Source organism: Podarcis erhardii, assembly GCF_964252035.2.
Source record: "Podarcis erhardii genome assembly, chromosome: 6".
Taxonomy (NCBI): Eukaryota; Metazoa; Chordata; class Lepidosauria; order Squamata; family Lacertidae; genus Podarcis; species Podarcis erhardii.
This window is the reverse complement of record NC_138510.1, coordinates 81,198,420-81,723,737: the sequence shown is the minus strand read 5'-3', so window position 1 is coordinate 81,723,737 and position 525,318 is coordinate 81,198,420. Positions and strand designations below refer to the sequence as shown.

The window sequence follows — 525,318 nt, the reverse complement described above, 5'->3', positions numbered from 1 at the left end:
AGCAAGCTGGCAGGGGAAGCAGTCAAACTTTTCCAGGTGTTAGAGATGTGGTAAAAGCTTAATTTGTGTGCTTCAGGCCTGAGATCAGGGCAAGTAAAAAGGAGCAACACTATTTATAAAAGTTGTAACTATTGCAAAAGGGAATTTTTCTTCTTCTCTGGACTATTTTAAAATGTACAATGTTTATTAACCATTCCCAGCTGCCACTCTCATTTATGATGCTGCTGAAGTAATGCAGTTGTCATACCCTGTTATTTCCACCTTCTGTAGGTTGACAGTGTGGCAAATTAACATAGCAATTGCCTGGAAAAACAAACTATAGTGTTACTATAGATCTAATGATTAGGTTAGCCAGTCAACTGACATTGTGTCATCACCTTTATGATAGAATTCACTAAAGCAATCAGCAGATAAAAAAAAAAACACACCAGAATTCCTGAGCAGATAAATCACTATGATAACATAAGAATGGCTGCAGCTATAAAATGGAGGAAAGCGATCATAATTGAAAAACAAACCCAAGAGGTGGCAATTGCACAAGTTCAGCCACAGAGATTTCCAGGAATCATGCATGAATCAGGAATACTTAATCAGAGTTGAAAACCTACCTCATAACTTTAAACAAAAAAAAGTAAAAAATTAATTGAAAACTATTTTATGATGCTAATAATATGTAGATGTCACAGACTGGATGTCTTTGCACAAGATTCTTAATTATCTTCATGAAAAGGTTGGGATCTAGATGAGAAGTGACAAGCCAGATAAAAAATAATAATTCAAGTTTCATGTAACTAATAACATTATTATATGTACTGTGAAGCAGAAAAGAAAATAGTCACAACAAATGCCCTTTTAAAATACCCTATATTTTATTTATTTGCAATATAAACTTGAATATAATTCAAGAGAGGGCCTTTGGGATTTGCTGAATCTTTCTACTACGTGGAAAATCTCTCTGCCCATCTGATTTTACGTGGAAAATCTCTCTGCCCATCTGAAATCTGAAATGTTAGAAAGTGCATTTTCCTCTCAAATACTTCTGGGTGCTAGAGTTTACTCCTCACAGAGTTACAATTCCAGCAACCCTTCACAAACCACAGTGCCCAGAATTCTTTGAGGGAAAGAATGGGCTTTGAATGTGGGAAGTGGAAATTAGCATTGAAACTAGTGGCTCCCAAACTTCCTCCCCAGCCCCCAAAAATGGCTGAGAGTCTTAGAAGACGGTTTAATGTCCCCACCCTGCCTACTGTTGAGCAACTGTAATGCATTGTTCTTTTTAAAAAATGCAATTCAAAATGTCAATACAATAAGAAATAAAAGAAACTACACCACATTGCAGTACCACAGAAGCCCATGGACCACTGGTGGTCTGAAGACTACACTAAGGGGATTTAAATCGCATTAGGAGCAAATGTAAGTTGGATAGCTACTACAGAGATGTTCATAGCTGATCTAGGTCAGAAAAGGGAAGGGAAAGGATAAAAAGTAGGACCATATATGCTTACTGGAGGGGGAATTCTAAGGGAAGAGGGAAGTACTTTTATGGTTTTGTACATGGATACCCGAGGGCTTGTCAGCAACAACATGTGCCTGCCTATGTCCTCAGGTAATTGGAGGTCCTCCTCTAGGTGTCTTATTGTCTGAAGTGATGATGGCAGATAACACTTGGAGACAGGGCCTTCTTGGTTGTAGCACCCCATTTATGAAATGGTTTCCCCATGAAGGTCTGCCTGTGTGGCCTACATTGATGGCCTTTCAGCATCAGGCTGCCATTTTGATCCCAATGATGTTGCGTAGACATTGTGAAGAACGAACATATATGAGGTGTCCCAATCCCACAATAAGAATACTAGAAAGGAAGGGACAGACATCTCATGCTCACAACTGCTTCTGAATAGTTTAACGGCCCGGTGCTTTCAACAGTCCTGGAAGGCAAACCAAAAGTATGGTACAGAATGGGCTGAAGTGGAAAGAATGAGGCTTACCTAAGGTCATTCATTTATTTTGGGATGTGATCTGAACTAGGCCTTTCCCAACACACTCTCTTAGCCTGAATTGTAGCCTGACGTGCCTAGGAATAGGTCTCATTGACCTCAATGCGTCTTTCTTTCCAGCAGACATATATAGATTTGCACAGTTAGTAACTGTATTATACCAGTCACAAGCATCATTTAGAGAGGCCAGGGAAGAATTATGCCATTCTCCATATGGCACATCTAATTTTTTTTCTTAAGATGATTTACATTTTTGGCTAAAATACACTAAACGGTAATAATAATAATAATAATAATAATAATAATAATAATAATAATTTATTTGTACCCCGCCCATCTGGCTGGGTTTCCCCAGCCACTCTGGGCGGCTTCCATAAAAACCAGAAATACATTAAAATATCACAGATTAAAAACTTCCCTGAACAGGGCTGCCTTAAGATGTCTTCTGAATGTCAGGTAGTTATTTATCGCTTTGACATCTGATGGGAGGGCGTTCCACAAGGCGAGTGCCACTACCGAGAAGGCCCTCTGCCTGGTTCCCTGTAGCTTTGCTTCTCGTAATGAGGGAACCGCCAGAAGGCCCTCGGCGCTGGACCTCAGCGTCCGGGCAGAACGATGGGGGTGGAGACGCTCCTTCAGGTATACTGGGCCGAGGCCGTTTAGGGCTTTAAAGGTCAACACCAGCACTTTGAATTGTGCTCGGAAACGTACTGGGAGCCAATGTAGGTCTTTCAAGACCGGTAGTTGTTAGAAACCATTATTTAGATGTATGAAGGAAGAATACATGCCAGAGACTTTAGTCCCTTTTCTGAGCTGGGCGGAGGAGTGGGAGTGGGGGAATTGAATGATCTGTGCTGCTAGCATTGCTATATCCTTCTTTTGGAGGCTTGAGTCCTAAAAATGGAAAAGAAACCAGAAGCATTTCTATTGGGAATGGTGGGAAGTGATATAAATAGAAAAGAATGTAAACTTTTTTTGTATGCAGTAACAGCAGCTAGAATACTATTGGCCCAAAAATGGAACCAAGAAGAATTGCCAACGATTGAAGAATGGAGGATGAAGTTGATGGACTATGCAGAATCAGACAAATTAACAGGAAGGATTCGAAACCGGCGGGACCAGAAATTTACCGAAGACTGGAGTAAATTTACAAACTATATGAAAAGTATTTGTGATGATCGGACGACGTTTGTAGGTTTGCAAGAAGTTCTGTGAGGAGTATTGTTGGAAATATTGTAAAGATGGAGAAGGGGAGATGATGTGTTAAGAGAGGTAAAGACAATATAAAATTAAGTAATGCATAAAAAGTGGTTGAAACGGAAGATCAACAGAGGTGCTGATGGAGGTCCAATAAGATTGTATTTGTAATAATTTGTGTGGTACTGTTTATAATTTATATGTTAAAATTAATAAAAATGTATTTTTTAAAAAAGAGTCCTAAAAATGGGACCTCAACAAATGCTCTCAAAACACACTGTTGTATTTTTTTTTCGTTTCACTATTTAATCTCATTATTTATCCAAGTACAAGCCAGTCCCTTTCTGAGAATCTTATCCTGATTGAGATCTCTGCACCCTATCTGATATGCCACACCTGACAATGGCTCTCAATTCAATAACAAATACAAAACAAAAAACAAAACCTAAGCTGATGCATTAAGAGGAGGGGAGGTCAAGGTAAACCTCTTCTCCTTGAACACACACAAGTGCACAGGGACACACATGTACCTCTCTTTTTGAGAATCACAAATTTAGGAAACTCACAAATATGAGCGAAGTTAAATTTCTTGTTCCGAAGTGGGGAGAATGTTGTTCGCAATCTGATGAGTGCATGCACACATACCACTTCTGTTCTAGAATGAGAGACGTTTTTCCATGTATCACAGAAAGCTGTCAGGCCACTGGTCCGTCCAGCTCAATATAGTCTACACAGGCTGGCAGCATCTCTGACCTGGAGATGCTGGAAATTTGATTTCTGCATGTAACAAGGTTGCTGTACCATTGAGCTATAGCCCTTTCCCATGGATACTCAACTCTGAGTAAAACTATTCGTTTTGCATAACTTCCAATTCCCAGATAGTTAACATATAAATGTAATTATAACATCTGCGCAAAAGTGAAAGACTGGGATTCACTTTAGTCGTTTTGTTCTTAATTTGAAAGTACACATAATCCCACAGCAATGCAGATGATGCAACGCCTAGCAGTGACCTCAAGGCACAGGGCTGCAGCAAGCCTCTTTTGGTGTTTTTGTTTTTCTGCTTTGTTAATCCGCAAGAGCTTGGTCACTGCAAAATTATGTCTGAGTCATCAGAGATACCGTAATTTGTGCAGCCCAATCCCATTAATCTTTACTAAGGAGAGAAAGGTCTTCCCGTGCTTGTTGCTGCTGGGTAGGTGTGCAAAAGAATGTAGTCTTAATCTCCATGGCACACCATCAAAGTTACGCAGCCGAACGTGCAGATAACCAATCTATGGTTGACATCTTTCCGCAGGGCCTGCAAGACAGAGCTGTTCCACCAGGCCTTTGGCCAGGGCACAGCCTGACTCCCTCCTTTGGCAATCTTCACAGAACTCTAGCCCAATGGTTGCCATCAATTTGATTTGAATTAATTTTATAATGAAATGATTTTAGAATGTTGTATTATTTTATTGTTGTTAGCTGCCCTGAGCCCGGCTTCGGCTGGGGAGGGCGGGATATAAATAAAAAATTATTATTATTATTATTATTATTATTATTATTATTATTATTATAGCTTTTGCATTTCAAAACTTGCAATGAAAAAGCCAAAAGTCAATGACAGAGGTTGCAGATCTAATGCAAGCGCACAGTACTTCCCTGGGCAACACACACCAAATAAAATATGGTGCCCAATATAAATTTAGGAAGCTGACATATTGAGACATACAATTGGTCGGTCTAGCTCAGAATTGTCTACAATAACTGGCTCGTAGGTGCTTTTTCCAGCCTTACCTAGACAGAAGAGATTGAACCAGGGTTTTTTTCCAGCATACAAAGCATTCTTTAAAAGCTGGTTGAATGTGAGAGCTGGCAGAGACCAAAGGAGCTGCATTCAGTGATATTGTTGTACTGTGAACAGCAGACCGGAGATGAAATCGAAATCTTCCTCTCTTGGGCCACTATAGCTCACATTTACTGATTATGAATGTCATAGCAGAGGCGTAGTGAAATTAAAGCTGCAATCCTATACACATTTAATTGGAAATAAGTACCACCAAACTCAAGTGTAAACATGCATAGGATCAGAAAGTAATTTCATAATTTTTTCTTTCTCTTGAAAGAAAAACAAAATATATGTCTTCCTAATTTCTTCCAGCTGTGGTTCTAAAGTGGAACAAAACTATTTAAGATCTAGCAAAGCCACATAATTTATTTCACTAAGCTCATGAAATTTAAAACATAATTATAAAATCACAGCAATGCATTGTTCTTCATCAGAAAAAACCTGGCGAAAAAAATGCATCTTTAAACATACATTCTTGCTCCGTATTGTCTAGCCCTCACAAAAACCACTTTTGTGATTTGAGAGGTAGGTAGCACTAAACAATATTGTATCTTTATTTGTTGATAAACCGGCAGACTTACAATCTACTTGGCTAGGGTGGTGTGGGGGACTTACACTGACATATTTTTAAACCATTTTCCGCTGATGCATCCATCCTCATGTATCTCTGTGCTCTTCAAGGCCAAGGCATTTTGAAAGTTTTACATTTAGCCTGAATAGGGTGCCTTGAAAAGATTCCCCCTTGAATGAGAACAAAAGAAAGCACAGAAATGTTAATCAATTCTAAGTGTAACTAAGCATTTTCCAAGAAATAATTTATGTGGTATTTCTTCTCACAATCAGCACAGTTTTGATAGTTTCCCCCCTCAGTTCCCCAAACAAAAGGAATTTTCATGGGTGCTGCCTTTCACAGGGCAAACTTCCTCGTGAGGTGAAAGAACAGGAGACTTGTGCCTTTTACAAATACGTGAGTTACTTGGGGAAGCAGGCAAACCAACAGACATATAGTTAGTATTTTTAAAAGCACCAGTCCCCCCTCCAAAAAAAAAAAGGCAAGGCAACATCAAGGCAACCACAAAACCTAAAACTTCCTTTCCCTTTGTTAGCTACCTACCTACGCTGATTTTTCTCTCTAGTCACCCACACTTACATATAGACAAAACACTCAACCTCTGTGTTCAGTACATGTGGCCAGCAACCAGGAGCCATCAAAAGTCATTGAAGCATCTTCCAGAATAGATTACCTGTTGGCATCAGCCGAGGGAGCATCTGTAGGTATTAACTTAATAAAAGACTGCTGAAAAGATAATCAGCTTGTCTGACAGCCATTACAAGGGTTTTAGTGATTTGATCTATTTATTTATTTATTTATTTTAAGCTGTTTGGAAAGCAAGCAAATTGCTTATGTTTGTTGTTAGGGTGGAATCACTTCGACCACTTCCAACTCCTTCCATCTAACAAAGTCAAGTGGCTGCAAAAATGCTGCCCCAGTTATATAGATCTCATCAAATAACTTGTTCCCGCCCCCCCCCCCGCTCCCCACTTCTTAGTACAGAGTTACTTGACATCAAGATACTGAACTTGACTTACTTCGGCACCAGTGTCCTCCTTTTAAGATTAATCCACATGCAATAAATAGCAGACTCTCACACTGTTCTCTTCCACATTCAAATTTCATCCATATAGGACTCTGTATCACTTGTTACCTCATCATGCAATTCACCACCAAAGTGTTACTGTTGAAAGGTTTTCGGCTTGGGGTTGGATGGATCCCAAAAGACCTGTGTGCAGAATTCCACTTTATATCAATTGCTCAGAGTCCACAAGTGTGGAAAGAGCTTCTGCTTTCAGGTGCTGCTTGTGGGTTTCCCATAGGCATCTAGCTGTGAGAACAGGGTGCAGGACTAGATACAGCGGTACCTCAGGTTAAGTACTTAATTTGTTCCGGAGGTCCGTTCTTAACCTGAAACTGTTCTTAACCTGAAACACCACTTTAGCTAATGGGGCCTCCTGCTGCTGCTGTGCCGCTGGAGCACTATTTCTGTTCTCATCCTGAAGCAAAGTTCTTAACCTGAAGCACTATTTCTGGATTAGCGGAGTCTGTAGCCTCAAGTGTATGTAACCCGAGGTACCACTGTAATCCAGCAGGTCTATTATGTTCAAAAGCAGTTAAAACAGTAAACACAGAGTAAAACAGTAAAAACAGAGTCACCATTTAATGCTAGAGTATTCTGAAATTTGATTAGTTAATGGCTAGCCCCACACCATCCCCTTACGGACATGAACAGTTGCAAAATAATGATTTCTCCCTTTCTTCCTTCACACGCAATTCTGGTTGCAAAACGTAGTAAGTGTGAAAGGGCAATGTGCTCATTTCCATACAGTGGGGGACATGTGATAGACATGTGCCCGGGATTTGTGGTTCAATTGCAATTGCCCAGAATTGTTGGCATCCACCTGTCCTTTGAGTGTTTGGGAATAGCTATCTTCTTTTCCCATTTTATGCGCTCCATACAGGAAAAGTCTGCAGGGTATAAGCACAGCAACCATGGTACTATCTAGTCTAGCATTTTGTTCCCACAGTGGCTAACCAGATGCCTATGGGAAACCCACCAGCAAGACATTACTGTCAGCTGGTCATGTGTAGCTGCAACTATGCAATGGATTATGATTTTGGCAAATACTATAATAGAATATTCCCACAGTGGCTAACCAGATGCCTATGGGAAACCCACCAGCAAGACATTACTGTCAGCTGGTCATGTGTAGCTGCAACTATGCAATGGATTATGATTTTGGCAAATACTATAATAGAATATGGACGTGGGTGGCGCTGTTCTGGTTTGTCAGAAGCGGCTTAGTCATGCTGGCCACATGACCCGGAAGCTGTACACCGGCTCCCTCAGCCAATAAAGCGAAATGAGCGCTGCAACCCCAGAGTCAGTCACAACTGGACCTAATTGTCAGGGGTCCCTTTACCTTTACAACCAATAGTGACTCTATTTTCCCCCACAATGAAAAATATGCTTCTTCACGTGTTATACAGAGGGGAGGAAACAGGTTATTGTGGCAATTAGCCATGACAGTGAAATGGAACTTCCATGTTCAGAGGCAATGTGCCCCTGATGCTGTAACAGAAAGTGGTAATCAACACTGAAGACCCACTGAAGTTATTGGACATGACTAACTTAGGCTCATTAATTCCAGTCGGTATACTCTGAGTAGGACTTTACTGAATACAATCAAAACAAATAAAAAGCATATTGCCTTCATGCTATGATGAGTGTGCTCCTTAGAGCTCATTGGCTGGACACTGTTGAATCATAATTCAGGAATCGAAGACTGGACTAAGATGCTTTTAAATATGCTAAGTAAACAGCTGTAGTGAATCGCTGTTCCCTGATAACAATAGGTGTACATCTAATATGTAAGTGGCCCTTAGACTCATACTGTATTGCTCCTAGTTTTCAAAAAGTTATGTGTGGAACTTCCCATCTGTCAAACTAATTTTTAAAAGATGATTAATTCATTTGGTTTTAGTTCTACAGATTTTGGTACTTTTATTTACCTTTTTTTTTTTTTTTTTTTGCTTCTTTCATTTATATATATATTTCTTTTTTGTTGTTAAACTACTAAACCTACATTACTCAAAAATTGTTCAGACCTTAGGTCAAGGAAATTGCAGCATTACATCCCAATAGAAAATGTGTTTCCCTACTCTAAAATAGCCACTTAAGCAAGAATGTGGAAATGATTTATTTGAAGCTAAATCTTCACCTCAGCTGTGGCATGACTGCACAATCATTCATAGAAAGACCGTTACACTTTAGATTCAAAGAAAAGAATACTAATGACCAAAACAGTTGTGAGTATAAAATTTTAAATTACATTCAGGGGAGACGAAATTAAAATTACAAAAATCACATGAAACTGTTCCTGTCATCTATATGATTAGAGTAAGGGGAGGGTTTTTACATTCTCCAAACTCTCTCACACACACCATTCTCCATAGGTTTTACTTTTATAGAGAAGTATCAAGTATACAATATACAAAATCAGTCTGAGAACAGGGAAATTTTTATTTCACTGTTAACAGCAGCCATGGTTCAGCTTTAGAAGTAAGCGACTAATCTCTCTTCGCTTGCAAATATGGAAACACATTCCAGTCTAGTTCAGTGTTGTGAAAATAAGGTTTAACTAGCTGAACGTGCAAACCACTCTTGCAAAGTGTGCCTGAACCCTTATATCCCAGTTTGATCATTGAGATCATCTGCGGGAGCCTCTGTCCCAGAGTTGGTGAGGCTCATTTTACAAGAGAAACTAAGCCGGTCCTATGGGACACCCTGCCAGGAGAGATTCAGTAGGCACCTTCCATGCCAACATTTCAACGCCTGCTGAAAACTTTTCTATTCCGCCAAGCCTGTGCAAGCAATTAAGAGTACATCGCCCACAACAGTCTACTGTTGCTTGTTTTTAATTCTTTTGCAAGTTTTTCTGTATGGTTTTACTACATATTGCAGTAAACCGATTTGATATATTTCTATGCTAGAGTGGTACATAAATATTTTTTTTATAAATAAATAACTACCAGCAGACTTTTGAAATAGGGCTGACATCAGCATTTAGCATCATTGGGCTGGAGTCGACCACTGATGCCTACCCTGGGTCCCTCTTTATGGAAACAACCTCATATGCAGATGACACAACCTTAATGGCAGAAAGTGAGGAGGAATTAAAGAACCTTTTAAAGAGGGTGAAAGAGGAGAGCGCAAAATATGGTCTGAAGCTCAACATCAAAAAAACGAAGATCATGGCCACTGGGCCCATCACCTCCTGGCAAATAGAAGGGGAAGAAATGGAGGCAGTGAGAAATTTTACTTTCTTGGGCTCCATGATCATTGCAGATGGTGACAGCAGTCACTAAATTAAAAGACGCCTGCTTCTTGGGAGAAAAGCAATGACAAACCTAGACAACATCTTAAAAAGCAGACACATCACCTTGCCAACAAAGGTACGTATAGTTAAAGCCATGGTTTTCCCAGTAGTGATGTATGGAAGTGAGAGGTGGACCATAAAGAAGGCTGATCGCCGAAGAATTGATGAATTATGGTGCTGGAGGAGACTCTTGAGAGTCCCATGGACTGCAAGAAGATCAAACCTATCCATTCTTAAGGAAATCAGCCCTGAGTGCTCACTGGAAGGACAGATCCTGAAGCTGAGGCTCCAAAACTTTGGCCACCTCATGAGAAGAAAAGACTCCCTGGAAAAGACCCTGATGTTGGGAAAGATGGAGGGCACAAGGAGAAGGGGACAACAGAGGACGAGATGGTTGGACAGTGTTCTCGAAGATACAAACATGCGTTTGACCAAACTGCGGGAGGCAGTGAAAGAGAGGAGGGCCTGGCGTGCTCTGTTCCATGGGGTCACAAAGAGTGGGACACGACTAAACAACTAAACAACAACAACATCTAGACCTGCTCTCTGTGCAGTGCTAGGCAGCTAGGTGCAGCCACCATTTTAATCTCCAACACTGCTCCTGATGCAACTCCGAGAACACTGCTGCTGCCCACTGGGATCCACTGATGAAGTGGCTCTCCAGGAAGCACTTTGCCCAAGGGCTCCCTGTATTGAAGGAAACGAAACTCAAAACATTACCTAATCTAGCCAATGATACTGATCATTGAATCAATCGCTGAATTGTAGAGTTGGAAGGGGCCCTGAGGATCATCTAGTCCTGCGATTCTCGACCCAGATGTTGTTGGACTACAACTCCCATCATCCCTGAGCTCTGGCCTTGCTAGCTAGGGTGATGGGAGTAGTAGTTCAACAACATCTGGGGACCCACAGGTTGAGAAAGGCTGATCTAGTCCAACCCCTCTGCAATGCAGGAATCTCAACCAAAACGTCCATGACAGATGGCCATCCAACCTCTGTTTTAAAATGTCCAGTGCAGGAATATGCAACTGTCTGATATGGGGATCAAACCTGTGACCTTGACACCATGCTCTAATCAACTGAGCTATCCAGTGCCTAGGGAAAATTTTGCATGCAGATTAACCCTGCTAGGATCGTAAAAGTTTACTTTATTGAGGAACAATCACAACAGAGGAACCAGGCAGAGGGCCTTCTCGGTAGTGGCACCCGCCCTGTGCAACGCCCTCCCACCAGATGTCAAAGAGAAAAATGACTACCAAACTTTTAGAAGACATCTAAAGGCAGCCCTGTTTAGGGAAGCTTTTAATGTTTAATAGCTTATTGTATTTTAGTGTTTTGTTGGAAGCCGCCCAGAGTGGCTGGGGAAACCCAGCCAGATGGGTGGGGTATAAATTATTATTATTATTATTATTATTATTATTATTATTATTATTATTATTATATCACCCAGCAGATCTACACTTTTAGTGTGTCTAAGCAAGAAGTCCAGCCAGCTCCACACATACATATCTGCATGTGCCTCCCCATCTCTCCCTACAGCTGCATCGGTCGCTTTCTCTCATTTACAAGTGTAACGTAAAAGAGGCGGCCTTCTACATCAGGCCAAAAAGCGCTCTGTTCTCGCAGTAGTCATGGGATGCCTGCAAGCAGAACCTGAGCAGAATAGTACCCTCACCTGCAATTTCCAGCAACTGGAATGGAGATGCATCCTGGCTCTCCCCCTTAAGAGTCTCAGTCGTTCAAAGGCCATCCCTTGCTTGGATCTCACAGCAAATGATTCACTCACTGCCAAGACCACCTTCGTTGGTCAGCCTGGGAAGAAAATGGTTAACTTTTGCCTCTCTCTGGTCTCCAAAGGGAGTGAGCCAGTAGGTTAAAAATTAGTTGCCAACCAAGACCTTAGAGACAATCTTGTTCAACACGCTTCCACTGGAGATTTTCTTACACTATAATGAGAAGAAACTCAGGCTTTCAGCTCACCACATAAAGCTTTAGCTGCACCTGCATAATAGTGCAAAAATATGTGGCCTTTTAACATTCTTATTGAGCTTACCATGTACCACTAAAAATAAATTGATTTGAATAGTAATGAAGATGGAAATAAAAATACATTCTCCAGTGCACAAATGTATCCCGAGTCTCTGCAAAAGTCAGATTTGAACTCATCTGCTCAGAAATTGATTGCAATCTCATAAAAACGAGAGGTTCTAACCTTTCAGGGGATGAGTAACGGAGCTAAAATCCCCCTAGGCTAATATCACGCGGAATTGATATTAAATCCAAATTTTTAATTAAGAATACTCAGGTGAAGCATTTTTATGCTGCAATATATAGAAGGGGAGTTAGAGAAGGAAGACCAAGAAGATGGAAAAGAAGTCAGAAAAGAAACTATCATTCACTTTGAACAACAGCACGGACTGCTTGGTTTTAAAAGTTAAAGTTACAACTATTTTGGTAAACTGCTTAGAGATTTTAGTTACAATTAAGTGGCATACAAGCTCTCTTAAATAATATTAAAACAAAACATAAACCTTTAAAAACATTTACACAAAGTTTTGGTCCATTTCCAACTTACCCTGTATCATTTTCAGCATTCTGCCTTGATTAGAACAAGTAAATAAATTGATGAAACAAACTGTATAACACTACAAGGGATGATTATTAGGTCTTTGTGCGCCTGCATTAAGAATATTGCACAGTGAAGCTGGAGCAACTAAAATTAATCTGGTGACTGGATATATGCCTTGTGAACCCGCACAGTGAATAGGGGAACAATTATTCAGACTCTCAAAATATAAAAAGCCAGAGTCGTTGGCTGAAGGTGATTAATCATACCAAGGAACTCACTGCCACTAGATGTTGCAATGTCATCTAACACAGAGAGCTTTTAAAGGGGAACGGATGGATACATGGAAGATCCTAATTGGCACAGCCAGAGATGCAATCCAGTTTTCAGGCACTGAATACTTTGGAATCCCAGATAGATATTGTCACCATGGTCTACCTGTGAAGCTCACAAAGAAATCTGTTTTTCCACTGGCAGACACTGCTTCATTAGAATAGCCATGGGTCAGTCAACTTTTTCAGCAGGGGGCTGGTCCACTGTTTCTCAGACCTTGTTCGGGGGCCGGACTATATTGGGGGGGGGGGGTGAACGAATTCCTATGCCCCACAAATAACCCAGAGATGCATTTTAAATAAACACGCATATTCTACTCATGTAAAAACATGCCGATTCCCGGACTGTCTGCGGACTGGATTGAGAAGGCAATTGGGCCGGATCCGGCCCCCGGGCCTTAGTTTGCCTACCCATGGAATAGACCACTGGTTGGGCCAGTCATAGCCTTCTTATAAGCTGCTTTCTTAGCATTCAAGGGCGAAAATGCTAACAACCATTTTAGTTTAGGCCAGCTTCTCTGATGGCCCTAGGAGGTCATTTCCAATTTGGGTTGCTTACAGACTGCCCTTTTTTAAACCAACCAGGTTGCTGATGCTAAAATCCAGTAAAACAATGAATGTTAAACCTCACTCAGGGCAGAACACACTAGATTACTTTCCAGCCTATTCTAATTTATATACTCTTCAGGTAGCGTCCAAATATTTAAAGCAATTCTGCCCTTGATTCTGGTACTTTTTGAGCAAAGCACAAAGCAGTGCAGTGAAGTTATTAGACTGTGGAGTTATTAGTTCCACCTATAGCTGGAAAGTTAGGCTGCAGCTAGTCTATCTTCTAAATGGGACAGAATGGGAAAGAAGAGAAATAACTATTGAAAAGGTCTTCTTCAAAAGCTCAGATAAACTTGTTTTCGCTCCTTACAAAAGCCTTGTGAATCTTCTTCTTCTAAAACTTTGTTTTTGTTCTCTGCTCAGCTCTTCATCCTGAAATACAACTGAACAGCTGGGAAGTAGTCATTTATATGAATTTGGAGGATACACTGATTGTGATAATGCAATCATTTGCCATTTTTGCAACCAGACTTACAATCTTTACTTCAAACACACTGAAGAAAAAATACTTTAAGCCACTCTAGCTTCTGGAAGTAAGTCTTTTCAGAAAACATTTCACTCTGATGTAATTTTAGTGACCAAGATCGAGCATGGAATCCCCAGTTCAAATCTTACTTCTGTATGTCACATGATACAAAAGTAAGTTTCTTTTGTTGTTTTATCGCTTTAATATTTTATAGGAACCACCTTGAGCGTTTTTAATGGAAAGGTGGGATATATTTTTGAATAAAAATATAACGCTGACCTAACCTTGAGGGTTGTTTTTAGAGAGTACAAGATACTATATGTGAAGCACTTTAAAAGCATTATTATTATTATTATTATTATTATTATTATTATTATTATTATTATTTACAGACTAAAGCAAACTGGGTGGGATAGTAAGTACTACTTTAGGCATACCAAAAAAGGCTTGGAATAACTTTTTGCAGTAGACCCCCTTCCCATATCATGGATCACAAACAACTTTTAAAAAAAATCCCCAGTGTATTTGAGAAACAGAAGTCCAATATCTCTTGAGCATATATAACCAGTTGCATCATTCTTGATTTGGGCATTAAACCTGTGCACACCAATCCAATGGAAGCATGCACCAAACAGTTGAAGCTGCAGACATGGAATCTCTTTTTAAGAACTAAGAGCTTTATGGTGGGTCTGGGGAAGCAAGTGGAACTGAATCTAGCTCTTCACTTCCCTGCCTATTTCTGGGATTTTACATTTTAAAAGTAGATTCTGTGTTGCTGGATCTGAGAAAGGTTGTACGTCCACTTCACCTAGTTGCACATGCTTAAAGATCCAACTTAAGATTCAAATGAAGAACCCCACAATTTAGACCCCAACTTTCAACAGGTTCCCATGGAGCCAGAACTGATCTAGGTTTCTTCCCAACTAAGTCACTGTGTGAGCAGAATAGCTTTTGCTCACACAACAGAATTTCCCCTCCCTCTCCTGCCCCTATACCAAATCTGCTCTGGGGTGCCCCCAAACCTCCAGAGCAGATTTGGGGTCGGTACAGGGAGTAGAAAAGGAAGTTTTGTTGTGTGGACAGAAGTTGGATTTAACCTGTCATTAATTCAAAATAACATCATCAAATAGAAAATTTCCAACCCAGACATCACAGAATACCAAAAAAAATTTAAATCTCAAAGTAACGAAAAGAGTGTTTTTATTGTTCACCTAAAGAAGTTTTACAATAAAAATACCTTTAAAAGCAAGCAAGTTATCCTTCTATTGTTCCAGCAATTTAGTTTAAAAACATTTTACGGAATTTTCTTAACAAAGCCAGAGGTGTAACTGGATAGATAATACAACATCTTCTTTCCTTAGATTTTTGTGAATAGCATTTTTAATTGGTCACAGTCTAAAGCAAACAATCCCAGAACATACACACTATCCAGTATACACAATATAAAAGAAAATAAAACCATAACCGCTGTGGAACAAAATACTTAAAAACCAAATTAAAAAACCCATAGTAGAACAACACAGTGGTTAAAGTACACTCCATCCCTTGATAAGTTGTGCTCTATGCCTAGATGGCAGGGAAAATTAACAGCACTATTTTGAAGAATGGAAAATACATAATCAAGTACATATCAAGTTTTAATAAGTGGGATTTAATTAATTATGCATTAGTAATAAATGTGGTGGTTCATTTGGTGAAATAGTGTTCAGGTTGATTTGGTGGGTAGGGGGAAGAGAGAACTGGTATGTTTTAACATTTTGTAACAATTTAAGAATTCATAGTTCTTTTAACACCATCTTCGTAACAGAAGTGTTTTACACTTGTACAATGTTAATTACTTTATTATACATGGAAGCCTGCAAAAGGCCAATTACACAATAAGACTGCAAACAACCACTGGTACTTTTCTGCCTTCAGAAAGTACGCAAGACAGAAACATCACCAAAAGTACATTTTTAAAAATCTGTGGAAACATCACCAAAATTACATTAAAAAAACTAATTAGGAAAAAAAATACATCTGCAAAAAAAAAAGTGGTTCTGGGCAGTGCAACTGCTTTTTAGCAGTTTTTAAAATAGCCACAAAGTTCTCTATAGGTTTCCGTGGCTCCACAGGCTCTAATCAAGATTCACATATCATAAATAATGTACCACAAAATATACATGAATTTGAGCAACAATTCCTTTGAGATTCTGGTTACAATAAACCACGTACATATTGGTCACATGGTTCATACATTTAGGCCAACCTCATTGTCCTTCTACACATCATTTAGCCACATGTAATCTTAACCCCACCCCCACCCCCCAAAATACTCAAGACTGCATGTGGGCATGGTTGACTAAGCTAGTAGATCCCAATGCACTTTGGAGGACCTCTTTATGTACAACTGAGTTTTTTTTTTCTTATCGTATCTTCTAAGGAAACCTTTATGGCCTTCTAAAATAGGAGCATTCGCCTTTTAAAAATTGTTCAACTTTTGATGCCACAAGACATCGGAAAACACATAATAAGTTATGCAATCTTCTGGAATGTAAATCTTCTAAAATTCCAGCTGTTGAGCTAAAAGGAACTTGGAAAGGATCACAAACCATGGAGGGTGAGCTTGGCATTGAAAATGGATGAAAAAGGAAAAAGACCCAAGACACTAAACAGGAATATTTAAGTAGGGGGAAGAGAGGGATTGGTAGCCAATTGGGGACATTTTTTTTATTAAAAAACCCCCGTATTTAATAAATAATGCATTCCCAAAAAGTATATAAATTAAGACTGCAATTTCAAATTGGGGTTCCAATGACATCAAAATGGCACTTTAAAACTCTTCTTGAGGATTATGCCGCTAAAATCTCTTTATAAAATCACAGCCTTCAGGGGAAAATGGGGTGGACATTATTGTTATTATTAAAGCTATCATTCCAGGCTTATACCAAGGATCTGAGACTATCCCACCAGTCTGGAATGAGTATCATCATCTAGAAGAAGAAATAAAGAAGTATGTTAACAACTATAACAAGCTGTAGGTAGCTAAGTTCTCAGAATTTTTGTATCACCCAGATATGAGACAGCAATTTCTGATGTCTTAAAATCCCTTTGTTAAATGGTGAAGTAGATTTGCCACTTATTTGTAAATTGGAAACTCCAATACACCAACAGTGCACAGAATCCCCTTGCTTCATTACATTTTCCTGAGAGTAAAGCAATTAAAATAAACCTTAATCCTAGGAACAAAGGTTTTTTGTGTGTTTTTTTCTTTCGTTTTTTCCCTTTTTTGCATTTTCAACTTTTTGGGCTATTCCCTGACAATCTAAATAGGTAAGTTTGATTGCTAAACACTGTCACATGAACAACAACAAAAAAGTGAAGTATCAAGTCTATTAATCTGATTTAAAAACCATAATACAAACTGATCTAAAATTACTTTAACAAAAACTAAATATGAAAAGTTGCATTGAAAGGGCGTGTTACATTATTTGTATTAGGATCGTGTAGAAACATTCCAATGGCAGTGTTATCAAAATAAAACTAATACATTAAGACCACCCCCAAGCCTAGTCATACTTGGAACTTTACCTATAACTTTGGCTAGTTGGGGTCTTTACTCTTGTACTACATGGCTCACTTACATCAGACATTATATTTGTATACCCTGAGAAATCTGACACTGAAGTCCTTACTCTATGGTCCACTTCCCCATTAGAGTTAGCAATGAAAGTCATTGGCACCCTGCTGCCCGTCTTAAACTGAGAACCAAATGCTTGTGCAAAGGTCTCTATCTGGTATGTTGCTCGATGCTCTAGGTCCTTCTGGGGATCTATCTGGTTAGCTAGTTCCTGAGAAGGAAGTGGAAAGCTTGGTGAAGATTCTAGATTTTTTTGTTCCTTCTGGCTATTCAATTTTTGAGGTGTGGACTGATAGCCTGATGAAGTGTCTATGTTCTTCTGGGAGTCTATCAGATCATCTAGTTCTTGTGAAGGAGTCAACTGTTGATGTGTTGCTTCCAAAGCAGATAAATAAAAACCTGGCTGAGATCCAAGCAACATCCCAAAAGGAGGCTTTGACAATGCAGATGGCAACACTGAGGTAACAGATTGGCTGAAACCACACTCAAGTGGAGATGTAGTGTATATTTGTTTGTCTTGAAACAAAGTATGGTTATGAAGGCTTGAAGACAAACTTACAAATTGGAAACTGGGTCCAAAAGCAAAACCAGTGCTATTAGTTGTTCTTTCAAAAGCATGCTGGAGGTATTTTGAGTATTCTTGCAACATGTTTGCTTTGTCATTTGAAGCTGTTTGGGAGCTGGGGCTCAAGTTCTCCTCTTGAACCATCTCTGTATGTTCTCCTGAGGCATGTAAGTCCACACGCTGTTCAGTAATGCTGAAGGGATCTTCCTTCTGGCCTTCTGATTTGTGAGAGTACTGCTCTAAAAGACTTTGCAAGACTTCATCAGGAATGCCAGACTTATCGTGGCAAGATTTGATGTCAGCATTTAGAGATGATGAATCAATAAGAGATAACGGGGTTTCACTGTCCATAACACTCACACCTGCAGACTGTATTACAGACGGTTGGGAGGCCATATGCCCAACATTTATAGAAAAGGCACTGTTACTGCTGGCAGTTTGCAAGTATCTTCTTTTCTTTGAAAATTGCATGGCATCGTCATAATTGCTACTTATTTGACCTGGTTTACTATTTGCAGCTTGAAGGAGGCCAATAGCATCCACACTGGTATTTGCGACTATGCCAAGAGAGCCACTTGGTTTTCCAGACAACTGTTTTTGACCAAGAAGGTCTGGTAATGGTGACACAAAGTTAAGAAAACTCTTGTCTGTACCTTTCCTGTTTCCTTTTTTAAAGACTAATTTTGGCACCTTTTTCTGCAGTTCTTCTATCCCAGTGCCAATTAAGCCACCACTGGAAGACACTATAGGAATCTCCACCGCATAATTCTGCAAGGTCATATTAGATGCAATCTGAGAGTCAGATACTTTATGAGTAGGCTTATGCTCTTTGTTTTCAGTGGATACACATTTTGCTTTGCTTTTTCTCCTTGACGAACCTGTATTTCCCTGAGACAACATAGACAAGTTGCCCATGCTATGGTTTGATGGCCCAGGATCCATTCCAGCACCTGCTTTCCCTATGGCTTCTCCACATGTACGTCTGTGCTTCAACAGTCTATCAGTCCTTGAAAAATACTGCTGGCAGGTTTCACATTTGTATGGCTTTTCTCCGCTGTGCGTCCTCTTGTGCCTCTCCATGTGATACTTCTGGATGAACTTCATACTGCACTGGTCGCACCCAAACGGCTTCTCCCTGCTGTGGATCTTTTCGTGCCTCTGCAGCAAATACTTCTGAATGAAACCCATGTTGCACTGGCTACACTGGAAAGGCCTCTCGCCGGTATGGATAAGCACATGCCTGCGCAGGTGGTAGGAGCTCCTGAAAGCAGCGCTGCAGTGCTCACAGACATGAGGTTTCTGGCTAGGGGACAGCATGGCAGCTTCTCCATCTCCCGCCGCAAGGGGCTTGGACGAAACGCTCGGCTTCCTCTTGGCTTTGATTCCCTGAGATTCCGACTTTGGCCTCTTCATCTTCCTGGCCTGGGCGTCAAGCTTGGGCTCGTCCGAGCCACCAACACCCACCTCGCCGCCTCCACCTCGGATGCCCAGCAGCAAGTCTCCTCTGTGGGGGTGATGGTGCAGGTGGTGGAAGAGGCTGAGGTCTTGGATCACGCTCTGGCTGGCCCCTTCCACTCCGCTTCCGCCGCCTACAAGGTTGGGGTGCCTCTCTTCCCCGGCTATCCCAAAGAGGCCCCCATAGTGGTGGTGGTGGTGATGGTGGTGGTGTTGTTGTTGCTGCTGCTGCTGCTGCTCCTCTTCCTCCTGGTCGCTGGGCTTCTCCTGCTTGATATTCATGAGCGAGTGGAAGAAGCCCCAGGAGCCCCGCTGGGACGACGACGAGGAGGCCGTGAGAGGGAAGCCCCCCGCCGGCTCTTTCTTGAAAGTCATGCCCTGAGGGTGAGGAGGGGGAGGAGGCGGCGGCGGGGGGGCGGGGGGCTCGGCGGCAGTTACGGTGGTCGCGGTGGAAGAGGAGGAGGAGGAAGAAGACGACGACGACGACGAGGCGGCGGCGGACGAGGACGATGAGTTGGCGGACGAGGCGGAGGCCAAAGCCAGCCCGCAATGCTGCGGGGGCGCGGCTGGCCGGGTGAAGCTGGTGACGGGCGGCAGGCGGTGGTTGAACATGACCATGCTGGGGGGGAAGGTGGGCTCCATCGCCGCCCTCTTGGAGGAGGAGGAGGAGGAGGAGGAGGAGGAAGAAGAGCCGCCGCCGCCGCCGCCTCCCAGGAAGCCGCTGCCGAGCTTCATGTCCCCCTCGGGGCCGGGAAAAAGGAGCAGCGGAGGAGGAAAAGAGGGCGAAGGCGACGAAGGGGAGGCGCGGCCCTCGGGGGCGGCTCTTGCCGCAAGACCCCGCTCGCTTTGCAGTCACTCACCCGGCTGCCCGGCTGGCCGGCCCGGCCCTCTCTCTCCCTCGCCGCCGCTCCTCAGCGCCCGCTCGCCGCCCGGAGCATCCTTCTTCTTCGTCTTCCTTCGCGTCCGCCGCTCGGCCCCACCCGGCCCAGCCTCGCCGCCTCCGCTTTCTCCGCCGCCTCCAGTTAAAAATATCGCCGTCTCCGCTCCACAATGGAATTAGCAGAGCCGCCCCCCCCCTCGCTGGAAAGGCCCCGCACTGCCCATGCGCCACGCGGGGCATGCCGGGAAAGATTGCCCAGTCAGGGTAGCAGCCGCGGCGGCGCCGGCGGTGGGGAAGGCGGGAAGGGCGCAGGCGCGAGTGGGACCCCCTTGCGCGTCTCTCTTCCTTGCGCTCCTTTCCCGCCCCCCCCTCCTCCCTCGCGCGCATTACCTCACGGTCGGGCCGCGTTTCCCGCCGGGCACCTACTCAGAAGAGGCACGGGGACCAGCCAGTGCCCCCCTCAGCCCCCCACCAGAATAAATAACAGTTGTTTCTCTGTGGGTCGCAGTGGGAGTGTCAATGGGCACGGGGCTGCGTAGGTCACATAAGCACAGTTTCAGTATCGTGTGTACGCGCGCACACGCGAGTTGACGCGTCTAGATAATACTGTACAGATTGGGGCAATGGGTCCACATTCGGGGGTGGGGACCTATTGGGTTCTGATCCCTGCCATGGTAAAAGTTAAGCCCCGCTGGTTTCAGTGGGACCTACGTACACCCCACCCCCCAATAAAAGTGTGCGCCTGGTGCGATTTCAGCTCTGGATTTCAGCTATAAAGAATGAATGGCGGGGCGGGCGAACCAAATGGAGAAGGCGAACCTTTCGTCGCTCGCGGCTGTTTAGTAAGCCAGATATCGGCTTGAATGTTGAAAAGGCTGCCCGCGGGTTCAAAGGGATACCGGGAAATGCTTCCTGCCCGCAAGGCCAGAATGGAGCAATAGATCAGATAGCCAGTGGAAGTTGTGAAATCTCCCGCGTTCCGCTGCACCTGGTGGAAACCAAGGCGTTCCCTTAGTTCCCTGCCACTTAGGTTCTCCAAATCAAGTCTGCAAACACGCTTCTTTAAATAAAATATATGAGATGTGAAAATCCATAGTCAACAGATGAATTGCATCCATCTTTTTCTTTGGAGACAACTGCATATAGCATAGCATGCCGTGTCCATTTTGAAAATTAAAACCCTTTAGCAAGATATGCCAGGTTCCCCCACCCCCAGTGCATATGGCACAGTTGCATAGATAATGAAAATAGGGTTTAAAAGGGGGGGGAATCTATAGGCTCCATTTCCAGCTGTTCTGCAGTTTTAAAACAGCAAGGCTGAAATCCTATGCTCACTGGCTTCTGAGTTGTCATGCATAGGGTTGCAATGTAAATTATTCTGGCTCAATCCTCAAATAGGGTTCACTGTTAATACAGTTTCACGGTGCCATTTCTTCCTTTACAATAGATGGGAGTGGAGGCAAGTTGTGCAAATAATATGCTTATCCTTCTTCACTTTCAAATTAAACATCTGTAAAATTAGGGGAAATGGCAACAAAGTGACAACACAGATCTGAGGTAGGTATCAACAATCTTTACTAAAGGATACCAACTCCCAATGTTTCACGCTTGAACATGTCACCAGGAAATCGTTAAAAACAATTTTAACACAATTATTTGATAGACCGAGAAGTATCTGTCTTCATAATTATGAAAGTGCTTGAATTCTAAAGTGTTAAACACTCATCATACCACCAAATAGCTGTGTCAAAATTATTCCCAATTCATTTATGGGAGGGAGTACTTTTCATTATGAATTTTTAATACTCAGTCTTTGTTGTTACTCTTATAGATGATACAGTAGATAGATAGATAGATAGATAGATAGATAGATAGATAGATGATAGATGATAGATAGATAGATAGATAGATAGATAGATAGATAGATGTTCTAATCATCTGCACAGCCAAGCAAAACTCACGTGATTGCATTTTTCAGATCTTGAAATTTTATAGACAAAAGCGTATGAAAGAATGTGGGGCATATGAAAGACTGTGTCAGATCTGATATTCAAAAAATTTGGATGTATATTCATGCTCAGATCACATATAAATATTTATATTACTCTTTCTGCACCATAGCCACAGGGTCAACATTTTCTGGTGTGATGCTCTGTATTTGTGGTCATTTTAATAAGTTTCTAGCCCTTATGGAGATATGGGATGGGGAGACATGGACACAGAATCCTGCCTTTCGGTATTCTGGCAGCTGAGTACAAAGCACGGGCATTACTCAAGCAATGAGACTTACGCTTCCTCTCTCTGTGAGACCCCAATATCTGCTCCAGAGGGACAGTCATCTGAAGCAGATTTTTAGGGTGCACATGAGGCTGCAGAAGAGAGGAGGGGAGGGAAAAGTTCTGTTGCACAAGCAGTCTACTTCAGTAGCAGAACAGCAGTGATGAAGTTTTTGATGTTATAAAACTGAATATAGTGTTATTAAATAGCCTGTAATCTATTAGGCTACTGGCTACCTGTATTTAGATTCTGGATATTTTGTATTCAGATTCTGCATGTTCTGCACACCATCCCATGGAACCTTAGTCCCCCTCATAACATTTCTGACTATGGTTCAGGCACAGATATCTATATTTAATCACATTACTTATAAACAGGAAGGCTTGCCCCAAGGGAAGGAGCGAAGAAATAGAAACAGTTTGGTGAGATGATGACACCATCTAGCAAATAGTGGTCCCCACCTCCCAAACTTCTGCAGAACCATTTTGCCCTTAACACAGGGTAGAAGCAGCAGAAACACAAAAATGTTTCTTTTCCCCATGTGTATTTTTTATTGCATAACTGTTATTGATACTTATCGTTCTTATAATTTAATGTAAGCCACTTTTGTGAGGTCTGCCTGGAACATAGTATATAAATACCTTCAATAAATAAAACTCTTCTGCACTGGCTTCTGTCATTAACCAGCAATGATATCAAAATCTAATCCAGAGATTCTAGTTCAAGTTGATAACACTGCTGGCTGCTAAATATGGTACATATAATAAACTTTTTGCACTTAAGTGTAATGGAATGTTCCCCTGTGCCTTGAAGGAGTTGGTGTGGCCACTCCTGAAAAAAAGAATCTAGGTTGCTGGAGGTTCAGCGGCATAAGCTCTTGAAACTTATTATCTCGACCCATTTCAGTCTGGGTTCCACCCATTTTAGGACCTAATCAGCTCTGGCCACCCTGATAGATTTTCTTCAGATGGATGGGGGAACGCAACCCTACTGATTCTCCTATTGAATGTCCTCCTGACTGCCTCTGAGTTGGTGATTAGGGGTAGTGGTTTCGCTCCTACTCCTGGCATCAGTTCATGAGAGTACTATTGAAAGACTGTGCCTCCTGACAATTTAACTACAGGGCACCAGAGCATGATTTTATTCCAAATGCTACTTAATAACTATATGAAGCTGCCAGGGTGGCACCAGAATGCTGATGATACCCAGCTCTGTTTCTCTGTATTGCTGTATCCAGATTAGGAGAGCTTTTGCATGCCTGGACATAGCCATGGGCTGGATGGTAGCTAATACATTGCTACTGAGTCCTGACAAGACCTTATGGATGGGTGGATCCCAGGTGTGGAACTGGGTTGTGAAAAGATGCACTCTCTCTGAAGGAGGAGGTGTGTAGTTTGGCAGATGCTTCTAGATCCACTGCTGCCACTACACGTCCAGGTGAATTTTACCAACTTTGGTTGGTGTGTTGTCAACTGTTCCAGTTCCTGAACAGAGATATTCTTGCTGTGATTGTCCATACTATTGATAATCTCTCAATTAGACTACCATAATGTGCAGTTTGTGGGGTGTTCTCGTGCCCAGTTCAAAAGCTGTGCAAAGTCCAGCTGCTGTTATAGTTAGCAGGACACCCAGATTGACACATATTATACTGATGTTGAAAGATCTGCACTGGCAGCCCAGTGCAAGGTTTTGTGATTGACATTTAAAGCCCTAAACAGCTTGGGACCAAGATCCTCTGGTACAGACCAAGACAATCTTTGAGATCATCCAAGAAGACTATGCTGGTTGTTCCATGAAAACACAGATGCAGGCCTTCTCAGTAATAGTATCCACCTTCTGCAGTGCCCCCCTTCATGAAATTCATAAGAATACACTAATGACCTTTAAAAACCTCTTAAGTACATATTAATTTACCCAAACTTTCCTGGTCTCCAACTCTTTAGTTCTGGGTTATTTTTATTTTTATATACTGGTTAGTTTTATTTGTGGTATTATACGGTTGCATTTTGTTTCTATCTCCTATTTAGGAAATTTTATTGAATGTTACATTTTTACTGTTTTAACGTAAACAGCTTACAGATTTTTGTTACGCTGAGCAATGGTTGCAATTAAGCTTCTATGCATATATTAGTTGGGAGTAAGTCCTGTTGAATTCAGTGGGACTTACATTTGGCTGAAAGTTATTCTCCCCCCCCCCCCAAAAAAAAAAAAATCTACCAGCTTTAGTTAAATAACATTAGAAATAATTTAAATTTTTGATCCTAAAGATATCTAGGAGCTGAAAATGTGCAATCTTGAATCTATGCAATCTCTTATGCATTTCAAAAGTAACTTCTCCGGCTGATTAGCAATGAAAGGTTTAACTCTGCTCTTTTATCTGCAAACAGAGATGATCAAATCAACTTGCAGAAGGCTGTCTGCCATTCTCACAAAACAATGAAGGAGTAACGAAAAAAATCCCCAAGTCGATAGTAAAAAGCTACAAGTAATGTATCCTGCTGGATTTGCATGCTGATCAATGCTATTACTTTAGACTTTATGAAAATATAAATGACACCCCCACCCCCTTTTAAACAATATGAGAAACTCCATCTTTTACTGCATATAAACTGCAACCTGATTTGGGGAAGTTTTAACACTGTCGAGTGTAGCCAAGTGTTAAAGAGAGAGACTAGGAATTCAAAAACTTAAAAGCAGCAGTAAAATATTAGTCAATGTCTGTGAGAAATGAGTCTGTCCCTTTATTCAGGGTGTATGTGTTTAATGGTAAGCTGGGATGCATATAAGCTACTCCAAGCATGAAGGGCAGTAGGACACTCATATGGAAAGCCAACTTTGTCCCTCAGTTATCAAGATAAGAAACCTGTCATTTCTCTCATTCACTCTGTCAGCCTTGAGATACTCTAAGCAGACTTACCTCTGTGTTGTACACCCCATATATCAGGAAGATGAAGAGACCCTGTAAAATAAAATGGAGGGAAAAAGCTGTTAACTCTAATCATTTCAGCAGTAGAAATACCTGAAATAAACTTTCCTGGGAACAGACAAAAGAAGACACACTTCATCAAGGTCAATTTATTTTTCTATTTTTCAACATTATAAGCTGTACCTTGAGCATTTATTTGATAACGTGGGAGTGCATTGCCTACAATACCTGTACTGCTAAACTATTTGGCATAAATGGCATCCAAGACCTAGAATGTCAATTAGAATACTACATGTGATATCAAATTCAAATTATTAGTGCATACATTATAAAATATCAGACATGCTGGACTGGGGTTGTTTTAAAAACAACAATATACCTTTCGATTTTTAAATAGTTAGCAAATACATCATTGTAGCACTTCATTGCTGCATTTCAAAATAGATATAGGATATATATATATATATATATATATATATATATATATATATATATTCAAACTGTTCTTGACATTTTTGGTGATGCATATTTCAGATATTCTAAAGCCAAAACTAGGATCCGATTTAGCCAGTTTTTCTATACAGTACAGGAATTCTCCCTGATCACACATTAAAGGCTTAACAGATTTTCTGGATTGACACATTTCACAGATGCAAAATATTTTACAAAATGGTTGACTTCCCATCAAGAAAAACTAGCATTTCCTAGAATAAACAGATAACAGGGCATTTCAAAATAAAAAGGAACATTATTGAATTTATTTTGAGTCTTTGCCTAATAACTGCCCAATGCTCTTTCAGAATAAAGTCTTCAAGAAGTGTGAAACAGTGCTAAATTTAGCTAACCATAGGCATAGCATAATAATAGTTCTTAAAAATACTCAATCAGGTTATTCATCATTTCTCTTTAGGAATAATTTATGTATTTCAACCATGTGTCTTGGCAATTATTTTAACATTACTGGTTTTCATATACAGACTCTGAAATAAATACGTACATGAAAAGATACTTGTTACAGATTAAGCAGCTCTCTTCCATTATATGACACTTTTATTTTCTTTGGTACGTATATCTGTGCCATCTGTAACACAACACTGCACACATTTTCTTTTCCTAAATATAAAAAAGAGACAGCCAGTAAAACACATTAAAAATCTCCATGAAGCAATTTCAAATTATTGCACTTTTTTCTTTTTTGCAGTTGTCAGAATTTTGCAGTTACTTCAAAATCAAGAGGAAATAATCCAAAGAATATTCTAGAAAAGTGCATCTACTCTCAGGAAACACTGCAAAAGTTTAGACATTTGCAGAAAAGTGTACCTATTCAAATATAACACTGTTATTTTGCACCTGCAGGCATAATTATAGCTGCATATTTAGCAAAAGCATATTCTGACAAAAGAACACAATGGTTATTTCTCATATACATTGTATTGTCACATCATCCATTTGTTCTTGTTGCCTCCTTCGGGCTCTGATTCTGCAAAAGCCAGCAAATTACACAAAAGATAATATAAATAATGCTGTGCATTGATTTCATGGATCTCAATGTGTTTAGCATCAAGGTGTTGAAAGGCTTACAGTGCAGTCCTTTACATGTTTACTAAGTTCCACTTAATTCACTGGGGCTTCCTCCCAAGTAAAGCTGTGTAAAATTGCAACATTAAGCATCACTGCTGAATTAGTCTGTACTTTCCATTCATTTCAGAGTATGTTCCTTGTAGAAGGGAAATTTCCCGTGAATTGTGTTGTCAGTGACAAAATTGCTTTTGCTTAGACGGCACTCCTAAACACATTTTCTAGGCAGTAAGCCTTGCCTTATGGAAACAGTGTGATGTATGTATCAACATATATAGGACTAAACTCTTCAGCACTGAAGTTATAGCTAATTAAACACACACACACACACACACACACACACACACACACACACACTATAAACTTCATTCAGCCTTATGACTTTGAGCTTTTAATAGAAAAAATTACTCTATATTGAAGTTTTGCTTTAAGCATAGTTTGTATATTTCTGGATAGACAGTAAGTCCGCAATATTTTAGATATTGAATAGATCATTTGCTGTGGCTTAATAAGGCTGTGTAGGCTTAATTCTGCTGCAACCAATGCAGGAGGAGGGGTGCAGTCATGGTATGATTGTGTTCAATGAAAGTGATAATTCAGGCTGCAATCCTATGCATATTTAGGACTGGATATAAGTTCGATTGAACATAATGGGTCTAGCTTTCACGTAAACATGAACTGAATTAAACCGTTAATTTCATAAAAGTATATCAAAGCTAGTTTAAGGGCAAGACATACTGGCTACTTCAGATGCTGTATTAGAGACTCCTGTTCCTTTCAAAACTGCCCAGAAGGACAAATGCTATCAAATGCAATTTCTCACAGTAATGCAGCCATTCAAAAAACTGTGAGCTATAGGCATATAGGAAGTTGCCATATATTGAGCCACACCACTAGCTTATTGAGTTGACTGTTTACTTTACAGGGTTCCAGAGAGGCCTTTCTCAGCTCTGCTGAGAGATAGCAGGATTTATACTTGGGGTGTTTCCCAGCTGAAGCATCTGAATTGAGCCCTTCATTTGGGAATTTGCTTTTTAAAACCTGGAGATCCCATAATACAGGAACAAGGAACCTGTCGACCTCCAGATGATGCTGGACTACAACTCCCATAATCTCTGACCACTGACTATGCTTGCTGGACTTGGAGTCCAGCATTCAGAGGATCACAAATTCCCTGGCTTTGCTGTAGATTAGAAGCTGGTAGATACTGAGCTGTATTGATAGGGCAACTGGGTACCTACAGGATCATAGCCCTCCAATGATCAGTTTCATTGATCCAATGGGTATTTCCACACAAGGCGCACCTTGTGCATTAGCTCAGACTTTCAACTAACTGGAGTCATTCCTGATTAGACAGAACATAACAATAGCTCTTAAAATGAGTTTATCTTCACTAAAGTAACATTACAAATTCTGCAGTAGTTTGTAAGCTGCAGTTGTCAACTCTGTAAAATAGCTCAAACTATGTCAATATCTACGTTCAGCAGGAACTTTTAGGGAAAGTAATTACACTTAAACCCCCTATATTTTGCAGCAACATCAAACCAGTTTCTTTGTTTGCAAGTGAAAGGAAAAATCACTTCAATACTATGTCACCTTGTAGGTTTACATAATGTTATACAGACACTTCATCCTTGATTATTTCTGCTCAAGCCTCTGCTTACACATCCTTAGATTTCTGGCAAAGCAATAGCTTTATAACCAGCTAGTTTATTTTATGCAGAAGATTTTAAAAACCTACTTGGGGAAAAAAACATAGTGGTCAGTTCAGTGAGTTATTAATTCTTTGTGTTATGTGCCTCTTGCAAACCAATCCTTTGTGCATTTAGTTGAAAGTGCTGAGTTTAATAGGAATTACCATAATCCTGTGTGTGCACAGGACAGAAGGAACTACATAATATTTTGGCAAATGTAGGTTTCCAAAGCTGTGATAGCCAAGATAACATAAGTAAAGACTCCAGTAGGGAGAGAACTGGTGCATTTTACTTTATTTAGAATATTTGTATAGCACTCTTTTTGCTATATATCCCAGGGTGGCAAACACTAGCAAATGTTGGGACACCCTCCCAAGATAAATCCTTAATTTCAACTCTCAGTGGCAAATTCCCCCTCCTAACAGATCCAGCAGCTAGAGCTAAATTAACTTTCAGTTTTGGAGTCCAAAAATCACGGAAGCAATTACAGTGGTACCTTGGTTTGCATAAGTTTTGGATTACAAACACGTCAAACCCAGAAGTGCGTGTCCCGGTTTGCAACCTTTTTTTGGATTAGAACCCATTTTTTTTTTATTACAAACAATTTTGGGGGGGGGGGAGGCCCCATTGGTGAAAGCGTGCCTTGGGTTACCACCTGTTTTGGTTTATAAACAGACCTCCGGAACAGATTATGGTTGTAAACCAAGGTACCACTGTAATTAAAAATGGTCTCGAGGGCACTTGCGGGCAGTAGCAGATTTCATGAGGCAGGGGGTACCTAACTTCCTGACCTCCCAATAGCTGAGTTTCTACTGCTTACCAGGGAAAGATTGTTGAACTACAATGTCATTGGCAGGAGCATAAGATTGCACCACTACAGAAAATGTCCTGAATGTCATATTTATATACCAAATATTCAAAGGTGGCACCCAGGGAAAGGCCTCTTGAAGTGAACTTGATTCCTGACCTACCTGGGACGAAGCAGTCTCTAAGGTAACTTAGTCCTCAATCTTGTAGCTTAGTCTTTTCCAGGGAGTAAGCCCCAATGAACCCAATGGGATTTACTTCTGAGTATTGCAGCCTAATTATACAATATTTGCACAGTAAATGCTATTGAATTCAGTGGGACTTACATTTGAGTAAACCTGAACAGGACTGCACCTGAACTCAAAAGCAAATAGAAAACCAATGGAGCTGACATACAATTGGAGTTACATGTTCAGATCTTCAAGCATCAAACAAAATCTAGACTACCACATGTAGCCTAAATACATTTATGTATTTGGTTTTATTTAGTACTAATAGATTTCGAAAACACCTTTCAGAACGCTGCTGCCATCACAAGGCAGTGTACAAAATTCCTGAATAAATATACAAATAAATATATATTTAAAACTATATAAAATAATAAAATTAAAACCACATTTTACCAATTAAAAATGAACAGTTCCACTTAATCCAGAGCACATCAATTAATGAATTGGCATGTTACACCAACTGCACCTTCCAGACTCTGTTCAAAGGCATTCAGTTGTTACAATAATCCAGTCTGGATGTAGCTGATGCATGGATGACTGAAGACAAGTCCACCCTCTGCAGGAAAGCCTAGAGGTAGTTTATCAGCCAAAACTGCAGACTGGTAACATTTCAGTGCAGCCCTCCAGATAACCTAACCTAACAGTTCCATATCTAAAAAGCACATTGCACAAGACAGAACCATGTCCGGTCCCAAAAGCCATGAGATAGAGCATCAGTCTCCAAGCACCACCTTCTAAGTTTAGTCTTGAAATAGGAACTGAACCACAGATCAGTGGAACCATGTGTACCAATCCTAATGAGATTGTCAATACTCTGATGGTCTCAGTTGGCTCCGATGGTTGATACTAAAAAACCTCTGAAGACAAAGTGGAAGTACTGAGAACCTTGGGAGGAAGTGATCGTGTCCTCTTGGGTTTCATGATATAGAGGCAAGGGAAAGCTGAATTCCCAGTCAGCACACTGGGCTCCATTGAAAACGGCTTCTCCAATGCGAACCAGGAAATGACCTTTCCAGACTATGGAATGACTCTTTCCCCCCTATATCTTCACTTGTGATCTCCTTGGTGACACGGATGCCATTAAGGCAGTTGAATGCACATGCATACTCTGCCTCCCTCCCTTCCACACCCTCCTCATGGCCCCGGGCTCTGGCAACCTATGCTATGCCACTGGTTAGCTGACAACAACAGTATATTCATTGTAGATTTAAAAGGCATTTTTAATCAGAACTATCCTTTGCCAAGGTTTTCAGTGGCTGGGATATAAAAGAGCCCCTTGCACACAGTCAACATCTTCCAGCCCCCTATGGATTTCTGAATGCTGTCCCTGATGTTGTATCAGAAGCTGCTTTGGAGGATTCTCATGACTTTCTGGTGGAGCAGCTCTTGGTCACAGTGAGTAACCTCCACTGTCAAAGATAGTATACTTCTGAATATCAATTGCTAGGAATCACAAGTGCGGCAGCTAGACTGATGACTGGGAGTGGCCGCCGGGACCACATAACACCGGTCCTGAGAGGAGATCTGCATTGGCTCCCAGTACGTTTCCGAGCACAATTCAAAATGTTGGTGCTGACTTTTAAAGCCCTAAACGACCTCAGTCCTGTATACCTGAAGGAGCGTCTCCACCCCCATCGTTCAGCCCGGACACTGAGATCCAGCGCCGAGGGCCTTTTGGTGGTTCCCTCATTGCGAGAAGTGAGGTTACAGGGAACCAGACAGAGGACCTTCTCGGTAGTGGCGCCCGTTCCTTCTGATGTGAAGGAAATAAGCAGCTATCTTATCTTTAAAAGACATCTGAAGGCAGCCCTGTTTAGGGAAATTTTTAATATTTAATGCTCTATTGTTTTTAACACTCGATTGGAAGCTGCCCAGAGTAGCTGTGGAATAATAAAATTATTATTATTATTATTATTATTATTATTATTATTATTATTATTATATTTGGGTCCTGCTTGTGGGTTTCCTATAGGTATCTAGTTGAATACAGTGAGAACAGGATACTGAACTAGATGGGCCTTTGGTCTGTTCTACTGAGGTGTTCTTATGTTCTTAAGGAAGGTATAATGTGGGCAGTACTGGACACAACCCAACAGAAGCCAAGGCTATGTAGACACCCTTGAACTGAAGTCATTACATAGAAACTCTTATTCACATCAAGGAAATATGCTCCTAAGAAATGACTAGTGAATTGTGCTGTTGGTTCTAAACTATTTCCATGCTTCTGTCCTTTGAAATATCTTTTAAAATGTCATCTCAAAGGAGGAATTATTTTCTTGTCTAAAGTTTATTAGATATCCTCAAGAAGTTCACTTGAGCTGAGAAGCTGCAACAATATTTATTCTAATTGGTGCATTAATTGGCCAATCAGTTAAAAACGAGGCAGTTTAAGAGACTTGAAAGCCTCTTAGCTGTTGACAGCTATAACGTTAATGCTTACATTTTTCAATTACTAAAAATAAAACAGGAAGGAAACATACAAAATCAAGATTTCACCCTTAGCAAATAAACTATTGATATGAACAAATAAATACCACTTTAACATATGCATCCAATATTAACAACCCTAATAAAACTGTTTATTAGAGGAATAATTTCCTACACTGAAAGATACTTACAGTTATATACATATAGCATGGGGAGATAGACAAAGAAAGAGATTACTTCATACGAATGCACATTGAATTAATTGTGCTCATTTATTCCATAACAAGTGTATGGGCATGCTTTGCCTTAACATTTGTCAAATGGAATATTTTATTTTATTTTATTTAAATCCCTGCTTAGATTAGGAAAATACTTGTCACATTATTTACACAAATAATACAACTGAGATCATGGGGAATTATATCAAATGTTGTTTTTGATGAAGATATAAAACATTTTATCATTTCCGGACCAGGCACCGCACTCCAAGGTATATCTATCTATGGTGCAGTGGTAACAGGACTTCTAATACAGAGGCTCAACATAAATATTTATTCATTAAAAAATATATCTTCTACATTAAAAGTTTTCCATGTTAGATATTAATTTTGCTCCTCAAAGATGTTACTGAAAACCATAGTATATTGTGTTGAATTATAGCCAATGTCCACAGGCATTGTTCCCTTAGACCCAAAACCCCAAACTTCACGGTACAGCAGCCCTAATAGTACTGTGCATGGCGACCTTCACATTCACTCACAGGGTGCATGGTATAGATACTGGACCCAGAGGCAGGTGCCATGACACAGACATGGAAATCCCACCCCTAACACATCCATTTACTACAGTCACTTTCCAGGTACAGATGCTGGCCTGATCTCACCCCTTGCTGTTTTAGATGGTCTTATCATCTTCCTGATTTTGGTAATTATTACATGTTGGCTTATATTGCACAGTACTTTGGGCATTGTATTGAAAAGCAAGATTAGAAAGCTCAATATAAGCAAACAACAAGTACCTTAGTGAGTAAAGGGATAAGGAGAAGATGGAGACATCTTTAATTCCTCCCCTATCTCCCCGTCTATTATTCCTGCCATTTTGTCGGGGGCAGAGCAAAGTCAAGAGAGCTTTCCAGAAGGGTGGAACCCCTTTTTATATAAAGATTAATGTTTTCTTTTACTTTGCGATAAAAACCACATTTTTAACATAAATACTAGTGTTTTGTTTTTTTAAAAAAAGTAAACTAGTGCTTGATTATTATTTTTTAAGAGTGCAAAGGTGTTGTCAGGAGATTGGCATGGGTGATTTCACTTTTACAAGAACTGCAAATAATAACATCTTATCATCTCCCCCGCCCCACTCAATTCTTCTTCCCCAGCAGGCATATCTGCTTAACTGAAAAACAGAGAAGTCCAGGATTCCCCATTACAGCTCCTTTTGATGGGCATTTAATATATTGCCTTTACTTAAAAGAGCTGAACTGCTCCTTCAAAATATTTAGACTAACCTTCTTTCTGGGTCTCACCTCTCAACTCAGAAGTAAATACAAGTATGCCCTGTATATAAAGAAGTGAAGTGCTAGAGCCTAGAGATGTGAAAAGCCCAGAAAAAAAAATGAATTTATTTGCAGTAAACACATAGGCTTGTAGCCAATGCTAGTCCTTAGGTCGATTGGTTTCAATGAGTCTACTCTGAGTAGAACTTGGCTGGGATCCGTGTTAAATGGTTTGGAGATGTCCACCTTCCCTTCACACTTTGTGTCTTTACCACAGCAAACACAGTATGTACAAATAATACCACATGAAGTGTAAAAGTAGCTGCTATTCTTTGTTTCAGAGCCTTATTAGCACCCCTGCTCATACCCTACCATCTCCACTCCCTATTCCATTATTAAATATTCGAATTACCACAATAATTTAAATATAACTCACCAAGCAACTTATGGTAACAAAGCAAAATGGACAGCATCCAAGGTGTTCTGCAATTAAAAATTGAAACATCTGTCATGAATGCTCTCCCAATTTTTTTCCGTGTGAAGACTCAACCACCTATCGGAACCAAAATGTGTAACTGGACCACTTTAATTACATTTGCAAATATGCATAATTTATTAATTGGAATGTTTTCCCACTCTATGCTGTAGGCTCCTTTGAGGTACAAATGACAACTTTAGGAGGGTAATTTAGCTTAGGGAAATTGTGTAGAGGGAAAGGGTTGAACAGTCCCTTACAAGCATCGCTAGACCTATCAAGACCGCCAGGATGTGTCTGTTTTAAAATGAAATAACCCCATATCACATGTGACTTTATTGCTAGGTTACATCCACACCATACATTTAAAGCACTATTATACTACTTTCACCTCCTGACAACCTAGCAGTTCGAAAGCACGTCAAAGTGCAAGTAGATAAATAGGTACCACTCCGGCGGGAAGGTAAACAGCGTTTCCATGCACTGCTCTGGTTCGCCAGAAGCGGCTTAGTCATGCTGGCCACATGACCCGGAAGCTGTACGCCGGCTCCCTCGGCCAAGAAAGCGAGATGAGCGCCGCAACCCCAGAGCCGTCCACGACTGGACCTAACGGTCAGGGGTCCCTTTACCTTTATACCACTTTCACAGTCATGACTTTCCCCAACAACCCATGGGAACTGTAGTTTGTTAAGGGTGTTGATGATTGTTAGGAGACTCCTCACAGTTCGATCTTATTTCTTTCCCTTCACCACTGATCATTCCTCCAAACTGGCAATTGCATTCTCCCTTGGCTAAGCCTACAGTACCCACATGCTAGCGGTGGCTGGGGCCAAAAGTGGGGTGCAGCCAACCCACATTCTCATGTGCACAGTCTCATCCATGCACACACACAGGACACAGAGCCCCCTCCACATCTTATCCATGCAGATTATCCAAAGGGGGATTATCACCCCCACCAACTCATCAAATTATCAATCTGATGATTGCCAAGGGATGATTTGCATACCCACCATGTGTCTATTACTGACAAATGGGGGGGGGGCAGAAAAAAAATTGGATGGTGAAGGCTGTTCAGACCCCACAACTGGGGCTGACACTCCTGCCCTAAACCATGTCCATGGCAAAGGTACATTTTTAAAAAAGTGATATTCCACAATGGATCTGGGTCCATATTTCAATAGGTACCAGTTTATATTATCAGATGCATGGTCCCTATGTTGGATATGTCAATGACAGTATTAGGGGCATCATAAGACACCCTAATAGAGAATGCAGTGCCCATGACATTTCAAGTACATTTTCTACTCCTTGCTTTAAAAAAAGAGTATCAGCTAGCACCGAGGCAGCATATTGGCTGTGTTGACAAAACACATCAAAATGCTAAAAGAAAGGGATCTACGAAGTCCTCTTTACCAGAGCATGCTTAATATTCTTGAGATGGCACCTCTCCACATTACTGATAATGGATGGACAACATGTTTTGGTATGTTCGTACCACACAGAGCACTAATTGTATTCATGGAGTAAAACACGCATCAGGGTTTTCTTTGGCCAATGGACTGAGAACAAGAACCCTTACTTACATGGTTACTCAGTTAAATAATAATTTGATGGTTAACTCATTATGGAACGGCTTCTATAAAAATGCTACAGTACATCTATTCTGGGATTGTAGGGTTCCGGCAGAATTCTCTGTGATTTGTTTATGATGTAGTGATGATTGACTCTGTCACTTACTAATAAATGGTAAATAAAAAAAAGTAACCTATGATATTAAAGTACTACATTAGCTACATCGCGATTAAATTACAGTAACATCACCAGCTATAAACCTTTATAGAATCTTCTCAACCGTGCAGTAATTCTCCTAACTATACGATTATGTAGAGCACAAATATTTCTTTGTAAGTCCGAAGCAATACATCAGGGGAGCATTTACTGCTAAAGCTAGATTGAGAGTAAATGCATCTTGGGTTGCTATGAATAAAAGCTCTAGCTTCTCATTACTTTATGACAAGACACAGAAATTCACTTTACTTTTCATTTAAGCTTTTCTGCTCCAGTTTATAGATGTATGCCTTCACGCTTTTATTCCCTTCTCGCTTCAGCCGTACGTAATAAATGATTATAAATTTTCACATTTGACCACCTCTCTGCTAGTCTCATGCTTAATGCACAAAGTTAGGAAGCTGCAGGTAAAAATTTCACAAACACTTTTATTTATGATGTTGTCCTTGGTAACGGAAATTTCAATGTACTGAAATGAAAAGTATGATTAAAAGGATACGACGACCTGACAAGGATAGTAGAGGGCAGCCTTCTATTTCCCACAGAAAATATATAATACTTTTTTGACATCAATTTCATAGAGAATAGACATGGGCTATTCATGAAAAAAAAAAAGACACAAACATGTTTCTGACTTCGGCGCTCTTGTCCTTTAAATGAAACTTCTGCCAAAGTGCATCAAGACTGAATTATTGTCCTTTAGATGTGGAAATTATTCAGTTGGAATCATAACTAATTTTCAATAAGCATAACTGGCAAAACAATATAAGATAAATAGTGAAAAGCTACTCAGGCCTTAAAAATCAATTTATTTAAATTCAAAATAATTCAAGTCTTTTTTACACCGCCCACTTGGTTTTAGGTGCTTAATAGATTTAATTCTTTATTGTTGCTGTTATAAAAAATAAGAAATAACTGCTACTAGATTATATCTATTTTATTTTTTATTTACTATTTACAGAAATATCTGCTGAAATTAAAACAAACCTGCTTCTCTCTATATATGTATTATTATAATTTTATTCATAGGTTTTACGATTATTCATTATTTCTTTCTGACCACAACAGGTTCAAGGCAGCTCACAATAAACTCCATATAAGGAAAAATAATTGTTTTTATAAAAAGACAGTTTTTAAGTAAAATGAACAGAAAAAACAATATGTACAATCAGCCTTCCTGAGGGTTCTTTAATCATTTATGCAATGTTTGTGCAATATCATTGTCAAAATTTCACATTTCTAGTCTAGTGTTTCTTGTTGTCCATCATCCCTTTGTGGATGTGGTGTTAGGTCGGATTTGAAGATATCTTTACCATGCCAAACTTTGTGCATGGTTCCTTCTCATGCCTACAGATGCATAAACAAAGGGGTCACCTTTAGTCATTTCCTTCCAGTAAGAGAGAGATAAACATCACTGCTGCTGCACAGCAGCCACCACTTTTGGTATCTATATTGTATTGTTCTCCTACAGGCTCAGACTCTGATTAGCTGAGCTGATTCAATCGACTTGCTCCAAGACCTTTAAGAGTTTGCACTTCGGTTTTTGTGAGAGAAAAGAATGTTGTCAGTTTGGGTGGGATCAAAACTTCATGCAGAGGCAGTCTGGGAAAATGGGAAAAACGGGGGGCAAAATGTCCTGAAAGCGGGCAGAGACACTGAGGCTGAAGGAAATAAATATGCTGAGAACAGAACTGACTGTGAAAGAGGAACATTTAAGGTGGGTGGCTGGAGAATAAGTGGCAGAAAAGACAGGGAAGTGAAGTAAGGAGCGTCGGTGAGGGAAGTCGGCAAGGGAAGCTGGTAGACCTGGCCCTACTATTAGGTAGAGTCAGGCCTCAAGAAGCAGCACTAAAGTGTTGAGAGAACAGAGTCGTGTCTTGAATCCCCAGCTAACCTTTTGCCTTCAAATATGATTGAACAGTGTTCTGTTGCTAGTGCTGAAATCAGATTTAACTTCTGGTCCAGTCCGCTTCTGTAGGTGGAAGTAGGGTGAGAGGCACCATCTTGTCCTTTGCCTCAGGCGGCAGAATATATTGGCCCGACCCTGCAGGCTGGTCAGGAGGCATAAACCCTATACAGTGGTACCTCGGGTTGCATACGCTTCAGGTTACACCTTCCGCTAACTCAGAAATAGTGCTTCAGGTTAAGAACTTCACTTCAGGATAAGAACAGAAATTGGGCTCCAGCGGTGCGGCAGCAGCAGGAGGCCCCATTAGCTAAAGTGGTGCTTCAGGTTAAGAACAGTTTCAGGTTAAGAACGGACCTCTGGAACGAATTAAGTACTTAACCCAAGGTACCACTGTACTCAAAACGAGCAGCTAATATCCAACTCTGGGCCCATCTGCGCTATTCATTTAAAGCAGTGTCCCAACACTTTAAACCAGTCATTGCTTCAGTCAAAAGAATCCTGGGAATTGTAGTTTGTAAAGGGTAGTAAGAGAGTTGTTAGAAGACCCCCTATTCCCCTCATGAAGCTTTAATTCTCAGAGTGGTTTAACAGCCTCTTTCTTCAGGAAAACTCTGGTAATCGTCGCTCTGTGAGGGGAATAGGGGTCTTTTGGTAATTCTCAGCACACTTAACAAACTACAGTTCCCAGAAATGACAGTTCACAGTGATATGATGCTGCTTTCAGTGTGTAGTGCAGATGGGGCCTCAGTCATTTAGAAGACCCAATGCTAGTAATGATCACTAACTTAAATCCATAAATTTCAATGGGTTTACTCTATAACTTAAGTCAGATACCACCCTATGTTTAGTGAGGGTGGAGCTTGTAGCCAGAAATTTTGTTGTGAGGCGGTTAATTGGGGCAGTGGATTGCTGAATAATTTCACCATCAAAATCTTGTCATTACCCATTTATTGGTATCCCACTTTTCCACAAGATGGTGTCCCAAAGGCAGCTCACAATGTATAAAATGAACAGCAACAAATATAAGAAAAATAGGACCAATTTCTATTTTTCTTATATTTGTTGCTGTTCATTTTATACATTTTATACATATATACTCATTTCACACGCTAGCAAGGTTCTGCTTAAAATTCTACATGGAAGGCTCAAGCAGTATGTGGACCGAGAACTCCCAGAAGTGCAAGCTGGATTTAGAAGAGGCAGAGGAACCAGAGACCAAATTGCAAACATGCGCTGGATTATGGAGAAAGCTAGAGAGTTCCAGAAAGACATCTACTTCTGCTTCATTGACTATGCAAAAGCCTTTGACTGTGTCGACCACGGCAAACTATGGCAAGTTCTTAAAGAAATGGGAGTGCCAGATCACCTCATCTGTCTCCTGAGAAATCTCTATGTGGGACAAGAAGCTACAGTTAGAACTGGATATGGAACAACTGATTGGTTCAAAATTGGGAAAGGAGTACGACAAGGCTGTATTTTGTCTCCCTGCTTATTTAACTTATATGCAGAATTCATCATGCGAAAGGCTGGGCTGGATGAATCCCTAGCCGGAATTAAGATTGCTGGAAGAAATATCAACAACCTCAGATATGCAGATGACACAACCTTGATGGCAGAAAGTGAGGAGGAATTAAAGAACCTTTTAATGAGGGTGAAAGAGGAGAGCGCAAAATATGGTCTGAAGCTCAACATCAAAAAAACGAAGATCATGGCCACCGGTCCCATCACCTCCTGGCAAATAGAAGGGGAAGAAATGGAGGTAGTGAGAGATTTTACTTTCTTGGGCTCAATGATCACTGCAGATGGTGACAGCAGTCACGAAATTAAGAGACGCCTGCTCCTTGGGAGAAAGGCGATGACAGGCCTAGACAGCATCTTGAGAAGTAGAGACATCACCTTGCCAACAAAGGTTCGTATAGTTAAAGCTATGGTTTTCCCAGTAGTGATGTATGGAAGTGAGAGCTGGACCATAAAGAAGGCTGATCGCCGAAGAATTGATGCTTTTGAATTATGGTGCTGGAGGAGACTCTTGAGAGTCCCATGGACTGCAAGAAGATCAAACCTCTCCATACTGAAGGAAATCAGCCCTGAGTGCTCACTGGAAGGACAGATTGTGAAGCTGAGGCTCCAGTACTTTGGCCACCTCATGAGAAGAGAAGACTCCCTGGAGAAGACCCTGATGTTGGGAAAGATGGAGGGCACAAGGAGAAGGAGACGGCAGAGGACGAGATGGTTGGATAGTGTTTTCGAGGTTACCAGCATGAGTTTGACCAAACTGCGGGAGGCAGTGGAGGACAGAGGTGCCTGGCGTTCTCTGGTCCATGGGATCACGAAGAGTCGGACACGACTAAACGACTAAACAACAACAACAACAAAGGACCAATTTCACTTAAGTAAATGTATAATAAAGAAAATCAGCTCTGAATAAAACAATACAAATAAATTGACCCAAGAAATAAATTGACTTAACCCAACAGCTGAAAAGTGTCAGGAGCCTGAAGTCTAAGATAGAAATAAAAAATATTTATTTTATGCTCTCTATAGAAATATATGAGGCCAAACAGATCTCCATTCTACAAAGGCAACGTGGGATTCTCCACAGTTAACTTACATACATGGCCTGGCAATCACACCTCTCAATTTGAGGCATCCTTCCTCCCAGTTTTCACCTTGATCTCTTCTCTTACTCCCTTCCATATCTTTCACTTGGGAAGGTAAAGATTTCCACTCCTTTAATCCCCACAGATGCTCACGTATTTTTATCAACCAGAACATAAAGTGAATCTCTCTCTCTTTTCTTGCTGTCTCATAAACGTAGATAGGCCAATATGTTTAAAATGATTAAATTGTATTAGTTCTTGGCAAACAATTAGGCTGAATGCGAGTCAGGCCATATCCCTGATATAGGCCCATTGTTAAATACTTCTGCACAGAGGCCTACACACACTGGGATGCACACAAAATACAGACTGCTGTTTGGCAAAAAAAGGGCACAATCCTGATCTCCCCTCTATTCTACCTCACTTGTCCCCAGTTTGACAAACGGTAGGATAGCTAAAGGAAGCAGTTTCTACATTTAGTAACAGTGAATCTTGCTAGTTGCAGTTTTTCCTCTCACTGCAGCAGACCCAGCTCCCTACCCTCCAACATTTCTCTGATGAAAATAGGGATGCCCCAGTCCATAATGATAATTTTACTATTTATACCACACACACCTTACTGGGTTGCCCTAGGCACTCTGGGCAGCTTCTAACATATATAAAAAATATAATTAAACATTAAACTTTTTTTAAAAAAAAACCTTCCCTATACAGTACAGAATTGCCTTCAGGCGGCTCAGGGGTCGGATAACTCCATACCCTCCAACATTTCTCCAATGAAAATAGAGACATCCTAAGGAAAGGTGGGACATTCCACACAGAATAAGAAACTGGGACAGCTTCTCTAAATCAGTGATGTCCTTGGAAAATAGGGACACTTGAAGGGTCTGCAACTCTCAGTTTGTTGTAGAGGGCTTTGCTGTACCCTGGCATGCTCCCAGAAGGCTTACCTGATGCCAACTCCAGCAGTGTCCCAGACAACTGAGACTTGTTGCCATTTTAATTTCTCACAGTGCCCATGATATAGCCTTGCTTGGGGCATTGTGGGAAATTTAAAAAGCAGCTATACTGGCAAACTGACTTGGTAAACCAATTAACAATTATTGTAGTGTGATTATAAAACAATCCAAGGTGTCAATTCGATCCACAGATGATTGCCCTGAACCACCTGATCTTTGTAATTGAGCTGTTTTGTATTGCATTTTCCCTCTGCAGTTCTTCTCTTCCAGCATGGCCACCTTAAGGTCTGAGTGGCTGATGTGTTCTTCCATTGTCTTTTTCAATTTTCTCTTTTTTTGATGTCTTTTTATTATTTTGTGCAGAGATTGGCCTGTTTGTCATATGTAGAATGCAGAAAGGCATCGCTGGCAGATGATGGCATATATCACGTTAGAAGATGAACAAAAGGTAAGCGAGCCTCTGATGTTGTGGATGACAGTATCCTTCTGAGAATATGCAGAGCACTCACCCAGTATTTGTGGGCTGGGTTTTCTTCTCAAGAGGTATGAGCCCCAGCACCTCTTAATCACTTCAGGCAATCTCTATCTCACTGATGCCAGTGTCAAAATATTAATTCTGGATTATTCCCAAGGATTACATCAGTTCCAGCACATCTCAGCAATGCTTATGTCATAGCTGTCAACTTACAGATTTGAAAATAAGGGACCAGCAGCCTTGAAAATAAGGGACCAGCAGCCAAAATAAGGGACCTGCAGCCAAAATAAGGGACCTGCAGCCTCACCTGTTCCAGGCACTCCAGTCTTCCTGTCCTCCTGCAGTCTGGTCAAACTCATGCTGGTATCTTAAAGAACACTGTCCAACCATCTCGTCCTCTGTCGTCCCCTTCTCCTTGTGCCCTCCATCTTTCCCAACATCAGGGTCTGAATAGAATCTGCATCACATGCACCACAAGGCCTATGCAGCCTCAACTTAAGATGGCTCCCCGGGCTGGCTTTGCATTGCAAAGTTTACAGCAGCACGTGCAACAAAATGGCGTCCAGCATTCAAAACCCTCCTCAGCTTGCATTAACTAGCCACACACAAGGCATGCAAGCTCCACCCCCCAGTCGTTCTTAGACTTCTTATTGGGTGAGCAACACAGCCAAGCAACACAGTTGGAGCCTCCCTCCTCCCTGGCCGGCAGGGAGGGAGGGAGAGGAGCTGCTTCCTTTGAAATTTAAGGGACATCATTTAAGGGACATTTAAGGGACACCCATCAATAAGGGACAGCAGCGGGACATGGCGCTGGAATAAGGGACTGTCCCTTCAAAAAAGGGACACTTGACAGCTATGTTATGTTGCAGAATACAAGAGGTACAAGTAAGAAATATTGTGGAATGTATCTGCTGCTGTCGGATAATGACAATAAGCATGAACGGGGCTTATTATACTATGTATGACCCTAGTTATTATTACCTTGTTAGGGAAATATTTCATGGATCTCTACACTAAATAATTTGCAGTATGCACTTGTGCTTCACGAGCATTATAACCTTCACAAGGGGGAAGCTGCAAATACTTTGTGACAGATTCCATTTGTCGGCTGGCAATTGCAAAACCCTGAAAACATATTATGTCTCATGTCAGCCATAAAAATAACACCACAAATTACAACCTAAACAAAATTATGTAGCAATTATCATTTGGGGGTCCATTCTAATCCATTTCAGATTTACTGTTAACCTGGGTGTTTTTTTCCTTCCCCTCCACCTTTTTTTCTTTTTACACCTAAAGATCTGATATCGGGTCAGGCAATTATAAGCTACTGTGGCCCTTTAAATTGCAACTCTTCGCAATCATTGCTATTATAATACCAGCAATCTGCATTGCTGGGCATTCTGTCTAGTGTCCCAGCCTAAAAGTGTGCTCCTTTCTAAATAAATTTGATTTTTGCAGTTTGAAATTTGACAAGAAATGCTTAAAAAGCCAGCATGTGGGATCAATTATGGAAATTCAGCAAAGCACACAGGTTAAAAGTGCAACACCAGAGCTCACACTCTCTTTTAACTTCCTAATGTCTCTGACCCCTTTGTACAAAAGTACTTTAATCAACATTATATATATTATATTTTAGTCTCACCATTTAGCAGGCTGTAAAAAATGTTTGCTGGTCAATTATAGACATCAAGTTGATATGCTGCAGGACTGTGGGCCGTTTTAAGTTTGCAATTATAGCTGAGAGGGCTTTGGGGAAACCCAGAGAGGGTAAAAACTGATTCCCCCCCTCCCCTCTTTAAAATGTTTTAAAGTTTGCAAGCAAAAACGATGAATATTAATTAAATAAAAATGAACAGAGACAATTATTGGACCGTAATGAAAGGTGGATTTGAATTTAATGCACATGGCATTCCGTCCCAATATTTTAATCCCCTGCCACAGTGTATGCCACTACAACAGCCAATAACGACAAGATTGTCCAAATAATGTAATTGCATTAGATAAATTTGAGACCAGATTTCATTTTAAGGCCCTAATACACTGTTGGAACCATGACCTGAATCTGGCTACCGATAACTGGTATGAGACATGGGTCAATGCACATAAGTGCTCTATTTGTAACCATAAAAGCAAGATAATGTATAGGATGCTAAACCACTGCTTTACATTCCCTTCACCCTCTGAGGAAATTGATGGTCCATGTTCATTCAAGGAGGATGAGAAGAGAGTGGTCATTTAGAAACTTGATGCTTGGTCTGGCAACAGGCACTTTTAAAGCTCCCTTTATTTCATGTTCTTTTGAAACTGTGGCTAGAAGTTAGCCGCCACCACTCTCTTGGTGGCAGGAGATTACAGGAAGTAAATTCTTCAGCATCAAAATGTGCCTTAGGAAACCTCTCGCTTTCCTCTGTACATATGTAAAGTATGAACACCCTCTGTATGTTGTAAAGTGGTGACTGCTCTATAGTGCTATTAGCCACCATACACGTTTCTTGAATATGTAAAGTTTATTCTTTTATTATTTTATATTTGAGTGCCTAGTTGGCTGGTAGGTTTGTGAAACCATATTGTCCTAACTCTTGAATAATAAGCAGTTAATGCCTAAATATCCCGTCTTGGAAAATGTCTTGATGTATGAGTCAAACTATGACATGGTACTGTGAACTACCAGTCCTAAAACCCTTAGTTGCCCTGTGTGGTGTGAGCCACCAGGGCTGTAGTTTTCAACATCTACCTGGGCAGTGGATCTGTTTCCAGCCAGCCAGCTTGTCCACTGCTTTTCTTTAACAGGAAGAGCTATAAAGCGCTTTTGTTCAGGATGAACTTCACTTGGGCAACAATTGCCTTCTGTGCTGTACTCTGTTCTAACTCCGGGGCTTATTTCTTTTGGACGAAATCACAGTGTTATGTACAGTTGTGAAGCAGCTGTGCCTCCATAACAGCCAATCTGGCTGAAAACTGGAGAAGATAGACACAAAGCATTTCCATACTTACATTCAGCCTCAGTGATGGATTTATACAGATAGTTATGTACAGATTTAGGGCTCCCCTGTTCTTGAGGGCCCCCTGTGTTATTAGTATACTTTGTTAACTGAAAGGATACTTTTGAAACATGACTACAAACAACGAATTGCCATTGTTGAAGTCTAGCATTTTAGTTTTTTGCATGGTTTCCACTCTTTGTTTATCCTACTCATCAATTAAAGTTGGTGGAGGCTGGTCCGTTTAGGGCATGGGAGCCATGAAAAGCTTCATTGGCATGCCAGAACAGGGGTGCCAGACTCTGGACTTCCTGTTCTTTACTTAACTTTTTAAACTAGGTCTCTAGCCCTTCTAGAAAGAAAGTTATAAAGCAGAATGTGCAGACCACCTTCTAAGCTGCAGGAGTTCCTGACCAACACAAGCTGAGTGACAGGTATAACACTTATTCTGACTTTAAAGTGCAGAACTCCTGTTGGAAACGGAAAGGCCCATCCACTTCCAAATCCAGTTGCCAATGATGTGAACTCCTCCTCTCCTTATGGAAGGAAGGATTTGCCTGGGAAATGGTTATTGAACACAGATAAGAGTGGAGAGGAGAGGCAGGATTCTTGCCTCTCCTTTGGGTTTTGGGAGGATGTTGTGGGTGAGGGAAATGCCAAGGATATTTCACCTGCTCTGCTCTGGCTGCCCATGGAAGAACTTTTTGAAAGGTTGGGGAGAGCCAAGAAGTGTTGTGCCGGTTTGCCTTCTCTGCTCTGCTGCCCATGGAAGGGCTTATCGAAAAGGGAAGGGAACAAGAAGTACAAGGGCTTGTTTGCCTCCTCTTTGCTTTGCTTCCTGCGGGCCTTGTGTGTGTGGAGTACTGGAGGAAAATCTGCTGCTGTCTGCTGCTCTGTTAAGTATGTTTTTATATTTAAAAAAAGATGTGTGTTGGGGTATTAGGAAAAGAACAGGAATTCCCTGTCACTTGTTTTGCTGTATATGGCAGGCAGCTGCTTTAGAACCCTGTGAGCTTTAGAACCCTGATCTTCTGGTGTTCCAAATCAGAATCATTCCTGCTTCGGAGGTTCAGCTCCTAACGTGTGGGGGGGATGTGACAGCATCAATGGTGATGCCAGGAATAGGGTGCCACCAGGAAGTGCACCATGCAATGGTAACTGTGCAAGGTTTGTGGGAAGCAAACACATGCATAGAGTTATTGTGTAAATTAGACTTTGGCACAGCCACTCTGGAACAGGGCAGATCATTTGCCTGCGTAAGGTCCATAAAAATCTGAAACCAATTCTGGTTTCCTAATACAACAGTCTGAAAATTCCATATTCAGTTGCATTTTGGTTCGATATAGCAACAATAACCCTTAATTCTTCTAACTGGGGTAAGTATTTATCATAGTTTGCTCAGGTTTCTAGCCCCTAAGTGTGTGGTATATAGGGTTTGTGAGAGCACCCATTAATCTTCCGTCATGGGAAGGCTCTTCAACATTGTGATTTTGAAGTCGTATATTTTGAAGCTGAAGTTTGTTTAATTTGCTGATTGATTTTTGGTATTTTATTGTACTGTACCGTGCTTTTTGATTAAATATTCTTTTTACTGCTTTGGGAACATTTGAGACAAAAAAAAAAACACTATATAAATTATCAAAAGTAGCAATTGTTACAATAATTGTAATGCCAACCTAGGAAGTTGTCTCATACTGAATCAGCCCATTGGTCTATGTAGCTAAGTATTGTCTACAATGACTGGCAGAAGCTCTCTATGGTTTCAGACTAGGGATTCTCCAAGCCCTACTATATATTGAACCTGGGATCTACATGAAAAGGGGATGCTCTGCAGCTTTTCCCCACTTGTGAAGATGTTCTCATTCCTTTTTGGAGAGTCTCATAACTAGGATTACATAAATTTCTAATTTATTTCCTATGTACACACGTGACTTCTGCCCAAAAGTTGCCAGGGTTTTATAAGACAGCAATAAAGCTTTCTTGGCATTAAGTAGCCAAGCACATAAACATTTTAATGAACTGTTTTTACACGGTTCATTGGAAAGCTCCCGGTCTCCTAGAATACAAATCACTCCTCTGTCACATTCAGTCCTCTCATATGGTGCTTACATTTCAGTTTACAAAATGGCTAATTAAAGTATAGCACAAGTGGAAGTTCAGCAAATACCAAAGTTAGGGAGGAGGGCAAGCAAAACCCTCCTTAACTGCAGATCTCAAATAGTTTTAGGCAGGCATGGTCAACCCACAAACTGCAACCAACTCTTCTGATTTGTCACAATCCACCCTTTATTGTTTCCCCCCTTGGCAGTGCCCAGTTAGAAGCTGCTGGCCTGGCCAGTGCCAATCCTTAAGTAACTTCACTCAGAAATGACACCAGCCAGAACAGAGTTTGGGCCTGGCTGGCATTTTATGTTATCACAGTGGCCTCTGGAGGAGTTTGATTCTCAAGTAGCTAAGCTTGGAGGAAGCTGGCCCCGCAGCTGGCTAAAAAAAAATGACCATCGCTGGTTTAAGGGACTGCATACTGAGGATGTTCTCATTACTGCCTTGGAGCACAGTGAAGTTGTGTGTGTGTTTTTGGTGCATTTCATGTGTGTGTTTATTAGTTTTCTACATGAAATTTAACATTATTCAATTTATTTTAAATATTACAGTTTCTTACATATTGACTTCCCATCCTTCTATGATGTTCCTGTTGTATTCCTTTATCCTCTGCCATAACTGCCATATATTTTCTATTGTGTTACAACTTATATTACAATCATTTATTTATTCTCCTTCCCTTGCCTATTATTCAAATCCTGCTCGCAATTTCATCTGACTAATTTTTTCCTTAAATAGTCCAAAAAGAACCTTCACTCTTCGACAAAGTTCTCATTTCTTTTTCTGCTGTCAACTTTACCATCTCTGCATAGTCCATTTACTTTAAAATCCAATCTTCTTTCATTGGGACTTCTTTTCACTCTGCACAGACAGGATTGCAGTTGCAGTAGTAGCATACACAAACAAATTAACCATCTCTTTTGGAACCTCTGCCCCTATAATCCCCGGAAGAAATGCTTCAGGCCTCTTGGGAATGGCTATTTTACACATATTTTTTAATTCATTATGTATCATTTCCCAGAAGCCTGACACCTTTCTACAAGTCCATCTCATATGAAAAAGGACCCTTCTGTCTGTTTACATTTCCAACATTTGTTTGACACTGTTTTATACATTTTGGCTAATTTATTTGGTGTGAAATACCATCTATGTACCATTTTCATATAATTTTTCTTCATTGCATAAAGGTAAAGGGACCCCTGACCATTAGGTCCAGTTGTGGCCGACTCTGGGGTTGCGGCGCTCATCTCGCTTTATTGGCTGAGGGAGCTGGTGTACAGCTTCCGGGTCATGTGGCCAGCATGACTTGTTACAATATGAGATCATCGCAGCTGCAGACAGCCAGCTTGTTTACATCACATGATGGGGCTGACTGTGGGAAACAATGTTACAGTCAATTCACAGGGCAGTTCACCGGAATTTGCTCAGTGTGTAATATGAGACCTTCCTCTTGCGTATGTACAGGAAGTCTTTCTTACTTGCTTGCTGAAGTTTGAAGTGATCGGACATGTTTTCTGTAGTGCTGCAAAGTCAGAAATAAAAGGATGTAAATAGACATTTCTGGCTATCTCCTTTCCCTGCTAGGGAAGCAGGAGGGAGTGGGTGTGCACTTCCTACGCTGGGAAGTGTCGCCTATCGAGACCTAGCCTGGAGCCTGTGGGGATTGCAGCCAGGGAGGTTGCCAGAGACCAAGCCGGGAGCCTGGGAGAGTTGCCAGCTTCTCCCGAAAAAGGCTTGTTTTCCAACATGACTAAGCTGCTTCTGGCAAACCAGAGCAGCGCACGGAAATGCTGTTTACCTTTCCACCGGAGCGGTATCTACTTGCACTTTGACATGCTTTCGAACTGCTAGGTTGCCAAGAGCAGGGACCGAGCAACGGGAGCTCACCCCGTCCCAGGGATTCAAACCACCGACCTTCTCATCAGCAAGTCTTAGGCTCTGTGGTTTAACCGACAGCGCCAAGCAGTAAATTTCATATCTATTTTCCACAACTTTTCCCATGCTGCCATCTCAATATTGTGCCTCACATCTTTTGCCCGTTGTATCATTGCTGATTTGACCAATTCATCTTTTGTCTTCCATTCTTACAGCATACTACACATTTTTGAATTTTTGGTGTTTCTCAGCTCTTTCTCCCCAGCTGTTCACGTCGGCATGGTTTCAATTCTCTTCTGTTTGTGCATACAGCAGGGGATTGATGGGGTGGGAGTGTCTTTATCTTATGCAAAAGCTTAAGAACTACAATCACACACCAGACAGTTGTATCTTATAACAAAAAACATATGCATTTGGGACAATAACATGTGAACATGGATTAAATACCCAGCACTGGAAATGCATAAAATGGGTGTGTGAACACAGCCTGAAACAAAGTTCCAGTAGCACCAACTCCTGCAACAACAGGTTTCAAAGGGTTTATTGTTGTTTGCCAGTGCAGTCTTGCTGTTGCCACGCTACACAGATGAGGAAAGCAGTAAGTGACAGTATTCTCATACCATGTTGGGAAGCTAAGTTCTCATTAATCATCTTTGAAAAGGCTATCTCCCCAGGCAGGTATTTATTTTATAATGACCCGCAGGCAGAAATGAATTATTGAAATCAACATCAATGTGAAACTCTTTAGAATAATTAAAGCACGTTAACAGCAAACATTTTGGCACATTCTACTTAACCTTCCAAAGCTACATATCAAATGTTTATTGTCATCGTGTGTGTGTGTGTGTGTGTGTGTGTGTGTGTGTGTGTGTTTATATGTATATTTCAAATGAGGTATGTACTCATTAGGCTTTCCAATATGGAACCAGAATCTTAGTGCTGCAATCATTAAATGTTGGGCTGTCAAAGCCATTAAATTTCAGAATGCGCTGGTCTTTCCTCTGTAGTGTTCTTGGTCCATGTCTGATTGCACCAGGTTCCGCCTTTACTTTCCAGATTCCTTCAGCCTCCACTCCTGACCTTGCAGGTGTGCAGTTGCTGGACAGATGACCCTCAGGGTCTGCTTTGGTCCTTCATTTCCTGAGCAGAATTTTTAAACCAAAAGTTGCAATCCTTTTATGCATTTAGCATGAATTTTAATCGACAAACACAGGATTAAGTAATTATGAATACACATTATAACTGAATATTTAACAAACCATGCCACATTTTTATGTCTTCACATATCTCTCTCATTAATAGGGACTGAGTGAGAAATGGCTTTCATGATGGATCATCCAGCTGCCTGAGGTTCTAGCTTTTTTCACCTTGAAATGGCCTTTAAAAATATTAATGAATTTATTATCATTGAAGAAGTCATGTGCTAACAGAACCATGCAAAACAAATAGAAGACTGTTTATGTCCAATCGGCCATGCAATAGTAGGGAATATTTATTTTGTTAACGAATATATTTGGCCATTTAATTCTGGGGAGGAGATATAGACTGTTTATTTCTAAGATGAGCCCAGGATTAAGTGGTACTAATGGTACTATAAAGTTGTTATATGGTATTAATATAACCTGAGTATTAAAAACATAATGGATTCACTATTTCTGAACCATTAAGTTTTAACTTCACTCCTCAAATAAACTTCATATCATTATTGGGCTATTAATACCTTTTCCTTTCTGTCTTCTTATTCAATCCATTGTTTCTTTTCTCTCTCCCACCCTCCCTCTCTCTCTCTCTCTCTCTCTCTCATCATATATAGCTGGCATAACTGAATACAGCAGGATGTGGCATATAAAATGATGTGATGAGTTGCTATCTGGACATGTGTTAGAGCATTCATAAGATCCAAAATTCATATTCAACATATACAAGCTAGTAATATAGATGAGCCCTTAGATAATGAAACTGAGGCACCAGGAGGTTGAGGTTCTGGAGCTCACATCAAAATACATGTCTTGGTCACCAAGAGGAAATTATTGTGACTGGACTCCCAATAGAAAATCACATCTGTATCCCAGGCATCTGGTAGAATTCATAAATTTCTGTGTTTGGCTTCATGCCATACTCTCCCCTGTGGCTGATGGGAACATGGGATGAGCATGTAGAAATGCATCCCATAATAGCGCCAGTTCACACGGCAAGCACTTTTAGTTATTACAGCTAGGATGGGAACGTTATTTCTGACAGTAGCCCCTTGGCAACTATATTGTATGTCCTACTCTCTTCACAATTTCTGGAGAAAACATTATTGAAATGCCCAAATATATTTCATTACTATGGAATATCACACGGACTGGTTCCATTATTTTAAAAAAACCTCCTATTCACTTCATTCCCAGGTAGGGATGAAGAATGTGACACAAATGCACTACATTCTAAAAGCTGTTCAAGCATCTTTTGGATTCCAAGCCTATTGGCAAGGCCTGTCTTTCACAATGTATGCATGGGGCAGCATTAAAAAATGGCATATGCACACAGCCCAGAGTGTTACGGTCTCCTCTACCACCATATACTACTGCATGTAGTAGAGCAGACCTCAAAGAGACTAGTGACCAAAATGTGAGAAGACTGTCCTGAGGAAGTATCCATTTTAACTGTATAAAAGGTAAAGGGACCCCTGACCATTAGGTCCAGCAGTGGCCGACTCTGGGGTTGCGGCGCTCATCTCGCTTTATTGGCCGAGGGAGCCGGCATACAGCTTCCAGGTCATGTGGCCAGCATGACTAAGCCACTTCTGGCTAACCAGAGCAGCGCATGGAAACGCCGCTTACCTTCCCACCGGAGCGGTACCTATTTATCTACTTGCACTTTGACATGCTTTCAAACTGCTAGGTTGGCAGAAGCAGGGACCAAACAATGGGAGCTCACCCCGTTGCAGGGATTTGAACCGCCGACCTTCTGATCGGCAAGTCCTAGGCTCTGTGGTTTAACCCAAAGTGCCACCATTTTTTAATTTTTATATTTTAAGTGTATAGGTAAATGTAAATGTAGGTGAATGTCGCTGAATGAAAGGAATTAGGGGGTTTAAGGTGAGGAAAGGGGATATGTGTTGCTCTGAAGAAAGTGAAAATCTGCTTGGGATAATGGAAACCTGCTTTCCATTGCAGAAAGCCATGCATGCAGCATGCTAGAACTTGAGGTCCGGATTCATTTCCACAAATGTCAGCAGTTGAGACTTCACATGATGAGCTGCACTTGTCTCCTCTCCAACTGTTAAACATGGAGCAGCCCTGTCCTCCTTTGCTTCTGCTACCCTAAATGCCAGACTCTGACCTGATGTTAGCGCCTGTGTCTTTAACACTGGTACTAGCAGTTAAACATTTGGTATAGGACCAGTCAAAGACATTTCTGTCCAGAATTTCCCAGACATTCCCAGCAAAAGAAGCTGGGATTTCAAAAAATTGGCAAAATGATGTTGATTTTCTCAACAAAAAAAGCTCAACAACTTTTTTTTTTACAGATTTTTAGTTCTTGAAATATGGCAACCCTAAACAACAACCACCTCACTACCTGAAGGGACAGGGATTTTGGTGAGATTCAAATGATGCAGTGGAAATATCAGTGTTATAAACATTTCAGAGTTGCATTTGCGCGATATCCATACCTCTGTTTTAAAGTTATGGAAGGGAAGCAAGAAAACAATGCAAGAAATAAAAGAAAAGGAGGGGGGATGCAATCCCTTCCAAAATAAACTGTTCAGTAAAACAGAAGCCTATGTAAGGTACAGCCAGCATTATACCACTTCATTTTCTTTGGATATATTCTGTCCTCAGGAAATAAGCAGCTATTGGGGGGAAAGTGGGGGAGGAAACAGGTACATGAGCAATTTAGATGTAAAAGGTAGCACTATTTGGACTCGAGTGGCACGCAAACAGCAGACAAGGATCCGACAGTGGCTTCATACGAGCAGCAATGCTTTCAATATTTCTATATGCAGCCTTAGGAATGATGGAGGGAGGCAAGGGGGGGGAGGACAATTTCTACCCTGAGGTATAGACAAAGAAGATAACCTCCCTGAGGAGCCTAGCATGATAAGTAGCCACAGCGAGAAATGCTGTGATCAGTCAGAAAGGCAGAAGAGTTATTAGCTTAGCCCTGAACCTCCTACTTAATGTAGGACCAGTGGTGATAGCTAACAGACCCTGGCTAAGGTGACAAGCTTTGGACCTGCTCGAGGAAATCCAATTGAAAAGCAGCCAAGAGGAACAACGAGTTAGAAACAGATGTTCCAGCCAGGAGGAGGTGCACACATTTAAACAGTACACGTTAAAAATATATGTTTTCTAAATATAGGATTTCATCTCTTCCTGTGGCCCTGTTATTGTCAAGTACAGTACTGTTATTCTTTGAGCGGGGAGGGGAGTTAGGTAAGGGGAGCAGGCAGACAGAAGCATCCTTCTAATTGTGGAAAGCATCTTAAAACTATCTAGCTGCCTAAGTGACCATCTTCCCTAAACTAAAATTTAAAAACAGTAGCCAGGTTCTTGATTGATCCTTAGAGATAATTACAGTGTGTTGCACATAAGCAAACACAGACACACAAAACATGGTTATGTTCTATTTTATGAGGAAAGAAAAAATTGATTTCCAGTACAGGCAAAATGCTTGTTAAGACTTGTGCTTAACATACAAGGGACAAAAATAGTACCTTATTTTCCTTTGGCTCCCTGGTTATTAGTATAATTTGGGGGGGGGGATTGTTTTGATTGTGTGCTGATACGCATCAAAATGCTGCCAAAACCCCCCGCAAAACAAAACAAACGATTTCCAGAAAGAACTAATTATACTCCAAGGAGAATCATATCAGAGACACAACAAAAGAAATGTCATTGCCCAGGGTAAGTCCTTTGTGCATCTTTATATTCTATACCATGTCCAAGAGCACATATACGTCTGGCAAAGATGTTAATATCCAGTACATAAAACATATATTGGGCTATATTCTCCTTTGGCTGTATTTCCATAATTCTCATTAACATTAATGGGAATTATATATGTACCCCAGGAGGGGACAGTGGTCCCACTGTGTTGATTTTTACAACATATTTGCAATTCTCAACACAATATATCCGGTACATATTTCGAGCTGTTTCTATCTGAGTAAGTGCAACATTCCAAATGAATTTATCTGCAGCTCTGCACTGGAGAAACAGAATAAGAAGAAAGAGGTTCAGGAAAGAATAGATGCTAATAGCTATGGGTATTAAACTTAATTAAGATAGGAGCTATTATTGTGGAAGGGCCCAGATGTATTCGCATATATGTTTGCTGCATCTCAATTTGGCACACGATTTGTGAGGGCGAAGAAATTAATATTTTCCTTCTTTAATTCTTCCATCTATCTTTTATTTTTAAAGTTTATCGGAACATTCACAATATAGGCAATCTAAGGAACAAAATCAAAGACTGAGAACACAAAGACTGCAACTGCGGTAATGTTTGTGAAGCGCACTGGGCGCTTGAAATTTGAAATATAAATCCAAATTATTGTTTTTAGAGAGCCAGTGTACTGTAGCAGACAGAGTTTTGGACTTGGTGTGGAGGAACCCAGATTCGGATTCCTGCTCAGCAATGGGGGGAAGAACTATAAGGGGCTAATAGCAATGTTGTTTTAGTACTGCTAAGTAATTCCCAGTATGTGTTTCAGTGTTGTCTTCATTAGGAAAAATCTGTTTGCTCAGACACATGAATGCCACTTTATACCCATCATTTGGCAAGAAGTGTTTTGAACTTGGTGACACAAGCTTCTCTTGTCAAATACTGGGTAGAAGGTAGTATTTGTGTGTCTTGGATTCATAGTTCATGGGAGATTTCCCCTAATACTGAAATACTAGCTATGCTACAATATTGGGAATTGCTTGACAATGTTGTAAACAATTTTTGTGGACCCATTGGCTTGGCTTTTCGGTTCATCCATTTGGTTCATCTTCTTTTCTGCACTTACAATTATTTTCCCACGGAATATGCACCGATATACATCATTTTTGTATTATTATGTGTAATATTATGTGTAATTTGTGTAGCATCTTCAAGCCTGAAACCTTTTCGTTTTACCCTTTACTTTATAAAACATAACATGACTTGAGATACACTCAAGTTTATTTAAAAACAAGCTGTGCTATGGCCACAAAATTAAGAGTGCCTGTCCAATGGGAAAATACGGAATAAAACAGACATAGCACAGCCCAAATTTTTTTTTTAATACTTTAAAAAATAACCTTACAGAATGGAGGGAAGTTACTGCTATGCCAGTTTCTGAAACTAAATGTTTTCCCCAAGGTGCAGAGGTATGGGACAAAACAACCACAATACAAATTTGGGGTGGAATCCAAAGTTACACTAGCAGACTTCCACTCAAGCAACAGAGCTCTCTAGTCTGTCCTGCAGTGCCCCAATCCCATCCCCATACATGTTCTAGGGTAGAGTTTACATGTTGGTGACAAAATTTCAGGCACGCATCATTTCATGACACAGTAATTCAGTTTTATTAGCAAACCAGAGGCTAAACTAACTCCTTTCCAGCTCCAAGAAGAGCACAGTTGAGTGTTCATGAGACACACCTACACACTGCAGCCAACACACGTGTCACGACACACAGTTTGGAAAGCTCTGTTCTAGGGTGTTACTCAGCCCTGTAGAACAAATTTTGGGAGCACCTGGTGAGCTGCAGGAAGGAAGAGGGAGAGGAAGGGAAGATCCCATTCCACTCATGGAAGTCTGTTCCACTTACACATAGTCACCACTGGACACAACCCTCTGTGGACCTTATCGGCTTCAGAAACAATTTAGATTTGAAAAATAGAGGGGAATTTAAATACTCTTCCTCAGTGCCAACTGTTTTGACCAAACTCAGAGTCCCCATATCATGTTTGGTTTTGACCCTGAATTGGCCTTTTTTGAAATTGAATGTATTTAAATTTTATAAATACATTCTGCTTTATCTTAGGAGCCATCCTAGTTTTAGTATTACATGAACTTCATAGATAAACCTAATTCTAATATATTGAATACTACCTCCAATTATTTGTCTCTCTCTCTCTCTTATTTGAACTCCACAGATTATTTTTGGTGGGGAAGGAGGGCAACTGGGAGCAGAGCTCAGGGAAAGGGTTAATCATGCTGTATTTCTTTCCTTTTTTACAAAATGGTGTCAGAGATCCACAACATATATTTGTGCATAACATATTTATTCCCAATGCCAGACATAATTAAAGTGACAGTGCAAAACCATTTAAAAGAGGTTTATGTTTAAGAGAAACCTTTGCAATGTGTTGCTTCACTGAAAAATCTAAACATATGTGACATTGAAGATCCGTGATCTTAAAAAGATTAAAAAGCCTTTAAATCACTGCAGGAGGCTCCAATTTTGATCTGAGCAGCAGCACTGGGGCACAGAATGCTTAATGGTTAACCCTTTGCCTCCTCAATCTTTTCCTTACCAATGAGCTGTTACAAGTCCCACAAGGGGAATAAAATAAAGGGCCAATACAAGTACTTGTATTTTTTTATTCACTACCTAGCTAATATCAGTTTTGGGGAGCAATTTAGATCAGGAAAATGTGCTTCGAGGAGGATTAAACCTTCCTCCACCACTATTGTTCTGATCAAAATCAGGGCTGGTAGGAGCTGCTTAGAAGTTTAAAGGGTTATATCATGAATCTGTTGCATCATGGCTGCTTCAGCCTTGAGCGTATACTCTGAGCTTTATTTAAGGTTCAAATGCACTCACATTTGGTGTGTTTAACCCACTCGATCTGCACCATACATTGAGATGAGCTGCAAAGGTGAATAGACACCTGCCTTTAGTGCATCATCTACCTTTATGTTCACTATCCATATTCAGATGAGTAACCTGAAGTCCAGTTTGTGTGTATTTTAGGGTGATTGTAACTAATGCTGACCCAAAACATCCCTCACTAGTGGTGGAGTGACAGATTTTGAAGTGTGGGAACTGTCATGATGAGCCATGCCCCCAAGTAGAGTGCAAAAATGCAGGCAGCTTTTATTGTCCACCCACATACACACACATCCCAGTGGTACATGTTAAGTTTGACATGGTTACAATCCTCTGCATAATTTACTCGGGGCTTTCTTCTGACTATGTAGGTTCAACTTGTAAAATTCACTGAGCCTTAATAAAAGAGCTTAGCCAGCTAAAATGTGACCTTTAGCTTTTAATTAGAAATGCAAACCATACAGTAAATAAATTTTACTATTGAAACTGCGAGTGTGAAGCAGGGACCCCAACAAAGGAAAGGAAAGACATACCTAGCCTCTGCTTATTTTCCTTGTTCTCTGACGACTTCTGTCTATGCCTTTTTTTCACAAACGTGAAGCCTCATTATCACCTCATTCACTTGCCAGAGCACACAGCTCAGGCAGATGATGTCATCATCCCTACCTTGAAAAAATGTCCTGCAGCTGCGCTCGCTGTGGTTTCCCTCCAATACACCACTGCCCCTCACATTCATTATGAAGCTGCATATTGTTGCTATGTTCTTAACTGTATACCTCATGCCAGAGAGTACCTATAATTCAGCCACTGCACTATCTGGCTTAGAAAGAGATAGCATATGTGTGTATGTTGTATGGTTTTATAGGGATATTCTGGGTGTTGCTGCAGTGCAGAACCCATGTACATTTTCCCTATTCAGCAGTGGTGTGTTCTAGGCGGCATACACACCATAAGAAGAATTCAGTGTAGTGCTTTGGCAACCATTCCTTCAGCAAAAGCTTTTCAGCTTGCCAGATGGAATGCCGTTCCCTCTCCTGGCCCCCCAGAGCCACTTTTAAGTGGGGGCTGGGGGCATGCAGGGAGAGGAGATCTGTTGCACTGGTGGGACTTGTTAGTTGAATCCTGCCCTATATTTTCCTTCAAAGAATTCAGGGCACTGTAGTTTGCCCTTTACAGAGTTACAATTCCCAGCAACTCTTAGCAAACCAGAGGAGTCACTCCACACACTTTGTACTTGCAGGCAAAAATTTGCAACCCATATTAAAAGAAAATGCCTCTCTGAATTACTTTAATCCGATCACAAGAGACTATCATTGTTTGCCAGTATTTGTAGATGCTTGCCAAATTATTAAATTTAATAAAATACTTCAACTCTTTGGATATGCTTCACATATTATGCGTAGATGAAAATGAAAATGTAAATCTCTTGCAAGTGATTGGTGTGTATAAAGTATAAAGTTGATTGACACACGCTTTCACTTAATGAGGGTAATTACAAAGAACAACAATTCCAAAACACATCTGTTCAATGTAACCGTCTTGTAGAACCATGCAGAATACATTGAGAGCTATCAGAAATGCCAGTTTTGCCACAAATCATGCACAAGCACACTTGTAAGACAAGAAACAGATTAATAAGCATCAACACTTTCCTATAAACACTTGTTGAAGAGAATAAAAGCTGTTCGCACTGAAGGAAATTATTCCAAAGTGGACGCTTTCTCTTGGGGCAGTAACAGCGGGTGTGGTGGGGGGTGGAACAGTGGAAGAAGTACAAATCTCCATGAGTGAGAACTTATAAAATAATAGTTTTCCTAGCGAAGGACCTAAATACTGGAATTGCAACATCTATTATTCACTTGAACAAACATAATATTTGCTGTGGTAGCTTGTGGTACTCTGAACAAAAATATTACTTTAGCTAACCTGGACACGGGCATTATTATGTTCTCCTCAAATAGGCCATGTCTTTAAGTTGATATATATGTAGTTTTGCGAGGGACTGAGAAAGCTTGCTAGGGGAAAAAAACAGTTGTTGAATGTCTTAGGATTGAACTACACATTACACTGAATTCCAAGCAATTTTCTCCCAACCCCCACTTCCTCCCTAATAGGAAGCAGCCATTGGAGACTGGAGACACTATAGTGTAGAGCAGGCATTCCCAGCCTGCAGCCCTCCAGACGTTTTGGCTTACAACTCCCATGATCCCTAGCTAACAGGACCAGTGGTCAGGGATGATGGGAATTGTAGTCCAAAACATCTGGAGGGCTGAAGGTTGGGGATGCCTGGTGTAGAGGAAGGGTGGTGTTTTAACTGACCCATACTTGCTATAATCCCTCTCAAAATCATCTCTACTCTATCCCACCCCCTTGCAATGCCGACCCTCCAAGTGTCCCTATTTTTTAGAGACGTCCCTGATTTATAAAAGCCGTCCCAGTTTCTGATTTGATCCTGGAATGTCCCTCTTTTCCTTAGGATGTCCCTATTTTTACTGGAGAAATGTTGGAGGGTATGGAATTATCCAGTCCTTGAACCATCTGAAGGCAATCCTGTATAGGGAAATTTTTAATGTTTAATGTTTTGTTATGTTTTTATATATGTTGGAAGCTGCCCAGGGTGGCTGGGGCAACCCAGTAAGATGTGTGGGGTATAAATAGTAAAATTATCATAGTGGAATGGGAGATCCCTATTTTCATCAGATAAATGTTGGAGGGTGTGGCAATGTTGCTTTTCTCACCGCAGAAGAAAGTGACACAGGAGTCTGTGCAGTTTGGCCCCAAGAACCAGAGAGAGGCAATTTTTCTTTTCGGAACATTGAAGGCTATTTGGAAGAGGAACCACTGTTCATAGGGTGTGTACATTCATAGTACTTTTGAATCTAGTAAAAAGGAGTTTGCTGGATTTTGTGTTGTTTTAAAAACCCACAGACCCTAAGGTTGCACTCCTAGGCACAGTTACTTGGAAGTAAGGCATACTAAATTCAAGCATAAACATGTGTACCATTGTGCTGCACATCAACAACATTCATAGGAAGCATGAGATAATTTTCCAATACACACACACACACACACACACACACACACAAAACAACAAAATCGTAAATAATTTCATGAACTTTCTTAACCATGTCGAAAGTGTAGGTGTTTTTATTCAAATGCTGTTTAAGATTCAGGGTCATGTTTATAATAGCAAAGGGGCATGGAATTATAGCCAGTCAGTCATATGATCTCAGACAAGTCATTAATGTAATATGACTTTGTTTGCTTTTATATGACAGAAGACATTACAAGACATGGCTGACACATGGTAGTATCGTTGAATAAATAAATAGCTTGATTTTGAAATACAAAGGTTCTTAGATATGTTTTGTAGAGCAATGTTCTTTTTTATATTTCTTTAAAGCCAAAGATTTATTCGCTTGTTTGATGCAGAAATAGTTTTCCATCAAATGTGTCGTGCTGAGCTACAAATAACCAAAGTAGGGTTTGTCATATATAAGTGTTAGCATACGCTACGGAAAAGCCAACAAGCAATCTTCCTTGAAATATATACATACACAGAGAGACACTTACACACTCACTTATATTTTCTGACACTGCCCCTTATACAGCAGCAAAAATATGTGGTGAACAACTGGGCATCAGGTTGTACGCAATCTGAATTAGGTTGAGTGTGAGGGAGATGTTTGTGTCATTTGATTAAAATCTTAAGGTGCGAGGTGGACAAAATGAAGCTCTAGAAATCAAGTTTCATTAATTTAGAAGGAACAAATGTAGGGATATGCCTAGCTTTCCCACTGATATCAATGGAACATCAAAGGGGTTAACTATGGATGGATCATGTCCTCAACTTTGAATAACTCATGGGCAGGAATCTAAAGAGCAATTTATTGTGCCCAGAAGCTTGGCCTTTGAATAAATCATCACCCGCTCCATCTCCCACCATGCAATAGAACAGTCTGCTTTTGAAAGACCCCAGTCCCATCAGTTTTAAAAGCAGTTTGTTATGTATTTTTGGGAGAGGGGCACTTTTTGACAAAGATAACTTTACTAGTTGCATGCTCTTTGGATTCCAACCTGACTTTTTAAAGAAGCACCCATTAAGAAAAATGCTGATAGTGATGAAGATTCATGCTTACTTTAAATCGTTTAAAAATAAATAAAAACTAATGCAGTATAATTATACAAATTCACCATAATTTGCATTGTACAAGCTCTTTGCTATTTACCATAATATTGAACTGTGATACATCATATGCTCACATATGACTGAGTTTCAGAGCAAATGACTCTGAAAATTAGGTGGTTCATTACTCATGCTTATACTGCAGAGTTATAATTTCCACCAAGCTTTCCAAATCCCTCACAAGCTCACAACTCACCTGTTCCTTGAAGAGATTTGGCATTAGGGTAGGAAAGGCAGGTCCGAGATTGCAAAATAAAAAGTAATCGTAAACATTCTGTTGTACAGTATAAGCCTAAGCAGTTCTTTGGATTGCCTTATTTCATCTATATAGGGCCACTTACAGATGGGTTCAAGAGATTCATCTATACCAGGTCTCTAGCACATATAGAACAAAAATTATGAGGCCAAATGCACAGGTGCTGTTCAAATTTCTTTGCAAGCATGATCTCCCAGAGTTTTAGTCAATGGCTGAAGTTAGAGCTGTGATTGGAGAGTCATATAAGCCCAAGGGAAGACCTAAAAACAGCTTCAAAATGATCCAAGAAGTCTTGGGTCTTCCATGGTGTGTGTATCATCTTAATTTTTCCTCTCTAGATTAAGACAATGGAGAAGGACTTCCTGGCTCATTTTGAAGTTGTTGGTTTGGTTTGGTTTGGTTTGGCTGTCTTCTCTGGTAAAAAAGTGATTGTTGCTAAATGAAAGTAATTAAGAAATCCACGCATTGTGTCCAACTAAGCCCTACCAGCCCCCATGGAAATCAATGAGCACAACTAATTTAAACCTATCAATTTCATTGGGTCTGGTCTGAATAGTTGGATACAGCGTAGTCATGATTGGACAGTAGTATGTCCACCCAAAATCAAAAGGTAGTAGGAAATGCAGGAATTTGTGTTCTTTCCAACTCAACATAATGGGTACTTAGTGAGTAGAAACGTAAGAGTGCTGTGTTCTTACAAGTGGCTCTACTGACATCAGTAGGACAGTTATAAACAAAATTAAGCATCATGCTGAATTGAGCCATTCTCCCTTTGCACCATAACCTTTGCTATTGTCCTTTGACACTCACCTTATGACGCTGCCTCACAGAATGAACACCACTTACTTTCACATTACATCTAGCTACATTTAAAATCATTATATTTTATATTCCCAACATTTCTCCCCATTTTTTCAGTGTAGGCAGTTCACATGTTCAGCTGCAAGTCACTTAAGCATTTTTTTTCAGTGATATGCATATATTATACTATATATCGGATCCAATAGAGATGATCAACACCTGTCTTCTGGACCTCTGCCTTTCACGAAACCACTCCAATAGAACTTAATCCTCTGGGTCCTATCACCCTCTGTTCACTCTGTTTCCGCAGGGAGGAATTGCCACTAGCAATATTCTAACCCATACCAAATATGTAAGCCTGCAGCAAATTTCCAAAGAACCAGCTGTTTCTGGGGTATCTTGGCATCTGATTAAATGATTTGAGGGGGTGGGGGGAATCCAGAGGGGAAGAGGTACTTTAAAGGCTGCCGGAGAGCATGATAGGGTTAGAAGAAGAGTGAAGAGGCACAGCTGTGACAGCTGAAAGCAGGATAAGCCGCCACTGATCTGTTTCCCTGCTTATCACAACACCCATTAATCAATTCCAATCTCAGCAGGCCCACCAAGTCAACCACCCTCCAACTCTCAAAAAACTGACTGCTCAGCCTTGTAATCCACTTGAAAAACTGTTCATCTGAGGAAATGGCAGAGGAACTGTTGCCCACTAGCAGTAGAAGTAGCAATGTGATACTTAGGTTTTTGTTTTGTTTTGTTTTGTTTTGTTTTGTTTTGTTTTGTTTTGTTTATAAAACACATTCACAAGTTTCTACCTTGCAGGACCCTTTTGTCCCTCTTTGCAAAAGATCTTGTTTGATTTTCACACAAGTGGCGCTTGTCTAACTTTCTTGTACGTGTTCCTACAGACTTTTCATTGTAGGCAGCCCAAATCCCATCTGTTTACTGTGACTAAATTACAAGCTAACCTTTACCCTAGCCAGAATGAAGAGAGTCATTAAAAATATATCCTAGGGGTATGTAAGGAAATTAATTAAGACTCTGGGATCAAGCTATGAAAATAATATCACAAAAATATGCCGGCGATTACACACGGAGCAATGTCAGCCCAGCTGAAATTGAATATACTGAATAATGGACTGCAGACAATAGCTTTTTTCAGATGTGTTCAAGGTGGTATGTCAGAGGTACTGCTGCTTGCAATGCAGGAGTGATGAACTAATGGCCCGTGGACTGGAACCAACCCACAAGACCTTCCAGAGTTTTCCATCAGCCTTATCACAGGTTGTTGTTGTTTTATGAGATCAGCAGCAACATTACAAGTAAAAAGATTCCAGCTGGGGTGGGTATCATTGCCTGGCACTAGTTGTAACATCTGCAGCGCAGCAGCAGTGCTGGGCAGCTCAGAGTGTAGCTCAAACAGTATCAGCACAAGCACTCATTGACTTCCATCCTTCTTGGCAGTGTTTCTCAGGACACTTCCAGAAAGCTTAGAGAACAGCAGAGGTGCATCACCCACTTTTAGACATGATTAGAAGCTGTGTTCCTACATCTCCCCTTTTGCAGTTCAGGGTTAACGGGTTTGAGCCCGAGAACCTGATTTCTCTATTAGATGTTCTCTGTTAGAACTTTGAGTAGAGGAGGTATAATTTGCACTGGTGATCTCCTGCCCTCCTCTGCTGCCAAACTGATCCGGTGTACGCCTTGTGTTTGTGTGTGTGTGTGTGTGTGTGTGTGTGAGAGAGAGAGAGAGAGAGAGAGAGAGAGAGAAAATATCTGTGTTCATACATATGCATTTATGTATGTACCCCCATGTCTAGTGTGTTTTGTATATGTCAATGTGCATGTGATGTCCCCTTGCCTCCTACATGGTTTGTGGTCCACGTGAGAGTACTTGGGGTGTATTTGCATGATCAGGACTTGCTGATCAGAAGGTCGGCGGTTCGAATCCCTGTGACGGGGTGAGCTCCCGTTGCTCGGTACCTGCTCCAGCCAACCTAGCAATTCAAAAGCACGAAGTGCAAGTAGATAAATAGGTACCACTCCGGCGGGAAGGTAAACGGCGTTTCCGTGAGCTGCTCTGGTTCGCCAGAAGCGGCTTAGTCATGCTGGCCACATGACCCGGAAACTGTAAGCCGGCTCCCTCTGCCAATAAAGCGAGATGAGCGCCGCAACCCCAGATTCGGTCACGACTGGACCTAATGGTCAGGGGTCCCTTTTTACCTTACAGTACACTACATACTTAACAAGCAGCCAAAAATAATATTTGCAAGTGAACGGTAAGTTACAAGAACAGAGGTCCCATAACTTTTAAATATATAGTCTTTCTTCCGAATGCTATTCAGTGTTGTTGTTTTTAATTACATAATTAAATATCTAGCCTAAAACATAATTTCAGAATAATTATCCACTTATCTGCCTGTTTATTAGCCCAGTCGTCATTCCTTACTTGCACATTTATATTTGTAGCTTTTGTTTAGGTAAATGGCTGGGGAAGAACAAACGCATTTGGACAGCATTATCCTTTCTCAAGAGTTGGATTCATGTAGTAACAATTATGGGACATTACTCATTCCTCAGAATTGTTCTTCAAGCACTTTGTATAGATAGTATTGCAAATTCATGCTGCTTTTAGTGCTTTGTAACATGCTTTATTAGGTAATTTATGCACTAGATTCTTGCTTCCATGCCACCAACTCAGCTGACATTTAGAAGAATGAATAAGGATTCCAACACACTGCTCAGTCATAGGTCAGTCACATTTGTATCACTTACACTGGTATTACATTCCACATAAAATCCATAGATGACCCACCTGTGTCTTGGTGAATTTTAGGACTGCTAGCGTGTGCAAAGTTCATATCTAGACCACAAGCTCTGTGGGGCAAAAGCCTCTATTTTTGGCTTTTTCACTTACATCAGTCTGGCACTGTGGTTGGTGTTGTGTATTGAGTCAAAGGATTGTATATCTGTATTATTATTGTCTGTAATTGAATTAGGGTAAAGTAACTGCCTTTTGGTTCCAGAGGGTACAGCTACTATTGGTTCATTTAAGCTGCTGTATTTGGATCCGCTGTCTTATTGGTTGCCTCCAAAAGGCAGGACTGTGATTGCCTGATATTGTTCCCTCCAAAATGTATCCCTTCTAGCTAGTTCCCTGTCCCTATAAATGTAGCTCTCCCCTCCTCAGGTTTTAGTCTTGTTGCTTTTAATAAAGAAGTGTTACTAGAGAACTGTCTCCAGCATATTATGTCAAGAGAGCTGAAATCACAAACCCCACGTCACAACAACTGGCGACGAAGGTGGGATCCGGAATGCTGAGGAGCGGTTAAACGCAGCCCTGCCTCAGAGTCCGGATTGTAGCTAAGAACAAGACTCACTGGCCGGCTGAGAAGACGACCCTGCCCACAGGACAATGGAGAGTCCAAGGGTATTGGAGCCCTTCCAGCCATCAGAGCCCCACACGTGGGAAGACTACGTCGAACGCTTCGAGTTCTTCGCAGTGGCTCAAGGGATCACCGATGCCAGCAAAAGAAGGGCCACATTCCTGAGCTACTGTGGGCCTGAGACCTTCAAGCTGGCCAAGGCATTGCTTGCCCCAGCGAAGCTAAGTGAGACATCTCTCAAAGATATTCTTGCCTGCCTAACAAGCCATTTAGCGCCTACTGAGACCAAGATGGCCCGGCGGATGGAGTTTCATAAGAGGCAGCAGCGTGCTGGGGAGTCTGTATCTGCATTTCTAGCTGAACTGCGGAAGCTCGCTCAGCACTGCGACTTCCAAGATCTGGAAGAGACTCTCCTGGATCGGTTTGTCAGTGGTCTGAGCAGCAAGAAAGCCAGAAGACGCATCGTGGCTAAATAAGAGGTTACCCTTGCTTCAGCCTTGAAGGAGGCCACTGCCACGGAGAATTATGAAAGAGAGGAGCTTGATGCCAGTCGCAGGGCCCCTAAGCCACAGATTGAAGTTGCGCATGCCATGGACGAGCTGGAGGCTACTCCAAGCCAGAGCCCAGTCCATGGGGTCGAGTCAGTGCGTCAGGCCTGCACAGTGCACAAAGATCACCGAGGCAGGTGCCCTGGTTGTGGCGGAAACCATGAGCGGAAGAGTTGTCGTTTCCGGGATGCTATGTGCCGGACGTGCGGAAAGACAGGTCACATCGCCAGGGTCTGTAGATCGGCGGCATTGGGAGCGACAGGAGCACCTAGACTGGAGCATCGCAGATCGCCCACAGCAAACCATGTTCTAAAGGACTGCCACTACGTAACGGAGATCAACGGGAGGGTCGTGCAGTTTCCAGCGCAAGGCAAGGCACACGTCAAGGTGAAGATTGAGGGTCAGCTGTGCGACATGGAGGTGGACTCCGGATCTGGATTCACTATCGTGTCGGACCAGACCGCGAGGACATTCTTCCCCAGGGGTAAGTTGCCCCCTCTGGAGCCCTTCCCGGCAACTTTGCAGTCATACTCAGCGGGCCGCATCCATGTCATGGGAATGTGTGTGAGTACAGTTCCGGGACAAACAGGCGGTACTCAAACTGGTGATTGCGAAGGGCAGTCGCCCCAGTCTCCTGGGCACTGACTGGTTCCCCGCCCTGGGACTGAGTATATCAGGGCTTAAATCAATCCAAACCTGCCCTGAGATGAGCGAGGCATTATGCAAAGAATTTGCTGGTCTCTTTAATGGAAAACTGGGTTGTTATAAAGGGCCCCCAGTTGACTTCGAATTGGACCTTGGGGTGGCCCCAATCCGACTCAAACCAAGGCGAGTGCCATTTGCACTGCAACCCAAGATTGAAGCAGAGCTGGATAAATTGGTCAAGCAGGGAGTTATCTCACCCGTGGACTCCGCTAAGTGGGAGACTCCAATCGTCACGCCCCTTAAAGCAAATGGGGAAGTCAGGATCTGTGCTGATTACAAATGTACTATCAATAAGGCACTCAGGGGAAACTCATACTCCATTCCAGTCGTATCACATCTGTTGGCTAAACTGGCTGGGGGCAAGGTGTTCGCCAAACTTGACCTGGCACAAGCTTACCAACAGCTGCCAGTAACCCCACAATCAGCGGAAGCACAGACTATTGTCACACATAAAGGGGCGTTCAGAGTTAACAGATTACAATTTGGAGTTTGTGTGGCCCCAGGGATTTTTCAAGGGCTCATGGAACGCCTGTTAAGAGGTCTGCCGGGGGTCTTGCCATTTTTTGATGACGTTTTGATTGCTGGAAAAGACCCACAGGAACTGGTTGCGCGTGTCCGTGCAGTGTTGCTCAAGTTCAAGGAGGCGGGGTTGCAACTAAAAAAGGAAAAATGCAGTTTTGGGGTGCCAACTGTGGAATTCTTGGGGTTTAAAATTGATGCATCAGGCATCCACCCCACAGATGCTAAGGTGAAGGCCATCATCGAGGCACCATGACCACAGAACAAGACGGAGTTGCAGTCATTCCTGGGACTTATTAACTTTTATCATTTGTTCTTACCCCAGAAAGCTTCGGTAGCTGAACCATTACATAGACTGTTGCACAAAAAGAATGTGTGGCGATGGGGGCAGGAGCAGCAGAAGGCTTTTGACTCCTTGCGAGGAATGCTGAGTAGCAAGAGCGTCCTTGCTCATTATGATGAATCGAAGCCGCTGGTCCTGGCATGTGATGCCTCTCAATACGGCCTGGGGGCAGTGCTGAGTCATAGGGAACCGGATGGGTCGGAAAAGCCCATCTCTTTCTATTCCCGTACGTTGTCGCCCACGGAGCACAACTATGCTCAAATTGACAAAGAGGCGCTTGCAATTGTGGCAGGAATCAAAAAGTTCCATGATTATGTGTACGGTCGCCATTTCTCCATTGAAACGGACCACAAACCACTGTTGGGGTTGTTCAACCCGAACAAACAAACGCCACAAATTCTCTCCCCCAGAATGTTGCATTGGTCTATATTCCTGAACGGGTTCCAGTACACCTTGACCCATGTGCCGGGAAAACGGTTGTGCCACGCTGATGCGCTGAGTCGATTGCCCCTTCCTGGCGGGAGCAATGAGGATCCTGCTCCAGTGGAGCACATAATGATGCTGGAAACACTTCCGGGGGCTCCTGTAACGGCTACTGATATTGCTGAGAAAACGAGGAAAGATGCTGTTCTCTCCCGTGTGCTCACTTGGGTGGGGAGGGGGTGGCCAGGTGGTCCGCATGAAGACAAATTCAGGCCTTATGCAACAAGGCAGCACGAGTTAGCCATGCATAAGTGTTGTCTCCTGTGGGGAGATAGGGTGATCATCCCAGCACCACTGAGAAACAGGGTTCTTGAGACGCTTCACATGGGACACCCGGGAATGGTCAGGATGAAGTCGCTAGCCCGATGTTATGTGTGGTGGCCTGGAATGGACCAGAACATAGAACAATGGGTATGAACATGCAAGGCATGCCAAGAGGTGCGACCAGAAGTGGCCAGAGCACCAGTTCACTGGTGGGAGCAGTCCAGATCTCCCTGGAGCCGGCTGCACTTAGATTTTGCTGGGCCATTCCAGGGGAAGGTCTTTTTGGTTATCGTCGATGCATATTCCAAATGGTTAGAAGTGGCGATGGTCCCTAGCATGGCATCAGCTGCCGTAAGCAAGGTGTTGAGGCAGCTGTTTGCAACCCACGGGTTACCTGAGACCATTGTATCAGATAATGGGGCAGCTTTTGTATCCCAAGAATTCAGGGCATTCTTGGCTGATAACTTCATAAGGGGGGTCACATCCGCGCCCTTTCACCCATCCTCCAATGGGCAGGCGGAGCGCATGGTAAGAACAGCCAAAGAATCCATTGCGCGCTTAATGGAGGGTAACTGGTCAGCTCGCATCGCGCAAATGTTATTTTTGCAGCATGCGACGCCGTGTACTACGACGGGCAAGTCGCCAGCTGAGCTGCTCTTGGGTAGAAGATTGGTAACGGTGTTGGATTATGTCCACCCGGATAAAATGCCAAACCATAATTCAAGAGCGAACCCCCAGGCTGAGACTGATACAACAAGGTATTTCGCCCCTGAAGATCTGGTCTGGGTGAGGAACTATTCACGAGGTTCGCGGTGGGTGGCTGGTGTGGTCACCCGGGCTAGTGGACCTGTGTCCTATTATGTGACCTTGGAAAATGGGCAAGTTTGGAAGAGACATATAGATCAGCTGAGGCGCCGGGCGCTCAGCAGGGAGGAGTCTGATAATTCATCCCTGGCTAACGATGCAGAGCTGCAAGACCAGAGTGAAAATGGCCCAGAGGTGCAATCACCAGAGGCTTCAGCAAATGAACCAGGGTCTGCTAGTCCTCAGGATGACGAGGTACAGGTAGGGGACCCTGAGATGTCTGGGACTCCATCTGTTCCTGACGAAACCCCTATAGCAACCCCCCTACCACAGGTGACACCCAATCCAGAACCGGCAACACCTGTTGTCAGGAGATCAAGTAGAAGTTGTAGAACCCCACAGTACCTGAGAGATTACGTCTGCTGTGCTCATTAGGGGGGGAGGGGTGTTGTGTATTGAGTCAAAGGATTGTATATCTGTATTATTATTGTCTGTAATTGAATTAGGGTAAAGTAACTGCCTTTTGGTTCCAGAGGGTACAGCTACTATTGGTTCATTTAAGCTGCTGTATTTGGATCCGCTGTCTTATTGGTTGCCTCCAAAAGGCAGGACTGTGATTGCCTGATATTGTTCCCTCCAAAATGTATCCCTTCTAGCTAGTTCCCTGTCCCTATAAATGTAGCTCTCCCCTCCTCAGGTTTTAGTCTTGTTGCTTTTAATAAAGAAGTGTTACTAGAAAACTGTCTCCAGCATATTATGTCAAGAGAGCTGAAATCACAAACCCCACGTCACAACAGTTGGGATCCCAAGTACAACTATTTCCATCTTCCCAAAGCAGCTTTTGTTTTCGATTTTCTAAACAGCAGCTCTCCTCTTGCTTCTATCAATTGGCAAACATCTTTTGAAACCGAGGGAGCGTCTCAAGCAGATTACATGGCATGGCACAATCTGTTGTTCCAAGAAGAAGTAAAAACCCACTGGGCATCATCACCATCTCTTTCCTATCAACTTTCAATATTTTGGAGATGGGTGGGGGTTGGGAGAATAATTTTTGGTTAAGAACATCCTCATTTGCTTGATACTCACTGTGTCCATATTGAAATGGACTGATGCATACTTCAGTGCAAATTGTGGTGTGCATCACTTCTAAAGCAGGCAGTTTTTGCACATTACTAGTTGTTCGCAAGTACAGTTGGATCAGGGGGCCGTGGAATTCAATGCTAGTAGTGGTCACTTGAAGATCTTTATGTGACCTTTTTTGCACTGGCAATTTTCCAACCCACCTCCTTCAACTTTATCAGGCTGTGTGTGCACATGTATATCCTTCCACTTTTTCACCAGGGATCCCTCCCAACTTTATCTGGATTTAGCTATTCATCTTATACTTTAGTGCTGTATCAGAAAAGGTATTATAAAAGACTATTGCCCCTCTGAGCTTTCTATATTGCTATAAGGGTGAGTGGAAAAGGAAACCAAAAGGGGACTGATCGGTGGGGGTGCTACGTTTTCAGTTAAAAGACTTGAAAGAACAGAAATGGTAACAGATTTTAATTATTTACTTATAAACAATTGTTACTGTCAAACATAGACTTATCCTGATTCTTATTAAAAATTGCTTTCTACCTGTTGTAGAGTAGGTGCATCACCCATATGGAAATACCTAAGAGTTACATTGAAACTTGAATAAATTACCCACAGACTTATTACTTATCTTATTACTAACTTTAGTTTACCCCCACATTAAATTGCAAATGCCCAACCTCTCTTCAAAGTCCATCAAGAGGTCAAGATCCTCTCCCCTTTTTAGAGATTATGTGAAATCCACCCAAATTTCAACATCTTTTTAAATATGCTTTTTATTAGTTTTCTTACTTAACAAACACACACAAGAAATTAACAAAAATTATAAATAACAAAAAACAAAAAAAAATCCACCCATCCATAAATCCATACGTTCTTGCAAAAGAACTTATGCCACCATATTTTTAATTCCCAATCCTTATCTTCCCAATAGACTTCCGTCTTCCTCAAAGTGGGTCTGTCCTATCTGTTTAATAAACTGCTTCTTTAATCATTTTGCCATTTCTTCTGTTATCTGAATATTATACTTATAATCCATATTGTGGTTTGCAAAAATTAATCAAAGCATGTCCAGGTTTTAATTTGAGGGCACTGTTTTTTTAAATAGTCTTTATAAAATTCCAACTCCTTTTTGAACTTTTGGTTTGGCTGTCTCCTAATTGTCTCTGTCATTTTTGCCAGTTTGAGATATTCAAATAATTTTTCCTGCTATTCCTCTTTTGTTGGTACTAATTCTCCTTTCCAATTTCTGGCAATTAATATTCTTGTTGTTGTTGTAGCATATAAGAATGTTCTCTTTTTTCCATTTGAAATATCTGAATCTAAAATACCTAAGAGGAAGGCTTCTGGCTTCTTTATGAAAGTTTGCTTAAACGTTTTTTCAATTCCTCATATATAATATCCCAAATATTCTTAATTTTTTTGCAACCCCACCACATACGAAAGTGTCCCTTCTGCCTGTTTACACCTCCAGCACATATTAGATCTCATTTTATACATTTTGGATAGTTTGCTGGGAGTTATATACCACCTGTAAAACAGCTTCAAAAGATTTTCCTTTAGTGTATAACAGGCCATAAATTTCCATTCTTTATTCCAGAATCTTTCCCATGCTGATAGTTGGATATTTTTACCAAAATCTTTACCAAATTTCAACATCTTACAGCTCCTTACACACAAAATAGCCACATCTCTCCTATACTAAAGAGGCTCCTCATGAAGCCGGAGGAACATTGCCCAGCTACTGTATTATTGATTTAATGCTGTACACCGCTTTGAGGTTTTTATTAAAAATATTAAGCGGTATAGAAATTAAAAATAAATAAATAAATATGCCTGTAGAGTGTATTGCCATTGCAGGAGCGAAGACAAATATGTAGGTCTTTCCCACCTCATTGATAATTCTTAGGGGAAAGATGAAGTTCCATGGCTAAGCAATTACACTGACTGTGCCACTGCCTAAGCAAAATGTTAGTGGAATGTGGCATTTGGCATCGAACTATCTTTATTTCCCCAAACAATATAAAGCATGGATAGGATAAGAGGAAAGTAAGGGCAGACTGAGGAGATATGATTGCTATCTTCAGATATCTAGGGTTGTCACATGGAAGATGGAGCAAGCTTTTTTTCTACTGCTCTGGAGGCTAGGACCTGAACCCATGGATTCAATTCACAAGAGAAGAGATTCCGACTAAACATCAGGAAGAACTTTCTGATGGCAAGAGCTATGGAACAGATTCCCTCGGAAGGCAGTGGACTGTCTTTTCTTGGAGTTTTTTAAGAAGAGGTTGGACAACCATCTGTTATGGATGCTTTAGTTGAGATTCCTGCAGTGCAGGGTGTTGGACTAGATGGCCTTTAGGGTCCCTTCCAACTCTACAATTCTTTGATTTTATAGGGAACCTATCACCCTCCAGATGTTGACTACAGCTTCCATCAACTCTTGACTGCTGGCCATGCTTCTGACACACTACAGCTATCTACTATTGCTGCTCTGCATGTATCATATCCCTCTGCATGAAGTTTCATCCTTGCTGGCCCATTGCTATAAGCATTAAATAAAAGCCTAGTATTTCATATAATTGGGACACGGGTGGCGCTGTGGGTTAAACCACAGAGCCTAGGGCTTGCTGATCGGAAGGTTGGTGGTTCGAATCCCCATGACGGGGTGAGCTCCCATTGTTCGGTCCCTGCTCCTGCCAACCTAGCAGTTCAAAAGCACAAGTATATAAATAGGTACAAGTATATAAATATACAAGTATACAAATAGGTATACAAGTATATAAATAGGTACTGCTCCGGCGGGAAGGTAAATGGTGTTTCCGTGCACTGCTCTGGTTCGCCAGAAGTGGCTTAGTCATGCTGGCCACATGACCCGGAAGCTGTACGCTGGCTCCCTCGGCCAGTAAAGCGAGATGAGCGCCACAACCCCAGAGTCATCCATGACTGGACCTAACGGTCAGGGGTCCCTTTACCCTTTACTTCACATAATAATGAAGTGGGTTGGCTGTCTTAAAGGGAAACCCAACCAGCAGAACCAAGGGAAAGAAACAGTGCTCTTCCTACATCTGTCAGTAGTTTTATGGGGATTTTAGCCAACCCAAAGTCAGAACAAACCATGTGCCTGTTGCCAGATTCCTGCAATCAGCACATTATATTACGACCTTATGGGAAAGTCATGCTCATATTGTTTGAGAGCAAGTATTCCAAGACAAAGAAACTGCATGTGTGGTTAGGGCTGCTTGAAAGAATGAACACACACTACAATGGTGTGTGTGTGTGTGTGTGTGTGTGTGTGTAGGTAGGTAGGTAGGTAGGTAGCCAGGCATTTAGAGATACAGTCATTAGACCATTTTGTTAACATAAAAGCAGGTCCTCAAACCAGTTTTTGCCCTATCTCCACAAGTGCTAATGGGCCATGATACCACTCGCTAGCTCCAAGACAGCTACAGTTGTATAAACCACATGCTCACACCCTATTATAATGCTCGGGGACACACATTAGCATTTGCATTGCAACGAGATATGAACTTCACCCCCATCCACACCTGACAACTGCGCAAATTGCCTTATTGTGAGCGAGAGTGCTTCCCTAGCTGTACACTTTAGGCTTATGTCTCCCCAGACCATTGGCGGACATATTGGTTCTTACGATACTCCCAACTGGACAAGTATGCTTACAGTTGCATCAGTATTAAACTTCAGGGAACATTTTGTCATGAGACTTGTCAGCCAAAATTGTGGCTCACCTACAAAAAAGGACATGCTGTCTTCAGCTATTTTGGCATGGAAAATTAGTGCTCAGAAGGACGTTCTCTAGGACACAAGTCAGTTTGCAATTTGGAAAGATTAATCAAAATGGGGAGAAACATCCTCCGCACTCCAGTAATAAATTCTGTACAAATCATTGACCTGTTATAACCAAAACTTTTGTGAGCAGTAGAGTTATCAACACAGTACACCACGATGAAAGAAGTATCAATAGGGTGGCCTTTGATGAAGGCAGCTCCAGATGCTGCCAACAGTTGCCCCACTTCTGGAGTTGCTCCTCCGTAGAAACATCTGCATCTTTTAGATTTTTCTTATACACATTAACGGGTGGTAACAGGTAATTTGGCCCTTCGATAGATGGTCCTATGTAGTTTGATTTTCTGAAGTTAACAGGCTGGATGGCATCTTTGATGTAGGGTGTGACATATCCTTATTTGTGGATTAATGCAAGTTGCTCACTCACTAAGACCAGAAATGTATTTTGCTTTCAGAGCTAGTCCACGTTAAGAGAATGTAGATGTATTTGTGTTGAGACATTTGGAAACACCAAGATTAATAACACAATTACGATGTAAATTTCATTGGTCAGATGGTTATGGGGTTGAATACTGCTTTAATTAAACAGATGAAGTATTAGGTGCAAATGCTCCATTTCCTTGCTGTTTTTCTAATTCTCAACAAATATGATCATGAATAACCCACACATTTAGCGTGATCTCCCAAATAGGCAAAAAATCACAGGTAGTGCTTATTCTCCATTGGGAAGAAAGCTACATTGAGGCAATACTTTTCTTCGGACTAAGCAAAGTGTTGTAAAGCCATGGTAAGAAAAACTAAGAGAGAGAGAGAGAGAGAGAGAGAGAGAGAGAGAGAGAGAGAGAGAGTGTGTAGAGCCTTGTGCTTTACTTAGTGTTGGAGATGGATCTAAGTAACTCCTAACTTCGGTGGCTCAGGAACTGCAGGGCTTTGGTTTTAAATGACGATCCTATTTAAAACAGCTCTATCGGACTGTAGTTTTGAAACAACTCATTTTTCTTTACTACAGGTTAGAGGTGGTAAAACCTAAGTAGGCCTAAAGAGGTTACCACTGGAATGAGGACATCGGTCCTATATATTAAAGCATTTCCATACAAATTAAAAAGAGCACCATCCACTGAGAGAAACGTTCTTGTGTGCAAAGCCTATCAAAAAGTATGGGAACTCTGCAAGAGCACCATAGTTATTTTGCACAACTGCCACTTATTTCAGTGGAGATAGCACCCTAAAAAGGAGAAATACGAACATTTTCTCATCTGTATATGTCTACATCAGAGTAGATGATTCTGGGACATATGGGAAAATAGCATTACCTAGTATAATGTGCATCCATGTAATGATCTATATCTCAGGAAAGGGCTATTTCTGCTGAATATGTAATTTGGGGGGGGTTATATTTGGGATTTAATTTTTATTCAGAAACTCCTCTGGAATATGTTGGGGAAAAGGATGAGAACTAGTAATTTTCACACCTTGGATGGTATTCAACAGTCCTTATAAGTCCTACAGATTGTAATACCATTGTGAAACACTTCCATCTAGTGGAAGATAAGGAAACTGCATGCTGCTGAAATAAGGCAGAATACTAAAAATTGTACTTGCATTTCCACCCCCACCCCACCCACCAAAAAAACCCAACTTACTTTATAAACACACATCATCATGTTGGACTGCTCTCCACTCCCCCCCCCAAGATGTTTTTGTGTGCTCCATGAAATCCAATTAGATTTTTTTTGTGCTTGTTGAACCCATCTCTAAATTATTGAAAGCAAAGTGACATTCTAAGATAAGCAAATTACTTATTCATTGTCTTCAGTATACAAATTCAAATTGACTATGTATATTTTTACGCCAATCTATTTTTATTTAATATTTGGGCCCCATTTCTGGCTCCTGCAATCTTGATACTGTACAGCTGATTTTGATAAATATTGTACAGATACCGCAAGCAGTTTGCAGATCTGCAGCTGAGCTGTTTTATCAACCATTGGGAGAAAGAAGTAATGGACAATGTTTGGCCTTCTACCACAATGCACAAGCCATGCTCAGAAGCCCAATTTAAGAGCAGAGAGGCTCAAGTGCTAGGCAATTAAAATACCTATGTCCTGTAAAACCCATAAAATTGTCCATCATTGCTGGATTTGGGACCCTTTTTGGCTTATGCAGAAGATACTCTTGTTGGTGGATGAAGCTGTAAGCTATAGTCAATACCGTGCAATTATTGTTAAAGAAACATAACCATCAAGTGGTTCTACATTAATTACAAGTACCAGTTTTAAAATTTAAAAATGCTCGTGCTAGGCTTGCCAAAAAGGAAATGGATTTTACTTCAAAATGACTTGAAATAAAAGCAGATGAATGCTTTCCCCTTGAATGTATAAGCATTAAAACAAATACATGACATCACTATCCTTGCATTTCCCAGTAATTTTTTCCAGGATTGAACTTTTGTGGCTGCAAAGTTAATTTTTTAAGGAATACCAGCTGCACTTCAGCATTTTTAAAAAGAAACATAACCAACTAGCCACCCTCAGGCTTGTAAGCACTGAGTAATAATATTACTGTAAAAAGAAGGGTTGCTTTTGCTAATTTTCTGTCATGACTGTTTTAAGGCTTTGCTATATTTCCTGCAGCTGAAAAAAATGCTTCTTTTCTTTTATGATCCACGAATAAAAGTGAATGTTAACAAAGTGGGCCTACTGAATCTGAAGCAAAATCAGACCCAAGGTTTAAGGTTTTTAAAGCAAATCAAAATTCAACCCAAACCTCCATTATAACAAATCTGAGCAAGTTCCCAAATAGTTGGTTCATCAGGTGCTCAGATTTTTGGGGAGGCAGCAAAAAAGGGCCCCCAGCTGTTCACGCTGTAGAGAATCAAGCAAAATATACTGCTATCCAAGAAGTCGCCCAAGAAGAGAGCAGAGTTGGAAACAGAAGAATTACTATTGCTCCCAACATTTATATTGGGCTCTGTTACAAAACTTTTTCTCTTAGAGAAAGACAGAGAACTAAACGCACAGAAATTTGTGCCAATTTGGAATTCTCAGAGCCTTATATTTTAATGAATAAACTGAGCATGACTGATTTTTTTCAGTCAGAAAGGTCTGGGTGGTTAAGACCTTGGGTCAATTCACACAATCATTAGCTACAAATCGCATGCACAACAGATGGTGAGGGGCCCATAAGCACAATGTGTGCACAACAGCCTGTCTTTGTGAGCAAGAAAGCCTTTGACAGAACCAAATGTAGTTCAGCAACTCTGGCAGCATGTTTGTGTGACATATTTGCATACATATCACAGGCATTCACATGCACTGTGCAAAACCTGGACAGAGATACGCAGTTAAAATTCGGCTCTTAGCGTTCCAATTACTGTACTATTGTGCAGAAGTTGAAAAGCCTGTATTTTGAATGATTATTTACAATGTAAATGTCTGCAAGGTTTCCTTTCTTTTTGTAGGGACTTTAAACACTAAAATATAAATAGCCAACTTAACAGAAATATTTGCTTCTGCCCAGAAAAATATCTGAACATTGTATTCATAAGTAGATTAGAAAGTGAATAGTACAGTATATAGCCATGTGCTTGTGGCACAACTGTTTTAAGGAGAGTGAAATAACTGTGATTCTCTCTCTAACCTGCGGGTGCCATTATTGAACCAAGTGAAGACGGAAGCTGTACATCAGCTATGCATATTGTATTTAGCGTTCTTTGGAGAAAGCAAGAATATGTTCTCACTCTTAATGCTTTTTTTTAAAAGAAACCTATATGCAAAGTATGAGTTATAGAGCAATATAGTTTCCAGAGGACTCCTAATACGATATTCTTAACAATGCTATAGAATGAGGTGATTCAAAATAGTGGAAATGGAAGAAAATTATTCAAGACACTTACTGACGCATTTTAAATTGCTGGGTTATGAGGCACTAACTAACCACACAGAACATAAGTATCTGGAATCCATTTCTTCTCTTAAAAAATGTTTTAGAATCAAGAGTAAAGATCAGGTACAAAGTTCAAAACAGACTCAGTGGTACACTCTTAAGCCAGTATTTCCCGAACCGGGGTCTCCAGCTGCTTTTGGACTACAATTCCCTCATCCCTGACCTCTGTTTCTGCTAGCTAGGCATGATGGGAGTTGTAGTCCAACAACAGCTGGAGACCCAAGTTTGGGAAACACTGCTCTAAGCCAGATATCCAGAGAGTCACATTTGAGTAGTCACCTGACAGGTTCCAGGGTGTAGGAGAATTGGCATGAGAAGCAAAATACAACTTTTTTTTGGTGGGGTGTAATTTTGAGAGAGCCAAATCTAATTGTGTCTCAGCTGGCAGAAATACTCTGTTAAGAGCCTAACAGGATGTGTCTGTGAAAACTGGCCCATCAAGATACAACACAGATCTGAGGATAAGAACTCTTCTTTGCATCCTCCTAACCTATTATGGAGCAACTATTTCCATAATCCTTTCAAGTTTGAGTGTAACAATGAACATAGCTTGCTTACTCACCGAGGGAAAAGGAACAAGAGTGATAGATTGGGAATGTTTTCAGCAAATTAGCCGGTGTCGGCATGGAAATTGACTCAGATACATTGACAGGAAAGGTCAGTGTTAGTTCAAGAGGAAAGAAGAGAAAAGGCAAGGCCTATGTCATATATGTAGGAAGAATAAACGAACAGGAGAGTCTGCAAAGCACCATGTTTGGCACTGATGTTAAAAACGGCTATACTATCAGACAAATTCATATTAAAGGGAAGGAGTTACAGCTCAGGCATCAATTTCACACATAGCAGAAGTAAGAAGGGCCTTTGTTTACAAGGCTAGACAAAAGCTGCTAGATGGCAGCAGGCAGAAAGAACCAATCATTTGACTTTGTGTAATGTGGCTTTTTGTATTTCATGTTTCTTTTACAAGCCATCTGCATTAAGAGTTTTGCTTGTCTTCTGCCAATGCAATGTTAAGTGCTGAATGTTCAAGAAAGCAGGGTACAAATCTTCTGAAACCTAAAACGTAGCAATTTAATTAACTCTGCTTGGCGTGCGAGTACATGCAAAAACACTATATTATAAATAGTTAGTGGCTGGATTCCAAAGAACTATATGTAGTGTACTTCCCAAGGGCTTTTTAGCTTCTCTATTCTGAGGGGGGTAGGAAGAGTCCTGCCCTGTGGCACCTTGAAAAGCAACCCTATGAGGCATGAGGAGCAGGACACAGGAAGCAGGGAATTGTCAACCTGTTACCCTCCACACACACAGAGAGCAGGTGAGCTCCAATATATGAATATATAGGTTTTTTAAAATACTCTAAAAACATATACACTTGAATAGAATAGTTTAATATCACATTTGTACAGCATTTAAAACTCCATATATATGGCTCAAGGCAGATACTTGTTTTTAAAAAAGAACCAATAATGTTTATATGTACATTATGCTCTATTTGCAAATCTTTACAGTTCAATTCTGATCTTTGTAAGCACCTTATATACAAATTTGAGTATGTAAATAGATGTGTATAGACAATACATGATTAGGAGGAGTTACATTCACAAGCATCAATCAAAACAGGTACTATAAAAATGTGAAAGCCAGCACTGTGTTTTTGTTTTAAGGGATTTTTAAAATTCTCAACAACTCAAATAGTTTGTATCTGGTCAACGATCATTTTAAAGCCTTTTAACGAATGATGAACGAGTTCTGTTGTACTGTGTGGTGCACCATTAAAAGTAAAGTTGACATTCAGGTGTCCAAACAACTCTGTTGGCAAACCATAATTATACTGGAAAAGTTCTGCTAAAAAGAATTAAATATGTTATTCTTAAAAAAAAACACCAAAACAAGTACTGCATATAAATTACAAAATAATGAAAAGCTTGTTCTTTAAAATTAAGGCTGAGGGAACTTACCATACTCAGAAGCTACATCCCTTTCACTTGTTTGTTTTAAAAATCATTGTCACCAAACTGAGAAGAAGCTGTTACTTTTTAAATCACTTTACCTCATACCCTGTTATTCCATGTAATCAGTTACTGCTGAAAGGGAAATTGGCTCACATGTTTAGACACCCTTGTGGTACACACAAGCCATTTGCATAAGTGCAGACATGAGTCTCTTTGGAGATTAACCATCCTACGGATTCAGTGGCAGCAAGAGACCTCTTCTAAGCCTCTTATTCTACAAGTTGAACTGTGCCCAAAGAATGGCTGCAAAACAGGGTTTTAAAAATTATTCGTATAAAATGACACATCACTACCCAAGTAACTATGTCCCCATTTTGCAAGAATTTCACTTTAAATATATTTGGCCTAGGTACTGCAACTGCCTACTAAACATTAAACATTTATAGACCCCAAGAGCTAAGAAATATGACCAGCAAGGTTAATGCAACTCCTTCGATGTTGGAGCATGGTTTTAAAATGAAGCTATTACATGCACGCAGAATGAATTAAATTTTAACGACTGAATTTTCCGACTTGCCCCACAGCTTAAAATATGCATCTTGGACTGGACTTCCTTTTGGTGTGAATTTGCAGCTTCTTTAGGGACCAGTGACTACATCACCCAGCCAAGAACTGTTGTTCCATGATAGAGGGAGCAGGCAAGACCACTCCTCTGAACAGTACATATAAGATATTTTGGGATCCAGGCACCCTTCTCATGGGATGATTTGCAAACTTTTACTTGCACCCTAAGAGATAAAAATTTAGTGAACTGAGACTTCATGAATGGCTTCACACAATGCCTTAAATATGCAAGTAAAAGAGGAAGACCTGCACTTATTCCATTCACCACAGAAGGGCAATCTTGGCTGGGTGAGCATGTGAACTAGCCCAAAGACTTTTTGTTCCAAGGCTCCATTTTTTTCCAGATGCCAACAGAATAGCGAACATAACCGTTACAGTGTTTATTTCCTGCATTCCATAAGTTAAGCAATAATTTATACCCAATGGATTCCACTAGGTGAAGCTTCCCCTAAGCTTTTAGGTAGAGACCAAAGTAGATGTTCCCATTTTGGAGCTTCTTTCTGCTCCCAGATGTTTAGAACTTCATCCTCTTCAAGTTGTTTTCCTTCAGAACAAGAATTTTGCATACAAGTGTCCTGAACATTTGATGAATTCTGTCCCTGTTCAAGTTCAAAACTTATAATGAGTGACTTTGCTACGGAGTCCAATTCTCTATGGTTCACAGAAGGCTCTGGGACTGTACAAACAGGATTGTCTGCTGTATCAGTGGATAATACAGATGGGTTGCAGAGAGTGTTAAAATTCCCAGTTAAGATGCAAATCTTTTCTATGAAATACCTAAGTGGACTTCTGTTTCTATATGAGCCTGTGAAAAACAAAGGTAAAAAAGCCAGTAAGTTAAAAATAATTAGGAAGAAATTTGAATAATCTGCACATCATTTGAAGAGACTCAAAAAGGAATAATAGATTTATACACATAGCTTATTTTTGTTTTTCTTTAAAAAAATATTCAGGAGGCTTTGAGAATGATTGCAGAAATATGATTGTTTACCTTACTATAATTTGTTCCACAAGGTGGGGATATGTTCATGGCTTCCACTGGCAGAATCAACCATTGACATAACATAAAGTGCTGCATTTGAGGCACCCAGAAAATAATACTGCATGCAAGCTTTGTCCAAGTATTAGGTATCCTACTACATGTTTTTTAAACTTTATATGTTAAGAAGGGAGAAGGGCTGCCATTCACTGTAGAAAAGGATTGAATGGGGAACCTTTTTTCAATCTGATGGTTGCATTCCCTAATAAGCAATCTTATCTTGTAGACAAAGTGATCAAGAACAAAGACAGTAGCCAAACATAGCTGACCTTAATAAAAACAAGTGCAGGTTACTTATCATAGATGCAGTGAGAGAAACTGCAGGGATCTAAATTTTAAATACACTGCATACAGAAGAAACAATGATGTTTCTGGTCTGAACACCATGAGATCCCCACAAAATTCTCTCTTCACTCACTTTGCTACCCTCTGGTGAAGCTCTAGGAGCAAAACTGCTTTCTCGTTGTTGGCTTCTGCTTTCAGTCAGTAATATGAAGTTTGTATACTCCATGCCAGGCCTATATCTCCATCACAGTCACTGACTTTATAGCATGAGAAGGACCACATGATCTAAGCAACTTTTACAAGTTACCAATGAAATGTGGGAATGCTTGCAGAAAAGCAGTTCTGCAACAGCAAGACTAAAGAGCTAATGTGAATTTGGCCTTGATCAAGGAGGCAATAAGTACTCAGAAAGAAAAAAAGATCACAATGACCATTTTCCATCGTAGACATTGTAAAGCAAATGGAGGACTCTGGCACCAACTGATGTATCTCTTTAAGCATACTCTTAAAGTGGTTTTAAAAATCCAGTCATTTATCACAGTACCTTATAACAAAAATTAGCATACCTTGTAATGAAGAAGTAACCATCCGACAGACTTGATCTAGGCAATGGTGTAATTCCAAGAATGCAATAGCTTTGCTAGTTGCTTTCTTTAACTCCTGATCGACACTTTCTTCAGTCCCTGATATATTTGCTGCTACTTTCTGTGTCAATTAATATATTGGTTTTCAGAAAATGACAGACAATACAAACAATTTTATCCCTGAGAATACTGTCCCTTAGGGTTGCCTATCATACTGATTTTGAAAAACAAGCAGCCTTGGTTTTTCAGGAACTATGTAGGTCTTTTAAAGATCTGTGAAGATGCAACCTGTGTACAATAAGGCCCTCTTCACATATTACATTGTTATAGGTAAAAAAAGGACCCCCTGAAAGTTAAGTCTAGTCGCGAACAACTCTGGGGTTGCGGCGCTCATCTCGCCAATGTTTGTCCGCAGACAGTTTTTCCAGTTCATGTGGCCAGCATGAGTAATCCGCTTCTGGCGAAACCAGAGCAGTGCACAGAAATGCTGTTTACCTTCCCACTGGAGCGGTACCTATTTGTCTACTTGCACTTTTTTGGTGTGCTTTCAAACTGCTAGGTTGGCAGGAGCTGGGAGCTCACCCCGTCGTCGCAGGTATTCAAACCGCCAACCTTCCGATCGGCAAGCCAAGGCTCAGTGGTTTATACCACAACGCCACCCACGTCCCTACATTGTTAGGGGTGTGTGTGTGTGTGTGGTAGCATCCAGTTGTGTCCTTCCACTGACATGGGCCTCTTAGAAAATTTTGCTAAAGTGGAACAGGGAGGGAGGCATTTTTGTTTAATCATTATTGTTTTGCAGTTCCCCCTTCCCTATATGGCCCCTCACACTACCTCCCACACTGTTCCAATGAGATTTGAGATAGAGTGTGCATTTGGGGCTGTGGATAAGGCGGGGCGGGGGGATTGGCAAGAAGCACCAGCCTCTCTGTTCCACTGAGGGAAGCCTCAAAGTGTCTTCCATCCGCAAAGTGAGACAGTTGGATACAACCCATAACGTGTAAATGGAGGAAGGAGAACTTCTGGCCTTCCATATATTGTTGGGCTACAGTTCCCACCATCCCTGACCATTGGTGATGCTGGTTGGGGCTGATGGAAGTTGGAATGCAGCAACATCTAGAGGCCCACAGGGTTTCCCATCCTTGATGTAAGCAAATCCTGGAAAACCCATTTATTGTTGTCTACATATTGGCATTGATTGACTAAATATCTCTTCCGAGTGCCCAAACTTCAAGAATAACAGGAAACTGTTTAATTTCATTTGAATTTCACTGTAATATGTAAGCAACGTTATACTACTCTGGTAAGTCGAAAGTGAAAATTGTAACTAAGCAAGAGCTCCGTTTACCTTTTTACAACCAGCTATTATATTTTCAAGGATTTTAGCCAAATCCATAGCTTTAGTCTTTATTTGATTCTGAACCTGCAAAGAAAAGCGTTAAGGTGTTTTAAATTATATTCTAACTTAAATTTAAACCATAAACATAAAACAGTTTCTAACACAAGCTGAGATATGCAGAAACTTTGGCCTGGTTCATGAATCACAGCCTGTACAATGTTTGGGATGTAGCATAGTGGCTGGAGCCCATCCGCCTTTGTCACCCAACAAATGTAACATTCTAATATCAACAGGGAAAGGGGAGAGAAGTATATATTGGGGCATTGCACATGTGGATAGCCACAAAGAACACCCTTTTCAGACATTACAAAATTTGTGTAATGCAAGTGAAAATATAAAAGGTTGCCGCGACTACTGTATGAAGAGGATCACAGCAGTCAGTGACCTCATTTGAAAATGCAATGCCATGGCAAACCATGGTTGTGCTAATGAGTAGGCTCTCAGATATGAGTCTGTGGCTGCTTTGTTCCTACTCCAGTTGTTCTGCTGCTGTGCTGCACTGTGCCTTGTGCACCATTTTAACCTGGGCTCTTGTGTTTCTCCTGTGGTTTACAATTTGTGAATTGTATGGGAAAGGAAAACAATGAACCTGGGGTCAAACAACGTGCTTGGCTAAACCCATGGCTTAGCACAGGGCAGGAAACAAACAACCAAAGGAGGAGCAAAACGGAAGCCTGCATGATTGCTTGCTCACACTAAGCATTGGTTTGGCTTAGTGGGTTTTTTGTGTGTGAAATGGACACTTATGTATGAACAGACCATTGGTTTAGATGGCAAGCTAACCGAGAACGGTTAGTTCCCGGAACGGATTAAGTTTGAGAACCAAGGTACCACTGTAGTAGCATTTTGCATCTTGGACAATATATTTTGGAATATCAGCTGTAATAAGAAAAATGCTTCCCATTTTGCCACTTATGATTCCTTGTTAATTTTACAGCATAATTAAACAGAGTTTCCATGCATTTAAGATTAACACTTTAGTTATCCCCCCCCCATGCTACAGTCTGTCTGCCAAGGCAGCAAAGACCAATACAAAAAAAATGAAATACTGTTCACTACAGACAGCATTCTGGTTTTGGTTTTGGTTTAATCTACTGCCCTTGTAGCAGACACACTGGTATAAAGAAGCCAATAATTTAACCTTTAAGCAGTCAACAGTTTCATTATGCCATGTGTGGTATGTGTAGCTGTGAGAAAAAGTGTAGTGCAAATGCTGATTATATATACACAAGTCTATAATGAAAATCACCAGTTGCAAATATAAACAGTGTGAAGCTTAAAACTGCACTATTAAATTTGTGACATAGTACAAAATATGCTTCCCTCCTCATGCATAAAGGATAGTTTATAATTATCCCTACATCACCTCATTTTGTGGATACCATTTTAAGAGTTCATTCCACATTGCCCTAGATTTTTTCTGTATGCAGTTTAAAAGGTGTTCCAGTCCAGAGACCATTCCATCACAGATGTCTGGTATAAACTGCTTCTGAAAACAAGAAGAGATTTAAAAAAAAAATTAAGCCAGTTACAGTTTTTAGAAGTCTCATCATCTGAAAGGGCCACAGATTCCCCATCCCTACAGTGGTCTGTTGGTACTTTCTTTATCCATTGTGTTACGCCCACCCTACCAGGTCTTTTTATCCACAAATCTGCAAAACCATGGTTTGGCTTACTGGGACATGTGAACCAGACACCTCTGTCTCTGTCTCTCTTACCTGTGGGTTGCTTGCATCACTTTTATTTTCTGCAGAAAGATGTAGGTCTGAGCCAGTAAGTACCACCAAGTGTCCTGTGTATTTTGCCATTTGTTTCAACATCTGCATTATTTTCTTTTGTGCTTCTACTACTACTGAAGACAAATCTGAGCAACCACCCTGAGAAAACAAAAATACAGTTGTTGCATGCATCTTTATGATTCATTCCTATTCATATTGTGACAACAGTACAGTCATACCTCATGTTGCAAACGCTGCAGGTTACGTCTTTTCAGGTTGCGTTTCTGAACATTTAGGAAGTTGAACGGACTTCCAAAATGGATTCCGTTCAACTTCCAAGGTACGACTGTACTTCCAGTTGTTCTCTTTCATTCCTAAAGGATGGCCATAACAAGAAAACTTACCCGCAAGAGCAATTGCAGATATGCTCCCAGGTGTTTTACACTCTCCCTTAGTTCAGCATGAATCATTACAAATTCTTCATTTTTTCGAAAACTGTTCAGCCAGTGCTTGGTTAGAACAACAAGCTGTTCGAAAGCTGAACTAATCTTGATGCTGCAGGACTGAGCAGTATAGTTAACAGTGAAAACTGAAAAGATAGAAAGAAGGCAAATTATTATGGACTGAAGGAAATGTGCATTTGTAAATAAATTATATGAGGTTCAAAGCTAGAACTCAAAAAGGGGCTACTAACTCAGCAATAGAACTTACAGTTCTCTTGACTTTGTTCAGCTTGCTCATAAGCCTTTATCAAAGCAGAGACTCCAGCGTAAACATTAAACAATGTCACTAAAAGGCTTTGTGCTATGCTCTCTTCCTCTTCTGTAGTCTGTCCCAAGACATCCAAAGCTGAATCTATCAGTTCCTTACATATGCCAGGTAGAGATGATTCAGGTAGGTCTGAGCCCAGGCTGCCCAATTTATTTGCTGAGTCTGTGATGACAGAACAGTGTGATGAAGGCATACATATAGTTAGACAAAATGGAAAACTGGACTTAATTGTGAAGTGCTCTTCTAGTTAGCTGAGAGTGAAGCATACAGGAAAGGGTTAACTTCCCTTACAGTAGTCAGGGGGTCTAGTCTAGAAATCAGTCTAGTTTTGACTGTACCTTCTAGAAGAGATTAACCCTTTCCTGTATGCTCCACTCCTCCATTGAGTGAGAATGAATAAGTTAGTATTCTGATGGATCTCTTACCCTACTTTTTAAAATACAGAGTGGAACTATGACTGAGAAATAGAGCCCTTTTGAAAAAGCAGGTTTGCTGTTTGTAAATAATGATGATGATGATGATATTATAATAATAATAAATAATATAAAACTAAATATGACTTGAAAGAGAGCAAGATATATTTCTTTAATGAAGTGATTTATATATCGCTCTTCATTAAAATTGATCCCAAAACAAGTTACAATATAAAAAGTAAGGACATATTTCAAGTAAAACCAGCTGTATAAAACTAACAAACGTAAGATCATCATTGCATACAGTAAACTGACAAATCAGCAAGGGCAGTTTGCCTACTCCACATCTGGTTTGACCAGAAGTGTAGGTAAATAAGTGTGCTTTCAAATGGCACCAAAAACTCACCAGTCAAATTTGTGAAGGGGGGGCATTCTGCAACCAGGGTGCCAATATTGAGAATGCCCTCTCACGTGTTGCTGCACACCTGGCAAAAATATATAAAAGAACACTATTCCCTATAAATATAGGAATGGTTTAAAAAACAACTAGTTTCTTAAGAAAAATCGCAAACCACTAAAATGAACGCAACATTAAATATAGCTTTTGAAGGTGACATGATTATAAGTGCGTACACACCTGATAGGTATGAATTGTGCAGTCTCATCTTTACCTCAGACAAACATCCAGAAATTCTTTTGCTCCTCCTCAAACTTCTATTGAAATTGACCAACAATGGAAGGGGAGAAAACAAAGCAGGACAGGTGTTTTTAAACTTTTGTGGCTTCCACTAATTTTCTGAAACTCATGCATACATTTATTTACATCTGGTTTCTAGTGAGAAACACTGTTCATTTATCTTGCCCCTGCAGGATGAACACAGCAACAGTTCAAAGGAAGCTGGAAACCATCCCTTTCTAAATATATTAATCTGGGCTTGTATTGGCTCCCCCAGCAGAAACCTTGGCTGCCCCAGTGAAGGGGGTGGGGAAAGATCAGTCTTGGTGGGAGATTCTTCACAGGCATTTCTTGCTTTGTCCTGTTTTGCAGAGGAGGCTAAGAAGTTAAGCTTCCCATCATTACTACATTTCCAAAACATTAATTTTTTTGCAGGTGTAGATATTGAACTACCTATAAGCATCCCTAACGGGTCATAATTCCTTTCCACTCACTATTTATATATACTTCTCTCTATATATTTTTTGTAAAGAGGCAGAATCTAACATTAAATTCAAGCTAGAAATTATTTACCTCCTTGAAGAAATAGAAGAGATGGATGCATTTGAAAAATCAGGTTCCCATTCATCAGTGGGATCATAAAAAATCTCATCAGCTTTGTTAGTATTGTTCATCTGGAAAGGAAAGAAACCCGTTTCATTAAAGGTGTTGGACAAGGGAAGGCCTAAAACCTTCATCAATCTGGAAAAAAGCTGCTAGCTCCAAAACAAAGTCTGTTATGTGGGCAGCACAAGAAGAAAAAGATATTACCATCCCTTAACATCAGGATAGGGACTGAAGTTTGGACCAGAAGGGGGAAGTTCTCCAATCTTCTCTCTCTCTCTCTCTCTCTCTCTCTCTCTCTCTCTCTCTCTCCACTACACCCCTGATCCTTTGGCTAAATCCTCATCAGCTAGGCTTTCCTGCAAACACTTTCTTTCTCCATGCTTCACTGCACTACCCTTTCCAAACATTTTCCCTCCAGATCTCTTTCTCTGTTTGCTCCTCCAGCATCTCCTCCCTTGCCTCTGTCACTCTCCAAATCCCCAGCTTGAGGTCACTGACTTCTGCCCTCCCCTACAGCCATAGGCTGTTCTGTGAAGTGTCAAAACCAAACCCTTCACCGGGTTCCAGGGACACTGACACCAATTCTGAGTCAGCAGCCTTTGGCAACATGGACAAGTATTTATATTGAATGTGGTGTCTTTTAAATCAGATTTACTCGGGCAAATTTTAAAACTGCCTCTTTCTCATAAAAGCAATATTTTAGGAAGCAAATAATGTTTTATTCCCAAACAAACCTCATAGACTTCTTTCATTGCAGCCAATTTATCTTCAAATTTTTCCAAACTCCAGAATGTTGCAACACCAAGCCTGATGTTACGGACTTGAACTTGAAGGGAATGACCAGGACCATTTTTATTATCCATTGCATCATGCCTGGTGGAATAAAAAATCAATTTACTCCCAGAACACGAAGTATCTGTAATTACTGGATGTGTCCCTTGATTACCATTATCTTTCTGTGGTGTTGGGGTATTTTACACACAGATTACAAGACAAAACAAATAGGTGCTTGATTTTGGAATGAAAAAGTCTGCAACTAGCCAGGAACATTATGTTAGCCTTTTCAGAAAAAAACACGAGTACAGGAAATCTTACTGAATTTTCACTAAACCCTTGTCCTTCCAGAATCACATTTCCCCCTCTTTTTTCCTTTTCTTTTTTAAGAACTATACGTTCTTATCAGAAATGCTATACTTGATTATTCAAAGGAAGTCATCAAATCACAGAACATAAAAAGCATATGCAGCACCACTTCTAATATTTTAGTTAAAATACTTACCTACAAAAAACTGTATGTTTCTCCAATTTACTGCTAATAGTGTTGGCCTCCTTGATCATCATGGACAGCTTCAAAGAATTCCAGTTTGGCTCTGCTAAATATATATTTTTCAAAGAAAAAGATAATGGACTTTTTCTGTAATTACTAGTTAATAATTATGTAATGTCATTGAACTGGTAATCCCTGAATTTTTTTTTAAATTCCATACAGGACAGGACAGGACAGGACAGGACAGGATGACTTTTGTATCTATGAGGAATGCACAAAAACGTTTAGGCTATTGTCCACCCGTACTGTATAATTTCATACTGCTCCCTCCCAAGTCTGCTCTCATAACAGGTTTGGAAAGAAACTGAAAAGCAGTATATTCCAAAGCTCCCAAGTGAATGGATAAGAAATGTGGTGGGCGTTTTTTGTGTGTTTTTTAAAAAGGGCAGCTCTCCAAGCTGAGATATGAAAACTAGGAGCCAAATGGTACCTTAAACCTAGTTTATGGGCGCAACAAGGGAATGTCTAGGTGTACATTTCTATAACAAGAATACAAAGCTGAAAATGAATGAACTGCAGCTAAAATATTTCGTTCATTTTTCACATGGTCTAGTCCTTCCCCTGCTCACCCCCCTAATATTCTTAAGATGGTTTCTTCCCCAGTCTTCAGAGAGTAGCTGGAAGTGGGGAGGCACTCTGCAGTTTTACTCTGAAATCTTAGGCACTGTACTGCGCCCAGAGCTCAGAAATTGCTAGCGCTAATGAAATTCCCTGTCACAAAATGCACCTAGAACACTGGGAGTTTCGAACACTGCAAGCAAATATATAAACCCTTAAAAAACCAGTATGCCCTCTCTCCCTAGTTGCAAGGAGAAGATATATTTTCAGCACAGAGATGAAGAGGGCCTTCCTGGATTCCTATTGAAAGAAAAGTCTTTATATAGACACTCTTACGTTAGTTTGTGGTTAACCACCATACAGGTAGCTGTATATAATAATGTAACCATACTTTTATTTCTGTTTCCATGAGTCTGCTGAAGCACTGCCACTTCCTGAGCAATTTTCTGCTTCTCAGCTTCTAGAGCTTCTAGAATCTTGGCACGACGAATAACATGATCTTCTAAAACCTACCACAAAGCAAGGGATTATGAGATTTTTCAGCAAAAGCTGCACAGCTTCTGAGACGGAAGGGGTGTTATTTAATACCATACACATAATATTCTGTTCAGGCTACTGATCCTAAATGAAATAAATTCTATTAGTTACCTTGCCTTATCCATTACCCTCAAAACATATACAGTACACAAAGATAGTTGTGAAACAATGCTCCTTCCATTTAGGCTTGAGGGGAAAGCACAAACTTATAAAACTGATTTTAGAAAACAACTAATTAAAACTAGGATGATTTTTATCTAAGGCACAGAACCTCTAAGTACCAGCTGCTGGGGGCAAAATGACAATTACAAGGGATGGCCATCACTTTTATGCCATGCTTACAACTTTCCAGAGGTATAGCCAACTATGATCTGATTCAGCAAAGCAGATCTTATTTTTTTTTATAAAAAAAAAGTTATGTAAAAGTGATTCAGACCAAACTTGTAACTATTAATCCTCAGCTGTTAATATTCCATTCACAGGGACAGATATGTCATTTTCTTTAATCTTCACATTTGCCAAACACAATTTTAAAAAGAGGTCTTCGTTTCCTTCCAATATGATTGCAAATATTTTACATTGCAAAGAGTGATTACACAACACAGCTTCGAGGGATGCCTTCCATTGCTGTTACAGGCACATCAGCAGAGCACCCAAAGTTATATAAACTATCATTTCCCAAATATCAGTCGATCTCATGAAAGTGTAGAGCTAGAGGGCGTCTGTGACATAGTTTCTTGGAGTTATGCTGCATAGAATGTATAGATTCAGAGAAGCGATACTAGATCACGGTACACTGTCCAATTGATAAGACAAGATGCTAGGTTTTATGTTTCGTTTTTAAAATTTACCTCCCTGGCAGCCAATGTCTCCATTTCCAAACGTTTCTTGTTTACGTGTACCTCTAGCTCAAGGCCCCGTTTTGCTTGCTCCAGCTCTTGAATTTTGTTTACAGCTATTTTATTATTCATTTCCTGCAGTTGTTTCCTCCGGGATTCTTCTTCCTAAGAAAACAAAAGAATTAATAATATGTGCCAATAACAAAAAATATGCTTGACCCAAGCAAAACCATTGCCCCAGAATAAGCAATATTCTTTACTTGCGCGCTCTCTCTCTCTCTCTCTCTCTCTCTCTCTCACACACACACACACACACACACACATTTCACAAAAATCTTGGAGGTAAGCTCTTTCATTTTTTCTTTCACTCTATTTTCTTCAGCTTTCCATACATTCCTGGACCACCTCCAGACAAGGTTGTGACAGTGCTTTGGGTATACTCAGAGACAATTCAAACGCGCAGAAATAATTTGTAAATTAAAAAGAAAAAAGTTCTAAAGATGAGCTGAAACTGAGCACTGAGTATGCTCATCCTTTTTCAGAAGCCAGCACCTAATCTGAACACTCTGATGCTATATATTACAGTGGGGGAGATGTTTAGAAAGATGAGGAAGAAATATATCTTTTTCCTTCCTGAAGATACTATATTTGTGGGTTTTATATGTTGGAAGCCACCTTGGGAGAGCTTGGCCCTAAAAGATGACCTAAAAATAAGCCAAATGCATACATGCATACATACATACATACATACATACATACATATATGTAGTATAGGATAGTGTTGGGAACCAAGATCCCAGAATATTCACAGTTGAGCTGCTGTCATTAGGAAATGAAATTAGCTGGTAGGAAGACATAACAGCCGGATTGTGTCAATTGTTTCAGTTAGAGCCAGTGTGGTGTAGTGGTTAAGAGTGGTGGACTCGTAATCTGGTGAACTGGGTTCGATTCCCCGCTCCTCCACATGCAGCTGCTGGGTGACCTTGGGCTAATCACAGTTCTCTGAAGTCTCTCAGGCCCACTCACCTCACAGAGTGTTTGTTGGTGGGGGAGAAATGGAAAGGAGATTGTTAGCCGCTTTGAGACTCCTTAGGGTAGTGATAAGGTGGGATATCAAATCCAAACTCCTCTTCTTTTTCTTAGGGGCAGCTCAGTTTGAGGAGCATGAGACTCTTAATCTTCCAACTCTACAATTCTATGATTCTAAAAGGGTTTTAATAAAAAAACCTAGGTGCCATTCTCAAACAGCCCAATTCACAACCAGTTATAGTAAACTACTAGAATGTAAGTGGATTTCACTCCATTAGCCTCCAGCTTCAGGACAGAGAGGTGATGTACCATGAAAAGCTGTCCTGTGCATATTTATTTATTCCTTCCCATCCTCAAGGAAGTCTCTAATGCAGACTGTCTGTGTAAGCAGGGATACACATTTGAATGTATATCCTCATCCAGACAGCAGTGTACATGCAGGCCTCTTGAACGGAGCGGTTACATCTTTTGATGCAGATAGCAATGTAACCCTATCCTCCCCATTCAGTGTCACTTTCTATGGGATCAAGTGTATTTACAATACTTATTAATGACTCACCAGCTGTGCTTCTAATGATTTTATCTGGCTCTCATAAATTTTCTGCTGAGAACTAAGTTCCTCTTGGGCCATTTCTTTAGCGATTTGGATACTTTGCATCATTTCTTCCTTGGCTTTCAGACGTGCTTCTTCTATTTCTGATTCAAGTCTACAGGGTGTTTTAAAAACCAAGTTAACTTATATATATCCAACTAGCTATGGCTGTTGTATAGCATTTTTTTAACACAAAAGAAAAGTAGTACAGAAACACACTAGTTATCCCAAATCATTAATACCACTATCCTTTATATCTCTACCCAGAAGTAAGACCCAGTGAGTTCAATGGGCTTATTCTGAGGTAAGAGGGTGAAGGATTGCAGTTTAGATACTCTTTCCAAACCCCAAACATATGCACACCAAAAAGTAGGAGCTTCAATCATCTTAATATGCTGTGCAGGACCTTTAAACAATCCTTTCACCTACATTACAGTATAAATGCAAGTCTGAAACTTACTACTTTTCCAAAAGTGAAGAGATTAGTTTTTCAAATTTCAAAGTATTTTTTTTCTGCTATTAGGAGACCCATTTGTTCCAAAGATAACATGACGGAAGGCAATATGGTAATGTACGTAACTCGTCTTGCCACTCATCGCTTTGCTATATTCCTGTTAGCACCATAACAAAATTTAATGCTAATTTTTGCTTGAACACCAATGAAACTTACCATATCAGCTCTAAGAGTGGGCTCTAAGTTGTCTAAACTTAAGCTTTTAGTGGCAACAGGATTTCTAGATGTTGATGGGAATTCCGCAAGACACCTTTCTTACATAGAAAGTAAATGTTTGTTCATTTTAGTATCTCCAACCTATACAAAAATCAAAGTTCTAAAAACTAGGGTGCAACATTCATGTCACACACAAGAAGGAATACACATTTACCATTTAAGTCAGAATTTCTACTAGTACTCACTGAGCCCTTTGTGAAGCCAGCAATTCATTCTTCGCAAATTCAAAGCCACTTGGACCGTCCTCAGGAGGGGAAGTGCCACAAGAAAGACTTTTGACTTTCTGAACTTCTACTGGATGATTAAACCGAAAATAGTGGTCTCCTCCAAGAATGACACGGTCACCCTAAAAAACCCAAGATATATGTTTGATGCATGTAAAAAATGAATTTTGTGTGTGTGCTTGTATGCAAGCACTTCTGCATATGAGTGACATCTAATAATATCATGCTTTGTCATTCAAAATCTACACTAAACCAGCATATGACACATGAATTTAAACTTCTGTCCCAATTTGACATGCAAATAAATCTGTTCCAACCAACTCACGTGATGGAGAAATGTAGGGCTTGAAATGCATTTTCCATTAACGTATGTATTCGCTCCTCCTAGTGGAATAATACTTACAACACCATCCATGTTTTTGATAATACTACAAATAAGAAATATGTTATTATCAGTAAAGCTTCAAGCAAAGAAAAGTGTGACAAATCACTTTGGGATACACACGTATACCAGGAATCAAACAGTTGATTCCTACCCCAATTGAATTTTTGATCCCTTTGCCGCATCTTATCCTACTTTGGAAACAAGCTTGTGTTTCAAAGGCATTCCACATGAGAAACTGCTGCCAAGGGTGGGGGAGAGGAGGGAGGAAGAAGAAGTTTTAACTTCTTTGCATTCACGTAACTAGTTTCTTTGGATCATAGCTTCATTCATGCTTCAGCACAGTAGCCAATATGTTTGAAAACAAATAGGATTTTAAAAAATGATTATGCTGCATTACAAATATAACATGAGAGCACAAGAGAAATTATGCTGCATCAGACTTATATGAGTAGGGATGGGAAGGAGGTGTTTTTCACCTCCATCTAGTGCAGCATCCCGTTTCCTACAGCTGGCAACTAAATGCTTGTGAAAAATCCGTAAGCCCTCGTCCGTTGTTGCTCGCCAGCAATTGGTATTGAAGAGCACACTGCCTCTTAATATGGAAGTTTCCTATAGCCTTGACTAGTAGCAATTGATAAACTTATCCCTCCATGAACCTGTCTAATCACCATCCTTATCTGTCAACCTAAACACATAATGTCTGCCCCATTTACTTTCAGCTAAATTTGTTTTAGCCTGGATTATAAATCTACACAAGCTAATGCACCTATTTATTTTAGTGGAGCTGCATATTAACCAGAGGAATCGCGCAGAGCAAAAGACCCATTTATCATTATTTGTTAATTTAGAGAAACACCTACCAATGGTCGTCGGCAATCAAGACACCAGACAGCTGAATATCATGATGTGAATTTGGCCTGCATTTCCCAACTGTTGTTTGTCCTTCCTTGATCATGTATAGCAACATCTCAGAGAGCTGGGGATCTTCATTGAGATTGACTAAATTAGGCAAACTATTGTCAACCTTGAATGTAATGCCAGCTTTCTAAAATAAAAGATTCAGAACATTACATATTGCATGCAAATGAAAGCAACTTTTTGTTTATTTGCTGTTGTAGGAATATGATGCAGGTAAGGAAGAAGAATGACACTTGGGAAAACTATTATTTTGCATCCACAACTGAATTTACTTGAAAAATGGTACCTGTAACTCCATTGTTTCCTCAAATTTCTTTTTTTCTGCTTGTTCAAGTTTTTCTTTCCAGGCCCTTTATTTATCAGAGGAAATAAAATGGTGGTTCAGCTTATTATCATTTCGCCAATGTAATTATAAGGCTAACAAAAGGGATACATAATCTAGAGAAGAATTGAGTTATCACTGAATAATATTTATATCCTTACATACTATTGGAAACAAAGTTTAAGCAATTAAAATAACCATCATTATATTTGCATAACAGGAAATTTACTAAGATCACTGGAAATACATAAGAGGAGTCTTAAATCAATAATTGCTTAGGTGAATGTTAAAACTATCAATTTGAGTTAAACAGTCTGGCCCCAACATTATTATTATTTATTTAATTAGTTATTATTTATGTGCGATCTTTATGCAATAATGCACAATTAACTGTATAGATTATATTTCAATAGTCAAAAAAATAGAGGGGAACCTTCCTTTAGCAGTCTGTATTTTTGAGAAGACATCAAGTACTAGTACCTTTGCATCTCTGCCATCTCCCTCTCTTGCTGGTATAGCTTCACTCTTAAAGATGTTATTTCTTGCATATAAAGCTTTTGTTTTTCAGGGTCAACATTCTGAGCATTTTTCTGAGCCAATTTCAGTTTCTCAATTTCAGCTTTCAATTCTACATTTAACAAGAGAGCAGCAGCTAGTCAAAATGGCATCTCTTATATTGGCAAATATTCTGGATTGGCATCTATAAGTGGAATTCAACGTCTCACAGTGACAAATGTTATATGTGCACAAGCATTTCAGCTTCCCAGATGGAATGGATCTACTCTCCTCCCCCTCTGTGCTGTTCTGGGAGTTCTTCTGCCCTCCCCAGCCAATTTGGTGGAAGACAGGGGGAAGACCCATTTTGCAAGTGGAAGTCCTTTCGGAAGGCTTCTGCTGACATGGTTTGTTAGATGAATCCTACCCACAATGTTTGCAATTTAAGTTACCTGCATATTGAGTAAATTCAAGTATTATTTTTTTAAAAAAATGAGTATATCAACTATACACCTAAAAATGTACAGTATGAATGTAAAAAAACATATTTGCAAACTTGTAACATACAGACACACTTGTCAGGGAGCTGTGATCACCTCTGAGCTGTTTGAAAGTATTTTGCACTCCTGGCTACCAATAAGCACATTAGGTTCCTCCCTTTGATAGAAAGCCTATGGAGCAATGCACTGAGGCAATTTCATCACATTATCATTAAAATAATGATTCTTGCCATTTTTGTGGGTTTCAATTGCAAGCATTTGTCCATAAATTGATGCAGCTTTCTTTTGAATTACTTCCTCTTAGTAAGTGTATACTTAGTAAGAAATCTAGCAACAACTTGGCATAGGGCTATTTCAGCAAGAAGCAAAATAGTTCTCAGGCTTACCTCGGATTAGTTTTGCATTTATGTCTTCGTTGACTTTGGCAATGTTGATTATGAAACAAGCTTGTTTAGCATATCGAAGGGTACTCAGTGTTTCTTCTATATTGCTTGCGGCAGGGCTAATTGTGGCGATCATAGCAGTTTTTGAGTTTCCACCAAGGCTTTCCTTTAACAGCCTACATTTGAAAGAAAATAGATGATTTTGAGCATTTTGCAGGATCCAATTCTTTATGTAGATTAGAATAAGGATGCCTAAGTTTTTCACCTGTGGAATCAGATCCAGGTCATTCACCTCTCTACCCAATTGGTTCCCTTCCTCCAAACAACATGTCACCATTCACCTTCCACTTCCCCTTGGACTCCTGCTAGCATTAGCGGAAAGGATGGACCAAAGGACTCTGGGACAAAACCAATGGTTTTTTGCGGGGGGGGGGTCTTCTCATCAGAACATAGTTGGAAAGCATAACTCATAAACGTACCATCCCTCCCAGTACTGGAACAGGCAGATACCCAGAGGTGTGTGCACCATTACAGAGGCCTCTTGACTAACTTTCCCCAAAGTGCTGAGAAAACTGTGTGGGGACTGCAGCAAAAGTCAAAAGTGGTGCACAACTGTTAGGTGTACTTCATTCAGTTTGGCCTGGGCTGTTTCCCAAAGACTTGTTCAGGAAACAGTGCAGCCCAGGCCAAAGAATGCATGCCTTACCCCACCACCCCTAGTGCTGAAGAAAGGAATGTTTTGGGGGGCCTTCAGAACTCAGAAGTCTAAGCACTAGCTGGCTTAAAAGCAGTGCCTTTCCCACAGATATTAGCCGAAGGTGCTAGTGGAAATAGGCCGCCAATATTAAGGCATTATCCATTTTTTTCTTATAAGCAAGAATAACCAGTTGAGAATAAAGTAAATGTACTCTACCAGCTGTAGTTTTATGCCCTCCAGGATCAATCAAAATCACTTTGAAAATTAGCTCAGTTCCATTGTCAGGAAATAGAAAAGCAGGGGACCAAAATGAATGGGTGGAGAGGGGGAAGAGTGGTTTGATTAATGTGGGACATAACCGGATCTAATTCCATTTTTTACCATTAAAGGCTGTGTTTCTATGAAGATCTGTTTACTTTGATAATAATTCAGTGCTGCCAAGAAAGAAAGGATGACTACAAAAAATGAAGCTTTTTTAAAAAAAAATCTGTTATGGCACACAAAATATGTACATACCATGTAAGAACAGATTCACGGTATGGAATGAACACCTTCCTCCTGCTCTGATTTTGCTCAGACAGTGCAGAAATAACTTTCCCCAGAGTTAACAGGGATTTATTTATACTCACACCTTCCTATATTGAGAAGGAGAGAAACAGTCAATAGCAACAACATATTATCTCCTAGTTTTTCCTACAGGCGCCACAATATAGGTGCCTAAACCCAGTTACAGTATTGCACAAGGCAGAGGAATATCCACTTCTATTTGCCGTTCATTTCAGAGGCGTGGGACATCCCCATCATTTATATTCAATTCTGGACCACTTTTACAATTAATTATTTTGATACCTGAGTGTATAGGGTGGTATACAAATTTAATAAATGATAAATTAATAAATAATTTTCCTAAATATAACTAAGGCATTCTACTAGTCACCTCACCATCTATATATTCCAGTACCCAAATCACTACCTGTATCTAACAATACTAATATTCCATGTCTTAAAGTGTGCACAGGCGGAAGATGCTTAATCAATCTAGTTCACACATTTGTTACAGGAAGAATAGTATTTTACAATCGGCTATATAGATGCACATAAACAGGGGGCATATATACTGAAGTTGCAATCTGGCACATCTCTTGTTACAGCTTCCTGATACCAGTTCACGGTGTCACCTTTCCCAGCCACTGTATTCTCAGGAGCACCTACTGAAGAACCATAAACATAACTGGGGTCAGAACCCATGGCTCGTTGTCCTAGGAATATGGGCCCCAGGATGGCTGAACTGGCTCATAGTTGTTGTTTTTCTTGAATCTAATCTAGAAATGGGATAAAGTGGCAAGAAGCTGTGGGTATAGAAAGGACTAGTAATGAGCTCGGGAGACCAGTAATCTGACACTGTATGAAACAACTTGTTAAGTACTTCTTCTTTGGGTTTCAAGTTCAGTGCCATAATATTGCATGTTGTGTCGCAGTACGATGTGCTTGGTGTGGGGATTAACAAGGTGGCTCCACTGGACAGTTGCCCAGTTTCTGAGAATATCAGGCCTGGCAGAGTACCTTATATACATTTTACCTTCAATCTTTCTCCACTGGTTTGAGCTGTAGAACAGCGCTCACTGCCTGCAAGGTCTACCAGGTTCACACGACTGATAATTCTATGTTCGCGTTCCTCCTTTTCCACAATATCCGTCTAAAATAAAGAAATGACTACAATTGGACATGTTGGGAAGGGATGCAGCTTGGGAGGAAGGGATGTAGGTAAGTGGTAGGGTGTCTGCCTTACATGCAGAAGGTCTCAGGTTCAGTCGCCGGCATCTCCAGATAGGGCTGGGAGAGAGTCCTGCCTAAAATTCAGGAGCTTCTGCCAGTCAGTGTATACACCACTACTCTAGATGGACCAATGGTCAGTCACAGTATAAGGGATTTTCCTATGCTCCTGTGCTATACCTGACTTGCAGCCTATGAGCAGTTTCAAAACAAAGCCAGAGATTATCATGAATATTTGTATCACCTAAAAAAAGAAACCTAGACAATCTCCTTCTTAACCTGCTCTAGTTCTCTAACATTTAAAACTTCATAAAACAAGTAGCAACCACATTGATAGGAAGCTAATGCTTTCATTATGTTTACAGTAGAAAACAAAAGTATAAAGAAAAACGGGGAGCATAATGTGCAGCCACTCTGCCCATACAAAATATTACTTTATGTAATATTAATCAACTTTTGTTGATGCTTGAATTAAGTCTCTCCACTTGTGTCAGGCGCCTTGAGATCCAAACCATTATTTCCCAGGTTTTATATCAGTAAGTGAATTTTCTACTCAATGTCTGCTGCATTATTGAACATTTTTTTTAAAAAATAAAAAAGTTCCCCTTTATGCAAAAGGGAAGAGAGGGGGGTGAATAATTTTGTTGAATTTTTGACCTGCATTACAAAATGTTATAAAAAAGTAAGTTTAAAAGCAAACCGAAATGCCCAGTACCTTTGTTTGTGTCATCACCAGGGTGAAAACAGAATGAGATCGAGAACTTTTGTCATTCATTCCTGTGGCAGCAGTAGCTCTGTGTTTATTTCCTAACTGCAGCCAATTCTGATAGAAAGAGAGGATGTGAAATTTTTGAGAAAACAGTTGTGAGCACCATGAGGGTTTCTTAAAATAAAATGAAATGAAATAAAATAAAATAAAATAAAATAAAATAAATGCTTCTGGAACAACTTGTGCTAACATACACAAAAGGCACTTATAGAATCATAGAACTGTGCACTTAGAAGGGACCTTGAGGATCATCTAGTCCAACCCCCTACAATGCAGGAGTCTCAACCAAAGCATCCAACCTCTGCTTAAAAATGTCCAGTGAAAGAGACTCCACACGATTTATCTAGATTTTCAAGCTGTCAATAAGTTAAAAAGCCAAAATGAAGTAGGGCATTGAAATATTAAAAATATACACATCATTTGAAATCCATCACTCATCTGCTGCTGCTGCTAGTAGTAGTAGTAGGGTCTTGCTATAAATAAAGCAAGTGGCTCCACCTCACAGCATAGCTCTTTCCTCCCCTACTGGGTTGCAGCTGTGCTCTGCTAGTCATGTATTTGGACTGTACACTCCAAGGTGGGGCATTCTACACACATCTCACGCCAACTCATCCTGTGCAAAAATAAGGAACCCGCTGTGTAAAAACATACACAAATAGAAAAAAGGGTTCTTTTTCTTTTTAAAAAATAATTTTTAAATTATTTTTCACAATTAAACATTATCTTCACATACCATAATAAACAGATGCAATAAAAGTAAAAATAAATAAATAAAAAGAAAACATTTTCATACGATATTAAATCCATATTTTGGGATTCCTCAGATCCCTTGACTTCCCTCCATTCCCTCCCCCGGTTCTTTTATAATTTCTTATATAGTACATTTCTATAATTTTCTTATCCTTAAATATTTCCAATTTTAAACATTGTCCTTAAGATTACAAGTGTTTTTTCAAAAAAGGAAAAACAGGGGTTCAAGCTAGTATACAAAGACACAATATATGGCAAGCAAAGTACAAAGCAGCTGTAGCAAACATGACTGGAGCCCAGTGATCCCAGTTTCAAAGAGACAGCTAGCAGCTGCCCCAACTTGCACCCGATGTGGGACCTTGTTAACTTCACAGGCTGAAGAAGGAGTTTCTCTTTGAAACTGGGATCACCAGGCTCTAGTCCTGTTTGCTAGAGCAGCTCTGCCGCTTCCAAGAATTTCCTTGTGCTGGAGATAATGAAAATATATCATTAATTGTACTTATTTTGATGATTCTGAAGTACCGCTTGTACATACCACATGTCTTGTAATAGCGGGTACATTGTGACGAACACATTCATTGTACTTTGCTTGCCATATATTGTGTCTTTGTATGCAGGTACCTGCATGTGGCTGTACTCCTGTTTTTTTCCAGCAGTATCTTGCATGTCAGGATCCTGGGAGATGGGCAAGAAGCTAGATGCTTCCAGCACAGGTGTGGAAGGTCTTGCCTTGGAATACTTAAGATTTTCTGTAACACTACACACCTGACAGGAAGTCAGTGGGGAAGCAAGGGGCTATACTGTCCTTTATGGCACAACTCTGCATACTGCACTAAGTGTGAAGAAATGGCCAAATCACTACCCAAAAGCTTACCCAAGTCCTCATTATTTTGGAGTAGACATTTTTATCTGAGCTGCAACAGTTACCAACTATATTGGTAACATTGATTTTATGGCAGAACTGGTTGGTGGCTTTTCATTTTGTTTATATTTAAATGATACTTCTCTCATTAAGAGATATACATCAGACAATTAAACATACTATAAATTAAAACAAAAGTTTTTACAATTTCTCACAGGAACTCTGGAGAAATGGGTAAAAGGAGAAATTTTGATCCTGCAAGTAATTTTCTATCAGTAAAAGGATCTACCACAAAGATTGCCAGTTCAACTATTTCAATACTTATTTGTGTGGAAGAATTCAATTACTGTATAATCTCTTATTTGCCATCACTGAAAACTAGAAATCAGTTTTTACATGTGACTTTTTAAGTCTCGTGCTTTGATACATACAGCAACAACCTTACCTGAATATCCAAGTAAGAGCTAACAACATTCCTAGAAGAAAAATAATAATTTTTATCTCTTGTGAAGGGGAAAAAGCCAAGTTCTACACATATAAACACAGATCCAGTCCTATAAACCATTCAGCTTAGAATTATTCATCAAGAGGCCTCAATGAAGCCTACAGATACCTCAGAAATTATGGATTTACCATACAATTCTAGCAGTATTATGGTCCAAATATGTACACCTGAAGGAATAAAAACCCACACTTTATTATAGGCTCAACAGAGTTTACAAGAGAATCAGTGTTATATTTTGCTTGTGGTGGCGACACCTCCAGTACAATTGAGGTGGTGGTACAGAATGTGAGAATGGTTAGCATCAGAACATTTGTAGTTACCCATCTGAAAGAAAAGGGCAAACTATATCTTTGAGATTAATACAAGACAGAAGTGGAGAATTGTTTGCATGGGGCAGATTAAGGACCCAAAAACTGAGTAAGAAAATGAAGGGGAAGGGGGGCTGAAGGAAGGCTGGAGGACAGGCAATGGAACAGAAACGAGTCTGAGAGGACAGTAGGTGGAGGAAACTGCATTTTGGGGGAAAGCAGAGAGCTGAGGGACAGGGAATTAATGAGAAATGATACTGTGAAAAAGTAGAGTCAATAGCCAGTTTGGTTGGGGCTTAATGTCACAATTTGTTTCAAAAACCCAACAATTTCCTTGACTGCAGGCTTCTTGTTATGTGAATAACTAATAGGTCCATTTTAAGTCAGCAAACAGACATTTGTAGAAAAAATCATAAAGTGAAATCTTACACAGTCAGGTCTTCCACATAGGGTCCAAAGATAGGATGTTCTCTCACACGAAGCTGTTAATCAGAAAAATCAGTGTTGGTCAGCTTTAAAAGCTTCAAAGATTTAGAGCACATTTATGGAACTATCGAACAAGTTTTTATCCATAAGTAGAAGGACTGAAACTTCTCCAACTCAGTGTTTGCTAATCTGGGACCCCAGTACAGCAGTGACATTGGCATCCTAATCCATATTTGCACATGTGAACCTGAGTGCTGAATAATATGCCAAACAACTGGACATCACAAATGAAAAAACTAAAAAGGGCATGGGGACAGAGGGGAAATAAGAGAAATAAGAGACTGAAGCGTTTTATTATAACAATGTGAAAACCCTAGTAAACCACAGATAACAAAACAAATGGTTTTTGTTTTATTTGGCCACAAAATAACTTTTGAAAACCCTGAAAACAACAGAATGCATCTTTATAATACATTTTATTTTAAAAAAAACATGAAGAGCAATAAAAACTTTTCACTGCAAGCATCACACCGTGCAAAATAGTATGCAAGCACAGCTTAAGAAGCAAAACCTACAAAAACAGGGAATCAAAACAAAAGAGGTGAGTAAAACTAAAAGTCTGCAAGTCAAAGTAGAAGCTCTTTAAATGGCCAGCTGGAAGTCCCATTCGGGGCTGAGAGTGCCGGGCTGCAGAAATGCTGCCGGGATCGAAAGCGGCTATATACACCCCTATATAGCCTCACTGAGGCTCATACATTAGCCTTTGAACAGATGCCCATCTTTTTCTATGCTTGTAAGAGCCAAGAACAGAAAGGATCTAATTCCTTATGGCTATGAGGCTAGCCCACATCCAGAGAGTTACTGTTTTATACACTGACAATACATCAATGTGCAGAACGTAATTAGTTACTTACAGGCTGTTTCTTCTGTCCATTTTCAGCTTTGTAGACTAGCAAGTCATGAATTTTTTCATTGTAGACTTCAAAATAGCTCATCTCAAGATGAAAATCAGTCTAATTAAAAAAAAAAAGCTTTATTGCTGCCTGTACACCCAAGAAACACAGTATAGCAATAGAATATATCAACAGTTATTAAGGTGTAAGATCAGCCTTGCTAGCCAACAGAGGAGCATATTGATTTTTGGTTTTATGTTATGGTTAAAAAAAAAAAAAACAACCACCCCCAAACCACAGAAATATCAAGTACTTTAGAAATATGTTGCTCTGGCAATTTGCTTCCTACACACAGCCACGTGGAAGCTGTGATGAAATCCCCCCCTGCTGGTGAATATGGGTTGAATGAAGAAGCCACAAGGATGGGGCAAATTTCAGGGTCGGCTTTTACTCAGTACAATCACTCCTGAGGGAATACCGATATTATAATACACGTGTGTGTGTTTGTGTGTGTGTGTGTGTGTGTGTATTACTATTCTGTACCCCTCCACATGCCTGCCCTCAGTAAAAGCATTGAGCCAATCAGCCCAACAGCATTTATCACCCAGTTCACAAAACCCCCATGCAATTGTTGCAGGATACTTCCGAAAAAGCACTGCTGCCACTGTGGAAATCATTGCAATCACATGTAGTGCATCTATGTGGAAGTGTTGATTCACATTAACAGTGCCTCCACAACAGTGATGGCCAAAAGTGAACCCAAAGGTGGTTCCACGTACTTCCAAAGAAAGTGGAGCAGCCTCAATAAGTTCAGAAAGAAAAGTCATGCTGCAGCAATACCTGTTGTGTTTTTTTTCCTGCTATTTGAGTAAAGAGATCTTCGCAGAATCTTGGTATTATTCCTCTTTCGTCATCATCAAATCCCATCATACTGTAATGACAAATATTGCAATTATAGGCTCAGGTTATAACTCTGCAGAATATGACGTTCACACTCCCTAACAAGGCATTAATACAGAGGGGGTACCAGTTTTAAAAGACAACTAGAAGAAAATTTCTGCATAATATTGTAAAATCTAATAAGATTGTTAAAACGGATTAGCTAGGAAAGGGGACAGGTGACTATGGTGTTCTTAACTGCATGGTTTGAAGTTAAGACAATCCACACACCATATGGCAAGCTTTGGCTATTGTGTGGCTTCTGGTCACCTAACCATATTAATTGTTTTATTTATCACATTTTTATACCACCTCATCTGCAAATCTCAGGGCAGTTCACAACATAGAGTTGCTAGGAGAAGATATTAGATCCATATTATTTATAATAATACCTCACGTTTATCTTGAACTTTCTACATACTTCACAAGTGTCATCTCAGCCATTATTCCAACAACCCTGCCAGGTAGGCCAACATTACTGTCACCGTTTTACTGAAGGTAAAATGAAGTTCGGTAGAGCCACTGCCTTGCATGCAAAAGATCCCAGCTTGGGTCTCCAGCTGTTTTTGGACTACAACTCCCATCATGCCTAGCTAGTAGGACCAGTGGTCATGGATAATGGGAACTGTAGTCCAAAAACAGCTAGACTAGTTTTCCAGCTAGTTTGGGAAACACCGGAATGGTCTGTCTTGGTAAAAGAGAGCTTCCTATGAGCCTAACAGCATACGTGAGATCTGAACAAGGAAATTCCTGCTTCTATTAGTTACTGTTACCCTAAAGCACTAGATAATCACAGTGCAGTTTTTCTGTTTAAAACAAAACATAACATAATTTTCTTCAGAGAGATTTAAATAAAATGTTCTCTGTACTGTTAGTTTGGCTTCATTCAAGTCAGTCTTCCGTTTCAATAATAATCTCATTCACTTAAGAAACAAACATACAACAAAAAAGCATCTGGATACAACATGTGTTGGGTGTCAACAACAGCAACAGAAATGGAACACTTCCAATCCAACTTACGTGTATGACTTTCCAGAACCAGTCTGTCCATATGCAAAAAGGCAGGTGTTGTATCCTTCAAAGGCTCTTTCTAGGAGAGGTACTGCCAGAGACTGATACACCATCTCTTGGCTTGCAAAATTATGACATTTATCAAAAGACCAGAATGAGAAGTCAAAAGTGAAACTGTAGATTTGTTTTGTATTTGGATGGTGCACAACAGTCTCTTGCCCTGTCATGGAAACCACTTGTAATGTTTCTTCATTCTTATCTCTGAATAAAGACACAAAATAAATGTTAGTTATAGGGGGTGAGTGACGAAAAAACACTGACCACATTCAGCTTTGTAACTGATCTTATAAACCAAATTTAATCTAAATTGTCTAATTGATGTTGTAACTAAATCATTATAATATGTGACAGTCTTCAGGTTAATTGTGCATCAGCCATATGAATTTTCTATATGAATCTTCTTAAAAGTTTTTAAAATTTCATTATATGTAAAATGTCAGCATAGAGATAGACTGTATTGAAGTTCAGTGTACTACATCAGCCAGTCATAGAACTAATGTACAAAATACACCTAGATCAAAATAATTCATAAATATACTGTTTAGGATCCAATGCTAACATGTGTAACAAACACCAAAATCCATAGGACTTGTTGAAATCCAGGATTACAGTAAAACAGCCAAAGAAAATTATTTATATTTTTATAAAACATATAGTTCCAAGATCAAAGACTAAATTAACTACTAATATAAACTCCATTGCAAGTGCCCAGTTTCTAAAATGCAAAGCTAGCATCTGCAGATCCGTTGCCTAAAAATCAGAAGACTGATAAAAAAATTCAAAAGCCACTGTGCTGCATAGCATTCAAAAAAAAATTATACAGGGGGACAAAAAGCTGGACATTACTGTGCATGCAGAGTTCCACTTTTGCAACAGGACTTCCCCTTCCTGTCCTCTTGAGTGAGCCCTCAAATTGTGCTCTAGTCTAGAGGATCCTTCAACCCCCTGGAGCAGATTTTGTGAATGCATGGTGGGCTGCAGGGAAGAGGAATGACAAGTTCTGTTGCGCAACTAGAAGTCTGCTGCACAAGGGAACAACAGTGCTGGATATGACTATACTCTTGCCCCCAAAATCTGAGGTTTATTAAAATGGAGTCCAGGAGGAATTTTGCAAAGGGAATTGGATTAGCTTCCCTTGCAAGGTGGGCTACTGAGCTAACGAAGTATCAACTGTCATCCCATTTTATTTATTTCATATAGTTGTTAAATTGTCTCAGCCCTAGTTAGAACACACAGATCCCTTATAAAGTGGAAAATGGAAGTAAAGAGAAGTGCACCTGTTTGTATAAAGACACAACATTAATTAAACTGGGTAATATATCTAAGTGGTTGGAGAGCATGTTATGCTACTCAATATCATGGTAACAACTTGTACAATTTCATATATTAGTCCCCCCAAAAATGGTTATATACCTGACACTAAAGGGTCGTATTCTCACAGCTACAGTCACTTTGCTGTTTTCTATTTTGAAAGGGTCTTCTTTACCACATATATTCTGCATTAGAGTATCTTCTTTCTGCGAAGCAGTTTGTTGAGTATATGTGGTATTTTCTTGCAACCTTCTGTTTAGAGTAAATTCATTAGTACCAGATTTCTTGGCTGATATTGTTTGAGGACACAGAATCTTATTCTTTATGCTTGGGACAGCAGGAGTCTTGGCATGCTGAACAGCTCCACATCTGGGGGTGAATTTCATTCCTTCTGTCGAACCTTTCCTTGGTGTCTTCTGCTTTTCCAGATTTTCATTCTTAACAAATCTATTTTGCAGACTTTCAGTTCCATTTTCCTTACTGGAATTACTCTTTTCAGCTAGTTTTAACATAGACGTCCTTTCATCAAGTTTTCCTACTGTTAAGAGTGATGGTCTAGGAACTTTGTTTTTACTCTGAGAATCACCAACAACTGTCTTGTATCTTAAAGGTGTGTAGCTACCAGTAGCATTTGAACCATTATGATTAAAAGATACATCACTTTTCATATCAGGATTTCTCTTTCCGTCTGTGAGGCCTTGAAGTGACAAAAGGCCAGTCTTAACAAACGGAGGGTCTCTGCTGCTAATTTTTGGTGGAAACAATGTTTTGTCACTCTTCTGGGGAAGAGGGTCTCCTTTTTCTGGTCTGGCTTCGGGAATATTTGTTTTGTGCTTCTCAGTTGACGCAGTCCTTGTTCGGCGCTGCAGCGTCAGTCTTTTTTCCACTCGTGTATTTTCACTGTCATGTGTTGTATTTGTATCAGATTGTTCTTTGCTCGTCACAGTTCTTCGTTGGAGTGTCAGCTTGCCTTCAGTCGTGGAAGCAGCTGAAGTGTCAGCCAGTTTGTTACAGGCTGAAAGCACATAGGTTGTATTTATTTCTTTGGTCTTACTCAGGGACTGGGACTGAGGATTGCTTCCCTCATTCTCCAGTGTGTGGGAGGTAAATGTCTGTGCAAACCTGTTTCTAGGAATGACATTTTCTGGAGGATGCTTTTCTGAAGAACCACCAGGTGCACTAATATGGCTTTTCTTAGGAACAATATAAATAGGCATTGAGACCTAAAGCAAGCTGCAAGTGCAGGACTGAAACGATATATCATACAAGCTCTTCCTGAAGAGTATACTTGACTTGTAATCTTATTTTCTCTTCAGCACAGAATGTATCAGTATGGGATCTGTTCAAAAAAATAGAAGCCATTATTATTTTCTATTTTACTCAACTATTGTCATGTGGGTAATATACTAGACCCTATTTCCGTACCTATGCTGAAGGTAAAGTCTTCCTTATAGGATGGATAAATCAACATTTAAAATAATTACTTTAAATAGATTTTTAAATGATATTTTAGCATCAAATTCATTTTGTTTAAACTTCAATTTACACAAAATGCCACATTTAAAAAATAACTTAAGTGATTAATTTTATACTTCTCTTAAAACTCAGTTAATTATCACTCTGTCAAAGACAACTGAATTTATCCCTGCCTTTCTATGGTAAAGGTGGATAAATGGAAACAAAATAGTTTACTTACTTTCATATATTACATGTATTGCAGCAAATTATGAATATTTAGAATTAAAAACATAACAGCATCTTTCCATCTCATGGATAATTGTTTTGCTCAGTCATTACATAACTTGTTCAAGAGAGTTCAGAGTACTTGGCTTACAATGCAGAACATAGGAATCTTTGACATCTTATCTTGCCTGGTTTCCTTGAATGCATACAGAAAGCCATTGTTACATTGCCCCTTACTTCTAAGTATATATAATACAGTGCAAAAAAGGCACATGAACTACATCACTCAACATTTTAAGATAATGGTCTGATTTAAAGCCATTATTTACATAGGTCTTTTTCATAACTTTAAATCAGTGTTTGACAGTTGGTGCTGGAGGGGAGGAAATTCCCAGGGTCTGTGCCTGAAGCAGAAGTCCATAGACAGCATTACTAAAATATCTGTCACTGATCTCTAACCCCACCCAGCCTTTGCCATTACTTGACAATATTGGTGCCAAAGGGAAATAACATTTTCCTGCCCATCTCATGTAAATCCTCTACCCAGAGAATACGGGTGTCAAGCTGCCAAGAGGAACTCATTTTCTTCCTGCCCACATCCAGCCAAGCCATCAGTCCAATCCAGGTTCTCCACCTCAAAACTTATACAAATCCTGTTCATATTCAGCCTCAGCTGCTGGGGGGGGGCGGGGGGGGCGGTAGTGCAAAGTGGAATAAATACTGGCCAAATGAAGTGGTGGAAGATATTTCAGCTTAGTTACTGACACTTGATTTGCAGGTGAGAGGTGGGAAGCTAGCAAATTCCATCAGGCAACTTCTTTCTGGTGATACTAATACTTGCTGCAGGTATCAAGAGGCAGGGAGATGAAACAGCAATATACAATTTGTGTGTGTGTGTGTTTTGTTTGTTACTGTTGCTTTAAACCTATAAAGCCACCTTAAATAAGCATTGGGAAAGAAAAGCAGCGCATGTAGAGAGAATGACTGTACTTTCCACCTGGTAGAGAAGTTTATAGTCTGTGTATAGAGTGAATATTTCTTCCATTTCAGGGTGAGGTGGGAATTTTATAATCGGTTAGTGAATGCGACCAGGAAATATCTGGCTTGGAGTGTAAGAGAAGGATTGAAAGCAAGCCTTTGGGGCTGCTCAGGGTTTGTGCCTTCGGGCGGGGCGGAAGAGCACCTATTAAGAATATCCACTCAAGTAAACGATGCTTAGCTTTTAGTCCCTGCAAGACTAGCGTCCTCCCTCCGCATCAAATAGGAGCCCCTTCCTTAAACAGGGGCGAGACTGCAGGAAGCAGAAGACCAACCCTCTCCACTGCCAAAAAAAGCCACACGTCCCGCATTTTTAAAGCAGGAAGCCCAGGGGGAAAGGGACGGCCTGACCTCTCGGAGAGAGCTGATACCTGTCCAGGAAGGATACCTGTCCAGGGACTCACCTGTCCTCAGGAGATCGACCAACAGCCCGTCCTCCTGCGGCGCCTCCTAAACTCTCCATTCGAATACGGCGGCGGCGCCTGCTATTGGTTGAGACGGACGGTGAGGTCACACGCAGTCCCGAGAGGGAAGCCGGGAGCAAGCGAGGCTGCTCGCGACATCTCCGGTTCTCAACGGAGCTGCGGCCATGTGCGGGGTGACGGATGCGCGGGAGAAGTCGGCTTTTGCAGAGCGTGTGGGTGGCGTTTAAATGGAGACTCCGCTCCTTTCTTAGTGGGAAGAGCATTAAACGGAGGGCCGCCGCCACACTAATAGACCGAGAGGAGCAAGGGGGGGGGGAGCAGTACCGTTCGTGCTTGCAAATCTAACCACTCTTAAATTATAGAATTGCAGAGTTGGAAAAGATCCCAAGGGTCATCTAGTCCAACCCCCTGAAATGCAATCTCAACTAAATGATACTAGATGCGGGTGCTGTTTGTGTCTCCATTACAGAAAGTCTTCTTGTTTTCAGTTCAGTTTTTCCTGCTGAGATTATTATTAAATTTTATTTATTAAATTTGTCGGCCACTTGCCCAGGGCAGCCCAAAGCGGCACGCACATGCCAAACCTTTCAGCCACAGCACGTACAGCTATTCAGTCGGGTTTTCCCACCATTTTCTGGTACCTCCTGGTACTCCTCAAAATCCTGTCGTGACTCTTTTGAAAAAATAATAATTCAAAATTAAAACAAAATATATTATCCAAAAACAGATCATCCTTATTCTTTTCCCCCATTTTCCTCCACCCTCCCACACAAAACCCACCCACCCCCACCCCCACCCCCGGCTTCCCTCAGTTCCAGTCTTTGGTTTCTCTGAGAATGCTGTTTTCTGCATGTGACAAAGTTGCATAGATCCTCAAACTATTTAGCTGATTATTATCAATAAAAAGTTTGTGGATGTTTATTCAAAACCTGCCAAGGAGTCCAGTTCGCTTTGTTGCGTCTACAAATACTTCGTAAAGGGTTCCCATTCATCTTTAAAGTCACAGTTATCCTTGTCCCATAGCTTATATGTCAGCTTTGGCAGTTCTGCATAGTCCGTCAGTTTTTCTTGCCGACAGTGCCCTGTGACTCTTAATATGAGAAGACAGAAAGTTGGTTGAGGTAGCAGCTTGCCTGCATCAGCACTCCCAGCAAGTGATGTTGGAATGCCCAAATGTGGGAACTTTTCCTTTTGGGCAGAGATCATGTCTTGCAAAGCTCACCAATGAGCTACAACTTAGCAGTGTGGAACTTCTTATCCACTTCCAGAGGGAAGTGACTACTACTCAGTGTCAAGCTAGTTAGCTCATGTGTTCTCGGTATGTATTTGTATGTTGTGAACCGCTGTGTGATATTGGGATGAAGCAAGGTATACAAATTTTTATAAATAATTATAATGGTAACTCCTGACCTCACAGCAGGGTCGAGTAACCTTGGTCTCAAGATACAATACATACATCTTTATTGCCATTGTCCCATACAGAACAATGAAATTGAAAAAAATCTACATCAGACATTCAAAACCAACAAGCCTGCTATCCCAGCCTGGTTAACCCCCTAAAAACTCTGGTACCCCATAATTAAATACAATATACTCCCAGAGACTACCTTAAAGGTAAAGGGACCCCTGACCGTGACCAACTCTGGGGTTGCGGCGCTCATCTCACTCTATAGGCCAAGGGAGCCAGCGTACAACATCCGGGTCATGTGGCCAGCATGACTAAAAACTGTTTCTCAGGCCTAGTCTTTATAACCCTGTACCTTCTTCCAGAAGGCTGAATGTGACCCTGAGGCACACACCCCCAGGCCACACCCATTGTGCAGCCCTGCTCCCCACCCTTCTCAAGTGTTCTGGCCTGGCTGGAATGTGACCTTGAATTGTGATGGCACCTCTTGCTCGCCTGAATGGAAAGGTCTGTAGAAACCTGAACTTTTGCAGAGCTGAACATAGCCTACTATACAAAAGTAAAAGTCACACCTGCTGCGCTGCTCACTTTTCTTGAAATTGCTACGTACTGTTGACAGCATCTACCCAATTTGCCATTTAGACTAGTTCTCACCTAGGGTTAATGTCTGGCTATACCAAAAGCAGTTTTAGGTATGCTTTCAGATGTTCAAGGTTTTATTTTTAATTGCATGGTTTCAGTAAAAATGTGTTTGCCACCCTGGGTTCCTTTTGGGAAGAATATAAATTCAAAAAATAAAGTCTAAACCATAGGAGCAAACTTCTAGGAACTGAGATCCCTTTGCCCCCCCTCCCAATAAAACATTTGAGGGGACTGGGCCCCTAAAGTTGATGGGCATTGCCATTCAAATGGTGTCCATGCACCACGTCATGTCATTATGCGGGATAGGACTTCCTTGCGCCCCCCCCCCTTCTAATATTTTATTCAAGTTGGCACCTCTAGTCTAAACCTACAGAAGAGCTCTTGGAATATGATCGTCTCCTTTCTGCTACAGGCCTAGGTCTACTACCATTTTGGTTCCTCCTATGTTTCATTACTCTTGTTGTCTTTACTTTGTATTATGTTCTACATATAAAACACAAAAGGTGAACATATGATCAAGAACAAGATAACCAAATTAGCCTGGATACCAATTTCATATGCATTATTAAAGTCCCTACTAGAGTATGCTGTACCAAATATATACCGTGTGTGTGTGTGTGTGTGTGTGTGTGTGTGTGTATATATATATATATATCACTATTGTCATTCAACAATATTGTCTGCATTTATCTGATTTACAGATTAAATCTGACTGAAACTGAAAGAAGTTACATATGAATGAAGCAAGCCATGTTTCATCTTGGTTAATAAATGCATTTTCATTTTCATTTTCAAGCTGCCATTTGTTCCAAACCTCTTCAGCTTTGCCCTGCCATTTTTAAAAATAGAACAATGGACATTTTCTTCCAAAAAAAAAAGACCCCCAAAATGTAGGGAAAGCATTTATTTAAACCAATTAAGTGTCCAAATTTAATTTATTTGAAGGAAAATTATATGAAATTGATTCATAGATGGTATTTAACATTGAGCCGATTAGCTAAGATGTACAAATCGGAATCTGATTTGTGCTGGAAACCCCCAAGGCATTCCTGTTAGGAATGGTTCAGAAGGAGGTACCCAGGTGTCAGAAAAACCTATTTATGTATGTGACAACAGTGGCCCAGATTTTGTTAGCCCCAAAATGGAGGGCGAGTGGCAATTTAAGGTGAAAGAATATGCAGAGTTAGCAGGTCTAAGTACAATAAGAGAGCAAGAAGAACAGGTATTTAAAGAGGAGTGGAACTTTTTTGCTGAGTATGTGGAAAATAATTGTACACAGTTGAAAACCCTGGTAGTATCAAGGTAAATTCAACAGGGTGAATTTGGGGAAGGGTGTAAAAGGGGAAAAACTGATTTAGATAGATATACAAGAATATGCAAGAATTATGGATAAATAAATTAAAAAACTTGGAAGAGGAAGGAGGGAAGTCATTGGATGTATGGGTATAATGAAGGATGCTAATGTAGAAATGTAAAACCTGAAAACTTTAATTAAAAATATTTTATTAAAAAAATATTAATTTCTCATCTGAAAAAATGTATCACAAAAGAGAAGAATTAGAGTATTTTGGGATGAGGTTTCATAGATGAGAGTTTATGTCATTTGACCAGTTGAATTAGGACTTCCATGTGACCAACATTTTTTTATTTAAAAAAGTTAAAGTGATTTGTATTTGAAACAGGGGCAGGGAAATAAGGAACACTTTATGTGAAATTGCTTTATAGCAGCTCAGACCATCTAAGACAGTATTATAAATTCTGCATGGCCTTGTATTTTTTTTTTTTTAATGATTATTGGCCCTATTTTTACCATGGGTAGTACTGGGCTGACTGGAAACTGATCTTCAAGTATCCAGCTATACTTCAATTTCCCCAAAAAGCCTCTGGGCTACAAAGGGGGATATTTTAGCTGATCTTCCTAACAGTTAGACTTTAATAATAATAATAATAATAATAATAATAATAATAATAATAAATTTATTTGCCGCCCATCTGACTGGGCTCCCCCAGCCACTCTTGGCTGCTTCCAACTTATTAAAACACAACACAACATCAAAAATTAAAAACTTCCCTAAACATGGCTGCCTTCAAATGTCTTCTAAAAGTCAAATAGTTGTTTATTTCCTTGACATCTGATGGGAGGGCGTTCCACAAGGTGGGTGTGACTACCAAGGCAGATTACTTGAGTCTCCTCTTTCTTATTCTTTCCTTGGTCCTCCTTTTGGTCATTCCTCAATGCCTCCAATACTCTCTTGCCAACCATCACAGCAAACAAACTCAGAAGAGACTGGAATCTCACATACCCACAGCACCTCTGCTTGTCAGGCACATGGCTAACCTCCCTTAGTTGGACAAGGTCTAAATTTAAAGAGGTGCAGAGCATCCGGAATCAACTCTTTCACCCTTGCTGTGCTCAGTACTGGTCATTCTGGTTGCCTGAACTAAAAGGGTCTGAGTGCCCAGTAACCATCTTTATGGAACGCTATAACCAACTCAGGTTGCTCTGGTCTCATCATCATACTTGTCCTCTACAACGACATGAGACCACAACCTTTTGGGTTACTGGATGGTAACTGGATGGGAGGCTAACCAGTTGCCACATGTATGCTGCTTAGGGTCCCATAGCAAGGGCCTGTAAGACAGAGTTGTTCCGCCTGGCCTTTGGCTTGGAGCCAATTTGATTCCCTCCCTCCCTTTCTTTCTTTTTCCTTTCCTTCTCCTCCTGCGATGAGGCTACATTTTAATATTTTAATGTTTCCATATTTTAATGTTGTATTTTAATTTTGTTTTTAAGTTGTAATCATTCAATTTGTTTTTATTATTGCTTGTAAACCGCTCTGAGCCTGGCCTTGGCTGGGGAGGGCGGGGTATAAATAATTATTATTATTATTATTATTATTATTATTATTATTATTATTAAACAGTAAATTACATGTTACATTTCTTGCAAGGGAAACCCAGATCTTTAAGATGTGCATATTCCGTTTAAAGTTCATGATGCTACGTATTTTACTACTTAATACTGAGTACAAAATATGAAGTATAAAAGCATTCTCATAACAAAGCTTGCTGGACGACTTAAGTCACTCTTTCAGTCTAATAACCTTGCAGAAGGCCCATTAAATTTCAAGGAAAAATATTAAGCTTTTGCTTTAACTCTATGAACAAAATCAGTAAGGCTTCAAACTGCTAAAATTTGGTTAGATTATGCCCCCAAAGTTAAAAATTCATCACTTAGTCATACAAGTTGTACAAAACAGTTGTATTTAGAAGGACAGTATCACTTGTTACTTCTGAGAAGAGCTTTTGCTGTGTTTTCTAATAACGTCCATAAGATTGTCACTCGTTACAAGGCCATTCTGAGATTGTTTACTTCGCTGCTGTTCTTTCCTCTTCTGGTCATGTAGATATGGAGAATTTAATAACTGGGGTGGGAGAATAGTGCCAGTTGGTTTAACACGCTTCACAACATCCCAGAAAAGTTTCTTGCTGCTGTTATTCACAAAGGTGATTGCAGTTCCACTGTGACCCAGCCGACCTGCTCTTCCAACCTAAAAATAAACAATTGTATTTAAATTTGGCCCAATTATCTGTCTCATGAAACCAAAAGAATCCCTCAGGTAGCTGTAATCCTCATATTATCAAAGTTTACAATCAAAGTTTAGTTTCTGTACAGTAAGAAAACCTCCCTCTCTTATCTCAAGTAGCAGATTCTGCTACTTTCCAGAAGGGCCAGAAACTCTGATGAGCAACTAGTCATTCCACCTGAGGCTGCTGAAGAGTAGCAGTGTTAACCATTTATAATAAAATATTTTTCCATTATTTTGTATGCTTCTCACAGAGCTTATAGAGCTAAAATGCAACCAATAACTATTAAATTAAATAGTACAGCAGAAAAGTATATTTACCTGGTGTACGTATTCATCCATACTTGATGGCATGTCAAAATTCACGACCAGCTTAACGTTGACAAGGTCAAGTCCACGTCCCAGGACTCCAGTGCTTACTACAACTTCATACTTGCCTTGAAATAATCCCTAATGCAAAGCATATAGAAACATTATTTCAGCTTCCTTAAAATTGTCTTGTTGTTAAGGTGCAGGATGTAACTAGAAATAAATATTAAACATTAAGAATTCTGCTGCTTGTCTTGTAATCAAAAGTTACAAGACAAGATTTCCAACAAAGGAAATTAAGCTGCAGAATTCACAGTGAAGCCAAATTCTGAAAATATTTCAAAAGGAAACAAAAAAGAGCAACAGGGCAACAAGCAAAAAAATAAAAAGGAAGAAGAATAACTTAAAAGTATTTAAATAGAACTAAAAGCTAGCTCCTCTCAGATATATACTCTGAACTTGAACTCACAGTCAGTCTAGCTGCTGCTCTGAATGTTCAAGTATGTTTAAAAACATTAATGATAAACTGCATCTAAAACTAGGTGGGTAAGCTGTGGCTCTTCAAATGTGGTTGGACTCCCATCAGTCACAGCCTCCATGGTTAATGGAAATGTAGCCAAACATTGTCTGGTTGGCTGCAGGACCCCCACCCCTGATCTAAAGCCAGCCTTACTAATAAATATTACTGCACACTAAAAGCCCCAGGCACCCTGTTCCCCCTGCTGGCCACTATTTTCAATATACCCTCATGGAACATGGTTGTTGCCCTAAAATTTGTACGTGGATCAGATCAAGTAATTTTCCCAGGCCACTGATGAATTCCCAGAATGAGCATGGCAACAAATTATTATTATTATTATTATTATTATTATTATTATTATTTCTTCTGTGGAAAGCTCAGTCCGTAGAGCATGAGACTCTTAATCTCAGGACTGTGGATTCAAGCCCCATGTTGGACAAAAAGATTCCTGCATTGCAGGGGGTTGGACTAGATGACCCTCATGGTCCCTTCCAACTCTACAATTCTATGATTCTATTTATTAAAATCTGTAGATCTCAGAGCGGTTCATAACATAGAAATACAAGATAAAAAACACAAAATACATAATAAAAACAAAAAACAAACCAATAAGCCCCCCACCCTCTCCCACAGCCACATTTAAAAGGGTATCGGATGTTAATTAGCCAAAGGCCTAGTCAAAAAGGAACATTTTAACCTGGCACCTAAAGGTGTACAATGAAGGCGCCAGCCAAACCTCCCTAGGGAGAACATTCCACTGCAGAAAAGGCCCATTCTTAGGTTGCCACCCTCCGGACCTCTCATACAGGAGGAATACAAAGAAGGATCTCAGATGATGATCTCAGGGTCTGGGTAGGTTCACATGGAGAGAGGCATTGCTGCTTACAAAGTACAGCTTAATTTGGTTGGAGAGCAGCATCTGTGCAGCAATCCAGAATGCTGCGTAGAACAGAATTGTGATGGATTGAACCTATACAAAGCATTCATGAAATTCACAGAAAATTGCAACCTGTTTCAAAAATGTGGCAAGAAAGCACAAATAATTCAGCAGTAAAAGCCTATGCACATCTACTCAGAAGTAAATTCAGCAGAGTTCAATGGGACTTACTCCCAAGTAAATGTGTACAGGACTACGGCCTTAAGAATAGGAATCTTTTAGAAAATGGGCATCAGAGATATCTACAAACCTGTAATATGGCAGTTCTTTCTATCTGTGATTTATCAGCATGCATAGAAATTGTTTGCAAGCCTGTAATTTTATGTACAGCATCGCTCAGGAGATCTGCACCCAGTTTGCATTCTACAAATACCAGCACAGGAGGTTTGAACAGTTTCTTATCCTAAAACAAAGCAAAGTCTCATTTAAAGTCTTGCATGATCAACACTTACAACTCTTTCTCTTAATTAGTGTGTATACATTCTACTGAAACAATGTCAATTTAAAAAATGTTACACGTGTCCCAATTTCACATTTTAGATATATATCCTTTATTATCAAACTAAGGGATGGTTTCGAGTGCAAATATAGATTTTTTTTTTACTTAAATTATAATATTCATTGACTCAGCCATGGAAGCTTTTAAAAATCATCAGTAAGAATTGGAGGCAGAGTAATATTAGATTGTCCTATTTTTTTTTTACTTAAATTATAATATTCATTGACTCAGCCATGGAAGCTTTTAAAAATCATCAGTAAGAATTGGAGGCAGAGTAATATTAGATTGTCCTTAGACCCAGAAACATAAGAAGTCTGCCTGCTCAGGCCAATGGCCCATCTCGTCCAATATCCTGTTCTTACAGCAGTCAGTCAGATGCCCGTGGGAAGCTGTAAGCAGGACCTGAGCACAGGAGGTCCTGCAGTTTCCAGAAACTGGTATTCAGAAGCATACAGCCTTCAGCCACAGATGCAAAACATAGCCACTGTGACTAGTAGCCACTGAGAGCCTTCACCTCTTCGAATTTGTCTAATCCTCTTTTAAAGCCATCCAAGTTGGTGGCTAGCACTGTCTGCTGTGGGAACGAATTCCAGAGTTTAACTATGAGCCGTATAAATAAGTACTTGTTTTGCCTGTCCTGAATCTTTCAACAATAATGAGAGGGAGAAAAGCATTTCTCCAACCACTTTATTCACGCCATGCATAATCTTACACAATTCTATCATGCCACCTCTTACTTGGTTTTTCTCTAAAGCCCAGAATACTGCAAAGTGAGTTGCTCCACTCACTTGATCATTTTGGTTACCCTTTTTTGAACATTCCTGTTGACCTTTATAAAACAAAAATTCTAATGAGAAGGAAGCTTTGCTGTCTCACATGACTACAGCTAGAATTCTGTATGGTACGTACTGGAATGTTAAGCATATTGCTAAACTGAGGGAGCTGTGGGAGGTGGCAGAGCTGAACAGAGTAACGTGGCCCTTCCAAGTCTGCCAAGCTTATGTAATATTAACAAGTTTAAAGTACATTGTGCAGGTATCTTTGAAATGCTGTTAAAAATGGAATCTCGTCAGTGATATTAGCATTACTGCAGCTTTTGCACGATTATTTCTATGTGGCTTGCACAATGTATTTACCAAAATAAAATATCCTATTTCTGGCAAGAGGATGAGAGTATAAACAATATACTTGCACTAGGATAATAGAACTGGATGCTTTTTCTTTTTCACTATTCCGTACCACAAACTGCTTTTAACCCTCAGTTTAAAAAGCAGTTTGCCATATAACATGCTAGGGCTGCTGTTTGGAGAAAAAACATAGGTAAGGGTTGCTACCGCAACCTCCTTTACCTGGAGTAAGGTCCACTGAATTCAATAGACCTTAATTCTGAGTATAGATGGTTAGAATTGCAAAGGAACTTTCCATTGGATCCCAGCCATGATGCTTTGGATCCTGCCTATTTCTAAACACGTCAACACTGGGCTACTTAAATGCCTCTCAGAATCACAGATTATAAAGTACTGAAAATGCAATAATAAGCTAATGAATATCACCAACAATATTGAAACAATAAACATTTTGTTTCTTCTTCCACAAGTTTCAACAAAAGCATTGGCTAAACTGAATTGCAGGGACATGTTTATGCCTCTCTGCTGGGGAGCTCTCAAGAACAAAGCTGAATCAGTTAAACAGCCATTTTCCAGTTTCTCTCCTCCAAATCTGCAAAGAATCACAATTTGTGGAAGAAAAACAACAGGTTCTCCCTTCCAAGGATACTAACATTTAATATTTCAAAAAGCTTTTTCTTTTTGGACGGTTCTTCTACCCACAAGATAATCTGGCGAACGTTGGAACATGGCTGGTTCTTTTCTCCGATGGTTATTTTCACTGGATTTTGCAGAAGTTGATTGGCCAGCTGTTCAGTGCCAAAAGGCATTGTGGCAGACACCAGAATAGTCTGACGGTCTGTGGGGATATTTTCCAAAATGTCTAAAACCTGCTGCTGGAAACCCATCTTTAACATGGTATCAGCCTATGTTAGAGAGAGAGAGAGAGAGAGAGAGAGAGAGAGAGAGAGAGAAACAGACCAGTAAACATTAACATTCCACTGTAGGAGCAGAGGTGAGGAAATAAAAGATTAATTCACTTTCATTGCCAGCATAGTCAGAAGAACAGCCTTGCTGGATCATTTGGTGCAGCATCCCATTTCCTACAGTGGCCAGCCTCTAGGGAGCCTACAAGCAGGAAATGATAGCAATAGCCCACTCTGGCTGTCGTCCCCCAGTGACTGGTATGCAGCCTCTGACCCTGGAGACAAATTATATTCCCACCATGACTAGTAGCCTTTGATAGCCTTATCCTCCATGAGTTTGTCTAGCCCACCACATGCAGCCCTTGGAAGGATGTTCAAAAGGATATGCAGCCCTGAAAAAAGGTTCCCCAACCCTGCACTGTGCCTATTTGCAGCACCTTCCAGTTCTACTTTATGCTTCTCTTTCCTGCCAGCAACTCACTACTGTCCAAAATGCACACTAGTGTCTGCAGCGGCTGCTCCCACTTTGCAAAAAAAGTGACCTAGATGCTTAATCCTCAGGTGTGCTCTCATCTCTTCCTTCCTGACACATAAATGGGTCAATACACCATCTGAACTGCATTCCAAGCATACCATGCACTAGCCAAAGTACACACGCATTGCATGTGCTTGAAATCTACTAGTGGTCACCAGACAGAAATCAAGCCATTTCAGCCATTGTTATTTCATATTTAAGTAATACCTGCATGCACACTCACACATATATTTTGTGTTTTGTCCCACCATGTATACTTACTTCATCCACTACAACAATTTTGATATTATGGACTTGAACGGAGCTTTGCTTTAGAATTTCTAGCAACCTTCCTGGTGTAGCTATGATAACCTAACAGAAAGAGAGTGGAGGCAAAAACATCAACATTAGAAATAAAATCAATGATCAGTGCTTCATCATTATTATTTGTCGTTTTTTATCCTTCCATTCCTCCCAAAAGAATTCAGTGTGGAAAACAACAAAACGTCCAAAAGAATACTCCCCCCCCCCCCGTAATAATAAAATAAAATATCCTCTCTGCTAAATACTTTCAAGGCTGCAAGAACCGGTATCTTCCAGTCATCAAATACAGTGGTGCCTCGCAAGACGAAAAGAATCCGTTCCACGAGTCTCTTCGTCTAGCGGTTTTTTCGTCTTGCGAAGCAAGCCCATTGACGGCTTAGCGCTATTAGCGGCTTATCGGCTTAGCGGCTTAGAAAAAGGGGGGGGAACCCGCAGGAACTCACAAGACATTTTCATCTTGCGAAGCAAGCCCATAGGAAATTCGTTTTGCGAAGCACCTCCAAAACGGAAAACTCTTTCGTCTAGCGAGTTTTCCGTCTTGCGAGGCATTCGTCTTGCGGGGCACCACTGTACTTGGGTAAAGAGGAATGTTTTTGAATTCTACCTAAAGGTTAATGAGGGTGACAGGTGTACCTCACCAAGGAGGGCATCCCATAAGCAGGGAACTATTACTGGCAAGGCACTATAAAGGAGTCAGCATTCAACAGCAAATAAGGCCTCCCTTGCCAATTGTAAAGCCCAATATGGTTGATACTGGAGCAAGCAATTTTTTAAGGACTTGAGACCAAATCTCTTCAACAAGAGCTGAAGTTCTGGAAGCCTTAAACAAAGAAATCAGTATCACCTCTAGTTCTTTGCCATATATTTTTTAAAAAACCCAAAAATCACAGCAGCAGGTTTTACCTTAACATTTTGTTTCAGGCGATGAAGCTGCGGTGGTAATGGCAATCCTCCAACCAGAAGAACAGTTCTCATGTTGGGCAGTCCAATCATGAGCTCTTTAGCTTGTTTCTCTATCTGTATAGCTAACTCCCTCGTTGGCGTCAGAATAAGAGCAGATGGGGTTTCTGCCTGAAGCAGAAAGTGGAAAAAAGTTGTGAGTTGCCAATCTGCATTCTCAATTAAAAGTATCAGATTAGGGGAAAATAAGAGAACAGTTACTGTAATTCATATTAGATCAGCTCAACAACATCCTTTTCATTCAGATGTCAATGGAGACGACAGCAAATAGTCACAATGTAACATTAGAAACTGTGGAAATCTACTCCCACCCTACTAAGACTGTTAAGTACAGAAATAAGAGTAAGTGGACAAACTGTTACAGAGTATTTCTGAATACTGGAGCACTCTTCAGTGATTATCCGTATGAACAGGTAAAGCAAATGAAAAAGGGGCTGTGGGACAGGGCTTTTAGGTCACTGCCCCCTGCTTGTGCCAGTTGCTCAAGAGATCAGCTGTAATTTCTGCAGCAGAAAACCTTTTCTACTTGTGGCTGCTGCCTGTGTATTTAGAAGCCTGAAAGGGTTTGAAGTCACATGGGGAGCCTCAATGTGTATAAAAAGATCCCCACTGCAGAATTGCAGCTGAACTCTTGAGCAACAGGTGTAAGCAGGGACACTGAGGACCTGCTTTTAGGACAATTGACAGATTCAGTAATCGTATCGTTTATCCAGTCAACTGACAGATATAAAGCTGAAAGAATATATTAGATATTCTGTACTGTTTTCCAAACATTCACTTTTTTCAAGTCAACTGACATAAGTTCAAAGAAGAAACAAACAGCTAAAAATAATTTCTCTAGAATTCTCAGTGTAACTAAGGTTGAAATTCAATGCAGAGTTTCCCAAAGAGAAATCCCCTTGAATGCACTGGGATTTACTTCTAAGTAAACATGTACAGGAGCGTGCTGCACAATTCCCACAGCTTTTTGAAAATGCAGGTTTAAACTTTACCTCTCCCAATGCTTTAATTACAACAGGAAGCAGGAAAGCAGCAGTTTTTCCTGAGCCAGTGTCAGCCGTGGCCATGATATCCCTGCCCAGTAATCCAACTGGGATCATCTGCATTTGGACAGGAGTTGGGACTTCATAGCCTGATTTCTTCAAATTGGTGTTTAAAATTTCAGGGAAGCCACAGTGTTCAAATTCTACAATAGGTCTTGCAACTTCTTGACCTTGAACAGCAATGCCTAGTTGCTGCTTTAAGTTTTCAATCTGCTCCACTTGAAGGCTTAGCACAAATGGATTCTCTTCATAGACATAAGTACCATCAAGTAACGTGGACCGAGTCTCTGCTTTTTCACAACTGCTAGCAGATTTTGAGTTTTCCTTTTCCTCTTTGATATGTAAAAGGTGTTTGGCTTTGCACTCCAAGCTACAAACATCTTCGTCAGTCTTGTCACAGATGTATTCCCCATAACGACCACAAACCACACAGACAGGTTCCCCAGGCTGTGGCCAACGCTGCATTTTGCTGAAAGATTTTATGGGATCCTCAGCAAGAGAAGAGTCCTCATTGTTTGCATTTTCCAATGTTGCTTCAGTAAGAGCTACAGCTGAATCCAGAGAGATGTGCACCTCAGTGTCTCTTTCCATTGGTTCAAACAAGTCACTCTCTGAGCTTGGCATGTCTTTTGTATCTGACTTAGCATCTTGGAAGTCTGTGACGTTTTCAAGTGAGGATTCACTTGGAGACGGCTTATTTTTCTTAGTTACACAAGTCCCCTCATCACCAGCATTCCTCTTGACTTTAATAGACCTTGGAACAAACATTCTTCAACAGCCTGTAATGAAAGCATAGAATATGTATTACTGTTCACATCTGATAAAGTAGGATTTCAGAATAATTCAGGGACTGCTAAAATGCACTCCAATAGTCCAAATCTTAATTATGAAGCACAACAAAATATATTAATGCCATCCAAATGGGAGTTACTGCAACGGCTATCTGAAAGCTTCAAGTAGTACAGGCTGTAATTTTCCATTTCCTGACAGAGAATGTTCTCTTGCAGCAGGTCGCGATGAAGCTGCAGTCATCTGCACAGTGCCCCTATTCACTTATGTAGTCATAATTTGGGTTTTTAATTCTTAAAACAATTTACCCAAACAATAGCTCCCGAGGGAGCTATTCACTGCACAAGGCTGACAAGTTGTTCCCTGCCGAAATCCCCATAGCAGCCTCAAACCCAGGCAACATACTGCTTCTTAGAAAGGCTTAGGCTGTGTGAGGCACCTTTAAATCACTCACCCACACAAGAATCCTGGAAACTATACTTGACACATTGACAAACTACGGTTTTCAGGGCATGAGATTTAAACATGCTTCGAATGCATGGCGTGTATATGCAGCCTTGCCTTACTTCTGAACAGACGAGCGCAGGGCTTGTGCTGTTAGCAGCAAAGAACGACACAGCCCCGAAGAGCTGGGTGTTTGTTAGTTTTTGTGGCACAAGCTTTTCCGAACTACTAGAACCGGTTCACCCAAAAGCACGTATTATCTACAGGCTAGACAAGCTCGCATAGAAGTCTAGGGGGAGGGGGGAAATGAGGACAAACAACCACAGCACCCCAAAAGTGCAGTTTGGGACGATTCTGTTCAAAGCTAAGAGCGAGCAAAGCGACTGTTCCCGATGCAACACAATCACCTACGTGGTCGTGGTGGAGAAGCAAAAGCCTCCGGGCTGTAGTCCGACAGGCCCCGCACCTCCCTTGACCCTGACGCCTCCGGATACCGTCGCTTGATGGTCTCCCGCCGCAGCAGATGGTCCACCGTGGGTTTTGCAATGCTTGTGGCCGCTCTAGGCACTCAGCACCGGGGCGGAAGAGACGTACAATAAGCGCCGTACTTCCGGTTCCTGTTTGAATGTGCATGGCAGGAGCTGCGGGGCGGTGGAAACCGAAGCAGATGGATAAGGTTCCTTTGTAGTGGTTTCGGGATGGTCATGCCCATTCCTCCCGCACCCTCCCCCCCCCCCAAGTGATTTGGGTGATTGGCTTTTGGAAGAGAGAGGGGGCTGGAGTTGGGGTTTTTAAAAGGAAAGTAGCTGGGTATGGAAGCAAAAAAATAAAGAAGGAACTGGGTATGAGGAAGGTAAAGAGCCTTCAGCTTACAGAACTGATTTTTTTTCTTTTTTTAATTTTTGAAAAGTTTTTATTATTGAAATAATTCAGCATTAATGCACACATATTGCTAATATACAAGCATACAAACATACATTTCATACAATCCTTAAAAATGTTCAAACATACCTACACTCAGTCCCACAGATAATTCCTTTTCCCATCACCATCCATCACCCCTCACCCCACCTTTGTGTTAGACTTCCAATCTACTCAATTGCAATTTCTTTCCACTAATATTACTTTCTTTCACACACCTTTAACCTAATTTCATGCTTCTTTTTCTGTTACACATTGTTATCCATCTTATTTAGCATTTCAGTATTTAAAACGGAACTTGTTTATTCTAATAGGAGTTATTTGGTTCACAAGGAGGAATCACAATGAGTGTGGGCCCCTGTGTCTCCTCAGCCCCAGTCATACTGGCAGAAGTTGAGCCCATGTTCAGATTAGCTAGAAGGGGGGAAACCCCAGAAAAAGAGGGGTTGTGAAAGGGGCAGTTGGAAGAAGGGACTGCAAAAGGTCAGAAATGGAAAGAAGTCTGTGGGACTGATCTTTTCTAGACTTAACAACCTAACCATACACAGTTTGCTCACAGGTAAGGCACACTGCATTCTGTGGCCCCCTACTCCTAGGTAAAATATGGACACTCCCTGGAAAGGAAGCCCAGCTGAACACAGTGAGATATTTTGAGTAACATACTAGATCTGCACTGCATGCATAGTACATATGTTTGATGCCTATGCCAAGGCAGATCTGAAGCAAAGGTTTTAAGAAATTCAGCATCACTGTATCTCCATAATGGTCGTTGTACCTGTTTGGACACTATAGGGCCATAACTTGTGTTCTTGTCACTGGACTGTTGCTTTAGCTTCCTTATTTATGTGTGTATTTCAGGCTTTCCCCCTCTGCTTTTTCAGTCCAAAAGACATTCAGAGTGGCTTCTAAAAATCAGTAATAAAAAGACAGTCCTGCTTTTGGGCTTGCAACCTAAAAGACACAACACAAAAGTAAACAGTGTTGAGAGAGAGGAGAGTAAAACAAAACAAATTCGAGCATTTTTTTCTTAAGCTGAAATGGAAGCAGTAGAATGAAAGTAGGAATCTACCTGCTTCAAATCTGTTCCTTAGCTTCCAGTGGCGTAGCGTGTGGGGTGCAGGGGGGGTCGGCCGCACCGGGCGCAACATCTGGGGGTTAAGGTTAGGGGGCACAAATCCACGGGTTAGGGGGCGCAAATCCACGGGTTAGGGGGCGCAAATTACTTGCCTTGCCCCGGGTGCTGACAACCCACGCTACGCCACTGGTAGCTTCCACAGCCTGATGAAATGGCTGTTTCCAGGTGAAGTTGAAGGATGGAAGAGTCTGTTAGAATTGATAGTTGGGCATGGACGACACTATTTTGCTCAGGATAAACTTCTTAAGCACAAACTTTCTGCTTTCCTTCTGATGCAACCTGATGGAAAGGATAACAATAGATCCTCAGATGTTTTGCTCTTTGTGGCTACTGAGTACAGAATGCTCAGTCTTCATTAGACTCTTTTGGGGAGTTCTGCCTTAGGAGACTTCCTTTATAAAATACATGGGTTTACCTAGGCCTGCCAGTACCTCCCTCTTGTTCACAGATGACATGGTTTTTTGCTACATGATTTTGGCACTTGGAGAATGAGTTTGCTGTTAGTATACAGTATATGATTATGATTAAGTCTTCTACTGCAGATCAAGCTCTCGACTGCCCTTCTGCTCACTGATCATATACTTTCTAACTGGGTTGTCACAGACCAAGGCACATTATTTTTCTTGCTTAGGACTCTTATATTTAGAGTTGTTGGAGTAACACTGACCCTAAACAGATGACCAATTTATCAAGTGCTAATATTTTCTAGGGCCGTAGATCAGTGGAAGAAGAGGTTCCCAGGTTAGCAGAACATAGTTAGCTGTTTTATATCGAGTCAGACCATTTGGTGCATCTAACTCAACACTGTCTACAATGATTGGCAGTGGCTCTCTAGGGTTGTAGAGTTTCTTCCAGTCCTGCCAGGAGATGCCAGGGATTGAACCTGGGACCTTTGGAATGAAAGGCAGATGCTCTACCACTGAGCTTCAACCTAATTCCAACCAGGGCTGGGGAAAACTCCCCTTTCATAGAATCATAGAATTGTAGAGTTGGAAGGGACCCAGAGGATCATCTAGTCCAAGCCCCTGTAATCGAGGAATATGCAGCTCTCCCATACGGGGATGAAACCTGCAACCTTGGCATTATCAGTAGCATGCTCTAACCAACCGAGAGCTGCTGTCACTCAGTGCAGACAATTCAATACAAGCAGCTGCCTTTAGCTATGTCTACCACAGATTTGTCTACTAATCAGAATTAGTTTTTTAAAAAATCATGTCTATAATGTATAATGTAATGGGGGGGCAGTTATCAAGTGGCACGGCTTCCTCACATTTACCACTGGGTGAGCTGGTCATCAGTAGTCACTCAGTGTAATAAATGATGTAGCGATCTGCATTTGGTTTCCTTTGAAGTTTAAGTAAAAGCAACAAAGAGTCTTGCAAGCTTACAGACTAGCATAATGGCATATGCTTTTTGTTGACGAGTCTACTTCCATCAGTTGTTCTTAGAGGTGACCCACCATTAGGCAGAGCAAAGTGATTGCTTCATGCAGCATATGAGAGTATGTGTGAGGCGTAAGGATGCACCTACCTCTAAGATGGCTTGATGTACTCAGAGAATAGGAGAGGACACTAATTTGTCCACATTGTTGAACTAGGAGTTAACTGCCCATCTGGTTGACTTGTAGTTAAATGGAGGAGAGTGACATATTCTCATTTGCCTCGGGCAGCAAAATGCCTTGGCTGACCCTGGATGTTCAACTGGTTTCTTGCTTTCTAGCTCCAAAAACAAATATTTTTGGAGCAAATTTCTGTATAGATTGTACACTTGTGCAGTTCTTGTACTTTTAGAAAGCCGGTCGTGTAAATTAAGGTATTGCCATACTCAGTTCCTGCATCTGATGAAATAGGCTGGCTGTTGCCTTGGAAACCCACAATTGCTGTAATGATTCAATTAAAGGTGCTACTGCACTTTATATATTCTTTACCCGTATTATCGCTCTTGGCTTATTTAGTTTAGCAGGGCTTACAAATGGACCTTGTTTTGCACCTCCCACCCTTTATCTCTACGTAACATATGTTTGCCACTTTTTTCTCCTTTTCACTTGCCTACTTGTTCCTTTAGCAGTGGCATGATAGGAAGGAAGCCAATAGGAGCTGCTTTCTACGTCTCCATGCCAGGACATGTTAAATTCATTCAGTGTGGGAAAAGCAAAAATACAGGTACAGTGGTACCTCGGGTTACATACGCTTCAGGTTACAGACTCCACTAACCCAGAAATAGTACCTCGGGTTAAGAAATTTGCTTCAGGATGAGAACAGAAATCATGCTCCGGCGGCGCGGCAGCAGGGAGGCCCCATTAGCTAAAGTGGTGCTTCAGGTTAAGAACAGTTTCAGGTTAAGAACAGACCTCCGGAACGAATTAAGTACTTAACCCGAGGTACCACTGTATATATACTAAACTTAGCTATGATGCTCTGTATATATTAAATAGTAGCAGCCATATATTTAATGTTACATTAATTTAGCCTTATTAATGCTTATTTTATTTTTCTTTGACTGAGTCTGTTACTTTTGTGGAATGCTCTCCCCAGGGAGGTTTGTCTAGTACATTCCTTATAGCACATTCATTCCTCTTCAACCAGGCCTTGGGCTGATAAATATTCTACAGCCTTTTAAATGTGTTTGTGGGAGGGGAGTTATTGTTTTGTTGTTTCTGTTTTAACTATTTCTTGGTACTTTTATCCAGGGCTTTTTTTAAGCCGGAACTCACTGAAACTCAGTTCCGGCACTTCTCAGGTTGGCGCCATTGCCATTATAAGAGAAGAAGGGAGGTGTTTACCTTTTCCTAGAAAAAAAGAACTGCTTTTATCTCGTTTTTATCACGTGAACTGCCCTGAGATCTTTTGATGAAGGGTGGTATAAAAATCTAATAAATAAAAATTAAAAAAATAAATAAATATTTAGATTAGGTTTAGTCTTTGTGTGGTGGATTTTATTAAAGTGTTATCACATACTTTATTGCATCTGCCAGGGCTAGATTGTTGAGAGAGGGTCTAGTCCTTTCATTTTCACACAGAACATCTATAGTGGAAACGGTTGGCTACTCCAGTCCATAGCCTCAGAGATGCAATGGTATCCTAAGCAAGTTTACTGAGAAGCAAGTCCCATTCTGAAAGCATGGAATAAGTCCCACTGAACTCAAGAGGACTTTGTTCTGAGTAAATGTACATAGGACTGCACTGTACACTTATTATTAATTTGATTTGTTAACCTGTTCTTCACGCTGAGATCCCAGGGTGGATCACAACTATGTAAATACAACATTTAAAACAGTTTTTTAACAAATTAGAAAGGTAAGTATACAGAGGTCAAAGGCCAGGATATCTTCAGCATTCAGTGAAAACTCTGTAAGTTAAGTTGCCAGATGCAAGACTATGGGGAGGGAGTGTGATAACTTAGGGGCTGCCACAAAGAATGTCTTGTCCCAGACCACCACCAGCCTGCCAAGCTTTTAAGGGCCAGGGAAATGCCAAGATGGCCCCCTCTACTTATCTTAATACCTAGAGGGTCTGTAGAGAAGGGGATGGTATTTCAGATATTGGGGGCCTAAGTCATTTAGGGCTCCAAACACTAACATGAATTGGGCCTGAAAACGAACTGGCAACCCATTCAGCTGTTTTAAAGCTGAGGTTATACAAGATCTAAATGGAACCCCAGCCGGTAATCTGGCACTGCATTTTGGACTGGTTGAAGTTTCCTGAGTTTTTGTTCAAGGCCAGCCCCACATAGAGTTCATTGCAGTAATACAGTCAGTAAGTTACCAGAGCATGGCGTATAGAGGCCAAGTCATTTCTGTACGAAAGGGGCCATAGCTGGCAAACTAGCTGGAGCTGGGGGAAAGTACTCCAATCCCAGTACTCCAGTGACATAGTTGAATCCAGGAGCACCTGCAAGCTATGGATTGCATCTTCCAGTGGAATACAACTCTGTCCAGGACTGGCCATCTCGCCAGTCCCCAGACTCAAGAACTCAGAACACATAACACATGTCTTTTTCAGGATTCAGCTTCAATTTGTTGGCTCACATCTAGCCCATCACTGCCTACTAAGCACTAGTCATAACACCTCAGCAGCCTCTCCTAATTCATAAGGAACAGAGAGATAGAGCTGGGTATCATCTCCATATTGATGACACATCACTGCAAATATCCTGATGACAGCTCTCAGTGGCTTCATATAAATATTAAATAGCATAGGGAGAATCTACTCTCCTAGCTTGCTCTCCTTTCTCCCCAATAACTTCTGTATCATTTCCCTCCTCTTTTTAAAACATAACAGCTCAGAGGAGTGATATTAGTTTTAACACGGTATAAATGTAAAATTATTATTTAATAGTCAAGCAAAAAATCAACAGCAATTCATATTTAATGAGTCAAATAGTACACCTTCCAGGTGCACTTACTCAGCTGGCATAATACTGCACGAGGAAGTTGCTAATTGGGATGATAAATTGTAACCTAAGGGTAGATACTATCTGCAAAATGTACCTGTCTAGCTGGCATAGATGACGGTCTGGCTGGGACCCTGGAATACAGAGCTTTTGTGCCTTGTGTTGGATTGTGACCTGTGAGAAATGAGTATTTTTTTCACAAGAAAAATGGACAGATCACAAAGAGAATGAATATGCTTTTTGCATAGCAAAAATATTAATGGACAGAGCCCCTCTTTCCCCAGTGAGTTTTCTCTTTTTTTTCTTTCTTTTTTTTCATCTCAAGAGGTTCTTTGGATCCTAGCCAAAAAAAGTTGAAGTTAATTGTTTCAAAATTAATGTACAATAGGTATGTATGTTCCTATAACGTACTGAGTAATGGCATGGGCAGGCCAACTAAGGCCCGTGGGCTGGATGCAGCCCAATCGCCTTCTCAGTCTGGCCCATGGACGGTCCAGGAATCAGTGTGTTTTTACATGAGTAGAATGTGTGCTTTTATTTAAAATGCATCTCCGGGTTATTTGTGGGGCATAGGAATTCGTTCATGTTTTCCCCCAAAATATAGTCTGGCCCCCCACAAGGTCTGAGGGACAGTGGACCGGCCCCATGCTGAATAAATTTGCTGACCCCTGGAGTAATGGCCATTGGAATAGATATAGTTTTCATCTTACTTTTTTGTATATCCAAGTGCTTCATATTTAATGGTCACAATTTAGCCCTATTCGGGTGTTCTAAATTCCTCACATGATAAGGAAAAGTGAGGACAAGTATGCAACTCTGTCCACCCCCACCCCCCTGCTCTGGCATTTTCCCTCCTACTTGCAGCAAGAAATCTTCAAAAATAGATGCATCATTATATTTTCCTATGCAAAAGATACAACAAAAAGGGAACATTTAAAACTCCCTAGCTTATATTGCAGCAGCTGCTCAGATGCTGTATGCAAAGTATTGGGAATGACCAAAAATACTGCAGATAGATGAATGGATTAATAAAATGTGAAAGTATACTGTACTAGCTAAATTTACGAACTCTGTGAGACGGAGAGGAGCGACGCCAAACATTAGATTTATTTATAATTAAGTGGAAACCGTAGATACAATTTTGGACTCCAATTCTTTATTTTCAACAATGCAATATTGCAATAATGAGAGATAATGCAATAGTGATTAGTTATGACCTTTGTGAAGTTAGAAATCTTAATATTTTTCAGTGCCCTGACATACATGTATTTTGGGATATAGCATCTCTTTTGCATTTGAGAAGTGTTATACAGTTTGTTTTGGAAGAATTTCAGGTAGTTTTTCAGTACCATATAACAATAATAGAAAAACTACATTTAAAAAACGTGTCTCATGTGTTGCTCTCCTTTAGCTGTAAATTAGCCAGAGGAAACACCCTTTCTCTTATTCATATCCCACTGCCTGAATGTATTAATGTCTTCTGGGCATTGCCTGTGCCATACTTTATCTGTATTATACCTGGTTCTAGAGTAGCTATAGTAAGTAAGTCTACTAATAGTATCAAAGCTTTCTGTTAACAAATCTCAGCAAGTTTGGGCATTAGATCGTTCTGAACTATCCCCTCACAAAAGCGAGGCTTTTTTTGAAGCCAGAATAAGCTGATCCTAGAAAAGCAGGTTAAGGCAAGTATCAAATGGTTTGTCAGCTAAATACACTGCAAGGGTGGAGGATTACATTCATAATATGTTGTGTATTATGGGTTAAGCTACCCATCTCTAAGAGGGAAATACAGATTATTTGAATCAGTCATCTTAACTCTATTTGCAGTGATGAAAATTATATGTTTCAGCTGGAGTAAAACTTGGAAACAAGATCTTACGTGTTTTAGAAATCCATTCTTATCTTACTCAGTTTTGTACCAGTATACAGTATAAAACGTAAAGTGTTTTCGAAGATGAGTTGATAGTCGGATAGTGGTGTGTTGGAAATGGTTTGTCCATTTTATTATTTGATCTTGTGAAACACAGTAGCTCAGCAGCAAGCATCAGCACTAGTTCAGAAGGATGGCAACAGTCGGGAGACTCGGGTGAAAGCTGGGGGTGCAGTGACAACATCTGCATTCTGAGGCAGCTGCCTCACTTTGCCTAATGGTAGGGACGGACCTAAAAGATTAATTTTGAGAGACAAAATTAGGCAGCAGTGTATCTTGACATGGAAATGACTTGATGTTGAAATTTAGTAAGGCTAAGGCTGAAACATTCAATTTAGCAGCAGTTTTCACTTTGGTAGTTATTTAAGATCCCATAAATACTTTAAGGATTACATGGGGAAGGTTGATAACACTGCCTGTTACAGAAAAAAGGTGTGTGGTAGTTGTGATTATTGTGTAGCTGTCAACACATTTTCTAGTACAATATGTGTTTGAGGTTTGTCCAAGGGAAATGAAATGAATGAGTGCTTTCTGTTCTCAAATAATTGGTGATTCATTCCTGATGGAATGCATTTCTATTTTTGACAATGTGCTGCATACTATTTCAAAATAATGACAGTGAATTATGGCATTTCTACATCTCTTATTTGCATTGCAAGCTGAAAAAATGTTACGAAAGGACACATTCGAGGTTTCATTCATCTCAACCAATGAACTTAATAAATTTATGTGTTTGCTCCTATTGATATATATATTAAGGTTCCCGTTTTAAAAATATAATAAAAGAGTCCTGTTCAATAAGAGCAAAGGCCTATCCAGTCCAGTAGCCCATTTGCCAAAGAAAACAACTAAATGCCTGTGGGAAACCCACAAGCAAGATACAAGCACAATAGCACTCAGGCAACCCATATTTACAGGTATGCCATCTCTGATCCTGGATATACTATCTAACCATAATGGCTAGTAGGGTTTAATAGCCTTATCCTCCATGAATTTGTATAGTTTAACTATGTGCTGTGTGAAGAAGTATTTCCTTTTGTCTTTTTTAATCCCCCAACATTTAGTACCCTGGATGACCCCAGGTTTTAGTATTATGACTCTCTTACCTGGAAAGCCATCCAAAATTCACCTCTAGCTTTATTTCTGCTAAAACAAAACAAATTCCTTCCAGTAGCACCTTAAAGACCAACTAAGTCAGTTCTTGGTATGCATGCACACTTCTTCAGATACACTGAAACAGAAGTTTCCAGACCCTTCTATATAGTGAGAAGGTGGGGAGGGGTATTACTCAGAAGGGTGGTGGGAATGGGTGATTGGCAGATAGCTGTGATGAGCCTGTTGACGACTCTTAACGACTGCAATAGGTCTTACAGGAAAAAGCAAGGGGTGAAAGGGTGAAAAATGGCTTTGTCATGTATAATGAGATAAGAATCCAAGGTCTTTGTTCAGACCAGGTTTCTCCATGGTTTTGAGTTTGGTGATAAGTTGTAATTCAGCAGCTTCTCTTTCCAGTCTATTTCTGAAATTCCTTTGTAGTAAAACAGCTACTTTGAGATCTTGTATAGAATGTCCTGGGAGATTGAAATGTTCTCCTACTGGTTTCTCTGTCTTGTGATTCCTGATGTCCGATTTATGTCCGTTTATTCTTTGGCGTAAGGTCTGGCCTGTTTGTCCAATATAGAGAGCTGAAGGACACTGTTGGCATTTTATGGCATACACAATGTTAGACGATGAGCAATTAAATAGTCCCGAGATGGTATGTGTGATGTTGTTGGGGCCAGTAATGGTGTTGTCCGGGTGTATGTGTATATTTCTGCTGTTTGCCCAACCAGGACCTCATGCTTTTTGCTTAAAGTATGGGAGACATGTAACAGCTAGGTTTTATTTTTATATATATAAAAAGAGGAGTGGTGATTGCTTCATTTCAGAATCCTAGCTGCTTAATTTGGTATCTCAGCACTGAGCCCCCTTCATGAATCCCTGCCTTGCCATGGTGAAGGGGCTTGAATTCAGAGAAGCTGTGAGCTATGCCGTGCAGGGCCACCCAAGATGGACAGGTCATAGTGGAGAGTTTTGACCAAACGCGATCCACCTGGAGCAGGAACCAGCAAGCCACTCCAGTATCCCTGCCAAGAAAACTCCATGGACAGCACTGAGCAGAGACTTATTCAATCTCTATCTTGGAAGTGAGCCTGGAGGCTGACCTTAACGGCTGCAACATCCAGCCTAGTATTTGCACTTTATTGTTTTATATTTGTCCTCATTTCCCGCCCCCCATTTCATAGTGTAACATCTTGCCTGATGGTAAGTACAGTGGTACCTTGGTTTGCAACTGTTTTGGATTACAACCGTTTTGGATTACAACCATGTCAAACCTCGAAGTGTGTGTCCCTTTAAAAAAAAAAATTATTACAACCCCCCCCCCTTTTTGGGGGGAGGCCCCATTGGCGAAAGCACGCCTTGGGTTACAACCTGTTTTGATTTACAACCGGACCTCCGGAACAGATTATGGTTATAAACCAAGGTACCACTGGATTGGATAATTAAAATTCTTGTCACAATTTTGTGACATTTTGTTTGGTCCTAACAAACATATTGTCCAAGTGTGGGGCTTTTGAGCTGCTTTTTTATGGACAAACACCCCCTTGCTTTTTAATATAGTTTTTAATATTTCCAGCAGAGCAGCAATTGCTGTGCCTCATGATCTGTCATCATCTGCAGTAGTGATTCCTATTTTTCTCATGAAGCAAACCATTCAAACCCCACCCCCAATGTGTTATATAGAGATCAATAAAATATTACATGGCTCCGAGCAAAATCGTTTCTATCCAATACACAAACAGTAAAGGTAGCGGTGTTGGCCCATAAGAAAAAATCCATACTACGGCAATACCTTTATTAGGCTGAACAAAAGGTCACAAAATAGTGTGCAAGCCTTTGGGTTATCAGGAACTCTTCATTAGGCTAGGTGATAAATGGAGAGAGGGGAAACAATACTTGTTTGTTTCGTGGAAGAATGGAGAGAAATCAGGTTGACAGTTGGATTGTATATTTTCAAAGAAGAGGCAACAACCATTGTACGTTCCTTCTCCGTAGCAGTGTTAGGTTCAGTCTGAATCCTGCAAAGCTCCTTACACAGCTTCATTGGAAGGTCCCTTCCTTCCTCCTACTTTCTGTCTTAAGACTATGACAAGATGCAGGCTCCATGATCTCACCATTAGCCAACTTCCTCGTCCGCATGTTGCTTTCTTTACTGGGATTTACAGGAAAGTGATACGTGTATCACATATTTTGCTAGTGTGCCCAGATTCTGTGCAGGAATACTTTTAAATAAGTCCCACTTAATTCAATGGGGCTTAGTCCCAAGTATATTGTTGTTGTTAGTTTATATACTGTTTGAGTGGGGGAGGGGGAACCTCAAGAGTTATTTATGCCATAATATTTCTATACTGCTTGGTTGTGGAAAAAAGCCTATGGATTTTCCGTAGAAGTTTAACTATGTTGAGGACAGATTTACTCCCATGTAAGTACATAGAATTGCAGGTCTACAGCAACATCCTATTGTGTTTAGGGGATTTTATTGCAGCCATTGGCCCATAACGAAAACAATACATCCAAATTTATCCATAAACAATACAATTTAAACAGTTCCAAGTTAAAACACCCATATAAAACCAATTTTACTTCAGTTAAGTAAACACTATACACAATAAGCTCCCTCTATGTAAACCGCAATTCAAATCCATCAGATTTTGGGGGGTATGCGTCTTGGTTCTGGCACTTATTAATAGTTCTTAAGTTTAGCTAAGCTGTCAGAGTCATACAGTGCTCCATTTCTCCTCTTTTGAAATAAAACATTAGTCAGGTATCTAGCGACTGCAAGGGATCTACTTGTATCTTCGTCGTTTAATAAGTATATTATTTGGGCTTCCTGAGGTCCGTCAGCAATTCTCGATAAATATGGGGCCAGAAACTTGGACCGTGAAGCCGAATGTAATGGGCAACAGAAGATTATATGATATAACGATTCTATAGATCCACTTTTACAGTTGCAGAGGAGTGAGATCTGTCCGTTGGAGAGTCTGTTACCCAACACATTAGATGGGAAAACATTGAATCTAGCCTTTATAAAGGCATACCTGTGTGTCACCACAGATAAGGTAGTTAAATAAGGTGGAAGTTTCATTGGTGGTGTTAAGCCAAGGTTTATTGGCGAACAAGTGCCACCACCTGTCGCAATATTAAATTGTAAATCCATCTCCTCTAATTTGTGAGTTATAATTCTCTTGGCAGAGATTAAATCCAATTTTAATAGTTCAGATGGTTATAGTCCAAGGGACACAAGTTTCCCATGTATTATTTTTGCCCAGGGGCTAGGGAAGTAATCTCTCCAGAGACACTATATCAAGTGGAGATTTGGAAGTTTATGCCATAATGCCAACCAGTAACAGAGGATGCATTTCCATAATGTGGTTTCTAAAGATGTAACATTTAGTTCCAGTCGTACAGTAGTATTGCTTACACAGCTGGGTAATTTTAGCAACCTTCTTAGAAGCTGGTTTTGGATTACCTCCAAATGGGTTAGATTAACAAAGGACCCCCATATTGGGATTGCATATGCTATTGTTGCAATCACCTTTGCCTTGATCCTGTTGTGTACAATGGTACCTCGGAACTCAGATGTAATCCGTTCTGGAAGACCGTTCGACTTCCAAAACATTCGAGTTCCGAGGCACAGCTTTCAGTGGTCTGACAGCTAGGTTTTTGCACAGCGGAAGCTGCATTAGACATTCGTGTTACGAAGAACGTTCGAAAACTGGAGCACTCACTTCTGGGTTTTCGGCATTCAGTAGCCAAAACGGAGCTGTTTGAGTTCTGAGGTACCACTGTACATTTATTCTGAACTTCATCCCATTGTTCTCAATGGGTTTTATTATCCTTTTACCTGGGTTTACGCCCCCTTGAAATAAATTGTACATCTATTTAAGTAGACATATATAGGATTGCACTATTAGCCTTATTTCATAGATGTTCCAGTTAAGGTTGTCAATCTCTCCCCCCCCCCCCGAACACCTTGTGTGCCTTTAACAGCTAGTACAGTATAGGGGCAAGTTTTGTGTGTTTAATATTCTATCTTGGTAGTGGGCCGTGCACTTTAAAAATGAAAGGAATTCAGAAACCTGAAATTGTCTTACATTTCCTCACCAGAAATGTACAAAAGCCATTTACCTTTAAAAGCCTCGGGCAAACATGGCATTTGGATTTCTATTCCAGTGGTTGATAAATTGACCTGGGGGCAGAAATGACAGACATGTGTGTCTCTGGAATAACTTTCCTGTATAAAACTAACAGCCTGATCTTATACATCAGGCATAGGCAAACTTGGCCCTCCAGATGTTTTGGGACTACAACTCCCATCATCCCTAGCTAACAGGACCAGTGGTCAGGGATGATGGGAATTGTAGTCCCAAAAAATATCTGGAGGGCCAAGTTTGCCTATACCTGCTATACATATTAATTTAGAACAGAATTTTTAAAGACTTTCTCTTTAGTGAGTGCTATTATTATTATTATTATTATTATTATTATTATTTACTGCCCTTCACAGGGCAGTTTACAGGATTGCAGATTTCGACTTTGCCAATTTTTGTTTCAGTTCATTTTTTAAAAATAATGCTTCGGGCCACAGGACCAGGAGAGAAGAGTTCATGGAGCCCACTCCCTGCACACTAGATTACCGTATTTTTTGCCCTATAGGACGCACTTTTTCCCCTCCAAAAATGAAGGGGAAATGTGTGTGCGTCCTATGGGGCGAATGCAGGCTTTCGCTGAAGCCTGGAGAGCGAGAGGCGTCGGTGCGCACTGACACCTCTCGCTCTCCAGGCTCCAGGAAGCTATCCGCAAGCCTTGCGTGCCCGGGGGAACTCCCCCCGGGCGCGCACAGCTTGCGGGCGGCAGCCAGCAGCGCGGAGCACGGGGCGCCCTCCGGAGGTGTCCGCAGGTGTCCGCAGCCTGCCGCCCGGCGGGTGGGGCGCCCTGAAGCAGAGCACCCCGTGCGCCGGACAGACATCCGCAGCGTGGGGAGCCCTGCAGGAGTTCTGTGCAGGGCTCCCCACGCTGCGGATAGCAGCCTGCTGCCCGGCGCGCGTGGCACCCTGAAGCAGAGCGCCCCGTGCGCCGGACAGACATCGGCCAGCCCCACAAGCTCGGGGGACAGCGGGGAGGCGCAGCGCCGCCATCCCACTGTTCCCCGACCTGGTTTGGGGGGGGAATAAAGGGGGGGATTCCTTTATTCCCCCCCCCCAAAAAGTAGGTGCGTCCTATGGGACGGAGCGTCCTATGGGACGAAAAATACGGTATTTCTTTTTAATCCCCCTTCCCTCTTTCTATCATATACACTCAGCTCCAGCTCCGTTTTTCAGCACTACGTAGGGCAGGGTAAGAATTATCTTTGTTAACTGAACATGGCAAGAATGTTCTCTTAAAAGTGTACCCTAGGACCCTTGTGATATCACAAAGGATTCTGGAATTGACTTTCTGTTAAAGCAGGGAAGCCAGCCAAGTTGGAAGCAGTGTAAGTCATTAAACACACAGGGTGGTATTCAACTAAGTTTTAATCATAGCAGACCTACTAAAACTAATGGACCTAACTTAGTCATGCTCATTAATTTCAGTGAGTAAAACTTAGTTGAATGCCACGCATACATTGCATCCAGCAGGGCAGGAACCCCTATAGTAGTAACTACATTAAGCAGCTGCCTAACCTGGCTGTATGATCGGGCTGGAACTATGTTTACCTGGCACAGACTGCTGGGAATTAATCAGAAAATGTTTAATTTTATAAATGTATGGCCTAATACATTTTTTAGTAGTCATAGCTAGAAACCAGTTTTAAAAGCAGAAGTGATTTATGAGTGTGGCAGGCTGAAGTAAAGGATTTACATTATTCTCCTTTTGATGTGGATTCCTAGAAAAAAGACTTTCTGGCTGTAGCAGCAAGGAGGTGGTAGGGAGGTGAATCTTCAAAGCATAACAAACCACTGCACTCTGAATTACTTTATTGGAAAGAGAGGAGCATAGATAAAGGCACATGATACCCAATAATTTGTGGTCTCTCAACCTATATAAAAACACTGAGGGCTGGATATGTACTTATCCTCATTTACATCACACTGTTCATATCCAGCACCCCAGTTCTTGTTATGAACAGGTCGGTCAGAATGGGGCACTGTTGTTTTTCAGGCACCCAGCCTATTTGCAGTTATAGTGGCAATCTTAAATACCCTTGAGGAACAAATACAAGATCACTTAAAGTGGATTAGTGACTCCTTGGCGATTTTTAGCTGTGCTGTTACAGTGCAGAGTGCTCAAAGGCTGCTTAAAAGAGGATTTCCCTCACTCTTTTAGCTCCATGCTTAATATAGATGAAGCGGGGATTCTAAGGCATGTTAGTAATCATGAATACAAATCATGGAAGTGGGAAGTTATTCCAAGTTCAAACAGGCCACAAATTTCACTGGAAAGCCAAGACTAATGGCAGATTTCATTTCAATGACATATACCAGTAGTCTGGAATGGGAAAGACTTTGAGTAGATATCCACATGGCCTGCAGAAGTCCTATTTCAAAATTGCCACTGGCCCATACTCTTGCAGCACCTGTCTCATGAACCATGGCACCTATAGCAAACAAATTTATGTAAAGCTGTAAGTTTTCAGGTGTTCCAGTAATAGCCATAAAAATAAATAAATAAATAAATAAATAATAAAACAATAAACATAACCAAAATATGTTGAAGAGAAAAAGGCACTAGGTGTGGTCACCAGATATGTTTTTAAAATTACTTAATGTAATCCTAAAGGTAAAGGGACCCCTGACCATTAGGTCCAGTCGTGACCGACTCTGGGGTTGCGGCGCTCATCTTGCTTTATTGGCCGAGGGAGCCAGCGTACAGCTTCCGGGTCACATGGCCAGCATGACTAAGCCGCTTCTGGTGAACCAGAGCAGCGCATGGAAATGCCGTTTACCTTCCCGCCGGAGGTATCTACTTGCACTTTGATGTGCTTTCAAACTGCTAGGTGGGCAGGAGCAGAGACCGAGCAATGGGAGCTCACCACATCGTGGGGATTCGAACCACCGACCTGATCGGCAAGTCCTAGGTGCTGTGGTTTAACCCTACAATGCAATCCTACCTTCCAACAATTCCTTTTCTTAGGGATGTTGCACAGACTAAAAACTAAACAACAAAATCTGCCGTATATTTTGGAAACTTGTTTGTTTGCATTTGGATACTTCTTAAGATTGCATAACCAAATTCTGCATGATGGTTTTGAAATCAAAAGCAGTTTTAAAATAAATAAATCTGAGTCAAGATGACAAGCTGAACTTTTCAGTCTGCTTACATATGCCCCATTCAGTCCCTGATTAATGAGCAGAGTCAGGACCAAACTTTTATGTTGCTTCCATCATGACAGGCACACCTTGTAATGGGTCACCCAATCTGACTCCCCAGTCTGCCTGTACAGCAAGAGGGCCCTCAGTTTGTTTAGGCTTAGAATGATTAATCTAGGTTAAAAATGTTTCTGGTTCTCAGACAGAAAATCTTGGGACTTATTGCTGCTTTGAGAAACCATAGCCAAGGCTCCAGGTCAGTGACTTCAAATTACATCAGTCTCATCCTTGGTACATGGAGCATAAAGTGTTTAAACTTATAATTTATAAAACTTTTTTTTAAAAAAACTAGTAACCTTCACAGGGAGGATGACTTTATCTGCACATCATGGCCTTTGATATTCAATACACTTTTATAAATTTTGCATTTGTGCTACATGGTGTACTCTTGTATAAACTGGCGCTTCTCAAACAAAAATGGATTAAAACCTAGCATGGTGATTCAGACCCACTCCCCCCATCATACCTTAGGTAAAGGTAAAGGGACCCCTGACACTTAGGTCCAGTCATGGCCGACTCTGGGGTTGCGGCACTCATCTCGCTTTATTGGCCAAGGGAGCCGGCATACAGCTTTCGGGTCATGTGGCCAGCATGACTAAGCCACTTCTGGCAAACCAGAGTAGCGCACAGAAACGCCATTTACCTTCCCACTGGAGTGGTACCTATTTATCTACTTGCACTTTTTGGTGTGCTTTCAAACTGCTAGGTTGGCAGAAGCAGGGACCGAGCAACGGCAGCTCACCCCGTCATGGGGATTCGAACTGCCGACCTTCTGATGGCAGGTCCTAGGCTCTGTGGTTTAACTCACAGCGCCACTCGCGTCCCTCCCCATCATACCTTGCTTTGTCCCAAATATGCCCCAAGTGTCGGCAGTGCTTTCATCAATTCCTTTATTCCTTTACTCTGTGGTTGAATTCTTAGATGCCTGTATGGCAACTTGCAAAGGAAAATGCCTTTTGTCTAGGTTCATGAGGTTGCTATCACTTCTACACTACACCTTGACATCCCAACACAGTGGGAAACAAAGTAATTGTAGGTTACCCCATACCCACCTCACAGTGATATCCCCAATACTGTACTTGCAACTTTTCAGGTCAGGCCCAGCATCAGTACAGTACAGAGCATCCTTGAGCACTTTTGTGACAACTCCTGCCCTGTGCCTCCACAGTGGATGGCTAGTTCTGGGAGCTAAATTTCCCATGATGCCCTGGTGTGATGCTGTGTCAGGGACATCATGGAAATTAGAATGGCAGTTCAAAAATAAAAGCAATGATTGTAGATCTTCTGCTGCTGCCGCCAGGGCCCAGCAATAGAGGAGGGGGTCCAAAGGAGGGCATTTTACTGAGGGCCCCCTCAAACCTGGAGTTGGCCCTTTCTCAGGTTATCATCACAGCTCTGAAAACTTGGTGAACTCCAAATTTTGTTGGCTCCACCTGGGATGCACCAGGTCCTGCTACATTTGTCAAGAACATGCCACAGTTGGTGCTGCCTCCACCCCCGAGTCACCAGACTGTGGGCTTGGCCACATTTACTTACCCTTCGCCCCACTCTTTTTGCTCCAGGCTTTCCTCCCAAAACATACTCTTTAAAGCTGAATCAGAGCAAACATCAATTAAGATTTCCCACAGATTGATACTTGCTCTGAATGCACTTTAAAAGAGCGGGTTTTCATGGGGAAAGTTATGGAGCAAAAAAGGGTGCCCGGACATGGAGCATAAAATTGCAGGCCATGGCCGAAAGAGAGGAGGAAATGTGTTTTGACTCCACCTTCCCAAGCTGTCCCCAACCTCCTCTGGGGCTCCCAGTCTTTCTTCATTTTTTAACCAGATAATTGTCCCTCTCCTCCTGTGCCTGCTGCAGTAAGCCTCAATTCTTGACTCTCCTGTTTCCCTTGACCTGTCCTTACTATGATGGCCACTTCACACAAAATATTTGTCTTAACTCTGTGTAGAAGGGGAAAGTCATGCCTGAAGCAACCTTCATATTTACAATAATGGAAATACTTTGGTGTAAGTTTGGCCAAAATTTGATTGCTAATTTTCTCAAAACTGAGGTAACATGATTCTTGTTGTTCTGAAGAAGTGTGCATGCACATGAAAGCTTATACCCAGAACAAACTTAGTTGGCCTCTAAAATGCTACTGGGCAATTTTTTATTTATTTTGACTGCTTCAGACCAACACAGCTACCTACCTGAATCTTATGTTCTGGTCACTTACACCTTTCCTTCCTGCTTGCAAAAGCCTACTATTAGCAGATAAGCCTGGTAGAAGTGGTACAGTTCCATCTTCAACATTATTTCCTGCCTACTCTTGCAAAAGCCATGTTTTCAGTTGTATCACTCTCAAGTTAAACTATAATTCTCACTGCTTAGTGGAATTATGGTCACAGAATGCTGTTCCTCAGCTGCTGATCTTACAAAATTAATAAAGCTGGCTCTTTTGCCTTCCTCTTTTTACAGTTACGTTTTGTAGGGATGAAATATTTCATGCAAAGGTGAATGTCTTTGACCTTTGCTTATCACAGATAATGTGAACAATTCCATGCTGCTGTTACTCTGCAAGGGTTTGCTTCTGGAAGTGTGTATTTGCTTCCATGTTTTTCTAAGAATTGCTATGTTTCCTTTAAAAAGGCAGCATTTTGCACATATTTTACTTGTAGATAGCTTTGAATTTCAGCGAGGGTGAACAGTTGCAGTGGCACACCACCTAACACTTCACAGATAAGAACATTCTTCTTAATGTTGTACCTCCATTCACAGATCAAAGAATGTCGTCTTCTGTCCCTGCCTGTCTTATCCCATTGAACACTGCCAAAGTACTGAGTTTTCCTGAGCTCTGTTTTATTTACTCTGCAACAGTAGTGGCTGCTGAAGCAAAACATCTTAATAAATGGACCATGGCAGTTTCCCTTTCATAAGATCTAATCACTAATCATTAATCATGAATCCTTATGTAGGCAAAATAGTGCCTCACACAATCAAGGAAGGGGTATCAGCAGGCTTGAGAGGTGGGGAACCAGACTTCCGGTTCCGGTCGCGGCCCGAGAGGGAGCGCGGAGAGCCTGCTCTTGGTCTTCTCCGAGCGTTGCGAAGGTTTGGGGAGTCGCTAGGGCGCAGCGAACCCAAAACCCTAAGGGGGGAACCCTTAGGGACAGGTTCCCAGCAGCGTGGAAGCGGACGTTTTTGCCTCTTCGCGTCTAGAAGACGGGGTCCGCCAGCGCAATTGGGAGAAATCTCCGACTTCGCAACGTGACGCCTCGAGCTCCGTCCGGGTGTGGCGACGGGCTTCCTAAAGAGAAGAAAGGGACCCGCAGCGTGTTGTAGCGCTCTTACAGAGCGCGTGAAGTTAATAGTGGAGCTGCGTGCGACCTGGAACTTTTAATGTAATGTCTGGGAGTTCACTTGGTGACGGAGGTAAGATGGCGCAGATGGAAGTCGGCGGTATGAGGAAGTTCTGCAAGGTCTGACTGAGTGAGCGCACCTTAAGTTGTGAACTGTGAAGTAAGGGTAACTTGCCTAAAAGAGACTATAAGAATTAATAAATCAATAAAGACGTCTGGAACCTTAGCGAAAAACAGGGACCAAACAAGTGTTTGTGGAATTGTGGTATTATAAACAGTTTTTTTTGTGTTTACGCTGAGTTTGCAGCGGGACCTTTGTTACGTTGCGGTTTTGGAGCCGCAGCACGTTTCAACTTATATATTCCTAGAACGGATATAACGAACATTCCGGGTACCTTTAAGCCGCCCCTGGGAGGAATATAGACTGTGTAGATTGTATATAGAAGAGCACCGAGGAGCTAACGGATTTGCTTAGGAAACGCCGTGACTAACGGATTTGCTTAGGAAACGCCGCGGAACCCTGAGGAGCTGACGAACAATTATAGGAAGAAGGTGGGGGAACACGGTACGGACTGGAGAGAGTGAACTGAAAGACGACGACAGGATTTTATGTTGAGTCACGCCGTACCATACCCCCCCCCTTCCAGACTTGTCCTGAAGCTTGTGCCGTGGGGGTTGGGAGACTACGTCGGGATATAACCCTGAAAGGACTGGTGATATTCTGGTGGAGAAAACCGCTTTATTTCTGCTCTATTTCTGTTTTATTTCTGCCTTGCTTCGACCTATAATTGTGGAGACTGTTGAGTTTGTTGAGTTTGTGGAAATTTAAGGGGGAGTTAAAGGGGGGGAAGTAGGAGTGGGAGGGGACGGAATTGGACGGGGGAAGATTCGAAAATGACGGGGAAAGATGGGAAAGAATGGAAGAAAGGGGGTGGAACCCCGGGGGAGAGGAGGCCGTCCCGTCATGAAGAAATTAAAGATTTAGATAATTTGTGGGCAAAAATAAAGGAGGAATTTAAACAAAATGTAATATATATGGAAAGCAAGCTAGGAGAAGTTCAGGAGATGATTGATAAAAAAATAGAAGGAGCAGTTGGAGAACTCTCAGCAAAAATTCAAGACCTTACTGTTAAGTCCAAAATGATTGAAGAATCTAATAAGAAGCTGCAGAAAGAGGTGAGAGAACAGAAAAAAGAGACAACGAAGATGAAAGAGGAGTTAAGAGAATTAAACAGTTCACAAGATAGGATCTGGGATAATCTAGCCATGGCAGAGATGAGACAAAGGCAGCTCCACCTGAAATTCAGGGGAGTAGCAGAGGAAAGAAATGAAGATATAAGGATGAAAATGATCACAGAACTCTCTAAATGGCTAGGTATAGGAGAGGAGGAGATGGCTCTTTCTATAGAAAATGTGTTTAGGATGTCAAGACCGAAACATCTTAAAGCTAACAAATTTCTGGGGGACTGTTTGGTGATCTTTAACTCGGCGGAAATGAAGAATCTGATTTTAAGAAAAAGCTACCATAATAGATTAAGAATTAGTGGAAGACCAATTATCATCTATAAAGAAATACTGGTTAGGTTATTACGCAAAAGAGAGGGATATAAACAGGTGGTAGCGGCTCTGAAAAGAAACGAGATACAATTTAGATGGGAGTTCCCAGAAGGGATCGCTTTTTTCTACAAAGATAAAAAATTTAGGTTGATGGACACATTAGAGGCTGAGAAGTTTTTGAGACGATATGAGAAAGATTTGGGAAGAGCGGAGAACAGACCTAGGAGCAAGGAGAAAGAGATGGAAGAGGGGGGAGGAAGCAGTCAGGAGGGAGGGCGGGGAGGGGAGGAGAGATCAGTGGAGACAGATGAGGAGGACGATGAGGCCGTGGTGGGAGCAGAGACGGCAGAGGAGGGGGAGCCCTTAGGGAACAGAGGCGGCAGATCTTAGTTTGTGATCCCGGCGGTTTAATCCAGAACAAGTAAAGGAAAACAATAACACATACATTAAAACTTATATCCTGGAACATGAATGGGTTGAATGAGAAAGTTAAAAGGAATAAAATTGAGAGAGAGTTGAAAAATAAAAATTATGATGTAATTTGCTTTCAGGAAACTCATATCGCGAAGAAACATAAACATATATTGATGAATAAAAAACTGGGAGTAGAGTTTATTAACTCGGAGGTAAATAAAAAAAAAGGAGTAGTGATATACGTAAAAGAGAAGTGGAATCCCGTACAAATTTGTAAAGATGAGGAGGGAAGAATCTTAGGGATCCAACTAAACTTTCGGGGGGAAAAAATCAATGTCGTGACGGTTTATGCCCCTAATAAAAATAGAGCAGAGTTTTTTGAGAAATTGGAAGGTATTTTATTAGAACTAGAAACGCATAAATTAATTCTGCTTGGGGACATGAATGGGGTCCCAGCATCGAATCTGGACAGGAGCGAAAAGAGAGGGAACTCAAATAGAGGGAAGTTGCCGAAATCTTTTAAAGATCTAGAGGGAAATTTAGATTTAATTGATATCTGGAGGCATAAAAACCCCACCCTTAAACAGTTTACTCATTATTCAGAAGCCCATCAAAGTTGGGGAAGAATTGACCAGATCTGGCTGACAAGAAATCTTACTTTGAGTGTAAAGAGCTGTGAAATCTTACCTAGGACATTGTCTGATCATTGTGCTCTGGTTATGGAAATAAAAAGTGGGCTGAAGGGTCAATATAGGTGGAGGTTGAACAAATACTTAATGGAAATTGATGAGGTGAAGGAAAAGGTTAGAGGTACTCTAAAAGAATATCTGGACTTAAATCTGAAGGGGGAATCTCCCATAGATATTGTATGGGACGCCAGTAAGGCGGTTATGAGGGGTACACTAATTCAACAGAATAATTATAGGAGGAAATTAAGGGAACAAAAGAAAGAAGATATCCTTAAACAATTAAGAAATTATGAGAGGAAACTGGTTATAAACCCGGCAAAGGAAGATGCCATTCAAGCTTCTAAAGTGCTGCAGTCCAAATATTCAGCCATTTTAAATCAAGAAACAGAATGGAGAATTAAGTATATGAAGCAGAAGTATTTTGAATCGGCTAATAAAATGGGGAAGTTACTCGCGTGGCAGTTAAGAAAAAGAAAGAGACAAAGTGTGATAAATAAAATAATAATGGAAGATAACATCATAGAAGACCCAGAAGAAATAGAAAAAAGGTTTGCTCAGTTTTTTGGAAAGCTGTATGAGAGAGGAGCGGAAGAAAGTATAGAAATCAAAAACTATTTGGACCAGAATAGAGGGAATAGTGGGAAATATATTTCGGAGGAGGACAGAATACTATTAAATAAGGAAGTCACAGTAAATGAGATTAAGGAGGCTATTAATAGGATGAAAAATGGAAAGGCTCCTGGGCCAGATGGTCTGTCCTCAAAATATTATAAATCATTAGGGGATCTCCTGGCGCCGGTGCTTAGAGAGGTTATTAACAACATCCTTCAGGGAGGCAAAATCCCCGGTTCCTGGAAGGAGGCATATATAACTTTGGTGCCGAAATCAGAAACTGAAAAAACAGATATAAAAAATTATAGGCCAATCTCATTGCTTAATTGCGATTATAAGATCTTCGCTGATATTATGGCAAGTAGACTTAAGAAAATATTAATGAAACATATACATAAGGACCAAGCGGGATTTCTCCCTAATAGATATCAGAAAGATAATGTGCGCCATATTTTGAACGTCATTGAATATTTAGATATGAGGATAGACACACCGGCAGTACTAATCTTTATAGACGCCGAGAAGGCGTTTGATAACGTCTCTTGGGAATTTCTTTTATTATGTTTAGAAAAGGCAGGTTTAGAAGGACCTTATTTGAAAGGCATCAAAGCAATATACTCAGAACAACAAGCCATGCTGATTATAAATAACAATTTGACCAAACCCTTTAAGATTATGAAAGGTACAAGGCAGGGCTGCCCATTATCCCCCTTGTTGTTTATAATGGTTTTGGAAGTGATTGCAAACAGAATAAGGGATGAAGTAAACGTGAAGGGGATAAGAATTGGAAAGAAAGAATTTAAGTTGAAGGCTTATGCCGACGACTTAGTTTTATCTTTGGAGAACCCAGTAGACAGCGCTTGCAAGGTAATAGAATTATTGGAGGATTTCGGCAGGTTGTCAGGATTCAGATTGAACAGGAAAAAAACAAAAATGTTAATAAAGAATCTGGCTGACCGGGATAAAACCCAATTGGAGCAAAAGACTGGTATAAAAATTGTAAATAAAGTAAAATATTTGGGAATTTGGCTGTCACCGAAAAACATAAATTTGGTTGAAGATAATTATGATAAGATCTGGCAGGAAATTAAAAAAGATCTGGATACCTGGCACAGGCTGAAGCTTTCATGGACAGGGAGGATGGCGGCGGTTAAGATGTGCATTCTGCCGAGGCTACTCTTTCTGTTCCAAAATATACCAATAATTAAAGGCACCACCCGATTTAGGAACTGGCAAAAAATCCTGACTAAGTTTATCTGGCAGGGGAAGAGAGCCAGGATAAAGCTTAAATATCTAACTGATGCAAGAGAGAGAGGTGGTTTTGCAGTGCCGAACATAAGGCTGTACTATGAGGCAGCCTGTCTATGCTGGATGAAGGACTGGGCCACCCTTAGAAATACTGATTTATTGGATTTGGAGGGTTTCGATATTAGGTTCGGGTGGCATGCCTACCTGTGGCAGGAGAAAGGTGAGATCCACAGAGGGTTTTCTAATCATATAATTAGAGGCTCACTTTTGGAGGTGTGGAATAGATATAAAAAACTGTTTGAAAAAGGGATCCCTCGGTGGCTCTCCCCCGTTGACATTATTAAAATAAAAAAACCAAACATGACGGGCGTAAGATGGACCTATGAGGACCTTTTAGTTAAGACAGAAGAAGGATGGAGGGTGAAACCGTATGATGAGTTGAAAGACAAGATAAAAGAATGGTTTCACTTCCACCAGATTAACGCATTGTGGGGTGAACATAAGAAGCTGGGGTTGAGTGATAAAAAATCAAGGTTCCAGGTGGAAATCTTAGAGAGTAATGAAAAACACCTCTCCAAACTATATAAACAATTACTGGAATGGGATACAAGAGAGGATTTGGTGAAAGGAGTGATGGTAAAATGGGATAGAGATCTAGGATACAATATCGAGTATAATAAATGGCAGACACTCTGGAGGAAAGGAATGAAATTCACAGCGTGTGCATCTCTTCGAGAAAACTTAGAGAAGATGATGTACCGCTGGTATCTGACTCCGGCAAAATTAGGAAAGATGTATAAAAATGCCGACAATAACTGTTGGAGATGTAAAGACAAGATTGGGACCTTTTTTCATATTTGGTGGACCTGTGACGTAGTGAAGGAATTCTGGGGAAAGGTGTATGACGAATTGAAAAAAATTCTGAAGTACAGCTTCCCCAGAATACCTGAGTTGTTTCTCTTGGGTATGGCTGGTGAAGAAATAAAAAAACCGGATCAAACTTTCTTTCAATATGCTATAGCCGCTGCGAGGATCTTGATTGCGCAAAAATGGAAATCCCCTGACATGCCCACGATTGGAGAGTGGCAAGTGAAGCTATATCAATATATGGAATTGGCGAGATTAACTCAGAAAATTAGGCAAAATAATATAACGAAACTTAAAGATGAATGGAAGAACTTTTTAATTTACATTGAGAACAATATGGGAATTAGCAATATAACAGCAGACGATAATTAATACCTTCGATGTACTATGCTATTGTAAGTTCTACTGCGGAGATTGTAGTATGGTTTTGGTTATGTAATCCTAGACCAAGCTGGATGGAAGTTGGTTTTATCGTTTTTTCTATTTTCTTTTCTGTTCTTGTGAATCTTGTTTTTTGCTATCTTTTCCTTTTTCTTTCTTTGTAACTACTTTTTCTAAATAAATTAAAAAAAAAAAAAAGAGAGGTGGGGAACCAAAGGGTGGGGGGGGGAACCAAAGACAGCTCAACAAAGACTGAGGTGTGTGTATGGAAGAACCAACAGAAAATTGGAGGGATGGAATGAAGTATACTCAAAGAAGGCATAGCTAGATGGTTGGAACTCTTTATAGGAGCACTCCAGCCTGCAATATTTCATTGCGGGTCCCACTTATTGCAAGTAAAAGATATTCAGCCCCATGTGCTATTGAGGCAAGTAGTTATGGGGAAATAATTCTGTCTTCTGTAGCATTCTGAAATCCACAGCAGTCCTCTCCAGGTGTCACAATCCAGTTTAAATCCTGTTGAAATCAGTTGTGATTGTGACTAACTTAAGACCTATTAATTTCAATGGGACTTAAGTGCAGCTTTTTTAAAGTGCTACAGTCAGTTTGAAATTCCACCTTGGCAAAAAGCAGGGAACTCATAAAATTTGTAACAAAGATATAAAATAATATCAATTGAAGAAGTCTACACAAATCCTCTGAACAAGAGTATTTGTTTCTAATTAATATACATGCCTAGGATTGCTGTGCAAGTCCTGAAGTTCAATTTAGACTTTCTTCCATGTGCATATAGCATTATAACCTTTTGTACTGTGCTTCTTGCAGGCTTTGCTAGAGAAGTGAATTATGAATCTTTATACTGCATTGTACTAGCAGAGAACAGAGTTTCGGGGGGGGGGGCTTTTATTTTGGGAACACAAAAACCAAGACCAAAGGTGACTTTTTAATTCAGTTTCCTTCATTTCCCCTTCCTTTGCTGTTCTAAATTAAGGGTGGACAACACCCCCAGCCCCAACAGCAGGAGGAAAGCAGTAGCCAGACAAACTGCAAACCAGGTAAAACTTTTGCTACTAGTTTCCTGTTCTGCCTTGCTACTGCTCCCTCCTGGAGAGAGAGGAGATGCAGGATCATGCCTGGAAGAGGAGGGTGGACCCCACTTCCAATTTGCAACAGCTGGCCTGATAACAGACTAACAGACTTCCAGGTGGAGAATTTCCAAGAGGAAAAATAGTTCTTTATCTGCTAATTAGTGGGAGGGAGTATTGTTTGTTTATTATTAAAGTATAGTTAATGTTGTTTGTTATTATTTATAAGGCAGTTGGTTCCCCCCCCCCATCATAAATGTTATGTTAGACCAGAGCTTTCCAAACTGTTACAACACGTGTGTCGGCTGCAGTATCGTGTGTCGGGCAAATGCTCCCCACGCTTCTCCCAAGGCTGATAAAAAAAGGGTAAAGGACCCCTGGACAGTCCAGTTAAAGGCGACTATGGAGTTGCGGCACTCATCTCCCTTTCAGGCCAAGGGAGCCGGCGCTTGTCCACAGAGAGCTTTCCGGGTCACGTGGCCCACTTCTGGTGCAACAGAACACTAAAGGAAGCCAGAGCACACAGAAATGCCCTTTACCTTCCTGCCACAGTGGTACCTATTTATCTACTTTTACTGCTGTGCTTCAAACTGCTAGTTTGGCAGAAGCTGGGACAAAGCAACAGGAGCTCACCCCGTCATGCAGATTCGAACTGCTGACCTTCCGATCAACAATTCCAAGAGGCTCAGTGGTTTAGACCACAGCGAAAGGGTTAGTTCAGGCTTCCTCAAACTCGTCCCTCCAGATGTTTTGAGACTACAGTTCCCATCATCCCTGACCCACTCGTCCTGCTAGCTAGGGATCATGGGAGTTATAAGCCAAAAACATCTGGAGGGCCGAGTTTGTGGAAGCCTGGGTTAGTTTAACTTCCAGTTTGCTGGTAAGAATGAATTAATGTGTCACGAAATGATGCATGTCTAAAAAGTGTGTCACCAATATGAAAAGTTTGGAAAGCTCTTTTAGACAATATATTGATGTATGATTTCCCCCCTTTCCCTTATTGCAGTGTGTATTTCTCTCTCTCTGTGTGTGTGTGTTTATGTATACATACACACTAACACTGTTGTAAGTTACTTAGGGTGACAAGCAACTAATAAGTTTAACTAACTAATTAATTAATAAAATAAACAGACACTGTTCAGCACTGCTACTATTGCTTTTTTTGATTTTGGCTAACACTGAAGGCATGATGTTCTGTGATTCTATTTCGTTCTTGTCTCCCTTTTCTGTCATTATGATGGTTACAATGGCCAACTCTCCTGACCAATGAACCAAGCAGTGGGATGATGGGTTGCTCTTGCACAGTGAATGTAAATGAAGTGTTGAAAAAGGACCTTTACATGCGATGTGCAACGTTTTTTGCTCAGAGGCCCAATCGCAATCTCTCCACATGACAGTAATTGGTTACCTTCTACTGAACAGAGGATTTCAAACCATATACCTTCTGGGAACATTTATCCCCACTTAACGTTGTCTACCAGATAACCCCTACACACATTGCAGATATTAAAGAGGCATGTCCATACACTCAATTCACATGAAATAGTGACTAGGCATCTTGGGTTTCACTACTGTCATTCATGAATGTGCACTGCTGAACACATCCAACACTCCCTTATGGTAATGTATTGCAGGGGAAGATTAGCAGTCTGGCAAGTGATCCAGGGAAGGGTTTTGTTTCATTACTGATTTTCTTCTTATTAAAAGCATGGTGATGTTTCCACATTAACATCAGAGCTTCATGAAGCAGAGTTGGAAAATTACATCTCTAGAAAATAAGATGGTTCACAGACTGAGAGCCATACTTAACAAGGTGGGGGAGGAGATTTAGGGGCCGTGTGACATTTCATCCCAAACTGATAATGTAGGAAATTGAGGATGTATTTTATCCGCTGTAGAATTCAAGGTCAGAATGTTGACCTAGTATGCAGCAGCTCTGAAAAAGACCAATTCCATCTTGGAGATCATTAGGAAAGGGATTGAAAATACAATTGCCAGAATTATAATACTGTTATACAAATCGATGGCATGGCCACAACTTGGGTTACCATGTTCCATTATGATTGCCTTACTTAAAAAAGGAAAACATTAAGACCTGGAAAAGGTTTAGAAAAGGGCAACCAAAATGATCAGGGGGATTCTTAATATGGGGGGGCGGGGCGGGCGGAAGGGGTGTCTGTGTGATAGGTGTGAAATATTATACACTGTGTGGATAAGATAGCTAGGAAGAGGTTTTTCTCCCTGATAATACTAGAACCCAGGGCCATGAAGCTGAATGTTGGAAGATTCAGGAGAGACAAAAGAATGTGTTTCTTCACATAGCACAAAGTTAAACTATAGAATTTGATCCCACAAGATGTACCGATGGCTGCCAACTTGAATGGCTTTAAATTCATAGACGATATGACTATCAGTGGCTACTAGCTATGTTTTACCTTTACTGTCAGAGGCAGTATGCCCTGGAATACTAGTTATGAGCTTGGTTATACACATGTGGATGTAATGTGTAGTTTGTCCCTCACTATTCCATGCCTAGAATTAAGTACTTGTAGCCGTTTCCTGCTCTGGCCTGAGAGGGCAAGGCTATATAACATATGTATAGTACTGTACTCTTTCCTGGTACGTGGAATAAGTCTCCCTGGCTCTCTCCCTAGATAGCCCAGTTAGTGATAAACATGCCTAGTTCCAAATTTAAGACATGTTTTAATTGCCCCATCTATCAGGGTAACTTACACTGACTCTAAGAGATTGCACTAGTGATAGCGGCCACTCATGTTTTTCTCAGATACTTTTTTAAAAAAGATTTTACGTTCACAATAGAATCATAGAGTTGGAAGGGACCCCCAAGGGTAATCTAGTCCAACACCCTGCAATGTAGGGATTATCGACATGCTGTATTGAAACCACACCGGGCTGGCATAGCTTTGCAAATGTGCAAGCAGTTTTATTTCTGCACAAATGCTTATATAAGGTTCATCACTCACTGACACATGTGCTTTCCAAGAATCCTATGGCTGCCCAAGTTTCAGTTCCCACATGGAAACTGCATGACCTGTGTTGGAAGAAAAGCAAGGATTTGAGAAGCTTTTTTCTTTTTTTTTTTAAAAAAGGATAATTAACCGATTGCAATTGCTCTGTGGCCCAGACACTAAGATGTAGACACATATGCGCGTTTTTAAAAAATATCTATTTTTCACGAATTGGCCAACATTTCCCACAGTGCAGTCAAATGCAACTTAAAAAAAACAACAAAAACGCGCTCCAGAATGGGCCTGCCAGTCATTGATGCCCTGAAGGCAGGACTCTGCGGTAGAAATCCGGGAGGGGGGGGATCCTCGTCAACAAAAGGAGTACCCTCCCCCCAATAGCAGGGCTAACGTCTCTTGAACTAGGTGAGCTAATAATAGACATGATGATTACCCAAAAGGCGGCGACGGGAGAAGACTATTAAGTCTATAATTACCATGGGGCATGGCCGGTGCCAATGCATGCCCGAGAGCTGCCTTGTTTCCTCTCAGCCTGTTCCTGTGCAGAGAACAGCGGGGCTCCGCCGCGCGCCCGCCCGCCTGCCCCAGGCCTTCAGCTGCCAGAGGCCCTCCCTCCCCATTTGGCCCCCCACCCCGTGCGCCCTGCTGGTGGGCCGGCCTCCGCCCTGGTCGCTGAGGCGCCTTGGAACCAGATGATGGTGAGCTGGAGCGCGCGCGTCAAGAATGCCCCATTGTACCGGCCACGTGACCCTCCGTTTCCCCAAGCCGGGCGTCGGTGCGGGGGGGGGGAGGCAACACCCCTCTGCGCCTCCCCCTTGGTCTATCCCCCACCCCACCCCGTCTCCTCTCCCGGCAGCTCCGCCCAAGCCCGGGAAGCGCGCACGATGAGGAGGGGGCAGCGGCAGGCCAGGAGAGCGCGCATGCGTCTTTGCGCGCGGCTGCTTTCCTCAGTCTTGAGCGCGGCAGGAGGAGGAGGAGGAGGAGGAAGGGGAGCTGTGGCGAAGCTTGGGAAGGGGGCGACATAGGGGCGACGCCGGAGAAAGCGAGGCGGCCCTCAGAGCGCCGGGAGGAGCACTGACAAGCGCCGCGGCCGGCTCGGCCGCCGGGTCCCTCCCTCGTCTTCCCGCTTGGAGAGCCGTATCTGGAGCGCCCGGACATCTCCCTGCCTTGGGCGCCGCTTCCTCCCGAGCCGCTGCAGGAAAATCCCGGCCGCCTCCCTCCAGAGTCTGGCCCCTTTTCCCCGCCCCCTCTGCATTTCGGAGGGGAGAGCCGAGCCGAGCAGGAGCCTCCTCTTCAGGCTTGTGGGGAAGACTCTCTTTCAAAAAAGAAGAAGCAACCAGAATAATTAATAATAACAGCAGCAGCAATAATCCTCGCCATTCGCCCGAGGAGTCTCCGAGCTGGCCATCGGCTGCGGTTGCAATTTATTTGTTTGGAATCGGGAAAAGGGCATTCGGACAAAGGGCCCTGGGGTGGGCTGGCGTAGGGTGGGGGAGAAGGAGAAAAAGAGGGCATTTCTTTCACATTCCTATGCAGCGGGAGGGGAAGCGGTGGCGGGGGGGATTTCGCCCCATAAACACAGCTGAGTTCGCTGCACCGCCTCCATCCTCCGTTGCTACGGTCTCCTAAAAAGAGAAGGAAGGAAGACCTATATATTACTAGATTTTTTAAAATATACATCTATATATAATATATCTCTCTATATATTGAAGGTTGCCTTCTAGAAGGTGAATCATGTAAATCGATTTTTTGAAAATAAAATAAAATTAAGGCTCTGTGGGCCCGGGGTGTGGGGGGGAGGGAAGGAAAATGGGGGATGCCGCAGACGTCAAGGAAATGAGAAAGACGTTCATTGTCCCTGCCATCAAACCCTTTGATCATTACGACTTCAACAGAGCGAAAATCGCCTGTAATCTAGCGTGGCTGGTGGCCAAAGCCTTCGGGACAGGTAGGTTAGCATGTCTTCTTATCACCTCCCTTTTCCTCATCCGTCATTCTTGACTTGGTTCTCCTTACAGGGGTGAATCATCCAGCCGTTGGGGGACTGTGCCAGGGAAGGGGATGGTGGTGGTATAGATGATAAGTAACCTGGGTGTGTGTTGTGTTTTTGCTTGTGCAATATTTAATCTCATTTTGGGGGTGCTGCTATTGTTTTCATGAAAGATAAATGGCAACTTGTATTTCTGTGAATTCTTAAAATGCAGATCTTGCAAGATGATGTGTGCAGGCAGTTCCCTCCTCCCCTTCCCTCCTCCCCTTGTCATAAAATATACACCTTTTTCCATTTAGTAGCTGGCACAGAAAATGGGAGAAATGTATGGGCGTTGTTAGTTTTTGACATCTGAGGATACCTGCAGTCAATTGGGTCAGTGGGAGCTGGAGGTTCCCTCCGGAGAGAAGGGCATTTCATGACACTTGTCACCTTTCACAGCCTATGAGGAATTCCCATTGCTTGATTGTATTGAAGTGAATCTTTGAATACTCTCTAAAAGGTGAGAGACTTCCTGTTGCTTATCATCTAGGCCTTGTGGAAGGCTAGCTTTGTTATTTGCAATAGATTGCTTTCCGAACAAAGGATTTTAGGCTATATATGTATACACACACACACACACACACACACACACACACACATTTAGCTTTTGAATGGGTTATTCTTAAATAGCATGCATTAATAACCAGTGATGATTCTTCCAAAAGAAAGGTGAAGTAGCAATCCCATAATTTTGTTAGAATAACAGGAAAAGGTTCCTCCTCCTCTTCCTTGCAATTCTGCAACTGTTGCATTTGAAGCCAGGGCATTGTTGCATATTGTACCAGGGCAAAAATATGTGGGGGTTTTGTGTGTGTGCTTTTTAAAACATGTCATCTGGAAACTGGCAATGTGTGACATGACAAAAGGCCTTTGAGGTGCCTCAGATGGTTATCCAGACATCACGGAAATGAACCAAACCATAGCAAGTCCTATCATAGGCCATCAAATAAGTGTTTTGTTTTGTTTTAGTTGTGGATGCTGCAGACTATCTTTCTCAGTGCTTTGCAAAACATATTTTTTTCCCTACTCTCTAATTATCATGGGTTTGTGTAAGAAAATGCTGATTTATTGGAAATTTGTAGACAACTAACTATGGGAAGTTTCTGAAATGGTGTAACATTCTTCTTCCCCCACTCCTCTTAAGATTCAGTTCTGCAGGTAGAATCATGAAAACATCTTAATTAACACATTGTGGTAATGTTGAAATCATTCTTGTCTGGTAAACAAGTGAAACGGCATTCCTGCATTTTCAGTTGCTAGTCACCGAGAGTACAGTAATCAAGTACAGAGAAGATGTGTGGATGAGCCCTAAGGCTCATTCTAGGCAGTAAGTCCTACTGAATTCACTGTGAGCATTTCCAAGCAGACATGCATATAGAATCAGGAATAATTAAAGAATAACTTATTTTCAACATGGGGATATGCAATTTGTTGTTATGGGTGGGGGGGGGGGACACAAGCAAGGCAATCTTTTATCTTTAACTCTGCTAAGGTATTGCATTGATCTAACTACAGCAACTGCCTGTGGAATAAGTATGGGACACTGAAGTATGTTAGATTGCAGACAGTTGAAATTGGGATATGGGAGCCTGTTGTAAGTCATCTTTCCTGGTGATATGACCCTTTCCTTCTGAACTGTGCTGCTTAGGTGTTTTGAAGTGCAGTAAGAACTGTACCAGCAGTTGGCACTTCCAGGAGGTTGGGGAAGCAGCTGACCATCATTATGTTCTCCAGCATTTGCCTTTTGCTGCTGCCAGCCTCCTCTAGAGTAAGAATATGGAAGATAGCTGTAGCTATTTAGCCTGGTAAGAGAACTCCTCCCTTCAAAACTCTTATTTAAGCCAGGCTTCTGGGAGTGCAGGAAGACCAGTACCAGAAACTTAATTGTCAATTAGCTCTTGTTCTGCTTTGTATTTATATACTTAAACCTATTTTTTTGTTTTTTAGTAATATTGGATTTATTCTATGCTTGCTAAATTTTTTATTTTGCCATTTTTAAATTTATTGACATGCTCTCTATTTCATATAATTATTATATGATGTTTTGAATGTTTGTTGTAAGCCACTTTGGGCACAGCTGATGCTAGAAAAGTGGCATATAAGTAATCTTAATCAATCAAATAGGTTCAAGTAAGCCTTCCACATTAACTTGAAGATGGAACAGAAAGTTGGGAATAAGACATACAGTATGAAAGAGTGAAATAATATCCTCTTTGTACCTAAGTAGAATGTTGAAGAACAGTGTACACAGCAAAGACAGTAAGAACATCCTTTATTTCAAATGGATTTTGTTATTCCTCTTCACAGAGAAAGCCATAATTTGCTTTATAGACATTTTTGCTTCCTGCTGAGAGAAACAATTACCAGTGTGTAAATGTGCTGTTTGTATAATGTCTGCCATTGTTTTGATTGTTTCAAGTGACTTTATTCAATTAATCCTTTCCTTGATCCTTGAATTGGAATGGTGAAGTGGTTTGTGTTTCAGTAGTACTGCATATGTTTGTTCTTGACCTATTCCATCAGTTGGGTAACCTGAAGACCCATTAACCTCCACTTTTTCTTAGGGATGGAAAAGTTCACTGGCTTATTTTTGATACCTAAAATGGGTTGTCTGCCTGTAAAGATGCACAGCTTATTTGATTCCCCTAGTGGGACAAGAGGAACTTACACTGTGCCTTTGTTTAGATTTAATGGTTTATTGTGCATAAGGAGCATGCTGCTGTGCACTTCCCAATCGTTCCCTCTTCACTCCTCCCCTGCTACATGTGGGAGAAGCAAACCAGGAAGCCACAAATAAGTTCAATTTTCTATTAATGTCCAAATACTGGATGTAAGACCTGCAGGTTTTATATGTATTCTTCTTAAAAGTTTTATTGGGCACATTAATCTATATATATTAAGGGTGCAGATTTAAATTAAGTATTGGCTTGTACCCTTTTTAAACTTTGTTGCTTTGTAAATGCCATAACTGTTTGCCAGCCTTAAGTCATGGTTTGTTGTTGGCTTAGAAATCCTGGCTTCTTGTGAAGCAAGAAACTGTGATCCTGGGTTTGGATGTAATAGGAAGCCTGTCTTTATTGTAGTTTTCTGATTTGCTTCTCTTGCTTGCGCTTATGAAAGAAGTGAAGTGGAAATGGCTGGGCCACGTGCACAAGTACATTATTTGTGCACAGTGAACCACAATAAGACAGCAACTCGGGCTGCTTATTGTGACGGGCGAACGTGGTTGCTCAGTCTGATCATTGGCTGCAACTGTATGCTCCAGCATCAGCCTGCGAACGCATATGCCACAAAAGATCCATTTGCCTTTCAGCCAGAGGTGGAGATGATGTCATCATGACGTCAGGTGACTGATACATGGGCTGTCAGACCCACCTGTCAGAGTTGACTTGCAGTGTGGGGAGAGGGGTCTTCTTTGCCATTGTGTTCTCCACAAATGAAGCAGGACCTGGTAGGATGGAACTCTGCTCACCAGCTAATTAGTGGATACTTCAGTTTTGCTCTCTGCAGGGGTCTGCTTCACCAGCAGTCAGCATGATTGAACTCCTCCCCCCCCCCCGCCTATCAGCTGACATCACCCAGTTATGTCAGCTGAGTGACAGGTAGGCATGGCTTGGGGATTAATGGCATCATGAGCCAAAGGGAACCCCCCTGGCAGGCTAAGTGTAGCCCACAAGCCAGAGGTTCCTCTCCCTTTCTTTGAAGAGTGAATAGGCTATTTGTTTTTGAAAGTAGACATTGTACTCCAAGACTACAAATACAAAAGTAATGACAGTTTTATATATGAAGTGTGGTTTCATGAGTTGAATTGTAGCCGGCCTACAAAAATTAGTCTTTGGAGCTTACCTGTCTTGTCCAACATTTTGACCCAGGAGTTAGCATTGCTTCTTACAGCTGCAGCCCATTTCTTCTTTCACAATTCTAGGTTAATTGGCACTGACAACTTCAAAAAGCCTCACTTTATTAACCCTTTGAAAGGTTATTTATAGTAAAAAAAGTTACATTTGTTCAACTACATGTCTGATTGTATAAATTGCAATTAGACTTCACTAGCAACCCACAATCTAGTATTTTTTGAACACTGTCATTTCTGTAAAGCAAATAAAGTTTAGTTACTTTTTTGTTAGTTAATTATTTTGAATACTCCACTGAGGAAAAATGCAGTATTCATTCAGGGATCTTGTGGCTCTGATACATTTCAGTAGTACCTGTTGATTGCTGTAATTCAGCAGAGTAAGTTGGTTTACTGGCTCTGTCCCAACATAATGTTAGATTGGTTTTAATTGACAATCAATGGCTTTTTGCATAAGATTTTCTTGTTGGTTTTTAAAGAAATACTGTGTGCTAGAAAAGGTTCTGAAGATGAGTTCCAGAGGTGTATTTTCAACCTGGCTCCTTCAAAATGAATGTTTGTCTGGTGTAAAGCAGTTTAAGTTGGACATGCACTGTTAGGGCCTGACAAATTACTTGCTTTGCCTTAACTTAGAACATCTTGGATCCAAGTCAAATACTCCTTTCACTAAAATGTAAATATCTACCCCCATGTTTGGTAGACACACTGCAATACATCTTTACAACTTGGGGACGTCACAACTTGCAATCTGCATTCAGCAAAGGTGTGGAATTCAAACTTTGTACCATCAAGAAACTTTTTTTCCACGTTGATTTGCCTTTTATGTTGATGTATTGCACAGATTCTGTGGTACATTTTAAAAGCGTATTCTCTTTTGTTTTTAATCTACTTTAAAATTATAATAAATAGTAATATTTATGGTTAGAAATATATATAAGAAAAGTATCTCCATGTATAATAGGTTAATTATGAAATGCTAAATAAAATATCAATGCTATGAATATTTATAACAACCCAAGTAACCTTTTTTGTTATGTAACATGTGGAAGCAATTAGGGGTCAACTCTTGGATTAGATGAAGTGCTAACAAGCACTTAGCTTATTGCTCCATGCATCGCTTCTAGTAAAATTATACAATTTTTATTAAGTGCCTAAAGAAGGCAAAGCTATGCACTACAGTAGAATTTATTGTGGAGCATCTTGGTGTTTGGATGGATAGGGTTCCTGGAAGAACACCTCAAGGCAAACAATTAATGAGCAGAGTAATGTATTCTGTTGGACAACTGTCATGGAGACAAATGCATGGTTGACAGGCAAATCTCACCACCTCATTCCAACCTAACTGTAAACTTCACTACCTTACCACACTAAAAGCAAACAGTGTAGTAAATCATGTTTTCAGAACCATTTTTTATTTTATTTACTACTCTATAGGCAAAGGCCATGCCGATATGAATGTTACTCATAGGGCCCAGATTGGCAGCGCTGTGGTAGCTGCACAAGTATGTGTGTGATATTGGCCCATCTTGAGTGAGGCAGGAGGTAGAATTCTTAACTTTGTCTTTTATTGAGATGCATCTCTTACCTTGTCATCATCATCATCTAATCAGGTAGCACTATTAGCAAGGTGACATGATGCTTGCAATTACTTTGCTCCTGTGCCACTTGAGCTTTAAGTCGTCCTTTCCTCAAAGCTAGAATTGGCCCCACAGCGTATGCACCTCCTGATGTCATGTCTGATTTTGTTCCAAAAGGCTAGAAAAGTCATCACGCTTGTAAGCGCTTGGGTGGTCTTGTATCCTTTTTTTTTTTTAATAGGCTGCCTTTCAGCAGATCGGCTTTCTGCTTGTCACTTCAAATCAGGATTTTAATGTATCTTATTTAAAAATCATTCAGCACTACAAGTAATTGGGCAATAGTCTGGAAATGAATATCGTTATTGGTCTAAAACACAGTTGGGCAGATGACAGTTTTGGAGAATCTGCTTTGTTTTTGCTGGAACCTACCAATGGTGCTAGGTGCAAAATCCATACACTTAGAATTCCACTCATCAGAACCATGAATTATTTCTGTGAGTCGTCCAGAAGTGGCCTATATAAATATATACGGCTGTGGAGACAATTGTAAACAGAGGGAAGTTAAATACAGGAATTACCGGTACATGACCTATTTTACCCATGACCATTCACAAAGAATGTGTAAGTGATGGCACAAAAATCCTAATTAACGCATGCAGTGTGATAAAAAACGTTTAACCAAATTCAAGTCACAGTTGATAGAATTAAATTGTTTGATAAATTGCAGTTCAGCAGCTCTCCTTAGAAGTTCCACTGTTTGAGAAAGGCTACCTTAAGGTCAGTGACAGTGTCTCTTGGGATGCTGTTTTCTGAATATTGCCATTTCTGTTGTGAGATTTGTATTTTATGTAGGGACTGGGCTGTTTGTCTCATTTGCCAGCAGATAGTAGCATGTAACAGTGGAGAATGGAGCAGATGAATAAATCATTGATATTGTTGTTAACATTATTAGGATCTATAATGGCATTGCTGAGGAGATAGATTTGGGGATCAAACTGGTGTTTGGATATATTGCAGGGCCTGATGCTTGTGTTTGTGCCTCTTTTCTGTGGCCTATTGTTGCTGGTGGGTAGCTGTTTTAGATTAGATGGGTGTCTGTAAACAAGGACTGACCTATCACCCCAAGACCTGTAAGAGGGAAGTTCCATTGGGAGCTGCTTCTTCTACATCCGTTTTGTAGATTATTCCTGGATATCAATCTGACTTTGTGGATCTCTGGTGTGCCACTGTCTTTGCAGAAACTTGCCTGTTTCTGTTACATCGATTCAGCAACTAAATTAGACTATCCTATAGCTTTATTCTTCTTTGTTCCATCGCTACCTTGCCTCCCATCCTTCTGCAAGTTAACTATGTTGATGTTCCCCACTGGGGCATATCATAATAAAAAAGAGCTATGTACTTACAGAATTTGTGCACTTTAAGCACAAGCCAAAAGATAAATAAAAATATTTGTCCCTATGTGTACTTAGGGTGGTTCTGTTGTCTTCCCCCCTCCCTCTGGAATTCCTTGAGGGCTTTTCAAGGCTAAATATATATATTTCATTTCCATATGAACCAGCAGTGGCAGTCCTATCCTTGAACAACTGCCTGAGGTTAGTAGTCAGCTGAGTAAGGTAAATAAGTTGAAACCCCACGCAAAACAATTTCAACTGGAAAGGTGTGTGTTGTACTCAAGTAAGCAGCAGGTTTGCAGGCTGGAAGTGCTTCCTCCTGGGCATCCTCCTGGATTTGTAGGTGTGCGTCTTCTCAGTTGTAGATGATAAAGCAGCTCTTCCTCTTTCTGGAAAAGATACCTCCCACATACCTCTTCTGAACCAGACTACTATAAGGTGGTGTGATAGGGCTCCCTTTGCAAAAAGTGGCTGTGGTGATGGGAGCTGGAGGAGACCAACAACCTCTAGAGGGCCATATGTTTGAATGTGTATGTCTAGGGTCAATGGATAAAACAAACACCATTACTGTAGCTGTACTGCTGGATAAGTGTTTAATGTTTACTGTATTTACATTTGTCTAAAAATCAATAAAAAATTATTTGTTTTTTATTTAAAAAATCTAGGAGAAAAAAACATGGACAGCTAAGACCCCCACTTTTCCTTTTGCTTCCATCTATAAATATTCTGGAAATTAATGCATTTATCTATTTGCTGAATGATTTGGATGGTTTGTAGCTATTCATCAGCTACAATTTTATTGTTTAAATTTTGTTTTTACTTTTAGCTGCCCTCTTCTTGGAGAACTTGTATAAATAGAGCTGTGGACTTTGTAGATTTATTTCTTTAAATAAAATGTGTTTCCCCACCCCATTCCCCACCTGCTGACTGAAGCAGCCCATTCTGGCAAAGACCATGTGAGCTCTTTCCCCACCTATTTGCCTTCAATGCTTAGGGCAAGGTTTCGCTTGGGACCACTCGCTCCCATATAGTAGATCTGCCATGGAATCAAGGTAAATTGAGAGGCTTTGCTGTCAGTGTCATCGTGGAACCTTTACTGAGTGAGCACAAGAAATTGGACCTTTTTGTGGTGGTGCAACCCTGTATACTCTCTTGATTGAACTTCATGAGGCTTCCTCTTGTGTTTCTTCCATCAAAATTCAGAGTCATATTTTGACAGGCTATTAATATGCAACACTTAGTTTTATGGTTGCCAAGTTTAATGCCAGTCAGATGGGCTGCATATAAATAAGAATAAGAATAATAAGTACAATTATTATTATTAGTCTTGCTGCTGTTAAGGTTTGTTGTTGTTTTGTTATAGTGTTGGTTGTATTATGTCTGCTGTAGCTTTTAGAAATTGATTGTTGTATTTTTAGGATCATATCGTACTGCTTTATGGTTCTGCTGAGTACTGCTCTGTGTATATTTAGTACCATCAAAGGATTTTAATTATTGGTTAAATTGAGAAGCAAGGGATCTTTCTTAAACCTTCATTTTTCTTGCCATTAACTTGGGGCAGAGATCCAGAGATCTGTATTGTATCTTGCACTTGGGAATGTTTTGTTCTATATAGAGCCAGAGGTTCAAGATAAGCTCTGGGCACCAGTGCTTCAGGAGTGCCACTTACCAGTGAGGTAAGGACAGAACAGAGGTGGGGTTGCCTGTGTCTCATCTTAGTTGCCTGTGCCTAAAGAAATAAGCAGCAGAGCTGTCCAACTTTGCCTGCTTTGTGTAGTATAGGCTGCTCCCAGGGGTAACCTCTGCTTCTACCGCAGAATCTTCAGAGCGACATAAAACTGGGCTGTGTTTCTATAATCAAGACTTCAGCCTCTTTGTGGTAAATGCTTTCTGAAACTGGAACATAAATTACTTCCTGATGCTATCTCTCCTCCATCTTAAAGTCATTCCTACTAACTTCAGTTGATAATCTTACCAACATTATACTTATGGCAAGCCAGTATGTGCACAAATAGCTAGTTAAAACTGCTCCTTAGCTTTACTGTCTGACTTCATAGCCCTTTGGGATAGCAGAGAAGAAAGCAGAACATTAATTTACCAAATTTAGTATCAGGTTCCCAGTTACTGGCTTATTGTAAACTTAAGGTGGGAGCCCCATGCTTCTTGTTCACAACTGCTACATGCTATATTTTATCTATCTATCTATCTATCTATCTATCTATCTATCTATCTATCTACAGTGGTACCTCGGGTTAAGAACTTAATTTGTTCTGGAGGTCTGTTCTTAACCTGAAACTGTTCTTAACCTGAAGTACCACTTTAGCTAATGGGGCCTCCTGCTGCCGCTGCGCCGCTGCTGCACGATTTCTGTTCTCATCCTGAAGCAAAGTTCTTAACCCAAGGTAATATTTCTGGGTTAGCAGAGTCTTTAACCTGAAGTGTATGTAACTCGAGGTACCACTGTATTTATTATATGCTGCTTAAAGCTAAAACCCACGGTGCATATCCACGGTACTTATGCAAGTGGAAATAGGTTAGCTAGAATTCCTAAGTGTAAACTGTTCATTTTCATGACCCAAGATGTCCTCTTTTTATCTGTATCTCCAGAAGCTCTCTTTTTCAGCTTGAAGCTGAGGAAAGGGTGGAGGTGTTTCACAGTAGTTTTCCTGTGCTTGGGATAAACTCAAAAGGCCTCAGAAGCACTGAAAATGTGGGAGTGATCCTTTATTTCCTTTGCAGCTCCAAGCTCAAGAGTAAGGCTGGAGTGTTGTTTTGTTGTGCTCCCCCAGTTCAGTGTGATTGTAGGAGTGATCTTCTTCCTGAACCATTAGGAAGAAGGCTGGGCCTTGTCTGCTGCTAAGGTGCTGGGAATCCTTACAAAGTGCCAAAATGTTCCTCACAGTTTTCCCCAGCCTCTGCTTTTTACATGAGTGTGATAGATGAGTACACACAGCTGCACCATCACATCTAGTTATCCCTTAGGAGTGCTATCTGCTATAAGGATTTGGATTCACATGGTTTCTGAGCTGCAGCGGTTAGGTATTCACTCCATCAACTTATACTAAGATCAGAGCAGACTTACCGTTTCCCAAATGTCGTTATGCTTAACTCAACTGGACAAACTCAGCTGTACAAACCTAATTCACAGCTCCAAATTTATGAATGAGCGACATAACATGAATGTGTGTTTTTTTAATTCAAAATTCATTGTTGAAAGAAAGCTACAGTAGAAATGTTTTTATGCCTAATATTCCTATACAGTATGAAGCCTGCACTAGGAAGAAATGAAGGTCATTAAGTAATTTGGACAGTGTATTCTTCTGTATAAAGTAGCATTCTCATCTTTTTTTTTTAAGATTACTCCCAAAAATAAGTTTATTTTTAGTGTAAATCTGTAGTCACTTGTGATTTGGTTATCTTTGAGCTTTTGTTAATCTATATGATGCATAAGACTCTCCCAAACTAACAGATTGCCAATGACAGAATGTTATATCCCGCCAAGGTTATGGGAGACACATTTTCAGGAACTCTACAAGGTGGGATGGTGGAGAGGCCAAATTACTCAAAACATAGCGAACCTCCCAAAGTGGGGCCCTGTAATAAGGACATAGATCGAGAGCCTTGTAAAGAGGTAAAGGACCCCTGACCATTAAGTCCAGTCATGAATGACTCTGGGATTGCGGCACTCATCTCGCTTTACTGGCCAAGGGAGCTGACATTTGTCCGCAGACAGTTTTTCCAAGTCAAGTGGCTAGCATGACTAAGCCACTTCTGGCGAAACCAGAGCAGCACATGGAAACGCCGTTTACCTTCCTGCCGGAGCGGTACCTATTTATCTACTTGCACTTTGACGTGCTTTCAAACTACTAGGTTGGCAGGAGCTGGGACTGAGCAGCGGGAGCTCACCCCATCATGGGGATTTGAACCGCCGACCTTCTGATCGGCAAGCCCAAGGCTCAGTGGTTTAGACCACAGCGCCACCCAAGAGCCTGGTAGCTCAACTGAAACAGGGGAAAGCACAGGTCATTAAAAACAACCTGGATTTCTGGGCCCCTAGCCTAGCCTCACTTTACACATGTATTGATACTTATCAATGTATTCCCAAAGACTGGGGACTTTCAGTCATTGTCCCAATATACAAAAAAGGCAAGAAAGAGGATCCCGCAAACTGTAGACCAATCAATCTCCTTAACACAGTAAGTAAACTGTATGTGAGACATCTGCAACAGAAATTCCAAGATTGGCTGGAACTAGAAAGTATACTTGCAGAGAAGCCCGCTCAACTATCGACTAATGTTTTGTTCTTCAATGCCTAATAGAAAAGTACTCATCTAGTAGCACTGTCTCAGTCTATGTGGCCTTAATTGACTTCAGAGCAGCCTTGGACTCTCTATCCAGAATTAAGCTATGGGAGACCTCCACACTAGACAGACGCCTGCTATACTTAATACGCACACTACATGAAGGGACCTCGTTAAAAATACGATGTAACTCTCAGGGCCATCTATCTAATGCAATTGAAACCAAGAAAGGTATCAAGCTAGGGTGCATATTGGCCCCATTTTTATTCAATTTCTATATAAATGATATGGTACCCCTCTACCACAATATGAACTTCAACCCTCCGAAACTAGCAGGAAAGCATATCCCTGTGCTGCTTTACGCAGATGACACAGCAAACCTCTCCAGAATTCCTTTAGGCCTTAAAAGAAGCATGTAAACACTGGCAGCGTACTGCAAGGAGAGCAGACTAGAACTACATTATCAGAAAACCAAAATCATGGTTTGCAAAAGGCCCAAACCTTGCCCATGGTACATTGGTGGCCTTGCTCCCTTAACTATTAAGAACCGTTTCCAAACGACATGGAAATGTTTAGTGATAAACATAATAACTCTAGGCTTCACCCTGCAGATCCTACTTGACATGGGGTATTGTGTTAGGAATTTTATGGTCTTAGATATATGGTAATGTTCATAACCGCACATACATAGATCAACACAGGAAGGCCAACCTGGAACCATTTTGATTCCTAAACTGAGCAAATGTTTTCTCTGCAAGGTCAAACTGGAAAAGCCTCCCCATTGTCTTTTCCTTCACAAATCCTGTCTTAAGAGTATGTCTCTGTTTGAATAGGGTGTGAGCCTGTGACATGGCCAGGAACTATTTATCACTACAAAAGAATGGCCAGGCTACCAAGGAAATCCAATCAAGTAACCTGCCAGACAGGAGATAAACAAGGACAAGAGAAAAACAACATTTAAATTTCTGTGATGTAGGTGGGATGTATCTGAGGGGTGGTCTTAGGTTACACCCCTTCTGTGATGTATGCATAGTGTTTCTGGGGGTGGTCTTGATCTAGAGGATGGGAATTTCAAAAGCCTTTATAAGCCCTTGCACAGCATTTTTGTGGGTCCTCCTCCTTTACTGCGAGTGAGAGGAGCACCCTGTTGTAACAGATCAATAAAGATCAAGCTTACTAGCTGCTTTGCTTCTCAATATTCTCTGGTTGGCCTCTGTTACTTTCTCCTACCAATAGGGAACCTATAGAAGGACTCCATATGGGCTCTTGGATACCCCATAAGGGAAAAGGGCATATTTTTATTTACAACAGTATGAACAAGCAAAAAACAAACAAACCATCAAACAGCACCTGGAAGATACCAAATGCCAAGCAGATCTAGCCAAGTACCCAAAATTTTTAATCAGTGAAACCAGAAGACACCTCCCAGATGCCATATATAACCAACCTTAAAATTCCAAAACAGTGAAGGGCTTTCACTCTGGCCCACTGCCAGGCCCTCCCTTCAGCCATTCAGGAAGGCTGCTTTAGGAAGACATCGTACAAGGAGAGAAAATGCCCATGTGGCTCTGGGCAACTAGAAACAACAGAATGTCTTTTTTCACTGCAAATACTTATACAGATATAGGTTCATCTTGCCTGTACTATATAAATTCCCAGGTCGCACAGAACAACTTTATACCTCCCTGCTACTTCAAGATGAAAACCCAGATGTGACATACTCAGTTGCTAGATTCTGTGCTGTCATGATGGCGGTTCAGTTTGCACCACAAATGAGGCCGAAAATCCTAGACCTGTGGCTTCTTCATGCTCCCTCCCTTATAGCCACTTTTACCTATTTGTCCCTGTTTCTGTCTTTTTAAGTATGTTTGATACAATCACCTTTTAATTACTAGTTTTTATTCCTTACCTGTTTTAAGTCTTATGTGCTCATTTTATCTGTATGTTTTATCTTACGCTGCTCTGTAACCGAAATAAAGTTTGATACTCATATGATGCAAGTACAAATTCTTTTTATTACCTCAGAAGTATTAGTGAAAGTAAGCTGCTGTAGTATTAAGCCAATTAATTTTCGTATCTAAATTTTTTGGAAGCAGAGTGAATAGTCATTATAGTTCATTAATACTTATTCTGAGTCAAATCTTTGTGAATTCAAGCAACTTAATCTACAGAAATGGGATTACTTTGGAATGCATTCTGCAGAAGAGAAAATTAAATTCAGTGGGAGTCAGGAGTCCTGTTTTTTTTAAAAAAAAAAATTAGCCATATAAACAAGAGCACATGTTTAAAACCTCTTCAAACCTGCTTCTTACTGTAACAGAAAGTATATTTTCAGTTCTTGTGAAGGAGCAAAATGGTATGGTAAAGAGAATCACAGGATAATTTAGAAAATCTAATTAGTGTAGCAAGGCAGGGCAGGAAAGATGAGACATAAGTTTAAAAAAGGCTTTGACATTTTTGTTGATCTTCCTGCTTGTTGTTGGCTCTGTAACTCACCAAGCTGTTTTTTCTCCCTATAAAGGAAGTAGCGGTTTTCTGATTTGATAGTAGAAGATAAGCAATCCCTGTTCTTTCTTCAAAGCTATGTTTGTACAGTAAATCTCAACGAACTTCACTGGGGCTATGAATATTATTCTGAATCTCTTTTTAAAAACTTCAAAACTCGCATCTCCTTCAGTATGGTGATAAAGTGGCAAGTGAAAGTTCTCCTTTTCATTTTAAGTTGATTTGGTGTTAAAATCCGAAGAAAAACATAGAATCTTAGAATTGTAGATTTGGAAGGGATCATGAGGGTCATCTAACCCAACTCCCTGCAATGCAGGAATCTTTTTGCCCAACTCTGGACTTGGTGCCAAGGGCCTTCTGGCGGTTCCCTTGCTGCAAGAAGCCAAGTTACCGGGAACCAGGCAGAGGGCCTTCTCGGTGGTGGCACCTGCCCTGTGGAACGCCCTCCCACCAGATGTCAAAGAGAAAAACAACTACCAGACTTTTAGAAGACATCTGAAGGCAGACCTGTTTAGGGAAGCTTTTAATGTTTAAATAATAATAATAATAATAATAATTTATTATTTATACCCCGCCCATCTGGCTGAGTTTCCCCAGCCACTCTGGGCGGCTCCCAATCAGTATTAAAAACAATACAGCATTACATATTAAAATCATCCCTGAACATCCCTGAACAGGGCTGCCTTAAGATGTCTTCTGAACGTCAGGTAATTCTTTATCTCTTTGACATCTGATGGGAGGGCGTTCCACAGGGCGGGCGCCACTACCGAGAAGGCCCTCTGTCTGGTTCCCTGTAACCTCACTTCTCGCAATGAGGGAACCGCCAGAAGGCCCTGGATCTCAGTGTCCGGGCTGAACGATGGGGGTGGAGACGCTCCTTCAGGTATACAGGACCGAGGCCGTTTAATTAAAAGACTATTGTATTTTAATATTCTGTTGGAAGCCACCCAGAGTGGCTGAGGAAACCCAGCTAGATGGGCGGGGTATACATAATATATTATTATTATTATTATTATTATTATTATTATTATTTTATTTATTTAGCTCTGGTTTGCTTAAATAGCCAACTTCAAACAATGGGCTGTGAAGCTGGCTTGTTTCAACAACACATAGTTAAGGTTAACCATGGTTCTTGATTCAGGTGAAACAGTAAACTATAGTTAATCAAAAACAGAAAGTTTCAGTTCACCTTTGTAGTCTTGCCAGGAAAGAGTATGACTCCCAAGTCTCACTGGGGTTCCTTGTAATTCTAAACTGCATGTTTAGTCTTGAATCTGAATTCAGACAATGAATCTGCCTGAAAGAGAAGCTTAATTCTCAGAAATGGCAGATGAGGAAGAAAACCTGTAGTAGGCTGTACCACATCGGATGATTGAATGTTCCAGAATAAAAACAAAAACTATGGAATAGAAGCATGGGCAAGTCAGGGAGAAGGCTTGACTGAAACCTAGGAGAAGTAGTCACCGATGACTGACTTTAATTAATCTGGTAGTATAGCTGTAATATTAGAATAGGCAAAAACAACACCAGTGCAATTGTATTTTATTTTTATGTAAAGCCATGCAGTTTGGAAGATAAAAATAGTACTGTGTTCATTATTCTGTGTGCCAGAGTGGGTGGATGTGTGTATTTTTCAGTTTATTCTGACCTGCATTATCCTGAATGTTCGTGCCAGTGTATCTGGCAGCAGAGTAGGAACATGTTTTATGATGTTCCAGATTGGCACTTCGTAAGTGCCTCTTCTGCCGGCAAAGGAAATCTCAGCCATCCTCCTCGAATTACATTTCCCTACAATGCTTGCCGAGGAATAGCTAGGGTGCTTCTGACCCAGTTGCTGATATTTCAAGGAAATGGTTGGCATGAGTAAGTGGATGGTGAAGAGGATTTCGGGTGCTGCGTCAGTCACATACTGTATATCATACATAGGGTTAAAACCAAACTTTGAATCAGGAAATACTGGGTTCAAATTTCTTCTTGTACAATCTCACTGGGTGGCTTTAGGCAGTTATGGTGGGATAACGCTGCCGTCCGCTGCAGGGCTTACTGTCATTCCGTGGGACACTTCATACTCACTAAAGCAGTATATGAATGTTTGTTGTTATTGGATTTGCGTCTTGACCATTCCTATAGTATAAAGAGATGACCTAAAGCCGCTTCCTGTTTAGGTAGAGATCTTTAATTTGTGCAGTGAATAATGATATATGGGTAGAGACAAATGTGGAACAAAGATGGCTGTTCTAATTTTACTCAAAGCTTGTGGCCAGGAGTTCATATAAAGACTAGGGTATTTTTTTTTTCAGCCGGAGCTCAGTTCTGGCCCCTCTCAGGTGGGTGCCATTGCCATTCTAAGAGAACAAGGGAGTAGTTCATGGTGAGCTACAGCACCTCTTTTTCTAGAAAAGTAGCACTGGGTAAAGACTCAAACCATCAGGAGAAAGACGTTGTGCAACCTCCTACTTAAAGTGGGGTGAGACAAGAACTTCACTCCAAGTAGGGCAAGTTCAAAGTGAGCGTTGTAATACCACCTTGCGATTTTGCTGGCTAAATAAATAAATAAATAAGAATTCCTTTTAGACCCTGAGTACAAAGTGGGCAGGATGAGACTCTGAAGGCAGTTCTATTTCCCACAAGTAAGTTAATTGCCATGGTTCTGCTCTTGATTTTCAAGGTGAGCTAGTGAAGGAGGCAGCTGTTTCTCAGTCCTCCACATCATTTTGGTTTCTGGGCTTGAATTCCATTAAATGACAAAAGATGTAGAACTTAGCTGCTGAGTTCATACATACATATATATATATATATATATGGCGCTCCTTATCTTCAGTATTTGTACACATAGATTCTAGATTCAGGTAGGTAGCCGTGTTGGTCTGATGCAGTTTAAATCAATGAAAAAATACAGTATCTGAAGATGTGTACATGCACACAAAAACTTATATCCAGAACAAACTTAGTTGGTCTATAAGGTGCTACTGAACAATTTATTGATTTATTGATTTATTTGTACCCATAGAATGAGTGCTGTACAGCAGCTGTGAACATGACATGGAAGCTCTTGTTTTGGGGACGTAAATAGTCTTGCAGACAGAATTGCATTAAAAATCTCAACCCAGCACACTCTAATAAACCTCTTTGATCAACGCCAAACCAGTCTTGTCTTTTAGACACCCTCTTCCTTCTGCTACCTCCCTCCAATGGTCAATTCAGTTTATGGCATTTCGTTTGTGCAAGTGCTCTGAAGGTTGCATTATTTTGTAGAGTTCCCAGCAGCTGCATGGACACGTCATGTCAAAGTAGTTTAGCTTCCCTATATGCCCTCTCTATATTTCAGGATTTTCTATTAATTGAATCTGCAAGTGCCAAGTCAACCTCAAAATCAACCTCACCTGCAGGTTTGGGTAGATCTCTACAAAAACATTTCAATCAATAAAAAGCATGATTGTTGTTAGCTTGTTCATGACATGTTCCACAGCCTTTGTGTGTGTGTGTGTGTACTATTTTGGGTACTGGCGCAGATATAGTGGTTGAAGGAAGAAAATATTCTTTATTGGCAGGATTGGACCTTGACATACTGTCTAAATGGGCCCACATGTTTGTTTGTTTAATTTTTCTTATTAAAGATTTTCTTTGTTTACAGAAGTACATGCATTATCTCTTTTCTTAGGTTGTAAAGTCTTTTCCATATATCAGTTACATATGATGTGAGACATTGGTGTTGTATACAGAATAAGGTTGGGGAAGAAGAAAAAGGGGGGAGTGGTTATATTTAGTGTGTATTGGGGTTTTTATGTCAGCGTCATTTGGGTAGGTTCTCTTTCTGTTTGTTTATTATATTTCCTTGGTAGTGAGAGAGGTTTGGGGGGCAGGGCATGGTTGGTTGTGTTTAGTTGGCTGCAGTGAGATTTGTTTGCGTGGCAGGCAGAATTGTTGGGTCAAGTTAATCAGATTGTTTCGCATACTGTCAGTGGGTTTTTGTTGCTGTCTTGTTGGGCTGTGTATGTGATAAAAGGGAGCCATATTGGGGTGAAGGCATCCTCTTCTGTTTGATGGGGCCCACCTGCTGTTTAAGGAATAGTCTAATTTCCATGTCAGGCACGTTTGACAAAAGCCGGTTCATTCTAATGCAATGATGTTGATCCTAGTTAACTGTTCACAAAATTCAGCTTACTATTTATTGTATAATTTTAGTTTCTACAAATGAACAAAATTAATAGGGGTGCCCAGAAATTTGCTGCAGACCCCAAAGTTTGCGGATTCAGCCTGGAATAGATACCCCGATGCCATCTTGTTTCCACAAATGTGCAATAATAGATAAAGATGATATTAATAAACTGGCACAGGTTGGAAGTTTTTCACATTTAAAAAATGCTCGGTTGAGCATGAGACTCTTAATTTCAAGGTCGTGGGTTTGAGCCCCACATGGGGCAAATATTCCTGCATCGCAGGGGGTTGAACTAGATGACCCTCGTGGTCCCTTCCAGCTCTACAGTTCTATGATTCTGTGTTGTGTGCCAGGGAGGAAGCACAAAACCAAACCCCACAACATATAAACAGTAAATAATTGCTTTAGGTTGTGGTTAAAAACTTAAAAGGGTTCCCCCCCATATGTTGTGCAACTCATTCAGCACTTGTCGGTTCCTTATTAGCTTTGCTCCATCAAGTAGGATGGTGTCCCTGAGGAGCAGATGGAACAATGTGGGAAAGCAGTAATCGGAATACCTCACATTAAAAACAACAACTAATTGACAACCTTATTCAGCTGCTTTGAAGATCGGGGAAGTGCATCCTTGTAAATCAGCCACTTAATATTAGTAGCTTCCACACTTTTTTCACTAGCCTGCTGGATGCGGCAGAGGAGGAACAGAGAGCTGCTGTGTGCAGAGGAAGCAGCTCCCCTTCTTTAGCAAACTGTCTTTGCTGGGCGCTGAGGAGGGATGGAGTATGCAGTAGAATTCTATGCGTTGTGACTACCAGGCTAGTGGTAAAATACAAGGGTGGGGAAGTGGCACCGGAGGAGGATATGAACAGTTTCCCCCCCCATTCCAGATGCCTGGTTGAAATTTCCCCACTGAGCTAGGGACAGTTCTGGGGCTATTTCTGTTGGGGAAATGGTGCAGCTGGAAGGGCTTTTTTAAACACCCCCAGTCCTACTACCACCTGCTCCATCTTCAAAGCATCTGTATGCTAACAAACCTTAAGGATGGGATCTCAATCATGGATTTTTGACATCCTGTGTAGTTTGACCTGAGGATGGTGTAAGCCAATGCATACAAAAACATTGATTTGACCCATTGCAGCTCTGCAGGAGCTAATGTGCATAATTAAAGTTGGCATTATTTACCCCTCTTACCCCCAGGTTAGGCTTTGGGAAGTTCTTCAGGGTGGGGAGTGAAAGGCAGTCTTGTAATGTGAGTGTTTCGCTTCCTAAATATGATAAAATGTAGGGATTTTGCACTTCTGACTATAATAATTCAAATAATTACAAATAATGTAATTCAAAGGCTTTCCCCTCTTCTTTTGTAGAAAATGTACCAGAGGATCTTCGAGAACCATTTTATACGGATCAGTATGACCAGGAACATATTAAACCTCCTGTTGTTAAATCGCTGCTATCTGCTGAATTCTACTGTCGTGCTGGGAGTCTTATTCTCAAGAGTGATGCTGCCAAACCGCTCCTGGGCCATGATGCAGTTATCCAAGCCTTGGCACAAAAAGGCCTCTATGTCACTGACCAAGAGAAGCTAGTAACGGAGAGAGACTTGCACAAGAAACCCATTCAGATGGTGAGTTCTGGCATTAGAGTTTTGGCATTAGTGGTATACCTGGCTGTTAGCATTTCTGTTTGGGTTTGAAGTTTGTAATGAATTAGCTTTTAAAAACATTCCATAAATTGAAGTCACATCTTACTTTGCAGTAAATAGATATGATAGACCTATTTCTTCAGTGTTTCTCTCACTTGTTCACAATATTCAGATTCTGGAATTCTGGAAATTCAGAAAGCTGTTTTTTGGGTACCAGGGCAGACAACATGGTACCCTCCAGATGGTGCCGGTCTGCAGCTCCCATCATTCCTGAATATTGGCTGTACCAACTGGTGCTGATGGGCGTTGTCGTTCACAACATCTGCAGGGCCCCATATTGGCTCTGGATAGTAAGAACATTTGACTTTTATATTCCATTCTACCCACCTAAGTTATGCTTGGAACATACACATTGAAATCAGTAGACATAAGTTCATCATTACTAACTGTGGGTCTGCTCAGAGTTTGACTTACTTGAATACTTGAATACAACCCATTGTCTTTTATTTGAATAAAAGTATACTTTGCCTAGTTATATAGAGTCTTAGATTTAGATTAAAAATCAAAAGCATGTGAATTATATATTTTTTTTAACATAGTATGTAGCATAATTTACTAGGGCATCAGTTCAGAAGGCCAGAAAGCAGCAAAACATAGAATCTAGGGTGCATAGGACAGGGGTAGCCATGTCCATAGGACAGGGGTAGCCAGTGTGATGTCATTCAGGTGTCATGGGCTACAACTTCTGTCATCGGCGGCCTGCATAGTCAGGGATGATGGGTTTTGTAGTCCATAACATCTGGAGAGTATCCTACTGTAAGATAACATCTACACCCAGCAAGCCTGGCACAGAACCCAGATTGAATAGAGTTCATTGCCAGAATTCTTTGTAACACATAACAGTTTTGTCGCCAATGTGCAGGAGTTGCTTGGCAAGATGAATCACTGTGGAAAGAGTTCCCCAAGGGTGTGAAGTCTCGGAAAAACACTGGCTTGAAGTAATAAAAGGAAATATTTATGACTAATAAAAAACAATTCACAGTTTAAAATGGAAGACTGGAATAAAACCACAATCACAAATTTATTTTTATTTTTATTACGAATGTACAGAACTGCAAGTATAAACATAAAAGCACACGCATGTGTTCAGTGGGTCATACATATACTAATACATAAAGCATAGTCAGCCATTCAGGCAGTAAAATGACCATTCACAAATTTCACTTCCAAGGGTTTAATCCAATTGAATTCTTCCAAAATGTGGATGGTCTGTGAGAAAGGGGAGCAAATTGCAGAAACTTGAGAATAGAAGGAACCATACAACTTAGAAAGCTTGTTTCCCACTACCTATTTATACTTTCCTAGTTTCAAGATACTTGGCAATATGAATGAAACGCTTTCCCTGTAAATCCTATAGTATTCCCTACTGCCACCCTCATTGCACAATTAAGGCAGCCTCTTTAAGATACATTTGAAATACTTTATGAAACCCTGTATTCCCATACCTACAGCACAACTTCTAACAGTATACACCTGTAAAACATGTTCTTATTAAGTGATCCACAAGTTAGTATAAACCTTTGGAACTTGTCTTTGGTTTTATGGAGAATTTGTAAATGTTCTTACTAAGTGATGCTTCTACTGTACTGCCATTCTCTTCTGTCTTTGTGTGAAAGCTGATGAATTGCTTCCAGGTTGTTGTCCTGTGGATTCATTGAAGTAGCTGTTGACTGAATTATCCCTGTACTTGACACATATGCCTACTAATTCTACTCTAAGCCCAGTGATCTGGGGTATTTTAATTAATTAAAATAATTATTTACTGAGTTTTATTAATAATTATTATTTTGTATCATACATCAAGAGGTTGAATGTATTCTGGAATGTCCATTCTTCTGCTGCATACATTATGGATAACCATGGTGCGCCTGCTTTGGTTTTGATGAACTTGACTGGCATTCTCCTGTGTCCGATGGGGTTTCTTGTAGGGTGGAGGAAAATCAGCGTGAGTTGTAGGCTTCCTTCTTTGGTGTGTCTGAAGCAAAACAAGGAATGCTGGATGCTTAGGTTATGGGAAGTGCCTGAAGCTTATTTCCCGACTAACCTCTTTCCCTCAAGTGAGAACAAGAGTAAAATAACAAGGCAGGAGTTCAAAGCGGACAGGAAAGGAGGTCTGGGGGTGGAGAAAACTTTGCATGAATGACATCCATTTCATATGTCATCTTGACACTAGGGTGTACTAGTGACCTTTTGGCTTTTTCTGTGCTAATCATGATGTTTGGACAACTGCATGTGGGAATTTTTGCCTCTTTGTTCAGATCCTTTAATTCAAGAACCTGTTGACAGCAGCAGGCTGCAAGCTGTTATCAGGCCTGTGTGTTCCACAAAATTAGGCACAGAACCTGAAATGCCAGAGTAAATCAAGCAAATTAAATGTTGTTTGCATGTATTCATTCACCGAGTACAATGCTGGTGCTTGGATGCAAGTTGTCAGAATACTTTTGTTGTTGTTGTTAAGATTGTTAGAGGAATAATTTCAGGAAAGGAGCAACAGTCTTGGTATGCCTTCCCCAACTTGGTGCCCTCTAGACGTTTTGGAGCACAACTCTTATCAGCCTTAACAGCATCAGTTATCAGGAATGATGAGTGTTGTCCAAAACATCTGGAAGGCACCAGGTTGGGGAAGCCAGAACCTCACAGTGGACTTAGGTGGCCAGTAAAGACAGGCAATACTAGATTCTTAAAGTGGACGGAAAAATTATTTTTCTTGAAAGAGCGGGATTTCCTTTCCCCCATTCCCAATATCGGAAGTGTTGCTGAAATGGTATGGGACTTCTAGTGTTTTGTTTTGTTTTGTTTTGTTTTAGCTTTGGTATCTATGCATCAGTAAAGCAGCGTGTGAGGTGGAGAAAGAGATCCACATTAAATGCTTAAGGGCTACTATATTTACCAACCAGGATGAAGCATTGCTTTTTTTAGTTGTACACTAAATTTTTTCTAATCTGGATTTTGCTAATCTATTCTGTGCACAGAAACTTGGCAGCTGCTCTCTGTGTCTCAAGCAAGGTTTATGTCATAATGGTTAAGTGCTCTTCTGAGGTTTTAAACAGCTTTGCCTTGGGAAGAGAGAGGTCAGAAACATGGGACTTACTCCCCACTGTCCTAGCTTGCTATCAATACTGCAAATTTAACTCGTGCAGATACCAGGGATTGAGCCGCTTTCACTATCCTTGTCCCCTGAAAATACCCGGGAGGAAATTCCATTAAGTTGGGCATAGCCACTGAGATGCCCTGTCTTGTGTTACTGCTCCCCTAGGACTTTCTACAAATGGAACAAAAAGCAGGCATCATTCCCTGCTGATTTAATGCACAGCTTACAGAGTTTCTCAACCTGTGGGTCCCCAGAAGTTGTTGGACTACAACTCCCATCATGCCTAGCCAGCATGACCAGTGGTCAGGGATGATGGGAGTTGTAGTCCAACAACATCTGGGGACCCACAGCTTGAGAACCACTGAAGGAGGCACTGCTTAAACACTTAGAGCTAATGTGGTGTTGCGGTTAGTGTTTGACTGGGACCTGGAGACCAATGTTCAAATTGCTGGTTGGCCATGAAGCTCACTGGGTTAGACTGTCAGGCAAGGACTGGCCGAGCAACCTTGAGGCAGTCACTACTTCCTAGCCTAGCCTACCTCACAGGGTTGTTGTCAGGATAAAATTGGGGGGGGGGGGGAGAGAACTATGTACGCTGCCTCAAGTTCCTTCAAGGAACGGTGTGATAATAATGTAATTAATAGTAAAGTACTTGGATCCTAGGTCATTAGGGCTTTACATGCTAACAGCAAAACCTTGATTCAATTCAACCAGTCTCTCTGCATGTGCTCTTTTTTCACTGGATGAAGAAAGAGTATTGTATTATCAGACAAATCTTGTTTACATTTTGTTTTGGGGATCAGCGCCTTTTTAAAAAAAAATTAAGCCTATCTGAGGTGTACAATAAAGCACTTCATAGTACCTATCTGGGAAATGGCTAGCAGTTAATGCTTTTATTAACTGGGATCAATTAATAAGTCAATGAATAAAAAAGCCTTCTTATATGGCTATTCTTTAGCTCTGTGTCTTTCACTCAACCTTGTTGTGTGTCTGCTTGCAATTATGGGTAGCAGGAGGTGGTGGCTGTAAAAATGGTTAATTATTATTCAGCACTAGGCAGCCTGTATTATTCTCTAATCAGAAAGAGTGCATCCTTGTGCTGGGGACTAGACCAAAACACAAATGCAGATCCTTTCCCTGAACCTTTTTCAATGCATTTTAATCAGCTCTATTTTTAAAGCAGATGTATATATATTTTTTGTGTCCCATCTATTACAATGTATATAAAACCTTAAATTTGTGAAACGTATTCTACCAGATTAAATTATTCATTCCTTCAGCCTATTCAGCAGTAGGATCCCTTTATCTCAAACTGAGTTTAGTACGATCATATTGAGGAAATGATCAGACAGTGTGCACTAATACACTGCTCATTCATAATAAGCCATTTACACATATTCAGTGTAGTAAGAAATTACCATTATTGATGAATGTGCAGTTTAAACTTTGGTAAAATACCATGCTATAATACTGTTGTGGCATTCGACTCTTAATTTGTCTTAAGGTAAGCATTCACATTTTCGATAGAGCTGGTGTGAACTGGTAGTGTATCCTGAAATACAGGATTGTTATTATTTTAATTGGGAGGAGGCATGCTGAGGTTAGACGCTCACTAGGTGGCCTTTGAGCAAATTGTTTATCTTTGCCAACATATTTTAGAGCAGGGTTTCCCAAACCTGGGTCTCCTGTTGGTTTTGGACTACAATTCCCATCATCCCTGACCACTAGTCAGGGATCATGGGAGTTGTAGTCCAAAACCAACAGGAGACCCAGGTTTGGGAAACACTCCTTTAAAGCAATCTTATGAAGGTACTGGGTGATATCCAGCAAAGTCATACAATTAGACCCATGAGATCACTGGACGAAAAAGTAAGTATAGGGGTGTGCTTTCATGTGGCATAGCCATATGCGAACTAAGGTTACACATGGAAAGCTGCTTACTGGGCTGGCTTCTTTCTAACCTTTTAAAAGGTTGACAATGGTGTTTCTGGGTGGTAGTTTCAGTTTCCACTGGTTAGTAAATGGCTAACTGCATGCCGCTGATTATAAAGAGATAATAATGTACATGCTTACATTAGAGATGTGACTGATCCAGATCCCCACACCTGCAGAAGTTGCCCATATTCATGGGAAAGAATAGAATATGTGTCCTTCTAAACAGCAAGGAAACGTACGAGTGAAAACCTGACCCTACACGTATAGTTCCATCACCAAGAGGTGATTCGGAACCCCACTTCTTTTCAGAGACAGAAATGTATGGAATGCATGAGTGTTGTTCATTGTGTATGCCACATATTTTCTCCTGGAAGAAGAGGAATGGCTCTAGAAAGAAGCAGTTGCACTGACTGTTGCACAGAGTGCATGCTGTACTCTCTAAGTGCGTTGGTACTCAACGCTCATTTTTCAGCATGATGGGTGTTGCATCTTTATGGATACTATCTTCCACATCAAGAGAGGAACACCTGCTGTCTGTTTTCTGGAAGGTGCCTTGCACATTCTTGAAGCTTCCTTTTTGTTTGGGCAAGCCTATCCACACACACACACACACACACACAGAGAGAGAGAGAGAGAGAGAGAGAGAGACATAGACAGAGAGATTTTAATTATCTTTTAAATGCTTTAATTACTTGTTGCTAACTGATTTTTATTGATAATCCTACTAGTTCTTGTAAAGTGCTTAGAGGTCTTATTACAACCAAGCAGTATATACAATTTATTAAATAAATAAGGAGGAATAGTCAGAGCCAGGCCTGGCATCACCATGCAGCATCCTAAAGAAGCTGGCAGGGTCCTCTGTCAGTGGCCCAGCCTTGACCTCTTGACCTCCTTTATGTCCCCTCTGTCCACCAGCGCTCAGTGCCAGGCAGGCGGGTGCTGCCATTTGCAAAACCTGGTGAGTACTGCCACTGTGCAACCCTGCAGGGAAGAACCCTCCGATATAGCTGTAGACTCAGTACAGTGGTACCTTGGTTTACAACCATAATCCGTTCCAGAGGCCCGTTCATAAACAAAAACAGGTTGTAACCCAAGGTGCGCTTTCGCCAATGGGGCCTCCAAAAACATTTTGTTCATAATCCCAAAAAAAATGGATTGTAATCCAAAAAATGTTTGTAAACCGGGACATGCACTTCCAGGTTTGACGTGTTTGTAACCCAAAATGTATGCAAACCAGACTGTTCGCAAACCAAGGTACCACTGTACTGGGAGCTGACTCAAACCTGAGGTTAGACACTGTCTGTCTAATTCAGTACAGTCAAACCTCTACTTACCACTGCCTCTTCTTATGGTCATTCCAAGTCGCAACTGCAGCAAACCTGGAAGTAACCAGCAGATTGGCCACCGTTTGCGCATGCGCAGAAGTGGCAATCGCCGTTCGCACATGTGCAGAAGTGGGCAATCGCTGTTTGCACATGCGCAGAAGCGGGAATCGCTGCCTGCCTCTGCGCACAATAGCGCCTCTCCCAGCGACCCGTTTCGACCTCCGGACGGACCTCCGGAACTGATTATGGTCGCAAATAGAGGTTCTACTGTACTGTCTATTCTGATTAGGCGTGACTTTCCAGGTTCTCAGGCACAAAGGGCTCTTGCTACTCCAGGTCAACAGGAGATGCATGGGGGTGACCTTGGGATCTTATGCACACAAAATGTGTGCTGTGTCACAGACCTATGGCCCTATCCCTGTTTCCGAACTATTTCTGAGATTATAAACAAATTTGATACCTCTTTTGGATATTAATGTTGGCGTTATTCTTACTACTTCAGATTTTCACACGTTCCCTAAAAAGTGTGGCTCAGTTCAGACATAGCATAAAACTGTTGCTTTGACGTTGCAAGAATGAGCATGGGGCTCATGTTCTCGCTATGTCACCTTGCACATTCACTTTTGCAGCAAACCATAGTTTGCTGTTGCATTGGAACCGAGAAAGCTATAATTTGCTGCACAAGAGGAATTGCAAGATAGACTATGGGGAGAAAGGAGTGCAGGGAATTAGAGGCTTATTTGTGTAACACTAAAATCATGGTGGTATTACAGTTAATGAGAGAAGCAGAATCTTGTTGCTGCTTTAGGACTGTGAAGACCGTATTCCTTCTGAGACTTGTAAACAGTTACTACAAGAGTGGTGTGTGTGGTTTTTAAAGGAATAAGGCAGCCATATGTAGCAATTCCAACTGGAAGGATTGACTTTTAGGAACCAATAAATTTGGTGGCTTCTGTGTGCACTGCCACAATAAATGTTGAAGTGGTACTCATGCTGCTCCGTAGGTATTCAGCACTTTTCCCCCTGCACTAGCTAAAAGGCCCAAATGTCATATGCTTTTCCCTGTTATCTTGTTAGTGAGGCCTAAGGCGAGGCAAAAATCTGCTAAATCTGTTTTGAGTAATCCAGGTTAAGAGTATGCATTAGGAAGAATTATTACGCTATACTGGATGCTACCTACAGATTGCCTCTCATTTCTCGGAGGGGCAATTAGCTTTGTTGTTAATGTGAGAATGGTTGGAAGAAGGGGGAAGCTTTATTATAATGTAATTAGCACTGAGAACTATCCTTTGTCTAGAGATTACAAAATTGATGTGGCATTTTTAGCAGAATATAGGCATAAAATGGCAAACCTGTGTGAGAGCAGTATTACTCTGTCTTCCAGTATTCCTTTTTCTAGGACAATTTGCTGAGCTTATTAAATTGATTTGATTCTATTTATCTGCTGCTATGCTTTGCACAGCATTATATGGCCATATATCTTGCCTTGTGTAAATATACCATATTTTTCGCTCTATAACACGCACCCGACCATAACACGCACATAGTTTTTAGAGGAGGAAAACAAGAAAAAAAATATTCTAAACAAAACAGTGGCTGTACGATTTTTGTGGTTCATGCTGTGGCCACAGACATGTGATCTGACGGTGAGTTTGGGGTAGCCCAATGCAAAAATCCTGAGGATCCATGTGGATCCATGCTTTGTAACTATGTTTTTGCACCACTGCAGCCCCAGGCAACAGTGGGTGTGTGATATTTTTGGTGCAAGCTGTAGCCATGGACATGCTATGTGATCTAATGGTGAATTTGGGGTGACCCAGTGCAAAAATCCTGAGGATCCATGTGGATCCGTGCTTTGTAACCCCGTTTTAAGTGGGGAGGGAAGGAAAAGCACTCAAGGGACAAGGAGCACGCGTGGAGTGTGTGGAGAAGGATGCTGCTAATAATGCAGAAGAGGGGTATAAGAGGAGAAGGCTACTCTCCTCTCTCGCTTTGCTCCTTTAAAGCAAGCAGGCTTTCTGTCCCTCTCTCCTCCCCACTCAGCGGCTCTTCTCCTGCTTTGCTGTTTCAAAGCGAGCCACGGAGGAGGGAAGGAAGGGGAATCATGGATCCTCTGCTCACGACTGCAGCAGATCCTCCCGCCATCTGTAGGCATTCGTTCCATAACACGCACAGACATTTCCCCTTACTTTCTAGGAGGAAAAAAGTGAGTGTTATGGAACAAAAAATACGGTATGTACTTGCCCATATCCACTTTTGGGGGTGTTAATTTATTATATCTATTTAATAAATTTATATACCACTTTTCTTTGAGGTTGGGGTTTTTTTTTTTAAAGGAAGGACCATATAAAACAGATGTGCCTGCATATGACTATACTCCCTTAATGTTGGTGTTCGATCAAATTGTATGTTACATAGCTGTAGCTGGATCTTGACAAGGTATGGTCAGGGATCAGTATGGAGAGATGAGTGAGATGATAGGTACAGTCCTTTCTCAGAGAAGGAGGAATGGAGCTTTCCTTCACCAGGGCAGAGTTGGGTTTGAAAGGGCCATGTGTGTACCACAGTTCTGTTTGAGAGCTGAAAAAGCACAGAATGTCGTAATGGGTTTAACTCTCTTAAAAATTTCTGTCTCTTGCTGCTGTGAAAATATGCTTGGGAATAAGTCGGCAGGCTCTACTGAAATGTCAGAAGTCACAAAGGTGGCAGAATAACATTTCCAGTAGTTGGGCTGCATTTCCTGTGCTCTGCAATTGTTCTCTTTTAAGACTGGCAAAATAAAAGAGCATGCCAGTTATTCAATTTGCATAATTACACAGGTTGATTAATTCAGAGTTTCTTTGGGATTGAATGCATATAGAATTGTAGCTACCTGTTTTTTCAAGTGAGCCATCAGCACAATCCTAGGCATAGCTTGTTCTGAAAAAATTTATTATTATTATTATTATTATTATTATTATTATTATTATTATTATTATTATTTAGACCAGAACTTTCCAAAGCGTGTATCGTGACACGTTAGTGTGTTGACTGCAGTGTGTGCTATGCAAATGCTACCCACGCTTCTTCCGGATCTGGAAAGGGGTTATTTGAACCTCCAGTTTGCTAGTAAAACTGAATTGCTGTGTCTTGAAATGCTGCATGCCTAAAAAGTGTGTCACCAACATAGAAAGCTCTGATTTAGACAATCACACTTTAAACACCTATGAAGCTGTGTTTCCCTTTTCTCTTGGCTTCTTCATTGGAATAAGGCAAGTTATATATAGAAAATAAGGCACACTTGCTGCAAAGCTACTGGCAGATATCTGCTCCGTCTATGTGGCTCTGATCAATAAAGCTATGCAAGCTGAACTGAGATGAGAACCTACCTCTTAATCAGTTACACTGGAATGAGCAATTCTGTGTTCTTACTGGTGCTACCTGCTTAATATTCCAGTATATTAGCAAGCTCTGTGTCTGATGTTTGGCTTTCTGAACACACACTGAATTGCGTCATGTTGCTTTATTCTAGATTACAAATCAAACTAGAACAGTAGGAAAGACTGCTCTAGTGAATAACTACAAGGGCATCAGTATCTCTGATTTCCAATATCCTGCAGCTACATTCCAACATCCTAAGCTTAAATAAATACCTAGGCTTGTGAAGGTTAAAAATCTGACCCTCTGTGTGTCAATCCTTTAGTTATACAGTATGAGTAAAATAGCGAAAAGGTCTCCCATCTCTCTGGGGCCTAATTAATGTACAGAACTCATTGAACTCTGTATATAAGTGAAACTCTGTTAGCTACAGTTCAGTGCTTACTGTAATTAATATATCGGAAAGTGGTTTGCTGAGGGCACCCACCCAAGAAATTTTGTCTTGGTTTTGTTCCCTCCACTCCCATCTCCCCAAACTAGGAAATACATCGGTCTTCAGTGTCACCACTTTAAAGCTGCAATTAAACAAAAGAAAATCACTTTAATATTAAATATGTTAGGAGATGGGGAATGTATCTGGACTGAGGCGTCAGATGGGTTTGGGATACTTTTAAAAGTCAGTAAGTTACAGAAAGCAAAGTCAAGCAGTTTGTTCTCCCAGGAGTCAACATTACCCAAATTTTTCAACGAGCTCCGCACCAGGACTGGCTGTAGAAATATGGGTGTGTTTGTCCCTGTGTGTTGCATGCAGCACTTGCATGTTAGATCCTTATTGGAGGCCCTGATCTGTTTCCCGCACTGACAGCTGAAGTATTGTAGGTGGGTCAGGGTCATCTTGGTGATAATCAGAAAAAGCAGGAGGTGGAAGACGTCTAATTTCCATAGCAAAAGGGGCAACCAGTGATGCTTTCCCCTTCAATATGTCCCTGTGCTCTGTTGCCTCAAGGGCTATAGCTCAGGCAGTGGAAGAACACCTCTGTTGCAAGCAAGTTTAGTCCTTGGCACATCTCTTTTAAATCAGAACCAGTGAAGGCGGTGAAGGTCCTGTGTGAGTGTCTGGAGGCGGTTGGAGGATGGATGGCGGCTAACAGATTGAGGTTGAATCCTGACAAGACAGAAGTACTGTTTTTGGGGGACAGGAGGCGGGCAGGTGTGGAGGATTCCCTGGTCCTGAATGGGGTAACTGTGCCCCTGAAGGACCAGGTGCGCAGCCTGGGAGTCATTTTGGACTCACAGCTGCCCATGGAGGCACAGGTCAAATCTGTGTCCAGGGCAGCTGTTTACCAGCTCCATCTGGTACGTAGGCTGAGACCCTATCTGCCTGCGGACTGTCTCGCTAGAGTGGTGCATGCTCTGGTTATCTCCCGCTTGGACTACTGCAATGCACTCTACATGGGGCTACCTTTGAAGGTGACTCGGAAACTACAACCAATCCAGAATGCAGCAGCTAGACTGGTGACTGGGGGCGGCCGCCGAGACCATATAACACCGGTCTTGAAAGACCTACATTGGCTCCCAGTACGTTTCCGAGCACAATTCAAAGTGTTGGTGCTGACCTTTAAAGCCCTAAACGGCCTCGGTCCAGTATACCTGAAGGAGCGTCTCCACCCCCATCATTCTGCCCGGACGCTGAGGTCCAGCGCCGAGGGCCTTCTGGCGGTTCCCTCATTGCGAGAAGCAAAGCTACAGGGAACCAGGCAGAGGGCCTTCTCGGTGGTGGCGCCCGCCCTGTGGAACGCCCTTCCAGCAGATGTCAAAGCGATAAACAACTACCTGACATTCAGAAGACATCTTAAGGCAGCCCTGTTCAGGGAAGTTTTTAATGTGTGATATTTTACTGTATTTTTGCTTTCTATGGAAGCCGCCCAGAGTGGCTGGGGAGCCCCAGCCAGATGGACCGGGTATAAATAATAAATTATTATTATTATTATTATTATCCAGGACCTTGTTCTTGGTGATGGGAAAGACTTCTGCTGAAAATGCTGGAGAGATTTTCGCAGTTGGCGGTCAACAATCCTGGGCTAGATGGACCAAGGGTCTGACTCTGTGTAAGGCTGTTTTGGGTGCCCATATGCTTACTTCCAGGTCAACTCATTCTCAGCATCAGAGCTGGGCTAGAAGAGAAATGGTGGGGTGGCAATGTTCACCTCCCCTTATCCATATTAATTAATTAAATGCACACACATTTTATATATGAATAGCACAGGCATGAGTTAAGAAACAAATACAGCTCTTGCAGATAAGTCCATTTTCATCCTAAGTTTTGTGAAATTCCCTCCCCCCCATGACTTGACAGAGCATTTTAAATGTTTAACATAATTACTACAAATAATAATAATAATAATAATAATAATTTAATTTCTGTAGTGAAGAGAATGAGCATGCCTCTCTAATCGAGGTTATACTTCTACTTCAAATAGTTCAGCACCCTAGAGAGACAAGGCAAGGTAAATAGAACAGAAACTCTTCCAGAGGACTGTAGCATGTTAATGAGAGTTAATTTTACTGCCCAAAGGAAGCTTTTCCTTCTCCAACTCAGGTGAAGAGTAGGTGAAGGAGCTCAGGAAAGTCGAGAGATCCCTGAGCTGTAGCTTACCGTAAATGCCTTGCCCTTGCCTCATAATGTTTAGTAGCATTCCCCGAATAAAGCTTCTCTAAAGCAGCATTAACTTCCGGATTCCCAATAAGCCCTTCGTTGTGGCTTTATATCTACCGTAATTATCATTTTAAACCACGAGATACTTCAATGTACTGATGTAACAGTGCCGTCTCATCTCCTCCCGCAGTGCTTGAGCTTTTTCCCAGTCACTGGGCCTTCCCTTTCTGTCTAGCTGTCATTGCTCTGCCAGCTTGTCACAGTCAGTCCCTTATCCACTAGATGAGGAAATGTGCAGGTCAGCTTTCTAGTAAATCTGTTAGTCAGCAGCTTATCACTCTGTAGGGTTTGTATTACTGTAATGACTAAAGGGGACACAAGTCTTTATGTGATAAGTATTCTCCCCCCGCCCCCCATCCATCTCCACTTCTCTCATGCCACTAATGTGTTTGGTTTTAAGTTGGAGCCTCGGAAATGCCCAGCTGAGACCTCCTAACCTGGATCTTTGTGCAAAGCAGAGTCTGACAGAATCCATCTCATCACTTCCCACTGTTGTGTGGCGCTGGGGCTGCGCTCTTTCAAAGCCAATTATAAACAATGAGTGCCCTTATGTGGTTGCTCTTTTGCTTCCTAGAAACTTCCTTAAGCCTGTGTTCTCTCTAAAATGTGCCATTACTGGATGCACTTTAGAATATTATAGAAATAAAGTACCTTGCAATAAATGAGTATTTCAAAAATGAATAAAAGAACCCAGTGTGAAATATATATATTCCAAAGAAGTCTAAATTTTGCAGTGTGTGCCTCACCTCCTGCCTTTAAAAATAGCATTTCCTGGATTTACAGATACACAAATGAACAGTCCTATTTACAAGCTCCTTTTGAACAGAAGCTTATAAGAGCAACTGAGATGAGATACATTTCACTATTAATGATTTTCAGAGATACCAGCAGTTTTCTAATTTTAGACTCCCAGCTGAAAAGCTAGCACTGTGTGAGTGCTGTGTGACATTTGTATGGCATTGTGGGATGAGTTTTACTGTATTAAGCTTGTTGATTTATATCTGAAATCCAGTCCTGCCAAGAGCTGTTTTATATGTAGCTGTCTCAATCCAGTGAGGCATATATAGACATAATAAGTAAGCATCAGCACACAACCCTTGCTAGATGATGAGCCCCATGCAGTCAGTGCAGATGCTTGTCCCTGCCTGATTTAGCTGATGCTTGTGCATAACCCTGGTTAGCAAATTGTTGACAAAGTCAATTCTCTTTGGTAGAGGAAGCAGGAAGTTGAACTGAGCCCTTCCTACAAACAGCTTTGGTGTAATCACTATTTCTTGTCAAAATGTGTGTTTGTGCTATGTGAAACATTTTCTCGTATAAACTTTTGATTTGTATTCCCCTCCCTCTGTGCAGTTCACCATGACACTCTTGAAGTCACTTGTTGTTGTTGTTGTTGTTGTTGTTGTTTGTTGTTGTTGTTTAAATCCTCAGCCCAATCCTGTGATATAGTTTAGGTTGCAAAACAGCGACATGCTCAAGGCAACCCATTGAGTTCCATGTCAAAGCTGATACAGTGGTACCTTGGTTCCCAATGGCTTGGCAGCCGAACGTCTGTTCTGGCTGTCGGCATTGTTTCTGGGGCCAATCAGAAGCCGCGCCTTGGTTTGCGAACGTTTTGGAACGGACTTCCAGAATGGATTGAGTTCGGGAACCAAGGTACCACTGTATTGGGTTTAAACCTAAGCTTTCCTGTCCTAGGTCTGTTACTGCACACTAGCTAAAGTTACAACATTGAGAGCATCTGGTTGGCCACCGCCTGTGTTCTGATCCAGCAGTGCCCTGCTTATGGATCAGCAAAACTATGTATTGTAGAGGTCAACCAAAAACCCGTAATACCTTCCCTTTCAGTATGTTGCCTTCTCCACTGTGCGTGCGTGCACTCTTTCTCTTTCTCTCTTTTCCTTCAATCCAGCAGAAGTACTTCTCTATTGTGTGTTCATTTTTATGTGCTATGAATCTGGAATTCTATTACACACTGTCTGATTTCAAAACAAGAGCTCTTTTTAAAAACAACAACAGTGGTGCTTTTTAATACTGACACTAAATATCTCTCTCTCTTTAAAGAAAAGTTACCCCCTTTTAATAAAAGTGCTTTGATTATTTTAAGCTGAGTATTAGTCACAGAACAGCACTGTGTGGAAGTGATGAAAGTGCATACAGTAACAAAAACAAAGGTTCAGTATAGTCCCCCACCTGCTTCTCAAGAAACAGCAGTTGCCATAAGGGATGCTATTAAGAACCATTTAGTTTCCATGGTGATAGGCTTACAAGGTGAAAAGAGAGAACCTGCCAATTTTTGAAACAATTACATTAGTGATCCCTCTGGTATATGTTAGAGATGTATGTATTACAGCTCCCCCCCCCCCATATCTTTAGAATTCTGTGGATTACAGTCGCAAGAGTACAAATATTTCTGGCAGGGAGTCATTACAAAGTAGGCTGTCTCCTTTGCATCCTTGCATACACGAAAGCAAGGTTTCCCAAATTGTGGCCCGTGGGCAGCCAGTGGCCCACAATATTCATTCAGGTGGTTCCCAGCATGTTTGTAAAAATACAATTAAAAGCATCTAGGGTGGTGCTAAACTGGCATGGCAACAAGACCAACAGTATCTGCGAGTGGTTTTCTACCTCATGCAGTGGATTAACATGTACTAAAGTGGAGCAGAAGCCTATAGGGGATTGTGCGTGGCAGTTTCAATTCATGGATACTGATCCTTTGAGGGGTCACTTTTTGAGGATTCTCAGACAAGCAACAATCATGCATGTGCGACACTTGCTAATTTTCTTCTGCGTAATGTGAAACTCCTTCAGTAACTCTGTCATTCTCATCAAAGTATTGATGTAGATCAGTGTTTCCCAAGCTTGGGTCTCCAGCTGTTTTTGGGCTACCGTTCCCTATCACCCCTGACCACTGGTCCTGCTAGCTAGGGATGATGGAAGTTGTAGTCCAAAAACTGCTGGAGACCCAAAATTTGGGAAACCATGATGTAGATGGAGCCAGGCCACTGAAAAGCATTTCATCTTTAATTTAATACTGGATTGCCTCAAATGCTTCCCCGGCCACCTTATAACCACTTCCAGGTGCCTGACTAATATTGTGAGCAGAGAAAGCTTTGATTCAGTCTCACCTCTTCTCAAGGCCACTTAGTGATATCAATGCAAGCTATTCTCTCTTGGATTGGCCACCAAACCTGTAATGTGAGGACGGCTGAAACTGACCTACCATGCAGACTGATAGCTGGGATGTCTGAGAGAATGTATATGAAACATTTGAACATAATAAAGCAGTGGTTCTCAAACTTTTCCCACTGATGACTATTTGAAATTCCATTATTAACAGATCTAATTTATAACAGTAAATTTTACCTATTACTTTTTAAAAGTTTGCAATGATTTAAAAAAACTCTGCAACTTCAACTTCTAGATGCCATTATGGAGACCTGCTTAATTTCTTCAGGTTACTTAGCATGCTTAAGTGGCAGTGACATAACTCTAATGCTTTTTACAAAGTATAATCAGGTTGCTGCTTATAATTATATGCCGGCTAAGCAATCATCTGGAATGTGACATAATTCCCAAGAGTACATTTATCAGATCTACTCATCTCATACTAGACTCACTTACAAATTAAGCCAGTGTATAAAAGTTACTGAGATACAAGAGAAGGGAAAAAAAATGCTTCTTTCCAGTTTTCTGACACATCAGCATATGTGCCTGAAGCTTGATAGCGTATAAAATTGTATAAAATATTAAAGGTCTTTTTACACACACCCCATTATGCTTTTTTGTGCTCTGCAAAATTTTTGCAAGATCTCTCAGGAGTAACCTTGGCTGTTACTGTTTTAAGAGAATTCCATTCCGTTCCACTTCTTATTTGTATATCATCTTTCTATATTACTATACACAAGGAAGTGTACAGTAGCAAAATACACAACAAAGGACACATACCTTACAATAATCTGATCCAATACAAAAAGTCATAATAAAACATAACTTTAAAATGGAATGACTTATACCAAAAAGTAATATTCAATAATCTATTAGAATATAACAGAACACAATAAAATTAACTCTCAAAACATCAGCAAATGACAATTAAACAGAAATTCACAATTACAATAAATAATTACTAAACTATGATCAGTAAAAATAACTGCTAGTCACAATGCATAAAATACCACTATATAAGCAAAACTGTGTAAAAAGGTCAAATTGAGAAATAAAACACGCACAACTTATAACATCTGCTATGAGCCATGTTGTGCCTAGTTCAAAAAATTTCCCAGCAGTGATCTTTCTGGTAGATCCGTTTTTCTCAACTAAACATCCACATTCTGTGCCACCAATATATGTGTATATGTGTCTGACCACTCAATCACATGCATAGCTGGGGACAAATCTCTTTTTAAAACATGAAATGGGGCCCGTGCTGAGAACAGCCAGATCCTACCATGTCTCTTGCTTTGCCTTGCTGTGTGATCTCGTGCTTCAAGCAATTTTATCCCCAGCCTGGATCTGATACTGAAAGTGGGTTGGGAAGGAAATTGCTTGAAATATAATGAGGAAAAGTGGAAGGCACAGTTATCTCCTTAAACCTGGACGCTTGATTTCATCAGAGAAAGAGGAGAACAGCAAAGATGGGTGAATCAAATATTTGGCCCTTATGGTTATCTTCTAGCAGGATCAAATTTGCTGTAAAACTACCTAGAACTGAGAGGATAATATTTCAAAAGGAATTTTTATGAAAGAGACACAGTGGTTCTTTAATTCAAAAGGTGAAACCAGCAACACGTTGGGTAGTATCTGACTAAGTTATACTCAGAAATTGACCAACTCAGTCGATCTCAAAAGTTGATACTTGACTTGATACTATCGATGGTTATATAACCAAGAGGGCTAGGATTAGTGACTTGTTTATATAAGAAAGTTGGAGCTAAGGCAAACCATCTTGACTTGATTGTTAATAAATGTTCTGTTTAATCATTGATGTTGTTATATTGCTGCAATCTTATTACTTGGGGCAGGAAATTTCTCTGTACTAGATTTGCTATGTGGTCCATTGTCACACTAGTGACTGAGTGAGTGTGCATACGTAGGGGAGAGTGGACAAAGAAGTGGGCCTTTTTCTCCCATGCTAGCTGTGTGAGAAGCAAACAGAAGGTGACAATGAAAAAAAGTGTTTTGGAGAGTGTTAAAGGAAGGCCTGGGTGCACGGGGAAAGGCCAGAACCCCCTGGGCACCTTCTTCTTCCCCAGGTGACCTAGAGATCTGCATCACAAATGGCCAAATCGGATGCAGAAGGAGCAGCACAGTAATGAGAAAGGTGGTCAGAAGCGGCAGCTAGCTAGCTAGCCAGCCTGCAGATCCCTTGCTGCCATTGATGCCACTGCATCCCAGGCATTGAATGTGTTCGTAGCATGTAGGGTTAGGGAGCATGCCTAGGGATACCCGCTGAATTCTTAGGCTATGCCCAGCCTGCTCCCTGTGCTGACTTCAGGGACAGGAGGGAATGCCCAAGGTGGGCAAAAGAAGATAAAGCCACTCGCTTTCTGCCATTGCACGTTGGCCAACTCTTCAACCTGCCTGGCTGCTGCCCAGTATAAAGGTTTTTTGCCCAGGTCTTAGGGTGGGTTGGCTAGGTTTGGGGGTGGAGTGGAGGGTAGGTGTGGCTGGCAAGTGAAGCAAGCAGGGGTGCAGCAGCCCCTAGTGTAGATAAAAATGTTGAGTTAAACATGCATCGTTGTACTTAATGCACTGCTAGATTGGTCCAGCTATAGACTAATGAATGGCAATCTGGATGTTATTGGACTCCAGTGTCCATCAGCCCCAGACAACATGTCCAGTGGTCAGGGGTGCTTGCAGTGCACCAACATCAGGAGGGCTACAGTTTCCCCAGCCTGATCTAGGGAATCTCATTCTAAATTAAAAATAGGCATTTTCTATTTCCAGTAATTGTATGCTTCATGGAGAAGATTGCAAACAATATAAATAAAAAAAATAAGATTTCAAAACTTGGCACTGTGTATAAAATAATTCTATGGGACTTAAATAATAGTGTAATTACCCTTCTTGCTAAATGGAATTCCTGTGAATCTGTCAACATGCAAGTTCTGCAATTAATCTTTTGCAGGATTGGAATTTGACTCTTTGAGTTTTTTATTGTTGATTATAGAACACCACATTTTTCAGTGTGTGTTACTTCATGCTTATTGTTGTTTGGTGTTCCTGGTGGCAGTATGGGGAGGGGAAATATTTAATTGACTGATAGAAATAATTGCCAAATTGGTTACTTTATTAGGAAGGCTTTCTTTTTATGAAGCTTGAATGATTTGGTAACTTAGGATATCACCCACTTGGACTCAACTGACCATAATAAGCCCCTTTGTAGTACAAATATCCCCACTCACTAGTTCAGTCTTTAAAAATTGAGGGCGGCCCACATAATGCTGTAAAGTACGTTCTTCGTCTTTTGTGAACATGAAACGCAAGTGGCACTCACATAATGCCAGCTACAGCATTATCCAGACTACTTATGCTTTATCTTTATATTGACCTTCAAGAACAAATGTTCCCTAGAGGCAATCTTGTGCAAGAAAACAGATGCATAGGCATTTATCCACATAGCTCTTTCATTTGCACATATAGATAATTTAATGTTTACGCATGCAAGATTTTTCTGCATCTAACATTTATTATGATTCGTACATTACATTTATACCCCACTTTTCCTGCAGAGATCTCATGGTCACATGCATGGTTCTTCCCATCCCCATTTTATCCTCACAATAACCGTCTGAGTAGGGTTGCCCCCTTTGGTTTGGCAAAATACAGGAAAGGGCAGGGTAGGGGATTGCATACCTTGCAAGTGTCCCAGGCCAGGACACCCCCCTTTTTAAAGTCATTTTGGTTGTCATGATCTCACACGATTTTGCTGTGCAATTCCCCCTCGAAAGCATTTAGAAATATTATGTGTATTCTCTTTTCTTTTTCTTTCTTGGGTGTGCCAAGGTTTATTCTGGGGAGAAAGAAGTTAGTGAGGCAAGTAGCCACTTGGCGAGCTATTCAGTCAATTGGCCGAAAGAACCACACCTTAACTCTCCTGGATTTCTGATCAGATGGAAAAGCATAGCAAGTTGTTGCTGCCAGGTGGTGAGGAGAATGCTAGCAAAAAAACTAACCAAGTGGTTACATGCCTCATGCTAAGTTAACATACGACCAGTTGTTGGCACATTTATACTGTGCGGACCTCAGTTGTGCCTTGTACCTCCACTTCCTGTAAACAGCAGGGATGCAACCAGCCCAGAGGTCAAGTGAGTATCACACCAAGTGCCCTACCACACCACCCACTACTAGAGTGGAGGCTGGAAGAGACACAGTTTTCTGGCAAGAAAGAGGAGCAGCACCAGAATCCCCATCAGTGGAAGGTCTTACTGCATTACCCCTGCAGCTTGTTGCTATGCAATAAGCCATTTGGTTTTTTACTCCATAGTTCAGTGGTAGCTAACTTGTGACTCTTCAGATGTAATGGAATTCCAGCTCCCATCATCTCTGATCATGGGCTGTGCCACCTGGGGCTGATGCAAATTGGAACCGAACTATATTTGGAGTACTGCAGATTAGCCACGCCTGTCATGGTTCCCACCTGTTAGACAAAACTTGGAGTTATATAGGCTACATCTCCAGTCTCAACAACAGTTAAAGTGTTGTGTGGTTAGATCTTTTCTTCCTATGAGGCTAGGATCTCCTGTGACCATATACATCCATTATTTTATGTTGTGGTTGTAATAAGTTGTAATATGTACTGCACTTGATCTTAGCCAAAAGGACAAGAAGCTAAAGCTCCTCTGTTGGCTAGCAAGGCCGATCTTACACCTTAATAACTGTTGATATATACTATTGTTGTGCTTTGTATTTTGGATCTATGGACCGTAATAAAGCGGTGTGTGTAATATGTGCAGTCGTACCTTGTTTTTCTAACATCTTAGTTATTGAATGTTTTGGCTCCCGGACACTGCAAACCTGGAAGTGACTGTTCTGGTTTGTGAACTACTTTTGGAAGCTGAACGTCCGACGAGGCTTCCACAGCTTCCGATTGGCTGCAGGAGGTTCCTGCTGCCAATCAGAAGCCGCGCTTTGGTTTCCGAACATTTTGGAAGTCGAACGGACTTCTGTTCAACTTCCAAGGTACGACTGTACTTGCATTCTTCTACACTTCTTGAGGAATGTCCCCCCCCCTCTGTTATTTGACATATTAATATCTGTAGGAATGTTGTTTTAGATAAAACAATATAAAGAGAAGTAGAAACAAAAATGTAATTTCAGATACCTGAATTTTAAGTAGCTTGTAAAGAATGCTGTAGTTGCAAAATTTTTTTACAAAAAGATATTTAAATATCAGACATAATCTGCTCTGAAATTATATGAACAACCATTCAAAAATAATTTTATGGTGGTAATGCTCAGTTAAAATATCTAGTTAAAGGTAACTTGCAGATCATAGTATAAGTCCTATATAGTTGAATTTGGATTGCCTTGACTCAAATGAGTATTGTCTTGTTTTGAAATAAAGCCTTCAGAGCTAATTTGTTAACACCTTTTAATGTAAGTGTACCTCTACCATGTGTACTGCAGAGAAGACCTGGCAAACCTTTACCCTATGTGTACTGTGACAAAGATTGTGTGAATGAATGTTTGAACAAGATTCTTCTCTGCAAAGCGATTTAATTCCCAAATAGCATGCGGCAAACAGAGGAAGCATTAGCTATGGTGCTTGAGAATAATTGTACTTCAAGACTCAATAAGCTTCTTACCATGCAGACCTAAATCTCCAGCATGGCTGAAGCTTCTGGAATTCGCACAAAGTAAGCAGTAATTACAGGAGATTTTGGAGATTATTTGGCAGATCAAGTCAAGCGTAACTACAAACGATCCAATTGCAGCTTTGTGTTTGTTTCTTTAAAAACAAAAAAAAACCCTTTTGCATTAAATATTAAAAAGTGGAAACCTGCAATAATTCATGGTGGGAGGAAAGGTTGAAGAGAGGGTTGCATCCCATCCTTTTGCTCTTACTTAGTCAATCCACAGGTCTCCAAAGAAGCTGTGTGTACACAAGATTGCACAAATCGAATATCTAAATCAGAGTGGGTGAGTCTGTGGCCCTCCAGATGTTGTGGACCCCCCCCAACTCCAGCATTGCCAGAGGTCGGGGAGCATGGAAGTTGTGAACAACTGAAGTGTCTCAGGTTCCATGTCCCTCTTCTAAACGGGCTAAGAAATCCACAGTCCTGTTGGACTGGCATGGCGGAGACATAATTATGTCTTTGTGAGTTGGTCTCAGGAAGCAAGTTGCACAGGGACAGAGGCATGCTTAGGGTTCCTTGTGCCCTTGGCAAGGAGCTGCATCACCCACCCACCCAAATCACTTTACTGCCATAGCCACATTAGAAATTACTACATTTTACGCAATCCATGTACTTGAAGCGAGGTTGAGGCAAGAAGCAAGGGTAAAAAACCCCTAGGTAGGCCTCTGCATGGGGACCTGCTTGCAACACCACATTTGTTTGGGCCCAGGAATCCCTAGGGCTACTGGAATAGATGCAATGGCAATTGCGCCTGCTAGTTCTGTGGATAAAACATCTCTGCAGGAGAAGCTCATGTGTGGATAGGAACTGTCTCAAAGTCACACAGTGAGGTTTGTGGTTGAGTGGCCCAGTCTGGTCTGGCTCAGTCCTAACCCAGCACTCTTAACTGCTACATCATTTAAAGGATGTAATACTTAAAAGAGTTGTTCAGATGACTGTTGAGAACTTAGGATGCTCAAAGTGCTATTTTAATGCTCAATACCAATTGGTACCAATGTTCCTAAAGAGCCTCTTCCATAGGTAGCCGCTGGAAAGAGTTTCATATTGGCACTCTTTGCTAAATTATTTGAGGGAGATCTTACGGTCTTTTATCTTTGTGCTTTTAGATGTGCTTCCAGTTGATTAAAATATATTTTAAGACCATTCACCTTGCAAAAAATAATACTTTTTTTGTCTTAAGCGAATGACGTCCTTCGGATACACACCTGCTTAAGGAAAAAAAAGCAGTGGTTTAATTTTTGTAGACAAGTAGTCTCAAAATACCTGTGATAACATCTCTTTGCAGAGTGCTCATTTGGCAATGATTGACACCCTTATGATGGCATATACGGTCGAAATGATCAGTGTTGAAAAGGTGATTGCGTGTGTGCAGCAGTATTCTTCCTTCTTCCAAGCTACGGATCTGCCCTATGACATAGAAGATGCTGTCATGTTTTGGATAAATAAGGTAAGACATACTACAAATACACTCTTCATATAACATAGGATATTTGTTTTCCTAAGATGATTATGTGGGGGGTTATTGTTATTGTTTGTTATTATGGTATGTATTTTGTGTTTTTATATTGTAAACTGCCCTGTGATCTTCAGATGAAGGGCGGTATAAATAATAATAATAATAAATCAAACTGTACTATCTTGAAAATACTTGATTCATTACATAATGAAATTATATCAATATGTCTTTTTTACACACAAAGAGTATTAAATTGTCCTTTTCATCTCAGGAAGAGTGCAAAATTCATTGAAGGCCTTCTTTTTGTCATTTTAGGTAAACGAACACCTAAAAGACATCATGGAGCAGGAGCAAAAACTAAAAGAACATCATAGTGTGGAAACTCCAGGAGGTCAAAAGGTATGTCTAAGAAATGCACTAGCATAACAAGCATCCCAGTACAGCTGCAGCCAACTTTCATTTTTGAAATATATTTCCCAACAGCTGTAAAATTACCTTTTGAATAGAGACTTAAACATCAGAGGTTCATTTAGACTTGTTTTGCTTACCTGGCTCTGTTTTGGTGATGTCAGGGGAAATTCTGGGAGAAACTGAGCAGAAATTTTGCATTTGGTACAAAGGAACCTCAAAACACTGTTACTGAAATCAATGTAGGGGTAGGCAAAAAAAACACACCCTTTGCTCTGTGTGTGTTATGGATTCAGCTCAAAATGTTGCCCTAGTGAGAGCAGAATGTAGCATATCGAGAGTGGCCACCCTCTGCACAGCCCAACCTTCAGCCCAGCCCTAAAACCTAATGTAATTAGGCCTTTGTGATAGTGTGCTAATGAGAACAGAGGCTGTCCTCTGTGAACAGGAGTCATATATGCCCTTCAGGAAATATTGGTGGGGCTGATCCTCGGTTTGGGCTTAGTGTTTTCTGTGGCTTCCTCCCATAGAGAACTTTTATTTTTAAATTACTCTGATCAACCACTTATTCAATGGGACATTTTCTTCCAATACAAATAGCTTCAAAGGAACAACTTCCATCATGACCATGGCAGAGGAGGAAAGTGTTAAACTGTCCTTCCCCCCTGTTGCAATATCAGTTTTCCAACTCCACCCCTCAACAGCTGCTATTTGCATTATTTATTTGCATTAAAAATGTTTACGTTTAATTCAAAGATGCATTTAAAATTCCATCTGAAGTAAGCTCTTTCTTAGAAAGACTATTTCACATTAAAATTGTTAGCTTCTAAGGTGCTAGAGGAGTTTGTATATTTACACAAAATAGATGAAGTGATACGTTTATTATTAAAGATTGTCCTGAAGGTAGAGATTTCCTTGCCATTCCTGTTTTTTGATTGCCCTAGATTATTACTCTTGGACAAATTCTCTTTCAAACTAGTGAAAGAAGTGAAATGAGTTGTTGTAGGAATAGGGAAGCTAAAGGGAATTGCATGCAATCAGAGCCCATCAGCTGTACCCGTTTGGGTTCTTTAGCTGCCCCTATTAATTAAAATGGCTTTTATACGAAATATAAAAGAGTGTGGTGACTTCTCTTTCCACAGAGAATTGTAACTTCAAGTGTTTGTGTTTTTTTAACTCAAGTATTTAAATGATGCTAAACTCTTTCACCACCGCTAAATTACCAAGTAATCTAAAGAGTTTATAAATTTCCCCTTATTGCACTTGGGGTGCATCACAGCTTACACAGCAGATATGATTGTGGCTTGTTACACCAGCATTTCTCATAGTACTTCTGGATGAGAGAGTCATTCATAGCACCTGGGTGCTTGATTGAGTCAGGGGTTGCCTAGCACATATGTGGATGCTTAATGAGTTGTGCATGATGAGTTACACTTTGTGGCAAACACTGGCATCACCCATGGACACCCATGTCAGTCCTTTGATTCTTCATATTTGCAGTCTTTAAATGTGGTCTTCTCTTGGGATCCAAGGATTCCTCCATCTCAAGAGGATGTGTGCTGCCCTTCCTTGCTCTCTCCTACACTGTGTCACTCACAGCTGTGCAGCCATCACATTAGGTTTCTGCACCAGTTTTCCTAAAGTTGCTGACATAGGCATATAATTGCAGCTGTCACTTCTGATGACTTTGGTCTCCCTTTTTCTGCCCTGTCCTCCCTCTGTCCCCAGTTTGTTTTCATTGTGTAGGGGGAGCTAAATTATTTGCTTCACTGGAGACTGTAATTAACTGACTCAGAACTGGGTCAGGTTAAGAAACACTAGTGTGTTAAGTCACACCAGTTCATAGATTTATACCTCCCCGTCCCCCACATACACTGTGATACTGTGATTGGAGGACCTTGTCGTGGCTTTAACCTTCACTTGGGATTTGTAATTTTTCACCCCTCTCTGCCCAAATTGGAAAGAACTGCAGAGCTGATTTCTGCAGTTGTTGGAGGCAGGTATTCCAGCCAGTACAGCCAGTGGTTGGGGACTTGTGGAAGTTGTGCTTCCTCCCCCTTTATCTTTCATATAATGGAACATTCATATTTTTAAAGTTGGAAGCCTGATTAAGCTATTGGTTTGGTTGTTGCCGGGGACGTGGGTGGTGCTGTTGGTAAAACCTCAGTGCCTAGGACTTGCTGATCGTATGGTCGGCGGTTCGAATCCCCGCGATGGGGTGAGCTCCCGTCGTTCGGTCCCAGCTCCTGCCCACCTAGCAGTTTGAAAGCTCTCTTAAGTGCAAGTAGATAAATAGGCACTGCTTTATAGTGGGAAGGTAACGGCGTTTCCGTGTGCTGCGCTAGTGCTGGCTCGCCAGCTGCAGCTTCGTCACACTGGCCACGTGACCCGGAAGTGTCTTCGGACGGCGCCGGCTCACGGCCTCTAGAGCGAGATGAGTACGCAACCCTAGAGTCAGACACGACTGGCCCGTATGGGCAGGGGTACCTTTTACTTTGGTTGTTGCCATTAGCTACTGAAGTGATGGTTTCTGCTAATGCTACTCTTATTCATGCAGAAAGCTGCACTAATTTGTCTGCAAGGTTATCAGTTTCAAGCAACTTCATTATAGCAATGTAATCCCAGGATAATATCAAGGAAGCTTTAATAATAGTTTTGTCATCTTAAAATCAATTTCACAGTGGTGTTGTATTAAATGAGCTTAAAAATGACAAAGTGGGAGATGGAGCCAAGTTAAATGTTGTGTAAATTTGGTTTATAATAAGGTCCGTTTAGTTCATTTGGAATCATCCTACCCGTAGGGGAAAGGTCATGTGCAGTTATTTTAGCAGTCCAGTCAAGTAAAATACACTTAAAATTTATTTTCTAACATATAATAAGTAGGTCATATTTGACAGGAAGTCTTCCTAAAGATAAAAGGGAGACAGATAGGTAGATCTCCTTCGGTAGGGATAGCTACAGCAAAGAGTGCTATCACCAAGAATGTCCAGTTTAGGTGGCATCTTGCCACATTTCAGATGGTGAGGTGGGCACTCAAAGCCATGATGGGGCAGGGCACAGCATGGAGGAGGTATTTCTTCAAATATTATAGCCAAGACTTTGCAGAGCTTAAAGCTCAAAGCCACCACTTCGAATTGGGTTGGAAACTTAACATTAACCAAAACTGCACATTTCCGATTAGCCTCTTACGGTCTATTGGCACCAGTTAAGAGCTCAACTACTGAGCTCAACTACTGTAACTGTTGCCCAGACACACTCTTCCAAAGCACCACATGCAGAATATATTGCAATAGTCCATGGTAGGCAACTCCTTATCTCAGAAGGGCCACAACTGTTGCACCAAGCAAAGATGGAACTAGACACCCTTGCCCATAGATGCCACTTGAGCATCAAGCAGCTGAGCTGCAGCGAAAAGTGAGGAGACACAGCAGCATCCTCTACTTGCCTTATTCTACTTCTAGGCAGTTGTACAGATTGGGCTCAGAGGGAGTGGGGAAGGGAATAGGCAGCCATGGTGAGGAGGATGTGGACCTTCTCAGGGAATGGGATTGTCTTGCCCAAGTGCCCTGCAAAACCTGTATCTGGCATAGTGCAAATGTTTGTTGCTCAGAAACATGTGTGAATATTTTGTGTGTGTGTGTGTGTGTGTGTGTGTGTGTGTGTGTGTAAATCTTGCAGTGACACCTTTTGCATGAACATTTACAGAAATTGTACATTTCAGTTTATGTATCAAAAAAGGCCTCTAGCTAAAAATATCAAAGCCAATTCCAATTATCTTCTGCAGAAACACAATATGGAATCTTCAGCTGAATGTACTTTTAAAAGCAAAACACACACAGTTTGTTGTTATTTGGGGAGTGGGGGACTGGCATTCATCACCAGCACAATCTTTTGATCCAGTAAACTTCAACATCACTTATGCCAGTTGTGGGGAACCTTCAGCCCTCCACACATTGCTGAACAACACCTTCCACCAGCCTGCACAAACATGTCCAATGACCTGAGATTATAGGAATTGTATTTCAGCCATATCTGGTGGTCCAAAGGTTCCCACACCTGATTTATGGGCTTCTTTTGGCCACGATCCGAAGATGCTCACATACTTCACTCATCCATGCAACCAGATTTCTCTTGATACCTGTTTTTCTCTCAGAAACTGCCTCTGTAGAACCCTCATGCTTCTCTTTTTAAGAGCGAAAAGAAGTTTAAAAATATTTGTCTAAAGGGTTACTTTAAGAAAGAAGATAGCCTGAACGCATAAGGAGAATTTCTCAGTTAAGAATCTTTTGTGCCATTTCCCTAAATTGCTTTTCAAAAGACATGGGAGTCTCAGAGCAGCAAATTCTGGAATTAAAATACTCAGAAAATTTCACACACTTCCACACATACTGTTCATACATTTTTCTGGATCATGGTCTTCTTATTATAGATTTACAATTCTCACCAATTAACACCTACCTCATATTACTGCTGCTTATGTGTTTTCTCCACGACTTGTATTGTTGCCCAGAATGCTTTTTATTATGTTTTTTGTCACTACGAACATAGTCCAGGGCAAAACTTTGTTCTTTTATAAAAAAAGTTTTAAATCTTACACTTTAATCATGTTACCAAGTGGCATTGGATATTTTAACATAGCAGTTTCTGATCACAATAAATAGGCACATTTAGGAGTACTGCTATGTAATCCTTTGGTTCATGTGTTGCTGCTTCTTTGATAATCCGATGTCATGAATTCTAATACTGAATTAATTACCTAGGTAGAAAAATGGATTAGATGTAACAGTGCTACTTTTCTTATGGATAAAAGGCACCATTTTATGGATTTCTTTTTTTTCACTAAGTGATAATTGTTCTGCTAAAACATGCTGAAATGTACAAAAACCAAGTCATTATTTTCGCAGGAGTCCTTTTATTAACCACTTTTACAATTAATGAAAGCACTGGGAATGTTCACACAGTGCAATTATGGATCATTACTTTTGTGCAAAAATTAGAATGTTTGAAGAGAATGTCTTGAAGGAATTGAATTGTAAACTCTGATCAAAATATTCATCTTTCCTTTGCTCTTTGCTTTCCCTTCTTTTTCCTGCTGCTTCATCTGAAGTCTCCTTCCAAATGGTTTTGGAAACTGGTTCCTGTAAGTTTGCCCAACTGCTTCACTTTGATACAACAGTTTAATTTTGTATGAGTGGCTCTGCCGGTGTCATGCCGGTCCAGTCGCTCATTGCTCTCGTGCCTCTTTTACCAGTTTGGTAGATTTCTGTCCAAAGGGGCAGCAGAGGTAGATTATATGGGAACACTCTATGCTGTGCATCATGATTTGTACGTGTTTGCATCTGTGTACGAAAAATAACTGCAATGTGGAAATCAAAGGGTTTTGTTTGGTGTTTGTGTTTTTTAGCCCAGGTTTTACATGACTGTAATAATAGGTTTGTTCATATGCAAACTCATTTCTCTTTTATGTTTTGTGAATGACTTCCCTTTTCTAAGACCTCTGTAAAGACTATAGTTGTTAGTTAACACAGTTTTATTGAAACAGCTATGTACAGATTTGGGTTTCAGATGAGTAGTATTTGTGCCTTATCTTTGTCGTCCTATGTTTCCCATTGCATTATTCTACTGAAGCTGGACATTTCTTTTCTAAGTACTATGTGAACTGTTCCATATTGATTGAAATGCCATATGTGTGCAACTGGCAGTGCTCTGAATGGAATTGGCATTGGTTTTTCCTTTAAAATAAATCTATATTTTGCTTATAAATGCTAAATCTATATAAAATAATATAACTATGTCTGGTTTGGAACTACCCCCTTTTTTTGCTAATTTGTTAAAGCATCTGCAGTACAATCTGTTTTCACATATGTTTCTGGGCATGACTATTTTATTTCATTTTTGCATGACAGGCTCGTTACAGGAAGGAACAAACCCTACTTAAGCAGCTGCCCTGTATCCCATTGGTGGAAAATCTGCTGAAGGATGGCACAGATGGCTGTGCTTTAGCTGCCCTGATCCACTTTTACTGCCCAGATATAGTCAGATTGGAGGGTAAGAATATTTCTTCTTAATGATACCTCTGCTTGTTAACTGTATTACAGTTTTGCAGTCTACCCTGTGAACTTTTTGGAAGCGTATAAGCACCCAAAATAATGTTATGTATTTATTTAAACCAGCATGGGTATCTATTCATCAAATACATGCAGTGTGTTACACTCTTGGGTTGAAATAATAACCACATTAGTAAGAGCCCAGTTAGTGATTTTATAGTTGCTCATCCCAGTTAATCCTAAATAACCATTAAAAGAAAGGAAAAGAAGGACTTCCAGAGGCGGCGCGTCCGGCAATGGCTGCCCTCTCCTAATCGGGAAGAGGGAGCTCCGCAGAAACGGGTCGTCCGCTACGGCGCAGCGGAGACCCTCACCGGGAAGCCGCGAAGCTGCTGTCGGTGAGCGCTGTCCTCTTTTCTTGGGAAAATTCGGCTTGAAACCAACAACTCGTGAGTAAGAACAGAAAAGATAAGGTTTGGAATATAAATTTGTTGCAAATTCGGCTAAAAGCGAGAGACGTAACCAGGAAGTCCGTCTCTTGCCACTGCTTAAGACTTAAAGCAAAGACTTTGATGTTTGGAGCCTTTGAAGAGGTGTCAAAAGGCAATCAACTCTCACATCTGTTTAAGCTACTTTAGGACTTAACTTTTTAAAAGTTTTACTTAATACATGAACTGTGTGATACCTGCACTGTTGGATTTACAAATTGACAAAGAATCCCAGGCAGTCGGACTGCCCAGATAATAGAACTGTCAGATTGCAAGACTTGGATATTTTGTTGCTGGAACCAGCATTAGCTGAGCTTTACTGGAACTGTTGCTTTGAATTGCTACATCCTGCACTTATTGAGACATTGTTATACTTTGAGACCAACTCTGCTAAATACAACTGCTGAAGGTCTTCAAGAAATTAAAGGTTGTCTGGACATTGTTGTTAAGTATTGAAATTTGGAAAAATTTTAATAACTGATATTAATAATTAGACTTCTTCCCTACAATAGAAGTGGGCTCCCCCTAGAGGATCTTTGGATTACAACTAAATGTGACTTTCCTTTTGGTTTCCTTTCCTCCGATTTGGTTGTTTATCTTATGGGATTGTGGATTCTCATGAGAACATATTCAGTTTGACCTTGACTAGCAGATAGAAGTGGAATGAGCGGTACTGGGAGACAAACAAGAGCGGCTAGAGGAAAAAGGCAAACAACTCTGACTTTACTTTCCCAGCTGCGTAGATCATCTGTCCCTGATGTTTTGGAACTAGAAGAAAGAGAGCAGTTGCTGGGAGAAGATATGGCAGCAGGTGGAACTGCTTCAGTATTAGACAAAATACTTGAAAAATTGGAAGGCCTAGATAAAAAGGTGGACGAACAAACGATAAAGATTGATCAGACTAGAGATTGTGTTAACAAGTTAACTGAACAAGTTACTTTGAACGCTCAAGCAATCAGCAACTTATCTGAATCCACTGCAGAAAATTGGAAATTGGCAGAGGAAGCCATTCAGAAAACTGCAGCACTGGAGCAGGAGGTGAGACCACTGCATAAGCAGGTTGGGGAACAACAAGCCTATCTGTCTATGATTGAACTTCGGGCACGGGAAAACAACCTGAAATTGAGGTTCATACCAGAACTTGAACATGAACAAGGGAATCTAACTGAGTATTTAACAAAAGAATTTTCCAAGTGGTGGAATTTGGAGGAGGAAAAGGACTTTAAAATTGTGACTGCTTTTAGGCTTGGAAAATTTACAAGGAAAGATAAGCCCAGAGACTGTTTGATTACTTTAAGATCCAAGGAGGAAAGGGACAAAATATTAGGACTACACTACGGAAAGTCACTTGAAATTTTGGACAAAAGAGCAGAGGTTTACAAGGACATTCCTAAACAACTTTTGGATCTTAAATCCACTTACCTTGAACTAGTTAAGTTGTTGAGGAGCAACTTAATTATCTTTAGGTGGGAATTCCCACAAGGACTATCTTTTACGTTTAGGGGGAAGAAGGTGAAAATCAAAACAGCTGAAGACAGAGACAAATTTTTGAATACCTACGGAGAGGACCTTCAGAAAGGGATTGAAAGACCCTCAGGGGCTGGACCACAGTCTGCACCTACACCTACACCGGCGGGGTCTGTAGACCAGGATAAAAAGATACCACCACCAGAACAATAACAGATTTGACCAGGATGTCTCTGCAACTTCTAAGTTGGAACATAAATGGCGCCAACATCCCGGAGAAAAGGAGAAGGATATTTCATATTTTGAAAAAAGAACAATTGGACGTTATTTGTTTGCAAGAAACACACGTGACCAGGCTACATAGAAAAGTGTTAATAAATAAAAGATTAGGCCAAGAATTTATCTCTTCGGATCGAGTAAAGAAAAGAGGCGTGGTGATATATGCAAAAGAGAGCCTGTCACCAAAATTTTTATTCAAGGATGAACATGGATGAATTCTGGCAATTGAGATTCAGACCCAAGGTGAAAAGTTTTTATTATTAGGAATTTATGCGCCAAATGAGGGAAAATCGGAATTTTATAAGAAGCTGCATGAGATTATGCTGGACTATCTGAACTATGATAACATCATCATGATGGGAGATATGAATGGAGTGGTATCAACCAACATGGACAAGTCACACAGCCAAAATGTGACAAAAGACGGCAGACTACCTAAAACATTCTTTGAAATGACTGACAATATGGACTTGATTGACATCTGGAGAACAAAGAACCCCCTAGGAAGAGAAGGAACATTCTTTTCTGAAGCCCAACTGACATGGACAAGAATCGACCAAATTTGGACAACTAGAGGCCTGGTGCCCAAGATAAAAAAAGTGGAAATCTGCCCAAAGACTTGCTCCGACCATAACGCTGTCAAGATGGACATGAGATTAACTCCAACCGGCTCCTTCAGATGGAGGATGAATGACAGTTTGTTTAGAGACCAGGATATTATCAAAAAGGCCCAAAAAGTTTTGAAGGACTATTTTGAGATAAACCTGAACACTACGGTGGAAAAAAGAACTGTCTGGGACGCAAGTAAGGCGGTGATGAGAGGGTTTCTGATACAACAGAATACAATTAAGAAAAAAGTACAGAATGACAAGAAAGATAAGATATTGGAGAAAATTAAAGAAGGTGAGAAGAAGTTAAGATCGAGACCGAAATCAAAGGAGATTCTAAGAGAAATTAAACATTATCAAGCACAATATTCAAAATTGATAAATCAAGAAGTGGAATGGAAAATTAAGTTAATGAAACAAAGATCCTTTGAATCGGCAAATAAATGTGGAAAGCTGCTAGCATGGCAGCTGAAAAAGAGACAAAAGTTGAACACAGTAACAAACTTAGAAATTGAGGGAAGAAATATTCAGAACCCGGTGGAAATCAGAAAGTGTTTCCAGAGTTATTTTAAACAACTATATACACAGGGGCCGCAAAATGAATCAGAGATAGAACAGTTCTTAAAGAAGAATGGTTTACCAAAGTTGTCTCTCAAGAACAGAACAATCCTGAATTATAAAATAACACAATTAGAAATTGAGGAGGCCATTCAGAACATGCAATTGGGCAAGTCTCCAGGGCCAGATGGGCTTACCTCCAAATATTATAAGACACTGAAAGATTATTTGATGCATCCATTAATGGAGGTTTGTAATGAAATTATGGAGGGGAAGAAGGCACCGGAGTCGTGGAAAGAAGCTTTCATCACATTGATACCTAAACTAGAATCTGAAAAGACGCAACTTAGGAATTACCGCCCCATCTCCCTTTTAAACCTGGATTACAAAATATTTGCAGACATTTTAGCAAGAAGATACAAAAAAGTTCTAAATGAAGTAATTCATAAGGACCAAGGAGGCTTTCTCCCAGGTAGACACTTGTTTGCTAACACAAGGAACATTATTGATATTTTGGAACTTCTGCAAACAAATATTAATACAAAAGCTGTGTTAATTTTCATAGATGCGGAGAAGGCCTTTGACAACATCTCTTGGAAGTTTATGAAGAAAAATCTGGAAGGAATGGGAGTGGGGCGGGGGTTCCATAATGGGATAGAGGCAATTTACTCAGAGCAAAAAGCAAAATTGATAGTCAACAAGGTGGTGACAGAAGAGTTTAGAATTGAGAAAGGAACACGACAAGGTTGTCCTATATCCCCTTTGTTATTTATATCGGTCCTGGAAGTGCTCTTGAATATGATTAGAGGAGACCGGTTGGTGGAAGGTATTCAGGTCGGAGCGAAACAATACAAACTGAAAGCATTTGCAGATGACCTAGTTTTGACCCTACAGGAGCCAGAGCCTAGTACTAAAAGGGTATTGCAATTGATTCATGAGTTTGGTCGAGTGGCGGGATTTAAACTTAACAAGCAAAAAACTAAGGTTTTGGGGAAAAAATTGACTCCTTTAGAGTCAGAAAGGTTTCAGAAAGAGACAGAATTAAATGTGGTTAAAAAAGTAAGATACCTATGGGTAAACATAACAGCGAAGAATAGGAATCTATTTAAAGACAATTATGAAAAATGTTGGTCTGAAATTAAAAGGGATCTAGATGTATGGTCAAGATTGAAACTCTCCTTGTCAGGACGTATTGCTGTTATCAAGATGAATGTATTGCAAAAAATGTTGTTTTTGTTTCAAACTTTGCAGATAGTGGATAAAATGGAGTGTTTTGGGAGGTATTTCCAAATATTTCCAAATTTCCAGATATTTCCAAATTTGTCTGGCAGGGCAAAAAGCCCAGAATCAAGTTTAAGATATTAACTGATGCTAAAGAAAGAGGGGGCTTTGCCCTGCCAGACTTAAAGCTGTACTATGAATCAGCAGCTTTCTGCTGGTTGAAAGATTGGCTACTTCTTGAAAACACTGATGTTTTAGATTTGGAAGGATTCAATAATGCGTTTGGTTGGCATGCATATCTGTGGTATGACAAGGTTAAAATACACAAGGCTTTCAAGAATCATGTTGTCAGAAAAGCAGTGTTCAATGTCTGGTCAAAATATAAGGACTTATTGGAAAACAAGACCCCAAGGTGGTTATCACCAATGGAGGCTAAGGCCCCGAAAAGACTCAATATGGAGGCCAAATGGCCGAAATATTGGGAAATAATAGAAAAAGATGGAGACAACTGGAGGTTGCAGAGTATGGAGAAACTAAAGGGGAAAGTGCGAGATTGGTTACATTCTGCTCAGATCAAAGAAGCTTTTAAGTCAGATAAAAAATTAGGATTCCAGGTGGAAAAATCAAAGTTAGAAACAGAACTGTTAGAACCCAGCTCTAAGATACTTTCAAGAATGTATAACTTGCTGCTAAAATGGAATACACAGGATGAAACGGTCAAATCAGCTATGATAAAATGGGCACAGGACATAGGGCACAACATTATGTTTGCTGACTGGGAAAAGTTATGGACCACAGGTTTGAGATTTACGGCATGTAATGCCTTGAAAGAAAATATTATGAAAATGATATATAGGTGGTACATGACTCCAGTCAAGCTTGCAAAGATATACCATTTGTCTGACAATAAATGTTGGAAGTGTAAAGAAGCTGAAGGAACATTCTTTCACCTCTGGTGGACTTGTCCTAGAGTGAAGGCTTTCTGGGAAATGATATACAATGAGATGAAAAAGGTATTTAAGTATACCTTCCCTAAGAAACCAGAAGCCTTTCTCTTAGGCATTATCGGCCAGAGTGTGCAAAAGAAGGATCAAACCTTTTTTATGTATGCTACAACAGCAGCAAGGATACTCATTGCTAAATGCTGGAAAACTCAAGATTTGCCCACACTGGAAGATTGGCAGATGCAACTGATGGACTATATGGAACTGGCTGAGATGACTGGCAGAATCCGAGACCTGGGAGAAGAACTGGTGGAGGAGGACTGGAAGAAATTTAAGGATTATCTACAAAAACATTGTAAATTGTATGAATGTTAAGAAAGATGTAAGATCTGTAACAACACGGCTCCAACAAATTAGTAAAGGAATATAAATTTGAACGTAATTGAAAGAAAAGACAAATTTTGGATAATATTTGAGATATTAATATTGGAAAATTTTATTATATAAACTAAACTAAGTTAATAATTTGCTGGCAAAATTTATGAGTATAGAAAGCAGGAACAAGAGTTGTGAGGAAGTCCAAGGAAGTGTATGAAATGTGGATATCGGAAAATGTTATGTTATTATGTGTTTTTATTGTTAAACAAAAATCTAATAAATATTATTTTTTTAAAAAAAGGAAAAGAAAATGGTGTTATAAAGGTGTTTTCATAAACAACTCACCTGTTGACTGATTACACAGTGTGTGGAATCGAGGAGCACAAATTGCAAGGTCTTCTATACATTATGGAATATACAGGCAATTTCCCATTTACGCAAACTCTGTGTGCAACTGTGCACAGGTGCAGTGCCGGGATCCTGGAAGTGGATTCTGGAAATGAGGAGTGCCTGGAGAGTCCTCTTGGCTCATGAGGAGACCCTTCCCAGAACCTGAAGAGGACATTCTCTTCAGGCTCTGGGGAGGATCTCTTAATAAGCTAGAGGCGCACTGAGCCTTTGTTGAGGCCTCCTGCCTAACAGCTGACATGCGGGGTAGAGCAGCAGCAGCTGCCGCTTCCCCAGCCATCAGCTATGTGAGGCACACTGGCCCTTCAGCTCGCACAGCCAACAGGCAGGAAAGGTGAGCCGAAAAGCTCTTGGTTCAAATCTAATTAATTCTGTGAGAGTGTACATAAAGAACCCTGAACACTTTGGAAAAGTACTGTATTATATGCTAATTTTAATATTTATCATTAGTATTGAACCAGAATCCAAGTGTCATTAGTAGTACCTGCCCTTTGTATCTAAAGGCTTACTCCAAATGTTTGTGTGAGCAAACAGCTTTTAAGTTCAATATTTATCACTTTTACCTAGGGATGGGGAACCTGTAGTTCTCCGTATGTTTTTGGACTACAGTCCCCATCATCACAATTGGTCATGCTGGCTGGGGCTGATAGGAGTTGGAGTATATACATAACTAAAGTCCAAATGTCCTCCCTCTCTGCTCAGGAGAATGTGAATGAGCCACTTCACCTATTGAGCAGTTTCAGTTTGTAAATTTAGTACTTCCCATGATGTCAGAATTGATTGACTGTGGCTAATGTCTATGCTCCAAACTTGATTTGAAAGCCATAGTTTGAAATTGGTTTCTATTTCCAAATTTGATGGGTAAACACCAGTGTGAAGATACTAAGATGAAATATGAAGAAATGCTAAGTATTTGTACTGTGCAACTGTTCTGCACACACACACACACACACACACACACACACAAAATCACTGGTCTGATAAAACCTGTATAATTCAGAAATGCATTAGCAGCAAACATAAATCTATTTGAAATGAACTGCAGTTTCCATTTTGTTCTGAACACACTTAAGAACAAATGGGTAATCTTATTTTGCCATGAGCAAAAGAGATGGGGGTAGTGGTGGATGTTGGGTCAGTTTTCATAAAATGCCTAAATAATATTTTTCTTTGTTTTATAGATATATGTTTTAAAGAAACCATGTCACTGGCTGACAGCTTGTATAACCTGCAACTGATACAGGAATTTTGTCAGGAGTACTTGAACCGATGTTGCCATTTTACACTTGAGGATATGCTCTATGCTGCTTCTTCAGTGAAGGTAAAAAAGAACCCTGTGGTGTCTTTGAGTAATTCTCCACAGGAAGCCATGAGCAGACATTATATATATAAAGCTAGGCACCAAATGGCTCCTTAAACCAAGGTTGCAGTTGCCAAAACAGAATGTCTAGTTGCCATTTTTGGGCAAGACGACTCCAAAGTCTTCTTTTCTTAGGGACTGACTGTGATTGATTATCAGTTTAAAAAAATCTAGCTAATTCAGGTGAATCTAGCTAATACAGCCTTGAGCAGGAGTGAGGGAAATTGACTGACTCACTTGATCTACAACCCCCAGAATGATGTGTGGATCGGACATGGATCTATTGGGAATCTACACTCCTATTGGATTCCACTGTGAGTTGATTAACTGTGGTTAGCATGCAGCCAGGCTTAGGAGCAGGGTGTACACATGATTCCCCACATCTCTTCTCAGTGTCTTCTCCCTCTTTTGGTATTCAAGGATCCAAAGCAGATATTTCTGTGCACGACAACTGTTTCAGAGTGACTTTTCAGAAGAAAGTATGGATAGAACTTGATTGCCCAAAGAGCTAACGTTTTTTGTTTGTAATTTCCTTCAGTAACACATTTTTTATTTTTATTGTTAAGTAACATATTTGGGTATCCACTCCATTAATGATAGTAACCTCTTTCAGTAAGGCCACAATCATATCATTGAACTCGAGGGGCTTTCTTCTGAGTAGACATATATAGGATTGCTCTGTAGATCTGTTTACACAGAGAAGTAACGGCTTTCCTCATCTGATTGAAACTTAGCCACTGTTTTCAGTAGAGTCAGGATTTTGTAGTATATCTAAATCCTCCATAAACTAAACTAAACCACATTGAAATCACTGGAAAATACCTTTTAGTTCAGTTTGTTCCAGTTGACTTGTTTTGCCATAGTAGCTTGCAACAGTAGATTAGATTTGATGTAAAAGGGCTTGTTGTTGCAGTGGATTTTACTAGCTTATTGCATTAACATTATGGTATAAATGTGACTAGATTTTGCTAAATGTACTTTGATACATTAATTTGAGAGCTTACTATTTGCTTCCCCACCCCCTCAAAGCAATCATGTTTTTTCAACCTTTTCAGAACAAATACGTACTTGGATGTAAACATTAAGCAGAAAGAGTTGCCAGGTTTTCTTCCCAAGCTCTTAGCTGGTGCTTTGAGTTCTGTTAAGGATGTGTAAAATTGAGCTGCTCTGTAAACAGAATAAAATCAATCATAGATGGCTTTACAGATTTCCTGGAATATCTCTTGGATGCAGTTGAATGTCTTAGTTACCTCAGTTTCAGGCTGCAATCCTATTCATGCTTGGGAATAAGTCCAATTGAATTCAATGGGGCATACCTCTGTGTAGAAATCCGTAGGATTTCACTATAAGATTTCCTATTAAAATACTGTAGTGCTTCAAAGTTAATGCAGCACCATAATAATAACAATTTAAAAATCATTCTGGCCTACAGTCATGGCCAGTGGAACATTAAAACCTTTTAAGCACTTCATTTTTGGAGTGTAGGCCTAAAAATAATTTGATGGGCAAAAGAAAAAAATAACCTCTGATTGTTCTGATTTAATTGAATTTCTGAGGAGAATGCAACCTGCTTTCATAGCTTGATATATATTGATTTCTCTCTCTTCCTTACCCTGCTCACCCAGACTGCTTCGATCCACTGTTGCTATTCTCGTGTTGTTTTCTTTTACTACTCCTCTAAGGAATGTACCACTTCTTGTTAGCGGGGAACTGGCTTACATCAAATCTGCAGTATGTGCAGATTGCAGTGCGTACAATTTCTGCCTTTAGCAGTTAGGCTTGGTGCAGAGAGCGTCCAACAGCACCCAGGATAATTTATGTCCATGGATTATAAACTGCATTTGCTTGTGTGTAGTTTATTCCACTTTTTCAAATAGCAAACATAACTGCTTAATTACTTATTAAATTCACAATTCACTGCCTCAATCATTTTAATGAGTAATTTTCTAAAAATCTGCGTGTGGACTGAAAGATTTGTAACAATAGGACAACTTGATTCGTCTCTGATGATCTGCTTTGTGCAGAACCAGGACTTGAAATGCTTATTTGCCAAGGCTTGAATATGAGTGCAATTCAACAAAACCACCCTGATAACATTAGCAGTGGTTCCGTGCCCACATGCCGTCCTCCCAGGTTTGCAGAGGTTTGCCTAGGATTGGAATGAGATATAGTAAAGTTCTGGTTACATGCCAAGCCTGTAAGAAATGATCTACGCTCCAAACAGTTTGTTTCCAAGGTGAGATTTTGAGAGCAGAGCCTGGGCCCTAAGAAAGAACCAGTGAGCATCTAATCATTTTGTGGAGTTTTAAAGAGAGGGTAGATTCCTTTAATGCTAGGGATGTTAAATAGCATCAGGAATGCTTGGGATACATTTGTACGTCAGGGGAGCTTTTGACAGCTTGTGCTCCATCAAACCAGTTGTGGTCCACCAGTGATCTGAGAAACCTCTCATTTCCCACCTTGTTAGACTGGAACTGGAAAATGCAGACTGAAAAATCAGAATGCAGCTCATGCCTGTGATTTGCATACCTGGTAGATTGCAGGTTATTTGATTCATTCTTAAGGAGGTATGCATGTGGTGTTTTTATGCATTAAAGTTATTTTTTTTCTCCTGATCTCTGCAGTTTTCCATTATGCACTGTGAAGTAGGTCATGTTTAGCCACTGAGAGTTAATTGCTTTCAAAGGGAATCAGCAAAAGGAGGAAGAAACTGGATCATTTTCCAACTGCTTCTTTGTAACGCATGTCCTACTTTAGACAGTTGTAGGAGTTTTCTTTTAAATTCTCTGCTGGCCAAAGAAGCATGCATGTTACTGAGCCCTGCATAATAGTCTGAATTCCTGTATCTGCTATGCATCAACTTCTTATGAAACATTAATGTTCAAAGAGCTCCAGTCTGAACCCACTTTTCTTGAAAGTCGGTCAGCCGGATTTTAGATGCATCAGGTACAATAATGCATGCTTCACTGACCGAAAGCCAAGACAGTCCGCTAGTATACTTCTTAAAAGATGATTTATCTGTTTTAAAAAGTAGCTGCTGCTACAACTGTTTCCTCACTAAGGCTTGTGTCGATGAAACATTATTTGTTCTTTCTAAAATCTATAGATTTACTGCAGACTAATCAAGCTTGTTTGGTTGGCAGAGGGATGAAATTACACATAGTATACAGTATGCTTTCTGTGTTGCTTTTGGAAGACATACCTTTTGTGAAAGCCCTAATTACCATTTGTAAGATATGAAAATACATCATTGATACCTCAGGACCTGAATCTGTGTCTGAAAGTGTACATATAGCAAAGGAACCCAGAAACATTTCTTAGGCTTGTGTGTGTTCTTCCAGGGTTAGATATTGTGGGTGGAATTCAACTAGACAGTTGCATGAAAAGAGCAACTCTTTCGCTTGTGCAGCTGGTCTTCCCCCCTCTCCACCTTACATACACCCTATGCTGTCCCCAAATCTGCTTTAGAGTGTTGAGAGAAACCCTAGAACAGATTTTTTTGGGGGGGTAAGGGGCAGAAGAGTAGGAGAACGTTCGTTGTGCAAGGAGAAATCATTGTGACAGCAGAATGATTTCTTTAGCACTTCATTGAATTCCACCCTGTCTTTTACTTGTGTTTTATGGAGCCATAGAGGTGTCCACAAGAAAAGAATTGAAGTAGTTTGGATTCATATACACTATCTCAAACATAACTATTATAAATCCACAATTACCTTTCTACTGAGCTTCATATACATATGCCTCTTTAACACCTGTGACTTTCAGTACATGAGAACATGGCCAGATCTAAGGGGAGTGAATTTACCTGTTTTCCATTCATTCTGAAAAATATCAAAGGCTATTTGATTATAACAATTAACATGTCCATAATAATATTTTGAATTTATATGTATTGTACTATGAAATTTAAGTGCTTTACATGCATTATGCTAGTTCTGAAAACAGCCCTGTAAGAATTATTCATTTAAACAATTTATATACTGCTTCACTACAACCATCCCTTAAGTGATGTACAAAAATACAATAAAGAAAGTCAGTTAGAAATATAAAATCAAAATTCAGTTAAAATGCCTGCAGGAATATATATTTTTTTAAAAAAAGTCTACAGTAGGTAGCAGGTGTTCCGTAGGGATGGGGATGGTCTGACTTCAAATGGAAGAGATTTCCATAAAAGTATCTCTCTTGTATGGTTGTGAGAGAAGAGTGATGTGAATAAAACCTCATAGAGAATTCATGGCAGAAGCAAGGGATTCATTCAGTCTCTTAGCTGCTAATTTATTGTTACTCCACTGCTCAAAGACTTTCAGAGTGTTTTACATCATCATCATTTTAAAAAAGAAACTAGCAAGCAACGAACAGTCTTGACATAACAACAAAGTAAAAAGCCTAGGCAGATAAAGATTTTCACCAGGCTTTGGAAAAACCTTCAGACTGTGCCATGTGAGCTTTCCTGGAAAAATTGTTCTGTAACCAATGTGTCTAAGTAGAAAAGAACACATCCTGAGTCCTGTTTGGGTGATACCATAGGACTCACCCAATGACATATACATGGAACAGCCTCCACTTGCTGGCCCCATTGTCTACATGAGTTTGTTGGAAAAGTGCAGGAACCCAGGTTCTAAGCTATTTAGAGACTTTAAAGATAAGAATCAGCACTTTGGATTGTGCTTGGAAACAGATTGGTAGTCTGTGTAACTGATTCAAAACTAGCATGGTCCATTTCCCACCAGTCCTTTTTGGTCATCTCACTACTCTGTTTTGTACCAATGCATAAAACAGTGTGGTGGGACGGATTATCCCTGTCAAAGTTACAACAGGTACATTATGCCATGTAAACCTTTTGGGCCTCCAACACTAAGGGGTAACCTGGAAAACCGCAATTTGTTGACCTGTTCCTTTCTGGGGAGTGCAACACCATTCAGAAATGGTTGACTGACACTTCACAGGTCAGGCAAGCCACTCGCCAGCAGTACCTCTATCTTGTTTCTGTTGAGCTTCAGTTACAGGCACTAGTTTTAACACATCCATGGCCTCATCTGAATATGAGAAATGAAACCCTTCAATTTGCGAGATAGGGGACAAGGCAGGGCCTTGAAGCGCACCATAGCATAAAAACCATGGGGCAAAGTCACAGTCCTCCAGCACCTCCTTCTGGAAGCAGCCATCCAAATAGGAACATAAGACTCCTATACAATAAGCAATCCAGAAGACTGGAGTGTGCTGCACTACAAAACATTTAACAAAGGATGTCCTCTGTTAAACATTTAACAGAGGACAGGATCACACTTCAAAACGACCTTGACAGATTAGAGAACTGGGCCAAAACAAACAAGATGAATTTTAACAGGGAGAAATGTAAAGTATTGCACTTGGGGAAAAAAATTGAGAGGCACAAATACAAGATGGGTGACACCTGGCTTGAGAGCAGTACATGTGAAAAGGATCTAGGAGTCTTGGTTGACCACAAACTTGACATGAGCCAACAGTGTGACGCGGCAGCTTAAAAAGCCAATGCAATTCTGAGCTGCATCAATAGGAGTATAGCATCTAGATCAAGGGAAGTAATAGTGCCACTGTATTCTGCTCTGGTCAGACCTCACCTGGAATACTGTGTCCAGTTCTGGGCACCACAGTTCAAGAAGGACACTGACAAACTGGAACGTGTCCAGCGGAGGGCAACCAAAATGGTCAAAGGCCTGGAACCGATGCCTTATGAGGAACGGCTAAGGGAGCTGGGCATGTTTAGCCTGGAGAAGAGGAGGTTAAGGGGTGGTATGATAGCCATGTTCAAATATATAAAAGGATGTCACATAGAGGAGGGAGAAAGGTTGTTTTCTGCTGCTCCAGAGAAGTGGACACAGAGCAATGGATCCAAACTACAAGAAAGAAGATTCCACCTAAACATTAGGAGGAACTTCCTGACAGTAAGAGCTGTTTGACAGTGGAATTTGCTGCCAAGGAGTGTGGTGGAGTCTCCTTCTTTGGAGGTCTTTAAGCAGAGGCTTGACAACCATATGTCAGGAGTGCTCTGATGGTGCTTCCTGCTTGGCAGGGGGTTGGACTCGATGACCCTTGTGGTCTCTTCCAACTCTATGATTCTATGATTCTATTCTATGAAAGGATGAGAACTCCTTTGGAAGCTCTCACTAATGTAGTTGAATAAAGGGATTGTTCCTTTAGTGCAGTGTTTCCCAACCTTGGGCCTCCAGCTATTTTTGGACTACAATTCCCATCATCCCTTGCCACTGATCTTGCTAGTCAGGGATGATGGGAGTTGTAGTTCAAAAACAGCTGGAGGCCCAAGGTTGGGAAACACTGCTTTTAGTGCACTGTGACCTCATCTTTTGTGACATTTAAGTCAATGGCTAGCTTATAGAGAATAATGAAGGTTGGAATATGCTTGCAAAGTAAAACTGGAGATCTCAACCTTACCCTCTAGTGTTAAATAAATTACTGAGCGTTTTGAAATGTTGTCAAATACTGTATGGTGTATGGAGAGATAATAGGTGGCTCAGTAGATGTCATAGGCAGGATCTGAACAAGATTTAAAACTTGTTTAAAGCGTTAAATACTTATTTATTTATTTATTTATTTATTTATTTATTTGGTCCCCCTGCGGCACATTCCATGGGGCTAGTGCAAACCCTTTAAGTTTGCCTGAGCAGCACTTTGGAGCCTGACCTGTATATTGCATGAAATACTTGGTTCAGTATAATGTGTTTTTTTTTAATCCAATAAAAAAATGTTGAAGTGCTATCTCCCACCTCTTTTCTCTCTTGAATGGAAAATATTCCTGTTCATTTTAATATCAAAGGCAGCATTCCCCCCTCTCATTCCAATGCCATTTGTAGCTTGCATGAAATTACTGCGGCAACAAGAAGAGAAGAGAAGAGCAAAGGAACTGCAGACATGTGCAAAGGCTCATTCAAAGCTGAGCTTAGAAATCAGTCAAACAGAGCCAATGGCTTTTACAATGTTGAGGCTCAAAAACAGTCTTCCATGATGTTACTAAAATGTATAGTGGGGGAGGGGGTAGTGTGTGTGTTTGAGCTATGTTTCTGGATGTCAAGCATTTTTTAAAAATCAGTTAGCCCCCCCCCCCTTATTTTTCATATTTATAAATCTTATCCTGCAGCAAACATCCTGCACAGTAATTGAAAAAGGAATTTGTCTGTTCATTGTATTTATATTCCACTCCTTTAACTTGGTTTTCTGGGCTTGCAGGCTTATAAAAAATGCAGCTTAAAATATGTATGATGACCAGTTCACACTGGTCCTTATTTGCGTCTTGTAGTTTGGACTGATTCAATTTTATGGCTTTGTTCAGAGGGCAAAAGTTTTGTTTTGCCATTTAATGCAAATTGAACCAACAGTGGTTGTTGGTCACTTTCTGGACATTCTTCTCACTCATAAAGTCCTAAGAACTCCATTCACTCCTGTGGGACCTAAATATGTAAACGCCTTATCAAAACCTTCCTTAGAATTCCCATTTAGAATAATTAAATTAAAACTATATAACAGAATGAACTATAAAGCATATCTATTTTACAATCCTTTTGTGTTCTGATTACTCATCCCATCTTCTTTGATCAAAAACTCTTTCTCCAGACTGATTTAAGATAGTTAACAGCACAGTCCTAGCTTTGTCTATACCAAAGTAAGTCCTACACACCACCTGCAATAGAATATTCATTTTGCAGATTTAGTAAATCAGCCTCCAGTTGGTCCCAGAATAATTATCATATAGTGGGGAACACAGGGTTGGAAGAGTACTGAAACAAAAGACTTACTATAAGCCTTAATGTTGTGGCTATCAAAAGGGCTAAATCTCCTGTTGCTCTGCCACTCTTTATGGGTGCTGCCGCTGTTGGCATGTATACTAAACACCCATTAATCACATTTTTGTGCGCATTCAGGTTTCCGGCAAAGCAGCTATATCAAATTTCCTTAAATATTTAGAAAGGCTGGATCACAGGTCTTCCTCATTCACCCACGGTATACCATAAGGGGAAAAAACAATACCTCTGATATTTAGCCACTGCTTCTTACAAGGTTTGACCAATTATTACACTGTCATGAGGATCTATTATACACAGATGATAAAGGTCCAAATCTGACATCATTACACCAAGCTTATTTTCCTCATTTCTTTTCATTTTCTGGGATGTGAGCCCATTTCATAAGGCTTTTGTTCTCTTTGTCTAGTCTGCTCCTAAGCATGAGCATCAGTGCACCAACTTTCTGAGCAGTAGAGGATCATTCTGTCCTAAGTAAGAGTCAATCTGTCCTAAGAATTGCCTGTTCCAAACTCCCAGCTAGTTTACTTTGCGGTGTGCTCAAATCTCTTTATGATGTCATCGTGTATTACGACTGGAAACATTTGGAAGAAGTTGAACAGTCCTTCCTCAACCTCGTCAGGGATGGTCCTAGCTATAGTTTTAGCTCCTTGTATTTCTTCCTTGGGTCATAGTAAGTTTGGTTTTGGTCTGGCCTCCCCTGCTGCTCCATGACCATATCCAGTTTCCTGAAGAGCCATAGGTCAGTGATAGAGCATCTGGTTTGCATGCAAAACGCCCCAGGTTCAGTGCTCCAGGTAGCACTGGGAACGTCCTCCATCTGAAATTTTGACAGTAAGTGTAGGGTGACACTTGGAAGACAATGCAGTGGTACCTCGGGTTACATACGCTTCAGGTTACATACGATTCAGGTTACAGACTCCACTAACCCAGAAATAGTACCTCGGGTTAATAACTTTGTTTCAGGATGAGAACAGAAATTGTACTCCGGCGGCACGGCAGCAGCGGGAGGCCCCACTAGCTAAAGTGGTGCTTCAGGTTAAGAACAGTTTCAGATTAAGAACGGACCTCCAGAACGAATTAAGTACTTAGCCCGAGGTACCACTGTACTGAGCTAGATGAACCAATGGTCTTAGAGAAGGCATTGGTATCTGGGACCAATAAATAGTACAGTGGTACCTCTGGTTGCAAATGGGATCCATTCCGGAGGTCCATTCGCAACCTGAAAAGAACGCAACCCGCGGGTCGCTGCTTCTGCGCATGCACGTGACATCATTTTGCGCATCTGCGCATGCCATGTGCAAGCGGCGAAACCCGGAAGTAACCCTTTCCGGTACTTCCGGGTCACCGCGGGACATAACCTGAAAACGCGCAACCTGAAGCAAATGTAACATGGGGTATGACTGTACATTCTCTTCTCTCTTCCACCCTAAGGAGCTATGCATGGGAGGTTTGGGGGTTTTTTGCATTAGTGCCAACCAAGCTGGCAGTGATACACAGTACCTCACTGGGGCCTTCATCTCATCTTGACTCCAGCTACTTCCTCACTTATGTGTTCTTTTATACCTTCTGTCATCTTTCAGTTTTAAAATATAATATGCTCTTAGTAAAATGTTGATGAATGGCTATACTGTTACATGGCATGGTAATGAAGGACGTATGTACAGTCGTACCTTGGTTCCCGAATGGCTTAGTTGCCGAACAAATCGGTTCCTGAATGCCGCAAACCCAGAAGGAAGTGTTCCAGTTTGTGAATGTTTTTTGGAAGCCAAACTCCTGCAGCCAATCAGAAGCCGTGTCTTGGTTTTTGAATGGTTTCAGGAGTCAAACGGACTCCCGGAATGAATTAAGTTCGAGAACCAAGATAACACTGTATTGTAAAAGGTATAGGAGTAAAGAGTTACCCTAATCGCTTCATTTGACAGCTGAAATATAGCGCTTTAGTCTTTCATTTTATTGCCATCTTGTGGCCAGGAGGGGAAATGATACTCAAAGCCATTTATCTGTATTTAATGAATACAAACTGGTATAGTCAGAAGCTATTTAGTAGTCTGACCAGAATCGTAAAGTATTTTACTCAGTCTTTGAAAAAGAATGTAAACCATGAACAGTAATTTAAATTGTACCATCTTTGCCATTTTTGAAAAATATATTGGATTTTAATGTTCTTACTTGCAGGGCAAAAACCATAGCAACATATTAATTTTACAGATACCACTGAATCTAGTTCCTCTAGAATGGGACCCCCTGCAGTGGTTTCTTCCTTCAGTCCTGTCTGGGGCCTCCCAATTATGACAGACTTTGCATTTCAACCTTCCATTTCTTCCTCAAAACTGGTACCATTATCCTTGCTTACTATTCCCTGCTTCTATCACTTATTGTTGTAGTCCAGTCAGTCCGTCAGGCTATGGCTTTGACATTCATATGAGGAACCTGCTAGCACATTAAGTTCATGGCATGCAAGAATACAAGCAAATTTCATGAAGCCACATTACTGCTATCTTCAAAGATGTGCCCAAGTAATTACATTTTGAACATTGGCTTGGGGAATTTTCTACATGTGGTTTTTAGCAGTACTGTGTAGTATTAAGCCTCTTATGGTAGTTGTCATATCAAGCACACAACATTGTTGTTGTTTTGACCATGGATTCGCTTTTTAGTACAGAACAGATGCAACAATGGGGGGGGGGGGGAGAGACTTAATATACTGTCCATGTGCTCTTCCCTCAATTCTAGAAAGGTGTATTTTCTTTATACTCTATGGACCAAATGCAACCACATAAAGCCTCACTAGTGCAATGCAACTTTCTGCCTCCTCCCCGCCATCAGCGTGTGTGTGTGTGTGTAGAATCTCCAGAACAGCGGGGGGGGGGGGGGGAGTAGAAAGGAGATCATATTGTCCAGCAAGTTGAAGTTCTTGTGCTGATAGAACAGTTTAAAGGGCACAATGTTGAATTCATCTCTATGTTTTTTACTTCTAATTAAGCTTCCATCTCTAATTTACAGAGCAATTATTTGGTGTTCATGGCAGAGCTCTTCTGGTGGTTTGAAGTAGTGAAGCCATCATTTGTTCAGCCTCGAGTTGTAGTTCATCCTCAAGGTAACCTTTCTTCTTACAGTGGTGCCCCGCAAGACGAACGCCTCACAAGACGGAAAACCCGCTAGACGAAAGGGTTTTCTGTTTTTCGAGGTGCTTCGCTAAACGAATTTCTCTATGGGGTTGCCTCGCAAGATGAAAAAATCTTGCGAGTTCCTGCGGTTTTCCCCCCGGTTTTTTTCGCCCTTTCCCTAAGCGCTAAGCCGCTTATCAGCTGTTCCGCTGATAAGCCGCCTCTCAGCTGATCGCTAAAAGCCGCTAGACCGCTAATAGCGCTAATCCACTAAGCTGTCAATGGGCTTGCTTCGCAAGACGAAAAAACCGCTAGACGAAGAGAATCGCGGAACGGATTAATTTCGTCTTGCGAGGCCCCACTGTAGTTGCTTCACATTATGCTAAATTATGTGCGCTCCATGGATGTCAGGTTAAAATAGTGCTAACTCAGTACATAACCCCCTGGCCAGCAACTAGTTTTAAAATAGGGGTCATATTTACAGTTGGTGAGGATGGGAAGTCACATTAGCTGCATCTGCCCAGACACAGGCAAATGTCTTCTCAAACCCCCTTTCCACAGTGCAAATAGCAGCAGGAGCTTGGGCAGGGTTTGAGGAGAGGGACCGTAGTTCAGTGGTAATGCCACACAGGTGCTTTCCATGCAGAAGGTCCCAGCTTCAATCCCTGGCATTGCTAGCTTTAAAAAAAATTGGTAGCAGGTGATTTGAAATTGTGCCCAGGAGCATATTGGTAACCCAGGCAAATGTTCTAATATGTTCACACAGCTGCATTGTCATGAGCACCCTTGTTGCTGCATTCTAAACCAACTGAAGCTTTGCCTGTGTCTTGGTTCTTACATGAATTTACTCTAGAGTTGTGTCAAACTGGTTGCTTTAAATTTTTCTGGCTAAGAAATTTAGTTATTTATATGGATGTGTATGGTGTTAACTTGCTTGTTCTTCTGATGTTATGGATCCCAGCTTGGCTGTTGTTCTTTTGTTGACTTTTACTTCTACAGCTATAATATATAAAATGTCAATCTTTGTTTTAGCTGATGTTGCAAAAGAAGCATCCTCTGTTCCTGCTGCCAATGCCAATAGAAGAAACTATCCAGAAGTTTCACACGATTCTGACCTGATAGCCAGGTATAATTCCCAACCTCCTTTTTGTAGGTATTTATATGGCTAGTTTTAACTAAAAAACAACAACAGTGCTCAACAGTGATTCTTTTTTGGCTTGGCTCTTTTTATTTATTATTGTTAACCTAACCACAAGCTTTAATACCAACCATAGCGAGGCTATTTTCAAACCACCACCACAACAAGCTCTTTCTTCCAAGTGTCAGACACAAAGTCCTCATTTTGTCACTGAGACAGCTTATAAACTTGCTAGTGGAATTAATAGAGCCTTGTAGGGCCCAAATATCTTGTTTGTTAAGGATCTGGTGTTCTATTCAGCAGGAAGTCAATTAGCCTTTATAAATGTTTGGTTGGTGGTATCCATAAGATTCGTCTGTGATACAAGGACCAATGCACAATCAGCTGTGTCTCCATGGGGGGCAGGTTTCAGTTTTTCTTCCAGCAGCCTTTCACACCTGTGAAAAAGGAATGTGGCATTGTGAAAAACTGAGGGAGAATTTCACTTTACTCCTTGGCTTCTCTTCTCCAAGTGAGCTATAAACACTGTAACACTACTAGCACCGAATATATTATTTGCAACACGCAGTTCATAGATGGAATTAAAATTTCTAAAAATGCCATAATATCGCAGTTATGTGATGTTTTAAGAAATTCTGTAATGAAGATAATAATTCCCCTCAGATGCCACAGATAACTCACGTGTTGTAAGAAATTTATATTTAGCTCTTTGACTGAATTGAGACAGAAGTACAAATTATTATGCCAATACAAGTATTTCTGAATACCTTTTCATATGATAACAGATTCAGTTAAAATTTGACCTCTCAAATCTAGAAATATATTTTAATTACACTAAATTCATGCTTTCAGGCCTAGTTTAAAGCATGATATTGTCTCCTGAAATGTTCAGGGCTGCGAGATTTTAAATTAGAACAAGTTAACCGTGGTGTTCTGTTTTTGGTTGTTTGCAGTGTGGAATGCCCAGCTTTCCCACCATCTCATCAGATTCCAGCTGCTAGCCATGCTCACCAGCAGCCTTATACACCTGCTCCAGGTAATAGCAAAAAGCTGAGATATTCTGCTTTTTCCCTGTTCATATTTGTTTTATCCAAAGGTTCCCTTCCTTTGTTGGTAGTATGTCTTCTGCCAGAAGAAGGGAACCTTTTTTCCAACCATTATTTAATTTTATCTTTAAGTATTAAACTACAGAATGCTACATATGAGTGCCGAGAATTATTAGACTATTAGAATTACAAGGGGAAGGGTTGCAGCACAGTAGTAGACCAGCTGCTTTGCTTGTACAAAATCCCATGTTGAATTCCCAGGATCTCCAAGTAGGGCTGGACTGACTGGATGCAAAAGAGTGGTGGGAGGCACCCGCTGGGGAACCCCCAAGGAAGCCCTCAAGGGAAGAAGGCTCAGAGCCAGGGGGCTGGTGGTAGGATGGCGATGAGTGGTCAGAGGGAGCAGACTGGGAAAAGAAAGGTGTCAGAAGCTGAAGAGGCAACAGGGCTTAGTGAACAGGAAGAGGATGTGACAGACAGCAGTCCAGAACCAGAGGCTGGAGAGGAGTGGGGCCAGGAGACAGGGAAGAGGCAGGCTGCTGAAGAAGCCAGGGAGTCTTACCCTCCTGCTGTGACCAGCTCCCCTCCCCATTGGTCTCCCGGAACACACATAGAAATGAAAAGAGCAGAGGAGAGTTTGGTTGCGCACCAACATAGTCTCTGATTTCTTGGGGGGAAAGCCCTGGAGAGGAGGGGACTTAGGCAGCTGTGGGAAAACAGGGACCTTCATTCCTCACAACTGTCTCATTGGAGCTAGAGCTATTGGGGAGAGTTGCTGGGATCACTAGGCTGTTTTTGTTTCTTTGAATAAAAAGTTAACTTCACTGACACTGGTGTTTTTTTTAATTGCTCACCTTCACCTGACTTTGGCTCTTGACACGTACCTGGGCTTCCTTGCACCCTTGGCAGGGAGCTATATTACTGCTCCCCATTCTTTGCAGCTTTGGCAAGGAGATGTATTGGTGCCTCATCCCATCCCTTGTTCCCTTTCCGAAGGAGGCTGTGTGCCACATCTGGCCGCCCAGAACAGCAGAGGAGTGGCCAGGGAAGTGTGCAGGCTGGCAGGCAGACATCTAGCTGCTGCAAGCCTGGGTGGAAAGGCATGATTCCCCTGCTGGGAATGTCACCTGTATGAAATCCTGGAGAGCTGCTGTTAGTCAGTGTAGTAGACAGAGTTGACCTTGTTGGATTAATGGTCTGCATCTGGGTCAATATAAGGCAGATTCCTATGTTAGATCTATCCTGGAAAGCTTTATTTATGCAATATGCATTTTCATTTTCTGGCCCACCTCATCCTTGCAGCAGCCCAGAGAGGTAGCTTATGATGAAGATAGTAACTGATGCTATGTTGCCTAGGGAGTTTTATGGCTCAGTGGATATTTGAATCTGGATCTCTCATCATAGTATGATACTCTATTCCCTTGCTATCCATTATTAACACAAAAAAGTGGAGCAAGAGAAATAGGAACGAGCGAATCACAATTTTCAAGTTCAATTGAATCATTCTGTATCTTTTTAAAGTACAAGGCATAGGCAAGCAGTAATATAGACCAATGTGGGAATATTCTGTAGAACTAATTTTTTGTGATTCCCATCTCTGTGTATCTCTTTTTTTCCACGGTAAAGCATATTTTTAAGTAGGGGATTAGTATTAATGGCATAAACACAATTCATGTTATTTATTGTTGACAGAAGTACACTGAATGGTTGCATTCCCAACGTAACTGATGTCGGTGAATTTAAGTACTTTGGCTTAGGGCTTTACCTGGATAGTAATGTACAGAGCCATAGATGCGCATTCTTTGATAATTTTCTGCAAAATGTTGAATGAGATGTAAATTAATTTATTTGGTCTGTCTGCTTTAAATCGAATCAAGAGCAGAAGCCACCTATTTGATTTGTTAACTGGAAGTTTTTTAACCATCTTTTTAAAAGTTTCAAAAGAATTCACCCTTATATGTTTTTTGTTTTGATTTTGGATAGGCGGCATTAGACGATCTACATCTATGTCTTATATGGATGGATACGTAGGGACATGGCCCAAAGAAAAGAGGTAAGTCATTGGTTAGTTGGTGCCATACTGCCATAATGTTTCATTTCCTATTGTGTGATGCAAGGGGATTAATCCTTCAATTGAGTAGCCTTGCTCTGAAAAACCGTTCATGGATTACACATGGGGAAGTACACTGAAAAGCCACAGGATTCATATACACATACAAAGCAAGATCTAATATAGCATGAACAAGTGTGCCTTCTGCATTTATCTTTCCTCCTCACCCTGCAGAGGTTTGGGGGGCCCTCCAGAACCAGTGTTGGGGCCCTGCTATGCAAGTGGATTTCCATTGCACAGGCAGGCAAGCGTCGTTGGATGTCGCCCAGAATCATTAAAGTGAAAAGCTCTATAGATGCAAATCTGTAGACATAGGCCCCACTTCTAAGATCCATAACCTCTCGTTTGTGGAAGATGGTACAGAGTAAGCAGATCCTGTGCATGTACGTGCTACATGTGAAAGCAATACGCTTGGCATCAGGAGTTGCTGGAAGGAGGCATACAAGTCTCCATCCAACTATCTTAGGGCCTCCACTCTGCATTTGTGTAGGGTTCACTCCTTAGCCCTTTCATCTCCAAAATAATATCCCACAAGGCAGCAGAGGTTTAGGATCAGAGTTTTCCTTCTCCTAGATGTGCTACCTTCCCAGATGAGCCCCATCTGCCCCTCACTTCTTTCTACAGCATGTGCAGAAACTGCCTTCTTGATCCTTGGACCCACTACTGGTCTTGTCTGCTGAAACTGCCAGAACCTGTCTTTGAATGCAGGGAAAGTCCCTAACTCACTGAAGGTTTGAGACCCATTGACTACCCTTCACCTCATTTATCCGACCAGTCAAAGTTGTTCCCAGGGTGTGGCTGCTGTCCCATGCAGACAGCTTCTAGGAGCCACTGGCAAGAGTTGAGTGCAGGGTGGGGACCAAAGATGGACAAACTACCCTAGAAGGAACACGACATGTCCTCCCCCAGCACATGCATTTTAGAAAGGGAAAATAGATGGAAGTTCTGCACCACTTAGGAGCCTCCTCTTGTAGCTCAAATTGTGTGGTGGGTCTTTCTTCCTGGCTTGCTTGTTTGCTTCTGTCAATTGTCAAGAGAGAATGGACATCCCTACTCCTTTTTGAGAAGGGTTTTCACTTTTATATTTACAAAAATGATATAATGGTCACAAGGACATTTTGCAAGTTATTCAGAACAAGAAAGACATGTATGTAACAGAAGATTAAATAACACTTGTAGATTTTTGTTGGGCCTGAGCCAAATGGATGTGAAGTAATTTTCTGCAGGAAAAAGCACCCTTCTGCTTGGCAGTCATTCAACAAACTGTAACAAAAAGAGGGTAAAAGTGTTTGCCCATTCAGAGTGAGGGCAATTGGTGATCTCATTGGCTGGGATCACCTATATGACCAGTCCAAGAAGAACAGCCCTCACTCTGTCTGTTTTGTTTGCCCTCAGTGACACCAGGTAGTCATATCTTGATTGGCTATGTAGTGCTGTAACGATATAATATCATATTTACTGCTTGATCCCTGGCTGGCTGGGATCACATAGTTCAAGCAGAAAGAAGCCCTAGCAAAGGGGCAACAGATGTGAGAAACAAGGGCTGCACAGAAGATCAAAAAGAGGCAAGGTAGGGATTTGTTTATTTACTATATATATGGAGGGCCCCAAACCTTGAAATGAGCAAACATTTGGTGCAGACCATATCTTTATGCTCAATGGATGTAGGACTAGATAATGCTAATAATGCTGTAACCTTGTATTGCATTTTACTGCTAGAGTTTGAAGCCAGCATTAATGCTATAAAATAAAATATATTGTTTCTTCAATATAAAAATGCTGGAATATTTCCAACCTTTTAAATGGAGGGTTGCTTTAATGGCAGTCTCATTTTTAATTCCCTTTCTAGATCTTCAGCACATGGTGTTTCATTTGACATTTCTTTTGATAAAGAGGACAGCATCCGTGAGACTCCAAACAGAGGAATGACTAGATCTCTCAGCAACGAAGGCATTGCGCAAAATACCAGCCGTATGCCCAGACTTGTTAGAAAGAACCTGTCCTTCAAGCCTGTGAATGGCGAAGAGGAAAGTGAAGATATTGAAGAAGAAAAGGATACAGAATTTTGCAGTGATCTAGAGGCCGACAGCAATCAAAGGAATGCGAACCAGATTAACCCATACAGCCTGCCCAATGGAGCGCTGCAAAACAGGTTGGTTACCGATGAATTTGGCAATCGGATTGAGACACCAAGCATTGAGCAGGCTTTGCAGATTATCCATGATAGTGAGAAATCTCCCAGTGTTACTCAGCCAGAGCAAATTACAAATGGGTTTTTCCTTCACAACAAGGAGATGAGCATCCTGAATTCAAATATTAAACCCAACCAGAGTAATCCCGATATTACTGCAGATACAAAAAGTGCTCTCAGTCCCATGACTGACAATACAGAAGTTGATACTGGAATACATGTCCCTTCAGACATTCCAGAGACTATGGATGAGGATTCAACCTTGAGGGACTATACTGTAAGCCTGGACTCTGATATGGAAGAACCATCTCGATTCCTTCAAGAATTTGATAGCAGAGGCATCAACCATAAGGAACAATTGAGCCCTTGTCCAAGCTCAGTAAGTGCCAAATCACAAGCAGGCAGTAGCGCGTCCTCAAGTTCAGGTGTTAAAATGACCAGCTTTGCAGAGCAGAAATTTAAGAAGCTGAATCATACAGACAGCAGAAGTAGTGGCAGCAGTTCTCAGAAAACTACACCAGAAGGTTCTGAGCTTAACATTCCTCATATGGTTTCTTGGGCTCAAATACCTGAGGAATCTCCTCTCCCTCAGGCAAGAGATACCACACAGTTACTGGCCTCTGAAATGGTGCAACTGAAAATGAAGCTGGAAGAGAAGAGGCGAGCAATTGAAGCGCAGAAGAAGAAGGTTGAGGCTGCTTTCACGAAGCAGAGACAAAAAATGGGAAGGACGGCATTCCTTAACATTGTGAAAAAGAAAGGTGACGGGATTTCACCACTTAGAGAAGAGGCGGCTGGAGCAGAGGATGAGAAAGTGTTCACTGACAGCAGTAGGCCGAAAGAAAAAGATGCCCAAAAGCCATGTGAGCAACTAAACAAGGCCACAGAGGCAATTAAAGCAAGCACTGAAAATCCTCATGTGAAATGGCTGAAGTCCCCAAACACACCGGTTGATATAGAAAAGCAATGCAATTTGGTGAGCCCCTCGGAAGAAAACTTAAATGACAGTGACCTTCTGGAATATACAAAATCTATTGAGAAGCTCAATTCTTCTCTGCATTTCCTGCAGCAAGAAATGCAACGCCTCTCACTTCAGCAAGAGATGCTTATGCAGATGAGGGAGCAACAGGCTTGGGTTATTTCACCACCTCAGCCTTCTCCTCAGAAGCAGGTTCAGGAGCTGAAGCCTTCATTAAGGTTTGCGGGCTCACCCTTCCCTGTTGCCCCATTTTCCGTGGAATCTCCCCGATCTTCCCACCAGTCCCCACAGTCATCCTCTAGGAAGAATTCCACTCTCCCCAGTAAAATGCAAAGGACTCCTAGGCCAAATGAACTGAAATTAACACCTTTGAATCGCACTTTGACTGCACCGCGATCTGTGGACAGCCTTCCTCGTTTGAGAAGATTTTCTCCAAGTCAGGTATCAATTCAAACTAGATCTTTTGTTTGTTTTGGAGATGATGGTGAACGTAACCGCTTGAAGGTCAAAAATACAATGGGACAGGCTGACAAAGAAACAGCAGGTGAGAAAGAAGCAGAACAGGCAGAAAAGGAAAAGCCAGAGGAACAACCGGCCAGGCCTCTGGAATCTACAGTGTCTGAAGTCCTTTCGCAGCCCATTACAGAAACTGTCTGCCTTACCCCAAATGAAGAGGTGCTGAACCCACCAGGATTTCCAGAACCTGCATCCAAAACTGTTAACCTCATAGAAGTTTCCCTCACAGATTTGAAGCCACCAGAAAAGTCAGAAGAGTCTGTTGAGAAATCAGAGGGTGAGAGTGACAAGGAACAATTGGAAGATGACCAAAAAGTGTGCTGTGGATTCTTTTTCAAGGTAAGTGAACGAGGACATCTCAAGCATGCATTTAGGATCTTTTTGCCTCTGGTGGTGGTGGTGAGCAGATGGTCAGGGCCTGTGTAACAGAGGGTATGGCAAGAGTCCATGGTGAGTGGGACCTGGGTGGCTTGTGTTTGGTTGACTCTTTCCATGGATCATCCACCCCTCACAGTCATGCTCCAAACAGCTTGCTAAGCACTTGCTTGAGAAGCTGTTTTGAAGCACAGTTGCAACAGGCAGGAGCTGGGGAATGACTCACCTCTGTTGCCTTTCTCACCATCGTGTATTGTTCAAAATAAAACACTAGGGCAGATAATAAATGATTTAAGCTCCTCTGCAAGTGGAGTTGTATTCACTTCTCCCTGCAAATGTATTGTAAATAAACCATATCATAGGTTACAGGATTGTGGTTGAGTGTAATACAGACATTCTCTGTCCATAGAGGAGTGTGACCCTTTATAGAGGAGTGGTTAATCTAGCACAGCTTCCAGTGGGGTATAATACTACAACTGAACAATCTAATTTTAATAGGTACTAGACCTTGCATGCTTGGGATGTGGGTGGTGCTGTGGGTTAAACCACAGAGCCTAGGGCCTGCCGATCAGAAGGTCGGCGGTTCAAATCCCCATGACGAGGTGATCCCCATCCCTGTTGCTCGGTCCCTGCTCCTACCAACCTAGCAGTTTGAAAGCACGTCAAAGTGCAAGTAGATAAATAGGGGAGGTACCTTCTGGCGGGAAGGTAAAAGGCATTTCCGTGTGCTGCTCTGGTTCTCCAGAAGCGGCTTAGTCCTGCTGGCCACATGACCCAGAAGCTGTACGCCGGCTTCCTCAGCCAATAAAGCGAGATGAGCACCACAACCCCCAAGTCGGCCACGACTGGACCTAATGGTCAGGGGTCCCTTTACTTTTACCTTAGACCTTGCATAATTTGGTATAGTTGTCTCAGTAACTTTAGACCAGGGATGACGAACCTGTGCTGGTCCCCGTGTTTTTGGCCCCATCAATCCCAATCAGCATGACCGATGATCAGAGTGATGGGAGTTGTAGTTCAACAACATCTGGAAGCCCCAGGTGCCACACCCCTGCTTCAGACCAATCTTTAAATTTGTCTCTTGGATCGCAATCCATTTTAGTTCAATGGCTCTACTGTGGATAGAGTCTTCTACCAATGTTGAGATAATGATTGACATTCCTTCCTAAATATTGCTTCAAGGATGATCAAAAGGCTGAAAACGAAATGGCAGTGAAGCGGGCGGCATTGCTGGAGAAGCGATTGAGAAGGGAAAGAGAAACCTTACTTCGGAAGCAGCAACTGGAAGCAGAGTTGGAATATAAGAAAGAAGAAACAAAGTAAGATCAACTGTAGATGCTAGTCATTCTGAGAGAGTTAAATTTAGAAATCAGATGCCTAATTGCTATACCCTATGAGGGATCCTTGTTGTCAAACTGTTTCCTATGCTAAGATCACTTAAAACTTTCTACTAACTGATTAAGATAGGTGTCTCCAACCTTTTTAGGCCAGTGGGACACATTTGGAAATTTTAGAAAGCCAGTCACAAAATGGGTGCCCAGAGGTGTGGCATAACACAAAATGGCTGCCACATCTAAAAGAGCTGAAAGAGGCAGGGCCACACATTGGTGTGGCTGTGCCTCACCCCTTCAGTGAGCAAAAAAGGCACCCACATCAGCCACTGCAACAATCACTCGCAAAGAGAAGCTATTTGCAGCTCTCCTGTGTTCAGAATGAATGAAACGCTGTGTGTCCGATCTTCAGTTAAATGTGAAAATGTGAACATTCTAAAATAAATTTCTTGCATAACTAAGGAATATTAAACTTTCAAAATAATTATTCTTTGAATATTACCAAGAAACCCAAAATTTGATATTTACGGGTACACAATACTAAAGTGTTAGGTGGTACTGAAGTACTAAGGGGCATTTTACTTAATATTTACCCTAATCTGGTTCAACTGCATCTTTAGGAGTATGCCAGTACTTGTGTGAATTGCTCCACAAAGCTTAGCATGAGCGTACAGTTAAAATATGTACACTAAAATTTGGAAACCAGGGTATGTTCTGGGAATGTAACAGGGATACTTGGCATTCGGGTAACTTATAATCAGAAAAAAATGGTTTTAGTTTATGAGAAGGATGGCTTTGCTAATGGCGATGTTGAATTTCTAAGGAGGAAGTCTGAGGAAGAACGTCAGAAGAAGGAAGATGAAAGAGCACGTCGAGAGTTTATTAAGCAAGAATATATAAGGCGGAAGCAGCTGAAACTGATGGAAGATATGGACATTGTCATAAAGCCTCGCCTCCACATGTCCAAACAAAAGAAGCCACGTCCAAAATCCATTCATAGAGATCATATTGAGTCACCTAAAACTCCAATCAAAGGTCCTCCAGGTAATAAATATAAGGAGGAGTCTTGATGCTGCAATTCCAGCTTTGACATTTTGCCCAGAGATTGGGGGGAGAGGGGTTGTTAAATGCTACCAGACTGCTGGTTTTCATTATGCCTAGTTATCACATTAGAAAAGTTACAAAGAATGATTGCTTCATCACTCCTTACATAGTTAAATTTTGAGTCAGCATGACCTGGACCAATACGACAACATTGCCTCTACTTTTAAAGTAGGTTTCCATACTTTTGATACAGAGCTCCATGGTGATGTTTATATTTAGAACAACCTATAACCATACTATCATTTACCTTTACTATATAAAGACTTATGAGGATAAAATACGCATTAAATGTTTACAGATGTAGAGTTCATAGGACCAGTAAAGAGAGAGAATATTTCTTTAAAAACTTAGCAACTTTTCTTTCCTGGTGGTGCATCTAATTCACAGACTCTGTTTTCTGTATCTGCATTCTTTTAAAGTTCCTTGCATTTACCTAGGCTCACACCTTCACTGTGTTGCTGTTCCCCCCATCTCCCCTCAGCATCTAGCCTATCGTTGGCATCATTGAACACCGGAGACGACAGTGTGCAATCGGGCAAGAGAACGCCAAGGTAAATATTCAGTTCCAATTTACATTTGAGAGAAATGATCATATTTATGTGACTTGGCACATCAGTGTGAATTCAGTGAGGCAGTCGTTAATGCATAATTAAGAATAGTTCATGGCTCTTCAGATTAGACCAACTTTGAGTATGTTCCTATAGCCGTTTCCGTACACGGTCGCCACAAAACAGATCTACACATATTTAATTTCCAGGCTGCAGGGAATTGTTTAATTGCTTCTGCTGATATGTACATTTTTTTATTAGATTGCTAGGTATGAGCCAAAACCTGTAGTAACACACACGGAATGGCATACACAAGACACATAAACACACACAGGATTTGTTGTTGTTTAGTCATTTAGTCGTGTCCGACTCTTCGTGACCCCATGAACCAGCGCACACCAGGCACTCCTGTCTTCCACTGCCTCCCGCAGTAGCTTCGAGAACACTGTCCAACCATCTCATCCTCTGTCGTCCCCTTCTCCTTGTGCCCTCAATCTTTCCCAACACCAGGGTCTTTTCCAGGGAGTCTTCTCATGAGTTGGCCAAAGTATTGGAGCCTCAGCTTCAGGATCTGTCCTTCCAGTGAGCACTCAGGGCTGATTTCCTTAAGAATGGATAGGTTTGATCTTCTTACAGTCCATGGGACTCTCAAGAGTTTCCTCCAGCACCATAATTCAAAAGCATCAATTCTTCGCCGATCAGCCTTCTTTATGGTCCAGCTCTCACTTCCATACATCACTACTGGGAAAACCATAGCTTTAACTATACGGACCTTTGTTGGCAAGGTGATGTCTCTGCTTTTTAAGATGCTGTCTAGGTTTGTCATTGCTTTTCTCCCAAGAAGCAGGAATCTTTTAATTTCGTGACACACAGGATGGCACTTCTAAAAATGTAATCATTCAGCTCTCCTTAATTTTAAGAAGCCACTGAAATATCTACAAGTGAATTAAATTCTCTAAGTTGTGTAGACTAATATGAATTAGAGGGGATGCTTTCATATTCAGATTTTCTTATTTGTGATAGCTTTAGAAGGGCAAAGGGGCTGGAAACACCCGCCAATTTTTCAGAATTTAGCCAGCTTTGCCTGATGGACAGTTGACATTCTTCCTACTCATTCCTGAAGCTACTTGGATATTTGGAAGAACTTACGTGCTGTTAAATCATTTGATTCCATATTTGTGTTTAACAGTGCTTTATCTTCAGGTCTTTCATTGTGAAATTCTACCATTTTTTCATTGTGAAATTATGCTTGGTAATAGATTGGCCAAATCTTCTTTCCTGTTTAAATGCAACTTTTAGGTCTGAATCTGTGGAAGGATTTGTATCTCCAAGTCGTTGTGGAAGTCGTAATGGAGAAAAGGATTGGGAAAATGCATCAACGACATCTTCTGTGGCTTCTGCTACAGAATATACAGGTTGGTATATTAAGAGTTGGTGCTGAATTATTTGCTACAAACAAGAACATGTAGATGCTTTGGGGTGGTGGTGGTGGTGGGGAAAGCCGATAAGTAACAGAGAAAAAGTAATACAGAGTAATAAGAGCAAGCCAGTGTACCAGATTACAATCTTGCTTCACTTAGTATCAGGTGGTAGTTAAATACCCCAACCATAATAAAGATTGAGAAGCTGGAGTATTAAGAGTTTGGTTTGAAGGAAATTCTTTAGAAATTCCTTGCCCTGGCCACCTGTCAAATTTGGCCCATGGAGTGCAGCTATAAAGGTCTGGCCCCCAGAGCCAGAAAGGTTCCTTGCCTCTGCCTGCTCTGAACCATGTTCATTTATTCATATATATGTTTTGAAAAATCTCTCTCTCTCTCTCTCTCTCTCTCTCTCTCTCTCTCTCTCTCTCTCTAGGACCAAAGCTGTACAAAGAACCCAGTGCAAAATCCAACAAACATATAATCCAGAATGCCTTGGCTCATTGCTGCTTGGCTGGAAAAGTAAACGAAGGTCAGAAGAATAAAATATTAGAGGTAAGGCAAACCTGTAAAGGGGAAGGGGGGAGAGAAGAAACTGAAAATCTGAAGTTCAGGTTGTGGGTAGGTAGGAAGTGTTGGGGGGACAGTTTTCTTTACACTGCAAGTTCAGAGGGGAGTCTTTCTGTTTACCAAGACCCCGTAAACATTAATGGTGTGCATTAATGGTATTCCTGGTGCAGCCATAGCACTGAAACTCCTAACCTCCTTTTCATCCTCTGTTCTGGGTCCTCTGCTAAACTAAGCTATCTCCTTAATACAATATTCTTGCCAGAATAGGAATACATACACTGTGAAATTCTCTACTAACACTTCTCATGAGCTTGTTCTGATGCTAAAGATTTTTAAATAGTTATAACATTAGTTGAAATAAGAATATAACTTTCTGGTGCACCAGGAATGTAGTTTTTAAAATTACTCTTGGCACCCTATATCGCTTGTTCACACATGCATGTATAACACTTGATTTGTCTATAATTTACTGTTGAACAGTTAATGGCAACTGAATGTGCAACTTCAGGTCCATGATATGAAAGTTGTATCTCTGTTGTTGGATTTGTGATGCCTTCATACATGTGTAAATAAGCCAAGCTCACAATGCTATTACATTTTCAATAACATGAAATAGTTGCTGTCATAAGTGTAGGAGCACTGAAAATACCCATAAACTGGATGTTAACTTGTGCACAATTTGAACGCTCTTTCCTCCCCCCCCCTTTCAGGAAATGGAAAAATCAGATGCCAACAACTTCCTTATCCTTTTCCGCGACTCAGGCTGCCAGTTCCGATCTTTGTACACGTACTGCCCTGAGACAGAAGAAATCAGTAAGTTGACTGGAATAGGCCCCAAGTCCATCAGTAAGAAGATGATTGAGGGGCTCTATAAGTACAACTCTGACAGGAAGCAGTTCAGCCACATACCTGCTAAAACGCTCTCTGCCAGTGTCGACGCTATTACCATCCACAGCCATTTGTGGCAGAGCAAGAGACCAGTAACACCGAAAAAACTCTTACCTACAAAGGCATAGTAACTCGGAGGGGGGTAGGGTACTTTGCCACGTTTGTGGCAAACTTGCACTTCGTATTTGCTGCCTATTAGAAAATAGGTTCTTATTTGCCAACAAGATTTCTTTGAACTCGGATCTGAAGAGAAAAGCTCTGTCATCATGCACAACTGGAATGTAAACACAGTATTGAAGACTTGCAGAAAACTGACACTTAAGTGATTATGCATTCGTGTGCTCATGAAAGACTGACTCAGAGTGGAGATGGGTATGTGCTCACAGTTTATAGGGTTCATTTCCTCTCGTTTTTAAAACACTGAATTATTGAATGTTTGCAAATCTGTAGTGACTGAAATTAAAGTATATATTAAATTCATTGCCTTATACTTTGGTGTGTTATGCTTGTTTTGGAATTTTCTTCTGCTCTTTATATCTTCACTGGAGAAATGTTCTGTCTTGAGTTGCCACACCGTTAAATTTTAAGTGGCCTGCCGGTAACAGAGGGCACAAACCTTTTTGCAATGAAATGAAGTTATCCGTTCTTTTTTTGACTTTCATTCATTTCAAAGGGTTTTGCACCAGGAAAGTTCCTTGGAGAGGATATCTAGGATTAAATGTTGCTAGCATGTCTTAACCTCTGGCAAGGAAATGTGATGGCTGTCATTGCTTGTTCCACAAGGAAACTTATTTTATAAAGGTATTGTCATTATATTTAGAAATCCACCATTGCCCTGATCCAGGGAAGCATGACGGGAGATCTTTGCATGCACTATTGTGTTTTGCATTTTTCTTCTGAACAGGAAGTTCAGTCCAAACTGCTGTTTAACATTCTGAGATTTAGCAAAGGGGACGATACGTGTCTGTGGCAGGACAGGTGACCCAAATACAATACACCACTAAACAAATGCAGACATCTACCATTGCTTCCTGAGATTACGGCCTGGATGGCTATTTCAAAATCCTAAGCAAAACAGTATTAATTGTCTTAAAAGTAGACACTTTGTATGAGTCCTTCTGAGAAACTTGAAGAAAATTATATTGAGTAAGCCTGCTCTATGAAAGCTATTCTGATGTGTCACCAGGTTGCCATTCAGTATATGGACCAAAGTAATTTTTCTTCGAAGACATCAATTTAATTTTGTTTAATATAAATTATGGTATTGATGATGATACATGACAATCTTGAGTGTATTGAAACCAAGAATGGCTGAGAGCCACACACATACAGCAATGTTAACATTTACAAAATAATCACTGGGGCACCTTTTTTCAGTATTAACAAAGGGCTGCACATCTGATTCCTTTAGAGAAGTTATTTCTGTTTGGAGGTTTGCTTGTTGCTTTCTTTTTCTTTCTTATTGTCAGGATTCCTATACAGATATAGCAAGGCACTGTTTCAGCAGGTGGAAAAGCTCAAACTTGAAACCTACCCTTATTTTTGTGATTGCTTTTTTGACATTTGTACACCAGAGGACTTAGTTGGGGGGTTGGAGGGGATCTAGGTGGAACCTCATTCTCAGGAAAAGACTTGAATTATTGCTAAACCTGTTCCGTTTCAGTGTTGTGACAAGTGTTGGAACTTCAAGACAGTTTTGAACTAGCTGTCTAAAGTGTTTGTTACTTTTTATTATGCATCCTACAAAGGAAAACTTAAAATTCTGTACACTTCTCCCACTGAACTGCTTGACTCAGAGAGGTAGTACTTCACTACAGTCTGCTTCTGTTCTTTATATAGATGATGTATAGGAATGATAAGTCCTTAAATAATTTAGAGAACAGCCCTTTTTAAAATTATGAAAAGGCCTTAGGCATCAATGTGTCTGGGATCTTTATCAGCATTTTCTCAGAAATGCAATCAATATTTACTTTAACTTATGTTCTTATATTTATGTATATTTGTTAAAACTGTAAAAAAAACCCAACACAAAACCCACCTGTTTAATAGGTATGTGGCTCTGATCTATTTGTGGTTAGCGGATTCCTACTGTTTGCATGTATATGAACCAGGATATCTAACCCATCTTCTATTTCAAGTGTAAACATACTGTGTATATATTATATATATTTTAAAAATAGGAGATAGAAGGTCTATGCATTCTACCAACGAGGCTTATCCTCCAACTAATGGCATAGGGAAAATATATTGTATACCCATGTAAGCATACATCTAAGTTAAAACTTGCCCAAGTTGGGGGTGAGCTGCTAGGACATATATGGGATAGACGATGGAGGAGATCACATGGAAGGATTTTTAACTAAACTTTTCCTGCTAAAAGAAAAATATAATTTAATGATACATACCACTGACTGATTCATGCACACCTATCTAAACAGGATTTCTTTTAAAATGTGGCAACATAGTGTCATTTTAAATTATTGAATGTATTATGAATTTTGTCTACCGTTCAGAAAAAAGATGTCTGTGCAATGTTGAAAGGTAGGATGTGAATACTACAATTAAAAAATTGAGACTTTGGGGATTAAAATGTTACTACATACTAGGAGAACTAAGGACAGGATTTTTTCTTTTTTTCTTTTTAAGCTTGCAAATTTTCTAATGACAGTATGTCTTCATTTGGGATCTTGTTTAAGAAAATAAAAGCCTTTCATGGAGAAGTCCGGTGTTCATCAGCGACATTATCAGTTACACACCGGTGCTTTCATCGAGGGAGCGGGGTGTTTTTATTGTTTATATGACAGAATTTGCCAACCATCCTAATTTCTAGGCCAGGTGTTCAAGCTCTGACAGTCATGGTAGCTACTGAAACCATTTTTGGATGACTGTTGGTGGGTTTTTTTAAAAGAAAAAATTCTTTGGCTGTTTAAAGCCAAATTCTGTTTATTTCTAATTTAAATGGGCACCGTCCGTTGAGAAATGTACAGTGTATCGTGTGCTTACTTGTCCACTTTTGTGGAGCATTACTACCCTATTTTTTCAGAAGATGTGCTGTAAGATATTGTCATAGTGCTACCTACCTAGTACAGTGTAGTCCTTCCCTTCCATTTAAATAAAAAGCATGGCACCAAAAACAATGTTGCGGTTTCATCTTTTGGTACGTGTTTTCAGTTTATCCTCTGAAGCCATTAAATGTATACATTTATGGTTGGCAAAAGGTTTTGCCGGCATGCAGTTTGTGAAGGCATCTCTGATCTGAGCAATCAAATGGACACTTCTGGGAGTGGGCTGGTCCTGTTTGTTTGTGCTGGCACTGGCTTCTCTGTGTCATGGATGATCCATGCATACTCTCTGACACGTCCCCAGGCAGAGGCTGCTTACTGAGGAGGTGCCTGACCAGAGATGTCCGATATCACGGGGGTAGCTCACCTCTCTGACAACCCACTTGAACCTTCCCCAGGATCCAGCTCCTGACTCGCTTGAGACCCCTCCTGCAGCAGAGGCATTCCTTGAGGTCCCAGTTTCACCTTCCTCAACCCGCTTGGGTCCTCCTATGGGTTAGTTAGCTTCAACTCCCTGTTTTACTTAAACCCCCCCAAACCCCCCCTCATAATTGGCCCATCCCCTGTGTGACATCTCCATGGGGCTCATGACAGAAATCAACCCAGAAGGCAGCATTTTCACCTGTTGACTCGAAGGTTTTGTTAACTACAAGTGAACTACATCCGTTTGACATACCCTGCTTTCATCACCGGCACAGGTCAACACTGAACCGGAAAATTATTATTGGCTTGTTCAAAGGACACACACCACAGGAGCACTGCGGAGGTGCTCAATAATTTCTTCCCATTTAGGCTGCATACATACTATACCTTTAAAGCACATCCTTTCCCACAAAAATTATGAACACTAGTTTAACCCTTTCAGAGTTACAGTTCCCAAAAACCCTTGATTGCCAGTGTGGTATAGTGGTTAAGAGTGGTAGATTCGTAATCTGGGGAGCCGGGTTCACTTCCCCGCTCGTCCACATTGCAGCTGCTGGGTGACCTTTGGCTAGTCACGCTTCTCTGAAGTCTCTCAGCCCCACTCACCTCACAGAGTGTTTGTTGTGGGGGAGGAAGGGAAAGGAGAATGTTAGCCACTTTGAGACTCCTTAGGGTAGTGATAAAGCGGGATATCAAATCCAAACTCCTCCTCTTCTTCTTAACAAACTAAACTAGTGCCCAGAATTCTTTGAGGGAAAGAATGTGCTTTAAAGGTGTGGTAGGTATATAGCCTTGTGCTAGAAACAACCTGTCTTCTGTTAACTGGATAAGCAGACTACAGAGCTTGTTCATGCTTTTGATTCAACCAACTGATTAAGCCGGGGGTGCAGGTGAGACGGGACCTTTCATAAAACTCCTAAAAACTTGTACTTTCTCAAAATTATCATTTATCTCTTGCTGTAATGAAGCTCTAATTCTACCATTGTTTTTATGAGCACATGTGTGCAAATTACGATACATCAGTTTATACAGCTTCTTATTAATTAATTAAATCTCTGCACCGCCTTTCATCAGGATCATAGGGCTGTTTACAATATAAACATAATCCTTATAGCCCAATCCTAAACTGCGTATTTCAAGTAAATCCTACCAAGTCCAGAGCTTGTCCCACACGTTTTTGTGTTCAGGCTGTCACCAAAGCATCATTTCCATGGCTAATTCTTCCCCTTCTTTGTCAAACATGTAAGTAAGTAAGTAATTTTATTTACGGCCATAGGCCCATACAGGTAAAAACGACACATAAATAACAACTTGTGCACGTGGGGAAAACAGCCGCTAAAGCACCACTATAGCAATAAAATACTATAAGATAGAATGGCATACTACGCCTTAGTTAGCTTGTAGTGCTCCTTGGCGTCGCTTTTGGGTAAGGACAGCGACCAGGAACCTTGCCACTTTCAGGGTCGTATGAGTATCCTTATCCTGCAAGATTTGGGCAAGGTGGAATTTTGGTGGGGTACCCTCTAGTTTCTGTTTGATTGATCCCAACAAATTTGCCCGTGGCACATTGAACAGGGGGCAAGTGAACATAATGTGCTGGAGCGACTCCGGTGTCTCCTTATCACATTCGCACATGGCGGGGGCTTGGCCCTTTGAGAATCTATGTCTCAGGACGCTGGAGGGAAAAACGTTGAACCTCGCTTTGGTGAAGGCCAGTCTGTGGGCAACAGTCGAAAGGGAGGAGAGGTATGATGGAACGCAGTAAGTTAATGTGATACCAATGTTCTGAGGCGAACAAACACCTCCCCCCAGCATATAATTTCGCTGTAGGACTTCCGGGATAGCGCGAACGGGTAATGGCGGATTCCCTCCGAGCTCTGGAGGGAATCGGCTCCGCTAAGGACGGGTCTTGCCGTGCCGGCGACACGGGGACCCTCAGAAACCGCAGGCGCTGAAGCCTGCGGACATGGAGACTCGGTGGGCACCTTAAGCGCCCTCCCCGACCCGCGAAGAGCCTTTTTAAAGGCTACGGAGGGGACCGGAGAGTGGCGTGGAGCTAAGAGTCGATCGCTGCCTTGGCGGAGCGAAGCCGCGAGCCATGACCGGAGAGCGCTATCTTTCTTCCTGAAATTTGGACTGAAAAAACAACTCGTGAGTAGAAGGAAATTTTGGCACTAAAAGTTTTATCATTGAATTTGAGTACGAGCGGGGGATGTGTTAAAAAGGAAGTCCACACTCCCCCCCCCACCAAAAGACTTAAAGTAAGGAGAGGAGCACTAAGTCGGAAAGACTCTGGTGTTGAAAGGAGAAAGAACACTTTCATAAATTGGTTGAAAAAGTTACTTGTGCTGGAGTGAAGAGAGGGGAATCCCAGAGGTTTTGCTTTTGGCGGACCCCCCCCCGAACCCGGGCAGTGCCCTGCTTGGGAACCCGAGAGAAAAAACAAGGTGTTTGACAGCTGTCAAAAGAGCTGTCAAACGGACGTCAGCTTGGAAATTGAGTTAAAACTGTGTTATAACTATATTGTTGGGACTAAAAGTGTTACATTAAATTGACTGGAAACAAACTAATTCTGAATAACAAAGTAACGAACTGTTGGAAAAGAACTATGATGGAAATCCCCCTGGAGGGAACTAAAGACATTGCAATGGCTGCGGAAGGAAAACTACTGGCAGAGATAAAAAAAATGTTTTCCCTGGTGGGAGCTCTGCAAGAGCAGAGCTTAGCCATGAGAGATCAACTGATGACCTTCAATCTTAAACTAAACAAATCTGTTGGTGGAGCTAACCGGATGGAAAAAGAATCTGCAGCTGCAGAAAAAGAGACAACTTCAGAACTGGGGGAAAAAGAAGAAAAAGAAGAAGGAGTTCAGGAGGAAGAGAGCAATCAAATATCTGTAACTTTTGGGAGGAAAAGAAGTGAAAAAGACAACCAATGGATCACAAATCTGCAAAGAGAGAGAAAGATGGAAGTCCCTGGAACAACTGAAACATTAAGCTACGAAAGAACGAATAAGTATGATGGAGACTTCTTCTTTAAGCTGCAACATGGGAGATCTGTTGATCCTGGACAAAGACTGTTTTTGTTTGAAAAATATGAGGAACTGGTGACAGAATTCCTTCGAGAAGAGAAGATTAATAAAAAGGACTATAAACAAAACTGCTGGAGAGTGATTAACGGGGGCCTAAGGGCCTCTGATGTGAGAAATCCGGGTTAAATCTGTTTTTTTTTTTCTTTTGGATATTAATGTGGGAAGGGGCAAATACCGGGACAGAGGGGGAGGGGAGTGTAGAGTGGTAAAAGTCTGGGGTTTAGAATAGAAATATTATTGTTTTTTGATTTAATATAAAGAGCAAGGAATTTATGGGAGAGAAATTAGGCCGACCTTAGAGAAACAACTTAATATGTATAATGGGATTTAAAGTAAAAATGGATAAAGGATAAATTATAAGAAAAGATATGAATAATATTTAAGAGATTTGAACAAATAACTTGCTGAGATATTTAATGAAATGGGAAGGTGGCTGGGGGGGGTGGGGGGAAGTCACTGAAAGAGGGTAATGATTGTAAGGGTATGAAACTACAGATATTCTGTTTTGTGTTTTGTGTTTATGATATATGTTTGTGTTTGTTTAAAAAAAATTTTGAAAATCCAATAAAAATATTTAAAAAAAAAAAAATATAATTTCGCTGTAGATCGATGTCATCCAGTCTTTGGCGGATCAGTCTTTGAGCAGTAATTTGGTCTAGTTTTAGGGAATCTGAAGGAGAGATTCCATAACTCAGGAGTTTGGCATGAATTCTACTAGTCCAAAGGCTAGAGAATTCATCTCGCCATAAGCATTGGACAAGGTAGTGGTTTGGTAGTCTATGCCACAATGATAACCAATAATTGAAGACTTGCTTCCACAGGCAAGTTTCTAAGGATGCGATCTTCAATTCTAGTCGCATGGCTGCGTTGCTTACGCACAGGGGGAGCATTAGGAGCCGACGTAGGAATTGATTTTGCAGTGTCTCGAGAGGAGCAAGATCTGTCATCACAGCCCAAAGCGGGGCAGCATAAGCAAGCACGGCAACCACTTTTGCCTTGAACACCTTTAGGGCCGAGGGAACATGCAAAGCTCCATCCGAAAAAAAGAATCGGAGGAGCGCATATGACAGAGTTTTGGCCTTGTTAAGTAGGTGTTGAATTTGAGCTTTCCACCCCAAATTGTATTGAAAAATAACTCCTAGGTATTGAAATTTTAGAACTTGTTCTATTTTTGCTCCACCAAGCTTCCATTCGTATAATCTCCGGCTTCTGGAGAAAATAAGAATCTTGGATTTAACATGGTTGATGGTTAATTGGTTGAGTTGACAATACGTGGCAAAGATCTTCAGAGCTCTGGTTAGTCCAACATGTGTATAAGATAGAATTACCGCGTCGTCCGCATATAAAAGGAGTGGGCAGCGGTAGTCCGCTAATCTAGGCGCGTGTGTACTTAGAGAAGAGTTAACTAGGGGTGCTCGCATGTCGCTGATGAATAGGTTGAATAGACAGGGAGCCAATATACATCCTTGGCGCACTCCCTTGTTTATTGGTATCGAATTTGTGAGGTCGCCCACAGGAGTAAGTCTCACTCTGGCAAGGGTATCTTCGTGGAGCTGACTTATAAGCCATAAGAGTCTTCTATCAATGCCCTGTTTCGCAAGTTTCTCCCATAGGATATTTCTAGGAACGCTGTCAAAGGCTGCCTTTAGGTCTAAGAAGGCAGCACAGAGGTAGCCCCGGGGAGGAGAGGAGTACTTCCGTGCAAGATGATAAAGAACTATCGCATGATCGGTTGTAGAGCGTTTAGTTCTGAACCCTGCTTGTTCGTGACCAATCTGATTAGTCTCATCTACCCATCGCAATAGTTTAGTCAGCAAAAAGCTGGCATAAATTTTCCCTATGATCGAAAGGAGGCTGATGTTACGGTAGTTTTCCGGCTCCGTTGGAGAACCTTTTTTATGAATTGGTACTATAATGGCCTCCTTCCATATTTTGGGGATGAGGCCAGAAGCGTTGATTGCATCGAAGGTTTTGGCCAGGATGCCAGCCCACCATTTTGGGTGTAGTTTAATGGCTTCGGCAGGGATCAGATCGGGCCCTGGGGCTTTACCCGGTTTCAGCTGAGCTATTAGCTTGGCTATTTCGTCAGGATCGGTGGGAGGCCAAATAGGTAAGTGGGTAAACAGATGCGTCAGGTGGTCAGAAGGAGCATCCGCCTGTGAGAAGCATTTCTTCAGGAACAATTCCCATGTCGGTGCAGGGATGACTGCCCTTGGGTATTTCCTCACCCTTCTGTTGATCAAAGACCAGAATTCCCTGGATCTGTGTGATTTTGAAGCAGTAATCAAAGCCTGCCAGCGATTGTGTTGCCACTCACGTTTGGCAATTTTCTGCGTGCGTTTGTAAACTAGCTTGGCTTGTGCATAACTAGCTGGCAGAGTAGATGCCAAACATGTTTTAACACTTACTCTGTTATGCAACATGTTTTGAGTTTCCCTGTCCCAGCGCTATAGGATTGGCTGGTGGGGAAGCTCACAATTTGATGTAGCGTCACAGAGTGAGAGTTCCTGACAAAAGTGCTAATCCTTTTCAGTATTGATGTTTTGAAATATGTTAATATACCTGCATACTCTCACCATACTCTTTTTGTAATTAGTCAAACTCAGCTCTTGTATCAAGTAGTATTTCATCACCCATGTCTTATATATCAAAGAGCTTTCCATCTAAGATAGCAAGTCCTGGCAAGTGCTTCTTGAGTGTAAACACATTTATTAAGGTGCTTGGATGTGTAGAATTGTCACCTTAAATCAATATTGCTTATTGTTTTGACAAGCCTAGAAACCGGTAGTACAAGAATTTGGATCAGCTCCAGAAGTGTTGAGTAAGTACCACGAAACTATTTGTAAACTATTTGTGTGGATTTGTGAACTATGTTCAGTGAATGCTATGTTATCCAGGAGAGCATTTCTTTTGATGGGACAAGCTGTGAGGCTGAAACAAAAGAAAACACACAAAGCAAATAAAGTGATGTTGGCCCATAATCCATCAAGCAATACATTTATTAGGACCAACCAGAATGTCACAAAAGCTTTCAGTTTCTCTAGAGCTCTTCATCAGACTGGGATATTATATATATAACAGTTTCCTTCACTGCACCCTCCACTGTTGCTTTATTCTTTTATTATCTATGAAAACAAAATATAGGGGTTTGGTTTTTTTAATACTCTAAATATTAAGTATTTCCCACCCAGTGCCTCCAAGCAAAGAGTAGATAAACAAGGTACTTTGTTAACACAGTGTAGACATTTAATAACTCGTACAGATTTAAGGCAATTCATTAATAACAGAACCATCCATTTTGGTGAGCAGATAGGAAGGAAATTCTTTGGATGCAGTAATGGTTTTTACTTACCAGTATTTGTTTATTCAGTCACTACATTTATGGCAAAAAGGATTTTCTGTAGCAGTGGAAAATGTGAGAAAAGACAAGGACAGACTGGAATCAAGAAAGCTCTCAGATGGTAATTACATGCACTGCCAACAAGCCAGCAGCTTTCACTGCAAAAATAGAGGAAAATGCTACTGTGATGTCAAGACTGTGGTACAGGCCCCAGCACTGGCAAGCAACCCACGTCTGAGCTTGACCCAGTCAGAAGAAAGGGGAGCAGGACAAACAGAGAAGCTGAAAGGCAAAATGGAACAAATACGATTTCTTACCAAAACCACATCAATCAGAATTTTACCCTTCTAATGCAAATATGGGGGGGGGGGATATATAAATCACACAGAAGGAGGAGATTTCTGTGCAGCAGGCAACAAAAAGCCAGCTGGCACCAGTTGGACCTTGAGTTATCCCTAGCTTCAGAAATGGGACCGATTAAGAATTAACATACTCCATGCCACCAAGCATAATTTGGGTATAATAAGGGCATTAATCATGAAGAGGTTTGGGAAATGACAATTTGTGAATTAATAACGGCCAAAATGGTGACCTGTCAAGTAATGGCTACCTCTCCCTGTAGTGTAATTGGGGTCTAAGACTCAATGCACACATTACTGCAGTGTTGACAGGGCCGACCCACCCAGGAGGCAAGGCAAGGCGACTGCCTCAGGTGACAGGATCCACAGGGGCAGCAGATCTGACCTCCAAGGAATGCCACTGGCACTGCTGCTACTTCCTTGGCAGCTCCCCACCCCAAGTCACCCCTCCAGCGACCTCTTGGTGCATATTAGGCACTGCTAGTCTCCTCCCCAGACCTTATTCCCAATGTAATGTTATTGTTAAATCCATTTGTCCTTTTTTTTCTTTAAAATTTTTATTAAATTTTCACAATTACAACAAAAGCAACCTGACAAAAAGGAGAAACAACAGCAGAAAAACATACAAAAAACCCCTAAACCACAATAAAAAACATAATCCTTATCCCATATCCCTTAAAACCCACATTTTATTTACATTGTAAATTGACTTTCTCAAATCCCTCCCTTCTGAATTTCCTTGTATCTGCATTTAACAGCTTTCCAATATCATTCTTCCACAAAAATATTTCCAACTCCTATCTAATTTATTCACTTTTCTTACTGTTCTAAATCCCAATTATTTAATTTAATCCTAATTTAATCCTAGACCTGTTTAGTACTTTCAAGTTATTTCTATTTTTTTATATTACAATATTTATTCAAATAGTCCTTAAATTTCTTCCAATCTTCTTGATATTCCTCTTCTTTCTGGTGGCAGATTCTTCCAGTCAGGTCAGCTAGATCCAGGAAATCCAACATCTTCATCTGCCATTCTTCCACCATTGGAATTTCTTGAGACTTCCAATTTTTTGCTAACAGCAGTCTTGCTGCTGTGGTGGCATACAAAAATAGTTTAACATCTTTTTTGGGCAATTTCATTCCTATTATTCCAAGTAGAAAGGCCTCTGGTTTCTTAATAAATGTATTTTTCAACGTTTTTTCCCAATTCATTATATATTTTTCCCCAGAAGTCTTTCACCTTGGGACATGACCATCACATATGAAAGAACGTACCTTCTTTCTCTCTACATTTCCAACATATATTATCATTCGTGTGGTATATTGTTAAATACATTTGTATACCACCCTTCACGCGGGGATCTTCATTCACCCCTTCTTCCATGGTGCGGGAGTGGGGGCGCGCGTCATTTTGTGCTTTTCCTCAGGTGCCAAAATGTGGGGCTGGCCCCTGTGGGGTAGTTGGCCAAACCCCTACAGACCCCCCTGCCTTGTATCAATTACTGCTTGTGCGAGTGGCCTGCCTCGGGTTCGCCTAGAATGTACACGTGTCTGGAAGAAAGACGTGGTTGCTAATCATGCCATCGGGAACGGCTAGTTTGTATGTGTGTATTTTGTTATTGTTTTTATTATTGTTTTTGGTGTTTTTATCTTGCATTGTTTATGTTGCGAACTGCCTTGAGATGTATGGATAAAGGGCAGTATCCCATTTTAATAATAACAATAACAATAATAGTAGTTTGACACTCTTAACGTTAAGGAAGAACAGCCTTTAAAACACCCACCCTAGGAATTACTGGGGCGGGAAGAGGATGCGAAGGAGGAGACAAAAAAACACCCTCCGTAAAATGCGATTAAGGAAAAAAAAACCCCAAACAGATGCGAAGCAATCTTGCCGGAGGAGGAGGAGGAGAAGAAGAGAAAATCCACACCCCGGATTCCCTCGCTCCTTATTGGCCCGCCTCCGCCGCTGCCACCCCCGATCCCCGCCGCGCCTCCCGCCCGCGCCGCTCCCCGACATGGGCTGGGCGAGCCATTCCTCCCGGAGGGACGCCGCCTCTGCGCCCGCCCGCCCCTTTTCCCCTGGCTCCCTCAGTCAGGCGGCTGCGCTGTCACCCCGCCCAGGCGCCGCGGGGCCCTGAGGAGCCGGCCTGCCGGGCACTGATTGGAGAAGCCGCTTGACAACCGCAGCCAGGGCACCGCCGCCGCCGCCGCCGCCACTACACAAGCCGGGCCGGGAAGGCGAGGAGCAGCTGGGCGCCGGCAGGCAGGCAGGCAGGCTGCTGGCGACGGGACCCTCTTCCCCTCCTTCCCTCCCTGCCACTACCCCGGTGGCGAGGCTCCGCTTGCCGCCATTTTGCGCGCCCCCGCCAGTCCCGGTCTCCCCTCGCCGCTTTGGGAGGGAGCTTCCCCTGAGGTGAGCCTCTGTCTCTTCCCTGAGGGACGGGCCCTACGGCTGCCCTGTCTCGGGTGGGTGGCGCCGCCTCCGCTGAGGGGGGAAAGAACCGGGTCGAAGGAGCGGGAGGGTGGGAAGGGATGCCCGGGGCCTGAGGGCGGGCCCCGAGTGAGTGCCCGTTCGGGGGGCACCCCTTGGAGGCGTTGGCAGGGCAAGGGCTTGGCGCTGCTGCTGGTGGTGGCGGCGGGAGGGGCGAAGCGACAGCCTCCCTTGGGCTGCTTTGGTGCTGAATGAGCGAAAGGACCATTTTCTTTATTCCCCCCCCCCAACCCATCCTGCTTATTTGTCTCCCGTTGAGTCAGTGCATGCTTCGTCGCCACGGCTGCCTCTCCTCACCCTCCGCCGGCCTCGCGAGGGGAAAGTGCTGTATGCGTGTGCATTGCTGCTGAATTTTGTCCGTTGCCCATGGTTTTGTTGCATTTTGCTTCCCGTTCTCTGGCGAACGTCTCCTCCTCTCGTTCCCGCACCTCCCTCTTCTGCCTTTGTTATTGCAGCATTATTAGCAGGGCAAACCTCCCAGAACGGGTTAAGCACCTGCAAAGCTGCTATCCCTAAGTAACCCAGATCTGTCCTGGGCACATAAGAGACATTGTTTGTCTGTCTGTGCTGTGCTTGGTGTGCTTGACAGGAGAGGATGCCTGAAACAGGTTTGCAGTGTCACTGCAAAAAAAGAAAAAGATGGGGTGTTTTTATAGCCTGTCTTACCTGCTCTGAGGTTTTTAATTGTGCGTTTTCCTGAGGAAGCATTCCAGTTTTGTGTCCTAAAGTCCCTGCTCCTGAGTAATTTCATTGCAAGGGTTGTGTCACAGCACAGTAGCTTTTTCAGCATGTTTTAGCAGGAAAAACTTGAGTGTCAAGTATCCAGTTCTCTGTTGCAATCCTTTGTTCACACAACTGAGCTGCAGTGAAGGAAGGGTGGGTTCGTGGATGCATGCATGCGCATGCTTCTTTTAGAATATGTTTAGTTTAGTGACAATCCTGTGAGTGTACGAACGAAGGGTGACAGTTATTATGGATGCATTCTGAATACAGGAATGCAAACTTGACAAAACATATTGGCAGCAGGCAGCTGCAGATGTTGCAGCGACTGTATACAATAGCTCGAGACAATAATGGAATACTTTGTTCTTTGTTTGAACAAAGAGCAAATCAATTTGTTGACAACCTTAGTTTGAAGGATGCCATGAACATAATAATGAATGCCTGTGACTTTTCTGGAGTCCCATGTGTCTGTGGTATATTCTGGTTTGGAGACCTGAATAGCAATAGGTCACACATGAGAAAGGCTAAATAAATATAATATGCTGGCATAACTGTTATGCTAGTGACCCCTTCCTATTTCTATATGGTAATCTTTTGAATAGCCTTTTCTCCTCTTCATCTCCTGATTAATTGCTGTAATTAGTATGTTTTATCACCTTCCATTCTTGCTTTGCTCATCTATTTAATTTGATAATCTTTTAGACAAATAATAGTTGGAGAATAAATTATAGCAGGTGAAAACAAGAGAATACACAGCTATTTGACAACAAAAATTATTCATTTTGGCATAAATGGGGCAACATAGATCATGAGAATTATTTTAGCTTACCACTCTGTAAAGGTGCAAAGGCTGTGGCTTTTCAGTGCCCCATTGGTCAGTCACAGATAACTTCTGCACTTGGCTATTCTTGAAGCCTCCTCATGTGTTTTCTTTTTCACAAATATATACACAAAATTTTGGTGCCAAATAAATTTTCTAGGAGCCTCTTGAAAGTAAGAAGTAGAGATCCCAATGTAGGTGCCTGGCAAAAACATTCCTCTTCTCCCAGGCCTTTGGCTAATTAGGCAATCTTTGGCCTATGAAGGACAGCATAGAAATTTTAATAATGATGATGATGAGAGTTTTATTCTTGCTGTTATGCTGCAGGCTCTTCCCACCCCACTTCTCCCATATAGGGTTTACTTGAAAGATGCCAGGCTGAAATCTATCTAGGAATCATAGCTAATATTCCCTTGAGGTTCCCCTCATTGTAGTACCTACCAAAGAAACCTTTCTGTCCTCTTCAGTAATCTTGACACCAGGATCAGTTTTCGAGACACTGGATTTTTGCATCCACCTCCTGTCTGTAGCACTGTTGCATTTTTATATCTTAGGTTCAATCCAAGCACTGTGGCACTACCAGAAAAGGTGTGCTAATTATGATAGAGCTACCAGCTTCCTTTCATGTCTAGCATAAAGAACATATAGTAATTTTGTACCATCTGACATGCATCCTTTTGGGCAGGCCAATTGACTGCAGCTATGGAGCAGGAGGATGTGAAGCATTTGCTCTTTATTTATTGAATGGAGGTTTTGGTTGTTGCAATTAGAAGCAATTGTTTTCCCTTAGTAAGCCAAAGAGTTGAAAAACAGTGGGTCACTGAGTCCTTTTGCTCTGTCGTGGCCTGGCTTGGGTAATATTGTTAAAGCACAATCCTGCTAAAACAAAGCAATTCTCCTTTTCCTTTTATTTCAGTCAGAGAGTTAAACATATGCATTTCCTTACCATAAAATGAAAAGGGGTTAAAAGTGCTTGCTTTTGATTGGAACGCCCTATTTATATTATTATAAGAATGACTAGAATGGGTGCAGTGAAGAGCTGGGATTTTCCCTTTAAGTACATATAGTTGTGTGGAATGTTTATTGTAAACCAGGGGTGGGGAACATGTGGCCCTCCAGATGTTGCAGCACTACAAATCCCATCATCCTGGTGCTGCTGGTTAGGGCTGATGTGAGTTGTCCTCCAACATAATTTGCAAGGCCACAGGTTCCCAGCCCTGTAATAAACAGTGGATATGTGTTATAATCACAAAATAAAGGGCACTTTTTATCCATAATCAGTTATTGACCCTCAAATATGCCTCTTACTGAACAATAAGTAATACATGGACATAATGTAAATAAATCTATGTACCTTTTAAAATTTAAATGCTGCCTTAATACCTATTTGCCACAAATACTTATCCTTATCCTTTGATTAAAAGGCTGTTAGGAGAGACTAAATATGGAATAATATACCAGTGCCTTGGCCCCTAGGTGCTTGCCTGTCTTTGTGTGTTGCAGAAATTGTGCATTGTCATGAGGTGTTTTAAATAATAATAAATACTATGCCAAATGAATATTCAATTATTTGCATATTAATCTATTTTAGTTTTCTGTTGTATATTGAACTTCTGTTTACAATTACTTTAGATTCTACTGTGCTATTTTGGGAGATAAATCATTACACAATAGCAACTAATTTTACAAATTATGGGCTTGAAGGACTGTCTCAAATTGAGGGTGACCTTAAGTACAGTTTGTTCCCTTTCTAAAGAAGATTGTAATTTCTTTATTAACACTTCAGTTTAACAATCAAAGAAATGAAAGGAACCAACAAGTGCTTCAGGCAGGCTTCAATACTAAACACACTAGAGATGGGAAGTATCACAGTGGTACATTCTTCTGACACATACATAGGATTGTACTGTTGGCTAGCCTGTTGTTTCAAGGCAGAATTACCTGACAACTTGTGTTCTGCAATATGATCGTGTTAAAGCCACATTGCATCACACAGTTCATCTAGCTTGCTGAATAAATAGTACGAAGAGAGCCGAGCCACAAGCTACAGCGGAGGGAAGAAACTTAGTATTAGATATACTCCCAGTAATTTAGCTCTAAAGGCACTAAATTATAATTAAAATATAATATTAACATCTATAAAATACATTTATTAATTTGTGATTTAAGACAATGTTCAATATATTACCTTAAAGCAGCCTTTAAGAAATAAATTGTTACTTGCGTACTAAGCCTTAAATCTCGTACTCACTTACCTGGCAGTAAGTCCCATCGAACTCAGTGGGATTTACTTCTAAGGCCCCATCTGCACTATGTATTGAAAGCAGAATTATTGATTGATTGATTGATTGATTGATTGATTGCATTTATATCCCACCTTTCCTCCAGCAAGCTCAAGGTGGCGGAAATAGTTCTCCTCCCCATTTGATCTTCACAACAACCCTGTGAGGTAGGTTGAGCTGAGAGTGACTGGCCCAAGGTCACCCAGTGAGCTTTATGGCTAAGTGGAGATTTGAACCTTGGTTGTACAGGTCCTAGCCAGACATCCTAACCACTACATGACACTGGCTTTCCATTCTATCACTATATCACTTTAAACAGCTGTGGCTTCCCCAAAAGCATCATGGGAAGTGTAGTTGCTGAGAGGGTGCTGAGAGATCCCCTATTTTGCTCCCCAAGCTACAATTTCAGTGTGGTTTAACAATCAGTCCCTCTTCCCAGGAAACTCTTGCAACTGTAGTTCTGTGAGGGGAATTGGGGCCACCTAACAGCTCTCAGCACCCTTAAACTTTAGTTCTCAGGCTGCTTTGCAGGAAAGCATAACTGTTCAAAGTGGTTAGTTGTTTAAAACTGTCTATACTACTTTAGTGCAGTATAGTGTAGTTGAGGTCTGAGTATACATGCATAAGATTGCACTGTAAATTTGGTAATTGCAAATAGTGAGAAGGCGGGAAAATCTCTCCACTTTTCAGGCAGGAAAATCTCTCCACCTTTTCAGATGCTTATGGAAGGCCTGCAAGCAGGACCTGAGCACACCAGCATTCTCCTCACTTGTGATTTCCAGCAGTGGCCTACTAGCCTTGATAGCCTTATCCTTCATAAATTTGTCTAATCCCCTTTTAAAGTCATCTAGTTTTGTGGACAAAGTGCAGCTGCAGAACAGAGGAGAGAAGTGATTTCAAAAACAGGGTTGAGAAGGTGAAAAGGAGATTTAGTAGTTGCATAGCGTGGGAAGGGGAAGGTTTAGGGGGCTAATGTTGGGAAGTGCTGGTGGTGGGGTTGGACAGCAGAGCAAGCGTTGGGGCAGAGCCCTCCCAGCATGCATGCATGTTTGTTTGTTTATTGTCTTAATATTTTTAACAATGTGCTCCTTGAATTTATTTTTCTTTTTGGTATCCGTTATGGTACGCTTGCATTTATTTTAGACCATTGTCTCATGCAATGACGGCAACGCTTGCTAGTCTACTTAGAAAAGGCTTAGTCAAGATTGCATGCAATGACAATTTAACTCTCACAGAGAAAGACGCTACTGAAGCAAAGCCTTAGTTATTTCCATCTGTGTCAATTGGTTGTCATAGCTGTCCAATATAAGCTGTTATCTGGAGTAAGGATATATGACTTACATTTCTGTAAAAAATATTGGAATGTCTGAGTGGTGATACGCTATGAAAGCTTTGCTTTTTCAAAAATTATTAAATCAGAATTGGAAGAAAACCTGCAAATTCAAAATGTATATTAAAAAGAAAGGGATTCTAAATCTTTCAGTCATTCTGAAGTATTAGCCTTGGATCACTTTGGTGACGTTGTGTGCCATATGTGCTGACTGCTTGTAGCATACTGAGGAGCTTGAGCTGCATCTTTCAGATTTGTTGGATGGTGGTTTATCTCCCAATGTGATAAAATCTCCTTTGCATATGCCTTATAGTCCCTGATATGAATATACTGATGCACCAGTGTGTTTTATTAATTTTAGAGATGTGAAGACCTGGGGGGGGGGCTGGAAAAATGGGGGGAAGACAGGATTGCCTCTAATTTTTCTGTTGTTTATTCTGAGCCTATAAATCTCTAGTAACATCATAATTCTGTTGACTAGTTACTTACAAAATGCTTCCACATACATAAGCTTATTTTCTTGATGGACTTACTTCTTTGCTAGAACTAAACTTTTCGTCTTGTTGCCCTGTGACTAAGCTGTAGAGTTCTTCACACTAGCATGTAGAATGAACTACAGTACAAGACAGACAGAACTTTCCAAATGCAGAGACAATGCCCCAAACCAACTTTAGTCATGTGTAAAAATGGTATTCACTCATAATTGTACTAGACTGTGGATGCACATTCAAATATGCATCTCATTGAAAATAAAGGAATATAGTACCTATAAGAGATGTCTGTGTTTGGGTGCACATTGGAAAGTACAATTAATTTGAATGTGCACGTTCTGATCCAAAACATAATGTGTGTGCAGAAGCCTGCTTCCTAACACAGTGGCGTAGCTTGGGGGGCATTGCCCTGGGTGCATTTTTTTGAGGGAGCACAACCAGGCACCCCCTAATAGTTCTTTTATTGAGGGAAGCCATGCCCAGGCTGGCCTTTGGGGCTGGGGTGTGGGTGGCAGCAGCAGTTGCTCCACTCCCAAGTCAGGCTTGTTTTTCCTTTAGCATGCCAGGCATGTGGGGCTGCTGGAGTACTGTGGTAGGCTCCTTCTCCCTCTGCCCCCAGCATGCCCCATCCCTGAGTGCTTGTGCCCACCTGCCCTTGGTGTTGTGGGCTCACACAACACCACTGTCCTAAAGTTTATCTCCAGGATCTTCTTATCTGGATCAGGGTGCTGTAATTTACTCTTTGTTACTTTTTTCTATCTTTATCCCAATTTTTATGCATGATAAAAACAATTGTGAGGCAAATACTAGGTCAATAAATGTTTGATATCTCCATCAGTATTAACATGACAAACATCCCAACTTCTATTTTCCATCAAATTAAAAAACTTAGTCACTAGTACAGGACTTTTAAATAAGAGCTGTTAGTTTTTCCTTACCACTTCAAACACTCATTACCAGCTTCTAATTCAATAATTGAAAGCTATGATAAACAAAAATGATTGTTCCTTCCAAGGGAATATGATTGTGTGTTTAGGGCCAATTCACACTTCACTTTTCTGCTTGGCTTGTCTTATGATATACAGCTCATGGTTTGTCTGAGAGAGCTAAACCATGAACCTAAATTCAGATGACGCATAAAGACAAACTACAATCTCCTCCCCAAGAGGTGGCATGTGTGCTTGTTTGTGCTAAGCCATGGTCTTAGCATTACATGTAAACAGGAATGTTAATTCTCTGTTCCATATATAGCGAGGAGGATAACTTCTTAGACTGAGACTTCAATAGTAGCTATGTAACATCTGATGCGCCTTACTTCTAGTGCTTAGGCAAAGCTGGAAGGAGCACTGCAGTGTAATCTCCACAACATGTGCTACCTATTTCAGCTTTTAAGCTCACAAGAAGCAGCACACACAGCAATATTAGTGCTGCAGCAGTGCTCTTTGCATCCTATATCAGGGTGGGGTGGATTCTGAGGTCCCCCATCTTCCGAGGGTTTTTTTGACAGGTGACTTAAGTTCAATAGAAGGAATCGAGAGTGCACTTTTTATTCTTCCTTTGCAGCATGGCTTGAATTAAAACCAGGGATGTGAAGGATCTTTCCTAGGGAGATGTGGCTCTCTGCAAATGAAGATCATTTATTTGCATCCTTAACTTGAATTCAGAATGTGTTCCAAATTCTTTCTTTGCATAAAAAAATCAGTACTTTCTGAATTTGATGCCTTTTCTTTCACTGTGCTGACTTGCTGATGCAATTTTTTTTTAATGCTTGACCTTTCCTACGATGTTGGGCCAGAAAAGGTGGGTGTGGTTTGCCCCAAATGGCCTGGTGAGCCAACATCAGAGTCCTGGCAGGCCTAATTAAGCTGGATTGGAGGTTCCCACCACTGTCTTTTAGTTACTGTTATAGAACTGATGATTGCACCCTCCTTAAGGGAATTTAGAATATTGCCTTCTGCTAATTTCTAGTTAGCCTGTCTATAATAATCTTACACTGGGTGAAAGAGAAGAAAGGGTTTATGCATCTTTGATTGTTGTGTAGAAGAGGGAATTCCAGCAGATTGAGTTTGTAATGCAAGGTTGAGAAAAGCTGCACTTGCTGATATTTCGTCTTCTATACAACTTAGGGAAGGTATCAGTGCCTGTTCTACTTACATATTGGGAAGTGTGTAAGACATCTAATTTGTAAAAAGGTTTCTGTTGACACTCCCATTAAAGCTGTTGCTTAGTGTAAATCTACCCCCCTGGCAACGTATTGTATATCATACCACTTGTATAAATATTTAATAAAATTACTAACACAGGAGGTATGTTATCTGTACTACTCTAAACTGTAAAATAGAAATCTTGGGATCCTGTTTCACATGAGATGTATTTGTAGTCTCCCAATCCTAAGAAATTTAGTGGATAGCTAAACATGATTCCTGCAAATGAGGTTGTTAAATTATTTGATAAGTCATAGTCTCATTAAAAATACTACTAAAAAATCTGGGATCTTTTGAGATGGTGGAGGTTGAGCGATTTTAGAGGCTGTGATAAAATATTATATAGTTTTTGTACTTACGATTGTCAATCAGTTTAGTTCCTCTGAGGTTCCCATCTATACAGAGAATATCTCCAAGGATTAAATGTCTGTCCCAAATGCTTAATGGGAACTGAAACAATTATGATGAAATGTGAGCAGCTGCCTTCAAGAGGGAAAGACATCTCACTTGCCCAGAGTCTTTGTGGTTTCTCCTCCACATACACTGAGCAAAGAGTTGTTTTGTGTTCTGTGACTAACACCTTCTGTGGCCCAGCTGCTTCTTATTTTCTCTCTCCCTCTTTCCACCCCAACCCCCCCCATATATGTCAGCCAAGAGCATAGGCTCAGATTTATGGGTGTGTATGTCAAAATGTGATTCTTCTTATTCTAGCCTTCTGTGTCTTAAAATCTGGCTGTGGATTAGAGCCAGTCCTATTTAATGCAAAATCTCACTCCCTGGACAATTGATATTGTGCCTGGCGGGATCTTTTTGAGCTCACATTTGTTTCTGACAAAGACAGTGCATACTAGACAGGCCATGAAATGCTGCAAAACTTAAAATGCAACACAAACGAGGAAATGAAACATAACTACAGTACGAGAAAACAACTGACATACTAATTAACACATCCAGATTGACATGTGCACATCCTTACATCATTGGTCTCAATTGCAACTCTGCCTATGAGTTCTTACAATTGGGATTCTGAAGTTCTGGGTGGGAGAAAGCAGTGCTGGAAACTGACATGTCTGTGACTAACAATGAATCATGGGAGTTGTCCTAGCACTGCAGAGCTGAAGGCAAGCACACTGTGACCCCAGTTTGCCAGAGTATTAAATACTGCTGAAGAAGCTATATTCCCTACTCTTCAGGTAGAACATAATGGAAGGAGGGAAGACCAGGCGCACTCCCTCGATTTGCCAGTGAAGGAGCAGCAGCAGGGAGTTTGTCAGGGTGGGGAAATGGCTACAACTGCAGAATTAAAGAGAAGTATACTCTGGCCCCATCCATCTGCTAGTGGAGAAGTAGCTTCTCCAATACTTCCTTTCAGCTTACCCTTTGATCCCTTTTCTCTAGATCGGTCTTCAGCCTTAAGCAAAATATACATGCTTCTTGTAATACTGTGCAATCCTTTCAAACATGAAGAATTATTTGTGATTACAGAGATTCAGTACTTGTATTGTATTGCTCAGTACCTATTAACAGTATGTTTGCTGGGCTAGATATGCTGTTTAAATGAGACCCTCACAACCATGGAAAGAATAATCAGGAAGACTATGAAGTAGAATAGTACAAATGCCAAGGATGAAATCTTCATGTCTGACATACCATGAGCATTACCTCTCACTATCATTTTACAAACACTGACTCTATGGAGTGATTCCTCCTTATGGACTATCTCTGTAGATGAAATACATAATAGTGACTTTCTATGAACACACCTGGGAATACTTCACACAAGACTCTTTTCCTACCCAGAAAAAATTTCCATGTAGGAAATCATGTTGTAAGTGACAAATGCACATGTTTGTGTGTATGTGGAGTGGAAAGTGACAGCTAATCCCCATTTTTATGTGACTTTATTATGGGAAGAAGGAAAAAGAGCAAGAAACCAATTCAAAATTTCTATATACAGAGGTTTAGGACGGTATCTAGTGCTGGGCAGAGGAACTTGTGAAACATTTATTCAAACAGAATTTTAAATAAGAGATTTGAAACCTTACCGTTAGAACACAAATGACTAAGTTTCAAATACAGATTCATATACAGTTGGCAGATACAAACAGTTCATTAAGCAAATGGTAAATGAAAACAGTGTGCATATTAATACTTGGCATACTAGTTTATATCCTGTCAAGTGGTAAGGAGATGTGTGGTCAAAATGGTCATTTTGTATTACTCAGTGTAAGATTTCAATCTGTATTCCATTCTTGAGACAAGTAACTGAGAAGCAGCTACAAATCTAAAAAAATGAATAAATACAATGATTTTTACTCCTTCCTTTAACCTTCTGCAGGAACTTAAAAAGAAAAAGTCTTTATTAGTTTATAATAAAATAATATTCAAAAGAAAGTGAATGTTGCAGCAGCCACTGAAAATCCCCCCTTTCTATTTTTTGTTTCATTTTGTTTGTGCATAATGCACAGATGGTATTTTTGATAGTGCACACTTACTTGATCTTTGGATTTGATTTGGAGCATACGATAGGAAAGGCCAAATCACATGAAGTCTATATTAAGTAATGTTTTTGCCTGGATCTTAAAGATTAATTTGCTAAAACAAAAACGTAGGCAGAAATACTCCATAGCATGCAAGTGGCACTTTGATAAAATGCAGGTAGCAGTTTGCTAGATCGTTAGGTTATTCAATCATGCTGATAATTCATGGTAAAATTAACTATTTTTGCTTAATAATATTAATAATTCTAAAGTAGATTACTGTTATGGGGTTCCCCCCCAATGTAACCAACAAAATGTCCACTTTCTGAATAGCCAGGCACTCTGCTTTAATGCATTTTGAGTTTTTTTCTAAAGGAGCTGTTGTTCAAATGTTCTTTATGCTACTAAATGCTTGTAAACTGAAACATAGTTAAGTAAAACATAATCTTCCCTTGATATTTGTAGTCCTCTGTATGAAGCTGAACTGCTAGCTGTGCAATTGGGCAAAATTATTAGTGATGCTACAGTGAGCTGCATGAACTTTAGTGGTTAAGCATTCTACCAAGCTCTAGCATGTTTCATGTAAACAAAGAAGAAAATGCATTTGACGGTGTCTGTTTGCTAACAAGATGCAGGTCAATCCCAATTTTATATGTAGCTTTTTCTTCTTCTTTCCAGTCTTTCACAATGACGGCAGAAGAGACAGTGAATGTAAAAGAAGCTGAAATAGTCAAGCTAATACTGGATTTTTTGAATTCAAGAAAACTTCATATCAGTATGTTGGCTCTGGAGAAAGAAAGTGGAGTAATTAATGGACTGTTCTCAGATGATATGCTTTTCTTAAGGTAGAAATAATTATCATAGTATTAAGGATACTGTTTAAACAAAGCTCAAATTTTCCTTGCTGTTATTTAAACTCAGGTCCATGCCTTTAAAATGCTTTGATCCATCTTGGGCTTTACAGTATCTTGACTGACTTGTTATCCATTTCTGTATGTGTACTGAATAAAATTTATCCATAACCCCTTTTAAGCACTTGGCTGCAAGACATGTCCAGTGTAATGCTATTCCTATAAGTATCTGAAACATGCATAAATACATTATTAGATTATTGTCAGTTTACATTTTTGAGCCACCCAACTTTTACCAGATAATACTGTTCAGCACAAGGCAATACAAATTATATTGCATCCAGTTGTGACTTTCAGTCCTTTGATCCAGCGGACACCTCTGCTAACAGAAAGAGGAGGGTGACAATTTTCTGACTTCCTGTAAAAAGGTTTTACTTTTAGTAAATTAGTAAATAATCTTCTTAACTACTTTGTAAAGCATTGACTTTGTAAAGCTGATTGGTCAGCTGCTGTAGTTGAGGGAAGGGATGTTTTGGTTAACTAAAAAAATAAATTGAAAGTCCAGCAGAATTCAATCTCTCTCTCTCTCTCTCTCTCTCTCTCTCTCTCTCTCTCTCTTTTAAAAGACAATTGATCCTTGATGGTCAGTGGGATGAGGTTCTTCAGTTCATCCAACCTCTGGAGTGCATGGACAAATTTGATAAGAAAAGGTAAATATATAGTAATTTTTCAATACAATGGCAATCCCATTTATGCAACACAACAATTAAACATGCACTCAGCCTTCATACAGTTTCAGAACTGTTGCAGTGTCTATATCTGCATTGCATTCTTCCTTACAAGCTTTTCTCAATTCTATAAGAATAACACATTTTCATCACAGCTCTCACTAAAATTCCATTACACAAGTAGAAACAAAATAGCAGTGTTTGGATAAGCTCTCATAGTTAGGATTTGGGATAACAAAGGAACAATGATTAAAGAACCTTTTTGGTGCAGTGGGCTAGATCCTTATTTGTCCCTATCCACATGGGCCAACTTTGACAGGTGAGCAGGAGAACCCACTTGTCAATTACCTAATGCCATGATGATGATTGACAGCTGGCTTGACCCACCCACCTGTCATAGTCTGTTGCTCAGTGCTTCCTAGGCTCCCAACAGCCAGCTGGTTGTTAGGTGCTGGGGAACAGTAGCACAAGGGGCTTTGTTAGCTGTATACTCAGCTTCAGATGCACTGAGTACAGGCTTCAGCCCTGTTTTCTGCAGGCATTAGCTGTGCAGCCAAGCTCCCCGCCCCATGGGGAACTGAGTTGCACAGCTGATCTGGCAGGCTTGAATTCAGCTGATGGGCTGTGGATTCAACTCTGCTTTCTGCAGGGGTTGGCTATGTCATCAAGCTCCCCACGAAGATCTCTGTTACACAACCAATCCAGCCACACCTCTGCCTGCCATATGCCTGTTGTCACATATGAAGGAAGACTTGACTTGAGGGAAACATGGGGCTGTCCCAACATGTCACTGGCCCATGGCACATGGGAGGCCACACTCTGCACTTTGTTTTCTCGACTGGGCAGGAACAGGGTGATTTGAAGGTGGGGGATATTGACATCAGTCCCTTGTCATGGTCAGATCACTTCCTGTTGAGTTTAGGCTGTCAGCACCTTTTCCCCTCCACAGAGGCAGGGAATCTATTAGGAAGGTCCACCCTCAGAGGTTGATGTATCCAGTGGGATTCCAAACGGCTCTGGGAGGTTTTCCGGCTGAGATGACTGGTGCCCTTGTCAAAACCCTGACTGACCTCTGGAACACCCAAATGGCTCAGACTATTGACATGATCGCCCCTGAGTGCCCTCTCCCACTTCATGGAGCCCGTTTGGCCCCCTGGTATACTCCAGATCTTAGGGCGAGGAAACAAAGCTGGGAGACAGCTTGAACACAAGTGGAGGAAAGATACGAATGAATGCAACCGAACACTGGTAACGGCTCATTATCGAGCCTACCTAGTGACAGTGAAGGTAGCAAAGAAGGCATATTTTGCTGCCCCCATTGCATCCTCATTATGTCGCCCAGCAGAGCTTTTCCAGGTTTTATGGGGCCTTTTACAGGCTCCCCCAAAGGAGGTGATAGATCCCACGGCAGCTGTGACTTGTTTGCAAAGCATTTTGAGGATAAAATCGCTTGCATCCACCCAGACCTTGACTCTGCTGTTATAGCAGATGAATCTCAAGGGGTGTCCAGAGCACAGTCTAGTCCTGTTGTGTTGGATGAGTTTCAGTTGGTAAGGTTCAAGGATGTGAACAAGGTGCTCGGATCAGTCAGGGCAACCACTTGCACTCTAGACCTTTGCCCCTCTTGGCTGATAAAAACCAGCAGGGAGGGGACAGCTGGCTGGGCCAGGGATGTGATCAGTACTTCTTTACAAGAGGAGGTGTTCCCTGCCTGTTTGAAGGAGGCAGTGGTAAAACCACTCCTTTAAGTTTTCCAAATCCAGGGAAGGTTTCTAACTAACTGCCAGTCAGTTGCTAATTTCCCTTTCCTGAGCAAGGTTCTGGAGCGAGTGGTTGCAAACCAGATCCAGGTGCTTTTTGGAAGAAACTGATTTTCTGGATCCATTTCTCCATTTCAATTGGGGTTTAGGCCTGGTTTTGGCACAGAAACTGCTTTGGTCGCCCTGTATGATAACCTCTGTCGAGAGAGAGACATGGGAAACATGTCCCTGTTAATTCTTCTCAACCTCTCAGCGACTTTCAATACCATTGATTATGGTATCCTTCTGGAGTGACTTTCCAAACTAGGAGTTGGTGGCACCACTTTGCAGTGGTTCCAGTCCTACTTGGATGGTCTTTCCCGTGGGTGTTGCTTGGGGAATGCTTTTCAGCCCTGTGAAATCTTCAATGTAGGGTTCCGCAGGGCTCAATCCTATCCCCACATTGTTTAACATCTACATGAAACTGCTGGGTGGGGTTATCCAGAGGTTCGGAGTACGTTGTCAGCAGTATGCTGATGACACTCAGCTCTATTTCTCCTTTACATCTGCAGGTGAGGCAGTGGAAGTGCTGGACCAGTGTCTGGATGAGAGCCAACAAACTGAAACTCAATCCAGATAAGACTGAGGCACTGTTAGTGGGTGGTTCCCTAGACCGGATGGGTGGGAGATTGCCTGCTCTTGATGGGGTTACACTTCCTCTGAAGCAGCAGGTTCGTAGCTCCAGGGGTACTCCTGGATTCTTTGTTGTTGCTCAAGGCTCAGGTGGCCTCTGGCCCAGAGTACCTTCTATCAGCTTCAGCTGGTGGCCCAGCTACACCCCTATCTGGACAGGGATAGCCTAACTACTATTGTCTATGCTCTGGTAATCTCAAGGTTATATAATGCAATGCATTATATGTTGGGCTGCCTCTGAAGATGGTTCAGAAACTTCAGCTAGTGCAGAATTCAGCAGCCGGGTTGCTCACCGGAGCAAGACGGTTTGAACATATTACACTGATCCTTGTCCGACTGCACTGGCTACCAATTAGTTTCCGTGCCCAATTCAAAGTGCTGCTTTTGACCTATAAATCCTTAAATGGCTCAGGACCACAATATCTCAAGGACTGCCTCTTTCAGTATGAACATATTTGGACCCTGAGATCATCTTCTGAGGCCCTTCTTATTGTGCCTCCTCCTCATGAGCCTTCTCTGCAGTGGCTCCCTGTCTGTGGAATGCTCTCCCCAGGGAAGTTTGCCTGGCACCTTTATTATACACCTTTAGGCGCTAGGCAAAAACGTTCCTTTTTAAACAGGTCTTTTAACCAGATTTGATTAACATCCTATGCCCTTTTAAAATGTGAGGTTTTTTGGGGAGGGGGGGGGTTATTGGGCTGTTGTTTTTATTTTGATCATTTATTTTGTGGTTTCATATTTTGATTTTGTTCTGTGAACTACCCTGAGACCTCCGGGAATAGGGCAGTATATAAATTCAATAAATTAATAACAACAACAAAACAACAACAACAGCAGCAGCAGCAGCAGCCTTGTGGACCAAATTGAAACCCATTCATGCCTAAACCTTCCCAAACCCTGTGTTAGAACATGATCTTCCAAAATTACAGGAACAGCAGTCCCAGTTAACTGCTATAATTTGTACCAAAGTTCACATTAATTTACACTGTTACATCAGTTGTATTTCTGTTTTCTTGTGCATAGGTTTCGCTATATCATACTGCAGCAGAAGTTTCTAGAAGCCTTATGTGTAAACAATGCAATGTCTGCAGAAGATGAGCCTCAACATGTAAGCCTTGTGATCTAATCACAGCACTCTAGCTAATCTTATAAAATACAAATGTATTCTGCTTTTTAGAAGGCAATCATGTCTTTCTTAAAGTTTGTTTTCAAGTCTTACATTTTTGTTTTAAGAACTGTAATGCAAGGATATCTGTGTAGAAAGTAAAAACTGAAGATCACTTGATACAGTGATTCACAACCCATTATTGTGGGGCTGAACTGTGCCTTGTAAAATTAAGGTGCCATGGTGGATAAATCTGGTGCTGAATGCAAGTTGGAGTAGGGGAGAAAGTGACCTAGGTATCAAACCTTAATCAATGTTTAAAGAAACGGTACTTATACCAAGATGTCTGAAACTTGACCTAGGAAACTATCTAGAAAACAAATTGTGCCAGCACTAGATATCATAGAAAAATGTTCGGTTGAACAGCATTTTATTGGTCACACAAGTTGAAGTTGTAATTTCATATGCGGGGAAAGATGACACTCATAAAACTGCAGTTGATTATTAATAGGTGAATAGCAAAATAATTTATCTGCCTGTATCTTTGTGCAGCTATGTATGATAAAAAACATTATTTTAGCCTTAAATAGGGGTACTCTCTTTTTTCAGTTGGAATTTACAATGAAAGAGGCTGTACAGTGCCTACATGCTCTGGAAGAATATTGTCCTTCTAAAGAAGACTATAGCAAACTGTGTTTACTTCTCACATTGCCTCGTCTGACCAACCATGCAGAATTCAAAGACTGGAACCCAAGCACCGCACGAGTTCACTGTTTTGAAGAGGCTTGCGTCATGGTAGCTGAGTTCATTCCTGCTGATAGAAAACTAAGTGAGGCTGGCTTTAAAGCAAGCAACAATCGTTTGTTTCAGCTTGTGATGAAGGGGCTATTGTATGAATGTTGTGTGGAGTTTTGTCAGAGTAAAGCAACAGGAGAAGAAATTACGGAGAGTGAAGTGTTGCTCGGCATTGACCTTTTATGTGGTAATGGGTGCGATGACTTGGACCTTAGTTTGTTGTCATGGCTTCAGAATCTGCCCTCTACTATTTTTTCTTGTGCTTTTGAACAAAAGATGCTGAATATTCATGTTGATAAACTCCTAAAACCTACAAAAGCCGCCTATGCTGACCTTTTGACTCCCCTCATCAGTAAACTTTCACCTTACCCATCCTCACCCATGAGGAGGCCTCAGTCTGCTGATGCTTACATGACGCGTTCCTTGAACCCTGCCTTGGATGGACTCTCCTGTGGATTGACAATTAATGAAAAACGCATCACAGATCTTGGGACAAAAACATCTCCCATGTCTCATTCCTTCGCTAACTTCCATTACCCAGGAGTACAGAATCTTACTCGAAGTCTAATGTTAGAGAATACAGATTGCCACAGTATTTACGAAGAGTCACCTGAGCGGTAAGTTGCCCTTTACCACACTAAGGCTGGATCTACACTGATCTAAAAAAAAAATGCTAAGAAAAGAAAAAGTTGTATAGCTCTCAATGCAGTTTTTCATTGACTGCTATACAGCGCCTCCTGGTGTTACATGTATATAATGCATTTATAACATTATAACCCACTAGTATAGATTAGACCTTAGTTACAGTAAGAAACTGGTTCTTGAACCTGCTCTGCAATACAATGCATTAAGGTCTCCATTTTCTTACACATTTGTGTTAACTTCTAATGCAGGGGTGGCTAACCTTTTTTGGTCTAAAGTCTGCATTCATCTTCAGACAACTCTGGGCTTCAAACCAGCAGAGGATGTGTAAAAAACCAGCAGAGGATGTGTTTTTTTATATATTTTGACTGCGTCAGACCAACACGGCTACGTACCTGAATGTTGATGAGTGTTTATTTTGGTTTTATTGGTGTATAAATAGTATTGACATACGTGAGATGGGATGAGGTCATAGGATGAGGTTAATATAGAAGAGATGATAATAGATTCCTGAGGATACCAGAGAAGAGGAGAAAAGCACAGGAAGAACTCTTTCATGTGGAGTGAATGGTTAGGATGGAAGAGAATTGGCTAAAGCCAGATTCATGGAGGCCTAGGTCATGAAAGGAGGAAAGTAGATAGACTAAGATATACTAGATTTAGGTAGGTAGCTGTGTTGGTCTGACGCAGTTGAAAAAAATTAAAAAATTGTCCAGTAGCACCTTCGAGACTAACTAAATTTGTTCTGGGTACAGTGGTACCTCGGGTTAAGAACTTAATTCATTCTGGAGGTCTGTTCTTAACCTGAAACTGTTCTTAACTGAGGTACCACTTTAGCTAATAGGGCCCGCCGCACTGCTGCTGCACGATTTCTGTTCTCATCCTGAAGCAAAGTTCTTAACCTGAGGTAGTATTTTTTTGGGATAGCGGAGTCTGTAACCTGAAGCATCTGTAACCTGAGGTACCACTGTATAAGCTTTTATGTGCATGCACACTTCTGAGTTGAAACTGTTTGTCATTTATGTGCTGCCAAAACCTCCTGAGGCTGTTTTGTTCTGTTTTATGATATATTTATTTGTGTTTTTAATAGTGTTAAAACCAGGGCTGACACATGCTGACGCTACTGAACAGATGGCTGAGTCTCTTAAACGATCTCTGCCAAATTTTCTGTAGGCATGTTAGAATCTAGTTGGGACTTTTGTGGTCCACTTAAAAATAGAGTGTATCAGCATTATTGGTAATCTATATGTTGTGCCTATGGGTCATCTTCAGTTGCTGATACTTCTTTTGTCTTAAAGGATCTTCACATCACTTTTCTAGCCCTAGTGGGACACTTCACTTAGTGCTTCCCCACACTTCGCTAGTCCCACACCTAGAAAGCATAGGTCTGATTAGTTTATCTGCTTTCCCCCACGAAAATCAATTCTTTACTTCTGAATCGGAGCAAGCATCAATCCATGTGTAAACTGAATGACTTTTGCTCCGATTAATTGGTAGAGTGGGTTTTCAGGGATAAAGCATCAGGACAAGTGGAAGTATGGACAAGCCTTACTTTCTTTAAGTACCCTCTGGACCTCTCACAATAACATTTGCTCATGCACTAGATTGTTCATCTTCTTTGAGAGATATTGCTTCCCTTAGTTTGCTATGGGTCTTGAGCCACGTGGCAAACTCCAATTCCCTCTGCTATTTTCAGGGGAACACATTTTGCCAGTTGTTGTCTTGAGGGATAGTAAAGCTCACTTCCTACCCCCCCCCCACTTTTACTTTTTAAAGTCTGGAATGTTAAAACATTTTAGATATGTCACTTTCTTTGTCACCCAGCTGTTCTGTGAGACCAGCGAAGGACTGTGAGCATGGAGGGAAATGTTGCTATCATAGTTGTGGAAAGATTTTTTTTCTGGCCTAAGTTTGGGAAATGGTTAGCATGTATTTAAATCATGAGTATCTGTATATATAAGATGTATTTTCAAAATGTTTTAACATAAAAGAAAATTTAAACCCTTTTTCCTGGTCTCTGTATCCATGAAAGATGTGATACGCCAATTGATCCCCAGCCTTTGTCAGGCAGTGAGACTGTGTGCCAGAACTCAGTTCCAGAAAAAGAGCCAGCAAATGGAACACAGAATCAAGGACCAGCCAAGCAAGAAAAAAATGAGGTAATGGAAAAATTTTGCTTCTACCTAATAAAGGGCCTTTGAATTTTCCTGCTTTGATTGGTAATAACAAAATGCATACTGTAGTGTTCTTTTCCGCAGCTCATATGCAATGCGTACTGTAATGGGAACTCCTGTACAAAGTGATTTTTTTTGAAGCTTGCTTTTCTATAGCAAGCATGCTTGCTGTGCATTCTGCATACTTAATTCCTGATTCATCTAAAAAGTGTGTGAGTGTGTCCCTCTGTAAAATACTCTACTGGTTGCCATATAAACGTAAAAAGGGGTTTGTGGGGTCCCAAATATATTTATGCAGCAATTTTATTTCATGGCATGCAGTCCCAGTATTTCGAAGTAGATTTATGTGAATGTTTTTATTATGATTATTATTTTTAATTTGTTTTTATTTAAGATTTCCTTTTTTTCTTTTTTAAAAAAATTATTTTGTGTGGATATTTTGATGTTTTTGCTTAGGCACTCTCTCCAGGGTATATAGAAGAAAATGTCATTATGGGGGAAACCATTCCTACAATTTATAACACAATGGATAGGATCAAGGGGAGAATAATGCTTTGGAACCCACTCCTTGTCATTTCAGGCCTGTGCATCTGTTCCAAAGTCTCCCATGAGGGTTGGGGAAGGGTTATAGTGAGAAGGGGATCAATGAAAATCTCTGCTCACAAAGGTGCATCTGCTGCTTTAGCCAATTTTATCCCTTCTGCTGAAATGACCCTTGAGCTCTTCCTCACACTGTTCCAGAGGGACCACCATAGTCAGGAGTAGCTTTTCAGGAGCTGCAGTCATGGTGTAGGAAGAATTAAGAAACCTCCAATTCTTGATCCAGTCCATTGTGATAAAACTTCTACAGAAGTTCAGTCCTCCACTGAAATCCAGAAAACATCTCTTCCTTAGAAACTCAGTACTGCTATTTTAAAAATTCCTGCTCTTTTATGAGGGCTGAGATGTGGCACCGCACAAGAAGGATGTCTTCCTCTTCAGTCTTCTTTTTAAAGCCAGCCAACCAATGGGGAGCAGGGAGCCACAGAACCAGACAAAGCATGCAATTTGCCTCCATGCTCCAAAGCTAATTCTGTTTTGGAACTACTTAGCATTAGGACAGGGGTCATCAAACTTTTTCAGCAGGGGGCCTCAGACCTTGGGGGGGGGGCAGACTATATTTTGAAAGGGGGGAAATGAACGAATTCCTATGCCCCACAAATAACCCAGAGATGCATTTTAAATAAAAGCACACATTCTACTCATGTAAAAACACCAGGCAGGCCCCACAAATAACCCAGAGATACATTTTAAATAAAAGGACACATTCTACTCATGTAAAAACATGCTGATTCCCGGACCGTCCACGGGCCAGATTTAGAAGGCAATTGGGCCGGATCCGGCCCCTGGGCCTTGGTTTGCCTACCCATGCATTAGGACTTCATGCCTGTTGTTTGTTGAAGCTTGCCTGCTCGCAGTACAGAATGAGATAAAAGTTGTGACTGTGGCATATAAGCAGACCTGCCATTAATTTGGGAAAGTATATAGGACAACATGTGTTCTTGGTATGCTTGGTGAGGTTGCAGTGTTCTTTGTAACATGCTTGCAAAATGTTTCTTCCCACTCCATTCAGTATCTACCTTTACGAAGCAATAAGTTTTAAAACTTGATTGCTTTGATCAAAATTTTTGAGCCGGCAAGTGAACACAAAGTATGTGGCAGCAGCAAATGTAGAAATGTGTTTCCTTTGTTGTCTAGTCATGGGAGATTTCCATTTAAAATCAAATTATGCATTCTAGAATTTTGTTCATGATTTTCCAAGCCTTTATGTTATGTTGTTTTTTTTAAAAAAAACACTTTCAGTAAGTTTACAGGCGTGTCTTCATGTTTTCCAGGTGAGGTAAAAGACAGAATGAGCATACACCACCAAATGTTTAATGCTATGTTACACTTAAGTAAAGAGCCGTTGCTTTTTTTCTGCCTCTGGTAATGTAAAATTTTATTGGTGTGGTGATAAAGAACTGTAATGAGAATGATGATTTTATTTATGTCCGATCTTGTTTAGCTTCGTGATTCAACAGACCAATTTCAGGAATATTACCGACAGCGATTACGATACCAGCAGCACTTAGAACAGAAGGAGCAACAGCGACAACTATATCAGCAAATGTTATTAGAAGGAGGGGTAAACCAGGAGGATGGTTCAGATGCACAGCAAAATCTTACAGAGCAGTTTCTTAACAGGTTGGCTATGATATCTTTGTGGTTTTCAGGTTATGATTTGTTCAATAGGAAAGACTACAATCTTAGCCTTACTCTAGAGTCAATGGAATTTACTTTGAAATAAATGCTGACAGTCGCTAAAAAGAATATTTTCAAATCTGATTATAGTTTTCAGCATAATTTTGTTATAAAATGACTTTCACAGTAAGTTCCGCAGCATTGCTGATAGGATGTGATGACGTTCTTTTTGTATTAATTTGATGCCTTTCTTAAGTCTTATTAACCAAATACCATATTGGTGACAACACCAATTATGGTAATTATGCTTTCATAGCTCTTCATTTATGTTTTTTTAATGTATCCTGCAGGTCTGTTCAGAAGTTGGGGGAGTTAAATATGGGAATTGACAATCTGGGAAATGATGTGCAAACACTTAACCAGCACTGCAGTGGCAGCAAAGGAACCGTATCCATCCTACCAGATTCTAGTCAGAGAACAGCAAATGCTAATGTACAGTTCAGTACAAGCACACCTCAGAAACTTGGGTCCACTAATCAGATACCATCTCTTGAAGAATCACCTGTCCATGGAAATAAAATGTAAGTACTTGGAACACTCTTGTGCATGTCAGTGCTACTTCTGCACTAAGATTAATAATATGCAGATCAATTTGATGTGCCACCCTCGCAACATATTGTGCCTTGCTCAGTCATTGGGTAGAATACTTTTGACTGTATCCAGAGCAGCAGCAGTGGAGTTTCTTCTCCTCCTCATCTGCACCACCAAAATCTTCCCTGGAGCTGATCTGGAGGCTGCACACAGGGAGTTGTTGAAGAGAGGAGGGGAAAGTTCATTTCTGCTAGCCCACATCTCTTGCACCAGAAAAATAGGAGTAATGGATACCACCCATGCCAAATTTGGATAAAATTTTTACAAGTAAACATACATGTAACAAATGAACATTCATTTCCTGGAGTGTTTTCAGTCTATTTGTTCTGGTTGGAATCCATTCACTGGTTGGGTATGATCTCATCTGGCGATGAGGCAGGAGAACATAGAATTCTGGCAGGCAGGTGTTTCTCTGTTTTTTCTCTCCTGCCTGAAGAAGCAGTTTGCAGAGCCTCTTCTCAAAGTATATTAGTGGTCAGTATACCTTTCTGTCAGCCTGCTCTCTCCCTTCAGCAGCCACTCCTCTTTCTCTCTTTTCAACTCTCTGCCCTTATATCGACCACTTTGGCTTAATCCGTTTTTATTTACCCCTCCTTTAATTTAACAGGCTTTTCCCCCTCATGCAATTAGCTCTCAACCTTTCTGTTCCCCTGAGTAAGGAAAACACACAAAGCCCCACAAAAACCTCTTTCTGTGTATACTTTCCCCTCCCTGGACTGTTCCATCAGGCAGGGTTAACAATCACATAGTTACATAATCATCTGTTGGGGCCCACAACAGTTCTAACCGCCACTCGCCATATTCAGTAGACTGGGCTCTGTCATCTGCACTGGATTCCACTGTATTTCTGGACCCTATTCAAGGTGCTGTTGTTAACTTTTTAAAACCCTAAATACCTTGGGGCTAGGCTACCTAAAGGACTGAAGAGCTGGCAATCTCCAGGTGTGCCTATCAGATGGGGAAAAGTGGGGAGGAAGGACTTTTTCAGTTGTGGTGCATTAGTGCCTTCAACAGAGAGGTTTGTCTGGTGTTTGCATTGTGGTCTTTGGTGCCAGGTGGGGATCTTTTTAATTATACTGTTTTAGTGTGTAGCTGTTTTATCCTGAATTTCTAATGGTTTTGTGAGTGTTGCATTGATATTTTCTTATATAGTTGGTTCATAACTTTTATGCTCAGAGAACTTTGTTGATGAGCAGTACAAAAAGCATTAATTATTTAGTCTACCTGAAGCTATTACTAAAGATAAAATACATAAAACAGAATTAAATACATTACACAGTTATCCGTCAGATAAGAGTTTGCTACCCTGAAGAATTTAACTCATCAACCCCACAAACTTTTCTCCTTAAAATTGCTACTTTAAAAGCAAAACAGGCCACTTTTTCAGAGGTCCAGGGGAACCTGCCCCCCCCCAAGTTAGTCAAATATTTAAACAATTTAATTATATGAACACGGCTGCTTTTAAGTCCTCATAGCTTGGGCAAACCAGTAAGTAGTGGGCAAGTATTCAGGCAGATTACCTCCACGTGGACAAACTCTCTTCATAGGGCATTCCTCAATAATGTCCTTCAATTATGGCAGCACATAAAAATATCTTCAATAATTACTCTAGAATTTGAAGATGTCAGTTTATTGCTGAATAACCAGCAACAGACAATTATATATTTACATTTGTTGCTTGATTTAGAATAAGAAGGGAAAGGAGAAGAATGGAGGGCAGCACCAAGAAAGCAAGGGAAGCAGAGGAAGGTGACATGGGTATAAATAACAGGGAAAGTTGCATTTAAATTTGAATTTAAATTTTGTGTATCAAAACAGAATACCAGAGCATGGTGCCATTCCAGCACAACATGAAGATTCTCCAGGGAATTTAACAAGAGCAAGTGGTGATGAGGTAGGACTTAATAGTATCTTGCATTACAATGAAAAGGCTCAATCCTAAAAAAAGTTTTATTGTTGTTTTTTCAAAATGTAAAAAATAACAGGTAAACAATAAGAAACTGTACAGTGCAATGGTGGAATACCCCAAAATATAGTCATAGTTTTACTGCCAATCACTTGGACATGAAGAACAGATATGACTGTGGAATATCTCAAAAAATGACAATCCCATATTTAAGACTCATGCTAGGTACCCTTTCCACAAGACTTCATGTGTCCCAGAAGGCCAAGGAAAATTACTGTTTTTATTCACATAACTAATAAAAGGAAACTAATTTATATTAAAAAGATGTTTTGTAGTACCTGACCTTCTAAATGAGTGTATTTTCATTTCGCACAAAAAGTTAAGGCTATAAACTAGAACATGACTGTCTCATGCTTATCCCAAGCATTTAAGATGGATGCAACTTGAACTTATTGTCCAGGTTACCTAAATGCCATAGTTTGTATAATCATGTCACTGTTGCAGCATCAGGGCTGGTGCAAATATAGCATTCATTATCATTATTTTTGTAAATCCACAAATGTCCTAAATGTGAATTCCTTATCATACTTGTATTCTGCCACATAGTACACACAGGTCCAACTTTCTGAGGACAGTGCATTCCCAGGAAATTGTTCATCAGGGGAGCATTCACATAATGAGCTGATGATTTCAATTATTTCCCATGGGAACATTTCTAATCTGTGATTTGTCCATTGTCTGTCCCTCCCTCCCTCGCCATGGTTTCTACCTGAAACTGCTGCAAATCAGCAAAAGCCAAACAAAGGAAAAGTTGATTTGTGCAATCTTTCACCACTTTGTCCAATCCCTCTCCTTCCCTCCATGGTTTCTGCCCTAAACGGCTGCTGCCAGCCAGCAAAATAAATGCAAGTAAGGAAGTGGACAAACTGTGGCTGCTCAGATATCTGAATCAGCTGTTTGTGTAGTGAGGTTTGGGTATACTTTTTGTGTTTAGATAACTGAGATTTTGGATAATGAACGTTCCAGTATCAAAACCTGCATATAGTGTAGTATAGTGTTACCTAGTGGCACACCACAAGCATTCTAGTGTGTTTAGAAGCACACCAACCAAATATCTCATTTAAATAGACTCCACCCCAGTGAAGGTGAAAATTTACCCTTAGTTTTTACATCCATTGTGTTCCCCATGTTGGGGGTGGCATTATATCATCATGTGTTGGAGACGTGGGAAATACTTGGACAACAGTAGAGAGTTTAAGTTTTGGCTTTCAACACTGACCCTTTTTCACAGTTTCACAAATTACGGTTTATGAATCCCTGAACTATTGCCCAAACCAGGTGTTGCTTTCATATTTCTTATGTTGAGTTGATGTGCAACCTTTTCCTAATATTAGAATAATATCATGTATGGCATTCTAGTTGTAAAGAACTATGGAGAAATAGTCACTTGTATTGTAACTTTTGACACAACAGGATGACAAATCAAAAAAGCAATTCATTTGTGTCAATACCCTAGAAGATACACAAGCTGTCAGAGCTGTGGCTTTTCATCCAAGTGGCACTCTTTATGCTGTTGGCTCAAATTCTAAAACTTTAAGAGTATGTGCCTATCCCGAACTCCAGGAATCAAGGTAGGAGTAATTATTGATTGTTAATCTGTCTCTCATCAGTTATGTCTGACATTTGTATCCATTTCTGCTCTGCTTTTCTGACCCTCATTTTCTCCATTTCTTATTTTTTAACATGTCATTGATTATTGTGGAACTTTACCCCTTGAGGGCTACAAAAATATTAGTCTAGGTATTTCACACGAATAGGGCTACTCTGAAAAATGTAAAACTCTCTTATATTAATAGAATTTCACTATTCTATAACTTCATTTTCGGAAAGCAACCTGAAACATTGGCATTACAAGTGACACAATTTTTGCCCCATTATCCTCATTGCATTTTTATAAGCATGGTTAGGAAATTGAAGGCAGACAAAAGGTTCAAACTGTTCTCAAGATCATTTTCGAACCAATGCTAAACTGGAAGTCAGTTACTGTTGTGCCGTTGCTGAGAAGTTACCATATGTTTTGCTGTTGATATTGAAGTGAAAGCTTATACGTAGTGAAAATAAAGTTTTCTCCCTGCCCATTTTTTTATGTATGAACTTGGGGCTGCTGTCCCTGCTCTTGCTGCTCACCAACCCAGCTACATATATCTTTATGCCTTACACCCCCCCATCCCCTCACAGCTCCTTCAGATCAACGTCTGTTCCCTCACAGCTCCTCTGTATACCTCCAACCATGCTTTATTCAAACCTCTGCTGTTGTTTAAATCTGACATCTCTTTGCCCCCCTCTCTTGCAAATTCAGGATTGTGGTTACATATCCTTCAATGGGGGCTGCACGATGACCTTACATTTTTATGTACATAGAAAAATGGAGGTTGCCAGTGACAATCTTAAATATTCTGATGAATAGGAAGCAGAACAAGCAGAAACAAAAGTGTTAAAAAGGGAATTTCAGCAAATTCCTACCTGAATAACTACCATAAGGTGAACTTCTTGACTGTCCAACTATGGTTAGCAAATAAACAAACAAACAAAAAATAAATGCCAAATATAAGTTACTTTATTATTTACAGGATTTTTGTGAGGTTCACTGTAGCCCATAGTAATATTAGTTACTATGCATAGGTGACCAGTAGCAAGTTCTAATATTAGTGAGCTTGGCAAGCTGTTTCACTGAAATTGGTGAAATTACTTGAAATTGTTTTTGGACCCATGCTATTTCACTTTTGCTCAAACATCTGAGTAAAACAAAAAACAATATGAAGTAGTTTGAACTCCTCCATATATCATGCTTAGCTTTCTCACCCCTGTGGACTTGTGTGGCTGCAAGCATGGCAAATGGGAGCAAATGTCGGAAGCAAACGCTGTAGTAGGATGGGATGTTGTTCAGTGAGTTGGCTCTTTGCATTATAAAATGTTGCCGAGTGTAGTGCTGCTGTTGTTTTAAATGTGACCCATCACAAGCCAGCCTTCACCTTGTGAAATTTAAAAAGCCATAAATATGTTACTCTTACAGAATATTTTGTGTGTGTGTGTCTTTAGTCTCTTTATAACTTGTTTGCTTATATGCTGTTTAGCTCCTCCTCTGCTGTTCCTCGAAAACTGGTATTTGACTTAGGCAGATCTCCGCAGTCTTCCTCTGTAAAGATGACAACAAAGTAACTAGTAAATTTATAGTATTTCCTCTTACAAACACTTTGGAGTTGCCAGATCATTTGGCTTTGTTTCTTTTGGCTTTGTATTATGTGCCTGCTCCATAACTACTTGAGTATACCACTTTCTCCATATTTTGTACTCCTCTGCTTTCACTCTTCATACAACAGCCTCACTTTACAGCTTCTGCAGCATGACCTTTTTTTAAAAAAAATCTGCTATCACTAAAAGCTTCTTGGTTGTATTAGCTTTCAGTTGCCTTATTAGCATCTTGCTTTTATTTAAACTGTCCAATAGCCAAATATTTACGTGATTCCACTGCTTTTACAGTTTCTACCTTTGCGTGTAAGTAATGATGGTTAATCAGCTGTTTTCCTGCATCTTTAATAAATAATGGTTAAATTAAGATAGAGAAGAAAAATAATGGCAGGTAGATTATTATTTCTGTTACCTTTTTAACTAAGAACTTTAAAGCAGTCTTGCAATTTCCAAGATACAAGATTTTTGCACATGAAAAACTACAGTAGAAATGGAAATTAGTATGTGACTGTATCTGAAAATCATGAAATCTGGTTTCCTCTCTTAGAAGATTACTTGAAGTCTTTAGTTTTCCATTTATTTTTTGCCTTTACAATGCTTAAAGTGTTATATTAGAAGTGGCTAATTAGCTTTAGGAAAGTGGAAGTTGTGGTATTCCTGCTCTTTAGGCATGCACATTCAGTAGTAAGAAAATGTACTGTGGCAGGGAAGTATAGGGGTTGAATGTGCTAGCTCCATCCTCAATATCCTTCTGTGAGTTGGAAGGTGACTGTTTGAAGTAGAGAACCTTCTGTACTCATGAAAGGTCAGGGGGTGGCGCTTGCGCACTCATTCCCATGCCCCCCTTGTTGGTTTGTTTTTGCTTATTGTCATTACCTTGTTAACTTTTCCATTAATGCAATGGTCAAGATCTGAAGATACCAATAGTCTTGCAAGTCTCCTGTAGCTGCCTTCCAATGTTTGTCATGCTCCCTAAATGTTCTGAAAGTCTGCTCACCCCTCTTGGTGCGGTGGCGTTGCAGGACAGCAGAGGCTTCACTGGAGCCCCAGGGTGGGAACTGGAACTGCCGTGCCCTTCCTGATAGGTGGGCAGGGGGGGCAGAAGCCCCCACCACCTATGAGGAACCGGATCCTAGCCTGCACCCTGCTTTGGCAAATGGGGATGCAGGCTGGGATCCTCTTTGTTCAGTTAATGCTGAATGTGCACATCTGAAGGGGACTCCTGTAATCTGAAAACAAAGTGGCTTGGCTTTAGCTGCAGTAGTGCCAGAAGCAGTCTGTTGCGTTTTAATTAAATTCTGATTTAATTAATTAAATTCTGTTGTCTCAGCTGAACTTCTGGTAGGCAGGTGCATTGGTGAGGAAAATGATTTTACAAGTTAAAAAAGTATGGATTTCCCCTACATTCTGCTAAAGGCAAAACTAGATTAGTGATTAGAGATTGATAATCAGATCTCTCAGGTTCTCATAAGAACAGTGTGTTGGGATCCCATATTGGACAAGGACAGTGGTATTGGGCAGAAGTTATCTTGTTCCCACCAGGCTATTTGTTTATTGTGTGTTTAATTTAAAATGTATTTCTATTAATTTAAAGGGTTTCTAAAGGTTGGAGAAGGACCTTAGCTCAATGGCAGAGCATCTGCCTTGCTACAGAAGGTTCTAGTAAGAGCTGGGCACTGTGTTCTGCACCATTTTTTAAGAAGCACTTTACAGCTCATTAAAACAATTAATATAAGCCTTTTGAAGGTGCTTTTTTGCATGCTCAAGAAAAACAGACTTTCCTTAAAAGTGCATCACTTTAGAAGAGGGACCCTTTCTGTAGTTCACATTTTTAATACAAAAGAAACAATAAATAATTTTAAATGCAATTATGTCATTTAAAAATATTTACTAATTACTCTATCCTTCCAAAAGAGTAGAATTATTAGCCTTTTGTTACAGACCCTGTCCAGACATGCAAAAGCACAAAATCATCTTACTTTCATTTGCCCCCCCTAGTGATAGTAACACTCCTAAGCAGCCTGTGGTACGTTTCAAAAGGAACAAACATCACAAAGGATCAATCTATTGTGTGGCCTGGAGTCCCTGTGGACAATTGCTGGCAACTGGTTCCAATGACAAATATGTTAAAGTGCTACCTTTCAATGCAGACACCTGCAATGCAACAGGTAAGTATAAACTGTTGTTACAATTGCTTGTAACAATTGACTTTTTATACACTTAAGAGCATATAATTTCTTGCATTGTTCAGGGGATGAGAAAGCTTTCATATCGGCTATAAATAATTTGTCCTAGCAAACCCCGACTCCTCTCCAAGGAGCTGTCAGTCGCAGCGTCTGCACGTGCCACCATCTTGGGTTGTTGTTCTTAACTTATGGTCTCTGTGTGTGGTTTGGGAGCTGCATGGTCAGGGAAAAAACAATGCTGTCCAGGGTTGTAAAGACTGCGGAAAGAATAATTGGTTCACTCTTCCCATCTTGGATCAAATCTATGCTTCCAGGTGCCATAAGAAAGATGCAGAGATAGTGCAGGATAGTGCGCACCCCGGAAATGATCTCTTTCAGCTTCTGCCTTCTGGAAGAAGGTACAGGGTTATAAAGACTAGGACTAGCCACCTGAGAAACAGTTTCTATCCAAATGCAATTTTGGTTTTAAACACAGTGTAAGGTAGTCTCTATGGGAGTATATTGTATTTAATTATGGGGTATCAGAGTTTTTAGCGGGCTAACCAGGCTGAGATAGCAGGCTTGTTGGTTTCTGAATGTCTGATGTAGATTTTCAATTTCATTGTTCTGTATGGGACAGTGACAATAAAGAGGATCGTATCGTAAGAAAGCTTAAAAAAAATTAAAAACCTTAGCTTTAAATCTTTGGAAGATTTTTTTTTAAAATAAAAAACCAGACCAGTTGTAGTAGTATAAATGTAAACTATTGTACTGCTATATACTGTGCCATCTACATACATGAAGGCAGTAATTCTGCAGTGCGGTACTTTTCAACCCAATACCAGACTGGCACAATTTTTCTCTGTGTGGGATTGAGTTTTGTTTTTTGCAAACAGTTTGGTGAGACTCAAACGTTGCTGTGTTTTAACATCAAGTAGTGTCCTGAATGATTATAAAACACTCTCTCTCTCTCTGTGTGTGTGTGGTAATTGTCCACTCTGTTCTCCATCTGTTTTAGGGCCAGATTTGGAATTCAGCATGCATGATGGAACCATTAGGGATCTAGCTTTTATGGAAGGTCCCGAAAGTGGTGGTGCCATTTTAATAAGTGCTGGAGCTGGGGACTGTAATATTTACACAACAGACTGCCAGCGAGGGCAAGGCCTCCATGCTTTGAGTGGTCATACTGGTACGTTTCTGGTCAAGCTTTGGTAGCCTTTGGTCTCAAGTCAGTTTTACTAACAACAGTGTGTGTTGCTGGATTAATGAACCATTTTAATAAAGTTTAAAATGTACCACATTGTACACTTTACTGTGTAAATTCACAAATTTTGGCAAAACTACCCCTGTTGCATGTAGAACTTGCCATTTCTCTTACTTGTGCATTTTGCTGACAAACGTGCATTCCTGGTTAGTACAGTGGTACCTTGGGCTAAGTACTTAATTCGTTCTGGAGGTCCATTCTTAACCTGAAACTGTTCCTAACCTGAAGCACCACTTTAGCTAATGGGGCCTCCCGCTGCTGCTGCGCCACCGGAGCACAATATCTGTTCTCATCCTGAAGCAAAGTTCTTAACCCGGGGTACTATTTCTGGGTTAGCGGAGTCTGTAACCTGAAGCATATGTAACCTGAAGCATATGTAACCCGAGGTACCACTGTATATCAATAATTTAAATCATCAATGCAATAATATCAATATTTGTATTAATAATTAATACAAATCAAAATTCCTTACATGCAGGTCACATTTTAGCACTTTATACATGGAGTGGATGGATGATAGCGTCTGGCTCCCAAGACAAGACCGTACGATTCTGGGATCTCAGAGTACCTAGTTGTGTTCGCGTTGTTGGAACAACATTTCATGGAACTGGTAAGGTTACTGATGATGAAGCCAAGAAAAAATCCTTGCCATGGTTGGCCAGTCGAGTTGCTGCTTGGAAAACAGCAAGTTCTGTGCATAAATATTTGGAAACAAATTCACATAAATTAACTTCTGTTCACAAGGTTCCAAGGCCCATTTCAGTAATAGGACCCTGGATATAGAAAGCACTAACTCCTGGAGGTGTGGCTGTGCCACTTTTCAGCTTTAGGGGCCAGCTGTAAACTTTCGTTTCCAATCAGACTTTTTGGGTGTAGAGGAATGCCCTCTATAAAACTTTCACATATTATAATTTACTATGTTGCTGATTTAATTTTTTTTAACTATTGACTGCTTCATGTATCGTTGCAACCCACCCTATTGTCTTTGGATGAAGAGAGGGACATCAGATTTTAAAATAAGTGCAAAGGCTAGCAATCCTAAAATGTATCTGATACCTTTTATCAGGAAAATGAAGGCAATGATTGCCAGTTTTTAAGGAGCCAAGGTTAGATCCATTTCCTGTCTCATACTGGTATTGAAGATTGTTTTTTTAACATACAGAAGAACTTGTTTGAAACATTAACCAGTGTTTGCTGTTAGTTAAAAGTACATTTATAGCAGATCTGCAAGGATAAACAACCATACCTGCCATATTTTTCTAAATTTAAATGACAGTACAAGTAAATAATTAAGTGATAGTACAGTTAAAAAGATTTATTAATATCATATCATATCATCTATGTACATGTTGCCCCCCCCCCCCGCCAAGGAACAGGTATGGAAGGCCCCTGCCCCAAGGGACTTACAACCTATAATAAACATAGGGAAACGGAAGAAAAGGCAGGCATGCACAGGCAGGGGAAGAATAATGATTATCTCAATAGCACATGCTTTGGGCTTATTTACATCTTCCCTGGTCCCTATGCTGAATTGTATCAGATGCCTGGAAATGCATCTGCCTTTATTCTGATCTATATTTTATAAGGACTTCTTTAAAAAATCTTTATTGTAAACAACACACACATTATCTAGAGAAATGGTACTGATTTCATTTATGGGATTTCTCCTTGCAGGCAGTGCTGTGGCATCAGTAGCTGTAGATCCTAGTGGTCGTCTTCTAGCTACAGGCCAGGAGGATTCCAGCTGTATGCTGTATGATATTCGTGGAGGGCGAATGGTGCAGAGTTACCACCCTCATTCCAGTGATGTCCGTTCTGTCCGCTTTTCCCCTGGGGCTCATTACCTTCTCACGGGTTCTTATGATATGAAAATAAAAGTGACAGACTTGCAAGGTAATTTAACTGCTAAATCAGCAGTGAAATAACAGGGAATATTCATTTTTCATTTTTTAAGACAATTTCATGGATTACCAGAAAGCAGAGAAAGAAATGCCATGGGTAGCTGCTGCTTCAAACTTTACTACTAGGAAGTATGAAGTGGGATTTGTGAGCAAGATCTGTTCGCCTCAGAGGGCTTCTGAAGCGCAAGGTGGTTGTTGCTATTGAAACCTGCAAGTTCTTTACACACTGGAATTATGCCCAATTACTTGGGAGTAAGCTCCCCGCAATTCAGTAGACATGTATAGCCTTGTGCTGTAAAGGTAGAAATGGGGAAAGAAGAACAAATCATCTGTGCTGCTTCTTTCACTGCCCCTTGGCAGCATATGAACCGACCTTAATGAGTTACTGAGTTATCAGGATGTGATGTAAAAGTTGTTGTAAATGCAATCAAGTGAAGTGAATGGTGATTCTGTAAAAAGTTCGAGTAAACAATAATGACTCTCATTTCTTTTTCACAGGGGACCTTACCAAGCAGCTCCCAACTATGGTGGTAGGGGAGCATAAAGACAAAGTGATTCAGTGCAGATGGCATACACAAGATCTTTCCTTCTTGTCATCTTCTGCAGACAGAACTGTTAAACTCTGGACCTATAATGGCTAAAGAGTAGTTTTTAAGCCTACAGATAAAGCACACACATTTAAGACTATTGGAACATTAAATTAGGCATTAAAAAGAGCAGCATTTGATCAGGAAAGCATCTCATGGAGAAGAGATGTTTCCCTTCAGTTACCCGATTGCTAGGAGGTGTTGGTGTGTGATAGTATTATTGTTCAGTGCTTTCCATGTGATCTCATGCTGCTGTGACCTATCGTAGTCTTGCTGCCGAAGTCTGTTGAACAAGCTCTTGCAATGTCAGTGTGCACTCCAAAAGACTAATTATGTGTTTACAGTTTAGTGTTTATTGCATTCTCTGGTCTTTGCCTCTATGACTATTTTATTTTCTACAGGAATAAAAACTGATTCATAATTAACTCAAGTTCACATGAAATATCGCTAGGTCCACACAAAATAGATTTTTTGAAAACAACAACTAGTTATGCTGTATTCTACACCGTTGCTTACATCACATCTTAACTAGTGGTCAAATTTGTTTAGCATCAAAATTTCATGTTTTGATTTTAGTATCTATAATTATGAACTTGAAAGGTGGTTAGGTAGTGGCTGACTCATGATCACAGTCCATTAGGTGTAATATGTTGGTTTTTAACTGGGATTGTTTTGATTGGATGTTCTACACTCCTAAGCTTTAGGTGGGGAAAAAAGCCTATTGGTTTGCTGAAGAGATGTTAAAACTTTTGAATGCAACAAAATACCTCTTTGTAAGGTACCGTAGGAAAGAAAGCATGCAGTTGGGTATGGTTGGTAACAGTAATTTTAATAACTACAGCCACGATCCCTCAAACCCTCATGCACACATGGGAGAAAACTGTATGCAGCTAGAGATTTCTCTGAAGTTTCTATCAGAACTGATTGTATTGCTGAAGATTTTAATATATATGAAGCGGAGAAGAAGTAGCTTGCTATTGTAACTGTGCAAATGACTATGATGAAGTCTTCAAAGCAACCTCTGGCTGCACATGCTGTTTCTCCTGTGTGTGCATGTAGAGTACCATATTAAAGGCAACAGCATGGCTTGAAATGCTATGTCTGCATGATAATGTAAAAGTAAATGATCTCCCAGTTCAGAGGCTTATTTTAATTTTTTTAATTTCTTGCACTGTCTATATAATACAGAATTACAAATTTATTTCTAAATATCTTTAGAGTATTATGTTTTATGTATTGTTTATATTTTCATATTGTACAGTTATGCTTTTAAATTAAATTCTTGAATATTTAGGTTATTTATTTGAAGTACAGTTAAGATTTGGTTTTTATTAATAAATTATGTGCACTGTAGCAAGACCTTTTTAACTATCATAAAAGTTGAGGTTACCATAGAAATGTATATGTGCTTTAAACTCAATAAAGACTTTGACACCTGATAGAGAAATGGGAAATTATTTTGGCATTTCTATGCTCAAAGATGTCTTACACTAATTATTATACAATGCACTATGGATGCTGTTCTAAAACAAGGAATGGGACAAATTTAAAAATATTGCTCCTGATCTTAATTAAGTCTTTCAATTAGTCTTATACATGTGGCTCCTCCTCTTCCAGGGCTTTCTAGATTGCCAACTCAATGGGTGTGCTTGGGTGGCTTTCCTTCAGGCAGGGAGGAAAATACCCACATATTCCAGAGGTCTTACGCCTATTTCAAAGTGGGCAAGGGCCATTCTAAAAGAACGAGGGAGGTGTTTATGGTGAGTTCCCGCACCCTTTTTCCTAGAAAAATAGAAATACTTTTAACTGACAGTTCCTGCTTTTTTCTGCTTGTCTGAAAATCTGAACTTGTCCAATAATATTAATGTACAAATTACAACAGTTATAACCTACACGCACAGGTACTCAGGTTCCTGTGGGAGATCTTGTATAGGTGTGTATAGAAAAAGCATAGGAAACCCTATCAAAGGGAGGGATTTCCATTGTGCATCACCTAACCATACCCACCTTTGTGGATGGCAGGATCTATCATGCATGTGGATTGAAAGCAGCAAGTTGTAAGCAAGTATGCATAATACCTTATTCAGATATATGGTTTCACACTTTCAACAGGTAAGTGTGTATGCAGCTTAAGTCTCAGGGTACTTAACCTTCCAAGATGAAACAGATATTTGCATCAAGGCAGTAGGAGCATAGCCTGGCAAAGGCATGCACCTCCCTGACAAAAAGACCATTAACAGGATAATTCAGGAGCTGAACATGAACTTTTCTTAATCATTTAAGATATGTTTGCATGCTGCTGTTGTGACCCAACTTAGATCATGCTGAAACTCTCCCAATCCACCAGTTGGAAAACCAGTGCATTACAGGATTACGGTACCTAAAATCTTGGCTGGTCTATCTCCTATGGGTGTCCCTGTTCTCCCTTTAAAAAGGTGCTCAGTTTTGGTGGTCTGTATAATAATCCAGTAAAACAAATCCCTGAAAACTCAACAAAAGACAACACAGATTAATGGAGAACGGTAGGTGCACATACTGTTCGGCAACAGTGTTCTGTAACGGACCTCTTTAAAAGTTTTACTATATTAAAGACAATACACTTTAAAAAACAAAAACAAAACCTACACAGCTTAATTGAAGCTTGAGGATGTGACAAAAGAGGGAAGTTAAACAAAATTTACCATCAGTGGGTAAGGTAAAGGTAAAGGGACCCCTGACCATTAGGTCCAGTCGTGGCCGACTCTGGGGTTGCGGTGCTCATCTCGCTTTATTGGCCGGTGTACAGCTTCCGGGTCATGTGGCCAGCATGACTAAGCCGGTTCCGGCGAAACAGCAGTTTACCTTCCCGCTGGAGCGGTACCTATTTATCTACTTGAACTTTGACATGCTTTCGAACTGCTAATTTGGCAGGAGAAGGGACGGAGCAACGGGAGCTCACCCCCTCACGGGGATTCGAACCACCGACCTTCTGATCGGCAAGTCCTAGGATCTGTGGTTTAACCCACAGCGCCACCCGTGTCCTCCATCAGTGGGTACTTCTAAATTAAAGCGGCTGCCCGCCCACCAAGGAGGACAGGGCTATACCACCTTTCAGCCGTTTTGTAGTACACCAGCTGCAATTCCGTCTTCTGCATAAGAGTCCCGGGTTTCGCAGAATCATGGATTTGGAAGGGACCCTCAGGATCATCTAGTCCAACCCCCTTGCAATGTAGGTATCTCAACAGGCGGTCCCCCATCCAATTTGAAACCACACCGGACCCTGCTTAGTTTTGCAAATGGGCTAAGCACTGTTATTGCTGCAATAAAAGTAAAACCTATCAGTTTAAGACCAAAAGCACTCTACTTCGAAATAAGATGCGATGCCTTTGCCTCTGCACTCTGGCGAGAAGAACTGGCCTCTCTTTTGCAGCACCACCCCGCGCGCATGTCGTCGAGACAAGAAAGCCCTGCCGAGCTAAACGGATATAAACTTACGCATCCCAACCTCGCCGCCGCCGCCGCCGCCCTATCACGCGGCTATCAGAGCGCCCGCGGCAGGCGAGCCAAGTCGACCGCCGATCGAGAGGCGCGAGCGAAGGAAGCCGCCGAACGCCAGGCCGAGGCAGATGACGGCCGAGCTCGCGGATCCGAGGAAGAGCGGTTGAGCTGTGGCCGCCGGAAGTTGCGAGGGTCCGTTGCCTTCGTTCGCTTGTTTTTAAAAGCGCGAGGAACCGTTGGCGGTTGGCGAAGCGAATCCCTCAGGTGGTGCGCGCGCGCTGCTAATGCAGAGGAGGGGGGGGGGTTGTGTGTTCGTTGGTTGTGGGCGTGGTGGTTTCCTCAGTTTTCCTCCGTCCGTCGCCTCTTTCCCTCAGGCGGGGACGCCCCGCAGGCAGTGGTCGTGGCCTCGGTCCTCCTTCTGTCGTTCTCCCCGCTCCCCCCGGGCCTGGATGACGAGGCATTTTCCCTCTCCAGGGTTGCCGTTCCGCCTTCCCCTTTTCATTTCCCCCCCAAGACGGTTGCACGGCGTCTAATGCGGGCGAGAAGCCTTTTCCCTCTCAGGCAGGCAGGGTTGTGGGCGGGTGCGAGTCTGTCGCCGCTTTTCAAAGCAGCAGCTTTCGCTTTCGCTGGCCGTGGCCAACCCTATCCATGGTGTGGGGGGAGGAAAAGACAAATCCCCGTGACCCGTGCTATTTTTCTAGACAAAGAGGAGCCGGAAATCCCTATGGACGCCTCCCTTGTTCTCTTATAATGGCAGTGGTGCCCACCTGAGAGGTGCCGGAGTTGAGTTCGGGCGAGTTCTGGCTGAAAAAGCCCTGCCTGTGACCCAAAGGTATGTGGGGGGTTTTTTTTAAGGGGGAGGGGAGTAAATAACAAAAGAATCTGGGTGCCTGGATTCAAAATGCGGGGTTAAATTCACTCCCAAGAGGCAGAGGCATAGCTGGGCTCCCTTGCGCTCTGGGCAAGGAGATGGATCACCCCCCCCCAATCCCTTGTGCTCTGATGGACAGACTGGGGAGAGCACCCCCCCCGCAAGGCTGTTGCGATGGCTCCCACTCCGAGCCAGAGTAGAGAGGTGCATTTTTTTGTATCCGCCCCGCCCCCCAACTGTGCCCTTAGCGTGGTCCAACCTGACCAACCCCCTAGCTATGTCCCTGCTAGCAGGAGACAGCCCCCAGTAGCAGAGTTTAAATTAACAAAAGTCAAGCAGCTCTATAGCTTTATGTTGTTAGACCCTTTTATCTTATTTAGCCTGCTTGCAAACAGCATTCTTTCTACCCATCTTGCAGCGAACTGACTGCATGCTATTAAGTAAGTTTAAAATGTGTTGCTTACAAAGGTCAGAGATTGATTCATTTATCCAAGCAGCAGCAAAGAGAACGCAGGCAGAATACTATTGGGTAGAAAATAAAGAAATATAGCTTCAAACACCTGCTCCAAGCTTGGAACTTGCTTAGGCACATCTTTGGTCAGTTACATGACTGTGTCTAGGAACAGACATCTCTGGTCTTAACGCTTTCATGCACTTATTCATAGTTATGTTTGACTGCAGTTAATTCCGTACCAATGGCTTATCTCTACTTGTTTGAACCCCCAGTTGCTGTGACCTGGGAACCATGAGTGGCGAGAATGCTGCTGTTATGCTCAGCTTCTGCCTTCAGGCTTCCCACAGACCTTCCGATTGTTGGCTGCTGCAAGAACAGACCTGATCCAGCAGGCTCTTCTGTTCTTTTGCAGCGTTGAAATGAGGAGGACTGCAAGCAGCATACCTGTAGAACACTACCCATATTTAGGCAGGTAGGCAGGAGTGTGTGCAGATAAGAGGTGGTATGAGGTTGCTATGCAATGAGGAAAAAGGAAATACTATCTTTCATTTCTTTGACACAAAACTTGCAAATCTTTTTGAGAACCAAATATGCTGCTGTTAACAAATAATGTGTTTGTGTGCAGAGAAGTCTCAGTGAAATTCTTTTTTTAATGCCAGCCAGACTTTCTTAGATAGTTGTCTAGCAAGTGGCACACTAGTAAAAGAGTTATGTTATTATATTTCACCCAGAACCCTGTAAACGTGGTGTTAAGTTTCCCAACTACTGCCTGGCCTAGGTTTTGAACATGTCCTACCCTATATATGTGTCATAGAAACTTAGAGTTGGAAGAGACCCAAGGGTCATCTAGTCCAACCCCCTGCAATGCAGGAATCTCAGCTAAAGCATCCATGACAGATGGCCATCCAACCTCTGCTTAAAAACCTCCAAGGAAGGACAATCCACCACCTCTTGTGGGAGTCTGTTCCACTGCTGAACAGCTCTTACTATCAAAAAGTTTTTCCAGATGTTTAGTTGGAATCTCCTTTCTTGTAACTTGAAGCCATTGCCTCGAGTCCTACCCTCAAGAGCAGGAGAAAACAAGCGTGCTCTCTTCCATGTGACAGCCCTTAAGTCTCCTATTTTTTGAATTCTGGGTTTGGATATTGGTATCATTCTTTGAATGGCACTAATAGGTCTGTGAAACTCCTAGCAGTCAATGGGAAGACTGGGTTTTGTTTTTTAAAACATATCTGTGGTCAGGCTTCGGTAATATGAGTTAAGTTTAACTGGAGCTTAATATAGCTTGCTTTTATCAGATTTGCCTTTGTCCATACATATGCCAGAGTTTCGCAACCATGATTTAGGGTAAAGTTTACTAGACTTTATGACCATCATTTGAGTGTGCAACCTCAGACTTCCACACATACTAGTTAATCTAATCTGATGTTCATGTAAAATTATGCTGCAGATCAAGTTTTTGAAGGTGTTTGGAAGCTAAGCAGGTAGAATTTAATGGGGACTGCAAGAGATAACTTTATATGTCACTCTTGAGTTACTTGCATAAAGGATAGGGTACAAGTTTAACAAGTAAATTAAGTTATATTTCTTTGTTCCTTAACTAGAGTAATCAGATGACGTAGACAAATTACCTTGAAGAATGTTCAGCACTAAATAGTTCAATTTGTCCCAGAGGATTTTGATTCTGCTAAAACCATCAATTGTGTTTTGTGACAGATGATGCTAGCTCCTTTGATACTGTCTGTAATCCTGCTGATAGGAGGGAGTGAAACTCAAAATGATGACTGGATTGATCCAACAGACATGTTAAACTATGATGCAGCTTCAGGAACCATGAGAAAGCCTGATAAGGTACACATTTTGAATTTGAGTTGCTGTTCAGTAAATGGTTTAGTTGATGCCCTTTAAAGAACCTGTTCACCATGGATGTCTGGATTGCCTCCCTTACAGAACACATACTGCAACAAATTAATAAACCTAGAGTTGAACATTGTTTTTTCTTACTGGAATGATTCCATTCTGTCCTAATGCTCAACTGATTAGTTGATAGGGGTGTCTTACTGAGCTCTGATTGCATCTTTAGATTCAAACAGAGTAATTACAAAAAAGGGATTGGAAGGAAGTAATAGTTGGTTGATTTTGAAGGCTGCCAAATATTATTCCACATTTTATTGGTATTTTCTTTTCAATTTGTTTTTGAAAAAATATAATCCCTGAGTGCTCTCAGTTGCACATGTACCACCATGTGGACAGGAGGGCTTGGGACAGTTCTCTATGCACATCCTCTCTTGAGTGCACTGATTGTGGTTTTGAATGGGATACTGGGCAGCTTCTGCTGGCATGGGACTCCCAGTGAATATGGGAAACTCATGGCTAATAAAAGCGAGCCGGGAAGGGCTGGGCGATGGGCTCTGCGGGGTGGTGAATGCTTCCCTCTGTGAGGGAGCCTTCCCAGACCCACTGAAAGAGGCAGTTATTAAACTGCTTCTTAAAAAAACATCCTTAGACCCAGATGATATGGCCAACTATGGCCCAGCCTCAAATCTTCCATTCTTGGGCAAGGTGATTGAGCAGGTGGTTGCTGAACAACTTCAAGCACGCCTGGAGGATGCGGACCATTTGGATCCCTTCCGGTCAGGATTCAGGCCTCATCATGGGATTGAAACTGACTTGGTCACGCTGGTCGATAATCTCCAGTGGGATAAGGACAAAGGTGAAAGTTGTTTCCTAATTCTGCTGGATCACTCAGTGGTCTTTGATACTATTGACCATGACATCCTTCTGGACCGCCTAGAGGAACTGGGAGCTGGGGGCACTGTTATACAGTGGTTCCACTCCTCCCTCCTGGGCTGTGACCAGAAAGTAGTGTTGGGGAATGAGTGTTCAGACCTCTGGGCTCTCACTTGTGGGTTACTTCAGGGTTCCGTCCTCTCCTCCATGTTTTTTAACATCTACATGAATCCGCTGGGAGAGATCATCAGGTGGTTTGGGCTGGGTGTTCATCAGTATGTGGATGATACCCAGCTCTACCTCTCTTTCAAATTGTGAAGGCGGTGAAGGTCCTCTGTGAGTGCCTGGAGGCGGTTGATGGATGGCGGCTAACAGATTGAGGTTGAATCCTGACAACAGAGAAATACTGTTTTGGGGGGACGGGGAGGGCGGGTGTGGAGGATTCCCTGGTCCTGAATGTGGTAACTATGCCCCTGAAGGACCAGGTGCACAGCCTGGGAGTCATTTTGGACTCACAGCTGTCCGTGGAGGTGAAGATCAATTCTGTGTCCAGGGCAGCTGTCTACCAGCTCCATCTGGTTTGCAGGCTGAGACCTTACCTGCCTGCAGACTGTCTTGCAAGAGCTCTGATTAACTCCTGCTTGGACTATTGCAATGCGCTCTACATGGGGCTACCTTTGAAGGTGACCCAAAAACTACAACTAATCCAGAATGTGGCAGCTAGACTGATGACTGGGAGCAGCCACCGAGACTACATAACACCAGTCTTGAAAGACCTACATTGGCTCCCAGTATGTTTCCGAGCACAATTCAAAATGTTGGTGCTGACCTTTAAAGCCCTAAACAGCCTTGGCCCACTGTACCTGAAGGAGCGTCTCCACTCCCTTCTGGTGGTTCCCTCACTGCGAAAAGCGAAGTTGCAGGGAACCAGGCAGAGGGCCTTCTTGGTAGTGGCGCCCGCCCTGTGGAACGTCCTTCCATCAGATGTCAAGGAAATAAACAACTATCTGACTTTTAGAAGACATCTGAAGGCAGCCCTGTTTAGGGAAGTTTGGGCAGGGTATAAATAAAAAATTATTATTATATTATGAAACTTGCATCGCTCCAGTTGAATTTACACAAAGTACCAGTGAGCTGAGAACCCAATAAATGAGAGGGAAAATACATATTTGGTTAGCATGTTTATACTACAAACAATATAATTAGTTAAATTATTTTGTTGATATTATTTCTTGTTTATGCATTCAGCAGCAATGAGTGACAAATTTTGTTGAGTTCTATCTTTTCTCTCTTTACTCTTTTTCCAATAAATATGCAAAATGAAGCAACCATATTGATATGAGATTTCTGGTCTATACATTACAGTAGAAATATTAAGAAATGCCTATGATTACAGTTACTGCAGGTGAACCAGGATGATTCTGAAGATAAGAAAGTTCCCCAAAAATCAGTGGTAAAAGAAAATATTGTGGATGTTTCTATATGCCAAAAGCAACTAGATTCTTTAATTCTTAAGGTTTGTTTGCATGTATGATGATTCATATTTAATATATTGCTTTATTTATGAAAATATTGTTTACATATTCTTTTCATAAATTCAGATATTGTTGGTCTATCACCTTCACAGAAATATATTATCGGTTAAGCATTCATATTGATAGGTGGTGGTACGAATCAATACTCTTAATTAACTATTTGGTCGGTTCACAATCTGATTTTATTAAAACCAGTGAGAGTTTCATTGTTGACATCAACAGGTGCAGATTTGTATGTTTACAGCACAATCATCTGCACGACTGCATACAAGTCAGTCCCATGGAGTTAACTGAGACTTAACTCCAGGTAAATGTGGGATTGCAGTATTAGTGCCTGCAAGGCAGTATTTGTTATTGTATTATTAGCTACTATGCGTAGAGTGTTGAGCTACTATGAAGATCTACCACAATAGCCCCTGTATATGCAAAAGATCAGATGTAGAAACATAGACTGTTTCTTGGGACATTGACCTTTGTTTATAATAGGCATGTATAGTTTTTGACCCACCAAGCCGAACCTGGCTCACCAGCTATATATCATAAGCTGCCAGTTGTTTGATAACTCTGTATTTCAGCAGACATCAAAAGCAAGCAGCTCATTATGCTCCTGTTAGGTGCCATTCTTAGCTGATGGACTACATTTGGCATGATGGGTCACAAGTTTCATTTTTAAAATAGGTTTCAATACATGTCTGGAGTCAAATCTCTTGAACATAAACAGATCTTGAACTGTGTTTTGGGGATGCTTTCAGCAAGTAGATTTCAGTTATTAAAGGCCAGAGCGCCTCTGCAATCAATGGACCTTAGCCTACATGTGAACATTAGCCTACGTGTTAGTCTAATCAATATACACACTACAGTGGTACCGTGGTTTGCAACCGCTTTGGATTACAAACATTTGGTTTAAAACCACGTCAAACCTGGAAGTGCATGTCCCTTTTTTTGGATTACAAACAATTTTGGGGGGGAGGCCCCATTGGTGAAAGCGCGCCTTGGGTTACAACCTGTTTTGGTTTACAACCGGACCTCCGGAACGGATTGTGGTTGTAAACCAAGGTACCACTGTACAATGAATTATTGCTTGGCTAAGGCATTGTCTGGCCACAGTATACGTATTACAGTGGTACCTTGGGTTAAGTACTTAATTCATTCCGGAGGTCCGTTCTTAACCTGAAACTGTTCTTAACCTGAAGCACCACTTTAGCTAATGGGGCCTCCTGCTGCCGCTGTGCCGCCGGAGCATGATTTCTGTTCTCATCCTGAAGCAAAGTTCTTAACCTGAGGTACTATTTCTGGGTTAGCAGAGCCTGTAACCTGAAGTGTATTTAACCTGAAGCATATGTAATCCAAGGTACCACTGTATATACTACATGAATTAAGATTGGTAAAATGTGATATTGAAACACTTTATATTTGCAGCTTGAAGAATATGAAAAGAGAGATAAAGCCAAGTTATATGAAAACAATAGCATCCATGTTTTTAAGAGATATTTGAATAAGATTTTAATTGAAGCTGGAAGACTTGGTCTTGTGAGTATCTGAATAAGCCAACATTCTTATTGCTATATACATTCGCTCATTTAAAGATTAACATGTATTCTTAGCAGTGTCCTATGCAAGCAGCACATTCACTGTTAAGATAGTAAGTATGTCATAGAACCCAACCATGTATTTATTCATTTTTTTCTCTTTTACTTTGCTTTCATGTGGCTAACAAGTAATCTTACATAAAACATGAAAACACCCTATATTCGTGGATAAGATGGGTTTGGTTCTGTAGGCTTATATAGACTTTGTCTTGGGCAAAGTCTCTTAGAGGTGCCTTGGGGCTGAATGTCCCCCCTCCTCCTCAAAGGTGTTCCTATCTGGCCCTCAGGATTCTTCCCAGGCAGTGCTTCCTTCCCAGGCCACACCCCTCACTAATACTGCTGTATCCTTTCCTCAAGTGCTTTGTCTTAACTCAGCTGTCTCATTATGCTGTGTTAATGCTGCTTACATGTGTGCCTGCTTGCTTGCTTGCTTGCTTGCTTGCTTGCTTGCATGGTGGAGAGATATGTATAAACCTCTTAATGTAGCCAACTGTAAAAAGGGTAAGAATCATATCTGTTGCTCTACAATACCTACTTTTTGCCTCAAACCTTACCCACCACTGCCATGCAGTCCCCAGAAGGTTGCCCAGGAGGAATGCTGCCCTTGGACTGCAAAAGGTTTGCCAAACTAGTCCTTGGCACTGGGGTTGGTTTTTTGGTGGGTTGGTTTTTGTTGTTGTTGTTTTGTGTGTGTTTTTGTTGTTGTTGTTTTGTAATAAACCCTTGGATCTAGGACTTCTATAACTACAGTATTAGGTTTGATATATGATTTTCACAGAACTCCCATCTTCTGTTGGTACTGTATATACATCAACAGCTTTACCTGTGAATCTGGGTAATAGGTTTGAGTAGGGCCGGCCCAGCCATGAGGTAAGGTGAGGTGACTGCCTCACACGACAAGATCCACAAAGGCAGCACATCTGGCCTGCAAGTAATGCATTACCTGCTATTGCTGATGTAGATCTTCACTTGCCCGTTCGTCCTCGGCAGAGCAGGGGGCTACACCATTTTATGGTTCATCTTGGGTGCCAAAATGTATTGGACTTGCCCTGGTTTTGAGACTAGTGTAGGTGAATGTGTACTTAGAAAATATTAAGCAGAGAAATCCTAATTATGGTATTATTTGACAGACTAGTCCTTGCACAGCGACTTACATGCATTTAACTTGTGCGCATTCAGCTTTACATGCTTGGCAAAATAATTTTTTTTAAATGGAAACGGGGGGAAGCATCTGGAGAAAAAGACTAACAGTCCCACCCGCCATTGAACCCATTGTGTTTTGACTATACATAATTTTGGCTTTAGGTCTTAATCCCCATAATGTAACGTCCACATAAACTGTATAAGAATTCTTTGCTCTTTAACTTCATCACTACAGCAGTCAGTCAGTGTGATTTAGTAATGCTCTGCTTAGCTATGCTTAACAGTCAGATTACTTTGTTATTATCTGCAAGAAATGTCAGTTGCCAATTCAACTGTGTTGTCTTGTTTTTTAGCCTGATGATAGCACTGGAGATGTGCATTATGATGCTGAGATCATCCTTACAAGACAGACATTTAATGAAATCAACAGGTTCCTTAATGAAGAGGGCTGGAAATCAGCTGCTTTGGATGATGCACTCAGTGATATTCTGATTAACTTTAGGCATCATGATGCTGAAGTTTGGAAATGGAAGTTTGAGGACACATTTGGGGCTGATGCATATAATGTCTTTATGGTGAGATAATTTTTCTGCAGTAAGGTGTTTTTCTACAGCCAATATAATCATGGGTACCTCACTTGCACCAGACAGAAAAAGATAAAACCTATATGCAGTTCTTTGTCCCACTGAAGGCTGAGTATATAAAGTCTTTTAATGTTTTCAGGCAGCAGTAGTAGGTCAGGACTGCTTAATTTGTGATCCAAATTTCAGCCCACTAGCCATTACTCCTTTCCTACCATGAGTTCAGCACCACATTTATGTCTGGGTGTGCAAAAATAAAGGGATATGAATCAGTTCAAAATTTGTAGCATTGTCTTGAGTGCAGCTTCATGGGGTATGTACTGCAAAAGTCTAAAGTAAATTTGTTTGTTGCATTTATACCCCACCTTTTTCTCCAAGGAGGTCAAGGTGTTACACATTGTTTACCCCTTCTTCAGTCCCCACAACAACCCTGTACGGTAGGTTAGGCTGAGAGAGGTAGTGACTGGCCCGAGATCCACCAGTGTGCTTCATGCCGAGTGATTATTTGAATGGCATCTGTTTAAATTTCAGTTCACATTTGGCTGCCATCAAGCTATTGTAAATGAAAAGAAGTTATAGCTGTTAGAATATGAGGTTTAATAAATGTTCACCAACATGATAATGGTTCCGCATTGTTCAGTTTAACTTCAAGAAACCAAAATGAGGCTGCTGCCACCCCACCCCATGATCCCTTTAATGCATACTGCTCATGATTCCCTCAAGCAGAAGCTGAATGGAAAATTTGTCTATTATCAGATAAATGCAAAAAATGCTTCAAAGCTAAAAATGTAGGTTCCTCCCATTTTAAATGGTCTTGGCTTGTATAATTCTTTTGCAATTTATCTCTCTTTTTATCTCTTGTTTTCTAAAAGGTACTTCTGTGTTTAGTGTGCATTTCAGTAATAGTTGCTACAGAACTATGGACACGCATTGGTTGGTTTACACAGCTAAAACGTGTTTTATTCGTAAGTTTTCTCATCAGTTTTGGGTGGAACTGGATGTACCTATATAAGGTAAACAATTATTAGTGTTTATTAAGTAGTAATGGGGAAGTGGATATCAGTGTGCCCTGAAAATACAGAAAATATTGTGCCACTCACTATTTAGCTCAATAACTTAACAGGGCTCAATATAAACTCAGGCTACCACACTTGCTACCCTTAAAACAAAAAATGATCTTATCCGGCACATTTTGATATTGATCCAGTAATAATCAGAGGCTATTTTGGGACACTTGTACAAAACTATTTTAAAATATGTCAGGTTCGTTCTCGTTACGGTCTAGTGAGATTGGCACATTGGTCTTTCCTTCTCCATGATTTACTAGCAGTTCAGTAGTTTTGAACTTTTATTATCCTGTGTGCCAATCTTATAAAATTCACAGTGTGCTGCAGCAGGTCTAATAGACTCTTTCCCCTCTGCTATTTTTCAGTAACTTTATGGCTCAGTCACAGAAAGAAGAGTGCTTGACCTCAAGAGCCATATGTGTGCAATCTGTTTTGAATAATCATATGTTTTAAGAAGTAGACTTTTAATAGCTTTGAATTATTCAGTTTTATTGTATATGAAAGTTGCAGCTGCATTTGGAAGTATATTAGTTGGATTTATTTATATCCTGCTTTTAGGATACAAATCCTACCAAGACAGTTTACAAGTAACATCAAATTGCATTAATACAGTACAAAAAAAAAAAACAACAAAATATTAAGTCATAAGGAATTTCCCACAGGCTCTGTGGAAACAGAGGGCAGTGGGATTTTCATCCACTTTTTAAAAAAATATTCCAAAATGAAATTGATTTAACAATTTTGTTAAATTGTTAAAATCCTTTTGTTTCTGTTGTAGGTAGCCTTTGCTCAGCATCAAGCTGAAGTGGCAAAAATGGGAAAATTTGATACTGTATGTGCTGAGAAGATCCGCTGGAGTGATGGTCTAATAGGTGAGCTGTTTTTCTTTTGCTTGCTAACTTTCCATGTCAGATTTCCTTCTCGGTAGTGGCGCCTGCCCTGTGGAACTCCCTCCCATCAGATGCCAAGGAAATAAACAACTATCTGACTTTTAGAAGACATCTGAAGGCAGTCCTGTTTAGGGAAGTTTTTAATGTTTGATGTTTTGTCACATTATTATTATTATTATTATTATTATTATTATTATTATTATTCTGTTGGGAGCTGCCCAGAGTGGCTGAGGAAACCCAGCCAGATGGGGGGGTGTTTAAATAAATTTTTGTTTGTTTGTTTGATTTAGTAAACATTTAAGCTTATTTTTAAGATTGGCTCTAAACCCGATACAAATCTGGAGTGGAGTGGAGTACCTAAGACGGTTGGATGGCTCCTTGTATGCCTCCTTCCAGCAACTCCTGCTTCCAAGCTGTTGCCAAACATTTTGTTTTCCTTTGGACCACATTAGTGAGCCTGAGAGCAGGGTTTTGTCTAGGCAGTCAAGGACTTCCATACACATTGCTCAGGCTTGTGTTCCGGCAAGGTCACTTCAGTGCTGCTAATGCAGAGATTTGGCTTCACACCCTGGCGGCACATTCCATTGTCTCTCAAGACAGATGCCAACAACACATTTCTGATATTGCTGATTTTACTCTCTGGGTCACTTCTTCCTTGTGCCAATATAATGATTCAAACATAATTATTCCTGAAACATTGCCTGTATATTCAAGCATTTCAACTTGCTTAGTTGGACTGTGTCATTCATACAGCTGGCTCACTGATAATCTTCTGAAATGAATCTCTTTCCTGGTGGTAGATTCATTTAATGTAATTGTCTTTGAACAAGTCAGGTGGATGTGCTCCTTGAGATATCTACAGAAGACATATTGTCTGCTTGTTGTTGAGCCCAAACTAGTTTTTTTGGCGATAGACTAGGGTTTGGGAATCAGGTCTGCTGAACATCTAAAAAAATGACAGAGAAAGGCATTTTAGTGGGATGAAGGGAAATGAAGACATGAATACTGGAGAAGTTCAGCATCACCCTTGGCCTTTTCAGCCCAGTGCACTCTTCTAGTGCTACTGCTAAACCAAATAGCCATTTCGGAGGAGAACTGAGTCTGATAATCTAGGTTAGCAAACTTCTAAGAACCTTTCTCTGTTACACTCTCCCATTGTAGTGCTAGGAGAAAAGGGCCTGGGGAAGAGAATACAGAGGGAAAGTAACAAGTTTCTTTGTATCTGTTACATTTTACTTATGTACCTAATCAGAACAAAACAGGACGAAAAGCAAGTAAATGCGACTTTGGCAGCAGACCAATGTATGGATACTTCCTCCTCCTGAGGAAAGAAAGTGCCATTTGCCATTTGTTTAGCCCTTTTGCAATATTGGTTTTTGCTATAGTTTATAGTTTTGCTATAGTTTGTTTAGCCATTTTGCTATATTGCTTACCTAAAAAGGTAAAGGTAAAGGTAAAGGACCCCTGACAGTTAAGTCCAGACGTGAACGACTCTGGGGTTGCGGCGCTCATCTCGCTTTACTGGCTGAGGGAGCCGACGTTTGTCCGCAGAGCATTTTTCCTGGTCATGTGGCCAGCATGACTAAGCCGTTTCTGGCGAAACCAGAGCAGCACACAGAAACGCCGTTTACCTTCCCGCCAGGGTGGTACCTATTTACTTGCACTTACACATGCTTTCGAACTGCTAGATTGGCAGGAGCTGGGACCAAACAACAGGAGCTCACCCCGTTGCGGGATTTCGAACCACCGACCTTCTGATCGGCAAGCCCAAGGCTCAATGGTTTATACCACAGTGCCCAAATACCAATCTGGCAGGTTGGGGGTGGGTGTGTTCCATTCTGCAAATTGTTCTTCAGCCATGTCTTCCACTCAAGACGGGGCTTACCCCCAATTTAGCAAATATACTTTAAAATACCCTGACTGTTGGTGTAAATATTAGAAAATCATTTCCTTCCAGATCTTCTATTATTTCTTTTGATAAGACAAGTATAGTTAAGTGTTTACGTCCTCCTCACTGTCTATATATGACTTCTTATTACACACTGAAAACATCTAGTTATTTATTCATCCTTACAACCAAAATATACTTGCTTTTTTTTGTTAGTTGTATGACTTGTTGCTTTTTAACTATAGAATGGTTTAGAAGCTCGATGACGTTCCAAGATGATCCTTGTCAAAAGTATTATGAAACCGTATTAGTAAATCCTATTTGGCTTGTTCCTCCAACAAAGGTATTCTCTTTTTCTAACTGAGTCATTTGTATTTTGTTTAATTCTGACAGCTTCGCTATCATTCTAATTTTACTTTCTGTCTGGTTTTAGGCATTGGCTGTTACATTTACCAATTTTGTAACGGAGCCATTGAAACACATAGGTCAAGGAATTGGTGAATTTATTAAAGCACTCATGAAAGAGATTCCATTGCTGCTACATATTCCAGTGCTGGTGATCATAGCAATAGCAGTTTTGGTATGTACATGCACAGACACATGGGGGATCCAGTACTGCACACATGGATTAGAAATTGTGAAAGTAGATACAGCTAACAATGGATTTGCTCAACAAGTTAACACCAGTAAGACTGAAGTAAGGGTACAATTAGCTACTTACCTGTGAGTGATAGACAAGGTAGTTCCAGAAATAACATCTTAGTTCTAGCACAGTTGTTCCACCTCCTTGTGCAAGAAGAGGCAGCTGTGATTGTATATTGTTGCTCTTTCTAGTCCTAAGAAAGAAGTGTTAGAAGATAAGGAAGACTTGTTGACATCTACAGCTAATATTTTGGGGCATAAATAGCAATTTATTTTTCAAGGATAGTATAATCTTTCTCCATACTGAAGTATTCTAGAGTCTAGAACACAAAGAAACAAATTATCCATATTTAAAGATTTATGAAATAGAAAATTGGATTATTTAACATGAATGCCACAGCAGTGGTACATAATTTGGCATTTTCTGTTATGTGGACTGACTAAAAGTAATACTCATTTATAAAGCTCTATTCTTTAATGAATATAAGTAAGTCCAAGAATTTAATTCTCTGTTATATAGGGCAGTTACAGAAATACTATTTCCACTATGTCTGACTAAGAATAGTTGATAATGAAGAAAATCTCTTGAAAAAATTATCTTATTTTAATGAATATATAGGAACACAGATCTTGAGCCTATTTTCCAAACAAAACAATGTAAAAACCCGTGTTAAAAGGAGGAGTGGAAACAAAGTTTGTCAGAGTACTTACAAGGGCGTCTCTTTTGTAGGGTTTCTGCTTTGGGGCTGGAAGCTCAGTGAATGCGCTAAGGATGTTAAGCTACTCAGACAAGCGGCCACCTCCAGCACTTCCTCCAACAGATGAACAGCCGCCTGCACTTCCCCCAAGGGGAAAACAGTCACCTCCTGCACTTCCCCCAAGGGATAAACAGCCACCTCCTGCACTTCCTCCAAGGACCAGAGCAATACAAGAACAAATGCTACATCTTCAGCCAATTGATGCAGGGGAAAATGGTGTCAACATTATAGAAAAAATGGAGAATACGTACAATATTTACTCCATCAAGAGAGGACCTTATGACAGAGGAGATGCTTCAGTAAAGGTAATATTTAGGTTTTGCAATCAGGTGATGTGCTATATATAGATATATATAGATATAGATATAGATATAGATATAGATATAGATATAGATATATATATATATATATATATATATATATATATATATATATTTGCTTTCGTAGATTTTCACGGGTACAGGAATGCAGGTTTTGGTGTCCTCGGGTGTCTTCCCGTGTAAAAGTTGGGGTGTCTAGGCGACGTTTCGACGAGGTCTCACTCGTCATCTTCAGGCTGGTGCTTTCGGCTTCTTGTTACTGGAACAGAGCAGGATCTCAGTGTTTGAGTTCCTATAAATACTGTAGAGGGGGTGTGGTGTATAGCCTCCAATGTTCTGGGCAGAGAGGAAGTTCCCAGGCTAGTGTGCCTTTTCTTCTTTTGTTCCTTAATTACTTGAGAGGTATCTTGAGTGATTTCTTGAGTGATATCCTGAGTACCACTTAGGTGGGTCATTAGGTGTGGATTAGTTGTTAAAGTCTTTGTGTCTTGACCTCTTGAACTTTGTGAAGAGTTTTCCTGAGAAGATGGCTGTACTGTACTTAGTTGTGCTCTGGCTTGGCTTCGTGTATAGGGGCGAGCTGTGGTTTTGTGGCTTGTGTCAGCCAGGTCTGTGTAGGGATTGCAGGGATCTATGAAACCAAGGGATCTATGAAATACCCTGCAAAGTCTGCCCAGCCACGTACATTGGACAAACAAACAGACGAATAAATGCACGTATCGCAGAACACAAGAATGCCGTCAAAAAAGAAGAAAAAACTTCCTCTCTTTTCCAACACATGAAAGAAACAGGACACGAAATTAATTTTGCAGATTCCAAATTGCTCTTTAACACGGAACATCACCACAAGAGAATAATCATGGAAGCCATCGAGATAGAGAAACACCCTCACAACATGAACAAGCGTGACGACACATCCCGCTTGCCAGACATCTGGAAATTAGCCCTCCCCACAAAAACTGACACCAGATCCAGAGGCACACAGAACGCCAACACCAATCAACCACACCAGACCCAAACCCAGACCCTCTCCACAGATGAATTACAGACACCATCCAGTAGCCAATCCATGGTGGCACCTCCGGATGCTGCACCCCCCTGCAATCCCTACACAGACCTGGCTGACACAAGCCACAAAACCACAGCTCGCCCCTATACACGAAGCCAAGCCAGAGCACAACTAAGTACAGTACAGCCATCTTCTCAGGAAAACTCTTCACAAAGTTCAAGAGGTCAAGACACAAAGACTTTAACAACTAATCCACACCTAATGACCCACCTAAGTGGTACTCAGGATATCACTCAAGAAATCACTCAAGATACCTCTCAAGTAATTAAGGAACAAAAGAAGAAAAGGCACACTAGCCTGGGAACTTCCTCTCTGCCCAGAACATTGGAGGCTATACACCACACCCCCTCTACAGTATTTATAGGAACTCAAACACTGAGATCCTGCTCTGTTCCAGTAACAAGAAGCCGAAAGCACCAGCCTGAAGATGACGAGTGAGACCTCGTCGAAACGTCGCCTAGACACCCCAACTTTTACACGGGAAGACACCCGAGGACACCAAAACCTGCGTGTATATATATATATATATATATATATATATATATATATATATATATATATTGTCATCCAGCAGCCTCCCAGACCAAGCAAGTGGAGACAGTCTCTGGCATTGTGTTGTAGAACCTAGGACTATTTCCATACTGAAACTGCTCTTGCTGTTCTGACTCAGGACTTCATGCGATGAAAGAAGCTAGATGCTAGCTAGAGCACAAATGGTGGAAGTCCCACTTCAAAGATTACCAAACCTGTGCTAAAGCACATAATTGTGCCTGCTGTGAAAATGAAAGTGGCAAAGAAAGCCTATTCATCTCTGTAGTGAGCTAGAAGCCATGATTGATGCAGTCCTAAGTGAAGTTTCCATCAAGCCACATTTTGTGGGATCATTTTCAGTTTTTGCAGCCGAATGGCATTGACAGGGTGCTTGTGAGTCTGCACCCAAAAATATGCCCTTTGGACCATTTTCGTTCATGGCTGGTTAAAGCTAGCTAGAGGGGTGTAACTAGATAGGATTTTGGTGTGATGAATGCATCTCTGCCTGAGGTTATGCCAGACATCTTGAAGAAGGTAATAGTATAGTCATTCCTGAAAAAAACCACCCTGGACTCCATGGTATTTAACAACAACTGCCCAATCACAAATACTTCCTTGAGTGTTATGGTGACGCAGCTACAGGCGTGTCTGGAGAAATCAGGTTATCCAGATCCTTTTTAACTTCGTTCATGCACAGGTTTGGAACTGAATCTTCCTTGGTCACCCTAATGCATGACCTCTGTTGGGAAAGGGACAAGGGAAGCACGACCCTGTTGCTCTTAACTTGTCAGCTTTCAATACCATTAACCATGGTATCCTGCTGGACCCATCAGGGGCACTATTCTGAGCGGTTCCGGTCTTATTTCCAGAGGCAGTTCCCGAGGGTTTCACTGGATGAGTTCTCCTTGGCTCCTTGTCTTTTGAGGTATGGGTGCCACAGGACACTTTGTCTCCAGTGCTATTTATCATCTACATTAACCTGTTGGGAATGGTCATTAGGTATTTTGGACCAAGCTGTCATAAGTACATTGATGATGCCCAATTCTGTTTCTATGCAATTCCTGACTTGAGAATGGTCAAAAAAAGGCTGCTGTCTGGTGTCTGGATGTAGTGGTGGACTGGATAAGGGCTAATAAACTTGAGCCTGAATCCTAGCAAAATGGAAGCTCTGTGGATGAGTAGTTCCTGGGTCCAGGAAGTTGGTAATTTGCATGACCTGGACAGAGCCGGAAGGGCTAGCCAATATGTTCTCTCCTGTTTGAGAACTATACTCTTAGGAGATGTATATGGGAATTTAACAATTCAGTTTGGAATCTTTAATGCAAATAATGAGGAAAAAGAACTGAATTTTCTGTAGTTATTAACGCAGGAGGTTTAATCTGCATTAAAAACAATTCTTGACAGGCACCTCAACTACCAATTAGGGATGCACTAATTTCATAACTGCCTTCTAAAAAACACCTTAACACAATTTTCACATAAGAGTATCAAAAACAGCAAATAAATTTAAAGCAAGACTAAAATCCTAACAAAATAGACACTCATGGTAAAGACCCATTTATCCAGCTGCGAAAGCCAGTTGGAGCAAAACCATTTTCAGTTGTTTTAAAGCATGGAGCTGGCTTTATTAAAATGCGTTATGTTTAATAAGATGTATAGTGCACTTAAACATGTCTACTCAGAAATCAGTCTCATTCAGTTCAGTGAGACCTAGCTGGGGGTTTGTAGCCTTAATTATTTAATGACCTTGGTTCACCTTGGTTTTTCAGTTTTCAGAAGAGGTAAATTCACAAACAAAAACAGAAAAAAAGAACAGTGAAGACCGTCCTGTAAGTTGATAGATAATATGTTGGGCAGGGTACTAAATGAAATGTCTTAAGAAAAACACTTAATTTTTAGTATGTTTGAATATCAAATTGATAGATGTTTCAGACTGTTATTTATAAGAAATTTTTCTCCCTTGGGTGTTGGATGTCTCTTGTAGCTTGAAGCCTGGAAGCCCTATGACATAACAGATTTTGTCAGACCTCACTTTGTTTTCTGCCTTTGCTTGGAGCAGGCCCAGTTGATTGCCTCTTTCTGAAGTTTCTCTGTTTTCTCTCTCAGACCTGGTGTCTTTTATATGCTCCTTCTGCTTATATCCTTTTCTGTGGTCATAGTTTTGTTTTATATTAAAGGGAGGAGCCTTTTAGTCTCCACAGCTTTTTTACAGCCTTTCCCCCGTTATCTATCTGTTTATCTCTCTGCACTACCTTTTTGATCAAAGGGCAGAAGAGCTTTTGTTCTCTGCTATCTAGTTTTATTCTCTATCTTACTTCACCAGACCTTTATTAGGCATTATAAATATAGCCCATCATGAAACATCCATATATAAAAATTTAAAATATATACAAATAAACAGCCATGTAAAAATATGTAATAATGAGGATTTTCATTGGAGTTTCTTCCCACTAAATAGTGCCATTCACCACTCTGAGAGATACTGTAGATAAAAACTCAGCCACCCTTGCAGTTACTTCCGGGTTAATGTCATACAGATAGAATCTGATATTTTCATTGTGCCATGATGTTAGACTACCCAGAAAAAGGGAATAGCATGCATTTGCGTAGCTGGTTGTACAATGGACAGTAGAAAAGAATATGTTCTACTGTGTATGGCACATTCAAAAAACATCCGCAATGTCTCAGCTATCTTTCCCTCTCAGCTCTTAGCTTCTGGACTCCTTCTCCTCCTTACCCAACTGAATGGGCTTGGTACTCTTTGAATATTCACACGGCTGTCAAGATACATACATAGAATGAATACATTCAAGCAAATAAGCACACTATTTCCCTCTTTTCACCTGACCACTTTAGGCAATAAGGTTTCTAATTCCAGCAGTTCTCAATGGATCAAAGCCTGTATTTCATCGGTTTATGAGGCACTACACATTTCTATACCAGGGCTGCAGCTGCTGCAGCTTTCTCCATAAACACCCTATTCATAAAATATGGCAAGCAGCCATGTTGTCCACACGTAACACTTGTACTTATCACAAATTAGACCCATTTGTTTCAGAGGTAGCTTTTGCAAGAAAGATACTGCAACAAGCCATCCCTCATATGTGGACAGCCATGTTGCTCTCCCATCCACATTACACCCATGGGAGAAAGTAATGTTGTCTTAGCATAGGTTGTTCTCATTGAGAGTCATTTGTGTCCCCTTTAGTGGTTTTTCTTTGTCCAGTTCTGTTTCTGTGCATCAGAGGGTCTTACTGAGCTCACAGAATGGAACTGAGGTATGACAAAATCTGTTGTCGCAGGGTTTAGAGATAATGGTCAAATCTCACTTGTGATACATACCTATACCCAAAGAGGACCACCTTTCACAGTAAAACCGTTACTAAAATAACAGATTGAGATACCCTATTAAGGCCACAATCCTATATCCAGTTTTCTGAGACTAAGCCCCATTGAACTCAGTGAAACTTACTTCTGAGAATATATGTATGGAATGGCACTGTTTGTATTTTTTGTTGATTTTTGATGACATAATATTGTTCCACAAATTCAGTGATATGTTACTTCTTGCAGGGTGGATTAGATACCAAACCAGGTGATCAAGCTACTGATAGAATAGAGAACAGCACAGATCAAAGCCTGGTTGAACTGGACAGACCTAGCCACATACAAGAATTTACAAGAGGCATTGAAGATGAAACAAAATGTAACTTTAAAGAGGACAGGAGTGTGCAGCAAGAAGTTCCGGATATAACAGGATGTCAGAAAGAGAGCCACTCATGTGAATTAGAAGAACCCACAGAGAAGATTGTAGAACATTTGAGCTTTACTGTAAGTTTTAACATACAGTATATTTTGTGTATCACAGAAAGGGGATGTACACCTCAGCCAATTCTGCCTTTCCTAGTGAGGTAGCATTGTTGAGCAAACACAGAAGTCTTTCCCTCGTCTGCCTGCTGCAGAGGCTGGAAAGACCTGCACAGAAATGCCAACAAAGCAGCAGTTTGAGGACTTGCTTTATTATCTGCCAATTTTGAGAATAACAATGTTACATTCTAGGCTGCATAATGTTGCCTACACTCAAACAGGGTTTGGAGATTTAAGAATGCACTCTCTTGCCTTATTTCAACTATTTATATAACCATTTCAAAAAGCTTGGTAATGCAGGCAAATTTATTTATCAAATTCAGAGGATGTAAGAATGTGTCAAATCTGAGTTGAAGTCTTAAATCATTTAGGTATCTGATTCCTACTAGAATCAAGCTTAGTAGACAAATGCTGTTTTATTCAGACTTAAAATCAAAGGATTATATCCAACTAAATTCTACTTAAGAGTAGTCCAATTAAAATGAATGGATCTAACTTGAGTATCATGATCTTTGAGTTGTACTATATTGAATTTTTAATAACTTAAGGGAAGAGTAAATTCTTTATTGAACCAATTGGAGCATGCAGACTGAAATGCCCAAGCCACTTCCTTAGCATTAGACACATGCTATATTTGAATTGTAGAACAAATGATTTGAAGATAATAAGAGTCATAAAAGACATAGTAGAGACTAACTAAATGTGAAAATTAGCATAGAAAAGATGTTCAGAGTTTGTGTTTTTAATACTGTGAAACTTGAGCATCCAACTTATGTTGCTGGTAGAGGATCCAAGAGTATTATTTTAATTAAATTTTATACTGCACTTATTCCACAGATCACAGGGCAGTTCACAGCCAAAAAATACAAAATTAAAACCCAAAATATAGTGGTACCTTGGGTTAAGTACTTAATTTGTTCCGGAGGTCCATACTTAACCTGAAACTGTTCTTAATCTGAAGCACCACTTTAGCTAATGGGGCCTCCTGCTCCTGCCGCGCAGCTGGAGCACGATTTCTGTTCTTATCCTGAAGCAAAGTTCTTAATCTGAAGCACTATTTCTGGGTTAGCAGAGTCTGTAACCTGAAGTGTATGTAACCTGAAGCGTATGTAACCTGAGGTACCACTGTATATAAAAAAAAACAGGAACAAAAACAAACCAATAGCCCCATTCCCAGTGCTCATATTCAACAACTTTCTGTAGTACTGGATGTATTAGATGGTAACCTTATGACCCAGTTCTGTTCATATTTACTTGAGAAGAAGCCCTACTAAGTTTGAGTAATGGTGCATAGGATTAGTTAGATTCTTTGGTAAAAACAGCTGCCTAGAGTGATTTGCCCAAGTGTGTTTAATGAGACTGACAGCATTCTTTAAATAGCAGCATCTTGGCCATGGTGGAAGATGATATTAAGCTGAAGAGAGCAGCAATGTTCTGCTTCAGTTTCCATTACTAATTCTCACCAAAACTCATTTCTCCATGTAGAGTTTAAATTGCATGTGTGCAAACATAAATGCATCTGGAGTGGAGGGAATAGGGAAGGGCTAGCTGGGGTAAAGGTTGGCATAGCAGTGAGCCTTGGCCTCCTATACATTTAAAAACAATGGCACTGTAGTCTGTGTTTGAAGATGTCATAGTTTTATCCTTCTACCATTACAAAAAGTACCAGGATAGTGGTTTTGCCCTTTACAGATTACTAAATATTGGACTCCACACTGGAACAGAAATTAAAAATAATGTGAAAGGTTGTGGCTTGTATGTTTCTCATTTAAATCTTCTCATTCACAGGAACAAAAACAGAGAAACACTGCTTCCTGATAGAGACCTCCTTATACCAGGGAAATGATTTTTTTAAATGCCTCTGGTAACCAACAAATGTTCGTGAATCTACTTTTGTCAGTTTTCATTCTTATAGAACTTCTTTGCATATTAGGTATCAGGGCACATTTTTTCTTGATGACCTAAATTATATTTATGAAGCACCTTTGTTTCCATACAACTTCAACACATTTAAAAAACATTTAATGAGAAAATAATGTAATTCGAAAAGGGACTCTACTGGTTAAATGCTTTTAAAATTTGTGCTAAGTTTTTTTGTAGTTAATATTTGCCAACAAAATAAACTCTTACAAAATGTTACTAATGAAATTTCTTTTATATTTGTATCTGTAAAAGCTGTTATTTAGGTTCAACAGGAGAACTTTTATTTAGCTGTGACTTTCCCCTACCCCAAGATCAAGAACTAATTTTTACCAGGTGTCATGTTTTTGCATGAGAAAGGCTTGAACATTGCTTAGAAAAGGAATGTTGGTTCATACCCAAGTTCATGTTCTTCAAAGGTAGGAGAATAACTTCGAGTGGGTTGCTCTTCCCAGTCCCTCAAGGAGACAGGACCATGCAAAGCAAGCTCTCTGACAGAGAGCGCACATCTTCAGCCATGATAGTCCTTCAATCTAGCCCCCACCCACCAAAAAAACAAAACAAAAACCCAATAACAGGCAGGAAATAATGGAAGACTTCTCTTAACAAATGGGAGCAACAAATAACTAGAATAGGAGAAAAAACTCCAGGGTGGGTAGGAGATAGGACCTTACCACAAAAGGAATTTATCTGAGTTAAGAGCCAACGGCATTCTCTTTGGATCAGTTCATTTACTTACAGACAAAACAGCAGGTTTAGCTAGTATGAAAATATTTATTTTTCTTGTGTGTGTTTTTTTTAAAAAAACCAATGTAATACTTGTCAATTGTTTTGGAACATTCTATACTTCTTAGATGTTAGAAAAACTTTTGAGGTTAAGTCTAGAGTTTTCCTATTTAATTACATAATTTTAGCTGGATTTTTTTCCATAAGCTCATGTGAAAAGTACCGTTAAACACTAAACCATACGAAACAAAAAAATATTTACAGAGAGAAAATTGAAACAGTGCTCTATAGAGCTTTTTACAAACAATTTTAGATATGTTTTTTTCAAGCTGTGGCAGCAGTAACTGTACCATAAACTTTTTCCCTTAAAGGCATTGTTTCCTGTATTATTAAAAAAAAAGGAATTCCAGTATTACACAATCCATCTGTTTCTCTTCTGTGTGCTTTTGAAGAAGTCCATTAATTAGAATTTGCCCTCTTCAAATCAGAGGGTAGAAAGACTCTCTGTTCATCCATTCTCTTCCCTTGGGACCTCAAAATAAGGCTAAAAAAATCTTCATCAGGTACAGTTGGTCCTTTTGTGATGATTGGTGGTGGTGCACATCTCTGATCATCTAGTCTAGAGCCCTTAAATCAAAACAAAGTAGGATAGGAGTTACAGCTAAAATCCACTGTGTAATCATTCCACAGTTCAATTCATCCTGTTTGCCCGTGTTAAACCTATTAAAAGTAGTAACATTCACATTTTGGCAGAATATTGTCAACCATGGTTTCCTGTCCTTTCCCAGCAGAAACAGCATATACATTGTGTGGTCCGAATTGTGGCGGGGTTTTTTTATTTGGTAACATGGTGAAAGATGTTGGCCAAATTGAAGCCGGTTAAAAGATATTGTAGACCAAAATCCTGGGAAAACTATTTTACTTCCACAGCAAATACACTTGGAACATTTGGAAACTCCATCAGTATGCTATTCTCCATTGTTACTGTTGGATAACAATGTGGTGAGTTCTTGTTCTCATTCTTTTTATTGGTTTTTCACATATAATAAATATAACGTACAATAAACAATAGCAGTTAGCCTGTCATTTTGGGTGGTGGGGGTCAGCTTAAAATTGAAAATATTACTTAGAACAAGTTTGTGGTGCATATTAACGTCTCTAATCCAGTAAGTCTCTGCCAATGTTTCCATGGGTGTGGGGAGGTTGTCTCAATGCAGCATCTGTCATACAGGAGAAGAATGGATGCCAGCTAGAAGAATAAAGGACTCATCTTGCATTTTGTCACACTTCTCAGCCAGAGCAGTGAACTCCACCCAAGTGAACCATGAATGGATACAAAGGTCTTAGCCCAGATTAGAGAGGAACACCTTTTCAGGTATGCTTGAGCATATACTTCAAAGTCAGCTTCCTGAACCCATTTTAAGAATACTGAGGGACGTGAACTGCCCTCCAAGCCTCCTTCACTAGATTATCTTTTTGTAAATGTTATGTTAGCCACTCCTTCACCTTGTCAAGAAATGTGTTTGATATTTTGCACATTTTAGGTAATTTAATAATATCACTTGCTTTATTCCACTTTATTCCAACTGAACTTTATTCCAACTGAAATAACTTTTTCCCCTTGCACAGGATTCACAGCTAGTTGTTAGATGCTTGGGAAGAAGGGCTGGCCGATGTCAGGTTTTCAATATTACAATGTATCACCAGCCAAACATTACAGTCTGGCAATTCACCATGATGTTGAAATAAGCTGCGTTGACCCCAGCCCACAAGGGAGGGGAGCAGAGGCAGTTTTACCTCACAGGACTGGGGTCAATGCAGCTTGTTCCCAGTGCTGGGGGAGGAGTAAATCCCTCCCTCCCCAACACCTGGTGTGGAGAGAACATGCGCTGCCCATCTGGGGGGGGGGGCACAAAGGCTTTACCCCCCCCAGCTGACCAAGCCCCATGTCCCTCCAGCTCACGGGGCACTTTTTTGTACTGCATTGCCCCAATAAGACCCCTCATCTGACTGCCTTCGCCCTGGTGGGTGGGGTCTGTCTTTCCTCCCAGGGGGGTGGGTCACTCTGGGAGTAAAGATGCAGTGCACCCGTTGGGCTGGGAGAAAGAGATTGCCTGCCTCACCACCACCTTGGCATGTGTGGGCTACCTCTTTTGGGGTGCACAGCTGCCTGCCCCTCAGCAGATAAGTCTAGCAGAGCACCCACCACGTCTCTGCCTTGTGTGAGCCAGAGTGGGGGCTCCCTTAGACTTCGCTGCAGGGCAGGCAGCCAAGGGAGGAACAAGCTAGCTTTGCCCTCAGTTGTACAATGGTCAGAGTGCAATGTTTTGTTTCACCTGGTGGTGTGAAACTGCCACCAGTGCCCGGCTCCAGTTTGTTTTTCCTTTGGCACACTGGTGGCAAAGGGACTCCAGAGTATTGGCCGATGTATTGATATAGAAAACGCCTTTCGATCCAGGCTTTTAAAACAAAATTCTAGTGACATGTATAGTCATTTCAACAGGGAGAAAAAAATGAAATTTCCTAAGAAATCTGCAATTGTGAGGGTCAGGCAAAGTCTGTTCAGAAGCTGAGAAATGTGCAGAGGGCTGTTTTCTCAAGTCAGAGCATGTTCTGCTTATTTCTCATCCAACCAACATTAGATTGCTTATAAATCCTGTAAGTTGAGTTCAAGTATTCCTTACCTGCTTATAGCATTTTGGCCATTTGCTTTTAAGAATATATCTGAGGGTGATTCACCACGAGCTTTGTTAAAAATGCTAAGATTTATCAGAGAGCATTCATTAACTTTTTAATCGAAAAAAACATTTAAGAACCCACTGAAACTAGATGTCACCATCATGCTGCATAAAGTTTATTTCCTCCTGGCCTTCACAAAACATGACATACTATGCAGAGCACCATTTACAAGACTTACCTGATATTTTATCAAAATGTCAAAGAAGTCGTCATCTGGTTCACTATTGCTACTGGCCATCAAACGGCCAAGGACCGATTGACTGTTGCGCTGATTAAGACGAAGTCCTGGTAAATCACTGGCATTGGCTCGCTGATCATCTAGACGTCTACTCTGAGAGCTAGCAAGAAGATCTAGAAATTCATCAGTGTGAGGTGAGACCATGGACGTAGAAAAGGCTGCAGAAAGATGAAGAAAAAAATTATGCTGCTTTTTATTCTATTCTGTCAGAAGGTAGGAATTATACACATTTTAAAATTAGTTACATTTTTTCAATGTTCTTGACGGTGCAGAAGAAGGTGTCACTGCCAGTCTGTTCCTGTCCTGGAAACAATACCGTTGATCATCCATTCTGTTGCTCTGAAATCGACTTAGCAAGTCAAAGAACCCTTCATCTCCAGGCACATCTGGGCTGTTCTTTTAAGAAGTCAGATAAAAAAACAGTCAGGCCAAAGTTATACTGGTTACTTTTGAAGACAATAGGAGAGATTTTTCCTCTACCCATGTTACAAAAAACGCTATGCACAAATAAATAGCATGGGAAAGAGGGAAGGAAGAAGAGCCTATGAAGTAAAACAACACTTAGGCTAAGACGCTAGCATCGATTTCTATCCTAACAAAGCCAGCACAGTATTTGAGCAGCTGATACAGGTTTTATAATCAAATGTTTAGTTCTCACTCCAACCCAACAAAATTTTCAAATGGATTTTTCCACCCAAATCCTAACCATGCTTATTTAGAAAATATCCACTGAGCTTGATGAGAAGTGCTTCCTAAGAAGTATGCTTAGAATTACCTTCATCATGAGCATTAATCATGATGTTGCTAAGATTTTTTTTTTAACTCAAGCAAACAAGTTAAACCAACATGCTTCTAAAAAGGTGTTCAAACTATAATTTTAAGATTTCTTTCAAGCAATTAAATATTTATCCACAAATACCTTCTGTGAACTTAGTCGGTGGTCAATAGAATTACTAGCATCCTGAAGCACTTTAGAAGATGTGATGTTTTTGTATTTTTTGCCTTTTAATCGATTTACAAAGTGTAGTTTTGCTGAAGGTTTAGGAACTAGTGGTTTCTGTTTGGCCAGAATTTCACTGTTCCAGTCCTGAACCTAGAGAACAAGGGACAATGTATATCAAGAAACTATCCAGAAGAAAGTCTCTCATTCAGGCACAAAATATTAATTTGGGTCAGTATCTCCACAGCTTGAAAAATTCAAATACCTCATATCAAAACAGGAAGAAGCCTGCTATGGCAACAAATCCTACACTCTTGAAGTTCTACGCAGCCTTCCAAGTTAGAACATTACAAGCGGTATCCACTACAACCTGTTTCATTATAATAGACATGCAAATTTTGGGCAAGAGGGTGTTCACATTTTCCCAGGGACAAGATACTGCCACTTTTAATGTTTCTTTGTGACACTGCACTACATTCAGTTAAGTAGTATGGATCCCAGGTATTATTTAGCTATGCTAAACTAATTGTCCAGGATAACTTTTTAAGACCTAAAATTAAGTTCATGCAGTGATGCCAATTCCTTCTTCATTATACTAATTGTACATCACTTTTTCCCTGCTTAAATTAGCTCTGCCTCCTTAGATTGTTCCTGAACTACAGATACAAGTATTCTGAATTTTTAAATATCCCATTTCTGTGTACAGATCAAGTGCAGCAAAAAGGAGAGACCCCAGGCAAATGGGGTGGGGGTGGGTGGAGGCACAAGGAGTGGCAGGAAGCATAAGCAAAGAGGAGATAGTGGAACAACAGATGAACTTCTATATTTTTAACTTTTTCTCCTACCCTTTGACTCCCCATGTGTGGAGACTAAGGGTGGTATTCAACGAAATTTTGCTTGGGGTAGGCCTACTGAAATTAATGGACCAAACTTAACCATGGTCACTAATTTCAATGGGTCTACTATGACTAGAAACAGCACAGTAAACAACCCTAAAAATGTGAACCTGGAATTCATTTTACCCATTTCTCAGCAAAGCTGCTGCTCCTCATAATTTTAAAACAATATACTGGCTGCATTTAATGTTTTTTGCTCCTCCCTGCTGGTAAGCAGGAGCAACTAATCACAACCCTTGGCTTAGTAGTCTTTCCAAATCAGGGATCATGTTGAGTTTTTTGCTCAAAAAACAGGGATCCCTGGATTGAGTGATCTGCACATTGACAATAGAACATTAAAGCTCATTGTGATGTGTGAACCAAACCTTGGAAAGAAACTCAGAACATCACACTGCACAGAAATCAGTCATCATTCCATCTTGCTTAGGATATACTTGTGTAACCTTCATTTCCAGTAGCATGCCTCAATTACAGAACCAAACATTATTACCCTTAGTACTGTTCTACTCATATATCTTCTCTCTCTTTCAGTGCTATTTCTGGTATTTCCATGTAGTCATCTTCTGTAAACAATGGCTTAATAAATAACCCACAGTACTCAAGACAAAGGGAAGAATAATATTTTCTAGCCCTGATATGTAGTCAATCAACTAAATCTCTGCTTCAGTTCAGCTGATTTGGTCTACAGATCATAAACATCAAATACAGCATAAGGTATTGACAACCTCAGGGGAGGGGGAGAAGGCTATAGATGTACACACAAGTGGTGCCATTTATTGCCAGATTCACAATCAATCAGAAACAGTTAAAAATACAGATTTTGATTTTCCCATTTTTGACCAAAATCACTTTGTGCATAACTTGTTCTGGCTAGTCTAACATCCAAAGGTAGTTGCCACTGCAGAGGACTGGTCAGTGAGGAGCACTGCTGCCAGAGACTGACCCCCCCCCCACTCAAGAGAGGGGGACAAAGCAGCAGGCAGGTCAGCACTGTGCAGGCACGTAGATGGGAGTGCCACAACCTCCACATCCACTCTCCCTATAGCTTGAATGACAATTAAGACTAATGTTAAGTTAATAATGCCTAGCTGAATTCCATTTCCTGTAAAATCAGTGGGAGCTAATGTAGTCCGGATCCAACCCATGAAATATGTTCAGCCAGTCACCAACCTTTTCAGGAGTAAGCTTCATAAGTTCCATGTTTTCCATACTATGGCGGCGTCCTACTCGGGGTCTTGCACCTTAAGACAGAAAAATAGTTTATTTTGAAGGAAAGCTTCATAACAAGTACAATGAGGGTAAATTACCTGGACCTTCTAAAGTCTAATGACGAACAAAGATCATTACTACTTGAGACTAATAATTGAATTAAAACTCACCTACATGCAAGGTAAGATTTTATCAAATTATGTATTTATTTCCCACTTTCACCTGAAGGTCCCAAAGCAGGTTACAGCATAATATAACATCTTGGAATGACTTAGAACCATAAATAAGGTGGCTCCTAAAAACATAAACCTCAAGCGTCAAAATCCAAGGTGCAGCTTCAGCATTCTCTGAAAGCTGTATAATGAAGTTGCCAGATACAACTCAGTGGGGAGTTCCACAGCTTAGCGGCCACCACAGAGAATGCCCTGTCACAGGCTGCCGCCACCCCAAGCCTCAGATTGTGGAGGAACTACCAAGAGGACCCCTTCTGCTAATCTCAGCAGGGTCTGTAAGGAATGAGGCAGTCTTTCAGATATTTAGGGCACTTTGAGATATATGTGTGTGTGTGTGTGTGTGTGTGTGTGAGAGAGAGAGAGAGAGAGAGAGAGAGAGAGAGAGAGAGATGTTGGGGCTGAGGGGTGCTCTACAGTGGATTTCAGTGGGGGGGGACCAGACCAGGGAAATCACCTATAATTATCTCCTAGTTCTGCTGAGGGACTCCACTGTATAGGTGTGCTTATAAAAGAAAAATGGCTTGTGGTTTTTAAAAAAACGGTTTCTAAAACCAGAATACAAGAACAGACCCAGTATTGAAGATTAAGGATTGCAACCCCCCCCCATTGCATTGCAAATACACAATGGAAGCAGTGGGAACTTCCAACATTGGAAGAATGGCAGACTAAGTTGATGGAATATGCAGAATTGGCAAAGATGACGGGGAGGATCCGAAATCAGCACAATGAACTGTTTGAAAAGGACGAGTAAATTTATACAGTATATGAAAGAACATTGTAAACATTTGTAGGTTTGAGTTGGAATATTTTGTTATGCTAATATTGGGAGCTGGTTTACATTTAACGAGGTAAATTTTATTCAGAAAGAGAAAAGGTAAATAAGTGGGTATAGAAATGCTGAGATGTAAGTGATTATTTATGAAAGCCAGAGAGTGGGATGGGGGGAAGTGGAAGCTCAGTTTGAGCATTGTTCTTTGGTTATGAGATTATGTAATGGAATGTGATTATGGTAAAATGTAAACTCAATAAAAATTATTATTTAAAAAAGCAAATACAGAGTCTTATAATTTCCCCAGGTAAAATGGGAAGTATATCCCACAAAATATCAGCATATCTATGAGTGTTGAAGATTAATTAAGATAAATCTTAATACATAATCATGGGAGTTTATACTTACCATTCACACTATGATCTAGAATTTGATTTTCTGTCATCATTGAACTGTTTGTGCTGAAACTTAGGCCAAGCACCATTTGTAGATCTGAGAGGTTAAGTTTAGCTGTTAGTTCTCCAGTTTTATCTCCCACCTGCAATCAAAAGCATTTCGTAATTTCATACCCACACTGAACAAGTTCCTGTATACACTATCAATAATTATGTAAACCCCAGTCTTGAACTTCTGAGGCGGCTTCCATTTCGAGTTTCCTTATTGTATTGAGCCTTCTGTACTGAGTTCCGGTTTTCAAACATTTTGAAACTCGAACCGTCTTCCGGAACGGATTACATTCAAAAACCGAGGTTCCACTGTTTATGCATACTTATTTTTATAAAAAGAGTATACCACAAACAACTTGTAATATGACCACATACCTCTCTCGAAATGTCTAAATGCTTTTCGGCATAGTGCATAGCTTGTTCGTGGTTCCCCAGGGCTGTGTATGCATTCCCCAAACTCCAGCATGCTCTTCCTTCACCAATTCTGAAACACAGTTCAACAGCATGACACTTATTAAATGCTCCATACATTAGCTTTCTAACTGACTTAAACCAGTAAGGACCCATTCCTATACTAGTCAGTTCATATGCCACAGTAAACCAGTTAATAGTTTAAAGTTAATGCACTGGTCTGTGCCACTTTGTACTCCCCACTAGCACATGTGAGAAACAAATCATGATCCTTGGCTTAGCTTTATGTCTGAACCAGAGATCATGTTTCATTTAAACAAACCACTAAAGGCCAAGAACAAGTAAGAACATAAGAGCCTGATGCATCAGGCCAATCCTATCTAGTCCAGCATCCTGTTCTTGCTAGCCAGCTGTGGGAAACCTTTAATCGGGATCTGAACACAATAACATTCACTCCTGCAGTTCCCAGTAACTCGTATTCAGAACCATTACTGCCTCCAACCATGTATAACCTTCTTGGCTAGTAGCCATTGATAGCCCTACCCCCCATGAATCTTGTCTAATCTTTTGAAGTTGGTGGTCATCACTGCCTCCTGTGGGAGCAATTTCCATAGTTTAACTAGTTTTATCTGCCGTAATCTGCCTTAATCTCCCAACATTCAATTCTAGTGTTATCAAAGAGGGAGAAACACTTTTCTCCATCCACTTTCTTCACTCCCCACCCAAAAAAGCATCCTGAGCATGCAGGCATAACAAGGAATGGGTCCATTCTAAGGAAATGTTTTCCTCTTCTTCTGACACTCTCCTTCCCAGAAATCCTCATTCTCCCTGACAGCAGGACAGCTCTCAGTGGGACACAACTATAGTATCCCTGCACGTCTCATTCACAGAGTTTTCTGCCTCTCTTAGCTTTCCTGGTCTGCCACCTTAGCTTCAAGGGAACAAGCTTGTTCCAAGAGAACCAGGAGCTCACTGCACTTTGGACACACCCATGACTTCTACCCAAAAGGGAGATAGCTGTACATGTGACAAGACAGTGTAACCACTGGAAAGCCCCCACACCCCTGCTGACATTCCAGTTGCAGGGGTTACTTTTTTTTGAGAGTTCAGGTTTACTTTAGCTAAAGGAAAGAAGGGGCAGAGAGTCGTGTGCCCTGTCCTCCTTGCCCTGCTGCTAAACCTGCACACCTGCTTAACTCACCTTGATGCTTTTTCAGCTGGGGGCTCCCTTTAGCTCACTAGGTTGCTACAAATTTACATGCCTAGCTTTCTTCCAGCTACTGTAGTAGTAAAGTCAGGAGGTGTGGCTCAAATTTAGCTAGCCCCCTAGGAATGGGGAGAGAGCAATGGACAGTGGCTGTTAAATCAACTAGTCCTCCTCGTGGTGCAGCACTGAAACTGCTGGCACATTTGCAAAGCTAAGCAGCATCCAGTATAGGTTCAAATAGGAGGAGGACCATGTGTTGAGATTCTTTGCATTGCAGGGGGGTTGGACTAGACGACCCTCAGGGTCCCTTCCAACTCTACAATTATGTGATTCCTTGGGAGACAGGCTTCCCTCCCTTCCTGAGGAAGTAATGTTTACACGCTCTTAGTAATGCTACTGAACAAAGCTAACTAGCTTTTATTTTTGTTTTATTTACTGGCAACAACACACTTAACACTGTCAGTCAACAAATGCATTACTTTATGGTCTCTGCAGGTGGGATCCATTTCTCCCTGCTTCATATGTTAACTGTAGAGAATCAGAAGTATGAACACGCATACTTCCACAAGCTGCTCAATTAAAGTAATACTTAAATGAATTGGTTCTCAGTAACAAAACAGCAAAACACAGAATGGAATATACAAAATCTCATTAATGCACAATTTCAATTAAAAGCCCTAAACTACATAATACAAAGCTTAGTGACAGAAAGCTGGCTAATCCCAATGCAAATCTCACAACTTTTAAAAATAATTAGTGCTTATTGAAGTTTCCAGAGTTGTATTTAGATATTGAACCCAGGCTTTTGTTTCTAAAGTTGCAGATCAAAGGACAAGTCACTGCACAAAACTGAAGAGAATTTTCAAAAGAGTTTATGATATGGCATGGTCGCCTACAGTTCAAAAGGGTGGAGGGGGAAATCCCAAGGGGCAGGGGCAGGTTCTTAGGCATGCATAGTGTACTTCTTTGGACCTTTGTCTATTTGAATAGGGCAATTATTCTATATGAACTTAATTTTATACCCTCAAAAAAGATCTTGTTAATGAACAGTGGACTTTTAAAAGCCTTACCTATCATTCAGTTCTTCAGCAATTGCCAAGTGTTTCAGATGATAATCAATGGCCTTTTCATAGTCTTGAAGTAAAGTATATGTATTCCCAAGGCTGTAACAAGCTTGTGCTTCTACAGCCCGGTCTGTAAGCTGCCTGGCGAGCTGCAGTGTTTTCCTAAAAGTACAAACAGCTAGAAATAATATTCGCTTACATGACTAACAATAATGTATCTGCACATAATTCAAGTGGCTCTCAATGTTTAATATACAAATATAATCCTATACAAAGCTAATTTGTCTCCCCATTTCCAAAGCAGTCCTTTTCCTTGGACAAATAGCATATATGCATAAACAAACATACCATGGGTCTTTATCAATCAATCAATCAATCAATCAATCAATCAATCTATTGTTTAGACTAGGAGTCACAACAAAGAAATAAATAAAATAGTAATAACTTCAACAAAACAATATAATTTATCATGCTACTGAGAGGGCAGAAAACTGGCTCAAACTTTAGAAGCTGCCAAAGCAAATATCACCACTGCTAACAGGGTCACCCTACTTTTCAGTTCAGACCAATTAGGTTTCCCATCAACAGCTAGATCTAAGGATTTTGTATAAACTGCAGAAAAAACAGGTCAATCAAATAATGGGGTACATTTTCCACAGAACCAGGGCTGCACTCTAAAGCCATAGGGTAACAACACATAAACACAGGAAGTCAGACCATTGGTCCATGTGGCTAAGGGCTTGTCTACAGTGAATGGCAGCAGCTCTTCCAAGGTTCCAGGCAGAGGACATTCCCAGCCTTAATGGGAAATGCTAGGCATTAAACCTTGGACCTTCTACACACACAAGCAGATGCTCTACCACTGACCATTCCCAAAATATTGGTATTTTCCTAAAATGATATTCTAAAACAGCTGTTGTTTGTTAGATCCTTAGATGAATTAAGATAGTTTAGAGCATTAAAAAATGTAAGAAGAGCTTGCTGAATCAAGCCAATTGTTCTCACAGTGGCACAGATTGTTTATATGTTCTAATAAAAACTGATTTTGAGGGTCTTAATTTTCGGGGGGGGGGGACGGGGACTGCCAATACTGACCTTTTGAAAAGATCTTAACTAAACTCAGGAAAGAGAAGACAACTAATCAATATTCAAATAAAACATCTAAATCTGAAAGTAGCTTCAGATTTGGAGTTAGAAATAGGAAATCCAGGCTCACACAAATATAATATTCTCTGGGTAGTCCTGGGCAAGTTATATCTGAGTCTAACCTACCAGATAGGCTAAAATCTGAAGGATTATAAATTTATAATTAAAACTAGAAAGATTGGAAAACTTATGAAAATAATACTTTGGTTAGGTAATTAAACAATATATTGACTAACTTGTAGTATTCGGCAGCAGTTTCAAATTCTCCAAGGAAAATATAAGCATTTCCAAGATTGCTGTAGGCTCTTCTTTCAGCAGCTCTATCACCAAATTCTTTTGCAATTAAAAGGCGCTGAAAAATAAAGGTTCTGTTGTAATGGTTCATACTGATATCCAGTAAGTAGCTGTGAACTGTAAAAGGATGGAATTCAATATGTAGCACATTTTAGAATCCCAGGTTACTGATTTCAAATAAACCTTAATATCATAGCTGTCAACCTTTCCCTTTTCTTGCGAGGAATGCTATTCAGAATAAGGGAATTTCCCTTAAAAAAGGGAAACGTTGACAGCTATGCTTACTGTGGGTTTCTTTTAGTAAAAAATTCAGCTATTTCTGCAGAACATACATTGTTACAGATTCTTTGAAAAGAGGAATCCTGAATAAAAACTATATTTCATCACTAGGAGTTAACAGATGATAATAATAGTTACAGTAGCAATAATAAAGACCTGCTTTTTAAATGGCAGGTGCAGAATACATCATGCTGGAAACTATCACTATATTCTGGCATGCCATGAACATAACACCAAACCAAGGTTTCTTCAGCCAAAGTGTGGATTGTCTGAACCCAGCCCAGTTGACTAACAATTGTTTGTTTACTGGCAATAAACCACAGTGTAAAGCCATGGTTTATTCTTGGCTCATAGACTTATTTAGACTATTGTGTGGCATTATGTCTGAACCAAAAGGCCTTTGGCCATGCCACCCCAGATGCTCACCAATCTATACAGCAAAGCAAGAGCAGTCAGAAAACAAACCAAGCTTGGGAGAAACAAGTCACGGCTCTGCAGGATGACTTCTGGTTTGTTGAAACAAACCATGGGTTAGTGTTATGTGTGAACACAGCACTCTCTTGTACCTGTTCATGGGCAGTAACAGCACTCCTGAAGTTGCCCAGAAGATAATGAGTATTCCCCAGGTTTCCATAGGCACGTCCCTGGGCTGCTCTATCACCCAGCTCTGTCACTAATGTCAAGTTCTCCCTATTTAACAGGGAAACAAAATAAAAACAATTAAAAGGTTTATGTTAGAAATGCATTACAATTAGCAGCCATGAAGGTGGCTGTTCCTCCTGCTCATGGAACTGACACGATGACCACAATACATTAATAACTTTTCCTAGAAGCCATCAATATTAGGTGGTTTAATGCTTTCACCCTCACAAGAGCCCTGACCCAAAGATGTCCTTTATTGCCTTCCAGAGATAGGAAGAGGGGCCTAACCCAACTTAATGTCATTCTCCCCTTGAAGAGCTGTTGCGTATATAGGCGGTGACCACTTTGCACGTGTTCAACAGATGTGCAACTGTCAATATGTGGGTACCTGTGGACCTAGAAGAGGGCATAATAGGGCAAGGCAGGCTTATGTGTGCTCGAGCTAGAAACAAAACCCTGTCAAAATGGTTGGCACCTGTGCCTAAAGAGAGATTTTGGAGGCTTACAAACGTGTGGTCAGTTTGTTGAAGAGCAGAAATTCACCAAAACAGAATCCCATTTTCCACTTCTCTGCATTGCGATATTCAGGAAAAATAGGGAGATTAGCAGAGGAAGCCATCAGTTATTAGTGGCTTTTCCATGCAAAAAACATTTATATGAATCAGGCTTGTAAAAGTAGGGTGGTACACACACTAAAGATTAAGTGGATGACGTTTTTGATGAGAACAACAAGGTCTCTTTAACTCTATTGTTTTATAATTATTATTTTTCACATTACAACCTGATTCGTTATCAGCTCATGGAAATGTACATGGAAATGTACGTGTAAGAGCAGAGACAAAATGAAAGCAAACTTGCTTCTCTTTGGGTACTGTTAAAAGTTCCTACACATTTATTTTTTTTCATTTTCCTCCTTCATAAATATATGTTCATGGTTTGAAATGGGATGTGTGTCACCAGACTAAAGCCAAATACTGTTGAAACCAGTGGTCAGCAGATCTCATGACTTGGGATAGGAAAGTATTGATGGAGTTCAAATGGGAGTGACATGCAGCACTTTTCCATAAAGGCTGTACAGTGGTACCTCTGGATGCGAACAGGATCCGTTCCGGAGCCTTGTTCGCATCTGAGTAGAACATAACACGCTTCCGCACATAACGTCATTTTGAGCGTCTGCACATGTGCGAGTGGTGAAACCCAAAAGTAACGCATTCCGTTACTTCCGGGTCACCACGGAGTGTAATCTGAAAACACTCAACCTGAAGCATATTTAACCCGAAGTATGACTGTATATATATTTTCTTCCAAATTCAGTGAAACAACCTCAAAGTGAAATGCATTTAATGCATGATAGCCCTTGCAGATTATTAAGAAGCAACAACCCATATAGTTTTGACTTGACAAGCCCTTATTGGCTTCTGGTACTGTTCCAGGAACAATGCAGGACTAAGTTTGGTAACTAATAAAATCTTGAACGAAACAGTACATACCATTGTGACTGCTATGATAAACTGAAAGTGTGTCCTACACTGTGCTGTCTGTGAATTAATTTCATTTTGAAAAGGCACATAAACAGCTTTTATGACAGTTACTCTATAACTGTTGACATTTCCCTCCTTAAAAATTCATCAGCAAGTGCATTTTTATTGGCCAGAATTAAGCTGCTGCAACTGGAGAGACAAGGTTTCATCTGTTCTATTTTTGAAATTTATTTTTGTGTTTGGACTTTAACAAATTTTCAAACAAAAAGAGCTTATTATATAGAGAAGGGGAATTAGAAACACAGTTTTGAAAGCATGTCTAATATAAAGCACATTTTAAAGGAATATAAATACTATTTTAAGCTACATCAACTCCGCTTCCAAGAATAGTTCTCCCCGCTCCCTTTGTTACTTACTCATAATAATCTGCAGCTTTCCGCAATGCAGCTTTAACATCATCTGGAAACTCTCCTGGTTCATGGGTACCTGCACAAGCTACACTTTTACCCTTGGAATGATATACATTTCCAAGGTTATAAAGTGCTCTTGCTTCTCCAACCTAAAGAAGAAAAGGCTGGAAATGAATTTCTCAACTATTCAACAATGGATGTCTTCCCATTTATACTAATCAATCATTCCTTTCCTGCAATTCTGATGAGCCATTTCACCACAGCATTCCCCAAGAAAGCTCACTATATTTGCAAAAATGTTTTATCAGGTGCCACATCTGCAGACTACAAGAACTCCACAGAGACCTCTTTTAATGATCCAAACACATGCTACCTGGATCGGTAGGCACAAAACTTTCTTTTTAGACTATCAAAACAAGTTCTCAGGAATGTGCAGGTGCTACCAAGCACTCGGTTATGAATGATTTCCCATGGTTCATGCAACCAGCAGATTCCTACACCTATCTGCTTTTAACAAAGACAAATGGCACAAGAAGAGGTTAAGAAAAGCAAAATGGTGAATGGTGTTTAAGACCAGCCTGGATTGGTACCCAGATTTCCATAAAGGTTATAGAGAGAGCTAGAATGAGATGCTCTTTTGTTCTCTACACAGCAAATGTATTATTAGGGCAGAGACAGTAAATGTGGTACCCTCCCGATTTTGTGGACTCCCAATGGAGCAGGAGGGGCAAACAGTGGTATAAAGAGAATGGGGAACTGAACAAAACTGAAATCACTTGAACCAAATAAATCTTTAGCTATAACATTGTTTAAAAGAACACTTCCTGTCTCCGCCCCCCCTTAACAGTGCTAAATATAGCAAGTGTTTTTACTTTGTCACTTAGCTCTCTAGAAATGTCGAGGTGCCTCTGACAGCGGACAATTGCTTCTTCATAATTTCCAAGGACCTTTAAGGTATTTCCCAAGTTTCCACTTGCTTTAGCTTCACCTAACTGGTCCCCAATGGTCCTGAAAATCAAAAGAAATATGAACTCATTTCTGCCACTTTTATAACGTATGTGGACTTCAACCTACCTTAAACAGAAATATTTTCCTATTAATTATCTACATTAGTTACCACATGTTCGTTACAATTTGAACACACTTGAGTCCCATCCTAAATATGTTTACTCAGTATTAAGCCTTATTTATGTATTTTAGACAACCCATGATCACATTAATTCCAGCTAATGGCTTAGCAAAGACTGCTTGGAGATATTTTAACATTGGTCAAACTGCTACAATGCTATGGCTCCAATTCTAAATGCTCTCACTAGTATGTTAAGAGCTACTGCAAACAATAGGACTTGTACATGTGCATAGTATTGCACAGTAAATGTACTATAATTTAGAATTCAATTACAACTTGGTGCAGCTAGGTAATTTTATACTCTGAACTTAATGATCTTAGTGGGGGTGGGGTGGATTTAGAAAGCTATGTGTATTACTTCAATTTTGAAGTGTACAACATTTCTCTTTTCCCCAACTCCCTGCCACCACTCTGTGCTTTACCACTTCTACATTTCTACTACATTAGCACAAAAATCAAACCAAAGCTTCTGCTGTCCTCATGCTAAACACATTTACTTGAGAATAAGCACCATTTTATTGTAGAAAAATACATTCTTAAAGTAAAAAGAATGAGAATATGTGACCATCTACATGCCCAGCTGGGCACCCCGTCTATACAATGTTTGCAAAAATAAGAAGAAAGAATGTTATGAGACCTCCCTTCCTTTATCCCAAATCATCTGCAGCTCTTGATGTTAACTAATGGACCTGGACTTAGAAGAACTAATGAATATTTTTAAAAACAACGAGAAGAATGAATAACAAACTTACGTGCCTGATGGATATGTTTTGGATATGGTATAAACTGCATTTATATATTTATTTTTTTCTTTATGTAGTACTTTACTGGCTGCCAATCTTATGCTCTGTCAGTTTGTTTCTTTGAAGTGTATAATATTGATTTGAGAGTAAAACAGTGTGTGTTTTAAAATTTAATGAAGATTAATTAACAACACCACCACAATATTAGTGTCAGGAAACCCTTTTTGAAAAAACTAATTTCCAGTACAAATTTTATACAATGCTTTCTAAGGTTGTATTTTCAGATATGCAGGTGGCAGAAGGAAGATTAGTTATACACAACTAATACAAATTAGGACCCAAGTCAAATTAAGTGTGTATTAGTGATGAATGCATGCCTTGCTTACATGTAATACCCTGGACACATCTGTGGCCGCTCTCATGAAATCCTATTAGCATATTTCATCACATAATTAGCAGAAATTAGCCTAATAAATTTCTGTTGACAGAATTATACCGAGCAACATTCCATTATCATGTGTTCAATATATGGTCAAGTATATCTGGTCAATTTCACTGAACAAAGTTTATTCACAAATAGAAAAAGTACCGTATTTTTCGCTCTATAACACGCACCCGACCATAAGACACACATAGTTTTTAGAGGAGGAAAACAAGAAAAAAAATATTCTAAACGAAACAGTGGATGTATGATTTTTGTGGTTCATGCTGTGGCCACAGACATGTGATCTGACGGTGAGTTTGGGGTAGCCCAATGCAAAAATCCTGAGGATCCATGTGGATCCATGCTTTGTAACCACGTTTTTGCACCACTGCGGCCCCAGGCAACAGTGAGTGTGTGATTTTTTTTTTGGTGCAAGCTGTAGCCATGGACATGCTATGTGATCTGATGGGGAATTTGGGGTGACCCAGTGCAAAAATCCTGAGGATCCATGTGGATCTGTGCTTTGTAACCACGTTTTAAGTGGGAAGGGAAGGAAAAGCACTCAAGGGACAAGGAACGCGTGGGGTGGGTGGAGAAGGATGCTGTTAATAATGCAGAAGAGGGGCTCCTCTCCTCTCCCGCTTTGCTCCTTTAAAGGCTCTGCTTCTCTCCCTCCTCCCCAGCTCGCTGGAAAACTTTGCTGCTATTTAGCCAGCTGAATGGGGAGGAGAGAGGGACAGAGAGCCTGCTTGCGGAAAAACTTTGCTGCTATTTAGCGAGCTGTTCTCTCCCTCCTCCCCGGCTCACTGAAAAAAACAGCTCCGGAATTGTGTAAGCCACTCCTCTCCTCTCCTGCTTTGCTCCTTTAAAGCAAGCAGGCTCTCTGTCCCTCTCTCCTCCCCACTCAGGGGCTCTTCTCCCGCTTTGCTGTTTCAAAGCGAGCCACGGAGGAGGGAAGGAAGGGGAACCATGGATCCTCTGCTCACGACTGCAGCAGATCCCCCCGCCATCCATAGGCATTCGCTCCATAACACACACAGACATTTCCCCTTACTTTCTAGGAGGAAAAAAGTGAGTGTTATGGTGCAAAAAATATGGTAATTGCTATCTAGAGGATCCTGAAGGAATCAAAATTTAACGTTACCTTGCAAGGGTTAAATCATGGTGGTGATACTCCAAAGCTTTTGTGTATTCATGCAAGTAGAAATAGGCATTGCCCAGCTGGCTGTAAATTGCACTGAGGGTTTTCAAGTCTTCTGTTCCAACCTGAACTGCTGCTTCAAAGAAAGAGACACCAGCTCGACAGTCCCCTGCTTTACACAACCGCTCCCCTTCCAAGGCAAGCTCCAGGCAAGAAGCTTCCATTCTGCAGAGATGGAATGCAAGACGCCATGAGTTCCAATATACGGCTATTCCCTGCAGCTGTCATTAAGACCTACCTAAAACCCACACAAAATCCCTTGCTAGGCACTTTTACTGAAACATAAATAAAATATGCTTAGTTCAAGTGCACACTTAAGCACTCATATGATTTAGCAAAATTAAAATTAAGTTCCAATTATGTTAGAACAGCTTATGCCCTTATTACATATATGGTACATTATTATACAAAGCAGAGGGTGTGGTTGCAGCAGCAATCCTAAGCACCACATACACTTAATAAACATGTTTGGTAGCCCACCAACACATCATTAGTCATTTTGCAGCAAACCAATAGCCTGAAAGAAGAGGTTAAATATCTGTTTTTCAGTACAGTGGTGCCCCGCAAGACGAACTCCTCGCAAGACGAAAAACCCGCTAGACGAAAGGGTTTTCCGTTTTGGAGGCGCTTCGCGAAATGTCTTGCGAGTTCCTGTGGGTTTTTCCCCTCCCCCCCTTTTACTAAGCCGCTAAGCCGCTTATCAGCTGATCAGCCGCTTATCAGCTGATCCGCTAAAAGCCGCTAAACCGCTAATAGCGCTAATCCGCTAAGCTGTCAATGGGCTTGCTTCGCAAGACGAAAAAACCGCTATACGAAGAGCCTCACGGAACGGATTAATTTCATCTTGCGAGGCACCACTGTAGAAAACAATCTACTGGTCACCTGGAGGTGCTTCTTTCAGCACATGCAGCCAGAAATATGACTTATTTACTAGCTTCCCAGTTAAGGACCTTATAGTGCAGCCTATTTCACACAACAGAGGCAAGGGTTGATTTCCAACCCAGTACAGTGGTACCTCAGGTTATATACGCTTCAGGTTACATACGCTTCAGGTTGCAGACTCTGCTAACCCAGAAATAGTACCTCGGGTTAAGAACTTTGCTTCAGGATGAGAACAGAAATCGTGCTCCGGCGGCCCGGCGGCGGCAGCAGCAGCAGCAGCAGAACAGACCTCCGGAACGGACCTCCGGGTACTTAACCCGAGGTACCACTGTAATGGTTATTTTCAAGGCTACATTTCAGTTCAATTGACTAGACTGATGGTTGAATATCTCTGTGCCTGTCCTGCATAAGCAGCAGACACTGCTTCATGTTTTAAGCTACCAAAAAGACCTTAATCAAGTACAACAGGTTTTAGATTACAGTGGTAAGCATAATTAGTGTACTAAACTGTAGTGCAGAACAAAAAGTTGCAGTTCATGCATTTGTAAGGCCCCTGGTATATCATGTCTATTTGGGTATGTCTTGACTGTACACTACGTATGCCTAGTTGTGGAAGAAGTTCTCTCCCCCACCCCTCTCCACCCAATGGAATAAATGAGATGATTTATATTGGGGAAAGGGTATGGAAAGGGTTGAAAGGGTTAAAACCCCTCTTCCTGAGCACCACAGTCCCACTCTTCAACACAGCCCCATGGGACAGCTAAACAAGAACTGTGGGTGACCTAAATCACTGATATCCTACCCCCTGCTGCTGCCACCACCTGTTCTGTCTGGTTTGGACCTTACTAGACTGCTGTGTTGCATGCTTTGAATTGCTCCGTTATGTTGCGACTTCAACACAGAAACATGGAAAGAAGATTGTGAATCTCTTAGCTGATGAATCTCAAGTAGCTATGTGATTTAAATTAAAAATTAATTGTATCACCAAAATATACCATCTATGTATTTAATTCCAGATTCCTGCTTGCAGTGTTGGACTTTTACAATAAGAAACGTGAGTGCATGTTTTGCCATCTATGCAAGCTCTTAAAATCAGATGTACTGCCTCCCATCTTCTCTGAAAGAGTGCTGACAGTTACCCTGCTTTTATTTATTTGGGGTGGGAGGAACACACATGGAAGATGTGCATAGAAAGCAATACTGATGTTGTATTAGAACTGGTTCCATGATTGCTTTAAAATCAAGATTCTGGCCTGAATTTCCAGAACAGGTAAGTTAACAAGTTAGGTGATATTGTATTAACATGTGGAGTATTTATAGTTTTTTTTTAAAAAACAACAACACAACAAGGGTCTTTTCATTTAGAAAGCATAATCCTTGCACTCAGGCCCCTAATGTGTCATTCTGGTGTTCAAGAATGTTTAGGTTCTCAGCTCTTACCCATCCAACTTTCACACATATTCTTGGATTCAACCTTTACAGGAGGGAGAAAGAACGAGTTATTCGTGCCAGTTGGACTGCAATTCTCTTGGGTACAATTCAGCCAGCAGGAATTCCTTCCTCATTCCCTGCCTGAACTATTTGGGAGAAGCCTGGAAAGACAGACCATGGAAATCTTCCATCCCTCTTTCTCTGGCTTCTAAAGAGCTCGGCCTGTTAAGTGGGTTAAAGCCAATACTTAATACCAAGTCAGAACACTGAGCATATTATCACAGAGGAAAAAGGAAAAAGGTGGGGAGCAAGATGTAATTACATATAATAATGACTAGAAAACAGGCAAGAAGACTAAAAATCCAAGTTCCTTGCACTACAGGCTTTACTTGAAGCCCATGTTAGAATCACAGAGGCAGCGGGGGGAACCTTACAGACTATCTAGTCAACTTCCTTGCTCAAGACAAGAAATCCTGAGTAAGAGCATCCCCAATATATGTTCTGCTTGAAAAACTACAGCTAAAGCTCACCATCCATCTAGGTAATTTGTTCCAATGCTGAACTGCTCTGATAATGTTCAACTGAAATCTACCTTCCATTAGATTAGTCCATTAGATCCAGCCCTACCTCATTTTATGCAACTAACAGTGCTATCATGTGTCTCCCCAAGCCCAAATCTTCTCTTCAGGCTAAACATCCTCAGTTGTTTTTTCTTTAGAGGACTTGCCTTCCACACCCCTGACCATATCCATTGAACCCATTGCAATTTGTCCAGATGTTCAATGTGTGACTGACTACAATCCAGAGATCCTTTTCACATTTTTCTGCCAAGCCAGGAATCCTCTATTCTTTACACATGCATTTGGTTCCCAGCAGAACTTTGCATATACCTTGGTGGAATTTGATTTTGTATCTTTCAGTCAGTTTTCGATTCCATCAAGAACATTTTAGGTTTACTACTGTATTCTGAGGAGTTAGCTAACCTTCCCAGTTTTCTGTCATCCTCAAATTTGAAAACTAGTTAATACACCCTTTCGTCTAAGTCACACATAAAAGTCTGAAGAATTCCAGGCCTAAAACAAGGACTTGCTGCACCCCACTTGAAACCAGATTAATGAGGAATTACTGATATGAACTCTTTGAATATATCATTCCAACCAGTTGTAAATCCACATAACAAAACTATCCTCTAGCAAACAGTGAATCAGTTCACTATCCAAAATATCACGAGGAACAAATTAGTTGAATCCTATCCATATATTTACAACAAGATGACTGTTAACATTATGAAGCATATAGTCCAGCAGTTAGGACTACAGAAATACACAGTAACACACAAAAAGCATTTTAAAAGTGATATGCAGCATTTTACCCATACTAGAAAAACTGGAGCATGAAGTCACATAAGCAGTTAGTACGGTACAGCACCTGACTGCGTTAATAAATAGTGCAATTATTTTAAATACCATCCAAACATTATATAGGTTGTCAACTGGCAACATAAACCCCAATTTTGTATATACCAAATAACATATATTTCTTCAATATCATGCAACAGGACCTTTTAAAATTTCTAGTCAAAACAACTGCAGAATTAATGCACCACAGACTATATGTAGTAAGAAATTACCAAAAGTATACTGTACCTCTTAGCCTTTGACACTCCGCAGCCTAAACACAAGGATATGATAGACATTCTTAGCTTTTGTTAAAAAAAATAGTGTACGCCTATTAGTCAGGAATCGTACAAAATAAATCTTATATTTCGTTTGTAAGTCTAGTGTCTCATGTTGGCCAGCCATACCACAGATTTGGAAACTTGCCAAAATATCTTAAACAGAACTAAAAGCCAACTTCTTTCATTTTGTTACAATGCTGTCTAGCCAGCATAACTTGACTAAAAACAAAATTGCCTACAACAGTATGTAACACCACCACAACAAAAGAATTAAGACACGCTATTGGGTAATCTTACCTAATCCTATCCCCTCCAAAGAGGTTCTCTCCGGGCACTTCATGTTGAATGTCACATTCAATTAACTTGACATTTAGAAATTATAGTGCTCAACAACATGTAGAGGTTTTCCTATCACTTAGCATGATAAATTTATGGTTATCCTTTCTTGAATTTTCATTTTAAGTAATGGGTAGATTTTGATTTTTAATAAAGATTTTAAAGCACAAAGTCAAATGAAGAAGAATTTTATGAAAATTATACTATATGCATAAAGTGGCTTAACGATAGATGGACACAATACTGGAAGTATTTTTATGACTCAAGAGCAGAGCTTGCAGAGATGCAGATATGAAGTGTTTAGTGTTACAAAGGGATAACAGCAAATAACTCCTGTTCAATTGTGCGAAGGCAATTTTTTGGTATGCCATACTGGAGATCAAAGCAGCTTTGGGAAGAAAAGCTATTTACAGATATCTCATTGGATCTAAAAGCTGGGCCTTAACTGAGGTGAGATACAACTTGCTTTTAATTACAGGAACAGCATTAGCAGCTGAGCAAACGCTTTACAACTGCACTATGCCTGTTTTTAAAACCTTATGAAATGTTTAAAAAATGCTCATTGTGCAAAAAAAATCAAGTGGGAGGGAGCAATATATACATTTTTAGGAATTCATCAAATAGTCACAAGAAAAGCAGTTTCATATTTTCACTATCTCTTCCAGTACTCAATAAAAGGATATATTGTTAAGGATGCGGATTGGAAAAAAGATAACTCTCCTGGTTTGTACATTTCAAGATAAATAATGTCCTGGCTTACCACATGACAGTTTTTTAGATTCAGTGTAAATATTTCCAACATATTGCTGCTTAATCTTAATGTTTTTGGTTCTACATATAATCAACAGAATCATTCTTCTCTGAACAAAATGCTTCTCAAATATAATTTTCAATTTTGGTCTCATAAATCACAACACATTGCCTATTTTGCCTCCATTCCTTTTAGAATTTCTCAATCTTTTCTTTTTTAAGCTTCTAAATTCTTATAAAATGCTTTTTTGCTGGTACTTCTGAGTAATAATTTAGTGCTAAATTATTTTAAGCAACTGTGGGAAAGAATGTGAATGCTAGCAAGTGTCTTTGTTTCCCAACCACTACCATGCATGCATCTTAAGTCAGGGATGAGCAAACTTCAGGCTTGCAGGATATACTTCATTTTTTACATAATATCCAAGAACCAACCAGAGCCATGTGCAAAAGCATGTATTTAGAACTAAGGAATCCTGACCCCAGGGATTTACCCTATTTTTTGCTCTATAGGACGCACTTTTCCCCCTCCAAAAATTAAGGGAAAATGTGTGTGCGTCCTATAGAGCGAATGCAGACTGCGCGGCTAAGCCCAAAGCCAGAATAGGGAGATGGAGCGCTGCGCACCCCGCTGCCCTGTGGAGGCTTCAAAGGCTGTCCCCGAAGCCAGAACAGTGAGACGGAGCGCTGCTCTAGCTTGGGGATGGCTGCGCAAAGCTTTCCCGGCTGGAGAGGTTGCACGCGGCTAAAGAGGAAGCCAAGACAGCCAGCGGGATGGATCCCGCTCGCTGTCTTGTCTTCTTTGCTCTTTGGGGCTGGGGGGAGGGAATAAGATTTTTTATCTTGATTTCCCCCCCCCCCAAAAAAAAACTAGGTGTGCCCTATGGTCCGGTGCGCCTTATGGAGTGAAAAATACGGTATTTCCGAGACCAGAGCTGAGCTCATAGTTCTTCCAAAGAAAACTCCATTCTTGATAACCTCAGCTGCTCCAGCTTTGTTAATTTCAACAGGGTAATGGGTGGGGTGTCATTTTAGAGTTGCTGTTGATAAATAATCAGGAGTCAGAAATCCCTGCTGATCAACTGGAAAACACCCAGAGATCTACTAGAAGATAGTGGTCAACTTTCTGTCCACCTCTATATTAAGCTACCAAGAAACTGGGCCATATTTGCTGTTTAAGATGCAATAGAAGAATATGAGAATGCTTTGCACTTTCTATCCCTGCACTGTCATTATGTCCAAAAGATAATGTTTGCATCTACCCACATGCAGAGGTGCATGAGCTCGATGAGCGAAAACGTACAGATTTTAAACATGTTGGAAAATAATTAGTGCAAGCTATTTGCACTTTCTATTTATTCCATTATCCCTGTCAAACCAAAAGCTTCTCTAAGTGTCTACTGTATTCCTTTCACATTTCTATTTTTCTTCTTCTCCTTACCTTTAAAGAGAAAACACTTTTCAGTTTTCTAAAAGATTCCCATTTATGTGTCTTTCCCATCATTTTTTCCTCTTCTGTTAATAAAGTTTTTACCAAATATAGGTGCCTAATGTCATGTCTTGATAAACATATACATATTTTTACTGAACTTAGTAAAAAGAAACTTCTATCTTTGGACTTGTCTTTAGACACTTGCTTTTCATCACATGCAGCTAAACTACATTTACTCAGAGTTCAGAGTTTCTGATTGGTATACTGCTTGTTGCTAAAGCAGCTATATCTGTTTTTCATTTTCTGTATGGAGAATAAAAAAGTAATAAGTAAGTAAAATGCAAATGGGTCATATACATCTAGAAGGAAAGGAGCCATGTAGTCATACAAAATCCAGAAACTTAATTTTACAGCACTAGAGTATTTTGCCAGCATTGGTCCCACTCAATAAAGGAATAGAAATAGAATATGTAAGGCTTTGTGCACATAATTGTGTGGTGGATAAGGACTGCCTAGTTGAACACCAAATAGCACACTGAGATCCCTATGAGGCAATTCATGTGGTATTTCCTCATTCATTTAACAGACTTTTCCAACAAAGTAAAGCAAATCTATGTGCTCATTATTAAAGGCAGATTTCATTTGCTTTTAACAGGGTTTGAAAATAACTGATCCTTTTCTAAGCATTTGATCCAGTGGTTCATGTGGTGAGGTACATAATCAGATGCATACAAATGGTCTTTCTAGAACAATTCTGTTCATTTCATAAAGAAGGATAATTAATTGCTTGGCCAGCAATCTTTCTTCATTTCTGCTGCTATTACTGCATGGTTATTTCCCACACTTGTCCCTTTAGCACTGAGACTGACCATCACCAAAAAACTTCACTGTTTTCTATTCAGAGGGAACACAACCCACTTCTATAGCAGCTTTCTTGATTTTCTCTCTCTAAGAGAACTGCCACAGTAGACACTACATAGCAAGGAAAGTATAAGGAGCAAAAAAAAGCAAATGAGTTGCTCTCACCTGAATACCTATTTGCTATACCCAGACAAGTTGTGAGAAGCGCCAACAAACAAATATATGTTCCAGGGAAGGCTACTGCTGTTTAGAACAGATTGATGTATTATCTTTCATTCAAGAAGGAAAATCAGAAGATATTAAAACTGAAGGGGTTGGATCCTGACCAAGTTAGTTGTACTTGAGTCCCTCTGAAGTCAATTGAGTTAGTGATAACCTAACTAACTTGGTCTGAATGCAACACAAGATTCACAGAAAGCTCTTTTCAATAAACATATTGCCAAGTATTTTCTATCTGAGACATTGCTGTTGTGGGTGGAAACCAATGGACAAAACACTTTGGCTGTCCCATGCTCAGAGGCTACCCAAATTTCTGAACACATGGTTGGCTGAGTCCCTTGTGTTGTGGGTCCCACCAAACAGCTAGCTGTTAAGGTGTTTGGAAACCAATGCACAAGGGATTTTGACAAGTTGGCAAGGGCAACCTGTCAATCCTCTGACACCAAATCACTGTCAGACAGGTTATCCCACCCACTATCTAAGTTGGTCCTTGGAAGTGGGACCAGATAAAGATCTGACCAACAGAGCCAAAGAAGTTCCCCGCCACTGTGCTAAAAAAGGGTCTATGAAGTCTTTTGAAAAAGTAACGTGCAATTTACTTGCAAGCCTTGTTTTGCTAACCTTTAAAAAGTATATATTAAAAAAAATTAGTAAGCATGCTTACCTGTAACGAACATGAAATGAATGACCTTCACACATGTTTAACAAAACATTTTCTTCCACTGAGTTGCATGATGAGTAGAAAAGACAATAGCTAGTGTGTTGCATGCAGGGCAGCCAGTAGGTTATGAGGAAGTGCTTTCCGACAAAGTCCCAGTTAGTGTATTAGCAAATTGGAGTTAATAAATTGTATGTTCTTGTTGCAGTAGTCTTCTTTAGTAACAAAAAAGAAGCTCCTTGTTAGATACCACTTAAATGTTCAGAAATAAGATGATGGGCTGTATCTGTGGCTGAATCTGTTGTATTTCTGCAAAAGGAACAAAATATGCTATTGTTTCAAACTATGTAATTATCATCACAACAATCCACAGCCAATGAAAAAAGAAGTGTAACTCTGCTGAGCAATCTTAAACAAATAATGCAAATAGGGGGTGTTTGTTTTATAAGTCAATTTTCATCTTATATTTTGTTTTCAGGTTGGATACCCAAGTACAAAAATACATAAACCGCTCATTAATTGTGAACAGCACACACAACTATGCATACATGCCCTTTTTCTTCAAAACTAAATATAAGTCATCATTTAAGAGAATTTCTTGGTCCATACTTCAGTTCTAGCTCAAGATGCCAAATACAGTACAGATACCGTTTTATCATTTGCTTTACTTATGACATAGTTTCAATTCTAGTTGAATTCTAGATGTGCTTATTTTGAAAAAACCCCACCAATTTCAATTAGATTTACTTTCAATGATGCAGCTTTAGATTCAGCTTTACATGTTACCCTGAAAAGCAGCCTACAACTGAGTTTACAACTGACTCAAAAGGTATTTTAATCACATGAATGGTTATTTCATTTATTAGGATTCTTGATGAAATGATTGTTTTGCTTCTATTCAAGATAATCATTTTCTTTACAGATGAACCATGCCACAGTCAGATAGGATTAGAATGATAAAATTTAACAGCCATAGCATGTGAAATAAATTGAAATAAAATCTAACAGGGCAATAAAATCTAATTCGTGCTGCTAGTTCTAAATCTTAATAACCAGGCTTAAAACTGTTCTGAGGGAGAAGGATCTTTTAACTAAGCCAGATGGTTCATAGTTGGCTTCCTCATTTGAACTCCAGATGAGGCTGGTAGCAGCAGAGATGAAGTGCTGGAGTTATGTTATGTTCCTCTCCAGACTCCCAGGTGTTCCTGCTGCTAGTGCTGATCTTACAGCTAGAGCTCAACAAACACAGAACTGTTTAGCATTTCCCAGGTGATTTTCATATTTGTGCATCATGAAATGGACAGTAAAAAAAAAAAAAAAGTGGTTCAGAAATCAACAGAAGAACAATTCTGCTACTAATAGAATGAACAAATATAATGCTGACTGGTGACAGAGAAGAAGCTCATCATTTTGGCAGTATTTAGAGCTGCATATTAAGCCAGGAATAAGTGTCATGCTACACTCTCCCCCCCTTGCACACTGACTCTGGTGCTTATATTGTGGTCTGTTTAGACTAAATTTTCCCATTACATTCTAGTTTCGTATCACAGCTGTGAGTCCATGATTAAACATTTCAGACATAATAGGAAATGGTGAGTTGTTTAAACCACAATTCAATTTCCAAACTCGATGTATGAGATAGGAGCAAGCATGTGGGCATGATGCTAATTTCTGGTTTATGAACTATACAGTGGATGCTTGGGTTGCGAACGTGATCCATGCGGGATGCACGTTCGCAACCTGCAGCATTCGCAACCTGCATCTGCGCACATGCGGGTTGCAATTTGGCGCTTCTGTGCATGCGCAAAGTGCAATTTAGCACTTCTGCACATGCGTGGCCGCCGAAACCCGGAAGTAACCCGTTCCAGTACTTCCATGTTTTGGCAGTCTGCAACCTGAAAAAACGCAACCTGAAGCGTCTGTAACCCGAGGTATGACTGTACAGCAAAGGTTGTCAAATAGTTTATGAAGAAAGATTGTGAAACAGTTGAGAAACTCTTGTTGGTCCTCTATTTTATTATTTTCCCCCTTGACAGAAATAGAGGTAATTTTGATCAGGGGTCAATTACTAAACAACGCTTTACCTTGAGGCTAATTATTTTCAAAATATTTCCTAAGAATTTACCAGTTAAAAGTTATTTGTGGCTTTGACAGAGGCTCAGGATTTTAATAATAATAATAAATAGTGGTATTCAACTAATTTGTACTCATAGCGGGCCCATTGTAATTAATGGTCCTAACTTAGTCATATTCATCAACTTCAACAGGTTTATTCTGAATAAAACTTAAATACCACCCACAATGTTGGTTTTGACAATCACAAAAAATATTAAAATATGAGTTGTGTGTGCTTTGATTTGTTGAAAAAATAAGTTTAGTAGGTGATACACTGAAACCCCCAGCAATTTTCAAGTGATCCATGCAACAACGAAGTCTAAAAAACCACTAAACAATAAGCTGATTTAGCTGGAGTTGTTGCATTCAGTTACATTCAAACAGTTACAAGAAGAAAATGTTACAATACAATCAATGTTTTAGCTCCAGACTAGGTCCAGGAAACTAGTTTGCGCTAGCCCAGTGAAATATTTTATTTGACCCTCTTTCAATGGCTAATTCCCATGCCAAGTAACAAAATGTTTTTTAAATGCCACTCAGTTTCAAAAGAAGTTTGTTGCATAGCACTGGGGGCTGCTGTTCAAGAAAAATAAGTCCTGCTCAAGCTCATGGAACAAGTTTAATTATTTTCTGAATCTCAGCCAATAAAAAAGGTTGTGTAGGGAATTGGGCGTAACTAAAAATAAGTACAAATGTGAATTATAAACATATTACAAAAAAATTATATTCAAAGCAACTATGCAAGTGGATATAATATTGGTAGTCTCACTCCACCACGAAATGTACCGTAAGTAAAAGTCAGCAGTTAAGATACCAATTTACTTTCCCAACAAGTATTCCCTAAGTTTCCTCTAGCATAACCCGATATAGTACTATAGCTAGATAACCAGGAGCAAACTCCAAAATACTGCAACACTTTGTCCTAGGTTCATTTTAATACCAGAGTTGTTAAAACAACCAAGAATGTGTAAACAATCATGCCCGCTTGAGAGTTCTAGCCCTCAAATCACAAATCTTCATCTCTAACTTAACCAAAATAGATTTTCAAAATTATTCAAAAGATATGAAGCCAATATACTATAGAGTGCTTCCCAAAACCAAACTACCTGTTCAAATGTCAAAATTGAAACTGCACATTTAATAATAAGAGATGACAGATGACTATGCAATCCCATTATAAGCAAAATTAAATACCTCTCATAAAATCACTATTGAAGATAAACATGCTTCACATTTTGTACACAACCCAGGCAAAATACAGCACTTTTAAATTCCTGTATGCTCAGTAAGGAGCTATTTCCAATGAAGTCAGACTTAAATGTACTTTATTAGTGGTATTTCCAAATTTTTGTCTATGAAGGTAGGCTGAATGTTACAGCACATCGGCATCTAGGCCAGATGTTAGATTATGTTGTGAACAGCCATCTCCAATATTTCAGATTTTTATAACTTTATCTGGAATTTAAACATTGACTAGATCATAATGAGCTCACTATTCAGTTCTCTAGTTTACAATAAAATAACTACATAAGCAATAACATTCACCACTGAGAACAGCAATATTCAAAAGCAGCAATAAAACCATATAGGAAAGGATTACCCACTTTTTATAAACACAAGTTTAGATATTTGTGCTTCTTTAATTTGTATCTTTCAGTGTCTATGGAACTCCCTGCAACAATAACTCAGAGATCTTCAATGTGATCCCTTTCCTCTGCCACCCATTCTCTTAGAATGCTTTTAAAACCTCATTGCGGATATAATATGCTTAAGCATGAGACTTGCACCAACACGGAAGGAGGAATGAACCATTAACTACAATTATTAAAGAGATACTTTGTACATAAAGGAAATTTTGGGGGCTTTCATGTACTTTATAAATTTCTAAGGACTCAAGAGACATTATTGCTGACAGTAGCCTCCAATAGGATTTTAACTCCAGAAAAAATATTTTACAACCCACTTCAGCTACTGGGTACAATCTGCCTCTGGCACCAAAGCCTCAGCTGACTGCTTGGACAGTTTAGCAGCTTTCAAAAACTTATGGAAACTTTTTAGTAAGAAGCATTTTTTGCCCAACACCTGCTCACTTCTTCTGATCTTCACCAGCAAAATATAGTTATCACACCAAGAAGTAACAGTTTAATATTCAAGCTTCGGCTATCCAACTTCACCTCTATCCAACGCCACCTTTCTCTGCTGGCCTTTACCTCAAACCTCCATCAACTGATTTTTTCAAATGATGTTATTTCTCCACAGTGACAGTTAACTGCCCTTTCTTCACTGACTAGAACCTCCAGCCAATCAGAGACTGTCATTTGCCACACCAATCAAACGGAATCTACCTGATCCAGACTCATCTTCTCTGACCGCCCCCCGCCCCAATCTTTCAGACATGTCACCTGGTTACTAAACAGGCTTGCAACAGAGTAACAGCACATGGCCTTGAATTTTGACAGTTAAAACTGACATCTTGTTCAGAGGCAAATACAGTGGTACCTCGGGTTACATACGCTTCAGGCTCCGCTAACCCAGAAATATTACCTCGGGTTAAGAACTTTGCTTCAGGATGAGAACAGAAATCGTGTGGCGGCAGCAGGAGGCCCCATTAGCTAAAGTGGTGCTTCAGGTTAAGAACAGTTTCAGGTTAAGAACAGACAGTTCTTAACCCGAGGTACCACTGTATCCCCTTCTTGACAAGACAAGTTACAATTCTCATGGTACAGTGTGGCTTTCTTAAAGAGTAGTAACACAGCCATCACCTTCAAGTCAACCAGGACTACCTCCTCTCAGAAGCATGCATTACTTCTTGGACCAATTCAGTCAATGCTGCTTTAAGCAGAGGTTGGATGACCATCGGTCAACATGTATCATATAGTTGAGATTCCTGCATTGCAGGGGGTCGGACTAGATGACCCTTAGGGTTCACCTCCAACTCTACAATTCTATGATAACTCCTTCTGCCACGGAAAAGACCACACGTGCTTTCAAGCACCCTGTCTGTCTCCTTAAGCTTCAATTACAGAAGCTGATCACTGGCCAGTTATAATTACTTCCCAAGCAGGATACCATAAGGGGCTCTGCCCCTTCACACTTTAAAGGGGTCCCTTTTGAGATATGGTGGGCTCGTGCATAATGGGGAAATCTTCCAAAATTAGGTGGATCCTCCCCCACTTGATTTGGGATTACCCCCCCTCCCAAGAGCCCCCAGGTCCCTTCCCAAACTGTTCAAGAAGACCTCCCAAGCACTAAGCTAAAAAGCACTATAACTAAAAGCATAGCACCCACACACGATGCTAACTTTTGCTTCTTCAAACTCCTCAGGAACAAGCTCAGGAAACATCTAGTTGTGGGGGGACCAATTTGAATAAACTAACAGTGGTCTAATAATGAATCTTCTTGAGGCCAAAACCCCTGCACAAGAGGGAGGTATCAGAAGACTCAGGTAAAGCTCAAAGTTTGGAGATGTACAAGTTTTGCTAAAAGAAAAGCCTCTAAATGGGAGATATAAAAAAAAAACAGTCGCATAAGGGCTGAATATGCCCAGTATCCACAGAATGCTGGGTGGGGATAGTGGTATGGAAAATCCTCAAAGGTGACATAGCTGCTAGTCTGGTCTCATGAAGAGCTACACAACACATTAACATTTTGCTGTGTTTTAAAGTGTCGTTATCAGTTGATGCTGTTTGAAACTTTTGTAAACTGCTCACTACCACCCCTGTGGTCCAAATGCTGCTTACCACCACTCCTTCTGTTATTTATATATTAAAAATATGCACATTAATTGCATTCATGCAATTGACATAATGCCTAATCTGGCCCTAAACTAGCATGGAATTAATTCTAAATTAGCACTTTGCTCATTAATGTCCCCAGAGCATATTTGAACTAGGGAGACAATATCAACAGTACAACACAGGGATCATTTAATGAAGTCAATTCAACCAGAAATTCAAGGCTGGAACTTTCAAACAAAGAGCATCCAAAAGAACATGCAGTATCTCTCAATTAGTCCTGCTTCTCTACAGCAAACTTGTAACACACAGAGGCATTATTGTTTAGTGTCTTGAAATTACACCAGGAGGTGTTGCCATCACGTATTTAAAGTTCCCTCCAGCTTTACCATGGATAGATAGAATAATAATAATGCCAACATTTTTAAAATGCCAACATTGAAAAACTAACAGGAACATATGGGCTACCGTAATATAAATAATGATATCCAGGAGACAGAATTAATGTGTTTTATTAATTCTTATTCAGCCAGATTCACATGTAGCCTGACAGCAAAATGCTATTTCTCAGCATCAGTTCCATTACTATAAAATGGAACAACCCCCTTAATTGCCCTCCAAGAGTTGTGAGGACAAGCAAGAAAAAGACCATGCACAAAGATGGAGCTAAGCATAACCTAAGTCAACTACACTCAATAGGCTTAGGAATGGTCAACAGTGTGTTGGATTGTGACCACTTGGCACATTATGATAAATGAATAATTGTAAGTAGGAGTAATGAGGACTAGCTCTATCATTAAAAAATATTAATAAACACGTTTAATAACTAAATTTTAAATTAATGTGATACCTACTGTCAATATGACTCCCATTTAGAATTCAATTAGGAGATTTCAAACTTGGCTTGCAACATGTTTGTGGTTTTTTTAACACTGCCAAACAGCTAATTTTTTTTTTTTAAAAAAAATCTTTTTCCCATAAAAAGTGAAAAAGACTTTTCTATCTCTGTTTCAGCTACCACTCAACATTTTTAGTTTTTTGCAGCAGTATTTAGTTGGACTGGACCCTCAACAAAGCTATGCTATAGACTGTGGGAAGTTTGTTCCTAAAGTCACATACTGTATTCCTTAGAACACAGTTTGCCAAACTTTTCATGCTGGTGACACACTTTTTAGACATGCATCATTCAGCGACACAGTACGGTAATTCAGTTTTACTAGCAAACCAGAGGTTAAACTAACCCCTTTCCAGCCCGGGCAGGAGCGCAGGAAGTGTTCGCACAACACACCTACGTACTGTAGCTGGCACACTAACCTGTCACGACACAGTGTTTAGAAAGCTCTGCCTCAGTACATAACTCCATTTTTTAATATTCAATGAAAACCTGTTTTGTAGGTAGTAAGCAAACGGAAGTTAAACAATACATTTTAAAATGTTCATTTTGACAGCCGCTTTAAGTTGGGCTATCTAACGGATTGATTACCCCCACCTGAACCTGATTGTGCCCAAAGATCAACTGGACTACTATTAAGATCCATTAGACTGGCAGGCACTAGAGCTTTCTCTGTCATGGCCCCGCAGTAGGTAACCTACATGATGCCCAAAGGCAACATCACACCTGCCAGTTTCTCCTATGGTGCCCACAAAAGGTATCTGTAAATATCCACTAAAAAATCCACAATAAGTACAAAAAAATGTTTGCTCTTCGTGCTCAGGTACACTGGCTGAGCCTCTCCTACACTAAACACACCCTGAAACATGCCCATATTTCATTGGATGCCAGGATTGCACAACTACCCTCCCATCCATTCTGAACAGAGAAGTGCAAAGAGCTTCTCTCTTCCCCCACTGTTGGAGGTGTTTCTCTGCACGACTTAGCGGTCCTGTCTTTTTCTGGGGTTTTTGATATGCCAACCATTTTGTATTATGCCATGGCCTCATAGCATCCATTCTGTGACTGGCACCAGTGGCATTTTCTCAAAATTCCAAATATGCCCCGTCCCAAAAAAAATTGCAAGGCAACCCCAATGAATCTAATCTGTGAAACTTCCTCCCAAGGGATTTACAGTTAGCCCCATTCTGGTCTCCAAAAGGGCTAAAGTCTTACTTATTTTGTATGACTAGATGATCTTTTTGAACATTCTTATTGGTTTATTATTAGATCTACTGATCAGTATTAATTTTTGTTCTGGTTCAAAATGTGGTTTAAATTGTCATTTCTGATATTTGCAATTTGTATTTTTAAATGAGGTTATGTTACTGAAACTATTTTATCATTTAATATTTGTAGCCTCCTAGACAGGACTTCATCCTGAAAGGCAGCCTAAAAAAATTAAAACAAGAAACTAATAGGATATTTTCATATTGAATTATGATGTGCTAACAGTCCATCTCCTAATAAATTATTCCCGTAAGCAATCTTTGAAGCTGGTTTAGATTATATAAACATATTTAAAAATAAAGTTGTTTAAACCCTGGACCTGAAGAGCCTCGTCAAGGAGAAGAGAGCATTTCCAAAAGAGATTCCTACCCCCTTCAGAAGCAACTTTTCAGGGGGCTCAAGTGGTTATTATGGGGATGCCAGTAAATTCCAAATATGGATGAGGTCCAATAATTGCCTCATTGACTGGCAATGGGCACACCTGCTTTTTACTTATGGTTCTTGAACAGATGGCAAGTCAGTTCAGTTCCCTGTGGTTCACCTACAATTATTTCTGTATGCTTGGATGAAATGCTACCCACATAAAATGAATTAAAGCATTGAAAATAATACTAATCCAGTACAACACAATATAAATAAGAACACACTTGTTGAAATAGTATTTAATCCTTTTTTTACACACAGGCACAAGCAACTTCATTTAGGGAAAATGACAACCACCTATAACACTTCATTCCTGCAATGAAACAATCTGAAGGATAGTGCATCCAGCGAAGGCACACTGCCCAATTATTCTTGTTCAGGTGTTGAAGTAGGTCCAGTTTATGCCCAAAATACCACGCAGAGACTGGGATATTTGTATGCAACTTTAAGCAAAGATGAATAGGGAGTTTCAAGGAGGCAACTCAAGTGGCATCCAATACAGAGGGATGGCAGAACCTGAAAAGTACAAGGGAGGGAAAGAGGGCCTACAGCTAAATACCTAAACTGATGTCAGAAGCCCCCAAGTTTTCTCCCACACAGGAGGGAACCTCGTTTCGCTGCTTTTCTGTATCTGGTGTTCCGAGGGTTGCCTTGCTTCTCTTACCTAGCCCTAGAGACATCTCCACCGAGGTACGTGTGAAAGCTCCCTCACACCTGGCGCTGATTATAATATATATAGACTGTATATCGATAAGAAGCTCCGCTTTCAGCCAAGGGCTTCACGCGGATCGATGCCTGACCCCGTAAGGATTTCCTCAAAATGGCTCCCCTTAAAAAAAAGAAAAACCCCGACTCTCTGTATTCTCCTCACAAACAAGCACCGTCGCTGCTCCGTCGTGTTTTCGCCTCGCCGCCGCCGCGCGGGTCTCAGTCAGTGGATTCCTCGCCCTTCCCCACAAAGGACCCCCCCTCCCGCTCTTGTGAAGTCCCCCCCCGGCCATTAGCAGTCCCCCCCCCCACGTTACCGGGCTAGGGGGAGCCCCCGAAGGAGGGCGGGCGACTTCCACTCTTCCCTCAGCAAAGCTTCATCCACCCGGAGCAGCTCGCCAGGCCTCCTCGAGCTCGGCGCTCGCCCTGTCCGACGCCTCCCGGCCCCTTCGAGGGTAAGGCACTAAAGGGGAGCCGCCGATAAGCTCGGTGGCTCAAAGCAGCAGCGCCCCGAAAGGGAGGGGCGCCCCCACCCCACGCGCGCGCACTCTCACACACAAACACGCTTCGCTCTGAAGCGTCCCAGCCAATAGCATTGCACCATCGAGCTCCCTTCGCCCCGCCCCAACCAACCCCCATCATGCTTTTGCCTGCTTGGTTGAGTGACGGGAAAAGGGGTGGGAGGGGGAAAAACTGCCGCCCGCGAGCGCATGCGTTGTACCGAGATGTCCTTTCCTCCCGTTTAAACGGTGTAATCTTTCAACTGCCGCCGCCCGCATCTTTCGCATTGGCCAATGAGAAGGCGAGTGAGGCGGGGTTTTCCCCCCCCTTCGCCTCGGCCTGCTCCACTTTTCATTGGTTTAAAAGCTGACAGTCGCTTAGGTCGGGATTTGATTTGAAGGAAAGTAGTTAGAGTATTGAGAGCGAGCCGGGGCAGAAGGTACTATGTCTTCGAGGAAAGGGGGTTTGCGCTGGAGCAGTTGAGTATTTGTTTCCATAACGAGAGTGTTTACTTAGTGTGGACTCAGAAGACCACGTAGCGTGATTACCCCGCCCTCTAAAGTGCATTCGATGCTTTACTGGTGTAAATCTTTATTCCGGATTATTTCCTTCCGGAATAAAAACTCCTATCTTTTGTGTAAAACCAGACACCGTTATACACACGTTGACCGGGAAAGCTATCGTAAAGCCCGGAGCAAAAAACAAGGAGGTGTCTTGTGGCACCTTAAAGACTTTACCAGATTTATTACCATAAACTTTCGTGGACTGTAGCCCACATCATCGGATGCATAAAGCGTTCATCTCAGTTACACGCTGAGGCAGCGAGCAGCTTTTGTTTTTGGTTTACTGCCCCAAACACTAATCAGTATTTGAGTACCGGCACTTTTCTTGTTGCAATGGTGCACATGATGTTGGGGGTTGTAAACAGTGAAGAAAGAGGGAAATGAAAAGTTTTTCATTTATCTGATGAGGTGTGGACTGTAGTCCACAAAAACGCAAACCATAATAAATAGGATTGACTTTAACGTTGCTGCAAAAGACAAGTAATAATCTATAAATGATTAGTTCATCCTTCCTGGTGGGAAGAATTTCCTGTTGCGTATGCACCAAGAAACTGATGGCCCCATATGAATCACCAAACGCCTAATATTGGGTCAAGCTGCCTTTGAAGAGTCTCCCTATATGCAGTAAAAATACATTTGCCCTTTACCATATGAAGTAGGCTAAGGAACATTATACATTCTCTACTGCCAGAGAAAGGGAGGGACAGTATAAAATAATTATAGTTACCTGCCTCAAGCCTTTGGCAATAAAGCTTAATACATTCATACAGGAAGGGGTGGAGATGGGAACACACCCATCATTCTCACTCAGCACATTGGATGTGCTCATCAGAAAGCATGCTTACCTGGTGCATCAAGGAAGCTTGATATTGTCTAGCAGCAAGGCTGCATCTGGAACTTGAGTACAGCTAAATATATATATGAAGAGGTACAAGGCGTGTTATGCTTTGGATGCTAGTTTACTTATATCAGCCATAGTTTGTCTTACAAGTGTATAAACAGACTAGAGCTTGAGTTCAAATACCTGCTCAGCCATGAAACCACTGTGTGACCTTGGGCCAGTCACATTCTCTCAGTCTAACAGGGTTGTTGCAAGGATAAATTGGAAGAAAGAAAAACCATTTACACCACTTTCAGCTATTTGGATATAAATGCAATAAATAATCATGTACAGTACTAAGAGTTTTAGCAAAAATATTCTTTTTTTATAAGCAAGTGGAATAGAGCAGTCTGATTCTGTCATGCATACCTTACACAGGATGCTGCAAAACAAGCCTCTGCTTACACCTCCACAGGTGCTGAAGGGATATTATCAGGATGCCTGTGTTTCCTCCTGCTTTCCTAAACTATGTCACTGACATTTTAATTCCTAGTGCTTAAAAAGCTGAGCTTCCATGTGTAAAGGGACTCCTCATAAGAAGATAATAATGGACTAGAATACAAAACAAAGTAATTATGGAAAATACTTTGAGGATTTTCAAATGAATGCACAGCGGTCTCCTCCTCCCTTTGCAACTCCCTCTTAGCCATGCTAATGTGAAACATTCCTAGAGATTGCCTGTCTAGATAATTTATAAGGATTTCAGGATGCAAATATTTGCTTTTGATCTTAAGAAGCAGTAACAGATGATGGCCATGATAATAGTAAATAATTAACTTGCATGGACCTTCCCATATAAATAATTAAAAGTCTCCACTGTGTAGGTGGAATAAACAGATTTAAGACATTAAAGGCTTCAGAAGAAATCCAATACCCATTCGAAATACTCCTTCATAGGTCCCAATGAAAACAAAAGTTAGTTGTTAAGTGAGACTAGGCTCATTCTGACATTCCCACCCAGGCCTGGAAAATGATGGCTTGTTACTCTATATTCCCTTTGTGATCCCACTGAACAATAGCAGGATGAAACCAGAATAATAAATAGCAAGGTGTCTTGTTGCCTTTATAAAGATACTGTGCTACTCCAGTTTGCTAGGCTCAATATAAGGTTACAGCTTATGTAATTAAATATATCCACTATGAAAAAGCATTGCTGTGTCTGAGTCTTAACTGTTTGGTAGTAGGCAACAGAAAATGTTCCAAGAATTTTGCTATTATACTGGTTGCCTAGGAAATTAGCCAGACATTTGCCTGTGATGTGTAAGTATAAGGGAGCATTGTCAATTTAACTATTAATATTTTCTGTACAAGTACATGTACTGTTTCTGTTTTATAGATGTAATGGGAAATGAGCAGGATGTGTGTATTGAAAGATGCGGGGGGCAGGCATGAAATAAATATTTAAGGTGTAGTAATTTGAATTCTGTTTGCCTGTTTACATGCATTTGCCAGAAGGTATATAACAAGCTGTAACTTAGACCCCAAAGCAGTTTAGACTCTAGCAAAGTTGTCCAGCATTTGACAAATGCTTGATGTTCCGAGCTACTTTGGTAGCCAAGCAAAATGTGTGGGTTTGCATATATAGAAACTAAGAAATGGCTAGTTCATGTAAACTAACCCAAAGCTCTGGGGGTGAGGAGTAAAATTATACTTCAAATTTCATTTTAGAATATACACAGAAGTAGATCTACAGATATCCCAAGAAAAGCCATTCAGATTTACATAAAGAGTGCTCTTTTGTCCAGTTAATGTAAAATTTTGAGCTAATAAAATTTTATCTGGTGATGCAGGTTAGTCAGAGTTTTCTGTTTGAAAAAAGTGCCTGGGACAAAAAAATAATAATCCAATTTTTAAATTTCAGTGGATTTACCTCAGACAACAGTATATAGGATTGTCTTGATAAAATATCACCAGATGTTCTCTCTTATTTCCCTTTTTAATGTTAACATTGAAACCTTGCTGTCTCAAATAAGGACAGGGCTTGTACATTGTTAATCCATAGCTGTATGGAAGGCAGCAACTTTTCATTCCAGTGTTTCATTCCAGTACTATTTGGTTATGCATCCATAACTCAGTGTTCATGAGCCACTGATAAATTTCAAATAGTGGAGGTGTAGTTCAGCAAAACATGCATATTTTTGTAATGTAGGGAGGTTTCTGAGACTAAATAATTACCAAGACTTCACCCCAAAAGGAGCTTATAACAGGGCAGCCCTACATCATGTGGATAAGGGAACTGGTTTTTGTTCCACATTGCCAACACCTCGGGAATAGCAGTAGCCTTAGTTAAGCTGCAGCTAACTGGCACTATTGATTGTGGATATAATTTTCCTTCATCCTAGGTTACATCCTTAGGCAACCCCAAAGATTTTAATTGCATTAATTATAAGGAGTACTATATGTAAAATGGACTCCAGAAAGTTTTAGAGTAGGGAAAAGGAAGATTTACAAGTTTATTGTACTATTTTATTTAGTTCAGCTAATGTGCATGTTCTCTCAAATCTTTCAGAATTTGAAAGCTGACGTTCAGTGAAAGTCATATTGAATATGCTCAGAATATGAGCAGGTATTGTAGATAAGAACAGTCTAACTGTATGAAGGCTAAGCCAATAATATAGTATTTGATATGCTTTACCTTGAAGATAATACCGATGATGAGCAAGAAGATCTGCCTTATGATGGAGATCTACAAAATACATATCAACACAAGTGTGATTCACAAAGCCTAGAAAATTCCACTTGTGTAGAAGATGGATCTCAGCATGTTTTCACCTTGACACCTTCTCACATGAGCTGTCATTCAAAAGAAAAATCAGACTGCAAAGCACAACTGCCTGAAACAAAAATAAATCTGGCAACATTGCAAAGGGGAAATGACATGGAATCTCCCAAGGCAACAGAGAAGGAGTTACTTGCTTGGGATGTTAACAGTTTAGGAAGAAATCAACATCTATCCAACTCAAACATTTCAGATGTCCTTTTACGCCATTTCCCCCAAGAGGAACTATCAAGTTTGTGCCAATTGATTGATTCTGAGACTCTCCCAGAGATATCATTTACTGAAAGTTTTGATGAAACTATCCTAAATAAAATTAAGATTTCAGAAAGTACAATATCTTTACCAAAGGAAGAAGGAAAAAAACTCGAATGCTGTAATTCAGAAAGAGAAGTAAAATTTGAATCAGTTGACAAAAATTGGGATTTGACTGAAGTTAAGGAGTTTGTAATGCATAAAAGTGTGAATCCCACCTATGATGGAAAAGATTGTAAAGACGATAATCTTCAACTTGTAATTGAGAAAGAACATGCAATTAATGAAGACTTCCATTATTTCTCAACCCCTAAAGATGTGTACCAAGACCACAAATATTTTCTGGCAACAACTTCGCATAATCTCAAAAATGGTCAACGTCAGGTTCATTATCAGCTTCCTGATTTTTCTAAGGTTGCTCCAAAGGTCAAAATACCTAAAGGAAAAAATAGCAACTCATGCCCTATACCTAAAAAGACCACACACACCCCAAATTTGCTTGGTAAATCAGAAGTTGTGAAAGATGTTTTAGAAGCAATGAATTCTTTGGACTCTCTTGCAACCAAGAATGAAGAAAAGGGAATTAGCACACCTGAACTAGACCAACAACTAGAGGTAGATAAGAGGTGATATTGCACATAATTGGAATTGCCATTGATAGCCAAGCACAATCTTGGGTGTATTTATTACGCCTGTAACAACTCAGTCAGCCGCAGATTTCTGTGTGTCTCTAGACACTGGTTTGTGCAACACACTAAACTTTGACTTAGTGGGACCATGCAAATGGATGAATTCTTAGAAAGAACTTAGCAGCTCCTTTGCTGGCGTTTTGCTGCCACACTGATTTCTTAGCATTTCATCCAAACTAGGACTCACTCTCTCCTCACTAACCATGAGCTTACAGCAAACTAGTCCATAAGCTGAATGCCTACCTTTTTTGTTAAATGTAAAACCAAAAACCAGGGACACTCCTCTAATCTGTGGAGGCAACCCTAAGCATGCTTATTCTAATGAGTAAACCCTATGAGCATAGTGAGAGTTAAAGGTAAAGGAATAAATATTAGCTGGAGTGCAAAGTGAAGAGTGCAGTCTAATACCTTACATTTGTGCTGAGGAATGTACATATGGGGTGGGCATAGGCGCCGACTCCATGGGGCCTGAGGGGGCCCGAGCCCCCTCAAAAATTCGTCAGCCCCGCGAGAAGCGGGGATTCCCCCTAGCTCATTAATATTCACCGCCCACGGCGGCAGCCAATCGGCTGCCGCAAAGGGCGGGCCCTCACAGGTTCACTTAAGGTCGGGGCAGCCCGGGGCTCGCCCCTTTCGTTCCCCCAGCTGCAGCGGTTTGGAGGTCTTGGGCCCCCCCAATATTTTTTATAAGTCGGTATGGGCCCCCGCCCCCCCCCAATATTTTTTATAAGTCGGCGCCCCTGGGGTGGGATTGAAAGGAGACCTACTGCAAATAGGAATTCCATGATTTCTGCTGGTTCCCCACTCAATGTGCCATGCCCCGTACAGTTCCAGAGGTTCCCTGACCAGCTTTTTGGAATTTCAGGGGACTATATTGGAAAGGAGGGATGCGGGTGGCGCTGTGGGTTAAACCACAGAGCCTAGGACTTGCTGATCAGAAGGTTGGCAGTTCAAATCCCCGCGATCTATTCCTTTGTAATAGAACAGCTACTTTGAGATCTTGTATAGAATGTCCTGGGAGATAAACGGACATAAATCTGACATCAGGAATCACAAGACAGAGAAACCAGTAGGAGAACATTTCAATCTCCCAGGACATTCTATACAAGATCTCAAAGTAGCTGTTCTATTACAAAGGAATTTCAGAAATAGACTGGAAAGAGAAGCTGCTGAATTGCAACTTATTACCAAACTTAAAACCATGGAGAGACCTGGTCTTAACAAAGACATTGGATTCTTATCTCATTATACATGACAAAGCCATTTTTTACCTTCTCACCCCTTGCTTTTTCCTGTAAGACCTATTGCAGTCGTTAAGAGTCGTCAACAGGCTCATCACAGCTATCTGCCAATCACCCATTCCCACCACCCTTCTGAGTAATACCCCTCCCCACCTTCCCACTATTTAGAAGGGTCTGGTGACTTCTGTTTCAGTGTATCTGAAGAAGTGTGCATGCACACGAAAGCTCATACCTAGAATTAACTTAGTTGGTCTTTAAGGTGCTACTGGAAGGAATTTTTTAATTTTGTTTTGACTATGGCAGACCAACACGGCTACCTATCTATAACTGGAAATATGTAAGAAAAACTTATTGAAACTTGATTATATCTATTTCTTGCATGGTATTGTATATCATTTTGATTATGTATACTGCCTTGTTAATATTGGCACTGAAGAAATTATAGCAATAAGATATTTCCTCTTCATTAGCATAAGCCCCTTTCATGTAACCATCTGTATGTGATCTTTTATATGTATATATTTTAATTCTACTCCTGTTGTTAAATTATTGATTTTTATATGTTTTTAGTAGTTTCTATTTTAGTTGTAATCTGCCTATATACTCTCATTATGGGAAAAGGTGATTTATTATTATTATTATTATTATTATTATTATTAATGAGCCCAAGCACCAGCTTGGTTCCCAGACTGGATTTTCTACCCTAACCTTATCCTTTGCTCATAGCACTGCTTCCTAGCCCAAAATCTATATTTTCCCCCTTTCAGATGTATTATCACCACTAGCCACTTTTTCCAGAGTTCCCATTATATCCAGCAATCATCTCCCAGTGTAATAGCATCCAGTATCTCCTGAGCCTAGCTTCTCTATGAGGATTTTCCTGGCCAATTTTTTGTTTTCTTTACAGCGCTTGCTCTATTTGAATATAGATTTTTCCTAAGCAGCTAGAACATTAATGAATGACCTTGGCTATGGGAAAAGTATTGCTCACAGTCAATTGCTATTTTTGCTTTCCATATGCAATATACAGTATGTTTATTGTTTTTTTCTTTTTTATATCTGTTGAAATAATAGCTACTGACAAAACAAGCTGAAGCTCAGAATCATATTGATCATCTAAGATTTAATACAAAGGTAAGTCTCCTATAACATGAAGTCAGTTTTTCTTATTTTTTTCTGAATACAAATGTTTTGTTTATGCAGCTTTAGTATGCTGTGCATTGTATAATGCAAGCACATTCTGTATTCTTTTCAGTGTCTGTTTAAAACGTGCAAGGCTGCCCAGACATGTAGAAATTACATGTGTTTTATCTCTTTTTAGCTACTATTGATTTAAATCTTTTTATATATTACTCGCTTTTTATACAGAATTTTAATGCTTTATTTTATATTTTATAAACCACTTAGAGGTTTTCTTGTAGTCAAACAGAATGCAGTTCTTGATAAATAAATATGCATACTTTCATACTGTGGTTTATTTATCTCTCTGCTTCAGTATTTCATAGAATATAGTGCGCTCACTCTTCCTAGAGCAGATGCACTGGAACAAGCTATTTTCCTTGGGTATAGCTGGTATAAACAGTAACCCTAGTCCATGTCTATGTATGAACAACCCTAGCGATGACTCCTCCTTTCCACCACCCAACTTCAATGACCTAAGATGTCTAATCAATTTGCTATGTATTTTACCTTGTTTGTGTAAACCCTGAAAGTTCCATTGAAGAGTGGTATATACATCTTTTAAATAAATTAAAATATACTGGTGTTTGGATATCGCTTGCCTAATTTTACCAATTTATTATTTGTGCCTGTGGATGCTTGGGGTGAGGGTGGGGTATCATAAAGAGAAAGGCAAGTGAATGTTTTTATTGTGGGTGCTGATTTTGTACTTCACAATGAGTTTTTGTATATTTTAACAGATACCTCCTTGCTCAAATCAAAATAGACCAAATCCTGGCATTAAATCAGAAAGTCCTGGAATAACTACAGAGATGTCTACAGTTCTACCTATAACAGTCCCTGTGAAGCCCATGGTTGATTTCTCCCAGTCACCTTTCTCAGGTAGTTCAAATGGACTATTCAAATACTTAGAATACAATTATTATTTTACTTGTATAGCCCTCCAGAAGTTGTTTAACTACAACTCCCTGACCATTGGACTAAGCTGACGGGAACTGACGGGAACTGGAGCGCATCTGGAGGGCCTCAGCTTAAGCCACCGCTGTTCTGCCTGTTTGCTGTTGTACACTATATGAAGGAAATAGCATACAGATCACATTACCACTTTTGTCATATTGTTCTGTAGAACTGCAGTCGCAAAGAATGATCTCACCATTACCCTCAGCTGATGCAGCAAGACAATCATCTGGGAATCAACCTCTGTTGCAAAACGTTACAGAAGAAGAAAAGCTTTTTCAGATGTTAAAGGAACAGTCAAAAGAGCTAAAATCAAAAGTAATACAAATAGTTCTTTTTTAAATACAATATATATTTGAAACAAACACCTTGTTTTTCTTAATACTCCATCTGAAAGCTTAAATGAAATGCATCCCTTTTTCTTAAAGGTGGAAGCATTTTCTAACTGTCTTACACAGGATGTATTCCCAGTGGAAGAACGCCAACAGGTGAATACCTTTTTTTGTGTTTGAAAACAAATTTGTTACATTTTAAAACTCTGTTTTTGAAAAACTATATGTGAAAATAAAATGTATAAACTCTAGAATAGCAGCACTATTCTCTACATCTTATATTCAGAATGAAGTATAAAAATTGCTGTTTAAATCAGTTAAAATTAGTTTCCATTGAAAAAAGTGAGACAGGTGAGTCACGACTTACATCTCATAGATTTAAATGGGAACTAAGTTCAGTTACCTTAATCTGTGCTTAATAATAAATCATTTTCATCATCTCAGAATCATGTGAAGTTGTAATATCATACTCTCTCGACAACTTTGTACAGGAGAGGCAGTTAACCTATGGCCCTCCAGATATTTTTGGTTTACAGCTTCCATCATCCCTGACCATCTGGTCTTGCTGAGAGATGAATTCCAACATTAGCCACCCCTGATTAGCCACCCCTGCTGTTTAGGACTGCAGTCTTAAAGGAGCAGTTTTATGACCACAGGTCTTGCTATAAAGGCAATTATAATTTGAATAAATTCCTTCAATTACCTTAATTCCTAAATTACCTTCAGAATTAACTGGGAGATTTTCCTGAAGGGGAGTGAAGGCATTTGTTTAAGTATACCCTGCAGGCCACAGATGTAAAGCACCCTTAGATTAAGATTAATCAAATTTCTTAGTTGCCTACTGCAAAAGAAATCTCTGGGTGGCTTAAAAGAAATTTACAAAACTATTTCAACATAATAAGTAATGATACTTACATAAATTGTATACCCCAAAGCGGCACCTCATCCACTTCTTCAGAGTAGGCAGCTCCATATGCATATTTCTTCGTGTTGCTGCCTTCTCTTCCACTGAAGTGTACAGGGCAGTTCACACGTGCCAGAATTCCACCTGCACAGTTCTTGGTAGAGCCGTATTATTTGAATGCAACATTTTGACAAAACAGGCATTCAGTTAAATATAAGGAACATTTTAAAAGACTGGTATAAACTACTTTAGCTATTCATGTTCTTTTTATCTTGTTATGTTTGAAGCTATTGCTGTGTCCATGGCATGTTTAAGGACAGCACTGAATATTTCAATTACTAATCTATAGAAAAATTGTCAAATAACACCAAGGTTACAAATTTTGTTTGTGAAGCTTTTAAGGCTTTTAAAGGAGCAACTAGACAAGCTGGAATGGAATTACTTAGCCACAAAGGAGAAACATTGTACATTTCGGCACCAACATCCCATCTACCCATCAATGAGCATCGGAGAGTTTGATCCTAACAGGTCAAGTATTTTTTAAAAAACAATAATACACTAATAATATAACAATTTTAAAAAAATCTTACATTCACAACCTTGCTTATGTTAAAAAATTATTGGGACGCACATCAAAAATTACTTTACTTTTGGTCACCCACCAATTCTCTCCTGCAAATGCCTCCCAGGCTGATACAAGAAATACCGTATTTTTTGCTCTATAGGACGCACTTTTTCCCCTCCAAAAATTAAGGGGTAAGGCAAGCTGGGAGTAAAATGAACAAGTGATCCATCCAGATGGGACAAGGAATTTGCACGAAAGGCTGTGCAGAAGGATCCTGTACATGGAAATACGACATTATTCAGAGGAGTGAAGGATAGTTAGTTGTGCTCCTTCCCATTCACCTCTCAATGTTTACTATGTCTGATGTGTGTCACTACATGCAGCTTCCCTGCACATGACATTATTAATAACGAGCCCTTTTTTATCTGCATCCAACCCTAAGTCGTGGCTAGCAACACTCACGTTTTTCATGATTGAAACCCTTATTTTGAAGTTCAAACTTCACCGTAATCAGTGCATGTTGAACATTGTGGGTTGCACCCCAGGCTGTGCCAGTGGGATTCTGCTGGTACAATGGGACTTCCCCAACCCTCCTGAGCTGATTGTGAGGGCATGCAGGAGGCTGGAAGGGTCAGGAGAAGAAGAGAAAGTTCTGCTACATGCACAAAAATCCATTGCGCCAGTTGAGCTGCAGTGCCGGATAAGGCCTTTTAAATACTGTGATTTTTGACATTTCATTTCCTTACCTAGCCCATTGTATCTCTAATGCTATTATGATAAGAACAAGAAGTGTGTATCAATATTATAATGTAACTTCGTATCTTATATTATTTGGATTTAGAAAAGTAGAGGGGGAAATATTTAAGCTTGGGATGCTGCTTGAAGATATCAAAGAGAAAATGGATAAGACTGCCTGCAGCCCACGTTCCTCTGCTTTTGTAACATCACCATCATGCACACCCTGTGAATCTGCTTCTCCCTATTCAAGTCGTTCTGAGGTAAACCATTAAGTCCCAATAAAGAACAAAGCATATTGTTTTATATCACATAATCTTCACTGAGATTGCATGATTGAATTAATGTTACAGTAGAGTGGTAATACATGCACTCAAAATGTAGCAATACTGTCATAGTGCCACACCCCTCTAATTCACCAGTCCCATTTCACTGGATTTTCAGGTTTTGAAAGTTTTCAGGTTTAGACCTTCTGACTTTCTGTCTCCTCCACAGGATCATGCAGTTTAGCTTTAAGCTAACAGCAGGCCTTTGGACCTCTTGTATTGAAATATTATTTTCCTGGTTTAGCTATAAGCCTGTGTGTTAATAACATTACCATAGTTGCACAAGACTCTTCAGTCTAGAGGCGGTAGCTAATTAATCCTGGTTTTTAGATGTTTTGTAGACATTTAGACTTAACATGTGGATTCCTTCTATTTCATTAGGGAAGAAATTACTTCAAAACTATGAACTTCTTAGAATAATAGAATTGTAGAGTTGGAAGAGACCCCAAGGTTCATCTAATCCAACCCTCTGCAATGTAGGAATCTCAACTAAAGCATACATGACAGGTGGCCACCCAACCTTGGCTTAGAAACCTCCAAGGACAGAGAGACCAACACCTCCTGAGATAATCTGTTCCACTGTCTAACAGCTCTGTCAAAAAGCTCTTCCTGATGTTTAGTCAGAATCTACTTTCTTGCAACTTGAAGCTATTGGTTCAGATCCTAGCCTCTGGAGCCAGAAATCAAGTTTGTTTCATCTTCCATGTGACAGTCCTTTAGATATTTGAAGATGGCTATCATGTCTGCTCGCAGTCTGTTTTCCAGGCTAAACTTATCCAACTCCCTCTTAAGGCTTGTTTTCCAAACCGTTTAACATCTTGGTTGGCCTCTTCTGCACACATTCCAACTTGTCAATATCCTTCTTAAATTGTGATGCCCAGAACTGGACACAATATTCCAGGCATGGTCTGGCCAAAGCAGACTAGAGCAGGACTATGACTTGCCTTGATCAGGACAGTATACCTCTGTTGATGCAGCCTAGAATAGCATCAGCTTTTTTTGCTGTAGCCTTACATAGTTGACTCGTGTTAAGCTTGTGGTCTATTAAGACCCCTAGGTCCTTTTCACATGTACTACTGGCAATCTAGGTGTCCTCCATCTTATATTTGTGCAGTTGGTTCTTCCTATCTAAGTGTAGAGCCTTACATTTGTATCTATTGAAATTCATTTTGTTAGTTTGGGCCCAGTTCTTCACCCTGTTAAGGTCATCTTGAATCTCCTTAATTAACAGGAGTGAAAATTACAATATTTTTTAAGTTATTCAGATCTTTTGGTTGGCATGCATAGTGGGTTTTGCAGATGAAAATGGTACACACACACACACACACACACACACAACTCTCCAACATTGTGAAATTGCTGTGAATGTAGCAAGTTCTTCAGTAGGTCATAATATCCATTTCCCCATGTGGTTCTTTCATAGAGTCCAGCGATTTCAAACATTAGTGAGTCCCCACAAAAGACTGCTTCTGGCGTGAATATTGCTAAGAATAAAAAGTATGGAGACAATGGAAGTCAGCCTATGGAGATGATTCCACAGAGAATGTATCAGCAATCTAACAAAGGTAGCCAACATCATCCCTTTCATCAGAAGTAAGTGTTATCCATAGAAGTTGACTATTAAATGGGTCATAATGTGTTAACTATTTGCTCAGTTCAGCAGATCTCCAAATCATGGCACAAAACATATAAAATTCCTTCATGCACTTTCTCATGAATTGGTATGCTATGGTTAGTGCTTGCTCTCGACAACCCATGTTTGGAAAGTGGTTTTACAGTTCTGGTTTGGAAGACAAGCGCTATCCATAGCTTGGCAACTCAGATCTCACAGCAAAATATAGTGAGCATTAAACTATAAACTGGAAGTAAAGGTGTCTGTGAAGAGTGTGTGCATGAGCCCATGATTTTGGCCATTGGTATCTGGCAGGCCAAATATAAATGTTTTGACTAAGGTCCAAAGAACTACCTTAGGTATGGCCAAGTGTTTACATATATGCAAACATTCTATTTGACTATTTTACCTATATTCCCAAGGAGATCATATAATTTTAACGTGTTCCTCCACTAACGATATCACTACCAAAGTGGGAAACCTCTGTGCATCAGCATGTATTAGTAGAAACTAGATGATTAAAGCACCTTATCAGCCACACTAGTACTCAACAATTCATTCTAGTGTGACTGAATGTGCGACAACACACACACATATCCTATGCAAATAGTCTTTTGCTGGGCTGTAAACTGTAAAATTCTATTTGTTTGATTGTAATTTAGTAGCTGATCTGTGACTGGAATAATAATAAAGACTGAAATATATATGCAATGTAAAACAATCAGCTTCATGCCATATCATAAGTTGTTTTGTATGAAACTCACCTTTTTTTCTAAGTGGTTTACTATGCAGCATTGAGGGCTCTTTTTCAGAAACATACAGTGGTGCCTCGCAAGACGAAATTAATCCGTTCCGTGAGGCTCTTCATATAGCGGTTTTTTCGTCTTGTGAAGCAAGCCCATTGACAGCTTAGCGGATTAGCGCTATTAGCGGTTTAGCAGCTTTTAGCGGATCAGCTGATAAGCGGCTTATCAGCGGATCAGCTGATAAGCGGCTTAGCGGCTTAGGGAAAGGGGGGGAAAGGGGGGGGGACCGCAGGAACTCGCAAGACATTTCGTCTTGCGAAGCAAGCCCATAGGGAAATTCGTTTTGCGAAGCGCCTCCAAAATGGAAAACCCTTTCGTCTAGCGGGTTTTCCGTCTTGCGAGGCGTTCATCTTGCGGGGCACCACTGTACATTCAACCTCTCTTGGGTTCATAGAGCCGGTTGTACATTTCTTTGGAGTGTAGACCATTCCAGATGAGTTCACTTAAACATTTCCATGTAAACGTGCCTAGGATTAGTGTTAAAAGGCTGGTTATAAAGCAACATCCATTGAAACGGCTGCATATTGAAAAAAGCCTTATGAATGTGAAATACGGACTTGAAGACGTATAGGGCAACACACAGGACAGTATCCAATTATGTCTGTTTGCTTGTGCAATCGGACTTTTGGATTCTCTTCTTGTTCCTCCAGTTCCAACTCACATCCCCTCTGAAGCATATTTTGAAATCTTGTTTGCCTGGGGAATTTCTGTAGAAAAAGACTTGCACGAACAGATACCCACTCACTATGTTGGATCTCACCCACAGAATGTAACTTTATTCTTCCCATTTGTACCAATTCATTCTGTGCCTCCCTCAGATCTGCAAACAGTTGTTTAGTGAATTTATAACCTGTTTTTAATTGCTTTTTAAAATATCAAAATTACAAGGAGTTATTATTAAAGACACATTTAATAAAACAGAATTTTGCTTTCCCCTTAGTCAGCTAGAGCTGCAAACTAAACATTCTTGTGAAGATATAATGAATCCTCTGGAAAAATCAGGATTCCCAGCAAATAAGCAAGCTATTCATGTAAGTCAGTTTGATTCTTAATTTATTGTTTTATCAGCTTGATAAAACTAAGATGGTTCTAATTAATTACTGTTGACTTTAATTACTGTTGACTAGGCTAACATCGTAAGACAATTCAATTGCTGTCATTCAAATAAATGTACGAGGAACAATGTGCATTAATGCAGCAGGTGTTGATGATGTAAATAATAAGAGTCCTTTGTTAATGTATTGTGTTTTGTAATACAGCAGCACTGCTCCTTTTCACCCATTAAAAAGGCTGGAGGGCTACAATCCCACAAACCACTTATAGGCATAGGAAATCAAAATGATTACAGTGATCAAGGAAACACAGATGGGTAAGTTTTAATCTCAGAGGTTCCAAAATATACTCAACTATTCCAACTATAACACATTTGTATTGTATGATTAGCAACAAGGCCAGCTTGTTGTGTGCCCTTGGGCAACTGAATATCAGTTGACTCTTCTGGCACCACCGATTTTGCAACGCCCCTTCTTATTTTAACCACTCTCCTTCCCTCTTTGTCACTTCTCGCTCATAACCAAAACAAGTCTTATTCAACACAATCTCCTATTTTCAAATAAAAATATACATTTTTTCACATCACTAATTGCCTATTTTTGCGCAGGGGTAGACTTTATAGTCCACCTGTCTAATTAAAGCTGTAAAAATTAAAGCCTCTATTGAAAGATGCCAGCATTTGTGCTACTGTCACAATCTCAGCCACCATCAAATCAAAACCTCTCAGTTCCCAATAGCTGCTAGCGACCAATGCCAATGATATGAATCATGTTGACTGCAGTTATTCCCCACATAGAGCAATTGAATTTTAATTTGTAACAGCCAAGACATAGTTTGCAGAACTTAGTGTTTATCTATGGTCCTTCCTGAAGCACCTGATCTGCAATGTCATGCTGGTGGAAACAATAATTTGAAGTAACAGCTAGTCACCACATCACAAATTACTTGTAGTATTTTGCAAACTTGTAGACAGATATTAACATTTACAGATCAGCACATCTAAAACACACAACATAGCAAATCCAGCCTTGGTGTTACAGAACTACACTTTAGCTCAAACAAGCCAAACAAATGTTTTCTCAGACTCTGACCAGATGCCAATAGAAAAAGGGACATAAGAAAAAGAAACTTCAAAGAGAAAATGCACACCAGCTGCAATTTCCCTAAACAAAATGGAGCACCATCCCTACTAGGAAAGACTAAAATGTTTTAGAGCTTTTTAGTTTAGTAGAAGAGAAAACTAAGGGAAGATGTGGTAGAGAATTATTAAATTATGGATTTTAAAACTATACATGATCCAGGTTTCTACTGTTGCATTGCTTATGCGCAGTTTCACTTTTCTTTATAGCTTTGATAAGTGGGAATGATTTGTAATAGTGTTTTAAAGAGTATCTGGAATTGGCGCCTCAACATGTTTTTGTGAGGGGGTCTTTTGACGCAATGGTGCTGGATTGCAAAAGGAGAGTTCTAGGGCTCATGCTTAAAATGCTGATTGCAGAATTATGGAAGGAAGGGTGACATTGCTATGTCCTTTATATTGTGCTGATCCTTTCTCTGACATGCATTGTGCTCATATTTTATTTTTTACCCCGTAAGTAATTTAAGCTATTGGGAAATGAGATCTCCACCCCCAGCCAATCCATATAATACCAGCAATCAAGAATGCAACGCGACTATATTGAAAGAACGAGGTACAGAAAGATAAATCAGCAAAAGTATATGTTTTTAAAAACCAGCAAAATAATTCTAATAGATATCACCCACTAATCCATTTTTTCTGATACACATTTTTTCATAGGAAACTTAACTTATCCTTCAGATCACAGGTTTCTTGATGAGTTGAGGAATCCTGCAAAGGATCATATTATTATACATCCTAGACTGAAAATACAGTTATCAAGTAGACAAGTTTGTCCCTGTTCTTCCAGCAGGTTAGTATGTACACTGCTAAACCTAAACTCTACACCAAATGTGCACTCTCACCATGTTGAGGCACACGTTCCTGATATGTCTCATAGGGTGCAATCCTAAACCCATCCCTGTGTGAGTGTCTGAGGGCCCTGCTCTTGCCACTTACCACCTGGCCTGGGGCGGGGCCTGAAGCCTCAAAAGGACTGCTCTGCTGCCCAGGAGGACTCTCCTGTGTGAGTGTCTGAGGGCCCTGCTCCTTCCTGCCACTTACCACCTAGCCCGGGGCCTGACAGGCCTCGCAAGGACTGCTCCTACCACTTACTATCTGGCCCAGAGTGGGGCCTCACAAGGACGGTTGTTGCCACTGATGCTGCTACGGCCCAGGAGGACCCGGAGGGGTGCAGAGTTCTTTTTAACATGTTTAAAAAATTTCCTTTCCCTTTAGATTTTTTATATATGGGGGTGGGATGGATGTTTGGGTGGGCTTGGGAATTTGTTAGATTTTGATGGATTTGTAATTTTTGCAGTTTTTATTTGTATTGTTTTATTGTTTTCTGGGTTGTTGTTTTTCTTTTTTTCTTTTTATTGTTTTAAGGTTTTATTGTTTAGGCTGCAAAAGAATAACATTAATTGCCATCAACAGAGGCTAATATGAGGCTTGGGATTGCTACTGTGGAGGGGTAGCCACTGTGATCCACGCGACGGTCACCTCCAGACTGGATTATTGTAACTCGCTCTACGTGGGGCTGCCCTTGAGACTGACCCAGAAACTCCAGCGGGTGCAGAATGCTGCAGCGAGACTCCTTACGGGGTCTTCGCTGCGAGATCACATTCATCCGGTGCTATACCAGCTGCACTGGCTCCCGGTGGAGTACAGGATCAGGTTTAAGGTGCTGGTTTTAACCTTTAAAGCCCTATACGGCCTAGGACCCTCGTACCTACGGGACCGCTTCTCCTGGTATGTCCCACAGAGAAACTTGCGGTCTTCAAATAAAAACATCTTGAAGGTCCCAGGCCACAGAGAGGTTAGGCTGGCCTCAACTAGAGCCAGGGCTTTTTCGGCTGTGGCTCCGATCTGTCACAAGAGACTAGGGCCCTGCAGAACTTGACATCTTGCCGTAGGGCATGCCTTTGGCCAGGGCACAGCCTGACTCCCTCCCTCGGCAATCTTCGCAGAGCTCTGGACCAATGGTTGCCAGTGGCTTGATTTGAATTAATTTTATAATGAATGGTTTTAGAGTGTTGTTTGTGTTGTACTTTTGTACTGTTTTATTGTTGTTAGATGCCCTGAGCCCAGCTTCGGCTGGGGAGGGATATAAATAAAAATTATTATTATTATTATTATTATTATTATTATTATTATTATTATTAACATGGGACTAAGTCCCATTGAATTCAGTAGGATTTGAGTAGACGAGTAGAAGACTGCAATGTTAAGAACCTCTGTGCTGATTGTTAACATACAATTAAGCCTCTCTCCTGTGTTATCTGTTTCCAAAATAGAAATAAAAAAATGGAGCACAGGAAAACAATAAAAGAAAAGCCAGACTGTGAAAGGTACTCTATCTTCTTAGAAGGAAAAGCGATGGATTTAGATTTATCAGGTACTTAAGTTTTGGTAATATTAACAAAAAGTCTCACATTATTTGGAATTTAAGTGTGAACGACTAAGCATCTCTAGTAAACATTACAATATCTGATGTCAGTTAAAGTCAGTGGGTGTGATTGAATGTAGCAAGAGTGGGCTTCTGCTTGCACAGCAGGGCTCCTCCTTCCTTGTCACAACTCCCCCCCCCCAAAAAAAAATCTGATCTGGAGGGCTAGGAGATCCTCAGAAGCAGATTTTGCGGAGATACAGTGGTGCTTTCGAACTGCTAGGTTGGCAGGAGCAGGGACCAAGCAACGGGAGCACACCCCGTTGTGGGGATGCGAACTGCTGACCTTCTGATCAGCAAGTCCTAGGCTCTGTGGTTTAACCTACAGCGCCACCTGCGTCCTCTTAGTAACATAGGGCTCAATTAATGCTTCAGCTGGTTCTGATGACTGACTGGTACTCCAGCGTTAGAAGACCTTGACTGACTTTCCCCTCCTAGCTCAGTTAGAACCCTAAATGGCAAAGAGCTATGGTATCTAAAGGGTCATCTTTTTTCATTTAAATCCAGCCATCAATAACTTTATCAGAGGTGAATCTGCATCTGAAATTAGGCAGGTGGCAACCAAAAAGCCTTTTCTACAGTAGCACCATCTTATGGGATTCTCCCCATAGAAGCGGAATGCTTTCGCCTGGCACCTAAAGATACATAATGAAGGCACCAGACAAGTCTCCCTGGGGAGAGCATTCCACAAACAGCGGGCTACCACAGATAAGGCCCGTGGAAGAGGCTCACAAAGAAAGGCCTCAGATGATTGCAGGGTCTGGGTCAGTTCATATGGGGAGAGGTAGTCTTTGAGGTATTTGTGCACATTTATGATCCTCTAATTTGTTTTTGCTGCTGCTTTAAATCTGTTGTTGTTGCTGTTAAATCTCCATGCTTTTACTGTTGGTTTGACACCATTTTTTATTGTGCCTTGTAAGCTTCCTTGGGACTGTTTGTGGGTGAAAGGGAAGGTGCAAATTCCAGGAATATACAATAATTTTATACATACGTTAGTGTTTCAATTGTTACAAGAGACTTAACTGACATGGCAGAAGTCATCACAGATTTTAACGAAGTCAAGCAAGCCTTACATTTCTAAGGCCAATACATTACATATGTATTAACATATTTGTTTAACTTGGGGTGCGGTGTTAGGTAGTGACACCGAAGACACTTCGTTCTCACACCTGCTAGACAGTTCAAGCAGTGAAGTATGTCTGGAAAAGAGTATTAAAAGTCATGGATCATGGACAATGGGTCTACAAGAACAAAATGAAGGTAGAATAATTTTTGTAAGGTATTCTTTTGTATAGTATATGGAAAATTCTGGATATAATTAACACAAAATTTTGATCTTTATATGAATTTAGCTGAAGACACCAAAGTGATATTATCATACCTCTGTGCCCATTCCGCTTGTTTAATCAAGAACAGCAAGCCTAAATCAGCTGTACAATCAAATTAATCTGCATGAGAATGCAATTACACACAATGCAAAAATATACAAATCACGATTTTTGCATAACTACATCACAGTCTGAATCACTCAAAATCTGCAGTTTTCCTCTGGAAGAGAAAATACCTATTTTTGGTAGTTTCCACAAAAGTCTTCAGAACACTTAAGCTATGTACAAAAACACAGACTGACTCTGGGCTAAGTTGCTGTTTTACTTTCTTTCGCCTTCTTTTTATTTCAACATACTTCTCTCAAAGAGATTGGAAAGGCAGTCAAAGAAAGAGTTATAGTAAGGAAAGTGATGAGTGTAAGAGTGGTAAATCTTGATTTACCATACAATTAATAATTAAGCATAAGCTAATACCAAAAACATTTTTCTTGAAAGGGAAAAACAAAATACACATAATCTCAGACAGTTTTTTAAACAACAGAGAAGTTAAAGGGAATGACCCATGCCCTTTCAAAAGCTGTGAAACTCAGTGGAGCCCCTTCACATCCTGCTGTTTTTTGCAAATAGAAAATGGCCTTAATGGCCTTAGAAACTTGTCACACCCTGTGTGACTCCTTTTCTAAGGTGTTAATTAAAAATGAAAGAGCAGTTATACTTGTGTTTGAAACATTTGATCATCAATGCTTAATAGTAGGCTGGAGCAGGGACCAGGTAATGTAGTGAACGTGTTTAATTGCATTTCTTAAAAATATTTTTTAAAAATTTTTTAGCTAGTTCGCAGAAGCAAAGCATCAACCTTCAAAGGATATATACAAAGAAACAACCAGAAGAGTTTATAGAAAGGCTATGTGACAGGTAACATGCATCATCAGTTTTAAAACCAAGTTCTTATAACCCTAGCTTATAACTGTAATTTTCATGGGCAAGTTTGTTTTATTTGCAGCAATGCATGCCAATACTTTTAAGATCACAACAAAAAATAATTTTTGAATTCAGCCTTTTGTGGTGCCCTTGTGGGCTTAGTAGTAATATAATTAATTTAGAACTAGCAAGCAGACACTAGATGTTAAGCATAGAATGTATTTTTTGTATCAATATGATATGCCTGTGATTTTTTGTTACGCTCTAGACAAAATCTACATATTCCCCAAACTCGCTACTCAAGGATGCATGATACTATTATCCTTTCACCACAATACCTCACTAGTAGGAATATTTATGGAAGGCCAGTATGCGGTCTGAGAAACAGGCACATCAAGGAGACACATTCAAAGGTATGTGGGGAGCCTTGTATCTACAGAAAAGGAAATGGAGAAATCTTTGAACATTTTCCTTACAATGAAACAAGTGAACTTTTCTCCCCTAATCCAATCAGTGATGTTAATTACAACAGGGTTTTTTCCCCCCTTAACAGATATTAAGTTCCACTTTGGATGATGTTATACAGACTGCAAACAATTTAAAGAAAACTACAGAACACATGGTGCAAGTTGTTTCAGAAGATTTAGCCAAGGCCAAAATTCAGACACTTTCCAGTCTTGCAGCTAGCCAATACTAAATCTGAATGTGTTTTGAAAACTGACAGAACTATATTTGAAAGTTGGAATGTGTAAAGAATGAAAATGCACCATTTCTCTCCTTATTCTTCATCTTAAATAACCTAAAAACTATTGCATAAAAAATAACAGAAATTATCAAGTTGGGAGTTAATAATAAATAGGTTTTACAAAATCGTGCATTGTATACGTATGTTTAGCTCAGTTTGGAACCTAGGATAAGTATATTTCCCACTTAGTGTTGGTACAGAAGAATAATCTCTTTGACTAGTCCAGTTATTTAATCTCAGACACAAACTCAGATAATTTAGTAGGCGGCACAATTATTTTTATATCAGTATGGCTTAAAAAATTCTAATTTATTGCCCAGCAACAGCCCATTTATGCCACTCCCTCCCCCAATTAGAGAAGTAAGAAGGGAAATATGGGGAATATATGTGGGATTGACCAATGATCAGTTCATTTTGCAAGCTGATGAAAGAAGCAAGTTAGTCATCTGCCCTGTACTGCATTCTTTTTCAGAGTCCTGACAAAAATTACCAAAACAAGTAATTAAGACAACATATTCTTCAGCGTTCTTGATTGTTGATAAAAGGTTTATTACTTTCATGATTAACTTCACCCAAATACCATACAGAGAACCATGCAATCCCCGACACACATAACCAAAGTTCTGCCTTGAGATTTCTCAGGAAAAGTTTTAAACTTACACTTTGTACCTCACTGAAAGCAGCTGTCTATGACACTCTTACAAGTTGCATGGAATCTTGTAGCTTACCAAATTGTAGTTGTGCTATACATTTACATTTCCTCTTGTAGCTAAGCTCATTGCCCTTTTATAATAGTATTTTTAGAAACAGACTTTTTTCGGGATAGAAAGTTTACACATTATTACTGAAAAATCATTAGCATATATACAAATGTTTCCCAAGTCCTAGCATGATATATTGCAATGGTGAGCATTCTCTACACCAAACACTTCGCAGCAAAATGCCATCTATAACCAAGTACATTAATATAAAAACATAAGCTGTTACATACATCTTATTTTTATCCATTACCTTTCCCTTCCCCCCAACCCAAGGAAAGCAGATTTCAAATTATAAAAAGAACAGTCCCAAATACAACACTGATTTATAAAATATGTACATAGGGTACAATCCAGTTCAAATCAAGGACTTTTAAGACCTGCTGATTTCAGTAGGGAAGTCAGATATGTAACATTTCTCCCACTGTAATCATTTGAACTTAAAACACTCTTAACTATCACTAAATTGTATCCATAATATTTATATTATGTGTTCTTAATATCTCTTAAATTAAGCACAGCTGAAAATCTTTGAACGTTATAATCTCTATTCGTTCTTAAAAAAGACTGTATCCTTTGATTTTGTTACAGTAAGTGCTTTCACATCATCCAGTAGTCTTCTAGGTGTCACGATGTGAGTGGAACCTGGTAAAAACAAGATGTAATTGTGAAGGGATAGTCATCAACATCATTAGCTTATTAAACTTGTAACTGGGGAAGGGACAATCTGCATCCTCATTAGGGTGCTGGGTTTGGTAAAGAGGTTTAAACCTCTCTGTACACCCCTGTGCTGTGTATTTCCTTCCTTTTTGCTGCCACTGCCAAAAACAGTGAAGTATTGGGGGTGTGATCTGGATTTGGGGGGGGGGGTACTTTGTGTTCCAGGGCTCAGGATTAGCAACCCCTGAACTAAGTAATAACCTTGAGGCAACTTGTTAATTTCCTCCTAGATGCCATTAGTTTCTCCAGCAATTCAGTATGTCAACAGTAGTACATATTACAGCCACGTGGCCATAACAGTGAAACATTTGCTGGGAAATGTTAATCACACACATTTCCTACTTCAAAATGCTCCTTCCCCAGTTTTTCCTTTATTTTGAAAAAAAATAAAAGACCATCTGCATGCTATTACATGCATGTGATTATTACATGCATGTAATTAACATGTGATTAACATGTAGTTAGGCTCCTAAGACTATTAGAAGCTAACATGAGTTACCAGTTGCTGTTATTTCAGAAAGATAATTGCAAAATTTGATGCAGCTTTACAGAGAAATGAACTACATGAGAATGCAAGGATAAAACACTTGTAGGAGAGGATTCATGCTTTCTGATAATATGCAGACTAAATACAACAGCTATTTTAAATTGCTTGATTCTTAGAGGAACCAAAAGGAAGATTCAAGAGAACCAATCCAGAAATAAGGACTTTAGTCTTATGTAGAAGGGGTAGTAATATTTAGAAATGTAAGTGGCAAAGTCAAATTGTAGAGGAAGCGGAAGGGGAATAAAATAAAGGACAGAAAAAGGAAGCAAAAAGAAATCCTGGTGCTCCTATCACTTCAAAAGCCAAGCAGTTTTTAGACAACTATCCTGTCTAAGCATAATTGGTCAGGCTTACCAATAATAACTTCACAAGACTTGTAGGCTTGAGAAACTTCATATGCACAGCGCATCTCAGAATATGTAATGCCTCCAATGACAAACACAATTAGCCTTGATCCACTTTTCCGGTCGTCCAAGTAACTAGTTTTGGGTTTATTGCGAGCACTGTAAAACAGAGTGGGGAAAAAGGACATTTGGAAATTAAAGGGGGAACATGCACACAATTTTTAATTTGAATACCATTAAATCACTTACCTCACTGCTCCAGAACCATTCCATGGTGCAGGGCACTGGGAACAATAAGGCCAGTCTTTTGAGTCCAGTTTATTTTCTATAGCATCCTGGAAGAAAATAGGTTCTTTAAACAAATTAAGGTGATACAAAGTATTTATTCTGAGTCTTAAAAATCCCCAGATTTTCTATGACTAGAAAGCAGGCATGAAACAAACACTTCCTGGGTAAATGATGTAAACATGTTGACAAAAGAATGGAAGTTAAGGTTCCGAGGAACAAAGCACCTTCCTGAATGAAGGAACTGCCTGGCTATAAATAGCTTAAGTCCACACTTTAAACCATTGATTTCTTCTCCCACGGACTAATTGAAAATTGCTGAGGGCATTGGTGGATACTTAATAATTTTTCTGCCTGCTGCAGCAATTTTAATTCCATATAAATTTCTGCATTTCTCTTTTTAATCACTCCCTTATTCTCTGATGAACAGTATAAATGCTTAAGGCACACTAGGATTCCTTATTATCAAACTGTCTTTATAAATGTCCTTTGTGCCCAGTTTGAAAGTTATTTTCTGAGCATGTCAAGATGAGCAGGAGAAAGTATGCAAGCATAAAGAGTGCTCTCATCCTCAGCCCAATAACACTTCCAATGGAAGGAGTGTGTCCATAGATGGAATAGATTTCCACTCTCTTTTATACTCCTCCCAACTAGCTGCCTCCAAATCTGGATCCTATTTAGCAGATTTTTGGGGTGCATCAGGACTGCAGATGAGAGGAGAGAAAGATGAACTCCTGTTGTGCAAATGGAAGTCTGCTTGTACAAAGTTGGATTATACCTTTTGTATGAGACTGAAGCAACTGTGTTATACTGGTCTAAAAATTAGGAGTGTGAAACATCAGGCTCAGAATATGACATTCTAGAAACCTGTATCACGCCCTCAGGACTCTCCCCAAGTCATGCCTTCTCCCCAGAAGGTTGTACAGAAGAGAATAGGGGGATTAAATGTTTTGACCTATGCGGTCATTCCCCCAGAAAACATATCAGGAGTAAAAGGTCTATATTAAATGCAACTAAAATAGGGATAACAGCACACAAGTAGAATTTCTTAAAAACATCCAATATTATGTGCATGACTAAAAGCTATTTTATTTAGAAATTTTACCTCCATAATATCCTTAATAACAGGTGTCCATCTAGAAAGTTGAAATGTTTGTTCTGAGGAACGATCCTTCCTCGATGATCTGCGCTGTTGTGATGCGGCCTAAAAAGCCAAAGAGATTGAGCTTGATTGCTACTGAATGCTGTTAGGAGTAGTATCAGTAATGCATTTATAACAGGTTATAAACCACTGAAAGAAATTAATATAATTCAAAGACAACGTTCTGCAGTCTATTATACAGGGGTTTCAAAGAAAAGTAATCAGAGAGAATAAAATATTGTCTTCAGCAAGCGAAAACAGAAGTACATCTCTTAGTAAGTACATAATAAAATGCAAGTTTTAAAACTTAATGAAAGACAATTTTTATACAAAGGGATTTGTAAAAATTGGTTGGCCATGAAATTGCATGCATGCTTCACTACCAACCCTGCCCCTCCCAAATCCTTGATATACAAGGGACACCCAGGGGAGGGGTGGAAGATCACTTTTGACATCATTAACTTAGTCTATATTTGCCACAAGTTACCCTGCTACAGGGTATCAGTTATACTACATGACTTCAGAGTAGCTACCGTACTCGCTACTCTTCTCAAACTGTACACAACTCATGAGTCAAAAACATGTCTGAGTGACAGCAGAGCTATCTAAAAAATATGCTTCCAATTTTATCTCATCTTTTCTCAAGCACACGTCCTATTTTGCACTTCTTATAGCATAATAAATTCATGTTTACTTGGAAATAAGTCCTAATGTGCACAAAGGGGTTTCCTCGAAAGTATGAGTATGTTTAGGATTGCAGCGTTTGGTATAAGAGGTCAGCACAAAGAAGCTGCAGTCAAGAGTTTCACATTCTTCCTATGAGGCTGGGCTTTAGTGTAATGATGTGAGATGCAAGCCAGTGAAATCCCTGGCTAAAGTCTCCCATCAGCTGCAAATTCATTACTTGGTTTTATATAAACCATAATATCCTGCTTTATACCCCAGCCCTTACTTACAGGGTTGTTGTACAAATCAGAAAATCATCTGTGTGAAGCAATCTGAACTCCCTGAATAGACATTACGTATTAACAATACAATACAAATAAGCAAGAGGTAACACAGAGTTGATAGGAAAAAAATGCTGCATTTCTTACTGCAATGACGACAGGTACACCAAGATACTTCCAATTTTTTATCATGTCGCTATCATTTTCTATCTGTACGTTCTGGATCAGCTTGTCTAAGTTCTCTTGTGTAGTTCCTTTTTCCACATTTAAAAATAAATGTGACATTTTGAATTAGTAACTTTCTGAGATTGGTGTATTTATTTGTTACATTTATATACTGCCCATTTATATACTGCTCATTAACCAAGTGCCGTGAGCATTGAAGAAACTTTAAAAAACCAAAATGGTTTAGAGTAAAATTCAATCACAGAATTTAAGTAAGCATTAATAAGTTTGAAACACTTTATAAAGTGCTACACCTGTGTAGCACTGTTCTGAATAAGTTTGCACCACGGCAGGCCTGAAAAATCTTCATCTCACCAGCAATCCAATAATTACAGTCCAATACAGCTATCCCAGATATATTTTAAGATTAAAAAATCTATTCTTCAGGGCTGGGCAGCTTTTTATCCATACAAACAAATGACAATTTACTTGGCTTCATCTTCTCCAAAAGAGTAATTTCAACAATAACTCTTGCATAACTGTCATTTATCTCAATAAGCCATGCTCTAATGCAGTGTTTCCCAACCTTTTTTGGGCAAAGGCACACTTGTTTCATGAAAAAAATCTCGAGGCACACCACCATTAGAAAATGTTTAAAAAATTAACTCTGTGCCTATATTGACTATATATAAAGTAACTCTCTTTAATAGGAATCAAATAAACACAAAGAAAGTATTTTATAATTACTTTATTATGAAATAGTAAGTACCGTATTTTTCGTCCCATAGGACGCTCCGTCCCATAGGACGCACCTACTTTTTTGAGGGGGGAAATAAAGGAAAAAATTTTTTCCTTTATTTCCCCCCCAAAAAACCAGGTCGGGGAACAGTGGGATGGCGGTGCTGCGCCTCCCCGCTGTCCCCCGAGCTTGTGGGGCTGGCCCATGTCTGCCTGGCGCGAGGGGCGCTCTGCTTCAGGGCGCCCCGCGCGTCCGGCGGCAGGCTACAGTCCGCAGCATGGGGAACCCTCTGTTTCAGGGCGCCCCATGCGCCCCCCGGGTGCGCAAGGCTTGCCAACACGAGCACGGGGCGTCCTGCGAAGGGCACCCCGTGCTCCGCGCTGCCAGCTGCCGCCCGCAAGCCTTGCGCTCCTGGGGGGAGATCCCCCGGGTGCGCAAGGCTGGCCAACACCAGCGCGGAGCACGGGGCGTCCTCCGAAGGGTGCCCCGTGCTCCGCGCTGCCAGCTGCCGCCCGCAAGCCTTGCGCTCCCGGGGGGAGATCCCCCGGGTGCGCAAGGCTGGCCAACACCAGCGCGGAGCACGGGGCGTCCTCCGAAGGGCGCCCCGTGCTCCGCGCTGCCAGCTGACGCCCGCAAGCCTTGCGCTCTCGGGGGGAGGTCCCCCGGGTGCGCAGGGCTGGCCTACAACAGCGCGGAGCACGGGGCGATGGGATGTGGGAGGGAGCTCGCTCCCCGCCCCGCGTGTGCTCGCCGCCGCCGCCCCGCCCGACTCGCCCGCCTCCCTCCCACGGCACACCAGGCAACGTCTCGCGGCACACTAGTGTGCCGCGGAACACCGGTTGGGAAACACTGCTCTAATGGCATGAGTGAATTGTGGCCACACATACACATGTGCATACACATGACATTTCATTACATTCATGTAGTTTAGTGTATGACATACTGAACTATCTTTAAGACAGTAGATAGAAGATTTAGACCTTACCATTTGTGCTGAAGATATAGAGGAGGATGGCTCTTATCTTATCATAGCTATCGTGATTTTTATTTAGCAGTACTGGAAGAAGGACTCGCATCTGATCTTTCACTTTCTGTCCCTCTACATCTGTTCCAAGAGCCAAATCCTAAGTTACAAACAAGAGATATCCTATCAAGTTCATAGCAATTATTTCAGCATACTTTTGTATGTTGCCACAGATCCACATTTAGCCTTAAGCGGAAGTAGAATTTTCAAGGCATATCATATATGTTGTGTTTCCAGGTAACTATCCCTTCTCTCCCAAATGCAATTACGACTGTACTAGATTGCTAGGAGGAATGCTGTAAGAGGAAACTACACAGTACTAGCAGTAACGGAGCAAAACAATACAAGTTCAGTTGTTAACCGATCCTGCAGTACATTACTCAAGGAAACGAGTTCACTTGATCCACTTCGTAAATTTATATCCCGTTGCATCCTCTCTGTTGCTGCTGCTCCCTCACCAGTATAGCACTGGGGCATTAGTCTTAGTTCTAGATTTTTAGAAGTTGATAAAGTACCATGACATAACTGTGGCTCTTCCCATTGTTGAACAAAAGTAGCTACTGAAACTAACCCTTAAAGGGCAATGAGAGACCACTATGATACTATCCTGGTAGCTTTTCTGGTCAGGAAAATAGGGCTATGGCAATACTATAGCTGTGTACACACAAACACACACACGGTTTTTTGCCAGTAGCTTTGCACTAGTATTCCAGAACTGCAAAGAACATTAGTTATTTTTTACTAAACAGATTTTAAAAAGGCTACTTTGGCCAGAAATGCTTTTAAAAGCCACCAAGATATAAAGTTCTCTCCTTAGGGGAATAGCCAATAGAATTTCTGTTATTATACTGTCCCTAGTAGTTTGTTCAGTCCAAATACCATTGTACTCTTGGATGATTCACATACCTGTTCAACTTTGCACAGCTTTTCTATGTTATTCTTAAATTTACTCATGCAATCTTCAGCTATATTAAGATGCACGACTTGCTGCAAAACAGAAGCAAAAATTTGCTTACTTTTACATTACATTATGACACAGCAACAGAAAACAAACAATTCATTAAAAAGGCAGTAAAGTTTAATGTGTCCAGTCTTATTTCTTAAAAACAATCCACAAAACATAAGCTTCACACTCTACAATATGTTACAGTTATAATTTTTAAGAATGCTAATTAAGACCAGCCTAATACTTTCTAAAGCTGCAATCGTAACACACATTTAAGTAGTATATCCCACTGAATTTAGAAAGAGTTGAACAAACATGCTTAAGATTGCCTGCAAGCCAGGAAAATAAAATACAAAGTAGATTTGGGGGTCTTTCTGACACATAGGATACACAATTTAATATAATACATTTTAAAAATTAAGACAAGTTCATGAGGCTTAGATCTTTCAAAAGCAATTAGTTGTGAGATGTAAATGAAATTTACATTTACAAACAGTTGGGATGCCTCAAACATCAGAAACAGGGAGCTAACAACCTTTATGTTTTGCTTTTGAACCTGCTGAGGTATCTGACTTGGCAAATGACAACAGAATGCTGGACTAGATGTTCCTTGCTCTGATCCAAAAGGGGAATTGTTTATGGAACAATTTTATCTCTCTTTAGGTTGTTAGTATGCCAGTTAACTAACTATGCAAGTGGGACGGTGGGGATTACCTTGCTAACCCTGCTTCTCCTGCCCAGGTCTTTGCTCTGGTCAAAGGGTGAACTTCTGAAGCAATGTGTCTTCTTGAACTCATGGAGGCTCCTCATAAATTTTAGAATAGTGCAAATGCTTCCTGCTTCATAAATTTACACTCCAGCATGAGAGGGGAAATTACAATGGTGACAGGGGCAGAGCTAATGCAATTATCTCCACCGCCACCCTATGTGTTTACTTAACTCCAATTGTACCAGTTAGATTACTTGTACCAGGAGCAGTTCATGTGGTGCTCTGCAGATGATATTTGACTCCAACTACCATCAAACTGAGCCAACTTCACTAATTATCAGAGATCATGGGAGTTGTAATCCACAACATCTGGAGGGCACCTAAGTCATGCTTAAACACCAGCATAATTGGCCACAAACTAAGCCAAATCTAGGCTCAAATCTAAAAAATGAACAGCATCCAAACACATAACAGTATTATATTTTGCTCACCTTAGTAATCTGTTTGCGAAAGTGGGGCATCTTCTTCATGAGCTGAGCCAGATTACTTAAAGATAGCTAGAAAATAATTCGAATTTCAGTTTCAAATATTTCACAATCAAAATTTCTTTTAATTTGTGTTTGAGGACCGGGAAATGCATAGCCAGCTTCAAGAAGTCTACTAAGGCTGAAATCCTGTGTTTACTTACAAGGTAAAAAGTATCTGTCTGAAGTCATAGGGCCTTCTGTGTTTTTATTTATTGACTGATAACATTTATTCATCGCTCAAAAACTATTGTTATTTAGGATTGCACTGCAATATATATTTAAGATTGCACTACATATATATATATATATTAGTCTGCATTTTGGTAGGTTAGAAGTACCAACAAAAGGCAATTTAAAAACACTTGAAAACAAACCCCAGTGGATTTGCATTCAGTTATTCTCACTTCCCAACCCATGTCTTTAGTATCAAGGTAGTTGCACTCAGCGGAAGACAAATTTAAAAACATTTAGTACCACTTTAAAGTAAATATTTATTTCTTACTTTTCCTTCTGTTGCCTTTCTCTTTGATGAAACTTCTTTCATAAGTTTTGGTATTTCCCTGAAAGAGTAGAAGAAAATGGCTGCTTAATATTTTTAAATTAAATTGAGAATATATACAAGTCTGAAATTCCCTTCCTAGAAAAGCTAGACAGGCTTCCTCTTTGTTCTCCTTCCGCCATCAGGTGAAGATTGTTTTATTATCACAAGATTTGGGGAACTCACTTTAAAAAATAAAAAATTAAGGAAAGGACTTTTAATAATCTGTGATGTTTTTACTATCTGTTTTGTACTAGATTTGCTTTTGTATTCTTTTAATTCTATCACAGTTTCATTACTTTAACTATTCTAATTTGTAAGCTTTTAGGTTTTTGTATTTCAGCTGTGTTGTTTTACTAAGTGTAAGCTGCCTTCAGTCCTGGTTTGGGGAAAAGGTGGGAATAATAATAATAATAATAATAATAATAATAATAATAATAATAATAAACTGATTAAAGGCTTCAAAATCAAAGATAAAATGGTCTCAGCTATGTCTACACATTTGACCAAACTGTAAGAGGTAGTGGAAGACAGAAGTGCCTGGCGTGCTCTGGTCCATGGGGTCAAGAGGAGTCGGACACGACTAAATGACTAAACAACAACAAATGTCTACACAGAGGTGGTAAGCAAGTTTATTTAGTAGAAATTCAACAAGAGCAGCAAAAAATGTAGATTTAGTCTTCAGAAATAAGTGGAATATTTTGTGTATGAGGAACATGCCCAAGGTGCCTGACAATAAGATGACTCACTCAACTACTCCAGAATAAAATACAGGCTGCCACCTTCTACTGACTTAATGAGAGATAGCAGTACTCTCCTTTTATATTCCTTGGCTGTGGTCTATGGTTTGCCTAGAGCAGGGGTGGTGGTGGGGAACCTAAGATCTGAGGGCCAATCTAAGCCTCTTTATCTGGCCCTCAGGACTATTACTAGACCCCTCCCTGGGTCACACCCCTCACCCTGCTTCACACCTCCTTGAATGCTTTACATAGAATCATAGAACTGTAGAGCTGGAAGGGTCATCTATGCCAACCCCCCCTGCAATGCAGGAATTGCAACACACAGTCCCTGTTGCAGAAGCAGGACTGCTTCCACTAGCATGCCAGGTTAGTTGAATACAACTTGACGGGCCAGATTCAGCTATGTCATACTCAGAGTAGATCCGCTAAATTGATGAACCAAACTTAGTCGCACCATTAACTTTAATGGGCCTACTCTGAGTAGGACTAGTACTGAATACCACCGATACAAACACAGTTTTAAGTAGCTATCAAGTAAAGTTATGTAAAACAGCAAAATATGTTCAATCGTACGCACTCCAACACATCCGCAATATGCCTGTGTCGGATTTTCACCCAGAGGTCATCATCTTCTTCCAGAATAGCTTCCCTTTCTTTTCCACTTGCACCTTCCGTCTTATACCTAAACAAAGAAATAAAAGCAAATTATTAGTTGTAATATATAAACAGATGAATACACAGAACAGTTTTTTGCACATATGTTTTGTAGTTAAAGAAAAGGATTTCAAAACTCTTGTTTTGAATACATCAAGAGTCCTATTTACAACATACAAAAGCAATAGTTGCGCTTTTTAGGATATAAAAAGCTGAAATACTAAGCTAAGGAAGCCTAGGAATTATTCCTAGGAATAAGTCCCTCTAAAGTGAGAGCTACTTATTTCCTAAGAAACATGCACACAATATGCTGAAAGGGTAATAATATTTTGTAATGTAATGTAATGTATAAAAGATCATCAACTGAGACACAAAATGGCCTATTCCAAAACATATTGTCTGTTTATATAGGTCATTACATTAATCTCCTCCTTCAGTTCACAGAACAGTTCCTCTTACCCCAACGTGCAGAGAACAATCTCTCACTGTAAACTGGGGAAATACCGTATTTTTCCGTGTATAAGACTAGGTTTCCCCCCTAAAAAATAATGTCAGAAATTAGGGGGCGTCTTATACATGGGGCTATCTCCCCCCATTTTCTTAAATCTGAGTCCACCCAAAAATAAGGGGTGTCTTTTACATGGGGGCATCTTATAGACGGAAAATTATGGTTAACTATTGATTTCACATATAATCACAAAGCAGATTCTTATATGGAAATTATTTAATGGACAGGTATCTGTACTAACATGCCTAGTATTGTATTCTTCCAGCTGTTAACCAGATTCCTAAGAACTGGGGGAATGCCACAGAGTTTACTACTGCTATGTCACGAAACACCGTTTATATGTATAGGAACTCACATAAAAACTGATTCAACCAGAAGGCAGTAGAAATACAAGAAAGGAAAAAATGGAAAGTTAGTTAAGACCATATTATTGAAAAAGAGTTAGTAGCTATTATACAAATATGAGTCTCTCTTGAATGCATTAGTTATTCCTAAAGCAGATGTAGAAGATGGTGAAAAGCTGAAATCTTGCTGTGGAAGTTTGCATTTGAACTACAGCTGATTGTTAGCTATTTACAGTGGAACTTAAAGGCTGTATACTTTAACTAACATGTCTGAAAGTGTGGGATAACACTCTTTGTATTAACACAAATCCAGAAAGTGGCTTCACATTAGCATCTTAATAGCAATAAGCAGGACTTGATAAAAAATAATTATGTTGTCTGTTGTGAATATTAGATTGGCACTTCAGGTATGGACTCAGGACAAAGGAAGTGTGCCTCTGTCTGTCTGTCTATGCGCGCGCACACATATACAGGCTTTCTCTGCTGACATGAGTAAAGCCACAAAAGTGTGGTATGATACATGGAGCTGTGGAGTCACATGGTATTGTTTGGCAGAGGGACAGATCAATGCTTTAAAATTTTGAGTAGCGCTAAAGTTACTGAAGTGATTTAGCCTGCAGCATGATGCTATGGATCTGTGCTCAGTGGGGCTTACTTACTATATTTAGGATTTCAGCATTGGCAAAAATAATTCCTGACCGGATAAAAAACTAACAATTTCTACTACCATATCTACCGCAGTACTGTCTACACTGACTAGCAGTAGTTTTCCAGGGTTTCAAATAGAGGGCATTCCAGGATTGTCCAGGATTGAACCGGAGACCTTCTTTATACAAAGGAGATGCTCTACCACTGAGCTTCAGCCCTACAAGACTGTTCAGTGCCCAAATCAAATCAATAGACTACACACTTCCATGAGACTCTCTGCAGACCACTTAAATGGAGGAAGTTGTCACCACTTACAATATACTCAATTTCCCCTTCCCTTTTATGTTGAACTAAAGGTGGACTGTTCTGGAAGCTCTGCTTATGCCATGTTGATAGTCAAGATGACCCCATTTTTAATTGGTAGTGGCTGTAGCAATGAGCTCATATGTGTGTGAATTCACATGCTTTGAAATGCACGAATTGGCTAGCTTTGACAGTATTCTTATCTGCGGGTCGGAGATATTGGGTTCTGAGCCCAGAAAGGGGAAACATCGGTCATGCTTTGGGTTATCAGCCACCTGTGTTCCCATGTGACGTATGCTGCTTTACCATATAAAGAATGTATACACTTTAGGCTGGGTGCGCGCAGTCCATCATCTGCTTGCCTGGTGGTGTCTGTCTCCCGTGCGAAATGCAAGAACTGCCAGGCTACTTTTTGCTGTTAAGTCTAAACCCTTCTTAATAAAGACAGTGAAACTGTCTTTAGCATCCTTCTTTGGAATTCCTGTGTCCTACAATTCTCAGGAGTCCTCCTCTGGCTCTGCAATGTGTAACACCTTTAAGCAAGGAACTTCAAAGGCAGTCCTTCTAGGGAATGTTCCATTTCAGCCAACATGGGATAACAAATATAGGGCAGAATGTATTCTTACATTGCAGGAGTTTATGAACTTGTGAGTATATTTAAAAATTAAGATGAAATTATACTTGCTTGTATGTGTCATTTTCAATTGGTAGCAGATCATAAGCCATTGCTTGAAAAGTGAGTTCATGGAGCACAGTTGACACAGGGTCAAAGCCACGATCAATTATTAACAGCTGGGAGTGGGTTTTCCCCTAAAAATCAGAAAGCATCACTTTTTTAAAAAGAGACAAGCAAAACAGAGAGTGCTGTACAACCTAAAAATATTTACTCTATCTTTTAAAAAAGAGGAAGCTACACAAAATAACAGGGGGAAAAGGCTAAAGTTTATTCTCATATAATTAAAACAATAACCATATTCCCAACATATTCCAAGATTTTCCTGATACTCTATACTCCTATACTTCTTTATTTCATGGGGAAGCCATTTAGGTTCCTTCAAGGAATCAGCAGTGAAGAAATGGAATGTCAGACCCCTCTGCTCTCAAGAGATTTTATTGGAAGTAACGTGCTGGACTTTATATGGAATACGTTTTGTGTATAGGTTTGTGGCTTGCTTCTCCTTTTGTGTTGTGGTTTAAAAACCTTGTTCAATTCCATCCCCTTGTAAATGGAAGAACATTATTAGCTCTTTTCCTGCATTTACAACATTCATTCTTCCCAGCTACATTTCCAAGGCTCTCCTATCCCCAGCCTCCTAGAGAAAACTAAATATTCACTCTACCTTTACTTGACTTCGTTGATCAATTTCATAGTAGTTTTCAAGCTTTTTCTCAACTAACTGTGCAAGTTTGCTGGCGTTATCCAAAGGCTTGCTGAAAAGAGAGGAAAATATATTTTTGCTGACATTTATGAGGACACTGATATCTGAAATAAGTGATTGTGAGCTAGTTGAGTTCATTTGCTCTATTAGAATTTGAAATGATCATTTTCTACAAAGTATTTCATACAAACAAACCTGCCTTTTTTCAAGTCAGACCATTGGTCTGTCCAGCTCAGTACTGTCTATACTCAGGTGGTAGCAGCTCTCTACAGTTTCAGATAGGAAGGAGTCCTTCCTGCACAGCAGTTCACACAGGTACCAGGATTGGAACATGGGATCTTCTTTCTGCAGGCAAAGCATGTGCTCTATCACTAAGCTATGGCTCTTCCCTACAGCTCTTTATTCTGAATGCGCTGAGTTCAGTATGGGGTGGAGCTCACTAGCATGGGAAACATCAACCATCACAAACTTCATTAGGTTTATACATTTCACCCCTCCTCTACTCTCTGAGTTGGAGTTTGGAAAAGTGTTAAGGAATTGTACTAAACTAGGTACCTGCGGATGGCGCTGTGGGTTAAGCCACAGAGCCTAGGACTTGCCAATCAGAAGGTCGGTGGTTCGAATCCCCGTGACGGGATGAGCTCCCGTTGCTTGGTCCCTGCTCCTGCCCACCTAGCAGTTCGAAGGCATGTCAAAGTGCAAGTAGATAAATAGGTACCGCTCCAGCGGGAAGGTAAATGGCGTTTCCGTGTGCTGCTCTGGTTCACCAGAAGCGGCTTAGTCATGCTGGCCACATGACCCGGAAGCTGTATGCCAGCTCCCTCGGCCAATAAAGTGAGATGAGCACCGCAACCCCAGAGTCGGTCACGACTGGACCTAATGGTCAGGGGTCCCTTTACCTTTACCTTTAGGTACCTGCCGAAGACCTGGTTATGTATACCAAAGCTCTTCTGAATAGTCTCACACACACCAATGTTCCTTCTGGTGTGCAACCCTGCTTGTCTCCCTCTTTCCACCCAATCCTTTCCCAACGAGAACGAAGTCCTTTTAATACTGAATACTTGACTCCTCAGTATATATTCATAGATTTGTTCCCCACATGCAGACTTTCCAAACTGTTCAAAGTGTAGAATCCATTTCTATCAAACCAACAGAACACTTGGAATATATTATTTCCAGTTGTACCTTCTGTATCTTACACCAGGATTTTCTTCTAGAGTGGCACATAATGTAACAATTTGCTCAGCTATTTGCTCCATTACGGTGTCATTTGTCTTCTCCATGATGGGACTGTAGCAGCGATAGAAAGCATTTGGGACATCAAGGGTAAATACCTAAAGTAAAGAAATGGTTCCAAATAGACTGTTTTAGGAACCAGAATGTAATAGCAATATCAGCAGAAGATTGAAACTATGATTTTATTAAATTGCAAGCGCAATAAATGTCTAGTATAACACAGCTTAATGATACCTTCCCCCACCCCACATCTCTTCTCCTTGGTCCTCTTGAAGAAATGTGTTCCTTGTTCCCACTCACCATTCCTCTACCACTGTGGTCTACTTTCTCCTCTTACTTAAAGGCATTACTGTACAACCTTTTTGCTACCTACACAGATGATGGAACCTGAAGTGGTCAGAACCAAGTTCAATAGTTCAATATGACTGGGCAATGTAACGTCAAAATAACCTTCAAGGAAAAAGAAGTATAAAACCCAAAGATTTTAGGTTTTAAAAATCTCAGCAGGTGACCAAAAACCTAATGTCTAAATAACTATACTTTGATTTCACGTTTTCCCATTTGTAGAGTTTTCTGTCAACATCTAATGATTTTTATAATTTATGGAATATGTTCCAACCACTGAAAACCCCATCTGGTTTCTAAAGATTTAAGAGAAAATGCCTACATACTTTAAATTTTCTGTCTGCGGCTATGATGGCCGGCAACGTTATGTAAGAGGAGTTGAAATACTGTGTTAAAATATTAAAATCATTTTTGACAATATTCAAAATATGCAGCTTTCTAGGCATTTTTGACAGGGTTATTTTTATTTAACTACTATATAATTTAACAAGCAAGACTCCACATAATAATAATAAGCATTAGTTACTTAAAAGGTTAAAAGAGGATTAGACAAATCCGTGGAAAACACGGAGAAGTTTAGTTCAGTAAATTAAGCTTACCTGTGATTCATAAGGGAAAAAGTTAATATTTATTTCTTTGCACCGTCTTATAGCCTTTGAACAAGATGACTTCATTTTATTGAAAAGTTTGTCATCACAAACTAGGAGGAGAGAAAGGTTTTTCAGCTGTCATATTATTTCATATTTAAAACTTCTTTTATGCAACAGGCAGTGTGTAAGTATGTCTTACCAATAATTTTTAAATACACCAAGAATCTATTGAAAAGTATTAGTTTTTTTCTTCATGTGGGTATTCTGAGTCATCCACAATGGTCTGATTAGGAAGAACACTAAACCATAATTTAGTGTTACAAGAAACTCCTCCTCCTCCTGCAGGGCAACCACAGAATTCACGAGTTCTTAATTCAATATTTTATTAGCCACCATTTACAGTGTCATCTGAACCAGGACAAACTGTAGTTAAACTTAATTATGATTAATGAAACTGAACCAACTTTAAACCATGGTTTATGCAGTTAGCTTGTTTCCAGAGGTTGCAGTTAAGGTTTCAGGCAATTTGCCAAACTGTGGTTAAACTAAAGCAGGAGTCAATAACCTCTGACCCTGCAGGCTAAGTTGGGGCTGATGGGAGTTTTGAGTCCATCACCTGGAAGGTCACAGGTTAGACATCCCCAGGCTAGCCAAACCAAAGCAGCCTGCTCTTTGCTGCTGTGCTGGAGAAGTAGTGAGGAGAGGTAGTAAGTATATGAGCCCAGAGGCGAGCTGGGTTAATTCTCATAACACCAAACCACGGGAGCTGAACCAGGTCAAAATATCTTGCCTATAGTGGCAAACTATTTTTAAGCACCAAAACAGAAGCCAGTCTTCAGACTAAATTATCTGTGGAAGGTCACCTAACCCTCTAGTGTTCACCGGGGTGGGTGTGTAAAGGAACAAGGGGGGAGACTGAAGGAAAAAGCACAGGAAAGTATTGTTCTACTACTGCACGTCCCTTGCACTAACAGGAACATTGCATACCACCCACTGCTCTGAACCTTTTTGTTATTCTAATCTGAACAGAGAAGACCATTTCAGTGGGCATGTCCTCATTTTGTTATCTCCCCAAACTGCTAACCAAGTCAACTGTTTTCACATTTAGGTAAATTATTAAAAGTTTTTTTTCTAGAGCAGCCATTTCTGGCAGATGGGAGGATGGAAGAGTATGATTATAAATGGTATCCTAGTTTTTACTTTGTTTTAACTGTTGATACACCAAACCTATATTGCTTTAGGATTCTCTATGCAGGGCTGTTTTAATGGATGACTGCTGTTTGTTGTGGTTATATTGTTTCATATTATAAGCTGTTCTGGCGGCACTCAGGAACCAAGTTGGCAGGAAGAAATCCCAAAGACAAAATACTTAAAGCAGCACTTGGAAGAAACTACACTATACAGAATAATGTGGGGAAACACGTAATACTCTTGTCATAATATTGTGGGTTTTTTTAGTCATAACCAATCCCCTCACACCTGAAATATACAAAAGGCTCAAAGGTCATTATCCTGCCTGCTCCTATGGCTACAATAAAAAAACAATGAATTTGCTAAAATTAGTGAATACTTACAGTCAGTAAAGTAGACATATGCTGCTTTGTACTTGCTGGATGATTTACTGACGAAGTCATTTATAAGCCCATCTACAGACTGAAGAATTAAAACAGTACATTCTAAGTACAATTTCCATAATTGAGGAACTCTGTATATTTCCTTTTAAAGAAAGTGCTAAAACAAAGATGAACAAGTCAAAATCTTTGGGTGGGGGAGGGGAGAGAAACTGCTTTAAGAGAGAAAATTATTGACAAACAAAACTTCTATTTATTTTCTTAATATACAGATTTATAGGAAGTGTATTAAATGGACAGCAAATAATAAACAACATACAAATAAGTGTATTTGGAAGATGCAGAAAAGACTGTATTTGAAATGTATGACTATAGTTTTTTCCCCAAACAAGCTATAATCAAACTGTGATTATGAGCCTGACTTGTTAACAAACCACAGTGTAAATCAGGCTTTCCCAAACTTCAGTTCACTGACCCCTTGATGAGCTTATAGTTAAGAAACCCCAACCCACATTCTTAGAAATGTAAATGAAATAGTCAAGAAATATCAATATATAAACAACACTTATTAATTATTCATCACCATTACTAGGACTCAAAGTGGAAAAAATAAGGAAGCAAAATAAGTGAAGATGGGTGGGCCTGATGGGCTTTAACAAAGTTTATGAATATTGGGCTGTTGGTTTGTGAGTCTGAATCTTAAGTCACCGCGTTCTGCTGTGTTGTTAAATACATCTTTTAAAATACAATGATTCTTCTTAACATGGGAGCTGCACTCCATACATTCCCATGCCCTTTACTTCTGAGGCTCATCGTTCCCAAAAAATTTTGTTGCACTATACCTCATAAACTTCTTTTCCACCCCAGATGCTTGTTGACCCCCAAGGTCTTTATTCGCTGTAATGCAGCACAAGTATGCTTGTGCTTTTCTGGATCTAACCCCATTGACAAAAAGAGAATTATATGAAGTATAGCCCTTTCAAATAAAATTCTGATCTGCAATGACCACTGTTCCTCAGCAACTCTTTACTACTACCTACATATTTCAATGAAGTAGTAACCTATGAACATTTTATCACATGGTAATTTTTTAAAATTTTATTCACAAGAAGATTAAGTCAAACTGACCAACAGTCTTAAAAACAACAACTAACCTTTGCTGTAGGTGTGATGAGATAAATGGCTTTCATGTTAGGGACTGGCTCACGGTTTTTATAAACATTCTCCACAACTACAAAATAAGATTTTTTTTTAAAAAAAACTTCAGTATTTTATATTCAAACATTTGCAAAAAGAATTAAAAGTACATGATGGATTTGGTAAAACTCCATTTTCATGCTGGATCCCACTTTTCCTAATAATAATTCCAAGCCAACTCAAAACTTACAATCAAAAGTAATAATTATATTCAATTAACAAAGCATGAAAAGAGCAAGATAAAACATTTTATATAAGTCCTGCACTTGATCAACAATGTGAGAGGTGGCAATGGGGGCTGTGGCGTTTGCCTCCTAGAATGGGTCATAAGGAAAGGGTTAAAATAGAGGTGGTGTGATTGGCCAGTGAGACTGCATGGGGGGAATAAAAGTTAGAGTGGGAGGTTTTGAAAGACAGTTGAGGTTTGGGAGTTGGGTTGAGGTTTGGGAGTTGAAGGAGGAAGAGGGAGGTTTAGGTGTGGGTTAGTAGAGTTGTATTGTGAGAGAGTGAGAGGAATTGTTAGGTGGAGTCAGATAGATAGTTGGAATAATCAGTTTGGAGTTGTTAGGAACTAAGAATAAGAAACTGACAAGAGAAAAGTTAACTGAAACCATAAGCTTGTTCCTGCATTTAAAAATAAACTTGATTATTTGTTTATGTTAACAACTGACTGGACTCCGTGTGTCCCCGTGAGATACGGGGTGGTGGCAGCGGAAAAAGCAATCGCAGTGGCGGCACAGGGTCAATAGACCGTCAAACATCCGGGGGCCCTGTGTGTGATCGCCACAGGGGCCATAGGGGAAATTTAGGAAACTCCCACCCAACTCCCTACCTCCAACAGGGAGCACTACTGAATTCAGGCTCCCTTCCCTTGAAGCCCCTTCCATTCTTAGAGGGGCGAATCTGGATCCAACCCAATAATTTTAAAAGAAGAACTTTAAAAGAAAAACTGCAGGTTGCAAGTACTTCCTTTTCTCTCATAGGGGAATGCTTCTAAGATGAAAGAAGCAAACAAATTGCCGAGCCACGTGAGTGTTGTAATTAGGGTTTTCCATTTATCCTTTTGGCAAAGACCAAAATGACCACAAGTCAAACCCAAATAGGCCTGAAACCAGTGATATGTTAATAAATTCAGGCATCGGTTAGCAAACTTAGTTTACAAAATAAGCACAATACCGCAAACTGCATGTAGTCTCATCACCTACAGGTGTTAAATAGATTTACATAATGATTCTAGTCAATCACTATTAGGTAAACAGATTTTTAAATGTTAGTTTTATCATGGTAGTTTTTCAGGCACTTCCAGCTTTACACCATAGCTACTTTGTATCTGAGCTTTAGGATAGCTGCAACAAGGAAAAATAAATTTATTTAGTTCCTTGAAATATGGCTGTTTATAGACTATAAAATTTAACAGCAAAATCCATTTTGGAAGTTATCACTTCCCACCACGCCTTCATTAAGCATGACTTTCCTTCTGCCCCCACTGTCAAATGTTTCAGAAAGCTGTAATATACTAGGGGCTACTGCCTCAGCTCACTTCGCTGTCTCTCCATTCTGCCTTCAAAGTCTCGCTTTGTCCCCCAACAAGGCAACATGCAGGAAGGGCCAGTCAAGAAGCTTCCCCATCCCCAATTAGAGCAGCCTTGCCTGCTCTTCCCTGCTGCCTACCAACAGGGCAGACAGCTTGCCCAAACCATGGGCCATGCAAGCTGCAGAGGAACAGGCAGGACAAGCTGGGGCAGCTCCCCAGCAGCCTTCCTGCTTTTTTCTTCCTCCTCAGTCTCTGATGTATATATGCTAAGTATGAAACAGCATTGTTTGGTGTGAAGGTGTACAGCAGCAGGAGAGCAGACAGTTGCTGGGGAACTGCCCCAGTCCGTCCTGCCTGTTCCTCTCTGCCTGTGTTTTTGTCACCATGCCACCTAGTGGCAGCCATGAAAACTCTAGCATGATGACAATCCAACAACTATATTATAGCAGTAAGTCATTCTGTAATTAGCCATTCCCGCACCCACTGTTGTAGTTTGGAATACAAGTAGATTAGCATTATGCCACCCCAAACCACAGAATCTTTAGCCCACATTCTCAGTGAGAGCACGACAAAAAACAACAACACAGAAAGATTAGAGAATAAGAAAAGAAACACAAAGTTAAAAGCAAGATTCAAGAGAAATAACTTGTAATTGGTGTTCTTGATATTCCTCCCACCTACCCAGGGCATGTTCCCTAGTTACCTTCTGTCACTACCTACTGATCTGAAGAGAAGTTGGACTCTCCCTTTATAGTCTTACTCAAGTACGTCTTAAACAGGCACACAGTATGAGATATATCCCTAGAAATTCACCCATATCTGAACACAGTAATATATTTAAGGAAGGTAATCCAGAGCAAGTAGGCATTTAATACAGAATACTCACAGTTCTAATATCCTATCTAATATGACTAATTTTCCTAATTAACTATGCTAACTCACTCATCTCAAATTCTCCCTTTCTCTGTCTCTAACACACACACACACACACACACACACACACACACACCCCTTTCAACTGTCATTTTGCAACAGACACATTCAAACTCCACCTGACATTCCATTCAACACCCCTCCTGACAATTCTTCCATTCATTATTCTGTTACAACCATATACCAAAAGGATAAGAAACTCAATGAAGACAAAGTTAACAGATGGAAGTAACAAATCCAGCAGCAGAATGAGTAACAGAAAGAAGTGAGATGAAAAAGGGTAAGTTAATTACACAGATGCCCTGTTGAAATTCATGACCTTTTCGTTTAATAAGTTTCCACTGGATGTCCTCTGCAAATGCTGACAAAACAAGTTTCCCCATATACCAGAATCCCAGAACTCTGTTTAAAAGGTACTTACCAGTGATCCCTTCTGCTAATAAGTCTGTCATTTTACCACATGATGACAGAAGCTTTGTGGTGAAGTCATCTAGAAGAATTATCTGTATAAAAAATGTTGAAGTAGTGCTTTAAAAAATTATATCCAATTGTAAGCTTCTTTATTGAAATTGGTTTTGATGCCTGGTTTTAAGATGAGAGCTTAATGATAAATCAAAATCGTTGTACCTACTAAAGTATTGATTTATAAAGTATATAATACTCCTCATTTCAGGTCCCAAGAACCCCTAGGAGCTTCCAAACATTAAATATAATATAAATCCTATAAACAACATGGCAGTATAAAAAAAAAAAATCACAAAAAAGAACACAACTATGTATTTTACATTGATGGCAGAAAGTGAGGAGGAATTAAAGAACATTTTAATGAGGGTGAGAGAGCGCAAAATATGGTTTGAAGCTCAACATAAAAAAACGAAGATCATGGCCACTGGTCCCATCACCTCCTGGCAAATAGAAGGGGAAGAAATGGAGGCAGTGAGAGATTTTACTTTCTTGGGCTCCATGATCACTGCAGATGGTGACAGCAGCCACGAAATTAAAAGACGCCTGCTTCTTGGGAGAAAAGAAATGACAAACCTAGACAGCATCTTAAAAAGCAGAGACATCACCTTGCCAACAAAGGTCCATATAATTAAAGCTATGGTTTTCCCAGTAGCGATGTATGGAAGTGAGAGCTGGACCATAAAGAAGGCTGATCGTCGATGAATTGATGCTTTTGAATTATGGTGCTGGAGGAGACTATTGAGAGTCGCATGGACTGCAAGAAGATCAAACCTATCCATTCTTAAGAAAATCAGCCCTGAGTGCTCACTGGAAGGACAGATCCTGAAGTTGAGGCTCCAATACTTTGGCCACCTCATGAGAAGAGAAGACTCCCTGGAAAAGACTCTGATGTTGGGAAAGATGGAGGGCGCAAGGAGAAGGGGACAACAGAGGACGAGATGGTTGGATAGTGTTCTCGAAGCTACCAGCATGAGTTTGACCAAACTGCGGGAGGCAGTGGAAGACAAGAGTGCTTGGCGTGCTCTGGTCCATGGGGTCACAAAGAGTCGGACATGACTAAACGACTAAACAACAACATGTAGAAGAAGAAGAGTTTGGATTTGATATCTCGCTTTATCACTACCCGAAGGAGTCTCAAAGCGGCTAACATTCTCCTTTCCCTTCCTCCCCCACAACAAACACTCTGTGAGCTGAGTGGGGCTGAGAGACTTCAGACAAGTGTGACTAGCCCAAGGTCACCCAGCAGCTGCATGTGGAGGAGCGGAGACGTGAACCCGATTCCCCAGATTACAAGACTACCGCTCTTAACCACTACACCACACTGTATTTTACAACAGCTTGATTTTTAATATTAATTTGCCTCAAAGTACTTCTTAAGTAACTAGATTTTCATTGCTTGCTGAAAGGTGAACAATACCATATTTTTCACCCCATAGGATGCACCGGCCCATAGGGAGCACCTAGTTTTTTTTGGGGTGGGGAATAAAGAAAAAAAAATATTTCCCCGCCCAAGGGTCTCCCAAGGGTTGCGGAGAGCTGCCCGAAGCCTGGGGTGAGCTGAACAGCGCTCCTCAGGTTTCGGGCTGCAGGCTGCTGTCCGCAAGCCTTGGGAGCCCGGTGGGAACTCCCGCGGGCTCCCAAGGCTTGCGGATAGCTTCCTGAAGTCTGGAGAGCGAGAGGGGTCGGTGCGCACCGACCCCTCTTGCTCTCCAGGCTTCAGCAGAAGCCTGCATTCACCCCATAGGACGACACACATTTCCCCTTCATTTTTGGAAGGGAAAAAGTGTGTCATGTAGGGTGAAAAATATGGTAATTAACCCACATGGGTGTCTCCTGGAAAAAAGGTTCACAATTGTGGCACCACCACCTGAAAGGTGCTGCCTCTCATGCCCACTCACCTCACTTCTGAAAACAGATGAACATGGAGCAGGGTGTCAGATACTGATCTGAGTGCCTATGTGGGAGCAGGCAATGCATTCAATATCAAAATCCCTTACTGTTCCTGAGTTTTAAGAGTTAAACCAGGCTAGGACGATTCCACAGTCAATGTAGATGTAATGATATCAATGCAAGAAACCCTAGCTAGAAGTCTGCTCACTGGATTTTTTGACAACTCTAGTTTTTGAACAGTTATCTTTTCCAAGGCAGTCCCTGTAGTAACATATTGTTATCCCTCATAAGCCCTGTGGGATATAAATAAAATATATGTTATCTGCATCACGTCCGCGTAATGTTAAGAGAAGGAAAAAAGAGATGACACAATCAAAAAATTGCACTAGAAATGGAACCAGTGTTAGAAACTGATATGAAAGCTAGGAGCTAAATGGCACCTTAAACCTAGGTTATGGGCACAACAATGGAATGTCTGGGCATGCTTTTTTATAAAAAGAATACAAAGCTGCAAATGAATGAACTGCAGCTAAAATATTATGTTCATTTTTCACATGGTCTAGTCCTTCCCCTGCTCACCCCCCTAATATTCTTAAGATGGTTTCTTTCCCCAGTCTTCAGAGAGTAGCTGGAAGTGGGGAGGCAGAAAAGGGTCCTCCTTTTCTTCCACACTCGTTTTAATCTGAAATCTTAGGCGCAATACTGCGCTAGAGCTCAGAAACTGATCACGCTAATGAAATTCCCTGTCACAAAATGCGCCTAGAACAATGGGAGTTTTGAGCACTGAATGGAACCACTGTGCTTACCAGTCCCTGTCCTCTCTTTTGCCACAAAATGAAGATGCTTGACATATACCACTAGCACATTAAGGAAGTGGTGATCACATACTAAGGACACTGCAATACAGGCCTAATGAACTAATATATTTATGCCAAGGACTGCCAATGTAGGCATACATGCACCCAGAGGGCATCTACATGGCTTTTTACTGCATATGAAGAGCGTTACATATCTTAGACAAGTGATTTGTTCCTTTGGTTAAGAAAATTTTAGTTTACAAAATAAGACTAAAATATTAGGTATGTTCTTCTTGAATGGTCAAAATAGTTGAAGAAGTTATACTAACAGTGTTAAGCTGAGATATGAATGGGCATTTTGCTTGTTCACAGAGCTCCCTATGCAACATCAGAAAATAAAATCCAGGAACTCGTCAATTAACCATAATTTCCTGTTACATCTACAGCAGGAACTAGGCTTGCAGGCTTCAGAGCATTAAATGCATTGTTTGAACCTGGCTTGTTCCAAAGGTGGTTCAGACAAAACAGGAAACTATTGTTAATTAGAGGTTTTAAGCCAGTTTGTGCAAAGGGAAGAGGCACCACGAGCAAGCACAAGGCTCACAGTGGGGTACAAATAAATTATTATTATTATTATTATTATTATTATTATTATTATATCTTGTCTTAATAAATAGAAATATGATTATCTGATTTTTCAAAATAGTGTAGATGCATATCTCTGCAGCATTTCGGTAGTTCCCATTCAATTTAAATACTATGTTATTGAACAGTATATCCACATTTTCCTTTGACCCCGGATTGTGGGGATACACTGAAGCCCAATGCAAACTTTTAAGTAGTCAAGGTCTTAGGTTCCAAGAAGTGCTTGGGACACAGCTCCTCTGAAATCAAAAAGCTTCTCATTTAAGGACACATGTACAAATTTAAAATCTGAGTGAAACTGTTTTAAGTATCATTGTTTCCTTAAAAGAACTTACGGAACTGTGATACAGCTATCACATATGCAACCCTTCCAAAGGCCACCATTACTAGACTAGGAGATGCCTAGTCAAGTACGTTGTGTAAGTGGTGGATGAACTACAGTGGGTTAAGTACTTAATTCGTTCCAGAGGTCTGTTCTTAACCTGAAACTGTTCTTAGCCTGAAGCACCACTTTAACTAATGGGGCCTCCCGCTGCCGCCGGAGCACGATTTCTGTTCTCATCCTGAAGCAAAGTTCTTAACCCGAGGTACTATTTCTGGGTTAGCGGAGTCTGTAACCTGAAGCGTATGTAACCTGAGGTACCACTGTACTTGATAGAGGCAATTAATAAAGATTAAACTTACCTTCCATTCCTCTTCTTTCCTACAGTCATCAAATACTGCTGCTTTTAGCTCTGAAAAAGAAATCCAGCAGTTAAAATAGCAGCACTGTAACAATGTGAAGTAATCTAGCTCTGTAAGGAAAAAGCCTAAAAGTTCAAACAACTAATTTCATTTCAACAAAAAAAATGACATTTTTATACAATGTGTTTGCTAATGGCACAAGCTGAAAAGAACATTAAAATGAAGTATGTAGAGTAACATTTCAGAACCAGAAATGTTATAAACAACTCCTTAGATGTCTCCTAACTGCAAAGGATGTGGCACATGACTATTTTCCTCTCTGCACATCTGAACTTCAAAAAAGCAAACTGAAACCCACACGCACATCAGGAAGTTCTCCACCTGCAAGACTGCTTCTGTCTCTAATGTATCTATATTTGCAAATTTTGTTTATTTTTAAAGTATTAATATGGTTATTACTGCTGCAAGTGCAATACTAAACCAACGGTGTAATTTTTTAATAGAAAAAAGACATGAGAAATGGTACTTAAACTGGTGCTAGAGTTGTGTAATTTACTTTTTTTAATGTGTTATACTAGTACGTACAGCAAAGACAGCTCACTCAATGTGTTAGGTATTTTTCATAAAATAAGTTACTGCTTTCTAATGCCAACAGCCCACAACAGCATGGTCACTCTTCTCTGCTGCAGATGTGCTTCCTGCTTTATTATTCAATAATTTTCTTGAGTCATTCTCAAGGCCCAATTTTTTAGTTGAATGTGGAGTCTGAATTTTCATACCAAAGAAAGCCATAATAAAGGCTATCACCTCCTCTTCCCCACTGCATTTATAGAGAATTATGCATTGTGGGAAAATTCAACTACCTATTTTATTCAACAAGAACATCAATAGGAAGTTGGTGAAGACAAGTCAGGACTATTATCTTAAGGTTCCTAGCCATATAACCATATGCATGTCCACTAAGGAATATGTTCCACTGAATTCAATGGGAATTAATCGCAAGTAATTGTGTACAGGATTGCATCCTTAGTCTGTCCAGCTACAACAGTATTGCATTCTACCCCAGAGGCTCAGCACCACTAAACCAGAGCTTTCCACTAAACCTGAATACCGGCGGCCACCACCACCACCCCCACACAACCAATCCCCCAGCCTTCCTAGTGACATACACAAAGCTGGAGAGGGGGTTGAAGCAAACCTTCATCTCTCTCTAAGAGTCAGTATGTGTGTCTTGTCTAACACTAACTTCCATACCAATACATACTGGAGCAATATAGGACAGGGAAGAAGTAAACAGGAGGAAATAAGTTCAGAGTGAGTAGAAAAAAAACCTGCTTCTTCCCCCCAACATACATACAGTGATACCTTGGGTTAAGAACTTAATTCGTTCTGGAGGTCCGTTCTTAACCTGAAACTGTTCTTAGCCTGAAGCACCACTTTAGCTAATGGGGCCTCCCTCTGCTGCTGCGCAATTTCTGTTCTTATCCTGAAGCAAAGTTCTTAACCTGAGGTACTATTTCTGGGTTAGCGGAGTCTGTAACCTGAAGCGTCGGTAACCTGAAGTATCTGTAACCCGAGGTACCACTGTATTACACTTCTTTAAAGAGTTTTTATTATATTTTTATTGTATTATATTTATGAATAATAGTAACCATATAGGCAGGTATGAGTCTGTTCTCTGCCACTTTAAACAGTGCTGAAAGCTCCTGCCTTTTTATACAAAAACTCTTCTCCAAGGATTCTTACTCCAGAAACCCTCTGACTCAGAGCTATTATTAACAATGATTCAAAGGTTTTATCTCCAACAGGAACCTATAGCCTCTTTTTAATCACCACAACTTTTTGTAAATCAAAGAGTAATGACTTCCTTATAGTCTAAACTTGTTTCAAAGTTTGCAATGCATGAAGCATTTTTAAATTATTTTTATTACTTTTTCAGCTACACAGTCTGTAATCAATCATAGAACATTTAAATGTTGTTGTTTAGTCGTGTCCGACTCTTCGTGACACCATAAACCAGAGCACGCCAGGCACTCCTGTCTTCCACTGCCTCCCGCAGTTTGGTCAGACTCATGTTTGTAGCTTCGAGAACACTGTCCACTGTTTAAATAAAACTCTTTAAAAACACTGTATGAAGTACAGTGGCTTCATGTTCACAATCAGTTTATGTTACACTACCAGTAACAACTGCCATTTTCATATCACTTATTATACAAGATCTACATTTTTCAAGGTACCTAGTCAAAGATGAATGCACCCTTCAAATAACCACAATCATTCTGTTTCAGAGAACTCTGTATTCTAATGTAACGAAATAATGATGTATTTGGTCACTGAAAAGCTTTTGATGGTGGATCACAATAAATATCCAGACCCTTATGCCTCCAAACATCTGCTCCATTTATTTTTAAACACATGCAGAGACAGAAAGAGGAATATTAAATCACAACGGAAGTAAAATTAGGAAACAAATGTGGAAACAGAAAACAATGGTTACAATAATCTTGAGGCCGTTATGAGTTGAAAGGTGCAAAGGTAAGTCATAACACAAACTGCCATTGTGCTTGCTTGCTTTTTCTTGAAAGGAAAAAAAACTAAGTATAAAAAAAATGATATATTTGAGCCCCATATTGTCCAAAGCTAAGAAACTATATACAGTATATTGAAATCAATGGTCTGTCTTTCTGGTTGCAAATTATACCACCTCTAAAAGGGAATCCTATTTTTATTCTCAACCATGATGGGAGGCAAATTATGGCGAGTAAATTATATCCAGTATGCACAGGTCCAAAACCCAACACTCAATCCATTCTGCCTCCCAGGTGTTACTGACCAGGACTTGAAATGTGGCCCCAACAATGTACCTCCCCAGCCCCACCCTCTCCTCATCCTTCTGCAAGGGGGGGGGGATTATGGACGGCTGGACTTTAAACTGGGGCGCAGGATAAAAAGCATACATTCAGCCACAATAACCTTGGGCTATTTTGCCACCTAACTTACTCCTCATGGTTCATTTCTTTAAAACACATATACAGTACTGTATAGACAGACAGACAGACAGGACTAGAAATCCTTTCATGCCCAACGAAATGAAAATCCATGTAAGCATGGGCGGGAAAGGCTAGAAATCCTTGCATGCCCAACAAAATGAAAATCCATGTAGGGAAGGGGGTTGGAAATCCTTACATGCAACCGAACGAAATGAAAATCCACCGTAGGGCGACACCTGCTCGCGTGCGAGAGAGGAAAGGCGTCTTTCTCCGCTCGTTAAAACGCCGCCCGGTATACAGAAACGTAGCAAGTGAAGCATTTCCAGGCGTGCAGATAAAAAGAGTGAGAAAGAACTGCTTCACCTCATTTTTCTTGCACGTCAGAATGCCGTTACGGGCACAGGTCAGGATCGGGGGTTGCCTGGCTGACCTCCACAGACACACAAGCCGACCAACACCGCCCGCCACCCTTCCACCCGCCGGCCTCCCCTCCGTTTTCCCGTGACAGCGGAGCAGAGAGAGAGAGAGAGAGAGAGAGGGCAGGCGGCGGCGGAGGAGGCCTCCCTCAAAACCGCTGCCGGGCAAGAGGGGAGCGGACTGGCTCTGCCTTTATGCCCTACCCCGGCGGGAGAAAAAGAAGCGCGGGGCGTGAGAGAGAGAGATGTGGCGACAGCACCCGGCACTCACTTTGCCACACCAGGCTCTTCAGCCCCCGGTCTCCGCTCGCAGCCGGCGCCATCTTGCTTCTTCCCCTGCCCCCGCGACGCGACGGGGGGAAATGCCGCACTCTGAGGGAGAAGGCGAGCGCCGCTGTCCTTCGGCGCGGCGCCCCGCCCTCTTCAGCAAGGCCACGCCCCTAGCCTTGCAGGTCCGCCGCCGCCTTTCCGCTGAGCATGCGCGCTGGGCGTACGTGCTCCCAGCAGAAGCGGGCGGGCGAGCGCGGGGAAGGGGCGGGTCGCGATCCTCCTCTGCAGAGCTTAAGGCGCGCCCGCTTCCCATTGGCTTCAGAGGGATCTTAAGGCGCGCGCCTGACTCTGCGCCGTGCCGCCCCCTCCTTCCCCTGTGTGGAAAATGGTTTTCTTTCTAAAAGGAGTAGAAAGAATTCTCAAGAGAAGGATCTGGCTCCGTTATAGTCTAAAAAGGTAGTTGTGTTTGTTCCTCTTTCCAATGGGCCTGCCCACCCCCTGTTAGTCTGGCACCTTAAAATAAATATATGTGTGTGTGTGTGTGTGTATATATATATATATATATATATATATAGAATCAGCTACATCTTGCACCTGATGGACTCTAGCCTATTAAAAAGCAAAATTCGATAATAAAAACATTTTTTAAAAAATAAAATAAGCATCTTGCGCTGTAATAAATGTCACGGGTGCTGCAAGAATCGTTTTCGTTTGATGCTATCGGGTAGGAAGGAGAGAAAGGTGTAGTTTCAACTGTGACCCATGGAAGGCCACACTCCCAGTTTGTAATCTAGGGCGGGAAAGTCGACACAAGCACTTTGGATCAATAGTGTTTATTATAAACGGGAAAAGATCACACCTTTCCCCAAGCATGCAAAACCCCTTATAGAGCCGTATTCCTAGGCAGGAGGTGAAACATGACCCTCCAACCCTTCAATTTTATGTAAACATATGTAAGTGCAAAGATGCTTCCCATGCCTTCCAACATTTCTCTGATGAAAATAGGGATGCCCTAAGGAAAAGTGGAACATTCTGGGATCAAATCAGAAACCAGGATGGCTTCTGTAAATCCAGGACTGTCCAGGGGATTCAGCTACACTTGCCAATTATATTGTTATAACTGTGTTATAAAAATGTGACACCAGAGGGTGCGGTAGAGCAGTGATCTGTTGCCAATGGGATTTTGCATTCAGAGCTTTTACAGTGTTTTCTATAACTTTTTTAAAAAATCAGTATAGATGCAGCCTTGGAGAGGGTCTGGCTTCCCTTGTCAAATGCATTTTATGTTTTACTTCTCTTGACGCTAAGATCAATGGGCATTTATTTGCCCCCCCCCCCCATTTTCAGTACGTAAAATTTGTTCCTTGACATGATCTCTTTTTTTCTAACCTGGGACAGGACAAAGCCCAGGGGACTTGAAAGAGAAGTAACCCGAGCAGTTAGTGCCCATGGTGCTCTTTCAGAATTCCTAACCAGCTTACGGCCCCAAAAAGGCTGACAGTCTCTGTTCCAGATATTAAAAAGTAAGCACAACATTCTTAAAACATTCTCATTTTTCGCAGGTAATTTTTTAGTAGATCCAGGAGCAGAACTTGATTGGTTGGTTGGTTTTAAACATTTATATTCTGCTTTCCAGGTTCATTGGTTGGTTGGTTGACATCTGTCTGTCTTGGGAGGCATTTGGGGGTGAAGTCAAATTGTTTGAAGGTTACAGTACCTGCTGTGGCTGTAGAGCAGTGTTTCCCAACCTTGGGCCTCCAGCTGTTTTTTGACTACAACTCCCATCATCCCTAGCTATCAAGATCAGTGGTCAGGGATGATGGGAATTGTAGTTCAAAAACAGCTGGAGGCCCAAGGTTGGGAAACACTGCTGTAGAGACTGATACTGCAGAGACATGTTTTGGTGCAGCTGGGGCGATGAAGGTTATCCAGTTGTGCTGATGCAGATACACCATGGTGTTTCTTCTCTCTGCGCTCCAGTCCCCAAAGTCATTTCAAAGTGTAATAATAATAATAATATATTTATACCCCACCCATCTGACTGGGCCCAGCCACTCTGGGCAACTTCCAACACACACAATAATAATAAAAACATCAAACATTAATAGTAACAATCAGATCCTATATAAAAAGTCACAAAACCTTATATCAAATAAAGCAATATTCAATAATCCATTAGAATCCAATAGTAAACAGTAAAATTAAACATCAGCAAATAATAACTAAGCAGTGTACACTTATCAGTTACAATAAAGAATCACTAATCTGTAATCAGTAAAAAATAACAGCAAATCACAATGCATAAAATACCACAAAACATACAAAACCATGTCGAAGGATCAAATGGAGAAACATGGACACACAACTTGTAAAATTATTTTTAAGAACTATCCCCGAACTCCTCTCTTCCCAGCTGTTTCTGCTGTTTTCAAAGTCATGGTCTGGGGAAAGGCTCCCAGGGCTGGAGGGTGGGGCAAGACAGGTAGGAAATCCATTGCCTGCAGTCTCTCCCCCCTCAGTTCTTCCTCTGGAGCAGAGCAGGTATTTTATAAAGGCTCCCAGGGTAGCAAGGGAGACATTGTAAGAATCTTCTAGCCCATACTAAAATTGCCCTCTGCTGAAATCTGAAATGGCACTTCTACTGTTTGCCAGATTTCTCGTGGCTATTGAACAAAAGGGTTCATTCAGAAAGTATGTCACACACTTAGGGGGAGGGAGTAACAAGACTGTGACATTTTGTGACAAGGAAAAGGAGAGGGAGGCATATTGCTTGACATTTGATTGTGCGTTCACATCCTTGCTCCTTCTCCAGTAAAACTGTTTACTGCATGGGTAGGCAAACTAAGGCCCGGGGGCTGGATCCTGCCCAGTCGCCTTCTAAATCCGGTCTGCGGACGGTCCGGGAATCAGCGTGTTTTTACATGAGTAGAATGTGTGCTTTTATTTAAAATGCATCTCTGGGTTATTTGTGGTGCATAGGAATTCATTATTTTCTTCTTTTTCTTTTCAAAATATAGTCTGCCCCCCCCCCCACAAGGTCTGAGGGACAGTGGACCGGCCACCTGCTGAAAAAGTTTGCTGACCCCTGGTTTACTGCATTGTTATGCTGTGCCAGCCAGTAAGCGCATGTCTTTTTATATGTGAAATTGGCTACTTAGGAGACCATAAATATTTCCCATCGAAAGAGGGAATGAGAGTTAAGCATACTGTACATTCAAGTGGGAAATCGGGAGGTGTAACAGTATTATAGTACTAATCTATGCATATCTATTCAAAAGTACGTCCTATTGAATTCATTTGGACTGCAAGGGAAACATGTAGAGGATTGCAGGCTAAGGAACTGAAGCCACTTCTGGCTAAGAACTTGGATCAATTCTTTTATCAGTCAATAAGACAGAAGCAGTGGAGTGTAGCATTTGCCTCACTATTCAGCTAACTGTCATAAATAATTGTATTTGATTAAACAAAATAGGCAAGAATGCTTAACTGGAGTCAATCAATAATCCAGCTTTTATAGGCTAGCTGTAGCTAGAGGAGGAGCTACAAACTTGGAATGCTTTCACTGCCTCCAAGATTTACTGATTATTTTGGGTGGGAAGCTTATTCTTTTGTTAACTTCTGGCTGGTAATCTCATTATATCTGTAAGTGAACTGGGAATTAGAAGTCCAGCTTGAAGAATGATTGGCAGAAGATGTAAACATTTTATATTTTCTGGATTAATTTTCATCAACATTAAAATGGTAAGTCCAAACAGTTTATCTCTTAAGCATTTTCAGAAATAACTTGCTGCCTATTGAATTAATAAATTTAAATTTATTCTCAATATTTAAAAAAATACTCCTGTTTTTGAATGGTTTTGCTCTGGCTATGTGCAGCTTGAGTCAAAACATGTTAATTGTAATATCTTGCCAATAAATTACTTAATTATTTATTTTCTATGTATTATTTGGTGCAAACCTCTTGTAAGACCATGCAACAGGAAAACACATCTTTATTGCCATTTCAAAACTCAGGCAGTTTCAATCCACGAACAGTTTGAAAGGTATATTGCAATTGGCTAAAAGTTCATTTAATCTGTGTTGCTGGTAATAATGATTCATTTGTAACTCTGAAATCTCTTCTTCCTGTTAGAACCCTGGATGGAAAGCAGAGTTATGTGACCTCAGTACATTTATTTGGTGGCTATTTATTTAGGAAGCCGAGTAAGACTATTGGTCTATCTAGCTTAATATTATCTATGCTAAGTGGCAATGGCTCTCACCTGGGATGTTCACAGTCCTACCTTGAAATGCCAGGAGTTGAATCTGGGAGCTTCTGCATGCGAAGCATTGAGCCATGGCCCTTCCCATACCTCCTAGTAGGTTTTCTCTTGTGACTTTCCATTCAGCTTGTCAGAAGTAAATTGGATCAGGTAGTTTGCTCCACTGAATCCTGACTCTCAGGTTTTCAGCTAGTGCACCTTAGAACCAGTGGCCTCCAGTGCATATTGCATTCCTTTTCACATCAAAATACACATCTTCTTGCTAGAGATGGGAATCTGCATTTAGATAGGCAGCTACATCAGCAATATGAGATGGAAGTTTTCTTGTGCATGAGGTTTTCTCCTGTCAGATTTGATAGATTATGGGGATGAAACTTTAATTGAAAACAATGGGATATACGTCCAGCTAATGTGTTTGAGATTAGAATGCCTGTCTGTCCACAACTGGAAACTTTCCCTTTCTGGATCAATAGGCAGATTCAGGAGAGAAAGTTGAATTCATAATGTGATCTGCATACCAGTGTCAAATCTCATCAATAGCTTTGTAGAAGGCGTGGATTTAACAAGCCAGAATAAAATAATATATTATTGTGATTATTCTTTGTACTTGTTTTGCTCAAGAAAATAATGGACTGTAATGCTGCAATCCTAAACTCTAGGTAGTAAACCCCATTGAACATACTAGGACTTACTTACCAGTAAACTGCTTAGAAATCTGCTGTTAAGGGGGGCAGGGAAATCTGAAAAGAGTTTTCTCTGTGTTACTAATTTTCTACCATCTTTTTCAGATTCCTTCAGCGAACACAGGTAAAATCTGACAGGTATTTTTCTCTTGCCATTATTCTTTTTAGTGGGCCCCAGGAGAAAATTAAAGCCCATGTTTGGTAGACATCTTATTGTGCAACACAATGCAACAGTAAGGAAGTCCCACTGAGTTCAGTAGGGCTTGCTCCAAGGTATTGGATAGCAGTCAGGCATAGTAATCCAAACTCAGGAAGAAACAGAGTTGTGTGGCTCCATTATTGCATCTGAAGCCCTGTGGGCTAGGACAGACAGTGGGGCAGAGGGATTCAAGAATCTGGCCAGTTGGGTTTACACAACTTTTAAAATCCAGCAGGTTTTTGAACCCAGCAGATTTGAAGCCACTAATACCCCCACCCCCAAAACATCCCGTTTTGGGTCTCCCCATATTATGCTACTAGTACAACTACCTGGATGAAGATGGCTGGGCAAAGTTTGGAGTGGAGTCCCCCCCCCCCACCAGTGGTATTTGACAGAAATATACCTTCACACCATCCTAAACCTTGTTCTCCTGCCCAGTCATGAAAGTGGGGGTTTGGATTGTGCTCTTACAGTTTAATAAATATTGTTCCTTTTTTAATAAATATGTATAGGTTTATTTGCATAACTATCCAGTGTAAGTAGTCAATAGGTACAAATCACATGACTAGGATCAGGCTGTGAGTCAGTAAAACAGTGGCTATAATCCTAAAGACAAGGGGCGAGGATGAGAGTGCTATTAAAGTGATAGAAATGGTGCAAAACCAATTTCTCAAGAGACTGTTTTCCTTACCCAAGGGAACAGCAGCCTCACTCTTAAGCACGGAAGCTGGATGGCCAACGTTAACTGCAATAACTGATTGCACCATATTTAATGACTTGTAAAGACTGTCCTCCATGCCTTGCGAGTGCTTGCCAGCCCTGTGCAATGAGGAATTGGAAAACAGCCAATGGTGGAAATCTAACACCCAACGTTACTGGAACTCTTATTATTTCCATAAGCTAGAGATTATATCCATGGACAAATGCCAATTAAGGGATTGGTGCCACTGGACAGAATAACGACGTGATCTGCAAGCAATCAAATCCTCTAAATGCTCTCATTTGTTCCCCCTTCTAATAACAGTCCATTTTAGAGTCAGTTAGCTTTTACTGAGCTGCATTTTCAAGCTATACCCTCCGCCGACCTAGATGGATGATATAACAGGATACCATAGGAAGGCGGACTCTGTATATGTGGGCAACCGCAGGTGGAAGACATATTGCACTATTTACTATATTGCCCACTATACATTGGACCCAGGAGATGATTTTTCACCTTACCATCCGTACAGGAAAGATGTCTCTCCCCAGCAGAGAGGATCCTGTGGCTTCTTAGCGATGTAAACACTTCAGTGATTCATAAAGTCGCCCTTTTTGCTTTGGGAGCCAAAAAGATCAGAAAGAAGACCCTGGACAATATAGCAGAGAACTGTAAGAGAGATGCAGAGATCTAAACAGAGATCATTATTTGTGGCATGGCAACCCTTTTGCTTGTACTCATTTTTGATTCAGATTTGTCACGGCCAATGGCTAGTACAATAAAGTTATTTGGATTGGACTTAAAGTGTGTAGGTTGCATTAGGTTCCAAAACAATAAAAATTTGCATGTGAAGCTAGTAATTACAAACCCATGAATTAACAGGAATAACTACACAACAAATGCCTTTTAGTTTTATACCAGTTTAACTTCCAGAGTTTTCCTTAAAAAAAAAAAAAAAATCCAGGAAACTTGTAGTTGTGTTAGAAATACCTAACTTCCTTACAAAATTATAGGCTCCCAAAATTCCATGGGTGTAGGGAATGACTAATAAACTTACTTCTGGTGTTGATATTTCCCCCACCTTTCTAGATTGTAGCCTATGAGTGATAGCCAACTAAATCACAGAGCAGATCACTGAAATCAGTGGTTTAAAAGCCCTTTGATTTCAGTGAGACTACTCTTGAGTATGATTTTAATCGGACAACTCCCAGTGACTATTGCGTTTCAAGGTAAGGAGGCTGACTGTTCATGTGTATGCTTTTTGCAGGTTTCACTGTATCCGTTTACGATGTGACATCAAGAAGTGTTTATCTCCAGTGGCCCAAATTCCCCGGGGCCTTTTCATATAGAGCCATGGCAACCCCTTTGAACACAGTGGGACACTCCTCGTCAGCCCGTTTCAGTGACGTCACACTTGTAGGTGCTCTTGCATCTCTAGCTCCCAACACAATCCACACTGTGAAAGTGGACGCCATAGACAAGAATGGAGTTATACTGGCTGAGGCTCAGACTATGCAGTTAACGGGTTAGTATGAGATGGTTTAAAACAGAGTTGGGGAGCCTCAGGCCTAGGGGCCTCTCTATCTGGCTTTTGGCCTCCCCATAGGCCACAACCTGTCCTGAGGCCACACCATGACTAGCCCACTGATGAGGCAAGGTGAGGCGACCGCCTTGTGCGGCAGGATCCACAGGAATAGCAGTTCTGGCCTCTAAAGAATGCATTTCTGGCTGCAGGCCAGATCTGCCTTTTCCTCAGGAGTCCCCGAGCCCCATGCCGCCTTTATAGCAATCTATAGCAATAAGAGAAGCTGATGGTCTCCTCCTGCCCTTGGGAAGCAAATGGCTGGGTCTGTCCCCTGGGGTCTCCTGGGGGGCTGGACCCTCCTAGCACAGTTCAGTGTGTGCTTCTTTCCCTTACCCCACAACAGCCATTGGGTAAGGTTGATTTGATTCCCCCCTCCTTGTTCCCAATGTAGAACTTTGGAAGCGAGTGGCGCTGTGGTCTAAACCACTGAGCCTCTTGGGCTTGCCGATCAGAAGGTCGGCGGGTCGAATCCCTACGATGGAGTGAGCTCCCATTGCTCTGTCCCAGCTCCTGCCAACCTAGCAGTTCGAAACCACAATAGCGCAAGTAGATAAATAGGTACTGCTGTGGGGGGAAGGTAAACAGCGTTTCTGTGTGCTTGGGTTTCTGTCACAGTGTCCCGTTATGCCAGAAGTGGTTTAGTCATGCTAGCCACATGACCCAGAAAGCTGTCTGTGGATAAATGCTGGCTCCCTTGGCCTGCAAGCGAGATGAGCGCTGCAACCCCATAGTCGCCTTTGACTGGATGGTTAAATCCAGGGGACCTTTACCTTTACCTTTTACCTTTTAATGTAGAACTTACTCACCCCCTTGGTCCTGATGAAGATATTTCCCCTTTGTTTCTGACGTAGATCTTCACTTACCCTTCCTTCCCTGCCATGGGGGCCTCACAATTTTGTGGTTCACCTCAGGTGCCAAAATGTATCAGGATGGCCATCCTTTGCCGTCCCTGTTCTACCGCCTTCTTGCTGGCCAGGAAAGAGGGTTGTGTGTGTGCGTGTGTGTGTGTGTGAACCTCTGGCTTTTGCATGCCTCAAATGTAGCCTATAGTACAAAGGTAAGTCATGCCCATTACTCTCCCCACTTTTGCTTCTGCACCTGCCTGCTCCTAACATGTGCGGCTTGTAAAGCTGCTCACAAAATAAAGTGGTCTTCCCAGCTGAAAAATCTTTCCCACTCCTGGTTTTAATAAACAGAGTTGATTTACATATTCTTGTATAGTCCCAATAAAAGCTACCAGGCTTTTTCAGTCTTACATTATTATATTCTACTGAATCTTTAACAGAAAAATAAAAATAAAAATGCTGCTTTTCTGAATATAGTCAAGTTGCATAAGGCTGAAATCGTATACAGTGGTACCTCGGGTTACATACGTTTCAGGTTACATATGCTTCAGGTTATAGACTCCGCTAACCCAGAAATAGTACCTCGGGTTAAGAACTTTGCTTTAGGATGAGAACAGATATTGTGCTCCGGTGGCGCAGCAGCAGCGGGAGGCCCCATTAGCTAAAGTGGTGTCTCAGGTTAAGAACAGTTTCAGGTTAAGAATGGACCTCTGGAACGAATTAAGTACGTAAGCAGAGATACCACTGTATAACAACCATGGAACTCTATGGGATGTACTTCTAGGTATGCATGCATAGGACCATGCTAAAAATCCTATCAAAGTCAGTGAGACATAAGCAGCCTAACTATGAGCAGGATTGCACCAATGGCACTGTGAAACTTTGCCAGATGTGGGCATTTGATTACAAATCCGTTTTGCACTAGGCTGGGGGAGGGAGTTTGGATTGCGCAGAGGCGTTGCTCTGCCTAGTCCTGCAAGTCTCTGCCTACAGAGTGAGGCTGGCGCCACTCCACTGGTACAGAGCACCCTTTTCTGCTCATTGAATGGACTAGTGGAAGTGCCGCAGTGGAAGGTCCCAAAATTGGTTGGAGAGAGGGAGTGACTGAGGCAGTCAGGGATCCATTGGATTCCATGATGGCTCCACTGCTTTCATGTGGTGGCATCAGGCCTGATAGGGTTCTGATCACTGTGCCAACATCTGAGAAATGGATAGCAATGCTTCTTTATTAATTTTTTTAAAAGAATGCTTTGCATACTTACACATGGTGGGAAAGGGAGACATATCTGACCAGCTGGCTGAATAGCACTGAATGAAAGAATGTCTTGGCTTAGTACAATGGAAATACTGTTCTTTAAGAGCTTGTTGTGCTTGCAGAAGAACAGCTCCTGTAATATTGCCAAACTCTCTGAAAACCTATTTTTATTTGTTATGAAATTGCTGGCTGTGTTTCAAAACACAAGCTTACATTTTAGATGCCTTTTAATTTAATTTTATTTAATGTTATTTCTTAATTTAGTTAAACAGAGTATAAGTCATTTACAGCCATGTTATAGGTTCTTACTCCTCCTGTTTTGTTTTTAAAGCTCTACTGCAGTACTTCCAGACTGCTTATATGGAATAATTTTTATCTGAATTAAAAGTGGGGATACTTCAGTAATTTACTTCACTCTTACACTTGGATAGGTTTAGTTCTACATTGTGTAAAAGGTCCCACTTCCAATGTTACTGCATGAAGCACTGTTCTTACAGGGACACAAGCAAATTACCCAGGCCCAGATCAGACTATTTGTCCATGTAGCCCATAATACTTTGACTGACAGTAGCTCTCCAAAGGCTCTTGTAGAGGTCTTTCCTACTATCTGCTGCCTGATTCTTTTTGACTGGGCCTGCCAGGGATTGAACCTGAGATGTTTTGCATGCAAAGCATGCATTCTACTGTATCCCGCTTCTGTGGCTCCACATTGCAGAGGTCATTCCTGGTCAGCAAGTTGTCCTCAGGTAAGCTTGTCTTTCCTACTGAGGTTGTCACTGAGGACCTCCTGAGTGGCTTCCAATAATTTCCCAGAATTTCCCAGCCTTCTGGGCTCCAAAGGGGCTAAAGCATATTCCATTGGAGTGCAGTACAGATGTGACTCCCATCTTCATCCCTGGAACTGCCCAATGACTTTGTCCAATCCAAATGAATAAATCATCCAGCGATGTACCAGATGCTGCTGTGCCAGTGGCCAATGCAGCCATACCTGTACAATGGCTCTGTGCCATAAGTTGCAGAGTGCCAAAACCTCTGGCTAAATGATGTGTGTGAGTTAGGAACCCTTGGCATGCCCGCAGGTCCTAGCAATGTTTTATTCTATACCACTCAAGTGCTTTTCCCAGGACAAAGAGGAATACAATTTTTAAGGCACACATTGCTTGTCTTGTTCTCGCACTAGAGACTGCTAAACTAATATGTGTTACCAACAGAATAATGAGAAATGAAAAGAGAGCCATCAAAACCATGTCCTTCTGGAGCTGATACTTTGGGAATAAACAGCCACATTCAACTATGCAAAGTCATGCCCTTGCATGTCAACATGTTATTCCTCTTCTTTTGTTTTTTTTAAGCTCCTGAGATTCCGACTATTGAACAAGCTTATTCAAAATTGAGTAACAGTATCACAGTGGAATGGGCATCTGTCGCGGGGGCTTCAAGTTACCTGCTGACAGCACAGGATGGAGAATCATTCATTGAAACAGTAGTCACAAACTCACCAGGCACTGTGACTGGGCTGAAGGCTGCTACACTGTATAAAATCACAATCCGATCTATAAACACTGGAGGAAGAAGCCAGCCTTCACCTTCAAAGAAAGCAAAGACAGGTATCTTTTCATCTCATTTAGACACCGCATATGTTAGGTATTAAGGATACATTCGCAACCGAATTGTTTCACATCCTTCCTCGTTCATTTTAATCTGACTTCTGATTTAGGTTTGGAAGGAAGACTACACTAATAACCTTGACTAACTCTCTATTTCTTGGAATCAACAGGGAGAATACCTCCTTTTTATCTTTCTAGGTCCCTCATTGGCTTTTGACGCAGGATCATTACCATGCAAGAAAGAGCCTTTACAGTGGTGGCCCCCCCGTTTTTGGAATGCTCTCTCCAAGGAAGCACACTTGGTACCTTCACTGTCAGTTTTTATGCACCAGGCTTATATATATATTTATTATAGAGGTCTTTGCAAATTAAGTGACCCTCTACTGTGCTTCTCATATTTTAGTAGGTAGGCTGGGACTTTTCATTATTGTATTGTTGGATTAGGTTTTTAACAATTTTGTATTGGATTTAAATTCTCTGCATTTTAATTGATCTTATCTGTATTCTATCTTCTGAAGTTGCTTTGAAACTTTGTTTGTAAAAACCAGTGGATGCAGGTAAACAACAACAACAACCTTGCTGTTTCCTCTTCAAAATCTTGGCATCTAAGGAGCATGAAACTGTTCTACTGTTTCCCTAGGCCTTTCCAGACAGTGGAACTTGGTTAATATTATTTAACACTTAGGCACCTACCCCACCCCATCCCGCTTTGAGCTTTTTAGAAGTCTTTTCTATTGTCTGTGTTGTTCAATTAATAGCCATATGACACTGGAAGAGATCATTTGAATGTACCGGTACTTTCCCTATACAGTGGTACCTCGGGTTACATACGCTTCAGGTTACATACTCTTCAGGTTACATTCGCTTCAGGTTACCGTCTCCCCTAACCCAGAAATAGTGCTTCAGGTTAAGAACTTTGCTTCAGGATAAGAACAGAAATCGTGCTCCGGCAGCGCGGCGGCAGCAGGAGGCCCCATTAGCTAAAGTGGTGCTTCAAGTTAAGAACAGTTTCAGGTTAAGAACGGACCTCCGGAACGAATTAAGTACTTAACTCAAGGTACCACTGTATGGACCCTCCTCATGATCTATTTTTGTCTGACGGGGAGGCAGCAGCAATTAAAGTATTGGACCATCCCTGCCATTCATTTTACAAGGAATGTTTACTGAACTGTGGTTATTTGTATGCTTGCTTCACAATTGATAGATGTATACCATGCATTTATTTTGTACTCAGCTGTGCATACCTGAGTACAAATCATCATCTGGGAAACATCTCTAATGATGCAAACATAGAATCATATATTGTCCACATCTGCACAGGCACAAAATCCCACTAAACCTAACGTATCTTTTTGCTTATTCACAGTGCTCGCTGCACCAATCCTGACAGCAAGTTCCCAAAGTTATGACAACATTGTTGTGAGTTGGAGAGCTGTATATATGGCTGTTGGATTCTTTGTGTCTATCATGAGATCTGATGGTTTGGGGAGCATGTTGAAAGAAAACACCACAAACAACTCCTTGATATTTTCCAGTCTAGACCCAGGAACTCTCTATACTATCAAGGCACATGCTTGGGATGCTAATGGGATACCTGGAGATGACTTCACCTACAACCAAAGAACAAGTAAGAGGAAGCTGGAAAGCCAAGCCAACACTTGCTGTCAAGGAGGAGTCAGATAAATGTGACAATCAGTAAAGAAAGGTTTACACCTATGGCACTACTCATGGACTTAAAATGAAAGGGAAAAGAGTTTGGATGACTATTTAGTTTCAAATGTAACTGCGTGAATTTGTCCTGGCCATTGGAGACAGTGGGTTTTATCCAATGAAGTCATGACAGTGGGTTTTATCCAATGAAGTCATTGCATGCCTCTCCTCCTGCTGCACGCTGCTGCACCCCTCCGATATCTGCTCTGGTGGTTTCCCCAACCCACTGGAGCAGATTTGAGAGGGCTGCAGGCAGTGAATGGGGGAGAAAAAGGAGAGTTCCACTGTATGAGCATTCTGCTAGTATGAGGATTTCATTGGATTTGACCTAATAAAAGAGGAGTTACATATATTCCCTGTGCATTATTAAAGTCAAGCATAAAACCATGCACATAAAATCAGCACCAGAAATCCAGATACATATATACCATTTGTGTCTGAAACACCATTCAGCCTTATTTTTATTCGAGAGATTTATTTTGTTTTGTTTTGTTTTGTTTTGTTTTAGGGCCTCATGCACCAGGAGATGTTCAAGTAGTTTTTGACAGTGGAGCGTTGAGAGCTGCTGTTTCGTTCACACTAGCAGAAGGTGCTTCCAGTTACCTCATTGCAGCCCACAGCGGCACCTCCAGAGTAAACTGCAGTACAATGTCCAGTTCCTGCACTATTCCATCGCTTGAGTGTGGGGTAGAGTATTCCCTGTCTGTTGTAGCAAGCAATGAGGCTGGTTCCAGCACACCTACAGAGGCTGTGACTTTCAGGACTGGTAGGTGATCTTTAGCAGCTCATATGCACTGTTCATGGTATATGGAGGAGTGTATGCTTTGAAGAATACCACAAGCTTAATACAATTGCCAGTGGATGATAGGTGTCAGGGAAAAGAGATAATAGTTTCTGCTTTCTTTTAAGGAAAATAATTGCGTAGGGGAAAAAGACAAGTAAATGGTGCACAATAGATGTTTATAAAAAGATGAGTTTGGTAGAGGAAACTGATTTTGAGAAACTTTTCACCATTTGTCTTGTCTAAGGAAAAGAAAAAACAAATGTGGAGGGGGAAAGCATTGTTCAGTACAGTAGACATTCGCCATTATAACTTATTGTAATTTATTATTTCAGTGACTGTATTTCAGGAAAGGGGAACCTTTGGTGCCATCTGGTCCCAGTCCCCTGCTGTAAATATAATTGAATATTGGATGCTGGGGACAAACAACAGAGGGAGGGCTATTGTCTTTATGTTTTGCTGTTGGGCCTTTGAGAGGCATCTAGTTGGCTACTGTTGGAAATAGTACGCAGGGCTAGACAGACACTTTGTCTTTATCCTAAGAAGTGAAGGAGATTATTTGAAGTCTGCAAACAGGAAGCAAATCAGGAACCATTTTTGCTGGGTTCATTTGCATGACAGTTTTGAAATGGCTCAGATGTTCACGCTTTCAGTGTATTTCTGAATCTTGCAGTCTCTATGTATGTCTGAGTCTTCACGCCTGTCTGCACCCTTTCCCTTTTCTGATCATTTTCGTACCAGAAGGTGATTGCAAGATCAATATGTGCAAACAAACCGCACAGCAATGTTCAAAAGGTGGGTGTGGAATAAAAGGTACAAATTCCACCTACTTCTCCACCTTTCAGGTGTTGAGACAGGCTTAGCACACAAATCCGTTTCTCAATACGCAGCCCAGATTTTTGGTATGTGTGTGTAGATGATTCCCTCCTAACACACAAAATACCCAGCAATGTTGCTGCTGCTTAATGAAATGGTCCTAAATTGAAAAATGCATGCTAAATTATAAAGGCAGGCTTGTGATAGATGCCTCTGCTTCTGGGTTAGTGCTGCTGCTTTTGCTCATAAGTGCGATTACTAATATCCCTGGAAAGGGCAGGTATCTTTTCCTTCAAAAGCTTCTACTGATAATTACATCTGCTGTGCAAATTGCACAGCATGGATTGATCTTTGCAGTCACTATAATTAGCTGTATGTGCTCTGGGGCACAGCAAGAGCTGAAACCTTCAGCACATGTGGACTTATTAGATCAGATGTTCTACAAAAGCATATCCAATCCATTGGTTATGCACCAGTTGGGGATTTCCTAATGGTCTTATTGGAGTTTTCTAATAGCTGCACTATTCAACTATGAGAATATGATAATTATTTTTGTTGAAAATTTGACTTTTCAGTGCCTTGTGCTCCAGAAAGTATAATAATTGAAGAGGATGAGCCAGGCTACATGGCAGTGTCATGGTCAGATGTTGACCTGGGTGATTATTATGTGGTCTTTGTGAAAAGCGATGATGGCTTGGAGGTGCACTGCAACACATCACATACCCAGTGTCACTTCCAATCAGACTGTGGCTTCACCTATTTTATTAGTGTCTTTGCCTATAACAAGGCAGGGCAGAGTCCATTAGGTGACATATTTAACTATACTACAGGTAAGTGCCAGTTTACTTTTTGCATGTATATTTGGTATATCTGCATGGGCATTATATAAAGCTAGAAACAAGCTTTGAGTGGTGAAATAGCTCCGTGCTTGTGTGTTTGTGTATTCACATGTTTTTTAAGATGAAATGGAATATAAGGGATTCCAAGATGAGACAAAGTAGCTTCATCTTTACATAACAGTTAGGGCTGGTGACACGTAGGTGACCCAGCAAAAATTAGCACTCTAAGACAGGGGTTGTCAACCTGGTCCCTACTGCCCACTAGTGGACATTTCAGGGTTCTAGGTGGGCGGTAGGGGGTTCTACAGCACAAGCTGAATCCTCCTTCTATCGAGCACTGGTGGGTGGTAAGGAAATTTTACCCTCAAGAAATATGCATTAGTGAGAGGTAGGTATAAAAAGGTTGACTACCCCTGCTCTAAAAGCTTCACTATCTGTTCCTGAAGGATGAATGGCTCAGACTAAGAAGCCAAGCTAGTCTCATCTCTCCTCCAGACAACCTGTTTATTCAGCTTTCATCTTGAATTGCTTGCACAAAGCTTACTGTACATGGTGGATAGATTTTGTCCAGTCTTAAGTGAGCATCCATTCTTCCCATTAATTGTTAGCTCATCCCAGACTTTTTAACACACTTTCCAGACTGCAAAAAGACCATTTTGGGGGAAGTGGATTTGTCCTGCTAGGGTGACAGAATGCTTTCATCCACTTCAATTTGCAAACTTAAAGTACAGTGGTACCTCGGGTTAAGTACTTAATTCGTTCCGGAGGTCCGTTCTTAAACTGAAACTGTTCTTAACCTGAAGCACCACTTTAGCTATTGGGGCCTCCCGCTGCCGCTGTGCTGCCGGAGCACGATTTCTGTTCTCATCCTGAAGCAAAGTTCTTAACCCGAGGTAATATTTCTGGGTTAGCGGAGTCTGTAACCTGAAGCGTATGTAACCCGAGGTACCACTGTACTGTTATGTATTTGAATCCATTCCAGAAAATACAGACCATCAGTAACTTAATAGGACAAGGTGGTACCCTGTTAGTATTGTATAATATGAGCCCTGCTGAGTTAATAGCTGCATCCCCACCACCTGCAGTGATGGTGTTGAAGTGCAGCAAAATGTGGATCAGCAGTCCATCTGTTAAACTACCAGCATAGTACAGAGATGAAGACCCCAGGGCTCCAGAGTCTGTTTTGAGATGCTTGTCCAAGTGACTTCACATAACAATCATTGCATCAAGAACTAGTTGGTTAACCTCTAATATATTCCTAAATATTGCACTGATCCTGGCCCGACTGCACTGACTTAGTTTCCAGGCCCAATTCAAAGTGCTGGTTTTTACCTATAGAGCCTTAAATGGCTCAGGACTACAATACCTCAAGGACCACCTCTCTCTCTATGAACTGACGCAGACCTTCTCCGTGAGCCCTCTCCATGAGAGATCCAAAGGGCGGCAACACAGGAATGGGCTGTTCCTGCGGTGGCAACTCGTTTGTAGAATGCACTCCCCAAGGAGGCTTGCCTGGCGGTGTTATGTACTGAAGTTCTCACCCTGGGCCAACAGGGGGATACTGTAGATAGTTTTCACTCAGGTCCACATATGCAAATAAGGAATCGAAAGTGACGTTCAGTGATTGGATAGTTACAGAAAATGGTTACTGTTGCGTTCTAGTGGAGCTCTATATAAGCAGGCTGGCTGAACCCTTCAGTTCAGTTCAGTTCTGGCCTGTGAATAAACAAGAGCTGTTTGAAGAATCACTGTGTCGTCTGATATGTTCACCCACAACTTAACAGGCACCTTCATTACATATCTTTAGGCACCAGGTGAAAATGTTTCTCTTCAGGTGTTTGGCTGATTAACATTCTATGGCCTTCTGTGTGTCAGTGGGGAGGGGTGTTATTGGTTTGTTTTGCTTGTGTTTTCATTTTATTATATATTTTGTGTTGTCATTTTGTATTTCTATGTTGTGAACCGCCCTGTGATCTGCCAATGAAAGGTGGTATGCAAATTGAATGAATAGTAAAATAAATATTGCCGCATTTCCCCCTTTTTCCCTTTAGCACCTTGCTGCCCCAGTGATGTTAACCCAGTGTTCATTTCCAGTGATACAGTTCAGATTGTTTGGTCTCCTGTCCGTGGTGCTGAAATGTATGAAACCAAAGCTGTGGATTGGACCAACGAATTGCTATGCAATGATACTGCGACAGTTTGCACCCTTTCTGCACTCCAGTGTAACACCCAGTACAATATAACTGTTTATTCATTCAGTGAAATTAGAGGCAGCAATACATCATGCACATCTAAACACGTGGCAACAGGTACTATTTCAGTTTACAATTTACAAGTTTCAATTTACAAGTTAAAAAGTAACTGTACAAGCTGTAAAGGTGAACCAGTACTGCATTGTAACTCATATATTGGAACTATTGGAACTGAACTGAGTATATTTGTCATACTGTTTTGAGTGGAAGGAAATATCTAGTGGAATTTCTGAGTTCAGACTGCTGTTTCAAAATCTGATCTCTGTTTTGTTTTGCATACTCATCAATCTCATGTATGTTTTGCTGGATTGCACCACTCCCAGACTGCACTTCTGGGAGATAAAATATTTAAGTGCTCTCCCGTTTAAAATATTTTGCGTATATAAAGCTAACATGTCAGGGACATTTTGAGATAGCATTCCCCCAACACACTAGCTCTGAATATGCAGGATGGTTTTGTTTGTGCTGTTCTGACATCTTAAGTACACTCCAGCTGTGTGTTTTGACTCTGGGATTAACATTTCCAGTAGGCATTTTGATTTGCAAAACTTTAGGTCACTGATTCTTTTAGAGATGCAATCCTAGCCATTCTTGTAATTTAAATGCTAAGTATGATTTACTGCCAACTTCAAATAAAAATGTTCATTGCTGTTGTTGCTGCTGCTAACAACTGTGTCTCAAAGGAGTTTTTTAAAAACCTGACTTTAGTCTGTCAAACCAAACAGAACATGGATCTAATGCCTTTGGTTTTTGGGCAGGTCTTTGTACCAAGAATGGGAAACTGACCCTTCATATGAAGCTCTGCTAACATGGCCAATGGTCAGGAATGAAGGAGTCCAACAACTTATAGAAAAACCCCAGTTCCCCATCCTTGCTCTATATATCAGCATTGTACAACAACTTGTTGCCCTGAGCCCCTGAGTTTGCACATAAAACACTATGGCATTATGGCAGTTAAGCCGCTACTAACCCCTCTAATTTGGTACCCTAAGACCTTTTAGGACTTTCAACTGAATGTGCTATGGAGAATGTATTTATTTTAAGGTTGGTTTTCTAAAGACTGAAAATACACCCACATGCAAATTTAAGTGAACTGTTTTGGGAGGGGAGCAAACCTTGGACAGAGAGGAGACAGCCTTTGTAACACTGGGTTTTTTTAAGATCATAGATTCTTAATAATCCACAGCTGTCTTAGTGCAACATAAAATCCATAAATAAGAATGCAGTTTGAATTTGCTCCATCTAAAATCTTTCAGCTCCATGTAGTCCGGAAATAATAAGTGTCTCAAAGGATGCTCTTTCTGTAATTAGTGTGCACTGGCACGCCAATAATGATGAAGCAATGTACACAGTCACTGCCAAAGGAGAGGCAGGAATTTGGCATTGTGCAAGCTCTGGAAATTCATGCACCATCCATAATCTTCCATGTGGGTCACTGTTCTCTGTCAGCACTGTAGCAAGCACAGAAGCAGGTCACAGCTTGCCTAGTTACAGTGTGCCTTTGGAGACAGGTAAGTTACAATTGCTGAGATGTTATTTACCTTTTAGGTATCGCTCCCATTTCATAACAGGGGACAGCAGCTCATAATCTGAGCTGAAGTTTGAACCAAGGTCGCCCATATCCAAATACAACATCTGCTGGCTAACACTGACTTCTCCTTATGTATCACAGATAGATTGGGAGTCATAGTACTTGCAGTATTTCAAAGGATATTCAAAGTATATACAAACAGTTGATCAAATATAGTTAGTGATTGGACCAGCTCATACTGCCTCTTCGGGTACCAGGGGTGAACTTAAGTCTTTCAGATTTCAGTGGCACTCTGTGTGAGGCCATAATTTGGCACTCCTATAGTCTGCCTTCCATTCTGCTCATGTACTACATTAATTTCAGTGGGTCTAGTCACTAAATCCCACCCAAGATGTATCATGGATCAATAATTAGATTATTAAACAACTTCCAAATTTAATGAAAATTTCTGTGTATTTTTAAAGAATTCATATAGTTTGCATGGAGATTTAAAAAAAATTAGTCTCAGTAATGATTTATGTCTGCTATCAGGGCAAACTGTTCCACTTGATGCGTGTAGGTGGCCATATGGGGCAGAGATGGGGAACCTCCAGATGCTGTTGGAGTCCATCAGTCCCAGCCAGAATGGCCAATGGCCATGGATGATGGGAATTGTAGTTCTTGGTTCTCCCTGATCTAGGGTGACTGAAGGAAAAAAATATGATGCAGGAAATAAAAAGTGGGGGTGGGGTAGTATTTAACAAATAAATATAAAAAAATCAGCACAGTATATTTATTTTCAGTATATTTATGGTGGCAGCTAGTCTGCCTGTTGGAACCTTTTTCTTTATATCCTTATCAGTGGTTGCTATAGAAATTTGGAAGGCATAAATTATTTATGGTGCTAAGCTCCTTTCTTTTGTTACAGACTGTACTGCAACAGCATACCTGAACCTATTATTTGTCCGTGACACCCCACAGAACCCCCGATTTGTTCTCTGTTTACCTGATATATGTCCTTCATATCTATTAGAAACTGCAATGAATAAGTAAAAAAATATGGTGACCAGTTAAAAGCTTGTGATGCAGGCAGCAATTGGGAATAATTTTAAATTTTCAACTAAAGTGCCAAAATATCCCCTAAGAATGTAGTTCTGTGCATGGAGTAAATACACGCACAATCACTTACTAGGTATTTTCTTCTTTCAAGCACCTTGCTGCCCAGTGGATCTGACAGTAACTCAAGTGACACAGTCTGTAACAAACATCAGCTGGTCTATTGGGACTGGCGCAAAGACGTACATAGCAATTCTGGAATCGCACAAAGGACATGCCAGGTGTCACACACTCCAAAACTATTGCCTCTTGGGATGCATTACATGTGGAACCAACTACAGTGTGTCTATCAAAGCGATCAGTGAAACAGGCTTAACATCAGATTGCATATACAAAGGATTTTCTTCTAGTAAGTATGTGAAAATGTATTTTTAAGTACCAGCATGGTATTTCTACATTTCCACCCTCAGGTTAAATGCTCAAACTATGCTCATTGGTTTGGATCCTGAAGTTGGACGGAAGCTTGCAGAAGGGGGCTGCCCTCCCTTCCTGTGTGTGTCCCTCTTTCCAGAGGGTTAAGACTCCTGGAATGCTGTGGAGAACAGAGGAAACAACATTGGGCAAAACAAGGCGAGGCATCTCTCCTTGCTTTGGGCAAGTTTCCTATTTCTACAGCAAACCACCCCCATCCCATCCTGCACTGTTCAGAAGGGTCCCATGACACTCTTGAGAGACTTTTCAGAGGGAACCAGAGGGCTGAAAAAGCTCACTTCTGGGAATCCACTGCTGCTTGCGGTTTTCTGGGCCTAGCCATTCCTAGATTACTGTCCTAAAGGTAAAGGTAAAGGGACCCCTGACCATTAGGTCCAGTCGTGACTGACTCTGGGGTTGTGGCGCTCATCTTGCTTTACTGGCCGAGGGAGCCGGTGTACAGCTTCCTGGTCATGTGGCCAGCATGACTAAGCTGCTTCTGGCGAACCAGAGCAGCACACGGAAACGCCGTTTTCCTTCCCGCCAGAGCGATACCTATTTATCTACTTGCACACTGAGGTGCTTTCGAACTGCTAGGTTGGCAGGAGCAGGGACTGAGTAACGGGAGCTTACCCCGTCGCGGGGATTCGAACCGCTGACCTTCTGATTGGCAAGTCCTAGGCTCTGTGGTCAAAACAAAATAAAAAAATTCCTTCCAGTAGCACCTTAAAGACCAACTGAGTTAGTTCTAGGTATGAGCTTTCGTGTGCATGCACACTTCTTCAGATACACTGAAGCAGAAGTCACCGGACCTTTCTATATAGTGAGAAGGTGGGGAGGGGTATTACTCAGAAGGGTGGTGGGAATGGGTGATTGGCAGATAGCTGCGATGAGCCTGTTGACGACTCTTAACGACTGCAATAGGTCTAACAGGAAAAAGCAAGGGGTGAGAAGGTGAAAAATGGCTTTGTCATGTATAATGAGATAAGAATCCAATGTCTTTATTCAAACCAGGTCTCTCCATAGTTTTAAGTTTGGTGATAAGTTGCAATTCAGCAGCTTCTCTTTCCAGTCTATTTCTGAAATTCCTTTGTAATAGAACAGCTACTTTGAGATCTTGTATAGAATGTCCTGGGAGATTGAAGTGTTCTCCTACTGGTTTTTCTGTCTTGTGGTTCCTGATGTCGGATTTATGTCCATTTATTCTTTGGCGTAAGGTCTGGCCTGTTTGTCCAATATAGAGAGCTGAAGGACACTGTTGGCATTTTATGGCATACACAATGTTAGACGATGAGCAATTAAATAGTCCCGAGATGGTATGTGTGATGTTGTTGGGGCCAGTAATGGTGTTGTCCGGGTGTATGTGGCAGCAAAGTTGGCATCTGGGTTTATTGCAGGCTCTGGTGCCAGTGTCCGTGTTAAGTCTGGTTATAGTATTATTGTGGGTTAGGAGTTGTTTAAGATTGGGGGGCTGTCTGGAGGCAATGAAAGGTCTTCCTCCCAGAGCTTGAGAAAGAGAACTGTCATTGTCCAGGAGAGGTTGTAGATCTCTGATGATGCGTTGTACTGTTTTAACTTGGGAGCTGTATGTGATGACTAGAGGTGTTCTGTTATTTTCTTTTTTGGGTCTGTCTTGCAGCAAGTTCTCTCTGGGTATCAGTCTGGCTCTGATGATCTGTTGTCTAACTTCATCTGCTAACTTCATCTTCATCTAACTTCATCTGGTTTAACCCACAGCACCACCTGTGTCCCTTACTGTCCTAGACAACTCCTAAAAGCTTACACTTTGAGAGAACCTACAGTACTTTATTAGGACATTCTGAAAATTTTCTCCTTTTCAATTGATAAAAAAGAAATCTGACCACTTTCTCGTCTATCCCCCAAGAGGAATGAGCAAACTGAATTAAGTGTTCTTGGTTGTTTTCCTCCTTTAGGTGCTTGCTGCCCTTCTGGGGTTAAGCTATATAGACTGGGCAACAATGGCATACGAATATATTGGCGGACATCCAAAGGTTCAATCAACTATAGTACAGATCTTTATGGCTCAAAAGGAAATTTCACCTGTACACCAAACACAGACCTGACTTATTGTGATATTACCGAGATACCCTGTGGTGATGTCTATACAGTTGTGGTGTCACCTGTAACTGATAGCAAGGGATCAAAACCTGCATTTTGTCCTAAGAAGATATATTCAGGTAATGACTTGTGGACCTTTGGCAGTAATGGCAAAAGGGGACAAAAACTGGGCCTTAAGATAGTGGAAGTGAAGAAAAACTCTGGAAACTCCTTGAAACAGTCTACACTTGGTGGCTGCTGCACAGAGCTCTTATCACATGAAATCTCCATGCCATTGTCAGCCAGTTCTGGTGATGGGTTATAGTGGCATGGCAACTGTCTCTACCTGAAGGTGTGTGGGCATGATTCCATTCTATTCATCTTAGCCACTGTTGCATCTGATGAAATCAACTCATCCATAAAAGCTTATGCCAAAATAAATGTATTCTACTTTAGGGTCCTGCAAGACTCTTGTTTTTGCATGGATTATGGTTTCTGTGTAGCTACCTTTAAACACAATAGAGCTGCCGATACTGCAGTGGCTAACAGTATTTCTAGAAAATACTTATAGCAGCTTGTCAACGATCCCTTCCCCCCAGTCCAGACATGTGCTTGCCAGTGAAGACTGATCTGAATTATTCAGATTTGTGGGGTTACATTCTCCATACAGGTAATATAATATTGGTATTTATTCTGAAAACAGCTGTTGTTGAATTTCTACCCATTTAGAAGCATGTTTATTGACTGAATCTTAGTCAAACTCCAATTCATTGCATTTTCGAATTTTCAAGTTAAAACCATCACTTTAAATTAAAACAAATTGGTTATGTTTTTTTTCTAAGTTACATTGTGAAATCCTCTTTGGAAAGCACCATTCAATTATTCCTTCTATCTGTCTGTGTGTGTGTGTGTGTGTGTGTGTGTGTGTCTGTGTGTGTGTCTGTGTGTGTGTGTATATATATATATATATATATGTAATTTTGCATTTCATTTTCTAGTGACATGCTCCGGAAGTTCAGTAGGAATGGGTAAGTGATTGTATCAAATTACTCTTCTAATAAATCAATATGTTTTACCTAAGCTGAAAATTCTTTTAAATATCTTTTGGGTTTCTGTTTGTTAAAAATCAATTTTATCAGAGGCCAAATTGCACTGTTTTATTTTCCATACCTTTTGCAAATAAATATATCATAGTCAATAAAGTTTGGGTTGTATCCAACGGTGTCACTCAGATTATAGCAAGGCCCTCATTAGTGGAACAAGAAAGCAATTTCCAGCCATTTAAGGAAATCAGCAGCAGCAGCAACAAAACACCAGTCACTTTTGTTTCTAGAGGAATTTGTTCTCAAATTTATACAAGTTTCTCAACCCTGACCATGAGGTAAACATTGATTCACACAATCTCCACAAGAGGCAATTACCAATCTAAATATTGGTAGATGTTAAAAGCTACCTTATGTCAAGGCTCAAACTGCAAATGTATTTCCAATACAAGTATTTCTAGTCTACTAATATTACCATCATCCTATGCATTTTCCTGAAGATCTTCAGGAGTCAAAATAGTCCCCCTGCGCCCCCTCTCCCCCACCTATCATCAGGAAGGTTGCATGGTCCTCAAGGGAATCAAGTCCCAGCACTTCTCATTTTACAAACTAAAATGCTGGGAAACTACATTTTACCCATGTAGGATTGATAAAAATGAGACGAAGTTTTAAAAATAAAGTCACTCAAGTCTAAATTGCTGTGTTTAAACAATTTGAATAATATTCCAGTGATTTACAGAGGAAAGCGAAGTTCAGAACACTACCAAGTACTACAGGAAAAGAGAGAATGAACCAAGCAGGTAAGACTTATCAAAGTATTATTTCAGTCAGTTTTGTGTTTGGACTGAGATTTAATACTATTGTTGAGGCTTTCAGTTCCTTGGTTAATACACCACTCTGGCTACCATGTCCTTTCTTGAGACTGATGCAGCAGTAACTTCTGTCCCTACAGCTAATGCAACCTCCTTGTTCGCTACCAAGCAGAACCTCTTGTCATTCTACCATCACAACTGGCTCCCATTATTTGTATTGACTCCTGCAGCACCTATTAGATCAGGATGGCTAGTCATCAGTCTTGGAGACAGGAGCTTTCTATATTCCAGCTTTCTACCTGCTGTGTGATTGCCACAACACAAGGCTGATATCCCTTCTCTTATGGGGAGCCATTACTGACAGCGTTTTCATAATACATGAGACAAACTGCCAGCTCTAAGACAAATGCCAACTACCACATGTTCAAGATACAGGTTTTCTCTTCTATGTTTTGGAGGAGGGGCAACTTATTTTCACCATTAAGCTTGGTAATTATTAGTGAGCTGAAAGGGTAAAATGAAGTCCAGAGATAAAAAGGCAATTTTTTAAAAAATTGTACCTTGGTTCCCAAACGGCTTAGCTGTCGAACAAATCAGCTCCTGAACGCTGCAAACCCGGAAGTGTGTGTTCCGGTTTGCAAACGTTTTTTGGAAGCCAAACATCTGATGCGGCTTCCATGGTTTCCGACTGAGTGCAGGAAGCTCCTGCAGCCAACTGGAAGCTGTGCCTTGGTTTTCTAACGGTTTCGGGAGTCGAATGGACTCTCGAAACGGATTAAGTTTGAGAACCAAGGTACCACTGTACTCACAACTGGGAAGCTGGCCTGCCATATAGTTCTATCATTCCATTGATATGATGGGCAACCTGCTTGTTACACAACGAACTGGTGTTTTTACTGTTTATGAGTAATAAGCCCAAAATGATTTTTTTGCAGCTGGCAATGAACAAGTGGGGATAGCCACAAATAAATTAATCCAGTCTTTATTCCAGAGATTTTATATTTCTTATACAGGTCACTAAAACAAGTCTACCAAACAGAAATGAACTGTTGTGATATGATTTCTCTTTCAATACTGCATTTTGACATTATCTCACAAGTAATCAGTGTTTGAAAAAAATTATCTAGTTTTTCTGTTGCATGAGAGAAATTCTTCATCTCAAGCAATGACCACAGTCTTTGTAAAAAAAAAAAAAAAGACACATTATGCATTTTAAAAAAAACACTATGAAGATGCTTTACTTTTCATTTATAAAAAATTATTTGGAAGCTTGAAATTGAAGTTTGCTGCTTGACCTTATTTTTCATCTTCCTGTCTCCTCCCTGATTCTGCCACTTTCACCTTTGTTAATCTATGGTTGTTTCATAAAGCACAGGGCAGTGGCACAACAGTTTTAATGAAAACCCTGGGGAGATCATAGTGAAATAATATTTACATGAGCAATAAAAGCTAGCCAGAAAGTCTATGTAGAGATGGTAGATAGGCTTATAAATCTTAACAGTGACCCTATGAGGTAGCACTGACTACAACATAAACCTTAGGAAAGCCTAAACCCCTGCCTTAAATTGCTACCTCCTTGAAAAGCCTACTCTAAATGCAACACTTTCTTTAGTTTCACAAATAAAATGTATTTTAAATGCTTTCCCAGGACAAGAGGTACAAATGGACACAAGTTCTAGAACTGCAACCTTCATGGATGTTCAATGCACATAAATATTTTAGATATAATACACGTTCAAGATCCATCCTTAAGAGCTTCTGCCATACTATTATGCAAAGCACAGCCATGCTAAGTCAAAGATAGAAACCATAATTCCACATCTATAAAACAAAGTAGAATTAGTGGCAGTTTTATTGCCGTATACAAATTTAACCAACATGGCAAACCATGCCAAAAGGATTAGAACAGTTTCAGGACGTATGTACAGATTGTACATTTTGGAAACATTTGAACAATAAAAAAAAATGCACAAACAGATTCGTATCATGAATTTAACTAAACAAATGGGCTGGAAATAGTTAACGCATTTAACGGGATTACAAAGGCACTTCCCTACTCAAAATAGGAAATGACAATCTGCAGCCTAGAGGGAGGTTGAAGAAGAGTGCTTATCAACTACTGCACAATTTCAACTGTAAGAAAAAATAAGCAAGATTTCAAAACATTTATAGGATTCAATGTGATCCACTTCTGAACATTCATACAGTCTCATCTTTGTTTTTAGATTGTTTTTCTTGATTCTCTCGTTCTGTACTTTGGCTCCTCTGATGATCATGTTTGTCTGAGTGGTCCTTATCACTGTGATCGTGTTTATGGGAACGTTCTTTGCTTTTGCTACGTTTTCGTGATCTCTCTTTACTGGGACTAAGGTCTCGTTTTCGGGACTTTTCAGCACTATCAGTTCTTCCTCTGCTTCCACTTCTGCTTCGCTTATTTGATTTCTCTTTGCTTTCACTTTTGTGTTTACTTGACTTCTCTTTACTCCTGCTTCTACTGTGCTTGCCAGCATTCCTACTCACACTTCTGCTCCTATGCTTCCGGTCCCTACTTCGGCTCCTGCTATGCTTCCTTTCTTTCTTGGAATCTCTTTTATCATCCCTATGTTTCCTTTCATCTTTTTCATCTTTATGTCTCCTCTCATCAATTTCACTCTTGCTTTTTCTGTCCTTTGATTTTTCTCTAGAACGATCTCTCTCCCTAGAGCGCTCTCTTTCCTTTTCAACACCTCTCTCTTTCTCATAGTCACGCTCCTTCCTTCTACTACGTTCATTTTCTTTCTCCCTCTCCCTCTCCCTGTCTCTCCTGTCTCCTTTTCGATCACGACTTCGACTTCTGTGCCTCTCTCGGCTTCTACTTCGTCTTCGCTCCAATGCCCGATCAGAACTTCGAGATCTTCGCCTCTCCCTCTCCTTAGCTTCTCGCTCTAGTCTTTGTCTTTCCCTCTCCCGTTCCAATTCTCTATCAAAGCTGGATGACCCACGGCCTTCACGATGACGACTTCTGCTTCTTGATCTTCTAGGTGACCTCCTGGGGCTCAAGGACCTTCTTGGAGACCTACATGAAAAGAAATGCTTAAGAAATTGAATTTTCCCAACAAGAGTTTCAGCAAACTTTCACATTGTACTTTGTATACCCTTCTCGTTCTATTTCCCTGTACTTATCAAGTGTACCAAATCATCCAATATTTTTTAGAGGTCTGCATAAATATTAATAAAGTGCTCTACAGCTGGTGTTAGTGTATAGTAGAGTAGGCAAACAGTACACCATGGTCTGTTGATAGACCACTGGATAGTTTCAGGTAGACTACCTAGCACTTGATGATTGCTAGGATTCTTGCAAATACTATTGGCCTAGGTGAACGCTAGCTCCAGCCAAGCCAAAGTGCATATTCTGGATAATAAACATTAAATGATGCCTTGTTCCAAGTATACATTTGCACCTCATAATTTTAAAACACACGTGGACCATATCTATCTGGTAAGGAAAAGAAGGAAAACCATACATGCCTAGAATCAACCCACCCTAGATAAAAGGCTATGTACTTGTGCCAGCAGACTCTTACTTTAGCCATATACACTAAGTTAAACAAAACATAGCGCAGCTCATCTGCTATATGGGAATACCACCATTCCTATAAAGGAATTGTAAGGATTATTGAGATAATGTATGTGAAGCTATCTAAAGTACTACATAAATGCTATTACTCATTTAGAAGACCACACTGCAAACATAACTACAAAAAGTTTTGATTATGTGAAATTATAGGATGAGAACATCTAAATTAAGTAACTTATTTTGTAAAGTTAATGTATAACCTTGAACGTCTACGTTCCGCATGCCTGTCTACTTCTTCTACTCCCTCCTTGCCATCCTTCTTGATTTTTCTAGGCCTGGCTTTAATTTGTTGATCAATGTTCTTTTGTACTGGTACAGGAATCCTTGGAAATAACGTAGAAAACCATTCCAGCTTAGTTAGAAAAGAGCGCAGCATTTCTCCAATGGTCATGACACAGCCGCCACCTGCTTTCACATCAAGGTCCTTCAAAAAACAAACACAAAACAGAACACAAATTCTGAATGTAAGAAACCATCTAGAGTTTCCTTTAGAACAAATGCTACTATACTGATTGCCATCTTTCAAGTTTCAAATATGACGGCTTAGCTGTTTCTGCTGGTAAATAAGTTGCCTAAGAACTTCAACTCTTGTACCTTTGCATTTGGCCCTACGTTATAGAGTGGGAGTTGGACTTAATGCATATGCATGCAGGTGCATACCAATCCTGCAGCCAAATAGTAAAGGGCTCATGTCTCAACAGATTAGTGTAACATTTGCTTACACAGCTGGCTTGTATGCTACCATCTTTTACTGTTATGCCACAAAATAGATCGTAACTTGCTTGACATTAATTCTCATTTTTGAGGATTGTGGTCACAACTGAACAATTGAGGATGACTATTTCCTGTCTAAAAATAACCAGAAAAAGTTGTAGTAGAAAATGGACCCTGCCTAAATCGGAAGCAATAGCAAACCAACTGCCATGAAGCAGTGAGGTTTCTAATTTAGAGTTATGCAAAAAAATAAATAAAGGAACAAATAATTGGAAACGCATAATCCATGATGACCATTGTCTCGGAAAAGGGTCATTACCGCATGAAGGCCTTCTTGCTATGCCCTCTCACAGCTCAGGACATGTTAGTCAGCTATTGTCAGGCCCAAACCTATAGTGCAAGCACACAAGGAAAGTGAGATTTGTTATCTAAAACAGGAAGAGAAAATCTCAATGTAAAATTGCTTGCACTCACACACATTTAAGTGTTCAGATATACAGTATTTCCAAACAAAACTGCACAGAGATCTAAAGAAGAAAATAAAACACTGGCTTAAATGTAGTACCCGAAGTGGTACATACAAAAATAAGAGCATCAGTGAAAAAGTCAAAGCACTAACAACATTTAGCTAGATACATCCAGAGACACAACGCTGAACTGCTTTCACATCTTCAACAGTGGCAAACTGAGATAAATGTTAATATGTAGAAATGATACTTCTGTGTTACTACAGTTGTGTTACTACATGAAAGAGGCCAAAGTGATCATAAAGCAGTTAATGAACAGGAGCCAAGAATGCCATTCTGTATTATTAGATTAAGGGAAGTCAAAATATATGCCATTAGAGCAAAAACTACAAGCATAAAATAGTCATGTAACCTTAAAAAGAGCACTGCGTAGTCTAAGCGAGACATTACAATTGTGTACTGGATCCCTAAAGGTCTTTTTTTGCATGGGATCTAAACATTTACTGTGGCAGTAACTAGCAAAGTACACTGCAAGGTATTAGTATGAATCATCAACGACTACTTCTAGAGGCAAAATTCAATAGTTCCTATAACATAAAATATACTTAGGACAAAGGCTGAAATCTGAGAAGCAGATTAATGTGTGGTAAAAATGCTGCGGAAAAGAGAATCCACACTAAAAATAGCACATGTGCACTGGAGGAAATTACCCCTTTCAGCAGTTTCTGTATGGCCTTATTATCACTATTTGAAAGTTAAGAGGTTAAAAGCAATTTGCTAGTTCAGTGGCAGTGCTATCAATTGAAAATTTTAGAAAGCAACTACAGACTGTAGCTGTGTTCACATGCTGTTGGACTGCAGATGCCCCATTCAATTCTGCTTCGTCATTGTCCATTTACTTTCACGTAAACAAACAAACAAACAAACAAACACCCACCTGATTTTTCAGGTTTCATACTTGGTTAAAAGATTGTCCCATACTGTAGTTATCTTTCTAAGTATGCATTCCATTTCCCCCCAAGCAGTTAGGCTGGTGATATATTCAATTCCAACTTAATTTAAGGGTGTAAGAATGTCCTGTAGTCTCTGTTCATTGCAAGTTTGCAAACCATTAAAGATGAGAAAGGTTTTACTTTTCGCATGGTTAAAAACTGTTTTCCAACATACAGAAGTTCATCTCAAAGTTACTTTACTTAAGATTTCAGAAAGAAAAGAAAGTAAATTATTACCCTTGTTGACATACCTCCTCATCATCAAGAAAGGATTCAAACCAGTCCCATAAATCAGTTGGAGGCTGTGTGTACCTTGAAGTACAAAGAGACTGTGTAAATTTAATAACATTTTTTGCAGCAAAGTTAGCTGACAGTTAAGTATATGGCTACTTACCTAATATACATGAATCCAAGGGCCCTAATAAAGGGGGAGTCCGTATGAGTTATCAACCCCATCACTTGCTTACGGGTAAGCTTCAGGGTAAATAGCTTGTACAGGAGGCAAAAGGCTGTAGACACTATACCTCCAGTTCCAACACCACGCACCTTTAGAGATTAGGAGGAAGAGAAATACAACTCATGTAACACTAGAGAGTAAGACACTGAAGAGAAATACTTTTCACTTCAGTACATATAACATTAATGGGTTTTTTTCTGCAAGTTTGTAAGCTCAACACTTAAGGAAGGTCATCTGATTCACTTAGAAGTTGCTGAGCAGTGGGTGACTGCGCTAACATTTCCTGAAGTTGAAGAGCCCCATCCAGACATTAGGCCTACAATATTTTTGGAGGAGGTATGACTGGATTTAGTCTCCACTTCCAACTATCGAACCAGGAATGCATGGAAACTTCCCAATGGCCTAAGCTGATTGAGATCTGAATCTTAATTTTTAAAAAATAATAACCAAAGAATTTCAAGTGAAATGAAATAATTGTGAGGCGTGAAAGTTAAGCAGATTTAGCATGGTTTATATAGAATATTTTTTGAAATTCAAAACTTTACTTGGGAATTATTTTTGAACTATTTGTGAACATTTGATGATGTAACAATTCAATCATATGCACTTGTCTTGCATTGTTTAGAATCCAACATTTTCTTTTTCATTCCCTATTACAAGTACCAAATCAGTCACACTAACTTCAAAATAATAAGCCCACAATGACCAGTCAGTTAAGGCTTTAGTGGCATAATCTATCAATTAACTTGATTAGAGCTTACAACACTAAATTTTCTGCTGAGTTCAATGTTGCATTTTGGAAATGATTAGCTACCATATAAAAAACTTCAGAAGGCACGTACTTCTACTTACCCCTCCGCACATCCCTGTCTGGCCTGCTGTTTTTCTGCTGCCTTTCTCCCAAGGCTCAACATGTGTAACCTGAAAACAATAAAGCAATTAATCAACCCATCATCATTTTAGATTTACATTTTAACTCAGACTGTACTAAGCACAGTGTGTTATTGACACACCCATTCCTATTGCCCCCGCCCTCAGCAAATAGTAAGGACAAATCATTCCTCAACCCCAAGTACAATACAAAATGAGCTAGAGGTGTACTTGCAAATATCTATTTAAAACTAAGGTCATGACTCATATCATATACATAATTATTTGAGAATAAGCTGTCAAATTTTTTGGACTTGCTTTTAAATAAACATGCAGGATTTGACTGTCAATCTGACTTTTACATTTTCAGAATACAAATATAGCACTTCAAATAATATTTATTATTATGGCCTATGAGATGATTGGTAAATTTTGATAGGCTAGAGGTTCCAGGAGACAATAGTCTGTTCTTCAGACAAATCATGCAGTGATGTCACCTGGTTATCACTTTTCTACTTTACGCCCTCTAACTATCTTTCTCTACAAAGTGCTCAGCTATTCAATTATTAATACCTTACCAACTTTTCATTTTCTATTTCAAGAAAATTACACTAGCTCAGTTATTATGCATTTAATTTTGTTTATCTTATGTCCATCACTCTGGTATTCTATATTAAGTGGTTTATAAATTCTAAACATGAATAATAAATGGCAAGTGTATGGTTGTGCAAAGTAGTGGTGACTTAGGCAAGAAGCCAAGGAATGGAGAAAGTAGTTCTGTTTGCTAGGGGTCCACAAATTTTGGCTGGTCCTAGTAACCAGCTAAAATTTGGCTCCACACTACATGTGTGCCTATGACAAGGGGAGGAATATTTTGTCATTGATGTCATTTTGAACTTCAGAGGCATTCTGAAGCTTGTTCCTATTACACCAAACTTGAAAAACATCTGACTATTTTCAGAGTCTTTGTAAAAGACAACAAGCCATTCTTCAGAAAGGTCAGAAATTAGGGGCTCCTGCCAATATACACAATAATCACCAACCGTTAATGGACCCCTGCCATTACCTAAAGGGACTTTGAGTTCATTTGTTGAAGAACTGACTCTTGTGTGGACTGTGACCATCAAAGCCTATAAGCATTACAATACAGCTTCTTCCCAAGCTGTACGTTTCCGAGCAGAATTCAAAGTGTTGGTGCTGACTTTTAAAGCCCTAAACGGCCTTGGCCCAGTATACCTGAAGGAGCGTTTCCGTCCCCATCATTCAGCCCAGACACTAAGGTCCACCTCTGAGGGCCTTCTGGCAGTTCCCTCACTGTGAGAAGTGAGGTTACAAGGAACCAGGCAGAGGGCCTTCTCGGTAGTGGCGCCCGTCCTGGGAATGCCCTTCCATCAGGAAATAAACAACTATCTGACTTTTAGAATACAGTGGTACCTCTGGATGCGAACGGGATCTGTTCTGGAGCCCCGTTCGCATCCTGAGTAGAATATAACACGTGACTGCACGTCTTGCCGCTTCCGCGCATGACGTCATTTTGAGCGTCTGCGCATGTGGCGAAACCTGGAAGTAACGCACTCCATTACTTCCGGGTCACTGCGGAGCGCAACCCGAAAATACTTAACCTGAAGCTACTTCAACCCGAGGTATGACTGTAGGCAACCCTGTTTAGGGAAGTTTTTAATGTTTGATATTTTATCATGTTTCTAATATTCTGTTGGGAGCCACCCAGAGTGGCTGGGAAAACCCAGCCAGATTGATGGGATATGAATAATAATAATAATAATAATAATAATAATAATAATAATATAGCATGATTTGCTCCAAGATACATGGGAAGAGAACATGTTGTGGCTCTTCACCTCCTCATCTCTGTACCGATTTCCAGGCATGAAATTATTGTACAGTGCGTGCTCTTCTCAATCTAGTCCAGGTTTTCTATGCTATCTTCACAGTGGGAAGGGCTCCTACTTCAGTGTTACAGGTGCCATTTTGCTCTGTGCACATATTCAACTGAAAAATAATTAAAAGCTTGGAGACGACAGAGAGTATGATTCTAAGGCTCACCACTGTTTGTTCACAGTACAGCATGGTTTCACATTACATTGAAACCATCTCCAAGGCTGCAATTCTATCCATGCTAAGAAGCTTGTAAATCTCAGTGTAATAAAGAGCATACATTTGAGTAAATGTGATTCCTCTACATTTCATATGAAAACTATTTCAACTTGTTCTTATTTATTTGAAGTATTTCCAATATACATGATTTACATATGTAAGACAATTTTGACTGACAAATTACAGAAACTTAATAGCTTTCCCCATGTTTCCTATGTTTTAATTTAAGCATGAATGAAACATGTTATTTGAAAATGTTGCTTTAAATTAACTTTGGGGGTAAAGGAGGAAGTATGAAAAAAAACGAAGGTAAAGGAGGCAGTATGAAAAAAAAAACAAAGGAAGGAAAAAATGAGGAAAGCAAATCTTAATCAAATAATAGAAATTGTAAAATAAAATAATAGAATCACAGAGTTGGAAGGATCCCCATGGATCATCTAGTCCAACCCCATGTGATGCAGGAATATGCACCCATATGAGGATCAAATCCTTGACTTTGGTGTTTTCAGCACCACGCTCTTATCAACCGAGGTAACCAGCATATCAGATATAACTGACATTTCTGGCAAGTATATCTTACATTTTGGTCGTCTTTGGAAGGGCACCGGTGGCAGGAGGCCTTATTAGGGAAAGCACACCTCGGTTTAAGAACGGTTTTGGTTTAAGGACGGACTTCCGGAACAGATTAAGTTTGTAAACCAAGGTACCACGGTATATTAAGTGGTATAGAAATTAAAGAATCAGTAGTCAATATTTTGCTTAAGGTAGCATTTTTTGAAAGTGAGGCAATTTAAATGTAGATGGACCCTACAAGCTCTAGAAAAAAATCATTTGCTAGTTAAAAAGAATGAGGTTTTGTTGCTTTTAAATTAAGTGGTAAAAAGAGTCACACTATGCCACACTATAACCACTGAATGATCAGCAAGAGAAAAAGCCAATGCAATTAACCGAAGGTCGTAATGCCTCCCGGAAAATGCAGATAGATCTGATTTCCCTATATTTGATGTTATGAAGATATGGATTAAGAGAACAGAAGTGGAGAAAAACTTGGAACATAAACACACTTATCTATGAGCTCAATTAATTTAAATTCAATAGCCCAATCTAACAGCCCACTTGATTTCTGCTTGTGCTCCCCCCCAAAAGTCCTGAGCATATCAAATTATTCTATAACAAAGTATGCTAAGTGATTCATTAGAAACAATGTAACCTATGGAGAGTTCAAGTCCTTCCTCCTGTATTCCCTCAAGTCCCATACCAAAGTTATTTGAAAAGGACCAGAAAGTACAGAAAAATAAGTGAATTTAAAAGGCAAGTAGCTTGTAGCTATATCTGTCTGTAAGAAAACCCCCCCACCAAAATCTAGTTGGGTAGTACTTTTATTGAGACTACCCAAAATGTCATAAACATGTGGCACTTTTGAGTTCTTCAGAACTGTTAATCAGTTATGATACACAAAAGGGGTGTGGTTGGAGAATAATAAATGGCTACATCATTAGCCCCATTTTTTAACTGTTTACCCCTCCGCTCCCTTTTGTGACAATCTGGTTGGTCCCAAATTACTTACTCCACTGTGAATTTAGGTAATTTTAAGATATCTAAGTGGTGGGCTAGGTTCTGGGTGAAAGATGGGGAAGTTGTGGCTCTCCATATGTTTTTCGACTCCAAAAACACCTGAAAGGCCACAGGCTTCCCATCATTGTGTTTAGCTCCGCAATTCAGGCTCACACCTGAACAGCAACGTTTCAAAGCTTAAACTGGTTCATAGAAAATAAATGACAGTCATAATCTTCCAGGTTACAGAACCCCAATTTAATCAATGAAAGACTCTGTTAGCAGCCATAAGAATGACTGAAAGCAGGGTCACATAGATCAAACTAAACAGCTTTTACTCACAGCATCTGAAATACACAGCATATTAGAATTCCATTTTAAGACGGCCAAAATCAATTAGTAATTAGGCCTCAAATTTTAACTTATTAGCATTAAGATTAGGACAGTGTTATGTTGGTATACAGCCAACGTAACAGAGTATGCAGCGTGCTGGTTACCTCCTGCTGAATTCCTCAACCGCCTGTTTTAGATCTTTGGCTAGGAAAGGACGTGAACATGCTGCCCAGTGCAATCGCCAGTTTTAACACACACGCAGCGCTGGCATTAAGTTTCTAAATTCAACCAACATACAAGTCTGACTGGTAAGATATGGGGGGGTGGGGGTGGGAAGAGAGATAGAGATCGAGATCTGGAGTCTGGACTGAGACAAAGAATTGCATAGCCATTTCCCAAAGAAAAAAGTAGCCACATTACAACTACATCGCCTTCTCTCTGACGATCGTGGGAAGAAATAGGTCAGCATCTCCCATTTTGATGGCGAGACTAGAATAAAATATTCATTATTATTAAAAAATAGTATGGGGATGGATTGTGGAAGAGACAGCTGCGAAGAGCCTTATGTTTTTGGGCCCAGGCCAGATGAGATCTGCTCGGCCACGCGGTGATGAGCGAACCAAAGGATTTGAAAACAAGAATCTCGCCGGCTTCCTCCGAAAGGACCTAGTTCCTTCCCGGGTTCCCGGCTCACCTTGAAGTAGATTTCGTCGACCACCTCGTGGTAGGTCTTGAGCTCGTAAAGCTGCACCTTGAAGTAGGGCGAGGAGAGGATGTTGGTGAGGATCATGGGGTTCAGGTTCATGGTCTTCTCGTTCCCCCACAGGGGCAGCACGTTGCCCTGCTTCCCCGAGGCCGCCGGCTTGGGCCCCGCGCTCTGCAGCGGCAGCGGAGGAGACAAAACGGCGCCGGCCTGCGGGAGCGGGAGAGGCGGCGGCTGCTGCTGTTGGCCTCCCGGCTGATGCTGAGGCGACTGCTGCTGGTGCTGCTGCTGCTGTTGGTGGCAGTTCCCGGCGCCCACGACGGGGCAGTTGTTGGCCATGGCGTCGCCGGAGAGGGGCGACTCCCGCTCACACCGAAACAGCGGTCGGCCGAGCAAAGGCCGCAGCGGCGACGAGGCGAGCGGAAGCCTCTCGGGGAGAACGCTGCCGAGCCGAGCTCCGCCAACCGCCAACAAGATGGCGGCCGCTGCGGAAGTGACGGAAGGGCCTTCCCGGGCTCGGGCGGCCAATCAGAGCGGCGGGCGCTGGCGGAAGTGGGCGGTTGGGCTGAGGCTGCGCATACGTTAGGGCGGCGGCAGCAGTGGCGCTTCAGATACGGCTCCGAGAGTACGGAGAGCGGGACTTAAGCGCTTCACCTCAGAGTGGGCCGCACCGTTTAGATAGGCGCCCGGGCCAGCTGGGGTGAACGGTGAAAGGCCTCTGGACGAGCCAGTTCCGTTTCGCTGCTCGGCAAATGCCCTTTGGGAAGGAAGAGGAGTGAAAACACCGCTTCTTCCCACAAAACACACACGTTGCTTTTCTTTAAAGTAGAAATTATCAGGAGACGAGAAGCAGGCTGCGGCCTTCGAGTTTTCGAAAGTAGAGGCGCCCCTTGTCCCTTTGCCTAAAATGTCAAGTGTTGGTAGTCTGTTACAAATAGCCTTGTAAAAGCCAAGAGGTGGTCGTGTGGGTTTGTAAGAATAAGAAAAATCCACTCAGTTTGCAGCAAGCCTTTTATTAGGTTAAGTAAAACTTTGCAAGATACTGTGCAAGGTTTATTTGTTTTTGTTTTATAGATCGGTAGGACTCTTCTTCAGGCTGGATTGGAAGGTAAACAGGACCAGGGGAGCCTAGCGGATTGTTATTGTTGTTGTTGTTATTATTTGTTACATCCAAAGATTCCTGGGTCGTTTTAATTCTGGATGTGGGTGGAGGTAGTAGTCATTCAAAGGAGACTATTAGGTGCTGTGCAGGTTTCAGAATGCGCTTAAAGCTTCTGTGAAGGTGCATTCAGTAGCCCCATATTTGAAACTATAATTGGTACTTATAAATTGAAAATGTAAAATCCAGCAGTTCCAAGTCTCTTCACTAATCAGTGAAATGCACAGGTTCCTTGGTAGGTGGAAAATGAGAACAAAGAGAATCTAGGCAGGTTTATTATTATTATTATTATTATTATTATTATTATTAAAATATAGAATATAAAAATTAGGTGGTGTGCTAGGCTTACATTTATTTAAGAGCAGCAAAATTGGGCAGTAGATCGATGGTACAACCCTAGGCATATTGACTCAAAAATAGGTCTCATTGAGTTTAAAGGTAAAGGTCCACTCATGGACAACTCTGGAGTTGTGGCACTCATCTCGCTTTATTGGCCGAGGGAGCCAGCATACAGCTTCCGGCTCATGTGGCCAACATGACTAAGCCGCTTCTGGCGAACCAGAGCAGCGCACGGAAACGCCGTTTACCTTTCTGCCGGAGTGATACCTATTTATTTACTTGCACTTTGACGTGCTTTCGAACTGCTAGGTTGGCAGGAGCAGGGACTGAGCAACAGGAGCTCACCCCGTCGCAGGGATACCTGCGTTGAATTTACTTGCTCCCAAATAGGGAGATTGCAGCCTAAATCTAGGGACCTTTATTGTGGTGCTTCAAGGTTCATTCTTTTTTCTAATGCTGTGCAAATGGCATATGTTTTTGTGAACTAGAACCCGCTTCGTTGGATGTAGGACATGAAGGTGATGGTTTTCCCCTGCTGCTTGTTCCAACCATAGGAACATAGAAAGCTGCCTTATACCAAGAGAAGACAATTGATCCACCTTGTTCAGTACAGTATTGTCTACGTGGATTTATTTATTTATCTTATTAAATTTCTCTTCCACCCTCCATCACAGGGCAGTTTACAATATAAAAAAGCAAACATACATAATGTAGTGACAAATAAAAACATTGGCCCTCCCCACACAGAATGTCTAGAGATTTGGGGGATTAAACCAGGGACTTGCATACAAATCACATGCTCTGCCACTGAGCTATGGCCCCTTCTCCATCTTGGATTCAGAAGTATGCTTCCTCTGATCTTGATTTCATGTATGTTGGAGTGAACTGTAGTCCAAAGAAACCTAGGCTTCAAAATTATAGCACGATCCTATCTAATCGGAAGCAAGTCCTGTTGAGTTCGGTGGGGCATACTCCCAAATTGAGCTTAGAATTGAGCTTAAATTCATTAGCCTTTAGTATAGTGCCAGAAGGATCTTTCTTATAGCTAAATAGCTGCTGCAGAATGCCTCCTGATTGCACCGTAAATTTTAAAAAAGCAGAAGAGAAACAAGTATATATTTTTTTAAAAAAGCAAGGAATAGTGCTGTGCAAATAATGAAGCATTCAGAGCAGAATCCTATCTATTGAACTTGGGGGTGTTATGGAGCAAATTGACAGGAGAAATAGTGCCCAATTTCGGGGCTGGGTACAGTGTGTAATGTGAGCCTGCTCACTTAACATTTCTTCTGTCTCACAGTGTGTTTAGAGACAGCGTTCAGCACAATTATTTCAGTTGTCTTGAAAGCTAGACATTTGCCAGTCAGAGACAGCCTCAGCACAGGAAAAAGAAAAATATATTTCCCCTTATTTAGTATTTTGTCAAGAAGCTTCTGGAACATTTTAATGAGACAACCTCATAAAATCATTGAAAAAGCAGCGTTGCCAGTAACGTCAAAACATTTTTTAATAATTTTGTAGTTCATACTAATTAGACTTGCCAACTGTCTGTTCACAGCAGGTGCAATGCCTGAACAGTACTAAAATGTGGTATTATGTGCTGCGTGCTGGATTTATTTAAAATTATGGCTATTAATAAAGAACAAATTAACATTTATACCATAATCTTAAAACATATTTACTCAGAGGCAATGCATATAGATTACAGTATGGCTTACTTCCAAGTGCATGTGCTTAAGAAAGAGCAATCGGCCTTTTCAAGTGTTAAACAATTATGCAATGGGAAATGATGGTAGTAACCGGTGCTTTTTCTCAGCTGGACTGCTCCGGAGCACAGTTCTGGCACCTCTTGGGGGGGGGGGATGCCATTGCGGGCTGGCTCCAGCCCCTGCCTACTTACTGCCTTTATGTACTTCTGAGAAGCCCAAAACGAACATTTCAAGGGAACCTGACCTGTGTGTGCAAGTCTACTTTTTAAAAGATCTATGACTCCACCTAGCTCCTAGCTGTGATTGGTCAAGCTACAGGTGGTGCCAATTTGTATTTCCTTTTCTTCGATCTGTCTGACGTGTAGCGGTGGTGGGATTTAGGGTTTTCAGCCAGACCTCTACCATTGCATGAATGCATGCGTGTTTGTGTAAGGGGTCTTCCGAGTTGCTCTAGCCATCTGTCTGAATCTTAAGAGAACTTGGGGGGCCATTTATTTGACCTGCACCAGAACCAAGGGTGACCCCCAAACCAGCTAGAGAGATAGCTTGCTGTAGTTTTTAGCACCTCTGTGGGTGGTGAACATTCCTGTTGCAAAACCAGCATCTGTTCAGAGCTACCTCGGGTCACCCAGTGACTTATTGTAACAACTTCATGGTGAATTCCAGCACCTATTTTTCTTGAAAAAAGAAGCACTGGTAGTAGCCTCTCTTGCATTATTAACAATAACCAATAAACAAAAGGCTTTAATGTATGCATTAATAACATATTTTATATCAAAAGCTAGAAACTAATCTTGATGTTTGTATCAAGTTTTGCCAACCAATTTCGTGGAGAAAAGATGTGAAGGAAATAAACACATGGGATACCAAAATGCTACCTGTCAAAATGGTGACAATTTTTGAGTTAGATTTCAGACTGAAAGGAAAGCAGGAGCCAAGAATGCTCAGGAATTTCCAAGCTGCAAAATAATTGTTATATAGTATTTCTAAAACATTCCTATCTTTTGTTTTTAGCCTTGGCTATGGATGCAAAAATGCAAAAGGATGAACTGACAAGGACAATTAAATTTATGCCACCACTATACAAACAACGCTACCTGTTTGTTAAACAGTTAGTGAGTAAACATAAACCTAAAAAGGTTTGTATATGTTTCTTAGCAAAATATGTTCTTAGTATGGCTAACTGCTTCAGAATTGTTGGCCTTAGTCTTGCTGTGATGTGACACACTTAAACATAATTGAGCTAGACAGGCACTTCCATGCGGAAATAGTACAAATAAGGAAAACTTAAATGGGGGTGGGGGTGATCATAAGTAATCATTGTATTACTTGTCTCTTGTCTCAAATTTGCTGCATTATTTTAAAGTGTCTCAGCCACTTGGAGACCAATTCCAAACCCTGACTAGGAGCATGAGGGCTTGTAGAGTGGAGCTGTATAGCTAACACTGTAGTCACAGAACCTGTTCTTGTGCCAACCAGGACAGGAGGGGAGGAAAAGTGCTTCTTTGCTGCCCAGATAGAATTTTTCACATGCACACACAATCTCCTTTCCTTCTGTTATATGCTTGGTACAAAGAGCTTCTGTTAAGCCAAATTTCACTGTTAAGTCCAAATCAGGAAACATGGTTTAAGGTTGGTTAACAGACTTTTAAGTCATGGTTGCCTAGTTTGGAGTTCCAGTTACAGATAGGTAGCCGTGTTGGTCTGCCATAGTCAAAACAAAACAAATTCCTTCCAGTAGCACCTTAAAGACCAACTAAGTTAGTTCTTGGTATGAGCTTTCGTGTGCATGCACACTTCTTCAGATACACTGAAACATTGAAATGCATTGAAATGTTCTCCTACTGGTTTCTCTGTCTTGTGATTCCTGATGTCCGATTTATGTCCGTTTATTCTTTGGCGTAAGGTCTGGCCTGTTTGTCCAATATAGAGAGCTGAAGGACACTGTTGGCATTTTATGGCATACACAATGTTAGACGATGAGCAATTAAATAGTCCCGAGATGGTATGTGTGATGTTGTTGGGGCCAGTAATGGTGTTGTCCGGGTGTATGTGGCAGCAAAGTTGGCATCTGGGTTTATTGCAGGCTCTGGTGCCAGTGTCCGTGTTAAGTCTGGTTATAGTATTATTGTGGGTTAGGAGTTGTTTAAGACTGGGTGGCTGTCTGTAGGCAATGAAAGGTCTTCCTCCCAGAGCTTGAGAAAGAGAACTGTCATTGTCCAGGAGAGGTTGTAGATCTCTGATGATGCGTTGTACTGTTTTAACTTGGGAGCTGTATGTGATGACTAGAGGTGTTCTGTTATTTTCTTTTTTGGGTCTGTCTTGCAGCAAGTTCTCTCTTGCTGCAAACGGACATAAATCGGACATCAGGAATCACAAGACAGAGAAACCAGTAGGAGAACATTTCAATCTCCCAGGACATTCTATACAAGATCTCAAAGTAGCTGTTTTACTACAAAGGAATTTCAGAAATAGACTGGAAAGAGAAGCTGCTGAATTACAACTTATCACCAAACTCAAAACCATGGAGAAACCTGGTCTGAACAAAGACCTTGGATTCTTATCTCATTATACATGACAAAGCCATTTTTCACCTTTTCACCCCTTGCTTTTTCCTGTAAGACCTATTGCAGTCGTTAAGAGTCGTCAACAGGCTCATCACAGCTATCTGCCAATCACCCATTCCCACCACCCTTCTGAGTAATACCCCTCCCCACCTTCTCACTATATAGAAGGGTCTGGAAACTTCTGTTTCAGTGTATCTGAAGAAGTGTGCATGCACACGAAAGCTCATACCAAGAACTGACTTAGTTGGTCTTTAAGGTGCTACTGGAAGGAATTTGTTTAGTTTGGAGTTAACAGAGAACTTTGCCTTAATGCTAACCACAGAATTTATCCTGCATTAACTGGGTCCTTGGATTCCCCACCCCCCACCCCAGTGGAGTCAGATCTCACATCTTCCCTGCCCTTTGGCAAACTAAGGGTGATACCCAACTAAGTTGTCTGTTTTGAGTATGACTAACCCTCTGTATGTCACCCTAAGTGCAAACAAATTCAGAATTAAGGAGCGGTTTCGATTCCTAAGCTACTAGTGACTTTAAAGTTGTATCAGTTTTAGTTATGGACTATTAATGTATTTAATTCTAATTGACAGGTGGCAGATTTGGGATGTGCTGAATGCAAGCTACTCTGGATGCTGAAATTCTGCAGCTGCATTGAAGTGCTCGTTGGGCTAGATATTAGTGAAGATGTGATGAAGGAGAATATGTAAGGAGAAAAAATATCCTTTAATTTCTTTTGCAAAAGCTGTTTGCTGTGGCTTGGAAATTTCAGAATATATATATATCTCAAAATCAGCCATTCAGTTCCTAACACAAGATTGGGGATTGGCTACAGCAATGGTGAGGAATCTAGCTCATGGGCCACACTGGGCCTTCTCATTTGGCCTGGCGGTGCACTGGGATTCACTGGCTCTGATAATCAGGTGATGGTTGAGTCTCGTGGAGCACTGTGCAGCTAGCTTTATCTGTTCCAACCCCGATCAGCCTAATTAAGAAAGCATGTGTTACAGTGCAAACAGTGAAAATAACACTGTTTCCCTGGAGTTAGGAAACTGTGTGATCACCATGGTTTGCTCTTCTTCACATGGCTTCATAATTAGTATTTTTCAGAGTCGTTAGCACCTTTTAGGTTTGAAAATATTTCATTTGATTAATATTAATAGTTAACAAATGAATATTTAATATTGTGGTTTCGTCGCTAGTACCAGACTAGGTAGAGTACACAGAATATACCTAAATCGCTTTAATCTAGCAGTGGAAAGAAAAGCAATGTCAGCTGAGAAAAATACTGAAAACTAATCTGAGGATAGGATGAATATTATTATGTGTCATATCCTATGCTATAGTATTTTACATTTGGAACAATGTATGTTTCTGGTTGGACCACTCCAATTTTATTACTAGCAGTTCTCTAATACATCTGAAAGAGTAGTTAGCTCCTGATAAGCTTTGCTCGGCGTCAGCAAACTGCACTCTTCTCCATTTTCAATTTCTTAAGTTATTTTCCTTTTTAAAAAGCCTTAAATGTTGTTGGGACAGTCACACAAAAAAATTGTACTATTTTTGTTGAAAGTAAGATACTCAGTTTGTGGGAATTATACCCAAGAAAAATATCTTCTAGAGTTTATCTTCAGTTGTGTTTTGCCGTCTTCCCATTTTTATCTAGTTTTTAAATAATTTGTTAATATTATTGTTTAATTTTTTTATGTAAAATGCATAGACATTTTTACTATATTAAATGATGAAAAAGAATAAAATCGAAACATCAAACTTGCACTGAGAATTACTTCTAATTGTGCACAGTTGTTTCTTATGCTGTCAAGTAAGGGCATTAAAATGCGTTTCCTGTGCAGACTGTAGAGCTCCAGCAAATCCAGTATTATATTGTACTGATTTGCCTTCCATTTCAGCTAGAGTCAATTGGAACTTCCTGGTGCACCAGTAGTTAGATGAGGTGGGGGGTAGTATGGGTAAAAGTAAATGTCACCTGAGGTCTTCTATACTGTACAACTTCTTTGCTTGTAGGCATACACTATCTCCCCTTCCTGGTGACTATCTCCAGCCAAGTGAAAGACGTCTGACAGTTATCCTCTATCAGGGTTCAGTTGCTCACAGAGACCCTTGTATGCTCGGCTTTGATATGATAACATGCATTGAAGTGTGAGTATTCTACTGAAATACTTTATTTGGCAATGTTTTTCAGGTTTTGGTTTTAAAAGCATGTCGATTTAAATACATTTTCTACCATATATAACACACTTTCCTCTTCCCTAGTTCCAAGCAACTTCTCAAAAATAAAGGAGTGTGCCATCTTTTAACTTCTTAAACTTAGGACATTATAATTTAATACAGTTGGGATGGTTGAGACTGTTGTGTGGTGTAGCAGTACTTTGGAACAAAGGGCATAGAAATATTCATGGAATATCCAAGGGTTTGGTGAGGTGGAGAACCCATAGCTCAATGGAAGTGTGGATGGGAAGACCTAGGATCCGTAACATAATGCTAGAGTAGGCTTAATTTCTGGAGAAAGGCTAAGAGCTCTGCAGGATAATAACATAATAGTCCTGCAGGATCAAACTAAAGGCCCATCTGCTCCAGCATCTTGTTTTCAGTTTCCCCAGATCACTCTGGGAAGTCTGCAAGCAGGACCTGAGTGCAGCAGAATTCTTCCCCACTTGTGATTCTCAGTAGCTGCTGTTCAAAGGCATCCTGCCTTCCAGCAGTAAAGGTATATCACAATCATTGATAGCCTTATCCTGAGTGAATTTGTCTAATCCTTTTTTAAAGCCATCCAAGTTGGGAGCCATTACAAAATATTGTGGAAGTGGATTCCACAATAACTATATGCTGTGTGTGTTGGGATTAGAGCCCCTCAAGTTCTGGGGGACCTCTGGCTTGATGATTAATTAGCAGAGTTGCAGACCTCTTGCCATAGCGTGCATTCCAAGAAAAAACACTGGACGCAGAAGAGTCGCTAGGAATAATTTACTAAGGCATAAATCATGTGGTTCTTTGTCAAAGCCTTGACAAGGTGCATCTTGGGCATAAAAATCAGTTCAGCATATAAAATCTAACACTATACAAGAATACACTGAGAGTGAGGAAGTAAGAATCCAGGCAGATAGAGAATCAAAAGTAAAGTGTAACTGCTCACTGGGTAGCTGATACATGTTCCCAGTTACCTTGAAGGGAGATGTAGTCAAAACAATATCCACCTTGCTTCTTAGCAGAAATTAAAAGTGCTGAGCAGCTAGAATTCTTTCTAGCATGTTCCAGCTTCAGTTTCTGCACATACAAAGAATATACTAGAAAAACTTCTGTTTACTTTTATAAACTGGAAAAGATTTCTGTACCTGAGAAACGCCATTAATCCTGACAGTGTGAACTAGGGCTTACGAATCTTCCAACTTTGGTGTCATTTTGGTTGCCCCTTTTTTGAACTTTTCCTGACTCTACAATATCCTTTTTGAGGAGAGGCAAACAGAACTGTACACAGTATTCCAAGTGTGGATGCGCCATAGATTTTGTCCAACAGCACTATGATATTGGCAGTAGGATTGATATTGGCGGTATTATTTTCAATCCCTTTTGTAATGATTCTTAACATAAAATCCACCTTTTCCATATGTACTGCATGCTAGGTCGACATCTTCAAGCTATTCACAGTGACCCAAAGGTCTAGTTCTTGTACAGTCACTGGCAGTTCAGACTTAACTGCCAGATTAACATATATGTGAAATGAGGATTTATTTATTTTTGCCCCAATGGGCATCCATTTACGTACACTTGCTTAAATTCACTGCCATCGTTTGGGGAGGTCCTTTTTGAACTCCTTTTGGTACAATTGATATAATCACCTCACTGCTTACTACTAGCTACAGATAATTTATGAACAAGTTAGAAAGCACAGGCCCCAATACGGATTCTTTGGTACTCCACATCCTTCCATTGGAAGAACTTTCTCTTTATTCCTACTCTACTTCCTGTCTTTAACAGAAACATTATCAAAACCTCTTTGAAAGTCTTAAGTACACTGTCAGTTGTATTGCCTCTATCTATGTTTGTTTATACTCTAAATTAGATTGATGAAACAGGCCTGGTTCTGCTTCAGAAAGACTTATTCTTCTGTATGTTTTGTAATTCTGCCTTTAATAATGCTGTCCCTCAATTTTCCCAAAACAAATTTTATACTAACTGGCCTGTAAAATCCTAGATCCCATCTGATCCCTTTAAAAATGGTTTTACATACTTTACATTCCTTAAGTATAGATGGGTGCCTGGCGTGCTCTGGTCCATGGGGTCACGAAAAGTCGGACACGACTAAACGGCTAAGCAACAACAAAATATAGATGGTGATTAAGAACTCTTGGGTGGATTGTCATCCTGACCTGATGATTTGTCAGTTTTTAATAAGATGTAGAACTAGGTAAGGACTGAGATAGGTCTTGGTTAGAGACCATGGAGAACTGCATAGCTGAAATATATACAATACTAGGCTAGTTGGATCAAGTATAAAATAGTGTCATACTTTTAGATAGAAAAACAAAGTTATCTTGAGAATATATTTTTTCTTATATCAGACTTACTGTAGTTGTGCAGCTTTGCTACTTCATTCAAGTATGTACTGTACACACTTAATCTGCTTGGTAAGAAGATCCTTGTAACCTTCTATCTTCAGAATAGAACACCTGGAGGCAGAAGAGCTGGACAAATTCCCAGAAGTGGTATTTGGTTTTATGTCTCCAGCCATGGTCGTAATAACAACACCAAACTCAGAATTTAATTGTTTGCTTCCAACTGTAACATTATTCAGACACCCAGATCATAAATTTGAATGGAATCGTGCACAATTTAAGAACTGGTAAGTTCATTCCATCTTTTATATGCTTCCAAAAAGTAAAACAAAAACAGTTGTGGACCACCGACATGAAGTTTACGGCATGTAATGCCTTAAGAGAAAATATTATGAAAATGATCTATAGGTGGTACATGAGCCCAGTCAAGCTTGCAAAAATTTATCACCTGCCTGATAACAAGTGTTGGAAATGTAAGGAAACTGAAGGAACATTCTTTCACCTTTGGTGGACATGCCCAAAGGTTAAGGCTTTCTGGGAAATGATTTATAATGAACTAATAAAAGTATTTAAATATACCTTTCCTAAGAAACCAGAGGCCTTCCTTCTGGGCATTGTCGGCCAAATGGTGCCAAAGAAAGATAGAACACTTTTTATGTATGTAACAACCGCAACAAGAATACTCATCGCAAAGTATTGGAAGACACAAGATTTGCCCACCCTGGAAGAATGGCAGATGCAAGTGATAGACTATATGGAATTGGCAGAAATGACTGGCAGAATTCGAGACCTGGGAGAAGAGTCGGTGGAAGAGGACTGGAAGAAGTTTAAAGAATATCTCCAAAAACATTGCAAAATGTTTGAATGTTAAAATGATGTTGGATATAAAGATATTATGGCATCAGTGACATAGTAAAGAGAAATATGTAAAAATGTTTTAAGGAAAAAAAAGGGTAAGACCAGAGTAAAATTATGTCGAAACTAAACAAAGGATATAAGGGATTAAGTTATAAAGAATTTGCAAGATTGTATTTAAAGAGAAAGGGGATATTGAAGACATAATAGGTTGGAATGTATAATATTGATTAAGATTTGAAAAAGGGTAAGGAGCTGCTAAATCTGATTGAGTAAAGGGGAACGCAGGAAAGGGAGATGTGAGGAAGTCAGGAAAGAGGGTTATAAAGATAAGAATCAAAAAACTAATTTTTCTTTAACTTTTTTTTTTTTACTTTCTCTGTTATATGTTTTTATACTGTGTTTTTTATGTTGTTTTTTATTGTATTTTTCTGTTGTTTTGTTAGATTGTAATACCTGTTTCATTACATAAAACCAAAATAAATATTATATAAAAAAAACAAAAAGTAAAACAAAAACAAAAACAGTGGTGTATATTTTAGTGTAGGCTATGGGGGGATAAAATAAAACCTTGCTATACCCTTCAAAAGCTTTTATAATTTTGAATATACTGTGGTGACTGCCATAGCCTACGTTATATGTTAATCATTTTGGAAATAACAGTAATTAAAGTGAAGGACAACCATTGGTTGTCTAGGCGTAGCTTTTTCCACCCCAATAATCTCACAATATGTAGAATGTAGGTGAGACAAGAAATGACAACAATTTCTGATCTATATATTTTCTTCGTTGTGGGGATTCCATTTTTTTTTTAAAGACATGAGCACCATTGCAAGGCAATGTAGTAGGTAAAGATACAGAGATTTTTTAGGTGAAGTGGGATTGGTCTCAAAGCAGGAATATCCTCTAATATAGGGATTGTCTCAAAATTCCTGCATAATATTTGCTCCACTCTACCATAGCTCCAAATTTCCTCTTCTCCCCCCATCCTTCAGTGGGATACCAGCTCCACTAAACCTTCACACAAACACATATCTTAATAATGCTTAAGAATTATTAAGAATATTCATGATCCAGTTTGAGAACTCTCACATTACTATTATAATGAGGGCGAAGCTTTATGCTATTTGCTGTCTATTTCATAGTCTAAAGAACAGAACAGGCTCCTGGAAGTCAGTGAAGGCTGGGTATATTTCTAATTGACAGAACAAAAGTTTGTTGGCAACAATCATGTGTTGTTTTCAAATTCAGGGTTGGACAGAACAGGAGTTGTTTTTGTCTCACTGGCCTTGTCTGTTGAGCTGGTGAGGAGGTGTCTTTGTTCCTAACAGCTACAATCTCCTGTTACTGCTGCCATTTCTCTACATCTACTTATCCACACAGGCATTGTTAATAGGAAGGAAGAACTGCCTCTCTCGCAAGAATGGCTTGTACTCGTGATGGGAGATTTGGCAGTACTCACTATAACACGTTTGATAAGCAAGATAGAGCTGTTAGGATTGGTCTTTCAAAGTTACTTGCGCAATTTGTTGTTTTGTCATAAATTTAGGGCCCAAGATGTTGCAGCTCGCTATGACTATACAGTGGAGTTTACTGGATTAGGAGCCCCACCTCCTGAAAAAGATGTTGGAACTTGTACACAAATAGGTGTGTTTGTGAGAAAATACCAGAATGATGGACCTACACATTTTGAGAAATGCAAGGAACATGTTTATAAAACCGTAAGTGGATATTTTGCTTCTGTAAGGAGGGATAAATTCAGTATAAAGTGGTTACATAGTAAAACATAACACGGTAACTGAAATAGAAGTCTATGTATTGAGTTTGTGCTGAATTGATATCCAGTGAACCTTGTGACTGATCAGCAGTCAGTGTCACAATACATACTAGGAAAGAAGTTCTTTTGATTCTGACTTTCAAAACAAATGTGTTATGATTGATGAACACATGGCATGGAGAGGCAACTGGGCATTTAAAATGACAAAAAGATTGAGAATAATTGTTAATTAGCCCTAAAATATTATCAAACATGAAATCATTTATCCAGGGAGGAAAATGTTACTTAGAATGTTTTCTTCCCAGTTTCAGTGTTTAGTAAGTATTATTGGATATTGAACTGTAGAAGCACACTTGTTTTTAATAACTTAATTAAACCTTTAGACCCTATGCTGTAATTCCCACCTTTTTGCCTTTTTTAACCTATAATTCCCACTAGTACCAGCTAGATTTAAACCCAGGTCCAAGCCTAACACTTTGTTCGGTGGGCCACTCTGAACTTGGATTGTACTCTTAAGATGGGAATAAGGCAGTGTAGGAGTATCAACCATATTGCTCAAAATTAATTTAAAATTGTTTTTGTTTTATTTCCATTAAGTGGGTAACTTATGGAAGAAAAGCTAACTCAAACTAAGGATTTGTTACTTTAAGGTTGCAAGCCTATTCATACTTACTTAGGAGCAAGTTCCATTAAAGTCAGTGCAACTTACATTTCAGCAGACGTGCAAGGAACTGTATTGTGATAGGGCTCTTGCTAGTTTGCCCAAATTCTACCTAATTTTGCAGGGAGGCTTACTCACACCGCATACTACAGGGCTTGCTTCTGAGTTTTTTTGTTTTTAAAAAAGCACACAGATAGATGTTATTGAAAATTGAACTGAGGAGCATATACAACCGTTTTATGGTCAGAAAGCCACAGAGTTGTAGGCTATGGTCTATCTTAAAAATCAGCAGGAGAATTATGTTTGCATTTGTCAAACAAGTAATGACAGGCGGTTTTCAGCTTTATTTTGTGTATTGTAAACATGTTAGAAAAGGTCCAGTAGAGCTATGCCTAGTTTAATATTCTGTAACATAAAATGCTGAGTATGTGAAATGCTTTGAACAGTTAGAATGTGCTAACAATAAATAAGCCACATCTTTGTTTTCCATATCAAAGCTTTTCAAAGCTGAATATCCAAGCCTTAAAGATGAAAAGTATTTGCAGACTGCAGTGGTCAATGAAGTTATTTGGACAGCACAAATAATTGCACGGAGACTCTGGGACCACGTAAAAACTGAATATAAAAAACCCTGTTATGACTCTGAAACAGAACCTAAATTCCAACCATCTCACCATAGTCTGAAGTATTTCAAGCATCTGCCTTTAACAGAAGCCAACAATAAAAGTTTGCAGCCATTTATTAATGGAAACTCTGTCTACATACCTCTTGCAAACATTCTTTCTTTTCCTAAAGTGAATAAACTTTGTGGAACAGTTGAAACACTAAGCAGTCTCATAACTGGCAAAGTCACACTCAGCCATGACGGATCTGGAGTGCTGATTGATGCTGAATATGAAAATGAAGAGATGGAGAATTAGCAAATGCTTTCAAAAATAATTGTTCTTGGTACTACTTTGCAAACTGGAGGAGTCCAGTGAGCAGAATTCTGCTAGTTGCTGGATTTAATAACTCAACAGATTGGACTGGCTACTAAATATTTGGATCAGGTGCCATCTTTTTGTGTTGAGGTGGGCTAGAATAAGATGTTCCTACCTAATTATTTTGATTGAGAAATAAACATGTACCTTCCTCAACCCAACTGCTTACAACAGTAGTTAGTAGAACAGAAGTCAGAAAACAGTTTTCTGTCTGTGAACAGAAAAAGTAATGTTTAAGATGCATTTTTTGTATTGAAAGGTGGTTTTGCAGAAGTTTGTGTACTATATTATGCAACACTACCATTATCAATATCTTTATAGTACAAGTTTAGTTGAGAACTAAATTAGCTGCTTAAGTTAATGCTAGGTGTAATGCTCTCTCTGTGTGTGCTTTTAAAATAGTTTTTTTTAGAACCATTCACATTGTTCTATATAGAAATGAGTTTGTAGATGTTGTCCAATAAAGGCTTTCAAGTAAGATTGTAGAATACTACTTGCTGAACAAAGTTGTAAAATACATTTGCTCAGCTCATCCACGAACTGATTCTAACCCCCAAAGTATCAGCATAACCTTGGGGACTGCTAGGTTTTGATTATAGAAAGGAGCAGCAGCAATTCTTTTCCTTAGTCTCAACCTTATAATGGTTTGATCAAGGAGAAGGATGTGGCCTCCTTTTTAAATTCTGGCCTCTACTCCTATGAGTTACGTGCAAGATGGCAGAGACTACTCATTCATCTAGCAGTACTGCAAACACCAGCCATAGGATAGCCTTATTAAAGCCTCAAGTAACTGAAGTTATGCATTGCTTCCTGCATGTATTACCTGTTCAAGTATGCTTTTCTTTAATTACAGTAGTTGGTAAACAGACTGGCATATGAGCAGATGTAGTTGTACATAAATATTGTTCCTGTGTAACAGTAAACATCCTTTGCTAAACAAATATTAGACAATTCTATCTCACTAATCTTTCAACAATTTCAACCACAAGGTGGCATGCTTCTCCATAAAGCATTTGCTTGGCATCCTGTCCTCATGTAACAAAAAGGGATGCAGCTTTTTCCAATATCCCTACCACCACCACCTTGGTAAAAAGTCAGAGGACTACTGCAGTGTTGTTGTTTTTATACCAGAGGCAACAGACGTGATTGGGCAAGAGAAGAGATGGTTTGGTACCTTGTTGCTCTTTGACCTTTTCCCTAATTCACTTGTCACATTTTAAAATGCTAGGATAGATTATTGTTTTTCTACTTCTACCTTCTTAAAATGTAATGCTCTCTATTACAGTATTTCTACCTTCTTAAAATGTAATGCTCTCTATTACAGTTGCACTGCAGCAGCTTTCTCCTTGTACTATAACCAGAACACTGCATCACTTCCCAGCCTGGCCCGATTCCAAGCCCTTGCAGAGCGTACAACCGTAGCCACTAATTTTCCCTGGTGTTCTTTGCTATTATAGTGTCGCTTCAGAGGAATCATTTTTGGGATGAGAATAGAGAAGAAAACCCAGCACAGTTTCTGCTAGGGCTTACTACATAAAATAGTCACTTAAATCACTTAAATAGTTCAAGACAATCCTGTTTGCAAAGTTTAGTTTAATCACTTCTTCAGTATTAGGATTGAAGGCAGTCTCTTCCCTGGACAGATAATCACCAAGTATTCCTTACTACCAATACAAGTAGTAGTTACTGATCATGTTTATGATAAGCCCATAAGAGTGGGATGCCAGCTAAATTGCTGATGGAGATGTAGCTGCTCTGCAGAGGAAATGCGAGCTTTTCACAGAAATAACAAACCGGAACTTTTCTGCAGGTGGGACTCATAGAGGATGACAAAAGGCAGTACTACAATGACAACCACTACAGCAGTTTACTTAGTGAATACCTAAAGTAAACTGCTTTAATAGTTATAATGGAAACAAAATGAGATACATTTTTTTGTCCCAAAGAATGATCAGTGTCGAAATGTTATTTAATACTGGAATATTTTGTTTTTCATGCTTTGGGGCTGTCATTTCTCTAGATTTTACAGAGTAAATTGATCATTCAACTTGTAGTGTTTTAGAACAAAAGTACCTAACAAATCAAAATACTGTAGCATAAAAAGCATTTTGAGAAATCACAGCAATCTGTATCAGTGGAATTAATCATGCTGACAGGGTATAAACACAGGAAGAAAATGTGAACCTAGCACAGGAAGATAAAGCTGACTTTCCAGAATGTCTGCAAGTCAGGCCTCAACACAAAATGCAGTTTAATTTCCTCTAGCCTTTGAATCAGACTACTAAATTGTACAGAGGTTCCAATATAGATGAGCAAAGAAAGCAATGGAGCTAGAGAGGCTTAAATCATTAACTGATTCTCTTCTCTAGGAAAGGGAAGAGTCCTGGTTCTACCAAAAAAAGATCTTGAATTTTTAAACTTGTAATAGGTCAGTATTAAACTTAGTACAAGGAATACAAAAGATTTAAGTTTATCAGGAAACCACCTGACCCAAACAACTGAACTATTCCTGTCTTGGGTCTTTTTTCTGCAGGGAAGTAACCTAAAAATGAGATACAGCTCCTCCCAAAATTTAGCCTGTATTCTTTTGCCATACTGTTTTGTATTAGAAAGAAGGAAGTGGAAAGATAACCCCACACCTTTTCAAGCTAATAATTTGGTGGGGATGGAATGCCATTCATTTTCTCCTTTCAATTTAATAAAGTGAAATTAGTTACAGTACTATTGCAAACACCTTTGCATTTTGTTGTTTTGATTCTCTATTCAGAAAAACAGCACATAAAATGCAGGTTGAAGACAAAACTTTTATTGAGTTTGTAAGACCACTTTACATCAAGTATTTTATGGTAAAAAAATCAGACTTTACTAAAAAATGTTAATTTTGGGTATCACTGTACAGTTTACACAAAATGAATGCCATATATGAATATGAAGTTCATTTCCCATGTCTTGGGGACACAAATGGAATCACTTCATTAACATGGCTCAGTTGACTAAAGTGCATAATAGCTGTTTAATGGAACTATCATATGGAATTCAAAAAAATTACCAGTGTGATGGATACAAGAGAAATTGCCTTTGTGTAAGGTGTATCAAGTCAGGGAATGCAGGTATTTACACTAGGAGTGACCAACATTCCATTTGAGTAAACAAGCAATACATAAAGTTTATTGAACGTTGAACATGATAGTTCCTTTGTAGTTAGTGACCTTAGTTTTTTTTATCCCTTGTGCTCTTTCTCCCTTATGCCAATTTGTTCTCTCCAATCACTCATCTTTTAGGACCGACACTTTTTAGAACTAGAAATTTTTCAACAAATTTGCACACTATTTTAGTGACTTACTTAAACACACTAAGAGCAAACTCAATTTCACCTAGATCACTGTATGTTTCAAAGTAAGTTTTGTTGTGTATTCTCTTTGCATTATTTTAACAGCAGCTTAAAAAATTAAATATTTACTTGAACTCAATTAGAACAATTCAGGCTAAATAAAATGTTTTATGAAGCAGTGACAAGTTACTTCCAGGTACCATAATACAGAAGAAATGTTCTCATTTTAACAATTCACACATATGATTTAAATAATAAGAATGAGTTGCAACATATCTCCAAGATACAGAATTCCTTCATTTAGCTAAGAACTTAAATCTTTCATTGTTTCTTGAGAAAGATAACAAACACTGACCAACTCCAGGGAATTCATAAGAACATCAGTGTTCCGCAAAGGTCAAGTAACTCTCATTAGCTTACTCAAAGTTGTTTTGAAGATGCTGATTAATTCTCGTGACTAACTTTTTTTGACATCTGAAGTCCACTATGAACTGTCAATATGTTTCTGAATTGTTGGCAGCCTTCACTCCAAATCCCTAAAAAAATCTTTACAAAAATAAAATGGGCTGTTTATGTTGTCAGAAAATGCTTTGTCGAAACTGTTGCATAGGCACATTACATGTTTCATTTGTTCAAATTTATATGTACCAGGAACTATTTATCTGCACAAGTTCCACTGAAATCAATGAGTTCTGTCTTAACAACAGCTGAATGAAATGGACTAAAATGAGATGACTTAAAACAAGCTATGCAGACATTCTGCATGACCTGCACTGCACTGCACTATACCACATGCGTGGCAGTTGCAAACACCAATGTGTGTATTGGGTAGAGCAGGGCAAATACCTTTTAAATGGAGCAAGTACAGAGGTAAGTTATTTGCTCATATCCATGCCTCATTTACACTGGGCCTGAGTTAGCAATACTAATTAAAATACAAGACTCTGGTTTCAGATGGGGTGAAGAAAATTATATAAAGTGCTTTTCTTGACAGCTTAAGCATGTAGAAGTTATGTTAGCTGTTTAATGGTTGTTCTTAAAGCTTTATAAGAAATCGTTCCGACCTCCTTTTTCCTCAGGAACAAGGCACTCTTAAGTGTTAAACGGTTTGATTTAATATTGTATGAGCTAAACAACATACTACTGTATGCTCTAAACTTCATTACTGGTTATTATTCAATGAGGTCACCTATGATGTAGTACTTTTGTTTTTCAGTACACACCAAATGTCAGCAAGAATTATTTTTGAATACTATAAAGTTGTACTAAGGGTTCAAATCTTGTCAGCAGTGAGGAATATGTAATACCATACAGATTTAATTTTGTCAAAGCTAGTCACTCATTTTAAGTAATAAACCAGTTCTCACATGTGACTTAGCCTTAAAGTTGCACACATTTGTAGCAGTATTTAATCCTATTTCTTTCAAAGCACAGCTGACTGGCTCACTTCCTTGAAGCAGAAGCAGCTGTTCCTATTTTGTAGCAATTCTAGTTTGACAGGAACAATTAAGTCAATACTCGAGAGGCAAGATTCTCACTCCCAGAAAAGGACTGAAATAGATGTGTTTGACTTTTTAAGGGATTAAAAAGCAACAGCAGCCAGGCTGCAATTAGAGAACATCTAATTGAATGCATTTCTACATACCGACAATTGATTTCACCATATTAAAGTCAAATCAGATACCATTTGTCCTATCTTCAAAAAAGGTGCTTTGATTGACACATAGAACAATGTAACAAATCTACCAACACATTCACAATGGCTGGCAAAGTACTCATAGAAGAAAAATTCGCCCTTATACCACAGGTAGATAACAGAAGAGGGCACTTTCAGTATGAGCAACCCAATCCGACAACTCGGGTCAATGGAAACTTGCGTTTTGGAAGTGCCCATCTTCAATAGTATTGGGAAATAAGCAAATTCTGGAGTTCCTAGAATTCTGCCACTGTAGTCCGGTTCCTCTAGCGTTTAATCACCACTTGCTCATATGCTCCAGATCCAACCCTGAAAAATTAAAGGCAGTAGAAAATACTGGAACAGAATTTTACACTCTTGAACAGGAGGAAACTTGATATTTATTACAAGAGGCGAATTGCTGCTTTCAAAACACAGCAGCCTACGTGTCTCTGCAATGTGTGATGTTCTTGGACAAGTGAGTGGTAGGTAGCTAATGAAAGGGAAGAGAAAAGTCAAGGCTCAATGTTACCACATCACACTTTTTTTTTTTTTAGATATTATATGAGAGAAAGCTTGATTTGTTTTTGACCGAGAAGACTTGGGTATCTCTTGTAACATCTAGTTCTATGCCCAGTATATTACCTAATTTGAAACAAATACCCACAAAATAGAACCAATGGTTAAATTACACATGCTTGAACACTGGGAGTTGGATTCTTCAGTTAGTTGCACTTAAACTCCACTGAACTCTGTGGAACACATTAGGTCACAACTAAATTTCAACACTGATTTCAAGGGACTGAAATTCAACCAACATTCTGGATCCAACCCAATTTTTCCATGATTCCCAACCAATAACTCTATGCTGTGGTCTGTGCCAAGGCTTTGGTGTACATGTAAGCTATTGATAATCACAGACACCATATGTAACACAGAAATCAGATTACAACCACTTAAACCATCATCAACAATTCAATCCAGTTTTTGGGAAAAATATAATTTCCTCTTTAGAACACTGTTTAAACAGCAGCAAGCCGTTTTTTCTAGCAAAAGGTGCACTGAAGACACAGACATTCAGTACCCTTAAAATAAATCCATGCATTCAAGTAACTGAAGAAGTCTGCTGAAAGCCTTTATGACAATGGCAAGCAGGACAAATAATTCTGTTGTCATGGAATGTTATCATTGCTTTTCACATCAAATGAGGAATTCATCTCATTAGCTTCACTCCTAATTTTCCTGTTCCCTCCCTTTCCCCCTTTTATATCTTGTGCATTAGACTGTAAGCTTGTGGACATGGACTGTGTTGCTTTTCAGATCTCAGCACAGTGTTTAAAATGTTTTATAAATATATTAACAATAATTATCAATTCGCATTTCAAAATTCTACTGGTGGTCAGTGAGTATTACACGCCTGTGGTAGTCAGGTGTCATGAAAGAGCAGTTCAAATTTCAAATTACATACAAAAGGATATGTCCAGATAATTTCTGGAGCATGTTTCCAAATTTTAGAATTGCTCAGATGTGGTCTTTATTACTTATTGTGTACTAGGTAGGGAAGGTAAGTAGAATTAGTATACATACCTATTGGGTAAGTGATGACTTCCAAAAGCAGTGCTCCCTCCAGGGCCTACAAAAAGTCTTAGCCCTTCCTCTGAAAAAGAAAAAGTCAAATTTCATAACATGCAATGTTATCACACTTGACCTGGATCTAAGAATAAGCTTGTAGAACTCCATTTGTGGAATGGACCTTTCCTGCCCCTTTCCTTTGCGGTGCAACTTTCTGCACCCATGAAAACCCCAGTCCCAGGATTCAGAAACCCTTAGGAATGATGTGGGAGACTGCAAGTGGAAAAGGGAGTCAGCAGAAGTTGCAGGTCCTCCCTCCCTTCTGTGAGCAGAGTTGTCCTCTGCTCATGGTAGGATCACTTTGGACCTAACTCATTTGGAATACAGGCCCACTCAGGAATGAGGAAATTTGGAGCCAATGATTTAATCAGGTTTTCCCTCACCCCACCCCCTGTGCTTTACAAACCTTCTGCACTTGAGTCCAAACTGAAGTCTTGACTCTGCAATATTTTTTCAACAATATCGTCTGCATCCACTCTGGTGGCATCAACCCTTTTTAGCTGTGATTCCACAGAATCCTGTTTCACTGGGTGCCTATGAAATATTTATTGTATATAACATTTAGATCACAGTGCAATTCTAAAATATTTCTGCAGAAGTACCTGAGCAAACTGGAAAAAGTATTTTGCACGTCTTGTACCTGATGAATTTTTCTGAGGTTGTGTCTTTCACAGGCACTTCCAAATTATCCTCAGTCCTTTTGGTTTCAGCTTCTTCACATGGCTCCAGAATACTACCTATACCAGTTGATGTGCTTCCCACAGAAGTATTTCTCTTATGACAGAGATCAGAGAAACTGGATGATCGGGAGTGACAGGTGCTATAACCTAGAAGAGAATGATTCAGAACTACTATTTTGATGCCAAGGCTTATACTTCACTGAACTGCAGGATTTTGGTTTCCACTTCTATCTTAAATACAACACTCATGTCAAATATTTGGAATTCATTTGGTTAGTGAGAGAATCAGAAAATAATTTTACTTTACTGTACATAAAAGAGGCAGACACAGTATCAAATAACTTAAAAATAATAATTAAACAATGAGATGCACATGACCATCTATGAACATGACATTTTACAAAGAATAAGGAGTCAGGTCTGTGTTCCCAAGGCAATTCTAATTTAGAAACAGGCACAACGAAGAAAGGAGAAAAAGGAGGCAGGGGAAGACTGTATGGTTATCACAGTTAAGTACACAAGTGTTCAGATTGGGCCAGATTACTGGATTAAATATATAAATGAGACAAGTGAATCTAAGTTTAGGACAGGGGGAGAAAGGGACTTAATAGAATGAGAGGCAATCAGATTGCAGTTTTTACCTATTCTAAGGCAAAGGGGACAGAAGAAAATTCTTCCTCAGAGCTCTGCTGTGAATCTGGAAGTCATTCCTTGCACCAAGACACTGGCATTGCAATGTAGGTTCATTACCACTTAGGATAGCTAGTTAACAAGCCGAAGCTTGTTTTCTACAGATATCCAGGGAAAAGACTATTGGGGGACTGAGTATAGGCCAAAAGCCCTTGTGAGTCCCCATGGAACATATATTGGTTAAGATTATGAAGGGAAAACTTGCTCCTTTCTTGTCCTGTATGGCTAACTCTCTGCTTAATATACTTCTTCCAGGGAAGGGGCTCAAAGAAATAATTTGGTTATTTATTTATTATTTGTTGTCATTGTTGTTGTATACCACCCTATACCCACAGGTCTCAGGGCGGTTCATAGCGTAACATTTTTAAAACAGTCTCTTTGACTACTCTGACTAATCTTTTCCCCAATTCACTCTGACTGACTTTTCTGTGCATCGTGTATAGCTCCTCAAAAGTCACAATACCCCAGGGACATCTTTTGGGCTTCCTGATGACTCAACAGTGGTGGCTAACCTTCAACAAGCATAATCATTTGCTTTAAGTGCTTGCATTTCACTAAAGAAATGCAAGTTTGTCTTGCTTCACTTCGGCTTTGCCACTCTAGTTACAAATTAGTCACTGACATTTCCTTTTAATTGGCATTGCTCCTGGTATTTTAAACAGCAGCCTGACGTATTTGAATTCCCCTTTAAGGAAAGGGCCGTAGCTCAGTGTTAGAGCTTCTGATTTGCATGCAGGAGTTCCCAAGTTCAACTCCTGTCATCTGGGAATGTACCGTGTCTGAAACCCTGGTGGATAGCTGTCAAGTCAGTCAGTAGAGACAATAATGAGTTAGGTGGACAAATGGTTTGACTCTGTCAGTATAAGACAGCTTCCTATGTCCCTTGGAGATAAATGGAGGTTCAGTAGAAAGTGTTAGCCGTTTAATTTCACAACACAGTTGAAAACACAGGAGTAGCATTTTTTTAAAGTAATGCCTACCCCTTTGACCATTTTTGTAATTCATGTCAAGGATGTGCTTTTAAAATGGCTTCCATATAAAAGCCTTTGCTGTTAAAATTGTTTTCCTATTTTTACTTATATTGTCTGTAAATCCATCACAGCTTATAAAAAAGGAGGAAATTAATCTCATGGGTTTTTGTTTTTTTGCTAAATCTACTTAAGTAATTAATAGTGCACATCAAGAAACCTCCTACCTGAAACTTTTGACTGCTGGCTTGCATAGCTGGAGGTTCTAGAATGCCCACATGCTCCAAGTTCATCTGGGACAGACATGCTCTTGGTTGCAAGATCTGCAAAAAATGAAGATCAAGCAACACTGCTGCCAAATTACTTCCTCAGATTAATCGTCCACATTGAGTAGTGAGTAGTGATAGATTTGCTTAAAGCATACACTTTCTTCAGCGGGTAATTCTCAGTAGTTTTAGCCATTACATTATATCAAGGAAGTAACATGCAGATGAAATTATTACATCAGGTTTTCAAATTATTTGTGTAGTTTTGACTACTTTGTTTTCCTGATATAATTTTCTAAAATGGTCAAGAGCTGGAATGGAGAAAGATTAGAGAGTTTTTATGTAGGAGACGGGCTATATAACGACAGAGGGGTATTTCTGCTGGTTCCTTGATTGGGTGAAGAGAGATTAGCCACATCCCTTTTTATCAGCACAACGCAAATGGCTAGGAAGGCTATATTTTGCACCCATAACATTATCTGATGCAGCAGCGGGAAGCCTCCACACCTGGTCTTAATGAGGCTTGCCAGATCTCTGAATTTGAACCCCATCAAGGTCATTTTGGGCAAAGCATTCTAACTTGGCAGTCACCCTAAAGTCATATGAAGTCAGATGGGAAATCTGTTCTCTCCAACCTTAGCACTAAGCACCACAGAACTAAGATCAGGGAAGAACCTCTTCTTACGGCCAAGATTTGAACTTTGCATCAGATGCTGCCATAGAGTAAGACACCCTGATCTAATGGATTTTCAGCCATGTGTGGGTCATTTATATGGCCCTGTATTTATTTTTTTAAAAAGCCAACACCAAACTTGAGATCAGTAATTTCTAACAATGAAGAACTGATCTACATATGCAGAAAAAGCATACTGTTGCTCCTGAGATTGTACAATTCTACTTCTTCCTTTCTATATACAGAAAAACTGTAAGGTGGTCCTTGTGCAACCCCAATTGGAGGATTTGTTGCACCACATCACAATGAGAGCCAGTGTGGTGTAGTGGTTAGAGTGCTGGAATGGGACCTGACAGACCAGGCTTCAAATCCACACTCTGCCATAAAACTCACTGGGTGACTTTGGGGCCAGACACCGTCTCTCAGCCTAACCTGCCTCAAAGAGTTATTGTGCGGATTAAATAAGGAAGGAGAGAACAGTGTATTCTACCTGGGACATAGATGCAATAAATAAGTCACAAATTCAGACTTGTAAGAAGTCAGGTTGGTGTATGGGAGCAAAAGAGAAGACAGACAGCACAACACCAGTGGCCATGGCATGCGAGAGAGAAGGTAGGGGCACTGACAGGGAGAGAGTGGTGGCTTCAAACAACAGCAGAGGTTTGAATAAAGCAGGGATGGAAAAATACTGCGATGAAATAGTGGCGATTTTAAACAATGACATAGATTTGAGTAGAGTGAGCAGGTGCTGACACTGGGTTGGGGAGCAGCTGCTTAAAACAAGGTTTGAGTACAGCAAGAAGTGAGTAGGGAAAGGTTCTGTTGTGTTAGCTTTCTGATGTTAGTTTCTGTGTTGTACCCATCTCTGTTATTTCTCCTTGTTTTACACTAGTTTAAAAAACACCCCAGTGCTTCTCCATCCCTGCTTTACTCAAACTTCTGCAGTTGTTCGAGTACAATGAAAAGGAAGAGACAGTGCAAGGGAAAAATAGGCTGTTTTAAACTTTTCCCCCTTCCATTTCATAGCAGCCTCATGTGTGAGGCAACATTCCATTGTAGCTTCCCACAATAAAATATTTCATTTCTGCTACCATGTGTCGTCTTCAACATGAATCGTGCAGGGGTGTGGGTGTGGGTGTGGGTGAGTGGAGTGAGTAGGAGCACAGCACAACCCCTAGTAAAAAAAACAACACACTTGTATACTGTAATTTCATTTTTAAAAATCAAAGTGGTTTACAGCAATTATCTATACAATAAAACTGCATAGAAACTAAAAGCCACAGTTTGCTGGCTACCTATTGCAGAAAGCTTTTTTTCTTAATAGCCTTCATAAGCCTAGCAGCATAAAAAATTCAGCAAATATTTAAATTTATTACAGAAGGCACCTATTAAATCTCTGTTTGAAAAGTATTTCATAGGATTGGGCCAATGATACTGACACTGAAGGCTCTGTCTTGTGGACATCAGATAAACTTCACCAACTCTAGGAACAACCAGCAAAGTTCCTACAGGTGATCTTGGTAATCAAGCTGGGATTGTAAGTGTTCAAACAGTCAAGAGTGCAGTGTACTGCATGTTTGAATACTGCCCCATTTTAAGCACAATCTGCACAACTGGTGCTGCAGGGAGGAGGAATCAAACCCCAAACAAATTAGCTCTCTGTAGACAAGGTTTTCAAACTGTGGAAAATTCAATCATGTACCACTCTAGCAGCTCTCAGAAATGCTGCAATGCTTTTCCTAAATGTGCATAGTATCCCTGAGGTACACCTCTTAGTTATACTTGAGCAGGTTTTTTGTAGATAGACTCCGTATGAAAACAATTATGCCAAAGTGCAGTTTTCAACTTATATTCTAATACCAAGAGATGCCTGCGTTAAGTGGCATTCCCACTTATCTAAATGAAATTATTCTTTTTTATTTTCCCCAGGCTTCTACCATAGCATTGCTCCCTACCTGATATAGTTAGATGTGATGATTTTGTATTCTCTGCTCCTTTTCTGTCTTCATTTAGGGATTCTGGTTCTCCAGCAATTGCTATAGACATTGCTGTGGATGGGGGCCTGAAATGAAACAAACAGACTGAAATTAAAACTGGTCCTATCTGTGTTTGCCTAGGGGAAACAAATATGCATTTCACATATACTGCGAACAAAATTCAACAAATTCATAACATTTCCTCCCAGAATTATACAATGTTATCTTTTTCAGTGCCAGGAAGACCCAAATAACTTAATTTGTAGATTTCATCTCTCTAAAAAACCTTTTTATTTAGCATCTTGGAAAAAAGCAGGATTTGCAGAACAGTGGCTATAGCAGTTAGTAGTTCAGCGTCTTATAAGTGATGAAGGGATGTTTTTACAGCTGTTTCATGGCTTGTATTGAGTTCAATACTAATTTCAATAAATAGAAGGTTTATATTTGCCTTCTCCTTATGTAATATGTCAACCTAGCACTTCCTATTGTTTTCTACTATCATAAAAATCTAAAGCAGTGAGTGTTTTGTGCATGCTATGCCTCACTCTGTAACACCAAACTGTGGGCAAGAAACCCGTAAAAGAAATGGAGTGGCCCTCATAGTCAACAAAAGAGTGGCGAAAGCTGTACTGGGATGCAATCTCAAAAATGATAGAATGATCTCGATACGAATCCAAGGCAGACCTTTTAACATCACAGTAATCCAAGTTTATGCACCAATTACTGGTGCTGAAGAAACTGAAATTGAAGACTTACAAGACCTTATAGAAGTGACACCAAAGAAGGATGTTCTTCTCATTATAAGGGATTGGAATGCTAAAGTAGGGAATCAAGAGATAAAAGGAACAACTGGCAAGTTTGGCCTTGGAGATCCAAACGAAGCAGGGCAAAGGCTAATAGAGTTCTGTCAAGAGAACAAGCTGGTCATCACAAACACGCTTTTCCAACAACACAAGAGACGACTCTACACATGGACATCACCAGATGGGCAACATCGAAATCAGATTGATTATATTCTCTGCAGCCAAAGATGGAGAAGCTCTATACAGTCAGCAAAAACAAGATCTGGAGCTGACTGTGGCTCAGATCATCAGCTTCTTATAGCAAAATTCAAGCTTAAACTGAAAAAAGTAGGAAAAACCATTGGGCCGGTAAGATACAATCTAAACTAAATCCCTTATGAATACACAGTGGAAGTGAGGAACAGGTTTAAGGATTTAGATTTGCTGGACAGAGTGCCTGAAGAACTATGGGTGGAGGCTCGCAACATTATACAGGAGGCAGCAACTAAAACCATCCCAATGAAAAAGAAATGCAAGAAAGCAAAGTGGCTGTCCAACGAGGCCTTACAAATAGCGGGGAAGAGAAGGCAAGCAAAATGCGAGGGAGATAGTGAAAGATACAGGAAACTGAACGCAGATTTCCAAAGAATAGCAAGGAGAGACAAGAGGGCCTTCTTAAACAGGCAATGCAAAGAAATAGAGGAAAACAACAGAATGGGAAGAACCAGAGATCTGTTCAAGAAAATCAGAAATATGAAAGGAACATTTCGTACAAAGATTACCATAATAAAGGACAAAAGTGGTAAGGACCTAACAGAAGCAGAAGACATCAAGAAGAGGTGGCAAGAATACACAGAGGAATTATACCAGAAAGATATGGATGTCTCGTACACCCCAGGTAGTGTGGTTGCTGACCTTGAGCCAGACATCCTGGAGAGTGAAGTCAAATGGGCCTTAGAAAGCACTGCAAATAACAAGGCCAGTGGAAGTGATGGTATTCCAGCTGAACTATTTAAAATTTTAAAAGATGATGCTGTTAAGGTGCTACACTCAATATGCCAGCAAGTTTGGAAAACTCAGCAGTGGCCAGAGGATTGGAGAAGATCAGTCTACATCCCAATCCCAAAGAAGGGCAGTGCCAAAGAATGCTCCAACGACTGCACAATTGCACTCATTTCACACGCTAGCAAGGTTATGCTTAAAATTCTACAAGGAAGGCTCAAGCAATATGTGGACCGAGAACTCCCAGAAGTGCAAGCTGGATTTAGAAGAGGCAGAGGAACCAGAGACCAAATTGCAAACATGCGCTGGATTATGGAGAAAGCTAGAGAGTTCCAGAAAGACATCTACTTCTGCTTCATTGACTACGCAAAAGCCTTTGACTGTGTCAACCACAGCAAACTATGGCAAGTTCTTAAAGAAATGGGAGTGCCTAATCACCTCATCTGTCTCCTAAGAAATCTCTATGTGGGACAAGAAGCTACAGTTAGAACTGGATATGGAACAACTGATTGGTTCAAAATTGGGAAAGGAGTACGACAAGGCTGTATTTTGTCTCCCTGCTTATTTAACTTATATGCAGAATTCATCATGCGAAAGGCTGGGCTGGATGAATCCGAAGCCGGAATTAAGATTGCCGGAATAAATATCAACAACCTCAGATATGCAGATGACACAACCTTGATGGCAGAAAGTGAGGAGGAATTAAAGAACCTTTTATTGAGGGTGAAAGAGGAGAGCGCAAAATATGGTCTGAAGCTCAACATCAAAAAAACGAAGATCATGGCCACTGGTCCCATCACCTCCTGGCAAATAGAAGGGGAAGAAATGGAGGTAGTGAGAGATTTTACAGTCTTGGGCTCCATGATCACTGCAGATGGTGACAGCAGTCACGAAAATAAAAGACGCCTGCTTCCTGGGAGAAAAGCAATGACAAAGCTAGACAGCATCTTAAAGAGTAGAGACATCACCTTGCCAACAAAGGTCCGTATAGTAAAAGCTATGGTTTTCCCAGTAGTGATGTATGGAAGTGAGAGCTGGACCATAAAGAAGGCTGATCGCCGAAGAATTGATGCTTTTGAGTTATGGTGCTGGAGGAGACTCTTGGGAGTCCCATGGACTGCAAGAAGATCGAACGTATCCATTCTTAAGGAAATCAGCCCTGAGTGCTCACTGGAAGGACAGATCGTGAAGCTGAGGCTCCAATACTTTGGCCATCTCATGAGAAGAGAAGACTCCTTGGAAAAGACCCTGATGTTGGGAAAGATGGAGGGCACAAGAAGAAGGGGACGACAGAGGATGAGATGGTTGGATGGTGTTCTTGAAGCTACCAGCATGAGTTTGATCAAACTGCGGGAGGCAGTGGAGGACAGAAGTGCCTGGCGTGCTCTGGTCCATGGGGTCATGAAGAGCCGGACACGACTAAACAACAACAACAACAACAACATAAAACAGCAATGTCCTGAACAGTGTGTAAGGCAGATTTAAAGAAAACAGTAAGCCTTTCAAATAAATATATGGCATTATTCCAGGACTGCACAAGGTGTGACCCATCAAGTAAAATAAATGTATTCCCGGAGTACACAAAGGGTAAACCCACCAAGTCATATGCGGCCCACTACTCATCTATTGTGGCATGCCAGAAGCCTAACAATCCCCCCCCCCCAGCCACATACGGTACTTGCATGCACGCAGCAAAAATAGGTTTATCAGACTCTCGATAAACCACTATGCTGTTCAAAACACTGCTGATGTGTCTCTCATTTGTTTCAATGGGGCTCTGCAAGACCATATGTGCTATTAAAATAGGGTTGTGCAGCTGCAGTGCTTGATGTATGCTCTCAGGCACCCTCATAAAGCAGTGAAACCGATTTTAATCATTCTACAAAATGCTTTTCTTACTGGGTAAATTAACATCAGAAAGAACCACCATCTGGATTGTCTAAAATGTATGGCGTACTTGGAAAACAGTTCTTTTAATTTTTAAGAACTGAGCAAAATTGCCCAGCAGTCTTGAAAATATGAAACGCCTTCTATAACAGCAAGATTTTTTTAAAATAGTAAGCTAGCATCAGGCAATTTGTGGGTATCAATGTGGGGAGCAATGTGTCTGGTTCTCATCTCTTGCTCAGTTCCAAGGGGCAAATCCAGCCCCAAGGTCCTCCTAGCTGTCCCTGGGCAAAGCCTTGGATCCCAATGCCACCATCTCTACACACTATTATGCACCACAATTTCAGCAAATTCAGATGCAGGCAATGAACTGTTAAGTCCCCTAATAGGCCCTAAAGAAGTCCCTCCATAGATTCCCATATACTAGTAAACTGTTGAAGAAGAGCTCTGCCAAAGCCTATGCTATTGTTCATCCACAGAGATGAGATTAAAGAGGCCTTTCCTCAGAATCACTGCCAGGCACGGACCCACTAACACAAATTGGCATGTGCTAATTTTTATATATAGATGCAAATTTAAGTCGCTGAGTAAATGAAGATGAGCCCCACCAACAACCCTGTGTTTCCATTAATGTCACCATGTCTGCCAGTGAATCAGGGGGCTTAGCAGTGTCCTCCAGCCCTTGCTGATTTCCAGTTAAGACGCCTTTCAGTGTGCCCACCATACTTTCTATGGTGCCAATGGTCTCAGTATTAAAAGTCCTCTAAAAAAAATCACAGTGCACAAGGAATCGTTTGTTGTTCCTGATCAGTTCCTGGTTGCACTGACTCAGCTTCTCCTACACTGGACATGTGCTCTTAAACATGCCCACACATTTTTATTGGGTGCCACGATTGCATAACCACTCTCTTGTCCTTTCTGAACAGAGGAGAGGTGTAATGAGCTAGTGTAGCAGTGACCGATGTAGGTGTCCCCCTCCCCAATTGTGGTTCTGTTTCTTTATCTGCTCTTTTAGATGTGGCATCTGTTTTATCTTATGCCATATCCCCAGAGCATCCCTTTTGTGATGGGTACCCAAGACACATTCTCAAAATTCGAAATGTGGCCCCTGGCACAAAAAGGTTGGTGATCCCTGCTTTTGGGGGGCGAGCACATTTGCTTGCCAGAGCAGTAGTAAAAGAATGTCACCCAGCAGAAACTTTATAGTAATGTTTGCAGAAGAACTAAAGAGACTGGCTTGGAAACTAGCCCTTTGCTAACATAAAGTTAACCATTAAACTCAAGATTTTAGTGATATGAGTTCCAGCAACTCTTTATTAAGGAACTATTGTGTACTCAGTTATTATACAGTTCATCAATCATGATGGAATGAAGGTGCTATTGGAAAATAAGTGCTCACCTCAGCACATTGTGTTCCAGTGCAAAATCAAAATGTTAATTCTATTTTAAAATAATAGGATAGCTTTTAGTGGCCTCAAAGGAATCTCTGTCATAATAACACAGATAACATTCAGTACCAGTGATGGTTGTAGACAAGCTAATAAATCTGACCCAAATTAAATAAAGGAGTGTGCAATCTAGAAAGCTTCAGCAAACAGTTACTCACTAAACTGGCTATCCATACAAGATGCCTTTCAAGCTGAACCAAACTAAGATTTCAATTTTTAATGGGATTATTTGCATTCTAAATGAGAGGTAGTGGTTTAGAATTAAGTAGTTAACTGAATCACACGCTTAACACAGGAATGATGCAGTGACACAGAAGCTCTTAAAGTGAGAGCTTACAAATTAGTTCACCACTATAGCATCACATAGCATAGAGGGTCAAATAATGCTATAAGTAACAGCCCAACTGTTTAGGATCGGGTGTGTGCTCAGTAATGACATTAATATAATTCTTCAACTTGTTGTTACAGTGGTACCTCGGGTTACATACGCTTCAGGTTACAGACTCCGCTAACCCAAAAATAGTACCTCGGGTTAAGAACTTTGCTTCAGGATGAGAACAGAAATCGTGCTCTGGCAGCGCAGCAGCAGCAGGAGGGGGCTCCATTAGCTAAAGTGGTGCTTCAGGTTAAGAACAGTTTCAGGTTAAGAACGGACCTCCAGAACAAATTAAGTACTTAACCTGTATTCCACTATTTTTGTAGAAAAAAACCCATTTATTTGAAAGTTTTGTATTGTGGACAAAAACTCAATGCAGCTAACAAAAATCAGTTTAAATTAGCTTAAAGAGCTTCTTCACACATTATAGGCAATAAGCAATGCTAGCCAGAGTACTAAGTTACCTGTTTATTTCAATGGATTTACTCCAAGTGGGACATCTAAGGTATTTTAAAAGTATTTGCCTAAAAAAGCAGGACCATTGCAAATACATGTTTGTAAATGTGGTCATCAAGCCAAGGGTTGCCCCATGTCTTGTGGGAAACAAGCTTACACCTGATCTTACTATTAAAACAACTCAATAACTTGTATTAATCTTCATATAACATTCTCACAAAATTGTTTTTTCAGAACTTCCAACAAGCTCTGAGCTTTTCATTGTTCTTCATAGCTTTCTGGGGACTAATAGAATTTAAGACTGCAAAAAATTGTCTTCTGAGCACTTCTTCTGCTTGAGGCAAAAGTGACATCTGTTTATAATACTCTAGCACCAATACATTCTCGTTTAAATTTATCTTGCCCAGAAACACCAACTCACAAGAGAAGCATTTTTTTAAAAAGAGCCTCACTTATGATTAAGAATTTATGCTGTACTACTACAACACCCTTTTTAAAAAAACAACAACACCCACTGCCTACATTTAACTTTTGCAGCATGGCTGATGGAAATAAAAGCTTCCCAGCTGCATTGCTACAATTAGACCACTCACCAAGCTGCATGACTCATCGCAAAATACCTCATTAGTCTAGAAATCCATCCTAACCACATTTTTCCTTTTGGTGCAGTACATGTAAATAGTCTGCTGGAATAGGCATGCGCAGACACAGGGCCCTTTAACACTCCTGAAGCTGAAGACCAACAGTAAAATTTACAGCATCATTAATCCCATGCACTTTGTTTTATATCCTTATTTCTAGGCATGCATTTGTTTTGCTGAGGCTCACTTTAAGAGTCTCACTTTATTTTAAGAAGTATTTAACACCATTTACACTTTCCAGAGATTAGAATTCATCTAATTTGTATTCAAGAATTTGTACACTATTAAAACTACTTTTTTTTGTCCCAGGGATGGGGACAGGGACTGGAGTTTTGAGACAACTGCTGTGATTCAGAATGCTGAATGTGAAAGACCTGTGCAAGTTCCAACATTTTTGTTCAAATTCTATAGACATGCTAAACCAATCCTGATTCCATCTAACTCTCCATAGCCTAATGTGTTATTCCATGAAGATAGGCTAGCAACTAGAAAGTGTATAACCAAACCCCCCTCCCTCACAAAGTGTGTACAGTAAGCCCACAATTTATGCAGGGTTTATGTTCCAGGGATTGGTCTAAAGCCAAAATTACGTATAGTCAAAACATATTGGGTGCAATGGTGGATGCGATTGTCAAAGGCTTTTCCCCTGGACACCTGCCCCTGTTTATTTTATTTATTTATTTATTTTCCATGTGCGTAAAGCTGAATGTCCACATGTTAAATGCATGCAAGCTGTGCGGTTACTGTACACAATACACAGTGTACACTGATCAAATATTGTATTTCCAATCCATTTTTTGCATTGGTAATTTACTCTGCACCTGTACATTCCTTTTGCCCCTTGCATACATGGATTAATACAAGACTTCTTGATTTATAAAAAAAATATAGCATTATCTATTATTGCCCAAATAGTCTATCTCCCCTGCCCTGCAAATGGGTGAACAGCGCAACTGCATGCAAAGTGATGAGCTATATCAAAGATTATTGAAGTAGGCACCAAAGACTGCTGATACCCAATAACCTTTACAACTTGGTTAACAACTCTTTCTCAGAGTATGATTTGTACAATTTATTCAAGCATTCCAAAACCCTAATTATTAACAATACCTACAATTTCACCTGCTGTGCCATATGTAAACTTACGTTTTGAAGCATGGGTCTCCAGACATTAGCTGCATGCTGATCAACACCTGTAAGTTAGGAAAAACAAACAAAAATAAAATCAGATTCAAATACCAAAAAGCATGAAATGGGAAAATCCGTGTCATACATCTTATATGTGAGTGGCTTAACTCACATGGTTACTGTGAAGATGAATGGCACAATTAACAGTAAAGCTATCTGCCAACTAAAAATATTCATGGAAGTTAATAATTATAGTTAGTCTGACAGAAGACAGCTTTTTAAAAGACAGAATGGGCAAACATGCTGTCCATAAAAGCAATCCTATAATTTATATTACAACTAGACATTTCAGAAGGAAAATAATTGCAACAAGCAAATATTACACTTCCATAACAAATTTATTTGGCAAGGTTCAGCAGTAAGGAAGTGGAAAGTGTTTTTACCTTTTCCTTGATGACTATATTACAAGCCATGACTGATAGCAAAACTAGCAAATTCTCCCTAATATTGGGCAAACTAAAAAGCTACCTTGAAAATTAATTCTCTAATTAGCTTAGATTATCTTATTTGCATGGCTGCATTTACATAAAACACATTTAATTATTTTCCTCCAGTGGATTTGAACTGCATTGTACTTGAACATCAATTTCCAAACTTCTACTGGAGTACTGTATTATGACAACCTAATTGCTTGATTTCTTACCAGCTATCGTGTCAATGTTTCAAAAAAAGTTACAGCTTTGGTAATTGAATGCGATCCTTTGCTTTCCCATTTAACATTAAGGAAAAATACTATTCTAAAAACAATGAAAAACAGAGAAAAAACACACACAATTACTTTGAGAATTGAATTATCCTGCCTTGTGTTTTTGGTATCATAACCTTCCAGTAAACAGCGACGAGTGGTATTTCCTGATCCAGCAAACTCTGCCAAGTTGAGGTCTGCAAAACCCAGCTATTGACAAAAGATGAAAAGTCAGCAATTACAGAACCATCAAGGGAAACAAACAGTTTAGGCATCAAAGCATTTGTACTTTAAGAAAGAAGAAGTTTCTCATAAAATGACAAAAGGAAAAGCAGGACACAGTTTTCTTAGTGCTACACAACTGTTCCTTTTAAACAGTATTTGCAACATCCAGTATCCTTAAGGACAGGAACTATAAATCTGCACAGTTCTTTAAATTAAAATTAGGTATGTGTAAGTAAAAGGAGAGGAAGTATTGTATTGATATAGTTGTGTCTTTACCTTTGCATAGGCCTTCCCACCTTTTAATTCCTGCAAGAATAACCAATGGTTATGGTTTAGTAATCACTAATTTCTGATGAAAAATGTCAAAGAGCTAACACACAGCTTGTGACATAAACATTTAACACACAGCAAGCAATACTACTGAATACTGAGGAAGTTTTATAAGATGTTATGGGTTTCCCTATGTCAAGAAAAAACATATTTTGAGCCCTAAAATATTATCAATGCTATCAATAGTAATCAAAGGTAATTAAGCTGTGTAGCTCTTCTCCTTTACAGGCACAGTAGATCAAGATAATCAGAGAAGACCTTGCTAATGGTGCTGTGACCAGTGGAATGTCGTCTAGTGTGAATACAAAAGCAGGCTATCTCTGTAGTTGCACATCCCCTCTGGGAGCCATCGACTGTTGGGTGCCTGTTTACACAGGCTGTCTCTGATCATTAGCACTGACCCAATTGCCCTGGGTTATTGATATCTATAGTGTTTCATTTTATATACCTTTGTTTCTATTATTATTTTTAGAAAAAACATTTCTAAACTGCTCTGCAATTACTTGTTAATGCTAAGAAATATAAAAATATTACTAAATAAGTAAGACAAATTAATAGTTGCTTCTCATCTTTGATTATTCAGTGTTTTTGGCAGCGTGATATTTACAGAGAATTCTGTTAATTATATTTGGTGAGATCAATAGAAATAATATAATTAGAGTCTGGATGTACAATAAGTAAACAGCGTTAAGTTGCCACTTATTTAGAGGCACATGGCCACAGCATAAACTAAAAGGCAAATATCAGGAGAATGGTCATTTTTACCTTCCGAACAGACACTCTGCAGATGCAGGGGTCCAAGACCCCTGTAGTGGCACTTGCACTCATTTTACACATAAATAAGAACCTCTTTTTCCAATGGACACAGTTTGCCTGCACCACTTCCCTGTGAATAAAAAAGGAAAATATTGAACGTTGACAAGAAAAACTGAACGTTTTCTACAGAGGTATGGTTGCCATATGTGCTCTTTTTCCAGGACACACCCTCTTTTACATGGGTATGTAAAATGAGAGTAGTCATAGAAATCCATAAGTAAAAGTAGAAGTTTGCAAATGTGTCCTCCTTTTTGCTCTGTGGCAGGACTTAATTTTAGTTTTGACAAAACCAAGTTTCTCATTATGTATGGACCAGGGAAAATGGTTTAAAAACAAACTCTGCTTAGTTTAGCAAACCATCTTCATAACCCATGGGTTGAAGCTGACTGTTATGAAACTTAACAGAAGTTGTTTTAAACCACAATCATGATTTCATACACAGTTAGGTTTTATAGAATGTGCAACTTAGCTCTGCTGAAGTCCTCCCAGGTGCACAGGAGGGAAACATGGGAGGGGGAGGGCAGGAACCCAGGGTGCATAGTGGCTCCTTTCTGTTCATGCACGAAGCACTAAACCATGGTTAAGCATTACAGGATAACAAAACCAATTTATACTCATGGCTCCCTCACAAATGAACCAGCATGACATCTTACTCAATTGTAGCAACTAGACTATAAGAACTGGTTGGCCCTTTGCCAAACTTTTGAGTTGTTTTCTGGTCTCCTCTGCTATTATATGTTTTCCCCAAACAATGGCTTTTAGTTCTTGTTCTGCTGTATTGTACTGTATTTTGATTTTATGACTATGAACCATATTTGGGGATCTGTGTGGAGCTAAAAGGTATGGAAATTATTTTTATAAATAAATTCACTCTTAACAATGTTAAGGTATGAATAACTATAATGTGAAGATTTTGCACTACCCTCTTCGCTTTCATGTCTTGATTCCTCCCAGCTTACATATCAAATCTTGAAAACAGAACTTATTTAGATTTGATTTGCCACCAAAAATAAGCATTATTAAGATGAACCTCTCAAAATTGTTCTCAAAGACCTTCATAGACTCAATGACATGTACTCTTAGATTAATCACCCATGTCATTTTGGAGTAGACAATCTCTTATCTTTTGCTTATTCTCTGTATTCCAAACTGAGAAATTAATCCTCTTTGGGTCCCTATTTACACACAATACAAATAATATATTTGCCGCTTTGCCGTGCGTGTGGGGAGGGCTTCCCCCTGCAAGCCCATTCTCCATCTTGGGCTTGGGGACGGGCCCCAGACTCCACCTCAGCATATAAGGCTTCAAGGAGGCCTCGGAACACCACTGCTGCCGCTTCGCCGTGCGTGTGGGGAGGGCTTCCCCCTGCTAGCCCATTCTCCATCTTGGGCTTGGGGACGGGCCCCAGACTCCACCTCAGCATAAAAGACTCCAAGGAGGCCCGGGACACTGCTGCTGCCGCTTCGCCGTGCGTGTGGGGAGGGCTTCCCCCTGCAGGCCCACTCTCCATCAGGCCTTGGGGCGGGGCCTACGCTCATCACTGCCGCACCTTTGGGGACATTGGTGCTGCGGCAGCGGTTGTTTGAAGTGTTTTTATATGTTTTAAACTGTGTGGGTTTTTTGTTTTGTTTTGCTTTGTTGTACCACCATAAGCGGTGATTTTTATCCATGTATTTTTATTTTGTTTTGGTCTATTTTGGGTTGGGGTGGGGTGGTTGTGGAGTGGGGTGGGGATCGGCTTTATTTTCGTATAATTGTTTTTGTTTGTTTGCTTTTATATTCTGTAAATGGAGGTGAGCCTGAGGCTTGGGATTCCTACTGTGGAGGGGCAAGGGAGGTATGGCGGTGGGGGCAGATGTCATAGGCGAAGGGGATCGAGATACGGATATGCTCGTACCCCTTCCAATCTGCGCCCCATCCCGAGAGACGAGGGTAGGGTGAGCAAGGATTACTCACCTCCGTCACTGGTGTTGTGCAATGCCAGGTCTATAGGCAACAAAACCGCCACCCTGCGAGATTTCTTTACCTCGCAGGGGGTTGACCTGGCTTGTGTGACGGAGACCTGGGTGCGCGAAGGGGTAACTGTTACCTTACGAGAGATGGCGCCCCCGGGTTTCTCCGTCCTCCACCAGTCGCGGACTGTGGGCCGGGGGGGAGGGGTGGCGTTATTAATCCGGGAAGATTGTCCTTTCAGGGCTCTACCATCGCCATCGATCCCCGGCATTGAATGTGTTGGCCTAGTGTGGGGCTCCGAGGTGAGCTTGGCTGTCTGGTTGGTGTACCGGCCACCCAGCGCACCAGCAGCCACCCTGTCAGGCCTGCTGGAGGCGGTGGCCGGCTGGGCCTTGGAGTTCCCTAACCTATTGGTATTGGGGGACTTCAACATCCATGCTGATGCCACTCCCTCCTCGCAGGCTCTGGACCTGGTGTCTTCCATGGCGACACTAGGGCTCTCCCAGTTTGTTTCGGGCCCCACACATCAAGCAGGCCACACGCTGGATCTGATCTTTGGCGTCGGTATAGATGTGATCATGTTTCCTTCGATGAAGGTGCCATGGTCTGATCACTATGCCCTGAAAGCCAGGATTGACGTTCCACCCCCACCCTGCTTGGGTGGCGAGCCAATTTGGGCTCGCCCGCAAAGGCTGATGGACCCTGATAGATTCCGTCAAGCCTTGCGGGACCTTTCTCCCCCTGGCGACTCATTGACTGAGCTTGTTGAGGCCTGGAATACCCAGCTCCTGGCAGCCATCAATGAGATCGCACCTAAGCGCCCTCTGCGACCCCGCAGAAACCGGGCTCCCTGGTTTACCGAGGAGCTCCGGAAAATGAAGCGGGACCTCAGACGGCTAGAGCGAGTATGGCGGGGTGCCCGTGACGGAGCCTCAAGAACATCTTATAGGGTTTTTATGAAAACCTATGAGATGGCAGTGAAGGCCGCTAAGAAGTCTTACTTCTCGGCCTCCATTGCATCCGCTAGCTCTCGCCCGGCGCAATTATTTAGTATAATTCGGTCTTTAACGTCCCTCGAAGGACAGCCAAATTTAAATAACAATTTGACACACAGCTGTGAGGCATTTGCGAGCTTTTTTGCGGAGAAGGTCTTGTTGCTCCGCCATGACCTCCCTGCCAATTTGGATACAATAAAGGAACTGGAGGCCCCTCGACTGTCCTCGGGTCCAGTATTGGACCACTTTGACCGGATATCCCCAGCCGATGTGGACAGACTCCTCCGAGCTGGAAAGCCCACCACATGTCCTCTCGACCCGTGCCCGTCCTGGCTGATTAGAGCGTGTCCAGACGAGGTGCGGGCCCCCCTGGGGGATATCATCAATCTGTCCCTTGGCACCGGGACATTCCCAGGGGAACTGAAGGAGGCAGTGGTGCGCCCGCTCTTAAAGAAAACATCATTAGATCCCTTAGATCTATCCAATTACCGCCCGGTTTCGAATCTTCCATTCCTGGGTAAGGTGATTGAGAGAGCGGTTGCTGAACAGCTTGGTAGGTTTCTGGATGAAACATCGGCTCTGGATCCATTCCAGTCCGGCTTCCGCGCTGGTCATGGGACTGAGACGGCTCTGGTCGCCCTAACAGATGACCTCCGCAGGCAGCTGGATCGAGGCGGGTCGGGGCTGCTGATTCTTCTAGACCTGTCAGCAGCCTTCGACATGGTCGATCACGAACTCCTGGACCACCGCCTTGCCGACGTGGGGATCCAGGGCACAGTCCTTCAATGGCTGCGCTCGTTTCTCTCCGGTCGGGGACAGAGGGTGGCGCTTGGGGGGGAATTGTCATCCCGCCACTCCTTGGTGTGTGGCGTGCCCCAGGGTGCAATACTCTCCCCAATGCTTTTTAACATCTTTATGCGCCCCCTCGCCCAGCTTGTCCGGAGTTTTGGGCTGGGCTGCCATCAGTATGCTGATGACACCCAACTCTATCTGTTGATGGACGGCCACCCGGACTCTGCCCCAGACACACTGATCAGATGCTTGGAGGCTGTGGCTGGATGGTTACGTGGGAGCCGGCTGAAGTTAAATCCTTCGAAGACAGAGGTCCTCTGGCTGGGACGGGACGACGGGGGGCTGAGGGGGCAACTCCCATCTCTTGCGGGGGTGCAATTAGTGCCAGCACCGTCCGTTAAGAGTTTGGGTGTAATCTTCGATACCTCCCTCTCTATGGAGGCGCAGATTGCAGCTATAACAAAGGCGGCATTCTTTCATCTCCGCCAAGCTAAGCAGTTGGCTCCTTACCTCTCACGCCCCGACCTAGCCACTGTGATCCACGCGACGGTCACCTCCAGACTGGATTATTGTAACTCGCTCTACGTGGGGCTGCCCTTGAGACTGACCCAGAAACTCCAGCGGGTGCAAAATGCTGCAGCGAGACTCCTTACGGGGTCTTCGCTTAGAGATCACATTCATCCGGTGCTATACCAGCTGCACTGGCTCCCGGTGGAGTACAGGATCAGGTTTAAGGTGCTGGTTTTAACCTTCAAAGCCCTATACGGCCTAGGGCCCTCGTACCTACGGGACCGCCTCTCCTGGTATGCCCCACAGAGGAACTTACGATCTTCAAATAAAAACATCTTGAAGGTCCCAAGCCACAGAGAGGTTAGGCTGGCCTCAACTAGAGCCAGGGCTTTTTCGGCTGCGGCTCCAACCTGGTGGAACGCTCTCTCACAAGAGACAAGGGCCCTGCAGGACTTGACATCTTTCCGCAGGGCCTGCAAGACAGAGCTGTTCCACCTGGCCTTTGGTCAGGGCGCAGCCTGACTCCCTCCTCTGGCAATCTTTACAAAACTTTAGTTTATGGTTGCCATCAATTTTGATTTTAATTCATTTTAATCCATTTTTATAATGTTTTATAATGTTGTACTGTTTTAGTGTTGTTAGCCGCCCTGAGCCCGGCTTCGGCTGGGGAGGGCGGGATATAAATAAAAATTATTATTATTATTATTATTATAAGAATTTGTGCCCACAGGACTTGATTGCTGTGCCTGAACACCCAGAGTTAGTATTTCAGAAATCCATGGCTTCATCACTTGTGTGCTAACACTGTGTACATAGCAGTTGAGGGACTGGTTTCAATATAGAATGTTGCATGACCAGGTTTTTCTTATAAGCCCAGCATCATGTTTAAATCAGGCAGTGATTTAAATCCCAAGTTATTAAATCACTGCTAGGTTTGCTCTAGAAATAATGACAGACCCACAGGTAATGTATGCAACTTTAATTTACTGTTATTTGATCTTTTTGGATTCCTGACACCCTTTTCGAAATGCTGAATAAATAATTCTGACTGAAGTTTGTGAGTAACCACATACAACAAAATAATGCACAAGTGCATCCACCCATAACAATATATTGATTCATCCCCACAACTAAGCTCATGACCTTCCTCTATGGAGTTCAGACAGAGACTGAGAAATGAAGATGTCCAGATAAAGTATTGGAGGAAAGTCACGGCAGTTTAGAAAAAGGGGTGGGGGAGAATGCCCCAAAATAAAAAGATTTCTGGGCTTGGCAGTCAGTCACTAACAAACTGATATAATGAGGCTGCTGAAATCTAGGTTATAACAAGCCACAATTTCAGAGTCTTCAGTTAACAAATGTGACAGCTAGTATTCAGGTTAAGAAAAAAATGCAGAGCTTTGTGTGTGCACAGAATGCTTTGGTGAATTCTTTTACCCTGCAAAACTTCCTGAGCACATTTCTCCCTTGTGTGCCAGAAAGAGGTGTTATTCTGTAGGCTCTATTTGAAATTTACTTTGCAGTCTGAAGAAAGGAAGGAACAATGCCATGGACTGGCTGGATGCAGAGGAATGGTGGGAGGCACCAGCTAGGGAACCCCCAAGGGAAAAATGGTCAGAGCCAAGGGATGTGTGGTGGGATGATGATGGTCAGAGGGAGAAGGCGGAGCAGGCTACGAGGTGGAGGTGTTGGAAGCGGAAGAGGTAACAGTTTAGTGAGCAGGAATAGGCCAGAACCAGAGGAAGAAGTGGAGGCTGGGGAGTGGGGGGGGGGCGGGCAAGAGACAGAGATGACGAAGGCTGTTGATGAAGCCAGGAAGCCCCCGCCTTCCTGTGACCAGTTCCCCTCCTCTTTGGTCTCCCAGAACCCACAGAGGTATGAAGAGGGTGAAGCAAAGACAGTCAAGGTGAATGAGCCTCAGATTGCTTGGGAAGGAAATGGGGGAGGAGGAGTTTTAAGAAGGAGTGGAAAGGCAGGGACCTTCAGTCCTCGAAACTGCCTCACTGGGGCAAGATTTACTGGGAAGAGTTGCTGGGCTCATTATGCTTCAACTGTTTTGTTTATTTGAATAAAGAGTTAACTTTATTGGCATCTTGTGAGTTATTACTTACCTGACCCTGCCACCCACCTTTGACAGTACTGTATGCCATAGATTCCTGACAAAAGTTGAAAGAACTGGCTTGGGTTACTCTATCCTAGAGCAAATATTTCTATTGCAAGAAAAATATGTTGGCTTATATTCAATGCTACACACATGTAAATGGGAAACTTATAATGGAAAAAAAACAACAAAAAAATCAGACCTAGTCTTAAGATGCTGCAGAGTACCGGACTTTTAATTATGGACCCAAGTAACTTTTCTGTTGATTTCAAAGGGCCTCTAAGTATGACTAATGCTGGCTATTACCCATGTTCTCTATATCTTTAACATATAATTCTCACAATCATTTTAGCATTGTATCTGCTGCTCAGTTGAAAACTGAAACAGAACACCAGGTTTTCCTCACAATCAGCTAAAAGACATATCCAAACAAAAGCACTAGGCCAATGGTTTTCAACCAGTGTGCCATGGCACCCTGGGGTGCCTTGAATAATGGTCAGGGGTGCCGTGGGCAACACTGGCCTCTGTCCCTCTTTCTCTCCCTCTCTCCTCTGATGCGCTCTCATGCCTGCCTCCCAAAGCCTTGCACAGCTGTTTGTTGCAGCAGCCCTGGCTACAAGCTCCACAGGCAAATGGCACCTCTGGGGCTGGCCAGGGGGTGCTGGCTGCCAGGAGCCAAGGTAGCATCAGAGTAAGCAAGTGGGTGAGGGAGCCCAGCCAGCCAGCCCTTGCTGTTGGGAATGGACAGGCAACTGTGAGGCTGGGCAGGTAGGCAGGTGCTGCACTAGGCTTTCTTCTGCTTGCTGTGTGCAAGGCCTGCTTGGGAGCTGAATGCCCAGTGCTGAAGGAGAGCATTTCCCCATGCAGACCCAGCAGCGCCTGCTGGCTCCCAAGGTAAGGTGCTGGCCTCACATTCACCTTTGGCTAGTCTCCTTTGGGCTACTAAGACTGGGGGGTATCCTCTTCCCAGGCCCCTGTGAAGCAGTGTGAGGAGGCACCTTTCTTTGGTGCCGGGGGCAGCAGCAGCTCAGAGACCAGGGATGGCAAGAGCGGATGCCCAGAGGACTCCCATGGAGACAGGAGAGGAGACTGTGGGAACACTCCACAAAGGAGGGTGTTTGAAAAAGGGTGAGAGGCTGCCAGCTCTGCAGACAAGGCATGACATAACTGGGCTCCTGAGCCCAACAGGGGTGCCACAAAAAAAAAGGTAGTTGGTCAAGGGAGCTGTGGACTCAAAAAGGTTGAAAATCTCTGCACTAGGCTAAAACTTTCAAGGCAAGCTTTAATACCTGCAAGACTATGTATTTAACCAAGGCACTTAAACATCCAATTGCATTCTGCTAATGAAATTCCAGTCTACATTCTGTCTCCCTGAGACAGAAAAAAGTTCACCAAATACAAACTGAGTTGTTTCACTGCTTTGAGAATTTGTCCCAACTGAAAATCTGTCTATAAATTCTTAAATAAAAACAAATGTGGTACTACAGTAATTTCACAAACAATTTAATATTTACCTACAGCTAAAAAGCAGTCAGAGAAAGATAGCAAATAGAACACTGCATGCAACTAAGTACAGTGGACCCTCTGGATACAAATTTAATTCGTTCTGGGGGTCCTTGTGCATCCCGAAAAATCCGTAACCAGAGGTGCCGGTTCTGCGCATGGCGTGATAGAGCACTTCAGCACATGCGCGAGTGGTGAAACCTGGAAAAATACTTCCGGGTTTGCCGCTTTCGCAACCTGAAGATTACATATCCAGAGAGGTACGTAACCTGAGGGTCCACTGTAGTCAGAAGTTTAACACTGTAGGATTTTCTAAAAATCTCCCCCACCCCACCCCAAAATATTTCACACATTGATTGGTTACCATGGAAAGTGAACAGAGATGACAGTCTACTTGGCAACTGTGCTGCAGAACAAGTTGATGAAAATGTTCCACTGTGAGTCAACTTCATATGAGCCTTAGGGAGTAATTTGGTCATGTACTATGAGTAGCGTTGTTTTTTTTAAAAATGCCCGACTACTGCATTAAGAAAGAAGAAATTCCTATCTGTATTATGAAGTAGCAGTTTCATAGCTATGCTTTTAAAAAAAAAAAGGCCTTTAGGGCATGCCTACCAGGATTTCCCTTTCTCCCAGAAGTTCCTCATACAATTTTGGACTTTGAAGGAGCTTTACAAAGGCAGGCTTCCCTCTTTTCTTTCAAATATTTTAGAAGAAGAAGATGATGATGATGACACAACAGTGGTTGTATCCTTCCTCCCAAGAGGGAGAGACAGAACATTGTCTCCAATGTCACATTGACTTTTGGAAGCATTCAGAGCCCAATGCCTTGAAAGCGCTTTCAAACCAGTAAAACGTATTGTAGCTTTTCAAATCTCCAAGGTTCAGTGTACATGCAAGGAGCCTTCACTAGTCTCCAGGCTTAAGAGAAAAGCAGGAACTTTCCCTGTTTCTAAGCCCTCACCTGGTAAAATACATGCTTGCCAATGGCTAGTGAAGTTATGGACTCTTGCAAAGGCTGCCCATTGGTGATATATTGCTGTGATTTCCTAGGCAATTGGCCATTCCTATTTTTGCAATCATGTGGCAGGCTATAAAATCAGGTAGCTTATCATCCCCCTAGCAGGCAACTGTATGTAGCTGATGGTTTGGACAGTGGGTTGGCATAGGCTTGACTTTAGTTATTTGATATATTCACCTTTTCTGTAAACTTTTTAAAAATTTAAGCTAGGCTCCAGAATGTAAGTTTAGAGAATGGGGGAAGATAACTTTATAATGAATTATAATTAACACACAGATTCCACACAAACATGCACACTGAGATTCTGATTTACAGCACATGTAAGTTCAAACATTTTGCTAGAAATATTCTAAACAAAACAGTAGAAGCAAACAGTGTTGCCAACTTCCTAAATTTGCAAATCACAATTTGCCTAGTCACCTGGTGTAAATATAAACTGCCCAAGGCAAACAGGCCTATTCCAGAGGCTGTCCTTTGTAGTGTAAAGCTTATAGCTTGTTTTCAGTGGGAATTCGGGCAGTGAAGAAGAAATAGTTAAGTTTGCATATGTTCAGTTCTGCACTGCTTTTAGTACCCTTGCTGGAATGGCTGAAACCTTCTGCTTTGTTTTACAAACAGTGTGGCTTTCCTACTACTGGATTTTGTATTTGATTGAGACTCTGTAATTGGATGAGTCAGATTCATTATTTGTGCTAGTTTAGAACTGTGGGGTTATCTTGTTTACTTGGATGCAGTTTATTTCCAGTCCTGTTCCTATGAATATTTACTTGGAAATAACGTCCACTATGTTTAACAACAGTTTTTTCCTTTTTTATATATAAAAAAACCCTGTACATATGCTGTGCACCATTCGCTCAAGCAAGTCCCTCTGAACACAATCTGGTTTACTACTTTATATTCTTATACTGCTCTTACTCATATCAGATTTCCACCGGAACTGTACATCATAAAACAAAAACCAGAAAAGAAATACATGTAAAATGGCCTCATACTTTATCTTGTTAGTCTGGGATTGCTGTAGTGCAATATTTCCTGTATATCACTGAAGTTAGTTCTCTTCTTTAGCCATCTACATTTGATTCTGCAAATGATAGAGCCCTCTTTCTACATATGCTTCCCTAAACCCTTCTCCACTGGTACCAAACTTCTTGTTTAACCTAATATTATTTTCTTTATCTCCATGCAGCTTCTTCTCTCAGAAATACCATTCCATCTGCCAATATATTTTTTCCTCTGCACTAACTTTCAAGTGCCTCCTTAAAACACATCTGTTCACCTTGATTTATTTCAAATTCCTCTTTATTTTCCCTCCCTGCCTAATGTGTCTTAATTTTATTCTTAGACTGCAAGTCTGCAGATGGGGCCTGTGGCTTTTTATTTTATTCCTGCAACTAGGAATGCTAAACCCTTTATAAAACAAAAACATGATTCTGTCACAGGCAACCCAGTCCACTTGACACACCATTTCCCACCATGCACAATATGCAGTGACCCATGTATTTCTTACAAACATAAGAAGCAGAAAATAAGTAAATAAATCAAATAAAACATTAAGCTAGAATATGCAGTGTCCCAACAACACTTGTGGTCAACGAGAGGAAAAGACAATTAGAAATAGTCATCGTATAAACCTTCTTGGCTGAGGTAATTAAAAAGTAAATAAATAGGCTGATCAACTGATTCAGCTCAACGTGGGAGATTGCAAAGGCAGCTGTCTTTAAAACTAAGGGAGTTCTAAGTGCTTCAATCAGTAGTGTGTGAAAAACTGTCATTTGTTATTTATGAAGTAATTTATTCAGAGAACTGTTAAAATACAAGCAGGGACCGGTTTGCATGGCACTTACATTCTGGAACCCCCTCCCCCCAGCGTTGACGGGGCCCATGTAAGGCTGCCCTACTCTGTTCTGTCCCCTTTTCTGTGACATTTTTGGGTCACTTCTGGGTTCGGCATGAAGTGCACGGTCGCGCACATATCGGACGCACATAAAACAATCGCTGTCTGTATAGAAGGAAGGACTTTGAATGTATCGAACTGGAGAATGAAAATGAGCCAATTTCATTACAGAGCGGAATGCCAAATGTATTTTCACACCTACAGAATTAAAAGCAAATAATTGTCAAGGCTGTTATAAGCAAGAACCCAGTGTCAATGTCTGGAGCTTATCAGTACAGGTCATACTAAAAAGGAAGTTCAGCACATAAACATTATTTGATATTAGGGATTTACAAACACTTTTTAAGCATTTACCGGTATATCCCGCCAGCACTGAAACTGCTACATAATTTTTGTATACTGGCACTCAGCATCTCATTCTGCTTCATTAATTCACCAGTATCCTGCAAAAAGAACTGAGGCCACAGTTTTGTTGCATATGGTCAGGGGGAATTCTGCCAAGTCCCCACAGCTGGATTTCCTCTGCTGCACTAAACGAATCAAAGTCATTTGCCAGTAAAATGTGCCTCTAACACAGGAAATAGCATGAAACTTCATACTTTTACAATAAAAAATGTGTTGCGGTTCTAAATGGAACTATATATTTATCAAGTATGCTGCATCTCATGTACATAGTGTTGGGGTGGGGGGAAGGAATGCTCCGCCAAAAAAGAATATGGCACAGAGTGATTAGCTATTTCTAAATACTTCTTATACACAGAAAAGAGAAAAACTGCATGAATGCCCATCCCTCCAAAATTAAGGGGGATTAAATGTGTGCACACACACACACAGGCCTATTTTGAGATAGCAGGGATTTCAGGTTCACCTTAATGCACCCTGAGATTAGGGCTGCAACACCGCATACACTTTACAGCCAAAGCCATACAGCACAAACGTTACAGATTCATTTTCTCAACTTGGACCTTAGCATCACATCTGGGGAAAAGGTAATATTTACTTCTCATTTCTTCTCGCAAACACTCATTGCAGACTACCTCTTAAACCCATACTCACAATTAGAATACATTTACTGGGGAGTAAATAACATTGAACTTAGCAGGAACTCCTCCACTGATTACACTGTAAGAATGGCAAAATAATGGATTTTTCCAATCCTGCCATGTACAATTTAATTTATAGCTACATATCACATTTGAAATAAGCTGGGAAGAGTCTGATTCCAATTAATTAACACACAACATAGTGCTGTGATTTTGTTTAAGATTTAGTTTGCCAGGAAACATGTACTGCTACGCTGCGGCTAAATCATAAAATTTAATAGTATGATGGCACTGCAGAATACTACGGGCTGACAGCTTCCAACATTACTTTTCCCCCACTAGCAATGTTAATTTGCATGGAGAAAGGCAACCAGGTAATGGCGTAAGGCCAACATCTTTGAATGTCAAATGCCTGAAATCTATGAAGGGCAGAAAAATCACCCCCTCCACAGTCAACAAATCTGCTCTGGAGCATTGGGGAATATTCATAACAGATTTAGAGGGTGCATGAGGGAGAAGGAAGCATTCTGTTACGCAAGGAGAAATCCTTGTGCTCAGTGGTATGTTGAATACAACCCACAGTGTGCATGCGGCCCAATGGCAACTGCCGTCTTCCACATTAAACTCATTGTTCTCAGAAGCTAGTAACAGTCACACCCACACACGCCTTAATATTGCAAGGAACTATACTGGTAGATAGAGAAACAGCATTCCAATAAACAAGAAAAGAAGGGTAGTGAAACATATCATGGAAACTTCTAAGATCAGTCTGTGGTACAAAAAAAACCCTTTGGTTTTAGATCAGGGGTCAGCAACCTTTTTCAGCCGTGGGCCGGTCCACCGTCCTTCAGACCATGTGGTAGGCCAGACTATATTTTGAAAAAAATAATGAACGAATTCCTATGCCCCACAAATAACCCAGAGATGCATTTTAAATAAAAGGGCACATTCTACTCATGTAAAAACATGCTGATTCCCGGACCGTCCATGGGCCGGATTGAGAAGGCGATTGGGCCGCATCCGGCCCACAGGCCTTAGGTTGCCTACCCTTGTTTAAGATGAATAATTCCATAGTGAGACGTACAGCACATTGAACAAACTTGGGCACTCTCTCTTAACCCATCCCTTTCCTCACAGGGCACCACAAAGAAACATCAGGTGAACATTATTAAAAGAAATATATAAAATTATACTTTTCAGACACAGAAAAGACCCATAGTTTAATGATTCATAATTTTTATACAGCTGAATGTTTCTAGCACAGGTTTTTCTATCACAGGTTTTTCTAACGCTATTTAAAATTTCAAAGTTTATTAAATGTCTTCCAGGTTCTTATACTACATTAACAGTCCTTTACCTTTACCTTACCTTACTATGCTATACAAAATCCCAAGCTTGTAAGATTTATCAGAATTCTGGTTATCGATACTAAATTAAATATCATGCTTGAGATGTATGTCACAAAGTATGCCACCTCATATAAACTCAGTAAGAGAGGGCAAATGAGACCATTCTGCAAATAGAAAAGTGATGTGTGTTACAATTCTATCCATTGCTAAACATTTATTTTGAAACTGGGTTTCTCAAGTCCACTTTCAAAATGCAGCACACTAGACCACAATGAATTTATTTAAAAAATACATGTAATGGTAATAGCCTAAGAATAGCTAGCTCATATTTACCAAACTCAAGCATATTCACTCATTAGTGAATATTCCAATTCTTGGAAATAATCATTATAAACTAAAAAGCCATGTAACTGCACATTTGTGCTGTTTATAACTGTCACCTCCATTAAAACTTCAGATTTGGCACATTGCTGTGATATATACAACACATACACAGACAAAGTAATTGTCTGTGTTTGCATGTCATAAGGCAGGGTTTTGAGCTTATCATGGTTTACTGTGCACAAGCAGCATGCTGGCTGCCTGATTGTTCCCACTTCACTCCTTTCCTGGTGCAAACAGGACAAACTAGGAAACTCTTATAAAGCTTGCTAGCCAAACTTAAACCATGCATTGTTACTGGATTGTTGAACCTGGCTTTTTGGGGACCAACAAGATCCTGGGTTCAGATGTAACAAGAGTTTCTCCTGCTTTTAAGAGAAGAGGAGTGAAGTAGGAGCATAAATAATAAATTGTGATAAGCTAGAAACCCTGGCTTATCATGATATATGATCACATCATCAATACAATACTGTAAAACTGGATGTGACAGTATGTATCTAAAGCATTTATACCCCACTCTTCATTCAGAAAGGCTCACAGAATGTCTTATGGATCAATAAAAACAACACAGTTGCTCCCCTGAGGCTTACAATGTAAATACAGTATGAAAAACATAAAAGGAAAATGGGATGGGGAGGAAAGAAGAAAAGAAGCAAATTCACATGCAAAATTATTGATATTGCAAGGTTCTAATTATGATAAGCTCTGATGGAAAGGGCTACAGAAGGTCCACATACATTTCTGGGCAACACACAAGCTACAATCACGTGTTAATCCATGCTTCACTTTAGATCACCCTTTCACACTTTGTGGTCCCCAAGTTAATCCTGCCATTATCAGATCCAGTGGCACTCTCAGTCAAACACGGGAAAACTGAAAACCCCAGTATGATGCAATTACAAATCTCTCTTTTTTCCAATACTGTAATATGATGCCCTGGTGAGATCACAACTGGAACTATCTCCACATGTGGAACAACAGCAGGCTCACCTAGGCTTATAGAGCACATCTTCAAAGTAGAAAAAGGCAACTAAAATGATTCAGGAAATAAACAGAATTTTGTATTGCTGAATGTTAAGAAGGCTCTTTGTTGTAATTTACAAATGTCACACTAAAGTGGGGAGAAATGCTATGCAGGATCAAGAAAACTGTGACCATGATGAACCAAAAGTGATTTTAAACAAGTCCAAGAGCTTGGTTACATTCAGTGGGATTTTTGCCCTTTTGTTTTTGAACAGCAAATTCCTATGCCATAACCCAAACTATTTTTGAGAACTCAGTTTCAAAAGCTGTTAGCCATAATAAGCACTGATAAATGACTACGTGTGCATGTGTATTTGCACTTGAGCACACTGTTTAAGAAACAAAAGCCCTGAACCCCCTTGGGCACACAGAAACAGCTGTGTATTTCTTTGTATGCTGGTCTGAACTTAGAACTTATAAGAACCACTGCATACAGATTTGCCGTTAAGAGGTTAGAAAGCAAAAGAAGATACCTTATTATAAATTCAAGAAATCTTCATAGCACAGCTGTTGGAAGGAAGAACCTCACAGGGTTTCAAAACACTGGTTTCTCAACTGAGATGAAGTAGTGATATTATTATTTTAATGAATTGTAAAAAGTCTCCCCTTCCTCTGAAGCTTCAGGCACTGCGACAACCGGAGAGAGGAGTTATGGATTTCATTAAATATTCATTTGGGGGTAAATCTGTGGATGACTTTTGTATTACACCTAGGACAACTTCACCCAGTACATTTGACATTTCTCTGCATATTCAATCACAGTGATAAAATTTACTTTTAAAAAACAAAAATTGAAAGACTGATAATTGCTTCTGTGATCATCATGGAAACTAGGCTACCACGTAGCCTGTCTGCATGAACCTCCTCCCATGTGGGTCTGCCAATTTTCAACATATCATTGCAAAATGCAGAAACAGAGGGAGGAACTGCATATAAACATCACTGGAACTGTGTAGAGAATTGCTTCCGACACAAAAGAAAGGCACATAAAGTAGCCTCAAGGTGGTTCAAGCCAGCATCCTAGTAGCATTTTGTGTAATGTGTGACTGGTCCACTGGCTGAAATAATACCTTTCTCCACTTCCCTAGGGACGATCAGACAAGCTTACGTGTCAGGCTAAAATCTGAGATTTTTAGTTTATCTTTTTCTGTAGCGTACTGCATTACTTTGTATAATTACGTACTCCAACTGGAGCTATCTACTTTGCTGGCACCTTCGTGCAACACAATGATCATTCCTAGTCTCTGCAAATGGCATAAAATAGAGATAGTTGTGCGAGACGGTAGTAAGAGCCTAGTCTTGGGCGTTGGACCTTCTGGCTCCTTTCTAGTTCCCTCCCAGAAATTCCACTGTACTTTATAGGGCTGTTCTGTAATAGGTCTACTGAAGGAATACTTTGTGACTGGATATTATTAAGCAATCCCTAACACTAGGTGTCAACGTTTGTGGGGGAGGTTTCCAGTTCTGTGTTGCCTGGATCAGCAACAGAACTGCTAGGTCACGTAGGAAGGAAAACAATAAGTTGGTGAGATTTATGGAGTAGTTTCCAATTCCGTTAAAAGAAATTAGATGCTAGATGCAATGCAATGCATGCGTGTGTATGTTTGTATGTATATGTATATGCATGCGTTGCATCTAATCTTTAACAGAATTGGAAACTACTCCATAAATCTCACCAATTTCAGCCCTCAACTTAGGGACTATCTATCTATCTATATCTCAAACACAATAGGTTTGAGGGGCTCAAACCTGCCTGGAAACAGTACCTTTTGATCTGGAAGCCTCACGCCGAATCCCATCCATTTTGGGGCAAATGCATTATTTTGGTCACCCAAAGGTGTGACCAGAGACACTGACTTCACTACTGCATTACACGTGCATCATGCAGTTAGAAGATAACTCAGCCCTGGCACCGAAAATAGGCATTTGGCGGGTGGGAGTGGGAATGGGAGCTCAAGAGGTTTTGAGGAGGAAACAAGTTCATTCCCCACCGGGTCTCTTAAGGACTGGGAAAGGAGGAGGATCAAAACCGAAACACGTCTATAGCATTTACTCCCTGCCCGCGCAAAATGAGCGTGTCTCCTGCGCCTTTGAAGACTTAACAGGTGTGTTGCGGCTGCGGGGGAAGCGGAGCAGCCCCGCTTCTGTGCCGGGGCGCGTCCGCACTATAGCGGGGCTGAGCGGCGACATCTCTCCGCCTGCCATTTGCCATCGCTCCGGCCAGGTTAGGGCTTCTCAAAACGAGGGGTTGTGGCAGCGGCGGCCGAGGCTGTTAGCTCCCCTTTTTACCTGGACGACTCTCCGCTGAAGCTGCCGCCGTCCTGCAGCCGCACCTTGCAGAAGAGGATCCCGTTGACGAAGGGCACCGAGGAGAGCTCGTCCAGCTCCAGCTCCACGCGGAATTTGAACTTCTTCTTCTTCATCATCATGAAGGCCATGAAGCGGGGCGGCGGGAAGCAGCCGAGGGGAGGGAGGAAGGAAGGAAGAAGTAAACAAGGCGGCGGGGGGAGGGGGAGAAGAAGCCTCCCCACTCCACCGGCGGGCTAACCCCCTGCCGGCTCCTCCATTACCACAGCCGCGCCGTTTCCTCCTTCGACCCTTGTGACCAAGCGCAAGAGGAGGCGGCGGCGGCGAGGAGAAAGAGGAGGAGGAGGAACAGTGGGGAGAAAAGGGGAGGGCGGCGGAGGGGAAGAGAAACGCTAGAAACGCTCCCGCCCGCGCGCGCTGTCTTCGCCTCAGGCAGGCGGCGCTGCCACGCAGCGGTACCCCGCCGCTCTCGCCTGGTTGAGCCCGCCCGGCCGCCCGCCCGCCGTTCAAAAAAAAAGACCGCCTCCCCTCCTGAAGCTACAGAGGCGAGTCCGCCAGCCGCTTTCAGGGCAGCGTGGCTATCTTATGTGCCAGCGCGGCCAATGGTTAGGGGCAGGGCCGGCCCGAGACGTTTTGGGAGCCTGAGGCGAACGACAAAATGGCGGGGGTTCCCCAACCCCCTCAGGGCTGCCTTGTGGCCCTGCATACCGTGCGAACTTCCACAAGCCCCAGGCCAGCATGGCCAGGGGTTAGGGGGCAGGGCCGGCCCCCGGGACGTTGGTTTTTTTTTTTTTTGGGGCACATAATGACCCCCCCCCAGGGAATGAGGAGGGATTGAAGATATACATCAGGGACAAGGGGTGGGGAATAAAGATCTACAATGGGACCTGCTGGTCGTGTGGGTCCTGCCGCCCGTGGCAGTTGCCCTCAGCTTGCCTCAGGACTAGGGATGGTGAGAGTCCAGCAGCACATGAAGAGCCACAGGTGCCCCAGCCTCGCTCTAACAACTTGCCACCCCCTGGACAGTTAAGAACATGTTCCAGATTAAAGATAATAGTACAAAGAGGGCAACCCTGTAGCGCAAGCCAAATCATGTCTACTCAGAAGTCAGCCCCACAGTGTTCAATGGGGCTTACTCCCATTGTATGTATTTAGGTGTTAAGAGGGCAGGCTTATTGGTGAAAACAACCCATGCCCAATTTAGGTTGGTCATTGAGCTGTTATTAAAGCGCTGTCAGAAAAGTGGCAAACCTACAAAGCATAAGAGGAGGAGGGACAAAGTTCTACATTACACAACCTCATCCTTTCCCTGATCACGTCTCACATTGCTCTAAAATAGTTGCTACCACCAACCTTTCCACTCTTACAGTGATTAATGTGATGTGGTTCACTCCTTTTATCACTTTTTAGCCACCCTGATTGCCAAGGAGCATAAAACAATATACCGTATCTCCTCACCTTCTTTACAGTTGATATGTGCTTGTGTTATTGGATCAGTGACCTGGAGAAACTTCTTTCACACCCTTCCTGTGCCCTTCTTGGCCAAAAACTGTTGCGCAGGATAGATTTCTAAATGTATTAAGGACCTTCAATTGAGGAGAAGTTTCTTAAAATAGCAAGAGGATTACTGTCTTGAGCACGCTCAGCAAAAAAACGTAGTAAGATTAAGACTGCTGATATCATTAGTCGCTTGATTTAACAGATTGCCTAAATGCAGAAGAGCCAAAGATGTATTTGCCAAATATAATGCGGTACCAATTACTTCAATTTATTTATCACCTTTGATCCATGGAGCTCAAGGCAGTGTACGTGGCTCGTCTCCTTCAATTTTGACTTTACAACAAACCTTTGAAGTAGGTTAAGAAGAGAGGCAGTGACTGGCTCAAGGTCACCCAAGGGAGCTTAATGGCCGAACAGAGATTTGAAACAAGGGTCTCTCCCTCCTATCCTAGTTCAACACTGCATCAGACTAGCAAGTGTAATGATCTTTCATCAGCTGGGTGGCTTTAGTTTTGGGGACATTTGGCCTTCAGTGGGGCTTTTCTCCATTGGTGTGCCCTCTCTTTGGCCAATCCTTACAGCAACCAAGGAGGTGAGGCAAGTGTGGAGGTTACTCTCCTCACTCAGAGAGGGAGATGACCAGGCAGTGACAGCAAGAAGGATCAGTTGGGTAGGGTGGGGGGTTAGAGATTGTCCTTATATACATTAGGACTTAAAACACAATGTGGTTGTCCCCCCCACCCCTGTGTTTCAAGTTGCTTTTTCACTTTGCTGTACACACCAGAGAGGGAGTAGGGATGTCTTTACCTGATTTCCTGATGTTTCCTTCCGCCAAACTCGTATTCACTGAAGCTGTCATCTTTGCATGCACAACAACTGTCCCATACGTACACACCTCATCTTAACTGCAGCTTACATTTTCAAATCTGCATTAAATATTTTGCTATTCAGTATATTATAAAAGTGGTTGTTGTTGGTGGTTTTTTAAACCTCCGTTCATAAGCCTGATGTTATAGCTCCCTCTACTGTGTTCACAGTATCACTACAAATGTTCAAGAAGAATAAAATACATAAAATGTATTAACAATATATATTTTATGTATTTTATAATACATAGATGTTGAATATGTGTAACTAACAATTCAATCCTATAAAAGTCTACTCAAAAGTTAGGTCTACTGAGTTCGATGGCACTTGGGATTTAGGACTGGAGCTGAAATCAGAGACACACAATTTTGTTTTGCCAAGCACTTCTTCAGTGGCTCAGGGATTTCCTTTCTTTCCCTCATCTCAGAAATATTATTCTGTTCACCCATCAACTCTGAAGCTCCTGTCAATCATCACTAATAAATATTTTATGAATTAATCATTTTATAGTTTGCTTTTCGCTTTGTAAAGGGCAGACTTTCACAACATGCTTTATTCAGTGGTACTGAGTCATTGAGAGGGGTTGATTGATGAATTGTGAATCATAAAGCCTAATCACTATTTCTATGCATTTGTTTAGGAACACATAGTTGTTGCTGCTAAAGTGTTACAGGACAGTGGTGTTGAGTGTATATCCCCACTTTCATTCATATACATACACACATCATGGTACATTATATTTGAGCATGGGGGGGGCACCACACTAGGCTGGACGGAGTGCTAGGATGTCTTGTAGGGAAGAGTTTCCTGGCACTGGTCACATGTCATCTGGAGTGACTCAGTCTTTATTTTGGGGTGCAAAACATTTTCCTTATTGATATATAGTGATACCTTGGTTTAAGAACAGTCCTGTTTAAGAACAATTTGGTTTATGAACTCCGCAAAAATGAAAATAATGTCCCAGTTTGAGAACTTTATCTTGGTCTAAGAATGGAATCCAAATGGTGGAAGGGCACCGGCAGCGGGAGGCCTCATTAGGGAAAGCACACCTCGTTTTAAGAACAGTTTTGGTTTAAGAACGGAACGGATTAAGTTCATAAACCAAGATACCACTGTACATATGAACCATATTTGGCTTGGGGGGCATCACACTTGAGAGTCATTTGTGCAAAAACAAAATGAACATGATCTCCCAGTTATCTATTCTCTTGGCTGCATCATGTGCTAAATGAATGAATAAATGTTGTTTGGTGTGGAAAGAATGCTGGTGCTGTGCATCTCCAAAGAAGCAGTCTCCCAGTCATGGAGACATAGCCCAAAGCTGCTTTTTGCCCCTGGTTCAAGGGTATATATGCTTATAGTTCTTCAGACAGCTCGTGTAGCTGTGTTGAATAAGGAACTGGGAACTAGCAACAAAGTTTAGCTTCATGTCAGCTTAGGTCCCATGCTATGATATTTGTGGGGAAACTGGCCAAGGTCCAGTCTGCCCCTGCCTCCTCTCCTAGGCCTTCCATTGTTATAGGATCAATGCCTGTCATCCTTACCTGTGCTATGATATTTGTGGGGGAACAGGCCAAGGTCCAGTCTCCATGCACTCTGTCAGCGATCAACTAGTCTGTTCTGATGAACACCACCTTTAATACTATTTGAAAAATAACCAAGCGCAATATAATTATGGTGATGGTATAACTTTCTTGGAGTCAGTAGGAAAAGATTAACTGACAGGATGTGGCTCTTGGAACATAAAACATTACCAATTATTTGAAATGATACACCTGGTGCAGAAGTTACATGGTATGGAGTAGCTATTTTGCCTTTTCTCTCTGAAGCTATTATATTAAATAAGTTTGCATTCCCTTGAAAAATGAACTATAAATACATTGATGTAAGTGGATAGAATCCTAGACTCTATCCTCTCATGCATTTTCCTTTGTAACACAATCAGATTTGGTGCTGGAGGGTGGGATCCTGCACACATATACTTCCACTGGCTTTAGCATGTTGGAAAGGCTTGCCAAATGATCAGATACAACCCCGTTTTGACGCTCTTGTGCCTTTTAACAGATCTACAACCTGATGACCGCAGTGCCTGGAGACAGTCAGCTCATGTCAGCAGTGACCAGAGAAGGAATGATCATTGGGAGGAGCGCAGAGAGAATAAATGACATGGTGGATCTGCAGTAGCACAACTGGATGTCTTCATCTGCCCCAGGTGCAACAAAACATGTCTCTCCCATATTGGTCTCAACAGCCACAGCAGGTGCTGCAACCTTCCAACAGTTTTACTTCATTCCCATAGGCACACTCCTCCAATATCTCCTGAGACAAATGGATGCAAACCATGGAAGATTTATACCCAGCCTTTAAATCAAGTGGTTCTTAAGGTGGCTTACAAGCAACAGGTAATACTATTAAAAAACCAACACCCCACAAACACAATACAAAACTGCCCCTAAGTCCTTTGGCTGGGGCCACAGCATGAATCCCCTTTAGCAGGGGGTAACTGGAGCAAAATATTATTTCTTGAATAGGTAAAGAAGCAAACTACCTATAGCTGCAACTTCTCCAACCAATGGATGAGACCAGTTTGGTCTATTTGCATCTGGCAATAAGGTAAACTGAAGCAAAAGAGAATGTGGTTTTTGTACCTTTAATAGTTTAGTGAAGCCTGTTAAAATTCCTTCTTCCACACAGCTGTTAAGGGTGCAGGAACCCTGCTCCCTGTAGCTTTTGGCCACCCTATTCAGAAGTGCAAAAAAACAGGCACCTAGTTAGGAGTGCCAAGAACTTAGAATCACAGAATTGCAGAGTTGAATGGGGCCCTGAGGTTCATCTAGTCCATCCACCTGCAATGCATCTAGTCTCAACACATGGTCACCTATCCAATGTGAAACTGTACCGGGCACTGCTTAGCTTTGCAAATGTGCTAGCAGTTTTACTGCTGCCAGCAGCATGGTCTGCAAAATCACATTTGGATGACTCACTCAGTTTATGGAGCCAAACCAGTCATAGGTTCGGCTGGCAAAAGACTTACAAAATAGTATAGCTGTCTTGGAATGGCACTTTATCTTGCCTGTTTAACAAAGTCGGGACGGACAGGTCGAGGCTTTAAAAGCCCCCTTAAGTACATGTTGTAAAGGACTCTAGAAATCTCAGGGCTCTCCATAATCAACCAATCAATAGGTGAAATGCTCTAATTAGTTTAGGTACCATGCCAGCATACAGGAGGTCAAGCAGTGGTGTAATAACCGAAGAGGAATGTAGGGAATGTAGCTCTAGGACTTATTTTCATAGATGGAGCAATGACATCATCTGCTAGAGATCTAAGATAATTGACAGATCTTTCTTGATCTGGCAAATGCACGAGGTGATAATGAGGCTTTCAGGTTTTACTATACTATTGTTTGTGGCATCTTAGCATTGAGAAAATCAGAGAATCAATTAGGTTTGATTTCCCTTGGGCTGTGACTAGGGGGGCTGTCATGGTGAGCTCCTTCATCTAAAAAACAAAAACAAAAAACAAAACCAGCTGTGTTTTCTCCGTTTAATAGATACATTCAACCAACAAAAAGTGAATGGCTTAGGAATTTAGGGTTGTGTGTGTAGGAGTGTGCATAAAATTAACATGGATATCTGTCTTTCCTTGCTGATCTTTTGCCATGGCAAGCCAAGCATGAATAGTTATATGCCCTTGCCTTTTGACATGAAAGCTTGCAACAATATGAATTTATTGTTTAATACACATACAACAAACTACTTATTTTTAAAAATATACATTTATTTTTATCATATATTTATCGCCTTCGTTTCCACAATATCGTTTTATTAAGCCACCTTATATCTGATATAGCATTTGTACTTCTGTATAATGTTTGGAAGAGCTCATAAATAGTTTGTCAACTGTAGGAAATAATAATAATGATATCTATCATCTTTTAGGCAGTGGTATGAATGTTGAGAACGGCGTTTCCGTGTGCGGCTCTGGCTCGCCAGATGCAGCTTTGTCACGCTGGCCACGTGACCCGGAAGTGTCTCCAGACAGCGCTGGCCCCTGGCCTCTTAAGTGAGATGGGCGCACAACCCCAGAGTCTGTCAAGACTGGCCCGTACGGGCAGGGGTACCTTTACCTTTACTTTATGAATGTTGAGAGAACAAAGCTCCTGTCCACAGACTTAACAAGCTAAGAGTTATGGTATAAAAAGGAAAAGAGATAGTTAAGGAACAGGAAAAGATCCAGATTCAGGCATTTATTCTGTTACAATTACATACTGTAACTGTTTCATGAGCAGGTTCAATGGTCATTGAGGCAATTCTAGGAGAGGCAGAGCCATTAACAGTTGGTCCCATAGACTGTACTATCTCACTTTTCCCTCTGTTGCAATCAGCTAGAATGACTAATAATCAATAGTTATGGGAGAGAAGCAGCCAAGTGGCAGTTGATCCCAATCAAACATTCCAGATGCTATATTTTCCTTTAAAAAAAAGAAAGCAATTTGCACTTGTAGCTTTCTGTTTTCCCAGCAGTCATACTTGAATGATTTCAAAACACAGTGTTTGTTTTAATGTAGCTAAGAAACTGTCAAAGGTAACAAATTTGACTATGCAATTTATTGTTCAAGCAGAAATGATGAGCTAGCACAGGATGTCTGAATGACTCACTAGCTCAGTATCTGTATTAAAACAGCTTATGCGATCACACACTATGACCACTCTTTGGTTGATTTTAAACAACATATGAATAGCAGAATAGCTGGGTGAAAGTTCTGCATAAAAATAGTTATGTAGGCCTCTCTAATACATACCACTATGTTGTGTGAACAGTCAAGATACAAAACTGGCTATATAAATGGAAGTCAGCCAGCTCTGCTTGTACAATTTTGTTATTATTTAAGAAATGGTTGATGTGATGTTGTGATCGGTGTACTGGTACCATGATAAGCACTTGTTCTATACTTTACACATATTATAGTCCATATGTATTTTTCCTACGTGGAGATCCTGTGATCCATTTCACACATTGTACAAGGGCAAAGCTAGGTTTGCTTGTTAAGCTCACATTCAAGAGGGAGTTGTAGTTCATTCTGTCCCTTTGAAGTGTGTGTGATTCATGTGTTTGCCATGTCTATTCTACGTTTCTCAATGTACTTAAAACACCTTAGTGACATGTATTTTTTTATATAAAGGTCAAGTAAGTATGAAAAAGCAACTTTTAAGTGTGGTGACTATATTCCTCAGCTATTTATATTGTTTGCCCCCTATTTCTTCCCATTGCCTTGGCCTAAACTGCCCATTATATAATATATGCAAATACATGCAACTGTAGTATGTCAGACACTTTTAAAGAGGAAGCCCCATTTCCAGAGGAGGGCACAGAGTGGCAAAATGGCAGGTGGGGAGGTGGTGTTTAACTCTTCCCAGATCAACATTTGTCTGTTCCAAATTGTGCAGCTTTTCTGAGGAAAGATCATTTGTCTGTTGGCACCGGGGCCAGACCACACATGAGGCAAGGTGAAGCGACTGCCTCAGGTGCCAGGATCCACAGGGGCAGCAGATCTTGATGTAGCTCTTTATTTCCCCCTTGTTCCTGATATAGATCTTCACTCATCCCTTCTTCCCTGGCGGTGGAGGGCGCCAATTTGGGCACTAGGGTCAGGGTCTTGGGCTGACCCTGGTTGGCACAATACATAATTAAGACAGTTATAGGTTACTTGCACTGACACTTAGCTTTAATTCAGAGCATTCCAACTTCAGCTTTTAAGAGATTTCCTGATGTAGATGTTGGAAACTGACTATATCTTTTGAAAAACGATTTTGCCCTGACTGAAGTCCCTTGGGTGTTGACGTTGCCTTAGAAACCATATTTTGTTGATATAGTAATGGACTTAGCAGTGAAAGCTGTTAATGTAGCTGGCATTCTATTTCCACCTAAAGTGCAAAAAAAAAAAAAAAAAAAAAAGGACACTTTAAACCTATCTAGAGACTTGTAATTTAAATTCCTTAATCTGGATACATCACAGTTCAGTCTCATGAAATTATCATGGGTTAAAAAACAACAACAACTACAGTTGCTCAGAAACAAGGAGGAAGGCTTTGAAATGATTAGAATCACTTTTCTGCCTAAAATTGTCTTCCTCCCAAAAGGACCATGTGTGGGTTACAAGAGGCACCATCTAACACACTGATTTTAATGTAATTAAGAATGCTTACTTTCTGGTGGGTTGTGGCCGTTAGATGAGCACAACTGAGAACCGCAGCAAAATGTTGCAGTGTGAAGTGTTCCTGTTAAGTTTCAGTCAACCAGCCTTGCCCTTTTCTAGAAATTACACTATTCCGGAGAGCCATACAAATTTCACACAGAAGCACATTATTGTTTATTTCAACTCGCCTGTGGAAACAACTCAGAGGCCACGAAAGAAGGAAGGAAAACAACAGGAAGATTTAAAGAAGGAACTATTGGAAACTCAAGGCAGTAGAAACATAAGATGATTAGAACCCCACTGAACTTGAAGCATGGGAAGCCCCAACAAAAAATTATAATTTGGCAGAACATTTTGACTATATGATATGTATTTGTATAATTTGGAGTACTTAATGTGATTTGATTGGATTGTTAAAATGGAATATTTAATAAAAAATAATTAAAAAATAATAATTACACTATTCCATTCCCCCTCCCTCTTGTTTTCATTTTCCCAAGAGCCAGCCAGCATTCTGTGGGTCCTTAGCATGCCCCTGCTTGGCAGCCAACAATATTATGTGCCCCATCTACTTGGAGGAAACATTCAGTCTATAGGATTTTGAGCTTTTTGTGCTTCTCCTAGCTAGTACCTGCTCTCTTCCGATAGGGAAGGAGTTTTTTTAAAAAAAACACTTTAACTTGTTACTGCCACTTTAAACACCAATATAGCTTTTAGGAGCAATTAGTTACCCTATTAAAACTCTTCTACCAGATTGACCTCATATTTATTCCACCCCAGTTAAGCCTTACCAGTGCTGTAAATGAGGACTTTTGTTAAAGCCTGTTTTGATCCCTACCAACTTATTGAAGTGCAGATCTGTTTAGCATTCTAAACTGCCTCTCATTTCTTCTGCCTTAATATTGTAAACACGTTCTTCCCATGTCTTTTTACTCTAAGCCAAGTGATTCAGCTGCCCCCAGCAAGTCTTCTAGCCACCAAGCTACACTTCATTTTTTTTCAGATCTTCTTTCTGAGTTCTCTTCCTCTGCTTTCTTCTTCTTCTTCTTCTGGTTACCTTCCTGGTGGTTGCTGGCATCCGTCTCCAACTAACACAGACTGATCTTGACTGAATAGCACCCAGCTATATATTCACTTCTTGTGCCCCACCTAGTTGAGCACCAGCCAATCACACTGCCTAACTAAGAATTCTAAACCTGTAATCACCAATCAGAATATGCATAGGTTCTAGCCTTCTTTTGCATATTGAGTGTTCTAGCTCCAACTTCTTTCCTCAACTGTCAGTTAAGGACCCCAGTGACAGTTAAACCAACTTTCACCTGACCAGACAGATTTCCACCATCAAACACGTTACAATGTCCATTACAATGCAAATGACTGACTATATTACACAGTACCCATTAAACACATTTTAAACAAGCAGGGCTTATTCATAGTGCTAAAAAGAAATTTCAGAAATGCAGTGTATCTGTGATTGGGCAGTAGTATATTAAGCACACAACAAAAGTTAGCTGCAGTGACAGGAGCTTGTACTCTTATGAGGTCAGGTCTTATTTCATGCAGATATGTATTTCTCTCCAAGTTTGTAGACATTTTTGAAATTACCCTGCCAAGGCAAAGGAAGTCCACCTTTATATTATACTCATATTGTAGGGGTGGGTGCTGGGTGCTGCAGCTGAGAGAAGATGGATAACATCAGGAGTAGCTAATGTGGTCCCTCCCCCCAGGGCTTTTGAACCATAACTTCCAAAATGATGACTGCTGGCAATCGAAGTTTTAGTGCACAACATCAGATTGGCTACCCTGGAGTCATATCAACCCTATATTGCTATATCCATAGTGTGGGTTTGGGGTGAGCTGGTAGAGGACAGCATGTGACGCACTCCTACAATGTAGTCCGATGTTATGCAGTCTCCTGCGGTGCTGGGTTTTCTAGGGAAATGCATTGGAATGGGTGTGAAGTTGATTATAACACCAGCACAGAGATAGGTGGGGGTGATCAATGCCTTTTTCCACCCATGGGAGAAAAGAGGACCTCTAGTAGGTGTGTGTGTGTGTGAATTCTGATTGCAAGAACACCTCAAAGTTTCACTTCTCCTTCCTTAGTACTATTTCAGCAACCAATTTCACCACCCTCTGCTGCCTTTCCCATAAAAAAGCAACCCTGAAACCACCATAGGCAGGTTTGAGACTTTGGTTTGTTAAACAGTGCTTTAAAGTGCTTTAGCAGAAGTAGTCTGCACTGCACCCCTCTGCACATGCAGTGCCGGATTTATGCATTAGCTAAACAAGCTATAGCTTAGGGCCCCACTCTCTTCGGGGGGCCCCCAAAAAAGTTAAAGAAAAAAATGTACCATTTCCAAAATAAAAGATAATATGATGTAAGTCATGGTCTGCTAGCCTGCTCCCTAAAATATCACTGGTTTGCTCATTTCTATATATAGGGTGCCTACATTCTGCATAGACTGGTTGCATGGCAACATATGCAAATGGCTTTAGATACTTATTAGGTCCATAAATTACCATACTGTACAGCATATATTCAACACAAAAATCAGCGACAATTTGTTGTTGACAAAGGACAGCTGGACATATAAAGGGCCCCATTACCTTAGGTAGCTTAGGGCCTCATCACACCTAAATCTGGCCCTGTGCACATGGATGGATGGATGAGCTCATCCTGCCATTGCTCTTGGCCAGGCAGCTGCAGGGATTGGCCTGGCCTGATCGGGAGACTAGAACAGCAATGGCAACTGTTTGCTATGGAAGGAAGTGGAAAGTCTTCTTCAACCAGCTGTAGGCACATGGTGACTGAAAGCTTGGGTGGTCAAAATTGAGTAGTGGGAAATGGGAAAGTATTTTCTCCACTTGCTTCCCATTCGTCATCCCTGAGCCTACCAGAAGCGGGAAGAGGCAAGCTTGACTAGGAGTAAGCGAAACTCTTCATGCACTTAAGGTACTTTATTATCCCATACTGTGTAAGTTTCCAAATGTCATGAACTGTAACTTTAAGCAGTACTGGTGGGCAAACACAGAAGGGAAATACACAGGTGTCTTGCATGAGCGTGTGCACATAAACATCACATACTACTGCACGGTTTCAAGTTTTCCTTAGGAAAAAACCCAAATATAGTTTTAACTGCATGTGCATGCACACCAGCAAATTTTGTGAGTTGGTTTGTTGTTGGGGGTGGAGAAGGAGGCCCATTAGAACCTCTGGCAAATCAGTATATTGCAGCCTAACCCACCTCACAATATGGTTGTAAAGAATGATGAGAATTAATGGGAATTAATTGTACAATTTTATTGAGAATAAGCCCCACTGTAAGGCTTGCTTCTGAGTACAGTATGCTTAAAATTAGGCTATAAAGCATTTTGCATGCAGATACTTTTAACCTGGAACAGCTACTATACTTATACAAAGTATAGATTACAAGCAACTCCACTGAGGTTCATTCCATTTAAAACTAAAAACACCACCAGGATTCATTCGGCACTTGCTTGCATGACTAGGCACACCCATATGCTTAATTATGCACACCAACAAGTTGGTTTTAACTGACAAGGAATTACAGGTTGTACCGCATGCACACCCTATGCACATTGTTTTGTAAAGTACTGTGCACAGAATGATGTGTGTTCGGTGTGTATGAAATACCTTCCTACATATACTGGAGAGAACTAGAACTGCAAGATTTCAGGGATGAGTATAGCTGGTTGGTAAGCTTATGAATGGTATTAAAGCTTGTGCTGCCAATGCTGATTCTTTCAATCATTAAATGTCATGTAGAAACCCAGCTATGAAGCTTTCCAGGAAGGAAGGTGCAGCAATTGGGTGGGGAAGCATCCCCCAACGAGAAAAGTTGGCAACCTTTAGTATAGCCATTTTGCTTCAAGGTTCACACGTCAACATTTACAGCGCAGTTCTATACATGTCTACTCAAAAATAAGTCCCAAAGCTCAATGAGATTCATTTGTTAAAATGATTTACATACTGACTTTAAATAATAATTATCAAGGTGGTAATAACACAATAACTATGAAAACTCACTAGAACATATTAAATACTGTTACGAGTGTAAACATGTACATCTGCCATATCTTTGGAACAACAACAAAAAACCCAGATATATGGAAAGTGAGGATGAACAGCTTTGTTTTTATTGGTCATATGGTTGAAGCCTGCAGCATATCCCAGGTACATGTACTGGTATATAGAATTGCAGTGTTGTTTACATATATAAATAATCCACTCCCTACTTTCTGCTACTGTCATAATTAGGATGATGGCCCTCACTCACGTTCAACAGGATGCTTGTGGTACATGACAAGTATTATTATTAATAATAATATTTTTATACTGTCCTTCATCAGAAGATCACAGTGTGGTTCACAACATAAAAATAAAACATGAGAACATAAAATACACAGTAGAACAAAAAAAAAAAAAAAAAACCAAAAAAAAACCAGAAACAAATCAATAACATCCCCCCAAACACATTTAAAAGCCTTTAGAATGTTAATCAGCTGAAGGCCTGATTATAAAGAAATGTTTTTGCCTAGCACTTAAAGATATGTAATGAAGGCATCAGGCAAATCTCCCTGGGGAGAGCATTCCACAAACATTGAGCTACTGCAGATAAGGCCCATTCTTGTGTGGACACCCTCTGAATCTCACATGGAGAAGGGCCTCAGATGATCACAGGTTTTGGGATAGTTCATGTGGGGAGAGGTGGTCCTTGAGGTATTGCTATCCTGAGCCGCTCAAAGTTTCATAGGTCAAATTGGGCCCAGAAACTAATTGACAGCTAGTGCATCTGGCTGGGATTAGTGTGTTATGCGCAAACCGTCTCTACACTCAACAGGTGTAGGTTTCTCCATCACTGCATTTCCATGCGTGTGCGTCTTGTGAGGGGCACAGGTTAAGTCCCACCTGTAAGCCCTCTTAAGGTTGCAGCTGTTTGGACTAGATAACTCTCTTCCCACACCACAATTCTATGATTCTAAGTGGCTGGCTAGGAAGCGTCTTTAGGATCACAATCTCTGAATGCAACCACGGGCGTGTTTTTTTTTGGGGGGGTGGGCAAAGTGCCAGTTCAGCAAAGCCCTATTATGCGCGGCTGGATCGACGCCCGAGTAAACGAGCACAGGATCGGGCGTCTCAAACAGCAGCATAACCTTTCCCCCCTTCCAAGCCGATCAGGGAACTTAGTCACTAACTTCCAGAACGTCTGCCTGGGCGCAGTTCTCCTCCGCCGCCCAAACCCAGCTCCTTCCTTTCTGCAGTGGGAAGGAAAAGAAGACCCAAGTCCCACCCAGGCCGTGACCATGCAAGGCCAGGACGCCCAATGAGAAGGAGAAACCCGCGCTTCGCCTCCCTGCTCCCTCCCTGGGCGTTGGCTCTTGCGTGCCATCTCTTAACGTTTTTTCGCTCCTCCCCAAAGTGGGAAGGTTGCAGCTGTGTTTTTTTCCTCCTCCTCCTCCTCCGTTTTCTTCTAGTAACGCTCACCAAATTGCGGGGGCCTCTACTTCTTTCCTCTGCCCCGCTTCCCTTCGTTTCTTCTGCCCCCTGCCTCCCCCCATTTCCTCTCTCCTGCATCATGTTTCGCTTCTGGAGAAGCTCCTTTGCGCTCCCGGAGGCTGCCTGCGAAGCGCCCGACAGGAACCCGCGGTACGAAAACCTCTTCCAGAAGCTGGACCGCGATGGGGACGGCCGCGTGGACATCGCCGAGCTGCAGTCCGGACTCAAGGCTCTGGGCATCCCCCTGGGAGATGACGCGGAGAAGGTGGGTGCGAGGCTTGGCGACGGCTGGAACCTGGGCGCGAGGGGAGGCCAGTTTCAGCCTTGCAAGCCCTGGGATATCCGTTTAACCGAGTGGTTTGATGAGGCAAAATAGTACAAATAGTAAATTACTGTTTTTATTATTATTATTTATTCGATTTTAAAACCACCTCTTTTCTGAAAGAAGGAACTTCCTTTTCTACATTCCAGCCTGCCTGAGTCAGTGCAGCATGGACTATTGACCTAAAATACTGTACTATATCCGTTTGCCATTCATGACTAAGGGCCTATCTGGTCTACATCTGAATAGGCCTGTGTGGCTTGAGGCCCATTGGAGCAGAAGTTACAACATGAACTAAATTGATTGCAGTGCCACAAAATTACCACATTGAGGTTATGCCGTGGTAAGAAGGTTACAGTTCTGAGCATCTGCACTGCCTAAGGTAATTTGCTGTCTAAGGTGATGCCCTGCCTTCTGTTGTACACATGTGGGAGTCAACTGGACCAAGAGTTGTTTTCAACACTGGTGATGGGGCAACACACCTAAGGGTAACGGCTTAAACTGCTTTGCACTCAAGGTAGCTGCCTCCAGGGGCGGACTTTGCTAATATAGCGCCCTGAGCAAGGACATAATTTGCCCCTTGCCCAATATTTCTTATATTTGTGCTCTTCTCCCTCTTGCCTTCCGTTCTGTGCATGCTGTCAAGTGCACTACATCACAGTTGTGGCAACTCAAACACCCGTCTGACCAGGGCCTAACTTTGAGTAGGTACCTGTGTATATATAGGAATGATATGAGGAGGATGATTATTATTTTACACCCCACCGGCTTGACGCCCTGTGCAGGGGAACCACCCATACTGCCTTAAATCCAGTGCTGTTGCCTCACGCTCCTCAGGATATTTAGGAAGGACATTAAAAGCCCTTAATAGACTGGTACTACCTCCTCCCATGGGACGCGGGTGGCGCTGTGGGTTAAACCACAGAGCCTAGGACTTGCTGATCAGAAGGTCGGCGGTTCAAATCCCCGCGACAGGGTGAGCTCCCGTTGCTTGGTCCCTGCTCCTGCCAACCTAGCAGTTCGAAAGCACGTCAAAGTGCAAGTAGATAAATAGGTACCGCTCCAGCGGGAAGGTAAACGGTGTTTCTGTGCGCTGCTCTGGTTTGCCAGAAGCAGCTTACTCATGCTGGCCACATGACCTGAAAGCTGTACGCCGGCTCCCTCGGCCAATAAAGTGAGATGAGCGTCGCAACCCTAGTCAGCCACGACTGGACCTAATGGTCAGGGGTCCCTTTACCTTTACCTCCCCCCATATTCCTAAAAGTATCTCTTTGGTGGTGGCTGATGAGTGTGGTTTTTGCCATTTTTACATTTGGGGCCAGGAATTTTCCCCTGGAATGTCCCCCTGCCCTCCTTCCTCCAGGACTTTTGCAATGCTGTGAAGATTTATCCCCCGCCTCCAGCAAATTCTATGAAGTTGATGTTCTTGTTGACTTGTTTTAATTTGTTCCCATTACTCTATTTTTTGCTTTCATTTTTATTTATTTTTCAATCATTCCTGTAAGCTACTTTGGACACTTGTGTTGTGGCAATTTTACACAATACATATGCAGGTACTCTATGTGACAGGCTACTGTTCTAAGAATAAAAAGAACATGCCTGCCAGAATCATCTGTGGGAGAGCATCTGTGGGAGGGAGAGCAGGGGTGACAGCACTAATGATGGTCCAATGCGTTCTGCTTGAGGCAGAAAAACCAAATGCTGTTCCCACATAGTGGTGAGACTATAATAATAAAGAATGAAGTAAATAACAATTTGCTGCCCTTCAATGCCCTGGCCTCCTGCCTTACGGTGAGATGGACCTGTTTCTTTAGGGAAGACAGTTGCTTTGAACTGCATAATCGCTATGAATTTTGCATTCCTAAAACTTGTGTTAGAAAACCTGTTGTACTGGCCTTGACAAAAATGTATCTGCAGTATACTCATGGTTAGTATAATAGCAACAAGTGCGCAAGCTACTTGAGTATACATGTATGTATGTCTGGGAAGGAAGGTTGAATCTAGATATTTATGCCCATGTAGAAGATATTTCTGTTTTAAAGCACATAAATACATTACACATAGATGCTCACAACCAACTGGAATGAGACCCGAACCAATAAACCTTAAAATGATCAATACTTTTTTGGGGGCAGGGGGTTAATCTTTGTTATGTACCTCTAAGTCATTGTTCAGTGATGTTCTTCATAAAATAGAATTCCTGATGCCACTGTGATTAGTTGCACATATTTGTATGTCGTTAAGGTAGCCTAAATATCTCATTAGGCTAATTAATACTGGCATTTGAACCTGTTTTAGGGTTTGCTTTTGTGGCTTATTAACACGAAGCAGCAGCTCATATTTATGGAAACAATAACATTCTCTGCATATTATTTTAAGCAATTCATGTATTACAGCTAGCTGCATAGGTAGTAATGACTGCATTAAAGCTATCTGTGTATGGCAGGCTTCCTCAAACTTGGCCCTCCAGATGTTTTTGGCCTACAACTCCTATGATCCCTAGCTAGCAGGACCAGTGGTCAGGGATGATGGGAATTGTAGTCTCAAAACGTCTGGAGGGCCGAGTTTGAGGAGGCCTGGTGTATGGGGTTAGCCATTTAAGCTAGTGGCGATTGCCACTTAAATTGGCAGTGCATTCCATAAGACATAGTTGTGTGAAGAGGTATTCTCTTGTGGATATCTGCGGCCTGCTGCCAATTAACTTCTGAACATGACCTACTTCTTCATATTTAATAAATTTTGTTGTTTTGTTTACATGGTATAATATTTAAGGTTAAATTTTGCTAAATAAGTACTTTTCCAAGAAAGAAAGTCAGAGCATTGCCCGAGCTCCTTTCCAGGCACTGCTACATTTAAGTAGAGACCATATCTAGGCCTGCTTATTTTTTGAATCATTTAGAAATTTTCTTGCAGCCCGATTCTATTGAGAGGTAGGCAGCAGAGTATGCTGGGAGGCTGAAATGGTGTTCTTTTTCATGTTAGATTTTTGCCCATTTATTCTTTAGCACAAGCATTCCACCAGAGTTGCCAGAGGCGGAGAACATTATTATCAGCTATCAAGACAGAACAGCTCAGCTTTGCATTGCCTTTCGGCTGCTTTTTCCTCTTGTGTATGAGATAATAACAACAACAATACATTTTTATTGTTTATACCCTTCCCATTTGCTTCCAGCAAAATAAAAAGTAAAATAAAATGTCGGACATTAAAAACCACAGTCTCATGTTTCTCATAACGCTCTAATAACGTTACATAGCCCAGTAGATAGAAGGCTGTCAGGGAATTGGGCAGGGACAAACAGATGCAGAATGCAAGCAAGGTATTGGGTCTCCCTCCATGGTAAAACACATCAGAATACATTTGGAGCAGTTCCTATGAAAAGGTACAGGCAGAAAGTGTTATTCCAGTTAAATAGGATGTGAGGATGCATCACTGCAGGCTGGAATGCTACTTTTGTAATGCTTCAGTGGTAAGATTCCATACACCACATCCAAGAAGAGAACACTGTTTAGCTAAATTAATTACTGTATTGCACTTAATTGCCCACATTTCCAGGAAATGTATGTAATTCTATTAACTAAAAGTGCAGAAATGATTTGTGCAGAAAAGGAGAAACCTCTCTTTTGGAATGCGTTTTTGAAATACTATAAGCACCATTACTAATTCTTCTTCAATGTGCATTTTTTTTAAAACAGAAAATTTTCAGAGCTGGAGATACTAACCAAGATGGCCGGCTGGACTTTGAAGAATTTACACGCTATCTTAAAGACCATGAGAAGAAAATGAAATTAGCTTTTAAAAGTCTGGACAAAAACAATGATGGTAGGATCCAATTTTCCACCATATCTGTTGTGTTAAGATACACAAAGGAGTCTATTTCTTTCAAGTCAATCAAAAATTCTGAGTGCAACATAGAAATAAAATGTAAGCATTAATTATGTAATTATGTTAAGAGATCAGCATTAAAAATGTAAACATGACATAAACAAGAAAGTGTCATAATACAATATATAATTAACATTTTCAATAGATTTATATTAAAGAATGAAAACTGTCAATGAGCTGGTTTGGAAAGTCATATGTAATAAACCAATATATGAACCAGCTTTTTCCAAGTAACTGCAGTTTGCTGTCTGCTCTGAACCAACTTCTCCACATAGGAACACAGGAAACTGCTTTATACAGAGTCAGACATTGGTCCATCTACCTGGACCTTGTACCTAGTATTTTTGATGCTCTTTTTCTGGTGTACATCCTTATATTGTTTGTTTGTATACTGACCAACTCCCCATTTCCAAATCCCTGGTGCTCTTCTTTTGACTATCTGTAATAACATGCAAATATTTAAAAGTCTGTAAGGTCCGAGTTAAGGGACCTGGAGCTGCAGAGCCTTTCAGCTCATTTGTCTTTTTTCTCCCTCCCTCTTATAAAGGAGTAATTGACGCCTCAGAAATTGTTCAGTCCCTCAAGATCTTGGGTATAGATATTTCAGAAAAACAAGCAACGAAGATTCTACAAAGGTCAGCACCTGCTGTTATTTTAAATTGAGTAGCATTGAGGCCACCTCCCCGCTGCTGAAGTCTCATCCCACTGGGATATGTAACTATTTCCCAGCCTCTCTCTTTGCTTGGTGACAAGGGCGTCTTGCTGATACAATCTTTTACACTATTTTCTAGAAGCATAACTTAGGTTGACAAGGTAAACCATGGCTTCTCTGTGGCCATCTTTGCACACTATACTATGGTTTATCCTGACATGCTGAAGCTGGAACAAGCCCAAGTAAGCCTCATCCTTTTGTACACAAATATACAAAGTGTAAACTCACTTAATACCACTAGAAGCTTAAGTTATCATTGTACGTGAACCAGGAGCTGTGGTTCATAAAAAATTCCAGTTGATTTAACAAACCCAAGCTTCACAATGCATGGCTAGAAGTTGGTTTGTTTTGAATATTGCATAGAATTCTGATTATATTATTTTGAATTTTTAGCATAGATGCTGACGGGACAATGTCAGTGGACTGGAATGAATGGCGGGACCATTTCTTATTTAATCCCGCTACAGACATTCAAGGAATCATTCGATACTGGAAACATTCTACAGTGAGTATGCATTACATTTTTTATGGTAGTCATAGTGCAGACAAATTTGAGCAGGATTTACTAATGAGTTGCGTTAACGGAAGTGCGTGTTGGGGGTATGCTTTGGTCACACTAGTCTTAGGCTGCTACTGTAACCCTCAAGCTGCAGTGGCTCTGCTACTGTTAAGATTATGGCTCTATGTATGCTTATTGTAGGAAGTGGGGGGGGGGAAATCCCATTGAAGTCAGTGAAACTGGTTACTTGGTAAATATGTTTATTTTAGAACATCCTTCTAAAGAGGTCTCCTATTTTGGAGGAGGCTCAAAATATAGAGAGTTTCAGGCTGGTGGCAGCAACCCTCTTTCGGAAGAGCATAGAAAAATTATTCTCAGAACATGCCAAACCTTGTATAGAAGCGGTTGCTTGGGTTTGGAATACTGAGGAGAAAAGGTTTAGCTAGTAATCCAAAGAGTCTTGAAAATAGGTTTGTTTATAATAAACTCTTGCAAATGTAAATGCACATTTCCATTCTGAATTCTGGATTCTCAGTTTCTAATTCACTGTTAAAAAGTGTGCCTGTCAAGCTGAATTCTGTTTGATTTCATCCCATTTCTGATAGAGTTAGAATCAGAGTTTAGAGCAGCTGCATTTTGAATTGACAGGGTGTCTAAAAGATGAGTAAAATCTGAGAGAATATTGATATTTAAAATTAAAATACCAGTATTATTGATAAGACTATGACTGGAGCTTAAATACGTTTTAAAAGCATACATACATTATAAGCCCATTACTACTTCAGTTTATTGGAGATGTCTTTTGAGGCCTGATGAATTATATCATAAAATAGATTTTTATATAGATCATGGTGCCAAAATGTAAGCTAGTTAGTGAATTATGAAGAGGAAAGTCTATATTTAAACTACTTATATAGAAAATTGTTGTCTTTTTTTCTTCAGTAATTGTATCAAAGATTCATTCCTTTTAACCATGAGAATGGCCACCATAGTAGCAAATTTCCTGTTGGTTCAACCCATAGAACTGCTACAGCATTTCAAAGCCCATAACCATTGCCCTGGTCTTCACAACTCAACTGTTTCATATCAGTAACAATTCCACGATAAGAAATTGTGCAAACTGGCTGTGTTCATGTGGTTGCATAACTTTTAATGTTGTAGCAGCATCCTGTGGGGAAAAACCCCCAGTGCTACTGCATTGTTTAAAGCAGGGAGTGAAGAAAATCTGGAGGCCCTCCAGGCTAAGGTTTATTTTGAATATAGACTACTTTATACCACAGATGGTCAAAAAGCACTTTGCACCACAATAAGAAAGACAACAATGTCGTGTTTAAAACAAAGAAAAAGTACTGGTAATCAAGTTCTCTAAATAGGCATAGGACAACATGCTTAACCTGCCTGCTGAAATAGAAAGGATTGTGTTTTATACATGTAAAAATACCAATAAACTATATTTGAATTATGCAATCTGGTAGAAGGGGGGTGAACTATTCATAGGTTTGCCAAACTTATTATCTTGCAAAGAAAGATGGGTGTTGTCGTCTTCTTCTTCTTTTAATTAACAAGATGGGTGTCTTTTATTAAAAAAATAATAATAACATAATAATTCAATGGAGATAAAAATACTTGGATGAATTACAAGTAACTGGGCTGATAATCTTTTTAGGAAGTTGTCAAAAGGTTAATCTTGGTAATCCTTAAAAGCTGCCGGGAAGAAAGTCGAACTGTGCTTTGTAGCCATTAGGATTTCAGCACTGTGTCTGGAAAGCGTCGCTCGCCCCCATGCCATGTCTCTTTTACAGAAGTATACGAGGCAGAAATTTACTATCATTTTTAATGATGATGGCGCGGTTTTTGAAATGGTAGGTTTTTAGACTGCACGGTTTCAGATGTAGTCAGGAAAAAATACGTATGCTTCCTTTCTCTTCTGCTTGGAATTGCCCTCATGTGAGCTCTGTAACCATGAGGGCTCTTTGTTGAAAGGTGAGGCTGTTGGATGTTGTTCTAACTTTTTTGCTTTGCATCTTAACAGGTATTGGACATTGGAGACAGTTTGACTATCCCAGACGAATTCACAGAAGAGGAGAAAAAGACTGGGCAGTGGTGGAGACAGCTTTTGTCAGGAGGGGTTGCTGGTGCAGTATCTCGAACGGGAACAGCGCCACTGGACCGCCTTAAAGTCATGATGCAGGTGGGTTACTTTAAAGCTTAGTCCCCAGGATCCATATCCAGACATCCAGACCCAAAGGGTTGAACACACCTGGTGTGATTTTTAATTTTGAAGAGCAGGCCGCCATGTTGAATCAAAAAAGATTTGGAGAAATGCCTGCTCTTTCCATAGTAATTTGCCCTGTGTGCTGCTGTTTGAGTCCTATAAACGCAAGGCCTTCTGGGACAGGGCTGACAGGTTTTGTGCCTCTTTGGCCTATTGGATATCTTCTTTTGCCCTTCCCAAGAAATAAAATTGAATCACGAAATACCAGCTGTTTTTGAGAGAAGCTCCACGCATAAAGAGGTTATTTATAGGAACCTATTTTTAGAGAGCCCACGAGTGCTAGTCATTATGTAAATGGGAAATGCATTTGTTCCAATGGGTTGTTAACTCAAATATAACATGAATATATGTAGGAAGGACTTAATAATTGACTGGGGCTTTCAGTGCAAGCCTGTATGTGTCTGCTCAGAGATAAGTCCCGTTGACTGGAGTAGATAAGTGTGATAGGATTGCAGCTTTAGGTCTGTGTCCGGAATCTTTTCTTCTCAGTTCAGCATTAGGATGTTGGGCGCATCTTGCTGCTGGTTCTCTACGGGTTGTTTCTGTTCTGCTAGCAAAACAGAACTTCTGTTTCCTCCCTCCCCCCCCACCCCCTAAATGTGTTCTGGAGAATCCCCCAGAACTGCAACATTGGATCTGGCCCTAAATGCAGTGCCATTACTTGACTGCTAGATCTGTTGAGTAAAATCATGTAAGCAGTGCATGTCCTCATGACATGTAATGCCAAGAAGACTTGGCATTGTAGAATGCAATCTGTTCCAAAAAAAAAAAAAAAAAAAATCACATTTGGAGGCAATGTAATAGCTGCAGTGTATTTTTATGGGCATGCAGTTGTATTTATTTTTGAACTTCCTTAGTCTCAGACCATATATTATAGTAGTGTTTTGTTCTTGGTTTTTAACTGAAAGCAGCTCAGGCTGTATATTAGTGGAATGAGGACAGGTCTGGTTAATCCTTTCCCTGCCAGCCATTTCCTCCTCAAAATCTCCCTCCTCACCAGCTACGTTTTGATCTGTAGGGTGAAAGTTCTACCTACCAACTGAGAAACTGTTTTAAAGAGGACAGCTTTGAACTGAAAAAGTACAGGAAGGGAAAGGGTTAGACAGCTTTTCCTTCTTTTGCTTCACTATTTAAGATACAACTTGCCCCAGGCTGATTCGGGATTTTAAAAATGCAGAGGAATTTGACTTTGCTTAACATGTTGTTTAGGCCTTAACCTGTGTTTCAGGTGTAAGCCAATAAAATTAACAGCTAGCATAGAATTTGGAATGGCTCCCTCCTTAAAGGTTTTGCACATTTTATTTCTGTTTAGAAAGAAAAGAAGTGTTACACTGTCAATTCAGCTTTCTATGTGTATCAAACAAGTATGTTTTCTCTTTCTTTGCTAAAGGTCCATGGCTCAAAGGGGAAAATGAACATAAAAGGTGGCTTGCAGCAGATGGTTAAAGAAGGAGGCGTCCGTTCACTTTGGAGAGGAAATGGTGTCAATGTTGTTAAAATTGCACCTGAAACAGCTATTAAGTTCTGGGCGTATGAACGGGTAAGATGTTAAATGACAGTGATTGGCATGAAATGAAGGAAAGCCAGCCGAGCACACAAGAAGTTCCGTTTGTGCAATGTATGAAGTTGTTTTATTTTTCTTTCTTTCTTACCTTTGAGAAAGAAAAAATCTTGAGTGATTTAAATTTGATTTCAAAGGCGCTTTAAAACGTTCACCACCACATGCTGGGTTTCAGCCTTGTCACCTCAGCTCTACATCAGTATTTGTATGGCAAAATGTTGATTAGCCCATCCTGCACTTCTCGGCCAGGATTCTTCTAAGGTCAGAATTAACTGAGCTGTAGTAAGATGGGCCTCACCATGGATTTCAGTGTTATATTTACCTCTGAATCAGCTTTAGTAGGTTATATAACATCCTAATCCTCTTGCAGGAGAAAGTTCCTCCTGAGATGGAACTTTAGCTGTCCTCTTCCTCCTTTTACCAGTGTTCCCCTTGAATCGCAAACTTCTGAAAGCTAAATCATAAAAACGTGCTTTAAAAAGTCACATAGATATCCTGCCATTCCTCCAAGTCATGCAGGATGACACACACACACAGAATAGACCCATTTTATCTGTGCGACAATATTACAAAGTCAGTTCAGTTGAGAGTGACTTGCTTGGGGCTCATCCTGCGTGTTTCATGCCTGAATGGGGATTTCAACTTTGTGCAGTAAACCTAGGGTACAACTTACTACACTGGCTTGAAAATTGAACTAGAAATGCTGCATTTCCCAAAGGTATCTTAAAAACAAACAAACTGAAAATATAATATATTTTCTGGCAAATGTTGAAAAGAGGGAGAAAATGGCTGAAGTCTTGAGCTTTATTATTCTGGGTCAGATAAAAAACCAATGTCTGTTGATGACAAAGTTCCTTTGTCTGTGCGGTGCTGTCTTCTACAAGCCCTGAATGAATCTAATGGCCAATGTCTTAACACAAACATTTTAAATTAGTGGTTAAGGATTTAATCTACATATTTCAAAGGCTTTACATCTGTATTATTTACCATGTTCTATCTTACAAAGTTTAATTTTAACCTGCTTTTATTTACATGTTCTCTATTGCTGTATATGTCCGTATTGCTTGACCGTAATCAATTGATTCTGATTCTAACTGCTACATGGGGGAGGCGGGGTGGAATTAATGTGGCTTTAGAAAAATATTCAGGTTCGGAGAGGAAGAAATATGGAAAAAAAGATTCTTGTCAGGCCTCTTAGTCAGAATGTGAGCCCAGTTTCTCAGCTGAAATGACAGACCAGTGAATCAGGTGCTGATTCAACCATCAGCTTTGCTTCAGGCGGGTGTCTATTTTACGGGATTTTAAATAATAATAAAAAAGAGTAGCACGTGCATTTTTCATTTAAGCATTTGCAATCTCATTTTCTTATTTATTTTGTGGGTTGGGGTGTGTGTGTGTGACAGACAGATTAAAAATAGTTGCAAAACTGCTCTGGAGTGGCGAAGGAGGTAGCTTAGTGATATCACAGGTGCCAGCAAGTCAATCTCACTCTTCGCAGAAGTTGCTACTATAACGTACAGAGCAGGTATCTTCAGAGCCTGGTCCTGGAAAGGGAAAGTGTTTTTCATCCACACTCATTGTGGTCCCTTCTGGAATTGCTAGGATCGCTCAATTGGAAGAACATGAGATTTGTTGTGCTGCTATAAAAACATTACAACCATCTTCACCCATTAAGAGGCAGAGATTAAAAATCTCCAAGATAGGATGCTCTGTAACTGTGGAGGAGACGCTTGAGAGTGCCTCTCTTCCCTTCCTCAGTTGGGTGATGGTTGGCGTTGTCAGAAAAATCTCAACAGCAGCCCATCATAGAGATTTACACAAGGGATGGAGACATTATTGTGGCGACAGTGAGCTGACTATGTGTAGGACTTTGCCATGTAGACCAGCAACTCCTCCCACAAACTAACATGGCTTGTGTTCTTGATCCTGCTAAGCGGTTCTGTTAGCTGCTTGTGACTATATGGGGAAGAATGTAACCTTTTCTATCATTGTGTGTTTTAATATTCAGTATAAGAAGATGTTCATTGATGAAGGGGGAAAGATCGGCACTGCAGAAAGGTTTATATCTGGTTCCCTGGCTGGAGCGACTGCACAGACTTCTATTTATCCCATGGAGGTCAGTTTTGGATTGACTGCTCTGTTTGTGAACGTGCACCATCTATCCTTTTTCTGAGAAGCGGCTTTTTGTAGATAGTGTGGTCAGCACTTTGGCCAGCATTCTGCAAACTTCTTTAAAAATTATTTCCAAATCTTTGAACCGAGGTGAGTGCTGTTTTAAGCCTGTTGCTGCAGAGCGATCTTAGATCATTGGCAGAATGCACACTTCACATGCATGAAGGCTCAGGTTCAATCTCCAGCATTTCCAGTTAAAGCATCTTGGGTATCAGAACTGGGAATGGCACCTGTTTGAGACCATGGAGATTTTCCTAGTGACATTAAGAAGGATCAAGGAAGATGAAGCATTGAGAGCCAGTGTGGTGTAGTGAGAGCCAGTGTGGTGTAGTGGTTAAGAGCAGTAGACTCGTAATCTGGGGAACCAGGTTCGCGTCTCCGCTCCTCCACTTGCATCTGCTGGGTGACCTTGGGCTAGTCACACTTCTCTGAAGTCCCTCAGCCCCACTCACCTCACAGAGTGTTTGTTGTGGGGGAGGAAGGGAAAGGAGCTTTGAGACTCCTTTGGGTAGTGATAAAGCGGGATATCAAATCCAAACTCTTCTTCTTCTTAGTCCGAGTTGGTATTCAATGGATCTCTGTTATCAGAGGCCCCAGGCAACCATAGTGGCTAGGAGCAGTGGCAGACTTGGGTACTATGGTGCCCTGTGTGAGCCCAAAATTAGGCACTCCCCCCATCCCAGTTCTCACGCTCCCTACCCAAAGGCGGGTAAGTAGGCACCTTGGTTTGGGAAGGAGAGACAAGGGCTCAGGCAGAGTCCCAAGCCCTCCCACCTCCTTCCCAAAGCTGGATAAGCACAAACTAGGACCCTGTCTGAGCCTCACGCCGCCTTCCCAAAGCCCAGTGCCTCGTTTACCAAGCTTTGAGTTTAGTGATCTTGGTTAAGTGCCCATTGTGTGCACACCACTTCCACAGCCCTAAATCTACCCCTGCTAGGGTGCCTTCTACCAACTTTGACTGGTGATACAGCTGGGTGTCTGTGTGTGTGTGTGCGCGCGCTTGGGCTTGCGCTCACTGGTTCGTTCATGCATGCATGCATACATACATACAAGGGAGTGAATAGCAGATTTTAGTAATGCAGTATTTAGATTAACTTCAACCGTTTTTCTCCACCTTAGGTATTAAAGACCAGACTGGCTGTGGGTAAAACAGGGCAATACTCTGGAATGTTTGACTGTGCTAAGAAGATCTTAAAAGGAGAAGGCGTGAAGGCTTTTTACAAAGGTTATATTCCCAATATTTTGGGCATCATTCCTTATGCTGGCATAGATCTGGCTGTTTATGAGGTGAGTGGAGTTCACTCGCATATCCCATGACAATATAACTAAAGGAGCATTGTATAATAGATGGTTATGTTAGACCTAGATTGGGGAAAGAGACCCGGGTTCGCACGTCTGCTTAACTCAATGTCTGCCAAAGCTCATTTGGCTACCTTGTTCCAGGTATTGCCTCACTGATCTGGTTGTTGCGTAGACGAAGTGGACTAATCCCTGTGTGTACTATCATGAGCTCATTGGACAAAAGGCAGGATATAAATGGAATTAAATTGTGATTAATAAAACACTCTCTTAGATTCCATTCTCCTAGCTATTTACTCTGGAGTACCTCAACACATTCCTAGAAGGATGACTCCCAAGTGAATATTTTGCTAGATGATGCCAAGCATAACCAGATATTTGTGTGTTACATAACCTCAATAATAACTGAACCTTCAGCATAATAATTTTGTGTATTTGCAATGTTGCATTGGTGTAGTTGTTGTTTCACTACTGCTTGGGTATTAATTAGCCTAATGAATCTTGGAGTCAGGATATTAGCCATTTTAAAAACGTATTTACACCTGAATCTGATGTTACCTTCATTATATGACCTTGACCTTCATTATACGACCTTGACAGATTAGAGAACTGGGCCAAAACAAACAAGATGAATTTTAACAGGGAAAATGTAAAGTATTGCACTTGGGCAAAACAAAACAAAACGAGAGGCACAAATACAAGATGGGTGACACCTGGCTTGAGAGCAGTACATGTGAAAAGGATCTAGGAGTCTTGGTTGACCACAAACTTGACATGAGCCAACAGTGTGACGCGGCAGCTAAAAAAGCCAATGCAATTCTGGGCTGCATCAATAGGAGTATAGCATCTAGATCAAGGGAAGTAATAGTGCCACTGTATTCTGCTCTGGTCAGACCTCACCTGGAGTACTGTGTCCAGTTCTGGGCACCACAGTTCAAGAAGGACACTGACAAACTGGAACGTGTCCAGAGGAGGGCAACCAAAATGGTCAAAGGCTTGGAAACGATGCCTTATGAGGAATGGCTAAGGGAGCTGGGCATGTTTAGCCTGGAGAAGAGGAGGTTAAGGGGTGATATGATAGCCATGTTCAAATATATAAAAGAATGTCACATAGAGGAGGGAGAAAGGTTGTTTTCTGCTGCTCCAGAGAAGCGGACACGGAGCAATGGTTCCAAACTACAAGAAAAAAGATTCCACCTAAACATTAGGAGGAACTTCCTGACAGTGAGAGCTGTTCGACAGTGGAATTTGCTGCCAAGGAGTGTGGTGGAGTCTCCTTCTTTGGAGGTCTTTAAGCAGAGGCTTGACGACATATGTCAGGAGTGCTCTGATGGTGTTTCCTGCTTGGCAGGGGGTTGGACTCGATGATTCTATGATATGCATTAAATTTTCTTCTGAATGACTGTCCTTGCAGGGACATAGGTATATTGGTGTGTGACCATTCTCTGCCACAACCTTCTAAGAACTGATTAACTGATTCAGATGTGCAGAACAATATGTGATACAGTCCTTTCTGAACTCTTAACAGAGAGGCTGCATGTCTGACTGGATTCCTCATCTAAAGACTCCTTGCATATGGCAAACTGGAAGGATTTTTTTAGCTTAACCCCCCCCCCCGGCATGCTAGTTTTCTGTATTCAGGAAGTTTTAAAAATGTGTGGTAGCATTCAAACATGCACTCTCCCACCTGTAGTTTGAAGCACAATCCAGGAAAGATTGCAACAGGTGCTATTTCTAGCTATTTTAACTCAGTTTAATATGCCTGGAAACCAGACAAACAAGTATTATTTGCTGAGATAACAATTGGCCTGCACAGTGATACAAGTGAGCCTGTAGGGTGCAATGTAGATTGACTGCTGAGTAGCTGTTTAAACGTTTGCCGTTTCCACTTTTCAGCAAGCAGAGATCTCAGCATGGCAAAATCATGTATTTTTAATTTTGTAATGAAAGAGTGAAGTCGCTGAACCAGAATTATTTAGCGAGTCTAACTGCAAAAAGTAATTTCTCCTCCTTTTGGTGTCAATACTATAGCCAGGTTCGCATGATCACATTCTGGGTTAATGAGCCAAGCTATACATGAATTGTGTGCATGCATCTCCTTTACTGCCAATTCACTCATTCCTTCTTCTTGAGTGGCAAAACAGATCTGTCATTGTTAGCCATTGTTTCCTGCTTACATGCAATCCTGGTAAACAATGATCAGTGGCTTCCAAACAAGGGAAGTATATCTTGTATATATTTGGGTTCTGTATTTCAATCCTTAGACTTTTTACAAACCCTTCTAACATGTGCATGTGTATGCACACAGGCACGGTATCTGCCAATGTAGGGTTGGGGTTTGAGTTTAGTGGGGTATGAGGAAGAGACTATTTGGTGCATGGGATATTAAGGTAAGTGGGGCAAGTTGAAGGATGTGTGGAGTAGTGGGGTGGTGTTTGGGAAGTTTTAACAGCTGGGAGAGTGTAGAGAAGGATCAGCTGGGTGAGAATGGGTGTAGGAGACTGCTTGTTCAAATCTATTAATCTCATATGTCAGTTTATATAAGGAACAATGAAAACAAACCAATAATAAACACCCTGGCTGTTGTTAGCCCTGGGTAACTCAGTGAAACCCACACTTACAGGGTTTGAACAGTGCTGTTAGCACAGCAAGACCCTGACAAAGCTAAAGTGAGGTCTACTCCACAAAAGCTTATGCCACAGTAAATGTGTAGGTTTTTAAGGTGTTAGCAAACAGACTAACTAGAAATAGTTCTCTAACACTGCTGCCTTTCTGAGGTTCATACTACGTTACTTAGCCCCACAGCTGCTGTCATTTATAAAGCAGCCTCCTCTCATTATAACTGCAATACATTAATCTTAACACATTTAAGCATGCCTCATGCTGAAATAATTTTGTACTGCTGTTTTCTGCATTTGCTACCTGTCAGCCATTTATTATGCTAACTCTGATTAGCTGGTGTCGTGCTTTCTTGTTCTGTAATACCTGCACCAGCTTCACTAACAAGTGTACTTAAGTCTAATTTCTCTCCCATCTACATAACTGATTTTTTTTTGCAGGTGATAATTAACATGTTCCATAGCTTCCCAGTGCTTATGAAACCCCTTATTACTTCATTCATTACGCTGCAGGCATGACTATAAAATCTTACAACTAATTTAGGCTGCAATCCTTAACCCCACTTACCCAGGAGTAAGGCTCGCTGAATTCAGTAGGACCTACCTCTGACTGGACATGGTTAGGATTGTGCTGTCAGGTTGAAAAGAGATGAGAGGCGGTCCCGCCTCTCATGGACTAATATGCACTTGTAAAATATGCTGATAGTGAGTTTAGGAATTGACCTGACATGTTTCTCATGTGAATACTTGGCCATTATGGTGTTTTTTTTAGGTAAAGTTCAATTAACTGCATCAATGTTCTCTTGGCAGGCTTTGAAGAAGAACTGGCTAGAAAAATATGCAACAGACTCTGCCAACCCTGGTGTACTTGTATTGCTGGCATGTGGGACCGCGTCCAGTACATGTGGCCAGTTAGCCAGTTATCCTCTTGCCCTCATCCGCACTCGAATGCAGGCTCAAGGTGAGTGTTGGTGTCTGTGATATAGGAGCTTGTTCACCTGTGTTGAGCAAGCTAGGTAAAGGGACCCCTGACCATTAGGTCCAGTCGTGGCCAACTCTGGGGTTGCGGTGCTCATCTCGCTTTATTGGCCAAGGGAGCCGGCTTACAGCTTCCGGGTCATGTGGCCAGCATGACTAAGGCGCTTCTGGCGAACCAGAGCAGCGCACGGAAACGCCGTTTACGTTCCCGCCGGAGCAGTACCTATTTATCTACTTGCACTTTGACGTGCTTTCGAACTGCTAGGTTGGCAGGAGCTGGGACTGAGCAATGGGAGCTCACCCCATCGTGGGGATTTGAACCGCCAACCTTCTGATTGGCAAGTCCTAGGCTCTGGTTTAACCCACAGCGCCACCCGCGTCCCTGTTGAGCAAGCTACCAAGGCTTTAATACTTTAGGTGCTATTGCCCACCAAGAGTTTGACTACATTTCCCTTTTTTTCTTGGTAGGTTCTTCTCTAGACTACCTGCTCTCAGCAATTACTTTACTTCTGAGAATTAAGCCACCCTTTTAAAATGCACCAGACCAGCTTTTGCCAACATAGTGCCCTTCATACGTTTTGGACTACAACTGTCATGAGCCCCAGTCAGCATGACTCTGCTGGCTGCAGCTGATGGGAGCTGTAAATTGAAACATCTGGAGGACACTGCATTGGCAAAAGCTGCTCGAGACAATTGCCTTCTTCACACAAGCAGGACATGAGGCAGCGAACCTCTTTCTGGAATGTTGATGCTACCGAAGGATTGAGTGCATGAAAAACACAACCTATTCTTTGTTAACTTTAGAATACTTTTTAAATGATACTTTTAAGTAATACGTGTCTCTTTCTTTCTCCTTTTTTTAACCTCTTCCATAGCCATGGTAGAAAGTGGCCCTCAATTATCCATGGTTGGTCTCTTCCAAAGGATTATTGCTAAGGAGGGAGTCCTGGGACTGTACAGGGGCATAGCCCCTAACTTCATGAAGGTGCTCCCTGCTGTCAGCATCAGTTACGTGGTGTATGAAAAGATGAAGGAGAACTTGGGAATAGCATGAGAGGAAAGGAGGGAAGAAAAATAGAGGTTTATTACAGAATATGCACACCTGATGAAACCACACTGGATGCTAAATTTATTCATGTTTACCATTGGATTCAAGTCTTCTCTGCACAGATCTTGTGGGGATCTCTTCAAGGAAGCAGAAGAAGACCCACTTTCCCGAAACAGCTGTAAGCCAGGTATCTTTTTAAAAAAAACACCAAATCCGACAACCTCAGGTTCCCAAATCTTAACAATCAAGAAATATTCAATTGCTAGCTGAGCTGAGTGATGGAAGATCTTAAAGAATGAATCTCTAGTCAATGTAATTTTCTGATTTTTCTAAAATATATTTTACTGAGCTAAATATGTATTTTTATGCAGCTGATCCTGCATTATTAGGATTTGTATTTGGTTCGTCAGTGGATCGTTCCATCTTGTACATACCAAAAATATAACTCTCCTTTGTGTTTATATTCTGCAATAGGGAAATTGGGTTATTAAAATATAGTTAATTTTTTATTTTTTGGGTGAACTTTAAAAAGGCATAGGCAGCAATGCAGAGACAAACAGAATGCCACAGTGCTGTTCCTGAATACATTAGATTCCCTTTTTAACTTAAAATATTAAGGAACAACTTAGTCTTGACTAAGTCCCATTTTAAAAACATTGGGAGCTATTAGTCACGGCTAGGAAAAGTCTCTTTTTTCTTTCAGTGGGAACTTAGTCGTGACTGACTTTGGCAGGAGAAGTTCTCGGCAGATTGTATGCATTGCTCAAATACTTCAGTTAGAAATGAATGCAAATTTTAAGTCTCTCGTGGCATTTTGAGTGCTCTGGGCTACTGTCCATGTAACTTGTAACTTTTTGTAACCAGAAGCCCAGAGCAATGTTTGATGCCCTTGTTTGATTGCTGCAGAAAACGTGCCTTTAGGGAAAGCCACATCACCTTTTAAGAACAGTGTGCAGTTTCAGAATTATTATTTTTTTTTAATGTTTTAAACTGATTCTTCATTATCTCTTCCTTGTCTTGGAATGTTTCAACCATTAAGTCTTTGGCCCTATGCAGGTATTACTAGTAAGAAAGTGCAGTGTTTTCCTGCTGGTAACACCGGCTGATTGTGTGAACGTTGAAAAACGCAATTCAAAAGAAGAGCAGGAGTAGGATTACTTGTGCAGCCTTACAGCAACCACAAATTTTCCATTAGTATTTCTGGAGGTCAGACCTGGCCTCCTTGATGGAACGCTGTTCCTTTTTTTAATAGTGGAGACAACTGATAATGGAAAACTCCCTGTCTTTTCTCAGCACCCAAATCAAATAACTGAGTAGACTGGCTGAGAAAAACCAGTTCACCATGGCAATAAAGAACTTTGCCATCCAGTTACCAACACTGCAATCCTAAGTCTATTTACTTAGAAATAAGTCACTCTTAAGTTTGGTAGGACTTGCTATCTAGTAATGGTATTTAGGATCACAGTTTAAATCAGTAGAACGACTGTAAGGAAATGCATGGCAAGCACTGAGCTTATCAGTCAGGCCGGGCATGCAAGAACAGATTGCTGAGAAGACTCTTCCTGCATGCCTTCCTTGCAAGATCTTTTAAAGCACAAACATCTTATTGAATGGATCCTCAGTTTAAGAGTATATTTCAGTTATCCGTGAAATTAATGTTTACTGCTGCTGCATGTTGAACACATTAAAATCACGTCAATTGCAGATGCTCCCCACTGTCATAGAAGCATATCTGCTTCTTCAAGGTCTACTTATTCCCTTTCTCTTTTATAAAACTTGATCATGATAGGATGGCATGGAAAATTGCACTAAAGTGAATAATCTGGGTTTTTTGGTCTTTGAAGCTTCCAACACCAGTTCTAAGAGGTAGATGTGGTGTGGGAGGCAATACTTCTCTTGAACAACCTATCCTCTGAGCATATACAAAGGACCTAATCCAAGGTCAATTGGAGGAGTCAGTAGGGGCCAATTCCTTTACGACATTGCATGACTAGAGAGGTCAATGATTACTGCTCTTGTACATCCAGGAAGGTGGCAACTATTTCCATGATCATTCATGGCTGTACTTCTTCTCTGCAACCATTATCACAGAGATGGTTGCAGTTCCCCACTATATAACCCAGTTCATGCTAGCTTTTCTTGATTGTGTTCAATTGGAGCAATTTGGTAGTGTGAACTGTCCCTAGAAATAGCCTAAATCATATCACTACCATTGTCCTCCCTTCCTTGATTTGTATTCCTTTTACCAACTTCTCAATGTTAGTAGGATGGCTTTGTAAGCTTGTACTAGGCACACTTCCTTTTGCATTAGCATTATGTTGATTTATGGAACCATAAAGATAGAGGAAGTGGTTTTCTTTGCCTTCATAATGCTATCTTTTCTCTGTTTTAGTCAGATAATCTCAGCCTCTAGCCCCTCAAAGATTTCACAAATGGGCTGGGGGATCCAACCATATTTTTCACTTGTTTGAGAAGCTGATGTGAACTCCAAATAATATAGCCCACCATGAAGAACCCATATTTGCACTTTTTGAGTAGCAATCCCTTTTTTAATTGTTTGCTATGCAGAATGCAGTCTTTAATGAACTTTTGGATGTAACTATGGGCACAATCTAAAAATCATGTTGTTGTTGTAGAGCTTTGGTAGGTGGTTTCCAGTAGATTGTGCCCATCCTTTATGAATGGCAGGGTCATTTTTTTAGGTTGCAAATCTGTCCCATGATAGAAACCTTCACTCTTTTTGCACTTGATCAAAACCAAAGAATTAATTGAGCAGAAGCACTCTATAATCTTGTATTGCACGCTGTTACGCATTTGCCTGTTGTAAATGTGATTTTCTAAATCACCTGTGTTTTTTTTAAAAAAAACCCAACTGTAAGCTATACTATGTATGCCTATCTTGTATGTAATTTTAAGGTGACATGACCAGTATGTGAACTAGTCTCAGTCATTTTTTTCATATAAGTGCACTTACGAGAATGTTGGTGATGGTGTTTTATTTTGTTGGAAGAATGCATGATATGGTGCAGATCTGATTCCTTTACTTTGTGCCTAAAAAGAACAAGGTTCTAATTGTGTTTTCTTGGGTGACTTACTTGGTGAATGCTTTTTATAACCTTTAAATTGATCTGTTTATAATAAACAATGTTTTGTAATGCAGTTGTGAAGTTGCTTTGTAACTAGCTGGAAATGTATTTACTTGTTATATTTATACCTTTCCTTTCTTTTGTGGAACCCAAGACAGTGTATGTATGTATGTATGTATGTATGTACCTGTATGTATTGGCATTTGGGGGGGACAAGGGTGGTGCTGTTGTCTAAACCACTGTGCCTCTTGGGCTTGCTGATCAGAAGGTCGGCATTTTGAACCCCCATGACGGGGTGAGCTCCTGTTGCTCTATCCCAGCTCCTGCCAACCTAGCAGTTCGAAAACACACCAGTGCAAGTAGAGAAATAGGTACTGCTGCTGCGGGAAGGTAAATGGTGTTTCTGTGTGCTCTGGTTTCCGTCAGTGTTCTGTTGCACCAGAAGTCATGCTGTCCACATGACCCAGAAAGCTGTCTGTGGACAAACACCAGCTCCCTTGGACTGAAAGCCAGATGAGCGGCGCAACCCCATAGTCACCTTTGACTGGACTTAACCATCCAGAGGTCCTTTAACTTTTCCGTATTGGCATTTCTAAACTACTTAATATTTCAAAATTCCCTATGTACAATGTAAAAACAGTATCCATTAAAACAAATAGAGCCGAAAGCCAGTAAATCAGCCGTATAAAGCACATAAAACAAGTAAAACAGATTTCCAGGGACTCATACACATAAATCAGGGTCCAATCTTACAGGTCAGGGAAAGCCTGGGCAAAAAGATTGGTCTTTACAAGACATCTGAAAAAAACTTGTGGTTGCTACTTCATGCAAGGCAGTGGTAAGATCATTCCACCGTACAGGGGTAACAGCAGAAAATGCCACTTTTTGTGTCGCTGCCCTATGATATACTGTGGGGTGGGGTGCCACAAATATAATTTCCCCAAATGGTCTGAGTGATCTTACAGGTATATGTAGAAGCAGGTGGTCTTTCTGGTAAACTGGCCCCAAGTCATTCAGACCATTATATATTAACAACATCTGGAATGTGGCCTGGTAGCTGATTGGTAACCAGTGCAGTTCCCTCAGCACACCTGTAACATCTGCATCTCCCAAGTTTTCCACTAAACGATGTAGCTGCAACATTTTGGACTAAGAAAGTTCTCATGCAGCCATCTATCTAGGCACTGACCAGATCCAGAGCTGCTTAGCTTCAGTGAGGTTGCTGTATGATGGTGTCCTTAGACTACATGCTGGGTTCTAGAGGTATAAACCCCACCCACCCAAGTACAATGTGGTTTTTTCCTGTTCAAAAGAAATTGTTTCCAAGACTAGTGTTGCTCTTTGTATGTCTAATACTACTTTTCCATGCAATTCATTCAGTAATAGCCAAACAGGGGCCTTCAGTATTTCGGCAGACCTCTTGGAATTTGTGCCCAGCTTACCTGTTCTGCTCATATAGCTTATTGAATCCTAATGCCCTGGAAACCGTAGGGCTCAATTGGCCTGCAAGACCAGTATTGTCAGTTAGCCCTGAATTCCCTCCACCTCTGCTCTTGTCTGCCAGGACAAAAATATGGCAAGGTCTGTTTTCTCAATACAGAGTATTAGGTATGGTGCATATTGAAACTCAACAGTTAAGGGAATTGGGTATGTTTAGCCTGGCAAAGTGAAGACGAAAGATGTGAAAGCATGTGTGAACTGGCCCTTAATATGCTGAAAAAGCAGAGAGAAAGCAGTTAATGAAATTGCATTGGATTGCTTCTGTTGGTAATCAGCAGAATGAAAGCCAGTTAGTTCTATCAGCAGGGCAGATTGACAACCCCCTCTTTTAAGCCCTTATTCACTAAGTTCGTCCTGAGATAGGCATAAATCTGCTCTGAGTCAATTATGCTGATTTAAGTGGCTTATGGGTAGAGCTGCTTGTTTTGTTAACGTCGAATGAATTATTTTCTAAACACAGGAGCCAACTGCTACCCTCCAAATGAAAATTACATCCAGCAGGTGCTAGAACCTAAATATATGTTGTCTTTTTATTTTCCATGCCTGGCATGGAAATTTTCGCACTGTACTGTCCACTATATATAACCCAGGGTGTTATGTCAGCAGCACCACCTGCTGGTAGAATAAGGGCGGCTTCACAACAACAACAACAACAACAAAGTAGGTCTTGAGCGTCATTCAAATAGGATAGTAGCCGCAGGACAGCCAACTAAAGAACAGCAGGGTGGTAAACTTGCTTGCTAGTTTAAAAACAACAAAGAGACAAGGTCAGGTAGGCACTTAACAAGAGGCCTGTCGTTGTCCCCCTAACCTCCCTGCCCTAGCTGCTCTTTTGACAGCATGTGATAAATAACTCACAGAAAAGAAAGCAGTACATTTTACAGATCACAGCTGGGGACAAGAATTTCATAGTAATCAGGATGCAAGGCAAGGGGCTGTAGCCAACTGGTAGCCAAAACAATTGGCATCCACACAAGGCCTTATTCAGCCCAAAAGGCCATAGAGAGAACGCCTTTTCTAAAGGAGGAAATATTGAGGGCTCATAGAGGAACTTCTATTATTCTTTTTGTTCTGTGACTCATCCTGCCTTGTGCGTGTTTCGCTGTTCATCTCAATTTTTATTGTGCTTAAAGTCAGTGAGCCCTCCCTCCCGTCCTATAGTAGTGTTGTAGAACATGTGCCAGAAGCTCAGGAAACAAGTGTGCTGGCAACACAAATATTCGCAGCCCAGCTGTTGTGAGGGGGGGAAAAAGCTGTCAGTTTTGTTACCTCATTCAGGCCCTATGGAAAAAGGTGGTGCACAGAAGAGGCTGAGGACCAGAAAGGTCTTTGGAGAAAGAGGTCAGAGAATAACAAGAACTTGGACATTGGAAAACTCAGTGGCAGGAATTTTGAAGCAAAGGTGGGCAGTGGAGTAATGCTAAGAAAAGAGAAGTCTGAGGGAAAGGCTTGACTACATTTTGCTAGGAGGAGTCAAGGGGGTATATGGCTGCTAATTCTAGACCCTAGGGCCTTCTGTGTCCTTAAACATAGCATACAATAGGGAATTCAGATAGGCGTGTGTCCTACACTGATGGTAGCATGGAAGTTCTGGTGTTTGATATGGTTGTGAATGCTGCATGTCAGTTTCAACCTACTAACAAGCAGCTGGCGCTGCTTGATCTCTTTCTGCTAAATTCCACTGCCTCCCATCTGGATATGTGTAGTCTCTCCTTTGAAAAGATTGAGTCGACATTTTATGGTACAAAAGTTCTGACCATGTTACTCTGCAGAGAGGAGCATTTGACAGCCATACATGCAAGCCATCAGTTCACCTCCCTGGTCAGAGGCAGCATGCGTCTGAACCAGTGGTGGTGGGGGGCAGCACAGGGGCAGTTGCCCCGGGTACAAAATTGTAAGGGGCACAAAATTTCAACACCCAGTCCTGCCTCAACACAGCTGCATGCTTCTGTTGCTGGGCTCCGTTGAAAACCAGGCCGTGTGAACCAGGAAACTACCTCTCCAGACAACGGAACGACTCTTCTTATCTCTGTAGCTGTGATCTCCTGGGTGATGCAGATGCTGTTAGGCAGTTGAATGTGCATGTGTATTCCATACGTTTCCTGTCCCTCCACATGGCCACGGGCACTGGCAACCCATGCTACGCCGCTGTTCCAAATACCAAGTGCTGGAAACTGCAGGAAGGGAAGGTGGTGTTGTACTCATGTACCTGCTTGCAGGCTTCCCATGGGCATCTGGTTGGCCACTGTGAAAAAATGATTCTGGACTAGATGGCCACTGGCCTGATTCAACGGGGCTCTTACGTTCTTATGTAGTTGGTGTTAAACTCGGAACGGCTGTGTGAAAGCAGGCCTATACTGTAGTATAAAATTTGAAATGATTATGTTTGTACAGTAGGTGGCGCACCACACTCAGAACAAGAAGGCAAAAGCACTACAAACAAGAACTTTGGAAAGGGTCTCACTGGAAATGTAGCTTTTCTTTACCATTCACTATAACACTATAGCACATATTCTGGAAATACATGAATTAGGGTGTTGTTGTTTTTTAAAAAATGTTTTTATTGGGTAACAAAAGTACATACAGCTTCTCAATTTTCAATTCATAAAATATATATAAATTACTTTTATGAGGCGGCAGAGGCAAAAGAGTGCTTTTTGTTAAGGACATATTCTTCTGTGGCATATTCGTCTGTTGGTGGTTAGTAGCAGTGGAATGTCCCCAGTCCAGTGTGGTTAAACAGGTATGTTTTCCTTCTTTACTTGCTTATGTATATTTCCTCCCCCCATTCCATTTAATTAATTTTTTAATTAACTTTGATTTACTTGAGAGATCACATTGTCCTAAATGTGCCTCTTCAATTGCTTTGGTCAAGAACTTGCACTTTTACATAATATCTGTTCCACATTTATGAGGAGCCAATCTTTTAGTGTGGCAGCACCTGAACTTTGGAACTCCCTGCCTATTGACAGCAGTAGGCCTGCACCCTCCCTATGTTTTCGTAGATGGCTGCTGAAAATGTTTTTATTTCAGCAAACCTATTCAGATTTAGAATTTATAACTTACATATGTTTTAAAGTTTTATTGATTTAAACCTTTGTTTTTCATTATGTAACGATTTTGATTTCATGTGGGGGTTTTTTTGTATTAAGCAGACTGTGGATTTCAACTGTGTTTTATCTTCAAGTTCATTTGTACACCACTCGGGAGATATTTTTTTAAAAATCAGGCCAACATCTGGAGGACACCACATTGCCTATTTGTGTGCTATGTTTTGGTTTGCAAACAAAGTGATAGGATAAGACACAATATGTT

General features: G+C 40.7%; 14 protein-coding genes and 7 long non-coding RNA genes across 55 annotated transcripts; 9 read left to right on the top strand and 12 right to left on the bottom strand.

Annotated features, from left to right (window-relative positions):
* Window positions 1-5,636: 5,636 nt before the first annotated feature.
* On the bottom strand, window positions 5,637-40,766 carry LOC309344056. The gene is made up of 4 exons (XR_014157586.1): window positions 40,664-40,766; window positions 26,161-26,353; window positions 25,641-25,682; window positions 5,637-5,760 (listed from the first exon to the last, which is right to left on the bottom strand). It is a non-coding gene; the product is annotated as an uncharacterized lncRNA (long non-coding RNA).
* Window positions 15,111-20,671, bottom strand: ZNF281 (zinc finger protein 281). Its single transcript, XM_081866445.1, has one exon. It carries the CDS (start codon window positions 20,299-20,301, stop codon window positions 17,494-17,496), a length of 2,808 nt encoding a protein of 935 aa, XP_081722571.1. The 5' UTR covers window positions 20,302-20,671; the 3' UTR covers window positions 15,111-17,493.
* On the top strand, window positions 37,204-103,268 carry LOC309344010. 2 transcript variants are annotated; one of them, XR_014157523.1, is made up of 3 exons: window positions 37,204-37,860; window positions 41,975-42,059; window positions 103,031-103,268. It is a non-coding gene; the product is annotated as an uncharacterized lncRNA (long non-coding RNA). The 2 variants fall into 2 exon arrangements; XR_014157524.1 differs by lacking the exon at window positions 103,031-103,268 and adding an exon at window positions 75,023-75,627 and having other exon boundaries at window positions 37,205-37,860.
* On the bottom strand, window positions 80,900-110,405 carry KIF14 (kinesin family member 14). Of its 3 annotated transcripts, none has more exons than XM_081865638.1 (30): window positions 110,294-110,405; window positions 107,271-108,507; window positions 105,807-106,058; window positions 104,688-104,778; window positions 103,869-103,967; window positions 102,958-103,010; window positions 102,161-102,191; window positions 100,050-100,157; window positions 99,141-99,257; window positions 98,078-98,196; window positions 96,868-97,040; window positions 95,967-96,114; window positions 95,451-95,514; window positions 95,107-95,291; window positions 94,187-94,289; window positions 93,823-93,983; window positions 92,875-93,022; window positions 91,299-91,451; window positions 90,302-90,419; window positions 89,305-89,398; window positions 88,760-88,898; window positions 87,993-88,093; window positions 87,381-87,457; window positions 86,271-86,492; window positions 85,964-86,148; window positions 85,560-85,718; window positions 85,208-85,327; window positions 83,791-83,865; window positions 82,425-82,563; window positions 80,900-81,339 (listed from the first exon to the last, which is right to left on the bottom strand). In XM_081865638.1, the coding sequence occupies exons 2-30, from the start codon at window positions 108,383-108,385 to the stop codon at window positions 80,948-80,950; spliced, it is 4,941 nt and encodes a 1,646-aa protein (XP_081721764.1). In that variant the 5' UTR covers window positions 108,386-108,507; window positions 110,294-110,405; the 3' UTR covers window positions 80,900-80,947. The 3 variants fall into 3 exon arrangements, with proteins under 3 accessions (XP_081721764.1, XP_081721765.1, XP_081721763.1); XM_081865639.1 differs by having other exon boundaries at window positions 85,208-85,330; window positions 89,305-89,395; XM_081865637.1 differs by having other exon boundaries at window positions 85,208-85,330; window positions 110,294-110,404.
* Window positions 110,406-115,325: 4,920 nt separating this feature from the next.
* DDX59 (DEAD-box helicase 59) lies at window positions 115,326-126,337 on the bottom strand. 3 transcript variants are annotated; one of them, XM_081865909.1, is made up of 10 exons: window positions 126,310-126,337; window positions 126,016-126,191; window positions 124,731-124,960; window positions 123,036-123,865; window positions 121,987-122,154; window positions 121,042-121,131; window positions 119,994-120,245; window positions 117,965-118,117; window positions 116,270-116,398; window positions 115,326-115,912 (listed from the first exon to the last, which is right to left on the bottom strand). In XM_081865909.1, exons 4-10 carry the CDS (start codon window positions 123,852-123,854, stop codon window positions 115,649-115,651), a joined length of 1,875 nt encoding a protein of 624 aa, XP_081722035.1. In that variant the 5' UTR covers window positions 123,855-123,865; window positions 124,731-124,960; window positions 126,016-126,191; window positions 126,310-126,337; the 3' UTR covers window positions 115,326-115,648. The 3 variants fall into 3 exon arrangements, with proteins under 3 accessions (XP_081722035.1, XP_081722036.1, XP_081722037.1); XM_081865910.1 differs by having other exon boundaries at window positions 124,814-124,960; XM_081865911.1 differs by lacking the exon at window positions 124,731-124,960.
* Window positions 126,338-156,111: 29,774 nt separating this feature from the next.
* CAMSAP2 (calmodulin regulated spectrin associated protein family member 2) lies at window positions 156,112-238,362 on the top strand. Of its 2 annotated transcripts, XM_081865680.1 has the most exons (18): window positions 156,112-156,276; window positions 175,508-175,767; window positions 198,416-198,577; window positions 198,902-198,985; window positions 204,102-204,134; window positions 204,901-205,042; window positions 212,574-212,713; window positions 223,555-223,648; window positions 224,691-224,784; window positions 225,750-225,832; window positions 227,826-227,895; window positions 229,802-231,977; window positions 233,196-233,332; window positions 234,168-234,388; window positions 234,930-234,999; window positions 236,296-236,411; window positions 236,851-236,969; window positions 237,695-238,362. In XM_081865680.1, exons 1-18 carry the CDS (start codon window positions 156,138-156,140, stop codon window positions 237,998-238,000), a joined length of 4,446 nt encoding a protein of 1,481 aa, XP_081721806.1. In that variant the 5' UTR covers window positions 156,112-156,137; the 3' UTR covers window positions 238,001-238,362. The 2 variants fall into 2 exon arrangements, with proteins under 2 accessions (XP_081721806.1, XP_081721807.1); XM_081865681.1 differs by lacking the exon at window positions 204,102-204,134 and having other exon boundaries at window positions 156,113-156,276.
* On the bottom strand, window positions 176,862-195,906 carry LOC309344038. The gene is made up of 5 exons (XR_014157568.1): window positions 195,775-195,906; window positions 186,041-186,128; window positions 185,069-185,115; window positions 181,010-181,462; window positions 176,862-177,820 (listed from the first exon to the last, which is right to left on the bottom strand). It is a non-coding gene; the product is annotated as an uncharacterized lncRNA (long non-coding RNA).
* An 11,864-nt stretch (window positions 238,363-250,226) lies between the features above and the next one.
* Window positions 250,227-285,088, top strand: WDR47 (WD repeat domain 47). Of its 2 annotated transcripts, XM_081865800.1 has the most exons (16): window positions 250,227-250,563; window positions 261,650-261,816; window positions 262,449-262,532; window positions 266,006-266,090; window positions 266,697-267,499; window positions 269,557-269,683; window positions 271,743-271,921; window positions 272,269-272,499; window positions 274,388-274,463; window positions 275,949-276,106; window positions 277,610-277,690; window positions 279,723-279,892; window positions 280,908-281,078; window positions 281,632-281,763; window positions 282,828-283,046; window positions 283,553-285,088. In XM_081865800.1, the coding sequence occupies exons 2-16, from the start codon at window positions 261,659-261,661 to the stop codon at window positions 283,693-283,695; spliced, it is 2,817 nt and encodes a 938-aa protein (XP_081721926.1). In that variant the 5' UTR covers window positions 250,227-250,563; window positions 261,650-261,658; the 3' UTR covers window positions 283,696-285,088. The 2 variants fall into 2 exon arrangements, with proteins under 2 accessions (XP_081721926.1, XP_081721927.1); XM_081865801.1 differs by lacking the exon at window positions 277,610-277,690 and having other exon boundaries at window positions 250,228-250,563.
* Window positions 277,071-286,978, bottom strand: LOC309343983. Its single transcript, XR_014157477.1, has 4 exons — window positions 286,729-286,978; window positions 282,778-283,010; window positions 281,626-281,844; window positions 277,071-277,671 (listed from the first exon to the last, which is right to left on the bottom strand). It is a non-coding gene; the product is annotated as an uncharacterized lncRNA (long non-coding RNA).
* Window positions 286,979-287,170: 192 nt separating this feature from the next.
* On the top strand, window positions 287,171-309,192 carry CLCC1 (chloride channel CLIC like 1). 4 transcript variants are annotated; one of them, XM_081865951.1, is made up of 14 exons: window positions 287,171-287,382; window positions 287,876-287,950; window positions 290,160-290,294; window positions 292,570-292,689; window positions 294,128-294,238; window positions 295,794-296,015; window positions 296,894-297,034; window positions 297,867-297,960; window positions 300,112-300,209; window positions 300,300-300,446; window positions 301,239-301,571; window positions 304,956-305,015; window positions 306,760-307,017; window positions 308,842-309,192. In XM_081865951.1, exons 3-14 carry the CDS (start codon window positions 290,160-290,162, stop codon window positions 308,869-308,871), a joined length of 1,749 nt encoding a protein of 582 aa, XP_081722077.1. In that variant the 5' UTR covers window positions 287,171-287,382; window positions 287,876-287,950; the 3' UTR covers window positions 308,872-309,192. The 4 variants fall into 4 exon arrangements, with proteins under 4 accessions (XP_081722077.1, XP_081722075.1, XP_081722078.1 ...); XM_081865949.1 differs by having other exon boundaries at window positions 287,820-287,950; XM_081865952.1 differs by having other exon boundaries at window positions 287,171-287,385.
* On the bottom strand, window positions 297,968-301,357 carry LOC309344039. Its single transcript, XR_014157569.1, has 3 exons — window positions 301,220-301,357; window positions 300,588-300,702; window positions 297,968-298,924 (listed from the first exon to the last, which is right to left on the bottom strand). It is a non-coding gene; the product is annotated as an uncharacterized lncRNA (long non-coding RNA).
* Window positions 309,193-309,727: 535 nt separating the features above from the next.
* Window positions 309,728-345,540, bottom strand: GPSM2 (G protein signaling modulator 2). Of its 4 annotated transcripts, XM_081865895.1 has the most exons (16): window positions 345,303-345,539; window positions 335,851-336,153; window positions 331,560-331,584; window positions 327,544-327,765; window positions 324,976-325,111; window positions 324,110-324,252; window positions 322,137-322,260; window positions 321,234-321,349; window positions 319,858-320,013; window positions 317,545-317,653; window positions 317,132-317,261; window positions 315,683-315,753; window positions 313,596-313,769; window positions 312,922-313,072; window positions 312,617-312,834; window positions 309,728-310,326 (listed from the first exon to the last, which is right to left on the bottom strand). In XM_081865895.1, exons 2-16 carry the CDS (start codon window positions 335,861-335,863, stop codon window positions 310,159-310,161), a joined length of 1,956 nt encoding a protein of 651 aa, XP_081722021.1. In that variant the 5' UTR covers window positions 335,864-336,153; window positions 345,303-345,539; the 3' UTR covers window positions 309,728-310,158. The 4 variants fall into 4 exon arrangements, with proteins under 4 accessions (XP_081722021.1, XP_081722020.1, XP_081722023.1 ...); XM_081865894.1 differs by lacking the exon at window positions 331,560-331,584; XM_081865897.1 differs by lacking the exons at window positions 313,596-313,769; window positions 331,560-331,584 and having other exon boundaries at window positions 345,303-345,540.
* On the top strand, window positions 315,760-316,550 carry LOC309344045. The gene is made up of 2 exons (XR_014157576.1): window positions 315,760-316,278; window positions 316,338-316,550. It is a non-coding gene; the product is annotated as an uncharacterized lncRNA (long non-coding RNA).
* Window positions 345,541-345,733: 193 nt separating the features above from the next.
* AKNAD1 (AKNA domain containing 1) lies at window positions 345,734-367,046 on the top strand. 5 transcript variants are annotated; one of them, XM_081865793.1, is made up of 18 exons: window positions 345,734-345,925; window positions 349,439-350,575; window positions 352,965-353,024; window positions 353,810-353,951; window positions 354,196-354,344; window positions 354,455-354,514; window positions 355,657-355,790; window positions 356,669-356,825; window positions 358,312-358,481; window positions 360,247-360,337; window positions 360,566-360,675; window positions 361,956-362,050; window positions 362,158-362,290; window positions 363,774-363,874; window positions 365,063-365,185; window positions 366,084-366,168; window positions 366,443-366,587; window positions 366,728-367,046. In XM_081865793.1, exons 2-18 carry the CDS (start codon window positions 349,556-349,558, stop codon window positions 366,869-366,871), a joined length of 2,919 nt encoding a protein of 972 aa, XP_081721919.1. In that variant the 5' UTR covers window positions 345,734-345,925; window positions 349,439-349,555; the 3' UTR covers window positions 366,872-367,046. The 5 variants fall into 5 exon arrangements, with proteins under 5 accessions (XP_081721919.1, XP_081721916.1, XP_081721915.1 ...); XM_081865790.1 differs by having other exon boundaries at window positions 345,734-345,964; window positions 349,572-350,575; window positions 360,569-360,675; XM_081865789.1 differs by having other exon boundaries at window positions 345,734-345,964; window positions 349,572-350,575.
* A 398-nt stretch (window positions 367,047-367,444) lies between these two features.
* STXBP3 (syntaxin binding protein 3) lies at window positions 367,445-396,591 on the bottom strand. 2 transcript variants are annotated; one of them, XM_081865956.1, is made up of 19 exons: window positions 396,450-396,589; window positions 392,773-392,822; window positions 388,713-388,794; window positions 385,782-385,858; window positions 384,631-384,709; window positions 383,066-383,166; window positions 382,071-382,219; window positions 380,847-380,937; window positions 380,192-380,316; window positions 377,627-377,731; window positions 376,274-376,331; window positions 375,736-375,801; window positions 374,496-374,576; window positions 373,551-373,689; window positions 371,809-371,915; window positions 370,679-370,777; window positions 369,538-369,623; window positions 369,299-369,447; window positions 367,445-368,322 (listed from the first exon to the last, which is right to left on the bottom strand). In XM_081865956.1, exons 1-19 carry the CDS (start codon window positions 396,499-396,501, stop codon window positions 368,225-368,227), a joined length of 1,794 nt encoding a protein of 597 aa, XP_081722082.1. In that variant the 5' UTR covers window positions 396,502-396,589; the 3' UTR covers window positions 367,445-368,224. The 2 variants fall into 2 exon arrangements, with proteins under 2 accessions (XP_081722082.1, XP_081722081.1); XM_081865955.1 differs by lacking the exon at window positions 374,496-374,576 and having other exon boundaries at window positions 396,450-396,591.
* A 2,885-nt stretch (window positions 396,592-399,476) lies between these two features.
* On the top strand, window positions 399,477-422,176 carry FNDC7 (fibronectin type III domain containing 7). Of its 7 annotated transcripts, XM_081865830.1 has the most exons (14): window positions 399,477-399,566; window positions 399,966-400,189; window positions 401,499-401,517; window positions 403,560-403,817; window positions 407,330-407,584; window positions 408,951-409,211; window positions 409,803-410,060; window positions 411,467-411,721; window positions 413,782-414,039; window positions 415,239-415,493; window positions 416,703-416,957; window positions 418,954-419,217; window positions 420,076-420,105; window positions 420,850-422,176. In XM_081865830.1, exons 2-14 carry the CDS (start codon window positions 400,127-400,129, stop codon window positions 420,909-420,911), a joined length of 2,493 nt encoding a protein of 830 aa, XP_081721956.1. In that variant the 5' UTR covers window positions 399,477-399,566; window positions 399,966-400,126; the 3' UTR covers window positions 420,912-422,176. The 7 variants fall into 7 exon arrangements, with proteins under 7 accessions (XP_081721956.1, XP_081721960.1, XP_081721954.1 ...); XM_081865834.1 differs by lacking the exons at window positions 420,076-420,105; window positions 420,850-422,176 and adding an exon at window positions 402,825-402,963 and having other exon boundaries at window positions 401,499-401,531; window positions 418,954-419,977; XM_081865828.1 differs by lacking the exons at window positions 420,076-420,105; window positions 420,850-422,176 and having other exon boundaries at window positions 418,954-419,977.
* On the bottom strand, window positions 421,899-433,236 carry PRPF38B (pre-mRNA processing factor 38B). Of its 4 annotated transcripts, XM_081865961.1 has the most exons (6): window positions 432,745-433,236; window positions 428,031-428,099; window positions 427,116-427,267; window positions 426,973-427,033; window positions 424,749-424,972; window positions 421,899-423,987 (listed from the first exon to the last, which is right to left on the bottom strand). In XM_081865961.1, the coding sequence occupies exons 1-6, from the start codon at window positions 433,090-433,092 to the stop codon at window positions 423,132-423,134; spliced, it is 1,710 nt and encodes a 569-aa protein (XP_081722087.1). In that variant the 5' UTR covers window positions 433,093-433,236; the 3' UTR covers window positions 421,899-423,131. The 4 variants fall into 4 exon arrangements, with proteins under 4 accessions (XP_081722087.1, XP_081722088.1, XP_081722089.1 ...); XM_081865962.1 differs by lacking the exon at window positions 432,745-433,236 and having other exon boundaries at window positions 428,021-428,099; XM_081865963.1 differs by lacking the exons at window positions 428,031-428,099; window positions 432,745-433,236 and having other exon boundaries at window positions 426,959-427,033; window positions 427,116-427,134.
* Window positions 433,237-433,303: 67 nt separating this feature from the next.
* HENMT1 (HEN methyltransferase 1) lies at window positions 433,304-447,526 on the top strand. 4 transcript variants are annotated; one of them, XM_081866076.1, is made up of 8 exons: window positions 433,304-433,861; window positions 434,740-434,858; window positions 436,972-437,096; window positions 439,112-439,224; window positions 440,544-440,678; window positions 443,197-443,379; window positions 445,497-445,668; window positions 446,883-447,526. In XM_081866076.1, exons 3-8 carry the CDS (start codon window positions 436,980-436,982, stop codon window positions 447,303-447,305), a joined length of 1,143 nt encoding a protein of 380 aa, XP_081722202.1. In that variant the 5' UTR covers window positions 433,304-433,861; window positions 434,740-434,858; window positions 436,972-436,979; the 3' UTR covers window positions 447,306-447,526. The 4 variants fall into 4 exon arrangements, with proteins under 4 accessions (XP_081722202.1, XP_081722201.1, XP_081722200.1 ...); XM_081866075.1 differs by lacking the exon at window positions 434,740-434,858; XM_081866074.1 differs by lacking the exons at window positions 433,304-433,861; window positions 434,740-434,858 and adding an exon at window positions 434,933-435,121.
* Window positions 447,527-450,155: 2,629 nt separating this feature from the next.
* EEIG2 (EEIG family member 2) lies at window positions 450,156-488,513 on the bottom strand. Of its 2 annotated transcripts, XM_081866101.1 has the most exons (11): window positions 485,948-488,496; window positions 469,042-469,162; window positions 468,223-468,252; window positions 467,815-467,931; window positions 466,995-467,041; window positions 459,236-459,342; window positions 456,569-456,664; window positions 454,644-454,830; window positions 454,410-454,537; window positions 453,959-454,028; window positions 450,156-452,701 (listed from the first exon to the last, which is right to left on the bottom strand). In XM_081866101.1, exons 1-11 carry the CDS (start codon window positions 486,094-486,096, stop codon window positions 452,659-452,661), a joined length of 1,095 nt encoding a protein of 364 aa, XP_081722227.1. In that variant the 5' UTR covers window positions 486,097-488,496; the 3' UTR covers window positions 450,156-452,658. The 2 variants fall into 2 exon arrangements, with proteins under 2 accessions (XP_081722227.1, XP_081722228.1); XM_081866102.1 differs by lacking the exon at window positions 456,569-456,664 and having other exon boundaries at window positions 485,948-488,513.
* Window positions 488,514-493,987: 5,474 nt separating this feature from the next.
* On the bottom strand, window positions 493,988-499,764 carry LOC309343984. 3 transcript variants are annotated; one of them, XR_014157480.1, is made up of 3 exons: window positions 494,989-496,846; window positions 494,540-494,657; window positions 493,988-494,000 (listed from the first exon to the last, which is right to left on the bottom strand). It is a non-coding gene; the product is annotated as an uncharacterized lncRNA (long non-coding RNA). The 3 variants fall into 3 exon arrangements; XR_014157479.1 differs by lacking the exon at window positions 493,988-494,000 and adding an exon at window positions 494,037-494,257 and having other exon boundaries at window positions 494,989-496,847; XR_014157478.1 differs by lacking the exon at window positions 493,988-494,000 and adding an exon at window positions 499,750-499,764 and having other exon boundaries at window positions 494,334-494,657; window positions 494,989-497,289.
* Window positions 499,765-499,877: 113 nt separating this feature from the next.
* Window positions 499,878-520,576, top strand: SLC25A24 (solute carrier family 25 member 24; the record flags this gene model as incomplete). 2 transcript variants are annotated; one of them, XM_081865967.1, is made up of 10 exons in its annotated part: window positions 499,878-500,315; window positions 504,066-504,192; window positions 504,803-504,890; window positions 505,361-505,472; window positions 507,499-507,657; window positions 509,132-509,281; window positions 511,311-511,418; window positions 512,594-512,761; window positions 516,202-516,352; window positions 517,245-520,576. In XM_081865967.1, the coding sequence occupies 10 exons, from the start codon at window positions 499,878-499,880 to the stop codon at window positions 517,421-517,423; spliced, it is 1,680 nt and encodes a 559-aa protein (XP_081722093.1). In that variant the 3' UTR covers window positions 517,424-520,576. The 2 variants fall into 2 exon arrangements, with proteins under 2 accessions (XP_081722093.1, XP_081722094.1); XM_081865968.1 differs by lacking the exon at window positions 499,878-500,315 and adding an exon at window positions 500,732-500,754.
* Between the last annotated feature and the right edge of the window lie 4,742 nt (window positions 520,577-525,318).

Excerpts from the sequence above, each read along its gene's own strand:
- PRPF38B (XM_081865961.1), bottom strand. The coding sequence starts at position 433,092 with ATGGCCAACAACTGCCCCGTCGTGGGCGCCGGGAACTGCCACCAACAG. Across the intron at positions 427,034-427,115 it reads CTTGGATTCATGTATATTAG|GTACACACAGCCTCCAACTG; the intron begins GTAAGTAGCCAT and ends TTGTACTTCAAG. Across the intron at positions 424,973-426,972 it reads CCTTTCTTGATGATGAGGAG|GACCTTGATGTGAAAGCAGG; the intron begins GTATGTCAACAA and ends TGTTTTTTGAAG.
- HENMT1 (XM_081866074.1), top strand. The coding sequence starts at position 435,097 with ATGCTTCCTCTGATCTTGATTTCAT. Across the intron at positions 437,097-439,111 it reads GTAAACATAAACCTAAAAAG|GTGGCAGATTTGGGATGTGC; the intron begins GTTTGTATATGT and ends TCTAATTGACAG. Across the intron at positions 443,380-445,496 it reads CGTGCACAATTTAAGAACTG|GGCCCAAGATGTTGCAGCTC; the intron begins GTAAGTTCATTC and ends TCATAAATTTAG.
- KIF14 (XM_081865637.1), bottom strand. The coding sequence starts at position 108,385 with ATGCCTATTTATATTGTTCCTAAGAAAAGCCATATTAGTGCACCTGGT. Across the intron at positions 94,290-95,106 it reads TTGATTGCCGACGACCATTG|TATTATCAAAAACATGGATG; the intron begins GTAGGTGTTTCT and ends TCTTATTTGTAG. Across the intron at positions 82,564-83,790 it reads TAATAGCTGGTTGTAAAAAG|AAAGTAGCAGCAAATATATC; the intron begins GTAAACGGAGCT and ends TAATTGACACAG.
- DDX59 (XM_081865909.1), bottom strand. The coding sequence starts at position 123,854 with ATGTTTGTTCCAAGGTCTATTAAAGTCAAGAGGAATGCTGGTGATGAG. Across the intron at positions 122,155-123,035 it reads TAATTAAAGCATTGGGAGAG|GCAGAAACCCCATCTGCTCT; the intron begins GTAAAGTTTAAA and ends TTTCTGCTTCAG. Across the intron at positions 121,132-121,986 it reads GCCTGAAACAAAATGTTAAG|GTTATCATAGCTACACCAGG; the intron begins GTAAAACCTGCT and ends TCTTTCTGTTAG.
- EEIG2 (XM_081866101.1), bottom strand. The coding sequence starts at position 486,096 with ATGGCCTTCATGATGATGAAGAAGAAGAAGTTCAAATTCCGCGTGGAG. Across the intron at positions 467,932-468,222 it reads GTGGGAAGGCCTATGCAAAG|CTGGGTTTTGCAGACCTCAA; the intron begins GTAAAGACACAA and ends TTTTGTCAATAG. Across the intron at positions 454,538-454,643 it reads ACCTCAGAAAAATTCATCAG|GCACCCAGTGAAACAGGATT; the intron begins GTACAAGACGTG and ends AATATTTCATAG.
- FNDC7 (XM_081865828.1), top strand. The coding sequence starts at position 400,127 with ATGATTGGCAGAAGATGTAAACATTTTATATTTTCTGGATTAATTTTC. Across the intron at positions 407,585-408,950 it reads TTCAAAGAAAGCAAAGACAG|TGCTCGCTGCACCAATCCTG; the intron begins GTATCTTTTCAT and ends GCTTATTCACAG. Across the intron at positions 411,722-413,781 it reads CATATTTAACTATACTACAG|CACCTTGCTGCCCCAGTGAT; the intron begins GTAAGTGCCAGT and ends TTTTCCCTTTAG.
- WDR47 (XM_081865800.1), top strand. The coding sequence starts at position 261,659 with ATGACGGCAGAAGAGACAGTGAATGTAAAAGAAGCTGAAATAGTCAAG. Across the intron at positions 271,922-272,268 it reads ACAGAGCAGTTTCTTAACAG|GTCTGTTCAGAAGTTGGGGG; the intron begins GTTGGCTATGAT and ends TGTATCCTGCAG. Across the intron at positions 281,079-281,631 it reads TGCTTTGAGTGGTCATACTG|GTCACATTTTAGCACTTTAT; the intron begins GTACGTTTCTGG and ends CCTTACATGCAG.
- GPSM2 (XM_081865894.1), bottom strand. The coding sequence starts at position 335,954 with ATGCAACACACTAGCTATTGTCTTTTCTACTCATCATGCAACTCAGTG. Across the intron at positions 325,112-327,543 it reads CATGATTTAACCCTTGCAAG|GACCATTGGGGACCAGTTAG; the intron begins GTAACGTTAAAT and ends TTTGATTTTCAG. Across the intron at positions 321,350-322,136 it reads CTGTTACTGCCCATGAACAG|CGCCTTTTAATTGCAAAAGA; the intron begins GTACAAGAGAGT and ends TTTATTTTTCAG.
- CLCC1 (XM_081865951.1), top strand. The coding sequence starts at position 290,160 with ATGATGCTAGCTCCTTTGATACTGTCTGTAATCCTGCTGATAGGAGGG. Across the intron at positions 297,035-297,866 it reads ACTGGATGTACCTATATAAG|GTAGCCTTTGCTCAGCATCA; the intron begins GTAAACAATTAT and ends TTTCTGTTGTAG. Across the intron at positions 300,210-300,299 it reads GGCTTGTTCCTCCAACAAAG|GCATTGGCTGTTACATTTAC; the intron begins GTATTCTCTTTT and ends GTCTGGTTTTAG.
- STXBP3 (XM_081865956.1), bottom strand. The coding sequence starts at position 396,501 with ATGGCGCCGGCTGCGAGCGGAGACCGGGGGCTGAAGAGCCTGGTGTGG. Across the intron at positions 377,732-380,191 it reads ATTGAAAATGACACATACAA|GTATAAGACGGAAGGTGCAA; the intron begins GCAAGTATAATT and ends TTCTTTGTTTAG. Across the intron at positions 368,323-369,298 it reads GTCTTGTGAAGTTATTATTG|GTTCCACTCACATCGTGACA; the intron begins GTAAGCCTGACC and ends TGTTTTTACCAG.
- ZNF281 (XM_081866445.1), bottom strand. The coding sequence starts at position 20,301 with ATGAAGCTCGGCAGCGGCTTCCTGGGAGGCGGCGGCGGCGGCGGCTCT.
- AKNAD1 (XM_081865789.1), top strand. The coding sequence starts at position 345,931 with ATGTCTTCGAGGAAAGGGGGTTTGCGCTGGAGCA. Across the intron at positions 353,025-353,809 it reads ATCTAAGATTTAATACAAAG|ATACCTCCTTGCTCAAATCA; the intron begins GTAAGTCTCCTA and ends ATATTTTAACAG. Across the intron at positions 355,791-356,668 it reads GGAGAGTTTGATCCTAACAG|AAAAGTAGAGGGGGAAATAT; the intron begins GTCAAGTATTTT and ends ATTTGGATTTAG.
- CAMSAP2 (XM_081865680.1), top strand. The coding sequence starts at position 156,138 with ATGGGGGATGCCGCAGACGTCAAGGAAATGAGAAAGACGTTCATTGTC. Across the intron at positions 224,785-225,749 it reads GATTCTGACCTGATAGCCAG|TGTGGAATGCCCAGCTTTCC; the intron begins GTATAATTCCCA and ends GGTTGTTTGCAG. Across the intron at positions 225,833-227,825 it reads GCCTTATACACCTGCTCCAG|GCGGCATTAGACGATCTACA; the intron begins GTAATAGCAAAA and ends GATTTTGGATAG.